Source organism: Pinus tabuliformis, chromosome Q (assembly GCF_031772625.1).
Source record: "Pinus tabuliformis cultivar Carrire ecotype Pingquan chromosome Q, CPIR1, whole genome shotgun sequence".
Lineage (NCBI taxonomy): Eukaryota > Viridiplantae > Streptophyta > Pinopsida > Pinales > Pinaceae > Pinus > Pinus tabuliformis.
Genome location: NC_142296.1, coordinates 1,082,571,105 through 1,083,123,471, shown reverse-complemented (window position 1 = coordinate 1,083,123,471; position 552,367 = coordinate 1,082,571,105). Strand labels below are relative to the sequence as shown.

Here is a 552,367-nt window from a genome sequence, read left to right as displayed (position 1 = left end):
GCTCTCAATTACTTGACAATACCCTTAATTCTAAAAAACCTCAATATGAAAAATCAGGGATTGGTTTTAAAGGAGAATCATCAAGTACAAAGGATAATACAAGAAGGTATGCCGACATACTTTCCAACAATCCAAAAGAATAAAAATCATCTCATTAAAGGCCCATCTCAAATCCGAAGAATGAAGAAAGAGTAACTCCAAGGAAGAATGTTGATTGAAATCATGGCTATTACAACATGTACCAAACTATCGTTTTTGGGCATTGTTATTATTGTAAAAATTTTGGTCATCAAGATAAACAATGCATGGCCCATACAAATACAACACCAAGATTTAAGGATCAAACAAATAAACCACGTGGTCTCAAAGAGAAAGGAAAAATCAATACTTGTAACTCCTTTGATCCTTTGACCAAGTTTGATCCAATTTTCTCATTATGTAATGATTATGGACATAACGAACTAAATTGCCCACTCAAAAGAAGAGAAGCTAGAAGGGAGAATCTCAATACGGATAAATGTGGCCTAGCTCTATGTGCTCATAGTGATGAAAACCATTGGTTTGTGGACAGTGGATGCTCAAGACATATGACAGGTGACAAAAAAGAAGTTTGCCTCATTGAACAATAAGGATGGAAGTGTATCCTTTGGAAGTGGATCTGTTAAAATCACTGGAAAAGGGACCATTGCCCTTGTTAATGGAAAAGGAAAGGTTGAAAACACTTTGTTGGTAGAAGGACTCAAACACAATCTCTTGAGTGTTAGCCAAATTTGTGACCAAGGACATAATGTTGTCTTTAGCACCAAATATTGTGAAATAGGAAACTCATCCTCAGGAGAACTTGTGGCTAAAGGAGTAAGAACACCAGATCACGTTTACATCCTGAGAAAAATCCACAAAGATAAATGTTACTTGAGTCAAAGAGATGAAAGTTGGTTATGGCACAAGCGATTGGGGAATACAAGTTTTGATAACTTGGTCAATATTAGCAAAATTAATGCAATAAGGGACATTCCAAAGATATTCAAACCAGATCAAGCTATATGTGGCCCATGTCAACATGGTAAGATAAAAATAGAACCATCCACAAGACTAAGGAATTCTCAATATCAAAATCTCTGGAGATCATTGATGTAGATTAATGTGGGCCAACTAGAACTCTAGCCTCCAAGGAGAAAGGTACTTTTCTTTATTTGCTGATGACTATACTAGAACGATGTGGGTATATTTCATAAAATATAAATCCAAAGCATTTGAATGTTTTAAGAATCTTAAAGCTCTTATAGAAAATGAAAAGGATTCTAAGATTAAATGTCTTAGAACAGATAGAGGGGGAGAATTCACATCAAAAGAATTTGATGAATTTTGTAAAGTAAATGGAATCAAAAGAGAACTATCTTCTGTTGGAACACCCAAGAAAAATGGGTAGTTTAAAGAAGAAACCGAACTATTCAAGAAATGGCAAGAACAATGTTACTAGCAGCTAACTTACAGCCAAAATTTGGGAGAGAAGAAGTCAGGACAACAGTTTATATCTTGAATCGAACTCAACTAAGACCAAATAATGAGAAAACTTGGAAAGGAAGACATGCTTCAACAAAATACTTCAGGATTTTTGGAAGCAAATGCTTCATAAATATCAATGATGACTCACCAGGAAAATTTGATTCTCGAGTTGACGAAGGAATATTCATTGGATATTCTACTAGGAGCAAAGCTTACAAGTGCTACAATAATCGACTACAGAAAATAGTGGAAAGCATTGATGTGAAGATTGATGAAACCCTTCCAGAAAAGCAAATTGAAGATCATGGAGTTGACCCCCTCATTGAAGAAAACGAAGAAGAACCTAAAAAAGAGGAAAAAGATAAATAAAAACAAAAGGAAAAAGAACCATCTCAAACTCCTTCAAAGGTAAAATTCCTCCAAAAAATCACCCAAAAGAGTATATTATTGGCAATGTAGATGAGGGGATACAAACCCGAAGAAGGATGACAAGTACACCAAGGAAAAATGATGTTGCTCTCCTATCTATGATAGAACCAAAAAAGTTTACTCAATCAAGTAAGGAGCCTCATTGGGTGGAAGCCATGCAAGAAGAAATGTATCAAATCGAGAAGAATGAGACATGGGAGCTGGTACCTCATACAAAGGATAAAAATATAATTGGAACCAAGTGGGTGTTCAAAAAAAATGAATGAAGATGGACAAATCATCATAAATAAGGCAAAGCTTGTTTGTAAAGGTTATTCACAAATTAAAGGAATCGACTTTGGAGAAACCTTTTCACCAGTAGCTTGTATGGAAGCTATAAGGATGTTCTTGGCATTTTATTGCTCAAAAGGATTCAAATTATATCAAATGGACGTAAAATCAACATTTCTGTAACTTGAAAAAGGCATTATATGGGTTGAAACAAGCTCCTAGAGCTTGGTACACAAGATTGGATCACTATCCACAGAAACAAGGCTTCAAAAAGGGGGTGGCAAGAAGTAATCTCTACATGAAGATGGATGAGGATAAGTTACTAGTCACTCTTTTCTATGTTGGTGATCTGATTTTTGCTAGCAATAATGATGAGATGAGCCATGGGTTTCCTCAAAATATGTCAAAAGAGTTTGAAATGTCGATGATGGGTGAATTATCTTACTTCCTTGGACTACAAGTATCTCAAAACACAACAAGGATGTTCATATCTCAAGAAAAATATCTTAAAGACATTCTTAAAAGATGTGGGATGGAACAATGTGCACCCATGAGAAAACCTATGAATACAAATTGCAAATTAAGCAAAGATGATGACTCTCCTCCAATGGATGCAACTCATTACAAGTCAATAATTGGAGCCCTTCTATAATTAACCGCTACTAAGCTATATATTATGCATGCAGTAGGAATGGGGGCCATATTTCAATCAACTCATAAACAATCCATTCTCGCAGCTGTGAAGAGAATCCTAAGGTACTTACAAGGAACCCTTGATTTTGGTCTTTGGTACCCTAAGAGCTCAACTCTTACTGTGATTGTATACACTGATGATGATTGGGGTGGAAGTGTCGATGATCAAAAAAGTACTAGTGGAAAGGAACTTTTCTTGGGAGATTTTCTAGTATCTTGGCTCAATAAAAAAACAATCATCCATATCACTATCTACAACTAAAGACGAGTATATAGCTGTTGCAGATTGTTGTACCCAAATATTATGTATGAAGGAAGCTTTGAAGGATATCAACATAGATACCAACTAGCCAATCACCATCTATTGTGACAACAGAAGCACTACCAGTCTCAGTAAAAATCCAGTGTTGCACTCAAAGACCAAACATATACCAATCAAGTATCATTTTCTCCGTGAACAGGTGGCTGAACAAAACATCAAGTTGGAGTATATCAATACTAAGGAGAAGATTGCAGATATCTTTACAAAACCCCTTCCTCGAGAAGCATTTGAATATCTTCATCAAAAGATGGGGGTCATTGCTCTTGCATCACATTAAAGCAAACAAGCAGCATGACAAAGGAAGCAACATGATAGGGGGAACAACATGACAAGGGGAGCACATTGGCACCCCATTTTCCATTGATGTCAAAGGGGGAGAGAAGAAAAATATTGCCATCCAATGACAAAGGGGGAGATTGTTAGTCTAGTTATCATTGATATCAATATCCATTGAAGAAGGCAGGCTTGATGATGACATAATGATTTCCTTACATTGAGATGTCCTTACATTGAAGAAGACAAGGACACATTTAAGAAGGCAAGGAAGTACTACACTCCATTTCTGCACTCACAAAGGATCAGTCACATTAAAACCCATTTTTTCATCTCCTCAGAGGCAGAATTTCTTCATGAGACCTCCACCATCTGAAAGAGAATAATTTTAGCTTTCCAACAAGCTATTACTCAGTCAAAATCTCCAAGCGGTTTGAAAGTTATTATTTTTTGAAGTTAAGATTAATTTTCTTGTTAGTGAGCCGACCTCACCCTTCCAAGACAAGTCGGCTTACTTCAAGGGACATGGTTGTTCATTGAAAGGTAAATTTTATGTATATATATATATATATATATATATATATATATATATATATATATATATATATATATATATATGCGGACAACCTCCTCTTTCAGATCAGCTTCATCCACACAGGAGTTCGGTGATAGAACAATGTTCATAGCTCATGAACAGAGATAATTGATTACACTTTAACATCTCCTGAGGTGAATCTTGGTATAGTTGTGGTGAATTTTGGTGAACCTATGGTGAATCTCGAAGAACCTATGGTGAATCTCGGAGAACCTGTGGTGAATCTCGGTGCACTATGGTAGAACTCATGAAGGACAGACCTATCTGTGGCATACTATTTTGGATCTATGTCTATTGCTAAGGTTGCCTCAGACTGTGAATAAACTCCAGACCTGTGATCACACAGACCTTTAGAACTGTGGTTTGTTGATACAACTGTGGTATATGTATAGAACTGTGTTTGCACCAGACCTTGGAACAATACCTCTTTATTATATTTGCAGCAGAGATCTTTCGGTGGGATAGTAGTCTCTCTCGGTCCTGATAAAAGTACAAACCTACAAGTAGCATCTATATCTATATCTATATATATATATATATATATATATATATATATATATCCGTGGATCAGTAAAATTGAAGCTAGGACTGTGGATAATATACAACAGTGGGGGCTCAGAAGTGCGTGAAGGGTCAAATTTGTACAGACCTGTGGTTGAACTACAAGAGCTCGGATAGTTAGCTTTTTGCAGACCTTGTAGGTAACTTGGAGCTCAGATCGATTGAAAGATCAGGACTACACCTTGGCTCAGTTCCATGGTTCTATAATCTCAAGAACAATGATAAACTTCAAAAAGTGCAATGTGATATTCTTTGAACAGTTGGTGCAGACTTGGTGAAGTGTGGTGCTAACTCTTCTTGGAAAGTGTGAGGACATATCAGTGGTATAGTTTGGTGTTTGGAGCATTGCAAAATTGAAGATAATGGAGCATTTGTAGATTAGTGAAGTGAAACTTTTGTGATCAATTAATGCCAGTGAAGCAACAAAGAAGGATTAGTGTCCTTGGAGTTGGTGCTCCTAAACTCAAGGTAGGTGCCTTGGACGAGATAGGGTCAAATCCCTGGAGTTTGGGGCCTCATCAAAACCAACTTGGAGCTTGGGAACACATTTTTACTATATTCAATTCTCTTGTTCAATTAATAAAACAATTATTATACATTGATTTAATTTAAATTGTGAAGAATCTAACTAGCAAAATAACAATTGAAAAGAAATATTGATTCACCCCCCTCTCAATATTTCTAATAGAGGGGACACAACCCTTGATCAAAAGTGTAGTCCAAAAGATTCATATCAAATATGAAACTTCGGCCTGGTATCAAAATGTTACTCATTATTTGTTGTTTTTGAGATGCCCAACAAAGGTGGAAAAATCCACATACAGAGCATTGAGGGCCCAAGCCCAGAAGTTCGTTATATATAATGGGCAACTGTACTGGAAAGACCTAGTGGGGATTCTGCTGCTGTGTTTGGTGGAGAATGAACTGAAGGAGTGATAGAGGAGTTCCATAACGGCGTTTGCGGCAAGCACTACAACTGGAAGACCACTGTGCATAAGATACTGAAAGTAGGGTTCTATTGGCCCACACTATTTGGAGATGTTTATTCTTATGTTAGGTCCTGTTAGCAGTGTCAAGTGTTCGCTGAAAAGAAAAAATTGGCTCCACTCCCCTTGATCCCTGTTATTGTAGAAGAACCCTTCAGACAATGGGGACTAGACTTCATCGGAGAGATACATCCTCCTTCCAGTGGCCAACACAAGTGGATCCTCATAGCCACAGACTATTTCACCAAGTGGGTAGAAGCAATCCCAACCAAGAATGCAACAGACATTGTGGTTATGAAATTCCTGGAGGAAAACATCTTGGCAAGGTTTGGTTGTCCTGTAAATATTGTGATTGATAATGCCCAGGCTTTTAAGTCTACAAATTTTATTGCCTTTTGTCAGAAATATAACATCATAGTTGGCCATTCCACCACTTACTATCCTCAAGGAAATGGGTTGGCTGAGTCCTCAAATAAAACGGTGGTGAGAATCCTGAAGAAGACAATTGCAGAAAGTCAAAGGAACTGGGATTCTCAACTAAAATTCACACTTTGGGAAAATAGGGTCACTCCAAAAAGATCCACAGGTAAATCCCCTTTCGAGTTGGTTTATGGAAAAACAATTGTATTCCCTATTCAGCTTGTTATGCCAGTGGCTAAGATGCTACAAGATGCAGAAGAAGAACCCAACTCCCTAACTAGAAGGATACATCAATTGGTGGAGCTCCAGGAGACCAAAGAACAGGTAAATCACCAGTTGGACAACTACCAGCAAAAAATGAAGTCCTTGTTTGATAAGAAAGCTAGGGACAAGCCTCTTCAACCAGGAGATCTAGTCCTAAGGTGGGATGTGAGGGGAGAAGAAAATGGTAAACATGATAAATTTGATCCCTTATGGTTTGGACCCTTCAAGATTAATGAGGCTAAAGAAAACAATACTTTTATGCTGGAGAACTTGGAGGGTGACTTGCTTGAGCTGCCCATAAATGGGAAATTCCTCAATCTTTATTTCCAACATTAAGAGGTTCATTTATCACCCATTGTACATATCAGTGAGCTATCGTAAAACATTAGTAATTCTTTCAGTTCTTTATATTTCTATTTTATTTTTATATGCATGAATAAAATGACTCCATGCCCAATAGATAGAAGGCTCCTAGTCTACAGGATATTAGCACCTTGCAAGTAAGGCATTGTCCCCAGGTGGAGCCAATGTTGTCACCCTCTCCATTATTTGTTTTCTTGTTTGTTTGTTTGTTTGTTTGTTTGTTTAAAGGATGCAAAAGAGAAGAGAGGTTTACAACCATCTTCCAAGCCACAAAAGCACTCTAAGCTAAATCATACCCCCTCCAATGGATGATGCTCGGAACTAGCTTTCCAACAGTATATGGTAACTCATCAAATGGACCCCAGAGTAAGAAGTTATAGCATATCAAAGTTTCCCTTGAAAACCGAAAGCCATCGAGAAAATTCCTTAAGGGAAAATCACACAATTGGAGATCAGATGTCCCAGCGGTATGTGAATCAACCACTACAAAGAAATTGTGGGGAAAATAGGCTGACAGGGTAAAACGTCAGGAGTTGCCTAAAAAAAGGTGACAAAGGAATTCAATGCAAAGAAGCAACATGCGGTAGTGATGATGATTGAAAATCGAAAATCGACGATCGACGATAGCAACATATTATGCATCAAAAGGAATTTTCCGATAGTGAACTTTTGATTGGGGGGCTCTGATATGAGAGTTGATCCATGGTCACAAGAAGAGAAAGGAATCAAGGGCTAAGAAAAAGAGGTGATTGAAAATCAACGATCACAAGGTTTTAGAGGTCATACCAATGGCATAGGTTAGAAAGTGCCAATTGTGAATATTCCAAGTGGGTCCAATTGGCGATCGACGTGCCTAGTGTCGCATTGGTGGTCTAGTTTAAAGGTCGATGATTTCACCGATAAGAGGGATTTCATGCAATAAAGGAAAGGGTCTCCTAGACAAGCATTAAAAGGCTTTAGCTCCCCAAGACTAAACACCTAGTTATAGCCTCGATCATATGACGAAAAAGGGGAAGGGCTCAAAGCACAAGGGGGCTAAAGGGGATCAGAATTCACAATTTTGCAAGGTTTTTCAGTGTAAAGTACCAGTGTGGGAAAATCCCCGATATTGCACCATGGATGTTTTAAAAGCATATAGGGCTATGATAGTGTTATACAGGGAACCCAAAGGGATGAATGAGTCAGAAGCTATGATCCACGAGCCACACATAAACCATCACAATGATCGCTCTCGGTCCCTGCAAGTGGAAAATTAAAACTGTTAAGATTGAAAGTGATAGGGAACCGACCTAGAGTGGGTAAGACATGATGAAACAGAGTGTGGTTAGATGAGATTCCATCCAAGGAAGTGGCATGAAGATATTTTTACATGTTTTCTTAAGTTGTTTTATTTTAACAAACAACATCTTTCTATTGTAATAATTGAAGGTGATATAAACTTCACGCCGAGATAGCTAGTCATGCAGACAACTGGATGCTCATGCCTGAGATATTTTTGTAACTAATTTCCTAGTTCTCCCTTTCCTTATAAAAGGAAGGAGGAAACACTCAGGTTCAGAATTTTGGGAAAGACAACTCTTCTACGAGACCTTTCCTGTTTTCATAAAGGCCTTTTTGAAGCTTGTTGTATTCTGGCTTTCTTGAAGAGATACAAGGTTTATGGTGATTCTAACTGATTTGGATTGCAGTATGTTCTTCTCTCTGTTTTTCATATATGTTTTTAATTCTTCACAGATTTCATGTCATAGCAGCAGTTAGCTGTGTTTCCCTTTAGATACAGATTCATTTAAATCAAAAACGTTGGTGGATAATACCTGTTTCAAGGTGGAAATCAAGTCTTTAAAAAGAACTCCATGCATCTCAGTAGTTCATAGCATCCCCTCTTTCTCATTTCTCTCTAAGTTGATATATAGGATTCTTATGTCTTAAGCCCTATATGATGGATTCCTCTTCTGTTATCTTCCCCACTACATATGTTTCAACAACTAAATCGTTGCAAATTCTGGGTCTTATTTGGACACCTTAAGCCAAAGGTTATTTCCGAAGTACTCCCATGTATCCATTGCTTTCTATTTGGTATCTTATGAATGATTCTGAATCAAACTCATTTGTAATTTATGTGACAAACTGAAGTGGTGCAAGCCTCTACTCTGAAATCTGTCAAGCACTCTCTCAAGATATCCTAGGCATTGGTCTACAATCAACCCAGAGGCTATCTCTAGGAAGATTTTCTATCTCCTAAAGTACTTGTGCTCCAGGTGCATAAAAAAGCGACAACAGTACCCAACAATGCAAATGGAAGCACACAAACAACTTGAAATAAAATAACAATACATACACAATGGAGGAAAATAAGCACACCACTACTTTAAAATTTAACCTTCAAAACATTTACATGTGTGCTTCACCAAGCTCTCTCTTTTGATCCAAATTTTTGGGTTAATATGTTTTACTAGAACATTGAAATGGATTCTCATTGGTCTAAGTCTTGGTCTATATCTTATAAGCTTACAAGCAATCTTACCAAGACTGAGATTTTTCTCTTCAAATTTGGATTTTGGCATTTGTCTAGCCATTGCTAGCGTTCATTATTTTTCTGGTTCTTTTGTTCTACTATCCATCTCCATTATTCTCCCTTATGTTCTATTTTTTCCACGTAACTATTTCTATGAAATAATGCCACCTTCCCTGTTGGGTCCCTATAATACTAGTGATTACCCCATTACTATTGTAGTTGTATCCCTTATTAATATTTGTGTGCCCCTATTGTCCCCATATTGTTATTACTGTGCCCCATAGAATCCCTCTATTGTTATTTTTTTGGCTTTATATTATTATTGTTAGATCGGGTGGCTTATATTGTGACTCCTTAGACTCCTATATATAGAAAGGAAGTTTTGTCATTTGAATCATCCAAGAGTTGTTCATTTATGTAATGTAAAGGAGGTTGCCCCCTCAAAGAGGCTGAATAAGGCATTGATGTATCTTTTTTATCTTTTTCTTGAGTTGGTTTCATAACATTTGGTATCAGAGCTTTCGATTCTAGGATTTCGCTGCTCCAAACAGGTCATCGTGGAATTTTCGCTATAACTTTTTTTTTGCGATGTTTTAGAAGCTAAAAAAAACCCATTTGAGAAGAAATCGCGTTGAATCTCGGATTCGAATTTTAGAGCTTTTTGCACTATATTTGTGGAGATATGATCTAAGGAAGTTGGTCTTTTTGGAGACTCCTGAATTACATTCCAAACAGGTGACCTGGGGAAAATCATCATAACTTTCTATTTGAGCATCAGATTGAAATTTCGTAAGAAGGTACAAAAAGAGGATGGACTATAGTTTATTGTATATATTTTTAGAGCCGAAGGTCGAAACAGTGACTCGTGGCACGTCGTACAAGTTCGCTCTACTGAACTAGTCTATAATCAGGTCACTGTGGGAGATTTCGCATAACTCTTCCTTGGAGAATCCAATTTGGATCACATTGGTCGCATTGGAAAGAGGACACATAGGGCTAATGAAGGTCGCAATTTTAGAACTGGATGATTCGAAAGTATAGAGATACATCAGAGGCAATATCAAGCTCCTACAAAGTGAAAAAAGGTATGTAGATTTTTTTAAATTTTTGCTTAAGCTTGGCTTGAAAATTTATTTTGAAGGAATTCAAATGGCATAGTAGAGCATTATTATCGGTAACTGATGCCCTGAGGAAATAAAATTCAAACACCTAGTAAGCAACCTGAAAGCTTTAGCATGAATCATGAAGAAGAGGAAGAAATGCTACATGATATATCAAAATTACAAGACCAAGTGCAACAAATGTCACTCTCACAAAAACTAATAGAAGCTAAGATAAAGGGCATGGAAGCTAAGATGGATGATTTGAAGATAGATTTGAAGACAGATTTGAAGAGAGACATGGCAGATTTGAAGACATATTTGACAAATTTTCTACAAGAAATACTTACTAATGTCATGATGCAAACAAAAGAAATGTTAATCATGATTTCATAGACTCTAATGTGGGATTGAAGACCCACCATATTGCAAAAAAAGATATGAGGAAGTTTTATGGCAAGGATCCCGCAACATGGATATTACAGATGGAGCAATTTTTCAATCTCAACAATGTGCAAAACACACAAAAGGTACGTATTGCAACTTTATATTTGGAACCAAATCAGTTTGTATGGTATCAATGGCTTTGCTCTCCTAAGCAAATTATCACTTTGGCAATTTTTATGGAAGAATTGATAGCACATTATGAGGATACAAAAAGCAACACTTTTTTTAGCCAATTGATAAGTCTCAAACAAAAGGGTTCAATAATGGAGCACATTGAGGAGTTCCAAAAATTGAACATAAGGTTAAAAATATTCCAGAGGAGCATAGGATTGATGTGTTCATAGGGACTTTAAAGGATAATATCCAACATGATTTTCGTCTTTGGGAACCTAATTCATTAAAGAAGGCATTCAGGTTAGCAAGAAAAATGGAAAGCAAAATTATGGCAACCAGGAAGTATACCACTCACAACTATAAAGATGGAAGTGTTGTTGCCCCTAGTCTTCCACAACCTATAAGGTTGACACCACAACAATTGGAAGAAAAAAGAGCAAAAGGGCTTTATTACAGTTGTGATAGCAAATACACTAAAGGTCATAAGTGTGTTGAGAAGAAATTATTTTACATAGATTGTGAAGAGGAAGAAGAAAAGGAGCAAGAAAGGTCAAAAGAAGAGGATATAATCCAGGAACAAAGCCTAGATAAAGAATAAATGAATCCAACCATATGTTGTAATGCATTGGCGGGAATTACAACTCCTCAAACCATCAAGATAGAAGGACAAATCAAGAAGAAAAAGGTAATAGTGTTGATTGATTCAGGAAGTACCCACAATTTTATTCATTGTAAGGTAGCAAAAGAATTGAATTGCTTCTTATATCCAGCACTAGAGTGTCAAGTGATGGTTGCAAATGGAGGAACAATAAATTGCTCTGGAAAGTGCCATAATATCAAGCTATCCATGGGAGAATATCTATTGACTAGCCCAATGCTTTCCATTCCAATGGGAGGTGCTGATGTTGTACTAGGAGTCCAATGGCTACAATCCTTGGGTACAATAGCTTTTAACTTTCAATAACTTTTTATGAAATTTTCTGTGGAAGGAAAGGAAGTTGAATTAAGGGGTATTGCAGGGAAACTAGGAAAGATAATTAGCTCTAACGGTATGACAAAGCCTCTACAAAAGGAACAAAGAGGTGAAATTGCACAATTATGTTCACTAGATGTTTCCTCATTGGAATCGTCTATTTCTCCAGATCTCCAAAAAATCTTGGACAATCATTCCAAGGTATTTGAGACTCCCAAAGGTCTCCCACCTATTTGTGATCATGATCATGCTATTCATCTGATTCCAGGAATTGTTCCTCCAAACATCAGGCCGTACAGATATCCCTATGCCCAAAAGAGTGAAATTAAATGTATGGTTGCAGAAATGCTAGAGGCTGGTATAACTCAACTGAGTCAAAGTTCTTTATCTGCTCCAGTAGTATTGGTGCACAAGAAGGATGGATCATGGTGCATGTGTTCGAATTATAGGGAGTGTTAGAGTCGGTCTAGTAGCCCTCCATCAGCGATCAAAACTCTTTGCATTTGCATAAGTAGGTGTCTCAGCAGTGTCATCTTATTGCATTCCATTAGGCATGCCATAACCCTGATGGAGGAGCTGGTGTCTTTATTCCCCCTCTTGGCACTGCTGGATCAAGTTGTTTCAGTCATTAAACTTTTTTAAGGTTACTTGTCTTTGTCTTTAGGTCAAAAATTTTAGGTCCAGGGTTGAGGTCAAATTTGTCTTCAAGGTCATGTCTCTGAAGGTCAATAAGTGCCCAGCAAGCCAGAGGGATGATTTTCAAAGTGTTTCTTCGAAAGATTCTGTCTTGTGCAGCTATTTTTCACCTTGGATTTAAAAACCCTGTTTTTAAAGCCAAGGTCATTTCTCAAAATTTTGTAAAAATGGTAAAATTTCAAGAGACTTCAAAGGACAACATGTAACCCTGGCTCCCTTGCCAAGATCCCTCAGATGTTATCCCTGCAAAAGTATCGAGCAAAAACATCAAATTAGTCAATTTCAGGACAAAGGAAACCAAAAAAGTCAAATTTATAAAGTGTCAAAGAAAAACATTATAAAGTGGGTTTGGGCATGAAATCAATTCAAATCAAAGTTATAAGAGCCCAATCTCCCTCCATCAAGCCTCATTGTGCATCTAAGTCATTGACCAAGTGATTGCAAGTGAGTTCGAGGCGAATTTGTGAGTTGCAGTGGCGCGCGACCCGTCAGACCAGGCGTGCGACCCGTCAGAGGCGCGCGACCCGTCAGGCGCCCTCCGACAGTGCAAAATTGTAATGGGCGCGACCTGCCAGGCACCCTCCGACAGTGAAAAATTTTAACGGGCGCGACCCGTCAGCGCCCTCATTGAAAAAACTGCCTGTAAATTCACCAAGGAGCCACAAAATCGCCGAATTGTGTGAGGTAGGCCCTCCAACTCAAAAATTTGTTGCTTGTTATGGTTAAAGGAAATTATGAGTGCATTTTCAAAGGTCTCCATTTGCAAATGAAAAGCTCCACTTTGCTTTGGTTTAAAATTGTAAAAATGGCTAGGGTTTATATGCTGTTTTAAGGTATCCCCTTGTTATCATTTTTGTATCCCCTTGTTATCATTTTTTCCCCATTTCCCATTTCTTTTTCCTTGTCTTTCTATGTAAATTTCCCTTGCAAAATTGGTGAAAAGCTCTAAACCCTACCCCTCTTCCCTAAGAAATAAAAATCAAACCCTAACCCTACCTCTCATAATATCCTTGTAAATAAAATTGTATAATGATGTATATGCAATAATTCTTCCCCTAAACTCCCTGTTTTATTACTATTCCCGTTTTCCCTTTAAAGTATCCCTCCCCTAACATTTCCCTCGTGCTCCTTGTCCCCTTGAAACAGCATTTTAATCAGCAGTTTACAAAGCAGAAACAGCAGTACATTTCAGCCACTTTGCTCTTAAAACAATGTCAGAAACCGAAACCAATTATGAGCAAAGTGATGACCATGCATCAGCTTCAGAGTTTGAGATACAGAGGAGGCCTCATAAGGGTGGAAAGGGTGGTCATCATAAGAGAGAGGAGCCCACTTCTTTGACAGATTTACAGGCTTGTCCTATGGCAGTCTCATGTTTCCGGTATATGTCTTGTTATGAGTTTTGCGAGAGGAACTCTCGGATTCAGCATCACAAGGAGCATGGCACTAAATAAGCTCAGCCACAGCACAAATTCCAAAAAAAATTGAGTATTTTGGGTCATTTTGGTTTTTTCAGGCAATTTACAGGTTTTGTCCTTTTAACGGGTCTCACCCCCCGCGCGACCCTTTCTCTTGGCAACTTCATTTTGTAAAAACTCAGCATTTCCAGACTTGTCATGAAAATTTACATATTCTCATCCATTGCCAAGAGATTTTATGAAGTTTTGGGCCTCCAGAAAGTCAAAAAACAAGCAAAAAATGACTTTCTGCCACATTTTTGAGACACAGAAAGCAGTCTTGGGAGATTGCAATTTTGGAGGGGAAAATGACAACCAAATTCAGAAATTTCAGTTGGGTTGGAAAGTAGACTCACAAACCTTTCCAACAAGCCTACTCTTGCCCAATTTGGAAACCTAGAAGTGCCCCAAAAGTTCCCTCAAAGGCGCGCGACCCGTCAGGCAAATTGCTCAGGATTTCAGCCTACAGCTCAGCAAAACGCAGTTTTGACTGTGTTTGACTTTTTGGAGTTGATTTTTACCCTTCTTGTTGTAAATGATGTAAATTTATGACACTTTTACACTTATGTATCTCTTCTGGAAGATTCATTCATGAGATAGGTGAAAATTAAATGAATGAATTGGTTTCCTAGTTTATAGAGGCACGTTGTTTTGATTGCCTAGTTTTCAGTGCTTAGTTTAGAAGTGGTTGAAACAGCTCCTAGGATAGTGAGATCGACCCCTAGAGGCAAGGAAAGGTGTTAGATTGCCTATATTATATATTTTCTTAGTCATTTTCAGGGGTTGGAAGGTTGGACTCTTGAGGGAAAAGCTATCATTGTATTATTCACTGTATCTCTGCAATTTTTGGCTAAGGAAGACCAGGGTTTTGCAGACCTTTTTGGGATTCTTGTAGTTACATGTATTGATGGTGTGTTTCTCTATGTACTTGTAAGTGTGTTATGTGAATCATTTCCTTACTTTTCCTTCTGCACATTAGGCAAATGAAGTGTTAAAGTAGAATTCATGACTGTCATGCTCTACTTTTAAGTTTGCTTAATATCAATGTTTTCAACTGTTTAAGGGGAATTCAAGGTTATTGCTTGCTCTCCTTAACCCCTCACCAGTCATTCTCATCCATCCATCTCTATCAAAGGCATCAATACTGTTTCCTACCTTGCCCCAAAGAACCCCCTGCGAAAACTGTGTCCAATCCCCGCACCTGAAATTGCTATTCCCCAATTTTCCACCAAAAACCTAAAAATCCCAAATCAAACCTCTTGATCAGTTTACTAGCCTAAAATCAGTGTTTCCCTATTGGTTATATCGCCCATTGAAGATCTTTATTGAGATAAACCAGAGAGAGCCCTCTCCTGCCCCGTAGGGCTAGCTACGAGGCTAAGTGGTTTGATGTTGCCTTGGGGTTTACCTTTCTTAGCCTGAGGTGAAATTTCAAGCGTTAACAGGGAGCTCAACAAGCTCACTATTAAAGATAAGTTTCCCATTCCTATCATTGATGAATTACTGGATGACTTGCATGGATCAATTTACTTCACCAAGTTGGATCTTCGTTCAGGATATCATCAAATCAGAATGAAGACTGAAGACATTCCAAAAACAGAATTTAGAACTCATGAGGGTCATTATGAATTTTTGGTCATGCCTTTTGGCCTTACCAATGCACCTTCAACATTTCAAGGTTTGCTGAATTCCATTTTCAAACCATTCCTTAGAAAATTTGTGTTACTATTTTTTGATGATATACTAATCTACAACAAGTCTTGGAAGGATCACGTTGAATATGTTGACAGGGTGCTACAACTATTGGAGGAGAAACAATTATATGGAAAAAGATCCAAATGTTTCTTTGGAGTACAAGAGGTGGAATATCTAGGTCATACTGTATCTCATGAAGGAGTTAAGGTAGACCCTAGCAAAATGAAAGCCATTAAGGAATGGAAAATCCCCACATCCATAAAGCATCTGCGAGGATTTCTAAAGTGACAGGGTATTATCGCAAGTTTGTTAAGAATTATGGGAGAATAGTAGCACCTCTAACAAAATTATTGAAGAAAGATGCATTTTCATTGACTCCATAAGCAAAAAAGGCCTTCGAACATCTTAAAGAGGCAATGTGACAAGCACCGATCTTAGCTACACTAGACTTCACAAAAACCTTTATTGTGGAATGTGATGCTTCAGGAAATGGAATTGGTGCTGCTTTAATGCAAGATGAAAGACCCATTGCTTTTGAAAGTCATCCAATCAAGGGAAAGTTTTTACACAAAGCTATTTATGAGAAGGAAATGTTGGCAATACTCCATGCACTTAAGAAATGGTGACCCTACCTAATGGGAAGACACTTCAAGGTAAAAACGGATCATGATAGCCTTAAATACTTTTTAGAACAAAGATTATCCTCTGAAGAGCAACAAAAGTGGGTCACAAAGATGTTGGGTTATGACTTTGAAATCATCTACAAAAAAGGGAAGCAAAATGTGGTGGCAGATGCACTCTCAAGAAAGGATGAGGATGTGGAAGCATTGTTGTGCGCCATTTCTATTATCCAACCAGATTGGATAAACGAAGCAAGGGGGGAATGGAAGAATGACGAAGAAGTGTGGTCACTTATTTGAAATTTACAAGAATATTCCAGTACGTCTGATACATTTAGCTGGAAAAATGATTCGTTATGGTACAAATATCGCTTATACCTCTGTAAGAATTCCTAGATAAAACAAAAGATTCTTATGGAATTGCACACTTCTCCCTTAGGAGGGCACTCAAGATTTTTAAAAACTTACCACGGGGTTAGGAAGGAACTTTTTTTGGGATGGCCTTAAATCAGATATTCAAAAGTTTGTGGCGGAATGTTTGGTTTGCCAACAAAATAAAGTTGAAACAATTAAGACACCGGGTCTATTACAACCTTTATCCATTCCAAGCCAACGTTGGGAGGAGGTTTCAATGGATTTTATCACAGGTTTACCCAAGTCTAAGGGAAAGAGTGTCATCATAGTGATGGTTGACAGACTTACCAAGTATGCACACTTTTGTGCATTATCACATCTATTTAAAGCTAGTACGGTTTCTACTACATTTATGGAAACAATTCAAAAGCTACATAGAAACCCAAAGATTATTGTAAGTGACAGAGATCCTATTTTCGCTGGAAATTTTTGGACAGAATTGTTTTCTTGTCTTGGTACTCAGTTAGCTCATAGCTCATCTTATCATCCTCAATCTGATGGGAAAACTGAGATAGTAAACAAATGTTTGGAAGGATATCTTCGTTTCTTTGTATCTGATAAACAGACACAATGGGTCAAATGGTTTCCTTTGGCTGAACGGTGGTATAACACTTCCTTCCATACAGCAACAAAAATGACCCCATTTATGGCATTTTATGGATATCAGCCACCATCCATCACATCATATTTAAGAGAAAATTCTAAGGTTCAAGTAGTGGAACATCACATCGAACATCAACAACAAGTCCTCCAACTCTTAAAGGATAACCTCGTGTTGGCACATAATAGAATGAAACAACAGGCAGATCAACATCGCAGCGAAAGAAGTTTTGATGTAGGTGATTGGGTATTCCTACGACTACAACCATATAAGAAAATGTCCCTCAAGCAAGCTAAGAAGGATAATAAATTATCACCAAAGTATTATGGTCCGTACAAGGTGTTGCAAACGATTGGTACTATGGCATACAAATTGGAGCTTCCTGCAGCTTCTTGATTGCACCCAGCTTTCCATGTTTCATGTTTAAAGAAGGTTATAGGTGACAAGCTCCTAGTTCAAACAATATTGCTAGAACTTGATGAGGAAGGAAAAGTTATATTGGAACCGGAAGCAGTCACAGAAACAAGAACTTGACAGCTATGAAATCGATCAATTTCGGAGTATCTTATCAAGTGGAAGAACTTATCCGCTGAAGATTCCACATGGGAGGATGAGAATTTTATACAGAAGCATCCAGAACTACTCAAGCATTGAGGACAACACCTTTTTGAAGGAGAGGGGCATGTTGGGTCCCTATAATACTAGTGATTACCCCATTACTATTGTAGTTGTATCCCTTATTAATATTGTTGTGCCCCTATTGTCCCCATATTGTTATTACTGCGCCCCATAGAATCCCTCTATTGTTATTTTTGTGGCTTTATATTATTATTGTTAGGTCAGCTGGGTTATATTGTGACTCCTTAGACTCCTATATATAGAAAGGAGGTTTTATCATTTGAATCATCGAAGAATTGTTCATTTATGTAATGTAAAGGAGGTTGCCCCCTCAAAGAGGCTGAATTCTAAGGCATTGATCTATATTTTCTATCTTTTTCTTGAGTTGGTTTCATAACATTCCCTAGTTTTATTACAATTCACCCCTCTATTAATGCTTCAACTACTTGCCCCACCATCTTTTGTGGACTTCAATAAAGGTTTTCCATGTGGAAAATAGCCAACGATAAAACTCGAGGGGATTGGATCAAACAATCCAACCCTTCCTACAACTCCCCAACAAAAATTAACAAAGATGCAAGATCTCCACAAATTTTACTATCACCATATAAATGGGAATACATGCATAAGAGAGATGGGAATTTTCAGTTGATGAAGGTGATATATGGCTCACAAATTTGCTTCTTTCTCAAACTCCCAATTCACACTTGCAATTTTAAAACCAAGGAAATGATTCCAACCATCAACCAAGGTAAAGAGATCCAATGGTTAAGAAGAAATCCTTTATCCAAGCTCCTTATCACTTGCATGAATGTATCTTGGAGATCAAATAGAATCCTCTTTTATCAAATGACTTCGTTGTATATGATTTTAAAAAATGACTCATGTTATTTACTAAAGTTTCATTCTTTGATTTTATGATATTCGTGGGGTTGTAATCTCATTTACATGTTGGCTCTCCTTTTAGCCTTAGGAAACATGTTCAACTTCATCTTGTGCATTCTAAAATTTCTCAATGTCTTATATCCTTTTCAAATTTGTAACTTTCTAAAAACTCTATTACAAATCAATTTGGGAGATTCTCATTATCTTTACATTCAACAAGAACATAATAAATAATTGAAGTCCCTTGGTTCTTCTAGGGGAAAATATAAGGGAGTGGTGTTTCCTCTTAACATCATGATATATTGGTTGCAAGGTGAGTATACTTGCTTCCTTGGCTCTCCACTCCTCTTTCAAATGTCTTTTGTGGATGTATGTGTACAAAATCCAAGTGGAGCTACCTCATGGTATCTTAGAATAACTTCTATAACTACAAAACTTCCTCTCTTCTTGTACATTATCTTATATTGGTTTTAAGGGTTGGCCTATGCTAACATATAAATCCATCACAACAACATAATCCTTATGCCAGTGGGGGTAACCAGTAAGAGAGTGGTGTCTCCTAGTAACACAACGATTGATTAGCTGTAAATATGCTTGAATATTCAACCTATCCCTCGTCATTGGCACATGTATGAAAAAATAGAGCCTACTGGTGCTATGTGGGTTTCATAATTATGTGTGAAACAATAATTAGATAAGCCCGTCAATGTTGTGTTGGTGTCATGCCTATTAGAAGAACAACAAAGAGTTTACCTAACTACGTTTCATGAGTGTTCCGCGTGTGAGTAAAACAACAATCAAATTATTCCTAATAGAAACAAAAATGATAGACCTACTAGTGTTGTGTGAGTTCCTATGAATGAAACAACAATAAGATAAGCTCACTAAGGCGGGGTGTCATGCATGTGAGTGAAACAATAGTGAAATATGCTTACCAATGTTATGTGGGAATCATGTTTGTGAAACAACAATGGAATATGGCTATTTATGGTGTGATTGCATGTGTCTAAAACATCAATTCAATATGCCTATAGGTGACACATGTGTGTGGTGACTATCTGAAACAAAAATAAAATATGCCTATCAATGTTGTTTGTGTCATTATTATGTGCAAAGCAACATTCAAATATGACTACTATCATGCATGTTTATGAAACAATAGCCAAATGTGGATGTCAATGTTGTGTGGGCCCCTATCTATGAAACAACCATGTATTTCTATCAGTGTTGTGTGGGTGCCTATGTGTGAAATAATAATTGAATATGCACATCAATGTTGTGTGGATGCCTTTGTGTGAAACAATGGTAAAACATGCCTACACATATTGCATGGGTACATGTGTCCAAAACAATAGTCAGATATGCCTACTAGTGTTGCATGGTTAATGACATGAAAAATAATAGCCAAATATGCCTATTGGTGGTGTGTGGGTATTTGTGTACTATACAACAACAATGAGATAAACTCGCCATTCTGTGTAGGTTTTGTGCTTGTGTGTGAATCAACAATTCAATATGCCTACCAGTGTTGTGTTGATGTCAGTCATGTGTGAAGAAACCACCATATTGCTTACCTACATTGTGAGTATGTCATTATTGTGTGTGAAACAACAAACCTAAATGCTTAATGGTGTTGAATGTGGGCATGTGTGTGAAATGATAATGGAATATACCACTACTACTTTGAAAATCAATTTTTTGTGGGTGCTTGTATGTGAGCAACCATGTGATATGCTTATGAGTGTCGTGTGGGTGTTGTCCTTATGTATGAAACAATAATATGATATTCCTACCAATATCTTGAGAAATCCATTACAGTAGCATTGGGGTTTATTATTAAGTTGATTTCTCATTTTACTTGGCAATTCCTTATGATTAGATATTATTTATTCTTCTCTCTTATTTATGTTTTTCATCGACAAGACAATTTCCAAAACTTCAAAGACAATAAAAGAACATAATATGTAGACACTTAGCCAAGGAAAAACCCTAATGAAAGGGAAAACCTAGTCAAACTATTCCACTATTACATTCAAATCAAATTGAGACATATCCAAGACCCTTGACCTAGACCTCTCTCCATCAATCAAGTTAGCCTTTTAGGTAGAGACGTCAATTTATGGAATATACCACTACTACTTTGAAAGTGTTTGTGTTCAAAACATTAATGAGATATGAAATTCAACGTTTTGTGGGTGCTTATATGTGAGCAACCATGTGATAGGCTTATGAGTGTCGTGTGGGTGTTGTCCTTATGTATGAAACAATAATATGATATTCCTACCAATATCTTGAGAAATCCATTATAGTAGCATTAGGGTTTATTATTAAGTTGATTTCTCATTTTACTTGACAATTCCTTATGATTAGATATTACTTATTCCTCTTTTTTATTTATGTTTTCCATCAACAAGACAATTTCCAAAACTTCAAAGACAATAAAAGAACATAAGATGTAGACACTTAGCCAAGGAAAAACCCTAATGAAGGCGAAAACCTAGTCAAACTCTTCCACTATTACATTCAAATCAAATTGAGACATATCCAAGACCCTTGACCTAGCTCTCTCCATCAATCAAGTTAGCCTTTTAGGTAGAGACATCAATTTCTGGTTCACACCTGTTGGACACCTAATCCTCTAAGGGTTGGTGTGGAAGCTCAATAGCCAAAGGGAGTCCAAGGGACCACTTGGAATATGATACCAAGGGTCACTCCTATGTATTATAAATATGTATCATTGTGAATAAGAAAAGCAATCTAATGTTTATATTTCATATTGCTTCTGCCATGTATGTGTTTAAAAACACCTTCCAAAACAACTCTTCAGAGAAAAGATTTTGGCCCTCTCTATGTTATGAAACCATCTCACAAAAAGATAGAAAAGATAGATCAACGAATTCAAAATCAGCCTCTTCAAGGGGGCAACCTCCTTTACATTACACAAATGAACAATTCTTGGATGATACACATGACAAGACCTCCTTTCTATATATAGGAGTCTAAGGGGTCCCAACACAATCGGAGCCCATATAAAAATAATATTGTAGTGGAACAACAATAACAATAGTGGGCTTCTAGGGGCATAATAATAACAACATGGGGACTATATGGGCACAATAATACAATAAAGGGGGTTACATTAATAAAAACAAGGGGTTACACTAGTATTATAGAGACCTAACATGCCCCTCTCCTTCAAAAAGTGTTGTCCTCAACACTTGAGTAGTTCTGGATGCTTCTGTATAAAATTATCAGCCTCCCATGTGGAATATTCAGCGGGTAAGTTATTCCACTTTATGAGATACTCTAAAATTGATCGATTTCGTAGCTGTCGATTTCTTGTTTTTGTGACTGCTTCTAGTTCCAATATGATTTTTCCTTCCTCGTCAAGTTTTGGCAATGTTGTTTAAACTGGGATATTCTCACCTATAACCTTCTTTAAGCATGAAACATGGAAAATTGGGTGCACTCGAGAAGATGCAGGAAGCTCCAATTTGTATGCCATAGTACCAATCTTTTGTAACACCTTGTATGGACCATAATACTTTGGTGATAATTTATTGTCCTTCTTAGCTTGCTTGAGGGGAATTTGTTTGTATGGTTGTAGTCGTAGAAATACCCAGTCACCTACATCAAAAATTCTTTCACTGTGATGTTGATATGCCTGTTGTTTCATTCTATTCTATGCCGAGGTGAGGTTATCCTTTAAGAGTTTGAGAACTTGTTGTTGATGCTCGTTGTTATCTTCCACTGCTTAAACCTTAGAATTTTCTTTTAAAGATGATGTGATGGGCAGTGGATGATATCCATAAAGTGCCCTAAATGGGGTCATTGTTTCTGTAGTATGGAAGGAAGTGTTATACCACCATTCAGGCAGAGACAACAAATTGACCCATTTTTTTCTATTTATCTGATACAAAGAAACGAAGATATCCTTCCAAACATTTGTTCACTATCTCATTTTTCCCATTAGATTGAGGATGATAAGATGAGCTATGAGGTAATTGAGTACCAAAATATTCCACCTCTTGTACTCCAAAGAAACATTTGAATATTTTTGCATATAATTGTTTCTCCTCCAATAGTTTGAGAACCCTGTCAACCTGTTGAACACGATCCTTCCAAGACTTGTCGTAGATTAGTATATCATCAAAAAATACTAACACAAATTTTATAAGGAATGGTTTGAAAATGGAATTCATCAAACCTTGAAATGTAGAAGGTGCATTGGTAAGGCCAAAAGGCATGACCAAAAATTCATAATGACCCTCATGAGTTCTAAATGTTGTTTTTGGAATGTCTTTAGTCTTCATTTTGATTTGATGATATCCTGAACGAAGATCCAACTTGGTGAAGTAAATTGCTCCATGTAATTCATCTAATAATTTGTCAATGACAGGAATGGGAAATTTATCTTTAATAGTAAGCTTGTTGAGCTCCATATAATCTGGACACATGTGCCATGATCCATCCTTCTTGTGAACCAATACCACTAGAGCAGAGAAAGAACTTAGACTAGGTTGAATTATACCAACCTCTAGCATTTCTACAACCATACGTTTAGTTTCACTCTTTTGGGCATATGGATATCTATAAGGCCGGATGTTTGGGGGAACACTTCTTGGAATCAAATGAATAGCATGATCATGATCACGAATATGTGGGATGCCTTTGGGAGTCTCAAATAACTTGGAATGATTGTCCAAAACGTTTTGGAGATCTGAAGAAATAGATGATTTCGATGTGGGAACCTCTAGTGAACATAATTGTGCAATTACGCCCCGTTGTTCTTTCTTTAGAAGCTTTTTCATGTTGTTAGAGCTAATTATCTTTCCCGATTTCCCTGTGATACCCCTTAATTCAACTTCCTTTCCTTCCAAAAAAAAATTCAAGAAAAGTTCTTGAAAAATTAAAAAGCTATTGTCCCCAAAGATTGTAACCATAAGACTCCTAGTACAACATCTGCACCACCCATTGGAATGGAAATCATTGGACTATTCAATATATATGCCCCCATGGTTAGCTTAATATTATGGCACTTTCCAGAGAAATTTATAGTTCCTCCATTTGCTACCATCACTTGACACTTTGGTGCTACATATAGGAAGAAATTCAACTCCTTGGGTATCTTATGTTATGAAACCAACTCAAGAGAAGATAGAAAAGATAGATCAACGCCTTAGAATTCAGCCTCTTCGAGGGGGCAACCTCCTTTACATTACATAAATGAACAATTCTTCGATGATTCAAATGACAAAACCTCCTTTCTATATATAGGAGTCTAAGGAGTCATAATATAATCCAGCCGACCTAACAATAATAATATAAAGCCACAAAAATAACAATAGAGGGATTCTATGGGGCACAGAAATAACAATATGGGGGTAATAGGGGCACAACAATATAAATAAGGGGTATAACTACAATAGTAATGGGGTAATCACTAGTATTATAGGGACCCAACATGCCCGTCTCCTTCAAAAAAGTGTGTCCTCAACGCTTGAGTAGTTCTGGATACTTCTACATAAAATTCTCATCCTCCCATGTGGAATCTTCAGTGGATAAGTTCTTCCACTTGATAAGATATTCTGAAATTGATCGATTTCGTAGCTGTCGAGTTCTTGTTTCTGTGACTGCTTCCGGTTCCAATATAATTTTTCCTTCCTCGTCAAGTTCTGGCAATATTGTTTGAATTGGGAAGTTTTCGCCTATAACCTTCTTTAAACATGAAACATGGAAAACTGCGTGCAATCGAGAAGCTGCAGGAAGCTCCAATTTGTATGCCATAGTACCAATCTTTTGCAACACCTTGTACGGACCATAATACTTTGGTGATAATTTATTATCCTTCTTAGCTTGCTTTAGGGACATTTGCTTATATGGTTGTAGCCGTAGGAATACCCAATCACCTACATCAAAACTTCTTTCACTGCGATGTTGATTTTCCTGTTGTTTCATTCTATTTTGTGCCAACATGAGGTTATCCTTTAAGAGTTGGAGGACTTGTTGTTGATGTTCGATGTGATGTTCCACTGCCTGAACCTTAGAATTTCTCTTAAATATGATGTGATGGATGGTGGTTGATACCCATAAAGTGCCATAAATGGGGTCATTTTTGTTACTATATGGAAGGAAGTGTTATACCACCATTCAACCAGAGGCAACCATTTGACCCATTGTGTATGTTTATCAGATACAAAGCAACGAAGATATCCTTCCAAACATTTGTTTACTATCTCAGTTTTCCCATCAGATTGAGGATCATAAGATGAGCTATGAGCTAACTGAGTACCAAGACAAGAAAATAATTCTGTCCAAAAATTTCCAGTGAAAATGGGATCTCTGTCACTTACAATAATCTTTGGGTTTCCATGTAGCTTTTGAACTATTTCCATAAATGCAGTAGAAACTGTACTGGCTTTAAATGGATGTGATAATGCACAAAAGTGTGCATACTTGGTAAGTCTGTCAACTACCACCATGATGACACTCTTTCCCTCAGACTTGGGTAAACCTGTGATAAAATCCATTGAAACCTCCTCCCAACGTTGGCTTGGAATGGATAAAGGTTGTAATAGACCCAGTGTCTTAATTGTTTCAACTTTATTTTTTTGGCAAACCAAGCATTCCGCCACAAACTTTTGAATATCTGATTTAAGGCCATCCCAAAAAAATTCCTTCTTAACCCTGTGGTAAGTTTTTAAAAATCCTGAGTGCCCTCCTAAGGGAGAAGTGTGAAATTCCATCAGAATCTTTTGTTTTAGCTAGGAATTCTTACAGAGGTATAAGCGATCTTTGTACCATAACGAATCATTTTGCCAGCTAAATGTATCAGAAGTACTGGAATATTGTTGTAGCTTTTGAATAAGTGCCCACACTTCTTCGTCATTCTTCCATTCCTCCCTTGCTTCATTTATCCAATCTGGTTGGATAATAGAAATGGCACACAACAATGCTTCCACATCCTCATCCTTTCTTGAGAGTGCATCTGCCACCACATTTTGCTTCCCTTTTTTGTAGATGATTTCAAAGTCATAACCCAACATCTTTGTGACCCACTTTTGTTGCTCTTCAGAGGATAATCTTTGTTCTAAAAAGTATTTAAGACTATCATGATCCGTTTTTACCTTGAAGTGTCTTCCCATTAGGTAGGGTCACCATTTCTTAAGTGCATGGAGTACTGCCAATATTTCCTTCTCATAAATAGCTTTGCTTAAAAACTTTCCCTTGATTGGACGACTTTCAAAAGCAATGGGTCTTTCATCTTGCATTAGAACAGCACCAATTCCATTTCCTGAAGCATCACATTCCACAATAAAGGTTTTTGTGAAGTCCGATGTAGCTAAGACCGGTGCTTGGCACATTGCCTCTTTAAGATGTTCAAAGGCCTTTGTTGCTTTCGGAGTCCATGAAAATGAATCTTTCTTCAATAATGTTGTTAGAGGTGCTGCTATTCTCCCATAATTCTTAACAAACTTGCGATAATACCCTGTCAACCCAAGAAATCCTCGCAGATGCTTTATGGATGTGGGGATTTTCCATTCCTTAATGGCTTTAATTTTGCTAGGGTCTACCTTAACTCCTTCATGAGATACAATATGACCCAAATATTCCACCTCCTGGACTCCAAAGAAATATTTGGATCTTTTTGCATATAATTGTTTCTCCTCCAATAGTTGTAGCACCTTGTCAACATGTTCAACATGATCCTTCCAAGACTTGCTGTAGATTAGTATATCATCAAAAAATACTAACACAAATTTTCTAAGGAATGGTTTGAAAATCGAATTCATCAAACCTTGAAATGTTGAAGGTGCATTGGTGAGGCCAAAAGGCATGACCAAAAATTCATAGTGACCCTCATGAGTTCTAAATGTCGTTTTTGGAATGTCTTCAATCTTCATTCTGATTTGATGATATCCCGAACGAAGATCCAACTTGGTGAAGTAAATTGATCCATGCAATTCATCTAGTAATTCATCAATGCCTATGAACACATCAATCCTATGCTCCTCTGGAATATCTTTTACCCTTATGTTCAATTTTTGGAACTCCTCAATGTGCTCCATTATTGAACCCTTTTGTTTGAGACTTATCAATTGGCTAAAAAAAGTGTTGCTTTTTGTATCCTCATAATGTGCTATCAATTCTTCCGTAAAAATTGCCCAAGCCATTGATACCATACAAACTGATTTGGTTCCAAATATACAGTTGCCATACGTACCTTTTGTGCGTTTTGCACATTATTGAGATCGAAGAATTTCTCCATCTGTAATATCCATGTGGCGGGATCCTTGCAATCAAACTTCCTCATATCGATTTTTGGAATATGGTGATTCTTAGATCCAACATTAGCGTCTATGGAATCATGATTAACATTTGTTTTGTTCTCATCATGAGTTTCCTTTACTACCTTTTCACCATTAGTAAGTATTTCTTGCAGAAAATTTGTCAAATCTGTCTTCAAATCTGCCATGCCTGTCTTCAAATTTGTGTTCAAATCTATCTTCAAATTGTCCATCTTAGCTTCCATGCCATTCATCTTAGCTTCCACCCCATTTATCTTAGCTTCTGTTAACTTTTGTGAGTGTGACATTTGTTGCACTTGTTCTTGTAATTTTGATATATCATGTGGCATTTCTTCCTCTTCTTCATGAGTCATGATAGAGCTTTCAGGTTCCTTACTAGGTGTTTGCATTTTCTTTCCCCGGGGCATCAGTTACCGATAATAATTCTCTACTATGCCCTTTGAATTCCTTCAAAATAAATTTTCAAACCAAGCTTAAGCAAAAATTTAAAAAAATCTACACACCTTTTTTCACTTTGTAGGAGTTAGATATTGCCTCTGATGTATCTCTGTACTTTCCAATCATCTAGTTCTAAATTTGTGACCTGTAGTAGCTCCCTGTGTCCTCTTTCCAATGCCACCAGTCTGATCCAAATTGGATTCTCCAAGGAAGCGTTATGAACAATCTCCCAAGATGACCTGATTATAGACCTTTCCAGAAGAGCGAAGTTGTATGAAGTGCCACGTGTACAATTTTCAATATTTGGTTCTGAAAGAGATTTACAAGAAACTACAGTCTGTCCTCTTTCTGTACCTTCTTACGAAATTTCAATCTGATTCCCAGAGAGAAAGTTATGACAATTTTCCCCAGGTCACCTGTTTTGAATGTAATTCAGGAGTCTGCAAAAAGACCAACTTCCTCATATCATATCTCCTCAAATATCACGTGAAAAGCTCTAAAATTCGGACCTAAGGTTCAGTGTGATTTCTTCTCAAATGGTTTTTTTTTTCGACTTTTGAAATGTCGCAGAAAAAAAGTTATAGCGAAAATGTCACGACGACCTGTTTGGAACAGCGAAACCCTAGAATCCAAAGCTCTGATACCAAATGTTATGAAACCAGCTCAAGAGAAGATAGAAAAGATAGATCAACGCCTTAGAATTCAGCCTCTTTGAGGGGGAAACCTCCTTTACATTACATAAATGAACAATTCTTCAATGATTCAAATGAAAAAACCTCCTTTCTATATATAGGAGTCTAAGGAGTCACAATATAATCCAGCCGACCTAACAATAATAATATAAAGCCACAAAAATAACAATAGAGGGATTCTATGGGGCACAGAAATAACAATATGGGGGTAATAGGGGCACAAAAATATAAATAAGGGGTATAACTACAATAGTAATGGGGTAATCACTAGTATTATAGGGACTCAACATCTTACAATGAATAAAATTATGGGTACTACCTAAATCAATCAACACTATTACCTTTTTCTTCTTGATATGCCCTTCTATCTTGAGAGTTTGAGGAGTGGTAATTCCTGTCAATGCATTACAAGATATGGTCAGATTCATTTCTTCTTTCTTTGGGATTGGTTCCTGGTGTATATCCTCTTCTTTTGATGTTTCTTGTTCCTTTTCTTGCTCCTCTTCCCCATCTATGTAAATTAATTTCTTCTTAGCACACTTATGACCTTTAGTGTATTTTCTATCACAATTGTAACAAAGCCCTTTTTCTCTTTTTTCTTCCAATTGTTGTGGTGTCAACCTTGTAGGTGGTGAAAGGCTAGGGGCAACAACACTTCCATGTTTACAGTTATGAGTGGTAGGCTTCCTTGTTGCCATAATTTTGCTTTCAATTTTTCTTGCCAACATGTATGCCTTTTCCAATGAATCAGGTTCCCAAAGGCGAACCTCATGTTGGATGTTATCATTTAAAGTCACTATGAAGAATTCAATCCTATGCTTCTCTGGAATATCATTTACCCTTATATTCAATTTTTGGAAGTCCTCAATGTGCTCTACCATTGAACCCTTTTGTTTGAAATTTATCAATTGGCTAAAGAAGGTGTTTCTCTTTGTATCCTCATAATGTGCTATAATTTCCTCTATGAAAACTGACCAGATGACAAGTTGTTTACAAGAACAAATCCCTCTATACCATACAAATTGATTCGGTTCTAAATATAAATATGCAATACATACCTTTTGTGGTGGTTTTACATCATGTAGATCAAAATATTGCTCCATCTGTAGTATACAAGTTACGAGATCCTTGCTATCAAATTTCCTCATATCTATATTTGGAAAATGGTGGGTCTCCAATCCAATGTTAGAGTCTATGAAATCATGATTAACATTTCTTTTGTTCTTATCACGAGTTTCCTCTACTACCTTTTCGGCATTAGGAAGCCTTTGTTAGAGTCACTTTATCCCACCTTACTTCAAACCTTCCTTGTCTTTCTTCAAATCTTCCATGTTTCCATTCAATTTTTCTTATATACTGTTGACACCTAATCATCAGGATTGGGTGAATAAGTGTAACTCGTAAATAAATAATAAGAAATATGAATAGTCACCGGGAGATGAAGTGAACAGTCTCTCCCTCATATATATAATAAAGACCAACTTGAATGAATACAAATAAGTTGTTTTTGAGGAGTTATTGCCTGGTCTGACATGGTATCAGAGCCAGCTCCTGAAATCAGCTTTTGTGTAACTCCTGGTGTCAGTTTCCTACCTATGTTCTGCCTATTTTGCAAAACCCACACCTTTGCCTGGTTCAGTTGTGTGAAGCCTACTCCATACAGTGTCATATGCGTTTTATATTTCCTCCATTTTATATTTCCTCTGAACAGTCACAGAACCTTAATCTGGCACAATTGAAGCATGGTGGTTTCCTCTTCATGAGCGTTTTTGCTGAATAGTTTTCTCATGCCCTAAACATACATGTCAGGTTTGCGGTGGTTATGAACACATTCACAATAAAAAAAAAAACGCCCATCTCCACAACATGTATCCTCCACCTCCATCACTGTGTATCTCCTCCCACGTGCTGGTTATCTGTTTCGCTTAAATCTGCCGTACCTAAGATTTTTGCATCTCTCCGGCTACACGCTTAACGTTGTTAAGTGTTTTTGAAGGTGAGTAGTCTTCTCCCATAATTTTCGCCTAATATTTAACCCCAATACCAGCCTCTCACTTCAGGGTTTCTAGTGGAGCTTACAACCTGTAGTGTATACAACCTGCCAAAAAAAACTCCATAAATGGTGTGGAAGCTCTTAGGGTTGTGCAAGGAAATGGTTCATAAGAGAGACGTGTTTTACAAATCAAAGAGGCCGCAGCAGAGACATTAGAAAGTGCGCTTGGAATTGAACGTTCCTGCCCACATCTGGAGGGTGGTTTGGAAAATATGCACATGGATATTTGAAGCACCTGCTAGCTATGCTACGCCGTGGGAGAATTGATGAACACGTGATCAGGTTATAAGTGTAGCTATGAAATTCTCTACGGATGTCTCACTAGAAGAAGGATTGTTCCTTGGTAAAGCACGTCCTTCCGAAAGTCTGAGCTAGCATCACGCTTTCCACTTGTATAACTCCTGGTATTTTCCTACTATTGTCATAGGATGTGGTTTCAAATTTGCTTTAGGAAATTGCATTATTATTTACACCATGGGATTCAAATAAAATGATAAAGAACGGATGTAAATTATGAAGTGTTGGCATATATTAAGAAGGGACCGCACCACTATAGTCGTAGGTATATGAAATACAAGGTTTCGAATTTGCCTTAAGAAACGTAAAGAGAGGAAATAATCCCAGCTTGTTGAGAATCATAAAGAAAAGTGTGGAGACTTAGAAACTTTGAAACTGTTCAAATATTGTTGTGGTTTGGTATGTCCTTTCTTAATAGTGGAAATCTATTAATAGACAATAATTGATGACATGAAATTTTGTATCGAAGATGCCATGAAGATGAAAATAATTTGTTCACATATATCTTTGATATTTTTTGTGAATTTGGATTGAGATAGCTTTGATGATAAATTATTCTACTCCATGGTATAATACCTTTGAATACCTCTGTCTCCATATATCATATATCAGAATCAATTTTTTTAGCAGCAAAAGTTTTTTTCTCCACAAAAGCACATTTTTTTGCTAGCAGAAGTATTTTTGCAGCACTCAGATTTTACAATGCATTCAATCATATCTTCTTTTGGAGAGGTTGTGTGCCTTGCTCATAAAGAAAAGAATCTTGCCCAAGATTCTTCCAAAGGAAGAGGAAGATATTTCAAAGGCAGGGGGGAAAACACTCTCAAGGAGAAAAGACAGATTTTCACTGCATGTGCTGCAAAAGAAATGGATCACATGATGCCTCTACATGCAGGATACCTTGGAACAAACTTGAGCAGCAAAGAAACCAACAAAAATGTAAAAATAATGACACATACAAAGGTAAAGCACCTAAGTCCGCTCATTATGTTGTGGCACAATGTAATATCGGAGGAAATGAAGATTTATTTAATGTTTCACTTGCTTCTTAGAAAAATGATTGGTTGCTTGATTTAGGAGAAACTTGCCACATGACTCATAGAAAAGAATTTTTTGAAGAATTTATTGACAATTTTGATGGAGCAGTATACTTTGTAGGCCAATCAAAAATCAAGCCGTCAGGGCTTGGCACAATCAGGCTTAAATTGCCTGGTCTTCCAGACTTTCTTCTGCATCATGTTCTATATCTCCCACAACTGAGGAGAAACTTGTTGTCCTTGGTCCACATCCACCAGCAAGGTCACTCCATTCATATGTTTGATGGCAAGCTTGAGGTGAGAAAAGCATCTGACCACTCACTTGTCATGAGGGGAATAGAAGAAGAAAGGCTTCTCAAGCTATAGAGTACCTCTGCTCGTGCACAACATTTCTCATACAACTCTCATTATGAAGAAGGTACACTTCTATCTAGTTTATTATGGCATGCTAGATTTGAACATTTGAACTATGACAACCTCTGCTTGTTGAAGAAAAATGGTGTTGTTGGTTTGCCTACAATTCCTAAGAAACTTAAGCAATGTGATGCTTGTATTCTAGGAAAGCATAGCAAATAGTCTTTTCATGATTCACATTCAAGAGCACATAGAAAACTTGAACTCATTCATTCAGATTTATGTGGTCCAATGCATGTTCCTTCTGCAAATGGAAACAAATATATGATGACATTTATTGATGACTACACAAGAATGTGTTGGGTTTATTTATTGAAGAACAAATCTGATGCTTTTCAAAAATTCAAGATCTTTCATAAATGGATTGAAAATGATGCACAATCTCATATTGGATCTATTCAGACTGATAATGGAAAAGAATACACTTCAAATGAATTTGAAAACTATCTTCGCCAACATGGGATCAAACATCAAACAATTGTGCCTTATAATCCCCAATAGAATGGTGTAGCTGAAAGAATGAATAGGACAATCTTAAATATGGTGCGCTCCATGATGTTTTCCAAAAATGTAAAGTTGATGTTTTGGACTGATGCAGTTCTATGTGATGTATATATAAAGAATAGATGTCCATCTAATGCTATCAGAAACAAGACTCCCTATGAAATGTGGTATGGGCACGTTCCTTCGATAAAGCATCTCAGGTTCTTTGGTTCCACCTGTTATGCCTTGATACCAAAGGTACATAGAAACAAACTTGGTGCAAGAAGTCGTAAGTGTATCTTCCTAGGGTATTCAAACACCTCCAAAGCATACCGTCTCTATGATGAAGTCAATAAAAAGTTTGTTGTATCTAGAAATGTAATCTTTCTTGAATCATCCAAAACTGACAATGTTGTTGAGTGACAATTTGATCGCTTGGATAGATTCGCAAATGAAAAATCATTTCAAGAATTTGAAAATCAGATTCCACATCTTGAAGGGGGGATTCTTATACTAGATCAACATATGGAATCTTCTTCTGAAGAACTCTCTCCCCCGCATGAAACTCCAACAACAGATGATGCTTTAAGTGATGTGATTGATAGAATTGGGAGACTCAATCTTGATTCAGTCCCAACTCAATCAACGGAGCAGCCTGGACCATCTGAGAAAGGTCCCCCAAAGTGGCTGATAAAGACACTTGAAAATGTTCATCATGATGAGGTTGGAAAGACAGGAACTAGAAATTCAAGCCGACAAAATGGAGGTGATATAGATGACTCTGATTCACCTATTGATATGGATGTTTCTTATGATTGTGAATTGAATTTGTCTATAGATTTCGAACCAACTTCCTTCAAGGAAGCTGCTTCTCATGATGAATGGAAAGAAGCAATGCAAAAGGAGTATGATGCCCTGATAAATAATGGCACTTGGAAGCTGGTTGATCCTCCATTAGGAACCAAACCAATTGGCTGCAAGTGGGTCTACAAGAACAAGTATAAAGCTGATGGCTCACTTGACAAGCACAAAGCCAAGCTTGTGGAAAAATGTTTTACACAGAAGGAAGGGGTCGATTATGAGGAGACTTTTTCCCCCACAACAAAATGAGCTACAATCCAGACACTCTTTGCCATAGCAGCTCAGAACAGTTGGAAAGTCCATCAAATGGATGTAAAAACTTCTTTCTTGAATGGATATCTAAAAGAGAATGTTTTTATGTCCCAGCCTAAAGGATTTACTATGAACGGACATGAACATAAAGTATGCAAACTTGTGAAATCCTTCTATGGCCTCAAACAAGCACCATGAGCCTGGTATGAAAAAATAACTAAGCATCTTCTGAAACTCAATTTCAAACATTATGATCTTGATGATGCAACTTTATTTGTCAAGAAAGTTGGCAAAATAGTTGTATATCTTGTGGTATATGTAGATGATATTTTGATGAAAAGGAACAATGAAAGCTACATTGCATCCATAAAGAAGGAATTGAAGAAAGGTTTTGAAATGACTGATTTGGGCTATGTTCATTACTATCTTGGTATTGAAGTAACTCAACATCCAAAGTCCATATTCCTTTCCCAAAAGAAGTACATTGGAGATCTGTTGAACAAGTTTGGCATGACAGAATGCAATCCTCTTACTAGTCCAATGGAAAAAAACTTAAAGCTCACATCCATTGAAGGAAAAGAATTTGAGGATGCAACAAAGTATAAACAACTTGTAGAAAGTCTCAACTACCTAAATACTACCAGACCAGACATTTCGTTTGCTGTTGGAATCCTCTCTAGGTTTATGCAAAAGCCTTGTGAGGGACATTGGTCTGCTACAAAAAGAGTTATAAGGTACTTCATCCAAATTGGATCCATAAACGACTATCAAAGAACCGTGATTAAATCAAGTCGAACAAATCTCGAATGAAATCCAAAACAATAATTGAAAAAACCCTGAACCAGTGGCCATGGCAGCCGGCATGGAACGACGAGGACCCCGGTCAAAGTGTGCTGACCGAGGCCCATGGAGACTGCGCAGGAGGTCGATGTAGCCCCTGGGAACCCCGGAATGGGAAAAGGAGCTGATTTTTGATGCGCGATTAGCGCCTAGCACTAGTCGCACATCGCTGGGCAAACAGGATCGAAATGGAGGGGCCTTAATCCCTTGGTCATGTTGGGAGCCAAAGAACCGCGGGAGGAGAAACGAAAAGTGCCAACGTGCGAAGGTGGGACCCACGACTTGGAAATCAGTGGTTTTGATCGGGACGCCCTTGAACAGTAAGAGGTTTTGGAGGAGAGCAGAGCAATCCCACTCAACGATCAACGCGTGGCAAGGGAGGTGAGAGAAAAATCGCCGTGATCGCACGTTATCGGTCGAGCAAGTCAACCGCGCTCGACGTGCATATGATGTTGGATCTGGAGGAGCCCAGATGGGACGATGGAGATTGCAGCCGATAGACAGAAGCGGAATCGACAGGGAATTAAGCCGCGATTTAAGGGGATTTGGAATTCGTTGACTGCCACGGTGGAGGAAGAATGTATCCACAACATATCTAAAGAAATGGATCGACGAACAGGCTGGCGTTGTTCCGATGGAGACACGTGGCTACTTCCTGAGCGTTCATGCTGACGCCGAACAGGAAACTCCAAGCATGCAGGCAGTAGGTGAATCAAAGCCGATGGGAGAGGAACCGAACAGGCATGGAGATAGAATGGCTAAAGCCATGAACAAAGATAGTTGAATAGAGCTTCGGAGAGAAGAGGAACAGAGAAGAGTCCAATCGACCAAGAGAGACAGTGAACAGTAAACCCTGAGAGGAGGACTGAGCACAAACAGCAGTAAAGCCAAGCAGAGGAGACAGAGGGCCAAGATTACCATAGGCAGCATCAAGCACCAGAGAGCTTGAAGATTCAAGCCTTCCCATAGAGGAATCTGTGCAGATTGAGCATCATAGTTGGCTCTTTCCACTGTAGACCAAGGGTCACAGCGCTGGTAGGAAGAATAAGAGTCTGTGTACTCCGAGTGGCTTGGGGAATCCAAGAACAACCCTGCCAAGCGAAATCTGTTTCAGGAGAACTCATATTGAGTCCCTGTACTGTAATTTTCTCTGTTGAAAGACACAATAAAACAAGGCCACCACTGAAGCTAGACCGGAGACGTAGCCCTGGAGAATAGCGTGAACTCCTTATTAAAAATTGTTTGTTTCTTTGTGTTTCTTATTGTATTTCTTTGCTATCTTTCCATTTATTTTCTGTGTATTGGCAATCTGATCGATCCATTGTTTCAATAGCACAAAACACACACACCAACAGATGAGTCTGTAATACCTTTTGTTTAATAAATCTTCAGCTGAGGTCACTCATAGGGTGATTATCAGATCAAGTGGTATCAGAGCTCTAGGCTCTGAGGTTAGACAAGCTTGTGTTGGTATAGCTGTGAATTCTCACTAGATCAAAGCTCAAATTAGGAGAAGGAGAGTTGGTGGAAACTAATCCTGAAATTGGGAGAGTCTATTCTTGAAAGACAATGTCAGAATAAGGTTCTATAGGGCCAGACCCTCAATTCATAGAAATTTTCCTAGCTATAAAGTCTATGGTAGAAGAAATGTAGAGGGACTTTAGAAAGCATAAGGGTGAAGATTCATCAAGTTCTAAGCAAGATAAAGAAGAAGATGAATCTCATTCCCATGACCACTCAAAAGGAAAGGGAAAAGAAGAAAGCTTCCCTACACCTCCTAGTAGCCCTGTGCATAATAAGAAAGCATCTTTGATTAAGTTAGATGTTAAATTTGATTTGCCTATATATGACAGAGAGCTAAATGCTGAAAAGTTGGACAATTGGATTAGACAAATTGATGTGTATTGCAGAGTACAAAATATAGACTTAGACAAGAGTAAGATTTAGTTGGCAAGCCTACGCCTAGGAGGCATTGCCTTGGTTTGGTGGGAAGGCAGAACCCAAGATGATATGAGGAAGCATGGTAAGATCATCTCTGTTTGGAGTGAATTTGTTACTGCAATCAAAAAGCAGTTCTATCCATTGGCCTACATGCAACAAGCCATGATGAGTTGGCAAACTCTTCGGTAGTTGAAAGGGCAAAGTGTGCAAGGGTATAATCAAGAGTTCAGAAAGAGAGCATTGATGTTGGGTATCTCATTAGACTCACCAGAGACTCTTTTGAATTACATTGGTGGTCTACACAGCTACATGAGGCATACCATCCTCATGTTTAATCCCACTAGTATAGATGAGGTATCTGTACAAGCTACTCATCTAGAAGCTAGAGGAAAGAATGGAAATCCAGAAGTTGGGGGACCATCCCAACCCACTGTAAACAAGAGCAAGGAGAAAAGAAAGCAGAAGTGGAAAGAAGTGAAAATTCACTCCAGATAAAGATGGTCTTTCCATGTCTTTTCATGTCAGCGTGGGTTTTGCCTTCCCACCAAACCAAGGCAGTGTCCCATAGGAGGAGGCTTGCTAGTTGAATCTTACTCTTGTCTGAGTTTATGTTCTACACCCTGCAATACATTTCAATTTTTCTAATCCAATTCTCCAACTTTTCAGCATTTAACTCTCCATCATATATAGGAAAATCAAATTTAACATCTAGCTTAATCAAAGATGCTTTCTTATTATGCATAGGGCTATTAGGAGGTGTGAGAAAGCTTTCCTCTTTCCCCTTTCCTTTGTAGTGGTTATGGAAGTGAGACTCATCTTCTTATTTATCTTGTTTAGAGCCTGATCCATCTTCCACCTTTTGCTTTCTAAAGTCTCTGTACATTTCTTCAACCATAGACTTTATAGCTAGGAAACTCTCTATGAATTGAGGGTTTGGCCCTGTTAGAAAATTATATATTACAGAGCAATGGAACACATAGAATATTGCATAAATATAAACACAACAAACACATAAAACCAGAGAGACACAGATATACGTTGTTCACCCAGTTTGGGCTACGTCCACCCCGAACAGCTAGTCCTTCCTTTATATTATCCAGCAAAATGAAGAGACACAACCTACAACAGATCTGCTATAATATCCTCTATTTTCACTCACAGTCTCACCTCTCTGTTTCTTGCTCGGAGAATACACAGCCTCAATACAATGCCCTCATACAAAGAGAGGGGTTGCCTTCTAGGGCAAAAAACCATAAAATAAACATAAGTTCTACTGTCAGATCATCCGCCTAACGAACGACCTAGATTGACTAGAAATTACTATACTTTTACAAGGAAATTTTATATCTGCTTTTAGCTTCGGGGGCACTACCCCCAAAACCCCTGCTGGGGGATTGTTGGCCCCCAGACCCCCTAGACGGGGGGGGTGGGCCCCCCCGCACTCCGGCGAGGGGGACAAGTCCCCCCCGCACCCCCCCGCGTGGAGGGGTGTACAAACTTCCTGGGGTATACAGCTGGCTGAAACAAAGACCTCTAAATAATCATGCTCCACACCCAACAATCTCCCACTTGGAGAATGATTATAGCAACTCCACCACTGCTTCATTTGCTAGAGAATGACTCCTCTTTGGACCTGGTTGTTTCTCATCTTCATCGTCATCCTTGAAGACCAATTGAAACTGAGCATATTCTCAATTTCTCCCTGGTTACAACTTTTGTTAACATATCTGCAGGATTCTGGCTAGTGTGTATCTTTTCCAGCTTCAACTCTCCATCTTCCAACACTGATCGTATGAAATGGTACTTGAGCTGTATGTGTTTAGTCTTGGAATGAAAAGCTGAGTTCTTTGCAAGATGAATGGCACTTTGGCTATCACTATATAACGTGCCCATATCATACTCCTTACTCAATTCACCCATAAACCTTTGTAACCAAATAATTTCTTTACTAGCCTCTGTAGCAGCAACATACTCTGCTTCTGTTGTTGAAAGTGAAAAAACACTTTGTATTTTTGAAACCCAACTAACAACTTTTCCACCTATAGTAAATACATATCTTGTAGTGCTCTTCCTATTATCTCTGTCACCTGCCATATCTACATCAACATATCCCTGTAGAGAAATGTTTGAACCACCAAAGCATAATGCTTGATTTTTGGTACCTTTCAAATGTTTGAGAATCCATTTCACTGCCATCCAATGTTCCTTTCCTGGATTGTTCATGTACCTGCTTACAACTCCCTCTGCATCTGAAATATCAGGCCTTGTGCAGACCATTGCGTACATTAATCTTCCAACTGCTGATGCATATGGAACTTTAGACATATAATCCATGTCTTCTTGGGTCTTTGGGCACATTTCCTTACTAAGTTTGAAATGGCTAGAAAAAGGTGTACTAACTGGTTTTTCATTGTGCATATTAAATCTTTTCAACACCTTTTCTATGTACTCATTCTGAGACAATGTTAATTTGCGATTTTTCCTGTCTCTAGTTATTCTCATACCAAGGATTTGTTTTGTAGCTCCCAAATCCTTCATTGCAAATGAATTTGCCAATTTTCTTTTGAGCACATTTATTTCCTACATGTTAGACCCTGCAACAAGCATGCCATCTACATACAATAACAATATAATATAGCTGCCATCATTTTGCTTTTTCAGATAAACACAATGATCAGAGTCACATCTAGTATAACCTTGTTCAAACATTAACTTGTCAAATTTTAGATACCACTGCCTTGGAGCCTGTTTTAAGCCATACAAGCTCTTCTTAAACCTGCACACTAGTTTCTCCTTCCATTTTACCTCATATCCTTGTGGCTGCTACATCTATATCTCTTCCTCCAAATCCCCATGGAGAAAGGTTGTCTTTACATCTAATTGCTCAAGATGTAAATCTTCAATTGCTACTAGACTTAAAATAGTTCTGATTGAAGTCATTTTAACAATAGGAGAAAATATTTCATCAAAATCAATACCTTTCTTCTATGCAAATCCCTTCACCACCAGTCTAGCTTTGTACCTTTGTTTTCCTCCATCTTCTTCCTTCAGCCTATAAACCCATTTATTCTTCAATGTAGTTTAACCTGCAGGCAACCTGACTAAGTCCCAAGTCTGGTTATGCATTAAGGAGTCCATCTCTTCTTCCATGGCTACCTCCCACTTCTTCCTGCTTTCAACCTGTGTTTCTTCTTCATAACATTCGGGTTCACTAGAATCAGTCAACAATAAATAATATAATGAAGGAGAGTATTGTTCAGGGGGTATACTTATCCTGGTAGATCTTCTAACACCATTTTCAGGTGTTTGGGGTGCTTGTTGCTGTTGTGGTGGTTGCTGTTGTTGTGGCTATTGATTATTATTATTTTCAGACACCTTTACTTTTTTAGTGATCTCATCAAGAGCTGTGTATTCCCTGTTTTATTTTTCCCGTTTCTTTTCCTGCAACTGATTCTTATACAAGACCTTTTAATTGACTATTACATCTTTGCCCCTAATGATTTTCTGATTTTCATAATCATATAAGCGATAACCAAAATCATTAACACCATATCCAATAAAGGTACATTTCTTTGATTTTGCCTCAAGCTTTGTTCTATTTTCTTTATTAATATGGACAAAGGCCTCACAACCAAAAGGCTTTAAAAAAGAGTAATTTACCTTTTTACCTGTCCATACTTCCTCTGGAACACCACCATCCAAGGAACTTGAAGGCCCTCTGTTTATTAGATAAACAACAGTATCTACAACATCTGCCTAAAATTATAAAGGCAATCCTGCATGCAATCTCATGCACCTTTCACGCTCCATGATTGTTTTGTTCATCCTTTCTGACACACCATTTTCTTGTGGTGTTCTTGGAACTGTCTTCTCTCTACGAATTCCATGCTCTAAACAATACCTATCAAACTCTTTGCTGCAATATTCACCTCCATTGTCTGATCTGAGACACTTCAATTTCTTTCCTGTATCAATCTCAACCAAAGCTTTCCATTTCTTGAAAGTATCAAATACATCAGATTTATTCTTAATACAATAAATCGAAGTTTTTCTAGTTGCATCATCAATAAAAGTAACATAATAACGAGAGCCACCAAGAGATGATACCTGAGCAGGTCCCCATACATCTGTATGCACAAGCTCTAATTTTTCGCTCTTCTTTTCTTTCCCAACTCTGAGAAATCTGACTCTCTTCTGTTTTCCATAAATGCAATTCTTACAGAAGTCCAAATCAACATTCTTCAAATCTAGCAACAAATTCCTTGAGTGAAGAATCTTCATCCCCTTCTCACTCATGTGTCTGAGTCTATGATGCCATAATGTTGCATCTACTCCTTTGGAAGTTAAAGCATTAACAGAGTTACAAATACCATCGCATAAATACAATGTACCAACCTTTTCGCCTTTTGCTATTACTAGGGCTTCTTTGGTGACCTTCCAAGCTTTATCTGTGAAAGTTGTCACAAAACCTTCACCGCCTAACTGCCTTGTTGAAATCAAATTTTTCTTCAGATCTGGAACGTGCCTTACCTCCTTTAGTAGCCATTGGTTTCCATTCTGCTGTTTTACAAAAACCTTACCCATTCCAACAATTTTACAGGGTTTATCATCACCCAAATGGACTTGTCCAAAATCTCCTTGAACATAGTCATGAAAATATTTCTTATCAGGTGTGGCATGGAATGAGGCCCCTGAATCTACCACCCAGGAATGAGTAATATTTTCAAAATAAAGAATCATAGCATCTTGTAACACCTCACCTATCACATTTGCTTCATGATTGTTTTCTTGTTGTGCATCTCCTTCTTTTCCCTTCCGAGATCTACAGTCTTTCTTTAGGTGTCCTTTCTTTCCACATTTCCAGCACACTATCCCCAATCTAGACTTGGATCTGTCTTTCCTTGATTTACTGCGATATCCTGAGTTCTTTCCTCTTTCCATTTTTCTTCCCCTAGACTTTGCACTTAAAGAATTACCCGATGTCTCACCAGAGCTTTTCCGTCACATTTCCTCGCTAAGGATAGCACCGATAATGTCATCAAACTTTAAAGTACTAGATCTAGAAACAGAGTTACTAATGGCCATTACTAAACCATTCCAACTTTCTGGCAATGAGCACAAGAATAATAGAGCTCTAACTTCATCATCAAAGTTTACCCCTACAGAACTTAACTGACTTGTAATAGTATTAAAATCATTTAAATGGTCTACAACATATCCACCTTTCGACATCTTCATATTAAATAACCGTTTCATAAGAAATACCTTGTTTGAGGCCGAGGGTTTTTCATATATTTTCGCCAATGCCTTAACAAACCCTCTGTCGTTTTTTCCTTCGAAATGTTGAAGGCGACCGATGCTACGAGGCACAACCATACTGTTCCAAGTGCCTTTCTATCGAGAAGGTTCCATTCTTCATCTGTCATACCTGTCAGCATCTTTGTTTTTTTGTCCAATGGTAGGTACAAATCTTTCTGATACAAATAATCTTCCATCTACATCCCACAGCGAGAAGTTTTGGTCGTTAAATTTCTCGACCCTAAACTTACCATCTTCCGCCATTGCTCCCAATCGAATGAGGAACCCTTATTTCCTACGAGTTTATCAGCGAAATATACCTTCGGCTCTGATACCAGTTGTTAGAAAATTATATATTATAGCACCATGGAACACATAAAATATTGCATAAATATAAACATAGAAAAAGCATAAAACCAGAGAGACACAGATATATGTGGTTCACCTAGTTTGGGCTACTTCCACTCCGAACAGCCAATCCTTCCTTTATATTATCCAGCAAAATGAAGAGACACAACCTATAGCAGATCCGCTGTAATATCCTCTGTTTTCACTCACAGTCTCACCTCTCTGTTTCTCGCTTGGAGAATACACATCTATTACACAACCTCAATACAATGCCCTCATACAAAGAGAGGGGTTTCCTTCTAGGGCAAAAAACCCTAAACTAAACATAATTTCTACCGTCAGATCATCCGCCTAATGAACGATCGAGATTGACTAGAAATTACTATACTTTTACAAAGCAATTTTACATATGTTTTTAGCTTCGGGGGCGCTGCCCCCGAAACCCCCACCGAGGGACCGCTAGCCCTTGGACCCCCCAACCAAGGGGGATGGCCCCCCCAAACCCCCGTGAGCGGGACAAGTCCCCCCCGCACCCCCCCTCGTGGAGGGGTGTACAAAATTCCTGGGGTATACATCCGGCTGAAACAAAGACCTCTAAATAATCATGCTTCACACCCAATAGGCCCTACAGAACCTTCTTTCGACATGGTCTTCCGAGGATAGACTCTCCCAATTTTAGGATTTGTTTCCACCAACTCTCCTTCTGCTAATTTGAGCTTTGATCTTGTGAGCATTCACAACTAAACCAACACAAGTTTGTCTAACCTTACAACCTAGAGCTCTGATACCACTTGATCTGATATTCACGCTATGAGTGACATCAGTTAAAGATTTATTAAACAAAGGTATTATAGACTCATGTGTTGGTGTGTGTTCTGTGTTATTGAAGAAACAGATCGATCAGATTGCCAATACACAAACAATAAAATGGAAAGACAACAGAGAAACACAGTAAGCAAACATAAAGACACAAGCAATTTTAATAAGGAGTTCACCCTATTCTCCAGGGCTACGTCTCTAGTCCAACTTTCAGCGGTGGCCTTATTTTATTGTGCCTTTAAGTAGAGAAATTACAATATAGGGACTCGGTGTGAGTTCTCTTGAAGCAGGTTTGCTTGGCAGGGTGGTCCTTAGATTCCCCAAGCCACTGGAGTGCACAGACTCTTCTTCTTCCTACCAGCTCTGTGACCTTCTGGTCTATAGTGGAAAGAGCCAAATATGATGCTCAGTCAGGACAGATTCCTCTATGGGATGGCTTGAATCTTCAAGCGCTTTGGTGCTCGATGTTGCCATTGGTTAGCTCGGCCCTTTGTCTCTTCTGCTTTGCTTTACTGTTCTCCATGTTCAGTCCTCCTCTCAGGGTTCACTATTCCACTTCTTCTTCTCTCGACTTATGTCTAACTCAACTCTCTGGTTCGACTGTCTCTGTTCATGGCTTTTAGCCATTCGATCCCTATGCCTGTTCGGTTCCTCTCCTGCCTCTATCTCTTCACCTTCTGTAGCTGCGCTTGGAGTTCCCTGTTCGGCGTCATCATGAACGCTCAGGGAGTGGCCACGTGTCCTCCTCTAAATGGCGCCAGCTTGCTTCGTCGGTTTGTTTCTTTAGTTACGTCGTGGATGCATTCTTCCTCCATGGTGGTGGTCAAGCAGATTCAAAATCCTTCTAAAACGTGCCTTAATTCCCTATCAATTCTGCTTCCTCCATCGGGCGCGATCTCAGCCGTCTGATTTGGGCCCTCCAGATCTGACGCCATACGCACGGTTGATTTGCTTGACCTATAGTGCGCGATCAGCGAAGGTTTTCTCTCACCTCCACTGGCCACAAATCAATCGGTGTATGGAATCGCTCCGCTCTTGTCCAAAACCTATTACCGTTTAAGGGCGCCCCAATAAAAGCCACTAGTTTCCAGAGCGCAGGTCTTGCCTTGTACTTTCAGCGCTTTTTCCTCCGGTTCCCCCACACGACCGAGTGTTCGGGCTTTTCCTTCACGGCCTTGTTCACTTAGCGATGCGTGATTATTCCACCTCCTTTTCAAATTCCAGGGCTCTCAATGGTTACTTTGACCTCCTGCGCGGTCTCCATGGGCCTCGGTCAGCGTGCTTTGACCGAGGTCCTCATCATTCCACGTTGGCTGCCATTGCCAATGGTTTAGGGTGTCTTTGATCGTTGTTTTGGATTTCTTTAGAGATTTGTTCGACCTAATGCAATCATGGTTCTTTGACAGTCTCTTACGAATCCGATTCGGATCACTCTTTCTGTAAATTCTTACAAAATTTCAATATGATGCTAAGAGAGAAAGTTATGACTATTTTCCCAAGGTCACCTGTTTTGGATGTAATTCGGGAGCCTGCAAAAACCCTAAATGTCTTGGATCATATCTCTGAAAATATAGCGAAACAAGCTCTGAAATTTGGGCCCAAGCTTTATCAAGATTTCAGCTTAAATGGGTTTTAATTTTAGAGTCTGAAACTTCGTAGTAAAAACATTATAACGAAAATTCCACGATGACCTATTTGAGATGGAATTCTGGAGCTTGCAAAAACCCTAACTTCTGCAGATCATATCTCCGCAAAAATAGTGAGACAAGATCTGAAATTTAGATCCGAGGTTTATAACTATTTCGGCTCAAATTGGTTCTTTTTAGCTTCTGAAACTTTTTATAGAAAACGTTATGGCGAAAATTTCATGATGACTTGTTTGGAGCAACAAAACCTTAGAATCCAAAGCTCTAATACCAAATGTTATGAAACCAGCTCACAAAAGGATAGAAAATATAGATCACCGACTTCAAAATTAGCCTCTTTGAGGGAGAAACCTCCTTTACATTACACAAATGAAAAATTCTTAGATGATAAAAATTACAAGACCTTCTTTCTATATATAGGAGTCTAAGGGGTCCCAATACAATTAGAGCCTACATAACAATAACATTGTAGGGGTACAACAATAACAATAGTGGGATTCTATGGGGCATAATAATAACAACATGGGGACTATATGGGCACAATAATACAATAAGGGGTTTCACTAATAACAATAAGGTGTTACACTAGTAGTATAGGGACCTAACACTCTATCATCCTTTATCTTCAACTCCTATAGTCATACTAAAAAATTCAGTATTGTGATATCTTAGACATACTTTGGTAACTCTTCATTAATTCCTCTATGAACTTCCTCTCTCAACTGAATTGCAGATCAATGTTATATATTCTCCTTCCAAATGAGTCAAGTAGCACTTGTATTTATAGTTGTTTGTAGGACCATAAATGAGGCCGACTTGATTTGTTTGAGGCTGCTTGAGGCTGACCTGATGTATTTGAGGCCGACTTGATGGTGGAGGGGTTAACGTGACTAAAATAAATTTCTTTTCTTAGATACAATGAACCCAAGAAGGGTCATATAAATGATATTGACTTTTGACACATGACACAAGCCCTAGAGCACACAATGGGTGCTTTTTACCTATTGTCTATTAACCCAAGCATGAAACCCATGCTTTAATAAGTCTATTTCTTTTATAATAAAAAAACATTTTTCTTTATTTTTACAAATACAATTATGAAGACTGACACTAGATACATTCTTCAACACTCCCTCTTACCTAGGGAGGTAATCATAATTACATATATACATAGGTACATGGAAGATTTCATAATGATATGATCTATAAAGAGTCACAACACACACAGTGATACAAATTAGATGCTCGATCAAGTTATCTAATCCAGTTGGGACTAAGGTATGTTCCAAGCTTCAACCATTCTAGCTACCATCAATTTTCCACTCTAACACCAACCTAGGGATCTAAGTCTGTATCCAAGGTTAGGGCTCAAAGACCAACACCACCCTCCCTACTTCGGGATCTATAAATTATCACAGGTTGGCCAGAAGTCCTCCCAAGCATCTTGTCACCCCAAGAAGCTTCATCTCACCTTATCAACTTAACTAGATATATCCACCAATCCAAACATGATTTAAACGTTCAACCTTCTTATGGAGAGATCTGTAAAAACACAACCCCAATTAGTAATAAACTTTCACCATATATATATAACACAAACTTTCAAGGTCCTTCATCAATCTGATGCTTCTTAGATCATCATCATAATAAATATATCTCGTTGAAAGCTTTCTTCTTTAACTTCTTTTGCAACACCAAAACTAACCATAACATTTCTCAATACAACCAAATCTCCATTTATGAATTCATCGATCAACCATATGTAGTGCTTTAGCTATTCTCCAATTTCATTCTTTCTTCAAGATATTTACTTTAGTTGACACAATATGCCCTCCCTTTTAACTCGGGAGATATGCAAAAAATTATTTCTTCGAACCACACAAGATCTTTTATTTGTATCATCATATTTCAAAGCTTCATTATTTCAGGAGCATCATTATTTCTTATGATAACAAGATCATCTATTCACCTTTTATGTTATCATCATTCTTACATCTCCCTTTATCCATCATGCTCATCATTATAATCAAGTCATCTTCAATTATGAACATCTTCAACATGTACCTGCAAATCTTCAACATCAAGTACAACCAAGTACAAATATGCAAAAGCATGAAGTCAACTATATCAAATCATGTTATTACAATGGAAGCATCAAAACAATCAAGATTTAGACATCAAATGCCAAAACCTAGTTAGGTTCATAGTTAACAAGGGTTACATCCTTTTTTTATATTCTAGACTTTAACTTGCTAGGATTTTGTCAAAAACCTTAGATTCCATCATCAATTATTAAACAACAACATCTAAATCAAGTTAGCAATCTAATCATAGCATTTTACATAAGGGGTTTAGATATTATGCTCTTAGAATTTCACATCAAACTTTACTAGGGTTTTGTCACAAACCCTAGATTTCATCAATTAGATTTCATCAATTAAATCTTAGATATCAACAACAAAGTTAGCATCCTAGCATTTCATATCTAGGGTTTTATTATTAATTCCTGATATCAATCTCTTAATATGGCTTTTATCATAAATCCTAGATACACACGTCAAACTTCAAAAATTCTGACGAGACCAAGATTTCAATTCTGCAAAAGCTCATACACCTAGGGTTTCATTCATAGGATTGACTATTGCAAGGGTTTTGTCATAAACCCTAATTCATAAAACTCTAAAAATTTAGTGTTTCATCATATAATATAGAATTCACCATTGAAATTGAAATTTAGTGTTTCATCATAAAATTCACCATTGAAATTGAAAAAGACAACCAGCTCCCCTTCTTAGATGTCCTCCTTACCAAGAAAAATGGTAAACTTAGCCACCAGGTCTTCAGAAAGCAGACACACACTGACAGGTATCTTCATGCAAACTCCCACCACCATCCTAAACAAAAAGTTGGTGTCATCAAAACCCTAACCACCAGAGCCTCTAGAATCTCTGACCCGGAACATTTAGAAGAAGAACTTGTCCATCTCCATGAAGTCTTTTTAAACAATGGCTATCAAAACCACACTATCCATAAAATAATTAAAGACTCCATTACCAATAAACAAATAAGAAAAACTCGTGATAACCCTAGAATCTCCTTACCCTATATTAAAGGTATCACTGATAAAATTGCCAGAGTTCTCTCTAAGCATAACATTATGGTTGCCTTCACGCCCCCCAACACCATAAAAAACATGCTTGAGTCTGCTAAAGACACTATAGACCCAAAAAATCACAAAGGTGTGTATTCAATTCCCTGTTCTTGCGGTAAAGTTTATATAGGGGAAACAGGGAGATCCTTTGGAATAAGATTAAAAGAACACATTAATGATATTTCTAGAAATAGGTCAGATAAATCAGGTCTTGCAGAGCATGCTTGTTCCTCTTCTCACTATATATGTATGGAACAAGCTAAATTAATCCATAAAGAAGACCACTATTTAAAAAGAAGAATTAAAGAGGCAATCGAAATTGAGAAATCCTCTAATAACATGAATAGGGATGATGGCCTTAAACTAAGTAGTACCTGGAAACCCTTATTAAATAAAATGAAAAAATAAATCTTAAACTAATCCAATTCAACATTATGACTACATTTGACAATTCATAATTTATTTAATTAATTATATAAATTAATGCTTACAATAATGTCTTCTTCTGAAATCATTTCTAAGTAAAGATCTCACTTATACAGCTTATCACATAATTTTAAAAATAACATATAATATAATTAATTTATTTATTAATTTAATCCAATTTTTATTAATTTAATTTTCTCCAATTAAAATTAGTTCATAACAAGCATCTCATTTATATTATATCTCACATAATATGAAAAAACAAAATAAATAATAAAAAACATAAAATAAAATTAGTTATATATAAAATTAGTTATATATAAGCCTTTTAAATAATAAATTATTTATTAACTGCAATTTAATAAAATAAAATAAATAATAATATTAATAATAATAATAAATAAATGGAATATATTAAATAAAAGAAAAATAAATAAATAAACAAAGTAAATAAAAATGAAATTAAATTAATTTATTAACTTAATCCATATTTTATGTTAGTTTAAATTTCTTCATTTGCAATTATTTCAAAACAAACAGCATTATTAGGTATAACATAAAAATATTTACATATAAGTCTTTTAAATAAAACTTATTTATTAACTTATTTCAATTTTGAAATTTAAAATAAAATAAATATATAAATATATATAAACAAATAAAAATAAATTAATAAACTAATAAATAACATTATTAGGTATAATATAAAAATATTTACATATAAGTCTTTTAAATAAAACTTATTTATGACTACATTTGACAATTCATAACTTATTTAATTAATTACATAAATTAATGCATACAATAATCTCTTCTTCTTAAATCATTTCTAAGTAAAGATCTCACTTATACAGCATATCACATAATTTTAAAATAAACAATTAATATAATATATTGATGAAATTAATTAATTTATTAATTTAATCCAATTTTTTATTAATTTAATTTTCTCCAATTAAAATTAGTTCAAAACAAACATCTCATTTATATTATATCTCACACAATATGAAAAAACAAAATAAATAATAAAAAACATAAAATAAAATTAGTTATATATAAGTCTTTTAAATAAAAAATTATTTACTAACTGCAATTTAATAAAATAAAATAAATAATAATATTAATAATAATAATAAATAAATAAATAAATAAATGGAATATAATATATAAAAGAAAAATAAATAAATAAACAATATAAATAAAAATTAAATTAAATTAATGTATTAACTTAATCCATATTTTATGTTAGTTTAAATTTCTTCATTTGCAATTATTTCAAAACAAATAACATTATTAGGTATAACATAAAAATATTTACATATAAGTCTTTTAAAAGAACTTACTTATTAACTTATCTCAATTTTGAAATTTAAAATAAAATAAATATATAAATATATATAAACAAATAAAAATAAATTAATAAATAACATCATTAGGTATAACATAAAAATATTTACATATAAGTCTTTTAAATAAAACTTATTTATTAACTTATCTCATTTTTGAAATTTAAAATAAAAGTGATATATAAATATATATAAACAAATAAAAATAAATTAATAAAAAAAAAAAAAAAAAAAAAAAAATTATTATTGAAATTAAATTGAATTAATTAATTTATAAATGTAAATCTTCCAGCCGACAGTACAAGCTAAGAGATATCTTACGATTCTTCTATTAATAGCTTTGTTTTATCGACTCTCTCTTCTCATAATTTAGATCTCATTGCCCTGATGATGGACTCACCTAGCTAGTCCGAAACGTCGGTTTCTTAAATTGCTCACAGGTTTTTCCATTAACAAAAAAAATATATAGATATCATCGAAAAACCCTAAAAAGGATAGGGTTTCTTCATAACATTACCAAAATCCTAAACATCAAGAGAGTAGGATATCATTATGTGTTCTAGATTTTCTCATTGAACCCTATGTAGACTAGGGTTTCTTCATTATTGTCAACATACCCTAAGAACCAAAAGATTAGGGTTTTATAGTGAACCCTAAAGGTTAGGGTTTCACCAAAATGAACAAATGGTAAGATATAATATGAAAAAGGTAGATTTAATCTAGTGATTAATCACCCTAACAAGAATCTTTAAAATCCAAAACCCTAGACATAATAGAGTTAGTAATATAAGGCAAATTTCAAAATGAATGTACCTTATAATGAAGAAGGTTATTTATAAGTCTGGTGGATTGAAACATACCTAGAGTTGCTCCTTTTACAAACCTTGGAGGGTTTCTTATTGAGGGGTCCTTTTTGTAACAATTTTTTTCTTCTTCTTTTGAATCAAGCCATGATTTTGTTGCAAGCTCCCTTTTAATCTTTAGAATCTACCTACAAATTTTCTTCCAAGGAAAATATTCAAGTAACAACAATAAATAAATCAAAGTTGAATACTTATCTCATGTGGGAAGGGCCTCTTCTTGCATGAGATCATTATTTCTTTATGTACCTGCAAGACTTAAAAAAGGTATACAAGTACTATGATCTAGGAAACTTATGAACATGATCCAATTTCATTCAAGATTTTGTCATATACCTTGAACTACTTATAAACCTTAGACATTATAGGATACTATTTTAAAAGTGAACAAGTGAATAAGGATTCTCATACTATCTAGGATTTATAATTTCTTAATATTAGCAATCTTTTATACCATGAGAAATTGCAATCCTTAGAAGCAACTAATATTTTGTACCATGCTATACATACCTCAAGATTGCATACCTTTGTCTCTTGGAGAATTAATGTTTCATTTAGCTTGATACCCTTTTCTTGTAAATTGAAAACATATGTTAGATGACTAAAAGATACAAAGAGTAGTATTAGTACTTACTTGAGTGATGCTTCCTTCACATTGCTTCTTCTAATGATGCTGCTTCCGGAAGATAGAAATTATTACTGCTTTTCTTATCACCTTCGAAAAAATCTGATATATATCAGATCAATGCTCAAAATGCTTTATAATGAAAAATTATGTAGGAGAGGAGACTTCTAAAACCACTATATATATGTGTGCCTTTGTCAATTAATGTGCAGGTTTCATAGGCCGGCTTCCTATTTTCACTATTCAATCTCAAATAGTATATATGTACCACAACACTGCATCCTCAGGTAACTCAACTTTTGTACTATTGTAGAATATTTGAACAAGACTGCAAATTTTTATTCCTAGAATGGTAACTTCAATTTGGTGATGGATCATTCTTTGAAGACTCGGTATTAGGTTTTTTTTATGCACAAATCTAGACACTTTTTCATAGGTGATGTAGCCTTTAAGCCTTCCAAAATACACTTATGCTCAAGTCTTCAAGAGAGTCTCGGTTCCTTCTTTTAGGTGGGTATAGATTTAGGATTTGCATCAAACCACACCTTTCTTTGGATTATCATCCTTGTTGGTTGCCAAGGGTTCTATTAATAAATTCTCATAAATGAGTTTCGGTCATCCTTGATTTGAAGTTCCAATCATTCAATGGTGATTTCAGACTTTATTGACAATACCCAGAACTGTGTTATCCTTGTCAATATGCTCGGCCTTGAAAGGGATATAGGATTAGCCTCTCATTCCTTTGAAACATAGCTTTTAGGCTCTCCAAAACCTCTCATACTTTTTGCACAGTCCTGAGGCCTAGACAATGTGATAAGGACTTGTGAATGTGCCTAGCATTTTGTTCTTTTTCCTTCTAGGATCTCGGTCCTAGGAATTAGCCTTTCTATCTTGACTTAAATCCCATAAGATCTTATTTACTGCCCTTATGCCATCAAACCAAGCTCTAATACCATGTTGAGAAATCCATTAGGGCAACATTAGGGTTTCTTATTAAGTTGATTTCTCATTTTACTTGAAAATTCCTTATGATTTAGATATTATTTCTTCTTTGTTATTTATGTTTTTCAACATCAAGACAATTCAAAGATAATAGAACATAAGATGTAGGTACTCAACCAGGGAAAAACCCTTATGAAGGGAAAAACCCAATCAAACTCTTCCACTATTAGATTCAAATCAAGTTAGCCTTTTAGGTAGAGAAGTCATTTTCTGGTTCACATCTTCCAAACCAACTCTTCAAGAACAAATGTTTCGACCCTCTCTATCATCCTTTATCTTCGTCTCCTGCAGTCATACTAAAAACTTTGGTCCTGTGATATCTTGGACAAACTTCGGTAACTCTTCATTAATGCTTTTACGAACTTCCTCTCTCAACTGAATTGCAGATCGATATTATGTCTTCTCCTTCCAAATGAGTCAAGCAGCACTTGTGTTTATAGTTGTTTGTAGCTCCATAAATGAGGCCAACTTGATGTGTTTGAGGTTGCTTGAGGCCGACTTGATGTATTTGAGACCGACTTAATGGTGGAGGGGTTAGCATGAATAAAATAATTATATTTTCTTAGATACAATGATTCCAAGGGTCTTATAAATGATATTGACTTTTGACACATGACATAAACCCTAAAGCACACAATGGGTGCTTTTGACCTATTGAATATTGACCCAAGCATGAAACCCATGCTTTAATAAGTCAATTTCTTTTACAATATATTTTTTTTCTATTTACAAACAAAATTATGAAGGCCGACACTAGTTACATTCTTCAACACAATATTGCATGGATGTTGTGCTTGTGTAAAACAACAACGGGCATCCCTACCAATGTTGTGTGGGTGCCATGAATGTGTTTGAAATTAGTGGGATATTCCTATTAGTGTTATGTACATATCATCATTGTGTTAAAAATACAATCGATATGCTAATACATGTCAGCCTATGTGTGAAACCACAAGTGGACATGCCTAGCACTATCATGGGAGTGTCATCCCTATGTATGAAACAATAGTAAGATATACCTATCTCTACCATGTGGATGCATGCACGTGGCAGAATAGTTATATATGCCTACCAATATTGTGTGGCTTCTTGTGCATGGAACAATATCAAGATATGCATATTGTTGTTGTGTGGGTGCTTGTGTCTAAAACACCTACAAGTTACATATACATGTCCCATATCTCAACCACATAAGATTGACATTTTAAATATAGCCCTTTCATGCAAATCATTAAATATGAATGAACATTCTACCATTTTAAAATGAAATCTTCATTGTTAATGTAATACTACTTAGTACTTGATTCATGAGTGGTTTTCCACCAATATATATATATATATATATATATATATATATATATTTTTTCATTCTATAATGGTGTTAGTGGAAAACCACTCATAATAATGTTTTACGATTTCTTATTTGGTGTTTGTGTAGGACTTGGCTAGTTCTTATTTCTTGTTTCTTAAGGACTTCTTTAGAGTATTAATGCGTTTGATTTAGCACAACTTAGTTAATGGTTTAAGTTTAGGATGTGTTTGTTCCCACCATTATAGAATTCGATATCACTTATGAAGATGGAATGGTTAAGAACTCCTTATTAAGTATGCACACTACATTGAATCAATAAGACTTGGAAATTTATAGAAACAAGTATATATGATACATATAATCTTGGAGATAGTTTAGGAAAAATATATATCATATGTATATTTGTTATGTTAGAATAAAATAATTACAATGTAATACCACACTAAATACATTAATCAATAAACCAATCCCAACTAACAATATTTTGTTGGCATTATGATGTATGTGTTGTACTTGATGGCAACCCACTTGTAGCAGAACAACTCACTTGTATGTGGTAACTAGATGAATCTACAGAAGAGATATCAGATGTGACAGACAGATGTGATGCAGGGCAGTTCAAAGGAATCAGTTTAGAAGTAATGTACAATGGAAACTCAATAAGATGACAGTTCACAGTGCAACAAGTTAACATTGCCATCAAGTCCAAAGGGGGAGATTGTTGGCATTATGATACAGGTGTTGTCCTTGATGGCAACTCACTCAGATGAAGATCAAAGTACTACAGGTTAACAGTATTGAATTACAGTTCAGGCTACATAGAATGAAGAAAGAAAGGTATACGCAGGTTCACCTTGACCAACCCGCGTATACACGCAGGTTCATTGAACAAAAGGAGCGTATACGTACACATGCACTTTCACAGAAGGAAAAGCACGTATATCTTGGGAAAACAAGTTTTTGGGTCCAAGGTATCTGACCCAAGGTATTTGGTTTGTGGTATTGGTCCGAGGTATTTGGTCCAAGGTATTGGTCCTAAGTGGTTTTGGTCCATGGTATTGAGAAAGGCCTAAAACTATATAAGGAGGAGAAGATCATTAGGCCATGACAAGCAAGTATTGAATATCTGATGAAGTATGAGATCAAGTATGCAGGTTATGGGTTTGTGATGCTTTGCTTGATCTGAACTAAGGATGCACCTTTATGGCTGATGAAAGTTGATGGATCGGGAGCATGAAGACTTATATGTATTATCATTATGTGGTTTGATCTTGAACATTCTAGATCTGAATACTGACGCATGTTTTTATTATGTAAATGTGATGATCTGGGTATGAATGAAGTCTGAAATAGTTGTGATGCTTTAAGTTAGCATTTCCAGATCTATACGCAGGTTGGCCTTGGTAAAACAACGTATACACGTTGATTCAGCATACAAAAGTAGCATATACATCACAGAATGGAATTTGCAGATCTGTACGCTGGTGTCCCTTGGTAAAAGGGCATATACACGTTGGTTTGGCTTATGGATGTAGCATATATCTTCTGAAGTATGATCTATAAGGGTTCTGTTTAATGTTGCAGTATTCTGGGTTCTGCATTGTGTTCTGGTGACTGTTTTCTGGTAACAGTATTCTACATATTCAAATTGGTTGATTGTGATTAGCTTCAGTATTGATGGATGAAATCTAATGAGGATCTGATAATGAATGGACTAGATCTGATCACTAACACATGTTTCATCCTCTATGTGTGATTATGTCTGAAGTCTGGAAGTGCAGCAAGGTGTTTGCAGATATACACGTTGGTTTGCTTCAGGGAAGCTACGTATACACGCAAGTCCAGTATGAAAATTGGATGAAATGTGGCCTTCAGATTATGATGTTGTGTTCCAGGAGTATCCAGTCTAAAAATTTATGAAACGCGGTCCCTGGAGGAAGAGAGAAGGTCGTAGCCTTCTGTAGGCCGACGCCTATGTACTAGTAAATATATCGGTTAGTAGAAGAGCTAGGGGGTTGTAGCTCCCTTCCAATAGAAGCTGGAGAACGAGAGAAGGTTGTAGACTTTTGCAGGTAGATGCCTGCGTACTGGTATGAGTCTGCGCCAGTACAATGTTGTAAACATTTTTTCTTAATATTAAAAGAAGACAGAGACGATAGTGGTAGGTGGTTTTCACCCACATTGGGTTGCACTAATTAAAGATCAACATATGATGAATTAACTAAATCATAAGTTTGCTGGATATACGCTAGTTGCATTAAACACAGTTGCGTGTACAAGCGAGTTCCCTTAACTGAAGTAGCATATATGAATCTAATTATGGAAATGAAAAAGTTATTGATTTGCTAATACTGATTTACCCTCCCCCCTCGGTATTATTTCCAACATATTTAAGAGGAAAAATAGAAGTTGTTCATATGACCAACTCAAAACACTAGCTAGTCAACCAAACCAACTTACTAATGTGTAGAAGGAAATATAGAAAACATTTAGAAAACCATAGATTTATTGTAGCAAAGTATAAGTTCTACAATTTGCAATTATATAGGTTAGTAATAATTATTATAATACAACCAATGATATTTCATGAGCTATATATGAATGTTAAGTGAAGTGATAAATTAAAAGAGAAATCTTCCCCATGAAGGAGAAAAAAACATTGTTGTACTTGAATACCAAGCATTGTAATTTAGAGGAACCATTTATCCATGCATGCATGTGCATTAAGAAAAAACAATATGTAATATGAAAATCACAGAGTTTATCAAATCATAAATGAGTATAAATGGAGACAACGACACAGAGTCTACAACTAATGGGAGATACATTTTTGGGTTTTTGAAGTATTTAAGGTGCATGGCATCATAAGATAAAGATGAGATATTGTATCCCTCACTTTTAGGACAATATCTAATCTCTTTCCAAGGACATAGTATTAGTGAACCTTATCACATTGAGATGATGACATTGTGAGAAGTCATTGTGATGCACACATATTTCTTTCAATGTGTAGTTTGGAATGGATAAGACTCAATGGTAATGCAATTTGCTTCACTCCATAAAATTCAATGCATAAGAACTTTTTAACAACATGCTACTTTAGATAAAATTTTATTTACATGTACCCCAATGCGTAGTTACCAAGTTCAAATTCGAATTTGGTATAATATCTACCAAAAAAGAAAAGAAAAGAAAACATCTCCAAAATTTGCAATATGAAAAAAAATTGGTAGTATATAAAAAGTTCGATAGTGTAAAAAAATTCCATAGTCTTTTCCATCAATAGAGGTCAAGTCTCAAGCATCATGGTAATAAAATTAAATAAAAACCATAAGCTTGTGCAAACATGAGTTATGGTTCATGTAAAATGGTTAATCCAAACCTTGTTGATCGCCCCATACAACTTGGAATAAAGGGAATACCTTACATCCCATACTTCCCTTGCAAATCCCAAGTGCTTATGATCTGATGATAAATCAAAAGTATGTAAAACCCATGACAACACTAATAATGGATTGGATGTAATGGAAATACTTTTTTCTACTTTTATCTATTTGGATTTCTTTAAAAAATGCAACACCTCCATACAATTAGAGAATGATAGCTTTAATCTTAAATATGAAAATTCGTTTTATTACAAATTAAGAGTAAATGTTTCAAACTTAAACTCAATATCGCCAATTTGCAATATGGAAAAAAATTGTTTGTATATAAAAAAGTTCGATAGTGTATAAAAAAATTCCATAATCTTTTCCATCAATAGAGGTCAAGTCTCAAGCATCATGGTAATAAAATTAAATAAAAACCATAAGCCTGTGCAAACATGAGTTATGGTTCCTGTAAAATGGTTAATCCAAACCTTGTTGATCACCCCATACAACTTCGAATAAAGGGAATACCTTACATCCCCTGCTTCCCTTGCAAATCCCAAGTGCTTATGATCTGATGATAAATCAATAGTATATAAAACCCATGACAACACTAATAATGGATTGGATGTAATGGAAGTACTTTTTTCTACTTTTATCTATTTGAATTTCTTTAAAAAATGCAACACCTCCATACGATTAGAGAATGATAGCTTTAATCTTAAATATGAAAACTTGTTTTATTACAAACTAAGAGTTAATGTTTCAAACTTAAACTCAATGTCGCCAATTTGCAATATGGAAAAATATTGGTAGTATATAAAAAGTTTGATAGTGTATAAAAAATTCCATAATCTTTTCCATCAATAGAGGTCAAGTCTCAAGCATCATGGTAATAAAGTTAAATAAAAACCATAAGCCTATGCAAACATGAGTTATGGTTCCTGTAAAATGGGTAATCCAAACCTTGTTGATCGCTCATACAACTTCGAATAAAGGGAATACCTTACATCCCCTACTTCCCTTGCAAATCCCAAGTGCTTATGATCTGATGATAAATCAAAAGTATATAAAACCCATGACAACACTAATAATGGATTGGATGTAATGGAAGTACTTTTTTCTACTTTTATCTATTTGGATTTCTTTAAAAAATGCAACACCTCCATACAATTAGAGAATGATAGCTTTAATCTTAAATATGAAAACTTTTTCGATTACAAACTAAGAGTTAGTGTTTCAAACTTAAACTCAATATCGACAATGGTTTCATTATGGTGTTGTAGATTTAATTCACTTTTAAAATATCTATTGGTATTGCAATTGGTTTTAATGTGATGTTGCAAATTGATTCACTTTTAAAATATATGTTAATGTTCATACCTCACGTTGACAATTCTAATTCTATGCATATACCAATTCATTTAAGTAAATTGCTATCCGACACTGTAATCAACACATGATCAATGTAGCATCAATTGACTTGGTTTTGATCGCACTGAGGTTTGAACCATAATTCGGTACATGGCCTTCTTTGCCTTCCCATTCTCCTGACATTTATTACATGACATTGATAATTGGTTGTTGGCTGCAAATTCAAACTATAATTGGGCCCAATCAAACAAACAAACAATTTTTCAAATTTATTTGACCAATTTATCAAACTTGGGTAATTATGTTGTGGATGACAAATCAATTTCTCACCTCACTTGGGCCACCTTAGGAATTAATTCTATTATCGTTCATATCAATAGAGTAATATAAACTACTTCTCTTACTAACAATTTAATACAAAGTTACAATCTCAATCTCAACACTCCCATGATGATTCATTCACTAAACACATGAATATGGGAATTATACTCCTCATAAATTACTACTCACAAGAATACATGAACAAGGCACTACAACTCCCTTACTTTCCTTCCACATTCCTACTTTTTATCACAATCCATGATACTTGTCAACATTGGCTTTGTAATTCTATTACACTATTGGGAGCCCCCTCTATCATGTGCTCCTCCCTTTATCCTCAACTGCGCACGTAACTCCTCTGTTCATCTTCACATCTACTTCTTCAACCCTATAATTTCCATGTCGTTGGATGTAAATTGAATCAAATTTTAACCATAATTTCACTGAATCTAACAAACCAACAAATTTTCAAATTTATTTGGTCGATTCAACCAAAATTGATAACTATGCCCTCATGTCACCATGACTTTTCAATTGCATGAATTCATAGCAAAAACCTTGAAGAATATTCTCAAAATGCATTTTTTATTTACATAACACTCATCTCTTATTTGCATGCATTCATAGCAAAAACCTTTAAGAATATTCTCAAAATGCATTTTTTATTTACATAACACTTATCTCTTATTTGCATGCATTCATAGCAAAAACCTTGAAGAATATTCTCAAAATGCATTTTTTATTTACATAACACTCATCTCTTATTTATTCCTGGAGAACCACTTTTTATTTACAAAAACTGGTTCCTAAAACAATTTTAACAATATTGAATGTCACCTACCATATTAACCAATAGGATAAGCCTTACGTCAACGAACCCAAATGTTGCGGCAATAACAAATGACAAAGTGCTTTGCAAAACTTTATTGATTAAATGGGAAAACATTTTGTGTATCAGTGGCTTCATCTATCTATGAATTTCCTTTGTAGGTGTTTGAGATCACTGTGTTAGTGGGTAATTTGTGCATATGTTGCCACATTCACATTTAGAGTCTTAAGACAAGCAAATGAAAGATATTAAACAATAAACAATTAACAGAACAATACCACTGTTAAAAGCATGAATGGTGGTTTTATCTATTGCAATTATCTTGAACGCAACCTTATCCATGGGAACCAATCCTATTCATTTATAGGTAAAAGTGGATAGAGTTATGGTGGAATATATGGAAATTATCAAATTGAAGATATTGGACTGAAACTCTTCCATGTAGAGAGGCAAATTGAAGCTTTACCTCTGAGGAGCCAAAAATCCCTTGCTTCATTAAAACTAGATTTGTAAAACTCGTCCATGTCATAGATGGAAGCAGTGTTATCAAAATTGGACCACACTGGATTGAACCGACCAGTATAATTGTTTTCAAGGGAAAACTTATCCAAACTAGTGTCACGACCTAGAAAAGGCCGGTTTGGTACTGAACCAACCTTTTTTTCATCAAACTGACCAATTTGGTATTGAACTAACCATTTTTGTACAATGCTACCAAGGACATTTTGAACACAATTTTAAAAAGAAAAGCCTAGCATTTGACTATATTTCCCTACTAATGTTATGCAATTAATTATAATGCCAAATTCTTAAAGCAAAATGATGAAAACAAAAGATAAAAGAGAATGTAAACACTACCATTAATGTTGACATTCTCCTTTATTAATGGTAATGTTGGCATTCTCCTTTACCTTTCATTTTCATCATTTAACGTTACCATTAATTGACTTAGTATATTTGAGAATGGTTTCGACCTCATTGGATTTCATATGGAGAAAGTAGAATTTTAGATTCTACTCAAAATCTAGTAGACTTGACATTTTTTTAGGATTTCAACATTGGGGGTGTTGAACACACTTTGTTAACAAGTTTAAAGAAGAAGAATACAAAGACATGAAGAAATTTTTTCAAAGTCATCAGCGAACAGAGTTGTATCACTGTAAACCCAATTTCTACAAGTTGTATTGTAAATGATACTCGTATGGTTGTTTAATTATGTAACACCTAGGTAAGCCTTTGATTTTGGCAAAGGATTTCATCCTAGGAAGTTTTTTAACCTCACTGAATTATGCGTGTTTCTAAACATGGATAATCGTTAGATTTTTTCTTCCAATTTAAACCCCAAAGCTAAGGTGGACTTCGTTGACAAGATCTTAGGTGAGTCCTAATGTCATATCGAGTCTATGTAAAATTGTGTTTGGAAATAATTTAGGCATATTTGGCTAGATTGTTTTATTACAAACATACTTGGTTTATACTAGATCACATTGTGTCGCAAAATTGAGTAAATTATTGAGGGTCTCAGTGTAAATCTATTTTCCCCTTCTAAGGGTTGATATTGTAAGTATTTGATGTAAAAAATATCTTAGTACATGGTCCCTCATATTTATACACCATGGCTAAAATATTTGAGGGTGAAAAATATAATTATTCCCCTTTAAGTGTCAATTAATTAAGTTTTCTAGCTAAATCAAATTAAAATCTTAAGCCAGAAAACTTATCAATTTTGAGTTTAAAATAATTATAGAAAAATTAATTTCTCTCCAAGTGGAAAATAATAAAAAATTCATGGTCAAAAGAAAGTCAAATTTTGAAAGTCTTCCACTAAGGGAAAATTTGATATTTTAAGAAATTTGAGCCCTTGGGCCTTGATGGTTAAATCAAAGTCAAATTTTTGAGGAAATTAATCCAAAATATTAATTTTTGGATTAATAAAAGCGGGTTTTAAGAAAAAATTGAATTTTTCTTTCAAATTAAAAATTCGACGGTGGAAATTAAAAAATGATCAAACTATTTTCAATGATTGCGATTATTTTGATGGGGATCAAGCCAACTAGCCATTATTTTCAACTTAGAGGGTTTTGTTTATATAAATAAGTCATTTTTTTTATATTGAATATCTTTGGATGATGTAATTCTTGAACGCTGGTATTGAGCCACTGCTCTGCTGAGAACATTTTGTTCCATAATAGAAAGACTTTGAGGTTCAGTTCATGGTGTTTTTCCTTTTGTTGATTTGTGGTATGTCTTAGCTGTGTGATCCTATATTGTGCTGAATACTACTAAACAATTGTTATTTCATTTGTCGGTGATAAGAACATTCTATTGGTACATGCTATCTTAGGTGATCTGATTCAAATATATAATCTAACACTTTTCTTGAGAATATTATAGAGATTTACATGTATACTAGCCCTTGGGCTCCAAGTTCATAGACTATGGGGAAGAGCTGACTATGTTGGGCTTTGAGATTTTTTTATGGTATTTGATTTTGTAGGAGGGTTTTAACCAATATTTATTTTTCAAAAATTTTCTCATCCATTGTCATTTATCCAAAATTGTTTTCTCCAAAAGCTTTAAATTTTGTAAATATTGTATATTTGTAAATTATTTCTAACCCATTTGTTTTGCAGCACTTGAGGTTTTATATTTTGTATATATATTTGGGGTTTTGGCACTTTTTGATTCATTTGTGCAGGTGAATTCCCAGTTGATCAGAGGATTTTTCTAGGGTTTTGAGGCAGATCTAGCCTCCAAGCTAAATGTCCAGCCCAAGAAGGAAGTCATCCAACTTTTTTGCAGCAAATTTGTGGAGAATTTTTTATTTGCAGCGGTTTCAATTATTTTTTGGCCTTAAGGCCTAGTCGTCCAGCCTTTTTTCTCTTAGTCATGAGGCCAAAGGGATTTTTAGGCCCTCGACCCCATTGTTTCCCCTAGCCGCAGGCTTGGAGAGGCCTCAACCCCCCTCTAGGGTAGTCGTCCAACCCTCTAAAGGCCTCGACCCCCCTCCTTCCTTGCCGTGGCCTCTAGGAGGCCTTTCTTCCTCTCGACCTCCCTTTTGGCCTTCGCTGTAGTCCCTGTGAGGGCTTTTTCTTAGTCGTTGGCCCTTCTAGGGCCTTTCCTAGCCCCACCTCAGCGTTAGAGGGCTTATTTTCCCTAGTCGTGGTCTCATTTGCCCTGTTTCGTTTGGTCTTTGCCTTTGTTTGGTCCTTCTGCCATTTCTAGTTCTAGTCTTGGGGTTTTCTAGCCTTTGAAGCCCTTTCCCTAGCCTTGTATTCAGTTATTTTTTATTTTGATTTTATTCGAGTTGGCTAACGTTGTGGTTTTGCAGCAATATTAGACTAATTTGGTGGTTGCAGGTAACCAAGCTTATTGGAAGTCAATCTAGCCATCATCTAGGCCTTTAGGCCTCTTGGTTTGCCTCTTTTTCCTTCCTCATTTTCTCTGTTTTGTTACAACCATTTTATGCAGTCATATAACCTAAATAAAAATCATTAAAATTGACTAAAGATCATCTAATAATCACTCACCTTGATTAGCTAATCATTTGAGCTATTGGGCATTGATAATTTGGCACCATGTTAGATTGAATCACTGAATTTCTGAATTGTTTCAAGTCTGATATATGCTTTTATGACGTCTGATCTGAACATTAAAAATCTGATCTATAGTTTCTAAAGAGTCTTATGATCAAGTGAATATCATTGGAAGTCAAATGCATTGATTTTCTAGCTATCTTTGGCATCTTGCATCATCTTTTCACTGCTGATATAAAGTTACAGACCTCTAAAAACAAGGTTGCAGCAATAATAAATCATATATAAGTCTCTAAAACTAGCTAAGATTATTTTTACAATCCACAATCATTCATGGTTGAAGTGATTTGGGCTTAATTTCAATCATTGGCATCTAGTCACACTCTTGCATTTACACACATAAGTGTTCTACTTGGATTGACAATTGTTAATGAGATTTGCTCTAAGTGACATCGTGAATTGACACTCTTAGTTTCTCATTGCCATTATTGTCATTAGATAAGTGGGGTCATTACTCATTGTTAAATTGAATATCTCTTGTGAACGCTATTTTTTAAGACATTTAATTTTCTCTCGTGTATCTAATTGACATATTGGTAATTTGTTGACCATAATCTTGAAGATTGCTAATTGTCTTAATAAACATCGATCTTGAATCGTTTATCACTTGAGCAATTGTCTATTGGCAACATTTTCCGACACCGTTAAGTTTTGAGCACTTCTTGTGGTTGAGATTGTTATTCTCTTACTTGTTTAAGTACCTTATTGTTCATAATTGAAGATCATCATAACTAAGTACTTGAAGAAATTTGATAATCTCACCTCAAGAGCACTCATATCTTGCATTTTCATCTTAGAATTAGTCTCTTGCATTAATTAATTAACTTCTAAGCATAAGTTTGGTTAGAGAGATAGACCCACCTTTCTCATCTAGCTTGAGGAGTCTAGAAACTCTCTAGTGGTTAACATGGCAACCTCGCAGTCGTTAGAGCCACAATGTCTGTAGCGCCAAAGGCATCGGGTAGTTAGAACCTAAGGGGAGGTATCGTTAACCAAGCCTTTGCTCACTTCCCCTTCATTTCTCAATCACAACCTACTCTAGAGACTAGCTTCAAAACAATTAAGAGGAAAGATACACTCAGAATAAGCATATAACCTAAAATAAACCAAGACCTTACATCTCACCTACATTGTAGGATTTGTATTTTGTTTAGGATAGTGAAGCATCCGTTAAGCAACAACTGTTCATCCGGTAACTTGGTAAATAATTTAATTTTATCAAGTAGTTGACTCCATTCAAGGCACTGATCTTTCACATAATCTAATCAAATCAATTAACTTGTTAACTCAACCAAGTTGCTAGGCCATTCAGTTGTGTCTCCCGGATTTGTTGGTTACCAACAAATCTCCCATTTTCACATTTCGTAGGGACTACCACCATAGCATAATGTAGGGAGATAGCTAGAATGGAGAGGGTGGGGATAAGAGTGACAACCCTCGCCCTGAGCATTGTCGCATATCACTTGTACAATTTGGGCAACAACAAGGGGGATTGCAACATTTCCATTGGAATTTTTCATGTACAAGGATACGTTTCCATTTAATCAAGAGCACCAAGCCCTCTATGTATCTTGATGTTAGTGTCATTGATCGTTGAACTCCTCTATCACGACCCTATTAAAAATGTACCCATCATTCAAACAAAATCTTGACGTAACATGCTAAGTTTTTTCTATCTTATTTTAATGCTTAGAAGGTGATATTGATAACAAGGATCCCAATATAGGCAATTATTTTGGTGATAAGTAGGTATTTTTTGTGGCATGAGTTTTTTTTGGGCCTGTTTGTTGATGTATTTTCATTTCATAGATGAATTACACTTGGTGCTATTTTGGGTGTATGCACTTTATATGCTACATAAATGAGAACTTTCACTTATTTCTTTATGAATAGTTTGTATTCATATGGATCCACATGAATATATATATATATTTTTCTTTAAATTTGAATATTTTGTGTGTTTTTGGTTGAATGTCTTTTTACCGGTTCTGGTCCAATTCTCACCAGTTTCCAGTTCAAGGGGTTTACCAGTTTGGTCAATGGTTCGGTTCTGATAGCATTGGAATTCATAACTTTGGCTTTGATGAAAAAAATGGTCAAATGTGTTGCCAAGATAGAATCTCACATGGAAATTTTTGTAGCAACTATAAGCAATATATTGTGGCGCACAGGTAGAAGGTGATAAAATCTTCTCTTTTCTTATGATTTTAACATGGTAAATGATGATCCTGTCCACCGTGATTAGAATGAAAAGCATGCTGGAAAATAATTTTCATGAAAAAAATAATAGAAATTTTCCTTTTCTTGAAAAGAATACACCGGGAAAATTTTTAATGACATAACAGCTCTCTAGTATATTTCAGCCATCATCAAGACAATAGAATAAGTTTATCCTGTGAATGGATGTGCACCCTTTCCCTTGCCAGTTGCAGCATTATCATATTGCTCCAAAAAATAGCCACTCGTGCACAATATTTCTACATTTGTTGAAGTCAAATGAATTTTGTTTTCATGAACAGAATAATATTAGAAAATTTCCGTTTCTTGAAAAAAATACATCAGGAAAATTTGTAATCACATCACAGATTTCTAGTATATTTCAGCCATCATCAAAACAACAAGAGAAGTCCATCCTGTGAATGGATGTGCACCCTTTCCCTTGCCAGATGCAGCATTATCATATTGCTCCCAAAAATAACCACTCTTAAGGTAGTTGTGCACGATATTTCTACATTGTTTGAAGTCAAAACCGATGGGTAAGTTCATTATCTATACAATTTGACAAATGAAAACAATAACTACAAAAGAGACACAGAAAGGAGATTACCCAATGAGATTTTGTCTAAGCTCTTTATAAACCTCTGCTGCTCTTGTTTTATATGGTCCGTCTTCTGGAAAATATTTTTGCCAGGTTGGCCCTCAGTAACTTTCATAAGAATACAAATAAAAAATGAAGAAAAAGAATGCAGCTTATGAGATGACAATTATCATTTGACAAATACCTTGAGCATAATGGTGAAGTGCTGAGAGGATGAGGTAGTTCAAGTTTATCCAAACAGGACCTCTCCAATACGGTGCATCATGCTCTGTGTTGTATTTCATATAGAGTGAGCTACACAACCAAATTAAAGACCATGGCATGAGCACTAAGCACTAAATTTCGACAGTGAACTTTCGTATTGTGCTGCTAAGGCTTCCTAGGAATAGAGCCCACCTAAACTAAAGCAACCCAAATACCATAACCAACAGGCAATTAATGGCAAATATTGTCATGTGTACATGCACCGTATATGCAAGTGTGCACTAAATAGTCCACATTCTCTCATTAAGCACCAAAAGCCAGAAAATATTCCTTGGATAAATGGAATGGCTGCATTTTATATGTTCATAACGGTCGTTACATAATAACTGAAGCAAACAACTCATGCTAAAAATATCTGCACAACCTCAGAAATAACATTTTTACGTAATCTGGGAACACTCATGATATACAACCCTTTGTTGCAAACATCGTGATTAAATCAGGAAACCACAATTTTTTTAGAGTGCCAATATTATTGCCTGACTTTTATGGCGATTTTTTCACTTTGAAAAGATCACGATTTATCATAAAAATCGAGATTAAATGGTGCGTCGACCCTAAAAAATCACCGGTGCACACACAACATGCTTATAAAGTTTTTTGTTTGGTTATTTTTGTCATTTTGCAAACAGAGGTCAAGTTATAGAGCAGAGGAAAACAAATCCACTAAGCCAAGAGAGGAGAAAACCTACGGAATTTAGGATCCCACTAAAAAAATTAAATTGTGGACTGACTCTCTTCAACAGGCTGTGGATTTCCAGGTATGGGCATCAAATTCGGCCATTTTTTTTGTTTTCTCTTTGTTTTTCCTTGGGTTTCAGTCACCAATTTATTTGCCATGATTTTTCCAAGGCAAGGAGTGTGTTTTTTTTGCCATTATTGTTCCATTGAGTGGAGAGGGTTTTTTTATTGTCAAAATGCTGATTTTTAAATTTATTTTTTAAAATTCTTCTTGTGCCCTAGGTTCAATCTTACATTAAAGCATTTAATAAACATGCCAAGACATTTGGACTTATGTTGCAGGAAACGTGGGCTAGGGGGACGTTTCGTCCCAGTTTCTGGGATGAAACACTGAAACACGTATGGTATGGGCTTGGAATGCATTTCAGGCCATACGGGCGTGTTTCCTGAGGCTAAAATGTGGCCCGTATGGGCGTGCTTCCAGCAAAAAAAATTGTTCTTTTTTTTCATTTTTTTTTTCTTTTGACTTTTTTATTCCACAATTAAATTAATTTGTGGATGTTTTTGAATGCTCTCGCAAGTTAGAAAAAGACTCTCACCTCATTCCCTCATCACACGAATTGAGCAAGTCATTTCACTTGGAAAGGGGTGATTTTAGGAACGAGAAAAGAGGAAGAGAGCAGTGGTTTCAACTATGGAGATTTCAACAACGAGCAAAAGAGATTTCAACAACAAGCAAAAGAGTTTTCACAAGCAGATTTAGAGTGGGGAGTTTCCAGCTATGGTATTCTTGGTTTTTGGTGCAGCTACAACCATCTTTCTCTGGTGTTTTGTGGCATTTTCGGGTAGCTTCAGCTACAACAAATCAATTTCGGTAAGAAGCATTCATTTTCGTAGTTTTTTCACACTATTTCTTGTATTTTTTGAGGGTTTATGCTGTTGAGATTTGTAGCTTGGGAGGTACTCCAAACCCTAGGCTAGAGGGTTTTGGAGGAATGGGCTTCACAAAAGTGGTTTGTGGGCTTAGAACCCAAGCTTGGAGTTTCCTACCCAAAGGTGTGGTGCCAAAACCTTGAGGAGATTTGATGACTTGGTAGATGGAGATGAAAGAGCACCCTTAGAGGAGTAAGGGGCAACTTCAAGCACCATGAGATGCCTTGTAGAAATGGAGAAAATAATTTTTGAATGATTTGAGTGGGTGAATTTGTCCCAAGATCAAGTCGGCCTTAGTATAAGATGCCCCTCTTGATAGGTTAGATGTCACCCTAAGAGAAGGTATAAAGAGAGGTAAGGGAAACCTCATTTGTCACTCATCCAAGGGCAAACAAATCAAGAATTGATCTCTGATTTGACCGCAGAAGGAAAGCATCCATCGAAGGAGGCAAAGGGCAAGGTTTTGTGTTTTTCCAAGACTATTTGGAGGGTTGAGTCTGCTAGAGAGAAGGCTGAGGGTGTAAGGGAGAGATTTGGGCAGTATTTGTGCATGAATAAGGTGTGTTCTTCCTCCGTTTTGTACCCACAAATGTCTGTGTAATTGTAGGAGTTTAGGTGTCACTTGGAGAGGGTCGAGAGGCCTAGGAGTATCCTCACACTAGGTCGCATTCATAAAAGTCCTAGCACAAGTGATTGGAGGAGCACAAAGGGTTGGTTTCTCTTCGTAACAAAGCCAAAACCCTTGTTGTACCTTGGCTACAAAATCACAGACCTGTAAGTGCCTTTTGTAGGGCTCAAGAGGCTAAACAAGAATGCTAGGAGTGTTAGAAAGGGCAGCGAGTTATGTAGGACAGTTGGGAAAGAGAGCCACAGTAAATTGGAGTAGATTTAGGGCTGTTGTGGTGCCCTGACCAAAGCTTAGAAGTTGCACAAGTGCCAAGGACAGTGTTGGTTTAAGGGGGCTTGACCCAGGTTTAGAGTGTACAACGCACCAACAAAACCCTCAACTACTGGCCCTTTTGGAAACGACCTGCAAGCAGACCGCAATCTCACCCGAAGTAGTTATGGGAGGTTGCAGAACCAGGTTTCTGCAGCCAGAGGGATATCCACGTTGTGGCGCCCATGTGTTCACTTATGTCTTATATCTATCTACAACTTCGCATACATGAATAACTTCGTGCTGATGATTAACTTCACAGATTGGTATTTAATGCATAAACATAACAGAGAATAGTATAACATGTATTCTTCCGCGTAATTCAATAAAAAGCATGCATGGCGATATTTATAACAACAGATAATGAACACAGAAAGATGCACAATACTTCGCCAAAACTTCTTCTTTATTAATAAGGATCTTCAATACATACACTTCTCTGACCTGCGCACCCAGCTACAGGTGGTCTGCGCACTCAGCTGCAGACTCTTCTAAGACCTCTGCACACTCAACGGTAGAGCCTTCCCAAAAATATAGACCCAAGACAGAAAATATGATCAATTTATGAATTCTATCTATGCTTAGCTATCTTCAACAAAGTATTACATTTTCTTTATATAACTTTCCTCGCTACAAGATCATGGTCCACATACCATGGATCTGACAAAACAATGGAGTAATACCCAATACTCGTTACAAAATAAGGGACTTTGTGTTGATTTGGGGTAGCATCGAATGTGCTCTAGCCTTGAAAATTGGTGGAGAGGCTAAGCACATGAGATCTCCAATACCCAGAAATGGTTTGGGTAGATTCTAAATAGTTTGCGAGATATTAAAATAATTAATATTTTTAATGGAGTCCCTACGTCTAAACCTAGGGAAAATAAAATATTAATGTGAATTAATATAAAACTGTGTTAGAAGGGTCCAAAAGTCATGGATCAAGCCAGATCTAATCTTCGCTATTGATTAGGGACTTAATCTCGACCGTTGAATTGTCAATGAGAAAAGTATAAGAGGAGGCTTGAGGGTCACTTGGAGAACACACCGAGTTGATCAAGATTTCAATTTTCTGGAGCAAGGTTTGCTAAGGAAGTCGAAAGAGTGATCAGAGATTGCAGCTGAGGGGCAGTGAATACAGAAGCAGAGATAGTACCAGGAGGATCAGCGTAGAAGCCGATAGAGAGGGACGCAAAGCCAGCCAGAGGTTCACGCAGAGCCAGCCAGAGGTTCACGCAAAGCTAGCCAGGGCTCATGTAGAGGCAGCCAGACGCTGCACAGTGCCTCATAGAGCTAGCGTGGGTGACGTGGAGGCTCTAAGGGCTGACGCAGTGCCTCCAAAGGTTGACGTAGGGCTAGCTAGGGTGACGTTGGGCGGACACTGGGCCAGAAAGGGCTGATGCAGTCCCTAGAGGCTGACGCTGGGGTTTTCATGGGGCAGATTGCAGCTGGGAGTTGTCGGAGTGTTTATCCGGGGTTTCAGCTGGAACATCTGTCTCCGACTGAGAGGTACCACTGCCGAGATTATTCTCTGTTGGGTGAGCCGATTTTGGCACCCAGATTGTATTATGAAATTGCTTAATAATTAAAACCCTCAGATAGCTGCACTAGTGTTCCCGCATTGGGTTTTTCCGGGGACATTGGTCCAAAAACAACGGTGTCACTTGTGTGCTTGTTTTGTTTCCTTCTATTGATGACCTATAATGTGTTGAGGATGTACTTGTATTTATTTTTAGTATTTACATGGTAAATAACTTGTTAATTAATTAGAACAAGTAGGCAGAAATAACTTCTACTTGTATTCCTCCTCGATTTTCTAGATGTTCGGATCCTCCTACGGTGAAGTCCAAACCTGCATTGTGTCATCTAGTAATTTCGCACAATCCGCCACTATGTCGGAGATGCCTTTTAATGTTGCTTTTAAGTCTTTTTGCCTCTGCTCTAGCACTTTTGGTGGCGTGGCTGGCTGCAGCCTTATTTGCAGCTCTGATATCTGCACTTCATACTTGAATTTCATCTTTGCCAATGTATTCTTTGATTCCTTGATCGCGAGGGTGAGCTTCGCGACCTTCTCTGCTGGTGGTTCCTCCTCACAGACCTTCACGTCCAGGACTATGCTGCAAGTATCTTTGATGGCTTTTTCCAACTGTTGTTGTCATTGCCATGCATCGTCTCTTTGCTTAGCCAGTTGTGCTTGATAATGCCTTTCTCCTGCGCCTTTTAACGACAATATCCTTTTAACGATAGCTTTTTCCTTCCAACGACCATATTTCCAGCCAACTTTGACGAACCTTCCCTCATGGCGCAATCACCTTTTCTTTGTCGCAGTTCCTTCAAACTTCATCATACTCCTGAGTATCGCGCAGTAATCTTCCTTCGACGAAGTCCCTTTCTACAGAGTAGTTTATAACCTCGCACCCACTTTCAACTGCAAATGGCACTAAGACTTTCCTCCCTTCATTTTATAGTGCGAAGCTCCAAGGACAGAGCCGTCCCTGTATATCTTCAATCTACTACCATTCACTCATCTCAAAATCAGCTAACCATTCAACTTTGCGAGCTGAATTGCACCACCATTAGAGATGTGCTTGATGATATATAGTCCTAACTAGTGTGTTTTAAATTTTCCTCGGAACTTCACGAATTTGCTGTCATATAATAATACAAGATCTCCTTCCTGGAATGACTTCTTGATATGCTTGTCATGCCAAGCTTTCTCCCCTGCTTTCTGTACTTGTTGATGGAACCTTGTTATGAACCTGTCTTCTTCTAGAGCAAGTATCTGTGACATTCTTTCCTTCATAATGTTAGGATCTGCCATATCTGTGACAACTGCAATTCTCAAACTTAGCACAATGTATTCCATAGGCATAACTGTCTCTTATCCATATACTAGCCTAAATGATGTCTTCCCTATCAATTTCTTGCATGTTGTTCTATATGCCCACAACAAAGCTGGAATCCTTAGAGCTTAGTCATCTATGTTCACATTGCATACCCTTGTCAATGCATTCTCCAGAATCTGGTTGAAAGCTTTCACTATTCCATTTGCCTAAGGATGATAAGGAGTGCTTTTTTGGTGGTAAACCTGAAATTCCTCAGTTAGCGCTTCAATAGTCTTGTTCAAGAAATGTGTCCCTTGGTCACTCATCAGAATTTTCGGACAGCCAAATCTGGACAATATATATTCAAAGATGAACTTCGCAGCAGTTTCTGCACTGCAATCCTTCACTCGTTGTGCCTCAACCCATCTTGTCAAATAATCAGTGGCAGTGATGATATACCTTGCATGAGTCTTCTTTCCTGGTGGACTGATAGGTCAAACGAAGTCAATAGCCCATTTGTCAAAGGCCTGCAAGGTTACCTGTGGCACTAGTGGCATCTCGTCTATTCTAGATGGCTTCCTTGTTCTTTGACAGACATCACATGCTTGACAAAATTCTTTTGCGCCCTTATGTACTGTGGGCCACCATAATCGGACTCTCAATATAGTCCTAACCACTATGTTTTAAATTTTCCTAGGAACTCCGCGAATTTGTTGTCATATAATAATACAAGATTTCCTTCCTGGAATGACTTCTTGATATGCTTGTCGTGTCAAGCTTTCTCCCTCGCTTTCTGTACTTGCTGATGGAACCCTGCTATGAACCTGTCTTCTTCTAGTGCTAGTATCTGCGACATTATTTCCTTCATAATGTCAGGGTTTGCCATATCTGTGATAGCTGCAATTGTCAAACTTGGCACAATGTATTCCATAGGCATAACTGCCTCTTATCCATATACTAGCGTAAACGACATCTTCCTTGTCAATTTCTTGCACGTTGTTCTATATGCCCAAAACACCGTTGGAATCCTTAGATCCTAGTCATCTCTGTTCACATTACATACCCTTGTCAATGCATTCTCCAAAATCTTATTGAAAGCTTTCACTGTTCCATTTGCCTAAGGATGATAAGGAGTGCTTTTTGGGTGGTGAACCTGAAATTCCTCAATTAGTGCTTCAATAGTCTTGATCAAGAAATGTGTCCCTTGGTCACTCATCAAAATTTTTGGATAGCCAAATCAGCACAATATATATTCAAAGATGAACTTCGCAGCAATTTCTGCATTGCAATCCTTCACTGGTTGTGCCTCGACCCATCTTGTCAAATAATCAGTGGCAGTGATGATATACCTTGCACGAGTCTTCTTTCTTGGCAGACTGATAGGTCCAACGAAGTCAATAGCCCATTTGTCAAAGGCCTGCAAGGTTACCTATGGCACTAGTGGCATCGCGTCTCTTCTAGATGGCTTCCTTGTTCTTTGACATACATCACATTCTTGACAGAATTCTTTTGCACCCTTATGTACTGTGGGCCACAACTACAACTCTGGAAAAGATAGCAAGCACATTCTTTAATCCAAAAGGCATCATCGTGTACTAGTAAGAGCCCCACTCTGTAGCAAAAGTCGTTTTATGTCTATCTTCTGGTGCAATCCTAATTTGATGTTATCCTGAAAAGCCATCTGTGAAAGAATAGGCCTTCTGTCCTCCTACATTGTCTAATACTTCATCTGTAAATGGTGTGGGGAAGGGGCCATGCAGGCATGCATCATTCAATTTCCTTAAGTCAACACTTTTTTGATTTCCCATTTTTCCTTCTTTTCCTGAATCACCATGGGACTTACGCATTCAAATTCTTCGACAGGTTCGATTATCCCAGCTGCTAACATTTTGTCTAATTCTTCTTTCACCTTCTCCTTGTATTTTGGATTCAGTCTCTAAGGTCTCTGCTTGACAGGCTTCAGAGGAATCCTCATAACTCCCAAATCTCCTACTATGCCCTTCATATCTGAAAACATAGTGGGGAACAACTCCTGATATTCGTGCAAGAGATTTGTTATCTTGTTGATTGTCTTCATCCCAGTAATCTCCTATTGTTGCATTCTTTGGTTCAGCCTCTGACCCTATATTCACCTTCTTCGTCTTCAATGGCTTCATTATATCAGGCATTTCTATCTCAGGTCCATTTACGTCGCGATGCCGTAATTCTTTGATGTCAATATTGTGAGGATCTTCATCCTCTTTCGCAGTGAGATTATAGTATTCCATTACATTACGTATCTGCGCAGCCCAATCAGGTTGCCAAATAACTGGAACTTCATTCTCAAAAATCTTCTTCTTAACTATATTCGGAACTGCATCTACATGTGGACAATCATCTTCAAATCTGAATGTCATTATAAATCCATCAACCATTTCTGCCCAGCTAGCAATACCATGTTGAAGCTCTGTTTCCATATACCAATTCTGAGGAATTGTCTCCAGGGTATGGATAAAGCTATGCACCCATTCTTCTCGCGAAATTTCTCCCCAAGCTGCCATACAGAGCTATGTGTGGTCTCTAGGATCATTTTGGCCACATACTTATCTACGAGCTCAGTTTCTACTTGATCAAACCTTAGCCACATCAATCTTCTACATTGTTGCCAGTTTCCTATATTCTTCTTACGAGTACCCCACCATCTAGCATGAGTAGCCCTTAGTGCATGATCCAGAGCTAACAATCTCTGACATTTGGGTACCTATCTTTCATAATCTCTAAAGAAAGTATTTATATTACCCAAACCATCATACAAAGGCAAATCACATACCTCTACCTCAACTATCATACAACACACTGCTTAAGTGATCCTTGCACATCGCCTTGTAGACACTTCATGCAACTTGTTTTGCCAATTCTCTAATTCCTCTTCTGAATCTGAAGTGCAAGAACTATCTTGCTCCCAAGTCAGCTTTCCATCTGTAGTAGGGTTAATCCATTCTTTTTCTTTTGTTGCTATTTGGTAAATGTTGTCGATGTCATCCGCGCTGCACTCTTCTTTGACAAGTTCAATATACCTGCTCCCTTTGATGGATCTAAGGGAACAATAACTCTCATATTATTGCTTTCAAAACTCATTTTCCTTTTCTTTAAGTTAATTATAGCCATGTTAGCAAATGCCCAATCTAATCTAAGCAATGTGGGATAGGGATTACTATCATCCACAATCTCAATCACTTCGAAGTCAGTGGTAGTGCGCACTCCATCAATGTCTACTGTGATACCTGACAATCTTCCTAGAGGGACAATCTTCTGTTGATTTGCCATCTTCAACTGGATAGTTGACCATTGCAGCTTCGACTTACCCATCAATTCCCAAGTTTGCTTCGACAAGACATTGGCATCAAATCCTAGATCCAAGATAACCTGATCAATGTCGTATTTTCCAATTTTCACTGCAAGCCTCATTTCCTTTCCAATCCACTTCTTGTCTCTATGTAGATTATTCAATGTGCACATCTCACTCTACGGTACCTCTTTAGAAGCACAAGAGTCTATCAATTCCTGCAATCCCTCTACAACCTTCTGATTTCTCAACAAATTCATGCAAGTCTGTAGAAAAGACTTCAAGATATCTAGATACACATCTTTTGTCGCAACCGGTACTATCTCGCAGTTATCCCTTTGAGTTGGCAATGCGGTAGAGGTCGAGGCCCCATCATCCGTAAAGCTTCGCCTCACCTCCATGAATACTTGTTTTTCCTTTTGAATATCAAAAGCAGGAGCCTTTTCAATAGTTTTCCTTATCCATGTAGCTTCAGCTTCCTTTTTCCCTTCTGCTTTATCATCAACAGTCGCAACTCCACTTCTTGTTACAATACTGATGTGCGATTCATCCTTCCTCGGCTCAACGCTCATCATTTGAAGATTTGCTGCAGGCTGTTGGTTTCTTTTCTCTTGCATCTTCATAATAAGGACGAGGTATTATGCTCACATGATCAAAAGACTTACAGTAGTTGCAGGTTGTCATAGGGTTCTGATAGTCTCTTGCGAAGTGTCCTTCCTGTCCACAGTTATAACAGATAATCTGGCCACGTCCTCGACCAACTCCTCCTTGTCCTTGAAAGCCTTCGCAACCACAGTGTTGGCCTGGCTCTTCATGTGTATGTCCTTTAGCTTGCAATCTATAAGTATCAGCCGTGCATTCCATCATCAAGTCATAACTTCGACAATTTTTCTCATCATGGCCTACTGATCTACAAAAGTTGTAAAATAGTTGCTTCGGGGTTTGCACATACTTCTGTAATAGGTAGCAATCTTCAGAGCGATGTTGGCCTTTCGTTTTACAAATCTCGCACCACAAACCTAGGTTTATTGGATTAGGTGCTCCTCTTGCCAAATAATCTATGAACACAGGGCATTGATCCTTAGAATGACCCTTTGCTTTGCATTTTGTACAACATACTTCTGATCTGGTCTCTTTACCTTTCTTGAGATCCTACAATTCCAAGGTCAAATTGCCTAGCTAATTCTGTATCTGCTATACTACTCTTGCATGAATATCCCTAATCGACGAAGCTTCCAGCTTCATCGCAAACTCTAATGCTTAAGCTTGAGTCACGATCTTCTTCTATGTCAACGGTAACCTAATATGTGGCTGTAGCGTGGCTATGAACCATTCCTTATGTTGTTCTGGAGGTAGGATAAAGCTTATTTATCCCATTAACACCTTGAATCATTGATCCAACTCCCACACATATTCAGTCGTTGTCTGTTTGATTTCTTTTAGCTTTGTGATGCATTGTGATTCTAATTTCGACTTCTTGAATTTTGATACCAATGCTTTCTTAATTTCATCAAACAAAACAGTCGTATTAGTCGCAAAGTATTTCATATACCATGTTATCGCTCTTTCTCGCAACGATGTGACAAGTTGCACCTTCTTTACATCATTAGTAGTGATCGGTCTCGTTGTCCATACTGCATCAACTACAAACTAGAATTGGTTAGGATCCTCTGATCCAAGTCCTCTAAAGATAGGCAACTTAATATCATCGACCATTTTCCTTCTCGGGGGGCTAGGTGGAGGGGGAGGGGGATTGGGTGTAAGGAGGGTGGATGGATGGGGAATCCCAAAGACGCCTTGATTTTTCTCAACTCTTAACTTCAACGCGCCTTCAAGATGGGAGGGGTTTTCCTTGCTGCTTCTCTGCAGAGTGATTTCTCTTACTTTGATAACTGCTTGTGATGTGTTTTCACTTAACTTCATTAGCTTCTTCTTTTATTTGATTATAATTAATGTTCTTATCATCAAACGACTACCAAACAATAAAGAACAATGAGATAAGAGGACACAAGATATATGCAATCAACCAAGGCCAAAACCTCTCATCTTGAGAGGAAAACCCACAAAAACTCTTCTCTTCTTATACAACATCAAATGACGAATTCCAAGACCTATGACCCTTGACCAAGACCCCTCGAAGACCAAGTCAAAACTCCTATAAAAGCTTACTTCTCACAAAGTCTATCCAAGTCAAACTTGCCTTATGACAACAACAATTTCTCCCTTAACCAAGGGCCCTTGTCGCAGAAGCCCTAGGTGGCACGTGTGAGAGTTATGGTGAATTTTGCTTCTTTTCTTATTCGTTGGGGAAACCTTCTCTTCCTTGATTACTCGGTTTGCAAAATTGACTTCTTGTCACACAAAACTTAGCTTCCTCTGCAGCTCATCCTTACTACAGCAAAGTGTTGCCCTAGATCTCGCATGTGTGAGAAGATGTAACCCAAAATAGATCAAATTTTTTGTTTTTCTTATGCTTGTTTCTCCTTTTTCTTCTCGCTCTTCTTTAGGTCTCCTTTTTTCCTTGATCGAACTTCTTGAATCTCAATGGATGTCCCTTTGAGCGAGTCTGAATGCTCCTATATATAGACTTGAATTCCTTGATAGGCCGACTTGTCCCTCTAGGTAGGCCGACTTGCTCTTTTTGAAGACCAACTTGATTGAAGCACTATGACAAGGCCTTGGAGGGTCTTTGACTTTATTTTGACTCAAATAAAATTTTCTTTACAATATGTAATATGCCCAAAAGGGTCTTCCATACATGATAATGACTCAACTGACTTGTAGACTCAATGACAAGCCCTAGAAACACTCAATGGGTGCTTGACCTATAAATAAATTTCCCTTGAGCATGAAACCCATGCCTCAAGAATGACAATAAATTTATTCCCCCCCTTACATCAAATACATAAAATCATGATTACATATGTCATTATGAAGACAAACCTAGTTACATATTTCAACACTCCCTCTTAACTAGGGAGGTATTCATAATCCATACAAGGTACTTGGACATTCTCAAACTGAAGAATTCTCATAAGAAGAGTCGGATTGGTAAGCCATCTCATAAGCTATCTTATCCACTTATACTAGAGCATCTCATCATACCAACCAACATTGTCACATAACAAGGCCTTGATTAGCAGCCCTATCTCTCCACAAGATCAGAGCACAATGCTAGTGATACCAATGACTGATAAACACCATCATCATTGTCTCTGAAGGCACATACCCCACCCGGTTGTTCACAGGGCATGTCCTTTTAGGACAATTCCTATCTTGGAATAACGCATCCTCAAGGAATTTCCTCTTCAACTACTCTTACCTTTGGGATGCCCTACCACATCCTCAAAGAGTATCAAAATCAATCTCAGTTGCTTATCCAATCCTCCATTCTTTCTTCACAATATGAAGAAAAGAATGATGTGTCTATCTCTCCCTCTCAACTAGGAAAGATATGTTCATCCCTATAAAAAGAATATACCCAATCTCCCTCTTACCTGGGACTTGTCCAAGCTCCCTCTTAACTAGGGACTTGTCACCAACAACAACTATTTGCTCTTTGGTGGAGACCATGGTATTATCAGCTGCTTGTAGGGCTCCTTCTTTCTATGTCATGAACTTCATCTTTTTCATTATGGAACCTTCATCTTCTAGATTTTCTTCGTAGGGCATTGACCATCCATCACTTTCCTTCAACAAACCATAGGGTTGAACCAATAGTTATGTCATCCTTCTTAGCATCGGAAGGTGATTTTCCATTCCACACTTGGCTTTTTTTCACATAGCTACCTCTTCCAAGTCATGTCTCTTTCAAGATCTTCCATCCATTCCCATGAGTTCTAGTTGTAGGTGACATCTACAACTCTCTTTCGGTAGCTCTATTTCAACCTGTTATCACCTCAAGAAACTCTCCTAGGTTGTATATCAGAGATGCTCGGGAACATTACAAACTCAACAAAAATGTTGGAAGATGGTGGATGAATGAAAGCAATGCTGCATATTCAAGCCAGATAACCACTTCTACAATGCTTAACCCCAGACATGGGTGAACACCCCCAGACTACAAGGCTTTAGACCGCCAATTACTCACAGTTTAAAGAAAATGTGATGATGGAGAATATTGATCACACCAGCAGATGCACAGGACCCTGTGATGGCCAGCTGCAACCAGTTAGAAGGTCTGTAAATTCTATTTCCTAATGCACAGATAGGATGACAACTCTCTAGCATTAAAACAACAGAAACCTGCATACACACTCAATGATACATGCTAAATTCTAACACAGAGGTGGGATGACAGCCCCTCTAATGCTAAACATCAGCAGCACATGGATAAATGCACAACAGGCACAGCCTGGAACAAAGAAGAAGAAGTAGAAAGTGAGCAATTAACACCAAAAGAAGCTTGTATTAGCTGAAAATGAAGACCAGAAGCTACAGGTGTCACAGTAGTTACAGTCTCCAGAAGTTGAAGCTTACAACAAAATAACATTCATCCACCTATTACATTCTGTCTTCTGGATATATATTGAGGTTGGTTTACAAAAACAGTTTGCTAAACTATGCATGGAGGGGTCATAATGGACCACCAACCACATTTAAAATCTAAAATGGGCCTCTGTTGCAATCTCAATGTCTTAATGAATAAAATCGGTCTTTTTAGATAGTTTGATGTCCTTCTTTGAGCAGGCAGAATGCTGACTGAAAGAAACCCATAATTGATAAATGCTTTAACTGCTCGACGCTGTCCTTTTTGTCCTTCGGCCATTCTGTCATTTAAATGCAATATTTTGAAAATTTGATATAGGCAGTACAGGGACTGGTAGCCGGCCATCTTCGTGTTTCGGGAGCACAGAACAGGAAATGGGCGTAGACAGAATGGTGGAGGCATGAGCAGATCAGGGAACAAACAACATCCGTTGGATCAAGCAAATGAACGGCGGAGATTGTTGGCGGCAGGAATTGGGAGGCAGACAGGTGAAGACAATGGTCAGCCGTCGAATCGTAGTCGGGCAGATCCGACAACAATCGGGCGCGAAAGGTGCATGAGGTTTAAATGGTGGGGATGGCGGTTTTGCGCGGCGGGCGGTTTCCTCGCACCACCTATCGGGGGTAGGCGGTATCCGTATATGGCTGCGCGATCTAGTCAAAACACGACGCGTGGTGGACGAAAACCGCCACCCCCGCGATCGGGGCCTGTGACTGCCGTCCGATCGTGCGACGGACGGTCAGATGACGAGGAAACTGCGCGGGGTTTAATCATGCGGTAAACATAGCGGAGACCGTCGGATTGTGGGCGATCGACGGTGGAGATGAACGCAGGGTTTAAAAGAGAGCGTGGAGTCATATGATCGGGTCACATGGTGACCACAGCTTAGCGCTCAGGGGTCAGAGGAAAACGGGATTACGCATAGTTTTAGAACCAGCGGAATACAAGAGATTAAGTGGGAGTGAAGAGACTTTCAGAGGAAAAATAGAGACAGCGGAAGGTTTAGGGGGTGTGAGGAAACTGAAGGAGGAAAGTAAAAAGACTACAACGCGCTCCCTTTCGGCATGAACCCACCACCAGCCTGAAAATTGACCTTCAACCGCTGAAGCTTGTAGCAGAGCTAACACTGGCTCCTTCTGGGGATGAGATCCTCCCTGTGAGGTCTCAAGAACCTGCAGACCAATGCTTTCGTACAAAACCAGCTTAAAAACATTTGCCTAGTATCCATTGCGCATGGAGTCAAACTAGGTCTACACTAAAACCTGTAAAAGAAAATGCTTACAATAAACACAATTACTCAAAAATTGGCCAACTGATAGGCCCTCAAAATTGCTTCTCCTGCTCTCAGCCCCCTCATCAAAGAGCTGCAAAACAGGGTTTATTTGATCCTCTACCTCGAAGAGTTTAGGAGATTTGACCTTGATGGGTAGATAGGGATCGAATTTCATTTCCCTTCTGTGTGCTCTCCTCCTTGGATGTTCTTCATGGGAGCCTTTGTATACCTACTGAATAATCATAATTGTTGTGTACTTTTTTGTGTCTTTTGTGGTTTGCACAACTAATATAGATGATGCACCATCGTTCTCTTGTGCATGGGACACAGAGACATCATCTGCCCCTTTATTTTTCTTAGAATAGTCCGCATCCAAGGAGAAGTTCCAAGACTGTGCATCATCTTCCTTTGTCATCTGATAAGCTGCCTTTTCAGGCTGTGTAGAGGCCACCTGAGCAGGTTTCAGAAAATCAAAACTGAGGTGATCAGTCTCAGCCTTAAGCATTGAGCTATTTCCTGCCTCAGTATTCAAGGGGCAACTTTGAGGGATTTTCACTTGAGCACGCAGAGGGGCAAAAGATGATGGGGAGCTTTCTTCTCCCTTATTGATCACCGAGCAGGGGATGATAGCAGGCTGGCTAATTTGCAGATCTGCATAGTCATGTGAAGATGGGCTAGCATCGAGCACAGATTCTTGGAGGATGAAGGTGCCTTCTGCTGATTGTTGTTGCTAATAAGCTTGTTGTTCTGCAGGCACAACAAACTGACAAGCACTGCCTCTTGATAATGCTTCTTCATATGCAGCTCTGGTTAGGAAAGAAGCACCTCCCAAACCATGGACCTCCTCCTCACGCTGCACTTCTTCCATGACTATATTCTGTAAAAGGGGCCTCACCCTTTTGTCTTCATTTGTAATCTTATTTCTTTGCAAAATCTGCAACTGCTCCTATGTTCCTTTATAAGTGTTTGTCTTTGAAAGAGTAAAGGAACAAGGATCTCCTGCTTCCTCAGAATACTGCTCAGCTTTTAGTTTGGAAACTTCAGAGGCCAGAAATTCAATCACCCTAGCCAATTCATCTATTTCAGAATCATAGGATGATGAGGCTTCACCTCCTTGCCTTCTCCTTTCATCATCACCTTCGAGTCTCTTTGCAACAACAATGTTTGCTTCTACTTCAAAGGCTGCAGCTTGCATATCAGCCAAAGAAGTACATCTTCTCTCTTAACAGCAGGCAGAACTAAGAATCGAAGGCATTAGCATAAATCAGCGTGGCAGAAGCAGAGGTGGGTCTTACTTCAGCTAGCATTCTGTTGTACATAAGATTGAATCTGATGTTGAAATCAGACAACAGTTCACCATCTTCTCTCTGCAAGTTCCCAAATTCAGAATGATAAAAGAGCAGATCTTTATTATTCCCCTAGTGCTTTAAAAACACATCATCTAAGGCCTCAATATTTGCAATAGACCTAGGGGGTAAATTTCTGAACCATCTTCTAGCTTCCCCATCTAGGCTTTGAACAAAAACCCTCATCCAGACATCCTCTTCATTGATATCCAGGTTATTAGCATAGCTATAAAAGGCCTCTAAATGCTCTTCAGCCGTTACTCCTTCTGCACCAGTAAACTTTGGCATAAATTCTTGATAATCTCCTGCAGGCATGGCATTCAAAGGGACAGGCAAGACCAGAGGTCCATATCTAGCAGCAACTATTCTTTCTATCTTTGTGAGGGCTTGCTGGCTTGCCATGACTGAGGTATACGAAAGGGATACTGGTGGGCTGAGTGGAATGAATTAATGAAAAGAATGACAGAAACAAAGGAATATGATGGACAACATGGATGCTTCTTTCAACTGAGGTCCAAAAGGGAAATGAATGACTAAGGAGCTGTATGAATCTCTGAAGGTATTTCTACACTAGCAGAGACACAAAAATTCCAAGGCTTACCTGATTCTGATGCTCCTTACTGCGATATTTTCTTCTGCTTAAATATCTTCTTAGGATCAGGCACTGGTTCAGCTAATGGTTTCTAAGTATTTCACTGAACATGCCTCACCAACTACACCAGAACTGCAATGTGGAATCGCCAAATGATGGTCTTCCCGAGTGGAGTCGCCAGATAGATTATTACAACCAGAAATGTGCCCAGACCTTGTCTATCATCAAAAATTGGAACTGTCGTACTCCCAGGGAAGCTGAGCTTCAATCTCCTCTCCCCAGCAACAGCGCCAATTAATGTTATCACCCCAAGAAACTCTCCTAGGTTGTATATCAGAGATGCTCGGAAACATTACAAACTCTACAAAAATGTTGGAAAATGGTGGATGAATGAAAGAAATGTTGCATATTCAAGCCAGATAACCACTTCTACTATGCTTAACCCCAGACATGGGTGAACACCGCCAGACTAAAAAGCTTTAGATCACCAATTACTCACAGTTTAAAGAAAATGTGATGATGGAGAATACTGATCACACCAGCAAATGCACAGGACCCTATGATGGCCAGTTGCAACCAGTTAGAAAGTCTGTAAATTCTATTTCCTAATGCACAGACAGGATGACAGCTCTCTAGCATTAAAACAATAGAAACCTGCATACACATTCAATGATACATGCTAAATTCTAACACAGAGGTGGGATGACAGCCCCTCTAATGCTAAACATCAGCAGCACATGGATAAATGCACAACAGGCACAACCTGGAACAAAGAAGAAGAAGTGGAAAGTGAGCAATTAACAGCGAAAGAAGCTTGTATTAGCTGAAAATGAAGACCAAAAGCTGCAGGTGTCACAATAGTTACAGTCTCCAGAAGTTGAAGCTTACAACAAAATAACATTCATCAACCTATTACATTCTGTCTTCTGGATATATATTGAGGTTGGTTTACAAAAACAGTCTGCTAAACTATGCGTGGAGGGGTCATAATGGACCACCAACCACATTTACAATCTGAAATGGGCCTCTGCTGCAATCTCAGTGTCTTAATGAACAAAATCGGCCTTTTTAGATAGTCTGATGTCCTTCTCTGAGCAGGCGGAATGCTGACTGAAAGAAACCCATAACTGATAAATGCTTTAACTGCTCGAGGCTGTCCTTTTTGTCCTTCGGCCATTCTGTCATTTAAATGCAGTAGTTTGAAGATTTAATATAGGTAGTATAGGGACTGGTAGCCGACCATCTTCGTGTTCTGGGAGCACAGAGCAGGCAATGGGCGTAGACAGAATGGCAGAGGCATGAGCAGATTAGGGAACAAACAACATCCGTTGGATCAAGCAAATGAACGGCAGAGATCGTTGGCGGGAGGAATCGGGAGGCGGACAGGCGAAGACAATTGTCAGCCGTTGGATCGCAGTCGGGCAGATCCGACGGCGATCGGGCGCGAAAGGTGCGCGAGGTTTAAACGGCGGGGATGGCGGTTTTGAGCGGTAGGCAATTTCCCCGCATTGCCTATCGGGGGTAGGCGGTATCCATATATGGCCGCGTAATCCATTCAAAACACGACGCGTGGCGGACAAAAACTGCCGCCCCTGCTGGTTAACGCGCGCGAAAGTCGCGCGATCAGGGCCTGCGAATGCTGTCTGATCGTGCGACGGACGGTCAGATGATGAGGAAACTGCGCGGAGTTTAATCATGCGGTAAACATAGCGGAGACCGTCGGATCATGGGTGATCGACAGTGGAGATGAAGGCTGGGTTTAAAAGAGAGCGCGGAGTCATATGATCGGGTCACATGGTGACCACAACTTAGCGCTTGGGGGTCAGAGGAAAACGGGATTACGCATAGTTTTAGAACCAGCAGAATACAAGAGATTAAGTGGGAGTGAAGAGATTTTCAGAGGAAAAATAGAGATAGCGGAAGGTTTAGGGGGTGTGAGGAAACTGAAAGAGGAAAGTAAAAAGACTGCAGCTGTTATGTAAAAATTTGTTAGTATAGGTTTATTATTTAATTTTTAGTTAAATTAGACGAAAGGGCACGATCATAAGATCATGCCCTTTCCCAAAGGGTGCCCATGGCGATATATAAGCCAGGAAACCCCATTGTAAACATCATCATCTGTCTATTCATCTTTTTAATAAAATATTTATACATATAATTCTGCGTATCAGAAGTTTTATGCTTCACCTGGTATCAGAGTGTACGATCCTCGGTTGCTCTGCTGTGCACAGGTCTAAATGGCCATCGTTTCCACCGTTTCCTACTGTGCCAATCCGTTGTTCTGGCCAGTGCCATATTGTTATCCGCCAACTTCCGTTCCCCGCTGCATCTATCTTCTACACCCCCAACCCCTATCCACTTCGTTGCTTCCGTGTATAACTGTTCCACTCCCCGCAACAGTGATCAGCTTGTCCGTGACATTAATCCTTTTTCGGTCGCGACTGTATTACACACACCGACCCCTGCGCATTCACTATCGACCAGCGCATATTCCACCGAAGCGACACGCCTGTCAAACGAGAGGTTGTGGCTACGGGTTATTGCGTGGCTCTGCGGTTCGAAGGTGCAGGCAAGTGTCTGCCGTAAAAACTCGAAAAAACGAAGATAGGTGAATATTCAAACAAGAAACATGACCTTTTCCGTGGGACGTGACCATCCATTACATTCTATACGTATACATTATATATAAATACATATATGAGTTATAATTTTATGTAGTTTTAATTATATATAGTTTTAGTTATATAGTTATAATTACATATATAACGTTAATTTTATTAATTAATTTTTTTTTAATTAATCAAAAAAATATATTATTATTAATTTAATAATATTTTTTGATTAAAAAGAAAATTATTATTTAAGCTGGCAGATAAATACACGCCCCCGCAAACCCAATCGATGTCGACAATGACAATGGCAGATTTTACAAAAAAATTGTTGGACTCAGAGCATAAGATAAATAACAACCACGATGAGGTCAATAAAAGGTTAAATGAATTTGAGATCAAGCTTGGGGAGCAAGCGGACAAAATCAAAAATCTTCAAGATACAACAAATCGAATAGAGATAAAGATGGAAAATCAACATGTCCAAACAGAAGTAAACATCAGAGATGCCTTAACAATGCTGAGACTTCTGTGTAAAAGGTCGAATTGTACACCCGAAGAGCTATTAAAAGAAAGTGAAGAGAATCAAGAACACCTCTCATCAAATTCAACAAAGTCAACAGATTCTCATGAAAAGGTTGAATCCCCAAAAAAATCAGTGACACCCCACCAAGAAGCAAGTAACATGGCCTTTACAAACAAGCAACTTTGGGATACCCTTAGTAATCAACACCCTTTTTCTGCTCAACCATTAGCCACATACCAGAGGAGGGCAAAGTATGAGATGCCTAAATTTGATGGAAACGAAAAAAGCAATGTTGCATTGATAAATAAAGCAGAAGAATACTTTGAGATATATGACATCACTGACGATGACAAAAAGCTCAGACATGCATCCATGAAAATGGAAGGAGAAGCATATAACTGGTATATGTGGTGGAAAAAAACAACATACGTCATTAGCTGGAAAAAATTTAAAGATGCCTTTTTAAAAAGATTTCAAGGTGTAAAAGAAGAAGAGTTCTTTTCAAAACTCATCAAATTACGACAAAAAGGAAGTGTGGATGAATACACTCAAGAATGGGAGACCTTAGTAACATGAGTACCTGGGTTATTAGAATCTCGTCTAATTCAGTCATACATCTCGGGACTCAAAACCCATTTACAAGCAGAACTTGAGATGCATGACATTACATCTATAGAAGTAGCAAGACGAAAAGCAAAAACAGCCGAAAAGAAATCCGAACCAATATTTTGGTCAAAAGCGGAAAAAACTTATGCAAGATGAAGGATACCCCAGTATGTGGACTCAAATAGTACAAGATATGTTCCACCACATCGTCGTGAAGATGAAAAATCTAATGTGGAAATGCAAAGGATAAAAGAGGGTAAATGTAAACGCTGTGGTAAGAAGTGGGACCCCAAACATAGATGTGCTAAAGGAAAAGAACCAAAGAACCTATATAATTGTGAAACAACCAATGATTCAAACAGTGAAGATTATGACATAGAAGACACAGAAGACGACCCAGAATTCTCACCAAAATTAGATGACGGAAGTATTCCGCAAGTGTCATTATTAGCTATGACAGGTATATCACAACCTCAGACTTTAAAGTTAAAAGGACACATAAAGAAGAACAACGTAGTGGTTCTCATCGACTCGGGTAGCACACACAATTTTTTAGATGCAACTGTGGCAAAGAGACTCAATATTTTTTCATTTCCCTTACCAAACATGAAAGTGATGGTAGCTAATGGTAAGAAGATTGAAAAGGTAGGGAAATGCCATAAGGTCAATTTGCAGATTCAAGACTTTAATCTAGAGTCTCCATTCTTCACAGTACCGTTAGGAGTAGATGTGGTCTTAGGTATCCAATGGCTACGAACTTTAGGTACTTATGCCGCCAACCATCAAGTACAATTTATAAAATTGAAATGGGGAGGTCAGAACTACAAGCTACACGGATTCCAAGCACTAGAAAATCAAGTTGTATCATCATCTCAGATGATGAAGTTAAGTCGAATAGGAGCACCTGCTTATGCAGTACAATGTCACCAGTTAGAAATGTTATCTACAAATATGACCAGAGAAGAGTCACCAGAGATACAGGATCTGATTCAGAAGCATGAAAAAGTATTTCAAGACCTACCTATGAAGATGCCGCCTAATAGGGAAATTAAGCATGGAATAGAAGTCAAGGCAGGGTTAGACCCCGTCAACATCAAGCCATAACGATATCCACATCTCCAAAAAATGGAAATTGAGAGATTATCCATGACCTTTTAAAGTGTGTGACTTTGATCAGCTTGGAATATCTGGTCAAGTGGAAGAACTTACCCGAAGAAAACGCTTCTTTGGAGAATGAAGCATTTTGTCAACAACATTCGTCGTTACATATGCTTTGAGGACAAAGCATTCTTTCGAGAGGAAGGCAATGTTATGTAAAAATTTGTTAGTTTAGGTTTATTATTTAATTTTCAGTTAAATTAGATGAAAGGGCACGATCATAAGATCATGCCCTTTCCCAAAGGGTGCCCATGGCGGTATATAAGCCAGGAAATCCCATTGTAAACATCATCATCTGTCTATTCATCTTTTTAATAAAATATTTATACATATAATTCTGTGTATCAGAAGTTTTATGCTTGAGCAGCGCGCTCCCTTTCAGCATGAACCCACCACCAGCCCGAAAATTGACCTTAAACTGTTGAAGCTTGTAGCAGAGCTAACACAACCCAACCAGATGTTGTTCAAAAATAAAAAATGAACATCAAATCAAAGTTACCTTTTATGATGGCCTTTCATCATGACATCTGCTTCTTGCAATATTGTTATGAATAAAATATATTAAATATAAATAATTATGATAATTGTAATAATGATTAGTTAATTAGTAATTAGGTTGAAGAGACGTGTCTAAATGGGACATGACTCTCCATGAAGAGGCACCTTCCTAGTATATAAGCAGACCCCTCACTCTCATTTGTAATATCATTCTTATTCTTACATTTTAATATATATTCATGTATCTTCAATGGAGATCTACATATTCCAAGTCTTCTGGAGTATTTAATCTGAAGAATGAACTTTGTTTGTTCCATTTGGTATCAGAGCAGTTTGGTTCTTTGGCCGCTCAACCGCTGCAGAGAACCAAGCTAAACGGGCCTTTGGCCATCGAACTTTCATCAATCTTGTTGTCGTTGTGATTCGAGCGTTTCGCTATACAAATTTTGGGGTTTCTCCATCTTGTCGTTAGGCCTTTGGCCACTTCCAATCAACTGCTGCAGAGAACCAAGCTGAACTGGCCTTTGGCCATCGAACTTTCGTCAACCTTGTTGTCATTGTGATTCGAGCGTTTCGCTATACAAATTTCGAGGTTTCTCCATCTTGTCGTTAGGCCTTTGGCCACTTCCAAAACAAAGAAAAAAAGAAGAGAAATAAAAAGTTAAATAAAAAAAAAAAAATATATATATATATATATATATATATATATACATATTTAAAAATAAAACAGTTGAAAAAAAAAATTAAGAAAGGAGAAAAAAATATATATATAATATTTGAAAAAAAGGAGAATTATAAAAAAAGGATTATAAAAAAATAAAAGGGAAATTAAGAAAAAGGTCGACGATAAATAAATTTCGACCATACTGTGAACAACTGACAAACTACCACACAGTCAACGATGGTCGTTTACTGCAGTCGCAACCTCGCCATAGGAAAACCCATGACCGTAAGCACCCTACAACTGGTTGGACCACCATTGGAGGTCACTTGTTGCCCATAGTTGCACCCTACCACCTTCTCTAGGCCAACCCATGCTGCATTCTGTTGATTATCTATTGCTACCTATTTTTCTAGCCACCAGGAGCAACTTGCAACCGTCAATCGCTACCACAGTCTTGCAGGGTTGCCAACCTCAGCCACTGGCTAATCTGTCGCCAACCACTTTAGCCGACCCTATTGCCAATACCATCGGTTGTCTGTGCCATTCCCCACTGTAGCTACCTCCACTGCCTCTGTCCCTCGTCGACCCCAGCCCACCGATGTTCATCGATAAATCTGCACCACAGCCTCAATCAACAACCAAACAACCACCGGTTGATCTGCCACCATCGCTGTTGGAATCGTCACTACCAGCAATGTGCTCCCTATACTCGCCATTTCACTTCACCATACACATATTCACCTCCTGTAATCCACATTCCAACTGCCCAAAAGAAAAAAAAAAAAAAATAGTGGCTATATCACATAATTATCAAACACCGTGACCCTTACAAAAGTTTTGGTCACGTTTTTTGGGTATGTTTCATTCAATCGGAGCCAAGTTTTGATCCTAGGCATTGGCCACACAATTACCAATAAGAGTTTCTCTGATTCACTCATGTCATTGACCATGAATCAACCCTTGTCCACATAAATTTCTGTTAAAAAAATTCAATCTGCTGCAAACTCAAAGAAACTAGTAGCCAAAAGAAAATTTGAATAAAGATAGAAAAGGGGAAAAGAAAATCAATTTCCTGTCACTACAAAATTACAAATCAATTACTCCCTTACAGTCATTATCGTACAAGTCAGCTGTAGTCAGTTTGAATTTGATCACTGCGTACAAATTACGTTTAATTCTCAGTGCAACGACATTCGTACACTCATATGGTTCAGTTGTAACTGCGATTAACCATATGGTTATACAGTAAAACAATTGATTGTGAAATCAACTGCAAAAAATAATCACATCATTCAATTTAATTAATTTAATTATTTAAAAAAAATATTTAATTTATTTAAAAGAATTAAAAAAAATATTATAATTTTGACAACAGACATATATTGTGTCAACCATTGAAGAGAAAAATGGCATCTAATTCGGAATTGAAGGAAGATTTTCAGAAACTTCATGTAATTATGCTTCAATGCTATTTAGAATTAAAGGGTCTATTGCGGGAAAAGATGTCACTATTGCTATCTCCCCTGCCGAAGATAAAAATTATATAACACCTAAAATCGCAAACCAATTAATGATCCTGGAGTCAAATATAATCGAAAAATTAGACTGTTTTGGCAACAAAAAATATGACAACCAATTTACAATTAGACATTGAGAATTATACATCTATATCGCAATTCTCAGTTCAAACCCTATGGAGCAATCAAGGTGGCATTATTTTGGGTTCGCCATGGATGGAAACTCTAGGTTCCTTCATTCTAAATACAAAATATAAGTTTTTAACATTTTCCTACAAGAAGAAGAAAATAACACTCCAGGTTGTTATACTGAAGCCTAATTCAGTAACACCTGAAGATATACAAGATATTTCAAAAATAATTTATCAAGAAGGAAAAGAAGTACTACAAAATATGCAAAGAGAAATTGACAATATCACCACTGACAAAAATGAAGAAGTTTCTCGGCTTAAAGACCATAGTGAAAAATTAATGATTCAAATTAAGAAGCTTAAGAAGGACAAGAAGTCATTAGAAAACAAGGTACAACAACTTATTGAGAAGGAAGCATCAAATGTAGAAATTCAAGTTGACGAAAAGACGTCAAATATCATTAAGGGAGTTTTGAGGTCTAAACTGGGCCTCCTAAGGAGATTATAAAATAATAGTGGAAATAATAAAATAATATTAGATTACATCATCAAATTTTAGAGGGAAAAAAGAAAAAGCTATTTTTTCAACTCATATTTTTAACTTATCTTCCTATGGGCTTACTCAAATTTCGAGTAGAAACACTCGTTAGATGTAGAATTTGATTCATCATCTAAGGAGTACCCATGTTGCATACTTTCGGTGGGCCTTGCTACATGAAAAATGAGAAATACATGAAAAACATGATTGCAATCACGTTTTTAATGTATTTTTCATTTTTCGTGTGGCGGAGTCCATCAAAAGTATGCAACATGGGTACTCCTTGGATGAAGAATTAAATTTTGCATCCAACGAGTACTCCCACTCAAAATATTAGTAAAAACTTAGACAGATAAGTTGAAAAATACGAGTTGAAAAAGTAGTTTTATTATTTTATTATTTTTTAATCTTTTTACTTTTTACTCCAAAAAATGGTGAATCATCCCCCATGGCTGTCATCATCAACTTGAATCCTATTGGTTCTTATAAAGTTTCTTTTGGTTGTACATTTTCTTAGGAGGCCCATTTTAGACGTCAATATTCCCCTAAAGCAATCCAATCAATAACACAGCGCAAGAAGGGGACAAACTAGTTGAAATAAAGAGGTACTCAGAAGTTGCAGTTCCAACAACAAAAGATTCAAGTGAAGATCTAGAAATTAAGCATTCAACTTCCATAACTAAAGGAAATAAGGTGCTTCAAATAAATCAAGAATGCGACACATTCAAGATAAGAGAAAATCAAATCACTAGAATTCCATAACAACATCTGAATCACGAGAGTAGACAACTCAATCAAGCTACATATTTAGAACAAAAACAACAAACTGATGTTCCGAAGAATACCAATGTCATTGCAATCCACTCATGTGATAACAATTCATCACAAGTTTCCAGTCACCGCAAGATTCCACAGAAGATTAATCTAGGATGGTTTGATCCCTTCTCAATGCAACATTTTTGTTTATCACTTGTAGGATCATATCAATTTGTATCAACGAAGATAACAGTTCTGAAACGAGAAGACATTTGCAACCAAAAAGATCAAGCCTTTTCATCAGTGAGCTTTGAGGACAAAGGTTTTTGAAGAGGAAAACAATGTTATGAATAAAATATATTAAATATAAATAATGATGATAATTGTAATAATGATTAGTTAATTAGTAATTAGGTTGAAGAGGCATGTCTAAATGGGACATGACTCTCCATGAAGAGGCACCTTCCTAGTATATAAGCAGACCCCTCACTCTCATTTGTAACATCATTCTTATTCTTACATTTTTATATATATTCATGTATCTTCAATGGAGATCTACATATTCCAAGTCTTCTGAAGTATTTAACCTGAAGAATGAACTTTGTTCGTTCCAAATATCAACGTCATGCACATTCATAAACACATCTCCAAGACATTCAATGTCAAGGGTCTCCTTCCTTTATAGACTTCATCAAGGTCTTCATACCTTTTTTGTGGAGATGTCATACCCAATTCTTCTAGTCATCGGATGTTGATCACTTATCTTATTTTATGTGACTAAAGTTGCATATTTTACGAATTATTCTTCCTTTCTTCACATATTTCTCCTCAGGACCTTCTATACATAGTTCCTTCATCTTGTCAACCACCTCATATTCCATATGAGGTCATATTATGTTAATTTCATCTTCTCAATATGTGAACTATTTCAACTCATATGCCTTCATGCATCTTTCCAAAGGAAGATATCCTTCTCCTTCGATCATGCTCATAAGATATAGCATTCACCCATGCTATCTACAACTATATGATGACATGACTTAATCTATAAAATATATACATACCTCTTTTCTCCCTTTGGTCACCTAGACTTCCTTCGACAACTTCCTTTCCTTGCTTGAAAGTACTTCAACCATTTTGACAGGCTACATTCCTTTAGCGAGACACTTGCTTCTTCTAAGTAGAGGTGAATCTTCTAATGAAGATTCCAATGGAGGATCTTGATTATCCTCATCTTGCAAATGCTCCTTCCTAATGATGATGATGTATAATGACCTCTCTATCTTCTATCATGCTAGATGACTTTCTTTCAAATTTTTCCATGCTTTCAATGAGGATACCATGAGCTATTTCCTTTCTATCATGATGACTACTAAAACCATGTAGACTTATATAATGATGTCATGAACTCTTATCTGCTTCATTCGTATACTTCCAATATGATGCCATCTTCTAATATGACGTACCCCGTCATATTTACAATGCTTCCTGTCCGACAATAATCTTCCAACCATGGTAGAGGTATTTTCACCTCCTACTTCTCCTTGTTGTATACCTGAGAGACCATAATAGTGAAGATTTATCCCTTCCTTGGATTTTTTCTCATCAGGTTCTTCTACTTCTTCAGTGATATGGGTTTCAATTCTTTCTTTTATTTCTTGTTGTCCTTCTTGAATTTAGGACAATCTCTCTTGAAGTGCCCATATTCCTAACAACCATAGCATTGGATCTTTGACATATCGATCTTATTCTTTTTTTGAGGACCAAACTTCCCAAACTTCCGTTTTCACGGCAGCAAATGCTTGACTTTGTTCATTTGATCCTACGTCACTTTTTGCCTTCAACCTGGTTTCTTCAATCTTACATAATGACCAGAGTTCACTGAATGGGGTGGCTTCCTTCTTTCCATAGATACTTGATACAAAGTTGCCCCATTCATCAGGTAGTGCATTGAGCACCACAGTGGTCATTTCTTTGTTGGACATTATTTCCCCTAACTCTTGCAGTTGGTCTCTTATTTCTGACACCCTCGTAAGAGGCTATCACTTCTTCCTTTGATGCCTTCATCTTATATAGCTCGGTTCTCAAAGATATCATTTCTCTTGTAGTGCTTACAGAAAACAATTCTACTAGCTTATCATAGGTGTCTTTTGAAGTCTTCAATTTTTCTACATACGGGACGAAAGAATCCTTGATTGATTCTATAAGGATTCTTTGAGCCCTTATTTCTCCCTTCATATATTTCGCTAGAGCTTGAGCTTTTTCTTTTGGTGGTTTGGTGATTGAACCCTTAACATGCCCAATAACTTTATTCTATATGAGGATCAAGTCTGTCCTCTTCTTTCATGCAAGGAAATTTAACGACCCATCCAGTTTGTTGCTCTAATTACAAAATGAAGTCATTTTGATAGTAGATTCAGACATAGATATAAGGATACTCACTTGTCAAGTGAAGATGCTCCTTTGATTGTGATATCTTCAACTTGATGCTTTCTTGATTTTGATGATGATGGATGATGCTTGCTTCCTTGAAGATGACAATACTTCTTTTTCTAGATTTGTCTTTCTTCAAATGCGCTTGAGATGTGATCTTTTCTTCAATGTGAAGGAGATCATCTTGATGTCTTTCATGATGATGGCAATGCTTCTTCTTGCTTCCTTAGAATGTGGAGACTTCCCAAGGTCTTTCAAATGTAGAGTCCTTTGATTGAGTCGAGGTAGGGTCCTTATTGAATCTAGAGTCTTTAACGTTTTCTTGTTGTTGTTGCTTCTTGATGCCTCCATGTCCTCTTTGATGTCTTGACTTTCTTGATGATCCTTCTTGAAGCTGCCTTTCCTTGTCTTGTCACCTTAGCTCTGATACCATGTTGAGAAATCTATGATAGCTAGATTAGGTGATTTCTCTTACTTTGATAACTGCTTGTGATGTGTTTTTACTTAACTTGATTAGCTTCTTATTTTACTTGATTATAATTAGTGTTCTTATCATCAAACAACTACCAAACAATAAAGAACAATGAGACAAGAGGACACAAGATATAGGCAATCAGCCAAGGCTAAAACCTCTCCTCTTGAGAGGAAAACCCACAAGAACTCTTCTCTTCTTATAGAACTTCAAATGATGAATTCCAAGACCTATGACCCTTGACCAAGACCCCTCCAAGACCAAGTGTCAATCCAAGTCAAACTTGCCTTATGACAACAACGACTTGTCCCTTGACCAAGATTTCGAACCTGCAAATGACTACAACTTTCGTCCCTTGCTGCAAAAACCCTAGGTGACACGTGTGAGAGTTATGGTGACTTTGTTTCTTTTCTTCTTCGCTGGGGAAACCTTCTCTTCCTTGATTACTCGGCTTGCAAAATTGACTTCTTGTCACACAAAATTCGGCTTCTTTTGCAACTCATCCTTACTGTAGCAAAGTGATGCCCTAGATTTTGCACGTGTGAGGAGATGTAGCCCAAAATAGATCAAAATTTTCATTTTTCTTGTGCTTGTGCTTGTTTCTCCTTTTTTATCTCACTTTTCTTTAGGTCTCCTTTTTGCCTTGATCGAACTTCTTGAATCTGAATGGATGTCCCTTTGAGTGAGGCCGAACGCTCCTATATATAGACTTCCTTGAATGCCCTAATAGGCCAACTTGCTATTTTGAAGGTTGATTTGATTGAAGCGCTATGGCAAGGTCTTGGAGGGTCTTTGACTTTATTTTGACTCAAATAAAAATTTCTTTACAATATGTAATATGCCCAAAAGGGTCTTCCATACATGACAATGACTCAATTGATGTAATGACCAAAAGTCATACACGCAACGGAAATTTAAAATACTTCGTAAACAAAGACATCCATCATAGGGTAGTAATTGTAATTGTATATTCAATAAAATAATTGATGTAGGATGATTACAAATGAGAATGAGGGCCCGCTTATATAACCTAGGCAGGTGCCCTTTCAGAAATGGCCATGTCTCTAAGACATGCCTCTTCATTACTAACTAACTAATCATTAGTTAATTAATTATTGTTTATTATTATTATATTTATATTTACATTTATTATTTTATTATGAATTATATTCATAATATAGCCTTCCCCTTCGAAAAGCTTTGTCCTCAAATCTTATTGATGAAAGATTTGATCTCTTTTTCTATTTCGAATGTCTTCTCATCTTGGCATTGTCATCTTCATTGATACTAGTTGATATGATCCTCTAAGTGACAAACAAAATTGTCGCACTGAGAAGGGATCAGACCATCCTAGATTGATCTTCTGTGGAATCAAATTTTGTGATGAATAGTTATCATAGGATTGCATTCTGCAAACTTCAATATCCTTGGAACATAAATTTTTCGTTTATTTTCTGAGTGATACTGATACGTAGCTTGATTGGAAAGTCTTCTCTTGCGATTCAGATGTCGATACATAGCTCCTTTGGTTTGACTTTCCTCTATCATATTAGTGGTTGATTCCTGATTTTCGTCAGGCACTATTGTTGTTAAGTTGGCCACTGAATCATCACTTGGAATGTCCATTGTTTGGATTGCAGCTTTTGCATATGTTTTAACTTCTCTAGATTCCTCTTCTTCCTTACTTGTGATATTGACTGGATCAGTATTTATTCCCTTATCTTCAACTTGGACTGAAACGACTGACGACTTCAATACTTCACCTTGAAGTTGTTCTAGCTTGTCATTCAGCGATTTCTTGTCATTTTTAAGTTTTGTTATTTGCGTAAGTAGGGTTTGATTATGATTCCTTCAATGTACAAGTTCATCATTTTTTGAATTGTTGACTTTAGTCTTAGTAGCTTCATCATCTTTTAAACTTTTGATTTGTTCTAATAATGTTTGATTAAGGCTCTTAAAATGTATTTTTTCTTCTTCTTGTTCTAATAAACGCTTCTTGAGTTCCTTCTTTGTGGCTTTGGCTTCCTTGACTTGTTCGAGTAGTTTTTCATTGTGATCTCTAAGACGCGAAATTTCTTTGTCTTTACTACAGATGGCTTCTTCAAGCTCTTTTTGCTTCCTTTTTTGTTATCTTGAAACATCAAGTCTGAGGCATCCTTGAAGTCTTCTATTGAAGATGTTATTGATTTTGAATTACTTGTTATGTCTCAAATTGTGACCATCTTCCCCTTATAAGGAAATGTCAAAACTTGTTTCTCTATGTTCAACATGAATGTACCCAAATTCTTAAACCAAGGTTGGCCGAGTATGATGTCAATATCCATATTTACAACAAGAAATTGAGATATGTACTCATAATGACCCACTGTCACTTGTAAATCACTAATGTTATACTCTTTTTGGTCAAAAATATTTTTCCTTACACCAATGCTTGGCTTTAGAATTAATAACTGATTTTCCAAGTTAACGTTGATGTAATTTTTATCATTGCTTGTGCTGATAGCGATATTAATTTCTCTTCCTTGGATACTTCCTTTTAATGTAATTACTCTGTGATCCGTAACTGAAAAACCTTTATAGGAAAATCGTCCTTCCTTCATCATTTTTGAATTAGGCTCCATTTTGTTTATCGATAATTTTTCGTCAGCGACATTGATATGTTCTTCAAAAATGGACTTCTTTTGTGTTCGTCGAAGAGCTTAGGGTTTAATGATAACCCATTTTTTTCTTATTTTAATCACTTTTTTTCTTTGATTGTCTCTCTTAATATAACCCTTTTTTTAATAATTTAATTAATTAATTAATAATTTTTTTTATTTTTTTTAATATTATTTCTTTTAGTTTTAAGACTTTTTAATAATACATATATATTAACTTTGTATCCTTACTATATGTATAATACTTCAAATTCAACTACTAAACCCTTTAATTGGTAGTGATCCGTCAACATAAAATATGGAATGTGAGGTCTTCAACAAATTTACCATGACATATCCCTTTTTTTTATTGTCATAAACCAATGAAAATAGTGACTATATTCTATTAATTGAAAAGTTGCAGCGGATTCTAACATTTGTACGGATGCGACTGTACGATTTGGGCACCCAACTGTAGATATGACAGTGTGTACAGATTTGACACAACAACAAAGGTAGATTGGTGATGTGTGAATAAGGTGGTCGATAACAACAAGTCACAGTTTGTGTCACGGTGTAGTTGGCAGAAAATGGACGTGACTAATAGATTCGGGTAGAAGTGATGGTTTGTTGGAAGATCGCGACTCTAGAAGTACGTAGGCAATTTTTTTTAATTATCACAATATGTATGGGAATTGACCCAAGTTTAACCGATGTTTTTTTTATGGCAGCGGAATCCTTTAAAAATTAAATGGGCAGATTGACTGTATGTTTCGTCGGATAAGTTGTTGAAAGGTTCGGATGTTTGAATAACCGCGACAATTTGATTTGGTCAATTTTTTTAATATAAAACCTTTTTTTTAGTTTTTTTTCAATATTGTTTTTATATAATTTTTTTTTTCACTTTATATAGATTGACTGTATGTTTCGTCGGATAAATTGTTGAAAGGTTCGGATGTTTGAATAACCGCGACAATTTGATTTGGTCAATTTTTTTAATATAAAACCTTTTTTTTAGTTTTTTTTCAATATTGTTTTTATATAATTTTTTTTTTCACTTTATATATATGTATTGCTGGTGCTTTCCCTTTTTTTTAAATAATTTTTTTGATTTTATTTTTTCCTTCTAAAATAAATTTTCAATGGCCAAAGGCCTGACATCGAACTCGCAGAGAGGAGAAACTCCTACTTCGTGGTGAGACGCTTGAATCTTTGACGGCAACAATGTTGACGGAGTTTGATGGCCAAAAGTCGGGATCAGGGGTGGCTCTGATACCAATGTAACGACAAAAAGTCGTATACGCATCGTAAATATTTTAAATACTTCATAAACAAAGACATCCATCGTAGGACAGTAATTGTATATTGAATAAAAAGAATTGATGTAGGATGATTACAAATCAGAATGAGGGCCTGCTTATATACCCTAGGCAGGTGCCCTTTCACGAATGGCCATGTCTCTAAGACCTGCCTCTTCATTACTAACTAATTAATTATTGTTTATTATTATTATATTTATATTTACATTTATTATTTTATTATGAATTATATTCATAACAATTGACTTGTAGACTCAATGACAAGCCCTAGAAGCACTCAATGGGTGCTTGAACTATAAATAAATTTCCCTTGAGCATGAAACCCATGCCTCAAGAATGACAATAAATTTATTTTTCTCTTTACATCAAATACATAAAATCATGATTACATATGTCATTATGAAGACCAAACATAGTTACATATTTCAACAAGTAGTTTGTTGTGGTATTTGGATTGGTAGTGTCATTGACTCTAAGATGCTAACCTAGATTCCAGTATCGTGGAAAAACAACATATGCTTCCAAAAATGTTAAAAACATTCTTCTTTACAAATTTGTTTTTTAACTCTTTTTTCCAGCAATGGCTTCCAACCAAGTTGCAAGCTCAGCGCCCAAGTCCAACCAGAGGGCTAACTATTATCCTCTTTGGAGGCATGTTCAAAAGCCTGAAAGATGTGCCGGTGGTGGTTCATGGGAATGACGATGTAATCTTTGCAGTAATTCATATAAGGGCTCCTACCCAAGAGTCAGACACATTTTTTACATGGAGGACAAGGGATTGTAGGTTGCCCAAAAACAATAGACCCAATGGCAAGGAGGGCATATCAAAGAGAGAAAGATGAGGTTGATCGACTTAAAAGAAGGCATGAAGAGCTTGCTAATGCTACTCCTCAAGCTCCAAACATTGAGCCAAGGATTGTGGTTGAAGCAAGGAAGAGGAAAGCGACTCAACAACAACAACTACCACCATCCAAAAATACCAGAGGGGCATCTGCTTCAGTTCAAGAGAGTAGAATTGCTAAATTGGTGAATGTGCAAGCGAGAGAAGAAGTTGATTCCAAAGTGGCTAGGTGCATATATCCGTGTGGTATCCCATTTAGTGTTGTTCAGTCTCTTTACTGGCAAGATATGATAAGGGCAGTTAACAAAGCTCCCACAAGGTACAAGGGGCCCAACTATGAAAAAGTCAAAACTCAACTTCTCAAAAATGAGAAGGAGCTTGTGGAGGATATCTTATCACCGATTCATTCTTCTTGGAGTAGCTCTAGGGTTCGCATAGTCTCAGATGGATGGACAAATACAAAGAGTAGGCCGTTAATAAATATCATTGCCACATCACCAAAAGGAGCAATGTTTTTAAAGGCGGAAGACTGTTCAAGAGAGGTAAAAGATGCACAGTTCATTGCTGATATTTTAATAAAATATATTGAACAAATAAGACCTAACAGGGTGGTGCAAGTTATCATGGATAATGCACCAGTTTGCAAAGTTGTAGGTTTAATTATTGAGGGGAGGTATGACCACATCTTTTGGACACCCTGCATTATCCATAATCTGAATCTGATCTTAGAGGAGATCAACAATAAAGTTCCGTGGATAAAGGAAATCACAAGGGAAGCAAGGGAGATCGTTAAATTCATCACCAACCACCACCAATCTCAAGCAATATTTCGAGAGTACTCCAAATTGGAGTTGTTGAAAGTTGTTGAGACAAGATATGCCTCACACTTCCTAATGTTGCATCCCCTTATTGAGGTTAAGCAACCATTAGTTTCTATGGTGGTGAGTCAACTTTGGGCTGAGTGGAGACAGGCAGATTCAAAGCAGGGATATTGCACCGCCTTGTTGAGACAAGATATGCCTCAAACTTCCCAATGTTGCACTGCCTTGTTGAAGTTAAGCAACCATTAGTTTCTATGGTGGTGAGTCAACTTTGGGCTGAGTGGAGACACGCAGATTCAAAGCAGGGATATATGGTGTGTAGATTATGCCTTGATGAGGAGTGGTGGAGCAAAATAGATTTCTTTCTAAAGTTCACAACCCCTGCATTTGAGCTCCTTTGGAACATTGACACAAACCAAACTTTTTTAGGAGAGGTATATTGTTAAAGAGTGCAACTAGGGGCTAATTCCCCATCCTAGAAGCCCCTCCTTTGATGGATCATCCCTCCATTGGATCACCCTTGATGGCATTTTTCTTCACCTCAAAACTTAGTATTTTTTCCCACCTATAAGTGCCTCATTTTCAATTCAACTCAGGTATGCCCCTCTTCACGTCGGCCCAGTGATGAATAGATATGTCTTTTCACCCCATGTGAACCACTATAAATACAACATATGTCCTCATTTTGGCACATCATCACACATCACATTCTCTCTCTTTTGATTGGTTCATACACATTTGAGGCAACAATTTCTTCTCACACGTGTGAAGGGTGGACTGGGTATATTTTTTATTCCACATTGACTTTTCTACAGTGACCTTTGACCAACTTTGACCAAGGCTTCTTTGGCATTGTTTTGCTACGATTTTTGTGGATATATCTCTATTTGGGAAGGTCGCACATCCTGGCACAAGAACCGAGGATTTTGGTGAGGTTTGACCTGCGTTGATCATAGGCTCTGTTCTCAAGTTGACTGCAGACATGACAGGTGTTTACTCTCTCCTTTGATCGTCGATATCTGGATTGTTTTGGCATTACTTTCATCAGCTCTTGAGGCCACATTGAATGGGCTACTAGACAAAAGATTTGGAGGACGCTTGATTGGAGTTTTACCACCATTGACTTCTCTGGTTAGGGAAGTTTGATTGTTGCTGACAGTGTTCAAAATTGCAACATTTGACAAAGACAAAATTGGATCAGTTTTGGGCTTTTTTATCATCATTGTACAAAATTGGATTTTCTCTCTCTGTTGGACATTTGATATTAATCAATAAGAAGCATTGGTTGGGTTTCCCCCTTGTGAGGATTTTCCCTAGCATTAGCCTAAATATTTGTGTTCTTTGTCTTAGCTTGTCTTCTTGTGCATAATATTGTTGATGTTCTATCTACAATTACTGTCAATGGTGAATGCTAATTGATTGTTATTGGAATCTAAAGTGAAATTATTATTGGGCTAATAAATTATTGAAGTAATTATTGCAAGCATAGAACATACCATAAAAATTAACATGGAATCAGAGCCAAGGTGATGACAAAGCCCAAGGAAGAAGTAAGCGATCACTGTTGAAATATTTGCTGTTGTTGGACAAGGATTATTGGGATAGGTCTCCATGGCTACTACCTCATATTTCAAGACTAAGGATAATCTCAATGACAAGTCTGATTATCATGCCTAGAAGATGACTCTTGATTTGACCTTGGAGGAACATGAAGTGTTGGATTATGTGCAAGGGAAAGTGGTGGAGCCTCCTTCAAATGCACCTACTGCTGCTAGAATGAAGTATAGAAAAGGTGAGGTCAAAGCTAAGAAAATCTTAGTTGACTCCATTCAAAAGCATTTAATCTCTTATATTTCTGATTTGGGAACTCCAAGGAAATGTATGATAAGTTGATAGGGATGTTCAAAGTCAACAATGCAAATCAAATCCTCTTTCTCAAGAACAAGCTGAAGGATATCAAGATGGACAAATGGGAATCTATTCAAGCTTACTTCATGAGAATAACTCAAGTAAAGAATGATTTGCTATCTATTGGAGAAGTTATTGTTGACAGGGAATTCACCCTCATTACACTTGAGGTCTTTCAAGACTGTGGGAAACATTTGTTACCACCATTTGCAATAATGACAGGATACTTGGTTTTGATGAGCTATTGGCTAGATGCACTCAAGAAGAAATAAGGATGATGGAAAAAGATAAGTCTGCCAATGGAAATGAACCTACTGCTTTCTCTACTCTTGCTAAAAGGAGGAATGATCTTGGTCCATCAAATTCAAGAAGGCAGGGTCAAGAATCTAAGGGATTCAAAGGAAAAGGAAAAGGAAGATGCTACAATTCAACAAGTTCAACCACTATTCTAGAGAACGTCCTAACAAGAAAAATCCTCCAAGAGACAACAACAACAACCAAAGAAACAACAGGTCTAACAACAAAGGACAAAGAAATGCTCTTGCTACTCCAGAAGGAAATATTCAACCTCCCAAGAGAACAAGAAATGCCAGGTATGATGAAAATAATGTTGTTGAAAAACAAGATGAGTATTATCTTATTTCTAGTTTATCTATTTCCTCTCCTCCAGACACCTTGGATCATTATTTTATTTATAGTGGAGCCTCAAGGCACTTCAAGAGATATAAGGAGGTTCTCTCAAATTTTGTTAAGAAGAAAACTAATCTAAATGTTATTCTTGGAGATAATGCCACCTACCCTGTGAAAGGGATAGAACTATTACTCTTCACTTGAACTATGGTCAAACCATACATCTTCCAGAAGTTTTGTATGTGCCCAATTTAAAGAAAAATTTGGTGTCTATTTCTGCAATGGAAGACAAAGGCTTCAAAGTAGCTTTCATTGATGGCAAGGTACGTGCATGGAATAGGAACTTTAAAAATGCCTTTACTCTTGGGTTTAGGGTTGATGGTCTTTATCAAGTTGGTGTTAGTCCTTTGGGGGCTTTGGCAAATGATACCTCTATTCGATGTGAGCTATGGCACCAGAGATTTTCTCACTTACATTTCAAAGCCTTACCTAGCGTAAGGAAAATGGTTACAGGGATGCCCGAGTTTCATATGAATCATGAAGGAGTTTGTCAAGGTTGTGCAGCTGGAAAACATACAAAGGGACCATTCCCTTCTAGTGAAGTAAGACATCTGATATTCTTCAATTGGTCCATTCTAACATGGTTGGTCCTTTGCCCATGACCAATGTTGAATGAAGCAGGGACGTTTTTTGGAAGCCGATCCACGGAAGCATCATTTCCCAAAAATCTAGGAAGCGAAGCATCTCCGAAGCATCTACTATATATATATTTTTATATTTGCATTTATATTGAAAAGAAACATTCAAAATACCAAATTAGTTGTAGAAGACATGAAAACATGCATATTTTTACATAAATCAAGATAGATATGGCATCCATTGTACATCAATGATTAATTATTCCAACATCAACAATCTAGAATCTAGATTCCCCTTCTCTTGTCTAGCCTTTGTCTCTACTTTGATTCTCTAGGGATATTAGTCAACATTGCCCAAATTTGATCAAACGACCTAATTTGAGCCTTATAATATAGTAGAGAAAGCTTAACATCCCTGATCAATGATTTTGACTTGAGTGAAGGGTACATTTTTGCTAAGGCCATGACAAATGAGTTCAACAATCAACAAGACCAACATTGGGGTGCATATAGGGCTTGGTGCTCTTGATTAAATGCCAATCACATGCCCTCATACATGATATAATCCAATGAAATGCCACAATCCCATTTATCCTGAAAACTGTTAAGTCTGCGAAATTTTGAATGGGATATGAAATTCTATTTTCTCCATATGAAGTCTGATGAGGTTGGAACCACTTTCAAACATCTTGAGTCATTTAATGGTAATGTTAAAAATTTAAGTAAAAGGAAGAAAACGAAAGATAAAGGAGAATGCCACCTTTACTATAAAAATTTAACATTAGCATTAGGGAGCATCTAGGAAGCGTCTAGGGAGCATCTAGGGACACCTTAGGAGTATTTGGAAAACATAGTTCCTCACATAACAGTTAGAAATTTCCAAAAGAAAGAAAGTAAAAAAGCCTTGCCAAACCGTGTAAATTGTCCAGATTCTCCCGGATCCACTTGTGATCCGTGGCGGATACATGCATATAGTGAAGATTGAAGATTCAAAGGCATATTGAATTTATGTACTTGGTCAAAGGGATGTGGAAGTGAGTAGAGATGTTACTTTTGATGAAGACACTGCCCTTGGAAAAGCTAGGGATCTTCCTATCCCAAGGAAGGTTGATGATGCTGCTGAAAAATAAGAAGAACCTCCAATGGATGAGCCCATGCTCAATGTTGATGGCTCGATGGATCCCCTCGATCCACCTCCTTGTGATCACTCTACCTCAAAGAAAAGACCTCTATGGATCCAAGATACACTTGAAGATGCTAAAAAACATGTTGCTCCCAGAGGAACATTTCGGGAATGTAAGAAGCCCACCAAGTATCAAGGATACTTGGTTGCTATAAGTACTACCATTCAAACCGAACCTTGCACTTTTGAAGATGCTGTGAAGCACCAAGTATGGAAATATGCTATGGTAGAGGAATATGAGTCAATCATGAAGAAAAATGTCTGGGAAGTGGTCCCTAGACCCAACAACAAGACCATGGTCACTTCAAAATTGATCTACATGATTAAAGATGGATTCAATGGAAGTGCTAAAAAAATATGGCAAAGTTCTTGCCTCGTGGCTTTTCTCAAAAAGGTGTTGATTATGATGAAATATTTGCACCAGTTGCTCGATACGCCACTATACGATCCATAATTGCTCTTGTTGAAAATCAAGGATGGAGCCTGCATCAAATGGATGTCAAGACCACATTCATACATGGCTCACTTAAGGAAGAAGTCTACTTGGAACAACCTCAATGGTTTGAAGAGCAAGATAGAAGGACACATGTATGCAAGTTGAAGAAAGCCCTCTATGTGTTAAAGCAAGCCCCTAGGGCTTGGTATGAGAGGATTGATAGCTATCTCATTAAACTGGGATTTACAAGGAGCTATGCTAATCTGAACTTATACTTCAAGGTTGAAAAGGATATGCCACTTATTTTGGTCTTGTATATTGATGATATGTTTCTGACTGGTGCAGACCTTCTCATTTATCAATGTAAGATGGATTTGACTTCCGAATTTGAAATGAAGGACCTAAGACTGATGCATTACTTCCTAGGTTTGGAGGTCTAGCAAAAGCCAGGTGATATTTGCCTTTCTTAAGGAAAATATATTGTGAAGTTGTTAGACAGATGTGTCATGGTGGAATGCAAGTCAGTGACTACAATGATGGCAATGAATTTCAAGAAACTATCTCGAAGTGTTGTTGATCCAAATTTGGCAAGTCTTACTGAATATAGACAACTTGTGGGAGCATTAATGATCTTGGTGAACACATGACCAGACATGCTTTGATGTTAATACATTAAGTCAATTTATGATTGAGCCTCATAATATACATTGGGTTGCTACAAAGAATCTTTTGAGATATTGTCATGGTACTATCAACCATGGACTGAGGTACACTGTCGGGAATCTGAGACTACATGGATATACTAATACTGATTACACTGGCAGTGTGGTGGATAGAAAAATCACATTTGGAAGCTATTTCTCTTTGGGATCCGCTTCAATTTCATGGATGAGCTGGAAACAAAACTTTGTTGCATTGAGCACTGTTGAGGTTGAATATATTGCAACTAGTATGGCTTGTTATGAAGCCATTTGGTTGAGAAAGCTCTTCACTGAGCGACCTATTTGAGCATGTGCTGGATACCACCATCATTTATTGTGATAATGAAAGAGGGATTCACCCTTTAGAGAATCTTGTGTTCCAAGACCGATCCAAGCAAATTGATATTAGGTACCACTTTATCCGGGACATGGTACAATGGGGAGCAATAAGGCCCCAACACATTAGGATAGATGAACAGGTCGTTGACATCCTCATGAAGCCCTTGGGGAAGGCAAAGTTCTTAGCCTTGAGAGAGAGACTTGGAGTCGTGGAAAGACCCTCCCATGAGGGCCTCACTTGAGTTGGACATTGAGCTCTGGGATCTCATGGGGTACTTCTTGGAGCTATATGAGCACCAAGTGAATGGTTCACCTTCCCCTGTGAAGTACATACCCCTGCATGTGAGCATAGGGTGAGTGGTTCACCTTCCCCTATGGTGTACGCTACATGAGAACAGGGTGAGTGGTTCACCTTCCCCTGTGGATACCTCAACATACATCCTACCATTGTAGTCTAGGACTCTTGGGAAGTACCTCTCACTTGGCCAACGAGTTGAGAAAAAGTGGTTAGGGTTAATTAGTACTACCGACAGACGCATCAAGTACTACCGTATTCCCTATGACTAGAATGCATGATGTTCAATAATCACTAAGGATGAAACCTGGTAGGGGTTCTATCCCCTGGACATGAGGAATTGCCTTTGTCATGTTGGTGAGAGTGGCAAGATCTTCTGACCCACCATCTTTCGATCCTTTCTTATTGATCTACAATATCAATCTTCAGCAAAGATGAGACAAGTTGTAGATATGGTACATGATGGACATGATGGCATAGCAAGAAGATGGGTGTTTGACAGTTGGAATAACTCCCTAGTTGAGAGGGAGTGTTCAAGAGTGCAACTAGGGGCTAATTCCCTATCCTAGAAGCCCCTCCTTTGATGGATCATCCCTCCATTGGATCACCTTTGATGGCAATCTTCTTTGTTGAAAAGTGTGTAACTAGGTTCGGTCTTCATAAATATGAAATGTGCTTTTGATTCTTGTAAATTGTAAAATGAAAGAAAATTATTATTATTATTTTTTGGAGCATGGGTTTCATGCTCATGATTTTTTATTTTATAGGTCAAACACCCATTGAGTGCTTCCAGGGTTTTTCCTAGGTCAAGAAGTCAAAAGAGTCATTGTCATAAGTTGAAGACCCCTTCGGGCACATTGTAACTTGTAAAGAAAATTATTTTGGTCCTTAAAAGTGTCAAAATACCCTCCAAGATCAAGTCGGTCTGGCAGCTGGCAAGTCGACCTAATTTGAGGAGACACATCCACCTTTGAGAAGCCTATATAAAGGAGGAAACTTGGCCTCCTTGGAGAACATTCATCTCGCACTCATTCAAGTGAAGGGGGAAGGCAGCGAAGAAGGAAGAGGACGAAGAAGACTTGGTTTTGGGCTAATTCTCTCTCACATGTTCGAAGGAAGGCTAGGGTTTCTGAAATAGATCTAGGGTTTTCCTCTACAAGTTCGATCTTGAAGAAGAGAAGGCATGAAGGTCAAGTGAAGGTCACAAGAAGTCATCCTCAAGCTACAGAAGCTAGAGAAAGCCAAGTGAAGGTCTAAGGAAATCTTGGGAGGTTAAAAGAAGCTCACACATGTGGCAGCAACAACTGCACGACAACAACTGCACGAGGGCCAAAAATTTCAGATCTATAGTGGAGACCGAAATTCTGTAGCTAGAGGTCAAAGTTGTGCTACTGGAAGAGATTTCACTGGGTTTGACTTGGACAAGGAAAGCACATCATCTGGAAAGGTTGGACATGGTCTTGATCTAAAGGTCTTGGAATTCGTCAATTGAAGATTCTATAAGGAAGAGAAGAGATTTGCGGGTTTTCCTCTCAAGAGGAGGGGTTTTGGCCCTTGCTGACAACCTATATTTTGTGTTCTTGTTCTTCTTGTTTTTGGTCATTGTTTGATGATACACAAACATAATAATAATAAGTGAAGCTAATAAGTAAGATAAGTAAAAAGACATCACAAGCAGTTATCAAAGAAAGAGAAATCACTCTAATCATTGCCCTTTAGATTTCTCAACATGGTATCAAAGCTAAGGTTGGCTAAGGGAATTATGAATATCTCTACTACATTGAAGAAGTTTCTTAAGAAGTGTTCAAAGGTAGCAAGCCATCTCAAGAAAGGTATCAAGGAAGCATGGAATCTTCTATTTACTCCAAAGAAGGAAGTGACCAAGACAAAGGATGAAAAACGCTTCTCAGCGCTTACTGGCACATTTCAAGGTGAGAACTTTTGGATGATCGATAGTGGTGCATCAAGACACATGACTAGTCATCACAAGCAACTAAAGACATTATCAAAAGGAAAATCTTCTTACTTCATAGAACTTGGAGATAATAAGAGCTACCTCGTAAGAGGAATTGGATCAACCTCAATAGAACTGGAGAATGGAGGCAATATTCATCTCAACAACATCCTATTTGTTCCAGGTTTGCATAAGAATTTATTCTCCATCTCAAGTCTAGAAGACAAAGGTTATAGAGTGGTTTTCATCGATGGAAAAGTTGTAGTTTGGAGTAAAAACTCAAGCATAGAAAATGCTGGAGTGATTGGCATTCATGAAGGAAGACTTTACAGGTTGATATCTCCTCTTACTCAAGCCCTAGTTCACATTGAAATCATCCCATGTGAGCTTTACAATAGAAGATTTGGTCATCTTCATTTCAAAATCCTTCCAACTCTAAGTTCAATAGTAAATGGAAACCCCGAACTAAAGGAAGATCATGAAGGAATATGCAAAGGATGTGCATTGGGTGAGAACACCAAGAGACCATCTGTAAGTAGTGCTTCATGGTCAAAAGAAATCTTGGATCTTATTCATTCTGATGTCTATGGTCCTATTACTCTTCAATCACTTGGAGGTCATCTATATTATGTCACATTTATAGATGATCATTCAAGGTAGACTTGGGTTTACTTAATGAAATCCAAGGATGAAGTCCATAGAAAATTTCAAGAATTCAAAGCTGAAGTAGAGAACCTTACAAAAAGAACAATCAAGATGTTAAGATCCGATAATGGAGGAGAATATACATCCAAGGAAATCACATCCTTCTGTAAGGTGTCTGGGATTAAGAGGGAGCTGATAGTCCCATATAATTCCAAACAAAATGGAGTTGTAGAATGAAAGAACCGGTCCATTGAAGAAAGTGTAAAAGCAATGTTACATGATCAAGACTTACCGAAATTTTCGTGGGGTGAAGCTACAAAGGCAACTGTATACATACAAAATCAAAGTCCCCATAGATCACTCAATAATGGAACTCCTAAAGAAGTATTCACTAGGAAGAAACCCACGTAGATCATCTCTGAATTTTTGGTTGCCCTGTCTATATTCATATACCTAAGGACAAAAGAAAGAATTTGGATCCATTAGGCATGAAGGGAACATTTTTTGGCTATAGTAACTCCTCTAAGGCCTATAGGATCTACATAAAGGAAGGACACCAAATGTAAATCAGTCAAGATGTGATATTTGATGAAAGTATTACATTCAAGAAATCAAAGGATCTCCCTATGGACTCTGATGATGAAGAACTTCTAGTATTTGAAGAAGAAATTATTAGGGAAGAAGAAGAATCAAACCTATACAACCTGTGGTTATTCCCGAAACTAGAAAGAGACCTAACTCGTTGAAGTCTACACTACTTGATGCAGAAGGTCATGGAGCAGCTCAAGGCACATTCAGGGAGAGCAAGAAGCCCAAACGATACTTTGGGTATGCAGCCTACATGGAAAAACTAATAGAAGCAGAGCCATCCATTTTCAAAGTGTTGATTTGGGGTAGCATCGGATGTGCTCTAGCCACGAAAATTGGTGGAGAAGCTAAGGCACATGAGATCTCCAATACCCAAAAATGGTTTGGGCAGATTCTAAACAGTTTGGGAGATATTAAAATAATTAATGTTTTTAATGGAGTCCCTAACTCTAAACGTAGGGAAAATAAAATATTAATGTGAATTAACATAAAACTGTGTTAGAAGGGTCCAAAAGTCATGGATCAAACTAGAGTTAATCTTAGCTGTTGATTAGGGACTTAATCTCGGCCGTTGAATTGTCAACGAGAAAAGTATAAAAGGAGGCTTGAGGGGCACTTGGAGAATACACCAGAGTGATCAGTGATTCTATTCTCTAGAGCGGGGTTTGCTAAGAGAGATAGAATCAGTGATCAATTGTAGCGAGGGGCAGTGAGTACAAGGCAGAGAGGCAAGGACAGTGCGAGAGACTAGCACAGAAGCAAAGAGAGGCAGATGCAGAGCCAGAGGAAGCCACGCAAAGGTAGCAGAGACTGCGCATAGCCAAAAGGGCCTACGTCATCCACGCAAAGGCTGCAAGAGAACACAGAGAGCCAGAGAGGCTACGTAGAGCTTCAGTAGGCAAACGCAGAGGCTTTCAAGGTGACACAGAGGCCAGCAAGGCTTACGCTAAGCTTCAGATTATGCCGGAGAGGGGTTTCGTGGAGTAGGCTTTTCGAATACCTGTTTTCGAAGAGAGATAGTACCGTGAGGATCAATGCAGAAGCGGGAGAGAGGGGCACAGAGCCAGCCAGAGGATTACGTAGAGCCAGCCAGGGCTCACGCAGACGTAGCCAAGAGCTACGCAATACCTCAGAGAGCCAACATGGGTGATGCAGAGGCTCTAAGGGCTGATGCAGTGCCTCCAGAGGCTGACGCAGGGCGAGCTAGGGAGACGTTGGGCAGGCGCTGCGCCAGAAAGGCCTGACGCAGTGCCAGAAAGGGCTGACGCAGTCCCTAGAGCCTGACGCTAGGGTTTTCGTGGGGCAGATTGGAGCTAGGAGCTGTCGGAGTGTTTATCCGGGGTTTCAGCCGTAATATTTGCTTCCGAGTAGAGAGGTACTACTGCCGAGATTATTCTATGTTAGGTGAGCTGGTTTTGACACCCAAATTGTATTAAAAAACAGCGTAATAATAAAACTCTCAGATAGTTGCATCGGTTTTCCCGCATTTGGTTTTTTCGGGGACATTGGTCCAAAAACAATGGTGTCACTTGTGTGCTTGTTTTGTTTCCTTCAATTGATCATCTGTAATGTGTTGTGCATGTACTTATATTTATTTTTAGTATTTACATGGTAAATAACTTGTTAATTAATCAGAACAAGTAGGCAGAAATAAATCAGAAAAGTACATGAAGGGTTTCTAACAGTTAGACTTAGAAATTCCAACATGGTATCAGAGCGTGGTTGCAGATTACAGAAGAACTGAGGACATCAGCCAAGTAGAGCAGCAGCAGCATAAAATAGTTGTCTTGAGTGACAAAAGTTGTTCCTAGCAGAGAAGCAGCAAGGAAGGGGTGACGCAGTGCCTGCGTCATCAAGTTTGAGCCAGGAAGAGGATCAGCGCAGTGGCAAAGGGGAGCAGACTCAACCTACGTAATGCCCGATCATCTTTCTCAGTCAGGAAGGATTGACGTCCGTGGCCAGGAGGTGCGGATTTTGCTGGTGCCAGGATTGCGTAGAGCCTAGAAGCTATAACCTTCAATTTGCTAGGGCTTAGGAGGCTATGGGTAAGTTGTAGAGTGAAGCTGGTGGGGTAATGTAGTCAGAATAGAACCTAACAGGGCAAGACCAAGGAGGAGGAGTTGCTACCAAGGATTTCTAGCCAAGAAATCCAGATCAATGGTGCAGTTGCACTAACGATCGGAGTGGGGGCATTTCGACATTGGCAGAGGGGTTTCCACGGGGGAAATCGAGGCTTAGAGGGAGTCACACCGAGAAATTCCAGAAGGGAAGTAGAGGAGTAGCGAGATGGCAGTGAACAGGGTAAGAGACTAGGACAGACTGGATGGAGCCTCAAACTTCGTAGTCTGGAAGGCCAAAATCTTATCTGTTCTAAACGGGAACCGTCTCAAGCACTTTGCCTTGAGGAAAATAGCGGTCCCAATTGACCCAACTGATAACGATAAGTACGAGGATGTAATGACGAGGGCCAAGAGCATCATCCTTGATTGGGTCGATTGAAGGAGATCCGAGAAGAATATGAAAAATGAGACGTGGGAGGCCCTAAAGAAGTTGTCACAACATACTTCCGTGCAGAGGAAGATGCTACTAGAAAATCAGCTGCGGTCATACCAGATGCAGAAGGGAAACCAGATCGACACCTTCCTTGGTCGATTGAAGGAGATCTGGGATCAACTAACTTCCATAGGGGCCACGCCGGATCAAGAATTGATGGTGAGAACAACCCTGGACGCAGTCTCAGAAGACTAGGAGGTGTTTGTCCAGAGCATACTGGGCAGGGCGACCCTTCTAGAATGGGAGGAAATGTGGGTGGCTCTTCGCCAAGAAGACATCAGAAGGGTAAGAAAGGCGGGAAGCAGCGGCAAGGGGATCAAAATCAAGAAGGAGGAAGAGGAGGATGTTGCCCTAGAATCTGAGGGAAAGAAGGAGAAACAAAAGAAGGACCATTGCAAGGTCAAATGCTTCAACTGTGGGGACTGGGTCACTGTGGGAGCCAGTGTCCGAGGAAGAAGAGAAAAGGAGAGGCCTCCGAGACCAAGGCTGCGCCAGCAAGGGCAAATAAGGAAGTGGAGACAAATGATGATTGTACCATGAGTGGTCACATGCCACTTTAGAGGAAGTGGGGAGACATCGAGCTGTAGTCAGACAAACTACAGGCAATGAGGGGTAGGATCCTCGAGGTATCCAACCTCTTGGATTATACCTTGCTATGGGAGCCCCGAAGAGGAGTAGCAGGACTGGCGGATGTCGGTAGAGATGGATGCAGATGAAGCGAGAGGGAGCTACAGTGTAAGAGTCCCAGGACAACGTAAGGTAGCAGTACGAGATGCACAGAGTTGTGGTAGCAATGCAGAGGTCAAAGAGGGAGCATTTGTCAGTGACAAAGGGAGCTTCAACATCGGGAGTGTTTCTAGCCTGACGAAGATGTCAGAGTTGGGAGATTAGTTACTTACTTCTCAGTAGTTGAGTTACAGTGCAATAGTTAGCAGTGGCAGTGCTATAGGCAGCACGATGCAGCATGATGAGAGGGATTGCAGTGCAGATGCAGCAATGGCAGTGGCAGAGCCATGGGTAGCAACACGGATGCAGAGGGAGTTGTTGTATAGATGCAACAATGGCAGTGGCAGGGCCATGGGTAGCAGTACATGATGCGGCAATGTCAAAAGATGTTTGGCAGCAGGCCTAGCATCAGCATAAGGACTGATGCCAGATGATCAGGGTGATGCTGAGTGAGCAGTATTACTAGAGCACAATCCTCACTAAGAGGGAGTGCTGATTTGGGGTAGCATCGAATGTGCTCTAGCCACGAAAATTGGTGGAGAAGCTAAAGCACATGAGATCTCCAATACCCAAAAATGGTTTGGGCAGATTCTACACAATTTGGGAGATATTAAAATAATTGATATTTTTAATGGAGTCCATAAGTCTAAACTTAGGTAAAATAAAATATTAATGTGAATTAATATAAAACTCTGTTGGAAGGGTCCAAAAGTCATGGATCAAGACAAAGTTAATCTTAGCCATTGATTAGCAACTTAATCTCGGCCATTGAATTGTCAACGAGAAAAGTATAGAAGGAGGCTTGAGGGGCACTTGGAGAATACACCAGAGTGATCAGACATTCTATTCTCTAGAGCGGAGTTTGCTAAGAGAGATAGAATCAGTTATCGGTTGCAGCGAGGGGCAGTGAGTACGAGGCAGAGAGGCAGGGATAGTGCCAAAAGACCAACACAGAAGCAGAGAGAGGCAGATGCAAAGCCAGAGGGAGCCACGCAGAGGCAGCAGAGACTGTATAGAGCTAAAAGGCCCCGCGTCATCCACACATTGGCTACAAGAGTGACATACAGAGCCAGAAAGGCTACGCAGAGCTTCAGTAGGCTGACGCAGAGGCCAACAAGGCTGACGCTGAGCTTCAAATTGTGCTGGAGAGGGGTTTCGTGGATCAGGGTTTTTGAATACTTGTTTCTGAAGAGAGATAGTACTGGGAGGATCAGCGCAAAAGCCAAGAGAGAGGGACGTAGAGCCAGCCAGAGGATCACGCAGATCTAGCCAGGGCTCACGCAGTGCCTCAGAGAGCCAACGTGGGTGACGCAGAGTCTCTAAGGGCTGATGCAGTGCCTCCAAAGGCTGATGTAGGGCGAGCTAGGGAGACACTGGGCCAGAAATGGCTGACGCAGTCCCCAGAGGTTGACACTGGGTTTTCGTGGGGGTAGATTGGAGTTGGGAGCTGTCGAAGTGTTTATCCGGGGTTTCAGCGGGAATATCTGCTTCCGAGTAGAGAGGCACTACTGCCGAGATTATTCTCTGTTGGGTGAGCTGGTTTTGGCACCCAGATTGTATTCAGAAACTGCATAATAATAAAACCCTCAGATAGTTGCACCAGTTTTCCCACATTGGGTTTTTCCGGGGACATTGGTCCAAAAACAATGGTGTCACTTGTGTGCTTGTTTTGTTTCCTTCAGTTGATGATCTATAATGTGTTGAGCATGTACTTGTATTTATTTTTAGTATTTACATGGTAAATAACTTGTTAGTTAATCAGAACAAGTAGGCAAAAATAAATCAGAAAAGTACATGAAGGGTTTCTAACAGTTAGACTTAGAAATTCCAACACAAAGAAGTTGTCAATCACCAAGAATGGAAGGATGCCCTGAATGAAGAATATCAATCTATAATGAAGAATGGAGTTTGGGAGATCGTACCTAGGCTTGAAGACAAATATGTGGTAATTCCAAATGGATCTACAAGATCAAACATGTGGCAGATGGAAGTATTGATAAATATAAGGCAAGATTTGTGGCTAGAGGCTTCTCTCAACAAGAAGGGATTGACTATGAAGAGACATTTTCTCCGACAACAAGGTATACAACCATACATTTGTTGGTCTCTTTGGCAGCATCGATGGGATGGAGCATCCACCAAATGGAAGTCAAGACTGCATTCTTGAATGACACAATTGATGAGGAAGTCTATAGAAAAACCCTTGAGATTTCAAGTTAAAGATAGAAAGGCATATGTGTGCAGATTGAAGAAGGCATTATATGGCCTCAAGCAAGCACCGAGGGCAAGCAAGCACTGAGGGCATGGTATGCTAGGATGGATGCATACCTTCAGAGATTAGACTTCACGAAGAGTTCTGTTGAACCAAACATTTATATTAAGGCGATGAAGGGAGAGCCTTTAATCATTCTTCTATATGGGGATGACCTTCTCTTGACAGGTGTGGAAGGTTGAATTGAAGAATGTAAGAAGCAACTAGCATCAGAATTTGACATGAAGGATCTAGGGCTAATGCACTACTATTTGGGACTAGAAGTCTGGCAAGAACTTGATGAGATCTATCTAGGTCAAGGAAAGCATGTGATCAAGATGTTGAAGAAGTTTGACATGATGGATTACAAACCAATGACAACCCCAATGATCACAAATTTGAAAAGACTAAGGAGTTTTGAATCGAGCCCTGTGGATCCTTCCAAGTATAGACAATTGATTGGCTCCCTAATGTACTTGGTGAATACTCGACCAAGCATATGCTTTGCAGTAAATGTTCTCAATCAATTCCAAGTGGAGCCAAAGCATGATCATTGGATAGCAGCGAAACGTATTTTGAATTTCTGCGATATCTACAAGGAACCATCCACTACTGCCTGAAATACAATAGGAGGAATGATGTCCACTTGATTGGATATACAGATTCCGACTGGGGAGGCAGTGAGTAAGATGGAAGGAGCACTACAGGAGGATGTTTCAGTTTGGGATCCTCCATGATCTCATGGATGAGCAGAAAGCAAGATAGTTGCTTTTAGTAGTACTGAGGCAGAGTCTATTGCAGCCTATGAAGCAGAGAAGCGGTCTGGTTGAGGAAGTTGCTATCTGACCTATTTGAAGGACCTATGGACCCTACAGTGATACATTGTGATAACACCAATTGTATTCGATTATTTGCATACATAGTGTTTCATGCAAAGATGAAGCATATCAACAATAAGTATCACTACATTCGGAAGCTAGTACAAGATGGTGTGTTGTAGCTACAATATATCTCCATCAATGAGCAGGTAGCTAACATATTGACAAAATCTCTTCCTAATAAGAAGCTTATGTATTTAAGAAACAAGCTTGGTTTGGTTGATGTATCCTCCCTAGTTGAGAGGGAGAAATAGGCACATCATTCTTGTCTTCAGTTGGGAAGACAGAATGGAGGATTGGGTAAGCATCTCGGATCCGATACTCTTTGAGGATGGGGTAGGGCATCCAAGATAAGAGTAGTTGTGGACCAATATTCTTTGAGGACTAATTATCCAAGATAAGAATAGTCCAAGGAAGGTCATACTCTGGAACACCCGAGTGGGGTATGTACCTTGAGAGACAATGATGATGATGTCTATATATCATTGGTCTCGCCAGCATGGTACTTTGATCTTGTGGACAGATATAGTTGTTAGTTAAGGCCTTGCTAAATCACAATATTGGTTGTTATGATGCTAAACGCATGGGTTACCAATCCGACTCTTATGAAATCTCTTCATATTGAGAATGTCCATGTACCATTTATGAATACCTCCCTAGTTAAGAGGGAGTGTTGAAAAATGTGTAACTAGGTTCCGTTTTCATAAATATGAAATGTACTTTTGATTCTTGTAAATTGTAAAATGAAAGAAAATTATTATTATTATAGGTCTTTTATTTTATAGGTCAAGCACCCATTGAGTGCTTCTAGGGTTTTTCCTAGGTTAAGAAGCCAAAAGAGTCATTGTCATAAGTTGAAGACACCTTTGGACACATTGTAACTTGTAAAGAAAATTATTTTTGTCCTTAAAAGTGTCAAAATACCCTCCAAGATAAAGTCGGTGTGGTAGCTGGCAAGTTGACCTAATTTGAGGAGCCATGTCCACCTTTGAGAAGCCTATATAAAGGAGGAAACTCGACCTCCTTGGAGCACATTCATCTCTCTCTCATTCAAGCAAAGGAAGAAGAGGAAGAAGGTAGCGAAGAAGGAAGAGGATGAAGAAGACTTGGTTTTGGGCTAATTCTCTCTCACATGTGTGAAGAAAGGCTAGGGTTTTTGCAGCAGATCTAGGGTTTTCCTCTACAAGTTCGAACTTGAAGAAGAGAAGGCATGAAGGTCAAGTGAAGGTCACAAGAAGTCATCCTCAAGCTCTAGAAGTTAGAGAAAGCCAAGAGAAGGTCTAAGGAAGTCATGGGATGCTAAAAGAGGCTCACATGTGTGGCAACAACAACTACAGGAGGGCTGAAAATTTCAGATCTGCAGTGGAGGCCAAAATTCTGCAGCCAGAGGTCGAATTTGTGCTACTAGAAGAGACTTGACTGGGTTTGACTTGGACAAGGAAAGCACATCATCCGAAAATGTTGGACTTGATCTTGGTCTAAAGGTCTTGGAATTTGTCAATTGAAGAATCTATAAGGAAGAGAAGAGGTTTGCGGGTTTTCCTCTCAAAAGGAGAGGTTTTGGCCCTGGCTTGCGGCCTATATTTTGTATTCTTGTTCTTCTTGTTTTTGGTAATTGTTTGATGATACACAAACATAATAATAATAGGTGAAGCTAATAAGTAAGATACGTAAAAAGACATCACAAGCAGTTATCAAAGAAAGAGAAACCACTAATCATTGCCCTTTAGATTTCTTAACATTCTTCACCTCAAAAATTATAATTTTTTCCCACCTATAAGTTCCTCATTTTCAAGTCAGCTCAGGTTTCGAGATTAACTTCAACATACAAATTTACATTCCTTTTTTCAGGATAGAAAAGCGTTAACGAGTATAGAAGGTATTCAATAAGTGGATTTCGTTTTTTATTAGAAACTTTCTTTCTTGATTAAATTATACTGTAAAAGGAAAACATGCTTCTTAATTTCTTGTATATATAAGTGTTATCATTTTTGTTGCCATCCATACCATAATGAATTTAGTAGGGATTAACGACACTTCACTGCCAAATTAATGATTTTCCAAACAATGTTAGATCTATGAGGTAAGACATCTTTAAATTGGGAATTCATACTATCTATGGTAACTTGGGAATTGATACCTTGTTGTTGCAAGTGATCTAAGTCCAAAGCTGGTCCACAACAAACTCCTGTTATAGATCAAATCTAGTTGGTTTGTCAAGATTGGAGAGTCCTGCATATTATGACATTGTAATCATACCAGCAAATGAAGAAAAATAGAATTTTGCAACAAAAATGCAAAGGATGGGTAAAATAAACAGAAAACAATTGAAGAGGATACAAAATCACATGGGAAAATGGTATAAATAGTAAATTAGACTACACTTACAGAGGGAATAACCTTCATTATGAATGGGAAAAGACTGACATAACCAAAATGGGGTACCAAACGCAGTGTTGGTTTTCGTGATACTACCCTGCGAAGCTCTCTCCTGATGTGTAATGTTTTTTCATCCTGAATTTGCTTCCATTTCAATGAAACCTGTAGATAAAATTTGTCATACATTGGCCATAGTGAACGGGAACTTGACATTGAAAAGCACTCAACTTCAGGCATGAATTATTAAATCCTCTAAAATGTTCTTCTCACTCTTATTCATGTATGCTATCCAAGTCTCTTTTCACTTAAAGAACGACTCTACTTAAAAAGTACATATTCCATTTTTTAGAGTAAAGAAGCCCTACAAGATTGGCAGAAAGAATATAGAGACAGAAATTCAGAAAGAAAATATATGTAAAAATGATGCATATTCCCTATCAGTGCCTCTTTTGATCTAAAAGACGTGCACTCAAAAAAAGTATACACTGCATTATTTTACATGAAAGAAACTCTACAAAATTGGAAGAAAAAATATGATGAAATAGGAAAGCAGAAAGAGTTTTTATGCAAGAATGATCCATAATCCCTAAAAGTAGTACCTCAGATTTCAAGAGTAGCTAGTGGTCAACATCTTAACTGTATAAGATTGATCATTGTTACCTTTCCAACCTGCACTTAATGATAAAAGCCCTAATCCACAAGGTGCAACCCAAGAAGGAACTACTAGGATCGTTACCACTATCACCTATGCAACCTATGCTCTTCACTTTCGACTGGTTCTCCTTCAGGTCAAGGGGCATATCCCTAAGTAGGATTACTAAAGCTACAAGGTGATAAGAGGGTATCTTTAGTAAAACAAATCTTTTTTGTATTATTTCAAAGGAGTTGAAAGAATGATTGAGGGATCTAGAGATTCATGCCAAACCAACAAGGGCAAATGGAGTCAAGAGAGTTTATATTTTTATGGCTGGAAATGAGGCATGAAAGCTCACTAGATCCACCCTAATTACGCTGGAAGTAAATGCAGAAATTTCATATAGAAGGGCTCCAAAGGACGCTACTTCAATTAGAAACTTAATTTCAGCCTATAATTGGAGTTGACAAGTTTGAAAGTATTCCTAAGATATATCACACAAATTATTAAACCACAAAGCTAAGATAGAAAAGGAGAAAAGGGTGTTTCAGCACTAGATTCCTTCTAAGTAGTAGAGGTACTCTTCAAATAAATCAAGTCACTAGCCTTTCCTATGTAAAACAATCCACTCCACTTCAAGCTTCAAGAACTAGAACATTCAACAACACACTAAAGGAGAGAACCCTTGCACATCACATATGCTCCATGTAATATTCCTAATGGAAATATACAATGTTAAACAAAACAAACATAGCAGAAATACATACAAAAATTTACAACACATTTAACAACCAGAAATCTCCATGCACTGCGTTGATCTGAGCCATTTTATTAATAAATAAGAGGGACAATGTGGTGCTGGAAAGGGTGCATTGGGCTTGCTCAAGGCAAGCTAGCTAAGCCCATATGAACAATAAGAAATCTCTCTCAAATCTACTGCTGCTCTCTCTTGGCTCTGCGCTGAAACTACCCAGAAAATATGATGTTGGCTGCAAAGAACTGCTCCTAGGGCCTCCTAGGATGCTCAAAAAATTCTAATAAATGAACCCCGGGCTCTCCACCAATAACCCACAAAACCCACAAAATAATTGGTCAAATGTTGACCTTGGAATTTCGGCCCAATTTTCCCCTAGCTCCTCTAGCTGCTGGCTGAGTTGGGGGACCTGTTTGACCCCTCAAATCTGCCCAAAAAATTCTGCCAAATTAATCTTGGCCTCTCGTCAATAAACCTAGAAAAACTCAGAAAGGGTTTGTCCTAGTTTTGACGCTCCAAAATTGACCCCCAATGCTTGGCCCTCTTCCACAAGCAGAAGATGTAACATGTAGAAAATGTTGTGTTTGTTGCTCTGCCAAAATGCTGGAAAAGCCTCCACCAACACTTCCCCAAACCCCACCTCAAGTTTCAGCCCCTAACTCCCTTCACTCGCCAACCTCCAAGCGTGCCTCCTATAAGAACTGCGCAGTCCCTATACTGTTGCTGCCAATCCTCTCCACAAACTCGCACTCCCTATTCCTGGTACGAACTGGTATAGGTAGGACTCCCTCCTTGGGCTGGCACTCGAAGTCCACCGAAGCAAGGGTTAAGATCTCCACTCGGAGACACTCATGTGCTAAACAGCACTACAAACTTGGCTTAAGCGCAAGCGTGCTATGTTAAAAACACAATTTCTAAATAGATGAATGAATGACCAAAATGAGTGCCTCTTGCTCTACTTATCAAAGAGCCTCCAAGATGCCCATGTGGGACCAACTCGACTTTCCCCACCAACTTCGCTCCAATGAGAGTGTCTTCCACATGTGGGCTGCATTCTCCATGGGGTCGCAATATTTCCCTTCCTTCCTAATGTTTGGGTCCCCACTTAATCCCAAAATTCATGTGGGACCTTTGAACCAACATCTCCTAAGTGCAAACATGAAATAAGACAAAATTCGGCAGGATTGATATTTCCCTTAGCAATATTGCTAAGTGGGAATATCATACTCTAAGAATGATGTATCCATTAATCTCCCAGGAGGGGAAACTTCAAAAATCCAACCAAGAGTTGGCACCAGAGCAAAAGATTACTAAAGAGGCAGAAGTGAAGCTCTTCACCAACCAAGAGTTGGTATTAGATGGATTGTAGAACAAAAGTTGTTGAAGTGAAGGAAGAGTGTGTGCAACTCTTCATCACAGAGAGTTGGTATTATATCAGGGTAGGACCTATTGGACAAGACTCATGTGAACTACAATAGGGACATATCCAAGATATCTATACAGGTTACTTTTGTAGGTCAAGATGGTGAACGCTAGAGGGAACTCAATGAAACAAGATGACCCTACATTGGGAGATAGAGTTATTGTCATTGAAGGAAGTATAGCATGGAAGATGGATGCTATGCAAGCACATAGGAATGAGTTCAAATGAATTAGGAAGGACATAGTTGAGGTGAGGGAAGTTATCCAAGAGGGTTCAATTGTATTTGAGGAAGTTTCTAAGGCTAGGAAGGATGCTCAAGACCAAGGATGGGAAGATCGTTTGAAGAACTTGGAAGAGTAGGTGGCCTCTCTTGTGGCTTTGACACATGATCACGCCAATATGATTACATTATTGAATAAATTTGTTGCATAGGTCTTAGCAGGTTTGTTTATGAGAGGGAATTTGAAGGAATTAGAACCATGTGATGGAAATAGAAGTGCTAAGGGGCTTGGCAATTTTAGTTGGGACATGGAGCAGATGAGAGGATGTTCTGATGAGGCCAAGGTGAATGTCGTGGCCATGCATTTCACAGGAACTTTGAAGTTGTGGTGGAGGACCCAAGTGGAGGATTTGCCATTTGGTCATATTACAGAAAATATATCAAATTGGGCAGAATTGAAGGAAGCTATGAATGCATAGTTTGGACCAAGGAATCGGGCATGGGTTGCTAGAGATCACCTTATGATGTTGAAGCATATAGGGAGGATCCAAACCTACATGAAAGAATTTTTTGGTCTTATGTTGAAGATTAGAGAGATGTCCAATGAGGATAGTGTGTATCACTTCATCAGTGGATTGCAACCATGGGAAAAGAAGGAAGTGAAGAAACAGGGTGTCCAAACTCTTGCAGAGGTTATTGCTGCAATAGCGAAGCTCTTTGACTACCAAATTTGTTAAACACACATGGACAGCAAAGAATGGGAAAGATAAATCATGTGAGTTCATTTTTTTTATTAACATGAGATGTACATTTATAATACAATGTTGTGACTCTTGGGTTTCAGATCCCAAGGTCTCTTGGACTGCTTAGTCTTTTCGGCTTCCACACTAACCCTTTAGGATTAGGTGTCCAACATTCCCCCCCTTAATCCGAAGGGTTATGTATGAGTCCAAGAAAAGAGCTGTAATACAAAATGTGCAAAAAATACATGGCAGCACTAGGCTGAATGTGCTCTATGAAATGTTGGTATAAAGGGCGGTGGTTTAAGGATGACCACCAACACTGGAACGCTTAGTGCAGTTCCCGGAACTCTTCCAAAACCGGCAAGAAACTGAAGTTTTCTCCTAGAGGAAGTGATCCTATTGTTTTAAAGAGGGAAACCTTCAACCATAAAAGGGAGGTCTCACCCCGCATAAAAGGTAAAACTTCAACCTGAAAAGGGAAGTCTCAACCTGTGATGGTTTAAGGATAACCAACAACTCTGGAATGCTTAATGCAATTCCTGGAACTCTTCCAAAGCTGGCAAGAAGCTGGAGTCTTCTGCTAGAGGAAGTGTTCTTAATTTGTGATGGTTTAAGGATGACCAACAACTCTGCGATTCCTGGAATTCTTCCAAAACTGGCAAGAAGCTGGAGTCTTCTGCTAGAGGAAGTGTCCCAGATTGCCAACTAAAGGCATGTTCAGGGGCATCTTTGTCTCTGGCTACAACTCTGAAACTGGTGTGGCAGGTTGTGGCTCAGGCTCGCTTGATGTGACTTTGAAGCTTGTAGATGACCATCATTTCCCCCCTTGTCAGATACAAGGTGAGATGATGGAGAAAACTCAACTGCAAGACTGTTCAATATTCTGGAACAAGTTCTGACATGTGTTTGGAATATCTTCTTGGTTGTTGATGCCCATTGCCAAGAAGCGATCCATCCAAGATGAATCTTTGTTCTTGCAGGACGTTTGTTTCTGAAGCATCTGTGTGAAGAATGGCTGGTTTTATGACAGTGCTTACATGGATGAAGATCGAAACAGTGATCTTTCAAATGGCCAACTCGATCACAGTGTTAGCATTTCACGATCTATTGTTGTTGTTGCTGTGGAACAGCTGAAGCTGAACTGTCATGAGGAGCAGGTGAACTGTCATAAATGAATCCAGCACTCTGAAACTGAATGGGCTTGGCATAGTCTGGAATATAAAAGGACAAGTCCTTGTCATATCCAAGACCAGTTCTGTGCTTGTTGCGGACAAGTTGTTCCCAAGGTCTGATGATGGGCTTGGGAAGTGCAGACTGAGTTTCTGCATCTGCATGTACAACTGTTGCTTTATTTGAATGAATGGTAACATTATTGACTTGCTGTTTATGGGAGTCTGTTTCAATCTTCTGAACAGAAACAGGTTCAGAATGATGACTCCACTGTTGTAATTCTTCCTGCTGTAGCTTTGTCTCAAGCTGCAAAAACTCAATATCTTCTTGTACATTATGCAAACAGGTTCTAATGTCAACAAGAGAAGCTTTGCTTATTCTTACTGTATCATGATCTGAGGAATGTATGAGAGTTTTTAAGAACTCTAATATTTCAGTAATTTGAGTCATTTCTTGATATCTTTACTAAACAGAAAAAATATATCTGGATGCAAAAGTTCAGCAAATCTCTCTCTGAAAATTAGCCCAAGCAGAACAAAAGCTTCTTCCTTCCCTTCAAATTTACAAAATCAATAGGTTTTCTCTGTCAACAGCAAAACTCTTCGCATGGCAGCCAAAGTTTAACCCAGACCACTCTACCGAACAATACACGAATGGGTCACTAGAGATAAAGATAAGATCGCGCAGCAATGAGTGGAGTGGAAATAGAGATGGATCTGAAAAGAAAATAATACAACAGCAGGATTGAAGTTTTAAAAGTGTGGGCATTCATTCACTCAAACTGTTCTGAATCTCTATCTCAATTCGTTCACCATGCTTTCTATATCAAACATTTCATTTTATGTTCTGCCAAACAACATGAATGAGCTTACCGCGCATATCAATTGCCTTCTTAAAAGAATCCCAAACTCATCCCACACATTCAATGCCAATTGCAGTGCAGAGAAACGCATTAAAAAATTGTGTAACACCAACAGGCTTCGAGAGGCAGCGGAAACCTTCAACAATATGCCTCTGAAAATTGCACAGCCATTAAAATAAAATAGTACGAGATCTCTTAAAACTGGTTTATCACGCAAGGGGACCAGCTTCCAGTTTCACGTGATGTACATTGAACCAAAGTTATCGGTGACTGTTGGCAAGAATGACTTTCTAGCACATTTCCACTGTTTGTATCAAAGATCTTTAATTCTCCCGCATGACTTCCAGTAGCAATACGTGTATAAATGTGGATGCAACAAAGATAATGGAGGAAGAGTGGTAATAGGAGCAGGGCACTGTCGATGCTGATGCTTCAAATATTGCACAACCAATGAGTCCAGAGTGGCATGCTCATTGTTTCCAAGGGGCGTTTCTGAGCTTTGATGTGATTCAGGTCAAGTTTCGATGCATAAACAACACTCCAGTGCACAGAAAATGATTTAAATAACGAATAGCATATAGAGTGGAGCACAGTCCAAGCAGACATCGCAATGGAATAATCATTTCCCTGTGAGCTTCGATGAAAGCATAGAAATATCGCAGTACGACTTGGACATAAAGTTGGCAAATGGTAATGTAACTATAAAAAATAGAGAACTTTGTGTGAGGATCTTCAGGGAACTGCTCAAATGTTTCCCGCAGCCCCCCTCACCTGTAGTTCACGATGGGAAAAAGAACATGTACAGTTCACGACGTTTAGAGCATCTGAAACCATTTTACGAAGTCAACCTTGTGGATGGAGCAGAGAGGCCAAACACCCAATACAATGTCACCGTCCAATATACGAGCACAAACGATGGAAGCTTTCTGCGTAATTTCTTAAATGTCCGGAATCCGCATGGCGTGAATTTCAAGGAATTCCAGGCCTTTTTGCAGGGTTTGGAAATTGTGATTAGAGAGCACCCTAGTAAAAATAAACTTTTGCTGGGCAGAAGCCTTTACACGCTAGAACCAGACACTTTGATAAGAGATCTATAGACATCATGTATTCATTCTATTAATTCGTCGGGCGCTCAACGTCACCTTCAAACCGCCTTTCATGTAAAGAGTCACCCCAAGCTTAGATTTCACACGTTTAATACTATCAACACTTCTAACCTTAAACCGACACAACATGGATGCCGCTACGTATTTCATTTGCAGGTAGGAGAATTCTTTTCCCATGCACAGCCGAGGACCTCCATTGTGGGTTCGTGTCCCACCGGGCGTGCCAGACTTCAACGCTTCAGGCTTCAGAGGAACTCATCAACGCTTCAGGCTTCTCCAGCTGGGCCACAATGAAAGAAGGTGCGATGGGGAAAACTATTATTCAAGCAGCGTTTCCAGCGAAAATTCTCAGATTTTGAGAAGGAGCTTCAAGGCATCAACGCTTCAACGCATCCGGCTTCTCCAGCTGGGCCACATGCCTCCATGCGTTGGCTGTTCCTGGAGCGTATTGCAGCAGCGACTCAAATGGTGCAGAGATTTGAGTCTTCGAAGAAGGAGATACCAGAGATAGGCCTCTGGATGAGCAACGGACTGGCAAAAAAAACGTCCTGGCAAAAACGTCCCCAAGGAGCGTTGGATGGTATTCCTTGCTGGCGGTATGTCAGGTATTCCTGCGCGGAGAGGGGCAGTGATAATTCAAATATTCATGCGCAGAGAGGGACAGTACAAACGTTTCAAATCAAGTCAGGATGACAGCGGGACAGAAGAGCAAGGCGCAGGCAGGTGTGGCAGATTGACATAGCCGTTTGAGGACAGAGCGCTGGCAGAGGCAGAGAGAGGGACGTTTCATACGTTTAAGTGAATATGGCAGACAATGCACAGGTCTGTATAAAGGAATATGGCAGAAATACACTGCACAGAAAGGCCATAAACAAATGGCTCAAATTACTTATGCAGGGCAGGAATACGCCTGCTCTGATACCATGTTAAACACACATGGACAGCAAAGAATGGGAAAGATAAATCATGTGAGTTCATTTTTTTTATTAACATGAGATGTACATTTATAATACAATGTTGTGACTCTTGGGTTTCAGATCCCAAGGTCTCTTGGACTGCTTAGTCTTTTCGGCTTCCACACTAACCCTTTAGGATTAGGTGTCCAACAAAATTGATGGGAAGAACAAGGAAGAATGATGTGGTGATAAGGGCAAGAAGAAGAAGGACCAAGGGAAGTTTAAGTCTTCCAAGGAGGGAAAAGCAGAGCAAGTAGGTACCATGAAGGAGAAGAAGACGATTATATGTGGGATATGTGCACAAGACTATTTGGCAAGGAATTGCCCATTGAAGCATAACATAGTTGCCTTGGAGCAAGAGGGAGCCTTGGAAGTAAGAATGTTACAGGTTTTGAGTGTAGTATCCACACAGAAGAAAGCAAAAGTGAAGGGTAAGGAAAGAACTCGACTAGATTTTATTGATCTAGACTTGTGTGAGCACTCATGTGACAGCTATGGTTGACAGTGGGGCTAACCACAACTTTGCAAGAGAAGTTGTGGCAAGGTAGCTTAGACTTAGATTCAAGCCTATTAAGGCAACCTTTAAGGCCATTAACTTTGGACTCCAGAGATATGCATGTGATTGGGACAATTGAGGATATGCCCATCTATATAGGAGAATGGTGGGGGAAAGTGGACCTTATTGTTGTGCAGCTAGATGATTATGATTTGATGTTGGGACAAGAGTTCTTGATTGATGAAAGAGTTGTCCATGTGCCTCATATGGGGCACCTATTAATTCTATCAGGACTAGACCTAATTATCGTGAGAACTCAGAGAGGAGATCCAGGTTAGATATTTAGGATGGCTACCATATACTAGGATGTTCAACAATATTGTGTTGTTGCACATGGAGGTATGAACAATGAGAAGATAGAGTTAGTTCTTTCAAATCATGTGGACAACATGACTACTTTGATAGACAAAGTCGAAGAATTGGAGAGAAAGATGAGTTAGATGGAGCATGGATCGAAGACTGATGTTTCCAGGGAGGACACGACAACAACACCGATGGTTTAGGGATGTTACCAAGAGGATGTGCCTTGGTACCATAAGGCCAAGGAGGAGATTAGTTCATCCATAGAGAGCCTAGGACATTGGCCATGTCATTAGGAGTTGGATTGGCTTGTTGAAGAAGCTTAAGGCAAGATAGGTTCATATCCAATATTATTGTGATATGTGACGAAGAACTATGGAGGAGTACTTCTAGGAGGAAAAATGGATATGGGAGATAGAGGTGGCGATCACTATGACTATTGCACCTCATCCTCACATTGAACCATGAGGAGTTGGCTCATTGTTTCAGTTGAATGGCAAGCCAGATCATGGGCTTCCTAGGGTGGTACTCGAGTAGTAATGGTAGATTGATGTGAAAGCTTGGATGATCTGAGGTTGAGGACATTGCATTGTGCCAGAAATTAGTTCTTATGGAACTTGGTGCCATGATCAGATTAACTACTTGATTAGTCAGGAGCCATAGGGGCATCAAACACATGGGGTATATGCAGGGGTGATTTCTAGAGATGCAGTCAGACACATCATCTAGAGATGCGACACTTCATGATACATATTTTGGGGAGAGATGATCGATGAGTTATGACCTGGAGCATTGTTGAGGATGATAATAATTTTGAGTGGGGGAGGATTTCAAGGTTCGTAGTTGGATGCACACTTGATAGGGCACGCATAATGGCAACATATCCATCAAAGGAAATGTGACGCTAATATCACAAGAAGTGTGACAATTTGGGCTTTCATGTTGTGGAATCATGCATAAGCAGGCACACGCTAAGGTGGGCATGGTTAGCCGAGTCGGGGGACGAAACAATTGTATGTGTTGAAAATGTCACTAGTGTCAGTCTTCATAATGTAATAAAATGTAAATGACATATTTAGTATTATTATTATTCTTATTTTTGGTCGAAGCATGTTATTCATGCTTATTAGAGAAAAATAATATATTATGAGTCAAAAGAAATGTATTTGAGTCAAGTCCCATTTGGAAGTTTGCAAAAAAAAAGATTTTATTTTTCAGTCAAATAGTCAATAGAAGACCAAGTTCGCCCTCCTTGGACAAGTCGACCTATGTGGCAGCCATTTGACCCTCCTGGACAGCTATAAATAAAAGTCAACCTGACCTCTTGGAAGCTCACTCATCACACAACATCAATTTTTGTGCCAAAAGAAGGTAAATCAATCAAAGCAAAGCAGAGGAAAGGAAGTAAAAGGAGAGAAAGAAGACAAGTTTTTTTTCCCTAGTTATGCTCACACGTGCAAATTTTTTTGAGGCAAATTTTGTGCAACTATGGGCCTGAAATTTCAGGAATTGATCAAATTTCAGAGATTTGACCAGTGTTGACTTTTGTTGGCTTTGACTTTGTTGGAGGTGACTTGGAGGAGGGCTAACTTGGATCTTTGTGGTAGTTTTGGTCTTGGTCTTGGGTCTTGGATATCTCACTTTGATCTGATTCTATAAGAGAAGGATTTTTGGGTTTTCCCCCTTGTGGAGTTTTGCCTTGGCTTGGAGCCTAATTTTTGGTGTTCTTTATCTCTTTGTGATCTTTATGTTTTGGTAATTGCTTGATGAAGAGAACATAAAATATAATAATAAGCCAAAAAACATTCACAAGTAATTATCAAGTTAAGAGAAGGCATCATTATCTTTCAGTACTTGGTTTCTCAACATGGTATCAGAGCTAAGGTGAAAGGAAGGTAGTTTGAAGATCACATCTTGTTGGCATATTTGAAGACTTCCTTGCAACAATTATATCTCTTTCTATCAAAGGTTAAAGAAGAAGACTTGAAGATCATCATCTATCTAGCAACCATCACTCAAGGACATCCTTGAAAGCCAAGTCAACATTCTTGAAGACATCCTCATAACAGTTTCTCCTTCTTTTACAAATCAAGTTGTGGCATAGAGCCTCTGTGGAGCATACAACTCAGTAATAGACAAATATATACTTTTATTGATGAATGATGATTTTTACATAGAAGGGCCCTTGGCTTATATATTGCCTCAGGTGCCTCTTGGCGAAAGGGCATGATCTTTTGATTGTGCCCTTTTGCCTAATTAACCTATAATTACAGCTTATTAAATTTTTACATAACATTGCCTTCCTCTCGAAAAGATTCTTTGTCCTCATAGCATACATAACGACTAGTGTTCTTTACGAAATGCTTCTATCTCCAAGAGGCTTCTTCTTCTGGTAGGTTCTTCTAAGGTACTTTTAATTACTCGAGATCATAATTTCCTTTCCCTGGTGGCAACAATTCCTTCTGGTTCTAAAACGAACTTGCCTTCATCATCTAATATCGAAAGCATTGTTTGCGCTGATTGGTGTTTTCCCAATGCCTTTTTAAGACAAGATACATGGAAAACGTTGTGAACTCAACTATTATCTGGAAGACTTAAGTTGTATGCTACTTGGCTGATCTTTTTGTTAATCTGGTACGGTCCATAAAACTTTGGCACCAATTTGTTTTTTCCTTTCTGCTTTAGGGATAATTGCTTGTAAAGCTGAAGTTTAACAAATACCCATTCTCCAACTTCAAATTCTCTCTCTGTTCTATGTTGGTCGGCTTGCTGCTTCATGCGATTTCTTGCAATACTTAGATTTTCTTTTAACGCTTGAAAGACTTTTTGGGTTTCTTCTAACTAATCCTTAACTACTGGAACTTTTGTCTCGGTGATGGCTAAGTCCTTCCATTTAGGAGGTTCATATCCATACAGAGCTTGAAATGGGGTCATTTTTGTGAAGTGTGATAAGTTGAATTGTACCACCATTCAGCGAGGTGTAACCACTGAGCCCACTTACTTTGTTTGTCTGCTGCATAACAACAAAGGTAAGCTTCTAAGCACTTATTGACAGTTTTTGTTTGATCGTCTGTTTGAGGATGATATGCGGAACTCATATTGAGGTATGTTTGAAAAGCTCCTTCCAAAAAATCCCTTTAAATTTAGCGTCTCTATCACTAACAATGACTTTGGGGAATCCATGTAATTTGTAGATATTCTTGCAAAATATCTCAGTGATCTCTTTTGCTGAATCTGATTTCTTCATTCCAATGAATTGTGCATACTCAGTGAGTCTGTCGACTACTACAAGAATTTTGTCCTTTCCATTAGACACAGGTAACCCTTTGATAAAGTCCATTGATATTTCCTCCCATTTCTGATTTGGAATGTTTAAGGGATAGAGCGATTCAGGTGTCCTAATGTTCTCATTTATTTCTCTGGCATTTATCGTATTTTGCTACATATTTTTGAATATCATTATTCATTCCCTTCCAGAAAAAAGACTGACATGCATTATAGTAGGTTTCAAAGAACCATACATGTCCAACTCAAAGTATGTCATGGCACTCTTTGAGAACTTTGGATTTAAATTTAGAATTTGGACTTAGGTAAACTCTCCCCTTGTACCACATAATATCGTTTTTCCATTCAAACTTGAATTTTGAGGAACGTTATTGATTATAGCACTTGTTTCTAGATCTTTTGCATACTCACTTCGAATTTCATTAAGCCATTCTAGGACAACAACTGAAATTGCCAGTAATGATGATTCTTCGTCTTTCCTGGAAAAAGCATCAGCGACTACATTGTCTAAAGCATAAAAATTGATAGCTTGTTGACTTGAATGTAAAAATACATGAGGTATTTTGTAATAATAATTTATTATATATAAAAATGTACAAGTGATGTCGAATGTTACAATGAGGACCCACATATATACCTAAGTAGGTGTCCTTTCTTCTTCCAATAGGATTCCTAGCAATCCTAAGTAAACTAGTCTTACAGTAAATTGCAAAATATTCATAGTTATTCTTAAAAAATTTATAGCATCCAAACCCATTTTCAAGCAAGTATGTTGCATGATGTACAACTGTCTCTGGTGGGTCTGCTTCTGCAAGAGTACAAGTTCCTGAAATTCCTTTATAAAAAATTGATGTTGTCTTGTTACCTGAGGTTGATTCTAACTTAGTTGAGCAACTACCTATTTCCGTGTCTCTCACCAAACTAAAACCTTGATTCTCCATACTCAATGTTTCATCAATCTCAACATTCTTGGTGTCCTTTGATGCATTGCGCATAACTGATAATCCCAATGATCTTGCATCCTTTCTCCCACTTAGGTCCACAAGCCGTTTGCATTGTGAATCAATGGGCTTGTATCTTTCTGCATTTTCACTCTCCTTTGAAAAATTGGAATTATTGAATTTTTCTTTAGCCACTACATCATCATCTGGTGCAGTCTTGAGTGTCATTTCATATCTTGAATTTTTGTCTTCCATACTAGAGCTTTTGGCAGTGGAGATGTCGCTTTCATTAGCTGGTCTTGATGCTCTGTCATTTAGTTTACCTACTTTATTCAAAGAGTCAACATAGCTCCGAGAATCCTGCATAACATCTGGAACCTTTGTTATTGAATTAGAATAAAAAGGCCTTTGATATGACTATTGTCCATCAAGATGTTGATCAAAACTTTCAACATCATCCAAATCTTTAGCAAAAGTAGTTTGAGCCCTTGTAGAAGCCTGTCCCCTGAAGGTATCTTCATTGTGGGCAGACCTTCCCACAGGAGTTGCATGTTCAAAAGCCTTATTAGATTTGGCATTTGTAAACCTTGCTTTGTTCATCACTTTTGCAACCTGTCATGTCTCAAGATCTTTCTTATTAGAGGTAATTTCAGGTCTAGCAAGAGATTCAAAGAGGAATTGAGATAAGGTGACATCTCGATTTCTTCTCATATCTGAATCCAACTAATCCTTCTTGTTTGCTCGAATTCTATTATCCCGTCTTGAACTATACTTTTCAGATCCTATCTGACTTTGATTACTATCACAACCATGCTTAGAAATGTTTTTAGGCATCTTTTCAAATTTCTATAGAGTCTTGCCAATTGGATTCTCCTTTAACGAATTGTTTTCATCAATAGGTGCACCCTTGGATCCTCGAACACCAATCGAACTATGAATATCTTCTCTTTCACGATGTTCTAGAGAAATGGTTATTTTCCCTTCAGGTGATTTGATTTCTCCCTCACAATGTATCAAATCAATATCTACAGCCATGTCAGTGTCATCTTCACCATCAAATGTTATCTTTCCAATGTAATGTTGGGAAATTTTGCTGATCTCTTCTCCCTCAACTATATCATCACAAACATCAATATCTTTTGAGTTCCTTGGTGACTGTGGGGGTTGCCCACTATTTTTTTGTTCAATCATCACCTTCTGCTTATAGTTTTCACCAAACTTGTCTCTGTCAGTATGGGAGGGGGTTAGTTTAGAATCACTGAGATCCTTCATGGTCTCAGCTTCATTGTCAGACTTATCATCATCACACATAATGTCTACATCAAACTCTTCACTACTGTTATTATCTTCCTTATTATCAATTTCTTTTCGACATGCTTTAACTTCTGCAATTGATTTTTCTAAACGCTAAAATGCTTCTTGAATTTTACTAAATTTCTCAAATCAATCAGGATGTGAACGTAATGGCACATTGTGCGGCGAACAACGTTCAAAGACCGGCATGATTATATTGTGTGCCATGGCTCTGATACCACTGAAGCATAAAAACGGATAGCTTGTTGACTTGAATGTAAAAATACACAAGAGGTATTTTGCAATAATAATTTATTATATATACAAATGTACAAGTTATGTCGAATGTTACAATGAGGACCCACATATATACCTAAGCAGGTGTCCTTTCAAGAATAGACATGTCTTTTCATTTAACTTAATGACTATTTAACATAATCAATATTTGATTATTTAATATTTACATTTTTATTTTTATTTTATTTTCTATAATTTATATTCATAACATTGTCCTTCCCTTTCTTATGTAATATATCCATGTCGAAGGTGGACATTTTTTTGATCCACTTTTGTTGTTCTATAGATAGCATTTTCTGTTGGAGGAGGTGCTGAAGACTATTATGGTTTGTTTGTATTAAGAACTTACTTTCCAAGAGATATTGTCTCCACTTGGCTAATGTGTGCATAATGGCAAGCATTTCTTTGTTATATGTAGACTTGAGACATTCTTTCTTGTTGAGCTTCTTTCTTTCAAATGCGATTGGGTGACCTTCCTGCATTAATATTGCTCCTATGCCAAAACCGAAAGCATCACATTCAATTACAAACGACTTTGAAAAATCTTGAGTTGCTAATACAGGTGCATTGGACATAATTTCCTTCAAATCTTCAAAGCACCTTTTTGCGTCATCATCCCATCAAAATGAGTTCTTTAGAAGGTTTGTTAGGGGTGCAGTTACATGGGCATAGTTTTTAATAAACCTTCGACAATACCCTGTCAATCCTAAGAATCCTCTTAACTTGGAGATGTTAACTGGTTTGGGCCATTCTTTTACAGCCTTGATCTTATTAGGACCTACTTTTACTCCTTCCTTAGATATTATGTGTCTGAGGTACTCTACTTCTTCCTTCTCGAAGGTGCACTTGGACATCATTGCATAGAACTGATGTTCTTCTAATATAGTGAGAACTTGCTCCAAATGTTGTAGATGCTCCTTCCATGTTTGGCTATAGATTAGAATATCATAAAAGAACACTAACACAAAATTCCTTAGATATGGGCGAAATACCTCATTCATGGTGGTTTGGAAGGTTGTCGAGGCATTAGTTAATCTGAAGGGCATTACCTTAAATTCATATTGACCTTCGTGTGTTTGAAAATAAATTTTTGTTGTCTTCCAACCTTATCCTTATTTGGTAGTACCATGATCTCACAACTAGTTTTGAAAAGTATTTAGCTCCATGTAGTTCATCTAGCATTTCATCGATAAAAGGAATTGGAGATTTGTTTTTAATCGTTATCTTGTTTAGCCCTCGGTAGTTTATGCATAGTATAAACGATCCATATTTTTTCCGAATTAATACAACTGGAGCAGCATATGGACTTCTAATTTTTGTGATAATACCACATTTTAAAAGATCCTGGACTAATCTCTCGATTTTGTTTGTTTTTATGATTTGATCCTAAATTGACTTCGATTGTGTGCTCGATTTCTCTTTTAGGAGGCATCTTCATTGGAAGGTCTTGGAACACTCTTTTGTGCTTTTGAATTAGTTCTTGAACTTCAAGTGACTCTTCGTTGACTAGATTTGAAGTTTAAGCGAGATTTTTCGGCGTAAATCACAAGATATTTCATTTGTCGACGTGTTTCGAACCAACAAGTGTGGTTCATCGTCAGGACAAGTTGAACGAACAGATCTGGCTAAGCATGTTAAATAGGTAGAGCAGAAACCCCAACGGCTATGACCAAGTAACGGCTAGATTTGACAGGATGAAAATTAACTAGGGTGGTTAAATTCTTAAAAGTAAATGGGCCCTTGTTTAAACACTTATAAATATATCTAAAAAATAATCATAACCTAAAATAATTTACATAACTAGTTAGTTATCAAAGTTGATAAATCTAAAAAGATAGAGTAACTAATGGTTAGTTATAAATATCTAGATATATAAGTCAAAGGGACTATTCCATCCATTAATGAATATTAAAATAATTATAAACCAAATCAATTTTAATAATAGTTAAATAAAGAAGTTATCCAAATACAGAGTAATAGGGTAATTTAAAATTATGATGCTATAAATGTATATATAAAATATAAACTAAATTAATTTAAATAAATAGTAAGATATTCAAGTTATTAAAACTAAATATTTAGATTAGTTAATTATAAAAGTCATACATATTAGGGTATAAATAGTAAGTTATATTATTAATTACATTTATAAAATTAAAATTAACTCAATGGTTAATTTAAATAAAAATTCGAGTAGTCTAAGGGTTAAAAAATAAAATAAAATAAAATAATAATAATAATAATAATAATAATAATAATAATAAATAAGATAAAAATAAATAATAATAATAATCTAAAAATAAATAAATAATAATAATAATAATAATAAAATTAAATAAATCAAGGAACAAAGGCTGAAAAAACCTAGAAGACCACAGGAAAAAACAAACTAAAGGGAAGGGAAGGCAGGAAGACCACGACTAGGAGGAGAGGGCTGGGGTCCAGCAACTACTGATCTTCCAGCCATCCTCTCTATTAAGATTGTTTGGTCTTTTTTCGATCTCAAGCGCTTCCCTAAATTTCCGGTGATGGAAATGGGACACACTAGCAATCACACTAGCCTCCTCGATGCAGACATGATGATTGGTTTTCTCCACATGCTCTGCTAAAGCAGAAGACTTGGCCCTTCTATGCTTGAGGTCAGCTGCGTGCTCACTAATCCTTTGATTAATGGAACGACCTGTCTCACCAATATAGGGAGTCCCACATGAACAAGGAATAATATACACCCCTTTCATGTCCTTAGGGTCGATAGGATCCTTCACAGATCTGAGGGACTTACGAATGGTGTTGAGAGGTCTAAAGGTCGAGGGGACATTATGCTTCTTAAGAATCCTCGCAATTCTATCTGTAGTCCCCTGAACAAACGGAAGATGGACACCGGGAACCCTCTCCTTCTTCTCTCTTTTAGCCCCCGAATTCTTAGCTGCTTTGAGGAACGCCCTCTGACCCAAGTGCCTACTATAACCGTTCTCCACAAAGACATTGAGGAGATGGGATTTCTCCTCCTCGAAACTCTTATCATCAGAGATCCTTAAGGCACGAGTAACAAGGGTGTTGAGAACCCCCAACTTCTGAGCCGGGAAATGGTGGGAACTAGCATGAAGATATTGCTCCGTATGAGTTTTCTTACGAAACACTCGGTGGGAGAGGGAACCATCACTATTCTTAGAGAGAAGAATATAAAGGAAAGGGAGGCAGCCATCGACTTCCTGCTCCTTTGTGAACTTAATGGCCGAGGACTGATTATTGAGATGATCGAAGAAGAGATCCAACTCCTCTTGGCCATGAGACCAGATGACATTAGTGTCATCTACATATCTTTTCCAAAGCTTAGGCAGGAGGCGGGCTGAGTTAAGAGCCTTGGATTCAAAATCCTCCATAAATAGATTCGCAACAATAGGAGAAAGAGGAGAGCCCATCGCAACACCATGGGTTTTCTCAAAGAACTCCCCTTCAAAACAAAAAAAGGTCGAAGTGAGGCAGATCTCAACTAACCGAGCGGTATCAGGATCGGTTAGATGGTTGATAACTTCCATGGCCTCATTTATAGGGATGCATGTGTACAGGGAAACCACATCAAAACTAACCAAAATGTCTCCTGAGTCCAGCTTAAAGTTAGCATCCCTAATTGATGACACTGCACTAAATAAGTTGGCGCTCCCTTTTGGATCATTTTCATCATCTAGGATGATGATACAATTTGATTTTTAGGGGGCTGGAACCCATATAACTTGTATTTCTGCCCTTACCATTTAAATTTTATAAATTGCTTTTGATGGTTGGTAGATTAAGTGCCTAGTGTTTGTAGCCATTGGATACCTAGGACCATATCCACTCCTCCTAATGGTACAATGTAGAATGGAGATTCTAGGTTATAGTTTTGAATCTGTAATTTGAATTTATGGCATTTCACTACTTTTTCAATTTTCGTGCTGATATCTATCATAACTTTCATGTTGGGCATAGGAAACGTGAAAATGTTGAGCCTTTTTGCCATAGTTGAGTCCAAAAAGTTGTGGGTGCTACCGTATCGATTAGAACCATTACGTTGCTCTTTTTGATATGTCCTTTTAATTTTAATGTCTGGGGCTAAGATATACCTGTCATGGCCAATAATGACACTTGTGGAATATTCTCGTTATTTGGTTCTGGAGAAAATTGTGGAGAATCTTCGATTTCTTCTATGTTTGATTCATTACCATTGGATCATCAGTTGCTTCACATGTATACAGGTTCTTGGTTTCTTTTCCTTAGCACATCTATGTTTAGGGTCCCATTTTTCGCCACAACGTTTGCACTTACCTTCTTTCATTCTTTGCATTTCCAAATTAGTTTTGATTCCTTCACAAAGATGTGGTGGAACAAATTTTGTATTATCCGTGTTCATAGTGTGGGGAAATCTTCGTCTCGAATATACTCTTTCAACTTTTGGCCACTGCATCTTTTCATTCTTCTTTTCAACAACTTTTGCTTTCTGTCTTGCTTCTTCGATAGAAGTGATGTCATGAAGCTCAAGCTTCGCCCAGAGATGGGATTTAAGTCTCATGACGTATGATTGAATTAGACGAGCCTCTGATAACCTAGGTACTCATGTAGCTAAGGTTTCCCAGTCTTGAGTGCATTCGTCCACATCTTCTTTTTATTGTTGTCTGGTAAGCGCTAAGAAGAACTCTTCTTCCTTGACACCTTTGAACCTCTTAAAGAATGCATTTTTGAATTTCTTCCAACTGATAGCAAGTGTCGTCTTCTTCCACCACATATACCAATTATATGCTTCGCCTTCCATTTGCATGGATGCATGCTTGATCTTTTCATCATCATTGTTAATACCATAAATCTCGAAATATTCTTCTACTTTATTGAACCATGTGACATTGCATTTCTCGTTACCGCCAAATTTGGAGAGCTCCAGTTTTTCTCTTTGTTGATATGTAGCCACTAGTTGAGTGAAGAAAGGGTATTGATTTGCGAATTGCATATTTGAGTATTGATTCCAGAGCTGCATATTTTGAAAATTTGTGTTACTATTTTGTTGATTGGGCTTGGAAGATGCTTTTGGAGACTCAGGGGTCTCATGTGAGTTTGACGAATTTGATGTCTCTGAGGAATTGAGATGTTGAGTAGCTTCATTATTTTGGGGTATTTGATCAAGTGTAATCTTCAACTTGTCGCAAATACAAGTCAACATCATCATTGCTTGATCATGAGCTATTGATGCTGCATTATGATTTTGGTCCACCTTATTTGAAAGGATCGCATGATCCTTTTTAAATTCGTTATGATTTTGCTTGAGCTGACTCTCTATTCTCTTCGTTGTATCCTGGAGCTCCTTGATTTCAATGGAATGCCCGGTAACCTTATTCTCAGGATCAATCAAATTTTTACTAAAATTAGCCATCGACATTCATGAACAAATTGATCGGGTATGTGGTGGTGTATATTTATCTAACTTAACCTTTTTTCTTAACTTAACCCTCATATTTTTATTTATTTTTTAAATATAAAAACCTTTTTTTTAATATATATATATATATATATTCTTTTTTTCTATAAAAGACTATTTATTTATTTAGTAGTTAATTAAATACTATATAATAATTTTAATAGATAGTATTTAATAGTTTAATAATACCGAATATTACCAAGCGTTATGACTTAATAGAGAAACAAGACGAAACGCTTGTCAAGGGCATGTTAGGTTAGAAAAAGATAATTGCCACAAGTGTGATGGGCGAGGATGGAGAATGACGATATTGGATGGAGAGTGGTGAATTGATGCCAATACATACTATGACGGGTTGCGGTGGATCGGGATGGGACACAAGCGGGGGAGATGCAGTGGTTGGAGGCAGACAGGAAGACGATAGATAGGGCAGTTCGACGACAACATAGATGGTTAACAACTGACGTGGAGAATCGAAACACGAATGATTTTGGAAGCGACGATGGGGTCGATGGGGGGGGACAAGTACAACAGACCAACGAGGAGTATCAGTGGATTGATGAACAACAATTGTGGTGAAAGATGACGGATGGTGAAGCAACAACAACCGTGCAACGGAGTGTCCAGAGAACCAACCTGCTCTGATACCAAATGGAGCATACAACTCAGTAATAGACATAAATATATATTTTTATTGATGAATGATGATATTTATACAGAAGGGCCCCTGGCTTATATATTGCCTCGGGTGCCTCATGGCGAAAGGGTTTTTCATGTGGCAAGCATCAAAGTTTGGAGACACTATAAACAAAAAGTATAATGGATCATCCAATTTCAAAAGAAGAGTTCTTCTATGTACAATCTATAACAAGATTTTTTCAAGAACAACAATTGTTTACTAGGATGAAAACAAGGGTCTGAACCTGTGACAAATCCAAAAATTTTGTAGTAACATTCAAACCTGCTGCAATACTATATTGAAATGGCATTCGAACTTGTAACTAGACTAAGCTTCGAAGGTATCTTCTTAAAGGAATCGATGATGACATCAAATAACACTTGTCCAAGATTAGAGCAATACATATCAGAGGCATACTTTTCCCTTTACGAAGAAGTATGCTCATAAAAGAAATCGAAAATCTAAAACTATCCAAACCTTTTGTGGAGGCATTCAAATATTCTATTGCAAAAGATATTCGAGCCTTCTATGGCACTATGGTGACACCAGACCTTTGGAGGCTAAGTCTCCTTAAAAGAACAACAATGGTGTTGTCAAGGTGAAAGCATCATTTTACAATTGTGTAGCCGCAAGCTTTAAGCATAAAACAGTGTGGCATGTCTCTAAGACATGCAACCATACAAAATATATTTCCGAAGGATCTTCGTCTGTAGTCTATGGAAGGAACTAAAATATGTGGAATCTGAAGCTAGATGAAGCATATTTCTCTGACACTAGAATATGAAGCATCTATACTACCAAGACTTGCTCCTAGACATAGAAAAAGGACTATTTACATCAACAAAACTGACCTATCTGATATACTAAAGTCTACAAGATCTAAGGCACCTATGTCGGAGGCAGATGACACATGACACAAGATCAGGTCTTAGTAAGAATTGTTTAGGTAATATTGAAAGAGGTACGTATAATCTTTGTTCATTCATGATTAATAACCTATGTCAATTACAAGAATGCTAAGATAATGCTCTTGAAAAATAGTAGTGCATTATGTAAAGGGTATATGTAGATATATTTGAGAGCTCATTGATATATTAACATCTAAAGTCTTTCCTTGTATATAAAGACTAGGATGCTAAAATCAAGGAATGAAATGAATTATCTATAGACAACTTACTAATGGCATCTCTATGGTTTGTATATATGTAGAACTTGCAATTTGTAAGTTGACAGGTCTTGAAGACTTTGGCATCTAGGGTTTGTAAACCCTAGCAAAGTTTGGACTAAGAAACACCCTAGAAACAAAATCCTATCTAATCATTTCCACTGTAAGAAGAAGATCTAACTCTTGATTATGACAGAAATGACATCATGCTAATGTGAGAACAAGGTTGGGAAACAGGTACAAGATTAAGATGGAGCTAACCTTCCTCGAAAGATAAGTATTCTACATCTCCTTGATTACTACTACTACTACTATTGTCTTTGTACTTTGCCTTTGTTCTTTCATAGTGTTCTAATAAAGCTTGCAAGTCAAGACAAAAATGATCTAAACGTGACTAACAGATGGAAGAGTTGGAAGAATGTAGCAAATCACACATATTTTTGAAAAGGAAGAAAGTTGTTTGAAGTATGCATCTAAGAAGTAAATGAGATGGCAACACGAAAGCGAGACTCAATAAAAAGAGAAGAAGTTCACTTGCCTCAAATGAAAAGAGGGAAATGTTAGATCTTGGATGGATACAATACTACTTGAAGTTTGGCAGAAAATCCAAAAAAGATTATGATAAAAAATACAAGATGGCAGATCTATGGCAAAACCCTTTAGCAATAAGTTGAAGAACTTTGATATTGTACCAACAACTAATTGGATTATTGTATTGAGGATGATACTATTGATGGTTGGAACTGATATGACTCCCTGGACGAACATGAAGTAAGATTTTGTTACAATGCGGAGAAAGTAGATTAGCTGCAAAGAAGTTTGGCTCTGTAAAATGTTGTGATGGATTATTTGATGACACATTGGATTCGATATGAAGATTGTCAGAAAACCAGGAAGGTCGAAGCTCGATATGATGTGATGCAGATAGGAGCCGAGAAGCTACAACAAGATCTCCATTGTAATACACGAATTTTGGAAGTTAACAGGGGAACCTAAATTTAAGAATTTAACATCAATTTTGGATGCCCTAATTTTGCAAATTAACCAACTATTTTAAATTTAAGAATTCATTTACAAGTACTTACCTGAATATCTCGTTTGAAGGCATTTGTGGTTTTTTCATGCTCTCGCTTCTACTACCAAACCAACTAAATCCACACTGCCTATCTAGGATCAACCTATCCAGTTCCCAAATCCAGAAGACTTCAGAATTGAAATGTTCTGGCCCTCGTGCCCAAAACTCCAAGAACAACACCCAATTCTCCCAATTTCTAGTCACCTCTGAGTCCTGGGTTCATCCCTTACTATACACAACTCCTCCTTCAGAGTAATTTTCCCCTTCCCTTTTGTCTCCTCTCCTTTCAAAAGAACCCATTCCCCCCTTCAACGAGCTCTATTGCGAAGATTTTATGTTTCCATCGCCTCTGCATCATAAAAAAAAAAAATATATATATATATATATATATATATATATATATATATATATATATCCAAAAACAATGATCCCTGTATCTTTCCTTCCTTCAGATAAATAATCTCTTTTAGGAAATCACTGCCCTCATCAATTGGTAACCCTTCGAAAAATATCCACGTCCCTTAATTTTCCATCCTTAAAATATTCACGACCACCCTTTGAAAATATCCATAATCATGAATCCACCCTGCCTATCTGGGATCAACCTATCCAGTTCCCAAATCCAGAAGACTTCAAAATTGAAATGTTCTGGCCCTCGTGCCCAAAACTCCAAGAACAACACAACTCCTAGGCTCATCCCTTACTATACACAATTCCTCCTTCAGAGTAATTTTCCCTTTCCCTTTTGTCTCCTCTCCTTTCAGAAGAACTGTTAAGTTTAGGTATGTTCTATGCTTAGAGCAATTTATTTCAATTTTCATAATTAGCTCAATATATTTTCCAGATTAGCAATCACATCAGCATTAAAGTAAATTGCAAATAGAACATAGACATAAATCGCAAAAGACAAGCCAAGACAAGAGGACACAAGATGTGGCGCTAGCCAGGGACAAACCCCAATGTGGGGAAACCCTTGATCAATTCTTCTTATATGTTCTTCAATAGTTCAAGAGAGAGAGAGAGAGTACATTTACAAAAGAAGTCAACACATTGACTTTCTATATCTACATGAGATCAGTTGAAGACATGTTGCTTCAACTGATTCTCCGAGGTGACTCCTTCACCTATCATAGTGCTGCATCTCGTCCACTTGCTGCACCTCACTGAGATGCACCATCACTGATTTGTACTCAATGACTGCTATGCTTCACTTCATCATCAATTGCACCTGTCACTGTGTTTCACCCAAGCATACACTGAAGGCATACTCAATACATCATCATCATCATGCTGCAATACCTTGTTGCTACATCATGTTGTTGCAATACTTCTGTTGCTCCATCATGATGCAATACCTTGTTGCTACATCATGTTGCTGCAATACATGATTCTTCATGCTTACAGCTGACCCATGTATAAGCTTGCTAATTTGATGAGGGTACCTGAGGCAGACCTATACTTCCTTCATAATCACTAAACAGTCCAAAAGAGCAGCTCTAAGAGACCCTTGCTATGATGCTATGGCCTATGGCCTAGCACATAGCAACTCTGAAGTAAATGTCCTAGTTACATAAACATCATTAATGCAACAACATTAAGGAGCAGACTTCAACGCTTTCTTTCACTGTATAACTGTGGCTTATCAAACAGTCCTTAAGGCATATGATAAACAACTTCTTTTATCACAGCAAACATGTTGTCCTTACAGGCTTATTCATGTAGTGATAAGACCCTTTCTTGCTATGGTTAAGGCCTTCCTTTTAACTGCGTGTAAGGGCTCTTGACTACGGATTAAGGGCTAGATAAACAACAGCTAGGGAAGCAGATAAAGCAGCAGATTTAGGCCTTCTGTAGTTGCGGATTAGGGCTTTCATTTAGGGCCTATATTAGTCGTGTATAGAACATCCTCTTAGACTGTTGTTAGGGTAGATAGGAGCCTCATCAAACTGTGGATTAGGGCTCCTAGATTGGGCTACGTAATAGTGCCTCTTGACTGCGTTAAAACTGCGGATTAAATCCCTTCCTTGGACAGCGTATAACTCTCTTCCTTGATTGTGTGCGCATCTCTCCCTTGACTGCATTTAGGGCACCAGATTGTGACACTTGATTGGACTGTGGTTAGAGCTGGTCAAGCCTTTCTCTTTACAGCGAATACATACCTCCTTTTGTTACCAATGAAACCCTCATTGATTGCGGCCTAGGAGTCTTCTTTCTCTGCAGATATGACCCCTTCAAGACAACATTAGGTTGCTTAGCATATAGGTCTCTCCTTGAAGCGTAATGGGATCATCCTTCAACTTCTTGACAACGTTCTAGAGTATCTCCATCCATGGCTGTGATTTGATCTTCCTTAGGGCATTAGGGCATCATGAGGCTTCTTCCTTTTACAGTTGATTAATTAGGCTAGCGTATATCCTAGGGTACTCCCTCTAGTTCTCATCTTTATCAAACCCAAAACAGGATGAAGAGAGATCACAAGAGTGAGTGAGTGTCAAATGACTTAAAGTCCTCTTCTATTTATACTAAAATGTAGAGCACGAGTGGGGGTTATTTGGTTGTTGGCCGACCTTGACGAATTGTCCCATAACACAAATAAATTCATATCTCCATGAATACTTATCGGAATCAGATTATCTTTAGATCAATCCTACACCTCTCGATGAGAGGGATCCAAGAAAAATATCAGCTTCCATTAATCAGATGACCCACATGGAGTTTGGCCCTAGTTGCCAATTTTAACACTCCCTCTCAACTAGGGAGAACTTCATCCGCTAATCCATATGTTCGACTGTACTATCTCTGCCATCAGTGCCCTGCACTGCTCTGCTCTGCTAAGCTCTGCTTTGCTCTACTCTGCTCTGCTCTACTGAACCACGAAGAAGAAGAATTGATCAAGAATGTCTCATACCATTCTCTACTGACCCGAACTCAGTTTCATCTAAAGAGAGTGTGTCACATCACTCTTACTGACCCGAAGTCAGTTTTATTGATCCCATATCAATATCACAAGAGAGTGTCTCAAACCACTCATACTGATACTAGATCAATTTCATTGATCCCAGATCAATGGAGGTCATCCTAGCATAGGGAGTACGGTAGATACAACGATGTGTCCATCAATAGTACTACTATGGTCCCTATCCTCATTTCCCTTCTCATTGATCAGATGAGAGGTACTTCCCATGAGTCCCAAACTGCATAGGTACAATGCCTCGACAGGAGAACTAATCATCCTGTCCACAGGAGAACAAATCATCTTGTCTAGTGGATGCCATGGAGAACTAATCATCCTGTTCCACAGTCGCCACGGAGAACGAATCATCTTGGCCCACAAGAGAACTAATCATCCTATTCCATAGTCGCCAGAGAGAACAAATCATCCTGGCCCACAAGAGAACTAATCATCCGGTTCATGGTGCACCACCAGGGGATGGTGAGTCGTCCTGTGGTCACATGTCGCTCCAGTAAGTACCCCAAGCCTCCCAGAGCTCCCAGAGCTCAATGTATGCAACATGTAGGACCCTTTTACAAAGGTCTCTAAACGACTCCAAGTCGTTAGGGAAAATCACAAATTTGATCTTTCTCGAGGCTTTGACAAAATGTCTGCAATCTGTACATCAGTCTCGATGCGATGGAGCCTCCTCGCTCATCAACTTATAATATCCCAGATAAGGCAGTATCTGATGTCTATCTGCTGGAGCAATCATTGAATACAGGATTCCTCAATAATCAAATTCCCCCTATGGTTGTCACAGAGAATCACAGTGGTATTCATCATATCTACAAACAACTCACTGAAGAGCTTTCACAACTAGGCAGCTTCATACTCGTAACTATGTATTCGGTCTCAGCGGTGCTTATAGCAACCGACTTCTGCTTCCTGCTCATCCATGATATCGAAGCAGAACCCAAAGAGAACAAACAATGAGAAGTGCTCTAGTGATCCTCCACACTACCTGCCCAATGAGCATTCGAATAATCATGCAGCTTCATATTTCCAGCAGTGTATCTCAATCCATGAGAGATTGTGCCCCGAAGATATCTCAGAAGATTCTTAACACCAATCCAGTGAGGCTCAACCAAATATGAGCTCACCATGCTAACTGCAAAACATATGTCCGGACGGAACTTCACCAAGAACATCAATGCAAATGAGTTTATGGAACTCAGAAGCAATTCCCAAATCTGGTCTGGCATCATCACCATATAACTTCTAAAAGTTAAGATCCTTGGGCTTGCCGTTTACCATCCCACATCCGGAATCCAACTCCCTCTTACTTTTGCAAGTGAGAGGGTCTGCACCTGTTTGAAATAGGTCGTCCTCAGAAGGTGCTGGTATGAGAGGTCTATCATCCACAACCTTCAAACAATGGTTTGGATCAGCTTCACTCTTAGTGAATCTCAGCTTCATCTGACTGCTATCAATCCTCTCATACTACGCCTGGGGAATTTTTCTTCAAGCCATAAAGGGCTTTCTTCCACCCTACATACGTGAGATTCCTGATCATCAATCTCAAACCCCTTGGGTAGTTCCAAACCTGTGGACATGAGGGGAATGGTCCCCTTGTAATATTTTCCTTCGGTACATCTTTGACATGTACTTCCATGCTCCTTTTGAATTCAGGCATCCCTATCACCATCTGACTCATAGACCTCCAGTGCTATGTGTTAATATCCCCAGTGGACTTCCTGCAACTTGATACAACCCTGAACTCAGAAACATCTTTGAAAATTCTATTTTCAAACACATACCTTTCCACTGATGAGTGCCATCTCGTAATCTTTAACTTCTATTGCAAAAATGGACACTAGGTTCTTCTTGCGATCAGGTACATAAAAGAGATTTTGTAAATGAATCGATTTACCCGCATTTAATTGATGAGTAACATTTCCTACACCCTTTCCGGGATAGGTGGAATAGATTCCAAGTATAATCCCACGATTGTTTCCATCTCTACCAAACTAGAGAGTGCACCCTTCTATCCGATGAAGTGCCTTGAAGCACTACAATCAATAAGCCAGATTCCCAAAGAATCTGAAGGAGAGGGCCAATGCAAGATAATGCTTCTTTATCTTATTAAAAACAACATTTGATTCTTCATACCTGGAGTTCGTAGCTTTCTCTAAAGAGTCGGCCATTTCCTTGATGACCTGTAGTACCTGTCATTCCTCTGATCATTGAAGATGTCCCTGGAATGATTATTATCATCATCAAGTGATGTGTCCCTGCCATTCGGACACTCCTACGCATAATGGCTGATCTTATTGCGACCAAGGCATCTGCCTTTCCTTCCACCCTTAGATCCGAACTTTCATAGAAGTGATCTTAAGGCCATCAGAAGCTTCCGATGCACCATTCTGATAATATTCTCTGCTTCGACTTCACCCTCGATGAATTTCAAGAGGGATGAGGAACCCATTGATCCTTTTGTCCTTTCCCAACTGTCTTCGATGATTGCTCTTTCACTCTTGCTTGGGCTTTGTCTTCACCTCAGCTCCAATACCATGTTAAGTTTAGGTATGTTCTATGCTTAGAGCAATTCATTTCAATTTTCATAGTTAGCTCAATATCTTTTCCAGATTAGCAATCACATCAGCATTAAAGTAAACTGCAGATAGAACATACACATAAATCGCAGAAGACAAACCAATACAAGAGGACACAAGATATGGCGCTAGCCAGGGACAAACCCCAATGTGGGGAAACCCTTAATCAATTCTTCTTATATGTTCTTCAATAGTTCAACAGAAACAGAAAGAGATAGTACATTTACAATAGAAGTCAACACATTGATTTTCCATATCTACATGAGATCAGTTGAAGACATGCTGCTTCAACTGATTCTCCGAGGTGACTCCACCTATCATAGTCCTGCATCTCGTCCACTTGCTGCACCTCACCAAGCTGCACCATCATTGATCTGTACTCAATGAGTGCTATGCTTCACTTCATCATCAGTTGCACCTGTCACTGTGTTTCACCCAATCATACACTCAAGGCATACTCAATACATCATCATCATCACGCTGCAATACCTTGTTGCTACATCATGCTGCTGTAATACATGATTCTTCATGCTTACAGCTGACCCATGTATAAGCTTGCTGATTTGATGACGGTACCTGAGGCAGACCTATACTTCATAATCACTATACAGTCCAAAAGAGCAGCTCTAAGACACCCTTGCTATGATGCTATGGCCTATGGCCTAGCACATAGCAACTCTGAAATAAATCTCCTAGTTACATAAACATCATTAATGTAACAACATTAAGGAGGAGACTTCAACGCTTTCTTTCATTGTATAACTATGGCTTATCAAATAGTCCTCAAGGCATATGATAAACAACTTCTTTTATCACAGCAAACATGATGTCCTTACAGGCTTATGCATGTAGTGATAAGACCCTTTCTTGCTGTGGTTAAGGCCTTCCTTTTAACTGTGTGTAAGGTCTCTTGACAGTGGATTAAGGGCTAGATAAACAACAGCTAGGGAAGCAGATAAGGCAGCGGATTTAGGCCTTCTGTAGTTGCAGATTAGGGCCTTCATTTAGGGCCTATATCAGCCATATATAGAACCTCCTCTTAGACTGTTGTTCGGGTAGATAGGAGCCTCATCAAACTGCAGATTAGGGCTCCTATATTGGGCTATGTAATCGTGCCTCTTGACTGCGTTAAAATTGCGCATTAAATCCCTTCCTTGGACAGCATATAACTCTCTTCCTTGACTGTGTGTGCATCTCTCCCTTGACTGCATTTAGGGCACTAGATTGTGACACTTGATTGGACTGCGGTTAGAGTTGGTCAAGCCTTTCTCTTTATAGCAAATACATACCTCCTTTTGGTGCCAATGTAACCCTCATTGACTACGGCCTAGGAGTCTTCTTTCTCTGCGGATATGACCCCTTCAGGACAGCGTTAGGTTGCCTAGCATATAGGTCTCTCCTTGAAGCGTAATGGGATCATCCTTCACCTTCTTGACAACGTTCTAGAGTATCTCCTTCCATGGTTGTGATTTGATCTTCCTTAGGGCATCAAGGCATCATGAGGCTTCTTCCTTTTACAGCTGATTAGGGCATCATTAGGCCAGCGTATATCCTAGGGTACTCCCTCTAGATCTCATCTTCATCAAACCCAAAACAGGATGAAGAGAGATCACAAGAGTGAGTGTGTGTCAAATGACTTAAAGTCCTCTTCTATTTATACTAAAACGTAGAGCACAAGAGGGGGTTGTTTGGTTCGTGGCCGACCTTGACGAATTGTCCCATAACACAAATAAATTCATATCTCCATGAATACTTATCGAAATCGGATGATCTTTAGATCAATCCTACACCTCTCGATGAGAGGTATCCAAGAAAAATATCAGCCTCCATTAATAAGATGACCCACATGGAGTTTGGCCCTAGTTGCCAATTTTAACAAGAACCCCTCCCCCCCTTCAACGAGCTCTGCTGCGAATATTTTATGTTTCCATCACCTCTGCATCATAAAAAATATATATATCCAAAAACAATGATCCCTGTAACTTTCCCTCCTTCATATAAATAATCTCTTTTAGGTGACCACTGCCCTCATCAATTGGCCGCACTTCGAAAAATATCCACGTCCCTTAATTTTCCATCCTTAAAATATCCACGACTGCCTTTGAAAATATCCATAGTCATTAATACGTTTAATTTTGCATAACATATATACACCCTTACTTATATATACTTATTATGTATGTATATGCAAATAATATTCTTTAAATTATTTCAAGATATGGGACTCATGAGATTGAACGAGGTAATATGAGAGGTTAACAATAGGCTCTTACTTTATTCCTATAATTGACTATTATTATGAGGTAGTTCACCCATTTAAATATTCATAATACCAACTGTAATTTCATTTAAATGATTTAGTTTAAAAGCTTCTTTTATTTAGTGTTTTTCTTAATATAATATTTAGAATATCCCTCAGTGTGATTTAATATAGTTGTGTTATATATATTTACCCATATTTATAATCACCCTTAATTTTAGGTAAATAAAAATTATATTTATTTATAGTTTGAATTTATATAATTGAGATTATATTGAGATCAGAGTATCGTTTATCAGTTATGATGTAATGAGAAAATATGTGTAGTGATGAGTAATGATGTAACTCCTAAATGAAGGCATGTTGTATTATTGAATATTTATAATCAATTAGAGTGTATACTAGGGCATTGCATGAGATGCATGCATATGTAGCTATCATATGCATAACTCGTATGCATGTTAATATTCTTATGCTCCCTATAATTCGAGGTGGGTCATTACATCCACATAAGAACAGGTAGTTGATATAAGGGAAGTATGAGTACTTCCGACACAGGCTTACGCTTGTAGTTGTCTTTTCCTTGGTTGAGAGGGAGTGAGGGTGGACACCGTATTCTCCATGTGTCATGTGCTATGGCTAGGACTAACACTTGTAAGCCTAGTAAAAGCATTGGTAGGGAGAATGGTGGACTGGATAAACATCTAGAATTTACATTCTATGAGGATTTGTGCTTTGATGTAATGTCCCTTCCTAAATTAATTTGTCCCAAAGTCTATTGTTCCACAATCTTGACATTTTGGTAACCATGGGATCCGTGAAATTTTGGGGGAAAAATTAGGAGAAAAAGAAAGGCCGAAATACTTGCTTAGTGGAGCGTGGGGGCCACACACACAAGGAAAAATGCACATTCCTAAGGAGAAATTCGATAGCCAAGGAAGGTAGGTCGAAAAGCTAGATGGAGGGGCCTGTTGACCACTAGAGTGGCACCTGATGATTATATGAAGACTCCATGCCCAAGGATGATCTAGAGAATACTTGTACCATCAGATATCACTAGTCAACAAAGTTTTTTAACCCTACGTCTATTTTCTCATCATCTTTCTTGTACCTAGATTCCACACCCTGCGGGAATTGTAATAAGTGATACTAATAATGATGAGTTTTGAGTATGTAACAGGCCAAGGATATTGGGATTCGATCAAAAAATGAATACACCTTGGAGTGTTTCTTTTATCTGATTAATTATCCCTTCTTTTTCAGAGGCGGATAATTTTCTGGGTTTTTTCACTCACTTTTTACCTCAAAGCCGAGGTGACAGTTTGAAGGTTGAGCCCCTAACACATCTTAGTGTCTAAAGTCAAGGTATATCACCATACTAGATCACACAAAAAATTTCATGGAATTTAGTTAGGCCTAGGTAGTCATTTTTTTATTTTTTAGACTTTTCGCATTGCAGAAATTGCAATAAAAATTGTATTTGTAATGTAATAAGTGATGTCTATAGAAGTTGTATGGAGTATGAGTAATGAAATTTGCACCTCTCACCCTCAACTTTCTATTATGACACACTTTGAAGGATTAAAAATGTATTTTGAACCTTCAAAACCCACTTTTCCTAAGTTTAGTGGGAAATCTGACAATTAATTAAGCTAAGAATTAAATAAATGGAGAAAAATAAATATCCACACATGCTAAATGTTGTGGAAATGAGGTGGAAAATTATGGAGGAGTTAAAATGAAGTCTCAAGGTGATGTGGACTCCCAAATTGAAGGAAAGGACATGTGCTCAAATAAAATAGAATTTATGGCATTAAATGAGAAAACTGCTTACTTCGAAATTCAAATTTCTGAAGTTAATTCACATTTGGAAAGATTTGGGAGAATATTTGGTGGAGATTTTTGGGGGAAATTGTCCCCACATAGGTTACCACTCATATACACTTGTCATTCCATCATAAAATTTGAATTTGGCACAGAAGAGAAGAAGAAAATGATGTCCACTTGCCAGATATTCGATTTTTACACTTGGCATTGGAGCTCCATTCAACAAAATCGAATTTTTCTTTGGGATTGTCACCTCATGTCACTTGTTTAATCACTTCTACATTGGGATTGACTCCCATAGTTCTATATAATAGAGCCTTTATCTCTCATTTGTATCAATTGAAAACAAGCTATTGTGCTTGGGGAATCGTTGCTCTTATGTACACCTATGTTCTATTGCAATAAAAGATTTTGGGGCTTCACATATGAGGTGTTGTTCTTCTTGAGCAATGTAATATCTTAATCATTGTGTTTCATTTTCTACTTATGCTATTGTGTTCATTAGTTCCATTATGCTTTTAGAGATTTGTTCATGTGCAGTTAATCTCACATTGGCATTTGGTTTTGAGAGTTTTCTCTAGATAAAGTTTTTGTTGATTCCCAATAAATCTCTAAGATATATTTATCATTGTATTTCTTTAAACCCATGTGGATCTAATGTTTATTTTAAGTTGTGTAGAGACATCTCTTGAATCAAGCCTCAAACATGAGGGGAAATTCTTGGAAGAATCATCCCACTCTAGAGCAAGTTCATTTAAGAACCCGCATTTGTCATCTCCCAAGGCCTCATCTTACGATTTTGTGTTGTAGGGATCCTTGGGTTTTAGCTTGTGTTTCAAAATCCAATTTCAATTAAAATCATTTGTCTCAATTTCTTGCGCTAATAACGATTTTATTTCGCTATTGAAGAGAATATTGAAAATTAGGCAAGAATTAGAGTTTTGCTCCAATTCCTTGGTCTAGATTTTCTAGAATATTTGTTCAATATATTTGCTAACTTTCTTCTTTGTTTTAAACTAAGTTTGAGTGTGTGTTTTGCAGAAAATTCAGATCTATTTATGGATATGTGTATGCAATCTTGTGTTTAAGACAATTTCTATCATTTACATAACTTTTGCAAATTTACTTGCATAACATAGTAGGCGTATTAAATTAGTTTCATTTTACAAGCTTCCAAAGCCTCATTCAAAATTAACTTCCAACTTAAGTTGGTTGTATAGACATTTAGGAACCCTCTACCTCTATTGACTCCTCATTGTGAGATCTGAATTTTCGAGAGAGGGTGAGGTTTGAGAATTGAAGCTTAATTGAAATCTTGCTTATTAGAGTTTAACTAATAAAATAAACCAAGAGCAAATCTACATCACAACTTAACTTTAGTTGCAAACACAATTCTCGAATTTATACTATCTTGGATTTATTTGAGTCTTATATGCAAATATCATTTTTATTTGAAGAAACATTTATTTTATTATGCAAGTATTGTGAATTCCTTTATTTTTGGAACTATTAGCTTCTCTTCTACTTGGAATATTCTCATTGGTGTAACACTATTTCAAGGTACTTCATGTATTTGCTAATTTGAAGATTATTATGCTCATGAGTAACTGATGTGTCTTGCTATCTGGGGCATTCTCTTCCAAAGTATTATTTCCTTTATAGTTGCAATTAGTGTTCATATGCTTATTCTAGTATAACATTTGAATTGTCTATCATTGTACCTTGATTTCATTTTTTAAGCAAGCTATTGTTATGTACTTGAAGGCATTGGTCCATACTTTGAATATATCATTCAAATTTGCACATTTATTCATATGCTAGCTTAATTCTTGGAAACAAGTTAATTTTGACAAGTAATCCAAATTAACTTTCCTCCTAGAACCTCATATCATTTTTAACTTAACTTTTCATTAGGGAATATCCCCGTTAGCTAAACTAGGAGATAGCTTAAACAGAGAAAGAGGGGATTTAGTGTGACAACCCCTGCCAGCAACCACACCTTGTGGGGTTGAAGGCTTTTCTCACTGACTTGTAGGTAGATGTAGGTGGCAGGGTCAATAGGCCCACCATGGGGAAAAGAAGCTCACTAATTATAAATAGGAGGAGCTCAACCTCATTTGGAGTCATTTGTCAATTGAGCTAACTCTTGTTGCTCGAGCTGCTTAGCCAAGTCACTTGTTGTTTAGCACCGTGTTTTCCAAGCAGAGAACTCACCCTTTCTTCGGAGGACTTCAAGTGCCACCATAGGGAGGTTAAATCATACCACTTTGGAGGAGAACCGGAGGGATTTCAGAACCTATCTTTCAATATTTTCTCAGCTAGTGCGTGTTCCAGGAGGACGCAAGAAGGGAGCACGTAGAGGTCATTTCAGGGATCTTTCAAGTAGCACCTGCCAAGAGGATTTTTGGCATTGGAGTTTCAGTGGGATATCAATGTTTTGGAGGAGTTTCAGAGCAGGATATTGTTGCTTGTGGGCAACACGATTTGCAGTTACTTGGGCCAACGCAGAAGCCTCTCACTCAGCGCACGTGGGAGCTTGAGATACGAGTTGGGGAGCTGGAGATTGTCAGGGGAAATAAAGAGAACCTTGGGGAAGAATATCTCATCCTTTTGGTGTGATTTGGGGAGCTTTTTCTATGTGTTACAAGTAGGCCGTATTTTCCAGCAACTGGAGGAGGACATGGTTTTTGGGGGTCGAATTTCGGGGGTCAAAACCAGACCAAACCCTTTTTGGGTTTTGGTGGGTTTTTGGGAAGGAGCTTGAGATTGATTTTGCAAAATTTTTTGAGCACTGGAGGTGGGGTTTCCAGCAGACAGTGCAGATTTCTCGGGCAGTGTGTGGCATCATTGGAGCAGCTAATTCTAGCACTTGGGCTTGTTGTTTTATCACCTGGGATTTGTCACGCTTTCCATTGAGGCAAACCCAAGTGCACTCCTTCCACACTATTGTACTTTGCATCAACTAATTAATAAACTGGCATAGCTGGCTCTTATTTCTAAAGTTTACATGGATGTTCACTGAATGTTTGAAATTTTCAATGCTACATTTGTTATTTGCTTTGCAGATCACTGTTTTTCCTAATTAGGAATATTAAGTGGTATCAGGGCTCAGATCTTGGCTCATTCATGGGGGAAATTTCCTATGAACGGGGAGGATAGGTAGAGTGTGACCTACAAGAGGCAGAGGTACAAGAGCATGCAAAGAGAGTTGGAGATTACACCTGATACAGAGGCACGTGGGAAAGCAGTAATTGTAGCCGAGAAGGGGGAAGCCAAGGAGTAAGGAAGAAGCAGCATTCGATAACCTCTTGAAGGCCTTGAATGATTTGGCTAAGGGATGGAAATAGATGTTGGAGGAGATCAAACAACAGAATAGAGACAAGAGCCTTCCTCGTGAGTTCTTGTTTGGAGAGACTTCAGGGCATCAAAGCAATATGATCACCCTTCACCAATCACCCACCCACCAGCTTTCAGTGGGCCATCCAAAACCATGTTGCCTAGTTTCCTACCCTTAACACCTGGTGAGCATGGACGACCGGATGACCAGATGCCCATGGGGAATTTCTTCAGGGAGTGGCAATCCATGGGGGGAGATTTCAAAGTGGCCCTGTCATTCAAAGACTATTTCCAGCTCATACAGAATGAGAAGAGTAGGTACAGTGGGGACCGAGTATACAAAACTCAAAATTGTAGCGTACCATCGAAAGAATGTACTTCCCCACATATGACGATTTTGCCAAGAGTACAACTCAAGCTTGGGTGGAGAAGCTAGATACTTGTTTCCAGCTCAATCGAATGACGGAGATGGAAACCATCAAAATGGCTACCCTACACTTGGAGGGGGAAGCACGTGAATGGTGGTTTCATGGCTTGTCCACAATGGGGCATGCCAATGTGACCTCTTATGAGGACTTCACTCGAAAAGTGGTGGAGCGTTTTAATAGGAGGGACCCAGAGGCCCACTTCAAAGAGTTGACCTAGCTTAGACAGACTCCCACCCTAAGCATTACATATCAGATTTTTTGAGGGTTTCAGTTATGGTGCAAGATGTATTTGATGCTAAGAGGGTGTACACATTCATAGAGGGGTTACTTGAGCCTTTGTGTGGACTGGTGAAGTCACGCAGGCCCTCTACCTTGCAGGAGGCAGTGACTTGTGCTAGAGATTTGCAGGGGGAAATCCCCAAGACCAGGGCACCCATTCCATCATAGATTCCCTACACACACAAGGGAGGTGACACTAGACCCCCACCATAGCGAGCAACACAGGGGTGTGGGCAATTAGATGAGGAGGCCAAGAGAGACCTCCAGAGGAGGAAATTATGTTTTACTTGTTGGGAGCCATTAGCACCAAGCCACCTGTGCACAGGGGGCAAGGCCCACTATATTGAGGTCTTCTCAGATAGTGATCAGGAGGATGATGCAGAGTTGGAGTTTGGTGGGGGAGATAGCAAGGGTCAGGTTGACAGAGGACCACCACCACCACCACCACCTGAGGGAGCACGGTTTGCACAATCTAGGGGAGTCCTCGCTTCTTTGCGTGAAATTCCCAAATTTTTTGACTCTAAGGATACGAGGCACAATGCAGGGATAACATGTCTCCGTTTTTGTAGACAGTGGGGCCACCCACAATTTCATTGATGCCCAGATGGTTGAAAGGCAGGGCATCACTACAGAGGAGTTCGAGGGGTTCTCAGTTCTGGTGCCACGAGACAAGACTATGCACTGCACTTGATATGTTCCCGCCTTGACAGTGACCATGGGGAACTACTCAGTGACAAATCATTTCCTCGTTGTGGATGTGTTAGACACCAACGTGGTGATCGACGTCCAGTGGCTCTACTCCCTTGACCAAGTCACCCCTGATTGGAGGAAACTAGAGATGGAGTTCATAGGGCTAGATGGTAAGTTGGTAGTTCTTCGGGGCATGCATTCATACCCTCCACAGACAGTTTCAGCGCATAGGATGGAAGCTGACTTGAGGCATGGGGACATAGCATGGGCAGTGGAGCTAAGATTTTCGAAGGTTGGGGGATAGCCCAAGTCACCTCAGCCAGACATACAGACCATTTTGGACAAATACCCGGTAGTGTTTTGGGGCATACCACCAAGGCAGCCAACTGACAGGGGTTTTGAGCAACAATTGAGATGGAGCCTGGGGTGCAAAAAGTGATCACGACTCCTTATAGGCATCCTAAGGCCTATACAGACAAGATAGAGCGTGTTATCAAGGAGTTGCTGGCATTAGGGCACATTAGGCCGAGTTCTAGCCCCTTCTCTTCATTAGTAGTTCTGGTGAAGGAGGATGGAACTTTGCACATGTGCATTGATTACAGGACGCTCAACAAGAAGACCTTGAAGAACAGATACACCATCCCGTGAATTAATGAGCTGATGGATGAGCTTAGAGGAGACAATTACTTCTCTAGAATAGATTTGCGCTCGAGGTACCACTAGATTAGGGTGAGGGACCAGGACATCCCTAAGACGGCCTTCAAGTGCCACTACGGGCACTTTGATTTTTTGGTCATGCCCTTTGGGCTGACCAACGCACCTACCACGTTCCAGTCATGCATGAACCATATATTATGTGGGCAGTTACGGAAGTTTGTGTTGGTGTTCTTCGACGATATCTTGATTTAAAGCCAGACACGGGAGGAGCATTTGCATCACTTGGACATGGTGTTGCATATTTTGGAGGAGCAACAACTTTACGCCAAGTTGTCGAAGTGTGAGTTTGGGTTGACAGAGATGCTCTACTTGGGACATATCATTGGCGCAGATGGAGTGAGGGTGCACGGGGAGAAGATCAGGGCCATCCTGGATTGGCCTGGCCCCGAAATGTGACCAAGCTAAGGGGATTCATAAGTATATGCACCTACTACAAGAAGTTCGTAAAGGGCTTCTCACAGCTAGCATCTCCCCTCACATATCTGACGAAGAAGGGGTCTTTTACATGGGCAGACAAGGCACAGTCAGCATTTGATCGCCTCAAGGAGGTGATGAGAAGTTGCCCAGTTTTGGCACTTCTGGATTTTACATAGCCATTCACATTGGAGTGCAATGCATCAGGAGAGGTGGTTGGCGCAATATTATCACAGGAAAGACACTCCATTGCTTTTGAGAGTCGGAAACTCCTTCCACACGAGAGGTCATACTCTATCTACGACGAGATGTTGGCCATCATGCATGCATTGGCCAAATTCCAGCAATGCCTAGTGGGCAATAGATTTCGGGTGAACAATAACCACAATAGTCTTCTCCATTTTATGGGGCAGTAGGGCCTTAGTGACAGGCAGCAGAGGTGGGTCATCAAGGTGCAGGCCTACGACTTTGACATTATGTCAAGGGAAAGCATAACATAGTAGCAAATGCATTATCCAAGAGGCCCACAACACTTTCACTCATGAGCATTTGCCATGATTGGAAGGCGCAATTGTTGTTCAAGTACTCCAAGGACCGAAGGGCATGTGATATTTTGGAGAGCATTCACGCCGATGAGCGCTATAGAGTGATGGCTGAGGTCATTTACTACAAGGGGTATATATACTTGGTGTCGGGTTCACAACTGAAGGAGAGGATTTCCCTTACAGCTTATGACTCCCCACTATGGGGACACCAAGGGTTTCGGAAGACATGCATGACAATTAGAGAACGCTTCACATGGAAAGGCCTCAGGGAAGACGTATTGAGATATGTGCAGGAGTGTGAGGCTTGTCAAAGGAACAAGGGGGAGTGGACCCATCCAGTGGGGTTGTTGCAACCACTTCCCATTCCTGAGGGGAAATGGGAGAGTATCTCCATGGACTTCATCACATGGCTCCCTATGGTGCGGGGCTGAGATTGTATTTACGTGGTGGTGGATCAATTGACCATATTTTGCCACTTCTTCGCCATCCCGACACGATACTCAGTGTCACAGGTGGCCAAGTTGTTCTTTAGCGAGGTCTTTCGCTTGCATGGGCTTCCTAAGACCATAGTCAGCAAGAGGGACAACCGGTTCAAGGAGGCATTTTAGCAGGAGCTCTTCAGGTTGGTGGGTACTGAGCTCAACCCCAACACTAGTTACCACCCACAAACTGATGGCCAAACGGAGAGGGTCAACAAATGGTTGGTGGCTACCTACAGAACTATGTGACCGGGCAGCAGAGGGCATGGATTCGGTGGTTACATCTAGGCGAGTATTGCTACAACACCACCCACCACATGTCCATTGGTATGTCACCTTTTCGTGCCTTGTATGGTTATTATGCTTTGTCTTTTGTTGACATTGATTTTGGAGATGGTCGGGCCCCAAAGGCCAAAGCTTGGATCCGAGAGAGCCAAGATATTCTCAAGGCTCTCAACGATAATTTGTTGATAGCCCAGAATCAACAAAAGATGTACACAGATCAGCACAGGATTGAGAGGCAGTTTGAGGAGGGGGACTTGGTTTTTCTAAGGCTACAGCCATATCGCTAGTCTACGCTGAAGCAAAAGGGGGTCGAGAAGCTACATCGAGGATTCTATGGGTCGTATATGGTGACAAGGATAGTTGAGGAGGTGACCTATGAGCTGGAGCTCGCACCAAGGAGCATGATTCACATTGTTTTTCATGTCTCATGCCTCAAGAAGGTATTGAGGCAATAGGTGACAACAACTACAAAGTTGCCTCCACTGGATGATGAAGGACAGCCAGTTCTAAAATTGGAGGCCGTTTTGGAGACCAAGGAAAGGAAGTTGAGGAGCAGAACTATTAGGGAGTATTTAGTACACTTGAGGAGCTTACCGTATGAGGATGCCACCTGAGAGGGTGAACACATACTTGAGCATCCAACACTGAAATTTCTTGGGGACAAGCAACATTTCGGAGGGGAGGACTGTAATGTCCCTTCCTAAATTAATTTGTCCCAAAGTTTATTGATCCACAATTTTGACATTTTTGGTAACCATGAGACCCACAAAATTTTGGGGGAAAAACTTAGGAGAAAAAGGAAGGCCGAAATACTTGGTTGGTGGAGCGTGGGGGCAACACAACAAGGAAAAATGCACTTGCCTAAGGATAAATTCAAATAGCTAAGGAAGAGAGGTTGAAAAGCTAGATGGAGTGGCCCACGTGAGAAAAGGAAGCTCACTAATTATAAATAGGAGGAGTTTAGCCTCATTTGGGGTCTTTTGTCAATTGAACTCACTCTTGTTGCTTGAGCTACTTAGTCAGGTCACTTGCTATTTAGCACCGAGTTTGCCAAGTGGAGAACTCACCGTTTCTTCGGGGGACTTCGAGTGCCACCCTAGGGAGGTTAAATTGTACCACTTTCGAGGAGAGATGGAGGGATTTTAGAGCCTATATTTCAGTCTTTTTTCTCAGCTAGTGCGTGTTCCAGGAGGAAGAAGGAAGGTAGCACGTAGAGATCATTTTAGGGGTCTTCCAGGTAGCACCTACCGGGAGGAGTTTTGGCATTGAAGCTTCAATGGAATATGAGTATTTTGGAGGAGTTTCAGAGTAGGAGATTGTTGCTTGCGGGCAACACAATTTGCAACTACCTGGGCCAGCGCACAAACCTCGCACTAGGTACCCGTAGGAGCTTGAGGAAAGAGTTGGGAAGCTGGATATTGTTGAGGGAAATAAGGAGAACCTTGGGGAAGAATATCTCAACCTTTTGGTGTGAATTGGGTAGCTTTTTCTGTGAATTACAGGCAGGCCGCATTTTCCAACAATTGGAGGAGGACGTGGTATTTGCGGCCAAATTTCAAGGGTCAAAACTAGATCAAACCCTTTTTGTGTTTTGGTGGGTCTTTGCAAAGGAGCTTGAGATTAATTTTGTAGAATTTTCTAAGCACTGGAGGTGGGGTTTCCAGCAGACAGTGTACATTTCTGGGGCAACGCAGGGCATCATTGAAGCAACTGATTCTAGCACTTGGACTTGTTGTTTTATCAGGACTTGTTGTTTTATCATATGGGCTTTGTCACGCTTGCAATTGAGGCAAACCTGGGTGCACTCCTTCCACACTATTGTAATTTCCCCAATTGATTAATAAAATAGCTCAGATGGTTCTTATTTCTGGAGTTTACATGGGTGTTTGCTTAATGTTTGAAATTTATGGTGTTGCATTTGTTATTTGCTTTGCATATCACTATTTTTCCTAATTAGAAACATTACATTTGACCAGGACTAACCGTCGTAAGTCAAGTACAGTGATCCAAGATAAGAATAGTCTTGAGGACCGATATTTCTCGGTGCCAAATATTGTGACAATGGATAAGGAAATAGAACTGTGAGGACATACCCAGTGAACATCTAGATAGGGTATTTTCCTAGAGAGGTGTTGGTGTCCAAATTTATGCCTCCCAGCATTGTGCATTGATCTTGTGGAGATATAAAGCTTGTTAGTCAAGGTCTTGCTATTTTGACAATGTTGGCTATGATGATGCAAAATCATCATTGATGCTTATCAATATAGATCCTTTCTTATATGAATATTTCAACTTGAGATTGTCCTATTGATTCATTATGAATACCTCCCTAGTTGAGAGGGAGTGTTGAAATGTAACTAGTGCAGGTCTTCATAATGTAATAAAATTTAATTCACATATTTATTATTATTATTATTATTATCATTATTATTATTTTTGGCCTTCATGCTTATTAGAGTCAAAAGAGTAAAAAATAATTGATTATGAGTCAAAAGAAATGTATTTGAGTCAACTCCCATTTGGACTTTTGCAAGAAAAATAAAAAAAAAAAAATTTTGAGTCCAATAGTGAACACAAGACCAAGTCGGCCTGTGTGGAAGCCATACGACCCTCCTAGACAACTATAAATACAAGTCAACTCCACCTCTTGGAAGCTCACTCACTCATCACACAACATTGATTTTTGTGCCAAAAGAAGATAAATCGACCGAAGTCAAAGGAGAGAAAGACGACAAGTTTTTCTGCCCTAATTCTGCTCACACGTGCGAATTTTTTTGAGACAATTTTTGTGCTACTGCAAGCCCAAAATTTCAGGAGTTGACCAGACTTTAGAGATTTGACCAGCATTGATTTTTGTTGACTTTTTTGTTGGAGGATACTTGGAGGAGGGTTGACTTAAATCTTTGTAGCAGTCTTGGTCATGGGTCTTGGATATCTCACTTTGATTTGTTTCTATAAGAGGACTTATGGGTTTTCCCCCTTGTGGGGTTTTGCCCTAGCTTGGAGCCTAATTTCTCGTGTTCTTTATCTCTTTGTGATCTTTATCTTTTGGTAATTGCTTGACGAAGAGAACATAAAATTTAATGAGAAGCCAACAAGCATTCACAAGTAATTATTAAGCTAAGAGAAATCATCATTATCTTCCAGCACTTGCTTTCTCAACAGTATGTCAGTGAGGGATCGATGACATAACTTTGCATGGATTGGAGTTGTGCGTAGAGGTGGGCATATGCACTAACCAAATGGCTGGAACTACAAGACGACATTGGAATGAGCACGCATGACACATGGGATGGAATGAGTGGGGATAGACCAGGGAATGTTTAGCAGAGTTGGCTAACACAACAAGTCAACTTTAGAGGCAAAGGGGCACATTCCTTCTCATGCACCCTGGTCCTACCCATATATATACAACATAATTACGATGAGGAGGAACAACCAAGAGAAGTAAGAAAGCTTGGTGGAAGCGAACAAGTTTAGTTCGGGAAACAAAATGGAACGAAGTATGGTGACTTGGGCAAATCTGCAACACAGACAATAAGAACTGAAATATTGGGAATTATAGTTGAGAAAGTGGAATTTGGTGATTTTGGTAACATAACTGAAATTTGGTGATTCTGGTTGCAGTGCTGAAATTTGGTGATTTTGGTTGCAACACCAAAATTTGGTGATTCTAGTTGCAGAATTGAAATTTGGTGATTATGGACACAAAGCCAAAAATAGGTGACTTTGGTCGCAAAACCGAATTTTGGTGATTATGCTCACAGAACAAAAATTTGGCGATTCTGGTTACAGAACCGAAATTTGGTGATTTTACATTACAAAAGGAGGGATTTGTGCTGGAGGGATAAAGACTACCATGAATTTTGGTAATTTCACCTATGTAATAAAAATTAAGGCTTGAGAATTGTGTTACATAAAAATTGTGTACATTTGTGAAACTAAGTTGATTTATTGAATTTGTGGTTGATCTGAATTGGATCATTATGTTGTTTTCCATCCATCTCGATGCTTTCAGAGTGGAAAAAGTGGAGGAATCAGCTCATAGGACCATTTTTACCGACAAGATCCAGTGCAGCAAAATGGGGTCTAAAACCTTTTGGGAGTGTCTTGAGGCATCAAACGACAAAGACCTTTCCAACAACACAAGAGTCGCATCAATCAGAGTTTGTATGCGAAAGTTATGCCACTCAAAAGTTTACCTTCCTGTTTTCACCACCATAATTCGAAAGGATGCCACATCAACTCCCATTATTCATGAGAAAGGGGCTAGCCACATTATTATAATGAAGAATAATCTAGAAGAGTCTATATTGTAACTTTGGTTAAGAGTTGAAGTAGTCAAACCTGACAACTAGTAGGCTATCAAGCCATGTTATAACTAGGCCACTAGGAGGAAAAGGGGTTCCAATCTTTCAAGTGCATTTGTTCCATAGCTGAGCAAAAATAGCTAAGAGGGATAGGAGATAGAGCACACAGAGAGCATTTGTGCATTGTAGTAGCCCACGGGCCACAGACCATACTTATCTGTACTCGCAGCCATATTTCCATTTAGAGAAAGAGCGGAGGGACCTCACATTCCAGCTAAGTTTTTCTCCCAAAAGGGATTCCCAGGTCATATTATGTGTCAAGTGTGTTTGTGAACTTTTATTTCACCATTCTCAATTTTTTGCATAATTTTAATGTGCATGCATACGTTATTAATAGTAATCTGCAGATCTATAAATCTAAAGAGAGATAAAAGTAAAACTGTAATAGTGTAGATTTTGGATTTTTAAATATAATTTTATCAACTGTGTTATCACAAACTATCTAGTGGAATATCCATAACAGTTTACGAATCATATTCGTATCAAAGAAAGTTTCTTTGAGTATATTATGGAGATTTGCAGGGGATTTAGATCAGTTGGCCCAAAAGTTGTAAAACCCTAATCATGGCTGACAAATATGTGAATAACCCTCATGATCCTATAGAGGAGAGGTTTTCATGGCTAGAACAAGTTGTGGATATAAATTGTGATGTAAATCTCCTTTTGACGGCCTTGGGAAATAAGCTTGGGATATTCAGAGAAGATGGGGGTTCTAATGCAGAGGACAAATTAGAGGGGCAATTAAGAGATCGGGAAGAAACGAAGAACCAACCAAAGAAAGGACCTGAAAAAGATCAACCCAATTCAAGTGTCATAAATCATTCATAGTCCCTGTTACCCACCACTTTGTGGGTGATATCCCCAGGAGAAAGTTTTCTCCATGATGAGCCTCAACCGGCAGCCAGCAGCCCCTTGATGCCTCTTACTAGCTCTTTGTGCCATTTCTTTGCCACCTGAGCCAGCCATGTGGTCCCTCAACCCCCCATATTGATCGTATGTTTGAAGGTGGGCTTCCCGAATCTAAAGGTATGTCTTGTCATTTGGTAATTAAGTATTGGGTTTTCTTATCATGGATACTTCGAGGTATGGATTGATGCGGGGATTTAGCAGAAAGAGTGGGCTTAGTTTGTGCTCCTATCCCCTTTATCTCTTTTGGTTACTACCCTTGGATCTTAGTCCCGTGGGATCTCCTTTATTGACCATCTAGTTCTACGGTGGTACTACTTGGGAAACCCCAACTTTGGGTGTGTGGTCACGCTCCTTTATCCGCACATATTACTCCCTTTCCACTCATTATATCCCCATTCATCTTTTCTCCCACCTGGGTCCACATTTCCATTCTAGGTCCACATAGGGCTAGCCTCCCTATCCCCTTGCCCCCACCTTGGGTCAGGCCTAGAATGATGCCTCGGAGGTTGAAGCAATTAAAAGAAAAAGTGAAAAGCATAAATAGCCACATGTAACAAGAAATTGTACCACAAAATTCAAAAGATGGTCGAGACAAAAATAATTAGCACGTGGGCAAAAGCCCTTACATAAGCTCTACCCCAATCATTGGCCATCACCCTGGATCCATAGGCCCTAGACGAGCCTCCTCTATCATTCAGGAACCCATGATTGTCCCAATCCCTGGAGGGCAATAAAACGCCCTATCTAAAAGGGGGTAATCACTGCTATATCTTACACATCATGCTCTTGTCCTTTGAGCCCCGAGCAGTCAATTAAAGAAAATTCATAAAAGGCAAAAGGTATATGAAGAAGGGTGGAAAAATCAAGGTCGGGGCACCTCATATACCACAATTGCTTCCTCTTATACATTACATACCCAGGTGTGGCTTCCCCTTATCTAACTACACCTATGCCCCACTATGTGGCCCAAGATTGCTCCTCTCATTCCCTATTTCATTCCACTTATTTGTCACTTGCCACCCCCATTTGAGGGATGTACCTTGGACATACTATCCCATTTAAGGGCTGAAACCAACTAATAAGGTACATGGCTAACCCCCTTTGGAGCTTGGAGACACTAGCACATGCCAAAGCCCATTCCGGATGGGCATGCCATTATGAAGTGCCCGCGTTGTTATCCATGATTTGTAAGCTTTTTACTCAATTATTTTAATGACTAGTTGTACTGGAAACCTAGGGGACACATTGGATCTTATGCAGGATTATAGATGGTTTCCATTTGGGTTCAGTTTCGCTATATGGCATCCTAACCCCACAGGTAGAGAGCCATGGGTCTCGACAACAACAGACAACACTCCACGGACCTTCATGGATGCTCAGAGATTACTAGCAATCCACTTTTGGGATGATGATGATATGCTTGGTACATTATGCCTAGCAGCCCCCCACACTCTTGACAGGTGTCCCAGGACTTGTACGAGGTCATGCAACATTCATTCCACCACTTGGACCCTTACAAAGGATCTCTGATTCATATGGAGACCCATGGGGTCATCTATGTTTCCTCATACTCAATGGGAGCACCACAGGTCTACTACTTGGAGAACAAGGGGCCACCCCCTTGTCCATCATGTTCCGAGGAATTTATTCTTCAATATGGCATTTCAGGATATTATTGAGCCTTTAGAGGGCCCTACGACATGCACATGTTATTATTTGGCCCCTGGTGAGGCTTATTTTTACACTTACGAGCTAGTTTGGTGGGCTTGTCACCAAGAGGGGTTTTATTTGCACATTATTTTATCATTAGGGGCTAATGTAGGCCCATAGGCTAATTCGAACTCCTTCGGAGGCTATATATTGATGTTAGATACACTCATTTGTATCATCACTTGAGTTAGGATCTCTCTAATCATAGAGAATTTTCACAATTTTTCTATGGTGGATATTTTTGGAGATGGATGAACTTTGATGTATGGATTTGGGTTATTTCTCTTGTCTTAGAGCTTTATTGAGCAAACGAAATGTTGATTGGATATACTCTATATAACGTTGTAAGTAAATTTTGAAGCTATTATTCTTGTTGCTGCATACTGCTAAAATTATGGCTAGTTGTTGCATTAACAAAATGTGGAATTGAGCATGTTTTAGCTAATTTAATTCATGTGCCAATGTTATATGAATGAAATGTACTAGAGATTTAATTATCTCGAGAACCTTGCATCATTTGCTTTGAAGTATAAATGCTTGAAGGTCACTTTTCTTTTCTTTCTCTCAACCTTGGACAAAGTTAACTTTTTGGGCCTCCTTGATTAAGAAACCAAGTTCTTATTCATCATTATCCTTGACTCCATATCCCCAAGTGAACTAGGCATTGATCCCTCCAAAGGGCGATCATTTCAACCCTCTTTCAACCATTTCACCCCTTTTTCCGAAATTCTAACCCCATTAGGTCACCTAGGGCATCAATTTCCCGAGTATTTACCCAAGAAAAAAAATCGATCTCCTATAGGCTACTGCGTTGGTGGGTTCCCTCCTGCTCCTCCAAATTTGAGGCAATTCTAACAGTGGAATCTCCGGGAATCTCAAGCCCTAGCTCTAAGATCGAATTGTGCCTAGGCATCCCCAAGGCTAGACCTCTATAAGATCAATTCAACCTTGTGAAGAAAGCATTCTTGTTTGGTCCTTTCCCCTCACTTTGTCCAAGATAAGAACATCATTGGTTGCTACTAGGTCGAGTTGGTTTCCTGTGGTCCCACTTCTCAATAAAGACTTAGTCAAGGACCATTTGGGAATCCAAGTTTCCCAAGGATTATAGGGATTGAGAAACTTGTCCATAAGCCTATCCTCTCTCCATCAACCCTCCAATCCTCACCCCCTATCCCTGGTGGACAAGGTCCCTTGCTTAAAAAGCAAGCAAGCTCCATTCTTCACTCCATCCTTTGGAAAGGGTTTTCAGGGTCACTTCTCACCTATCCATTGACATATACTTTACAAGTGAATCCCTACAGTACCGAGACTCCTCCCATCTGTGAAAATCCATAAAGAGCAGGGAGATTGAGCTGTGGTAACAGTGGGCTAAGCCTCCACAGTTGCCCTTAACCTAGCAGTTGCCCTCTTAGGAACCCCTTTAGGTCCCCTACTAGTTTGAGTGGTAACAGTGCCCATTCAAAATGGAAGCGAAGGTCAATATCAAGCCATACGATAGCGAGATCAACGCTCTGAAGCTAAATCAATGGTTGCGGCAATTGGGAGTGTATTTCAATGGCCATCAAATTAAGGGAGAACAAAATATTTCATTTGCATAGTTGAAATTAGAGGGCCATGCCCTGACTTGGTGGGAAATCCACACAGAGACCTTGAGGTTGGAGGGAAATAAGTGGGAGGACTTCAAAACCCTTATAAAGTCATAGTTTTACCCTCATGGGTATAAAGACGACCAGTGGATCCAATGGCAATACTTCAGGCAAAAGCAAGGGAAAAGCGTGTAGGAGTACACTACATAATTTAGAAAGATGGCCATAATGCTAGGTATATCCCAAAGAACCTAGATGTGCTCCTCAAATATTTGGGGGGTCTACACCGCCATCTGCGGGAGAAATTGATGTTGTTCAAGCCTAGCTCGATGGACAAGGTTTTTGTACAGGCACAATACCTGGAAAACATACACCTGAAGAAAGGGAAATCAAGTGGATCAAAGTAGAAGGAGCAACAAAACACTTCTAAGGAGGGGAAGAAGAAGCATAAAGGGGGAAAATATAGAAAAACAATAGCCACAACACACTAGTGCAAAGATCCCAGTAACCACTGCAACCAATGCAACATTGATGACCATACAGGGAAGTGTTGGAAGTTGCATCCAAAGCTTAACCCGAAGAGAAAAAGAAAGACAATAAGAAGAAGAATCTAATGGCCACTGATTCGAGCAACCAATTTGAAAGAAGCATAGATGTGGATGAGAAGATTGTTTGTACATCAATGCAGAAGGTGGTGAATCTTAGTAGCCTCCAATAACAGGAAGAGAAAGAAACGACCAAACTCTTCCATATAAAGATATAGGTCAAGAAGATTGTTGACTGTCGAGTTGCACTTAGCAAATATAGGTACTCCATAGCCCATGATTCAAAGTGTACATCAAAATTTTTCAGAAGTTCACAAGTCAGGGATTCTAGCCCCTTTCTCTCTACTCTTTCTTCTTTTGTCCTCAAATTCTACAACCCTGTCGAAAATTGTAAAATGTCGCTACCATGATGAACAAAGCTATGTAACAGGCTTAGGAGACTTGAGAATCGATCAACAAGTGAATACACCCTAGAAGTTCTTTTTTTCACCTAGCTAATTATTCTTGCTTTTTAGCAACAAATAATTAACCGAGTTTTTTCACTCCCCGCATACTCCAAAAGTTGGGGTGACAACTTGAAGATTGAGCCCCTAGTCCATCATAGTATCTATGATCGATGTATATTACCAAGCTAGGTCACCTTTGAAATTTCCTGGAATTTTACTAAGTCTAGATACGATTTTTTAATAATTTAAAATTTTCAGCATGACCATATTTTTTAATTATTTTTTATTCATAATGTAATAAAGTGTTGGAAATATTGAGAGGGGTGAACCAATATTTCCCTTATTTTTCACAATTGGTTAGTTTGTTCTTTTAAACATTCAGAGCACCAAAACAAACACATGAAACAACATCATATCAGTACACAGTAATTTCGTCTCGACCAAGTACTTTGTTATGTATTATATACATACAAATTTACCAATTGAACTAGAACTAGAAGTAAATACAAGACTCCCTAAGGGGTTTTACCAGCGAAGCTGGAAGGAAGCAAATGCTCCCTGAAGAGTTTGGACTCCTGTACCAAGGACAATGAACCAACTACAATCCACTGTTGCTACTACTACCATGTCCACTCAAACTGCCATTGTTGTTACTACCGTGCACTCTCACTGCTATTGTTGTTGCTAACACTGTCCACTCTCGCTGCCATTGCTGCTACTACCGTAGTGCACTCTTACTTCCATTGTTGATGTTACTCTTATCTACTGCCACTGCACTTCAACCAAAATACTTTGTCCCATAGCATTATCAATCCGCAAACTCCATCTTCTTAACTAGCCATCACATCAGACCCACATATTTTCTGTTGCGAACCCTAGGTCATCAATCAAGTCCTGGAAGCATATCAAGACCATCCAATGCATAACACTGTCGCCCTATCTTAACTATATTCAATCAACAAGAATAGTAAATAGTTACCAATTCAACAAGCTTTGCCCAGACTATTCCCCTTGAATGTATCACTGAATTTGTCACATTGTCTGTGGCACTATTTTACTATCTTATCACTGCTTAAACTTTTCTTATATCTCTTAGGATTGCACAGGGTTTCAATTTACAAGAATTAAGAATAGCAGTTGCAAGCACATGTCAATTGCTTGGTTTATAGACAAAAAGTTGGGCTATACAACATAAAATAAGTTCATACAGATTAATATCTTCATAATATTGAACCCTCAGGAGCTCACAAATTTCTCCACATCTCCATGTCTTCAGCTGAACACTCTACTCCAAGATCTAGACACCCACAACTCCTCCTGAGTTGCTTCATTGTACACACTCTGATTCACTGCCCCTCAAAGTAGCTCAGATATGTTCTGATACCATGTTGTTTTTCCACGACCCTGGTGCTAGGATAGAATCTTAAATCACTGACACTACCAAACCAAGAATCACAACGAAACGACTTTGCACAACGGAATATAAACAACAGTAAATATACCAATGCACAAAATATAGACAACCTTTTACAATTATAATCAAACTGAATAATACAATAGTATAGGGCTCCCGCACTAGGGATAATTGCCCTCATACATCCACTAGTACAAGAATACAAAATTGGGGCTAGGTGTTAGTCCATTGACAACCAATCTACCCTCAACAAGATACTCTAACCATCTGCCTGTTGCATGCTCTCTCAACTCCTCTCGATCGTACCCTATACCTACCCAGTCCTTCGGCACCTAATCTTCAGCACTGCCTCTATCAACGATCCAAGTTCATCTGGTCACTAAACCTCGGCTATCCAAATTGCTCACTAGTTTATCATTGTTCCATCAACACATCGAGACTCCAGTCAAGTTGTTCACAACTCCGTTTGTGAACAACTCTCAATCTTCCCACTGTTGCTCCTCAACTACTCAGGGACTTCAACCCACTATGGTCTTCTTGGACTACTCCAATGAAGACCACCATAGGGCACAAAGGGTTGCCACCTATCACTCCAGGATGTCCATCTCCCACACTGAACACAGACTAGGAGAATTGCCCATCATCCGCTATAGAAGTCCTTCTCCACACACAACTCTAGGGTTGCTCAACTGCTCCTCTGGCTCATCAAACCTTGAGCTCAAAGACTACCACTCTAGCAATCATCTAAGTCCATGAAGATGGTGCACACCGGGCTCCAACTTGGGCACTATCACACTGTCGTCCACCAGACCATAAATGCCCAATCCTTGTTCACACTTGGTCCACTCTCACGTTGCCCTCCAATAGAACATGAGTGACCAATCCTGCTCTAGCATCTGCTCATACTTAGGGCATCGAAAACCTATGGAGACCCTTCCACATGGCTGCTAACAGACTCTTCAACTGTTCTCTCCTAAGACACCCATCCAACTAGCATTCAACCATCAACCAAGGGTCCATCTACAATTCACTGCTATTGTCCCCTTGCCTTGATTTTTATGCTTCTAGAAGACTGGTTAGGGCACACCAACAACCCTAAACCTTTGTTCCAGACCTGTGTTAACTTCTCCAACTAGGTTGCCACCTTTTTTGTCCTTTCAAGCCTTCAAAACACTATATTAGGGCATAAGGCTCCTCCTCAACGCACCCTACAGCAACCTGCTCACAACAACAAGATGAATCTGCCCCAAACTCAAGGAGAATGTCTTTGTTCAGGTTGCGGCCTCCCTTCAATAGTTGTGGCTCAGTGAGAAGACCCTCACAAGGCTTCACAGCCCTACAAATAACCTCCTCACAATGTTGTACGTACAACATTCTCCTGCGGCCCATACAGAGACATATAACACATCAAACTAGCACAGAAAAGCCTCACAACATACCTCAGAAAAGCGGCTTAGTTTTTGCAAGGGATTTGCTCCATAATCAGTCTAAGACTCGACCTTTAGGCCTCCTAACAAATTGCTTATTGACCTTAGCTACTTGCAACCTAGCTCCTTAAGAAATCTGCACTTAACAACAGTCCAAATCCTTCACAAACTCTTCTTTCTAGCCTCATATTTCGTTGTTCTATTTCATAGGTATTTGATGATTGACTTGGATGTAAAATAACCTTACACATGCCCTTAATAAATAGCCTTCTCAAGCGTTTCAACGAATCTCATGAAAGTGGGTTGCCAACTGTCATAAGGTGACCAAAAACACTAGGCCAACCTAAACTTTGTGACACGAGCCCACTCATTAACTTCAAAAATTCATATCTTTTCAACGACAACTCAAAATTAAACGATTCGTCTTGTCATCTACTATCATCCTCATCCATCACATGTCACAATCTCTTCACGATTTTGGCCCAAACATTGATGGGTGAAAAACACCAAGCTTGGGTTTCAAGCCCACAAAGCCACTTATGGAGATCCTTCCTCCAAACCCTCGATCCTCAAGGCTTCGAGTACCGCCCAAGCTACAAAAATCAACACTCCCTCTTAGTGAGGGAGGTACTTCCAAGACTAGGAAGTAACCATCATCATCCAACGACACTAGCCCATCTGGCGTCCATCACTACAACATGCTCTATAAAATGAAACTGGCAATCTTCGTAGTGCCTCTGCCTCATCACATCTGAAGTTGAAGAACCCAAACCTCCATAGGGCTGCTCCCTCTGAGCCTATACGATCTCCACTGGCTCAGTCCTGTAAGCACTCATCCTCCTGGATCAAATACCACTCGTGCAAATCCTTCAGATCTTTTTATGCAACATCACGATCTGATGAAGACTCTAGCTTGCAACCTATAGTCCATCACATGAATCCATCTAGACCATGTTGATCTCATCCATGCCAAAGTAATCCTCGAGTTGTCCCAACCATCCATGGCAAATCAATGGAAGTCCATGATCAACAATTTTCCCTACAACCAACTGTTTTTCGCCAGACTCTCCACCAATCCACCAGAATTCCCATCCAATCTCGTTTCCAACCCAGTCAAGACCACATCTCCATGTCTTCAGCTAAACCCTCTTCTCCATGATCTAGACACCCACAACTACCTCTGAGTTGCTTCGTTGTGCACACTTTGATTCATTGTTCCTCAAAGTAGCTCAGATATGCTCTGATACCATGTTTTTTTTCCACGACACTGGTGCTAGGATAGAATCCTAAATCACTAATGCTACCAAACCAAGAATCACAATGAAAGTACTTTGCACAGTGGAATATAAACAACAGTAAATCTGCTACTGCACAAAATATAGACAACTTTTTACATTCTCAACCCAACTTCGTTATATTAATCAAATTGAATAATACAACAATATAGGGCTCCCGCACTAGGGATAATGGCCTTCATACATCCCTAGTACAAGAATACAAAATTGGGGCTTGGTGTCAATCCATCGACAACCAATCTACCCTTAACAAGATACTCTAACCATCTAGTTGTCGCATGCTCTCTCAGCTACTCTTAGTTGTACCCTGTACCTACTCGGTCCTTCGACTCTCGATCTTCAGCACTGCCTCTATCAACGATCCAAGTTCATCTGGTCATTGAACCTCGACTATCCAATCTGCTCACTAGTTGATCGTTGGTCCATCAATGCACAAACACATCGAGACTCCTGTCAAGTTGTTCACAACTCCGTTTATGAACAATTCTCAATCTTCCCACTACTCCTCAGCTACTCAAGGACTTCAACCCACTATGGTCTTCCTGCGTTGCTCCAATGAAGACCAATATAGGGCACGAAAGGTTGCCACCTATCACTACAAGATGTCTATCTCCCACACTAAACACGGGCTAGGAGGATTTCCCATCATCCGCTGTAGAAGTCCTTTTCCACACACAAGTCTAGGGCTGCTCAACTACTCCTCTAGCTCATCAAACCTTGAGCTCAAAGACTGCCACTCTAGCAACCATCTAAGTCCATGAAGATGGTGCACACCAGGCTCCAACATGGGCACTATCACGGTGTCCTCCACCAGACCATAAATTCCCAATCCTTGTCCACACTTGGTCCACTCTCACGCTGCCCTCCAACAAACCACTAGTGACCAATCCTGTTGTAGCATTTAGGGCATCCAAAACCTATGGAGACCCTTCCACATGGCTGTTAACAGACTCCTCAATTTTCCTCTCCTAGGACACCCATCCAACTAGCATTCAACCATCAACCAAGGGTCCATCTACAATTCACTGTTATTGTCCCCTTGCCTTGATTTCTATGCTTCTAGAAGACTGGTCAGATGATCTATTGGATCAGTTACAGCAAGCAAAGTACATCACCAAGTTGGACTTAAAGTTTGGATATCACCAGGTTCGAGTAAGAGAAGAAGATACGTGGAAGATTGCCTTCAAAAGCAGACAAGGTTTGTATGAGTGGTTAGTCATGCCATTTGGCCTATGCAATGCACTAACTACGTTTATGATATTAATGAATGATGTACTAAGCCCTTTTATAGATTCATTTGTTATTGTTTATTTGGATGATATACTGGTATACAGTGCTACCTAGGAGGAGCATATCTCACATTTGATGTAGGTGTTGGAGACATTAAAGAAGCACCGAATTCTAGCAAGTCTCAAGAAGTGAGATTTTGCACAACAGTTTTTGGTGTATATGATAGGTGGAGGAGAGCTGAAGATAGATCCTGCCAAGATCGAGGCCATCATGAAATGGTCATTGCCTACTAATGTTTCTGAGGTTAGGAGTTTCATTGGGACAAAACAATACTTGAGGAAATTCATAGCCTCATTTTCAACAGTAGTAGCTCCATTGCACGCCATAACAACAAATGGCAATAGTTTTCAACAGGGAAAGGGTCAGTAGAGGGCCTTTGAGGAGCTAAAGAAGAAGATCAATCAAGCATTAGTTCTAGCATTACCAAACTTGCAACAACCCTTTGAAGTGGGGACAGATGCGAGTGGGTATGCTATGGGAGCTTTCTTGATGCGGGAAGAAAGGCATGTATGCTACCATTATGAAGTATTTCATGGGGCAGTTTTTAACTACCCTACCTACAACAAGGAGCTCTATGCCCATGCGGAAGTTGTGAAGAAGTGGAAGCACTATCTATTGGGAAAGGAGACAGTAATCCACACAGATCACCATCCGCTACAGTACCTACAAGCCTATAGTAAGCTACAACAAACCAAGCATTACAAGTGGATGGGGTTTCTACAACAATTTCATTTGGTGATCAAGTACAAGGGAAATGCAAACAAGTTGGTTGGCATGCTCTCAAGGCCACCCACATCAAAGATCACAACTTTGGGAACTCTTATGCACATGGAGTCATTCACCCATGATGCATTAAGAGGATGAAGACTTCAAGGTGTTTCAGCAGTTGCAGAGTCAGAGTCATGTGCACGATGGCAACAAAATCATTGTCTAGGGTTACTCTATAGGTTGGATAAACTATGTATTCGTAAAGGTGAGCGATTGCAGCTGATTAGAGAGACTCACACCTCCAAGGTTGCAAGGAACTTTGGTGTGGGCAAGATCATGGCCAACTTGCAGAGGTATGTGTATTGGCCCAAGATGCACGAACATGTACCTAGGTTCATAAGAGGATGCATGCGTTGTTGTACCAACAAGCCCAGCAACAAGAAACAAGGTCTATATCATCCCTTACTTGTACCCACTTGTCCTAGGTAGAGCATTTCCATGGACTTTGTGGGAGGTTTACCAACAACAAGGAAGGGACATGACTACATGTTCATGGTAGTTGACAAGTTCAGCAAGATGTGTGCTTTGATGCCTTGTAAAAGACTGCTTCATCATTCCAAAAGGACTGTTCCAACTTTGCTTCATCGTTCTAAACCTTTCAGTTTCAAAACATCTATCTATGTCTACTTCAACAACTCTTCAAGATTTGCTTCAACAATTGTTATAGACAACTCTCCAAGGTGAGCTCAAAATAATTCAAACTTCAAAGGCTACTCAAGAAGGTCTCCAGTTTTGTTTCAAAAATATCTCTTCAAATTTGATCCACGGTCTCCTCCAAAAGATCACTTCAAAAGGGCTTTCCAAGGTTTACTCAAAACATACTTCAAGCTTCAAGAATATCTTCAATGTAGGCCAAAACCATAGTTTCTACAAGTCTAAGATCAAGTCCAAAACAAGGTTGAATAATTCATCATAAGAGGATTGAATATGTCCACAAAGCAAGGCCGAAATCACAAGCCTGAATTTACCACAAGTTCGAGTCCTTCCATAAGTCTGTGTCTGCACCAAATTCAGCGTTGAATTTCATAGACCTCAAAGGGTCAAATTCCCTTAGACTAAGGTATCTTTTCTTAGGCTGAAAACATAGGTCGAAATCTGAGTTATAGGAAGATTGAAATTTGTGCAAAACAAGGTGCCCGAGTCTTGCTCCAATGGTAGGCAAGTTATTTTCTTCAAAAGCTAATCATAGGATCACCAAAAGACAGTAACCCAAGAACAAAAACCAAAAACCAAATCCCAAGAGCTTCTTCTTCACTTACAGTCAATCAAACCAATCTATAGAATCTTCCATCTACCTTCCTTCACATTTTCATTTAAGCACAAGGACTTAGAAATTTGTCTCGGACTTCTCGAATCTCATATCAATTACCGAATTCACTTTCTCCTAGAATGCCAATGAATTGTGCATTTATAGTCAATTTGGAGGTCCCCTTAACTGGAACCGACCTGAGCAAAAACATGATCTTCTTATGAAAAGTCATGAATAAATTAAGGCCAAATTGAAGGAGATGAGCCTACTTTATTGGACTCTGAAGAAGGCTTAGGATACTTAAAAAACAAATTTTTGACTTCCACATCATCTTCTTTCAAGCTGATTAGGAAACATGGAATAATTTTGACTTTCTTGAAGGGGCTGTGAGGAGATATTAAAGTCATAACTTAATGGGGCAAGATCTAGTGCAAAATCCATTCATCAAGGGCATCAATCTTCAAAAAGTAATATCTCTCCAGCCAGGAGGACCTGTTACCACCACATGTGGGTAGTATGCATAAGAGAAAGTTTTTCTCCTAGATGGTCCTCAGTCGGCAACCAGCAACCCCTTGCAGCCACTAGATAGATTATGTGCCATTATCTCCACCACCCGAGCAGCCTTGTGGTCCATCTCCCATCTGTTATGATCGCATGTTTGAAGGTGGGCCTCCCGACACCAAAGATATGACTTTTCATTGGTTTTGTTGACTAATTTTCCTTACTTATCATGGACACTTTTGGGCAGGGATTGGTTGGGGGATTTGACAGAAAGAGTGGGCTAGGTCTATAATCTTGTCTCCTTTTCCCAATTTGGTGGTTAGCCTTGTATCCTAGTACTGTGTGATCTCCTTTACTGGCCATTAGCTTTAGGGTTGGCATTACATGGGAAATCCTGATTTTGGTTGCGTAGTAACGCTTCTCGACACCATATACATCACTCCCCTCCACTCATTTTAACGTCATTCATCTCTTTTCCCATCTGGGTCCACATGTGTCCACTAGGTCCACATGTGTCCACAAGGTCCACATACGGTTAACCTTCCCCTCCCCTTGTCCACATCTTGGGTCGAGCCTGAAACAATTCCCCGAAGGTTGATGCAACTAAAAGGAAAAGAAAAAGCATAATTTGGCCTCTCAACAAAAAATGTACCACAAAATGCAAAAGATGGCCAGCACATACAAATTTAGCATGTGGGAAAAAGCCAAACATCTCTACACCTTATTTATGGCCATCACCCTAGTTCTTATTATTGAAGAATCTAGCGCAATTAGAGTTAATGAGATTCTTCTTGCATGATAACTATTTGAGAGGTATTTAACTTTTTTCTTATTAGCATATTCTTTAGTGTGTCTTCTTCAGTTCATCAAATAGCTACCAAAACAAAGACACATGAACACAAAGTATTTGGCATTCTGCCAGGGCCAAAACATCTCCCTCTTGGACAGGAAAACTCGCACAAAATTCTTCTTATAGAGATTCCAATTGACAAACACCAAGACCATGACCCTTGACTTCTAATGCCACTCCAAGACCAAGACAACAATCCTCTTCTTTGACACTGCTGAGGTCATCATCATTGCCGTAATACTGAAGCTATCTTTACTATGCCACTGAGATCTTCATTATTGTTGTCACACTGTTGTTCCCTTAATCAAATCTTCATCTAGATCATGGTTGCTACTTCATTACTATATCTTCACCTTATCTTCTTCAGAATCACAATTATCATCACTGTCACTATGTATAGATAATGACTCACTGCATCTGCAAGTATGTTGAGAATATATTTGTGTTTCTGTGACTGCGTTTGAATGCCGAGAATATATCACTGTGTTTTTGTATGTCAAGAATATATCTAACAATATCCTTTCATCCACGAGTATGTCAAGAACATGTCTCACACTAACTGCGTTGAATACTATATGAAGAGACCAAGACTGTCATTGCGTTATACAGAATGTCAAGACAGTATTAGCATAAGGGTGTCGAGACAGAGTACTTGAGATGGTGGTGAGATTATCTTTGTGTCAAGAGTATATGCTATTGTAATACCCATTGAATATCATTGAGTTCTTCTTCAACCAGAACCGTGTAACCTTGACTTCATGCGAGATACCTGTACCTACTGCATCGTCTGAATTTCCAAAGATGTATCCGAAGATCCAAATTCTGTGTCCAAAAGATATCATAGAAATCCGAGTTACGTTGAGATTACAATGACTAGATTTTGTGTTGAGACTGTGATCATAGAAATGTCGAGATGGTGATTCCTCCTTTCATCGATACAGAGTATCCATCAAATGTTGAGATGCTATACTTCGTTGTACTCACTAAGACTTATAGAGGAGTTCGAGTTCTGTCTTTCCACGTTGATCTTTAGTCTTATATATATAGTGGTCATATCTCCATAATAGGCTGACTTGTCCCATTGAGGAGGTGTGTTGTTTATGCAAGCCAACTTGTCTGCTTTCACTTCATTTTGTTGGTCGACTTCATCAAGAGTGATCGTGTTTGTCATTGGAGGGATTTTAGACTCTAGTGTACATTAGGTTAACTTATATTCATTACAAACATGCTCATGACTTTGACTCTTTGACTCTCCTAGACCTACGAAATGAGCAAGAAACTCATTACAAAAATAATATTTATTTTTCTTCATAAGTACAAAGATCAAAATTACATTTGTAAATACCGAACCTAGTTACACTTTCTTCAACACCTATGGGCCCTAGATGAGCCCCCTCCATATTAAGGAACCCATGATTGTCCTGTTGTTGCCCAAAGTATACACCTAAGGCGCAACACTCAGAGTAGGGGTTGTCACTTTGATCCTTACTCACTCTATTTAGACTTTCTCCTAGCTAAGTCAAGGGGGTAGTCCCTAATCCTGATGATGAGGGGAAAACTTATTGGAACAACAAGTCCTAGGAGACAAGGAGACAAGGCAATCACTTTTCTAAGTAGCTTGAGTTAAGACCGAGCAATGAGATAGATATGTTTAATTAGATTAATGAGACAGTTAACGATGAAACAATAAGAGACCAGTGCCTTAATACAATGCTCAAAGAGATTTAAAAGTGCTTGCACAACAATATATGATATCTCAAACTACCAAGTAAGCAATGTTGTGAGGGGAATGTTAGTGCAAAGATATTGAAATATGAGCAACAAAATATACATTGCAATGTAAATGAAACTTGTATTATTAAAGAAATGTTCATAAAAAGATAGAACAATATCGTAAACACATGAGCAAGGAATTTACAAGTATAAGAAAGATGCAAGTAAAGATAGATGCTCACAAATCAACAAATTGCAAGATTAGATAATGTTAGACTGTGTGAAATGCAAAGGTTAGATCTAATATGGAAAATGTAGTGCAAATGTTGCAATGAGATATAATTATAAGATAATGCGTCAATAAATAAAATATAAAACCATCAACTTATGACAATAATCTATGAAGCATATACAATTTACTCAATAAAACAAAGAGTGACAATTAGATATATGAGTGCTTCAATAAGTTAAGGTTCTTAAATGCAAAGTAACATATTGATATATTAAATAAGGATATCACTTTGCTTAGAACATAAAACAAATGTAACTTATCTGATGAAGCACAATATGAAATTGATAGTTAGATCAAAGTGCAAATTACTTAAATGCAAGTGAGATTAGAGGATTAAACAATGAAATGGAATGAAAAATTAGGAAAGTAAATCGAATGTTAATGCAAATTAGATATGGAAATTATCTAAGATAACGAAATTAAAGTGTTAGTAACCAACACCACATGCAAAATTTATGAAATTAACTCTAGGTCTAAGTTAGTCACTTGGAGAATAAAAAAATCCTATAAAGATTATAAAATATCCTTTAAAGTTATCCTTTAGAGTCCCTATGAAGACATCAATCCTCTTCTTCTATGGAATATCATTTACCCTTATATTCAATTTTTGGAAGTCCTCAATGTGCTTTGCCATTGAACCCTTTTGTTTGAAATTTATGAATTGGCTAAAGAAAGCAATGTTCTTTGTATCCTCATAATGTGCTATCATTTCCTCCGTGAAAATTGACCAGGTGACAAGTGGTTTAAGAGAACAAAGTCTTCTATACCATACAAACTGATTTGGTTCTAAATATAAAGATGCAATATGTACCTTTTGTAAAAGTTGCATATCATGAAAATCAAAATATTGCTCCATCTGTAGTATCCAAGTTACCGGATCCTTGCCATAAAACTTCTTCATATCTCTTTTTCTTGCTTTTAGAAGCTCGATCTTGAAACGATTGTAACTCTGTAATTTCAGATCTCCAAGTTCTGAAATTTCGTCTTGTGATAGCCCTCTGAGTCCTCTTTCTAACCCCACAGGTTTGATCGATATTGGATTCTTCAAGAAAGAGTTATGCCCAATCTCCCACGATGGAGAAAAAGGTGGAGAGAGAGCGAAGGAGTGATAAGGGAGACAGAGAGAGAGGGAGAGAAAAAGGTAGGGAGACATTGATAAATATGGAGAAAGAATGTGTATGTTTTGGGGGTGATATAGAGAGACAAAAGAGAGATAAATATATAGATGGAAGGTGAAGAGAGTGAAAAAGAGAGAAGTAGAGAGAGGGAGATATAGATAGATATGGAGGGAGAAAGAATGTGTGTTTGGGGAAGAGGGGTGAGAGGAAAGATATAGATATAGATATCGGTGGAGGGGAGAGAGAGGGAAGAAGAATTCTTGCACTAGATGAATTGATTTCAGTGTAAATGCTGATTCCTAATCCTATTTGATTGCTTGCACTAAATGCATTGATTTCAGTGTAGATGTTTTTTAATTCTATTTGATCTCTTACACTAGATGCATTGATTTCAGTGTAAATGCTTTTTAATTCTATTTGATTGTTTGCACTAGATGCATTGATTTCAGTGTAGATGTTGATTTCTAATTCTATTTGATTGCTTGCACTATATGCATTGATTTCATTATAGATGGTGATTTCTAATTCTATTTGATTGCTTGCACTAGATGCATTGATTTCGGTGAAGATGGTGATTTCTAATCTTATTTGATAACTTGCATTAGATGCATTTATTTCAATGTAGATGATTTATAATCCTATTTGATTGCTTGCACTAGATGCATTGATTTCAGTGTAGATGTTGATTTCTAATCGTATTTGATTGCTTGCACTATATACATTGATTTCAGTGTAGATGTTGATTTCTAATCTTTTTTGATTACTTGCACTAGACACATTGATTTCAATGTAGATGTTGATTTCTAGTCTTTTTTTATTATTTGCACTAGACACATTGATTTTAGTGTAGATGTTGATTTCTAATCTTATTTTATTGCTTGCATTAGATTCATTGATTTCAGCGTAGATGTTCTCTAATCTTATTTGATTGTGTGCATTAGATGCATTGATTTCAGTGTAGATGATGATTTCTGATTTGATGTAACTCAATGTATGATGGTACATTAACTTAAAGTGATTGGATTAACAATGTGCATTGATTTCAGTGTAAGCACAAAAAATGATTGACAATGTGCATTGATTTTTGTGTTATAGTAATTCAACCTATTAATATTGGAGAGCAAGAGAGACAAGGTATGATGTTTACTACAATAGTTCGAGTTAAAGAATTGAATGGTTTACGATGTCAACTATCCTTTTCATATAATCGATATGAAAATATGGAAAAACTAACAAATAATGTAAATTTGACCACTCATTAAAAAAAAAAATCAAAATTACATTATTTTTTGACTTTTGCAAAACAAACTATAGATAAAAAAAATCATCAAAATATTTTGAAGGAAATAAATTATTTCAAGCATTAGCAATGAAACAAATGATTTCAAGAGTAATCTTGATGTAGTAAATTATTAAAACTACTCTTCAAGATATATTTAGTAATACCTAGAGGGACACTATTAAGAATTATTAATTGTCAAAAGTTGCAATACCTAATATTAAATGAAGTAAATGTTCAGTATCAATCCTCTTGCAAATTATTGACAAGATTGTCTCTCTTCTTCATCACCAACTAATTAATAACAGACATTTACATACACATATAGAAATATAACACAATAATTGTAACATTCACAAACAGTATCATCCAAATCCAAACACATGAACACACAAACCATTAAAAATGGTATAGTCATGTCAAACAAAGAAAACATAATGTAAATTTCAAAGTATGAAGTTTATCTCAAACATATACATAATAATAATAGTCTAAAAATGTGTCATTGTTGCCCTCAACTGGAACCAGCCTAGATCCATCTAAATTTGAATCTATCATGCATTGAGAGGGATCAAATCCCTCAAAGTGCAAAACTTCTTTTTGGAGTGCAAAATTTGATAAAAGGTTTGCACCTCGAGGGATTTAATCATTCTCGGCGCATGATAGATCTAGAGTTAGATGGATCTAGGTTGGTTGCAGTTGAGGCCAACAATGACGCATTTTTAGATTATTATTATTATGTATATGTTTGAGATAAACTTCATACTTTGAAATTTACATTATGTTTTCTTTGTTTGACATGAATATATCATTCTTAGTGGTTTGTGCGTTTATGTGTTTGGATTTGGATGGTAATGTTTGTGAATGTTACAATTATTGTGTTATATTTCTATATGTGTATGTAATTGTCTGTTAGTAATTAGATGGGGATGAAGAAGAGAGGCAATCTTGTCAACAATTTGCAAGAGGACTGATACTGAACATTTACTTCATTCAAATTTAGGTATTGCAACTTTTGACAATTAATAACTCTTTATAGGAATATTTTATAATGTTATCCTTTAAAGTCCCAATGAAGACTTTAAGGTTGTTATGGGGCACAATAATAACAATATGGGGACTACAACGGCACAACAATACAATAAGGAGGTTGCACTAATAACAATAAGGGGCTACACTAGTAATATAGGGACCTAACATATTTTTTCCCCAAAAAAAAGAAACGACCCCTCAAAAAGAAATTCATTTTAATTAAATTCAATTGAGTTTAAGAGAGAGCAGGTTAGGGATTAAGGAACATGAATTTGTATGAACATGAGATCATTTCCCAAGCCTCCGAAGAAGAAAAAAATGGCTCAAAATTCTACAGGTTGACACTAACAAAATTTTACTCGCGGCTGAGAAGAAAATGCCCTAAAAATGCTCACAGATTTCCAAGAGAAATCGATCCTTCCTAAAAAAAAAATTTGAAGACGACCTCCAGAGAAAAACAAAATCGATTTGCAGCATTAGCAACTCGTGGATTTGTTGTGCAATTAAGGAGAATATGGCTCTTAAGAAAATGGAGATGGCTCCCAGAAACAAATCGAGACTTCGAAGATTGGTAGACAGTTTCCAGATTTTAGGCGTGCCCCTCAAAAATTTGAAAATCCCTTTATAAGAAATCGATCTTAAATTTTCCCGAGTTTCAAATGCTAAATCGAACTCAAAAACTTAAAAACACTCAAGTGGCGCAATGAGTTTCAAGGGTTAAAAAATATATCAAGGAATGATCAAACCCTTTATAGCCTTCTCCCAAATTTGCTTACGACCAAGAAAATGGCTCAAAAATGCTTGTGGCTAACCCAAAAAAAATTGGTTTCTCTTTGAAAATTTTATGAATGAAAGCCCTCAAAAGGAAATCGATTTGAATCTGAGGAGAAACCCTCAATTCCTTACGACACTAGAAAGAGAAGGTTCCAAACCCCTACGACCCTCTTAAATCTTTTGCAAATAAATTTCAGATCTCGAAAATAATTTGCGAGTCAAAGAAAGGAACATGTAAGGCTCTCGATTTTCCAAAGGGAAATTAAAAACAAAAAATTGCAGAGGCTCAAAATGGTAAATTTTTCCAAATTCGAGCTTAATCGACCCAAATTCCAGCAACTAGGGTAGAATAATGCTTTCAAAAAATTTGCAAAATCAAGTTCTGTGCCCAGATCTCGGTTTCAAAGGCCAAGAGGAGCTTACGAACTTCTTAGAAAAATTCCTTCCAAGGACTGCAAGATGAAAACACTTATAAACTTTTATTTTATTTTATTTTATTATGAAACCCTTGAATAAGAAAAAAAAATATATTTTGATTCTAGGGCAAAGGGAAACCAAGATCCACCTGCAAACCAAGGTAAAAATTTGATTTTAAATCTTGCAGCTTTAAAAGCTAGAAATAGGTATGCGGTTGTCCAACAAAATTAGCTAACCAAAGCCGCAAGGAAAAAGGAGAGTTTGGCCTCCATTAATTTATTCATTTATCCTCTTTATAGGGACAAATCCACCTGCAAACACTTTTAAAATGAAGAGATCTGCCAAAAATGATTAGGAAAACCCCACGAAAATATATTTACAAAAATTAATGAAAAGTATATACAAGGTCAGATTTATTTACAAATTTGCCATGATGGATCAAACGATTATGAGTCCAACTCCAATCCTTAATCGTTAAATAAAGCTCTTTTATTAGCAAATCTATCGATTGAAGCACCATATATAAAAGATAATGAGTTTAAATGAGGCACTAGCCAAGTAACCTTGCAAGAAAGTCTTGGGACTTAATCAGGAAGGTTCTTCAATTCTTATGCCTTGAAAGTTGGCTAGTCCAACCGAGGACTTCCCGCACGGCAAAGTTTTCGAATATAAAAGATCTCTGCACACTCAAGATCAAGTTGTCAGATCGATAGAGACATAAAATGACAATATAATCCTCAAGAATTAGAGACACCTACTAATTCAATTAAATTAAAATGCTACCTTAAATCAATAACCTATGCAAGATACCAGTGCAATAAGTTATTCCACAAAGGCTAATGATTAATAACTTCTAATCAAATTATTCAATGGAGCATTAGGAGCAGTATTACCATAAGAATAGAAGAGAAACACCACCATCAATGAAAAGCCCAAAGACTTTTGCATTATTATTATTCCAAAAAATTACAAGAGAGCTTCAAGAGCTAGTACACCATTCACAAATCAGATGTTTTGTGAGACAAATGCTCTCTAATATATAGATAAATTCTCCAAACGGCTAGTTGGTTTGATCCCCGTCAAAGTAATATTGACCATTGATAAAGATTTGATTATCTTTTAATCTCCACTGTTGAAGTATTTATTTTTAGAGAAATTTTCGAATTTATCTTTTAATTCATTTTTAATTTGCTCAAAATTAATTATTTTGAGCTAATTTCCTCAAAAAATTGATTTTGACTTAACCACCAAGGACCAAGGGTCCAAAATTTCTTGACATTTTCAATATTCCCTTGGTGGTGTACCTCCAAAAATTTATTTCTCTACAACCCACGAATTTTTTATTTGGAGAATTTATTTTCCCTAAGACTTTAGTTTTGACTCTAATTAAATAAATTTTTGGCTTAGGAATTTTAATTTATTTTTGTCAGAAATTTTAATTAATTGACACATGATGGGATTAATAATTTTTTCCAACCCTCTAATATTTTAGCACCATCGCTAAAATATTATTTACATAAGATAATTACATTTCAACCCTCAAAGGGGAAAACCCATTTGTTATAGACCCTCAATTTTTTACCCAATTCTGCTACTCAATATGATTTAGTAGACCAAGTGATTTGTAATAAAATAATTTAGCCAATTAGCTAAAATTATTTCCAAATGACTTTTACAGAAAACTCGATAAGAACACTAGAACTCACCTAAGATATTGACGACAAAATCGAGGTGAGTCTGGAGGGAAAAACTTTGTCGATCATCTGTACTTAAAAACACATATGAATTAATGAGATGAGAAACCTCCTAAGTTGGTAATCGTCACTAAAATAATAGGCTTACCTAGGTTGTTACACACATTTATGGTCATACGAAGATCATTTACATTACAAACTTGCAGAATCGGTTTCCAACGTTGACAAACTGGCCACTGATGATGATGAATTCAAGATGATCTGAATGCCCGAACATGATGGAATCCCTTAGCAAAAAAGTGTACTGCTATAGGGTAGTTGACACGGAGTGGTCAACATGTCCCAACCCATGGTGGGAAATGAAATGCGCCACCTTAAAAGGGGGTACCTACGACTATATCCTACACATCATGCTCTCATCCCCTGGAACCCCTGGCAGTTATGAAGAAAAATCAATCAAAGGAAAAAGGCATATGAAGAAGAGTGGAAAACAAACGCCAAGGTAACTCGTGTCCCACGATTTGCTCCCTCCTACACTCATATACCCAAGTGTGGGCTTCCCTCATTATAGATATCCTTGTACCATGACATGTGGCCTAGAACCTGCCCCTACTCCCCACTTTGTTCCAACACTATATCACTTTCCACCTACCACTTGATGGATGTACCATGGACATGTTACCCCCTTTGAAGAATGAAACCACCTAATAGGGTGCTTGGTTACCCCCCTTATTAATCTTGGAGACACTTGTACATGACAAAAGCCACTATGGAAGGGCATGCCACCAAGAAGTGCCCCATTGATTCCATGATTTGTAAGCTCTTTTACTTGATTATTATAATGATTTGTTGTATTGGAGGGCAAGGAGACGCATTGGATCTTATGCAGCATTGAAGGTGGATCTCCATTTGGGGTTTGGTCTCCTTAGACAGGATCCAAGCCCTCCAAAGGGCCACATTGGCACTTGTAGGGTGAGCGTTGAGAGCCATGGGCCTCCACCATAGCAGAGAGTACTTCATGGATCCCCAACTCCAATAAGTGATTGCTTATGTTCCACCTTTTGGATGAGGATGACGCACCTGGTTCACCATGCCTAGCCAGCTCCACACTTGTACCATACACTTGGCAGATGTTCCAAGGTCCAGATGACAATGTGTCTCACTACAGGAGAAAAAGGGGGGCTTATGTCATCATCCTAGCATTTACAGATGGTTTACAAGCTAAGTCACCTGGCACATGGATTCGAGATTCGACAAATACAGGGATTTCAATGTCAAATACAGACACATTGACCCACCGGATTGGGACACGTTCGGATATGTTATATATTATTTTATTAAAATATATATATATATATATATATATATATATATATATATATATATTAAAAATTAGATATTTCTTACACAAATTCTCATTCGTGATACAAATTCATTGATTTCAAACATAGATCTTCATCTAGATGTAAGTTTTATTGTTTACAAACTATGTTAGTAACATTATGCATAGTACATACAAAATCCAAATACAATTGTAATTTGTGGCATGTCACATAAATGATAAATAATAAATTCTGAATTCATAATACATATTCAATTCATCAATGATCCAATAGGAGAAAGACAAGATAGTAAGATAAAGATATTGATAGTTGTCGTTTTCTCATTAAGTCATCAAAATCAAAATGTGTTACTGTTAAAATTGGAAACTAGAGCCAAACTTCACATGGGTCATCTTATTTATGACAGTTGATATTTTTCTTGGATTCCTCTCTCCGAGAGGTGTAGGATTGATCTAAAGATCATTTGATTCTGACATGTACAAATGAAGTTATGAATTTATTTTGATTATGGTCAAATTGTCAAGGTCAGCCAGCAAACGTATGTAGGCTCGGAAGCCCAACAGTCACGTCTATTCATCCTCAACGTTTGCTATAAATACATGATGCCTTAACCTCATTTGGACACACTCATCTTAACACTTCTCTCTCTCTCCTCATTGATTAGGTGTGGATTTCTGGGCCTCTCTCTCTCCACACATCCGAAATTTCGGGGGCGAAATTTCAGGACGCTGAAATTTCAGGAGTGAAATTTTTGGAGACTTTGACCATGCGTTGACCGACAGCGTTGACATGTTTGACTGTGTTTTTGGCTGAGATATTTCTGTTTTGGGCAGGCCGCATTTCTAGGCACAGAAATCGAGGTCAAACATTAAATTTGACTATGATTGACTGCAGCTAGGGCTGACTGCAGGGTTGGTTGTTTGACCATGTTTGATCGCACTGTTTTGGGCTGTTTTGAGGGCTAATTCATCTTGTTGTTTGGAGTCCGAACTTGACTGAAGTGGACCAAATTGTTGAGGGTCAAATCTGCCTTGTTGAACAGCGTTGACTTTTCTGGTTAGGGCTCTTTTACTGCTATTACAAAATATTAAATTTGTAAATTATACTATCTCTCTTTGCTGAACTACTGAAGACTATAAGAAGATTCGATCAAGGGTTTCCCCACATTGGGGTTTGTCCCTAGCTGGTGCCACATTTTGTGTCCTCTTGGCTTGTCTTCTACTGTTTATATTTATGTTCTATTGGCATTTTACTATCATGTTGATAGTCTGAATATTGAGACTGGGCTATTAAAGAAATTGAAGTAAATTGCTCTAAAGCATAGAACATTCAACATGCCATTTTGCCTCAAATTATCATGGTATCAGAGCTGAGGTGAAGACAAAGCCCAAGCAAGAGTGAAAGAGAAATCACCAAAGGCAGTTGGACAAGGAAAAAAGGCTCAATGGGTTCCTCATCCCAGTTCTCGGCTCAAGACAAGCTCCATGATAAATTTGACTATCATGGATGGAAAATGTCTCTTCATTTGACCTTGAAAGAACAAGAAGTGATGGATTATGTGCAGGGTAAAATCCCTGAGTCTCCTTCAAATGCACCGTTTGTTGCGAAGACCAAGTACAATAGGGCTAAAGTCAAAGCAAAGAAGATTATCAGGGATTCCATTGTCAAGTGTCTGGTGGCCTACATCTCTGAATTGAAGACCTCCAAGGAGATCTACGACAGGGTGATCAACATGTTCAAGGTTAGTAATGCTAATCAAATTCTATTTCTCAAGAACAAGTTGAAAGATATTAAGAAGAGCAAGGACGAGGATATTCAATCCTACTTCTTAAGAATCCCTGAGATCAAGAATGATCTACTTTCCATTGGAGAAGTCATTCCTGACAGGGAACTTACTCTCACCACCATTGGAGGACTCCCACCTAAGTGGTATGTATTTAGAACCACTATACTCAACAATGATCGAATTCCGGGGTTTGAAGAATTGATGTTGAGATGCATTCAAGAAGAAACAAGAATGGTGGAGCAAGAAATGCCTTCTATTAGAAGCAACCCCATTGCATTCTCTGCTCATGCCAAAAGGAGAAATAATGCAGGGTCTAAAGGTCATTTCCATGGAAAGCTTGGATATAAGGGAGGAAGGAAGGGCAGGTGCTTTGTTTGCAATAAGTTTGGCCACTATGCAAGGGAGTGTCCAAACAGAAGGGAAACATCACATCATGGTGATCACAATCATTCCAGTGGCAACTTTAACAACAACGATCAAAGGAATGGCAGGTCCAGTGGCAAGTGAAAAAGAAATGCGAGACATCAAGGAAATGGTCGACCCTCCAAGAGATCAAGGAACTCCAGGTATGAAGAATCTAATGTTGTTAACAATAAGAAAAAAGCGTATTATCTTATATTATCCCTCTCCACTACCTTTCCTCTGGACACTTTGCGAAATTGGTTGATTGATAGTGGTGCCTCAAAGCAATTCACCGGATACAAGGAAGCCCTCTCTAATCTGATAGAAAAAGATACAAACTTGGAGATCATCCTTGGAGACGATGTTGCCTATCCCGTGAAGGGAGTAGAGAATGTTACGCTTCAATTGAATCAAGGTAGCACTATTCATTTGCAAGAAGTACTATATGTACCCGATCTCAAGAAAAACCCAACATCCATTTCAGCAATGGAAGACAAAGGATTCAAGGGGGCATTCATCGATGGAAAGGTACGTGTTTGGAAAATAAATTTTAAAGATGATTTTACTCTTGGGTTCAGGGTTGACACTTTGTATCAAGTTGGAATAAGTCCATTGGGAGCCATGTCTTGCGACACATCTCTACAATTTGAACTATGGCACCGAAGGTTTGCCAATCTTCATTATAAGGCCCTATCCGATCTGAGACAGATGGTGACAGGTATGCCCAAGTTCAAAGTAGAGCATGAAGGTGTATGTCTGGGATGTACTGAAGGAAAACTTACAAGGTGACCATTCCCCTCAAGTAATATCAAGACCACAGATATATTGCAATCGATCCACTCCGACATATCTGGTATGATGCCCGTAAACTCTTTGGGAGGATATTTATATTATCTCACCTTTACGGATGATTATTCTCGCAAAACCTGGATCTACTTCTTGAAGAAGAAGGATTAAGTGTTCACCTGGTTCCGACACTTCAAAGCCTTTACTAAAAACCAATCCGAGAAGAAAATCAAGATATTGAGGACTGATAATGGGACCGAGTACGAATCCAATGAATTCCACGATTGTTGCAGAGAAGCTAGCATTAAAAGGGAGACTACAACACCATACACTCCCGAGCAGAATGGTGTGGTTGAAAGGAAGAATCGCACTATTGTAGAAGTTGTTCATGCTATGCTTCATGATCAAGGGCTTTCGAAGTTCCTATGGGCTGAAGCTACAAACACTATTGTGTATGTTCAAAACTGATGCCCTCATCAAGCATTGGACTCCAAGACTCCCGAAGAAATGTTCACTGGTAAGAAACCCGATGTCTCTCATTTTAGAATTTTTGGAAGCCCCATATATTTTCATGTGCCGAAAGAGAAAAGAAGCAAATTGGGTGCATCTGGGAAGAAAGGAATCTTTATGGGCTATAGTGAAAATTCTAAGGGATATAGAATTTATAGTGTCTTTGTTGAACTATTGAAGACTATAAGAAGATTTGATCAATGGTTTCCCCACATTGGGGTTTGTCCCTGGCTGGTGCCACATCTTGTGTCCTCTTGTCTTGGCTTGTCTTCTACTATTTATATTTATGTTCTATCTGCATTTTACTATCATGTTGATAATTTGAATATTGATACTGGGCTATTAAAGAAATTGAAGTAAAATTTCTCTAAAGCATAGAACATACCATTTTGCCTCAAATTAACAGTTACATAGGTAGTGCAATGCCAATGGCAAATAGAAATAGAAAACACAAAACAACTACAAGTATACAAGCCTGAAGGCAGTAGGTAGCTCATGACTCATGAGTTATCAATCCTCATAGTCATCATCAAAATCAACATCATTGTCCTCATCATCATGGTCACCATTATTATCCTCTGCTACATCCTCCTCCCTTGTATCCAAAGACATCTCTGCATCTGTTGGTGTGGAGGATGACCCCTATACAGTATCACCATAATGATATCATCAAATCTGACAGGATCTAGCACTGGATCATTGAGATTCATGTTGGCCAATGCTAACTCAACACTGTTGTCCAGACCCATATCATCAGGGAAGACATCCCACATCTTTGTCTTTCCCTTCAACCACTCTTCCCTCTGCCTGTAAATAAGACGAAGGTTGGTGTGCACATACACCATTTTCTCTGCCCTGGACTGCTCAAGCCTACTCTTCTTAACACTATACCAATTCCTCTCACAACAAGAGGATGAAGTCACCTGAAAGAGGAGCCTCATGGCTAACTGCTATAGAAGAGGGCTTGTTGCCTCATGATTTACCCACCAAGAATAGGGCTTCTTAGCCCCCCTGTCTCTAATTAGATCATATCCTGCCAATCGACCAGTGCCAGCGGAAAACTCTACAAAGGCATCCTCCACCTCATCAAGCAATGCTCTATCCTGAAAAACTTGCCTGAATGCATCTTTCCTCCCCTGTGAGATTTCACTATCCATGTGAAGAGGGAATGTGCAGGAAGGTACATCATTCAACCACTCATGCCTATAGTATTTTGGGTTCAATGAGTGAGCCAAACAATGTAAAGGTATGCAATTCTTGTCCCATCTACTGACAAGAATATCGTGTATAGTGGTGAAGAACGCCTCTGGTGATGTCTCATACGTGGGGCATTCACTCTGTAAAATAATGCTCCTCATAGACTCAATTATAGAATCCCATCCCTCATAAACCTCTCCTCGAATGGGTTGGTCTGTATCTACAAATTGAAGCAAAGAAATGATAGGGTCCATGATCTAAATAAGTAGATCTACCCTCTCGCACCAAGCATCATCTAGCACTGTATCATTCACTCTATCTTTCTCCAAAAAGACCAAAACTTTGAAATAACCATGGCCCCAAGAGCGGTCTTGACCTCCCCCAACCTTTTCAAGATGATGAATGAAGAGGCAAACCATGTATCTGCAATCTTCAACAATGATAGATTGCTTGGGAGAACCACATGTGACTTACTTGGGAAGCAATGGGCCAACCCCTTCTCCACTATGATTGGAGTCCATTCTCTCACCATTGCACACTTTGGACTTCATTAGGCCTTCTCAATGGCCCAATGACTCATTATATTCATTATTTTTCCCTCTTGAAACGCAATTCTTTGTATTATCGAGCTATCTTCGTGGGCTATCTTGGTGGGCTTGTCACCATGTCATGTCATTATTGAACATTATTTTATTATTTGGGGCTAAATAAAACAAATTAGGCTATTCAGATCCCCTATTGGATTGTATAAATAGATGAGAGGATGATTCATTTCTCTCATCATCACTTGGATTAGGAATTAGTAGCTTCTTGGAGAATTTTGCAATCCCTTTGGAGGATGATTTTGGTTTCATGGATGAATTTTGACGTTTGGATTCTATCTTCTTGGTCTTGGAGCTTCATTATTGACATAATTTGATGATTGGATATACTCATTGTACATGTAAATGATCTTTTTCATGTTTATTCTTGTTGTTTGCTTTGTCACATGAATATTGTTGAGATTTTCGCTATATAGGTCTAAAATTAACTGCTACTCTATGCGAAATGGTGGAAATTTTGGTCTTTTGAAGTGTTTCATACATTGCATGTGTCATGTATGAATGGGTGAATCTAAATTGCAGGAAATGTTGCCCAAGGGTCCATTTCCGGCTGGAAATGAAACGGAAACAAGGAAACTCATACCGTACGGCCTGGAAAGTCGTTTCCAAGGCCCATTTCACGTTGGGGAAACGTGGCTAGTACGGTCGGAAACGAGTTTCCAGGCGGTACAGTGGAGTTTCCAATTAACATTTGACGTTTTCTTGTATTTTTTTCCCGCTTCTAATTTAGTGGAGCAGCCTAATGTTCAAGCCTATGGCCCTAGTGTTGCTATGCAGTTCATGGTAATGTTAAATTCTTAATGTAAAAGTGGCATTCTCTTTTATCTTTTATCTTTCATTTTCATTAAATTTTTAACATTACCATGAAATGACTCAGGATGTTTGAGAGTGGTTTCACCCTCATTGGATTTCATATGGAGAAAGTAGAATTTTAAATCTCACAAAAAATCCAGCAAGCTTATCTGTTTTTCAAGATTTTTGGATTGTGGGGATTGCAATGTTTCCATTGGATTTTGTCATGTACTATGGTATGGAATTTGTATTTAATCAAGAGAACTAAGCCCTCTATACAGGGGAGACTCCCAATAATCAAGAGCACCTAGGGTACTAGGGTATGGAATTAGTGTTTAATCAAGAGTACTAAGGTCATTCGACAATGTAGGGGGAGACTCCCAATCAAGCAAGAGACAAGAAATTAGAAATTTCTCGTGGTTGATTTTGGATATTGTTATTTTCATTATGTGATCATTCATGAGTAAATGTGATATAAATTTAGAGATTTATAGTTTATGCCTTAGCAATTGACAATTTAATCATAATGTAATAAATTAGAATGTATCATGTATTCTTTATGATTGCTCATATTTCTGAAATGGCCTGATATATATATATATATATATATATATATATATATATATATATATTGCATTTCTCCATTTCCAAAATTTGGGGGGTCACATTTTGTACCCGTGCTTGTTTCGGAAACTCGTACCCATTTCCCCGTTTCATGCAACTTAGGGGTGAATGTTTTTGGAGGCTATCTTTGTTGAAAACACCTTGACAAGTGATCAATTATTGCATATCTAAGTACAAAATCTTCTAGCATTTGCTTTCATGCCCTAATTGCCATACGAAGTTGTCTAGAGGTCTCCTTGATTGGGTATAGTCTCTCCAAATCACAAATTCACCTTGACTCCATCTCTCCCAAAGGCATAGCACTAATCCAACCATTGGTGGAAATTAAAAAAATACTTTTCTCGCCTCCTCCTCTTTCTAGGCCTAGCCCTATAGGTCTCCTAGGGCATCAATCAAATTCCATTCTAGCCATCCAATCACCTCGATTTTTGGTCCACTACTACATTGGGGTTTTGTCTAGAGGTCCTCCAAATTTGTAGCAAATCTGACAGTGGAATATCAAAATATAGCAAGCCCTAGCTGCAAGACCAATTCTTGCTCTAGATTGACTTGGGCTAGGGTCCTCATTGGGATCATTGCATACAAATCTCAAAAGAAAATTAGTCCTTTGACCCTATTCCCTACCCTAATTAGGTCAAGCACCTCATTGGATGATCAACTCCACACCCTTGACCTAGTTTTGGGTCCACTTGGCTTTGTGTGGTCCCGCAACTTTGTAAATTCAACTCCACAAGGATTACATAGAAGCCTCTTATCCACAAGGATCCTTTGGTCTAGGAAGCCCCTTGTTAAGGCATATCTCCCAAACCTAGGCTCAAGAATCCTCTTAGCCCTTCCTAGAGAGCCCATCACCTTGCTTTCAAAGCAAGCAAGCTATCTAATTGAGCCTCTCTTGTGAATAGGCCTTAGGAATCACTCCTTATCCTCTTATTGATCCATTCATCTAGTGAATCATCTTATACCAGGTCTCCTCCCATTAGTGAAAGTTCGTAAAGAGCAGGAAGCCTTAGCTAAGGTGAAAGTAGGCTATCTCCGTTGTTGCACCTTGACCTGGTAGTTTCTCTATAGGATCCCCTCCTATGACCCCTACTAGTTTGAGTAGTAACAGGACCCACAAAATGTGCCACCTATCAAACAAAATGGCATGACAAGGGCTATCACACTAAGAGGTCCTTGTAACCAAAGTTGCTGAAATGTGCATGCAAATTGTCAAACAAGTACTGGCGGATCCACCCTTTGACATCAATGACAAATTCTTCCAACAAAATATTTTTGATTTAGCAATCCTCCAACAATACACATGTACAGAATAATGATTACCGTTTTAGTATGTACTAAAATAAGCCTAGCAACCATCAATATGAGGTTTCTATCAATATACAACTGATTATTCAAACCAAATGGCAAACTGAAAATCTGACCCTATGCAATGTATGACAATTCTGAAAATCTGTGACATTATTAGCACATGTAATAAACAATGAGAATAGAAATGCACTGATCCACATTATGCAAAAAATATCAAAATATTAGACTTCATACAAGTTACAACACTAGGAAGAAATCCAGAAGCAAATCATCAGTAGGTAGCCTTAAATATTGACGTTAATAAAAGCTAACAAAGGATCAGCCATGTTATAAAAGTTAAAAATTTAAATATTGATCTAGTTATGGGGCAACTTTACGGCATAAAACTTGAAAGAGAACATATAAGTGTTCTCTATCTATCCCTAGTGCATAATGATATACCTGAATTATCCAGTCATAACCAGGAAAGCAATTTTAATTGGAAGAAATATGGACTTTTGGTTAAGGATAACCCTGTTTAAGAAGTTTCAACAATTTGAGTTGTACATGTGATAGGAACTTTACTCCTTTCATTTAAGATTGTTTTCAACATGTTACTTTGTCATATAGACTGAAAAAGAAACACTGAAAATTACACCAACAGAGTACACACACACATATATTCTTGAAATCATGGAAACCATTCCTTTGTTCATATAATAGCATAGTGGGATAATTACCACTAAATTGAAAATAAAGATAATTTTACAAATAGTTGAAGAATCAGACAAACATTATCATAAGTAAACTCAACTTACAAGATTTGAAGTAAAGAAAAAAAATCAATATGGCGCGATCTACCTTTTCAGTCTGGTTCCCAAAATCATGGTACATTCCAGAAATATTGTCATAGTGCATCTGTATAGAAGAAAATTATTTAGCCACACACCATGAAAATTGTCAGAAAAAAATTGACAGGAGACAACAGTACAACTAAAAGACTTGCACGTACAAAACAATAAAATGAATCAAGGATCTCTGGACCAGAAACTCTCTTCAGGCCACTTGCTCTAACAACAGAGATATGAAAGAAGGGAATGCGCCCCCTCAATCATACATTAAGCCTTAAGGAAACAAAGGCTGGACTAGACTATAGGATTGTGACTATAAATGAGGAACTTTAGTATTTCTCAGTCAGGAAGAGATCAAGAACATTGCCAATCTTACCATTAGTATTGGTTGACTGGAAAAAGACAGAGGGCCAAAAGATCTCCACTGAGGCTGAAACTTTCAAAGAAAAGTTTGTCAACTGAAGGACAAAATTTTATTTGTAGGTGGAAGGGTTATAGCCCTCACAAAAGATACTAGAGCTTTGTCTAGACAGAATTTGGAAGTCAAAGGGGATAGGTTGGCCTGCTTGTATCGACAATCAAATGTTTCATTGTGAACTTAGCAAATAAGGTCATGAAAGAAGGATTTTAATTTTGACAGAAATAATACTTCTCGAACACAAAAGACTTGCTTATGAACATAGTAACCCCCTTTGAAATCATTTGTCCTCGTAGTTTTCTAGCTAAGGATTTTGCATATGAAGAAGCCAAGTAAAAGGAATTCCTCAAATTTTTGTTCTCTTGTTACCACCATTGATCATCCTTCCATTCACACTGATTCTTGCCCGTGTCAATCTTTAATAGTTTCATGCTTTCTTTTTCTTTCATTCCAGGAGTTACTCCTAAAAATATGTAGTTACCACTCAAGTGAGTTCCTCAGTCTAAAGTGTAGAAGAGAGTTGGTGAGGTGGCAGTGGCCAACCTCCTAGTTCCATAAATCTTCACTTAGGTGTTGGGACTTAATGTCTTTGGGTGTGAGATTGTGTGGAAACATTTTGGCACTGTTGTTGAGGATAAAGTTGCATTGTATATATCTTGCTCACATTATGGCTCCATGAAGTGAAGAAGCCTTTTTCCCCTTGCAAATCTGAAAGCATCAAAGGTTCACCTTGGTGATTCAACTCCTTGTATCTCATAGCAATCATTCATTCAAGTTAGAGGTGGAAATAAACCAGAAAACATAGAAGATATGAATGCCATTTTGGACTCATTAGAAGAACAAGTGTCCATTGCTGAGATTTCATGATTCTCTAGACTGATAATTACTTCCAATGATTTATCCATTAATTTATCTTGTGCCATATTCATCATTAAACAATTATACATAGAAAATATTCAACAGTATAAACAATAAATTAAAATTTCTTATGCAAATTATAAATAAGTGGTCCTAGGAAATGTCTGGGGCATGTGAGTACTCGAAATTCATCCACAAAGCCCCAGCATTATCCTAAGGCCCACTTTCGTGGTCGAAAAATGAATATTCCTCAAGAAAATCCACTTTATCTAATAAAAGTCGCAAAAAGGACTAAGAAATTAAAAAACTAATAAAATGAGACATATTAAAAAAATATGTTTCAAAGTCAAAAGTCAAGTGGAGTGACATGGAATTTAAAGTGGAATTCAAAAATGACTTGGCAGCCACACGAGGCCCATGAGTAGTGGGGACAGCACTGACAAATCAGCCAAGTCAACAGGCAATGTTGGAGGTCCACAAATTATCAAAAAAAGGGCAGGTCGAAATTATTCCTTAATGTTCACGGAATTGATTGAGATATTGTTAAGTTTCAAGTCCAAGTCAAGGGAAATTAGTGGGGACAGAGCTGGCACATGGGACAGACCTTGTCCCCCACTAAACTCCATTCAGCCAGCAGTGAAGGCAATACGCAGCACAGTTTGGGCATTTTTTTATATACGCAGCCCATTTCAAAGCTCAGTCTAGAGTCTACGCAGCTGCCAGGAAGACTCCCACGCAAGCCAAATATCAGTCATCTCAACAACTGCTTAAACTCCAGGAAATGGCTGAGTATTTTGTGGGAGTTGACTCTCCCTTATTCCCCACATGCTCGCACATGGCAGCAAGAAAATGGTACGTAGATCCTCCAAAGAATACGGCCAGCAATGAGAGGGATACGCTGGCCAGTCTTGAGGGTATTGACTGCCACCTACAGCCAGTCATCTCTGCCACTTGGAGGAATTCAACCTCATTGGGATTCACACCCATTTGCCACTTTTTTGATTAGTTTTCATTGGGATCTTCTCCCAGATTTCTATAAATCAACCATTGGATCTCTCATTTGCTCATGGATTGAAGCATAGTGCTTGGTGAAACGCTGCTCATTTGTACTCTCTTTATGATCAATAATATAAAGGCCTTGGAGGTCTAATCACTTGGGTTGTGGATTCATGCTTAACTTTGGGAGGTAACATTTGTATTGTTTCCAATGATTCATAGGACTTTGTATTCATGATTTATTTGTTTACTTCCAAAGTTATTTGTTTTGGTAGCCTAGCCCAAAGAATTTACATTAATTTAAACATAAAATTTATATCGTTTGTGGGAAGACTTTAGGCCTCTCAAACAGACTTCTTGGGGCTGCATGTAGGGGAAAACTTCACTGTCCTAAAGGGCAGAATTCATTTGCAAAATTCCCAAGAAGAGGTAGCATTTGAACTTTCTTTGGGGTACCAAAACTAACAGCCCAAAGGGTCATTGTTTTAAAATTGGCAACTAGGGCCAAATTCCACTTTAGACAGCTCATTTGATGGAGATGATGATTGCATTGAATTCCTATTTTCGAAAGGACCAAAATTGATCTAAAGATCATCAAATTTGGACAAGCAGAAATGTGTTTTTGACTTTATGCCCACAGGTGTAAATTGTCAAGGTTGGCCACATCATCATGTAGGCTCATGAAGCCCAAGAGACATGTCACTTCACCCTCAACGACCTGTATAAATATAAGTGACCTCTCACCTCATTTGGCATTATCATCACTCACACATTCTTCTCTCCTTCTCTCATTGGTTTGTAAAACTATTGGGCATATTCTCTCTCACACATGGCAAAGAGGACAAATTTCAGACAGAATTACAGGGCCGAAAATTTCAGTGTTTCCTGCAGTTTGACCAGCGTTGACTTTGACTTTCCAAGCAGTTTTTGAGTTCGATTTTTTGGGCAGTTTTTTGTTTGGGCAGGGCGCACTCTTTGGCATAGAAACCGAAGTGTTCTGAGCACTTTGATTGCAGAGATAAATGGCAGGTTGACCATAGACTTCAGGAAAGAGTTTGACCACTGACTTTGGGGATGTTTTGGGCTGACTTTCACCTCCTGTTCAGGCTGAGTTTGACTGGGTATGATTGAGCTGCTTTAAGGACATTTTTCTACTTCTTTGACAAGCGTTGACTTTCTGGTTAGTGCTGAATTTGACTGCAATTGACTGCAGATTTGACAGGGCTGTTTTGACTTTGATTTGGCAAGTCAAATTTGACTTTTTGTACTCTCTCTCTTTGCTGAATATTTGATACAATATTAAGAAGAATTGATCAAAGGGTTTTCCCCATCTTGGGGCTTTTCCCTGGCATCCACCAAATCTGATGTCCTCATTTTGGCTTGTCTTCCGCATTTTATTTTATGTTCTATCTACAGTTATTGTCAAGGTGATTTATGGTTAATGTGATTTCTATTGGAAAACTAAATTGGAAATTGGCATTGGGCTGCTGAAGGAACATTGAAGTAATTGTGCTAAGCATAGAACATACCATTGTTAACTAAAATTAACATGGTATCAGAGCACAGGTGAAGACAAAGCCCAAGCAAGACACAGAAAAGCAATTACTAAGGGAGATCTATTAGACAATATTATTGGACTAGCCTCAATGGCTACTACATCTTACCTCAAATCTAGGATAAGCTCAAGGACAAATCTGACTATCATGCATGGAAGATGACTTTGGACTTGACTTTGGAAGAGCATGATGCCATGGACTATGTGCAGGGAAGAATGGTGGAGCCTCCTTCAAATGCACCGATTGCTGCTAAAACAAAGTATAAGAAAGGTAAGGTCAAAGCTAAGAGAATTATCATAGACTCCATTCAAAAGCACTTGGTTGCCTATATTTCTGATTTGAGAACATCTAAGGATATGTATGATAAGTTGGTTGGGATTTTCAAAGTAAACAATGCAAATCAAATCCTCTTTCTCAAGAACAAGTTGAAGGACATCAAGATTGATAAAGAGGAGTCTATCCAATCCTACTTTATGAGAATTACTCAAATCAAGAATAATCTACTATCAATTGGAGAAGTTATTGCTAACAAGGAGTTCACTCTCATTGCACTTGGAGGTCATTCAAGAGCATGGGATGTGTTTAACACCACCATTCTGAATGATGACAAGATTCCTAGTTTCAATGAATTATTAGCTAGATGCACTCAAGAGGAGACAAGGATGATGGAGAGAGACAAGCCTTTAAATGGGAATGAACCTACTGCTTTCTCCGCTCATGCTAAGAAGAAAAATAATGTTGGTCCAAGGAGACAGGGTCAAGGATTCAAGCAGGGAAGAAAAGGAAGGTGTTACAATTTTAACAGAACCGGCCACTATCCTAGAGAATGTCCTCACAAGAAGAATTCTTCAAGGGACGATGACAGCAACAACAACAATTTCAAAGGCAATGGAAATCAAAAGAACAACAGGTTCAACAATAAAGGAAAGGGAATACTCTTGTTGCTCGATATGCAAATGGTCGACCTCCCAAAAGGACAAGAAATTCCAGGTATGAGGAAAGTAATGTTGTAGAAAATCAAAAGGAGTTTTATCTTCCTCTCGCTCTATCCACTGCCTCTCCTCCAAATCAGGGTTGCGGGGGAGTGCCCCACCCCCACGAATCTTCTCCCAATTTGTTGTCCGCTTGGGAGCTAGTCAAGAACGCGCTCCCTGGTTTTTAGGGAGCGATTAGGGAAGCTCCCTAGTCTTTTTTGCAAAAAACAAAATTGCAGTAACATTCCAAATGCAATTTTTTTTCAAAAAAACATATAATTTTTGAGTGGGGCAGCCTAGTGATTCAAGCCTATGGCACTACTATTGATATGCGATTCATGGTAATGTTAAATTCTTGAAGTAAAAGTGACATTCTCCTTAATCTTCATTTTCATCCTTTTACTTAAATTTTTAACATTACCATGAAATGACTCAAGATGTTTGAGAGTGGCTCTGACCTCATTGGATTTCATATGCAGAAAGTAGAATTTTAGATCTCATTCAAAATCCAACACACTTATCAGTTTTTTAGGATTTCGCGATTTGGGGGATTGCAATGTTTCTATTAGATTTTGTCATGTATTAGGGTATGGAACTCGTATTTAATCAAGAGCACCAATCCCTTTATGTACCTTGATGTTAGTGACATTGGTTGTCGAACTCCTCTATCATGACCTTACTAAAAATGTACCCATCACTCAAACAAAATCTTGACTTGACATGCTATGTTTTTTCTATCTTATGTTAATGCTTAGAGGGTGATATTAATGGCAAAGATCCCTATACAGATCTAGAGGGAATGACAAAGATACCTCTAGATATTAATGCTTAGAGGGTGACATTAATGACAAAGAACTTGATTTTCCAACAAGACTAAAAAATTAGACATTTCACATGGCAGCAAGAGGCCCAAGCATTAGCAATAGATAATAGATTTACTTGTCTTTTCTAGTTTCTAGTAGTTTTTATAACTGTTGACTCTTCCATATTTATTATGATATTTTTTGTAAACAATATATGATAATTTAAGTTTGAAGTTTGAAGTTGGCAATTATAACTCATTGGTAAAGAATTATGAATATGATGCTTCGTGAAAGTTGAAAGTTGTTTCATTTCATTTCATTTTATAACATTTCCTTTCATGTTAGATATTATTTGTTGTAATGGTTACACTTAGCTTACAAGTACAACTTTGGTGATCAATGATGATAAATGTCATGTATTGAATTTTGAAAACTTGAAACTTTAAGATTGATGAATCACGAGACTCAATATGTTAGTATGTTACTTTGTCACTAACTTGTGGACATGGTTGAAGAAGATTATAACTTCTAGATGATTGTTGTTATATGGTTCAATCTATGTTTTTTATGTTTTTTATATCTAATTCATCATTCTACATGTTTTTGTTGACATATATGCATCAAAATATAAAAAAAATATATATATATATATATATATATTATATAAAAAAATCGCTCCCAAACTGAGAGCTTTTGAAAATGTCGCTCTCACCCATGCTCCCCATTTTCACTCCCACTCCCAAGTAACCTTGCTCTGAATACTTGGGATCATTGGACAATTGATAGTGGAGCCTCAAGGCACTTCAAAGGGTACAAGGAGACCCTCTCAAATTTTATTGAAAAGAAAACTAATTTGGAGATCATACTTGGAGATAATGTCACCTACTCCGTGAAAGGAATAGGTATTGTCACCCTTCACTTAAATCAAGGTCGAACCATTCATCTACAAGTAGTGTTCTATGTGCCCAATTTGAAGAAGAACCTGGTGTCTATTTCTGCGATGGAAGATAAAGGCTTCAAGGTAGCATTCATTGATGGAAAGGTACCTATTTGGCAAAGAAACCCTAAAGATGCATTCACACTTGGATTTAGGGTTGATGGTCTCTATCAAGTTGGAGGAAGTCCTTTGGGAGCTTTAGCTAGCGATACTTCTCTTCAATCTGAGCTATGGCATCGGAGGTTCGGCCACTTACATTACAAAGCCTTACTAGGGGTAAGGAAGATGGTCAAAGCTATGCCCGAGTCCAACATGAATCATGAAGGTGTTTGTCAAGGATGTGCAGCTGGGAAACTTACAAGGGTACCCTTCCCTTCTAGTGAAAGCCAAACTATCGATATTCTTCAATTGATCCATTCTGACCTATCTAGTATGTTTCTCGTAACATCATTGGGAGGATACTTATACTATGCAATCTTTGTGAATGACTTCTCACGGAAAACATGGATCTATTTCTTGAAAAAGGATGAAGTGTTCAAATGGTTTCACTCTTTCAAAGCATTGGTGGAAAATCAAACAAGGAAGAAAATTAAGATATTGAGGACCGACAATGGAACCAAATATGAATCAAATGAATTCAATGACTTTTGCAGAGAGGTTGGCATTAAGAGGGAGACAATTGTTCCATACACTTCTGAGAAAAATGGAGTTGGTAAAAGGAAGAATCGAACAATCATGGAAGCCATCTGTGCCATGCTCCATGATCAAGGCCTATTGAAGTTCTTATGGGGAGAAGCTACCAACACTGTCATGTATGTTCAAAATAGGAACCCACATCAAGCATTGGATTTCAAAATACCCAAGGAGATCTTTACTGATAAGAAACCTGATGTTTCTCATTTTAGAATATTTGGTTGTCCCAGGTATTTTCATGTGCCTAAAGAGAAAAGAAACAAGTTGGAAACATCTGGGAAGAAACGTATATTTGTTGGCTATAGTGAAAATTCAAAGGCATATAGGATCTATGTGCCTAGTCAAAGAGATGTGGAAGTAAGCCATGATGTCACCTTCGATGAAGATACTGCCATTGGGAAAGCCAGAGAGCTCCCTATCCCAAGGAAGGACAATGATGATGCTGCAAAAAAATAGGATGAACCTCCAACAGATAAGCCTATGCTCGATGTTGAAGGCCCGATGGATCCCATTGATCCACCTCCTGGTGATCCCTCTACCTAGAGGAAAAGACCTTTGTGGCTCAAATATACTCTCGAAGATGCTGAAAAACACACTGCTCCAAGAGGGACATTTTGTGAAAGTAAGAAGTTGAATAGGTATCAAGGGTACTTAGCTGCTATGAGTACTATTGTTCAAATTGAGCCATGTACGTTCGAAGAAGTCGTAAAGAACCAAGTCTAGAAGGATGCGATGAATGAGGAATATGAATCTATCATGAAGAATGATGTCTGAGAAGTGGTGCCTGTGAAAATTTTTTGAACCTTTACAAACAAAAATCCTACTGCAGTTACTAGTTTAACATCTCCTACTTGTTATTTCATTCAACAAGTTATTCAATTTATAAACAGTGATGAAAAACACTGTTGCAAACTACACTGACATACAGATCATAAATTGAAACAATGGATGAGACATACACACAAGGGACACCGTTATTTTTGGACAACACATCCCCAGAAAAACCTAATGCGGGAAATTGGTGCAGCAGATAGAGGGTTTCTATTATTATGCAAGCAGAATCTGTGTACAACAAGTTTCCTCTCACACCGGCTAACCTTTCAGAGAAATCACGGAAGCAAGAAATACATACGAGGGTTTACCTCGTTCCTCAAGTCACAGTTGATCCAATGAGCGATCTAGCCCCTCTCAGTAGACACTGTGAAGTCCCTACGCAATCACTGCGTGGGCCAGCGTCTTACCTTCAGAAGACTGCATCACCCATTCTGCTGGATCGATTTGCTAGAGGAAGACTGTTGTTCAGCCCTCCCGGCTCAGAACCTCGCTTCTCCAGCAAAATCTCAGACTTCTGACAAATACTTTGTACTGCCACTACAAGAGACCCTCCTGGCCTATGTCAGCTCTACGTGAGCCCCTCCTGGGTTGTGTAGGCCTTTGCGTTGCGTTTTGATGCTCAATTTGCCACTCTGATACGTACTCTTTGGCTCGGAACTCCCTCTCTGATCCAAATCTCTACTTTAGCCCCTCTCACTGCAACTCAGATCACTTGTTCGATTTTCTCAACAAACCATGCCCCAGAAAAATCGAACTGACTAATCAACTTGGTGTATCTCCAACTAACCCTCAAGCCTCCTCCTATACTTTTCATGTTGATGAATCAACGGTTGAGATTCAGTCCCTAATCAACGGCTAAGATTAAAACAGACTTGATCCTCGTCTCTTAGAAGCTTCTCACCCATATTTTTATTAATACCCATTAATATTTTTATTTTCCTATGTTTAGACTTAGGAACCCCATTAAAAATATTAATTATTTTAATAAAATACAAACCGGGTGGAATTTCACCAAACGATTTATGGGTCTTGGAGATCTCATGTATTCTAGCTCCTCCACAAAATTTCGAAGCTAGAGCACATCCGATGCTACCCAAAATCAACACTCCCTCCTAGCGAGGAATGTTCTCTAGCAATACTACCCAATAGAAGAATCACACTGATCCACAGCATCGATCCTCTGTGTTGTTGATGCTTGGCCTGCTGCCCTTCATCCACTGCATTGTTGCATCCTATATTGTTGCCCATAGCACTGCGACTGCTGACTGCAACTCAATTGCTGAGAAGTAAGCAACTGAAAAGTTACCCAAAAGATGACATACTAGTCAGTCTGGATACCTCGTGATGTTGAAGCTACCTCTATTGCTAATATGTGTTGACCCTCCGATGCTACTACGCTGCTGTTGTATCTACTTTGTGCCTCCCGCACTGCTGTAACACTCCACTGCGCTACTTCATACTTTCGCACTCTAGCTCTGCCATTGTTGTTCCATCGTCCCTCACACCAACTGACTCCCGTCGTTTTTCTATTGTCATTAAGGGCTCCCATAGCCGTATGTGATCCAAGAGTTTGGGCACCTCAAGGATCCTGCCCTTTTGTGTAGTCCTCCTGACTACAGCTTAATGTCGCCCTACCTCTTCTCTAGAGGTGCATGAGCACTCATGGCGCAATCCTCATCATCGTCCTCCTTGTCAACATTCGCTGCAACAACCTTTGAGTCAGACTTCTCTTCCTTGCTCTTCTTCCGAGGGCACTGAGCGGTGAAGTCTCCCAGTTCCCCATATCAGAAGCATCTAACTTTGATTATGTCTTTCTTTTACCTCTTCTGCTGCTCTTGATGTCCCACTGATGCGAGAGTTGAATCCTCTTCTTCCTCCTTCTTGACTCTGATTCCTTTGTCGCTACTTCTCGCCTTGGTTAGCCACCTGATCTCTTCCTATCGAAGAGCTGCCCACATCTCCTCCCAACTGGGGAGAGAAGCCCTGTCCAAGATGCTCTAGACAAAGGTCTCCCAGTGTTCAGTGACTACATTCAGGGCAGCCCTGACCATGAACTCAGGATCTGGTGTAGACACCAGAGAAGTCAGCTAGTCTCGAAACCCTTGCAACCTGAGAAGAAAGGGATCGATTTCTTCTCCCTTCTGCATCTGATACTGTCTCAGCTGGTTCTCAAGCAACATCTTTCATTGAACAGAAGTTCCCTCATACAAAGTGGTCAAGGCTCCCACATCTCCCTTCTTGTGTCTTTTTCAATAATATGTGGGACCACATGATCCTTGACCTTGTCCAAGATCATGCACTTCGCCTTTGCTTGAGCCTCCTCGTATTTATTGAGAGGATCAACATTGAATGGAACAACAACCACCTTCAAGGCATAATCCTTGATGTGATTCTTGTCCAAGACTATTAGGATCCTGGCCTTCTAGATGACAAATTTGGATGCTCCATCCAATCTATCCAGATCCCTCAGTCCATTAACTGCCATCTCTGCTCAAATGAGTGTTGAACAGGTTCTCTTCTACTCTTTCGTTGATGCCCAACAAAACTCGGATCTGGATTTCTTTGGCGCTAGAAATCCGCTAAGGAACAAGTTCCCTCTAGACTCCCTCTGAGCCCTGATTTCTTTTACGGAAATCCTTCCGCCGAATAATGTCGAATCATCCCTCTTCGATCCTCCTTTGCTACTGCTCAACAACCTGAATCTAGATTTCTTTGGCAAAATATCTGTTAAGGCAGTGACTCCCTCTACCTTGGTTCAGTCTCTTCACACACTATTTTGCACCAGCAGCAACAGCGTCCCACAAGTACCTCAAATCTAATATGCATTTCTCCCTTTGCCCCAGCAACTGAAGAATCTGAGCTCCTCAAGCTTTGCGCAATCACTGTGTGAGCTAGATCATCTCCTCCTAGCCACTGCGTCACTCCTTCCTGGCTCAGAAAGATGATGTGCACTGTGTGAGCCTGATCTGGCCCCCTCTACTTCTGTGTTGGCCTAGATAGCTGACGCAGTTACTCCGTGGGCTCCTCTCAGCTACTGCGTCACCCTCACCTGGCTCAGAATGACAATGCAGGCACCACGTGAGCTCTTGTGTCACCTCTTCTGCACTGCGTCACTCTCCCTCTACGTCTTTGGCTCTTGGAACAGCGTTGTCACTCGGGACAGTTGCCTCTCTGCAGCAGATTTGCTGAATCTCTCAGCTGATGGCTTCAGTATCCTATGATCTTTAATAGTCAAAACTTGGATCTGGATTTCTTTGGCGCTAGAAATCCCCTAAGGAACAAGATCCCTCTAGACTCCCTCTGAGTTCTGATTTCTTTTATGGAAATCCTTCCACCAAATAATGTTGAATCATCCCTCTTCAATCCTCCTTTGCTATTGCTCAACAACTCGGATCTAGACTTCTTTGGCAAAAAATTTGTTAAGGCAGTGACTCCCTCTACCTTGGTTCAGTCTCTTCACACACTGTTTTGCACCAGCAGCAACAGTGTCCCGCCAGTGCCTCAAATCTAATATGCATTGCTCCCTTTTCCCCAGCAACTGAAGAATCTGAGCTCCTCAAGCTTTGCGCAGTCACTGCGTGAGCTAGATCATCTCCTCCTGGCCACTGCGTCACTCCTTCCTGGCTCAGAAAGATGATGTGACTCTGCGTGAGCCCGATTTGGCCCCCTCTACTTCTGCGCTGGCCTAGATAGCTAATGCAGTTACTCCGTGGGCTCCTCTCAGCTATTGCGTCACCCTCACCTGGCTTAGAATGACGATGCAAGCACCACGTGAGCTTCTGTGTCACCTCTTCTGCACTGCGTCACTCTCCCTCTATGTCTCTGGCTCTTGGAATAGCACTGTCACTCGGGACAGCTGCCTCTCTGCAGCAGATTTGTTGAATCTCTCGGTTGATGGCTTCAGTGTCCTATGATCTTTAATGCTCTAATACCATGTGAATATTTCTGAATCTTTACAAACAGAAATCCTACTGCAGTTACTACTTTAACATCTCCTAGTTGTTATTTCATTCAACAAGTTATTTAATTTATAAACAGTGATGAAAAACACTACTGCAGAGTACACTGACATACAAATCATAAACTGAAACAATAGATCAGGCAAACACAGAAGGGACACCATTATTTTTGGACAACACGTCCCCGAAAAAAACCAATGCAGGAAAATCAATGCAGCAGATAGAGGGTTTGTATTATTAAGCAAGAAGAATCTGAGTACAACAGGTTGCCTCTCATATCGACTAACGTTTCAGAGAAATCATGGAAGCAAGAAATACATACGAGGGTTTACCTCTTTCCTCAAGTCACCGCTGATCCAATGAGCGATCTAGCTACTCCCGGCAAAAACTGTGAAGTCCCTACGCAATCACTGCGTGAGCCAGCGTCTTACCGTCAAAAAACTGTGTCACCCCTTCTATTGGATTGATTTACTTGAGGAAGACTATTGTTCAGCCCTCCTAGCTCAGAACCTCGCTTCTCCAGCAAAATCTCGAACTTCTGACGAATACTCTGTACTGCCACTACAAGAGACCCTCTTGGCTTGCGTCAACTCTACGTGAGCCCCTCTTGGGCTGCGTAGGCCTCTATGTTGCCTTCCTCATGCTCAAGTTGCCTCTCTGATAAGTACTCTTTGGGTCAGAACTTCCCCTCCAATCCAAATCTCTGCTTCAGCCCCTCTCACTACAACTCAAATCAATTGTTCGATTTTCTCAGCAAACCACGCCCCAGAAAAATCGAACTGACTAATCAACTTGGTGTATCTCCAACTGACCCTCAAGTCTCCTCTTATACTTTTCTTGTTGATAAATCAATGGTCGAGATTAAGTCCCAATCAACGAGTAAGATTAAAACAGACTTGATCCTCGCCTCTTAGAAGCTTCTCACCCATATTTTTATTAATACCCATTAATATTTTATTTTCCTAAGTTTAGACTTAGGAACCCCATTAAAAACATCAATTATTTTAATAAAATACAAACCAAGTGGAATTTCACCAAACAATTTCTGGGTCTTGGGGATCTCATGTATTCTAGCTCCTCCACAAAATTTCAGAGCTAGAGCAGATTTGATGCTACCTAAAATCAACTGTGCCTAGACCCAAGGACAACTCCATGACTCCGTAGTCACGTGAAAATGGCTATACAAAATTAAACATGGAGTTGATGGGAGTGCTGAAAAATATAAGGCCAAGTTCGTTGTTCAAGGCTTCTCTCAGAAGGAAGGAGAGCACTATGACGAGATATTTGCATCGATTGCCTAATATACCACTATCCGATCTATTATTACTCTCGTTGCCACTCAATGATGGAGCCTACATCAAATGGACGTTAAGACCAATGTTGTAGTAATCATTATCGGGATATTAATGGCAAGGGGAAAAAATCGGAAAAAATTGTAAAAATCGGGAAAAAAATCAGGAAAAAAATCGTAAAATACAAAAATATTCATTTTTTTCAATTTTTTTAATATCTAAAGCATCTACAACATAAAATAAATACATTGACACATAAATATGATAAAAGAACTAATATAAGATGTGTAATATCATTTCTAGTGCTACATCATGCATGATAGTGAATCATGTCCTGAAGAGTAAGTCTTGACTCCTAAGTCCCAACTCAGCCCCAAAATATCAACAAAAAATATAATAATGTATCTCATGAGTCATAATGTCATATACAATGAAATGAACCAAATAACTAAAGTCTAATACCACTGATTTCCTCTACCCCTCTTGCGAGAAAATGCAATAGCTTTCCCTTTCCCTCTAGATGTAGATGTCGATGGAGTTGGCAGTGGACTCTACTATGCTCTACAAGCTAAAAAACTAGGAGCTATAAGAGGTAGACCACGTCCTCTATTAGTGGCAAGGGTAGCTCGAGTAGGTGGTGTCACCTCCTCCTCCTGTTGCTCCGCCTCCTCCTCCTCCTCCTGTTGCTCCGCTACCTCTTGCTTCTAACCAATCATCGGCAGACTCCATGAGAGGCCTCTCAGCCTCAACCCTCCATGCAGCAGTGGTGTCAATTCCATCCAATGAGATGGCCTCCATATTAGGTATCCTCTCAAGTTGCCTCACCCATAATCGAAGATTGTAGTAGACGTAGACCATGTCATTAAGTCGCTGGGACTCCAACCTGTACAAAGATCATGAAATAATAATTATAAAAAAATATTGTTTAATGAATTCAAAAAAATTATTTGGAAATTTGCAATATTTTAATTTTTAAGTTTAACCTGTTGCGCTCCTTGTTGTGTATTTTTTCAAATACACTCTAGTTGCGCTTGCATCCTAAGGAGCTACATGTTTGGCTGAGGATTCGAATGACAAGCTTTTGCAGAAGGGGTACCCTGGCACCATACATTCTCCACCATGCATCTACAACAAAATTACAACTAAAATTTTAAATAAACATAAGAAAAAAAATGAAATTTGAAAGTTGAAGCAAAGTATGAAATTATGAACTTGAAGAGACAATGAAATTTGAAACAAACTAAAAAATAGCTAGCATTTTAGTCGTCCCATCAGTCACAGCCATGTCAAAGCCAAATGTGCCACCTGCCATCCTGTATGTCTCAATTTCTTTGGAGATTTCTGTACGTTCAGCTGCAGATCGCACCATCCTCTGAACACAGGTTAAGAATCCATCCATGATCTCAGCATCAAATATGAACCCACATGGGTAAGAAAATGTGGGGTTCAGGTGGATCCCTGCAGCATGAATGGAACGATGGAGTGTGTTGTTCCATCGTTCATCAATCACTTCCCATAGGCAGAGTTGTCTCTGAAACCCCTCATCTCCCTTATCATCATAGTAGGGCTGAATGGATTCTTTGGCCCTGTCCATGGCCTCATACAAATGGCCCATTGTGGGCTTCTCACCATCAACTAATCAAAGAACCTTTACCAAAGGTTCAGTAATGGTGCACACCTCCTGCACCCCCGCCCAAAAGTCTTCCTAGTATGAAACTAATCTGCATATGGCCTCTCCCTTTGGTTTGCAGCTCATTGTCAAAGCACGCCACTCCTCTGAAAGAAACATTCTCTTCACATCCTACATAAAATTCAAGAGAGATTGAAGAGATATGAAACTGGTGGCAAACCGTGTAATGGCGGGGTGCACCAACTCTTTGTTGATGGTGAATTTTCTCATCAAGCTAAGCAAAGATGTATGATTATATATAAATTTTGTGACGCTTTTTGATGACTCAACAATATCTTTGACAAAAGAAATTTTCCCTATGTCCCCCAACATCAAATCAATAAAATGTGCGGCAAAAAGTGTCCAAAATAAAGTAGGATGCCTCTCCGTAAGCATCCTGCCAGCAGCAACATAATTTGCAGCATTGATCGTTATGACTTGGACAACATGTTCTGCAACCACCTCCAAAATAAACACATCCAGCAAATCACATAAAGTTTTTGCATCTTTGATATGAGATCTTATAAACATTGTCCCCTTAGGACAACTAACCAAGAATTTTATAAGGGTTCTCCCCTTTTGGTTGGTCCAACCATCTGACATCACAGTGCATCCTGTTTGTGCCCATGATGCACTAAACTCCTCCAATCTTTTGGTGCAGTCAACCTTTTCATTTTGAAGAATCCGGCCTTTAAAGTCATCATAAGAAGGGATTTTGTACCCTGGGCCAACAGTTGCAATAGCATCAACAGCAGGCTGGAAAAATGGATCATTCCTTGCAATGCTGAAAGGAATATCACTCCAAAGGAAAACTTTGGCCAACAACTTGTCAGCTTGTCCTTTCTCAGTTTTTTAAGCATTGAAGTGATAGATGGTTGTGAACCAAGCGTGGTTCTAGGAACAAAAAATGATTAGGCAGCTTCCGGGTTGGTTGTAGATATTGACGTTGAAGTAGAACCAGTGCCACTTCCTTGTTCACCTAAGCCTAACACAGTCTTTGTTAGTTGCTTCTTCATTTCTGCTTTAGCCTCTCTATTGTGCTCTAAATTTTCCAATGATCTCATGGCTTTTCGGATGATTTCCGGATTTGTATTTTTTGTAAGGCCCTACATCAAACCCAGGGATTTGTGCAAGGTGATAATTCAATCTACAAACCCCCCCTGACATATGTTGCCCACACAACTTGTAAGACAAGTTTATTCTATCAAACCCTCCATCAAGTTCACCAAATTGCCACAAAGGGTCCAATTTCCTTGGCATGTTTGTAACTTGGTTGAACTCTTGACTCCTGAGTTTTAAATTTGTAAGATGAAGTTTGAACTTTGAACTTTGAAGTTGAATGGTGAACCTATGGCAAAATAAGGATTACAAGTTACAAAAATTAAAAAAAATTACATACATGAATAACATGACAAAACACATGGAATTTTTTACAATTTAACAAACAAAAACCCCATCAAATCAAATCAAAAATATTCGATAACCCATTGAAATATTTGATAAACAATGAGTTATCTAGATTCCAAACCCAACCAAAAACATAAACGAAAACCAAAACAAAGTTACAAAACACATAAATGTGGTGCCCATGCCGATTTGCTGGAGAAAATTCCTCTCCTCCTTAGCTCTCAATCTGTTTTTCTCCTCCAATCAGCTCCCAATCGACCAAGGTTTTTCTCCTAGGTCACTCCCAAACCACGTCGTTGCCGCTGTCTGTCCAAATGAATTTTAAAAAATCATGTTTTGGTCTTATAAACCCGTTGTCCGCCGGCCCAGCGATAACTATACATCGAATCACAATTTTTTGGTTTTTATTGCGATTATTTCAAAAACTCAGGACTTTTTCGTAAAAAATCGTAAAAGATCTCAAAAAAAAAACAGTTAAAAAATCGGGCGATAAAATCAGCGAAAACTTAAAATCGCGATTTTCTGATTTTATCGTGATTTTCGCATCACTGGTTAAGACTGCTTTCTTACATGGCTTGCTTAAGGAGAAAGTTACTTGGAACAACCTCAGGAGTTTGAAGTACAAGATTGAAGGAAACATGTACGCAGGTTGAAAAAAGCCCTCTATGGTTTGAAGCAAGCCTTTAGGGCTTGGTATGAGAGGATTCATAGCTATCTTATGATGTTGGGATTTACAAGGAAGGATGTTCATCCTAACCTACACTTCAAAGTTGAAAAAGACATGCCTCTCATTTTGGTCCTTTATGTAGATGATCTCTTTCTGACAGGTGCAGACCCTCTCACTTATCAATGCAAGAGAGAGTTGGCTTCCGAGCTTGAGATGAAGGACCTAAGTCTAATGCACTACTTCCTAGGCCTAGAGGTCTAGCAAAAGCCAGGTGAGATTTTCCTTTCTCAAGGAAAATACATTATGAAGTTGCTCAAGAGATGTGGGATGGTGGATTGCAAGTATGCGTCTACTCCGATGGAACTCAACTTCAAAAAGCTATGTGGAAGTGCTACTCAACCCAAATTGGCAAACCCTTCTGAATATAGACAACTCGTGGGGGCCCTGATATTCTTGGTAAACACCTGCCAAACATATGCTTCGTTGTGAATATGTTGAGTCAATTTATGGTTAAGGCTCATCACATACATTAGATTGCCACTAAGAATCTCTTGAGATATCTCTGTGGCACAATCAACTATGGACTGAGATACACTATCGGGAATTTGAGGCTACATGGATATACTGATGCTGATTGGGTTGGCAATGTGGTGGATCGAAAAAGAACATCTGGATGTTGCTTCTCCGTGGGGTTTACTTCAATTTCTTAGATGAGCAAGAAGCAAAAATCGGTTTCTCTAAGCACTGCCGAGGCCAAATACATTGCAGCTAGTATGGCCTGTTGTGAAACTGTTTAGTTGAGGAAGCTCTTTAGTGAGCTATTTAAGCACGTGTTGGATACCACCATGACCTTTTGCAACAAACAAAGTGGGATTAACCTTTCAGAGAATCCAATGTTCCACGACCGCTCCAAGCACATTGGTATTAGGCACCACTTTATCTGGGATATGGTACAACAGGGAGCAATAAGGCTCCAACATATCAGCACTGTTTAGTAGGTCGCAGACATCCTCACGAAGCCCTTAGGGAAGTTAAATTCTTAGCCTTCCGAGGAAGACTTGGAATCGTGGAAAGACCTTCTCATGAGGGTCCCGCTTGAGTTGAACACTGAGCTCTAGGAGCTCCTGGGGGCTTGGGGTACTTCTTGGAGTTATGAACGACCATAAGGTGAGTGGCTCACCTTCCCCTATAGGTGTGTTGTGTATAAGTTGAGTGGTTCACCATCCCCTATGATACCCCATGATGGTTGACATGTGTGTAGGATGAATGGTTCACCTTCCCCTATGATTGATGACACGTGTGTAGGGTGAGTGGCTCACCTTCCCCTACAATTGATGATTAATGCATAGGATGAGTGGTTCACTTTCTCATATGGCATATGAGCAGGATAAGTGGTTCACCTTCTACTGCGGATGCCCCTGCATACATCCTACCCATGTAGTTTGAGACTCATGGGAAGTACCTCTCATCTAGATAATGAGTTGGGAAAAGTGGATAGGGGCCATAGCACTACAGATGGACGCATCATGTGTTGTTGAACTCCCTATGTCTAGGATGCATGGTGTTCAACGACTTGATCATTCAAGATCAAATCTTATTGGGCTTCTATCCCTGGACTAACTTTTGTTAGTGGAGAGTGGCAAGGTCTTGTGAGTCACTCTCGATCAATTCTTCTTCATTATTACATCATTGTTCAGTAGAGTTGAGATGAGATATAGAGATGGTACATGATGACATGATGGCATGATGATTGATGATGATGGATGGATTGGCAAGTAGAATTCTCCCCAGTTGAGAAAGAGTGTTAAAATTGGAAACTAGGGCCAAATTCCACTTTAGACAGCTCATTTGATGGAAATGATGATTGCATTGAATTTCTCTTTCCGAGAAGACCAAAATTGATCTAAAGATCAAATTTGGACAAGCAGAAATGTATTTTTGAATTTATGCCCACACGTGTAAATTGTCAAGATCGGCCACATCATCATGTAGGCTCATGAAGCCCAAGAGACATGTCACTTCACCCTCAACGACTTGTATAAATATGAGTGACCTCTCACATCATTTGGCATCATCATCACTCACACATTCTTCTCTCCTTCTCTCATTGGTTCATACAATTATTGGGCATATTCTTTCTCACACATGTGGCAAGGAGGACGACTTCAGACAAAATTACAAGGCCAAAAATTTTAGTCTTTCCTGCAATTTGACCAGCGTTGAAATTGACTTTCCAGGCAGTGTTTGTGTTTGATTTTTTGGGCAGTTTTTTGTTTGGGCAGGCCGAACTCTTTGGTATAGAAACTAAGGTGTTCTAAGCACTTTGACTACAAAGATAAATTGTAGGTTGACCACAGACTTCAAGACAGAGTTTGACCAAGTTTGACCACTAACTTTCGGACTATTTTGGCCTGACTTTGACCACCTGTTTAGGTCGAGTTTTTACTAGGTATGACCGAGCTGCTTTAAGGACATTTTTTGCTACTTTGGCCAGCGTTGACTTTCTGCTTAGCACTGAATTTGACTATAGATTTGACAAGGTTGTTTTGACTTTGATTTGGCAAGTCAACTTTGACTTTTTGTACTTTCTCTCTCTGCTAAACATTTGATATAACAACAAGAAGAATTGACCAAAGGGTTTTGCCCATCTTGGGGTTTTTCCCTAGCATCAGTGAAATTTGGTGTCCTCTTGTCTTGGCTTGTCTTCTGCATTTTATTTTATGTTCTATCTATAGTTATTGTAAATGTGATTTATAGTTAATGTGATTTCTATTGGAAAACTAAATTGGAAATTGTCATTGGGCTGCTAAAGGAACATTTAAGTAATTGTGCTAAGCATAGAACAAACCATTGTTAACTAAATTTAACACATTGAAATTCCAATGTTGTAACGATCAAATCTCTTCAGATTTTCTTCACCCATTTGGGAGATTCTCGAGTTTCTCTTCCTTTGATATATTGTTGTAATAGGCTCTTATTGGTTATAAAAGAGCCTTGTCTTTCTTTCATAAACTAGTTAAACTTATCGTAACCTTTTTTGGGTTGAGTTTTCATTTTCTTGTAACTTGATTGGAAAGGGTATTTATCCCCTTTGGGGGAAGGCCTTGAAACCCTTTTCCAAAGGATCCTCTCTATCCCTCATTCAGGAAGAGGGATCTAACTTTATTAAAAGTTTTTTTTTGGCGGGGAGTTCGAGTATTTTCACCTTCACATCCATTTTCCCCAAATGGAAAAGGTCTCCATTGAATGGTTGCTTGAGTGGCTCTATGTTTCTTTGACTTTCATGCATCTTTAAATTCTCTAACTTTCATCTCATTTTACATATTATGCAAATTAAATGTCTTGAATGCTTTTACTTTACTTCACTTGCTAAATCTATTTGTCTCATTCATCTTGCAATTGCTTTCTTCTTTTAGTAAAAGGATTAACTTTCTTTTACATCATTTTTTGCAATCTCATTTAGTTCAATTGCTACAACTTCATTAGTTAGTTTTATTTTAAATTTTGTCAATTATTTTTCAAGTAAGCCTCTCTTTCAAAGCAATCTGACACTAACAAATCTACCTCCAACATAAGTTGGTTGAAGTAGATAGTAGGGACCCTCCACCCCTATTCACTCCTCACTTTGAGAACAAGGCCCAGCCAGGGGTGAGATTTGGAAAACATAGTTCTTTTGAAACTTGTTTTAGAGGTTAGGTAACTTAAAATAAACCAAGATAAATCTCATCACATTACAAGGTAGGTACACCGTCAAGCAGCATCAACATTTCAATTTGTGCTTTATGTGCTTACATTTGGGATTTGTCTTTTATCATGGATAGCTATGACTTAGTTTCAAGCATTTATCACTTGATGAGCACTTGTTTCATTTATTGCACTTGCCAAAATTATAACTTGTGAGCATTAATTTTGGTAGCATGTATCTTGTGGCATTTTGTTTTCCTTCCAAGCGGTTTTGCAAAGTTATATTTTCACTTGGAATATCCTAGGCAAGTAGTTGTATTGAGGTACTAGTCTTATTTTGTTATATTTGTGGATGCATGTGTTCAATGAGCCCGCGATTGTAAATTGATGATACATTTGAGAGCATATAATTGAAGTGTCTTGTATCAACTCCTAGAAACTAACTTACTAGCATTGAGCTAGCTCAACCTTAGACATCTTTTAGGGTCCATCCCCTTTGCCTTCGATAGCAGTAAGCCTAGACGGAGGAGTTGAAAATTGAGTGACAGCCTCAACTCAAAACTTGCCTGCAAGGCCACACCAAGTGGAGTCAAGGACATTCTCCACGATAATCCCAGGTGTGGATTAAGGCGGGAACATTTTTAGCGTCGTTGCCAAGGATAAGTCTTTTAGACCCAGAGTATGACATTCTTACTTGATTTGGTCTTAGAAGTTGGTTTGTGTCCAACTTGTGACTCCACTAGATCTAAAAACTACAAGTTATTCTACTAGGAGACATCCAAGTAGCTTGCGTAATTCCATCCTTGCACCTGAAAGGGCTTATAGGAAGAGGTTAAACAAGCTCTCTTCTAGTAGGTTCCTCGCTAATCTTGGCCAGGAAAAACTTTCTAACATCCATCTCTTGTCTGAAGCTAACATTGACCAAATAGTCATAGAAATGGATGATGTATATAATCCTATTGATTTTTCTAACATTCAAGGTTATCCTCGTGCCTTGCCTGACAAGGCCATTTAGAAGTTGCCTAAATTCCAAGGAAACAATGCCATAAGTGCCAAGACACATAAGAAATTTCAACATTTGTGTTGCCAAGTGGTGTAGCAGACAAAATTTCAACCACAAAGATGTAAAGATCAAGTTATTTGTACTTTCATTGGAGGAGGATGCCATGGATTGGTTCTTGGAACAGAATGCCAATAATTTCACAACCCTTAATGAAATAATAGTTGCTTTCAACACCAAGTGGAGTGAGAAGAAAGATGATCGCCACCTCTTGGCTGCATTGAATGGGATTAAGAAAAGTAAGAATGAAACAATGGTTGAGTTCAGCAAAGGATTCAATGATGTAGTCAAGTTCTTGCCCCAAGACATTAAGCCCCCGGAGAAAAATATCCTCATTTCTTGCATTGAGTCTTTTAACACTAAGTATCAATATGAGCTATGGGGTAAGGAACCTGCAACCTTAAGGGAATCTCAAGCTACAACAAAAAAGATAGAGAAATTCAGAAGAGTTTCTAGAAAGTCAAAACTCCCAGGATTCACAAGAGGAAACTCTTCAAGGAATAAGGATGAAGCTAAGGAACTTGAGCATGACCCCATTAGATAATTGGCCAAAATGATAAAGAAAATGGACGTTAACCAACCGTAATTGATAAAAGCAATGGAAATCAACCATGCAAAGGAAATAAATGATATGCAAAGTAGATTAATTTCCATGGAAAGATCACAAGCAAACAGATTCCCACCAAGCTAAATGACAGGTAGCAAAAGAAGCAGCCATTGCAGGATCAAAGACCACCCAACCCCTTGGAATCGACAAACATGGTGGATCATGTTGAGAAATCTAGGGCTATGGAGTTAAAATATTTCTCTGCTTGATAATTTCTTGTGATATACTTTTTACTTCTTAGCTTATATTCTTCTCTTTGTTATATTATTATTGTGTTCTTTTCATCAAGACAATTACCAATATGCACAATAGAAGACAAGTGACACAATATGTAGGCTAGTCAGCCAGGGCCAAAACCTCTCACTTCTTGAGAGGAAAACCTGATCAAAATTCTTCTTATAGATCTTCAATTGACGAATACCAAGACCATCACTAAGACCCTTAACTCTAGTATCCTCCCAAGAACCTTGTGACTAACCTTGATGTTCTGCCTCTTCCCTTTCTCGCCTTTCTTCTTGATCTCAAATTTCTCTCCTTGGTTTCCTCTAGAGAAACTTGGTCTCTACCCTTCACACTGCTCCTTCTTGTCTTGTTCTAGAGAATCTTGGTCTCTAGGATTTCACTGGTCTCTTCTAGAGAATCTCGGTCTCTATTATCTCGTTCACCCAGAGAATCTTGGTCTCTTAGGTTTACCCTAGATCATAAAACCTAGTCTCCTTAAGAGAGACCTATTAATAGGTTCTTCCTTCGATCTTCTTGTGATTCCTTTGTTCCTTCTTCCTTCACTCGTTGGGGAGTATGTAATCCAAGACAAACCTCAGAAGAATCCTTCCTTCATTGATCCCAGAAGAATCTTTTCTTTGTTATTCCCAAAAGAAACCTCTCTTCGCTATACCTAGAAGAATCCCTCCTTCGCTATACCTTCTTCACACTTCTGTTGTTGGGCTCTTCTTTGCACTTCTTCTTGACCGAATGCTTGTCAAGTTGCTTGCCTCTAAGTGAGGCCAACTGTCGCTATTTATACACTTCATTACATGTCCTTTAGGCCAACATGATCACAAGTAGTTAGGCTGACTTCTTCTAGCAAGTTCTTCCATCGTTTTAGGCCGACTTGAAGAGGATAAGTGACAAGGTCTTGAGGGATACTTTACATAGACAATTTTGACCTTTTACAAAGTGTAGCATGACTTCATTACATGACAATGACTCTATCATTTTATGACTAGATGACAAATAATTCCTAAAGACTCTCAATGGGTGTCTTGACTCAAAAACAAAATCTCTTGCTCAAGAAGCCCATGTAGCAAGTCAATAAAATAATTTTATTTTTCTTCTTTACAACTCATTACATAAAATCATAATTGAATGTCATTATGAAGACCGAACCTAGTTACACTTTTCAACACTCCCTCTTAACTAGGGAGGTATTCATAATGGTGCTTGGACATTCTCAATCTAAAGAATTTCTCATAAGAAGAATTCGGATTGGTAAGTCAATTGTATAACATCATATCAACCAGCATTGTCACATAGAGTAGCAGCTACATATCTCCACAAGATTTAAGCTCAATACTGGCGAGACCAATGATTTATAGACACTCTCATCATTGTCTCTATCGGAACATCCCCTACCCGGGTACTCAAGGTGTGTTCCATGAGGACTATTCTTATCTTGGACACCCCAATCCTCAAAAAATATCAATCCTCCACGACTACTCTTACATTGGATGCTGTATCTCATCCTCAAAGAGTATCGGATGCCAAATAATTACCCAATCCTTCATTTTGTCTACCCAGGTGAAGACTAGAATGATGTGTCTATCTCTCCTCTCAGATAGGGTGGACATATTCCAATAAAGGGATGTACTCATTCCTACAAAAGGAATGTACCTAAGCTCCCTCTTGGCTTAGGAATTTCCAAGTTTCTTCCAAGTAAGAAAGCTTTTTTCAGGCTCCCTCTTAACTAGGGACCTACAGCAGCTCCTCATGTGGAGATCATGGAACAACCAGCTGCTTGAAGAGCACCTTCATTTGATGTCATAAATTTATTCTTCATCATGGAGTCATCATCTTTTGGGACTTCTTCATAGGGCACAAACCATTCATCACTTTCATTCATGAGTCAACCATGTCCTCATCCCTTTCATCAGAAAGTGATTCATCATTTTTTTTCCATCTAGCTTTGCGTCATGTCATGCTACTTTCTTCATGCCATATTTTCCCAAAGGATCTTACATCTTTCTATATGGTTTTCCTGGAAGTCATCCACAGATCTTCCCTTTGGCAGTCCTACATAAGCCCATCCAGATATTAGTTCAAAAATACGAAATGAACACTTAAATCAAAATTACCTTTGTGATGGTCTCTTATCATGACATCTTCTTGTAGGTATCAGCATCCTGCATGCATGTTGACATATCTCCTAAAGATATTCATTGTCAAAGGTTTCCATATTTTTCCAACTCTTATCAGAGCCTTCATATCTTTTGTGGAGATATTCCAGTCAACTCTTCTTGGTCTTGGATGTTGAATGCCTTCTACCTTTAGTGCAAATTTTACGATCTCTTCCTTTCTTTCCACACACTTCATTCCCAGGAGCTTCCAATCAGAGTTCCTTAATTGTAGTTAGCTTCCTCGTGATTCATTTGAGAACATATTATGTTAATTTCATCTAGTGTGACTTATGCTTTTCTGCAATCTTTCAGAGGAGGAGATCCCCTTTTCTTTAATCATGTTTCCCTAGATGGAAATAGTGATCCATATTGCCTACAACCATATGACATGACTTTCATAATAATCTATGTAAGCATACATACCTCATCTTTCCTTTGGGTCATCCAAACTTCCTGCAACAGCTTCCTTTGAACGAAAGAGCTTTATCCTTTAGACCTACTTCATTGTTATGTCATCATACCATCATCCCTTGAATCCCACGAGTTGGAATTTTTGATGAAACATTTGCGTCCTTTCTAGATCAGTGAATCCTCTTATAAGGATTCCATCAAAGAAACTTGAGGATCTTTCATATCCTCACCCAACAAATGTTTCCTTATTGACTATTGTATGATGATCCCAGTCGATGATGACCTCTACTTCTTTCTATAAGTATCACTTGAGATTTCAATAATGTTTCCAAGATCTCTTATTCTATAGAATTTATTCCAGACATTCTTTCTACTTCCCATGTCAAGAGCTCTTACTTCTAATGCTTCTATTACAATGCTATTTTCTAATCAGATGCATCCTATCTTATTTACATTGCTTCCTATCTATAAATTACAAGTGAAAATTACCTTCTAGTGAAGAAGATCATTTCAGTCATAGTAGAGATCTTTTACTTCTTCCTTCTTAAGCTTCTTTGTCTCAGGTTCTTTCACTTCCTCAATAATATGGGCTTCTTCCCTATCCTTCTTGTCCTCATTACGTTTAGGACAATCTCTTCTATAGTGGCTAAGTTCCTTACATCCATAGCATCTTACCTCAGCCATGCTCTTCTTTTTCTTTTGAGGACCAAACTTTCCAAATTTCCTTTTTCTTCTTGCCATAGAAGCATATGCTTGATTCTGCTCATTTGGTCCTACATCAACCTTCACCTTCAGTCTGGTTTCTTTGATCTTACAGAGTGACCATAGATCTTGAAATGGAGTACTCTCTTTCTTCCCATATAAACTCGAAGTGAAGTTACCCCATTCTCCCGGTAGTGCATTTAGTACCACTATGGTCATCTCTCTATCAGACATGACTTCTCCTAGCTCTTGTAGTTGATCTTGAATTTCTAATATCCTCATGAAGTATAAGGCTATTCCATTTTCCTTGGTCATCTTTAGTTTATAGAGTTCTTGCCTTACTGAGATTACTTCTCCTGCAGTACTTACAGAAAACAACTCTACCAATTTGTCATATATAGCTTTTGCAGTCTCCAACTTTGTTACAAATCGGATTAGACAGTGTTTTATAGATTCTATAAGAATCCTCTAGGCTCTCACTTCTCCCTTCATGAATCTAGCATGTCCTTGAGTATCTTCTTTTGGAGGTTCGATTATCGACCCTTTGATGTGATCCATGACCTCATTCTCAATAAGATTTAGGTGTGTCCTTTTCTTCCATGCAAGGTAATTTGCAGCCCCAACCAATTTATTGCTTTCCTTGCAAAAAGACATTTTGTTATTATCAAATATAGTCATAGACTTACTTGAGAAATTGATGCTTGCTTCCTCCTTAATCTTGATGTTGATAGAGGATTTTCTTCTTGAGAGATTGATGAGGCAGAGCTTGATTCACAATCCTTCTTGAATGTTTTAGTCTTCCTTCTTTCTTGAAGATGGTTTCAAGATTCTTGTTGTTGTAGATTTCTTCGATCTACGGTATTGAAGATCTTGACCTTTGGTAGCCCTTGAATTTACTACAATCCTTCTTTAAGGCTTGATATCTTCTTGAATAAATGCGTCTTCTTGACTTCAGCACCTAAGCTCTGATACCATGTTGAGAAATCTAGGGCAATGGAGTTAAAAGATTTCTCTGCTTGATAATTGCTTGTGATGTACTTTTTACTTCTTAGCTTATATTCTTCTCTTCGTTATATTATTATTGTGTTCTTTTCATCAAGACAATTACCAATACGTACAATAGAAGACAAGTGACACAATAAGTAGGTTAGTCAGTTAGGGCCAAAACCTCTCACTTCTTGACAGGAAAACCCAATCAAAATTCTTCTTATCGATCTTCAATTAACAAATACCAAGATCATGACTAAGATCCTTGACTCTAGTATCCTCCCAAGAACCTTGTCACTAACCTTGATGTTCTGCCTCTTCCCTTTCTCGCCTTTCTTCTTGAACTCGAACTGCTCTCCTCGATTTCCTCTACAGAAACTTGGTCTTTATCCTTCACACTGCTTCTTCTCGGCTTCTTCTAGAGAATCTCAGTCTCTAGTATTTCACTGTCTCTTCTAGAGAATATTTGTCTCTATTAACTCATTCACCCAAAGAATCTCAGTCTCTTAGGTTTACCTTAGATTAGAAACCCTAGTCTCCCTAAAGAGAGCCCTATTAATAGGTTCATCCTTCGATCTTCTTGTGATGCCTTCGTTCCTTCTTCCTTCACTCGTTGGAGAGTATGTAACCCAAGACAAACCTCAGAAGAATCCTTCCTTCGTTGATCCTAGAAGAATCCTTTCTTTGTTATTCTCAGAAGAAACCACTCTTTGCTATACCCAGAAGAATCCCTCCTTCGCTATACCTCCTTCGCACTTCTTCTTGACCAAATGCTTGTCGAGTTGCTTGCCTCTAAGTGAGGCCGAGTGTGGTTATTTATACACTTCATTACATGTCCTTTAGGCCAACATGATCACAAGTAGTTAGGTTGACTTCTTCTAGCAAGTTCTTCCATCCTTGTAGGCTGACTTGAAGAGGATAAGTGACAAGGTCTTGGAGGATACTTTACATAGACAACTTTGACCTTTTACAAAGTGTAACATGAATTCAATACATGACAATGACTCTATCATTTTATGAATAGATGACAAATAATTCCTAAAGACCCTCAATGGGAGTCCTGACTCAAAATCAAAATCTCTTGCTCATGAAACCCATAAAGCAAGTCAATACAATAATTTTATTTTTCTTCTTTACATCTCATTACATAAAATCATAATTACATGTCATTAGGAAGATCAAACCTAGTTACACTTTTCAACAAATCAGAACCCTCCTTATTGTAGGCCTTGTGATGCATTCCACGAGGAGTCCACCTCCGTTGTTGTTAGAAGGATCATTGAAAGTGGCATGGCTAGAGGAAGTTGCATTGGAACTAGTAAGCAAATTAACATGTTCACCCTTTCCATGGAGGATTGGATGGAAACGACTAAAAGAAATCAAAATGTTAAAGAGATGGAAAAAATTCAGCCTGTTAATGATGTGGCTGATGCTTGTGGGGTGAATAACATGATTTGTATAAATGATAATGTCACCAAGCTTTTTGGGGAGAACCCCAAATTGGAACAAGTACTTGCCATAGCTAAGCAAGAGGGGGTGACTTACCAAAAAAGGAATGACAAATATCATAATACTCCCAAAGTTTTTTCTCCTTCCACTTATGGTCTAAATTTTGATTTGGGTGGTTGGATAAACAATGGAAAGGTATCTATCCCAGTATCATAACTATTGAAGGTACCATCTTAGAAGTCAAAGTTGTTGAAGGCCATTAAGGTGTCTCAAGGGGAAGTTAGTGGAAAATTGTCTAGGGATTTACCGAAAGCTGCTCCAATTATACTACAAAATATGGATAGTTAAGGGCAGAATGAACATCATCAACCCTTCTTCATTACTTTGATGGTGAATGACCATCTCCTACATAATTGCATGCTAGATTCAAGGGCTTCATCTAATTTCATGACCAAGAATGTCATGGAGCAATTGAACTTAAGGGTATCTAGGCCCTAGCACAACATATCTGCCATGGACTCAAAAAGGATTGAAGTGTGTGGTTTGATCAAGGATTTACAAGTTCACCTAGCGGCATACCCACATAATGATTACTATGGGCATCATTGTGATAGATGTACCCGAAACATGGGGCATGCTCTTATCAAGGAAATGGGCAGTTGATTTGGACAGTAGCCTTCAAATGGACCTATACCAAGCCACCATCCCCACGTCGGATAACACTTTTGACAAGCTTGATCGGGAGTTAGAGCGGAGATATCATGTTGAAAACCCAAGCGAACCAAACAACAAGTTAATCTATGGGTCATACAAGCTAGGAAGTTATGCAGTCTTGACGAATTTTCCAACATCTATGACAGATCGGACTAAGGGTGAAGAAGTTCGACATTCTACAGAATATTTTGACACATCAAGTCTTTCATCAACATCAAAGGCATTTAATAGTAAGGCAGGAAACGCAGATGGATTGAAAAGGGTTGTAGCATCACATCAACTTACACAAAATAAGACAGAAATACGAAAAAGGAAAAAGAAAAAAGTCAGTGCTAGATCCCCAATATTGAAAAAAGTTGATCATCAGCAGATTGGCACTCATAAAAGAAGAAGGAAAAGACAAAATAAATCTAATGTCCATAAACAAGTCAACATTGGGACGAGTTAAGGTCCCAAAATAGTCAGGATTGGACAAGGCACATCATAAAAGGAACCTATGGATCTACCTGTGAGCAAAAAGGTTCTCAAGATGGACTTTACCGAAAACATTTGATGCCCAAGGGGCATTTTGTAATGTATCACTAACCTTGCTTGCATTTCATATCTTGCCTTTTATTTCAACATTTTACTTACGCATTTCCTTTTAGTATATTTCTTCTTGGCTCAGTTAATGTTCGAATTCTTCTGACATATTTGGTTCAGATACCACTAATGTGCTTTGTTGCAAGATGTTTTATTTGCATATTCCAGGTCCTTGTATTCCTGAAGATCAAGCACACATTCCCATGTGTCGCCAAATGTTATCTGCTAAGGTGTACTTAGCAAAATCTGAAGACCCCATGGCCAATGTACAGGGCACCTGTGACCTTTCTCTCTCCTCTCTCTACTTTTTCTCTCTCACAAATTCTGCAACCTTGCGGGGAATTATATAAAATGTCACTAGCATGATGAATCTTTGTAACAAGCTTGGGGCGACTTGGGACTCAGTCATCAGGTGAGTCCACTCTAGAGTGTTTTTTTCACTTAGTTATTCTCGCTTTTCATTGATGAATAACTAGCTGAGTTTTTTCACTCATACAACACTAAGTTGGAGTGTGACTTGATGACTGAGGCTTTGGTCTGTCCTAATTCCTAGAGTCAATGTATATTACCATGCTAGGTAAATACCTAAATTGTCATGGATTTTGACTAGGTCTTCATAGGATTTTTTTAATTAATTAAAATTTCTCACAGGACGATATTTTTAATTAATTCCTTATGTAAATTATAAATAAGTGGTCCTAGGAAATGTCCAAGGCATTTGAGTACTCGAAATTCATCCTCGACACCCCGACATTATCATAAGACCCACTTTCGGGGTCACAAAATGAATATTCCCCAAGAAAATCCACTTTATCTAATAAAAGTGGCAAAATGGACAAAGAAATTCAAAAAATTAATAGTATGAGACATATTAAAAAAATATGTTTCAACGTCAGAAGTGTTGAAATTTGGGGCAACTATCGGATGAATTCCCCCAAGAGAAATCCAAGACCCAAAACAATGAACAAGACAACCACAATGATCCCAAGATAGCCCTCCAAGTCTCAACAAGTCAAAGTCAAGGCTAGTCAAACCTTGTCAAAACTAGTCAAATCACAAAATTCAAACCTGTAATTTCATAGAGTAACCCCAGAACCTTTGCACGTGTGAGCAGAAGTAGGCCACAAAACAAGAATTTCTCTCTTCTTTGACTTTTTCTCTTTTTCTTCTTATTCTTCTTGGACAGATTTCAATGTGAATGAATGAATGAGTGATTGGTTTCCAAAGTGGTTGAGTTATTCTCTATATATACACATCCAAGAGGTCGAATAGCTACCCCTAGGACCGACTTGGTCTTGTGGTGACATTTTTTACTCTTTTGACTCGAGACAAAATATTTTTTTTTCTTCCAAGAAGTACAAAAGGGACTTTGACTCAAATACACTTTGACTAAAATACATTTCTTTGACTTATAATAAATGTTCTTTTGACTCAATAAACCCTATAAGCATGAACAACATGCTTTGACTAGAATAAAAATAATCATAATAATATTTTTTTTCTTCTTTTGTTTTTACATAGAATACATATTGATACAAGTACAATGATAATTATGAAGACCGAACCTAGTTACATTTTCAACACTCCCTCTTAACTAGGAAGGTATTCATAATGACACAACAAGATACTCTCAAATTGAAATATTCTCATATGAAGGGATTTGGATTGATAAGCATCAACATAACCAACATTGTCAAACATAGCAAGGCCTTGACTAACAAGCTCTATCTCTCCACTAGATCAGAGCACAATGTTGGGAGGCATAAATTTGGACACCCACCGCCTCTCTAGGCACATACCCCATCCAGATGTTCACTAGGTATGTCCTCACAGGACTATACTTATCTTGGATATACTATCCTCAAAGAATATCAATCCTCAGGACTATTCTTATCTCGAATCCAAATCCTCAAATAATATCGGTCCCAGATGCTTACCCAATCCACCATTCTTCCTACTAGTGCCTTCACTAGGCTTACGACTGTCAGTCTTAGACATAGTGCATGACACAAGGAGAATATGGTGTCCATCCTCACTCCCTCTCAACTAGGGAAGAGATCCTCACTCCCTCTCAAATAGGGAGGAATAACCACAAGCCTAAGCTTGTCACAAAAATACTCATCAAAACATCGGCTACATGTTCTTTTGTTGAGATTTGTTGTAGCTACTAGGCTCCTATCTGCATCATATCATAACAAACTTCGACCTTCCTAGTTCTTTTGTCAAACTTCACGCAGCTTCAACATACCATCAAGTAGTTCATCAAACATCTTATGGAGTCAAACTTCTTCACAATTGATTACACAAGCCTTCTCATCTACTTTCATTGTACTGCAACAAAATTCTACTTTCATGCTCTTCCAAGAAGTCATATCAACTCTCAATCATCAGTAGTATCTCTATCAACAATAGTATTTGTCAAACCAGACAGTGTAGAACCAAATATAGCTCCCTCTTTCTAGCTGATGTGGGTGAACTTCTTCTGGATCAATATTGAATCCAATATATCATCAAGTGATCAACAAATTGTTTCATGACTTCTTGTATTAGTTCATTGCCTTTTCTCCCTCTAAGGTGTACACACTTCTACAATATATATTCTTCCTACAAACCATACCATATCTCAAACATCATGTCATTCCTCATTTTCCAAAACAATCGATGTTGCTCCAAATTTCAAGTTGTAAGATTCTTCAAGTCAATTTCAAATTCTAGCTCCCTCTAAAGTCGACATTTCACAATCCTCAAGAAATGATGACCACTAGTAGTGTCAACAAAAGTTCTTTCAATGATGTGTTATGTTGCCATATATCAAAATATCCATCTAGAAGAGTCTTGACCTTTCTTTTCAACTATTTGACCAAGACATATCATGCTTTTGCTATTAACTTTCTGCCCAAGTACATTTCTGATCTAGATGCATTATGTTCTTCTTCCAACTCCCTCTCGAAGATGTTGAAAAATCTAGGGCAACGTTATCAGGGCTTCTTATCTAGATTGATTTCTCCATTTCTTGACAATTATTTGTGATTAATTATTTCTTCTACTTATTTATTGTTATTATTATCATCAAAATAATTTCGAAACACAAGAAAACAAGTGAGCACAGGATATAGGTGCACAACCAAGGCAAAATCCCCATAAGGGGAAAACCGAGTCACAAACTCTTCCTACTAAAGATTTAATTCAAAATGAGACATACCTGACCTTAGACCAAAGACATGGACTTACTCCTTCCACCAAGTCAACCCTTAGTGCATACAATTATTTGTCTTCTTCTTCTCTATAATTCCTGCAACTTGCCTTTCTTAATTTGGGTTCCCTTCTTCAGTATATGAGTAGCATCACAAATTTAGTTTCCATGACATATTTCGATAGCACAGATTCTCCTTCTTTAGGTTTCGCATTCTTCTTTTCTAGGTCGAATTACAGAGATGTGTCATACTTTTGTCCCTTAAGAGGGTCGAATTCATTCCTTTATATAGTCGTTAGAGTATCCAATAATAAGCCAACTTGTCACTTGAGGAAGAGGCCGACTTGTACACTATTGAAGATGATTGTCATGGCGAGTTTGAGACCGACTTGAGAGGAAGCTAACTTGGGGAGGATAGACAAAAATACTTTTTTTCTTTCTTGACCTAAAGGAGCCCAAGAAGGGTCTCTTACAATAATGACTTTGACTTAACTATCTTTTGCACCTCTGGACTGGACTGCCCTCCTCTGAAATAAGCCCCAGCTCCTATGGAACGCCTCTCCTTGAGTTGGAGGTATTCCCCAAAGGACATCACCCCTTTGATCCTGAGGTCTAGCCCCTCATTCTCATCAATACTCGAGGCAACTGAGTTCACCAGATCTACAACAGGGTCGGCCATCCTCTCCTGCTCAGGCTCGTCCACAAAATGGGGCATCCTAGGCCAACCTGTTTGGCCACGCAGAGGGGTATGAGGTGGTTGCTACGTACAACTTCCTCTCCCTTCTCTAGAACCCCCATCACCTTGGGGTTCTGCACCTGGTATATCATTCACATGTAAGCTCATCACCTGCTGCATCATGTCCATCATGAGTTGGCCTTGCCTCAACATTTGTTGGTTGGTCCCCAGTAACTCCTCTAGAATCTAGTTTTGTCCTCCCTGTCTAAGTTACTCTAGATCCTCTTCGTTCTCCATGTGCCCTCTGAAATTCTCCAACTTTGTGTCAGAAAATGTGTCTTGTATTCCCTCTCTGTCGCGACCTCTTCCTCTTTCCCGGCCTCTCAAAAAACCAACTCCTTGGTACCTAGGTGGCATCACCTTCTCTTGTCTCCCCAGATTGGCCAAGAACATGCTTTGATATCACTGTAATATCCCTAATGGAATTATTCAATGAATAACAATCGCATGCACTAGACAATAGTAGAGAAATTATAAACAATTCAAATCATAAACACCAAACACAAATTTTAGAACAACACTTGAGCCATTTTATTAAAAATCTAAATTGTACGGAGTACAATAGCGAGCAATAAGTGCACTTGTGCTTGCATAAGAAAGCTTAAGCAAACCCAGTTGAGAGAGATACCCCCAATGAACAGAAAAGCTCGACCCCAAATGGCCTCTTTGCTGACCCATGATTTAGCAGCTATTTCTGCCAAAAAATGCCTCGAATCTGCCACTGAAGTGTCTGGAATGATCTAAAATTGCAGTTGTAGCCTCTTCTAAAATTACTCCACCAAACCCAGAAAGGGATTGGCCCAACTCTCAACCACCATAAAACCCACAAAATGGTGTGAATTGCCCAATGAGATAGGCAACACGCACTCCTAGAAACCAACTATTAATCCCCTCCAAATGGTACCACAAAATCTGCCCAACTCCTGGTAATTCCCTTCTCAACTTTCCTCCTTTATTCTTGCCCCTACTCTAGCCAAAATCCCCTTGCTCCAAGCCCTGCAAAATTGCTCAGAAATTATGCATGCGGAAGCCCTAGGAGACCCAACTTCACTCACCAAAATCCCCACACTCTCCAAGCTGCAAACCACCACAATTATTCAGCAATCTATCCTCCGAATCAGCCACAAATTTCTTGGAAATTATCTCTCCCTCCAAATGACTCCCCCAAGTGGTATCACTTCCGTTATGCATCCTGGAACTAGCATAAGTGGGCACAAAGCACAATCCCCTGTGTAAGAACCCTAGGTTAAAAGTCAAAACCATTTGCGTTTTCCTTACCATTCAACTCTTTTTGCTTAATTTCACATGAAAAGATTCCAGACTATGTAATCCGCAAAGAGTTTTTAGGGAAAGTAAACTGTAAGAACCCATTATATATGTTATAGAAAAGTAATATTTAATAAATATACTATAATTGTTTCGTCTAAGCGGCAGCGTTGAGGTGTAGTTCTGAATTATATTGTGGTAGGTCCGCAGTTCGAACTTCCGAGAGGCCCTACCATCTTATAAACAAATTTTTCTAAATTGAAATGAATAAGTTCCCCATTCATGGTGTGACAGTAGTCATTTGGTTATGCGGTGGTGCAAGATTTGAATTCCATTGCGTTGTTTCCAGAACTTTGGAATTAACGAAATATATTATCATAACTATATTTCTGAAATACAAATTTAAGTTTAAATTTAAAATTAAGTTAATAATAATATATCAATACATTTAACTATGCATATAATAATTTACGCGGTGGATGGAGCGTCCGTCTTATAACCAAGAGGTTCCACTGGTGGTTGACATACGTCAACCAATATCATATGACACCAAGTGCCACTCACGAAATGGGTTCTCACGCGTCAAACTATTGAGAAAGGGTGAGGGAGGACAGTGGCATTCTTAGGGCCTGGAGGTCTGTAGATTTGTGGCTAATATATATTGTGTGGCTACAGACCATTCTCTCTGCTCAGTCCATTTTTTTGTTGGCAGAGGTCAAGGTATCAAATCACGCTACTTATACATTTGCGACTTGATACATCGAGTTCGAATTTAATAGCAGAACAGCTACGGATGGGTAAGGAGGCACGGGAAAGACAGAATAATGAAGACAGCTAATGCAAATTTCTTCGAATAGAAAGTATGAATTTATAAAAAATTTACAGCATACATTTATATATGTATATATATTTTATTGACTATCTGCAATTTCGACTTATAACTTATTGCCATTGACACCAGGTATGGTCATGCCAAAGTTTGCTTGTTCTCTGATGAAATCATCTTTAAAATCCTATATATATATATATATATATATATATATATATATATATATATATATATATATATATATATATATTTTAAATTTGCATACAGAAGATTTGATATAATAATATGGCTTATTCGATATAATATTGTGGCTTATTCATTTGTAACTCTCTTATTTTTTGAGCTTGGATGTACCTTTGCTTCAGTCAGTATAAGAACTTTCTATTTGTTTATTCTTCACTCAAGAGTTCAGTAATTTTTTGAATTCAATTGTAATCTTATCTTAACAGATTTAAATCTGTAAATCTTAACAGACTTAACAGGTCCGAGAATTTGAACTAAGCTTTGATACCAAACTGTAAGAACCCAATCTCAAGCTAATTTTAAAATAGCAAAACATGAAATTTTACCTACAGAATTTAAATAATTAATCTAATGAATACCAACCTGTCTTCTTTGCTGACAATCTGTCTACTCTGCTGCAATTCTTGCCCTGCTGCATTACTAAAACGGCCAAAACCTCCCTGCCGAACTGAGTACAACCTAGGTAGTCTCAAAAAGCTTTCAATTGAAGCAATTTGATTCCCCCGTGCCCAAAAACATCAGTATAATCAAGACTTAAGTTTCCTTTATAGTTGTACTACAGTATCCAAAATTGTTCTCAACTCCGCTGCCCCCCCCCCAAAATGGTTTTTCCCTTCTCTGCTGCCCCCCCCAACCCCCCAAAATGGTTTTACCCTTCTCCTTTTATTTCCTCATCCACCGCCTTCTTTCCTTCTTCATGTCAATATTTTGGTTACGTGTGACTTTTATGAAATCGAATCTCATTTGATTTCGTTGATTTTTATTTGAATACATAGTTTGATTTAATAATGTTTATTTTTTTTTAATGAATTAATTAAGTTTATAATTTTAATTAATTTATATTATTATTTTATTAATTTTAAATGGTAAATTTTAATATGTACTTTTAAAATTAATATTTTCTGTTGGTTTTAAGGACTTATCATATATATGATACTCTGGTAAGGTATTAATTTATTACCTGAATTTATATCTCCTCCTGTCGTAACTAGTTTACATATAGTGCGATACATGCAGGTCCATGCATACGTAGCTATCGTATGGAGGTCTCGGATGTATGCTAATACTCGTATTTTATTTATAGGCAGGTCATTACACCCTGCTCCAAAACTCACTGAAGTGCAAGGCAAACTCCCTTAGGGTGGCACTCTAGGTCCACCGAAGGAAGCGCTGAGATATCCGCCTGAAAATCTCTTTGTGCTAAGAACCACTTGTTCACCTCGCTGAACAGTTGAAGTAAACAATTAAGTTCAAATGTGAAATTGACAAAAGCCCCAAACAATGGCCCTCACCTTCTATTTAAGCTTGCTGCCTCAATTTTCCTTTAGTGGGGCCCAACTCCACTATCCCAAATTTCCCTCCATTTTCTCTCTCTCCCCCAAGTGCATACTCCTCAATGGGGTGCATATTCCTTCTGAGTGGCCCCCACATCCACCAAATCTTTAATTTTCTCCTTCTCCTAAGTCGAACCTCCAAAAGTGCATTCTAATGCCAAAAATTAATCAAAATTGGTGGCCCTCCTTAATACCTAGGAAATTGGGGATATTACATATTGTATGTTGTTGATGTAGTTGTCCATGAGAAGTTTGATGAGCAGAAAATTTATATGGTCATAGGTTTAATTGATGTCTTTTTGATGAGGTTATGCCAATATAGAGATTTTAAGACACTCGATAAATCAGCCTAACAATGCAGCAGTTGATTCCTTAGATTCCAATGATTCTATGACGCAGAAAAACAAACCTTTCTCAAGAGGAGTCTATGCTATTCTTCAACAAGAGCAGCCAAGGGTTTTGCAAAAAGGGTCAGAAATTAGGCATAAAATCTTTGCACTTGGGACAACATTAAAACACACGAGGGTCACAATGAAATCCCTTACCAAACTGGAAGAGCTAGACTCTCTCCTTTCCAAGGTGGGGTAGTCAGAAGGGAAAAAGTTATGTTGGGCCCTAAAACCCACCATGCTTGCCCTTATACAACACAAGCTCTTGGAGTACCCTTGTGAAGGGGTCAAACTTCCAGTTGCCTCGTCTCAGTAACATTATAAGGTCGACTGCACCTATGCCTCCTTACAATGATGATGTTATGAGAAGAGTTTTCAGATTAACAGCAAAATTGGATTTGGAAAAATTAACGGAAACTCACACTAACACATGTAATCTAAGCATGACGGGTCATACGATGACTGTTTTGGAGCATCTCATGTGACCATAGAACCTTCATTACAAATGAAGTGCATTTAAGGAGGTATTTTAGCTAGATTTTAGGCTTCTGTGGGAGTTTTTTGATTCCTGATCCGGATTAACCACAGTCTTCACTTCATTCTGCCAACGTTTCAAACCCCAAAGGGGGTCCATCATCAGGACAAATAAGAATAAGAATGAGATATTTAGCTTAAATTTGTAATGTAATTTCTCGTCCTTGGTGAATTTTATTAATCACTAGAAGATGAAGCATTGATATTGGAGAACAGCTGAATAGCTGGAAGGCAACAAGCCAAAGTTCACAAGCATATGCGTGAGTTTTTTACATGAACAACAGGCATTTGGGCTCGCATGCATTAGCCTTCTATAGTTGAGTCTGTGTAGAATCCAGACACCATGATGGTTATGTGAATGTAATAAAGCTAAGAAGTTGAATCATTGGCATTGAATAAAAGATGTCAGAATTCTGAGTTGATGAGTTGTGTATATTTTTATTGCTGTGCTGATTTCTGTTCAAAGCATTGTTTGTTGCTAAAATCTGCCCTGTGAATCTGAATACAGCTCCACCCTACATGAAGATTGACATATGTATAGATGAAATATAGAAGGCCAATCTTACAAAGACATCCATTCTAGCATTATAAGAATCACATGGAGCAACACACTCTGAGTTTGATCACAAGTAATAAGATAACCTCGACTGTTGTCCCCTTACCATACCAGGGTTATCCCTAGAAAGATCACATATCAATGAAAATGAAGGTGACTTTGGCAAGACAAATCCTCTTTACAGCTGAGGAATCAGACCAAATGTATTAGGTACAGAATGTGGAATCCTACTGGCCTGGGTTATAATACAAAAGACATACATTCACAATTTTTCATAATAAGAAAAGTTCAGTCAAACATGCATGTGGAAAACAGATTTTTGGGCTGCAAATGACACTGTTTTAATTCCTACGAAGAGAAAACAAATACAAGTGAACAAAGTATATCAAAATTTCAAATTTATCACAAATAAGAAAATATCTTACTTGATTCAGCAGCTTAAGATCTGAAAGTTGTTTTGCAGTTGTGGAGTACTTCTATACAATTTGAGAAGATGAATTAGAAACATTTCAGATCAAATGGAAGATTTCAAAAATCATAAAGCTGAAACTGTTGCTTACATTATTCACTGAACCAACTTGCTTGGAAATTAAATCCATGCAGTCTGCTGCAAGAGCCATCCAACATCGTAGGTCTACATGGCGCTCATCTTCGCTTGGGTGCGAAGCACGTGGGTAGTCATCAAAACCTGAAGAAAGACTCTGATGATAAAGCAAAAAAAAAAATCACAACAAAAACACACAAGAATGATCAGATATAACTCTCTAAATGGAAGCAGAAAACAACACTGACTTACAAATAATCGTTGAGATAAGCTATATAATACAAAGATCAAAACTTTAGGCTCAATTAGCATAAGATGGATATATCACATGATGATACAAGACTATTTCGAAAAAATACAGAGAATGCAAAGACATGACGAATCTACAAATGAAAATAATATCTGCCAAAATCTAAATATACTCTCAAAGCACAAGCCAATAACATCAACAAACATCAAAAATATTATCACATACGCGAAACAAGGGACAGACCTTTGATGCCTGAAACGTGTTCATAGTACAAAATAATGCATTCGTCGTTGCCTTTGACCTAGCAGTTGTCCTCTTACGAACCCCTTTTAGGTTCCCTGCTGGTTTGAGTGGTAACATTTTTGGCGTCGTTGCCGGGGAGGAAGCAGGTTTGCCTCTGTTAAAATTGGCAACTAGGGCCAATCTCCACATGGGTCATCTTATTTATGACAGCTGATATTTTTCTTGGATTCCTCTCTCCGAGAGGTGTAGGATTGATCTAAAGATCATCCGATTCTGACATGTACAAATGAAGATATGAATTTATTCATGTTATTGACAAATTGTCAAGGTCGGCCAGCAAACTCGTGTAGGCTCAGAAGCCCAACAGTCACGTCTATTCATCCTCAACGCTTGCCTATAAATACATGATGCCTCATCCTCATTTGGACATCACTCATCTTCACACATCTCTCTCTCCTCATCTGATTGGGTATGGATTTCTGGGCAGCTTCTCTCTCCACACATGCGAAGGGAAGGAAGGGCTTTTTCTGTTTCAGTGTTGACCAGGTTTGACCGAAAATTTCAGAGGCTGTTTTTGGGCTGTGTTGACCAAGCATTGACCTGTTTTAGTGCGATTTTGGGTGGAGGAATTCTGTCCTAGCAGGCCGCAGATATGGGCACAAGAACCGAGGCAATCTGACCTCCTGTTTGACCAGCGTTGACTGTACTAGGGCTGGCCGCAGGGTTGACTTTTGTTGACCAATTTTGACTGGACTTTTTCGACTGTTTTGGGCTGATTAGACTTGCTATTGGAGGCCGAAGTTGATTGGGTTTGACCGAGCTGAATTGAGGAAGAAATCTGCCTGTTGACCAGCGTTGACTTTTCTGGTTAGGGCTCTTTTGCTGCTGTTATAAATTATCAGAATTTGTAAATTGTAGTTGTACTCTCTCTCTACTAAACTATTGAAGACTCAAAGAAGATTTGACCAAGGGTTTCCCCACATTGGGGTTTGTCCCTGCCTGGTGCCACATCTTGTGTCCTCTTGTCTTGGCTTATCTTCATTTATGTTCTATCAGCATTTTACTTACATGTTTATGTGATTGCTAAACTGAAATTGATATTGGGCTCATAAAGAAATTGAAGTAAAATTGCTCTAAAGCATAGAACATACCATTGTTGCCTAAAATTAACAGCCTCCCTAGTGAATCATTGAGGAATTGATTCATTGACGACATTCTTATTATTCCTTTGGCGACTCCACTCATTGTCCAAACCCCTAGTTTGCTTAAGGTGACAACATTCCTCCTTTAACTAGGGATGCTGCAAGAAGGAACCGTGAACCATGACGGATAATGTTGGCACTAGCAACAACAAGATAACCAAAAGTCAATGACATTTGGTTAGTGTATTTTCTCCTTTGAAGCTCGGTAATGATCCCAAACCGTTACCTGAAAAATATGACCGATGGTTACCCAGGGTCAAAGGAGATAATGCTATGAGTGCTCGTGACTTTGTTGAAGAATTTTATTGGAAATTGTCCCCTAGGTTGATCTTTGATGAAGATAGGATCATGATGCTATTTGCCTTATCACTTGAGGGACAAGCTAGAGAATGGTACCTTAGTCTTCCTCCTGGTTGTATCTCTGATTCCGATGAATTTGAAGACCTATTCATGAAAAGGTGGTCTTGCAATGCCCAAGGAACCTTCAACATCGAGAAGTTTTATCAGATATCTAAGGGAAGGGAAAGCCTACAGGAATTCATTCAAAAGTTTGATAGGGTTGTACGAGATATCCCTGATCACCTAAAGCCTTCTGATGCCAACATCCTTGATAAATTTGTCAAAGTTGTGGGGGATCACCTAACATATGCCTTAAGAGACAAGAAACCTTCCACATTGGCTGAAGCTAAAGAAAAAGCGATTCAAGTTGAGGAAAACCTTCGTATCTCAAAAATGAATGTTGATGACATCCCTAAAACCAAAACTAAGACCAAGAAGGAGAAACCAAAGGATCAACATGAAGAAACCATTTGGGCTATCCTCAAGAAAATGGACAAACTTAGTGAGGAATTTCATTCATGGGATCGAATTGTTATGAACAAAATCACTGCTTTGGAGAAGGCCCAAAAGTCAAATTCTGTCCCAAAGGGGAAGCCTTTTCCAAGGAAGCAAAGTGATGAAGATAAACCTAGCTCATCTCAAATCCCAAACACCTTGGAACCAACTAATATAGTGGACCAAGACTCTTCCTCTGAAGATGAGCTTTGCGAGAGTGATGAGAGTCATGATGATGAAACAGACAAACAAGCTAACTTTGTAGAAGCTGATATATTCAACATTCTACTTGTAGGTTCATACACTCACCCTCCCATCAATGAGGTCACAACCAAAGTTGAAAAAGAAGAGTTGGTCCTAAACAATGATGAACGTAGTGGAAGGTTCAAAGGGGTCCAATATTCTTGAAAAGACCATGGCAAAGACACTGTAAACTCCAAAGAGCCCGATAAAGAGGAATCTCTTCCCAAGTAAGATCCTCCCAAAAATGTACCCTCTAAAGAGCCTCCCAAATAGAAAGCCCTTTCAAAGAACCCTTCAAGAAAGGATTCCCGAACAAAAGCTAAACCAAAAAAAGGAAGCTAAACCAAAAAAGGACCCTCAAAGGGAAGAAAACACCACAAGGAAAGAGAAGGGAAAACATGTTGGGCTTAACATTGATATGGCTGTTGCTATTGGAAAGATGACTTTGTCCGTCCCTTTGAAAGAGATTGCTAAACTTCCTGAGCAAGGACAGCAACTCAAGGAGTCCTTGGGTTTTGAAGAGGAAGAATTAGCGGAAGACTTGCAAAACATTCACATTCGTGATCGAAGCACGGGACACGGACCTTTCATGCTCACTTTGGCCATCAATGACCTTTATCTCCATAACTGTATGCTCAACTCAAGGGCTACGACAAACATCATGCCTTTAACCGTTATGAAGCAATTGAATCTCAACATTACCCGACCATATAAGAAGGTGTGTCGGTTTAAATCTAAACATGTGGAAGTGGAGGGTCTCATTAAGGATCTTAAGGTTTCTCTGGCTAGAAACCTCGACATATCCCTTCTCATGGACATTGTCGTCATCGATATTCCTGATGTATGGGGGATGTTGCTATCCAGGAAATGGGGAGCCACTATTGGGGGGCATGTTCAAATGGATCTATCATACACTACCATCCCTCAATCTGATGGGACCCCTTTCATCCTTCATAGAGAACCTACCTACCTATCACATGTGACTGAACTTGGTCCCTACTATGAAGCACATAACACTGCGAAGCCCTCCCCTATTCTCCCTTCACAAGAGGTTTGTCCTCATAATATGTCCTCATATGGAATATGAGGTGATTGAAAGTAATTGGAGGAACTCTGATTGGAAGTTCCAGGGAATGTCATGTGTGAAGAAAGAAAGGAAGATATCGTAGACTATGCAACCATGGAAAAGGCAATCAACATTTAAGGACTAGAAGATTTGACTAGGAAATCTCCCGGAAAGATATGAAGACTCTGATGGAACATTGAAAAAGATGGAAACCCTTGACAATGGATATCTTTGGGAGATGTGTCAACATGCATGCAAGATGTTGATGTTTACAGGAAGATGTCATGATGAAAGACCATCACAAAGGTAATTTTGATTTAAGTGTTCATTCCTTATTTTTGAACAAATATCTAGATGGGCTTATGCAAGACTGCCAAAGGAAGAACTGTGGATGTCTTCCCAGAGGACCATGTAGAAGGATGTAGGATCCTTCCAAAGAAGATAGAATGAAGAAGGTAGCATGACATGAAGTAAGGCCAGATGTAGACTAGTGAATCGCTTTCTAATGAAAGGAATGATGGCATGACTGACTCATGGTTGAAAGTGATGGATGGTATGTGCCCTATGAAGAAGTCCCAAAACATGAAGACTCTAAGATAAAGAAATTCATGACATCGAAGGAAGGAGCTCTTCAAGCAGTTGGTTGTCTTTTTATCTCCACTTGAGGAGTTGTTGTAGGTCCCTAATTAAGAGGGAGCCTGGAAACAAGTTTCTTACTTGGAAGAAACTTGGAAATTCCTAAGCCAAGAGGGAGCTTAGGTACATTCCTTCCATAGGAATGAGTACATTCCTTTATTGGAATATATATGTCCTCCCAAATTGAGAGGGAGAAATAGACACATCATTCTGGTCTTCACTTGGGAAGACAAAATGGAGGATTGGGTAAACATTCGGAATCCAATACTCTTTGAGGATAAGATAGGGCATCCAAGATAAGAGTAGTCGCAGAGGACCGATATTCTTTGAGGATTGGGAATCCAAGATAAGAATAGTCCTGGTGGAACACACACTGAGAACCCGGGTGGGGTATGTTCCAGGAGAGACAATGATAAGGGTGTCTATAAATCATTGGTCTCACCAGCATTGAGTTCAAATCTTGTGGAGAGATGGAGTTGTTAATCAAGGCCTTGCTATGTGACAATGTTGGTTGATATGATGCTATACAGATGGGTTACCAATCTGATTCTTCTTATGAGAAATTCTTCAAATTGAGAATGACCAAGTACCATTATGAATACCTCCCTAGTTAAGAGGGAGCATTGAAAATTGTAACCAAGTTCGATTTTCATAATGACATGTAATTGTGATTTTTGTAAATAATGTAAAGAAGAAAATAAAATTATTATTGGCTTGCTTCATGGGTTTCATGAGCAAGGGATTTTATTTTTAGATGGCTCTCATTGTGAGCTTTTAGGATTTGTCAAAAGAGTCCATGTCATGAAGAACCCTTCTTGGGCATGTTACAATGTATATGAGTCTATAGGATTGTCAAGTAACCATCCAAAGACAAGCACAAAGTTCTCCTCTTCAAGTTGGCCTCAAGTTAAAGTGAAGAACTCATGTCAGCTTCACCTAATGAAGACACACCTATGCGGATGCACATGTTGGCTTATTTATGTAGGACAAACTACTATATTTATGTGTGAAGGGTCTTCACATTACCACAAGAAACAAGTTTAGATCTCTCTGAATTCAGGTGACCTAGTGCAAAGACACGTTCGGATATCTCTGTGATTCGTATAAGAGACTATAGTGACACAGTTCAGTGAGGAGACTATAGTTTAGTGAAGAATCAAGGATTTCGGTTTACCTTTGTAATTCGGATCACAATTACAGTGACAAGCATTTCAGAAAAGGAACTCGGATAAGTGATCTTATCTTCAATGCTATTAGAGCAAAAGTTTGCAGTTTAGACACAATAATGAAGTCTCACCACAAGGATACAATCTCGGTAGAATCCCAGTAATGGTCTTGGTGCTACCTTAAAGGAAAGATATCAGTGTTATCTCAGGAAAAAGGACTCGGTGCCTTCACAAAAGTAAGGTCTCAGTAATATGACAACGAGGAGGTCTCACAGTACAGGAGATCTCTATGTGAAGACTGTGATAAGATCTCGGTGATGACAATGTCTCGATGCTAAGAAGGTCGAAGTGGAAGAGGAGTCAAGAAGAAGGTAGATTGTCTCAAGAGAACTTGTGTCTTGGTCTTAGAGTGGCAAATAGGTCAAGGGTCTTGGTCTTGGTATTTGTCAAATGGAATCCCTATAAGAAGAATTTTGTGCGGTTTTTCCTCTCAAAGAGTGAGAGGTTTTGGCCCTAGCTAATAGCCTACATTCCGTGTCTCTTGCCTATTTATGTTCATGCATTGGTATTTGTTTGATGAAGAAGAATAGTAATAACCTAAGTAAGAAGAAGATGCTAATCTAAAGAAATAAAAAGCACTCACAAGCAATAACTAGTTAAGGAGAAATCACATAATTCATGATGCCCTAGATTTCTCAACAGTCCTAGAGAGGCACTTGCTAGGTCAAAAGAAACAATGAAGTTAAAGCCCACTGTCACCACAGCTAAAGCTTCTTACTCTTTACGGATTTTCAGCAATGGGACAAAACCCGATATATAGAGAATCAATAATGAAGGATATATCAACAAAGACGGGTGTGAAGCGATTTCGAGGACCCTTTTCTAGGGGAGGCTCAAGAATGGGACCTACTTGCTTCTTAAGCAAGGTACAAGGCTTTCTAGGAAGGGGATGAGGATTAAGGGCTAGGTTTAAGGAGTGTGAATTGTAAAGGAGATTCCACAACCCTAAAATCCTTGTTGAACTTGGTTTCCCAAGTGGTTTTTGAAGAGTTGACTTTTCGAAGGTATGGGACCACATGGGACCAAGTGGACCTAGGTTAGGTCAAGGGAAAGGAGTTTAGCAACCAATGATATATTTGACCTAAACAAGGAGGAGAAGTGGAACAAAGAATTAATTTTCAGTTGAAGGTGCAAAATGATCCCTATGAGGAACTAGCCTAGGGAAACTTAAGGAAAAAACCAATCTCGAGGCTAGGGCTTGGGATATCTCAACCACACCATCGGAATTTCCTCAAATTTGAAGGAAGGCCTAGGAGACCCACCAGTGCAGTAGAGGCCAAGAGATCAATTTTTTCCTATGCGTGGTTTGTCGAGAAAATGATGCCCTAGGAGCCTTAATGTGGCTAGGCCTAGAATAAAGAAGGAGAGGTGAAGAAAAATATTTCTTTGAGTGATGACCTTATGATAGACTAGTGCCTAATCCTTTTGGGAGATTGGAGTCAAGAAAAATATGACAAAAGACTTCATTTCTAGGTAAAGGAGGCCTTAAGATCAACTTCACTTGTCACTAGGACAAAAGAGTGACCTTAACTAGCCTAGTATAGCGAAAATCTCATTATCAATGCATGTGACAAAGTAAAAGAATAATAGCATTAAATTTGCACTTACATGTAACAGAATATATCCAACCACCAATAGGCTTGCCAATCATGAGGCTTCAAGATAAAAAAAAAAAGACAATCCATACATCAAAATTCATCCATGCTCCAAAATTTTGTCCACCAAGAAGGAATAGCGAAAATCTCAAGAGGGATACAAGTCCAAACCAAGTGATGATGAGAAATGAGCTCCCATCATTTGTATTTATACACCTCTAAGGAGTTCGATTTAGCTATTTGAGCCTACATTAGCCCATCAACTAAAAAATATGTGCAAATAACTAACTTTTGGTGACAAGCCCACCAAACTAACTCATAAACAAAATAACAAGCCTCTCAAGAGGTTGAATGATCAATAATGCATATTGTTGGGCTCTCTAAGAAGCCTGATGAAGTCCATAAGTGCCAAAATGATGAATTGGACTTCCAAAAGTAATGGAAAAGGGGTTGACCCCTTGTTCTCCATATAATAAACTTGTGGTGCTCCCAATGGTTGTGAGGGAACACAAGTGACCTCATGGGTCTTCAAGTAAGTCGAAGATGCTTGTATACCATTAACAAGGGCTCAGATGATGGTGTAAGTGATGCCACATCAGCATACAAGTCATTGGTCATCTGCCAAGTGTATGGTACAACTGTGGGGTTGGTTGGGTAAAGGTGAACCAGGTGCATCTTCATCGTCCAACACGTGAATCTCGAGCAATCTTTGGACATCTCTGGGGATCCATGGAGTGTTGTCTACTGCTGTGGAGGCTCATTGCTCTCAACACACACTCTACATGTGCCAATGTAGTCCTCTGGAGGGTTAGGACCCTGTATAGGGAGACCAAACCCAAGATAAAGACCACCTGCAATCCTGTATAAGATCCAATGAGTCCCCTAGCTTTCCCGTACAACAAGTGATCAAGGAAATCGAATAAAACAGCTTACAAACCATGGACAACAGGTGGGGACTAAATAATGGCCTTCCCTTCCATAATGGGCTTTGGCATGTGCTAATGTCTCCAAGCTCTAAATGGGTTAACCAAGTATCCTATTAGGTGGTTTCTACTGCTAAAGGGGATAGTATGTCCAAAGTACACCCTTCAAAAGGTGGTGGTATGTGATAAAGAGATGAATGGAGTAGAGGATGAAAGAGGCAACCCTGGGCCACATGCTGGGGTACAAGGGTACCAATAAAAGGGAAGCCCACACTTAGGTATATTATGTATAGGAGGGAGCAATCGTGGAACATGAGGTGCCCGGGCCTTCATTTTCCCACCCTTCTTTATATGCTTTTTCTTTTTTCTTATTTTACTTTAATTGACTGCTCGAGGCTCAAGGGGTAAGAGCACGATGTGTGAGGTATACAAATGGATACCCCCTTTAAGGTAGGGGCGTTCATTTCCCACCAAGGGTTGGGACAATGATGGGTTCCTGAATGATAAAGGAGGCTCATCTAGGGCTTGTACGAACCAGGGTGATGGCCATGATGATGGGGTAGAGCTCATGTATTGGCTTTTGCCCACATGCTAAATGTGTTTGTCACAACCAGCTTTTGCATTTTGTCATATATTTTCCTGTTGAATGTGATAAATTATGCTTTTACTTTTTTTTCAGCGTTGAAGTTTCTAGGTCTACCAGTTAGAAACCCTCCATGCACTTTACTGATTTATTCTTACCTACTTGTTCCGTTACTTAACAAGTTATTTACAATGTAAATACTGAAAATAAACACTAGTGCATGCTACACATATTAGAGATCATCAACTGCAGGAAACATAAACAAGCACACAAAATGAACCCGTTATTTTTGGACCAATGTCCCCGGAAAAACCCAATGCAGAAAAATTGGTGCAGCTATCTGAGGGTTTTCTTATTAAGCAATTTTAGAGTATAATCTGGGTGCCAAATCTGGCTTACCCAACAAAGAATTTCCTTGCCAATAGTACCTCTCAGTCTGAGACAAATGTCCTGGCTGAAACCCTAGATAAACCTTCCAGCAGCTCCTCAGTTCCAATCTGCCCCAGAAACCCCAACATCTGCCTTTCTGGACTACGTCAGCCTCTCTTTGCCCAGCGCTAGCCCTACGTCACCCTGAATGGGCCTGCGTCAGCCTCAAGAGGCCCTGTGTCAGCCTTCTGGCCCTCTGCGTCAACAACGTTGGCCTCTCTGAAGCACTGCACAGCTCCTGGATGCCTCTGCATGGCCCTGCGTGAGCCCTGCCTGCTACTGCGTCACTCTCTCTGGCTCCTGAGAATAGAATGACTAATCATCTAGTGTTTTTTCAAAGTGACCCTCAAGCCTCCTCTTATACTTTTCTCGTTGACATACCAACAGCTGAGATTAAGACCCTAATCGACGGCTAAAATTAGATCTGGCTTGTTCCATGTCTTTTGGACCATTCTAACACAGTGTCATATTAATCCACATTAATATTTTAATTTCCCTAAGTTTAGACTTAGGGACTCCATTAAAAATATTAATTATTTTAATATCTCCTAAACTGTTTAGAATCTGCCCAAACCCTTTCTGGGTATTGGAGATCTCATGTGCCCCAATCTCTCCACCAAATTTCGTGGCTAGAGCAAATCCGATGCTACAATCAACATTCAATTGCATCAACCTCTGCGCCATCATTCTAGGCCTGACCCAAGGTGTGGGCAAGGGGAAGGGGAAAACTAACCCTATGTCGACCCAATGAGGAAATGTGGACCCAGGTGGGAGAAATGATGAATGCGGTTATAAGGAGTAGAATGGTAGTAATATATATGGATGAGGGAGCAGGACCATGCAACCGAAATCGGGGTTTCCCACAATGTTGCAGTAATCGTTCTCGGGATATTATCAGCGAGGGGAAAAATCGATTAAAAAATATATATATATATATATTCGAGAAAATCGGGAAAAAATCGTAAAATACAAAGATATTCATTTTTTTTCAATTTTTGTAATATCTAAAGCATCTACAAGATAAAATAAATACATTCACACATAAATATGATAAAAGAACTAATATATAAGATGTGTAATATCATTTCTAGTGCTACATCACACATAACAGTGAATCATGTCCTGAATAGTAAGTCCTAACTCCTAAGTCCCAACTCAGCCTCAAAATATCAACAAAAAATATAATTATGTATCTCACGAGTCATATCATGAGGCATAATGTCATATACAATGAAATGAACCAAATAACTAAAGTCTAATACTATTGATTTCCTCTGCCCCTCTTGCGATAAAATGCAATAGCCTTCCCTTTCCCTCTAGATGTAGATTCCAGTGGAGTTGGCAGTGGACTCTGCTGTGCTCTAGAAGTTGAAGAACTAGGAGCTATAGGAGGGAGACCATGTCCTCTACTGGTGGCAGGGGTAGCCCGAGTAGGTGGTGTCACCTCCTCCTCCTATTGCTCCTCCTCCTCCTCCTCCTCCCCCTCCACTACCTCTTGCTCTAACCAATCATCGGCAGACTCCATGAGAGGCTTCTCGGGCTTAACCCTCCATGCAACAGTGGTGTCATTCCCATCCAATGAGATGGCCTCCATATCAAGTATCCTCTCAAGTTACCTCACCCACAATCGAAGATTGTAGTAGACGTAGACCATGTCATTAAGTCGCTGGGACTCCAACCTGTACAAAGATCATGAAATAATAGTTATAAAAAAAATATTGTTTAATGAATTCAAAATATTATTTGGAAATTTGCAATATTTTATGTTTTAAGTTTAACCTGTTGTGCTTCTTGTTGTGTATTTTTTCAAATACACTCCAGTTGCGCTCGCATCCTGAGGAGCTACATGTTTGGCTGAGGATTCAAATGGCAAGCTTTTGCAAAAGGAGTACCCTGGCACCATACATTCTCCACCATGCATCTACAACAAAATTACAAATAAAATTTTAAATAAACATAAGAAAAAAATGAAATTTGAAAGTTGAAGCAAAGTATGAAGTTATGAACTTGAAGAGACAATGAAATTTGAAACAAACTAAAAAATACTTGGCATTTTAGTCGTCTTATCAGTCACAGCCATGTCAAAGCCAAATGTGCCACCTACCATCCTGTATGTCTCAATTTCTTTGGAGGTTTCTGTACGTTCTACTAGAGATCGCACCATCCTCTGAACACAGGTTAAGAATCCATCCATGATCTCAGCATCAAATACGAACCCACATGGGTAAGAAAATGTAGGGTTCAGGGAGATCCCTGCAGCATGAATGGGACAATGAAGTGTGTTGTTCCGTCATTCATCAATCACATCCCATAGGAGGAGTTGTCTCTGAAACCTCTCATCTCCCTTATCATCATAGTAGGCTTGAATGGATCCTTTCGCCCTTTCCATGGCCTCATAAAAATAGCCCATTGTGGGTTTCTCACCATCAACTAATCAAAGAACCTTTACCAAAGGTTCAGTAACGGTACACACCTCTGCACTCCCGCCCAGAAGTCTTCCTGGTATGAAACTAATCTGCATATGGCCTCTCCCTCTGGCTTGTGGCTCATTGTCAAAGAACGCCACTCCTCTGAAAGAAACATTCTCTTCACATCCCACATAGAATTCAAGAGAGATTGAAGAGATATGAAACTGGTGGCAAACTGTGTAATGGCGGGGCGCACCAACTCTTTGTTGTTGGTGAATTTTCTCATCAAGCTAAGCACAGATGTATGATTATATATAAATTTTGTAATGCTTTTTGATGACTCAACAATATCTTTGACAAAGGAAATTTTCCCTATGCCCTCCGACATCAAATCAATACAATGTGCAGCACAAGGTGTCCAAAATAAAGTAGCATGCCTCTCCATAAGCATCCTGCCAGCAGCAACATAATTTGCAGCATTGTCCGTTATGACTTGGACAACATGTTCTGCATCCACCTCCAAAATAAACATATCCAGCAAATCACATAAAGTTTTTGCATCTTTGATATGTGAAGATGCATCAACAGATTTCGTAAACATTGCCCCCTTGGAACAACTAACCAAGAAGTTTATAAGGGTTCTCCCCTTTTGGTCGGTCCAACCATCTGACATCATAGTGCATCCTATTTGTGCCCATGATGCCTTAAACTCCTCCAATCTTTTGTTGTAGTCAACCTTTTCATTTTGAAGAATCTGGCTTCTAAAGTCATCATAAGAAGGGATTTTGTACCCTAGACCAACAATTGCAATAGCATCAACAGCAGGCTAGAAAAATGGATTATTCCTTGCAACGCTGAAAGGAATATCACTCCAAAGGAAAAATTTGGCCAACAACTTGTCAGCTTGTTCTTTCTTAGTTTTTTTTAAGCATTGAAGTGATAGATGGTTGTGAACCAAACGTGGTTCTAGGAACAAAAAATGATGAGGCGGCTACCAGGTTGGTTGTGTATATTGATGCTAAAGTAGAACCAGTATCACTTCCTTGTTTACCTGAGCCTAACACAGTCTTTGTTAGTTGCTTCTTCATTTCTGCTTTGGCCTCTCTATTGTGCTCTAAATTTTCCAATGATCTCATGGCTTTTCGGATGATTTCCGGATTTGTATTTTTGCAAGTCCCTATATCAAATCCAGGGATTTGTGCAAGGTGATACTTCAATCTATAAACCCCCCCTGATATATGCTGCCCACACAACTTGCAAGACAAGTTTATTCTATCAACCTTTCCATCAGGTTCACCAAATTCCCACAGAGGGTCCAATTTCCTTGGCATGTTTGTAATTTGGTTGAACTCTTGACTCTTGAGTTTTAAATTTGTAAGATGAAGTTTGAACTTTGAAGTTGAATGGTGAACCTATGGCAAAATAAGGATTACAAGTTATAAAAATTAAAAAAAATTACATACATGAGTAACATGACAAAACACATGGAATTTTTTACAATTTAACAAACAAAAACCCCATCAAATCAATTCAAAAATATTTGATAACCCATTGAAATATTTGATAAACAATGGGTTATCCAGATTCCAAACCCAACCAGAAACATGAAAAAAAAGACCAAAACAAAGTTTCAAAGCACATAAATTTGGTGCCCATACCAGTTTGCTGGAGAAAATTCCTCTCCTCCTTAGCTCTCAATCCATTTTTCTCCTCCAATCAACTCCCAATCAACCAAGGTTTTTCTCCTAAGTCACTCCCAAACCATGTCGTTGCCGTTGTCTGTCCAAATGAATTTTAAAAAATCATTTTTTGGTCTTATAAACCCGTTGTCCGCCGGCCCAGCAATAACTATGCATCGAATCGCGATTTTTTGGTTTTTATCGCGATTATTTCAATAACTCGCGAAAAAAAAATAAAAAAATAAACCATTAAAAAATCGAGGAAAACTTAAAATCGCAATTTTATCGCGATTTTCGCATCACTGGTTTCCCATGTAATACCATCCCTAAACTAAAGGGTCAGTGAAGAGATCCCACGAGACTAGAATCCAAAATTAACATCCAAAGGGGTCTAGGGGACAAGAGCACAAACCTAGCCCATTCTTTCCACCGAATCCCCCCATAATCCATGCCTTTAAGTGTCCATAATAAGCAAACTACAATAATCAATTACCAAGTGACAACGCATACCTTTAGGTTCAGGAGGCCCACCTTCAAACATATGATCATGGCAGATGGGTGATGGACCACATGGCTAGCTCAGGTGACAGGAAAATGGCATAACAAGCTAGTTGGTGGATGTAAGGGGCTGCTAGCTGCCGGTTGAGGACAATCTTGCAGAAAAAAATTATCCTAAGGATATCGTCCACAAAATGGTGGGTAATAGGCCGCAAGGCCTTCCATCCACTTCCCTATCCATCCAAGCCTTACGCGGGCCATAGAAGCCTCAATCAGGCCTGTCATCACCTTTCCTGCCCCCATTCCTCACTGTGTTGTTCTCTCTTGCCCTCCGTCCTCATTTATGTGACTTTTAAGGCCTCAAAGCAGCCTTAGAAAAACCCTCATCACTGCCTAAAAACCTCTTAGCATCCTTCAATTGTCCTTTGCAAATTCTCTGAAGTTAGTATTAATTTTTTATAGTGAACTAGGCTGAAATTTGCTTTTGCAGGTGGCTAGCTCTTCAAAGAACGTTTTGGTAGGTGCTTCATCCATCAACTAGGCCAACAGGACTTGGGTTTGTTTTTCGTAAACCCTCAATCCCTTCTTTTGCTACAGTCACTCAAAAGAATTTAATTACAGTGCCAAAAATCTCATATAAGTGTGTTAATTTTAGGTATGTTCTATGCTTAAAGCAATTTATTTCAATTTTCACAGTTAGCTCCATATCTTTTCCAGATTAGCAATCACATCAGCATTAAAGTAAATTCCAGATAGAACATAAACATAAATCGCAGAAAACAAGCCAAGACAAGAAGACACAAGATGTGGCGCTAGCCAGGGACAAACCCCAATGTGGGGAAACCCTTGATCAATTCTTTTTATATGTTCTTCAATAGTTCAGCAGAGAGAGAGAGATAGTATGTTTACAACAGAAGTCAACAGTTTGACTTATCTAGATAAGAGCATAGATCATCTCTAAGAAAATGATACATGAGATCAATTAAAAACATGTTGCTTCAACTAATTCTCCATGGTGACTCCTTCACCTATCGTTGTCTTGCATTTCGTCATCATGCTGCACCTCACCGCGCTGCACTATGTTGCACCCATCATCACTATGCTGCATCTCATCACGCTTCATTAATCATGAATGTACCCATCACTATACTGCATTATGTGCCAGTGCTACACCATGTTGCCATCCTGACCTAAGTGTTGGCTGCACCTTGCTTGCTTGTTGTCCCTTACTTGCTTGTTGTCCCTAGCATGCTTGTTGTTGCATGCTAGTTGTCCCTTGCATGCTAGTTGTAACATTGCATGCTTGGTGTATTTGCTGCTAGGTACCATACAACTGTCCCAATGTTAGTTAGTTGTCCCTTACATGCTTCTCTTCGGCTGTTTCGACAATTCTCGGCAGTTCCTGTTATTCCCGACAGTTCTGGCAGTTCCGACAATTCAAGCAGTCCCAGCAGTTCCGATTTTCCGGCTTTTCTGACAGTTCCGGCTTTTCCAGCTTTTCTGGCTTTTCCGGCTTTTCTGGCAGTTCCGGCTTTTCCTGCAATTTTGGCAGTTCCTGCTGTTTCGCTTTTCCAGCTTTTCTTGCAGTTTCGACTTTTCCTGATTTTCTGGCAGTTCCGGCTTTTCTGGCAGTTCCAAATTTTCCAACTTTTCCAGCAGTTTCGGCTTTCCCGACATTTCTTGCTTTTCCGACTTTTCCGGCTTTTCCGGCAGTTCCGACTTTTCTAGCAGTTCTGACTTTTTCGGCTTTTTGAGCAACGTAGAGCTTATTCTCCCATGACTGCATTTAGATCTAGGGCATGTTAACTAAGGCAGCATATACCCTAGGGCACTCCCTCTAGCTCTCATCTTCATCAAACCCGAAACAGGATGAAGTGAGATCACAAGAGTGAGTGTGTGTGTGACAAATGACTTCAAGTCCTCTTCTATTTATACTAAAACGTAGAGGTTGAATAGACATGACTATTGGGCTCTTGAGCCTACGTAAGTTTTTGGCCAACTTGACAATTTGTCCATAATCAAAATAAATTCATATCTTCATAAATACTTATCGAAATAGGATGATCTTTAGATCAATCCTACACCTCTCGATGAGAGGGATCCAGGAAAAATATCAGTTGCCATAAATAAGATGACCCATGTGGAGTTTGGCCCTAGTTGCCAATTTTAACACGCCCTCTCAACTAGGGAGAACTCCATCTGTTGATCAATATGTCCGACTGTACTATCTCTACCATCAGTGGAATGCACTGGTCTGCTCTGCTCTGATTTGCTTTGCTCTGCTCTGCTGAACCATGAAGAAGAAGAATTGATCGAGAATGTCTCATACCATTCTCTACTGACCCAAAGTCAGTTTCATCTGAAGAGAGTGTCACATCACTCTTACTGACCCGAAGTTAGTTTCATCTGAAGAGAGTGTGTCACATCACTTTTACTGAACCGGAGTCAGTTTTATAATATATTGATCCCAGATCAATATCACAAGAGAGTATCTCAAACCACTCATACTGATCCCAGATCAGTTTCATTGATCCCAGATCAATATCACAAGAGATTGTCTCAAACCACCCATACTGATCCCAGATCAATGGAGGTCATCCTAGCATAGGGAGTACGGTAGATACAGCGATGCGTCCATCGATAGTACTACTATGGTCCCTATCCTCATTTCCCTGCTCATTGATCAGATGAGAGGTACTTCCCATGAGTCCCAGACTGCATGGGTAGGATGCCTCGACAGGATAACTAATCATCCTATCCACAGGAGAATGAATCATCCTGTTAGTGGATGCCACGGAGAACTAATCATCCTGGCCCACAGAAGAACTAATCATCCTATTCCACAGTCGCCATGGAGAACAAATCATCCTGACCCACAGAAGAACTAATCATCCTGTTCCATAGTCGCCACGGAGAACAAATCATCCTGGCCCACAGGAGAACTAATCATCCTGTTCCACAGTTGCCATGGGAGAACTAATCATCCCAGTCCACAGAAGAACTAATCATCCTATTCATAGTGCACCACCAGGGGAGGGTGATTCGCCGTGTGGTCGTATGTTGCTCCAATAAGCACCCCAAGCCCCCCAAAGCTCCCAGAGCTCAAAGCATGCAACATGCAGGACCCTTATAAGAAGATCTCTCAACGACTCCAAGTCATTCAGGAAAGTCACAGATTTGACCTTTCCCCGGGGCTTTAACAAAATGTCTGCGACCTGTACATCAGTCTCAATGCGATGGAGCCTCCTCGCTCATCGACTTACCATATACCAGATAAGACAGTATCTGATGTCTATCTGCTGGAGCAATCATCGAATACGAGATTCCTAAATAATTGAATCCCCCCTCTAGTTGTCACAGAGAATCACAGTGGTATTCATCATGTGTACAAACTGCTCACTTAAGAGCTTCTGCAACCATGCAGCTTCACACGAGATCATACTCGTAGCTATGTATTCGGTCTCGACGGTGCTTATAGCAATCGACTTCTGCTTCTTGCTCATCCATGATATCGAAGCAGAATCCAAAGAGAACCAACACTTAGAAGTGCTCTAGTGATTCTCCACACTGCCTGCCCAGTCAGCATTCGAATAATCATGCAGTTTCATATTTCCGGCAGTGTATCTCAATCCATGAGAGATTGTGCCCCGAAGATATATGAGAAGATTCTTGGCACCAATCTAGTGAGGCTCAACCAAATATGAGCTCACCATGCTAACTGCAAAACATATGTCTAGATGGAAATTCACCAAGAACATCATCGCGAATGAGTTTATGAAACTCAGAGGCATTTCCCAAATCTGGTCTGACATCACTACCATATAACTTCTTAAAGTTAAGATCCTCGAGGTAGTCACAAGTTTGCAGTTTATCATTCCACATCCGGAATCCAACTCCCTCTTACTTCTACAAATGAGAGGGTCTACACCTGTCAGAAATAGGCCGTCCTCATAAGGTGCTGATATGAGAGGTCTATCATCCACAACCTTCGAGTAATGGTTTGGATCGGTTTCACTCCTAGTGAATCTCAGCTTCATCAGACAACTATCAATCCTTTCATACTACGCCCGGGGTGTTTTGCTTCAAGCCATAGAGGGCTTTCTTCCACCTATATACGTGAGATTCCTAATCATCAATCTCAAACCCCTCGGGTTGTTCCAAACCTGTAGACCTGCTACATGAGGGGAATGGTCCCCTTGTAAGATTTTCCTTTGGTACATCTCAGACATGTACTTTTATGCTCTTTTTGAATTCAGGCATCCCTGTCACCATCTGACTCACAGACCTCTGGTGCTATGTGTTAATGGACATGGTCCCTAGTGGACTTCCTGCAACTTGATACAACCCTGAACTCAAAAACATCTTTGAAAATTCTATTTTCAAACACGTACCTTTCCATCGATGAGTGCCACCCTGAAACGTTTGACTTCCATTTCCGAGATGGACACCGGGTTCTTCTTGCAATCAGGTGCATAAAAGAGATTTTGTAAATGAATCGAGTTACCCTTATTCAATTGAGAGTTAACATTCCCTACACCCTTTCCGGGATAGGTGGCATTAGCTCCAAGTATAATCCCATGATTGTTTCCATCTCTACCAAATTAGAGAGTGCACCCATCTATCCGATGAAGTGCCTTGAAGCACTACAATCTATAAGCTAGATTCCCTAAGAATCTGAAGGAGATGGCCAATACAAGATAACGCTTCTTTATCTTATCAAAAACAACGTTTGATTCTTCATACCTGGGGTTCCTTGCTTTCTATGAAGAGTCGGCCATTTCCTTGATGACCTGCATTACCTGTCATTCCTTTGATCATTGAAGATGTCCCTGGAATGATTGTTATCTTCATCAAGAGATGTGTCTCTGCCATTCGGACACTCCTTCGCATAATGGCCGAACTTATTGCAACCAAGGCATCTGCCTTTCCTTCCACCCTTAGATCTGGACTTCCCATTGAAGTGATCTTTAGGTAGGCCATCAGAAACTTCTGCTGCGCCATTCTGATAATATTCTCTACTTCGACTTCACCCTTGGTGAATTTGAAGAGGGATGAGGAATCCACTGATCCTTTTGTCCTTTCCCAACTGTCTTCGGTGATTGCTCTTTCACTCTTGCTTGGGCATTGTCTTCACCTCAGCTCTGATACCATGTTAATTTTAGGTATGTTCTATGCTTAGAGCAATTTATTTCAATTTTCACAGTTAGCTTAATAACATTTCTAGATTAGCAATCACATCAACATTAAAGTAAACTGCAGATAGAACATAAACATAAATCGCAGAAGACAAGCCAAGACAAGAAGACACAAGATGTGGCGCTAGCCAAGGACAAACCCCAATGCGGGGAAACCCTTGATCAATTCTTCTTATATGTTCTTCAATAGTTCAACAGAGAGAAAGAGAGAGATAGTACGTTTACAACAGAAGTCAACACTTTGACTTATCTAGATAAGAGCATAGATCATCTCTAAGAAGATATACATGAGATCAATTGAAGACATGCTGCTTCAACTAATTCTCCAAGGTGACTCCTTCACCTATCGTTGTGCTGCATTTCATCATCACACTGCACCTCACCGCGCTGCACTATGCTACAACCCATCATCACTATGTTGCATCTCATCACGCTTCATTAATCATGACTGTAGCCATCATTGTACTGCATTATGTGCCATTGTTGCACCATGTTGCCATCTTGACCTATGTGTTGGCTGCACTTTGCTTGCTTGTTGTCCCTAGCATGCTTGTTGTCCTTAGCATGCTTGTTGTTGCATGCTAGTTGTCCCTTGCATGCTAGTTTAACATTGCATGCTTGGTGTATTTGTTTCTAAGTACCATAAAACTGTCCCAATGTTAGTTAGTTGTCCCTTGCATGCTGCTCTTCGACTATTTTGATAGTTCCTAGCAGTTCTGGCAGTTCCGAGCTTTCCCGGCAGTTCTGGCAGATCCGGTTGTTTCTGACAATTCTGGTAGTCCCAGCAGTCCCAGCTGTTCCGGCAGATCCGGTTGTTTCTGACAATTCTGGCAGTCCCAGCAGTCCCGGCAATTCCGGCTTTTCCGACAGTTCCGGCATTTCTGGCTTTTTCGGCGGTTCCAGATTTTCCGGCATTTTCGGCTTTTTTGGCAATTCTGGTTTTTCCGGTAGTTCCTAGTTTTACGGCTTTTCCGGCAGTTTCAGATTTTCCTCCGGCTTTTCCGACTTTTTCGATAGTTCCGGCTTTTCCAGCAGTTTCGGGTTTTCCAACAGTTCTGGCTTTTCCGACAATTTCTATGTGATTACCGGGTGCAAGCCCCGGAAGTGATGATTGATGCTATGTGATTCATTTCACTAGTTTCAATCCCACTTCTTCACCCCTGTGAGCATCACCCGATGCAATGAGTGCTAAGTGAACAATTCAAAAATCATGAGAAATTAGTCAGTTACGACTAGCTCTCATGGAAATGGTCATACGTTAATGACTTACTTAACGCAGTTGAATCCCAAAAACGATATCTAATATAATGCACTGCGTAAACCCCTAATACTTAAATTCAAAAAGAGTGAAGGGATCTCTAATTGAATGGTTCATGAGGCACAATACTTGCTAAGGTTTTGCAAATGGGGTAGCAAGCTAAGTGGGCTGGATTGTGGGGAAAACTCCACAGTTAAGCGCGCTTGAGCTAGAGGAGATCTGGGGAGGAGATCTGGGATGGGTGACCTCCCGGGAAGTCCTGGTTACCGAGTGCAAGCCCCGGAAGTGATGATTGATGCTATGTGATTCATTTCACTAGTTTCAATCCCACTTCTTCACCCCTGTGAGCATCACCCGATGCAATGAGTGCTAAGTGAACAATTCAAAAATCATGAGAAATTAGTCAGTTACGACTAGCTCTCATGGAAATGGTCATACGTTAATGACTTACTTAACGCAGTTGAATCCCAAAAACGATATCTAATTTCGGCTTTTCCGGCAGTTCCGGCTTTTCCGGTAGTTCTGGCTTCTCCGACTTAGATTAGGAATTTATTTAAAATTAACCAAGATCTTTGCATTTCACATAGGTCTTAGGGATTGCATTCCATATAGGATAGTTATTAGTAACACATTAAAGCAGCAGTTGTCCATCTGGTACTTGGTTTCGAATTTTATAAGCAAGAGTGTTGACTCCATAAGGCACTGGTCTCAAATAGATAAATTTGATCTAATCCTTAAAATCTTGCTAGATTTAACCAAGTGTTTGGTCACTCAACTATGTCTCCTGGACTAGTTGATTTCCAACTTGTCCTTCATCATTCCATTTCCATAGGGTCTACCCCCCATAGTCTACTGTTGGGAGACAGTTAGAACAGAGAGGTTAGGGATCAAGGAGACAGCCCTCAACCTGAGTCGTTGTCACGGTGCCTATACAATTTGGGCAACAACGTTTTTTTGGCGTTATCGTTGGGGACCGATTTATTGGACCTCGGCTTTACGACATTCGTCTTAATCATCTTCATCTCTTCTTATCACTCATCTTTTTCATCCTTCACCACGATAAGTTCCTTGTCCTTATTTTCGTTTACTAACTCCCTTTCCAGCATCTTAGGTGTATAAAGTTAGTTTTCTATTCGAGTGGTGACTCCACTTCCTTCATCTTCTACAGGAGTGTGTACTAGGAAGAATCCAAGTAGCTTGGTTAATCCTACTCCAAATCTTGAAAGGGTTCTCAAAGTTAGATTACACAAGCTCTCTTCCCGTACACTTCTTGTTAATCTCAAACAGGAACCTCTCTTTGATATCCATTTCTTTTCCCTGACCTAGCTGAGAACGACATCATGGACGTGTTCGCCCCTTGCAACTTTGCAAACATTCAAGGTTATCCCCATGATCTTCCAGAGAATGGTATTGATAAGTTGCCCTCTTTCAGAGGCAACAATGCGATTAGTGTTAATGCTCATCTAAAAGCTTTTGTTCTTGGTTGAGTAAATACGCTAGAGATGTTGATTATAATCCCGAAGATGTATAGATAAGCCTCTTTGTTCTTACCTTGGAGGAAGAGGCTTTTGATTGGTTTACAGAGAAGCCTAATAATTCATTCAATTCATTACAAGCGATTATTAATACCTTTAAAGATAAGTATGGTGATAAGAGGGAAGAAAGACATTTGGTTAAGGCTATCAGCATCATAAAGAAGAACGAAAATGAAACAGTAGAGGAGCTTAACAAGAGGTTTAAGGGTATTATTAAGGAATTACCTCAAGATTATAAACCTCCCTATAAATCTCTTTTGGAATTTTATATTGATGCCTTTAATGCCGATACTTCTTATAAATTACGACGTGGAAGAACTAACGATTATAAGGTTGCCCAAACCTTAGCTCAAGAAATTAAAAAGGATAAGAGAGCATCTCGGAAGTCTAAAATTTCAGGTTTTGATAGGGGTCCAAGTAGATCAAACAAATCCAAGGGAAAAGAAGTTAGGGAATCAGATGATGAACCTACGAAGAAATTATTGCAAAAACTTCAAAGCATGGAGCTTAAGCAAGCAAAATTAATATCAAACCATGTTAAGGAAATGAGTGTTATGCATCCTAGGGTTGGTCTAAATGGAAAGATCTCAAGCACAAACTTTCCAACCTAGAAATAATAATAATCGAAATAATAATTTTTGGCAAAAGAAGGGTTCATATAATGACCAGAGACCACCAAATCCACTTGAATCTGCCAATCTTGTGGATGAAACTCCACCTTATTGTAGAGCTTGTAACTCTTCATGAAGAAGCTACTTGCCCCACTGTAAAGAGGATCATGGATAGTGGGATGTTTGGCGCAAGTAATCAAATAGCCATTGTTGGCGAGGAGTATCATTTATCTATGGAGGATTAGATGGAAGTTAATGAAAATAGTCATGAATCATGACGTCGGGCCTTTTACATCCTCCTTTGGTATTAATAACTTTGGTCACGAAAGGATTTAATGGCTGAATTATTTGGTGAAAAGCTTTCTCCAGAGCAAGTCCTGGAGATTGCGAAAGATAAAGGGTTAACGTATCAAAGAAGGAATACGGATCAAAGTGATAATCAAATTACCCTGCGAAGTTTTAACTTTGATTCAAGCTCTGGATTAGATGTTGATTTCGGAATTTGGTTAAATAATGCAAAAATTTGGGTTCCTATCACCGAGATATTGAAGATTCCTTCCCAAAAGGCTAAGTTATTAAATGCCATTGAAGCTCCTCGTGTTAATATTTCTCAAGAAAGGTTCCTAAAACTGTCTATCAAGATGACCCAAGATGCCTATCAAGATGCCACTAGCCATTTTTTATTACTTTGTTGGTTAATGTTTATAGATTGTATAACTGCATGTTGGATTTTGGTGCCTCGACCTGTGTTATGACCAAGAGGGTCATGGAGCAGCTCAATTCGAGAATTTCTAGGCCTTACTACAACATATATGTAATGGATTCTAGGAAGATCCAAGTTCATGCGTTAATCAAGGATTTACAAGTTCATTGATTAGTTTACCCTGACATAATGATTGTAAAGGAAATAGTTGTAGTTTATGTACCAGATGCCTGGGGGATGTTATTTTCTAGGAAGTCGGCCTTTTATCTAGGAGGAAATATTCAAATGAATTGGTCATATGCTATGATTCCTTCTCCTACAGGTTTTGGATCTCTTAGACTTAATGGAGAGCCTAAAAGAAGATTCCATGTTGAAGATCCCAAGAGCCCCCATAATGAGATAATAAAGGAATGTTAAAATTGGCAACTAGGCACAAACTTCATGTGGGTCACCTTATTCATGGTTGATTATATTTTTCTTGGATTCCTCTCGTCAAGAGGTGTAGGATTGATCTAAAGATCATCCGATTCCGATAAGTATTTATGGAGATATGAATTTATTTAGATTATGGACTAATTGTCAAAGTCGGCCTGCAACTTATGTAGGCTCAGAAGCCCAACAAAAGCATCTATTCATCATCAATGTTTTGCATATAAATACAAGGAGTATTCTCCTCATTCGTAAACTTCACTTCTCATCACACATCTCTCTCTCCTACACAGAAAAAGAGTCTTTTCTCTCTCCTGCGCAAAAAGGTCTCTCTCTCTCACGTGGGAAGGAAGGACGCAGTTTTCTAGGGCTTACAAGCTGCAGATTGAAACTTTGACCAGTGTTGACCAGCATTCTCTCTCTCTCTCTGACTACGCAGTAGGTGAAGCTGACTCTCCTTGGAAGGCCGCATTTTTTGGCACAAGGATCAAGGTGATCCGACCTCCGGTTTGACAGATATTGACTGCCCTAGTTTAGGGCTGATGCTGCTGATATAAATCTGACTTTTGTACTATTTCTAAGATAAAAGAAGATTTGATCAAAAGGTTTCCCCATATTGGGGTTTGTCCCTGGCTAGCCGCCACATCTTGTGTCTCTTGTCTTGGCTTGTTTTTTGTTGATCGTTTAAATGTTCTATCTGCACTTTACTTAATGTACATGTAATTGCTAATCTGTGGACATTGTTTTAAGATCCGGCCGGCTCAGAACCAACTCGGTCGAGTTGGTCCGAGCCAGAAATGTAAAAAAAAAAAAAAAAATCAACCCGGCAGGAAATTCGGTTCGGTTGGCCGAGTCATGACTAACCCGGCTTATAGCATGACTGGGCCAAGTCAGTCATAACTCGGCCGACTCAGCCGGATCCATAACTACTCGGTCGGGTCAGTTCATGCGGCCAGTAAACCCCAAAAACAGCATTTTTTTATATTTATTTTTAATTTTTAAGATTTTGCTGACTGTTGGGGACTCCAATTGGATTATCACTTCACTTTGATGTTTGTCCTTTGAGAATATAGGAGCAAGTGGAAATCAAGAGCTCAAAGTATTTGTCCTCAACAATGGCAGATGAGGTTGCTAAGAAACAAAAATGAACAGCTTCTTAGATTAACCAATAATATTTAAAGCTTAAACCAAGTACCAATCTTTTGGAGAAATATTTAAAGCTTAAACCAAGTACCAATCTTTTGGAGAATGTGAATTACGAAATTATGTTAGATTGCTTCAGCTGAACATACTTATAGCCAAATGTCCCAACATAAGCACTGTTAAATGATTTTTCAATTTATGAAGTATCACTTGCAACACACCAGATTACAATAGTACTTCCAATGATTGATCAATGAAACATTACAATATCACGTACACTTAATTCTGTTATCTGCTTAGAGTGTTCTCACTTTACAAAATAGCATTTATATATCAGTGAATTTTAAAGAGTATTTAAGCACAAGAACTCAAGATTAAAGGAGATTGCTAACAGTGATTATGTGAGAAGCAACTTGACAGTCAGATTTAAATGACTATGCAAATGAAATTCTAAACTAAGAGGTTAGTATTTCTAAGATGGCATTCCAGAACAAAAAGCAATCAATCACCGAAGTAAATGCTGGAGCAAAGAAATGCACCAGACTTCAAAATATACCATTGTCAAAGGATATCAGTCACTGTACCCCACTGTCAGTCAAGGTCAGTCCACAAATATGCAAGAACAAGAGCTAGGATACTTACTGAACCCCTTGTGATTAGTCTGTGATTAAACTTGATTGTTTTAGGGTTATTATAATCAATCTTTAATGTGATTAGGATTTGTATGGTAATGCTTCAGATCTGATAATTTAGGCAGTGTGCAATAGATCACAATGGAGGAGAAACAGGGCACCAAAGTTCTAATGCCCTCCTCCAAAGATGCAAAGCTAATCCTGCAATCACAAACATTAGCCATAGATAGCCATAGTGATAATCCACTTGCTCCTATTTCTAGCCTCCTTGGTTATGTGCTTTTTGTTTTGAATCTTTGATCATGTATGTATGCCATTGGACAATGCACTGGGTGCCATTTTGATATAATGGATATATTCATGAGCCTACTTTGATCATATGTTGTCTTCCATCTATATTATAATGCTGTGTGTTTGGAAACATGAATGAAAATCTTTAAAATTATGTTTTTTATAAAAACATAAATATTTAATGTATTTTAATTTTTTTACGACCGAGTCATTGAAATCGAGCCGGCCGAGTCAATACCGAGTCGGAGTCAACCCTCGGCCGAGTCGGAGTTTTAAAACATTGTCTGTGGATAATAAAAGAAAGATAAGTAAACTGCTCTAAGCATAGAACATACCATAATTTAACATGGGATCAGAGCTGAGGTGAAGACAAAGCCCAAGCAAGAGCAAAAGCAATCACCGAAGACAAGGCTATCTAAAAAAAAACTATGGGGTCCTCAACACACTTCCCTGCTGAAGACAAACTCCATGAGGAGTCTGACTACCATGGATGGAAGATGTCTCTCGATCTAACGTTAGAAGAACAAGAAGTGCTGGACCATGTGAGAGGTGGAGTTGTCGAGCCTCCATCAAATGCATCCGCTGCTACCAGAAACAAATGGACCAAGGGAGAAGTCAAAGCAAAGAAGATCATCCAAGACTCTATCGACAAGCGCTTGGTGGCCTATGTTTCTGAGCTAAACACCTCCAAGGAAATCTACAATAAACTGGTGAGTTTATTTAAAGTTAATGATGCAAATCAAGTTCTGTTTCTTAGAAATAAGATGAAGGAAATTGGAAATTAAGAAGAGCAAAGATGAAAATATGCAAGCATATTTCTTAAGGATCACCGAGATCAAGAACAATCTCCTATCTATTGGGGAAGTAATTCCTGACAGGGAAATGGCACTCACAACTCTTGGAGGATTACCATCTGAATGGTATATATTCAGAACTACTCTCCTCAACAATAATGTAATTCCTGGATTTGAGGAATTAATGGCTAGATGCATTCAAGAAGAAGCAAGAATGGAAGAACAGGAAATGCCCACACTTAAAGGTCATCCCGCTGCCTTTTCTTCTCATGTTAAAAGAAGAAACAATTTCGAGGCTAAATCCAAAAGGAAGGCTGGACCAAAGGGTGGAAAAGGATGATGTTACCATTGCAATAAATCAGGTCATTATGCAAGGGAGTATCCTAATAAAAGGAACTCACACCGGGATGATGATCAAAATCCCTCTCAAGGCAATCAAAGAAATGGTAGGTCAAATGGCCGAGGTAAAAGAAGTGCTGCAAATCAAGGAAGAGGACAACCATTCAAGAAGGTAAGAAATTCCAAGGTATGAATCTAACACTATTGACAATAAGCAAGATGAGTATTATCTACCAGCTGCTCTATCTACCACTGCTCCCCCGGACTCGCTGGGAAATTGGCTTATTGATAGTGGTGCCTCAAGGCACTTCACTAGTTACAAAGAAGCTCTCTATAATCTAGTAGAGAAAGAAACCAACATGGAAATTGTTCTTGGAGACAATTCAAAATATCTTGTGAAAGGCGTAGGAAATGTCACTCTTCAATTGAATCAGGGTAATACAACCCACTTACAAGATGTATTATACGTTCCTGATCTCAAAAAGAACCTAGTGTCCATTTCGGCAATGGAAGACAAAGGCTACAAGTTGGCTTTCAGCGATGGCAAGGTATGTGTCTAAAAAAGGACTATAAAGATGCTTTTACTCTTGGGTTTCGAGTTGATTCATTATATCAGGTTGGACGAAGTCCACTAGGTGTCATGACTTGTGTCACATCTCTTCAGTCTGAACTATGGCATCGGAGGTTTGCTCACCTTCATTATAAAACTCTACCTGATGTAAGAAAAATGGTGACCGGGATGCCCGAGTTCAGATTAGAGCAAGGTGGTGTGTGTCCAGGATGTGTCGAAGGAAAGATAAAAAGGGGACCATTCCCCTCAAGCCAAAGCAAGACCTCCGATATATTGCAGTTAGTTCACTCAGACATATCCAGTATGATGCCTGTGAACTCCTTGGGAGGATATTTATATTACCTCACTTTTACAAATGATTATTCTTGCAAGACTTGGATATATCTCTTGAAAAAGAAGGATGAAGTGTTCTCATGGTTTCGACACTTCAAAGCCTTGATCGAGAATCAAACCGAAAAGAAGATCAAGATCCTAAGGGCTGACAATGGGACTGAATATGAATCTAATGAGTTTCATGACTTTTGCAAAGAGGCTGGCATTAAGAGGGAGACCACTACACCCTATACTCCTGAGCAGAATGGTGTGGTGGAAAGGAAGAATCGTACGATTGTGGAAGCTGTCCGTGCTATGCTCCATGATCAAAGACTTCCGAAATTTCTATGGGCTGAAGCTGCAAACACCGTTGTATATGTACAAAACCAATGCCCTCATCAAGCATTGGGTTCCAAAACTCCTGAAGAAATGTTCACCGGTAAGAAACCTAACATATCTCATTTTAGAATTTTTGGAAGCCCTATATATTTTCATGTGCAGAAAGAGAAAAGGAATAAATTGTGTGCATCCGGAAAGAAAGGAATCTTCGTGGGCTATAGCGAAAATACTAAGAGCTATAGAATCTATGTAGCTGGTCAAAGGGAAGTCAAGATTAGTCATGATGTCACCTTTGATGAAGATATGGCTCTTAGCAAAGTAGACAATCTTCCTACTTTCAGGGGATCTAAAGAAGCTGACACTAGGGAACCGAAGGAAAAGGAAGATGAAACAATGCCCGATGTGGAAGAGCCTTCCTCTTCAAGGAAGAGGCCTTCATGGCTTAGGGGGACACTTGATGATGCTGAAGGACACATAGCTCCCCGTCGAACCTTCCGTTAAAGTAAGAAGCCGAACAAGTATCAGGGATACCTAACTATCATGAGCACGATCATCCAAAATGAGCATTCATCATTCACAGATGTCGTCAAGTATCAAGTATGGAAGGATGCTATGTCTGAAGAATATAAATCTATTATGAAGAACGATGTCTGGGATGTGGTCCCCAGACTCCAAGACAAGATAGTTGTCACTTCTAAATGGCTTTATAAGATAAAGCATGCAGCAAATGGAAGTACGGAAAAGTATAAGGCTCGTTTTGTTGCTCGAGGCTTCTCCCAAAAGGAAGGTATAGACTATGACGAGATATTTGCACCTGTTGCCCAATATACCACTATCCGCTCAATAATAGCCTTTGCTACTTCGCAAGGATGGAAGCTACATCGGATGGATGTCAAGACTGCATTCTTACATGGTTCGATCAAAGAGGAAGTCTATGTGGAGCAACCCGAAGGATTTGAGATTTATGATCGCGATTCTCATGTGTGCAGGTTGAAGAAGGCCCTCTATGGGCTAAAGCAAACACCCCGAGCATGGTATGAGAGGATAGATAGCTACTTGATGAAGCTGGGATTCACTAGGAGTGAAGCCGACCCTAACCTTTACTTTAAGGTTATAGATGACAAGCCTCTCATACTGGTGCTTTATGTTGACGACCTCTTCCTAATAGGTGCAAACCCTCTCATTCACAAATGTAAGAGGGAGCTGGTTTCTAAATTCGAGATGAAAGATCTAGGACTCATGCACTATTTCCTAGGACTTGAAGTCTGGCAGAAACCAGGGGAGATTTTCCTATCTCAAGGAAAGTATGTGGTGAAGATATTGGAAAGATTCGGCATGGTGGACTGCAACACTGTAACTACCCCAATGGAGCTAAAGTTTAAGAAGTTAAGCGGTAGTGCTGCCGGACCCGTTTTACGAAATGCTACCGAGTATCGACAGCTCATCGAAGAATTGATGTTCTTGGTGAACTCCCGTCCGGATATATGCTTTGAATCAACACTTTGAGCCAACATATGGTTGAGCCTCGTCACTCACATTGGATTGGTGCCAAGAATCTGCTGAGATATCTTCGTGGCACAATCACTCATGGATTAAGATACACTGTCGCAAATGTGAGACTACTTGGGTATACTGATGTTTATTGGGCAAGCTATGTGGAGGATCGAAAGAGCACATCTGGGTGTTGTTTCTCTTTGGGATCTGCCTCGATATCCTGGATGAGCAGGAAGCAAAAGTCGGTGGCTCTGAGCACCGCCGAGGCAAAATACATTGCTGCTAGCATGGCCTCCTGTGAGGCAGTCTGGTTGCGAAAGCTCTTCAGTGAGCTATTTGGATTTACATTGGATACCACCGTGATTCTATGTGACAACCAGAGCGGGATCCGTTTATCAGAAAATCTCGTATTTCATGATCACTCCAAGCATATCAATATCAGATACCACTATATTTGAGATATGGTGCAGAGAGGAGCAATAAGGCTCCAACATATTGGTACAGATGAACAGGTCGCCGACATTCTGACAAAGCCCCTAGGAAAGATCAAACTCCTGACTTTCCGAGAACGACTTGGTGTCGTTCAAAGACCCTCTAATGGGGTCAAGTATGACGCACTAAGCTCTAGGAGCTCCAGGGGGACGTGGGGTACTTCTTGGAGCGACATATGACCACAAGGTGGCTCACCATCCCCTGTTGGTGCACTTTGTACAAGGTAAAAGGTTCAACCTTCCCCTGTGACACCCCGTGGAAACTATAGAACAGGATGATTAGTCCTCCTGTGGGCCTGGATGATGTGTTCTCCATGGCGATTATGGAACAAGATGATTCGTTCTCCTGTAGGCCAGGATGATTAGTTCTCTGTGGCATCCACTAGACAGGATGATTCGCTCTCCTGTGGACAGGATGATTCGCTCTCCTATGGACAGGATGATTAGTTCTCCTGTCGAGGCATCATATCCATGTAGTCTGGGACTCATGGGAAATACCTCTCATCTGATCAATGAGCAAGGAAATGAGGATAGGGACCATAGTAGTATCGATGGACACATCGTTGTATCTACCTTACTCCCTATGCTAGGATGACCTTCATTGATCTGGGATCAATGATACTGGTCTGGGACCAGTGAGAGTGGTACACACTCTGAGACTGACTTCGGGTCAGTGGAGGATGGTATGATACATCCTCGATCATTTCTTCTTCTTCATAATTCGAGCAAAGCAGAGCAGAACCGAGCAGAACAAAGCAAAGCAAAGCAGAGCAGAGCAAAAGGGTCAAGCCATACAGGACAGTGCATTTGATGGATGGACAACAGTGACAGTCCGACAGATTGCAGATGAAGTTCTCCCTAGTTGAGAGGGAGTGTTAAAATTGGCAACTAGGGCCAAACTTCATGTGGGTCACCTTATTCATGGTTGATTATATTTTTCTTGGATTCCTCTCGTGATCTAAAGATCATCCAATTCCGATAAGTATTTATGGAGATATGAATTTATCTAGATTATGGACTAATTGTCAAAGTCGGCCAACAGCTTATGTAGGCTCAGAAGCCCAACCAATGCATCTATTAATCATCAATGTTTTGCATATAAATACAAGGAGCATTCTCCTCATTTGCACACTTCACTTCTCATCACACATCTCTCTCTCCTGTGCAGAAAAAGAGTCTCTTCTCTCTCCTGCGCAGAAAGGTCTCTCTCTCACACGTGGGAAGGAAGGACGCAGCTTTCTAGGGCTTACAAGCTGCAGATTGAAACTTTGACGAGTGTTGACCAGCATTCTCTCTCTCTCTCTGACAACGCAGTAGGTGAAGCTGACTCTCCTTGGAAGGCCGCATTTTTTGGCACAAGAATCAAGGTGATCCGACCTCTGGTTTGACAGATATTCACTGCCCTAGTTTAGGGCTGATGTCGCTGATGCTGCTGATATAAATCAGACTTTTGTACTATTTCTAAGATAAAAGAAGATTTGATAAAAGGGTTTCCCCATATTGGGGTTTGTCCCTGACTAGCTGCCACATCTTGTGTCTCTTGTCTTGGCTTGTTTTCTGTTGATCGTTTAAATGTTCTATCTGCACTTTACGTAATGTACATATGATTGCTAATCTGTGGATAATAAAAGAAAGATAAGTAAACTGCTCTAAGCATAGAACATACCATAATTTAACAAGGAATAACCTAACCTTGGGAATCGTACCATTCTATCTAACTCCATAATTCCTTTAGATGTTAAGGTTGATGAAAAGTTGAGGGATGTAAAAGATAAAGTATTGTCTATGCATTTTGATGGTGCATCTTCTAGGCATGGTAAAGGTGTTGGAATAGTGTTAAAGTCTCCCCTTGGTCACATTTTCAAATTTGTCTATCGATTGGAATTTGAAGTGACTAACAATGTTGCTGAGTATGAAGCTTTATTATTGGGTCCTGAATTGGAAAAATATTTGAGGGTTAAGTTGCTTAATATCAAGGGAGACTCTGATTTGATTATCATGCAGATTAAGAACAAAATCACCTGCAAAAATCAGAGATTAACAAACTATCGAAATGTTGTATGGGATACTATGGAATATTTTGATGCTCTTGATCTTGAAGCTATCCCTAGAGAAAAGAATAAGTTGGCAGATGAGCTTACTGTAGCAGCGTCTACTTTGTAGTTATCCAATGAATTGTTAAAGGATAACGTTAAAATGGAAATTATTTTTTGACCTATGCCTGATAATATGGAGCAATGGCAGGTTTTCGATAATGAAAGATAGGTGATTTGATTTCTTAATAATTTGGATAAATTTGAGAATTTTCAGATTAGTTGTAAGGAGGATGGATTTGATAACCATGAAGATATAACAAATCCTACTCCCATGAATGTTGTATCTTTAGAGCAGCACTTTAATCAACATGATGCTACAAGGAAAAAAGATGAAAATAAGATGGATCCAGGGGAATTCATTGAAGTAAACATTGGTACCTCTAGTGACCCTAAAATTGTGAAAATTGGTAAAGGTACTAGTAATGAAGAATGAAAGAAATTGATTAATTTACTTCATGAATATAGGGATGTTTTACCATTTTCTTATGATGAGTTAATAGGTTATAGGAAAGATGTCATGGAGCACACTATCCCTTTAAAAGATAAAAATGCTAAATCCTTTCGTCAAAAACTTACGCAAAAGAATCCTAATTTGGCTCCCTTAGTCCAAAAAGAACTTTCAAAGATGCTTGCAGTTGGTATTATTGCTCAGACTAGGCATTCAACATGGTGTTCTAACATGGTGATTGTTAGAAAAAAGAATTGAACGATCAAACTTTGTGTTGATTTTAGAAACCTTAATCTAGCAAGTAAAAAGGAAAATTACCCTTTTCCAAACATGCAGACTATGTTGCAAAGAGTAATGGGTTCAGGAATGATGTCATTGTTAGACAGTTTTTCTGGGTATAATCAAGTATGGGTTAAGAAAGAGGATCGGCGCAATAGCACTTTCACCACACCATGGGGTACATTTGAATATATTAGAATGTCTTTTGGATTAATTAACGCTGCAGCTACATTTCAAAGGGCCATGGACTATACTTTCAAGGGTTTAATCGGTAAAATCATTGAAATATATCAAGATGATCTTACGGCTTTTTTCTAAGGATGGTATCAGTCATATAGGACATCTCAGGCAAGTGTTTGACAGATGTAGAGAATTTGGAATCTCCTTAAATGATGCTAAATATGTATTCGGAGTAACTGAAGGGAAGTTGCTTGATCACATCATTTCAAAAGATGGGATCAAAATAGACCCTGAGAGGGTTGAGGCAATCCAAAAGATTCCTCTTCCTCATAATCTTAAATCCCTTCAGTCTTTCCTTGGAAAACCCAATTTTCTTAGAAGGTTTATTCAAAATTATGCAGAGATAGCTATGCCTATTCAAAGTCTTCAGAAGAAAGACGCTAATTTTTTATGGAAAGAAGATGGTAAAAAGGTTTTTCAGGAAATCAGGGGTGCTATTGCAAAAACTCTTGTTCTAGCCAGCCCTAATTATTCGAGAGATTTTATGGTTTTTTCTTTGCTTCAAAGGATATAATTATTGGTGTCTTGTTGATTTTGATACAATTACTTATATGATTTTGTGTGTTTCTTGGGTGCAGATTCTGGATTCTCACATTCCTTCAATGAAGCAACGGTTCCCAAGTAGAGGCAGATGTTGACCACCCTATGTCAACTACCCTATAGCAATACACTTTATCGCAAAGGGTTTCCATCATGTTCGAACACTCAAATCATCCTAAATTCATCATCATTAGTCGTCAGTTTGTCAGAGTTATAAACCCATTCTGCAAAATGTTAATGTAAATGATGCTAGTAAGACCGTGTATGTATGTAACAGCCTAGGTAAGGCTAATATTTTGGTGACGATTTTCATCCTAGGAGTTTTTTTGTCTCAATGATTCAATTGTGTTTCTAAACACGGATGATCAACAGAGTTTTTCCCTCCGGCCTCACCCTAAAGCTAGGGTGGAATTCGGTGTCAAGATCTTAGGTGAGTCCTAGTGTTTTAGTCGAGTCTTTTGTAAAAGTGAGTTAGGAATAATTTAAGCTAATTAACTAAATTATTCTATTACAAATCACTTGGTCTACTAGATCATATTGAGTCGCAGAATCGGATAATAAATTAAGGGTCTATAACGAACGAACAAGTGTTCCCCCTTCGAGGGTTGAAATGTAATTATCTTATGTAAAAAATATTTTAGCACCATGGCAAAATATTAGAGGATGGAAAAGATTATTAATCACCTCAAGTGTCAATTAATTAAATTTTCTGTAAAAAGTAGATTAAAATCCTAAACTAGAAATTTAATTAATTAGAGTCAAAATTAAAATACTTAAGAAAATAAATTCTCCGAAAGGAAAAATTCGTGAGTCTTAAAAAAATTAATTTTTGGAGGTCCCCCACCAAGGGAATATTGGAAATTTCAAGAAAAATTGGACCATTGGGCCTTGGTGGTTAAGTCAAAGTCAAATTTTTGAGGAAATTAACTCAAAACAATTAATTTTGAGCTAATAAAAAATGGTTTTTATGAGAAATTCGAAAATTCCTCAAAAATAAAGATTTTCGACGGTGGAGATTAAAAGATGATCATTTCCATCAACAGTCAAGATTATTTTGATGGGAATCAAGCCAACTAGTCATTCGGAGAATTTATCTATAAATTAGGAGTCATTTGCTTCTCGAGTTACAAAAAAAAATTGAGAAAGCTCTGAGTCAAGCTCTGCTGTAATATTTTTCTAGAATTAATAGAAAAAAATTTGGAGTTTATTCATGGTGGTGTTCCTCTTTTGTCTACTAGTAATATTTTTCTGAATCATGTGCCTTAATGCTCTATTGATTTAAATTTAATAACTTTTTAGCTTAATTTGCCAATATTTGGATTATCTATTTGCACAGGTATCTTGCATTAGCTTTTGGGTTTTAAAAAAGCATTTTAACTTGAGAGATCTAACAGGTATCTCTAGATCTTGAGGGTTTTAATGTGTATTTGAACCATTTGAAGTTAAAAATTTAATCTTAAGTGTGCAAAGATCAAATCAAGATTCGGATCTTGGGCATAAGGAAAAGTCTTCGGTTAGACCAACCAACTCCCAAGTCCAAAGGCTGAAGAGACCACTGTGTTAAATTTTTTGAAGTCTATCTAACGATTGTCTTGTAGAGATCTTGATCAAGGCCCAAGATTTTTAAAAAAATCATCATTTAATCCATCTATCACCAATAATATTGTGATTATTTGATAGATTCAGCTAATACATGCTTGTTTCTACTGATCTGGGAGCGGAGTTGGACTCATACTCCTCAAATTTAGTAGATTTGTGTACTATTTGTAAATTTTTCGTATAAATCTATTAGATCTTGTCAGACTAGGCAGTAACTCCATTAAGCAAAAACTGATTCGTATTATCTATTCCATCAGGTAGGTTTGTTATATACATGAGGGAGAGACTGTTCAGTTCATCTCCCGATGACTGTTCACATTTCTCATTTATTTATTTGCATATATTTACCCAATCACAAGGATTAGGTGTCAACATTCCCCCCCTTAATCTGAAGGGATGTTGGTGAGTCCAAGCATCGTTCTGAATCGTTCAAGGCTTCAAGCATTTCTCTTCCAAGCGCTTTGGTGAAGATGTCTGCAATTTGCTCATTTGTGGAACAATGACGGAGATGGATTGTTTTGGCCTCAACATGATGTCGAATCAGATGATATTTAGTATTGATGTGCTTTGTTCGATCATGGAACTTTGGGTTCTTGGCCAACTTTATTGCAGAGGTATTGTCAATCATGAGTGGAGTTGATTGTACTTGTTTTACCTGCAAATCTTCAAGAATTTTCCTGAGCCACACAATTTCTTTTGTTGCTTCAGCTGCTGCTACGTATTCTGCTTCTGTTGTGGAATCTGCTGGAACTGATTGTTTGCGTGATCTCCAAGAGACAGCTCCTGATCCAAGACTCATAGCATATCCTAAAGTTGATACTCCAGTTTCTTTGTCTCCATCGAAGTCTGAATCAGAGTATCCAATCAAGTTGAAGTCGTCCACCTGTGTATACTTGATTCCAAAGTCTTGAGTTCCCTTCAAGTACCTTAGAACCTTTTTTGCAGCAGACCAATGTCTCTCACAAGGCTTTTGCATAAACCTGGAGAGGATTCCAACAGCAAACGAAATGTCTGGTCTGGTAGTAGTTAGGTAGTTGAGACTTCCTACAAGCTGTCTATACTTTGTTGCATCCTCAAATTCTTTTCCTTCAATAGATGTGAGCTTTAAGTTTTGTTTCATTGGAGTAGTAAGAGGATTGCACTCTGTCATGCCAAACCTGTTCAACAAATCTCCAATGTATTTCTTTTGAGAAAGCAATATGGACTTTGGATGTTGGGTTACTTCAATGCCAAGATAGTAATGAACATAGCCCAAATCAGTCATTTCAAAACTTTTCCCCAATTCCTTCTTTATGGATGCAATATAACTTTCATTGTTCCCTGTCATCAAAAGATCATCTACATATACCAAAAGATATACAACTGTTTTGCCAACTTTCTTGACAAATAAAGTTGCATCATCAAGATCAAAATGTTTGAAATTGAGTTTCAGAAGATGCTCAGTTAGTTTTTCATACCAGGCTCGTGGTGTTTGTTTGAGGCCATGCAAGGACTTCACAAGTTTGCATACTTTATGTTCATGTCCTTTCACAACTAGGACATAAAAACATTCTCTTTTAGATCTCCATTCAAGAAAGCAGTTTTTACATCCATTTGATGGACTTTCCAACCATTCTGAGCTGTTAGTGCAAAGAGTGTCCGAATGGTAGCCCATTTTGCTGTGGGGGCAAAAGTTTCTTCATAATCGACCCCTTCCTTCTGTGTAAAACCTTTTGCCACAAGCCTAGCTTTGTGCTTGTCAAGTGAGACATCAGCTTTATACTTGTTGTTGTAGACCCACTTGCAGCCAATTGGTTTGGTTCCTAATGGAGGATCAACGAGCTTCCAAGTGTCGTTCTTTATGAAGGCATCATACTCCTTTTGCATCGCTTCTTTCCATTCATCATGAGAAGCAGCTTCTTTGAAGGAAGTCGGTTCAAAATCTGTAGACAAGTTCCATTCACAATCATAAGAAACATCCATATCAACAGGTGAATTAGAGTCATCTACATCACCTCCATTTTGCCGGTTTGAATTTCTGGTTCCTGTCTTTCCAAATTCATCAGGATGAACACTTTCAAGTGTCTTTGTCAGCCACTTTGGGGGACCTTTCTGAGATGGTCCACACTACTCCGTTGATTGAGTTGGGACTGAATCAAGATTGAGTCTCCCAAATCTATCAATTACATCACTTAAAGCATCATCTGTTGTTGGAGTTTCATGCGGAGGAGAGTGTTCTTCAGAAGAAGATTCCACATGTTGGTCTAGTATAGGAATCCCCCCTTCAAGATGTAGAATCTGATTATCAAATTCTTGAAATGATTTTGCTTTTGCGAATCTATCCAAGCAATCAAATTGCCACTCAACAACATTGTCAGTTTTGGATGATTCAAGAAAAATTACATCTCTAGATACAACAAACTTCTTATTTACTTCATCATAGAGACGGTATGCTTTGGACGTGTTTGAGTACCCCAGGAAGATACACTTACGACTTCTAGCACCAAGTTTGTTTCTATGTACCTGTGTTATCAAGGCATAACAGGTGGAACCAAAGACCCTGAGATGCTTTACCAAAGGAACATGTCCATACCACATTTCATATGGAGTCTTGTTTCTTATAGCATTAGATGGACATCCATTCTTTATATATGCAACACATAGAACAGCATCAGCCCAAAACATTATCTTTACATTTTTGAAGAAGAGCATGGATCGTACCATATTTAAGATTGTCCTATTCATTCTTTCAGCTACACCATTCTGTTGGGGATTATAAGGCACAGTTGTTTGATGTTTGATCCCATCTTGCTGAAGATAGTTTTCAAATTCATTTGATGTGTATTCTTTTCCATTATCAGTGCGAATAGACCCAATATGAGATTGTGCATCATTTTCAGTCCATTTATGAAAATTCTTGAATGTTTGAAAAGCAGCAGATTTGTTCTTCAATAAATAAACCCAACACATTCTGGTGTAGTCATCAATAAATGTCATGATATATTTATTTCCATTTGCAGAAGGAACAGGCATTGGACCACATAAATCTGAATGAATGAGTTCAAGTTTCCTATGTGCTCTTGAATGTGAATCATGAAAAGACTGTTTGCTATGCTTTCCTAGAATGCAAGCATCACATTGCTTAAGTTTCCTAGGAATTGTAGGCAAACCAACAACACCATTTTTCTTCAACAAGTGGAGACTGTCATAGTTCAAATGTCCAAATCTAGCATGCCATAATAAACTTGATGGAAGTGTACCTTCTTCATGATGAGAATTGTATGAGAAATGTTGTGCATGAGCAGAGGTTCCTTGCAGTTTGAGAAGCCTTTCTTCTTCTATTCCCCTCATGACAAGTGAGTGGTCAGATGCTTTTCTTACCTCAAGCTTGCCATCAAACATATGAATGGAGTGACCTTGCTGGCGGATGTGAACCAAGGATAGCAAGTTTCTCTTGAGCTGTGGGAGATATAGAACATGACCCAGAAGAAAGTCTAGAAGACCAGGCAGTTTAAGCCTGATTGTGCCAAGCCCTGATGGCTTGATTTTTGATTGATCTGTAAAGTATATTGCTCCATCAACATTGTCAGTGAAATCTTCAAAAAAATCTTTTCTATGAGTCATGTGACAGGCTGCTCCTGAATCAAGCAACCAATCGTTTTTCCAAGAAGCAAGTGAAGCATTAAACAAACCTTCATTTACTCCAATATTACATTGTGCCTCAACATAGTGAGCGGATTCAGGTGCTTTACCTTTATCTGTATCATCAGTTTTACCTTTCTGTTGATTTCTTTTCTGCTCAATTTTGTCCCATGGTAGCTTGCATGTAGAGGCATCATGTGATCCATTTCTTTTGCAGTGAATGCAGTGCAAATCTGCCTTTTCTCCTTGAGAATGTCTGCCCCCCTGCCTCTGAAGTATCTTCCTTTTCCTCTTCGTCCACCTCTTCCTCTTGTAGAATCTTGAGCAGAATGCTTTTCTTTATGAGCAAGGCACACAGTCTCTTCAGAAGATTCAGGGGCTGTCTTCTTTCCAAAAGCTTTCTCTCTTTCAGCAAACTTTTTCGCAAGAGAGTCAAAGGTTATATCTTTGAGATTTCCATTTGCTTGCAATGACTCAAGGTAATTGGAGTAAGTAGGATAAAATGCCTTGAGAAAAGTGATAAGAGGAATATCCAATTCAACCTTAGTAGATTTGATATCATGCATTATAGACTTTACTTCAGATGCAAGAGCAAGAGGATCATTATTTTGCAGTTCAAGATTGAAGAGTTTAAACATGAGTTGAACAACTTCAAGTGCAGAATGTGAGTCATAGAGTTCTTTTAGCTTTTGTAAGGCTTCAAAGGCAGTTGAATATGACGAAATATGGCAACTCACCTCTTCATTTACAGATGTTGCGATTAATGCATAAGCTTTGTTGTTCTTGTTTTCCCAAATGACGAGCTCTTTGTCTGAGGTAGGCTGTACTGGGTCATTGTCTCTGTCTCCGACACACACTCCTTTCCAAAACTCATTGAAAATGAGGGTGTTTTTTATCATCTGGGGCCATTCAGGATAGTTCTCCTTGCCTGTGAGAACTATTTCCACCATAGATATGATTGAATGCATACTGTAGCAAATAAAATTTCGACTGCAAAACTTTTACTTTTAATGGAAAAAAAAACAGTTCTGATATAATGGGACAGCAGATTCAAATATCAATTTGCATGCTTCTGCACAATGTTAAAGCACAAAATATGGCAGTATAAAATACCCTCAACAGCACTGCGTTCACCAAAGAAAAACTGAAGAATGTAGTCCAGACATATTCGGACTCTCAGATATTGTGTCATACAGAGAAGTATTTAGGTTATTTTCAAGAATAATTTGAGACAGATGTATCTCTGATTTTAAGCCACATGAAATACGCCACAAAACTGCAAAAAGCTTAAGCGCTTCTCCAAATTTAATTTCCCGAAAACTAAGAGATCCTCCAGAATGGCATTCAAAGGGATTGCAAACCAAGATACAAAGATCCTTTTTATGGCGCACATGTAACATCACCCACAGCTCCTCTCCAATTCCCAGCAATCGGCAGTCATCTACTCTGCTACCAAACGAGCTCAAGAAACTTTATGTCCTCACGCTTCAACAGTGATGTCGGAGCATCACAATTTCGACTTCTTCAAAACTCAATTAACATATCAGTGCCCAAAACTCAATTATAACATTATATATGCTCAAAAATCACTAAGTTAAAGGTCCTTGTAACAAAATGACTGCAGAAAAAAGCTACGTTACTGGTCCTTGTAGTCTCAAGATTATTGCACACAAAACGCTTCTACAGATCAGGCTTATATGCCATAGCGTTATCGCTCATTGCAGGCAGATTACCAGGGCGTACCGCTTTGGCCGTCAAGAATCATTGGAACACCACACTGTGCAAGAAAATATTACATCACCATTGTCATGTGGTAAAACCTCACTCTACTCGCGCAGACGGATTTTCCCCTTCACATCACAATGAAAAGACGAAAGGATTATCCAGCGACTCGTTTCTGAAAAGTAACGGGCAACCTCATAATTCTCAGGACGGTCCTCATACTCTACATGGGATTGCAGAAGCCGAAACCAAATCGACAATTAATGCTGAAATGAAATCGCAACTTCTCCCAGTTCATGACATCGAAGCCCTGGCTCAGGGATGCATGCTACTACCAGACCCTGGTAGTCTTTCTGCAATTATTATTAACATCATGTAGCAGGAAGAAGATAATTTGAGCAAAGAACTTCAACGCACAGGACAGTGCTTATTTTATGTCAGTACAGCGCCCCCTTTTTTTTGAAACGTTTATGAACAGTCAGACAGGATGGACAGCGCTGGATAGTAGAGCAGTATGGGCAGTATGGACAGTAGCCTTCTGGCAGACAGAGAGCGCAGGTAAAGGAATATGGCAAACAGACAGAGGAGTTACAAGGAGCATGAGAGCTAAAAAAGGAGCTGGCTCTGATACCATGTCAGGCCAGGCAGTAACTCCATTAAGCAAAAACTAATTCGTATTATCTATTCCATCAGGTAGGTCTGTTATATACATGAGGGAGATATTGTTCAGTTCATCTCCCGATGACTGTTCACATTTCTCATTTATTTATTTACATATATTTACCCAATCACAAGGATTAGGTGTCAACAGATCTGATATTTTGTAAATAATTTTAGTTTCTAACCCTTGTTTGCAGTTGGGGTTTTTGGGGTTTTGGGTTTAATTTTACTTTTTGTCCATATTTGGGATTTGAGCTTTTGAGATTTGAATTTTGCAGGTGAGATTCAATCCAGATTTGAAACGTTATCAAGGGTTTCAGTCCTTGGAAGAAATTTTAGAGGTTTTTAGAGGTGGAACTAGGCCTGGGAAGGTAAGATCCACCATCTATTTCCCCTCCAGGCTCAACACCCAAGCTCCAGAATTAAACATCAACCTTCAACAAAAAAATTGTGATCATTTGTGGACGAATTTTAAGCTCTGAAATTTTTTTTGATCTAGTGAGGGTTTCAGGAAAGTTTGGGGCTTGTAAGCCCAACTTGGACCCTAAGGTCTAGCTGCAAGCTTCTCCAGGCCTAGTTGCAGCCCATGTTGCCCTTCTTTTCCCTGCAATACCCATTTTCTTAGTGTCGTCGGCCCTTAAGGGCTTCCCCAAACCTTCTGCAGCCTTTCTGTCTTCTTTATTGCCCTCGAATTTCTCTGTCGTGGCCTTTATCCCTTCATCCCTACCTGTTGTAACTTTTGTTGCTCCTTTTCCTCCCAATGCAGGTCCTTTGAGTTTTGATCCCTAGGTTGTGTTACCACTCAAACCAACAGGGGGTCTTGGAAGGGCACTTGCTAGGTCAAGAGCAACAATGAAGCTAAGGCCCACTGTCACCACAGCTAAAACTTCCTACTCTTTACGGACTTTCATCGATTGGAGGAGACCCGATATATAGAGAATCACTTATGAAGGATAGATCAACTAAGATGGGTGTGAAGTGATCTCGGGTACTCTTTCCCAAGGGAGCCTCTAGAATGGGACCTGCTTGCTTCTTAAGCAAGGTACAAGGCTTTCTAGGAGAAGAGGATGAGGATTAAGGGCTAGGTTTTAGGAGTGTGAATTGTAAAGGAGCTTCCAAAACCCTAAAATCCTTGTTGAACTTGGTTTCCCAAGTGGTTTTTGAAGAGTTGACTTTTCAAAGGTATGGGACCACACGAAACCAAGCGGACCCAGGTTAGGTCAAGGGAAAGGACTTTAGCAACCAATGATATATTTGACCTAAACAAGGAGGAGAAGGGGACCAAAGAATTAATTTTCAGTTGAAGGTGCAAAATGATCGCTATGAGGAACTAGCCTAGGGAAACTTAGGGCAAAAACCAATCTCGAGGCTAGGGAGTGGGATATCTCACAACACCACTGCCTGAATTTCCTCAGATATGGTAAAAAGGATTTTCAAGAAATCAAGGGTGTTATTGAAAAGCTCTTGTTCTAGCCAGCCCTAATTCTTTGAGAGATTTCATGGTTTTTCCTTTTGCTTTAGAGGATATAATTGTTGGTGTCTTGTTTCAAAAGAATAAGGAAGGTCTCGAGCAGCCCATTACTTTCATGAGTAGAGCACTTCAAAATTCTGAATTAAATTATACTACCATGGAAAAGCAAGTATATGCCTTCGTCATGTCCCTTAACCATTTTAGGACTTATGTGGGTTATTCCAAGATCATTGTTTTTGTCGCACATTTTGCTATTAAAAATATATTAACTTAGACTGATTGCTTAGGCACTCGTGCTAGGTGAGTTACTAAAATCCAAGAGTGGGACTTGGAAATTAGACCCACTAAGTTGGTCAAAGGTCATGGATTGGCTGAGATGTTGACTGAGGACGAAGTTTGATCTCAGAGCTAGTGCTTGGGGAACCTCACAAATCCACTGTCAAAATTTCTTCAAATTTGGACGAGACCTTGAGGACACACCAGCGCAGTAGAGGCTAGGAGATCGAACTTTTTCCCTAGTGTTCCCTAGGCTAGTACCTCATAGGATCAATTTGACACCTCTAAGTGAAAACTCTTGTTTTGATCCTTTATGCTTCCTTGTCTGGGTTAATATCATCATTGGTTGTTAAACTCCCTCCCTTTAACCTAGGTTGGAGCTACTTGGTCCCATGTGGTCCCATAACTTTGGAAAGTTAATTCTTCAAGAACCACTTAGGAAACCAAGTTCAATAAGGATTTTAGGGATTGGGAAACTCCTTTACAAGGCATATTCCTTAAACCTAACCCTTGAATCCTCACCTCCTCCTAGAAAGCTTAGTACCTTGCTTGAAGAGAAAGCAAGCTCCATTCTTAACCTCCTTCTAAGAAAAGGATCATTAAGGACACTTCACATCCATTTGTTGATCCATCCTTCACAAGTGACTTTCCATATACCAGGTCTCATCCCATCGGTGAAAGTCCATAAAGAGTAGGGAGTCTCAGCTGAGGTGACAGTGGGCTAAGTCTCCATTGTTGCCCTTGATCTAGCAGTTGTCCGTTTAGGAGTCCCTCTTAGGGCCCCTGCTAGTTTGAGTGGTAACAGAGCCAAAAATTCAAAATTCAAAATTTTCTTGTTTAAATCCAACATGAAGAACATGTCATATAATAATTCTTTCAAGGGCTAATAAATGAAAATGACATGAAGAACATGTCTTACATTTATATTATACATTACAAAGGCTAAAATATAAATTATGAAAACTGACCATAGCTACAAAATTCAATATAATGAAATTCCTAGACCTAAGAATGATCTTTTATGTAGAAACGGATAAGCAAATGGTTGCAATTGGAGCATTTTTAGCTCAACATAAAGAAGTTATCCTCGATCACCCAATCTATTTTGTCAATCATAAAAGGTCAAAAGAACAGAACTATACTGCAATGGAGATACGCTTTGGGCATATTGTTTGTCTTGCAAAAGTCCTATCCTTATCATATAGCAACAAAGTTCAATTTCTATTTGGACCACCAACTGCAGAAGCATATTGTCCAACTTCCATTGTTGCCCTGTCATACATCCCAACTCATCAAATCTTATTATCTTTCAGTCCTATTAAACAGTTCTTGTGAACACTAATAAAATTTCATTTCATTTACAATCAAACGGCAAATAAGGAAACCAGCAAGTAATACATGTATTGAAACAATTCCTAGCATTCAACGTGTAGGACTAGGTTCTATATTCATGTGCATCTAAAATCTCATTACAAACAAAAATTCTCATGATACTACTGCACAATCAGACCAAAAATATTTTGAATCTAAAATGCAAACTTTGTGGTCAACTTTCCTACAGTCCATTACAGTGATAAAAGTAGTGTTACTTCACTACAACGCTCCTTTAAAAAGATGGACTGTCATGCAGTTACCATTTATTTATGGGAAAGTTACAACCTTAGATCTCTACATCAGTTACATAAAATGTTTACATGATGAACCAAAGCATACTACACCAATGCATTGAAGGTCAAACTTGATTAAACATGTAAAATGAAGAGAAACAACCTTTGGGTTTAGCTCCCGGTCTGTCACATTATCTCTTCCATGCCAAAAATAGCTACTGGGATCCTTCCCTGAAAATAACAATATGAAAGCACAGATCCATATTAAAAAAGTGAGCTAAAAAAATTGAAATGAATTTATATACCACACTGTTTAACAGCCAAAATAGTCTAGGAGATTAGTAAGGTGATAAGAAAAAATAAATGAGAGCCATAAAGCTTGTCAAATGTGACAAAAGGTTAATATATAAATGAAAGCATACTAAGCACACTCCCTCCTTCATTTACAATTACATCCAAAGATAATCACAATCAAGAAGGATGACCTTAGAATGAAGTAATAGAAGTCCCTGCACATGTTTATTCAGCAGCAACTAAAGCTCCACAGTAAAACTAATAGTCACAGCATCCTATGGAAGTTCCAATGAATTGAAAATCTCTATAGAACACACCATTCCTTCAGACTTTATGTGTTAGATCTGGTAATTTATTTGATTTTGGCAGCGAGAAAATCATGAAAAAATAACATCCCAACTTAAGGTTAAGAAATTTTTAACACTACAAAATTTATTTGTGATTGTACTTGAAACAACCAAATACAGGAAAATTTTAATTAACATGCTACTCTTCAAGAAAATAGAAATAATGTAATACATTTAAAAAGCCTCATTGAGATTTACTGATCCTTCTAAATCTACAAACAGTAACCTATTTATAGTATTATAATGCAATGTATGACCTAACCCTTTGTTTTGCAATCTAATATAAGATGCACTTAACCTTTCCATCTATCTATACACACACACACGGAGTGAAGGTAAAGAGGAGCAGACAGCACTATGGAAGCATCAAGAAGCATTGATGGGGGAGACCTTTCTCTCCCTTGGGAATAAGAAATTATGTCTTTCTTAACATAAGAAGCCGAAAAGGGTGCCAAGAAAGTTCCCCTAAAAGGATTCTAGAGAAGGTCAATGACACTTTTAACAACATCATTGATCCAATGTTGCACAAAGCAGGGATGTTTTTTTGGAAGCAAAGCGTCGAAAGCATCATTTTCCAAAAATCTAGAAGTGTCTATTATAGATACATCTTTTTTAATAGTTCTTTGCATTTATATTCAAAAAAAAAACATCCAAAATGCCAAATTAGTTGTAGAAGATATGAAAACATGCATATTTGTACATAAATCGAGATAGATATGGCATCCATTGTACATCAATGATTAATTATTCGAGCATCAACCATTTAGATGCATCAACCATCTAGAATCTAGATTCCTCTCCTCTTTCTAACCTTTGCATCTACTTTGATTCTCTAGGGATATTGGTCAACATTGCCCAACTTTGATCAAACAGCGTAATCCAAGCCATACAATATGGTAGAGAAAGCTTAACATGCCTGATCAATGATTTTGACTTGAGTGAAGAGTACATTTTTGCTAAGGCCATGACAAAGGAGAAGTGTTGTGAACATCGCGATCGGGATTAAATCGGCGAGGGGAAAAATCGGAAAAAAATCGTAAAAATCGGTAAAAAATTGGTAAAAATTGGCAAAACATCGGCAACATTAAAAAATATTAAAAAAAAAAAAAAATCCCATTTTTTAAGCATCTAAAGTATCCACGATTTTTTGACAATTTTTACGATTTTTTGGCGATTTTTACGATTTTATTGCAATGTTTTCATTTTTGAAAAAACCTTGGCGATTTTTTCAAAATGAACAAATCACTGATTAAATCGCCATGCCGAAAAAATCACGATTTTTGCAACACTGCAAAGGAGTTTAACAATCAACACCATCAACACTGGGGTACATATAGGGCTTAGTTTCCTTGATTACATCCCAATCACATAACCCCCATACATGATATAATCTAATGAAATGCCACAATCCCATTGATCCTGAAATCCTAAAAACTAATATGGTATAGAAAGCTTAACATGCCTGATCAATGATTTTGACTTGAGTGAAGAGTACATTTTTGCTAAGGCCATGACAAAGGAATTCAACAATCAACACCATCAACACTGGGGTACATATAGGGCTTAGTTTTCTTGATTACATCCCAATCACATAACCCTCGTACATGATATAATCTAATGAAATGCCACAATCCCATTGATCCTGAAATCCTAAAAACTATTAAGTCTGTTGAATTTTGAATGGTATATGAAATTCTATTTTCTCCATATGAAGTTTGGTGAGGTTTGAACCACCCTTAAACATCTTCAATCATTTCATGGTAATGTTAAAAATTCAAGTAAAAGGATGAAAATGAAAGATAAAGGAGTGTCACATTTACTTTAAGAATTTAACATTACCATTAGGGAGCATCTAGGAAGCATCAAGGGGGCACCTTGGGAGTGTTCGAGAAGCATAATTCCGCACATAACAGTTTGCAAACCCAAGTCAAGTCCAAAAGAAAAAATTAAATAAAACCAAGTTCGTGGAAACGCCCGCCTTCCTCTGGATCTACTCGCAATCCACAACAGATCCGCTGGAGATCTGTGGCCGATCCGCGGCTGATCATTTTTGGAAACACGGATCCAACCGACGAAAATGCAAATCGGAGCCCCACGGATAAGATTTTCCAAGAATCGCAGATCTGATTTTTGAATATGTGGTTTTGCCAAAGGATCGGAGGCAGATCGGTACGAGCCACGAATCCGCCTCCAGATCCGAGTGGGATGGGACGGTCGGATCTTATAACATTGTTGATCACATGAAGATCACAAGCTCTCTCAAAATTGAAATGAAGAGGCTTCATATGCAAGTTATGGTTTTATGGTCATCTATAAAAACCATGAATGGATGCATCATAGCATACTGGAAACCAAAATGTATGGCTGAGGTATCCCTTTTATGTCATGGATACTTCTCATGGTCTTTTAATCTGTTAACCTGTACCCCATGTTAAGTCAGCAAGTTCGGCGAATTTAATCCTTCAGATTCGAAATTTGCCGAATACCAAAGCAATTCGAACAAACTTGTTTTTGCGTGTAGAACTTCAAACCGAACATGAACCTGTGACAAATTTGCAAAAAAAAATCATAAAATTCGCCAAAAATTCGATGGAGTTCATTTTAGGAGTTTTTTGGTTCGGCCTTTTCTAGGATTTAAAATTAAAAAAATTAAAATTGGTAAAAAATTAGGTGGTCATGAAACTCTCACTCTTTCATACGACCATCGACTCCCACCACTAATGCCTGCACACTCATCCATGGACCCTTACTGCTCACTCGATCCCTCATGCGTCCAGACTCACTCTCGGCTCTCTAGTCTACACTATCAGCTCATCTTGGTTCTCGAGTCTCCTCTTGCAGCCACAGGCTGCATTTTCTTTTATACTCCTGTGACTGTTCAGTGTTAGCAGTAGTCGGTGTTAATGAGAGTGGACATAAATAGAAAGAGCATGTGAGAATTTTCATTGTCATTAGTGTTTCATGTTAATAATTCTCAACATAAAAACTCCCTTAAAATTTCACAAATCAAATAATGGTAATTGACAAGACTAGAAGATGTGGACATGTCTAGGATTTTTCATTTGTGTATTAATTTATGGAACATAAATGTGGCCCACGCTATGATGAATGATCTCTCATAATTTTGTTGCAATATTCCTCACAAATTTAAAGAGCATTGTAATTTGTGACAAGCATATGGTGTATGGTTAAAAACTTAAATGTCATGACAAATAACCCACTAAACTGAACTCCTTAATCTGATCGTTTATTCTGGCAGCACTAATACACCAAGTATGAGCACTGGAATTCGATCTCATCTTCACTAAACATACATTGATGGATCAACTCTGTAGCTTGTAACAATGGTTTATGTATGTCACATGTGTTTTTCTGTCTTCTTAAAATCCAATATATATATATATATATATATATATATATATATATTTCAAATTTCTATATGTCGAACTTTATTAGAAAAATTTGAGGTGTCGAACTTTATTCGAATTTCAAAGTCGTCGAACTCAAACACGAACACGAACACGGTGACTTAGCTCCCATGGCTTAGCTGCAAAACATATGTTCATACATTGCTAACCTCTTATGCTCAAGCTTCTCTTTACTAAACACCTCTAATGCAAATGCTTACCTATTTTACCCATGTGTAACTCATGCACACTTATGAAACCAAATGTCGACTTATACAATATCAATGAATCACAGATAGTCGAGTTATGCCTCATAGGCCATCCAAGGCCTTTGAAAGCCCTTAACAATCAAATTCATTCAACCTAGCAACACTTATGCAGTGCCATATTCAAGAAAGAGAATGAAATTTTGAATCAATGCCATGATTCTTTAATGACGCTCACCTCTTTATGTGATATTGGTCAATTCGTTTTGATCCATAATTGGAGATGGCATCTTCTACCCCAATCTAGGTTAGATTCCCATCTCTGCCCTTTGAATTTTGGAATGAAAATTTCTTCAAAATAATTGGGGCCGAGTTGGGCTCTTTCATAAAATCCTTTTCGATCACTCAAGAAGGGAAAATCTCAGTGTTGTGGGGCCCCAATCTCCCAACATCAGATATTTGGTACCTCAATCTCCCTATTGCTTGATCACTCGACATCATGATCTCCCACTGCACCAGTCTCTTGAAATCTCGATCTCCCATTGCCCCAATATCCCAACATGAGATAGTTGATATATTGATCCCCCAACATCTTGATACTCCATATCCTAACATTCTGATAGATCCATGTTTCCAAAGACAGGAAAATGATCAATTGTTAACATTTGTTATCAGGATTTGTTGGTCCCAGGAGGACTTTTTAAAAGTTAACATTCCAGTGAACTGATATCTAGAAAGTCGAGACAAGAATCGCACAAATGCCGAAATCCAATATCCCAAGAATCAACGTAAATGAGCTATGGGTTGCATGTTGGAGATTTCTTTGTCATGTACCAAACTTATTGGGGATTGGTAGTATTGGGCCTTTTGGTATTGATAGTTATTTGATGACCACCCAACACTCCATAGTCCAATAGGTCAATCAAGTATGTCACGTCCACATTAAACTATGTAGACACATGAACGTTGATGATCAGGCTATAAAATGAATGGATTCTATAGTAATTGAATTTAGCCATGAAAACTTCGATTGAAACAAATTTGGGTATATTTCCAAACTTCATTTCACTTATTGCATTTTACTATAAGTTTAATAGAATAATTCTTTATCATTTCCTAATGCAATTCTGGTTAGTTTAAATCAATGTTGTGAAAATCGCAATCGGGATTAAATCGGCGCGGGGAACAAATCGGAAAAAATCAGAAAAATCGGGAAAAAATCGTTTGGTACAAAAATATTCATTTTTTTTCATTTTTTTCAATTTTTTTAATATCTAAACCATCTACAACATAAAATAAATACATTGACACATAAATATGATAAAAAAACTAATATATAAGATGTTTAATATCATTTCTAGCGCTAAAATCACACATAACATTGAATCATGTCCTGAATAGTAAGTCCCGACTCCTAAGTCCCAACTCAGCCTCAAAATATCAACAAAAAATATGATAATGTATCTCATCATGTCATAATGTCATATACAATAAAATGAAAGTCTAATCCTATTGATTTCCTCTGCCCCTCTTGCGAGAAAATGCCATAGCTTTCCCTTTCCCTCTAGATGTAGATGATGGTGCCTGTGCTGGTGGAGATGGCAGTGGAGTCTGATGTGCTCTAGAAGTTGAAGAACTAGAAGTAGGTGCTATAGGAGGTAGACAACGTCCTCTACTGGTGGCAGGGGTAGCCCGGGCAGGTGGTGTCACCTAGAAACATTACAATCTCCCAATCCTGAAATCCTGAAAAACTGATAAGTCTGCTGGATTTTAAATGAAATCTAAAATTCTACTTTCTCCATATGAAATCCAATGAGGCTGGAACCACTCTCAAACATCCTGAGTCATTTCATGGTAATGTTAAAAATTTAAGTAAAAGGATGAAAATGAAGATTAAGGAGAATGTCACTTTTACTTTAAGAATTTAACATTACCATGAATAGCATATCCATACCAGGGCCTAGACTTGATCATTAAGCTGCCCCACTCAAAAATTATTTGTTTCTTTCAAAAAAATTGCATGAAAAACCCAAAAAAACGTTATAAAACTATGCTGTCACAACCCCCGGCAATTTTTTAAGTTTTTATCACAATTTTTTCGTATAAAAATCGTGATTTTTTCATTAAATCGCGATTTAATCGCAGTTTTTTCATTAAATCGCGATTAAATAATATCATGGGTTTCATCCTAAATATAGTTTATCTTTTCAAAAAACATATTTTGAAGCCAATTACTTGACTCTTACGGTTGTTAGTCCTAGTCACAACATAGATCTCAAGAATGCCAGTACCTGATGCTTATCCAATCCACCATTCTCCCTACAAATGTTCATGAACTAGACTTACAGCAGTTAGTCCTAGCCATAATACATGACACATGGAGAACATGGTGTCCATCCTCGCTTCCTCTCAACCAGGGAGGAGATATACATCCTCACTCCCTCTCAAACAAAGAGGAGATAACTACAAGCCCAAGCTTGTGTTGGAAGTACACATACTTCCCTTACAACAGCTACCTATTCTTCTAGGGAGATTGGTTGTATCTTCACAGCTCCATTCTACATCATGTCATAAATCATAATATGCTTCGACCTTCTTGGTTCTTTGACAATCTTCATATAGCCTTTGATCAGTATCATAATCAGATCCAACATATCATCAAGTAGTCCATCAAACATCTCATGGAGCCAGACTACTTCACAGCGAATTCTACAAACTTCCAAGTTTTTCTTCCTCCACAACGTAACAAAATCCTGCTTCAAACTCTATCAAGAAATCATACCAACTTCCAAGCAGAATTGACTATCGGTAGTATCTGTATTCATCATCAGCACTGCCAACTTAATTGATGTGTCCTTAGGAATCCAATCAGCTCAAGTAATGGCGTATTCATCCAAGATTTTTCAGCTCCCTCTTTCCAACTGAGGTAAGTGAACTTCTAAAAGAATATCGAATGAATTAATTTCGAATGAGCAAACAGCTCAATCATAATACAGAGATATTTACAATAATAGAAACATCAGGTTTCTATGTAGAATATAGAAACACTCAGTTTCATCAAAGAAACTGCTAAAAGAATACAAATAGCAACAGCTAAAAGGAATGAGCATTAAATGCTAAATAGGGATATTTTAATATATTCTAATACCCTCCCTTAATGCTCAATCTATTTACAACACCAATAGACCCTCTGAATTTTACAAATTTATCATGACCAAGAGGCTTGGTGAAGATGTCGGCGGGCTGCTCTGTTGTGGGAACATATTGCAACTGAACTGAGCCGTCTTCAACAAGCTGGCGAATGTAGTGGCAATGAGTTTCCACATGCTTTGTTCGTTCATGAAAGACAGGATTCTTGGCAAGTTTGAGCACTCCCTGATTATCACAAAACAAAGAAGTAGGCCCTGTCTGGGAAACATGCATATCTGCCAGCATACGTCGAAGCCAAACTGCCTCACAGGATGCCTTAACTGCTCCCCGATACTCGGCTTCTGTTGAGGAGAGAGCCACTGCCTGTTGCTTCTTACTAGTCCAAGTAACAGCACCGGATCCTAGATTAAACACATACCCAGCTGTAGATTTACGGTCATCAACCGAACCGGCCCAGTCAGAATCAGTGTAACCACTGAGAATAGGATTGGAACTTCGAGTGTATAGGAGGCCATAATCAGAAGTGCCACGCACATATCGTAGCACACGCTTTGCTGCTTGCCAATGATCAGCTTTAGGAGCGGACATGAAGCGAGAAATGTAGCTTACTGCAAAACTGATGTCAGGTCTGGTAGCAGTAAGATAGATGAGACTGCCCACTAATTGCCTGAATAAAGTTTCATCCACAAGAGGAGAGGATGACTGAGCTGAAAGTTTGAGCCCTGGTTCCATAGGAGTCGTGGCCGGTTTGCAATCCTGCATTCTGAATCTGTCCACAAGATTTTTGGCATACTTGGACTGAGAAAGAAAGATCTGATTTTCAGTCTGCCAAACTTCAACCCCCAAACAATAATGAAGAAGCCCCAAGTCTGTCATCTCAAAAGTTCTGCATAAATCTTGTTTGATCCCATGGATCAAATGTGCAGAGCTGCCAGTAATGATAAGATCATCCACATAGACAACCACAAACAAGATATCAGCACCAGTATGCTTGATGTACAGGTTTGCATCAGAAGGGCTCCGCTGAAAACCCTGATCTGTCAGGTACTAATCAATTTTCATGTACCAAGCCCGAGGAGCTTGTTTCAATCCATAGATTGCTTTAGCTAACCGACACACTTTCTGTTCTTGACCAGCAACCTTGAATCCTGGAGGCTGCGTCATATAGACTTCTTCTTGGAGATCACCATTTAGGAAAGCACTTTTTACATCCATCTGATGAACTTTCCAATTGAACTGAGCTGCTAGGGCAAGAACAAGCCTTATGGTACTCATCTTGGCTGTAGAAGCAAAAGTCTCCTCATAGTCGATGCCTTCCTTCTGTGAGAATCCTCGAGCCACAAGCCGAGCTTTATACTTGTCTATGGTTCCATCATCTTTGTATTTCACTTTATACACCCATTTGCAGCCTATGGGCTTTTTGTCTGCAGGAAGATCAGAAAGTGTCCATGTGTGATTCTTCTGAAGACTCTGGAATTCGGCTTCCATAGCCTGTTCCCACTCAGATGTACCCTTAGCCTCTGAATAGGTTTGAGGCTCAAAAACACTGTGCAGGTTAGCCATAAGAGCAAAATTGACTGTAGACTGTTGTCTGTTCTTATGTCTAGAAGTTCTGCCTTCAAGGAGCTCATCATCCCGGAGATCACCAATGGTTTTAGCCCACCATTTTGGCCGAAGAGTAGAAGAAGCAATAGCAGGAGTAGAGGAACCAATATCAGGAGGAGGTGGAGAAGACTCAAGAGCAATAGGGGCCGCAAGAGGAGGGTTATTTTCTGGAGGAAGCTCAGATAGAGTATTATCAAATACTGATGCTACATCATCCCTCCCATCAGGTGGACCGACCGGAAGAAGAACACTGTGAGGCTGATCCTCAGAACACTGCTTAGAAGAAGAAGACTGAAAAAATCCTCTGTCTTCATCAAATACTACATCCCGACTGAAGCTAAGACGACCAGTGGCTATATCTATCAGCCTATAGGCCTTGTGATGATCACTGTACCCTGTCATCATGAGTTTCTGGCTTTTGGAATCCAACTTAGATCGTTTAGCAGCTGGAATCCAAACATATGCAACTGAGCCAAATACTTTGAGATGACTGATCTTAGGCTTACGGCCAGACCAAACCTCTTCAGGAGTCTTCCCTGTAACAGCCTGAGTGGGTGATCTGTTAAGAAGATAAACAGCAGTAAATACTGCTTCAGCCCAGAATTTGTTTGGAACACTCCTGTGTTGTAGCATGGAACGAGCCATTTCAACAACCATGCGATTGCGACGCTCGACAACACTATTTTGCTGAGGAGTGTAAGGAGTGGTTAATTGACGTTTGATGCCATGAATATCACAGAAGTCGGCAAACGCTGAAGAACAAAATTCCCCCCCATTGTCGGTCCTAAGGGTCATGATGTTACAACCAGATTCTTTTTCCACTAAGGTTTTAAACTTCTGAAAGGTACTAAGAGCATCAGATTTATTTTTTAAAAAATATACCCACATCTTTCTACTGAAATCATCTACAATAAGTAAAAAATATTTGCAAGCAGTGATAGAAGCTGTATTCATAGGACCGCAAATATCAGCATGAAGTAACTGAAGTACCTTAGATGCGCGCCAAGATTCTCCATTTTTGAATGAAGACCGATGTTGCTTTCCCGCTTGACAGGCGCTGCATACCCCCAACTGCTGAGTCTGAATATCAGGTAATCCAGACACAAGTCCCTCCCGAGAGAGCTGAGAGAGATACTGCATATTGAGATGCCCATATCGCTGATGCCATAGAGTGCTGATAGGAGAGATACGTGCTGCTAGAGCCACTTCTGGAGAGTCACCGATGTCAAGTAGCCTGTATAGACCATGATCCTCTAGGCCAACAGCAACTGTTAAACTAGTCTCCCTGTCAATAATGGAGCACTTGTGGGTACTGAACACTACATCAAGTTGAGGAGAATTCCTCATAATCTGGCTGACAGATAGCAGATTAATTTCCATACCAGGAACATAGTATACATTCAGAAATATAAGTGTGCGCCCACCAGACTGAATTTGAACTGTCCCTCTGCCAACTACTGTGTACTTTTCACCTCCGCCAAATACCACGGAATCACTGAAAGGTGAGAAGTCAATAAACCAGTCACGCCTGTGAGAAAAATGACGTGATGCGCCAGAATCAATGTACCATGCAGAGGAAGGAACAGGATCTGAAGCTCTTTTAGCCATAAAGGCGTAAAAGGCAGACTCTGTCTGCTCGGAATGTTCTGCAACATTTGCTGTCTGATGTGGCCCTCCCTGTTTCCTCTGTTCAGAAGCAATCCTCTGTCGACAATCTTTCTTCATGTGACCGAACCTGTGACAGTAATTACACTGCACACTTTTCTTCCGAGCAGGATCAAAAAGCTGAGAGGAGCCTTTCTGCTGAAAGGACTGAGATGACTGATATTTTGCAGAAAATGCATTTTCCGAGGACACTGATGAAGCACTACTACCAAACTGTTGTTTCCACCGATCCTGCTGCAGAAGTTTGGTACATAAATCTGGAAACTTCAGATCAACATTTGTGGTCGTAATGTTGAGAGTTTCTATGAAGTGTTCATAAGATTTTGGTAGACTTTTCAGAGTAATGACTACCATATCTTCTTCCTCCATGGTCCGACCAATGGCTTCGAGTTGATCTCGAATGTCTTTAATTTTGTTGAGATGTTCCTGTAAAGACATATGTTCATCCATCATGATGGAGAACAACTGATTTTTGAGAAAAAATGCTCTGCTTTTGTCAGATGTCTCGTGCAGTTCTTTCAATTGTTGCCAGATTTCGGCAGCGGTCTTGCCAGAAGGAATCTGAGGTAACTAATCATCAGCAACAGAGAGCTTGAGAAGCATAACAGCTTCTCGATTTCGATCATCAAATTTATCTTGATCGGTACCAGCTGTACCGGGACGAGACTCTTTGCCCAAAATGAGCTGATCAAGACGCCTGTATTCAAAAATGGTCAGCATTCTTTGTTTCCAAATGTTATAGTTGTTGCCATTAAAGCGTTGATTTCCTTCTAACATCAGATTGGTGAGCGTGGCCATTTTCCCAAAGAGAAAAAAAAAAAAATATCGTTGTCTGCTTAAAATCCCTCTTTCAGAATGACTGTACCAAACCTTAACAGATTCTGATTTGAAAGAAAATAGGCTTTCACAATGACTCAGATCTGTACCAGATCAACACACCAGACCAAGATGTCACATGTATCGATATACACGCTGATAATATATACGTTGTTCTGTTCAGATTATATATATATGCATAGACTGAATGCGTGATATATATATGAGGTTATATATGCGTGATATATATACGCTGAACTGAAGCCGTGATATATATACGCTGAACTGGAGCCGTCACTATAATCTGGAGCCGTGATATATATATATGCTGTTATAGCCGTCACTAGAACTGAAGAAAGCCGTCACGTGATATATATGCCGTCACGTGGTATATATCTGAACTTGAACAGGAAAAAAATGCCGTTACTGTAATGCCGTGCAGAAATGCGTAACCATATTAATGCCGTCACTGTAATGCCGTGTTTCGGTCGATGCCAAACTGTAATCTGAGAAATGCGTGATCCCTTTTGAAACAAAAATGCCGTCACTGAAAAAAAATGCTTTACGTGGTGAAAACGGCTCTGTAATCTCGATCTGTCGAATGAGCCAAAACTTCGTGAGCAAAAGGTAAACGATTTTCCGCTTCTCGATCTGGTTCCGCTTCCGGTTCTGATACACAGGCTCTCGATATTCGAACGCGATTTCCACTGACTCTTTTCCTTTACATATATAGTGACCCCGAGCCTTTTGTGTGAGATTCGAGTCACGATAGTGGCATCAATGGCCCCGAGAGCAGAGAAGAAACCCGCGGCTGGAAAAAACGGTGATGGGGAATTCGTTTTCAACAGAAAAGAAGCCTTTGAAGCCAGAGAATAAGCTATTAAGGGAAGGCGACAGAAAAACGCAGAGGCTGGCTATTACAGCGAGGGTAAAAAAACTGAATACGGGTTTTACACTGTTCCTTTCAAAACAAGTTTACGATTCCGAGCACTGCTACAAAATTCCTCATAAAGCGATAATGCAGGAGAAGAATCCCTTTCTGTATCGAGATTGACGACTGTAAGCTTTTATCACAGTGAGCAAAGCCGAGGCTAAGACTCAGTGAAGGCTACCTGGCTTACAGAGGGCTCGACCTTAGAAAGGAATGAAGGAACTCAAGAGGTTAGAATACGACGAGGATAGCTAATCAAGAAATCTACAGATCCTGAGAGCAGTTTCGAAATGAACTGAATTTTTCAAACTATGAAAAATTATTTCGAAAAAAAATTCCTGTGCTCTGATACCATAAAAGAATATCGAATGAATTAATTTCGAATGAGCAAACAGCTCAATCATAATACAGAGATATTTACAATAATAGAAACATCAGGTTTCTATGTAGAATATAGAAACACTCAGTTTCATCAAAGAAACTGCTAAAAGAATACAAATAGCAACAGCGAAAAGGAATGAGCATTAAATGCTAAATAGGGATATTTTAATATATTCTAATAACTTCTTCCCTTTTATTGAGAAAATTGTCTAAAGTCTTGCTTTCATGTTGCCATCTAATGCTAAGCGTTAACTTCTTTAATGCAACCTTCAAACTGCTTTCTCCCTCTTTATTTATGTCTTCCAGGAATGTCTTCATGCTTTGCTACATTCTTTCATCAGTTGTCAAAGCTTAGGCAATTATTGACCTGCAAGCTTTATTAGAAAACTATGAAATAACAAATATAATTAGGCAAAGTACAAAGACAATGTGAAAATTTCACTACTAAAATCCTATTACAGTAACTAGAATTATTTCTTCTAACAGTAAATCAATTTATCAGTTTATTGCTACGGCAACAACGAAATAATCCCACCGTGATCTTCACAAAAATACTGTGGAAAATAAAAGCATTAGACACTGATAAAATATTGGCACACACACAATAAATTTGACACAGATATTTTTGGATAAAAGTCACTAGAAAAACCCACTATTGCGGGGGAGCGCCCCCCCCCCCCTTCGAACCCGCTCCCGAAGCGCGCTCCGGGCGGGAGCGGCTCGGGAGCGCGCTCCCCAAATCGCTCCCGGACGGGAGCGATTTTCGGGAGCGCGCTCCCGTAAAAAAATTTGCGCTCCCTGGTCTGTGAGGGAGCGCTTCAGGGAGCGATCGCTCCCGCGCTCCCGGAGCGCTTTTTAATGCCCGGGAGCGATCGGGGAGCGATCGCTCCCTGATCGCTCCCGGGCATTAAAAAACGCTCCGGGAGCGAATTTTAAAAATCCGGGAGCGGTTCGGCGGAAAAAAATTCCGCCGGACCCGAAAAAACAAAAAAATTTAACTAATTTTTTTTGGTTTATAAGCCCAATGGGCCAAAAAAAAATCATTTCAATGAGATTGAGCTTGAGCTTGAGAGCTGAGGAAGAGCAAAGGAGCAAGGAGCAAGAGCTGAGGAGCAAGGAGCCAGAGCTGAGGAGCGAGGAGCAAGTGCCAAGGAGCGAGGAGCAAGCTTGCAGAGGTAAGTAACTTAATCATTTAGTTAGTTTAGTTGGTTAGGTAGTTAGTTTGTTTAGTTTAATTTACCTGTTTGAGTTTAAAGATCATTAATTTAAATTAAATTAATAAATTAAATGAATTAATCCCAATAAACTAAATTAATTTGCAGATTCAAGACTCAAACCCTACAAACATCAAACACGATGGACCTGGGGATTTTTATTGGCATTTTCCTCTTCCTGGTCCCTTTTCTGGTTATTATGGTGGTGGAGAGTAGGAAACGGAGGGGGCCTGAAACTGAAGAGGTGGATGAAGAAGCCGGAGGAAGTCAAATAGGTGAAAACCCCAGTGAGGAGGATGTGGAGGAGGGTGAACATGAGGGTCAAAAAACTAAACAAGACCAAACTCCATTGTGGAAATATGTTCAGAGGGCTGAAACAGGGAGAGGGGGTGGAACCACTAAATTTCATTGCCCCCATTGCAACACTGATTACACAGGCTCATACACCCGTTTGAGAAGACACCTTTGCGGGAAAAGGGCATGGGATGGAGAGAAACAAATAGGAATCAGAACTTGCGACGCGGTGTCAACAGCAGATAGAGCCAAATACATAAAGGAAGAGGAGGACGCCCAATACAAAGCAAAAAGATCAAGGGGTTTCTTTGAAAGCTCACAAAGAACTCCTTCAGCATCCTCCCAAGGCAGTGGATATGGACATGGAGGCTCAGGGTCATCATCTTTACGCCGTAGAACCATATCAGATTTCCTTGATGAGGGGTGTAGGAATGATGTGGATTCAAAAATTTACAGGTTCCTCTATGCAAATGGGATACCATTCAATGTTCTACGCTCACCTTATTGGCACGAAATGGTTTCTGCCATAAATGATGCCCCTAAAGGATACAAGAGCCCTAGGTATGACAAGGCAAGAACTGTTGGCCTTGATCATGAAAAAGCAAAAATATCACATTCTTTGAATAAAATGACAAGTTCTTGGACTAACAATGGGGTGTCCATTGTATCTGATGGATGGACAAATGTAAAAGGCAAGCCATTGATAAGTGTTCTTGCTGTGTCCCGAAGTGGTCCCATTTTTCTAGCTGCACATGATTACTCAGACAAGTTCAAGACCGCTATCAACATTGCAGAAGCATTGCTTGAAACAATTGAGCGTATTGGCCCATACAATGTCATCCAAGTCATCACTGATAATGCTCCTAATTGTAAGGCAGCGGGAGCAATTATTGAGGATAGATACCCGAACATATTTTGGTCTGGATGTTTGGTTCACACATTGAACCTTCTGTTGCATGATATTGTCAAAAACAAAAATGAACAATACCAATGGATTGGTGATTTGTACAAGAAAGGAAAAAAAATGATAAAATTTATTACAAATCATAGCAATACCCATGGCCTTTTCCGCAGTCACTCGAGATTGGAGTTGCTGAAGATTGCGAGGACTAGATTTGGTAGCTATTACCTCACCTTTAGGCGCCTTTTGAAGGTAAGAGAGGGTTTAGCTAGCATGGTATCAAGTCCAAATTGGCAGGTGTTAAAGGAAAGGGCTACAAATGTAGCTGACATTGCAGGTTTTGAAACGGTGGAGGAGGCCGCTCTTGATGGGCAGTTTTGGACAACTGTGAGACAGGTATTGGATTTCACCAAGCCAATTTATAACATGATTCGGTTTGCAAATACAGACAAACCAGTGATTGGCGAGGTGTATGAGCAAATGGATACCATGTTGGGGGAAATAAAAGACATTGTTAATAACAGAGATCCCGACTTGTACAATCTGATTCACGATTGTGTGTGTGAACGGTGGAAAAGGCTTAACCTTCCACTACATTGCTTGGCGTATATCCTTACGCCAAAATACTACTCAGATTCTTGGTTGGGCAAACCTGCAGCAGGGGGTGGTGTTAGGACCAAACCCCATTTAGATCGAGAGGTAACTAAAGGATATCTGGATGCATTAGAAAAGTTGGTGCCTGACAGGGAGGAATGTGCAGCTGTGCGCCTTGAAATAGGCAGATACTTCACTGGCAGTGGTTTGTATGGTAACTTCCATGCAATGGATGACAAAGATAAATTTGATTCTCTCACATGGTGGGAAACATATGGCGGCGACGGACTTTTGCGAAAATTGGCATTGAAAGTTCTTGCACAGGTTGTAAATTCTTCTTCTGCAGAGAGGTGTTGGAGCACCTACAGTTATATACATAATGTGAAAAGAAACAGGCTCAACGAAAACCGAGCAGAAAGCTTGGTTTATGTGCACTACAATTTGAGGTTGTTGAGCCATTACTGTGATCAGGCTAATGAAGATCCCACATATAAAATTTGGGACAATCACCCTGAGGACGACAATTTGGAGGATGGCATTGTACATATGGAAGAACTAGAAGATGAGCTTGTACGGGATGAAGCTGAAGCAGCTGCAGCAGCCATGCCACCTCCACCTCCACCATCCAGTAGCAGTTCTCGGGGCCCGAGTCTTGTTCCATTGCTGTCGCCACCTCCATCGACACCCTCGCGTGGAGGCTCTAGTTCTGGTCGTCGGTCTGGGCGGGAGACTCCTAGAAGACCGCCACGACCTACTTATACTCCTGGAGACTCTCGTGGCAAGGGCCACTTGTAGATTTACAGTTTACTTGTCTTTTTTAGTTTCTATTAGACTTGTCACTTTAGTTTTCATAACTGTTCAGTGTTGAGTTTTGAGTCCTTGACTCTTGACTCTTGACTCTTTCATATCATTATGACATTATGATATTTTTTGTAAACATTATATCACTGTGACAATGAAAATTTGAAGTTTGAAGTTGGGCCTTGGCAATTATAACTCATTGGTAATGATTGTGAATTATGAATATGATGCTTTGTGAAAGACTAAAGTTGTTTCATTTCATCTCATTATTCATGTTTCATTTTATAAATTTTTAACATTTCATATCATGTTAACAGTTAGAAGTTAGGACTTAGAAATATCTTCGATATTACTTCTTGTAATGGTTAAACTTGGCTTACAAGTACAACTTGTTACTTTGGTGATCAATGATGATAAATGTTATTGAATTGAATGTTATTTTAATTTATTATTTTACTAAGGTTGATGACGATTATAATTTCTAGATGATTGATGTGATATGGTTCAATGATCAATTTATGTTTTTTTATGTTTTTTATGTCTATTTCATCATTCTACATGTTTTTGTTGACATATATGTATCGAAAATTAAAAAATATAAAAAATATATATATTTTTAAAAAATCGCTCCGGGATTCGCTCCCAAACCGGGAGCTTCTGAAAATGGTCGCTCCCGCTCCCGCTCCCAAGTAACACTAGAAAAACCTAATGTGGGAAAATTTGTGCAACCGTTGAGGGTTTTTATTATTAAGCAGTAGTAAGATATTCTGAGTACAATTGGATGTCAAAATCTAGCAATCCTACAGAGAAAAGTACTCGCAAAAATCTAGTAAGGAATTTTCCTCACCCCACAAGCAATATGGGCTCTGGCTGCCAACAACAAGAGGGTCGTCCAAACAACTTCTGCACAAGCCTGCGTCACCCTAGCGCATTCCCTTCCACGCTCTACCTAGAACAGTTGCTACTCAAGTTGTCTTGTCTACTGCTCACTGAGAAACTGTCTCTCCGGCACTTTGGTAAATCTTTCCAACCTCTGGAACTGAAACTCAGCTTCTCTCCAACAAAATCAAATTGCCTCTAGAGACTTCTACGTAGCCCCTGTGTTAGCCTCTCTATGGTTATTTCTGCCTCTCTACAAGCTACTCTCTGGAACTAGAATCTCTTCCTTCGGACTCACTATCCCTACCCCTCTCTATCTCTGCTTCCTTCTTGGGCTCAAACTCTTCCAGCAACTGTTGCTACTCTCTAGAAAATCGAATTTCCCAAGGAAATTGATCATTAGTGTGTCAAGTGTATGTTCTCCATCTCGCCATCGGCCTCCTATTATAAACTCGTGTTGGGACTCCAATGGCCAAGATTAAAACATAATCAATGACTAAGATTATTTTTGGATCGATCTGTGTGAGTTTCTAGATGATTCACAACTTTCTCAATTAATATTGATTAGCTAACCCCTTTTCCTAAGTTTATACTTAGGAAATATTTAAAAATGAGCTAATAATCTAATTAAGACACTTCTACGTGGAATTTCCAGAAACGATTTATAGTTTATGGAGAACTCCTATGTTTTAGCCTTGTCACAAAGTCCCGAAACTAGAACACCTTCGATGCTACAAAAACTAACACTCCCTCTTAACGAAGAAGGTGTTCTAGTGCTACACTACTGCTCCAACACCTTATCTCTGCACCACCCTCTGTATCCGATGTTGATGTCTGGCCATTGTGACTGCCTACCACTGCCAACCAACCATTGCGCAACTCTAATGTTGCATTTGTGTTGCTGCTAACACTGTTGTACTACTACCAACTCTGCATTTGCACTTCACTCCCTCTCATCTGTTGTTATTGCAACTACAACAACTGCAACTGAGAAGCATCCAAAATATTGAATCAATTGTGTTTGTGATGCATCTGTCACCTAAGCATCTAACTACCACTAGCCTTTGCACTGTCCACTGAAGTATCTACGCTACTGTTGACTCTGTTACTGAGCCTCCTACTCTACTATCAACACTGCTCCACGCTCCTCAGCACTTGATTACAACTAGTCTGCAACTGTCACTCTGGAATCTGACTGCATCACTAATACTTATCCATACTACTACTAAATATTGTGGGCTGACGTAGCAAGGTAATGATCCATGAGGAAGACACCTCAATGGACCTTACCCAACCTATGCAACTCTAGAACTATAGCTCCATGTCGCCGCACCTCACTCAAAGAGCTATAACTGCTAACATGGGAAAATCTTCCTTCAACCTAGAGGACAATTTGTCTATCTCTGCAGATGTTACCGCTTGGTGTTGCTTATCTTTCTTGTCCTTCTTCCTAAGAGGGCAATGGGTACTGTAGTGGCCAAACTCATCACACCTGAAGCACTTGACCTTAGATAGGTCCTTTTTTTCTTCGTCTCCCCTTGTCCTTGACTAGGACCCTTTGATGTTAGAGCCACATTCTCCTCTTCCTCACCCTTCGTGCCCTTGCTACTGCTTCCACTGATGGTGCTCTTTAATAGAGCTCGCCTCAACTCCTCCTGTTGTAGGTTTGACCACATCCTGTCCCATCTAGGCAATGTGTCTCGACCCAAGATACATTGGACAAAGACTTGCCACTCCTCTAAGACACTGTTTAGTGCCAACCGTACAAGCTTTTTCGGTTGAGGTGCTTCACCAACAGTTGCAAGTTGATCACAGACTTCCTAAATCCTAGTGAGGAAGCAATCTATGCCTTCACCCTTCTGCATTTGGATACTTCTTAGCTTCTCCTGCAGGAACATCTTTTGTTGCTCAGAAGTACTCGAAAGTATTCTGATATAGCTGGTCGAGCGCTTCCCACATATCTTTGGCAGTGTCGTTGCCATATATATGTGAAACTATATGGTCTCAGACTCCATCCAAGATCTATCAATTCACTTTCACCATCTCTTTCCTGTACTCCTTCAGCTGATATGCATCCTAAGGAACTGCCACCACATTATCTACATAGGCTTTCAGGCCATATTCATCTAGCAAGAGGGACATCCAAGCCTTTCAGATGACAAAGTTGGAGGCTCCGTCCAACCTATCCTGATCTCTAAGCCCAGTTGTGTTCATCTCTGAATCTGGACGAAAATCTCCCTCTTTCCCCCTGCTCAATTGCTGAATCTACTACTCGCACTCCCTTTTGGAGTGAGAAACTCTACTTGCAGCTACTGCCAACTGCAACTGGAAAATCAGATTTCTAGGCCAAAAACCCTCTGAGAGAAATTCTCTCTATGTACGCCTTTCTCTTCCACTCGTCATTGATTCTGCTGCGCAAACTGCTACAAAACCCTTTTCTGGCCAAACAAGGAATCTGCCCAGCAAAAATACTAGACTGTCTGCCTACTGGAATAACTCGAACCGGTAAGCCGAATTTTATGCCCACCTGTATTGAAAAAATCGAACTTGCTCAAGCAACTTGCACTGCCTAGCTTAGGCTCTATGTAGCCACCAGAAATTCGAAGGAGCCAAGTCGTTGTCGGTCTGCAGTGGTGATGCGGCGGTGACGGCACCGGTCCAACAGCTGAAGGTTGTGGCAGCTTGGTGTTTGTTTGTGTCGTGGGGTTGCAGCAACTCAGGTGGCTGCAGCTATGCAACCAACGGGTGGTTTGTTTTTGTTTTTATTTTTCTTTGTTTATTATTTGTTTTTAATTTTTTATTATTATTATTTCATTTTGAATATTTTTTTGGTTATATATATATATATATAGATATAACTTCTTTTATCTTTGATTTTTTTTAAATGTTTTTTTATAAAAAAAAATTATAATTTTTTTTTTGCTATTCCCTTTATATATATATATATAGATAGATAGATAGGTTGATAGCAAGATGGAGAACCTCCAAAAAATTTGTCTGGCCAAAAGCCTCACTCAAACGACAAAAACCTTGATGAAGAGTTAATGGCCAAAGTTCGAGATTGGAGAATGTTTGAATACAAGTGATATGAGATATGATATATGAGATTGATTACAAATGAGGGCCCGCTGATAAACCCAGGCATGTGTCCCTTCATGAACGGTCATGTCCTTAGAGACATGCCAACCATTATTTATTATTATTGTTAATTATGTAATTTATGTAATTTATATTATTTTTATATATTATATTCATAAAAGAGAACATTCCAGACTGGCAGAGACTATGGGATCACTGCATTCAAGAGGAGACTCAAGAGGAGTCTAGAGCCAACAAGTAGGGAGGTGATGATGAAAACTTGGCCCTTATTGATAGTATGAAGAAGGGCAAAGGGAAATTTTTCATCAAGAAAGGTAATAATGAAGGAGAACGACATCATCCTGGAAAGAAGAAAGACCTGAACAAGATCACGTGCTTTGTTTTCCATAAGCAAAGGTCATTATGCTTCTCACTGTCTAGATAAGAAGAAAGGCAAAGGGAACACACAATAGGTATGAGCAACAGTAGAGTCCCAAGAGAGTGAATTTGTAAAAAAGTTCAAGAATGATTTTTCCCTTGTTTCTTGCCTTTCTACCAGCACTATTATTAGTGGTGCTTGGTACCTAGACAGTGTTGCCTCCTGCCAAATGACTAAAGCACGAGAGTTGTTCATTCAAATTTCAGAGGATGGCTTAGGGATCAATGTAGAGATTGGTGGTGATGCCAAGTATGTATTGAAGGGACAAGGGACCATGAAATTCCATCTTGAGTCAGGAGGATCGTTTAATGCTTAGGAGGTGTTGTATGTCCCTAGTCTATAGAAGAAACTATTGTCCATCTCAGTCATGGAGGACAAAAGCTATGCAATTACCTTCCAAAAAGGGCAGGTGTTCATATGCTTAGAGGTAGCCAGTCCAAACACAACTGTGAGGATTGGAGTCGGGAAAATTATACAAACTACCAAGCAAGCTTGTTCAAGCACTAATGTGTGATAGAGAGTTTGTGCAAGCTTTGGCATACGAGAATAGGGCATCTACATTACAGGGCACTAACCATACTAAGAGAGATGATCATTGGACATCTTAAGTTCAGTCTAGATCATCAAGGAGTGTGCAGAGATTGTGCGCTTAGCAATTCTATCAAGGCTTCAGTTCCCAGCAGTGAAACTCAATCCAAAGGGATTTTGGCTCTAACACATTCCGATGTTTGTCGACCTATGTTAGTGACATCAATGAAGGGTGCATCCAGTTATGTCACCTTCATGGATAATTTCTCAAAGAAGACTTGGAACTACTTCATGAAGACCAAAGATGAGATCTTCAATCAATTCAAGGAATTCAAAACTCATGTTAAGAACTTGACAGGGAAGAAGGTCAAAGTGTTGAGATCTAGCAATGAGGGTGAGTATACCTCCAATGAGTTTCGATATTTTTGCAAGGATGTAGGAATCTAGGAGAAGACAGTTGCCTATAACCCACAACAAAATGGGGTTGCAAAAAGGAAGAACAGATCCATTATCATTTTTGTGAAATTCATGATCCAGGATCAGAGTTTGTCGATGTTTCTATGGGCAGAAGTGTCAGGCCAGGCAGTAACTCTCCAAAGGCAGAAAAACTGATTGATGTATTATTCCATAGGTAACCCATTTTTATATACAAAAGGGAGTGATTGTTCAGTTCATCTCCCGATGATTGTTCACCTTCCCAATTTATTTAGCTACATAAAATTCCCAATCATGAAGATTAGGTGTCAACATTCCCCCCCTTAATCTGAAGGGATGTTGGTGAGTCCAAGCATCATTCTGAATCGTTCAAGATTTTCCTTTCCAAGTGCTTTGGTGAAGATGTCTGCAATTTGCTCATTTGTGGAACAATGACGGAGATGGATTGTTTTGGCCTCAACATGATGTCGAATCAGATGATATTTAGTATTGATATGCTTTGTTCGATCATGGAACTTTGGGTTCTTGGCCAGTTTTATTGCAGAGGTGTTATCAATCATGAGTGGAGTTGATTGTACTTGTTTTACCTGCAAATCTTCAAGAATTTTCCTGAGCCACACAATTTCTTTCGTTGCTTCAGCTGCTGCCACGTATTCTGCTTCTGTTGTGGAATCTGTTGGAACTGATTGTTTGCGTGATCTCCAGGAGACAGCTCCTGATCCAAGACTCATAGCATATCCTGAGGTAGATACCCCAGTTTCTTTGTCTCCATCGAAGTCTGAATCAGAGTATCCAATCAAGCTGAAGTCGTCCACCTGTGTATACTTGATTCCAAGGTCTTGAGTTCCCTTCAAGTACCTTAGAACTCTTTTTGCAGCAGACCAATGTCCCTCACAAGGGTTTTGCATGAACCTAGAGAGGATTCCAACAGTAAATGAAATGTCTGGTCTGGTAGTAGTGAGGTAGATGAGACTTCCTACAAGCTGTCTATACGTTGTTGCATCCTCAAATTCCTTTCCTTCAATAGATGTGAGCTTTAAGTTTTGTTCCATTGGAGTAGAAAGAGGATTGCACTCTGTCATGCCAAATCTGTTTAACAAATCTCCAATGTATTTCTTTTGAGAAAGAAATATGGATTTTGGATGTTGCGTTACTTCAATGCCAAGATAGTAATGAACATAGCCCAAATCAGTGATTTCAAAACTTTTCCCCAATTCCTTCTTTATGGATGCAAGGTAGCTTTCATTGTTCCCTGTCATTAAAAGATCATCTACATATACCACAATATACACAACTGTTTTGCCAACTTTCTTGACAAATAAAGTTGCATCATCAAGATCAAAATGATTGAAGTTGAGTTTCAGAAGATGCTCAGTTAGTTTTTCATACCAGGCTCGCGGTGCTTGTTTGAGGCCATACAAGGATTTCACAAGTTTGCATACTTTATGTTCATGTCCTTTCACAGCAAATCCTTCAGGCTGGGACATAAAAACATTCTCTTTTACATCTCCATTCAAGAAGGCAGTTTTTTACATCCATTTGATGGACTTTCCAACCGTTCTGAGCTGCTAGTGCAAAGAGTGTCCGAATGGTGGCCCATTTTGCTGTGGGGGCAAAAGTTTCCTCATAATCGACCCCTTCCTTCTGTGCAAAACCTTTTGCCACAAGCCTAGCTTTGTGCTTGTCAAGTGAGCCATCAGCTTTGTACTTGTTCTTGTAGACCCACTTGCAGCCAATTGGTTTGGTTCCAAATGGAGGATCAACCAGCTTCCAAGTGCCATTCTTTATGAGAGCATCATACTCCTTTTGCATCGCTTCTTTCCATTCATCATGAGAAGCAGCTTCTTTGAAGGAAGTTGGTTCAAAATCTGTAGACAAGTTCAATTCACAATCATAAGTAACATCCATATCAACAGGTGAATTAGAGTCATCTACATCACCTCCATTTTGTCGGTTTGAATTTCTGGTTCCTGTTTTTCCAATTTCATCAGGATGAACACTTTCAAGTGTCTTTGTCAGCCATTTTGGGGGACCTTTCTGAGATGGTCCAGGCTGCTCTGTTGATTGACTTGGGACTGAATCAAGATTGAGTCTCCCAATTCTATCAATTACATCACTTAAAGCATCATCCGTTGTTGGAGTTTCATGCAGGGGAGATTGTTCTTCAGAAGAAGATTCCACATGTTGATCTAGTATAGGAATCCCACCTTCAAGATGTGGAATCTGATTATCAAATTCTTGAAATGATTTCGTTTTTGCAAATCTATCCAAGCGATCAAGTTGCCGCTCAACAACATTGTTAGATTTGGATGATTCAAGAAAAATGACATCTCTAGATACAACAAACTTCTTATTTACTTCATCATAGAGGCGGTATGCTTTAGAGGTGTTTGAATACCACAAGAAGATACACTTACGACTTCTAGCACCAAGTTTGTTTCTATGTACCTTTGGTATCAAAGCATAACAGGTGGAACCAAAGATCCTGAGATGTTTTACCGAAGGAACATGTCCATACCACAATTCATAAGGAGTCTTGTTTCTTATAGCATTAGATGGACATCTATTCTTTATATATGCAGCACATAGAACAGCATCAGCCCAAAACATTATCTTTACATTTTTGAAGAAAAACATGGATCGTACCATATTCAAGATTGTTCTATTCATTCTTTCAGCTACACCATTCTGTTGGGGATTATAAGGCACAGTTGTTTGATGTTTGATCCCATGTTGGCAAAGATAGTTTTCAAATTCATTTGATGTATATTCTTTTCCACTATCAGTGCGAATAGACCCAATATGAGATTGTGCATCATTTTCAATCCATTTATGAAAATTCTTGAATGTTTGAAAAGCATCAGATTTGTTCTTCAATAAATAAACCCAACACATTCTGGTGTAATCATCAATAAATGTCATGATATATTTATTTCCATTTGCAGAAGGAACAGGCATTGGACCACATAAATCTGAATGAATGAGTTCAAGCTTCCTATGGGCTCTTGAATGTGAATCATGAAAAGACTGTTTGCTATGCTTTCCTAGAATGCAAGCATCACATTGCTTATGTTTCCTAGGAATTGTAGGCAAACCAGCAACACCATTTTTCTTCAATAAGCGGAGACTGTCATAGTTTAAATGTCCAAATCTAGCATGCCATAATAAACTTGATGGAAGTGTACCTTCTTCATGATGAGAAATATATGACAAATGTTGTGCATGAGCAGAGGTTCCTTGCAGTTTGAGAAGCCTTTCTTCTTCTATTCCCCTCATGACAAGTGAGTGGTCAGATGCTTTTCTTACCTCAAGCTTGCCATCAAACATATGAATGGAGTGACCTTGCTGGCGGATGTGGACCAAGGACAGCAAGTTTCTCTTGAGCTGTGGGAGATATAGAACATGATCCAGAAGAAAGTCTGGAAGACCAGGCAGTTTAAGCCTGATTGTGCCAAGCCCTGATGGCTTGATTTTTGACTGATCTGCAAAGTATACTGCTCCATCAACATTGTCAGTGAAATCTTCAAAAAAATCTTTCCTATGAGTCATATGACAAGTTTCTCCTGAATCAAGCAACCAATCATTTTTCGAAGAAGCAAGTGAAGCATTAAACAAATCTTCATTTACTCCAATGTTACATTGTGCCTCAATATAGTGAGCGGATTCAGGTGCTTTACCTTTGTCTGTATCATTAATTTTACCTTTCTGCTGGTTTCTTTTCTGCTCAATTTTGTCCCATGGTAGCTTGCATGTAGAAGCATCATGTGATCCATTTCGTTTGCAGCGAATGCAATGCAGATCTGCTTTTTCTCCTTGAGATTGTCTGCCCCCCTGCCTCTGAAGTATCTTCCCCTTCCTCTTCGTCCACCTCTTCCTCTTGTAGAATCTTGAGCAGGATGCTTTTCTTTATGAGCAAGGCAAACAATCTCTTCAGAAGATTCAAGCACTGTCTTCTTTCCAAAGGCTTTCTCTCTTTCAGCAAACTTTCACAAGAGAGTCAAAGGTTATATCTTTAAGATTTCCATTTGCTTGTAAAGACTCAAGATAATTGGAGTAAGTAGGATAGAGTGCCTTGAGAAAAGCAATAAGAGGGATATCCAGCTCAACCTTAGTGGATTTGATATCATGCATTATGGATTTTACTTCAGAAGCAAGAGCAAGAGGATCATTATTTTTCAGTTCAAGAGTGAAGAGTTTAATCATGAGCTGAACAACTTCAAGTGCAGAATGTGAGTCATAGAGTTCTTTGAGATTTTGTAAAGCTTCAAAGGCAGTTGAATATGATGAAATATGGCGACTTACTTCTTCATTTACAGATGCTGCGAATAATGCATATGCTTTGTTGTTCTTGTTATCCCAAATGACGAGCTCTTTGTCTGATGTAGGTTGTACTGGGTCATTGTCTCCTTCTCCGACACACACTCCTTTCCACAACTCATTGAAGATGAGGGTGTGTTTTATCATCCGGGACCATGTAGGATAGTTCTCCTTGCCAGTGAGAACTATTCCTACCATAGAGATGATTGAATGCATTCTGTAAAAAAATACTTCTGCTGATAAAAAAAAAACTTTTGCTGATAAAAAGAACTTCTGCTGATAAAAAACTTCTGCTGATAAAAAACTTTCTGCTGATATACAATGAAGTTGTATTCAAAAGGGCAACTCAAAAGATTTCAAATCCACAATGTGACCCCTATAAATCCATCATTGTATAAATTCACCTTACATAAACTTCATATAAGTTTCATATAAGTCCATCATATAACCCTCATAAAACTTCACCTTATAAATCTTATATAAATCTCATAAAAGTTCACCTATAAATATCATGGTCATGCGCATTCTTTGAACTGTAATTTACAGCGGTCAACTTCGGCAAAGCATTAAACCAAGTTATGGAGGCCAGCGCACAAAACTTATTTGAAATTCGAACTATTCAAAATGTATTGAAACCATTCACCACACCTTTTGATCGTATACCATTCAGGCATGTCAAAAATACCATTGGAACTTATTTGAAACAGGCAGCAAGCGTATTTATTTGAAAAATTCAAAATATATGTCAGCAGCATTCAAAACCGCGTTCAAAACTTATGAGAGTTTCGCAGCAGTAATTTAAAAAACGCGCAGGCAGCACTTATTTGAAAACAGCAGCATCATTCCGCCAACCTTAAACCAGTACAGTGCTACACCATTGAGCCACAGCGGCAACACTTATTTGAAAACAGCAGCATTTGTTTGAAAGCACCACGAACAAGGGAAGAGAGAACAAGATTGCAGACAGCATAGCATGGCTGACCAGATAAATATGTATATTTTAAAACAGTTTTTTTTCTCACAAAAAAACATTGATTTTATTTTGATGAGGTGTTCTCACTGCTTCGTCTGAGGCAAGACTGCTTCCAGCGCCTTCCGCTGCTCAGGAGTAAAGGAATCTGGAAAATCTACAGATAAATGAATGTACAAATTACCTTTCATAGAAGGTCGATGGTAAACCGGCATTCCTTCATCTTCAATAACCTTGAACTGACCCGGCTTGACAACTTCAGCCGCACTTGATTTGATAAGCAGTTGCCTACCATCCAGATGGGTTAATACAAATTGGAACCCACACAGTGCCTCCCTCAATAATAAGGTATGCTCAACAACAAGATCATCTCCCTTTTCCCGCGGCAACGCCAATTTCTTCTCCTGCGGTTTCTCCGACAACAAAGCGCAGCGTGGGCATTCAATGCTCAATCATCCATCGTGACAGTGATAAAGAAAGCGCGGCAACGCCACTTTCTTCTCTTGCAGTTTCTCTGATGAGAATAAGTGTGCAGCGTCAGGCCTATGCAGGTCAGAGACAAGCGTTATGGACAAAGCGCAGTGGCAGAGGCAGATTATTTCAGAACAGAAGGGAATAAAGCAGAGGCAGAGGCAGAGGTCAGGACAGAGGAGTTACAAGGAGCATAATAGCTAAAACATGGAGCTGGCTCTGATACCATGTCAGGCCAGGTAGTAACTCTCCAAGGGCAGAAAAACTGATTGATGTATTATTCCATAGGTAACCCATTTTTATATACAATAGGGAGTGATTGTTCAGTTCATCTCCCGATGACTGTTCACCTTCCCAATTTATTTAGTTACATAAAATTCCCAATCATGAAGATTAGGTGTCAACAAGAAGCATGGAACACAATCGTGTACTTGCATAACAAGATTCCTCACAAGATTTCAAAGGACAAGACCCCGAAGGAAGCATTCACAGGGGTGAAACCTAAGATAGGACACGTCATAATTTTTGGTGGTCAAGTCTATATCCACATGCCTGAGGAGAAGAAGATAAATTTGGAGTCCTCGGGTGAGAAGGGCATTTTGGTTAGATACAGCGAGGAGTCAAAGGCATACAAGATCTCTATGCCAGCATAATGAAAAACAGCTGTGAGCAGGGATGTCAAGTTCGATGAGAACTTGACCTCCAAGAAATCTCATGATCTACCTATAGTTGTAGAGGATATCCAGCAAGTGGATCCAAATGATGAGTAGAGTTCACATAGTTCTAGTGCAGAGGGCCAGTCTTTAGAGGAGGGGCAGTTATCCCCCTCCAAATCAAACGAGAGGCCCAGAAGCTTTGAGCAGACCTTGAGAGATGCTCGAAATCATGTGGAGGCTCCTAGAACCACATTCAAGGAGAGAAAGCCTCCACGAAAGTTTCCAACATATATGGCTTTAATGACCAGCATCATAGACTTAGAGCCTTCCAACTTTGAGGAAGTAGCCAACTAGCAGGTATGGAGAGATGCCATGGTGGAGCACAACTTCATCATGAAGAATAATGTCTGGGAGATTGTGCCAAGACCAATAGGGAAGTCAGTGGTGACTTCTAGGTGGTTGTTCAAAATCAAGCATGCGACAGATGGCAATGTAGAGAAGCAAAGGCAAGATTTGTGGCCCGAGGATTCTTTCACAAAGAGGGGGTAAACTAAGAGAAGACTTTTTCCCATGTTGCCAGATACTCTTTAGTCTGAGTAGTGATATCTATTGCATTAGCTTTGGGGTGGAAGATTCACCAAATGGGTGTGAAGACAACATTCCACAACAGAGTTATTGAGGAAGAGGTATATGTAGAGCAACCACAGGGATTTGAGGTACATGAAAGAGAGTCACATGTATGCAGGCTTAAGAAAGCCTTGTGTGGACTCAAACAGGAGCCGAGGGCATGTACTTCAGGATAAACAGTTATTTGTAGAGCATGGGCTTCACCAAGGGTGAGGCAAATTCCAACCTATACTTCATAGTGGTTGGATTTGAACCCTTCATCTTCGTGCTCAGTGGATGTTTTAATTCTTACTAGGGAAGACAAGCTAATTGTTGAGAGCAAGTTAGACTTGGCAACAGAATTTGAGATGAAAAGCATTAGGTTGATGCATTACTATATGGGGCTTGAGGTTTTGCAAAGATCAAGAGAGATCTTCCTTGTATAACGACAGTATACAATGGAGATCCTGAAGAGATTCGAGACGGAGGAGAGTAGACCTATGGCTACAATGATGATGACCAATCTGAAGAAAGTGGATTCTTCAAAGTCAGAATTGGCAGATTCCAAACAGTATAGGCAGTTGATTAGCTCATCATGTATCTGGTCAACACTCGACCAGACATTTGTTATGCTGTGAACACCTTGAGTCAGTACATGGTGGAGCCAAGGCAAGTGCATTGGATCGTAGCAAAGCATGTACTCAAATACTTGCAGGGAAAACTGGAGTATGGCTTGAGGTACCTTGGTGGAGATGGGGTGAAGTTTCAAGGCTATTCAAATTTGGACTGGGTAGGGAGTGATACAGATCGGAAGAGCACTTCTAGGTGTTCTTTTAGTTTGGGGTTTGTAGTGATTTCCTGGTTCAACAGGAAGCGGACTTCAGTAGCACGAAGTTCAGAAAAAGCTTACAATATGGCAGTCAGTTTGGCTAGTTATGAAGCAGTTTGGCTTCGCAAGTTGCTTACAAGATTGTTTGATCAGAAGTTGGAGCCTACGATGATTCATTGTGACAATCAAAGCTACATGAAGCTCTCAAAGAATCCAATATTTCATGGCAAGTCTAAAAACATCGAGATCTGATACCATTTCATCAAATATAGGGTCATGAAGGGAGCAGTCAAGCTCCAGTATATTCTGACAAATAAGCAGGGTGCAGACATACTCACCAAACTTTTCGTGAAAGGAAAGTTTGTCTTCTCTTCAGATAAGCTTGTAGTGGTTGAGAATACCTTCTTCACTAAGAGGGAGTGTTGATGATTGTAGCTCTGATAGGTATTTCCGCAAAAGAAAAGGGTTCAAATTGCAGGATTTGTCATTAAATGACTCTTAGACTTAGGAGTTTAGTTTATTCATTAATTAATAAAGTGAATGGCTTTTCATAAAATGAGTTTAAATTAATAAAGTGCCTAAGTTTGGGTACTTATGATTTAAGTTAAAGTTTGGACCATTGCTCTCAATTCAAGATTAGATTTAATCTTGACAGTTGAGATTAGGGATTTGGCCCAACTCAAAATTATAAAAGGATGCCAAGTGAAATAGATGATACAACCAATTATTTTTCAAGGATTTTGAGAAAGAGAGAGAAGCAAAAGGAGGACATTTTGATTTTTCGGGCAAGGAGAAGAAATGCAACAACAGTGAAGGAAAGGGCAGTCATTAGTTTGCAGGCCATACAGACCATACAGTCTAGCATAGAGGTGATTCGGGGCAGATTTCTGAGAGCTGGAAATTCAGGTTTACTGGGCTTCGTTTGTAATTGTTCATAGAGCCATTTTCCCAGTATGGGAGGTCTTGTAAGTTCGAAAGTTATTTGAATGATGAACTGAGGTTGAAGAGCATAAAAATTGTGCATGCATGAGATTTTCTTTTCTTTTTTTTGCCTTTTCATGCTTTTCTTACTTTTCTAAGTTTTTCTATTGCCTTATTTAGTTAAAAAATTCTAGTAGTGTAAATCTAGGTCTGATCTATTTACCTAGGCACTGGTTTTCAGAAATCAACATAAGGATCTCAAGAATATGTTTTACAAGGAATTAACAAAATATGACAAAAATAAATTCTCACCTAAAAGACAACAGTCAAAAATTACATGCACAAGTCAAAAACACCAAGGTTACAAAGTAGTGCAGTAATAGATTAGAACAAGAGAAGAAGGATCTCGATAAAGAATTCAAAAAACGATGAAAAAATTTCTCGCTTAAGGAATCTCAATCAAACATTGCTGGAACAAATCAGAAAGTTAAAAAACTTAGAAACATACATTAAAAATGAAGTCAACAAATCAGAAAATGAAGAACTTTCACACCTAAAGAATCATAATCAAAACCTACTTATGCAAAATAAGAAGACTATGAATGATAAAAAATCATTGAAAAACAAATTAAAACAGCTTATCCAAAAGGAACATCAAAGTCCTCAAACATAAAAATCCAAGTTGTGGAGAATGGAACAAATACAAATCCAATCCATGTCAAACCTCAAGAAGGTGGAAATTCATTTGAAGGACACTCTTGGACGCTAGAGTACAAATGATGGAAATTCCAAGTGTACTTATTAAGAGAAGTTCAGCCATTAATGCAACATTAGTGCTTGAAGAAAATAATACCCCAGAAGTAAATCACGAAAACACTACAAATACAACAAGGGAAAGTCTTGTTACCAAGACACCTTGTTGACATCCCAACCACAGCAACAAGTATCTTAACTACTTAATGTATCAACATCACTCAAGATGGAAATAATTAACCTATCTTTTGAAGAATATTGATACCAATATCATGGAGTCTCATAATAAAAATTCATCTTGGGTATCATATAAGTGCAACATTCCACAAAGGATAGAATTAGGATGGTCAGATCATTTTACATTTTGATAATCTACTCAATAATTTGAAATCCATAACATCTCATATAATCAACCAGACATCATCAAGAATAAATAATCATGTGAAGACACTACAAGCCAGAGCAAAGATATAAAACATTTCCATACATATTCTTTGAGGACAATTTAATTTCTAAAGGGGAAGACAATGTTGTTGATTTTTGTTAGCATTGGATGTTCTCTAGCCTTTAAATTTGGAGGAGAGGCTAAGGCACATGAGATCTCCAAGACCCAGCAATCGTTTTGATAAATTCCACCCGAATGAGGAGTTATTAAAATAATTAATACTTTTAATGGGTTCTGTTGACCACTATATGTCAATGACCCATAGCAGAACACCCCCCTTTTTTCGCAAAAGGGATAGCGCATGATCGATGTGTTCGTGTCGTACAACTATCATCATCAGTTTCACTTCCAAGATGTTATGTAAACCCTTTCTGCATATGTATAATGTAAATAATTTCAGCAAATCCGTGTTGTGTGGGTAATTGCCTAGGTAAACCTACTTTTCTGGTGACAATCTACATTCCGGGAGGTTTTTTGTCTCACCGATCCATTCTCGAATGGTCAACAAAGTTTTCCTTCAATCTTACCCCAAAGCTGGAATGGATTTTGTCACTAGGATCTTAAGCGAGTCCTAGTGTTCTAGATCGAGACTATGTAAAAGTGATTTGGGAATAATCCTAACTATTTGGTTAGGTTATTTTATTACAAATTGCTTGGTTTGTTGGATTATATTTGTGTCGCAGAAATGGGTAGTCTATAAGAGTCTTTTACAAATGGGTTTTCCCCCTTGAGATATAAAAAATACGAAAATCATGATGTAAAGTGTCTTAAGGGTTGGAAAAATAATTTATCCCCTCATAGGTTAATTAATTAAATTTTTTGGCCAAAAATTAATTAAAATCCTAAGCTAGAAATTTAATTAATTCTAGGTTCTAAGTAAATTTAAATTCTCCAAAGGCAAAATTAGTTGGTCCATAAAAATTAAATTTTAAAAGGTCTAGGGTCTAAGGTGAATTATTTATTTTAATAAATTTTAAGCCTTTGATCCCTAGGGTTAAGTCAAAGTCAAAATTTTGGGAAAATTAATTCAAAATTTTAATTTTTGAATTCATTAAAATGCGTTTAATTGAAAATTTCGAATTTCCCCAAATATTTAAATATTTCAACAGATGAGATTAAAAGGAATTTTAATCTTCATCAACGGTCAAGATTGTTTTGACGAGGATCACTCGAACTAGACGTTGGAGGATTTATCTTTAAATAGGAAGTCATTCGTCGGTGAATGGATCCGACCTTTGAGTCGTGTACTTAGCAAAAAGCTCTTGTGTAATCTTCTTCCTAGATAATAAAGAAAGACTTTGGGGTGAAGTTTGTTGGTGTTACTCTTCATGGGAATACAGTAAGATGTGTTGTTTTCATGCATAAATTTTTCTAAAGCCATTGATAATAGCTTCTAAAGAGTGATTTGAGTAGAGGTATCTTGCTCAGTTGCTGAGGTTTAAATAATAATCTAAATTTTGAACGTAATAACAGGTATCTCTATTTGTCTGAATTTTATTATTATTTTCTCGCTCTATTTTTAATGGTTGGATTGAATTTTGCAGGAAAATCTTGATTTTAGATCCTCAAGCGTTAGGAGAAGTTTTTAGTTGGACTAGCCAACTCCCAATCCATGTTTTCTGAAGAGCCCAGCTAAATTTAATCTCAGGCTTATCATAAGAATTTTATTGGTGATACATGAAGGGTTTCAAGCTAAGCACCTCCTTTAAAATTTAAAAATTTAATTTTTATGTGCGAAATTGATAAATCTGGTTGTTGAGAGCATCAGATTATTAGATCTGTGACTGGAGTTGAACTCACACTCCTCATCTCTGATAGATCTGTAATTCTTGTGCATAGATATGTAAAAATTTTGGGTTTCTGACTTGGGTTTCTGGGTTCTAGTTTTATCATTGTATATTTCATTTGGGTGTTTTCTTGTTTTTGTGCAGCTACAGATCTGAGGAGAAAATTTGTGCAGAATCCAGATCTAGGCCCTGAAGGGTAAGATCTAAATCTCTAGGGTTTATCAACGTAATTTTCCAAGGGTATCATTCAAATATTTTGCAGTCCAAGGGTTTGAAAAAAAAAATAATCTGGAAATAATTTTACAGGGGTTTCACTGATAAATCTGAAGCATTAAAATACAATGGTGTGAAATTCGTTTTTCTGGGTTTATCTTGAGGTTTGGGCTACAGTTTCTCTGTTGCCTGGGGTTTTCTAACAGAAAATTTCAAATTTGTTTTTACTGCTTACATCTTGGGATTTTCTGAAAATTTCAGATTTCTTATCCCTTTGCCCAAACCCTCCTCTCTATTGCCCGAGTTTGCATCCTCCTCCTGCGTCCTCCTCCTCTGTGTGCTTGCAAACTTTCGATGCCCTCAAAGCTTCTTCTTCTTGCCCACTACATTCCACACCTGCCAACTACAAGTTGCATCTTCTCCCTCATACCTCTGTCAGCGCCCTCCTGCATTTCCAAACACTTCCTGTAAATGTGTTGTCCCTACCTTTGCTGTCTAAGTCTATTTCGTTGCTCCTCTGCGTATCCTTCTACCCTCGAAATTTCGTCCAGCCCGCAACCCTCAAATCTGCGTTCATACCCGTAGTCTTCTTATCCATACCCATTCCTCGCTCCATATTCCTTTATTGTTGTCATCGCAGATCCATCCTACCCACAGCCTTTCATCCATCATTGCCACCATCTGACCCACGTCCATTCCACTGCTCCAAACCAGCTCCCTCAACCTCCTCTCCTCTATCGTCACTGCGCTCACCGCCGCAAACCTCCATACACCAACAACAAAAAACATTTGATTATTATTTATATGTATGCATTAGGTTAGGCTAAGTCTTATTTTTATTTAGTTTAGTTAGTTTCTTTTTTCATTTCATTTGTATAATCGTTAGGGGTTAGGGTTAATATTTTTCATTTGAGATTTGATTTTGATTTTGATTTGTTTTTTTTTTTTTTAATTTTCATATTTTCTTTTTTTGATTTCATTTATTTTTGTTTTTACTTTGATTTTGATTTTCTTTAATTTTCCTTTTCCTTTTCTTTTTATTTTCGACTTGATTTTTTTTGGTTTTACATTATTTCAATTTTTTCTTTTTTTTATGATTTTTATTTTTATTTTTACTTACATACAAAAAAAAAACAACAACAACAACAACACATTAAAAAACCTAGAAAAAAATTTAAAATTTAAAAAATCTAATACATTTAAAAAAAATCTAAAAAAAATAAATCCCTGTGACTAAGAAATTAAATTAAAAGAGGATTAGCGCTTTCACATTAAAAATTTTAATATGGCCTATGGCCCATTAAGATTTCAATTTATTAACCCTTTTAATTTACTTTTCATCTAGTCTCTTCATTTTACCACATTAAATTAATTTCCTAAGGAATAATTAAATTGTTCATCTAAAGTTCCTTGGTGTCATTTCGTGGTAAGTGATTTCTCCATTGGCAAGTGCAACTAAACTTTTAAAAATTATATTGGCTATAGGAGAAAGTTAATTAATACTAGATCAGGGTCATTAATGAAAATCATTTTAAATCTAGAATCTCTTGCTTGATAGAGTTTTAGGCATTTTACAATTAATCGTTCATCATCATCGCTTTGCCACATTATAATTGCTTTGGGTGACCTGTTATTACTTAGTTTATGGTTAATTCAAATTAAAGGCACTAGTCTGTAGTCATTTTTATCTTTTGATTATGTCTTATTTTAATCTATCTATCTCAATTGACCGAGACTCGCTTTAAATTCATCAAGTTGTTCATCCTTAAAATCTCATAGAACCTGTGTTTCACAAGCTATCCTCATCCATTTACCTTAGGGACTACCCCCCTTGACTTGTCTAGGAAAGAGTCTAAATGGAGTGAGTAAGGATTACAGTGTCAGCCCTTACTTTGAGCGTTGTCGCAGTGCCTATACACTTTGTGTGACAACAGGTTCCTAAGTCTAAACTTAGAAAGAAAAAATATTAATGGGTATTAATAAAGATAAGGGTGAGAAGCTTCTAAGAAACGAGGATGAAGTCTGTTTCAATCTTAGCCGTTGATTAGAGACTTAATCGAGGTCGTTGATTCATGAACAGGAAAAGTATAAGAGAAGACTTGAGGATCATTTGGACACACACCGGCAGATACTCAGTATCTCTAGGAAAATCGATTCTCAAGTAAAGGAGATCAATTTCAGAGGGAAAGTTGCAGGGTGGAGGAAGAGGAGGGCATCAGCAGGACGCAGTGTCTAAGGAGGAGGTGATGCAAGGATAGTGGAAGGCAGCGTAGAAAGAGATGTAGTCCAGAGGAGAGACATAGCCCTCACGCAGGCTGACACAGAGGGACGCAGAGCCACACAGAGTGACACAAGAGTGGGAGCAGGGTCTCCGAAGTGTCAGAAAGTCTCAGGTTTCTTCTTTCAGTTTCTATGTAACATCATTCCCTATAAAAGCAATTGTTGTTGAAGATTAATAAAGCCCTCATTTGTTGCACCGGTTTTCCCGCATTGAGTTTTTCTGGGGACAATTGTCCCAAAACAACTGTGCTGATGTGATTGGTTCTTGTGCATGTATTTTTCTCTAGGTAATTGTGTGATAACTATAGTAGAATTTATTTTAATATTTGCTTAAGGGCTTTTGTAAATAACTTATTGTGAATAATAAGTAGGTGAAATAAATCAGTTGCTACAATAGAATTTCAATTTAGAAATTTTCACATGGTATCAGAGTAGAGATCCGGCAACAAGATAAGAAAATGAACTATGGGTCAAGAGCATGATGCAAAGGCATACACTTAGGGGGACTCACGCAGATTTCCAGAAGAATGCACAAGGGATATGAATTTCGATTATTCTATGTTAGCTTCCAGATTGGAAGAAGAAGTTGCTTGCTTAGCAAGCTCTGCCTCCTCTTAGGTTTGGTATATAGACAATGGAGCTTCCTGGCATATGACAGAAATCTGAGAATGTTTTTTAGATTATCAAGAAGAAAAAATGAATTTTCAGATCACCATGGGAAATAAGGCAAAGTGTACTCCAGTAGGAAGAGGTACTGTAGTCTTTCAAACCGAAGCAGGAGAGCGGCTTCAAGCAACCAATGTGATGCATGTGCCAGGATTGGGGATGAACTTACTCTCCGTATCTCAACTTCAAAACAAGGGCTATGACGTTTTCTTCACTAAGGAGAAAGTATATGTCAAACACCCGAGTTGGAAAAAGAAGGCCCAGATTGGAATCAGAAGTAACAGGTTGTACAGGTTGCATCTAAAATCACCAATGGCACTGATAAGCAGTGATGGAGACAAAGATTTGAATGAACTATGGCATAGGAGGATGGGACACTTACGCCATGGGGCTTTGAGAATTCTCATGAAAACAGTATCAGGAGTTCCAAAACTAAGTACCGAACAAGATGATGTATGCAGAGGGTGCGCTCTGGGCAAGTATGCCAAAGCAGCGTTTTCCAGAAGTAACAATAGGGCTAAGAGTGTGCTAGGATTGATACACTCAAATATCTGCGAACCAATGTCCACAAAAGCTCTTAGTGGTGCCGAATACTTTGTCACCTTCATCAATGACAATTCCAGAAAGACATGGATCTACTTTCTGAAAACCAAGGATGAGGTTTTTGGTCGATTCAAAGAGTTCAAGGCTCTAGTGGAGAATCTAACAGAAAAGAAGATAAAGGTGTTGCACTCAGACAATGGTGGAGAGTATGTTGACAAGGACTTCAACGATTTTTGCGCTAAGGCATCAGAAGAGAGTGGACAGCTCCCTACAATCTGCAGCAGAATGGAGTAGCAGCAAGAAAAAATAGGACTATTGTTGAAGCAGTTAGGGCAATGATGTATGATCAGGATATGCCTAAATTCCTGTGGGAAGAAGCACGCAGCATGGCAGTTTATGTCTAGAACAGGACTCCACACATGGCATTGGGCAAAATCACTCCGGAGAAGGTCTTCACAGGGAAGACACCTGAAGTCAGTCATTTCAGGATATTTGGGAGATTAGCGTATTGTCGTATATCCGAAGAAAAGATAAAGAAATTAGATCAAATAGTTGATAAAGGATATCTTGTGGAATATAGCAATAATGCTAAGGCATACAGAGTCTATCTTCCAAGAAGTAGGAAGGTAGTAGTTCGGCGGGATGTAAAGTTCATGGAGAATAAAGATTCCAAGAAATCTCGAGAAATGTCGTCTGAGGAGCAGTCGAAAGACAAACCATTGATCAAACCACTTTGACCAGCAGAAACTAGTACCAGAAATTCTCCTGAAGACAAAGCTTCAGAACAGGAGGAATCTCAGGAAGACGAAGAGCTGATAGATGTGCCTACTACCAGTGGAAGAACAAGTTGGGATCTCCGACAAATTCCAAGGTATGCAGAGGACTTCATTGGTGCACCCAGGAATAATAAAAGGGAGCGAAGACAGTGGGCCAGATACCAGGCCTTAGTAGCTCAAGTTGGGGAACCTTCTAGTTTTCAGAAGGCCATTCAGCATCAAGTATGGGTAGATGCTATGGTGGAGGAATACAACTCTATACTGACCAATGATGTCTGGGAAGTGGTACCTAGGCCTCAGGACAGGTCAGTGGTAGGTTAGAGACGGATCTACAAGGTCAAATATGTTGCAAATGACAGTGTAGAGAAATACAAAGCCAAGTTTGTGGTTAAGGGGTATGCTTAGAAGGAAGGGACAGACTATGAAGAAACCTTCGCCCCAATAGCTAAGTATAGTTCTATTAGACCGTGATATCTCTTTCTGCACAGATGGGGTGGGAGATTCATTAGATGGACACCAAGATGGCATTCTTGAACGAGGTAATAGAAGAGGAAGTATACATTGAACAACCAGAAGGTTTTGAGATACATGAGAAGAAATCTCATGTGTGCAGATTAAAGAAAGCCTTGTATGGGCTTAAACAGGCACCTAGATCATGGCATGGTCGAATTGATGGCTACTTGCAGAAGATGGGGTTCGTCAAGAGTGACGCAGACCCTAATCTATACTATCTTGTCGTAGAGAATGAGCCTCTAATCCTAGTATTATATGTGGATGATCTCTTCCTGACAGGCCAGACTCATCAAACACTACAAGAAAAACCTAGCCACAGAATTCGACATGAAGGATTTGGGACAGATGCATTATTTCCTGGGGTTGGAAGTTTGGCAACAAAAGGGAGAGATCTTCCTTGGACAAGGGTAAGATCTTCCTTGGACAAGGGATATATGCTACAGAGATCTTGAAGACATTCAGGATGCGCGCCTGTAGACCTATGACTACTCCAATGATCACCAACTGGAAGAAGATTGATGTATCAGAAGATAAAGACGTTGATCCCACCTTGTACAGACAGCTTATAGGGTCCCTGATGTATCTGGTCAATACCAGGCCAAACATTTGTTATGCTATCAACACCCTCAATTAGTTTGTCGTGGAAACGAAGAGGGGGCATTGGGCAGCAGCCAAACATGTTCTCAGGTATATACAAGGAACAAACGAGCATGGACTATTTTACACCAAAGGAAATGACATCAGTCTAAGTGGGTTCACTGACGCAGATTGGGCTGGAAGTTTAGTAGATCGAAAAAGTACAACTAGGTATTGTTTCAACATTGGATCAGGAATGACCCCCTGGTGTAGTAGGAAACAGAAATCAATGGCTCTGAGCTCAGCTGAAGCAGAATATATGGCAGCTAGCACAGCTTCGTGCAAAGCCATATGGCTTAGAAAATTGGTTGTGAATCTATTCAAGAGAAGGATGGAAGCAACCAGGATCATGTGTGATAATCAGAGTTACATCAAGCTCTCTGAGAATCCAGTATTCCACGATCGGTCGAAGCACATTGATATCAAAAGTCACTTTGTCAGACAGTGTCCAACGAGGAGCAGTACAGTTGAGGTACACTCATACAAGAAAACAGGTGGTAGACATCCTCACCAAGGCTCTAGGAAGAGCAAAGTTTGTTTATTTCAGGGAGAATATGGGAATGGTAAAGAATCCATTTCAGTAGAAATGGATAAGTGTCAAGAGTTGCAGTGCATCAGCTAGCAATGGCAGTGCTATGGGCAGCATGATGCAGCATGTTGAGAGGGAGCTGCAGTACAGATGCAGCAGTGGCAGTGGCAGTGTCATGGGCAGTAGTACAGGAAGCAGTAGTGCAGGGGATGTGAGGCAGCAGGCCAAGCATCAGCACAAGTACTGATGCGGAAGATCAGTGTGATGTTTCTATAGTGAAGCATTGCTAGAGCACATTCCTCGCTAAGAGGGAGTGTTGATTTTTGGTAGCATCGGATGTGCTCTAGCCTTGAAATTTGGAGAGGCTAAGGCACATGAGATCTCCAAGACCCAGAAATCGTTTTGAAAAATTCCACCCAGATGAGGAGTTATTAAAATAATTAATATTTTTAATGGGTTCCTAAGTCTAAACTTAGGAAAATAAAAATATTAATGGGTATTAATAAAGATAAGGGTGAGAAGCTTCTAAGAGACGAGGATCAAGTTTGTTTTAATCTTAGCCATTGATTAGAGACTTAATCTCGGTCGTTGATTCATCAACAGGAAAAGTATAAGAGAAGACTTGAGAATCATTTGGACACACACCGGCAGATACTCAGTGTCTCTAGGAAAATCGATTCTCAAGTAAAGGAGATCGATTTCAGAGGGAGAGTTGCAAAGTGGAGGAAGAGGATGGCATCAGCAGCAAGCAGTGTCTGAGGAGGAGGTGACGTAGGGATAGTGGGAGACAGCGCAGAGAGAGACGTAGCCCTCATGCAGGCTAAAGATGAGGGACGCAGAGCCACACTGAGCCACGCAGTGGCGCACAGGTGAGGCAGGAGTGGGAGTAGAGTCTCCAAAGTGTCAGAAAGTCTCAAAGGGAAAGTCTCAGGTGTTTTCTTTCAGTTTCTCTATAAAATCATTCCTTGTAAAAAAAATTGTTGCTAAAGATTAATAAAGCCCTCATCTGCTGCACTTGTTTTCCAGCATTGGGTTTTTCTAGGGACAATTGTCCAAAAACCAGTGTGTTGATGTGATTGGTTATTGTGCATGTTTTTTCTCTAGGTAATTGTGTGATAACTGCAGTAGAATTTATTTTATTATTTGCTAAAGGGATTTCGTAAACAACTTATTGTGAATAATAAGTAGGTGAAATAAATCAGTTGCTGCAGTAGAATTTCAGTTTAGAAATTTTCACAAATGTAATAATCATAAATATATAAAATAAATATGAATAAACAAAATTAAATAATGAAAAGATATGTCTTATCAAAAGGACATGTCCTTCAATAAAAATGTGCCCCTGATTAGGTATTTATATGGAGCTCTGTTTGAAATCAATCATCCCTGTAATATTTATTCTATGATCAATTTCTCTGATATTTATTCAGTATATCCTGATAGATTTCTTTATATTCCATGTATTTTGGATATTCATGCTCTGAACCAGATTGATTCATCACACAAACACACACACACTGTAGTACATTTAAACAGCCTCATTTAAATTTATTGACCCTCTTAAATCTACATACTTAGAGCACTATAATGGAATATGTGATCTGTACCTTTGTTTTGCAATGAAATATAAGATGCACTGACCATTATATATATGAAAAATAAAGATAAGTAATTGGAGAATTATCGTTGCTCTACAAGACCAAGTTAGGTTTTCACCTGTTTGAGTGGTATTAAACCAATGAAACCATGCATCAAGTCTTGGAAAAGCCCTTTTGAGAAAGGTAGAAATAACCTCTTTCTCCAAACTTGTAGATGTATCTTTTGTTAGTTCAACAGCTAGATCTGGAACACATAGAGAACCAAATCAGAAAAACTGAGATATAGCTAAATTCCATTTGATTGAAAGTACATAGAAACAAAGACTCAATTATACAGTCATAGTTGGTTCGTCATTCAATAAAATTTAATTTAATTTCACAGGCAATAAGAAGGAAAGAATTAATCAGCAAACATGGCATGCAGTAATTCCACCATTCATCATCAAAGAATTTTAATTGAGCCTAGAAATGCCTAATATATATTATATTAAATTAATCAAATATTTAGTTTTTGTATTCACTAACTAAAAAGAGAGGCCTCTAAAGTTGAAGCCAACACGTTGGATAACCATGATCACAAGTTAAGAGTAAGTGACGGACCAGAAAAGTAGAAAGAAAATGGCACACATCAGAAATTGTTATCACCAAAAAATCCAAAACATTTCCAACTCACAGGTATTGGTGTTTCGAAGTAAGGCATGAATGATTGGAGGCTTGAAATTACTATAACACAGTTGACATTATGCATATTTAATGTGCTTAAAGGTCAGCCTACAGTCTCAGAAAAGATAGGGCATTTATACAAGAAATGCAAACTGACTTGACTGCACTAGTATGATATAGAATAAGTGAAAAGCAATAGTAAGGAAAAGAACGTGTACACTCATCATTTTTATTATCATAACAACGTGTACAGAGGATTTTCTGTTGTGGACTCACAAAGGGGACTACATAACCATTGTAAAACACATAGAGAATGGCACATTGATTGCATAATTATGCAAATACATAAGGACGTCACTTACTATATAAAACCATTACTTAATTATCCCCTTTTATTTATTATTAAACTTAACAATGAACAGATACATTTTTTTTCCAAAAACACCAGCTGTTCTCAAATAGAACAATAACAAACAAAGGGAAACAGGTATAAATGTCAAAAATAAAGGCTATGAGTGGCATCTAGCTTGAGTGGTTAAAGTGAGGCATTGTTATCCTCCCCACCCAAGTTTGATTCCTGCTTGTGACGTGCTTGCCCCTCATGGGCCATTTTACTATTGATGATTCTAGCTCAGCCAGGTACTTCTGCACAGGCCTATGTGTCTAGGCATGCAGAAGTTGCCCACAGTCTCCTTAGGTACCTGCTCTAGTGTGAGAAAGTTGCTAATGTAACTTAGCCTAAGTCTAACTGAGGAAAAAGAACATATTATTATGTTGGCTTATTGAGCTAAAGAAATTTAGGAAAAGTAAAGAAAATTACTTAGTGAATATGTTCTAATCTCAACCATTGATTTCAAGTGAGGCGAGATTTAACCTCAGTCGTCAATCACTTTGGAGATTGGGATTAGGAATTTAGCTCAATAAAACGTTATAAAAGCAAGGCTACAGAGATGGAAAAGGCACACTACAGCAGCACAAAATTGAGAGAGGCTTCTTAGTGAGTGTCGAGTCCAAGGAAGGGTAGCAAGGAGATCCAGATCAGCCAAGGACGGTTGATCAGCCGGATCAGATCCAAGGTTGTAAGTTATTCCTCAGTTGAGCCATTATCCCAAGACGAGAGACCAAGTAAGTTTGGATTATTAATGAAAAACTTTGATTGGGCAAAATCTATGTGTTGCTTTAATGAGACTGGTTATTTTATTTTTGCTTTCTCTAACTGTTAAGAACCAATCTATGTAAGTTACTCAGTAGATTTGCAATCTACTAGGTAAATATTTTACTAGGTATTAGGTTCAACGGAATCTAACATTGTATCAGAGCCACGTTTCTGAAAATCAATCTCAGAATTACAACAAGCCAAGTTTTGGCTGCAAGCATACAAAGGTGAATTTTTTTAGGGCTAAAGAAATCCTTCATACAATGCTAATTTTGACTTTTTTTAGGCCGTACAAATTCGTAGACTGGGGGGGTGATTTTTTTATGAGATAAAAAAATTGAGGGTCGAATACGTGGCCGATAGGTTTGACGACCCACCCAACCGCCACACTAGCCATCAGTAGACAGTGTTATGGCCATCGACAGTAGAGGAGAACCACACAGTAAGTGGCCAGCAAAGTTTGCACCACAAGACGCCAACCAGGGATCTAGTCCTACGCATGGGAAGTCAATCGCGCAGTCTGCATAGGAGTCACCAGGGTCGACAACCAACAAACCGACACCACGCAGAAACAAAAAAAACCACAGTCACAGAGGAGTGTTGGTCTTGGTGGTCAACAGGTAAATAGTGACCACAACCGCAGAGGATTCTTGGCCAAGGTGGGCGATAGGTAAACCGTGACCACAGCCTGCAATCATCATAGTTGTCAGCAAAATGCGCAGCAGATTCCAAGAAAAGTTGACGGGAGGTTTTGTGTGGATTGATTGCAGGACACGAATGTCAGGGCGATAAAGTAGTCACACTCACCTGCAACAGGAAAAGGTTCTAAAATAGTGCATTATTTGACACAACTATGTTAGCAAATAGGTTTGTGCAGGGGCAGAGACGTTGATAGATTGAAGGAGATAAGTTGCAGATAAATGATCACTAGAGCAACCACTAGACAACAAGGCCAGACGTGAGACAACTGGAGTGTGTGCAGGTGACAGATCATGAAGAACAGTGCTAAGTATGATTGGAAAAGGTCAACCTTTAGAGAGAGATAGAAAAACCAAACTAGTTAAAAGCACATTTCGGTGCCTAAAGGGCCAAGTAGAAATTCTTCAAAACTTCTTCTACAAGAGTTGAAAAAATGGTCATCATGGGTCTTTGGTACAAATACAGATTAGATTGAGAGTCAAACTTACTATCTTGGAAGGCTAGGGTCACATTAGTACTCAAGGAAATGAACTCTTGGAGATTGTTGAGACTGAGATCCCAGAGGAGTCAGATCCTATAGAGAAGGCCCTTCTAGCAAAGGAGATAAAGGCACAGAGCGTACTTATGGATGTCATGAAGGATCTTTTGATCCTTCACTTAACCAAGAAGAGGACAGCCAAGGAGATGTTTGAAGCATTGGTAGAATTATACCTAAGAAAGACAATAGACAGGAAGACGATATTGAAAAATGTGCTTCGGACTATGCAGATGACCAGATCCAACTCGGTGATGAGTTATTTGGTGAAGATAGCACAAATTCGTGATCAACTTGCAACAGTGGGAGAAAAGTTAAAAGACTCAAAAACAGTAAATGTAGCGATAAACGGATTCTCAAAGGCATAAGATCCATTCATCAAAGCAGTTTGTGCTCGAGATAAATTACACACATTTGATAGGCCCAAAGATGACTGCATACAAGAGGAAATCATTTTACAATAAAAGGGAAAAATCAACAAGCAAGCAGATGACGAGAACGTGGCTCTGATTGCAAAAGGAAAAGTAAAGAGCTCAACAAGAGTAAGGAGTCAGCCTCATAGTCAAAGAAGATGAAGGACTTGGCTGTGGTCAAGTGTTTATCTAATCATAAGATGGGACACTAAACTTCATAGTGCTCGAAGAGGAAGGAAAGGAGAAAGGGCACACGACCAGCTGTAGTTGCATTGGCAGGAGTTTGCCAAGAACTTCAAAACAAAATTCGCACTTGTTTCCTACTTTACCTCGAGCAAGTACCAATGAGTGTGTGGCTACTAGACAGTGCAGCCACAAAAGATATGACAACAACACAAGAGAAATTCACCAACCTAACCGAGTGGGATTGAGAATTGAATGTGAAGCTACGCATTGATACGAAGCATGTATTTAGAGGGGTTGGAACAGTGTTATTCCAACATGAGTCAAGAAGCAAGATGGAAGTGAAGGACGTACTATGGGTGTCGGAACTCAGGTTTAGTTTGCTCTTAATCTCGATGATCGAGAAGAAGGGGTATAGTGTAGCATTCTAGGATGGACATACACTGATTAGAGCTAAGGGATCTATCTCGAATGATGACCACGTCTTTGAGTTAAAGAGAGCAACCTATGTAGGCTAAAGGGCCAGCCTATTTGAGCAACGACAAGACGCAGATCCGTGACAAAGAACAAGGAGCAAGCAGCTCCAAAGATTGAACAGTTTAGAGCAAGTCAACCTTTAGGTTCAGAAAGGGAGGAGTAGTTAACAGATTCCTTCTGATCTGTCAAGAAGGTCTCAATATTGCTAATGTAACTTCACCTAATTCTAACTTAGGAAAAAGCACATGTCATTATGTTGGATTATTGAGCTAAAGAAACGTAGGAAAAGTAAAGTAAATTACTTTAGCATATATGTTTTAATCTCAATCGTTGATCTCAAGTGAGGGAAGATTTAATCTCGATTGTCAATCACTTTAGAGATTAGGGTTATGGATTTAGCTCAATGTAAAGTTATAAAAGCAAGGCTAGGGAAATGGGAAAGACACACTACAGTAGCACAAGATTGAGAGAGGCTTCTCAATGAGTGTTGGGTCTAAGGAAGGGAATCAAGGAGATTTGAATCATCCAAGGAGGGTTCATCAGTCAAATCAGATCCAAGGGTGTAAGTTATTCCTCAGTTGGGCCATTATCCCAAGACAGGAGCCTAAGTAAGTTTGGATTATTAATGAAAAACTTTGATCGGGAAAAATATGTGTTGCTTTTTATGAGATTGGTTATTTTATTTTTGCATCTGTTGAATGTTAAGAACCTAGTTGTGTAAGTTATTCAATAAATTTGCAATCTGCTAGGTTAATAATTTACCAGGTTCTAGGTTTAACAGAATCTAATATTTACTTTCACAAGGAGACATTTCATGTGGATATAACCAAGTATGGTTCCTAGGTGACTTTGACAAATTAGATTCTCCCTAATCATGGCCACTTAGTGAAGAACGGAATCCACAAGTTGTTGGGTGACGTTTCTTGCTTTGACTGAAAGCATCCAATCAAAAAACCAATGTCAAAGAGGATGACAAACAAAATTACCTTCTTCCTATCAAGCAAGTCCCTTCATTATACAAAATACAACCCTCTACACAAAATCATGTCCCATTGAATGTTATCAAAACTAGACTGGACTTGGAAAAAACAACCAATCCAACAACTTCCAGGATTGGCCAGCTTTGGCAATTTGCATATGTGTGGGCTTCGCTTCAAAAACACATTTCTCCTCATCCAAATTTGATGATCATTAGGTCGATTTTGGTCCTCTTGAAAAGAGGAATTCAATGTTATAATCATCTCAATCAAATGAGCTATCCAAAGTGAAATTTGACCCTAGTTGCCAATTTTAACAGCCGTAGATTGGTAACACGTGTGAAACTACAGGGTCAACAAGGAGGCCGAAAATTGCAGGTGAAAGAGACCAAAGTTGCAGTGAAAATTACAGGTCGAATTTCTTGGTCAAAGGAAAAAGTGAAGGCTGCAAGAAGGCAAGTTTGACTTGGGTTGAAATTCTATAAGAAGAGAATTTTGACTAGGTCTTGGAGGAGTCTTGGTCAAGGGTCATAGGTCTTGGAATTCATCAATTGAATTTCTATAAGAAGAGAAGAATTCTTGTGGGTTTGCCTCTCAAGTGGAGAGGTTTTGGCCCTAGCTAATCACCTATATCTTTTGTCCTCTTGTCTTATTGTTCTATATGGTTTGGTAATTGTAATTGTTTAATGATAAGAACACTTATTATAATTAAGTGAAAGAAGAAGCTAAACAAGATAAGTAAAATATATCACAAGCAGTTATCAAAGTAAGAGAAATCACCTAATTTGTTGCCCCTAGATTTTCAACAGCCAGCTCCACCATCTACACCAATCACTAAACTTCTCACCATCCAGCAATCCTCTTAGATGAAGGCAGGATACCACCCAACAAGTACTTTGATCATTTTGCAATCAAGTGCTTTTATAGTTTACTTAATGTTTTGGGCATTTAGTAAGGATAAAGGGGTGATCTAGATGCTTGATCAATCTTGACTGTAAATTTGTCCTCTCACATTATAGGGGGTTAATTTTTAACCCTATTCCAGTGGGACCTCCCCTAAGGCCTTAGGATTGTAGGAGGGTAACTACTTGGAAGACCTGGATAGAAATAGCATGTTCATTCTCCCTTTTACCATACTTAGCACTTTCCATGTTACATTATAAGCCTTTGATACCATCTCCATTCTTCGGGTCTAACTTGTCATTGGTTCATTACAATTGCACTCTCTTATCCACATTATTAAGTAGAGCCAAAAAAATTGCCTTCTAGGTTGATGCAGCTAAAAGAATGGAAAAAGAATAATATGATTGTTGATAGGTAGTTGTCATTGATGTCAACCCAAGCAGCACCAAGACCTTCCCCGATTTTTGTCGCTCAACATGACATGGAAAATCATTGATTCTTGCATCCATACCACGCTAGATGGATTCTCCTCGTCAAGATGTTTCTGATGGTATGTGACACGCCACATAGTTCTTCACGGTTTGAGAGATATTTGCATTTGAAGTTAAAGACCCCAATGAGTGGGAAAAAACCCCAACGGTTGTTGACATGGCACTCCTTCATTGGTTGTTTGTCACTAAACATCTAGTAAAAGGGTTATTTATCATGTTTCATGGAGAAATCATCTTGAGGAAGGGCATCAAAATATTTTGCACCCACAAGAGGTGTCCCTCATTAATTAAAAAGCCTAATCTATTCACCACAAGGGTAGCGTCCTTCTAGCTTGGTCCACAAGGTGTGCACAATTCAAATTTCATCTCCTAACAAGCCCTCCAACGGTCAACCTAAGAAGCCCCTTCTATCCAAAACTTTGTCTATAAAAAGGAGACCTATTATCCTCCTTGAAGTATGCACTTCTTATGACATATCCTTAGAAAATACCTCTAAAATTTTCAGCCCATAATGTAGATATCAATAGGAAGGGTTAGGGTTTTATTTTTTTTTCTCTTGTTTTTTGGTGATTCGTTGGGCATCAGGATTTAGGATTCATTTGAGTGGTTTTTGTTGGAAATCAAGGTAGTTGAGATTAATGTTGATTCTCCTTTCATAATAATTACTTGTGATATTTGTTGCCATTTTTTATTAATTTTATTTTACTTCTTCATCAAGCAACCACCAAAACATGAAGATCACAAAGAACAAAGAACACAAGATATAGGCTCCATGCTAGGTCAAAACCCCACAACTAGGGAAAACCCAAACAATCCTCTTCTTATAGAATCAGATCAACAGAGATATTCAAGACCCAAGACCAAGACAAATTCCTCCATAAGATCCCCAAGTTAGCCCTCCAATCATTGTCACAAATTTGCCCTTAAGATGCCTTGTCTCACAAAGAAATCCGTCCTCCCTGTAGCTTGTATTTTACAAACCTCATGATTCTTCCATAGCTTGTATTATTAGGAACAACTCACATATATTCTTTAGGAATCACAGTCATCATAGGTACAATTTGCATATCTTCTTCATGAATCACAATCATCACAGAAACAACTACATATCTTCTTCATGAATCACAATCGTCACAGGAGCAGCTAGCATATCTTATGGTCTCTTATCATAGACTGCTAAAACTCTTTTCATATCCTTTCTCCACGTCTATATCTTCAAAGAAATTTGCATATCCCTGCCTCAAAAGCTTGCATATTGCTTCAAAACACGAACAAACTACTTCAGTTTGGTGGAGGATTCACATCTATAAATAGGTGTTCTTGTATGCGAACAGGAGCTGACTTGACCAACTAGAGAGCCGACTTAGTATTGTGGAGGTAAATTTGACTTTTTTTTACTAAACAAAATATTTCTTTTCCTTTTTTTTAAATGGGCTTTGACTCAAATTGAATTCTTTGACTTCAACAAAACCTAGAAGCATGAAGAACATTCTTGACTAAAGAAATAATAATATAAATTTATTTTTCTTCTTTTATAAAATTGATACAAGTACAAAGATAAATATGAATACTGAACCTAGCTACTTTTCCAACACTCCCTCTTAACTAGGGAGCTTTTCATAATGACTCAATAGGTCTATCTCAAGTTGAAATATTCTCATAAGAATGGATCCAAATTGATAAGCATCAAAATATCATCATAACCAGCATTGTCACATTACCAAGGCCTTGACAGGTACACTCTATCTTTCTACAAGATCAGAGCACAATGTTGGGAGGCATTCCATGGAACACCACAACGCCTCACCGAGGTACATAGTCCACCTAGGATACCCAAAGTATATCTTTCACCAGACCATTTCCCTCAAGGGAATGTTTGTCCATCAGACCATTATTATCCTAGTCCATGTACTTGACTTAGGATCTCCATCCTAATCCATCATAGTGCATGATTCAAGAATGTATGTCCAAGATGTTGAAATTTGTAATTAGGTTCGGTCTTCATAAATGTATTTGAAATGTACTTATCAAAAGAACGAAGAAAAATATTTTTATTCTTACTATTATGACTTGTTAAAGCATGGGTTTCATGCTTGGGTCATCATGTTTTACGTCAAAGTCCCCATTGAGGACTTTTAGGATTTATTTTGAGTCATTAGAGTCATTGTACATTTAAAGAGACCCTTCTTGGGCTCTCGAATCATGTAAAAAGAATTAATTTTTGAGTCAAAAATGAATTTAGTCTCCTCCACACCAAGTCGGGCTAAAGAAGGTCATGTTGGCATCAAGTCAAGTAATTTGACCTCCCTACCACGCTATAAATACAAGGAGTTTGAATTCATTTGGAGCATCTCATTCACTCTCACATAGTTCGATCTCTGAAGCTAGAAGTTGGAAAAGTTCGAAATTGTTAAGGGCTGGAGAAGAAGCTAGAAAGAAGTGTGAGTTTGTAGAGGAAGATAGAAGGGCTCAAAATCGATTTTTTGGGACAAGTCTCACTCCATTCCGCACTGTATCAAGGGAGATCAAAGTTCTCCAAGTTTGGTCGAAACTGTTGATGCTACTGTTGTTGGATCAAAGCTGCTACTGGGTCGAAGTGGCTTGTGAAGGACTGTCATCTGCAAGAAGGATTGAGGGTTGACTTGATGTGGAGGGAATCTTTGTCTAGGTCTAGAGTCTTGGATTATCTCGAGAAACTATTGAAGGAAGAATTGTTGAGTGGTTTTCCCCTAGATAGGGGTTTTTCTCTAGCTTTTTGCCTACATCTGTGGTCCTTGTGTTATTGTTTTGATAATTGCTTAATGAACTAAAAGACAAAAGAATCACAAGTAATTATCTATCTAAGAAAATATTTCTGCCTTTCTAATTTTCTAACACAAGATGCGCATCCAATCCACCATTCTCCTTATCTATGCCCATGTACGTGACTTAGAATATTAGTCCTAATCCGTTAGTACCTGACACAAGGAGAACCATGCTAATTCAAATCATCATTGTCCCTATCTGTTATGCATGCACTAGAGTTACGGTTGTTAGTGTTGGCCTAGTACATGACATAGGGAGAACCAATGTCCAACCTTACTCCCTCTCAACCTGAGAGGAGAAATCCATGCTCACTCCCTCTCAACCAGGTAGAATTCATCAACAAACCTCAGCTTGTGTCAAAAGCACACATACTTCTCTTACATCAGCTACTTCTAATTGTAGCTTCCCTCAATCAACCCTATTATTACATAGATTGCTTATCTTGCAATTCCTAGGACTCTCATTCTGCGTCCTAACAGATAATTACCCTGTACTTGAGGTATTCACCTACAACATCCTTAACTATGTCCACCACCACTTCCTGCACTGATTTCTGCCTTGAAAATAGTCTATCTCAAAGTTTCTTCAACAAACTAATTATCACAAGGTTAGCCAATCCATTGTTCAACACAACATGGCTGAATTTTTCAATCAATCTTTATGAATCAACACAGCTCCATAATCACAAATAATTATGCCCTCTAGATGTTATTCTCATCTTTTCCAAAGTAGCCAAATCCCAGGCTCTTCAAATAAGCCTTCTTGGCAATCCTCTAGCTGCCTCTTAGATGATTGTCCTTAGCCCTCTAACTGTCCTATTGTTGCTTCAGATTAACAATCCTTAGGACACCAATTAAACTGCCTTTCAATAGTGATTTAGCTTATGTAAGACCACTAACATAAGGTCTTTCAAGCACAACCCACTTGATAGTGAATATACACTACGTTGTTGTCCTCAGGGTATTCATAAATCTGTCCTGACAATGGTGAACCAGCTCTTAAGCTCCCTGTACAAAGAGGGTTTCTTCAAAATTGTCCTTTAAACATCCTTCAAACTTTGAAAGGCTGCTTCTTAGGGTTTCTTCAAAAGTCAATCAATGTACAGCCCATTCGCTGTGACAAGTTTTCCACTTGTCCACACCACTTCGGCCTTATCAAATAGCCACTTATAGTGCTCTAATTATTGTACATTGATTGCTTCTCTAACTATTCAAAATTGGATCTGTCTCCCTTCACTATGCAAGCCCTATATTGCTGCCCATCTGCTCTCACTATAGTACATTTTTCTGAGGCTGAATATGGCCCACTTGAAAATTAGGATTCCCTTAGAACAGTGAAGTCATACCTCTCTTCATTTTGGGTCTCAACCTCCTATTCTATGCATTGTCCACAAAGTTTATGACAACCCTTTAAGGGCAATGCATAGATTGAATGAGCCCTAAACTAGGGCACCCTTGTAGCACAGAGTATCTATGCACCATGACAACAACTCAGATTAGGGGTTGTCACCTTAATCCCCAATCTCTCCATTTAAGCTGACTCCCAATAGCAGACTAATGGGGGTAGACCCTACAAAAACGGAATGAAGGAGAACTAGTTGGGAACCAACCAGTTCGGGATACATAATAAAGCAACCAAGTACTCATTTTAGATTTAGCAAAACTTATAGGATTCGATTAGATTTAGATGATTGACACCAGTGCCTTATGGAATTTAGGTCCACGTAATTGATAAGTAATTGTCGCTTGGATGAATAACTATCTTATATGAAATGTAGATCCTAAAACTAATGTGAGATGCAGGAATCTTGGTTAATTTTAGTTAAATGCCTATCTAAGTTTTAACCCTTCGATCTTTTCTATATTGAGCCTGATTTTGTAGTAAGTGGCACAAAGAAGATAAGGTGAAGCACACTAAGGTGTGATTAACGACACCTCTCCTGAAAATCTAACATACCCAGTGCCTCCAGCGTTGCAGAGAACTGTGGCTCTGACGACTGCAAGGTCACTGTTTTAAGTACTAAGAGAAATAGATTTCTCAAGCAAAGATCGATGGGTACCTATCTTTTTATCGACCAAGCTTATGCTTGGAAGTAAATTTTAACTATGCAACACCGACTTACTATGCAAGTGCACGAGATGATTAGAAGACGGAGCAAGATGAAGCTAGATAAAGGATCGAAAGCGCTTATATCACGATATATTTCTGAATTATATGCCAAAGCCTTAATTGCCAAAATAAATATTCACTTCACAAAACAGTGATTGAAAAATAAACTTCTTAAAACATTCAACTCAACAAAGTGCTTAAAACATCACAACATAATGCCCAATATGAAATTAAATCACAAGCTTATCACTTCAGTTTGTCTAAATTCTTTCCAATGCAATTATAGCTCAGAGAACAAAAACTTCTTCACAATTCTTCAAGATCACCCTCTCCTCAAGATAATACCAATTATGTAAATACTCAAAATACTCAATTTAGGGAGCGTAAAATATACAATTTTCCACAAGTCCACAAAAGAGTATTGAACAATTACTTAAAAATTTCTCAAAATTAAATATGCAAGAAATATCCAATAATTCAAGTAAATAAACCCACACTTGGAGCGATTAAAAAATATTAAAAATCCAATGCCAATGATCATGAAACTTAGCATGCAAAAGGCTTAAGCCCTTAAATTTTGAAAATTAATTACCAAGAAAAGCCATGAACTTTAAATGTTAAATAATTCTTCAAGCAGTTATGTTATTAAAATGATTTTCTTAAATGACTCAAATCCAGAAAATATTTATTTTTTTCTATAGTCAAACTTTAGAGATATTAAAAAATAAAGTTACTTTGACTATAGAAAAATCTTAAATTTTTACCACGAAATTTTTTTTAAGATTTAAAACCCCAAAACCTTTATCACATAAAAAATTAAAAATAACTTAAGATGAACTTTCATTAAAATTTATGTCGCACTTTAAAAATCTTTTAAAGTTATAATGTGAGCAATAAATCAAAAAAGATTTTAAATGTGGAAACATAAAAGTTAGATTTTAATTTTTTGTTTTAAAGGGATCAATGTAAAACCTTTTTAATGTCATAAAAAAAAAATCTTTTTAAGAAGGCCAAAGGTGAGATTTTATGATAAAGTTGAATTTAATTTTTGTTTTTAATGGGCCAAAGGCCACACATCAAAAATAAAATTAAATCAAAAAGAGAAAGCAAAATTCAATTCTTTTCAAAGGCCAACACCAAAAAAAAAAAAAAAATTAATGAAAATTGAATGAAAATGTTAAGGTAATAAAGTGAAAATTTGAATTTTTATTGTTTTGTGATTAAATAAGGTCGAAGAACATAAAGCCAACGGGAGATAGGTTGGAATGGACACAGAAATGAAGGAGCAGCAAAGGGAAGAGTTGCGAGGAGATGAAGGGGCATGCAAGGAGCTCGGAGCTGAGGAATGTTGGCAGACAGAGGAGACTACATGGACAGAGAGGAAAATAGCAGCAAGGAAGGGACAAGGGAGACACAGCAAGGGAGAAACCCACACGCAAGAAGAAAGAAGAAGAAAGAATGTGGGAGGGAGTGGATAGCATTAGGCGAAGGAGGCTTAACATAGAAAATAGGGCAGCAGGTTAAAGAACAAACGCAGAGGAGAGGAGGAAAAACGCAATCAGAGGAAAGAGGGTTTTCAGGGAGCAAAAAAAATAATAAAAAAACGCAGGGATTTAGTAGCGGATTTTGAAGGTCTTCGAAATGCAATGGAGCAGAAAAAGAGGAAGCAGAAAGTTGGAGCTTCATGTTGGCGAATAGGAGAAAAAAATGGTAGCCCAAGGGCCTTAAAAATTTCCCATAAATTTATATTTCAAACTGATATATGTCTGCTTACAATTTGTTCTAAGAAAAACCTCAAATCTGAACCTTCCCTTCAAACAAATTGTTTTCTGAGACAAGATCTTGCCCTCCAGGGTCTAGATCTATCTCAGATCTTAAAAAATCTCCTTAAAAAACCTTCAAATCTATAGCTGCACAAACAACAAACAAAACCCAGAAACCCCATACAAATATATAAAAAATCTGAAATTAAAACCCGAAGTTAGAAAATCAAAATCTAAAATTTCTAAATATTTATACAATTAAAATTACCAATCTATCAGACCTGAGGAGTATGAGTCCGACTTTACTTCCAAATCTGAAGATTTCAAGCTCCTGCTAGCCAAATCTAACTTTTTAGCACAATATTTTGAAGATAAATAATATTTTAATAATAGCCCAGAAAATCCCTGCAAAATATACTTCATTAGATAATCTCAGAGCTTTTATCTAGAATGCTCTCCAGATCTTAAGTTTCGGAAGTCGGCTGGTCCAACCGAGGACTTTCACAAACACCCAAAATCTTTGAATAAAGATGACTTCTACACACCTAAAATATAAGTCGCCAAATTAATAGAGGTATAAAATAACGATTAAATCTACAAAGATTGGAGATACTTGCCAATCGAATAAAAATCTTAATGTTATCTTAAAACCCAACAATTTAAGCAAGATAGTTGTGCAATAAATTGATCTAGAAGAGCTATGAACCATCATCGTATAGATGATCAACAAAAAAATAAACACATGTTACCATAAGATACCAGAGAGGAACACTGCCATCAAGTAAGACCCCAAGACTTTGTGTTGTATTATTCCAGAAAAAGTTTACAAGAGCTTCAAAAGCTAGTACACGATTCAATGATCGGATCATTTGAATGACAATTGACCTCTAATTTATGGATTAATTCTCCAACGGCTAGTTGGCTTGATCCCCGTCAAAGTAATCTCAACCGTTAAAAAAGATATAATTATCTTTTAATTTCCTTTGTCGAAATTATTTTATTTTTTGAGGAAATTCGAATTTTTCATTTAATTGAATTTTAATCAACTCAAAACTAATTATTTTGGGTTGATTTCCTCAAAAAAACGACTTTCACTTAACTACCAAAGCCCAAGGGTCCAAAATCTTTGGAAATTTTCAATATTCCCTTGGTCGGAGACCTTTAAAAATTAATTTCTCCAGGACCCTGTTATGAATATAATTCGTAACAAATAAAATAAATATAAATACTAAATAATCAAGTAATGATTTGTTAAGTAGTCATTAGTTAAGTGAAAAGGCATGTCTAAAAGACATGCCCCATCACGAAAGAACACCTGCTTAGGTATATATGCAGGTCCTCATTGTAACATTCAACATCACATGTACATTTTATATATATAATAAATTATTATTACAAAATACATTTTCGTATATTACATTTAAGTCAACAAGCTATAAGTTTTGTTGCTTCTCTGGTATTAGAGCCATGCCGCACAATATAACCATGCGAATCTTTGAACATTGTTCGCCGCACAATATGCCATTATGTACATGTCCTGAATTCATGGAGAAATTTAGTAAAATTCAAGAAGCATTTCAACGTTTAGAAAAATCATTTGCAGAAGTTAAAGCATGTCGAAAGGAAATCAATAATAAGGAAGATAATAGCGACAAGGAAGAAACGAAACTAGGTGAAGCAGGAGAAGAAAATTTTGATCAGGATGATGATAATGAAAATGAAGTTTGTTTGGAGCAGGAAAACGAGTTATCTTCAAAAGTGAGCACATGTCAGCCTACATGCATGGAAATCTCTTCAAAAGAGATTACAAATCAAGCAATACCAGATCGAGGAGATTTGTTGGAAAATTGTGAAGAAGCAATGCCAGATAAGGGAGATTTGTTGGAAAGGTGTGAAGGGATTAAAATTACGGTTTCCAAAGTGGATAATACAATCCATTCTTGTTGTGCAGGTAAAGGGCTATTATTTGGTAATTCAGAGACGATGCCTTATGGGGATAGAAGGAACATTAAAACAGGGGATTTGGAGGGTGTTAGCTTAGTTGTTGAATATTCTGCAGTCCTTGAAATGGGTAACTCAGAGAATAGTGCATCTATCCCCTCATCCAAAAGCAAAGAAGAAACTTTCGCTGTCAAAGGTGATGGTGACTTTGATTGCATTGAAATTTTAAGAAAGGTTGTGCATAAAAGACATTTCATTCTAACAAGATGTTGTGAATCAGATGGGCGTGTCATTAAATTTGCTAACATCCTTGATTAAAGGAGATAGACATGATATCCCTATCGATCTACAAAAAAAGGTTAGTGGTTGGGTGTGCAACTTCCTATCAAGTCAGATTAATACCTCTCAACCTGCAATAGAACAGGACACCCTTTTAAGCACCAAAGCATATCATTAGGATGATTTGACCAGAGATTATGTTCAAACTGGAAGACCTAGCAAAAGAATAAAGAACAAGAAAAAGATTCTAAAGGCGGCAGGTTGTGATAAGGAGAGGCAAGAACAAGAAATGCAACAACAAGCAGGGCCTATGACAACAGAACCGAAGCATAATTTAAAAGCATATCCTACTGAAGTTGAAGATGTTTCTGCCGGAATTGGTAATTCTGCTGTTGAAAGCGCAGTAATTCAAAGCATACGAAGGAGTTGCAGCAGTTACGGGTTTGTCCAAAAAAGAAATCAGCCATGCACGCAATTTTGGTGTCACTGTTGATATTGCCAGAAGAAGCAGAAACCTGCCTCATACAAGAGATCCTCATAGTCAAGATTACAGACGCACCTCACAGCGAGGATTACAGACGCAGTAGGTTACTGTAGTCCTTACGTGCCTCAATCGCCATTGTTTCCCGTAGGCCACCACCTCGAACCAAACACCCCAACTGCCACATACACAAGCATACCATGCTCGACAGTCATACCACAACGATGCTACTCTATTGCAGCGGCATACACAGGCAATGTCGTTGACCATACGACGAGGTGTGATACGGGAAATGTGTTAAAGTGATACGAAGGTGACAAGGTGATACGATAAGTGATACGAAGTGATAGTGTGAAACGACGTGAGATATATACAATTACATTATAACGATAATCACAATAAATAAATTTATATACATCATAATTAATTAATATTGTTAATTTGATTATATAATTTAATTAATTCTAAAAAAAGAACTATATATATATATATATATATATATATATATATATATAATTTAAAAAATATATATATATATTATTATATATAAATAATAATAAAATAAAATAAAAATATATATGTTATTAAAAATATATATATATAAAAGCAGGCGAAAGGAAAATGGTTCAAGTTCAACAGTACTGCTTACACATGCTCAAAAGAGTAGGCAACATGGACAAGATGGTCGTTAATTAAGCTTTGAGGACAAAGCTTTTCGAAGAAGAAGGCAATGTTATGAATATAATTCATAACAAATAAAATAAATATAAATACGAAATAATCAAGTAATGATTTGTTAAGTAGTCATTAGTTAAGTGAAAAGACATGTCTAAAAGACATGCCCCGTCACGAAAGGACACCTGCTTAGGTATATATGTCGGTCCTCATTGTAACATTCAACGTCACTTGTACATTTTATATATATAATAAATTATTATTACAAAAATACCTTTTGTGTATTTTACATTTAAGTCAACAAGCTATAAGTTTTGTTGCTTCAGACCCACGAATTTTATCTTTTGGAGAATTAATTTTTCCTAAGACACAAAATTAATTAAATTTCTCGCTTAGGATTTTAATTTATTTTTGCCAGAAAATTTAATTAATTGACTCATGAGGGAATTAATAATTTTTCCAACCCTCTAATATATTAGGCATGGTGTCTAAATATGAGGGACCATGCACTAAAATATTTTTTACATCAAGATATTACAATTTAATACATGAAGGGGGCAAACCCATTCGTTATGTACCCTCAATCATTTACCCAATTCTGCAACTCAAATATGATCTAGTAGACCAAGTAATTTGTAATAAAGCAATTTAGTCAATTAGCTTAAATTACTCCCAAATTATTTTTATAGAGACTTGACTAGAATACTAGTACTTACCTAAAATCTTGACGACAAAATCCACCCTAGCTTTGGGGTGAGGTTAGAGAGAAAAATTTTGTTGATCATCCATGTTTAGAAACACACATGAATTGGTGAGACGAAAAACCTCCTAGAATAGAAATTGTCATAAAAACAATAGGCCTACCTAGGTTGTTACATAAATAGGCGGTTTTACTAAGATCATTTACATTATAAATTTGCAGAATGGGTTTACAATTCTAACAAACTGAAGACTAATTATGAATGTTGCATGATCAAAATAATGAAATCCCTTTTGCGAGAAAAAGGGGTGTACTTCTATAGGGTTGTTGATACGTAGTGGTCAACAAGCATAACAGAGACATCTTCTTGTTGCCTTCCTAAGAGCCTTAAGATGCTCAATACAAACTATCCTATGCTAGGACAACCATCCTCTAGCAACAACTCAACTTAAAGGCATTAACCAACATACCTTTTTTTCACTTTTTGGACTTGTGCACACTTCTGTAGCATCGCGGTCTGGTTAGGGCATCCCACTGTCCTGTTTATCCCTTCCTTTCTGCTGCCAACAGACCTTCACAAGCCTCGGTCCTCCTCTGCCTACAAGATACACCCACAAGCTACATTTTACGACTCGTTCCAGCCCTTGTTTAGGTCTTATAGCCCCCTCCAAGCATGACGTATAGGACTCGGTCCTTCTCCCAAATAGTCACTAGAGCTCGGCCTAATTTCAGAGAATTTCACCTTAAAAAACTTGCACAAATAGCCCAAAACTGATCTTCTCCTTTTCAGCCCTCAAAACAGTCACAAGAAGCACCAAAACGTATCCTCCTTACCTTTTCTTTAGCTCATCCAGATCTGTGGCCTAGTTCAGATGTCTTTCTTATGAATTGATGTACTTGGATGTTTAGATTACGATCTCCAAAGTAGCCCATCCCTTTAAGCTTAACTCACAGATCATTGTCATTGTCTAGCTTAGAGAGAGCAATTTTAATTGAGTAGTATAGTTATGCATTGCCTTTTGAAAGAGACAATACATATCATTTTTGTTAAATTTAGGTATGTTCTATACTAGAGCAATTTATTTCAATTTTCACAGTTAGCTTAATATCTTCTCCAGATTAGCAATCACATCAGCATTAAAGTAAACTGCAAATAGAACATAAATATAAATCGCAGAAGACAAGCCAAGACAAGAGGACACAAGATGTGGCGCTAGCCAGGGACAAACCCCAATGTGGGGAAACCCTTCATCAATTCTTCTTATATGATCTTCAATAGTTCAGCAAAGAGAGAGATAGTACATATACATCAGAAGTCAACATTTTGACTTATTAAAATAAGAGCGGAGATCTTCTCTAGGAAGATGTCACATGAGGTAGCTGATCTGAACTTAGGTGAAGGCAGACTGCTTCAACAGATCCTCTAAGGTGACTCCATCACCATATTGCACCTCACTGTGTTGCACCTCATCATCATGTTGCACCCATTCACTGAGATTCTCTTGTCACTGAGATGCAACCAGTCATGGTTGTACCCATCATGGTGCACCATGCTGCACCACTCACAGTTGTACCCATACATGTTGTTGTACATACTACCTCCACTATGCTACAATCATTACAATGGTACCTATACATGTTGTTGTACATACTGCCTCCACTACGCTACAATCATTACAGTTGTACCTATACATGTTGTTGTACATATTGTCATCATGTTGTTGCACTAACTGTCACCTACAACCAACCAAAACAGCGTTTTGCCTTACCTTAAAACTGCCAACATAGACCTGCGTCCTCCTTTCTTCAAATTCGGCATAGTTGCAGCATTTAACAACCCTCCACACAGTCACTAAGAAACCCTTGCTATGATGTTATGGCCTATGGCCTAGCACATAGCAACTCTTAAGTAAATGTCCTCAAAATAGTTACATAAGCATCATTAACACAGCAACACTCAGGAGCAGACTTCAACGCTTTCCTTTACTGTATAACTATGGCTTATCAAACAATCCTGAAGGCATGTCTTTATCAACTTCCTTTATCACACAGTCACCTACAGCAAACATGCAATTTCCTTGCTGCGTTATAGGGCTACCTTTGTTGCTTCATTGACAGTGGATGAATGCTCCCTTAGGATTGTGGATAAGGGCTGCTTCAGGCAGCGTATTAGGGCCTTCATTAACAGCATATTAAGGCTCCGTCTAGACTGCGTATAAGTATCTCTTGAACAGCGTATTAGGACCTTTCTTAACTGCGGATTAGGGCCTTGATTTAGGGCCTATATTAGCTGTGTATAGAACCTCCTTAGCTACGTATTAGGGCCCAGTTGTTGCAGAATAGGATCATTGTTAAGCTGTGAATAAGGGCTCAATACACTACGGATTAGGGCACCTTAGGACAGTGTATAAGGGCCTCTTTAACAGTGAATTAGGGCCACCCTTAACTGCGGATTAGAGCTCCCTCCCTAACTACGTAGAGCCTTCTCTTTTGATTGTGCCTTGATCTCGTATAGAATAGTTGTTAGGGCGTCTCCCTTTAGGTTAGCGTTTAGACTTCTCCTCTCCTCCATGACAGCGTTAAGGTCTCTCTCAGAATGCGGATTAGGGCATGGCATATTCCCTTTGACTGCGTCTAGATGTTCGTCCTTTGACTGCAGTCAAACTGCTACTAGGGCATCCTCCTTACTACGGCTAGGGCATCATGAGACTTAGGCCAGCGTATACTCTTAGGATCTCTCCACTCACCAAAACTCAAAGACAAGTGGAGAGGAAGAGATCACAAGAAAAGTGTGTGCAAATGACTTGCAAGCCACCCCTTTTTGTACTAAAACGTTGAACACAAGTGGGGTTTATTTAGTCGTTGGCCGACCTTGACGAACAAATAAATTCATAACTCTATGAATACTTATTAGAATCGGATGATCTTTAGATCAATCCTACACCTCTCAATGACAGGGATCCAAGAAAAATATCAGCTGCCATTAATAAGATGACCCACATGGAGTTTGGCCCTAGTTGCCAATTTTAACACTCCCTCTCAACTAGGGAGAACTCCATCCGCTGATCCATCTGTCCGACTATACTATCTCTGCCATCAATGCCCTACATTGCTTTGCTCTGCTCTGTTGAACCATGAAGTAGAAGAATTTATCGAGAATGTCTCGTACCATTCTTTAATGACCAGAAGTCAGTTTCATATGAGGAGAGTGTGTCATACCACTCTTACTGACCTAAAGTCAGTTTTATTGATCCCAGATCAATATCACAAGAGAGTGTCTCAAACCACTAATACTGCTCCCAGGTCAGTTTCATTGATCCCAGATCAATGGAGGTCATCCTAGCATAGGGAGTACGGTAGATACAACGATGCGTCCATCGATAGTACTAAGATGGTCTCTAACCCCATTTCCCTGCTCATTGATCAGATGAGAGGTACTTCCCATGAGTTCCAGACTGCATGGGTGGGATGCCTCGACAAGAGAACTAATCATCTTGTCCATAGGAGAACGAATCATCCTGTCCCACAGTCACCATGGGAGAACTAATCATCCCGTCCCACATGAGAACTAATCATCCTGTTCCATAGTCGCCACGGGGTGTCACAGGGAAGGTTGAGCCATTCACCTTGTACACAGCGCACCACAAGGGGAGGATGAGTCGCCCCTATGGTCGCATGTTGCTCCAGTAAGTACCCCAAGCCCACCAGAGCTCTCAAATCTCAATGCATGCAATATGCAGGACCCTTATAAGAAGGTCTCTCAACAACTCCAAGTCGTTCGGGAAAGTCACAGACATTTCCCCAAGGTTTTGACAAAATGTCTACGACCTGTACATCAGTGGAACCTCCTTGCTCATCAACTTAGCATACCCCAGATAATGTATTATCTGATGTCTATCTGCTGGAGCAATCATCGAATATGGATTCCTCAACAATCGAATCCCCCCCTCGTTGTCACAGAAAATCACAGTGGTATTCATCATGTGTACAAACAGCTCACTAAAGAACTTCCACAACTAGACAGCTTCACACGAGATCATACTCGTAGCTATGTATTCGGTCTCGGCAGTGCTTATAGCCACTGACTTCCACTCCCTGCTCATCCATGATATCGAAGCAGAATCCAAAGAGAACCAGCGCTCAGAAGTGATCTTGCGATCCTCCACACTACCTGCCCAGTCAGCATTCAAATAATCATGCAGCTTCACATTCTGGTAGTGTATCTCAATCCATGAGAGATTGTGCCCCGAAGATATCTCAGAAGATTCTTGGCACCAATCCAGCAAGGCTAAACCATATACGAGCTCATCATGCTAACTGCAAAACATATGTCCATATGGAAGTTCACCAAGAACATCAATGCGAATGAATTTATGAAACTCAGAGGCATTTCCCAAATCTGGTCTGGCATCATCACCATATAACATCTGAAAGTTAAGATCCTTGAGGTAGTCACGACTTGCAGTTTACCATTCCACATCCAGAATCCAACTCCCTCTTACTTCTATAAGTGACAGGGTCAGCACATATCAGAAATATATCGTTTTTAGAAGGTGTCGGTATGAGAGGTCTATCATCCACAACCTTCAAACAATGGTTTGGATCGGCGTCACTCTTAGTGAATCTCAGCTTCATCTGACAGCTATCAATCCTCTCATACTATGCCTGGGGTGTTTTGCTTCAAGCCATCGAGGGCTTTCTTCCACCTGTATACATGAACTTCCCAATCATGAATCTCAAACTCCTTGAATTGTTCCAAACCTATGGACCTGCTACATGAGGGGAATGGTCCCCTTGTAGAATTTGCCTTCGGTAAATCTCAGACATGTACCTTCATGCTCTTCTTGAATTCAGGCATCCATGTCACCATCTGACTCACATCGGGTAGGGCCCCATAAGTAGACCTCCGGTGTTATAGATGAGATATGTCAATTGACATGATCCCCAATGGACCATCCTGCAACTTGATACAAATTGCCAACCCTGAACCCATGAGAAAAAGCATCTTTTGAAAATTCTGTTTTCAAACATGTACCTTTCCATCGATGAATGCCACCCTAAAACCTTTGACTTCCATCGCCAAAATGGACACCAAATTCTTCTTGCAATCAAGTACATAAAAGAGATTCTATGAATGAATCGAGTTACCCTCATTCAATTGACGGGTAACACCCTTTCTGGGATAGGTGGCATCGGCTCCAAGTATAATCCCATGAATGTTTCCATCTCTACCAAATTAGAGAGAGAGCACCCTTCTATTCGATGAAGTGCCTTGAAGCACTACAATCAATAAGCCAGATTCCCAAAGAATCTAAAGGAGAGGGCCAATACAAGATAACACTTCTTTATCTTATCAGAAACAACATTTGATTCTTCATACCTGGGGTTCCTTGCTTTCTCTGAAGAGTCAGTCATTTTCTTGATGACCTGCATTATGTGTCATTCCTTTAATCATTGAAAGAATGATTGTTATCATCATCAAGTGATGTGTCCCTAGCATTCAGACACTCCTTCGCATAATGGCCAAACAAGTCATCTGTCTTTCTTTCCACCCTTAGATCCGGACTTTCCAATGAAGTGATCTTTAGGTAGGCCATCATAAGCCTATATTGCACAATTCTGATAATGTTCTCTGCTTTGATTTCACCCTTGGTGAATTTGAAGAGGGATGAGGAATCCATTGATCCTTTTGTCCTTTCCCAACTGTCTTTGGCGATTGCTCTTTCACTCTTGCTTGGGCATTGTCTTCACCTCAACTCTCATACCATGTTAAATTTAGGTATGTTCTATGCTAGAGCAATTTATTTCAATTTTCACAGTTAGCTTAATACCTTTTCTAGATTAACATTCACATTAGCATTAAAGTAAACTGCAGATAGAACATAAATATAAATCGCAGAAGACAAGCCAAAACAAGAGGACACAACATGTGGCGCTAGCCAGGGACAAACCCCAATGTGGGGAAACCCTTCAACCATTCTTCTTATATGATCTTCAATAGTTCAGCAGAGAGAGAGAGATAGTACATATACATCGAAGTCAACATTTTGACTTATCAAAATAAGAGCAGAGATCTTCTCTAAGAAGATGTCACATGAGGTAGCTGATCTAAACTTAGGTGAAGGCAGACTGCGTCAACAGATCCTCTAAGGTGACTCCATCACCATATTGCAACTCACTGTGCTGCACCTCATCATCATGTTGCACCCATCACTGTGGTGCACCCATTCACTGAGCTGCACCTCATCATCATGTTGCACCCATCACTGTGGTGCACCCATTCACTGAGCTGCTCTTGTCACTGAGATGCAACCAGTCATGGTTGTACCCATCATGGTGCACTATGCTGCACCACTCACAGTTGTACCCATACATTCTGCTGTACATACTGTCTCCACTACGCTGCAAACATTACAGTTGTACCTATACATGTTGTTGTACATACTGCCTCCACTACGCTGCAATCATTACAGTTGTACCTATACATGCTGCTGTACATACTGTCATCATGCTGCTACACTAACTGTCACCTACAGCCAACCAAAACAACTTTTTCCCTTACCTTAAAACTGCCCACACAGACCCGTGTCCTCCTTTCTTCAAATTCAGCCTCGCTGTAGCATTTTAACAAACCTCCATGAAGTCACAAAGAAACCTTTGCTATGATGCTATGGCCTATGGCCTAGCACATAGCAACTCTGAAGTAAATGTCCTAAAAACAGTTACATAAACATCATTAACGCAGCAACACTAAGGAGCAGACTTCAACGCTTTCCTTTATTGTATAACTATGGCTTATCAAACAGTCCTGAAGGCATGTCTATATCAGCTTCCTTTATCACATAGTCACCTACAGCAAACATGCAATTTCCTTGCTGCGTTGACTACCTTTGTTGCTTCATTGACAGTGGATGAATGCTCCCTTAGGATTGTGGATAAGGGCTGCTTCAGGCAGCGTATTAGGGCCTTCATTAACAAAATATTAAGGCTCCTTCTGGACTGTGTATAAGTATCTCTTGGACAGCGTATTAGGACCTTTCTTAACTACAAATTAGGGCCTTGATTTAGGGCCTATATTAGCTGTGTATAAAACCTCCTCTTAGCTGCGTATTAGGGTCCAGTTGTTGCGGAATAGGATCACTGTTTAGCTGTGAATAAGTGCTCAGCGGACTGCAGATTAGGGCACCTTAGGACAGCGTATAAGGGCCTCTTTAACAATGAATTACGGCCACCCTTAACTACGGATTAGAGCACCCTCCTTGACTGCATAGAGCCTTCTCTTTTGACTGTGCCTTGATCTCGTATAGAACAGCTGTTAGGGCGTCTCCCTTTAGGTCAGCGTTTAGACTTCTTCTCTCCTCCATGACAGCGTTAAGGTCTCTCTCAGAATGTGCATTAGGGCATGGCATATTCCCTTTGACTGCGTCTAGATGTTCATCCTTTGACTGCGGTCAAACTGCTACTAGGGCATCCTCCTTACTGCGGCTAGGGCATCATGAGACTTAGGCCAGCGTATACTCTTAGGATCTCTCCTCCCACCAAAACCCAAAGACAAGTGGAGAGGAAAAGATCACAAGAAGAGTGTGCGCAAATGACTTGCAAGCCACCCCTTTTTATACTAAAACGTTAAGCACAAGTGGGGTTTATTTGGTTGCTGGCCGACCTTGACGAATTGTCTTATAACACAAATCAATTCATAACTCCATGAATACTTATTGGAATCGGATGATCTTTAGATCAATCCTACACCTCTCGATGAGAGGGATCCGAGAAAAACATCAGCTGCCATTAATAAGATGACCCACATGGAGTTTGTCCCTAGTTCCCAATTTTAACAATTTTAAAGATAGGGTTACCTATCTACCAAATGAGACCATGCCACTGTAATATTGTTGTTGTAGAGTTCAGGATATGCGAGTATGGTGTGACCATTGTGAGACCAACCATTAGACATTGCCATCATTACTGTCTTGCTGTATTATATAATGTGTCAATGCCACACCTAATCAGATTATGTCGTTCTGTTGTTTTGGGAGATAATGCTTGCATTCACATATGGTTGTAGCTCGAATCAAACACATTGTAACTTCTTATATCTTTGTTTGGATCACTTGTATTAGCAGAACTTGAATTTTATGTGGAGAGGAAGAACTTAGATTTTTGTCCAGCATCATTATCACTTCACAGTGAAACTTGCCTCTACAGAATGTAGTCCTTAAAAAAAACTTGTAGAGAAACTTGTACTACACCAGTCACATTGTTATATTTCTTTAGTTGTGTAACCTCAAAACTTCAAATATCTTTTCATTTCATAATTCGCATTTCTATTCAATTACTTCGGAGTCGAATATTTGCCAGGAACTGCCAAACTATTCCATTCCTTCTTCTGCTTCCATTGATGGAAGAACAGTTGTAGAGGAATCTTCAACTATGCCAACAAAATTGATCTTCAAATTGCTACTTTTACTGATCTTAGCTCCAATACCATGTTGGAAAATCAAGGTAGTTGAGAATAATGTTGATTCTCCTTTCATGATAACTACTTGTGATATTTGTTGGTATTTTATTAATTTCATTTTACTTCTTCATCAACCAATTACCAAAACATGAAGGTCAAAAAGCACAAAGAACACACAAGATATAGGCTCCACCCCAAGGCAAAATTGGGGAAAACCCAAACAATCCTCTTCTTATAGAATCAGATCAAGAGAAATATTCAAGACCCAAGACCAAGACAAATTCCTCCATAAGATCCCTAAGTCGGCCTTCCAATCACTGTCACAAATCTACCCTAAGATGCCTTGTCTCACAGAGAAATTCGTCCTCCCAGTGGCTTGTATTTTACAGACCTCATGATTCTTCCATAGCTTGTATAGGTAGGAACAGCTCACATATTTTCTTCAGGAATCACAGTCATCACAGGTACAATTCGCATATTTTCTTCATGAATCATAGTCATCACAGGAACAGTTTGAATGTTTGAAGGTGGGCCTCCTGAAACCTAAAGGTATGCCTTGTCATTTGGTAATTGAGTATTGTAGTTTACTTATCATGGATACTTTTACGTATGGATTAATAGGGTAATTCGGCAGAAAGAATGGGCTAGGTTTGTTCTCTTGTCCCCCAGACCTCTTTTGGATGTTAAACTTGGACCCTAGTCCCGTGGGATCTCCTTTACTGACCTTTAGGCTTTAGGGATGGTACTACATGGGAAACCCTGATTTTGGTTGCGTGGTCCCTCTCCCTCATCCACACATATCACTCCCCTTCCACTCATTATAACGCCATTCATCATTTCTCCCACCTGGGTCCACATTCCTCCATTGGGTCCACATAGGGTTAGCCTTCCCCCTCCCCTTGTGCGCACCTTGGGTCGAGACCTGGAAAGATATCTCGGAGGTTGATGCAACTAAAAAGAAAAGTAAAAGCATAATTGGCCACATCCAACAGGAAAATGTACCACAAAATGCAAAAGATTGTCGGGACAAACACATTTAGCACGTGGGCAAAAGTTGATACATGAGCTCTACCCCATTATCATGGCCATCACCCTGGTTCCTATAGACCCTAGATGAGCCTCCTTTATCATTCAAGAACCCTTAATTGTCCCAACCCCTGGTGGGCAATGAACCACCCTACTTTAAAGGGGATATCCACTATTATGCCTTACACATCATGTTTTTACCCCTTGAGCCCCGAGCAGTTAATCAAAGAAAAACCATAGAAGGCAAAAGGCATATAAAGAAGGGTAGAAAAATCAAGGTCGAGGCACCTCATGCACCACGGTTGCTCCCTCCTATACATTATATACCCAAGTGTGGACTTCCCTTGTACCCCAACATGTGGACGAAGGCTAGCCCTTTCATTCCCTACTCCATTCAACTCTTTATCACATGCCACCACCCTTTGAAGGATGTAACTTGGACATACTATCCCCTTTAAAGGTAGAAACCACCTAATAGGGTACTTGGGTAACCCCATTTGGAGCTTGGAGACATTAGCACATGCCAAAGCCCACTATGGAGGGCATGCCATTATGAAGTGCCCACCTGTTGTCCATGGTTTGTAAGCTCTTTAACTCGATTTCTTTAAATGACTTGTTGTACTAAAAGGCTAGAGGACACATTGGATCTCATGCAGGATTACAGATGGTCTCCATTTTCGGTTTGGTCTCCCTATACGGGATCCTAACCCTCTAGAGGGCTACATTGGCACATGTAGGGTGTGTGCCAAATAACTACCCCCTAAAGGCAGCCAATAGATGGGTATCTGATAATCGCAATCAACTCAATGTATGCAAACTCGTCCTTCTCCTGCCAACCATCACCACTGAGTTTGCCATCTGCCCTCTTAATAATGTGCCAATACAATGTCTGAAGGTCGGACACATACTGGGAAGTTGCCTCAGTCGTACATGATATCCTCTGCTCATGTATGGTCTTGACATGCCCTGTGGAAAGAGTGACACGTCTCCCTCGTGACTAGCTCCCCAAGCGTAGGCTCACTGATGAACGATATGCCACCCCTGCAGAAGATCACCTCATCCCCCAACCTGTGGCTATCAACTTGTGCACCAACCCAATGCCACCCTGAGAAGTCTCTCCCATAGTGCGTTGAGTATCATCCCAATATCTCAAGTGAGCTCCCTGTCTCCCGCTGCTTGTGCCCAGTGTGTCAAATAACAACAACCAAATCGTTTGTGCCTGTAAGTGATGTATAAGAGGGATAGGCATGTGAGTCCCCATGGACACCATCGAGTATCGCTCATCTGTGTCCCCATCGATGCAGGGAGAACTACCCTGCGGCCTATCCTTGTACACCGTTGGATACTCCTCGACCTGGCACTGTACCCTGCGTCCTATCCTTGTACACCGTTGGATACCCCATGCTACTATTGTACCATCTTGTATCGTCTCGTATCCTACCTGTCACTATACCTAGCACTCCCCACTTAATGCAATGAGAGTCGCTCAATGCAAACCAACATGCTACATCAAACAAACACGCATCTCCATGCTCCTCTACAGGCCACTGCTCATCACTGCATACCTCTATACAACACTGGTTGCTAGGGTCTAAAATTGGGTCTATATGCATCAGGTCACATCCCTCTGCATAACAGTGGACTCTGTGGCATATCCCTATGCACCCTTAGGTACCATTGCCTATTGTTGTACGACCCTATATCATATGTCATCCTGCATGTGCCAACGCATCCACCGCTCTGCTAGTAAGCCCTCCATGATGTGGGCTACATTTCCCCATCTGCCCTGAAAGACCTGAGCGGCCCGACTCCTCACATGCCAACGAGAATGACACTACTATGCTTATCTTCAGTAGCTCCGATGTCCATAATAAAAATGAGGGAGCACCGTCTCCATGTAATGCCATGTCTGGTGGCTTGCCGACGCCACCTCCTCCTACCAGCTCTTCCCAGAGTAGGCTAATCACCCTGTGACTCCACGGCGCACGCACAATCAATATGGCAAGACAACTCATGAAATCTATTTGCTTCCCTGTCAAACCATCTTGTCAGTAGTGTTGTTTGAAGCTCTGATGGAGATTTGAAAATGTCTGTGCGCCCAAACATCGGATCCATCACGCGGGTACTACCATCACCTATCTATTATTTTTGGTAGCATCGAATGTGCTCTAACCTTGAAATTTGGGGAGGCTAAGGCACATGAGATCTCCAAGACCCAGAAATCGTTTTGAGAAATTCCACTCAGATGAGGAGTTATTAAAATAATTAATATTTTTAATGGGTTCCTAAGTCTAAACTTAGGAAAATGAAAATATTAATGGGTATTAATAAAGATAAGGGTGAGAAGCTTCTAAGAGATGAGGATCAAATCTGTTTTAATCTTATCCATTGATTAGAGACTTAATCTCGGCCATTGATTCATCAACGGAAAAAGTATAAAAGAAGACTTGAGGATCATTTGGAGACACCCCGCAAATACCCAGTATCTGAAGTAAAGGAGATCGATTCTCAAGTAAAGGAGATCGATTTCAGAGAGAAATTTGCAGGGTGGAGGAAGAGGAGGGCATCAGTAGTAGGCAGTGACTTAGGAGGAGGTGACGTAGGGACAGTGGGAGACAGCGCAGAGAGAGACACAGTCCAGAGGAGAGATGCAGCCCTCACGCAGGTTGACGAGAGGGACGCAAAGCCACTCAGAGCCACGTTGAGCCATGCAAAGTGACACAGAGGTGAAGCAGGAGTGTGAGCAGGGTCTCCAAAGTGTCAAAAAGTCTCAAAGGGAAAGTCTCAAGTGTTTTCTTTCAGTTTCTCTATAAAATCATTCCTTGTAAAAGCAATTGTTGTTGAATATTAATAAAGCCCTCATCTGCTGCACCAGTTTTCCAACATTTGGTTTTTCCGGGGACAATTGTCCAAAAACAATTGTGCTGATGTGATTGGTTCTTGTGCATGTATTTTTCTCTAGGTAATTGTGTGATAACTGCAGTAGAATATATTTTAATATTTGTTGAAGGGATTTCATAAATAACTTATTGTGAATAATAAAAGGTGAAATAAATCAGTTGCTACAGTAGAATTTTGGTTTAGAAATTTTCACATGGTATCAGAGCAAAGATCCAACAACAGGAGAGGGAAATCAACTATGGGTCAGGAGCATGATGCAGAGGCATCCACTCAAGGGGACTCGTGCATATATCTAGAAGAATGCACAAGGGATATGAATTACAATTATTCTATGTTAGCTTCCAGATTGGAAGAAGAAGTCGCTTGCTTAGCAAGCTCTGCCTCCTCTCAGGTTTGGTATATAGACAGTGCGGCTTCCTGGCATATGACAGGAATCCAAGTATGTTTTTCAAATTATCAAGAAGAAAGCATGAATTTTCAGATCACCATGGGAAATAAGGCAAAGTGTACTCCAATAGGAAGAGGTATTGTGGTCTTTCAAACCGACACAGTAGAGCGGCTTTGAGCAATCAATGTGCTGCATGTGCCAAGATTGGGGATGAACTTACTCTCTGTATCTCAACTTCGAAAAAAGGACTATGACGTTTTCTTCATTAAGGAGAAAGTATATGTCAAACACCCGAGTTGGAAAAAGAAGGCCCAAATTGGAATCAGAAGTAACAGATTGTACAGGTTGCAGCTAGAATCACCAATGGCACTGATAGGCAGTAATGGAGACAAAGATTTGAATGAACTATGGCACAGGAGGATGGGACACTTAAACCACGGGGCTCTGAGAATTCTCGGGAAAACAGTATTAGGAGTCCCAAAACTAAGTACCGAACGAGATAATGTTTGCAGAGGGTGCGCTCTGGGCAAGTATGCCAAAGCAGCGTTTTCCAGAAGTAACAATAGGGCTAAGAGTGTGCTAGGATTGATACACTCAAATATATGTGAACCAATGTCCACAAAAGCTCTTAGCGGTGCCGAATACTTCATCACCTTCATCGATGACCATTCCAAAAAGACGTGGATCTACCTTTTGAAAAACGAGGATGAGGTTTTTGGTTGATTCAAAGAGTTCAAGGCTCTAGTGGAGAATCTGACAGGAAAGAAGATAAAGGTGTTGCGCTCAGACAATGGTGGAGAGTATGTTGACAAGGACTTCACCGATTTTTGCGCTAAGGAAGGCATCAGAAGAGAGTGGACAACTCCCTACAATCCGCAACAGAATGGAGTAGCAGAAAGGAAAAACAGGACTATTGTTGAAGCAGCTAGGGGAATGTTGTATGATCAGGATATGCCTAAATTCTTGTGAGCAGAAGCATGCAGCACGGCAGTTTATGTCTAGAACAAGACTCCACATGTGGCATTGGGCAAAATCACTCCGGAGAAGGTCTTCACAGGGAAGACACCTGAAGTCAGTCATTTCAAGATATCTGGGAGTTTAGCATATTGTCGTATACCCGAAGACAAGAGAAAGAAATTAGATCAAATAGCTGAGAAATGATAGCTTGTGGAACATAGCGATAATGCTAAGGCATATAGAGTCTATCTTCCAAGGAGTAGGAAGGTAGTAGTTCGGCGGGGTGTAAAGTTCATGGAGGAGAGAGATTCCAGGAAATATAGAGAAATGCCTTCCGAGGAGCAATCGAAAGATAAGTCGTTGCTCAAACCACTTCGACCAACAAAAACTAGTACCAGAAATTCCCTTGAAGACAAAGCTTCAAAACAGGAGGAATCTCAGGAAGAGAAAGAGCTAATAGATGTGCCTACTACCAGTGGAAGAACAAGCTGGGATCTACGACAGATTCTATGGTATGCAGAGGACTTCATTGGTGCACCCAAGAATAATAAAAGGGAGCAAAGACAGCGAGACAAATACCAGGCCTTAGTAACTCAGGTTGGAGAACCTTTTAGTTTTCAGGAGGTCGTTTAGCATCAAGTATGGGTAGATGCTATGGTGGAGGAATACAACTCTATAGTGATCAATGATGTCTGGGAAGTGGTACCTAGGCCTCAGGACAGGTCAGTGGTAGGTTAGAGATGGATTTACAAGGTCAAATATGTTGCAAATGGCAGTGTGGAGAAATACAAAGCCAGGTTTGTGATTAAGGGGTATGCTTAGAAGGAAGGGATAGACTACGAAGAAACCTTCGCCACAGTAGCCAGGTATAGTTCTATTAGAACTGTGATATCTCTTGCAGCACAGATGGGGTGGGAGATTCATCAAATGGATGTCAATACGGCATTCTTGAATAGGGTAATAAAAGAGGAAGTATACATTGAACAGCCAGAAGGTTTTGAGATACATGAGAAGAAATCCCATGTATGCAAATTAAAGAAAGCCTTGTATGGGCTTAAAGAGGCACCTAGAACATGGTACGGTCGAAGTGATGGCTACTTGCAGAAGATGGGGTTCGTCAGGTGTGATGCACACCCTAATCTCTACTATCTTATCGTAGAGAATGAGCCTCTAATCCTAGTGTTATATGTGGATGATCTCTTCCTGACAAGATCATCTACGCTGATCAAACACTGCAAGAAGAACCTAGCCATAGAATTCGACATGAAGGATTTGGGATAGATGCATTATTTCCTAGGGTTGGAAGTTTGGAAGCAGAAGGGTGAGATCTTCCTTAGACAAGCGAGATATGCTACCAAAATCTTGAAGAGATTCAGGATGCAGGACTATAGACCTATGGCTACTCTAATGATCACCAACTGGAAGATGATTGATGCATCAGAAGATAAAGACATTGATCCCACCTTGTACAGGAAACTTATAGGGTCCCTGATGTATTTGGTCAATACTAGGCCAGACATTTGTTACACTGTCAACACCCTCAATCAGTTCATGGTGGAAGTGCCTAAGAGGGCGCATTGGGCAGCAACCAAACATGTTCTCAGGTATATACAAGGAACAGTCGAGCATTAACTATTGTACACCAGAGGCAATGACATCAGGCTTTGTGGGTTCATTGACGCAGATTGGGCTGGAAGTTTGGTAGATCGAAAAAGTACAACTAGGTATTGTTTCAACATTGGATCGGGAATGACCACCTGGTGTAGTAGGAAACAGAAATTCGTGGCTCTGAGCTCAACTGAAGCAGAATATATGGCAGCTTGCACATCTTCGTGCGAAGCCATATGGCTTAGAAAATTGGTTGTGAATCTATTCAAGAGAAGGATGGAAGCGACCAGGATCATGTGTGATAATCAGAGTTGCATCAAGCTCTCTGAGAATCCAGTATTCCATGATCGATTGAAGCACATTGATATCAAGTGTCACTTTGTCAGAGACTGTGTCCAATGAGGAGCAGTATAGTTGAGGTACACTCCTACAAGAGAACAGGTGGCACACATCCTCACCAAGGCTCTAGGAGGAGCAAAGTTTGTTTATTTCACGGAGAAGATGGGAATGGTAAAGAATCCATTTCAGTAGAAATGGATAAGTGTCAAGAGTTGCAGTGCAGCAGCTAGCAGTGGCAGTGCTATGGGTAGCATGATGCAGCATGTTGAGAGGGAGTTACAGTACAGATGCAACAGTGGCAGTGGCAGTGTCATGGGCAGCAATGCAGGAAGTTGTAGTGCAGGGGATGTGAGGCAGCAGGCCAAGCATCAGCACAAGTATTGATGTGGAAGATCAGTGTGATGTTTCTATAGTGAAGCATTGCTACAGCACATTCCTCGCTGAGAGGGAGTGTTGATTTTTGGTAGCATCGGATGTACTCTAGCCTTGAAATTTGAGGAGAGGCTAAGGCACATGAGATCTCCAAGACCCAGAAATCGTTTTGAGAAATTCCACCGAGATGAGGAGTTATTAAAATAATTAATATTTTTAATGGGTTACTAAGTCTAAACTTAGGAAAATAAGAATATTAATGGGTATTAATAAAGATAAGGGTGAAAAGCTTCTAAAAGACGAGGATCAAGTCTTTTTTAATCTTAGTTGTTGATTAGAGACTTAATCTCGGTCGTTGATTCATCAACAAGAAAAGTATAAGAGAAGACTTGAGTATCATTTGGAGACACCCTAGCAGATACTCAATATCTCTAGGAAAATCGATTCTCAAGTAAAGGAGATTGATTTTAGAGGGAGAGTTGCAGGGTGGAGGAAGAGGAGAGCATCAGCAGCAGGTAGTGTCCGAGGAGGAGGTGACGCAGGGATAGTGGGAGACAGCGCAAAGAGAGATGTAGACCAGAGGAGAGATGCAGCCCTCACACAGGCTAACGCAGAGGGACGCAGAGCCACTCATAGCCACACAGAGTGATGCAGAGGTGACGCGGAGTGGGAGTGGGGTCTCCAAAGTGTCAGAAAATCTGAAAAGGAAAGTCTCAGGTGTTTTCTTTCAGTTTCTCTGTAAAATCATTCCTTGTAAAAGCAATTGTTGTTGAAGATTAACAAAGCCCACATCTGTTGCACCGGTTTCCCACATTGGGTTTTTCCGGGGACAATTGTCCAAAAATAACTGTATTGATGTGATTGATTCTTGTGCATGTATTGTTCTCTCGGTAATTGTGTGACAACTACAGTAGAATTTATTTTAATATTTCTTGAAGGGATTTCGTAAATAACTTATTGTGAAAAATAAGTAAGTGAAATAAATCAGTTGCTACAATAGAATTTTAGTTTAGAAATTTTCACACTATCGACTCTATCACATGATGGGAAATCCCACCTGGATCCCAACAATAGTTTGGTCCTCGAGTCGTTCTGGTAATCCATGGCCTCTGTTGAAATGTGGCCATGGATGTATCCAAATGCGTAGCCTGCTCCATCAAGTACCAACTTAGTACATCTCGCCATCCAATCCCAAACGAAGGATCGAATGTACAATCCCGTTGGAAGGATAAAGCCCTCCAAGCTAATGTGGTGTCATACTCAACTTATGTCGCTCAATCCTACTAACCTAGTCATCCCCACGGGTATATCTAGACAACTTTGCCTCCCTCAAGCAAATGCGTAAGGGTGCGCTAATAACGTTGTAGATCCTGGCAATGTGCCTCTGAAAAGATTTATGTTGAAATCCCAACGTGTGATCTCTATGTTGCCCCTCATCAATGGCTAGCCCAAAGATGGTTGCACATCCTCCTCCATCATGGACTCAACATGAGCCTCCAATTGCTCCTCCATAGACAACCCAACACGCAAGACATGCCTGCCAGTCAGCTGCAAGTGACAGTCGTCGGGTAACTCTGGCATAGATATGGATGCCTCTTTACCTATCGACTCCACTTCGAGAGTGGAGATGTCTCCCGACACTTCATCAACATGTGGTCCATTGCTATCACCTGAGTACTCAGTCACAACCCCGAATACCTCATCAAAGGATACCTCAACAACGGATGGCATCTCATTAACGGGTGTATGCTTTGTTACCCACCATTTTGTGCGTAATATCCCTAGGAGAAATTTTCTCCAAGATGGTCCTCAGCCAACAACCCTTTGCAGCCACCAACTAGCTCGTTCTGCCATCTCTCCACCACCTGACCTAGCCATGTGGTCCCTCACCCATATGTCATGATTGTATTTTGAAGGTGGGCCTCTTGAACCTAATGGTATGCCTTGTCATTTGGTAATTGAGTATTGTAGTTTGCTTATCATGGATACTTCTAGGTATGAATTAATGGGGGGATTCGGCGGAAAGAGTGGGCTAGGTCTATGCTCTTGTCCCCTAGACCTATTTCGGATGTTAACCTTGGACCCTAGTCCCGTGGGATCTCCTTTACTGACCTTTGGGCTTTAGGGATGGTACTACATGGGAAACCCTGATTTTGGTTGCGTGGTCCCACTCCCTCATCCACACATGTCACTCCCCTTCCACTCATTATAATCCCATTCATCATTTATCCCACCTAGGTCCACATTCCTCCACTAGGTCCACATATGGTTAGCCTTCCCCCTCCCCTTGCCCACACCTTGGGTCGGGCCTAGAATGATGCCCCAGAGGTTGATGCAACTAAAAAGAAAAGTAAAGGCATAATTGGTCACATCCAACACGAAAATGTATCACAAAATACAAAAGATCGTCGGGACAAACACATTTAGCAATGGGAAAAAGACAATACATGAGCTCTACCCCATTATCATGGCCATCACCCTAATTCCTATAGGCCCTAGATGAGCCTCCTTTATCATTCAGAAACCCACGATTGTCCCAACCCCTAGTGGGCAATGAACTACCCTACCTTAAAGGGGATATCTACTACTATACCTTACACATTATGCTCTTACCCCTTAAGCCCCTAGCAGTTAATCAAAGAAAAATCATAAAAGGAGAAAGGCCTTATCATCCATGTGATTCTATCCACATTCGCTTTGCATTTGCTACATGAGTGATCATATAGACCGGCATATTTATATTGTTTTCATGATATGTTGGTTGCACTGGCTTTATGATTACACTAAGTATTAGTTTTGCACCATGTACATGTTGGAGTATGATGCATTGCATGCTGATTTTTGCATTAGAACTAATGTCATATGATATTGCTCATAGTAGAGTAGCTGCATTTAGATTAAACTTTGCACATCTTATTATTTGTTGATTTTACGGCCTAACATTAAGCATGGGTGATCATAAGACACCGTACAAACATGTTGCCGCGTGGGTTTAGTCTTTGGTATGTGCAAGTAATAGGTCTATGGTAACCAAGAGATTGTTGGTGTTCTCGTGACCTCTCGTTCGAGTAGATTTACCCACATTCCGAGAGATCACGTCCCAATTGGAACCAAATGTTACCCACCATTTTGTGGGTGATATCCCTAAAAGAAAATTTTCTCCAAGATGGTCCTCAGCCAGCAACCGACAGCCCCTTGCAACCGCCAACTAGCTCATTGTGTCATTTCTCTAACACCTGAGCCAACCGCATGGTCCCTCGCCCATCTGTCATGATCGTATGTTTGAAGGTGGGCCCTCCCAAACCAAAAGGTATGCCTTGTCATTTGGTAATTGAGTATTGTAGTTTACTTATCATGGATACTTTTTGGTATGGATTAATGGGGGGATTCGGTGGAAAGAGTGGGCTAGGTTTGTGCTCTTGTCCCCTAGACCTCTTTTGGATGTTAACCTTGGACCCTAGTCCCCTGGGATCTCCTTTACTGACCTTTGGGCTTAGGGATGGTACTACATGCAAAACCCTAATTTTGGTTGCGTGGTCCCGCTCCCTCATCCACACATATCACTCCCCTTCCACTCATTATAACGCCATTCATCATTTCCCCCACCCAGGTCCACATTCCTCCATTGGGTCCACATAGGGTTAGCCTTCCTCCTCCCCTTGCCCACACCTTGGGTCAGGCCTGGAATGATGCCTCGGAGAATGATGCAACTAAAAAAAAAAGTAAAAGCATAATTGGCCACATCCAACAGGAAAATGTACCACAAAATGCAAAATATTGTCAGGACAAACACATTTAGCACGTGGGAAAAAGTCGATACATGAGCTCTACCCCATTATCATGGCCATCACCCTAGTTCTTATAGGCCCTAGATAAGCCTCCTTTTTCATTCAGGAACCCTTAATTGTCCAAACCCCTAGTGGGCAATAAACCGTGCTACCTTAAAGGGGATATCCATTGTTATACCTTACACATCATGCTTTTACCCCTTGAGCCCCGAGCAGTTAATCAAAGAGATATCATAGAAGGCAAAAGGCATATAAAGAAGGGCGGAAAAATCAAGGTCGAGGCATCTCATGTACCACGGTTGCTCCCTCCTACACATTATATACCCAAGTGTGGGCTTCCCTTTTACCAGCTACCCTTGTACCCCAACATGTGGCTGACAGCTACCCCTTTCATTCCCTACTCCATTCATATCTTTATCACATGCCACCACCCTTTAAAGGATGTACCTTGGACATACTATCACCTTTAAAGGTAGAAACCACCTAATAGGGTACTTGGGTAACCCCATTTGGAGCTTGGAGACATTAGCACATGCCAAAGCCGACTATGAAAGGGCATACCATTATGAAGTGCCCACCTGTTGTCCATGGTTTGTAAGATCTTTAACTTGATTTCCTTAAATGACTTGTTGTACTAGAAGGCTAGGGGACACATTTGATCTTATGCAAGATTACAGATGGTCTCCATTTTCGGTTTGGTCTCCCTATACGGGGTCCTAACCCTCCAGAGGGCTACATTGGCACATGTAGGGTGTGTGTAGAGAGCCATGGGCCTCCACAGTAGTAGACGGCACTCCATGGACCCCCACAGTTCATAGACTGCTCGAGATTCACCTATTGGACAAGAAAGATGAACCTAGTTCAACATGCCCAGCCGGCTCCATAGTTGTACCATGCACTTAGCAGATGACCAAGGACTTGTATGTTGATGTGGCATCACTTACACCATCATCTGAGCCCTTACAAATGGTCTACATGCATCTTCGATCTACTTGGAAACCCATGAGATTACTTGTGTGCCCTCATACCCATTGGGAACACCATATGTTTATTATTTGGAGAACAAGGGGCCAACCCCTTGTCTACTACTTTTGGTAGTCATATTCATCGTTGTGGCACTTATGGACTTCACCAGGCTTCTTAGAAGGCCCAATGACATGTATTATTGATCGTTCGACCTCTTGAGAGGCTTATTCTTTTGTTTAAGAGCTAGTTTGGTGGGTTTGTCAACAAAGGTTTGTTGTTTTACACATTATTTTATTTTAGGGGCTGATGTAGGTCCAAGTAGCTAAATCAAACTCATTAGAAGTGTATAAATAGAAGTGATGAGGATTCATTTTTGCATCACCACTTGGTTTGGACCTATATCTCTTTAGAGATTTTCACTATTCCTTCTTGGTGGACGAAATATTGGAGCATGGAATGAATTTTGACGTTTGGATTATCTATTCTTGTCTTGAAGCTTCTTGATTGGCAATTTGTTGATGGTTGGATATATTCTTTGACATGTAAGTACAAATTTAATGTTATTCTTTCTTTTACTTTCTCACATACATTGATAATGGGATTTTCGTTATACTAGGGCTAATTGTTGCATGCATTATTGCGAAATTCTGGAATTATTGTTTCTAGATAGCATCTCTCTATGTATGGAGCATGTATGTTCAACGAATTTTCGTATGGATTATTCTATGGTTGAATTCATCTTGATAAACCATTTAATCTTGCAAAACGAAGTATAAATGTAACGACCAAGGGTCGTATACGCAACGGAAATATTTAAAATACTTCGTAGACAAAGATATCCATTATAGGATAGAAATTGTAAATTGTATATTGTATAAAAGAATGAAAGTAGGATAGTTGCAATCGAGAATGAGGGTCCTGTATATATAGCCCAGTAAGTACCCTTTCACGAACAGGCATGTCTTTAAGACAGGTCTTTTCATTATTAAGTAACTAACCATTAGTTAATTTACTTATTATTTATTATTATATTTATATTATTATGTTTATTATTTATTATCTATTTTTATCCATTTTTACATAATTTATGTTCATAACATTGCCTTCTCCTTCAAAAAGCTTTGTCCTCAAAGCTTACTGATGAAGGATCGGATCTCTTCTGTCGTTCGGAATATCTTCTTGTTTCTGAGCTTTCATCTTTGTTGATACAAGACGATATGATGTTCTGAGCGATAGATAGAATTGGCGTACTGAAAACAAATCAAACCATCCTAGATTAATCTTCAAGGGAATCTTCTGACCTTGGTGATGTGTGGTGAATAATTATCGTATGACTGGATTACGCTCACTTCAATATTCTTCGGAACATAAGTTTGTTTATGTTCTAGGTGATATAGATTTGTAGATTGATTAAGGTGTCTACTCTTGTGATTCAGGTGTAGATAACGAATTTTTCTTATTTGAACTTCCTTAAACATTTTTATGGCAGTTTCCTGATCTCCTTCAGGCATTGTTGTTGTTGACTTGACTACTGAATCCTCATTTAGGGTGTCTGTTGTTTGAACTACAACCTCTGAGTACGTCTTTACTTCAGTAGGATTTGAATTTACCTAAACTATGAGATTAATGGAATCGATGTTTGTTTCTTTAGCTTGGACTGCTAAATCTGGAGATTTTGATGCTTCCTTTGAGACAAGTTCTTTGAACCTATTTGTGAATGATTTCTTTTCGTCCTTTAGTTTTTTAATCTGTTTGAGCATATTTTGATTATGATTTTTGAGGCATAAGCATTCCTCATTCTCTAAGTCAACTTTATTTTGGCCTTCACGCTTCTCATCTTTTAAACACTAGATTTGTTCAACTAATGTTTGGTTAAGGCTCTTTAAACGTAAATTTTCTTCTTCGTGTTCTAATAAACACTCCTTGAGTTCCTTCTTTGATGCTTTAGCTTTCTTGACTTGTTCGAGTAGTTTTTTTTGGTGATCTCTAAGGCCTGAAATGTCTTTGTCTTTGCTGTAGATGACTTCTTCAAGCTCTTTTTGCTTCTTTGATATAGTTTTTTCGTTATCTTGAAACATCAAGTCTGAAACATCATTAAGGTCTTCTAATGAAGAATTTATTGATTTAGATTTACTTGTTATGTCTCGAAACGTGACCATCTTCCCTTTATAAGGAAATGTCAAAACTTGTTTCTCTATGTTTAACATGAACGTACCCAAATCCCTAAACCAGGGTTGACCGAGTATGATGTCAGTCTTTTTATCCATCCTTACAACATGAAATTGAGATATATATACTCATAATGACCTATTGTCACTTGTAGATCACTAATTTTATACTCTTTTTGATCAAAAATATGTTTCTTTACACCAATGCTTGGCTATGGAATTAATAGTTGATTTGCCAAGTTGATGTTGATATAATTTTTATCATTGCTTGGACTGATGGCGACATTAACTTCTCTTCCTGGATACTTCCTTTTAATGTAATTACATTGTGATCTGCAACTGAAAGACCATTATAGGAAAACCTTTCTTCCTTTGTCATTTTAGAATTGAGTTCCATCCTTTTTTCAATGATTGATCCCATTTTGTTTTGTCGGGATGACTTAAGCTATTATATAATCGCCCACCCACCATTTTTTAATTTTTTTTAATTTAAAAAATAAAAATATTTTTTATAATTAATTAATTATATTAATTAATTTATATAATTTTAATTATAACTATATGTAATATAATAGTTGTGATAAGTCTGATATATATACGCTTAGTTTCAATGGCCTACTCAAAACAACTACTACACGAACTACATGAAACAACGACTGCACGAAATGATATGTCGTTTCACTGAGTTGATTAATAAGCGAAAAAACATGCGGTGTAATCGTTGTCGGAAGGGTGTGCACCCATAGTGATCAGCGGAAGAATGGTCACCGGAGGGAAGACAACAGACTACAAGTGGATGGAGGAGCTGACATGCGGGGATGGGAAGGTTCGAACTCAGTGATGGTTGATGGCACAGGCAGTGAGGACGTGGAATGAGCGGACGCGAGGTTTAAGTCAGCGGTTGGTTCTATAGTAAGTGGCTCCAAGGGTATCATGCTCGGCTGCTACGATGACTCTCACGGCAGTTCTGGTGACAGTGTGGGGACTGGATGACCAGCAGTGGGAACCGAGAGGCAACGCAAGTGGCAATTGAGGATTCGATGGGCCGCAGGTAAGAATTTTTTTATAGTTGTTTTTTTTAATATAAATTTTTCTGACTTCTATTTATTTTTTTATTCTTTTGTGACTCTATTTTTTTTTTATAGATTTTTTTTATATGATTTTTTCTTTTTTCTTCCCTTATATATATATTTTATTTTCTTTTAATATTATATTTTTTTCTAATAATGGCCAAAGGCCTAAATAGCAAAACCACCAGAATGGAGAACCTCCTTCTCGTAATGAATGTTTGATTGACAACAACAAAATTGACGACAAGTTGAAGGCCAAAGGCCGGACCAAACAAGCTCTGATACCAATGTAACAACCAAGGGTCATATACACAGCGGAAATATTTGAAATACTTCGTAGACAAAGACATCCATTGTAGGATAGAAATTGTAAATTGTATATTATATAAAAAAATGAATGTAGGATAGTTACAATCGAGAATGAGGGTCCTGTATATATAGCCAGGTAAGTACCCTTTCACGAACAGACATGTCTTTTCATTATTAACTAACTAACCATTAGTTAATTTACTTATTATTTATTATTATATTTATATTATTATGATTATTATTTATTATTTATTATCTATTTTTATCTATTTTTACATGATTTATGTTCATAATAATAAAGCTTTAAGGTCACTCTCTTTTGCCCTAATGCTAAGTGAAGTAGTCCTTGAAGCCTCCTTGACCTAGAAACGAAGTGCATTCTCATTATTCTTCTTGATTCCAATCTCCCCAAAGGATTAGGCACTGGTTTACCATAAGGTGATCATTTTAAGAACCATTTTTCTTCACCTTTCCTTCTTTATCTAGGTCTAGCCACATTGTGGATCCTAGGGCATCATTTTCCCAACAAACTACCCATAGAAAATCTTTGATCTCTTGGACATTTCTACGTTGGTGTGCCTCCTAGGTCTCCTCCAAATTTTAAGGAATTCCGACAGTGGGATTGTGAGATATCCCAAGCCCTAGCCGTCAAACCAATTTTTGCTCTAGGTTTCCCTAGGCTAGTACCTCATAGGGATCATTTCAACACCTTTAAGTGAAGATCCTTTCTTTGACCCCCTTCTCTTCCTTGTTTAGGTCAAGCTCATCATTGGTTGCTAAACTCCCTCCTCTTGAACCAACCTGGGTCCACTTGGTCCCGTGTGGTCCCAAATTTTATCAAAGTCAACTCTTCAACAACCACTTGGGAAACCAAGTTCTACAAGTATTTTAGGGTTTAGGAAGCTCCTTTGCAAGCACATTCCTTAAGTCGAGCCCTCAAATCCCTATTCCCCTATCCTAGAGAACCTTTCACCTTGTTTATGAAGCAAGCAAATCCCACTCTTGAGTCTCTCATAGGAAAGGGTCATCGAGATCACTTCACATCCATCTTAGTTGATCTATCCTTCATAAGTGATTCTCTATATATTGCGTCTCTTCCCATTGGTGAAAGTTCATAAAGAGTAGGAAGCTTTAGTTGTGGTGACAGTGGGCTTTAGCTTCATTGTTGCTCTTGACCTAGCAAGTGCCCCTCTAGGATCCCTGCTAGTTTGAGCGGTAACTTGCTCAATTGTCTCCATGTCAACCATGGCCCCTTTAACTACTCCATCTTTTGCATTAATCCTCCTCATTATCCTTGCATAATTCCACTGAATTCCCACTAATTTGTGCATGTCTCTTAGTTTACAGAACTCCCAAAAGGAGAGGGACACCTGAATGCCATGTCCCAATGATTGTTATGCCCTCCAATTTGTTGCCAGTAACTCCACATCAGTTGCAATCATGTCTTTCCATCTTGATGCATTATCCATAATTTTGGGCATAGTGTATTTGACATTTGTTGTATAATTGAGAATGGTCTTGATTCCCAATTGTGGTATGAATCAGCTACTTCCCCACATCAATCATCATTTGTTGCATCCTAATCACCTCACTCAAGGTTACTGCCATGATGTTTGATTTTAACCTTTATTTCGATCCCATGATTTATTTATTTGTTTGGTCTTGTCATAGAATGAAGGGTTTCCCACAGGCTGAGCCAAGATTATGGCTCTGATACCACTATAATATTCCTAATGGAAATATTAAGTGAATAACAGAAACATGGGTTATGACAACAACTAGTAAATTCAACACATACGCAGGAAATCACAACACGAGGAAATGCACCAAAACTCTGAGCCATTTTATTTATTTCTAAGCAAATAGAGTACAAATGAGTATGAAAGAGGAACCTGGGCTTGCTACAGCAAGAAAATCAAAACCCAAGTGATGATCAAGTTGCTCAAATGTCAGATGAGCTCCCCACCATGAGTTTGCGCTAGCCTAGAAAAATATTGCCACTACTGTTATAGGTGAACTGATATTTTGGCCCTCAAATCTTCTCCAAAAATTCCGTAAAATTAAATGTAGGCTCTCCACACGAGCTCCAACAAAACCCAGAAATATCTCACGGAACCAAGTGGTGGAAATGGTCCTGGGGTAAATTGTGCGCTCCTCCAACAATTTATGTTGCTAACTACTGAATGGAACTAGGAATTATGCCCTCAGAAGTGCTCATAAATTTCTATAAAATTAATCCTAGCCTCCTCTCACCAAACCCACAAAAACCTAAAAGGGATTTGGGTTGAATCCACCGACCCTCAGTGACCCCCAACAAGTGTAAATTGCTCAATTTGGCCAGAAAACGCCCTTCAATTTAGATACTGCTGGATTTGGCACAAATCTCCCTCCAAGAAATCCTCCCTAACTGTTGCAAATTTCTCCCCTCGGTCACCAAGTAGATCCCAACTCGAATGCTCAAATTTTGAATCTCTACAAGTGCACAGAAGCTGCCAATAAACCCCTACGCAGGCCCTAGAATAGATAAATTCAGTCCTCCAAAATGCAGCACTCTCGGCCCTGCAAATCCCCAAGGAAAAACTTGCCTTCCTTATGGATAATTCTCTGGCCAAAAATCCATTGTTTGCTAGCTTCTCTCAACCCCTTCGAACTTCCTTTTGCGCCCTACGAGAAGCACGCTCCAACTAGAAATAGTATGCGATGTCTCTCCTAGACAAGCCCTGAGATGGACTCCTTCTTACTCCCTAGGGTGATACTCAAAGTTCACCAAAGGTAGAGGTGGAATTCCGCTTGGAATTCCTGGTGCTAAACAACACTTTTCTTCTTGTGCTAAACAGCCCCAAGAGAAGATGAAAGGTGAAATGTAATAGTCAAAAGATGATTAGCAAATGAGTCCATCCTCCTTTTATAATTTCTCCCCATGCTTCTAGACTCTGTTTTTAATTATTATTTTATTGGTGGGGGCCATTTTCCACTAAGTGACTTTTGCCTCCATTTTAATAAAATAATAGTTTGTCGCTAATCTCCAATAAAATAATACTTGCCACCTTTCTCCAAAATAATATTTGCCCCCTTTACTTAATATCACCAAAATTAGGCAAAATTCCCATGCTCACAAAATTGGGGATATTACATCACTACTTCTAGTCATGTGCCTAGAGGCAACATTGTCCACCAACCATATTTCATCATGACCTGCAATGGAACCTGTAAAAGCATAAAAAAAATGAGTATTCATCTTCAGAATCTCTCTTTCTAGGCCTCCTCTTATGTGAGGGTTCATTAAGATCAACTGCAAAAGCATGGCGCTTCCCTTTCCTCTTTCAATCATCATACCTTTGATAATCACTCTTTTAAGGACACCTATTTTGATAATGATCATATGCTTGGAGACGAAAGCATCGAGCATTTGTCATGTCTCTTCTATCTTGAGAGGGAGGAGGAAGTTTTCTTTGTGGAGCAGATCCCCTTCTTAGAGCAGGTCTTGAATTCGGTCTTCTACCTGTACTTCTGTGAAATATTCCAAAATTATCCTACCTTTGCAAATCTTTGAGTGGGCTACAAAAGCTTGAGAATCTTCACCTGTATTTGAAATTTTGCCTCTAGATAAGAGCCTTGATTCTTCTTGAGTGTAAGGAGCCCATAGCTTATCAAAAAAAGAAGCAATTTCTCTTCCACTAATGCTTGCTACAAAAGGATCCCATGATTCAGACAAACCATCTATTGCCAGAATTACCAATTCTTTGTCAGATACTTCTTCACCAATAGCTTCGAGTTGATCTCTTATTTGAGATATTCTTACAAAGTATGATGCTACAGTATCATTATTTGTCATCTTGATCTCACGTCACAGACTGCTCAGACTTATAGATTGATTGACAGTGTTGATGGTGTACAATCTAATGAGGGCATCATACATCTCCTTGGAATATTTGTGATCAGCAATATAAGGAATTAGATGATCCCTAACAAATTCCACAATGATGCTCCTAGCCAAGATGTCATCTTCCTAAAACTTGTATTTTTCTGCTTGGTCAGCTAATTCAGTTACTTTTCCCAATACAATACCCAAGACCTTATGCCTTGCAAGCACTAGCTCAATTCTAGCCTTCCATGCCCTGAAATATATAGCTCCTTCAAGCTTGTTCTCTGTCTTCATGAAGAAATTCATGATGAAGATGACCAATCAAAAAAAAAGATGTAGAATCCCAATGCCCTTCAAAGTGCTCTCAATGCTCTTCAAGGTGATCTCAATGCTCTTTCCCTTAACCAAAGCTCTTATACCATGTTGATTTTCTAGTGAAATCAAGACTAGTACAATATTTCAAACTAATAACTACTTCCAATGATACAATATTACTTCTTTTAGAGCATTGCAATCATTAAGTACTTATACATGAAAAATTTCAACCATTCATTTCTACAAGAGAGCAATAGAAATCACAGTAAACAATGAGACAATGGACACCAAAATTTTAGGCCAACAGCCAAGGAAAAACCACAAGGGGAAAACCCAACAATCTTTACTTAAGAAAGAATTTAGTTCATCAAATGTACATCAAAATATTCCAAACGAGATTCCAATTTTCTGACCTCATATTTTCCAAGTCAAACCAGTAAAAGGAGAGAGAAAATAGTCGATGCTGGTCAAAGTCAAGTCTGCAATATAAAAGAATGTTGAATGAATTAATTCCAAAAGAGCCAACAGCTCAATGATAATACAAAGATATTTACAATAATAGAAACATCAGGTTTCTATGTACAAACAGTTTCATCTAAGAAACTGCTAAAAGAATAAAATTAGCAACAGCTAGAAGACTGAGCATTAATACTAAATAGACATATTCTAATACCCTCCCTTAATGCTCAATCTATTTACAACACCAATAGACCCTCGGAATTTTACAAATTTATCAGGACCAAGTGGCTTGGTGAAAATGTCGGCGAGCTGCTCTGTTGTGGGAACATATTGCAACTGAACTGAGCCGTCTTCAACCAGCTGGCGAATGTAGTGGCAATGAGTTTCCACATGCTTTGTTCGTTCATGAAAGACTGGATTCTTGGCAAGTTTGAGTACTCCTTGATTATCACAAAACAAAGAAGTAGGCCCTGTCTGGAAAACATGCATATCTGCAAGCATACGGCGAAGCCAAACTGCCTCACAGGATGCCTTAACTGCTCCCCGATACTCTGCTTCTGTTGAAGAGAGAGCCACTGCTTGTTGCTTCTTACTAGTCCAAGTAACAGCACCAGATCCTAGGCTAAACACATACCCAGCTGTAGATTTACGATCATCAACCGAACCGGCCCAGTCAGAATCAGTGTAGCCACTGAGAATAGGATTGGAGCTGCGAGTATATAAGAGGCCATACTCAGAAGTACCACGCACATATCTTAGCACCCGCTTTGCAGCTATCCAATGATCAGCTTTAGGAGCTGACATAAAGCGAGAAATGTAGCTTACTGCAAAACTGATATCAGGTCTGGTAGCAGTAAGATAGATGAGACTGCCCACTAATTGCCTGAATAAAGTTTCATCCACAAGAGGAGAGGATGATTGTGCTGAAAGTTTGAGCCCTGGTTCCATAGGAGTCGTGGCCGGTTTGCAATCCTGCATTCTGAACCGTTCCACAAGATTGTTGGCATACTTGGACTGAGAGAAAAAAATCTGATTTTCAGTCTGCCAAACTTCAACCCCCAGACAGTAATGAAGAAGTCCCAAATCTGTCATCTCAAAAGTTCTGCATAGATCTTGTTTGATCCCATGGATCAAATGTGCAGAGCTGCCAGTAATGATGAGATCGTCCACATAGACAACAACCAATAAGATATCAGCACCAGTATGCTTGATGTACAGGTTTGCATCAGATGGGCTCCGCTGAAAACCCTGACCTGTCAGATACTGATCAATTTTCATGTACCAAGCCCGAGGAGCTTGTTTCAATCCATAGATTGCTTTAGCTAACCGGCACACTTTCTGTTCTTGACCAGCAACCTTGAAACCTGGAGGCTGCGTCATGTAGACTTCTTCCTGAAGATCACCATTAAGGAAAGCACTCTTTACATCCATCTGATGAACTTTCCAATTGAACTGAGCTGCTAGGGCAAGAACAAGTCTTATGGTACTCATCTTGGCTGTAGGAGCAAAAGTCTCCTCATAATCGATGCCTTCCTTCTGTGAGAATCCTCGAGCCACAAGACGAGCTTTATACTTGTCTATGGTTCCATCAGCTTTGTATTTTACTTTATACACCCATTTGCAGCCTATGGGCTTTTTTTCCGCAGGAAGATCAGAAAGAGTCCAGGTGTGATTCTTCTGAAGACTCTGGAATTCGGCTTCCATAGCCTGTTCCCACTCAGATGTACCCTTAGCCTCTGAATAGGTTTGAGGCTCAAAAATACTGTGAAGGTTAGCCATAAGAGCAAAATTGACAGTAGACTGTTGTCTGTTCTTATGCCTAGAAGTTCTACCTTCAAGGAGCTCATCATCCCGGAGATCACCTATGGTTTTAGCCCACCATTTAGGTCGAAGAGAAGAAGAACCAATATCAGGATTAGAGGAACCAATATCAGGAGGAAGAGAAGCAGGCTCAAGAGCAATAGGAACAGCAAGAGGGGGATTAGCTTCTGGAGGAAGCTCAGATAGAGTAGTATCAAATCCTGATGCTACATCATCCCTCCCATCAGATGGACTGACTGGAAGAAGAACACTGTGAGGCGGATCCTCAGAGCGCTGCTCAGAAGAAGAAGACTGAAAGAATCCTCTGTCTTCATCAAATACTACATCTCGACTGAAGCTAAGTCGACCAGTGGCTATATCGATCAGCCTATAGGCCTTGTGATGATCACTGTAACCTGTCATCATGAGTTTTTGACTTTTGGAATCCAACTTAGAGCGCTTAGCAGATGGAATCCAAACATATGCAACGGAGCCAAAAACTTTGAGATGACTGATCTTAGGCTTACGACCAGACCACACTTCTTCAGGAGTCTTCCCTTTAACAGCCTGAGTAGGGGATCTGTTAAGAAGGTAAACAGCAGTAAATACTGCTTCAGCCCAGAATTTGTTTGGAACACTCCGGTGTTGTAACATGGAACGAGCCATTTCAACAACCGCGCGGTTGCGACGCTCGACAACACTGTTCTGCTGGGGAGTGTAAGGTGTGGTTAATTGACGTTTGATGCCATGAATATCACAGAAGTTGGCAAAAGCTGAGGAACAAAATTCCCCCCCATTGTCGGTCCTAAGGGTCATGATATTACAACCAAATTCGTTTTCAACTAAAGTTTTAAAATCTGAAAGGTACTAAGAGCATCAGATTTATTTTTTAAAAAATACACCCACATCTTTCTACTGAAGTCATCTACAATAAGTAAAAAGTATTTGCAAGCAGTGATAGAAGCTGTATTCATAGGACCACAAATATCAGCATGAAGTAACTGAAGTACCTGGGATGCGCGCCAAGATTCTCCATTTTTGAATGAAGACCGATGTTGCTTTCCTGCTTGACAGGCGTTGCATACCCCCAACTGCTGAGTCTGAATATCAGGTAATCCTGACACAAGTCCCTCCCGAGAGAGCTGAGAGAGATACTGCATATTGAGATGCCCATATCGCTGATGCCATAGAGTACTTATGGGAGAGACACGTGCTGCTAGAGCCACTTCTGGAAAGTCACCGGTGTCAAGTAGCCTGTATAGACCATGGTCCTCTAGGCCAGTAGCAACTGTTAGACTGGTCTCCCTGTCAATGATGGAACACTTGTGTGCACTGAACACAACATCAAGCTGAGGAGAATTCCTCATAATCTGACTGACAGAGAGCAGATTAATCTCCATACCAGGAACATAGTATACATTGAGAAATATGAGCGTTCGTCCACCAGACTGAATTTGAACTGTACCCCTACCAGCAACATTGTACTTTTCTCCTCCACCAAATACCACTGAATCACTGAAAGGTGAGAAGTCAATAAACCAGTCACGCCTGTGAGAGAAGTGGCGTGATGCACCAGAATCAATGTACCATGCAGAGGAAGGAACATGTTCGGAAGACCTTTTAGCCATAAAGGCGTAAAAGGCAGAATCTGTCTGCTCGGAATGTTCTGCAACATTTGCTGTCTGATGTGGCCCTCCCTGTTTCTTTTGTTCAGAAGCAATCCTCTGCCGGCAATCTTTCTTCATGTGACCGAACCTGTGACAGTAATTACACTGTACACTTTTCTTCCTGGCAGGATCAAAAGACTGAGATGAGCCTTTCTGCTGAAAAGACTGAGAGGACTGATATTTTGCAGCAAATGCATTTTCCGAGGGTACTGATGAAGTACCACTACCAAACTGCTGTTTCCACCTATCTTGCTGCAGAAGTTTGGTACATAAATCTGGAAACTTCAGATCAACATTTGTGGTGGTAATGTTGAGTGTTTCGATGAAGTGTTCATACGATTTCGGTAGACTTTTCAGAGTAATAACTACCATATCTTCTTCCTCCATAGTCCGACCAATAGCTTCGAGCTGATCTCGAATGTCTTTAATTTTGTTGAGATGTTCCTGTAAAGACATATGGTCATCCATCATGATGGAGAACAACTGATTTTTGAGAAAGAATGCTCTGCTTTTGTCAGATGTCTCATGCAGTTCTTTCAACTGTTGCCAGATTTCGGCAGCGGTCTTGCCAGAAGGAATCTGTGGTAACTGATCATCAGTGACAGAGAGCTTGAGAAGCATAACAGCCTCTCGATTTCGATCATCAAATTTATCTTGATCGGTCCCAGCTGTACCGAGACGAAGCTCTTTGCCCAAAATGAGCTGATCAAGACGCCTGTATTCAAAAATGGTCAACATTCTTTGTTTCCAAATGTTATAGTTGCTGCCATTAAAGCGTTGATTTCCTTCTAACATCAGATTGGTGAGCGTGGCCATTTTCTTAAAGAAAATACAGAAGACTGATACACAAAAAGACTGTAGCTGCCTGTTTATCTTGATGTAAATCAAAACAGATTTTGTTCTGGGAAAAAATTACCCAGCAAAAAAAAAAAATTCTCCCTGTCTAAAAAAGAGCAATACGGCTGTAGCTGCACCCTTCTTTAGGCAAATACCACAAGACAGAACTTTAATGGATGTAACAGGTTCAAATTATAAGCTAAAGTTTGAGATTCCAGTTCTGAGATTTGTCCTGAGGTAAGCACAAGTCTGACTGCTGCAATGTCCAGGCTATAAACAGATAGTTTTTCTTCAAATCTGAGTTGAAATGGAGGCTGTCAGGATCACTATGGAGAAAAAATTCGCTGACTGGAAAACAACTGCCGGCAGACAAGATTGTTTTGAAAAAATTAAATACGTGGATTGAAACGGACCCACGTTTTCTTCACAGCTTCACGTCTTCAGTTCTACGATATATCAGCAATGATTTTAAAGACTCACGGTTCACAAAACAACAAAACATATGGACCCACGTCTTCACGGTTTAATGTTTCACGGCTCTTAACAAAATATGAACCCACGTCTTATGGCTTCACGTCCACAGTGCCGCGGAATATAAACTCGACAAGCGATTTGCTCTAAATCGAAGATCGAACAGCATATATATATGAAGATTATTCATCCACGCATTTTTAAAATAGTTTGACCATGAAAACGGATGGGTTTTGAGCATACCAAGGTGAGAATTGAAGCACGCAGAGATAATAGCAAACGCTGGATCTACAGGTGTATAACCCGCAGATGTATCCACGACTTTGAAGAAGATAACCGGAATTGAAGCACGCAGAGATAATATCAAACGCTGGATCCACAGATGTATAACCCGCAGGTGTATCCACAGGTTTCACGACTTTGAAGAAGATAACCGGATTCGTCAGCAAAAAACAAAATCCCGCTCCCACGAAGAGAATAACCGGATATGTGTGCGATTTCAGATATCGTGACAGAAAAATGCTTTGAAGAAGATAACCAGATTCACCGTGAAAACTAGGGTTGAATACTGAGATTTCACAGGCCACAAAAATAAACAAGACTTCAGAAACAGATAACCTGTTCAACCGATAAATCGACTGCTGCCCCCAGATTTCAAAATGACGGATTTAATTTCAAGAAAATTTCACGATCCCGAGTACCTCCACAAAGTTAATTCCTCATAATAAAGATAATGCAGGAGAAGAATCCCTTTCTGTATCGAGATTGACGACTGTAAGCTTTTATCACAATGAGCAAAGCCGAAGCTAAGACTCAGTGAAGGCTGCCTGGCTTACAGAGGGCTCGACCTTAGAAAGAAATGAAGAGGATAGCTGATCAAGAAATCTACAGACCCTGAGAGCAGTTTCGAAATGAACTCCTGAATTTTTCAGACTATGAAAAATTATTTCGAAAAAAATCCCTGTGCTCTGATACCATAAAAGAATGTTGAATGAATTAATTCCAAAAGAGCCAACAGCTCAATGATAATACAAAGATATTTACAATAATAGAAACATCAGGTTTCTATGTACAAACAGTTTCATCTAAGAAACTGCTAAAAGAATAAAATTAGCAACAGCTAGAAGACTGAGCATTAATACTAAATAGACATATTCTAATACAATAGCGGGGCCGAATTTCGGCCTGAGCTATTTGAACAAAAGGGGGCAAAATTTGGTCAACTTACAGTCAGCAAATCCCAGTGAAATCTCAATCAAAGTGCAGATGTTGACCAGCGGTCAGCCCTTGATCAACAAGCCAGAACAGGAGCAAGCTTTCAATCAAACAGAGTCAACGTACCTCTGAAATTTTCGGCCTCCAAAAGCAATCAAAGTCTTGGTCAAAGAGAAGCAAATAATCCCAATTCAATGTTGGTCAAATAGCAAATAAGAGAGTTGGTCAACGCAAATTGAATCCTCCTCTTTTTCCTTTGCACGTGTGGACTTCTTCTAGTTTCAAATTGAATGAGTTAGTTGATGTGATGTCCCAAATGAGGTCAACGAACTTCTCTTTATATGTGAGTTAGGAGGAGGGTTTTGACCTTGGGGTCAAACCCATTCATTGAGTGGAGCCGACTTGACCAAGTGAGGCCGACTTGATCAACATGTAAAATACAAATTTTCTCCTTTGCTTTGCCAATGAAAATACTGACCAAAGCTACCAATTTTCAACAAGTTCCACATTTAGCGGAAGAAGATACAGCCAAGAAGATGTGGGATGTCATCAACAAACTTTTCCATGATAAAAATATGAATGTGAAAATGATCTTAAGAGAGAAGCTCAAAAGCACCAGACAAAATAAGGGAGAAAATGTTATCAGTTATCTCACCCACATCAGGACAGTCATTAGAGAGAAGCTCGAGGACAAAGAGCTTGTGAGAATAGCCCTGAATGGGTTTCAAAAGCAGTGGGATGTTTTCGTGCAAGTACTTAGTGGAAGATTTGTTTTCCTGGTTGGGAATGCTTGTGGAACGACTTCACACAAGAGGAGCTTCGACTGAGCCTTGTGAAAGAAAATAGTGGTACTAACAGTAGTTCCGTGCAGAAGGGAGATGATAGCGATAATTTTGCTCTTGTGAGCAAGGGCAAAGCAAAGAAGGGATCTAGCAAAGGGTCCAACTCCAAGGAGGAAAAGATGAAGGACATGTCGAAGATCAATTATGGTTGTCACGAGTTTGGCCATTACCGCAGCAATTTCGCACAAGAAGAAAGGTGACAAGAAGGACGAGAAGCAAACAACGGCAGTCACAGAAGAGCTTTCTAAATGGATGGAGGATGAGCTTGCACTCAATGCTTGTAGCAACAGTCTGGGAGAGTTGTGGCATAGTGAAATGGGCCATGGGGTACTCAAGGCAACAGGTGTTCCAAATGTGAACACGGACCACGATGGTGTCGAACATAGAACACCTTCCTCGCTAAGAGGGAGTGTTGGTTGATGTAGCTTGGACATGTGTTCTAGCCTCAGGTGGTGTCAATGAGGCTAGGAACACAAGAGAAGAAAATATCTCCAAGCCCAAGTTATTCTTTTGAATGGAAATGTCTTAATTAAATTAATTAATCAGTTTTTAATTATTTTCCTAAGTTTTAACTTAGGGAAATAGATTAATTAATTAGTAATAATTGAGACATGGTTGATTTTCCTCTAGAGACTTCTAGTAAAGTTTCTAAGTGATTTTAGCCATCGATTAGATCATTTCAGATCTAGATCTTGGTCGTTGATTTCTCAACGAGAGATTATAAAGGAAATCGATGGGCAGTGTTGGAGATCATCCATTGCAAAGAAGAGATCGCAGTGATAGCATGGGTTTTAACACCAGTGACGGTTTCAGTAGCAGTTGAAGCAGTGAATAATTCTAAAGTTTTCTTTCATTAGTATTCTTCTAGTTTCTGAGATTCGGAGGAATTCTCCCAGAGTTATTCTACAGACAGAGAGGCTGACACTGTCAAGAGGAGGTCGTACGAGATAGCCAGGAGGTCGTACAAGTTGCTAGTTTAACAAATCAATGTTTCCAGTTGAGAGCGCATTGCAAGAAATCAGTGTGAATTGTAGGAAAGGTTGTGTCAGGTTGCAGAGGGAGGTCGTAAACCTTCTAATGGTCAGATTGACCTGTGGAGGTGAAGAAATATTTTGCCAACGCTTTGTCGTGGTTTGGCAAGCAGTTGTAATATTTATCGATTGCAGAATTTGCTAAAGATTAATAATAGAACCCTCAAATCTGAAGGACTGGTTTACTCTTCGAGGTTTTCTAGGGATCTTTTGTTTGAAAATATTGTGTCCATTTTGTGATTGGTTTTCTATCAGAGTTTTTGTGGTTTATTTTTGTGAGTATTGCAATCATGTTCTTATTCAACATTTGCGGTAAAATAATTTTGCTCAGAATTAAATCCATTGGATAATTACCAGTTAATTGCAATAACTGATATTTTTATCGATTTTTCACAGATTTCACATGGTTCCACACCTCTTGATGTACCTCCAAATGTCGAAATGATAACGTTGAAAGCTTGGGTGTTAGCTTGATTGATGATGTGCCCAAATGGACCTAAGACACTCCCATGTTGGCCTTGCCCCTTTTTGATGGATGTTGCCTAGTTCTAGAGCCCTGATGAGGATGGATGTCATCAAGATGACTTGGGAGGGCTAACACACCAACCTTAATGCTAACGCTCGCAATAGATGATGCCACATCATCCCTATGTGCCCTAGGAGAATGGCATAAGCCCCTTTGTGGATGATGTCATGGTGGAGGAGGTGCCTTTTGAAGACGCACCCATACACTTTGATGATTTCTTATAGTGAGGACCACCCAATGGACCATTTCATCACTTGATGGAGATTGATCATTCTTGGAGGATGATGTCATGGTGGAGAGTCTTGTTTCCCACACTCGTGGGCTGTTTTGGAACTTTTATTATGTTTTTGAGCCATCTAAAGGTCGACTTGTGACCTTTGACCTAGTTGAACACTTAAAGCAAACCTTTGAGGGATTTTCTTATAAAATTATGGAAAAGTGACTTACTTAACCGATTATAAATAGAGGGAAATCACTTTCCATTAATGATCATCATCATCCATCACATTTCCCTTCTCTTAAGTGCACACTAGCTATTTGTCTTCTTCTACTTGGATGCAATGTGAGGGAGGAACTTTTGCATGGGAATACTTCTTTGGGATTGATTAAAGTGATTCTTGTGGAATGGTGTAAGTTTCATGCTAATTTTCTTCCATTTTGCATGCTATATTATGTGAATTAGGGTTTCTATGTATGCCATATTAAAAATTGCAATATCTTTCTTGGAATCTTAATTTTTCATGGTATGTAAAATTTGTTTGCATGAATCCTTCAAGAAAACTTTCATATATGCATCTCTTAAACTTAAAATATCCCATAAAAAGAGGTCACTAGGGTTTGAAAGTAGAGATCTTTATTTTCTCACCCACTTCATCAAGGCCCTATTTATAGATCTTGCCCTGAATGACTCCACTACCCAATTAGATCAAGGCACTACTCTAGTAGATGTTGATCAAAACCCTAATTTCTCTCTTTTTTCTCTTTTCTTGGTAACTAGGGTTAGGGTTAAATTAAATTGGCATTTCTGAACAATTTTATATTTACGAGTTATTGCACTAATAAAGGGATTGTATTTAATAAACTTGAAAATGGAAAAATCTAGCATTAATTACATGTTGAAACTCAAAATAGGGCTGGCATCATCTAGTTTATTGTTGTTTTATGAATATTTCAACCATGAAAACTACATTGTTTGCCCAAACCTCATTTACCTCCTTGATAGCCTCACCCGTTTGTTGATTCATGCTTGATAGGCTATTTTCTAGAGCTATATGCCATTGTGTGCCTTAAATTTGCACAATCTTACAAACCCTAATTTATACTATCTCTCTTTTTAAAATATAGAGGCCTTAATTAAGCGTACTTGAACTTTAGACAACACTTACCTTAACCTTTCAAGGCTCTGCCAATGCCTTTCCTTCAATCATTAGAGCTTTTATCACTATTAAGCCCTTCCTTATTGAATATCCTTTTGGTGATCTTGAAGCCTCCCTTGTGGGATTAAATTCACCACTAAATAACAAAGAGAAGCCACTTAGATGGCAGTGGTGGTCGATCTCTTCTTGCCATAAGACATAGGTTTCCTAGTGGGGTTTTGCACTAGGCTTGCTAGATTTCGTGGTAATGGTCCCATTGGCCAACAATGGGCATTTGTGGACATTAATAAATCTCTCTCTATCTCTCTTTTTACTATTTGTAGGTCTCATGGTTCCCTTTTCTTGACAGAGGCTTGCCCAAAAAAGATATAAATTCTCATCTAATAGAGAAATTTGACCTTGTGAATGTATATTAAAAATAAAATCAAATTGCTCTCTCTTTACCTCTCAATTTGCTAATACAACCCTCATTTTCAATATGCACTTAACACCACTGCAAATGATATCTGCGAAGGAAATGTTACAATAGTTTCCCCATGTTAAACAAACATTTTCTTGAACGTCACTATCCATCAAAAATTTTATGGAGAAACTATTGCTTATGCTTTTTTCCTTATAATCACAAATGAAAAACCACTGAAGACTTCACTGTTATTGACGAGTGATAACCAGGGTAAACCACCAACCCTGACTATAAAGTCCAACCCTAAGTGGATCAAAAGATTTGAAACCACAACCGCCTCTATTTATGGGAGATAGAACTCATGTCTAGCTCATGAGAATTTGAGCTAACCTTTGCGACTAGGTGTCAGTGCTCATGTTATACAACAAAAAACTCATACACATAGATGAAGGTGTTGAAAAGTGTAACTAGGTTCGGTCTTCATAATATCTTATGTACTCTTGATTTTATATTTGATGTAAAAAGAGAAAATTTATTATTATCATTTTATAAAGCATGGGCTTTCATACTCAAAGTCAATTTGTTTTAGGTCAAAGCACCCATTGTGTGCTTCTAGGTTTTGTCATAGAGTCAAGAAGTCACAAAGAGTCATTTGCATTGGTCTTCGAAGGATCTCAGTCTTGGGTCTAAAAGGTATTGGAATTCGTCATTTGAAGATTCTATAAGAAGAGAAGAATTTCTTGTGGATTTTCCTGATCTGAAATTGGAGTAGGTGTCTTCTTCCTCTTCTCCACAATCAAACAAAATAAAAAAATAGGACTGTGTTGACGCTTTGAAAGGTAAAATGGGTCTTGAAACAAACAGGGTTTTCCAATGTCTCTTCAAGTCATGAATTAGTCTTCACATGTAACTTAACATAGGCAACATAACAGCACATAACTCATGCAGGCATAATGAAGAGATAACAAAATATTTGTTGACGAAGTTCACCCCTCCTGGGCTACATCTCCAGGTCTGCCAACATAGCTAGACCACTCGTGTATTCATAGAAAAATGAAGTACATTAATGTTTGTTGATGGAAACATGTAGCTATTACCCCTACAAGGTAATGTTATCCTACAAAGAACTCTCACATACAGCAACAACACAAAGCATCTCCTACAAAGATTCCATACTCCAACTGAAATGAGCTAAAATGAGCATGTGAGCACTTCAATTCCACATTGAAGCACATAAACAAAACTTCCCTCAACATAACATAATGAGAAAAGTGAACCTGAGTTGAACCTTGCAAGTAACAGCTGCTGCAATAGACTTTTGAAGGTGAGAAAACCCCTACAAGGCCTTCTCCATGCTCAAACACCTTCCAGAACTGCTTCCAAACCCTAATTGATCCATACACCCTTAGTCTCAAACTTGCAAAAAAAACTACTTAGATGTGCTCAAATCAGAAATTAGAGGTCACCAATGGATTCAGAACATCCAAAAACCCCTAAGTGGACTCTTTCTGAGCTCAATTTGGCCAAAAACTCCAAAAGATATGGCTCCCAAGCTCCCATATGAGTTTTACTGTTAATCATCCTACAAATCAGACCATCTGTCTAACAGTCCTACAATTTCGCCTAAATTCCATTAACCCATCGACAAATTCATCCTCCACCAGTGCATTTTGTAGGATCATTAAATTTGCCTTTGACCCCTCAACTCTGAAAATCGTGGTCATATAGGCCACATGGGGCCGAGGGTTGGGCCTTAACACCCGCCCTCACCGGCCTAGCCCTTAACCATCATGCCACAGTTTCAACTTCTCCATAAGACCCAGGGCTGGCCCCCGAATCTTTGCATCTGCTCCTTAGCACCTTCCGTCTTGCCCTATCGGTGGTTCTATGCGCCAATGGAACCAAGAGTTAGGGCTTCTCGTGAGCATCCCCGACACGGTCTTATGTTTGTAGGTGATCAAGACCTAAGCCTTATTCCTAGCCCCCTTTCCGCAAGCACTTACCCCTTACTTACGCCTCTGCTTAAGTTATGTGGAAGGTTCCAGAACCTTGGGCCGGGGCTAAGCCCGAGCCCTCGACTCCCTTTTTGGGAAAACGATCAGAACGCGATATCTAGAGCATACGGTGTCGGATTGAGGTGAAATGAACATCGTTGGATTCAAAAAGACGAGCACTTCGACTTGACATTGGTTTCAAGACTTTCTAGGCACTTTCATTTTTTAGCACAACTTTGATCACCTGATCATTTGCTCTCTAGGAGAGGTTTTGGCCCTGGCTAGCAGCCTACATCTTGTGTCCATTTGTTCTATTGATCTTCATGTTTTGGTAGTTGTTTGATGATAATAACATTATAATAATTAAAATAAGAGGAAGCAAATCATATGTATATCAAATTAAAGTAAAGAACATCACAAGCAGTTATCAAAGAAAAGAGAAATCATCACTAATCTAGCTGCCCTAGATTTCTCAACATGGTATCAGAGTGAAGGTAACAAGGAAAGGCAGCTTGAAGATCACTCAATTGAAAAAGGATACATAAGGGCCAAATATGGGAGGAAGGGCATCAAGAATATCTAGTCATCACATCACAAAGACCCTATCATCTTGAAAGAAGAACTCTTGAAACAATAAAAGACCTCAAGGACCCTACCTCCATCTCAAAGAAAGAAGGACTCTACACATTTGAAGCATCTTGGGAAGCCTCCCACATTCTACATCATCATCCAAAGGAAGCAAGAAGAAGCACTTCATCATCATCAAAGGAATCAAAGTGATCTTCCTCATATTGAAGAAAAAAGCAGACCTCAAGCATTTTTGAAGGAAGAAGAACATCTCTCCTCATCTTGAAGAAGAAGCATTGTCATTTTGAAGAAGGAAGATCATCCCTCCCTCATTCTAAATCTCACACTCTAGTGGAAGACATCATCTTCAAGGAGGCATCTTCATTTGTCAAGTAAGTACTTTATATTCATGTCTCAATCTACAAATCAAATGACTACTTTCTGCAAGGAGAACAATAAACTTGTTGGGACATCAAACTACCTTGCATGGAAGAAAGAATAGATTTGATTCTCACAGAAAATGAAGTTTTTTATTATGTCAAGGGCTCCATCACAAAGCCTCCTCAAGAACAATCTCAAGCATTATCAAAATATATGAAAGGAGAAATAAGGGCTCAAAGAATCCTCATTGAATCTATCAAGGATTCTCTCATTCCCTTTGTAGCAAAATTGAAGACATCAAAAGAGATCTATGACAAATTGGTAGAGCTATACTTTGTAAGTACAGTTGGGGAAATAATATCCTTAAGAACCGAATTATACAAAATGAAAGTATCAAAGGAAGAAGGGGTAGCTTCATATCTCATGAAGATATCACAAATTAAAGATCAACTACAAGAGCTAGGAGAAATAATGTTAGATCCTGAAATGACCACTTGTGTACTCAATGCACTACCAAATGAATGGGGCAACTTTGTATCAAGCATCTATGCAAAGAAGCATTAGGGGAATTTTGAGGTCTAAAATGGGCCTCCTAAAAAAAATGTACAACCAAAATAAACTTTATAAGAACCAATAGGATTCAAGATGATGATGTCAACCATGGGAGATGATTCACCATTTTTGGAGTAAAAAAGTACAAAGATTAAAAAATAATAAAATAATAAAACTATTTTTTCAACTCGTATTTTCAACTTATCTCCCTAAGTTTTTGCTTGAATTTCAAGCGGGAGCACTCGTTGGATGCAAAATTTAATTCCTCATCGAACGAGTACCCACGTTGCATACTTTCGATGCACCCTACTACACGAAAAATGGGAAATACATGAAAAAACGTGATTGCAATCATGTTTTTCATGTAACAAGGTCCATAGAAAGTATGCAACATGGGTGCTCCTTGGATGTGGAATCAAATTTTGCATCCAACAAGTGTTTCCACTCGAAATTTGAGCAAACCCATAGAGAGATAAGTTGAAAATACGCGTTGAAAAAATAGTTTAGTCTTTTCTCCCTCTAAAATTTGATGATGTAATCTAATCTTATTTTATTATTTCCACTATTATTTTATAATTTCCTTAGGAGGCCCATTTTAGACCTCAATAGTTCCCTCATGGAAGCTACATCATTCAGTGATCTATGGGCATTATGTAAGATTGAAGAAACCAGATTAAAAGCAAAGAATGGCATTGAATCCAATAAGCAATCTCAAGCATTTGTAGCTATGTCAAGGAAGAAAGGAATGTTTGAGCCACGAAAGAGATTTCAAAAGAAAGTTGACATGTCTAAAATTCAATGTTATGAATGTAAGGAATATGGCCACTACAAGAGGAATTGTCCTAAACTCAAGAAGGGCAACAAGAAAAGGAAAGAAACAAGTGAATCCCATGTGACCGAAGAAGTAAAAGAACCAAAAGAGAAGAAAACAAAGAAGGAAGAAGTGAAAGACCTCTATTATTAAAGGTCTCTCATACATCAAGTTCATTTTCAAGACAATAGTCATGATAGCAAGCATTACAGTTATGATACAATGCATTGTAGCAGTGATTGAGATGACATCATTTTTAGAAGCATAGAAAGATAGTAGAAGTAGCAGTTTGCATGGTTGAAGCAGTCATCTTACTAGGTAGAAAGGAAGAAGCTCATCACAATTAGAAAGAAACATTTGCAGAATAAGGATCATCAAAGATCCTCCATCAGAATGTTGATTTGGGGTAGCATCGGATGTGCTCTGGCCATGAAAATTGGTGGAGAGGTTAAAGCACATGAGATCTCCAAGACCCGGAAATGGTTTGGACAGATTGTACCCTGTTTGGGAGATATTAAAATAATTAATATTTTAATGGAGTTCCTAAGTCTAAACATAAGAAAAATAAAATATTAATGGGTATTAATATAAAATTGGATTAGAAGGTTCCAAAAGTCATGGATCAAGCCAAATTTAATATTAGCCGTTGATTAGAGATTTAATCTCGACTGTTGAAGGACCAACAGGAAAAGTATAAGAAGAGACTTGAGGGTCAGTTGAAGAACACACTGAGGGAGACCAGTCAGTTCGATTTTTGGAGTGGGATTAGCTGAGAAATTCAAACTAGTGGTCTAGAGAGCAGCAGGAGGCAACAAGTACAGAACAGAGAGTCGGGAACAACACCAGAAGGCCAGCGCGAAGGTTGGAGAGGCAGACACAGAGGCAGCAAACTGTACAATCACTGGAGGGCCTACGTGGGTGATGCAGAGAGGCCTAGTGCTGACACAGAGAGGCAGGAGTTGACACAGAGGGTCTGGGAGCTACGCAGAGGCAAGCGAGCCTAACGCTGAGACTGGAAGAAGTGCTGGAGAATTTTTCTCTCTGTTCGGTAAGCCAGTTTGGCACCCAGTTGCACTGAAGAATTGTTGAATAATAAAATCCTCCCTTGTTGCACTGGCTTTCCCACATTGGGTTTTTCCGGGGACTGTTGTCCAAAATATCTGTGTCGATGTGTTGATTATTGTGCATGTGTTTGTTTCTGTATTATGGTGTGATATCTGCAGTAGAATTTATTTTAATGTTTACTAAAGGATTTTCATAAACAACTTATTGGGAAATAAGTAGGTAAAATCAGTGTAGATAATATTGGTGAAGTATCGCCGAATAGCATAAATATCGCGATATTTTCGGCAAGCCGAAATATCGCCGAAAAAATATCGCAATATTTTCGGCGAGCCGAAATATCGCCGAGAAAATATCACGATATTTTCGGCTCCCGAAAATATCGCGATATTTCGGCAAAATATCGCACGACGAAATAAAATATCACCGAGCATGTTTTTCCGCAGCTACAAAAAGGAAAAATTGGTTTTTTTTTTCTTCATTTATGTTTCTGAGTGTTGGAGAATGAAGGGAAAGAGTTTTGTGGTGCTTGTCAAGGAGGGTTTGAGGATCAAAGAATGATTATCACCATCAATTAAGATTTTTTTGTCGATCAAAGATTGAAGAATAGTGAGACAAACTTCATTTCTTCCATTAACAGGTATGTTCTTAAAAACCCTTATGTTAATGATTTTCTCATAGATTTAGGGTTATGCTTGCTTGCCTCTTTGCCTACCAACATTTTGTTTCTTTGTTTTTTTCCATTTGCTATGATTTTCATGCCCATGAACCAATGCAAGGGTTTTCTCCATATTTGGACATCAAGCTTCATTTTTTTTTCAACTTTCTTATGCACCCTCTTATTGCCATTTTTCATTCACATTGCAAAATGCAAATAATGTAGTAATTTTTTTTGAATGAGGTGGTTATTACTTATTATTTTTTCATTTTGTGTTGGGGGGTTTAATTCCAATTTTTTTTTTTGTGCCCTAGGTTTGAATTAGTTCACTACAAATGTCAAATATGCCAAAAGCCTTGGACCCATTTTGGGAGTATGGGGAGGCTATTGGTGGGGCAAATCAGGCATATATATCATGCAACTTGTGTGGGACCAAGATGTCAGGAGGGTTACATGATTGAAATACCATCTGGCTAGACTCTCTGCATATGGTGCAGATGTAATGCCTTGTATGGTTTCTAGTGCAGAGGTTACACAAAAAGCTCGTGAAACAATTGCTGAACAAGACAGAAAGAAAGCTGCTAGCGAGAGGCCAATGGTCTTAGATAGATAGCTGCTAGTTTTATTTGTTTTGCAACTTTTGCTACATATAAGTTTATAACTCATGATGATGAAATAATTTTAAAGTTTTATATATGTGAACTTATTTTGTTTGAGTCCTTGATTGGACAATTATCACTATCAGAGATCAGCAGGATATGTGATGTTATTTTGTTTGAGTCCTTGATTGGACAATTATTAGGGATCAGCAGGATATGTGATGTTATTTTGCTTGAGTCCTTGATTGGACAATTATCAGGGATCAGCAAGATTTGGTATCGCCTTTGAAGTTTGATGTATCATTTCTATTTGACATCATATATATTAGTGCCTTCTTCATATTTATGTGCCAATGTGTTTAGTTCATGTTGTTATTGCTTTATATGTTTAGAAATCTGAAGAAAAAAAATGAATATATTATGCATTTTTTATGCTTGTCGATATTTGCCGATATTTTCCCGATATTTTCGCCAATACTGCAGATAAGATATTTTCTGGACCCTCGCCGATATTTTCCCGATACCGATATTATCAACATTGGGTAAAATAAATCAGTTGTTCCAGTGATAGAATTTTCACACGAAATCTTCGTTGAAACGGTTCACCCCTACTTTGAAGAAGCAAGTGTTACATAGATGGTCTACATTCCACCTAGTGTGGGATCCACAGTTTGGAAGGATAAAAGTATGACGACAGAAATGTGCACCATGATAATTTAGTTGAAGTAATTATCCATCTTGAAGCAAAGGAAATGAAGCTGCTAAAGGAAGTCTAGATGACCACATGAAGGAAAAAGTATGCACATACTAGATAGATAAAGTATTGTCATCACTTACTTGCAGATAGAATGGTTAGAATACTCTATCTCAAGAGCATGATTAAAGAAGAAGAAATTCTTTGAATGACACATGAAGGCATAAAACAATATGCCTTGAACTCTTCTACATTATGACAGGATAGAATCAACAGCATATGACCTCATGAAGAATATGAAGCGGTGGGCAACAATTGTTCCTATGCAAGAGGAGCTATGTATTGAGATCCCGAGGAAGCATTATGTAAAGAAGTTGAAAGGAGATTTCGTGGAGATGTATCTACAGCTACATAAGATGATTAATCAAAATTTGATAACAATTAGAAGGATTAGCTATGACATCTCCATGAAGAAGCTATGAAGACTTTGATAAGTATAGTAGGAGAACCTTGGTAATAAATGTCTTGGAGATGGATTCGTATAGTATACAAAAAGATGTTATGACGAAGGGCCATCATGAAGAGATAATTCCCTTTTTGAAGTTCACTTTTGATTTTTGAAAACACGCATCTGGTTAGATTGGAACAGGACTACCGACGGAAAGTTGTAGAAATTCACCTACAAGTAGTACACATAAAATTGGATGGATGATTCTGAAAGGAACACGACTTCGAAGAGGTAGCAGTAGGCAAGATAGCTAGATGATGACAAAGAAGGTCACTTTCTAATGAAAAGAAGGATGACATGACTAGCATTACTTGGTTCAACACTATGTTTCGTTGAAAAAAAAAGGGAAAGTAATGAAGAAGATGGTCGGAGCCCTATGAAGAAGCTATGGAAGAAAATGGTTCCATGATGTAGAAGTTGAAGTTTATTCATGACATGATAACGCAGAAAGAGGAGCCCTACAAGCAACTAATACTGATAGTACCATGATCTCCACAAGCAAATAGATAGTTATTGTTGGAAACAAGTCCCTAGTTAAGAGGGAGCTTGGGTATATTCCTTTCATGTAAAGGAATGAGTGGATCCACCCTAGTTAAGAGGGAGAGATAGACACATCATTCTTGTCTTCACATCATGAAGACAAAATGGAGGATTGGATAAGCATCTGAAACCGATATTGATACTCTTTGAGGATGAGGTAAGGCATCCAATAGGCTAGAGTAGTTGAAGATGAGATTCCTTGAGGACGTGTGAGTCCAAGAAGGGAATGGTCCTAGAAGGACATACCTTGTGAACATCCGAATGGGTATGTGACTTGAGAGACAATGATGAAGGTCTCTATAAATCATTGTCTCCCGAACATTGCGCTCTAATCTAGTGGAGAGATAGAGTTGTTAGTCAAGGCCTTGCTATATGACAATGTTGGTTGATATGATGAGATGCACTAACATAAGTTGAGAAGATAGCTTATGAGATGGCTTACCAATCCAACTCTTCTTATGAAAATTCTTCAGTATGAGAATGTCCATGTACCATCAATGTATTATGAATACCTCCCTAGTTAAGAGGGAGTGTTGAAATGTGTAACTAGGTCCGTTCTTCATAATATCTTATGTACTCTTGGTTTTATATTTGATGTAAAAAGAGAGAAAAAATATTATTATCATTTTATAAAGCATGGGGTTTCATACTCAAAGTCAATTTGTTTTAGGTCAAAGCACCCATTATGTGCTTCTAGGTTTTGTCATAGAGTCAAGAAGTCAAAAAGAGTCATTGTCAATATAATAAACCCTATTGGACATCTTGTATCAAGTCAAAAGAATTATTTTTGAGTCAAATATGCCAAAAATATCCCTCCAAGGCCAAGTCGGCCCTATTTAGGGCTACTCGTAGTCCAAGGAAGCCTATATATAAGAAGCATTCGACCTCATTTGAAGAAGACCATCCAAGGAAGTTTGATCACTAGAAGAAAGAAGTAAAAGGGCAAGTGAAGGTCAAGGAAAAACTAGAAGACAACAAGAAAAGTCGAAATCTAGAGTTTTTGTGTCTATTTCCCTCACACGTATGAAGAAAAAGATAGGGTTTCTGGAGCTACAAAAATGAAATTTCTGATCTCTCAAGAAGGACCTAAAATCTAAAGTAAGGAAGCTCATTTGATGGTCTACTAGTCTAGAAGGAAGAAGCAAGCCAAGCGAAGAAGAAAGGAGGCCAAAATTAGCATCTTTCTCCCACATGTGTGAAGTTGCAGCAGTTGCAGGAGGGCCGAAAAGTGCAGACCTACAATGAAGGCTAAAAATTTGTTGCAGGGGCCGAAGTTATGCAAATAAAGAAGATTTGACTTGGGTTTACTTTGTGAAAGAGAAGCTCATCAAAAGGAAGGTTGACTTAGTCTTGGAGGGGTCTCAGACTTGGGTCTAACAGTTCTTGGAATTCATCATTTGAATATTCTATAAGAAGAGAAGAACTTGTGGGTTTTCCTCTCTAGGAGAGGTTTCGGCCCTAGCTAGCAGCCTACATCTTGTGTCCATTTGTTCTATTGATCTTCATGTTTTGGTAGTTGCTTGATGATAAGAACCCTATAATAATTAAAAGAGGACGAAGCAAATCATAAGTACATCAAGTTAAAGTAAAGAACATCACAAGTAGTTATCAAAGAAAAGAGAAATCATCCCTAATCTAGCTGCCCTAGATTTCTCAACAAAAGGGTTACCTAATTACAACCATTGCAATAGAGTATGAGTAAGCACTCAGAGATGCAAATTTAGTATCTTGTACTGGCATAAAACATGTTGTTTTGATCTAGGCACTTACCATATCAAACCACAGCGTATGAAAAGCAGAGGCAATAAAAATACGCAAAGCAAAATTTAATGAGAGAATGAAGTGTTGAAATCTATAAGCAATGCCAAAGGCCAACGTAAATATTAGGAACAAGTGATTTACAATCTCCAACCAAAGCTTCCCTCCGATGAATCATTACTCAAAACAAGCATAGAAATTTCTACTAAACAAAATTCCAACTCTTTCAAGCACACTAACACCCCTAAGTGATCTATTTGAGAGTCTCGATTTTTTCACAAAAAGGGAATTTGTCATTAGTGAAACACATATAGCAAGCCTAGACTTTGTCAAAAGTATTTGGTACTATACTAACCATGTAAATGCTATAAGTTTGTGATACCTGTAGCGAAAACCATTGATCAAGCGAGTAATCCATCAATATCTAGGATTCAAACAAGTATAGAAATTTCTACTAAACAAAATTCCAACTCTTTCAAGCACACTAACACCCCTAAAAAAAAAACAAAAACAAAAACAAAAGCAAAAACAAAAACAAAAAAAACAAAAACCAAAAAAAAACAAAAACAAAAACAAAACAAAACAAAACAAAAAAACAAAACAAAACCAAAACCAAAACAAAACAAAACAAAACAAAAAAAAAACAAAACTAAACTAAACAAAACAAAACAAAAACAAAACAAAACAAAAATCCTGCATACACACTAATTCAGCATTTCTGGGACTTGGAAGCCCCTAGGAAATGTCCCCAAACTATTGAGGACTTCATTAGGGACTTGGGGACTTGCTGGCCATCCCCAGGAAGTTCCAGACAGTTTTTGGGAATGTTCTAGGCAGATTTCAAGGATTTTCTGAGCAGTTTTAGGGATATTCCAAGGATATATATCTTCAATTTTAACAATCATGGAAATTGATGATTGGACAATAGGGACATTTTTCCCGTCCATCATTATTGTATTGCACTTAATCCAAATCTATTTTACAAGTTGCAGCTCCCAACATGGGTTTTGTATCTGGGTTTTTGGTGATTTAAATATTGTATTCAGAAACAACATTACAGCAAACAAAACATCCATGTCAAAAAACAAGAAATGCAACCATTCAAAGTGCTGATCCTTGTTATTGCTCTTGGTCTTCTCATTTGTTGAGTCATTTCAGCTTTTACATGTACATGGGCTTTCACAAGTCATTCAAGTCCAGTGCTTCCAATATTCAAAGCTCGAGCATTGTGAAAACAATCAAATAGTAAGGACTTGGATTGGATACTAAATGTTTAATTAAATTCCTATTCAATCATCTTCTTTATTTGAATTATGAATCTAATCTCTTTACAGAACCAAAGTGCTTTATAGTGGCTTTCAGCGTAGCTGTAAGAATATGCAAAACCTATTGAGAAGGGAATGTCATCTATGTTTTAACATAATCATCATTGACAAGAAATTTGAGAAAGAAAAGCTGCTATCGAGACAGCTCTCTATTTCATAGACCCTTTATGGTCCTTATTGCAAATTGAAAACAGTTACACTTTTTGCTCATGTCTAATGGCCAATGATGGAATGTCACAGAGACCATTTTAAGTTGCTCGAGCTTTTTCAGGATTGGCAAGCGTAAGGGCTATGCACAATACTATATAGTGTGGTTTGTTATGCTTACAAGCTTTTTGAAACTATAAATTTTATGGTGAATTCTAAATTTTTAATTTTTAATATACATAAGATTGTCATCCCCGACTTGCCGTCCCTTGAAAATTTTGAGGGTACATTCTAGCCATCCAAGAGACACATCCCCCCACCCGTCATTCCCCAATCCGAAAAACCAATGCAACATAGATTTATCATAAGTAGAAATATGCACATATAACTCCATTACCAACATTAAAATTCTTAATAAAGTTGAGCACCTACAAATTCAAAAGATATGTTGTATGTCAAAAGTACTATCAAGTTTAATGCATGTTTTTTTACTGTAAATTTCTTCTGGAAGTGACTAGAAATATACCACGCAAAACAAGAAATAGAGTTGGTGGATTAGCATTTGTTGCATGTTGAAGGACAAACTCTTCCGGAACTTTGCTGCATCAAAATAAACCAAAACATTATATATAGATAAGTTCTTTCAAGGCTGCTTTGATCTAAACTAGGACACAGCATGAATGCCAACATACTGCTGAAAGCTTATCGGTTCAACTGTTCCACCTTATGTATCATCTTTAGATTTTCAATATAAATACCTCAGAGCTTCAGCTCCTAGAATTTGCTCTCGAGGAATCCACCCATCAATATTCATCAAGTCCAACCAATGTCCAATGATATCCAAGCATATGTGAAGGTCCCACCGCCTACAATCAATCAACGCCTAATATAATTTAATGTCACTATGTCAAGGAAGTGTTTAGTACAAGACAACCAAAATAAAAGGTAGAGAAAAGACACAATATTAACAATTTTTATCAGGAGCAACTTACCATATTAAAAGTTGATGAAAGCCTTCATCCCATAGAAAACCTCGTGGAAAGAAGGAACGACTAGGAACAGCTGTATAAAGAGCTGCTGGCCAGTATAACGCAAAATTATTGTTGACTCCATCCTGCCCAGAGATATAAAACATGTAAAAATCATTGAGTTTATATCATAAAAAAGATTGATGTAACTGCCCTCACAATGTAAATCTCAACCTAGATGAATCATTCAAATCATTAGCCATTATATAACAAACTTTCATGGAGGCCACCTAAAGATAGAATAGATCAATTAGGGAGTATATATTCATTTAAATTACTTTTCTGTTAATTATCTTTTCCCAACTGGATGCACTCACCCTGCAACTAAATTTCCCAATAGGCTTACCTAAACTAGTGTTTGAGAATCTCTCTCTTTGCAATGCTTGCATCTTGTCCTTCCTCTTTCTCTTGTACCCATACATTTAATTCCCCTATTATACTAACTCTATACCTACATCTTAAAACCCTAACTTCACTCTTTGCCATGAAAACATTAAAAATAGAGCATCCAATAGCTCAATTTTCCATCATTGAAAGATTTAAGAAAGTTCTCTATACTACATTAGGTCTAAGTTGCAAAATATATCACACCAAGGAAATGTACATATATATGGTGAATGAGCAAAAACAAAATAACATGAAAATTCTATCTCAAACACATATTTCAGTGTGTAAATAGATATGATCAAGGCTTCAAGGAGATAATGAAGAAAGGTCGTCGACAAATGAAACATTCCTATTTATGAAAAAAAATATATGCACGTGTTGTGCAATTATCTCAATACCTATATTCAAAGGTAACCAACGGAAATTGTTGATAACTAATAATAATGACTGTACCCAGCAAAAGTGGGTAACGCATAGGAGAATAATTTTCTCCCCTTTAGTAAGCCAGCTAGCCTGCAGTCCTATAGATGCAATGTGTGTGTGCATGTATATATATACATATATGAAAACATGCATATTCATACATAAATCAAGATAGAAATGGCATCCATAGTACATTTATAATTAATTATTCAAGCATCAACCATCTAGAATCTAGGTTCTATCAATTACAAACAAACATATGAATTTTTAAGTCATATAATAGAAAGTAGACCATTAACTTATACAATGAAATAGGTTATCTAAAATATATCAACATTGACATGACCAAATTGTATTCACCAATTCTAAAAGCACTGATGTTGCCAAATATTGTAGTTGTCAGGTAGCACGGCCATGCATGTTCCACTACTCCTCGAAAAACAATGTTCCACCATTACTTATATCGGGATCCTCATCACTAGTATCAGCCATCATTCTTTTCCTTCTGTCTAGCCCTTGTCTCTACCTCAATTCTCTAGGGACATTAGTCGACACAGCCCAATTTGGTTGAAACTGCCTAAAACAAGACTTAAAATATGGTTTGATCTAGATATGGTTTACTAAATATGGTTTAATCAATGACATTGGTCTGAGTGAATGGTACATTTTTTCAAAGACCATGACAAAGAAGTTCAACAATCAACACAACCAACATGTAGATATTTGATTGTAAATACCTCCCATTTTCAAGTTTGGTTTTCACATCAAGTTTAATGCCCTTCCCTTCAGTATTAGCAGCTCATATAAACTTGAATATAAATATCAAAAGGAAACTCGAGATCTACTCTACTTTTCACATTTGCTAAGAACACAAACATTCATGAAATTAGGACACAGATTTTTTGTCGACTCTGGAAAAACCCCGAAGGGAAAACCAGTGAGAGAGAGAGTTCTTTTATTTCAGATACAGAAATTATTACAGCAACAAAATTCAACACACAGTCAACTTATCTCCCTCATATTTTGCTCAGAACTCCTTAGGAAATGTCCTGACAGCTCCTTAGAAATTTCTGCTAGCAACCCCTTCATTTCTGTGTTGAAATGACCTCATTTTTTGTACCCAGATCTACTCAAAAAAATGTGCTTTATCCCGCTCGAAATTCATGCTAGCTACATGAATTTTCTTGCTAGGTTTTCTCCTTGAAAAACACGTTGGACCCTTCAAAACTTGTGCTGGTCTGCAGTTCTGATAGACAAAAATTAATGAGGTCTGTCTCCCTTGATTTTCACACCAGTTCTCCTTGGAAATCGTGCTGCTATTGACAGCACTAAATGCAGCCCTGACAGTCCTTGAAAATCAACCCAATCTGCCTCGAAATCTGTGCTCAGGCAGAAGCAATTAATGCACGAAATTTTCTCAAAATTTGTGCCAATCTACTCATCCCATACCTTGGAATCCGTGCCTGTAGCCTAGCTACTGTACTTGTTGTATTCCCTTTCTCCTGTTGTACTTTTCTTTCTCCTCTCAGCCTCCTTCGCTCCTTTTCTGCAATCTCACACATGAAGAATGACTCTCAAAGTGCCCTTTCCCCCTTTTTATATTCTCATAATAAAGAGAAAGCGCTGACCCCAGGATCAAGGGCTGAGATTAGATCTTAGCCTCTCTTGATCAATGGTGGAGATCTAATCTCACATTGACCCCCTCAAGTCCCCCTTTTCATTAATTGACCCTCCTAGTCACTTTAATAACATAAAAGGTACCATGTACTTTATGACACATAAAGTCACTTTAATAATATAAAAGTGTACCATGTACTTTATGACACATAAAGTCACTTTAATAATAAAAATTACAATGTACTTTTATAATCTCATAAAGTAACCAATAAAAAGTCACGTGACTTTAATAAACTCATAAAGTCACTTTTTAACTTTATAAAATCACTTTATAAAGCAAAGTTCCTAGAGAATGAATTATGCTTGGTTAGTTCTACAAGTTAGGTACCGTCAATGCAAAAGTACCTCCGAGCTACCAAAAAATAACACTCCCTCTTAGCGAGGGAGGTACTTCTGGCACCTGCACCACCCATATTTGTATCCAAGCCCATCTCATCATTTGTAGTTGTTCCCTCTAAACCTAAAGCCTAGCTTGCTACCTGCCCTGAAACATGCACTAAAAAACCTACCAGAACCAACCATGGTTAGAGGAGACTCCTCTCCCCTATCTCAAGCATCCTCCAATGTCATCTGATACCACGAAGGCCTCTTGACCAAGCTGGAAGAAGCCTCTCCTTTAGTTGCCTCTAACACTACAACTGAGTTTGAAATCCAACCGGATTCACCATCCATGGGATGTCCTCTCAGCTTGTACATCCTACCCTCACAGACACCAAGCACTCGTGTTACATCCCTATTACCGCTCAAACTAGCAAGGGATCTAGGGGGGATCCCTAAAGGGCAAATGTTAGGCCAAGGGCAACAAATGGAGACTTAGCCCACTGTCACCTTAGCTAAGGCTCCCTTCTATTTATTACGGACTTTCACCGATTGGAGGAGACCCGGTATGTATGGAGTCACCAATGAAGGATAAGTCAATGAGTGGATATGAGTGACCCAAATAAACCCATTACCCAGAAGAGTTTGAAGGATGGATTTTGCTTACTATCTAAGAAAGGTACTATGTAATCTAAGGAAAGGAAGAGAGGGTTTGAGGGTTAGGTTTATGAGATAAGACTTCTAAAGGAGTTCACCAATCCCTAAATCCTTGTTGGAGTTGGTATCCCGAATGATTCTTGAAGAATGATCTTTCAAAGGAACGGGACCACACAGAGCCAAGTGGACCCAACCTAGGGTATGAGGAAAGAACATAGCAACCAGTGATATTCTTACCCTAGACAAGGTGGGGAAAGGATCAAAGAAAGAACTTTCCCTTGAAGATGTTGTTTTGACCCTATGAGGTACTAGCCTTGGGGATAGCAGGGCAAGGTTTCATCTCGGAACTAGGGCTTGGATTTTCTCCTAACTCCACCGTTGAAATGGCTTCAAAATTGGAGGAGAGCTTGAGGAAAGGCTAGTGTGGAAGAACCAATGAGAATGAACTTTTCGGAGGGCTAGCTTGTCGGGAAATTGATGCCCTAAGTACCCCAACTTGGCTAGAGCCTAGACCTAGAAGGAGGTGAAGGAATATGATTTTTAGTTACCACCCTTGGTAGATCAATGCCTTAATCTTTGAGAGAATGGAGTCTATGATGAATATGAGTAGGATTTATTTGTTCCCAGTCAAGGAGGCCTCAAGATCACTTCGCTAGCCTTCTAGGTCAAGAAGAAGCGACTTTTAGATTCGGGAGGCCCACCTTCAAACATACGATCATGGCAAGATGGGTTAGGGACCACATGGCTAGCTCAAGTGGCGGAGAAAATGGCACAATGGACTAGTTGGTGGCTGCAAGGGGTTGCTAGCTGCTGACTGAGGACCATCTTGGAGAAAAAATTCTCCTAGGGATATTACCCACAAAATGGTGGGTAACATCTGCCTCCAACTGGAACGTGATCTCTCGAAGAAGTGGGCAGAGCTACTCGAACGGGAGGTCACGAGAACTCCAACAATCTCTTGGTTACCGTAGACCTATCACCTGCACATATAATAGGTGGAAAAATAAGGGGCAGCATGCTTTCGTGACATCTCATGATCACACATGTTAATATGCTAGGCCATAAAACCAACAGAAAATGAAATATGCAAATATGCATCTATCTACCATGAGAAAAATCATATGATGTTATTTCTAATGCAGAAATCAACATGCAATGCTTCCTAATCTACCATTGTTAAAATTGGCAACTAGGGCCAAACTCCATGTGGGTCATCTTATTAATGGAAGCTGATATTTTTCTTGGATCCCTCTCATCGAGAGGTGTAGGATTGATCTAAATATCATCCAATTCCGATAAGTATTCATGGAGATATGAATTATTTGTGTTATGGGACAATTCGTCAAGGTCGGCCAACAACCAAATAAACCCCACTTGTGCTCAACGTTTTAGGATAAATAGAGGTGGCCTTCAAGTCATTTCAACACACTTGGGATCTCTTCCTCTCTACTTGTCTTTGGGTTTTAGTAGGAGGAGAGATCCTAAGGGATAACGTTGCCTTAATCCAGAGGGCAAAAGCCGGAACTGCCGAGAATCGCTGGAATTGTCGGAACTGCCGGGAAAAGCCGGAACCGCTGGGAATAGCCGGAATTGCTGGAACTGCCGGGACTGCCGAAAACTATAAAAATTGTCGAGAACTGCCTGAACTGTCGGGAATAGCCGGAATTGTCAGAACTGCCGAAACTGTCGAAACTACCAGAAAAGCCAGAACTGCCGAAACTACCGGAACTGTCGGGAAAAGCTGGAACTGCCGAGAATAGCTAGAATTGCCGAAACTGTCGGAACTGCCAGAAATAGCCGGAACTACCGAGAACAGCTGGGAAAGCTAACACAGAGGGCAGAAGCTGGAAATGTCAGGAACTGCCAGAAATAGCCCGAATTCCCAGAACTGCAGGGAACAACCGAAATCGCTGAAACTGCTGGAACAGGCTGAGCATCTGTCTTCAAAGGAGAGCAACATGCAAGGGACAACTAACTAACATTGGGACAGTTGTAAGGTACTTAGCAACAAATACACCAAGCATGCAATGTTACAGCCAGCATGCAAGGGACAGCTAGCATGCAACAACAAGCATGCAAAGGACAACAAGCAAGCAAGATGCAACCAGCACATAGGTCAGTATGGAAACATGGTGCAGCAATAGCACATAATGCAGTATAGTGATGGGTACATTCATGATTAATTAAGTATGATGAGATGCAGCATAGTGACGATGGGTGCAGCATGGTGCAGCACGGTGAGGTGCAGCATGATGACGAAATGCAGCACAACGATAGGTGAAGGAGTCACCTTGGAGAATCAGTTGAAGCAGCATGTCTCCAACTGATCTCATGTATCATCTTCTTAGAAATGATCTATGCTCTTATCTAGATAAGTCAAAGTGTTGACTTCCATTGTAAACGTACTATCTCTCTCTCTCTCTGTCTCTCTCTCTCTCTGTGCTGAACTATTGAAAAACATAGAAGAAGAATCGATCAAGGGTTTCCCCACATTAGGGTTTGTCCTTGGCTAGCACCACATCTTGTGTCTTCTTGTCTTGGCTTGTCTTCTGCGATTTATGTTTATGTTCTATCTGCAGTTTACTTTAATGTTGATGTGATTGCTAATCTAGAAATGATATTCAACTAACTGTGAAAATTGAAATAAATTGCTCTAAGCATAGAACATACCTAAAATTAACATGGTATCAGAGCTGAGGTGAAGACAATGCCCAAGCAAGAGTGAAAGAGCAATCACCGAAGACAGTTGGGAAAGGAAAAAAGGATCAGTGGATTCCTCATCCCTCTTCAAATTCACTAAGGGTGAAGTCGAAGCAGAGAATATTATCAGAATGGCGCAGCAAAGGTTTCTGATGGCCTACCTAAAGATCACTTCAATGGGAAGTATGGATCTAAGGGTGGAAGGAAAGGCAGATGCCTTGGTTGTAATAAGTTCGGCCATTATGCGAAGGAGTGTCCGAATGGCAGAGACACATCTCTTGATGAAGATAACAATCATTCCAGGGACATCTTCAATGATCAAAGGAATGACAGGTAATGCAGGTCATCAAGGAAATGGCCGACTCTTCAAAGAAAGCAAGGAACCCCAGGTATGAAGAATCAAATGTTGTTTTTTATAAGATAAAGAAGCGTTATCTTGTATTGGCCCTCTCCTTCAGATTCTTTGGGAATCTGGCTTATTGATTGTAGTGCTTCAAGGCACTTCATCGGATAGAAGGGTGCACTCTCTAATCTGATAGAGATGGAAACAATCGTGGGATTATACTTGGAGCCGATGCCACCTATCCCAGAAAGGGTGTAGGGAATGTTACCCCTCAATTGAATGAGGGTAACTCGATTCATTTACAGAATCTCTTCTATGTACCTGATTGCAAGAACCTGGTGTCCATTTCAGCGATGGAAGTCAAAGGTTACGAGGTGGCACTCTTCGATGGAAAGGTACGTGTTTGAAAATAGAATTTTCAAAGATGTTTTTGAGTTCAGGGTTGTATCAAGTTGCAGGAAGTCCACTGGGGACCATGTCCATTGACACATAGCACCGGAGTTCTATCAGTCAGATGGTGATAGGGATGCCTGAATTCAAAAAGAGCATGAAAGTACATGTCTAAGATGTACCGAAGGAAAATCTTACAAGGGGACCATTCCCCTCATGTAGTAGGTCCACAGGTTTGGAACAAACCGAGGGGTTTGAGATTAATGATCAGGAATCTCACGTATGCAGGTGGAAGAAAGCCCTCTATGGCTTGAAGCAAAACTCCCCGGGCGTAGTATGAGAGGATTGATAGCTGTCAGATGAAGCTAAGATTCACTAAGAGTGAAGCCGATCCAAACCATTGTTTGAAGGTTGTGAATGATAGACCTCTCATACCAGCACCTTATGAGGACGACCTATTTCTGACAAGTGCAGACCCTCTCACTTGCAGAAGTAAGAGGGAGTTGGATTCCAGATGTGGAATGATAAACTGCAAGCCTGTGACTACATCGAGGATCTTAACTTTCAGAAGTTATATGGTAGTGATGTCGAACCAGATTTGGGAAATGCCTCTGAGTTTCATAAACTCATTCGCGTTGATGTTCTTGGTGAACTTCCGTCCGGATATATGGTTTGCAATTAGCATGGTGACCTCATATTTGGTTGAGCCTCACTGGATTGGTGCCAAGAATCTTCTGAGATATCTTCAGGGCACAATCTCTCATGGATTGAGATACACTGCCAAAAATATGAAATTGCATGATTATTTGAATGTTGACTTGGCAGGCAGTGTGGAGGATCACTAGAGTACCTCTCAGTGCTGGTTCTCTTTGGATTCTGCTTCAATATCATGGTTGAGTAGGAAGCAGAAGTCGGTTGATATAAGCACCGCCAAGACCGAATACAAAGCTACGAGTATGATCTCGTATGAAGCTGCCTAGTTGTGGAAGCTCTTCAGTGAGTTGTTTGTACACATGATGAATACCACTGTGATTCTCTGTGACAACCAGAGGGGGGATTCGATTATTGAGGAATCCCGTATTCGATGATTGCTCCAGCAGATAAACATCAGATACTGCCTTATCTGGGATATGGTAAGTCGATGAGCGAGGAGGCTCCATCGCATTGACACTGATGTATAGGTCGTAGACATTTTGTCAAAGCCTCGAGAAATATCAAATCTGTGACTTTCCTGAACGACTTGGAGTTGTTGAGAGACCTTCTTATAAGGGTCCTGCATGTTGCATGCATTGAGCTCTGGGAGCTCTGGGGGGCTTGGGGTACTTACTAGAGCAACATACGACCACAGGGCGACTCAGCCTCCCTGGTGGTGCGCTATGTACAAGATGACAGGTTCAACCTTCCCCTGTGATACCCCGTGGCGACTGTGGAACAGGATGATTAGTTCTCCTGTGGGCCAGGATGATTAGTTCTCATGTGGCAACTATGGAACAGGATGATTAGTTCTCCTTTGGGCCAGGATGATTATATATAGATCTCCTTTGGGCCAGGATGATTAGTTCAACCGTGGCAACTGTGGAAAAAGATGATTAGTTCTCCTGTGGGCCGGGATGATTAGTTCTCCCGTGGCAACTATGAAACAGGATGATTAGTTCTCCTGTGGGCCAGGATGATTAGTTCTCCTGTGGGCTAGGATGATTAGTTCTCCTGTGGCGACTGTGGGGCAGGATGATTCATTCTCCTGTGGACAGGATGATTAGTTCTCCTATCGAGGCATCCTACCCATGCAGTCTGGGACTCATGGGAAGTACCTCTCATCTGATCAATGAGCAGGGAAATGGGGTTAGGGACCATAGTAGTACTATCGATGGACGCATCGATGTATCTACCGTACTCCCTATGCTAGGATGACCTCCATTGATCTGGGATCAATGAAACTGATCTGGGATCAGTATGAGTGGTTTGAGACACTCTCTTGTGATATTGATCTGGGATCAATAAAACTGACCTCGGGCCAGTAAGAGTGATGTGACACACTCTCTTCAGATGAAACTAACTTCGGGTCAGTAGAGAATGGTATGAGACATGCTCGATCAATTCTTCTTCTTCATGGTTCAGCAGAGCAGAGCAGAACAATGCAGGGCACTAATGGCAGAGATAGTACAATCGGACATATGGATCAGTGGATGGAGTTCTCCCTAGTTGAGATGGAGTGCTAAAATTGGCAACTAGGGCCAAAATCCATGTGGGTCATCTTATTAATGGAAGCTGATATTTTTCTTGCATCCCTCTCATCGAGAGGTGTAGGATTGATCTAAAGATCATCCGATTCCGATAAGTATTCATGGAGATATGAATTTATTTGTGTTATGGGACAATTCGTCAAGGTCGGCTAGCAACCAAATAAACCCCACTTGTGCTCAACGTTTTAGTATAAATAGAGGTGGCCTTCAAGTCATTTCAACACACTTGGGATATCTTCCTCTCTACTTGTCTTTGGGTTTTAGTAGGAGGAGAGATCCTAAGAGATAACGTTGACCTAATCCAGAGGGCAGAAGCTGACACTGTCGAGAATAGCTGGAATTGTCAGAACTACAAGGACTACAGGGAATAGCAAGAATTGCTAGAACTGTCGGAACTGCCGGGAACTACCGGAACTGCCGGGAATAGCAGGGTTTGGCGGAACTGCAGGAACAGCCAGAACTGTCGAGAAAAGTCGAAACTGCCGGAACTGCCGAGAAAACCCAAAACTGCTGGAACTACCTGGAATTGCCGAAATTTGCCGGAACTGTCAGGACTGCCAGGAATAGCCAGAACTATTGGGAACAGCCGGAACTGTCGGAACACCTCGAAAAGCTGACGCAAAGGGCAGAAATTGGAACTGTCAGGAACTGCCGTAACTGTCGGAACTGTCGGGAATAGCAGGAATTGTCGGCACTGCCAAAACTGCCAGGAACAGCCGAAATTGACGAAACTGCCGGAACAGCCTGAGCATCTGTCTCCAAAGGAGAGCAGCATGCAAGGGACAACTAACTAACATTGGGACAGTTGTATGGTACTTAGCAGCAAATACACCAAGCATGCAATGTTACAGCCAGCATGCAACGGACAGCTAGCATGCAACAGCAAGCATGCAAAGGACAACAAGCAAGCTAGGGACAAGAAGTAAGCAGGATGTAGCCAGCACATAGGTCAATATGGCAACATGGTGCAGCAATGGCACATAATGCAGTACAGTGATGGGAACAGTCATGATTAATGAAGCATGATGAGATGCAGCATAGTGATGGTGGGTGCAGCACGGTGAGGTGCAACATGATGACAAAATGCAGCACAACGATAGGTGAAGGAGTCACCTTGGAGAATCAGATGAAGCAGCATGTCTTTAACTGATCTCATGTATCATCTTCTTAGATATGATCTATGCTCTTATCTAGATAAGTCAAAGTGTTGACTTTCATTGTAAACGTACTATCTCTCTCTATCTCTGCTGGACTATTGAAGAACATATAAGAAGAATTGATCAAGGGTTTCCCCACATTGGGGTTTGTCCCTGGCTAGCACCACATCTTGTGTCCTCTTGTCTTGGCTTGTCTTCTGCGATTTATGTTTATGTTCTATCTGCAGTTTACTTTAATGCTGATGTGATTGCTAATCTAGAAATGATATTGAGCTAACTATGAAAATTGAAATAAATTGCTCTAAGCATTTAACATACCTAAAATTAACAACCATGCATACGATATAATCTCAAGTCTCAAGGAAAGAGGCGATACGACTTAATTTGACCGGCTCGGGCCAAAGTTCGTCGTTAAGTTTAGCAATGTAGTAATAGTCATCCCCAACCCTTCAATGAATCGTGACAGGTACGGGATCATTATCTACCAAGACGAAATCCCCAACCTTATATTCTTTCTTAGGCTTCCACTTCTTGCTTGTTTGAGAGATTGGCTGCTTGAGGATTCAGATTTCCTAGGTAGGGAGGATATGGGAAGGTTTCTTGACCTCGCATGTCTTGTAGTATGGTCAAGTCTTGTTCACATGTAGCAAATAAGCAAGCTCCCTATAAAGGATAAAAGGGGTGCCATCAGATTGCGGGATGGTTGCACATGATAGGTCCATTTGAAGATGCCCCCCAACGGTAGCTCCCCATTTCTGGGATAACAACATCCCCCATACATCAGGAAAATCAATAACAATAACATCCTTGAGGAGGGATACGTCAAGATTTCTAGCTAAAGAAGCCTTAAGGTCTTTGATGATACCTTCCACTTCCACAGGTTTGGAATTAAAACCACACACCCTTTTAGGCTGAGTAATGTTGAGACCCAATTGCTTCATAACAGTCAAAGGCATGATATTAGCGGAAGCACCTAAGTCTAACATGCAATTGTGTAAGAAGAGGTCATTGATAGCCAGAGTGAGCAAGAAAGGTTCATGCCCAGGGTTTCTGTCAGGAATATGAATGTTTTGCAATTCTTCAAGTAATTCTTCATCTTGAATCCCCGGGGACTTCTTAAGTTGTTGTTGTTGCTTAGGAAGTTTAGCAATCTCCTTTAGGGGAACAGGTATAGTCATCTATCCTATGCAGTCCCTATGTCGATGTCAAGTTTAATTTCCTTCTGCTTTTCCTTCTTCCTATATTCTTTCTTAGGAGGATACTTTTTCAAATTAGCTTTCGTTGGGGGATCCTTCTTAGGAGGAATTTTGGGGATAGATTCTTTAGGAGGGGCTTGCTTAGGTGATGGATCTTCCTTAGGTGATTCCTTAGGAGGCTAGGGGTTTTTGTCCTTTTCCTTTCGGGAATACAGAACCCCACTAATGGGAGGATGTGTGTATGACCCTCCCAGCAAAATGTTGAAGATGTCGGATTCGACAAGATTGGCTTGCTCATCAATTTGTTGATCTTCACTTTCATCCCCTTCACCTTTCTCGTCCTCAGATGAAAAGTTTGGCTCAATGGCATTAGTTGGAGCCAATGTGTTTGGGATTCGAGAGGAGTTTGGCCTATCTTCCTAATTTTTCTTTTTGAGAAGAGGTTTTCCTTTAGGGATATAATTTGATTTTTGGGCCCTTTCTAAGGCAGTGAATTGTTCATGATGACCCTATCACGTGCATTTTGTTCTTCAGTGAACCTTTCCATCCTTTTGAAAATGGCAAGGAGAGTTTCTTCATGTTGATCTTTGGACTTCTCCTTCTTGGTCTCAATTTTGGGCCTAAGGTGATCATTGATATCAACCTTTGAGATTCGTATGTTTTCTTCAACTTCAACAACCATTTCTTTAGCCTCGGCCAAAGTGGATGGTTTCTTATTCCTCAACACATAGGTGAGGTGACCACCCACTGCCTTTATGAATTTGTTGAGGATGTTGCCTTCAGATGGCTTCAAATGTTTAGGTATATCTTTGACTATCCTATCAAACTTTTGAATGAACTCTCGCACATCTTCCCTTCCCTTGGTTATTTGGTAGAAATTTTCAATGTTGAAGGTTTCTTGGGCATTGCACAACGACCTTTCCATGAATAGGTCTTCAAATTCATCGGAATCTTTTATGCATCACGAGGGAAGGCTAAGGTACCAATCTCTTGCTTGTCCTTCAAGTGATAAGGCAAAAAGCATCATGATACTATCTTCATCAAATATCATTCTAGGGGACATCTGCCAGTAGAATTCTTCAATAAAACCATCAGCAGTCCAAGTAGCATTACCTTTGAATTTGGGCAACAATCAGTTATATTTATCAAGTAATGGCTTGGGATCGTTACTCAACTTCAAAGGGGCAAAGACACTAACCAAGTGTCTTTCACTCTTGGTCATCTTGGGTTGATCCTTTTCAGAGTATGTGCTTGAACTATATGGCATCTTTGGAGATGTATCACTGACCTTTTCAAACTTAGGAAAAGGGATGGTTCCAACAGGTGATGGAGTTTCCTCTCCCCTTTTTGCAACAGCCATAGTTAAAGGAGGAATTTTGTCGCCTTCAAGTAAACTACGGGATTGGACAATGAGTGGAGTCACCAGAGGAATATTTTATAAATGTCCTCAATGAATCAATTCCTTAATTATTCACTAGGGAGGTAGACCTGCTCTGTCCCCGGCAACAACGCCAAAATGTTACCGCTCAAACTAGCAGGGGACCTAAGGGCAAATGCTAGGCCAAGGGCAACAAATGGAGACACAACCCATTGTCACCTCAGCTAACGCTCCTTTCTATTTATGGACTTTCACCGATGGAAGGAGACCTGGTATGTATGGAGTCACCAATGAAGAATAAGTCAATGAGTGGATATGAGTGACCCAAATAAACCCCTTTCCCAGAAGAGTTTGAAGGATGGAGCTTGCTTGCTTTCTAAGCAAGATACTATGTCTTCTAGGGAATGGAAGGGAGGATTTGAGGGTTAGGTTTATGAGATAGGACTTCTGAAAGAGTTCCCCAATCCCTAAATCCTTGTCGGAATTGGTATCCCAGATGGTTCTTGAAGAATGATCTTTCAAAGGAACAGGACCACATGGGGTCAAGTGGACCCAGTCTAGGGTATGAGGAAAGAATGTAGCAACCAATGATATTCTTACCCTACACATGGTGGGGAAAGGATCAAAGAAAGAATTTTCACTTGAAGATTTTTTTTACCCTTGAGGTACTAGCCTTGGGGATAGCAGGGCAAGGTTTGATCTTGGAGCTAGAGCTTGGCTTTTCTCCCAACTCCATTGTTGGAATGGCTTCGAAATTTGAGAAGAGCTTGCGGGAAGGCCAACACAGGAGACCCTAGGAGATCGAACTTTTTGGAGGGCTAGCTTGTCGAGAAATTGATGCCCTAGGTAACCCAACTTGACTAGACCTGGAAGGAGGTGAAAGAATATGATTTTTAGTAACCACCCTTGGTAGATCAGTGCATTAATATTTGGGAGAATGGAGTCTATGATGACTATGAGTAGGATTTCTTGGTTCCCAGTCAAGGAGGCCTCAAGATCACTTCGCTAGCCTTTTAGGTCAAGAAGAAGCGACCTTGCAGCTTTTATACTTCGATGTGCAAAGGAAATGGCTTATCAAGGTCAAATTCTTCGATAGACCGTAGAATTACCCCTAGAAGATTTCGCTCATATTACATGGCCCATACATTGAGAGATACTATAAAAGAGACAAATTCCACAATTTTAAGCAATAAATGCATGCAACAATTAGCCTTAGAACAACAAAAATCCCAGTCCAACGTATATGAAAAAAGTAAACAAGAATAGCATTAAAAAGCATGTACTTACATGTAACATATTATATCCAACCATTCACAATTGACAAGAGAGAAGTGGGACCAATATCCAGACATCAAAACTCATCCATAAAGCTCCAATTCGTCCTCTAGAAAAAGTATGAAAATCTCAAGAGAGATTGTAGATCCTAACCAAAGTGGTGATGAGCAAATGAGTTCATCTCACTTGTATTTATACACAACTTAGGAGTTTGAATGACAAGCCCTATAAGCTCACAATGGGAGCTTGACATATAAAATATTTATACACAACTTAGGAGACCGAACCTAGTTACATATTTCAACACTCCCTCTTAACTAGGAGGTATTCATAGTCCATACAAGGTACTTAGACATTCTCAATCTGAAGAATTTTCATAAGAAGAGTCGGATTGGTAACCCATCTGTTTAGCACCATATCATCCAACATTGTCGAATAGCAAGGCCTTGACTAACAACTCTATCTCTCCACAAGATCAGAGCACAATGCTGGCGATACCAATGATTTATAGACACCTTCATCATTGTCTCTTAAGGAACATACCCCACCCGGGTGTTCACAAGGTATGTCCTTCCAGGACTATTCTTATCTTGGATTCCCAGTCCTCAAAGAATATCGGTCCTCTACGACTACTCTTATCTTGGATGCCCTACCACATCCTCAAAGAGTATCGGATGCTAGATGCTTACCCAATCCTCCATTCTTTCTTCCCAAGTGAAGACAAGAATGATGTGCCTATCTCTCCCTCTCAACTAGGGAGGATATACCCATTCCTATGAAGGAATGTACCCATTCCTATAAAAGGAATGTACCCAAGTTCCCTCTCAACCAGGGACTTGTCCAAGCTCCCACTTAGCTAGGGACTTGCTTTCCAAGTTTCTTCTTTACCAGAAACTTGTTTCTAGGCTCCCTCTTAACTAGGGACCTATTTCCAGTAGCAACTATCTCTTCTTTGGTGGAGATCATGGGACCTTCAGCTGCTTGTAGAGCTCCTTCATTCGATGTCATGAATTTCATCTTCTTCGTCTTGTATGGCATTGGCCATCCATCACTTTCCTTCATGAACCATGTCAGTCATGTTATCCTTTCTTTCATCCGAAAGTGATCTGTTAGTGCATATATGAGTTTCCTCCATACAACTACCTTTTCCACATCATGTATCCTTCAGGATCTTCCATCCTTCCACATGAGTACTTATTTGTAGATGACATCCACAATTCTCTTTTGATAGTCCTGTATTAGCCCATCCAGATATTGTTCAAAATTCAAAATGAACATCAAATCAAAATTATCTTGTGTGATGGCCCTTCATCATGACATTTGCTTGTTGCAATATCAACATCCTGCACACATATTGACACATCTCCAAGATATTCAATGTCAAGGGTCTTCTTTCTTTTCAGACTTTACCAAGGTTCTCATATCTTTCCCATGGAGATATCTTTCTATTCATTATTACCTCGTTCATCATTTCTCCTCCCTAGGTCCACATTCCTCCATGGGGTCCACATAGGGTTAGCTTGCCCCTTCCCCTTGCCCAAACCTTGGGTCATGGTCTGGAATGAAGCCCAGAGGTTGATGTAGCTAAAAAAAACAGATAAAAGCATATATGGCCACATTCAACAGGAAAATGTACCACATAATGCAAAAGATGGCTGGGACAAATACATTAAGCACCTGGGCAAAAGCCAATACATGAGCTCTACCCCATCATCATGGCCATCACCCTAGTTCCTACAGGTTCTATGAGCCTTTTTCATCATATAGGAGCCCATGATTGTCCCAACCCCTGGTGGGCGACGAACCGCCCCCCTTTAAAAAGGGGAATTCAGTGCTATATCTTATACATCATGTTCTAACCCCTTGAACCCCGAGCAGTTAGTCAAAGAAAATCATAAAAAGGAAAAAGGCATAAAAAGAAAGGTGGAAAAATCAAGGCCAGGGCACCTCATGTACCATGATTTCTCCCTCCTATACATTACAAACCCAAGTGTGTGATTCCCTCTTACTAGCTACCCTTGTACCTTGAGGATATGCCACCACCTTTTGAAGGATGTACCTTGAACATATTATCCGCTTTAGAAGTAGAAAACCACCTAAAAGGGTACTTGGTTAACCCCATTCAAAGTTTAGGAGACATTGGCATATCCCGAAGCCCATTATGGAAGGGCAGGCCATTATGAAGTACCCACTTGTGGTCCATGATTTGGTAAGCTCATTTACTGATTTCTCTAATGACTTGTATAACAATAATAAATTTATTTTATATGTCAAGCTCCCATTTTGAGCTTATAGGGCTTGTCATTGGGTCTACAGTCAAGAAAGTCATTGTCATGTATTGAAGACCCATTTGGGCATGTTACATATTATAAAAGAAATTTTATTTGAGTCAAAAGACTGTCCAAGGCCTCATCATGCCACCAATATTCAAGTCGGCCTATTCACATGATCAAGTCGGCCTACACTCATGGACAAGTCGTCCTAATAAGAGCATTTTGACCCAATGAAAAGCCTATATAAAGAAGACCTCGACCTCACTTGGAGTACACACTTTACACACTTAAGTTCGATCACAAGGAAGAAAAGGAGTGCAAAGAAAAAGAGGATGAAGAAGGAAGACAAAGTCAAGTTTTTGGGATTGTTTCTGGGCTATTACTCTCCACACGTGCGAAGCAACTAGGCTCCTATTGCAGCAAAAGAAGCCGAGTTGTAGAAGTGAAGTTAGGTCATCAAGCAGAGTTATTTGGAAGTTGAATTCTCAAGGAGAGAGAATCCACCCAAGCGAAAAAGAAAGGATCAAGAATACACCAACATTTCTCACTCGTTCAAGGGTTAGAGTTTCTGCAGAAGAATCTGTTGGGTAGGTCAAAGTTGTAGAAGAATTTATTGGGCAGGTCATAGTTGCAGAATAATCTGTTGGGGAGTTCGCAATTGCAGAAGAAGTTGTTGGAAGTCAGATTTGCAGAAGTTGTTGGAAGCAAGGTTTGACTTGGTCTTGGAGGGTCTTGATCAAGGGTCAAAGGTCTTGTAATTTTTCAAATGAAGGTCTATAAGAAGGGAAAGAATTCTGGTGGGTTTTCCTCTCAAGTTGGAGAGGTTTTGGCCCTTGTTGATCACCTACTTCTTGTGTCCTATTGTTTCATTGTTCTTTATGTTTTGGTAGTTGTTTGATGATAGAGAACACTAATTACAATAAAAGAAAGAAGAAGTAAATCAAGAAAAGTAAAAAACATCACATGCAATTATCAAAAAGAAGAGAAATCTCCTACACTTGATGCCCCTAGATTTCTCACCACAGCCAAGCTTTACTTGCAACTATCACCCCCGAGCCGCATTCCAAAGCTTGAGGTGGGGTGCTTCTGAGAGTTTCTTTCCAACCAACACAACTGAGACAAGATATCACAAGGCCATTGTTGCCTTCATCCACTAGTTGAGCTCATTATAGCTCACACTCTTCAGGCAAACATACAGACATGCAAATATTTCACAATATAGAGAACTCCAACTCACTTTCAAGAGAAGCGAGTCCACTTATCAAGAAGGTTCATCAATGGTTAAACTGTCGATGGTAAGGAAATCACTCTCCAGGTGGTTCAACGATGATTCAAGCACCAGAGTTTTAGCCCAAGGCAACTTCTAGTGGTTCTTTCAGTGCTCACAAGCACCAGGGTGAATCCTTCCAATCTAGCAGGTTCTCCAAGCGACTAGCTTCCAGTGGTTTCTTCAGACTGACAAGCAATCCATTATCTTTAAACCATTTACACAACAAGCTTCACTTAGAAAGTTCCTCAGTTGTGTTTCTTTTTCCAAGATTTCATTCAATACTAAAGACCACTTAATCTCTTTCTTAGCTCAGTTTTGTTGTGTATCATTTTGTGGTCAAGTCTGAACTTCTGTGGAGAAGATAGGCCGAATTGCAAACCTTGAATCAGACCTTTGACCGGGTTTCGTGGAGGCCTAACTTGGCTTCTTAGTGGATTGTTGAGGTTTTGATCTTGCTGGTCAGTTTATCTATGATCTTGACTTTGATGTCTCTCTTGTTGAACTAATTCTATAAGGAAAGGATTGTTGGGTTTTTCCCCAAGTGGGTTTTCCCGAGGTAAAATTTGTGTTGACTCTTGTGCTTGTGATCTCTACTTTCATTATTCTTGTATGGTTTAATTTCTGAAGTATAATTTCTTGATGAAGAAGTTGTAAATGCTAAAAGAAGATATATAATCATCACAAGTAATTATCAGTTTCAGAAATAATTGCTAGTCTACATTGCAATTGGATTTTCAACAAAATCCAACCATGTTAAGCGTTGGTGTGCCCTAGACCACGAGTGATCCCAAGATGATTTTCACAACCTAGATGCCCCTAGGTCACAATTTCTTAGACCACAAGATAGTCCCCCAAAACATGAACATACTAGAAAACAAACAAAAAAGGATGTATATTTCAGCGCTATTCAACTTTGGATAGAGGAATGTTGTGTTCATGCATGCCATGTTGAGCATGACTTTGAGGTACTTGGTGATCTTCATAATGGTTCTTCACTTTCCAACCTTATAGTGAGGAAGATTCGAGCCCTCTTATACTTGATTATGAATGTCTTTTCATTTTCATCCACAAAAAAACAAACAAAATGAAAAAAAATATATGTAAGCAAAGAGCTAGGGCTAGGGTGGGTCCATTGATTATATGATTACAACTAGCCTTTCTATTTTATTGATGTAGAGTAAGAGTAGGAGGAATAAGCTCGCGATTATGAATAGATGAATAAGCTCTCTATTATGAACACTTCATTTCATGTACTTTGGCATTGTTGGCTTATGTTTTTCTTTCATTTGTAAAGTCAATTTTGATGTAATAAGTTGGATGTGATGAGACATAGACCATCCATCCAGATTCCACATGCCTCTTGCTTGAATGAGTTTCTCACATGTATATAAAAGATTGAGGAGTCATCATGCACTCTTCTCCTGAGAGTACATGTCCCTAAGTAGGAGCCAGATATTACCCTTCATATTGATAAGTGGTAAAGAGATATTTACAAGGGTACACACCTTATTTTCCTTTCTTGAGGATGGTTGAGCATAGTGGTTCTCTTTAAGGAATCATGTTGTGCTCTTGGTTGACGATCTTTGATGATCTTGGCTATTTCTTTGGAGAATTTCCTTGATGGTGCTTGGGTAATATAATTCCTTGTTCTATGGAGGATGTTAATATGATTAATGTTGTGGATGTTGCTCAATTGGTGATTTTGCTTCATGGAGATGTTTTTGCATGTTTTCATGGAGATGCTCTTGCATGTTTTCATGGAGTTTTCAACAATTGATCTAATATGGCTCTTATAAAACAGTGCTCTGCCATTTTACATGTCTACCGGTCTATTATGATGATATTTACTGATATAGACAACTTATCTTGTGGAGTTCCCATCTCTTTATTGTTTAGAGCACCATTGGGGATTAATCATGGTCATGATGATGATATACTTTTGGAGGAGAATTCTAGCTTCTCTCATGTCTATTACACTTCATTGATGATATTAGACATAACAGACATCTATCCCTTCAGAGCCGCTCATCACTTTCGCATACTTTGGAGCCCTTCTAGGGGATTTCATGAGTTCATATGATGCTAGATCTTCTAATGAAGCTTTCAACCACTTGAAGTGTCTATTTTACTTCTACAAGGATAGATAGCATGGTAGACATCTCTTCTTGATCAGCACCCACCTCCTCGGCACATTTCTAGCATCCTAGGGTTTCAGGGCAGGGTTGATCGATGCTGCTGATTAGACAAGATATTTGGGATTTGTTTGTGTCCGTTTGGGATTAGACGCTTTATTTGGTGGACATCATTGTTCCTTAATTGACATTTGGCACTTGATTTAGCATCTATGGATTTTTAGGTCACCCGTGGTTTGCACACTTCTTGGTTGACGATGCGTCAGTTTTATCTTGTCTATTGAGCTTCTATTATCACATTTGATGGAGTAGACATCACTTGGAGTAAGTGCCTTGCTTCTACCATTGATTTCCAACACTTGTCATCAATTTTAGCACATTTTCAGCATGTTTGAGAAGTAGTGATGATATGGCACCTTGGGGTGAGAGCATTCTTGTTTACTCGTGTCTATTGGAGACCAGATAATGTCTACTATTCGATAGAGATTCAAACTCATGAACTTCCTTCATGGTTTTCCAGCAAACCACTTAGAGTTGTGGATCTAAATAGACCCTCTTCCTCATAACCTTGCAAGATTTCAATCACCAAAACTTAGGGATATAATAATTTACAAATTTATATTGTTTGTTGACTCTTAGTCAATAATGAACCAATCCAAGTAGTGTAGAATATGTCAAATGGTTGCTTATATGCCCTTGACTTGCCCTCTTGAGTTTGCTTAAATAACTTCATAGCCCAAATAGATGAAGCACTAGACTACCTTCTATTCATCACACCAAGCACATTTTATTTTATCTTTTTCATCTACATTGTTGCTAGGTTCTATTTACTCCCACTCATTACTACATGAAGTGAACCTAGTAACCCTTTCCTAAGTGCAAAGGAGTGTTGGCAAGGTCATAGTAACCAACCTACTAAGTTCCACAAGGCTAGTACTCTATGAGTCTTTCTTGTTCCCTTTCAATGTGAAAAGGTATTACCTAGCTTCCTCAACTTGCATGTGTCATTTATGTTCCTATAAGTGCCAAAAGGTAATCCTTAGCTTCCGTCTACCTGCTGCATTCAATTTATCTGTTATTTAGTTTTATAATATCTCGTGTAGTACTAATAGGCATTTATATTGTTTAATGTATCCTCATTACTCATACTGTTTATCGGTGTGATTGTCTACAGCAGTCAACATGTTGCATGCTTCAATCATTGCAATCAATAGTCATCTTAACTGAAGGTTGGTGGCCAATTACATCCTAACCCATCTCTGTATCTGCATGTTCTTTCATATATTCACTTTTTCCAATGTCCTAGTATCCTAAGCTTCCATAAAAATATCATTTTTGAAACAACGCCAAAAAGATTGTATTTTCCCTAGAGATTACTTTCCTTGATGTCATTACAACATAACACGATACCACACAATGCCCCATGTAGCCATATATTAAGTGCACCCATTATTATTGTTTGTCTTGTTCAATTATCAGTCAATAATATTTTCAAGGTCTTAGGAATCAATGCAAAATCCAGATTTTTGGTAATGGATGCGCCAGAAGTGAAGATGCTGAAAGTCACTGCTCAAGGTTCCAATTACATTTACCACCATAGACAGTGGGCTAGGAGGTCTCCATATAGACATTCAATATTTCTAACTTGTAGTATCCCTGCAACAATATAACCTTCTACACCAGTAACAGTTTCCTTTTAAGTTTTAACTGAAAGTCCATTGGATAGATGGGTCCATGTTTAAAAGAAGAGCTACTTGATGTTTGCAAGCTGTTTTGAGGACAAAAGACCAAAAAACTAACACTGCAATTTTCCTTGCATGGAGATTTAGAAGTCTACAAATGGCATTCTGTATGAAAACTTTGATGATTCAGATATGTAAGAATATTGTGACAAAGTTTGAGCATGAATGAAATGAAACATGTCTGTGTTCTTATGATGATGGAGAAGCAACCCACGTACGTATTTATGAAAAAGCTAAAAGGATTGCTCAGCATATAAGATGGCTCCTAAACTTGAAACCAGCATAAAAGGGTTAAGAAGTTATCTTACTTTGGATTCCTCTGGAATGGAAATCCGTGATTGGCCAAAATAATATCCAATGCCTCCTATCAAACTGCTAATAGCAGCCCTTCCAACTACCATAGCATCCTCATCAACCTGTTCCAGTTTGAATCATATCAATTATACAGATAAAACAAATTATTCACCAACTTGTTGGAAGAGAGAGATACAGTTCACTCAAAATTAAATTTTACAGTATGAATGTAACTCTCAAAACATCTTCCTCCTCCTACACAAGTGAAAAAACACAAACACCAAGAAACGTTCAGATGTGGGTAATGACTAACTAATTAGTTTCAATTTACAGGCATAAAACAAAACCAACAAAAAGGAAATTTTAGAAGGCGAGAAATGTTAAATGAAGTTAGAGGAAGGGTTCAGCCAGATTTAGCAGGTCCACTAAATTTGGTAGAGGGACCTGTTACCACTCAAACCAGAAGGGGACCTAAAAGGGGTTTCCTAAGAGGACAACTGTTAGGTCAAAGGCAATGGTGGAGGCTTAGCCCACTATCACCACAGCTAAGTCTCTCTGCTCTTTACGGACTTCCACCGATGGGAGAAGTCCCGGTAGTGTAGGGATCACTTTGTAAAGTAGATGTCAATGGATAGGTGAGAAGTGACCCTGAAAACCCTTTCCCAAGGATGGAGGGAAAAATGGAACTTGCTTGCTCTTTAAGCAAGGGACTTGGTCCACCAAGGGTAAGGGGTGAGAATTGGAGGGTTGAGGGAGAAAGAATAGACTTATAAAGGAGTTTCTCAATTCCTCTAATCCTTGGAAACTTGGATTCCCAAATGGTCTTTGACAAATAGCCTTTATTGAGAAGTGGGACCACACAACGCCAAGTGGACCCAGCGCTGGTTCGGGGATGGAATATAGCAACCAATGATGTTCCTATCCTGGGCAGGTGAGGGGAAAAGACCAAACAAGAATATTTACTTCAAAAGGTTGAATTGATCCTATTAGTGTCTAGCCTTGGGGATGCCTAGGCAAAATTCAGTCCTAGACCTAGAGCTTGAGATTCCCGGAGATTCCACTGTCAGAATGGCCTCAACTTTGGAGAGGGAGGGGACCCACCAGTGCAGTAGCCTAGAGGAGATCGAATTTTTTCCTTGGACCAATTTCTGGGAAATTGATGCCCTAGGTGACCCAATGGGGCTAGACTTGGGAAAAAGGGGAAACATGGTAAAAAAGAAAGTTAATATGATCACCCTTTTATGGAAACAATGCCTAATTCACTTGGGGATATGGAGTCAAGGATGGCAATTACTAATGAGTAAGAACTTGGATTCTTGATCAAGAAGACCCAGAAAGTCAACTTCATCCAATGTAGATAGTAAGAAAATAAAAACGACTTTCAAGCATTTATACTTTAAAGAAAATGATGCAAGCTTCTCGAGATAGATAATCTCTAGGACATTTCATTCATATAACATTGTCCCATACATTTAATAACTAAAACATTGCTCAATTCCACATTAGAATAATCAGCAACTGGCCCTAATTTTAGCAGTATGTAGCAACAAGAATAATCAACGATAAAAAGCACGTACAACATTATAGAGTATATCCAACCAGAAATTCGTTTGCATAACAAAGCTCCAAGATAAGAGAACTAGCCCAATCCATACATCAAAATTCATCCATCTCCAAAAATATCCTCCAAGGAAAAAGTGCGAAAAATCTCTAAGACTAGAGAGATCCCAAGTCAAGTCATGATACAAATGAATGTATCTAACGTCAATATATAGCCTCATAAAGAGTTCGAATTAGCCTATGGGCGACTAGTGATAAAATAATGTGCAAATGATAACCCCTAATGGTGACAAGCCCACCATACTAGCTCATAATGTAAAGCCTCACAAAGGGCCAAATAATGATGTATGCATGTTGTAGGGCACTCCAAAGGCTCAATCACATCCTGAAGTGCCATATTGAGGAATAAATTCCTCAGAATATGATGGACAAAGGGGTGGCCCCTTGTTCTCCAAGTAGTAGACCTGTGGTGCTCTCAGTGGGTCTGAGGGCACATCAATGACCCCAATGAGTCTCCATATGAATCGGAGATGTCTGTAGATCCTCTGCAATGGTCCAGGTGGTAGAACGAATGTTTCCATGACATCGTATAAGTGTTGGGACATTTGCCAAGAGTATGGGTGATCCAAAATGGATCTTGCTTCAAACCTCTAAGTCTAAGTCCCATATATGTTAACTATCGGAAAACACTATCGCAAAGGAAAACACTAAAGAATGGCGGAAACCCAAGTAAAGCGAAGGTTGAAGTAACATTGCACAAGAGCCGTCGGATCGGACCGATCAATGGTCCACATCAAATCGGCAGATCACATCAGAGGGTTCGGCGATATCGCATCGGCGGAGTGTATCGGGGACGGCCCGAGGGGAAATGCGACTGCAATCAGCAACACAACGTGAACTATTGATCGAGCGCGCAAATCAATGGTTGCGATTACACTGTCGCATCGCAAGTTTCCAAGGGAAGGACTTACCAAAGGCCCAAAGACACAGCGATATGCGACTGCGACTATCGCATCGCAATATCACATCATAGTATATCAAAGGGGTGATGCCAGATGGACTGCGGGCCGTGCGAAGTGCGATATGCCGATGGCGCCGATCGGCGATCGGCGAATGAGATCGGCGAGTGGGATCAGAACCACATACGAGGGGACGAAGACCCATAGCCCAAGCGATATGCGATTGCGATCAAGGCGGACCCGACGGGGTTATAGGTGCGGTTCTATAAAATTTGAAATCCGCTAGGCAGCGTTTTGTCGGGTTTTTTGCTATTTTAATGTATTTTTGTATAACACCGAAATACAAATGAGACCATGGCATATGGGCACTTGCGACTTGCGATAGCGATGCAACAACGGACCCAATATGATTATAGGTCGGATTCAATATCATTTGAAGTCCAGCTTGGCGGAAATTCTCACTGTTTTGGTGTATTTCTCTATGTAAATAGAGAAACGTATTCCCGAGGATTTCACCCACGCCAATGGTCCTTTCCATTACAAACAGGTGGCCTTGTTGATTCAAGCGTTTACAATGATTGTTTAAACGCTTAAGAAGGAGATGAAGGGGCAGCGGTTGGGAGCCAGAAAACCCGAAGAGGGAAGGCAAACAAACAAGGCCAAGAGGCTTAAAAACCACTCAATGGCAGAACAGAGAGGGACAAAAAAAAGAGCGAGAGAAAGCAGAAGACAGAGAGCAAGAGGAAGCAGTTGTGTACTCTTGTAGACTTAAGGATTTCGAGTAAATCCCGTTGTTTTTGTCACTATTGTGTTGAGACTCTATTTGAGCTCACACTTGTAATATTCTACTCTTAAAGACATAATATAGAGGTCGACACTGAAAGCTTGGACCAGGAGACGTAGCCAAGGGGTCTGGTGAACTTCTTTATTATTTTGATTGTGTTGATGTGTGTTTATTATATTTTATAACTGTTCATTGTCTATATTACTCGCAATCTTTTCGATCCATTGCATTAAATAGTATAGGCATTCCTACACATGAGTCTGTAATACCTTTTCTTCTTGACTTAGTATCCATTTTCGAATCAAGTGGTATCAAAGCATTTGGTTTTGTTAAGGTTAGACAAGCTTGTGCTAGATTTTGAATGCTAACTAGATTAAAGCTCAGACTAGGAGAAGGAGAACTTGTTGAGGCTAATCTAGAGATTGGAAGAGTCTATTCTCCAAGGAGAATGGCAGAAGAAGCTCCATTGGGATCAGATTCTCAACTTATAGAGAGTTTTAAGACACTCCAAGCCATGGTGGAAGAGATGTATCTGGAATTTAAGAAGGGTCAAGGTGAAAGCACTTCAACACCTAAATAGACAAAGGAGCAGAGGAACCTTTTCTAGTTTCCCCTCCAGAAGGCAAAGGGAAAGGGGAAATGCCTCCTCCACCATCTCCTCCATCATCACCTTCATCATCCTCATCATCTTCTAGCTCTTCTAAGAAGAAGAAGAAAACTTCCTTAATCAAATTAGATGTGAAGTTTGATTTGCCAATTTATGATGGAGAACTCAATGCAGAAAAGCTAGATAATTGGATAAGACAAATTGATGTATATTGCAGGGTACAGAACATTGATTCAGAAAGGAAGAAGATTTAGCTAGCTAGCCTTCGACTTGGAGGAACTACACTAGTATGGTGGGAAGGCAAGACAAAAGTTGATCTACAAAAACATGGTAAAATCATTTCTACCTGGAATGAATTTGTTTCTGCTATCAAAAAGCAATTCTATCATTTGGCTTACATGCAGCAGGCAATGATGAGTTGGCAAACTCTTCGCCAATTGATGGGTCAAAGTGTACAAAACTATCCTCAGGAATTCAGAAAGAGAGCTTTAACTCTAGGTATATCATTAGATTCACCTGAGACTTTACTGAAGTATATAGGTGGTCTTCATAGCTATTTAAAGCATACTATTCTCATGTTTAATCCCATTATCTTAGATGATGTATCAGTTCAAGCCACACATCTAAAAGCTAGAGGTAAGAATGCAAACCCAGAGGTTGGGTGAACATCTAAATATTCAGTAAGCAAGAGCAAGGAAAAGAAGAAACTGAAATGGAAGGAGAGGAAAGCAAACACTGTAAAGAAGGATAAGCCTTCATGCACTCATTGCAAGAAAGAAGGACACGATGAGGCACACTGCTGGTTTTTTCATCCAGAACAAAAACCTAAGAAGTTCGGTGGTAAGAAGAAAAAGAATGTTGCTGCTATTCAGCAGAACTTGGGATCAGATTCAGGCGATGAAACAACAATTACAGCCACAAGTATTAAAGGTAAAGATTTTGAAGCATCCACAAGTAATTTTGCACAATCTGTTGATAATGAAAATAATGAGAGGGAAAGAAATGAGCTTTTTCATATTAGAGTGATTTCTAAGCACAATAAGATTGATACTTTATTTGATAGTGGATCACAAGTAAATTTGATTTCTGAAACAATTGTAAAGAAGTTGGGATTACAAACAAAACCTCACGAGAAGCCATATCCATTACGTTGGGTGTGTGATAAAACAAAGCTACAAGTAACAAGACAATGTAAACTTAGGTTTGCTATTGGATCAACATTTGTAGATGAGGTTGAGTTAGATATAGTTCCATTGGATATATGTGGTATTGTTTTGGGAAGTCTATACTTGTATGATAGGAAAGCTATTTTCTATAGAGCTAAGAATCAGTATCAACTCACTAAATATAGAATAGAATATATTGTAAGAGCTCATAAACTCAAAGGTAACTATTCTCTCATAAATTCAGAACACATGAAAAGAATTGTGAATTCAAGTAAGCAGTCTTTACTAATGGTTGTAAAGGCAACGGATCCTGAAAAATCCAACGCATTTGAAGGCTGTGATTCTAAACATAAAGCTGATTTCGTTAAAGTTGTTTCAGAATATGATGTTCTATTTCAAGAACCTAAAGGTCTGCCACCCAAGCGAGAAATAGTACATGATATTTATTTGCAGCAAAATGCTCCATTACCTAACATTGGAATGTACAGAGTGTCAACTTTAGAGAATGCAGAGATAAAGAAGCAGATACAGGAGTTGCTCGATAAAGGGTTTATATGACCAAGTGGATCTCCAATCATGCTGGTGAGAAAGAAAGATGGTTCGTGGAGAATGTGCATTGATTATAGAGCACTAAATAAAATAACGAGCAAGAATCGTTATCCTCTTCCTCGTATTGATGATTTATTAGATCAATTGAAAGAAACAGTTTACTTTTCTAAGTTAGACTTGCAAAGTGGTTATCATCGGGTCAGAGTTGTAGAACAAGATGCATGGAAGACTGTTTTCAAGACAAAACAAGGACTATATGAATGGTTGGTTATGCCTTTTGGCTTAACTAATGCTCCTGCTACATTTATGAGAGTTATGAATGATGTACTCAGACCATTTATTGATGATTTTGTAATTGTTTATTTAGATGGCATTCTTGTTTTTAGTAAGACATGGGAAGACCATGTAAAGCAGACTTTAGATGTTTTAAAAAGAGAAAATCTCTATGTAAAACTGTCAAAATGTGAATTTGGCAGAACATCTTTAAATTATTTGGGTTATATTGTAGGGGGCGGTGAATTGAAGATAGATCCCTCTAAGTTTGAAGTCATTGTGAACTAGCCTAAAACCAAATCCGCTACAGAGGTTAGGAGTTTCCTAGGGGCAGCACAACACTGGAGAAAGTTTATTGCTAACTACATTTATGAGAGTTATGAATGATGTACTCAGACCATTTATTGATGATTTTGTAATTGTTTATTTAGATGGCATTCTTGTTTTTAGTAAGACATGGGAAGACCATGTAAAGCATGTAAAGCAAACTTTAGATGTTTTAAAAAGAGAAAATCTCTATGTAAAACTGTCAAAATGTGAATTTGGCAGAACATCTTTAAATTATTTGGGTTATATTGTAGGGGGTGGTGAATTGAAGATAGATCCCTCTAAGTTTGAAGTCATTGTGAACTAGCCTAAAACCAAATCCGCTACAGAGGTTAGGAGTTTCCTAGGGGCAGCACAATACTGGAGAAAGTTTATTGCTAACTTTTCTTTGATTGCAGCTCCAGTGCATGCTTTAACAGGATTGAAGCAAGTGTTTAAGTAGGGAGGCAAACAACAGAAAGCCTTCGACACCTTAAAAGAGAAAATCAGTACAGCACCAATACTAGCACTGCCAGATCTTCAACATCCATTTGAGATAGAGACAGATGCCGGTGACTATGCCATGGGAGCAGTGTTGATGCAACACGGAAAGCCCATATGCTATCATTCTGAGACATTTACTTCTGCAGTAGTTAATTATCCCACATATGATAAAGAATTGTATGCATTAGTACAAAGTGTGAAAAAGTGGAAACATTACCTAATGGGTAAAGAAACAATCATACATACAGATCATCAACCACTTCAATATTTGCACTCACAAACTAAATTGTAGCAATCAAGACATTATAGGTGGATGGGTTTTCTACAGCAATTTCATCTTGTCATCAGATATAAGAAGGGCATACACAATAAGGTTGCAGACATGTTATCAAGACCAATCATAAATGCATCTACTATACTTAAGCATAACTCAGTAATGCATGAAAGTTACATTGAACAATATGCTCAAGATGTAGATTTTAAAGATGTATATGCAACTTTAAGTCATGGCAAGCAAGTAGAAGAATTGGATTATTATGTAAAGGACCAACTCTTATATCATTTGGGAAAGTTATGCATTCCACAAACTGAAAGAGTTAACATAATCTGAGAAGCACATACTTCTCTCATATCAGGTCATTTTGGTGTAAGTAAAACAGTTGCACAATTGCAAAGGTTCTGTTATTGGCCAAAAATGCATGAGACAGTTTCTAGATATATCAAAGGGTGTACTATGTGTGCTACATGCATGCCCAATAATCAGAAATTAGGCTTGTACACTCCACTTCCAATTCCATCTCGTCCTTGGGAAAGTGTTTCCATGGATTTTGTTGGGGGATTGCCAAAATCTAGGAAAGGTCATGATTATTTGTATGTTATTGTGGATAGATTCAGTAAAATGTGGATTTTGATACCATGTAACAAGCAGCTTACAGCTGAACAAACAACAAATTGTTTTTTTAGAATGTATGGGTTCATTTTGGATTACCCACTTCAATTGTATCTGACCGAGACTCTCGATTTGTTGGGAAGTTTTGGTCAAATCTATGGGGGTTGATGGACACCAGGTTGAAAAAGAGCACAGCGTTTCATCCACAAACAGATGGTCAGACAAAAGTGGTCAACAGGACAGTGATCCAGTTGCTCAAAGGCTATTGCAACAAGCATCCCAATCTTTGGGACGAGCATTTGTGTTATGTGCAGCATGCTTACAACCGTGCCAAACACTCTTCTACTCAGAGATCTCCTTTTGAGACTTGTTTTGGGTTTATACCAAAGTCTTCGTTGGATTTTGTCTTTGGTAAAAACATAGCAATTGATGGACACAGTGATGTGGACAAAGCAACCAAGTTCATTGAACAAATCCAAGAAATTCACCGGTAGTATAGGAATAGCTGGAAAGAAGTCAAACCAAGTACAAGGCAAGACATGACAAGCATGGAGTTGAGCATAGTTTTCAAGTTGGTGATCAAGTCTAGTTGTACATCAGCAAAGACTGAACGCAAGGTGAAGGTAAGAAGCTAAAACCAATAAGGTATGGACCTTTCAAGATACTTGATAAAATTGGTGAAAATGCTTTTCGCCTTGATTTGCCAGCTTATATGCAGATCTATTCAGTCATTAATGCAGAAAACTTGAGATTGTATGAACCTTCATTGATTGAAGATCCTAAAGAGCAAATTCAGTTGCCTTCTATTGGGGATTTGTTGCCTAAGTATCTCAATGAGTTACAGGAGGACATAGTTCTGGACAGGAAGGTAAGAACTACGCGTCAAGGGGATGTTGAGTACCTGAGAGTAGGACTCAAAGGTTCAAATCCAAGCAAGGCACGATGGATAGAAATTGGACAAGTGAAGGAATTGTATCCTCACTTGATCGATGCCTAAAACCAACTTTTGGTGGTCCAAAAGCTTTTCAGTGGGAAGACGTGATCCAAAATGGATCTTGCTTCAAACCTCTAAGTCTAAGTCTCCATATATGTTAACTATCGGAAAACACTATCGCAAAGGAAAACATTAAAGAATGGCAGAAACCCAAGTAAAGCGAAGGTTGAAGTAACGTTGCACAGGAGCCGTCAAATCAAACCGATCAATGGTCCAGATCAAATCGGCGGATCACATCGGAGGGTTCGGCGATATCGCATCGGCGAAGTGTATCGGGGACTGCCCGAGGGGAAATGCGACTGTGATCGACGACACAACGCGAACCGTTGATCGAGCGCGCAGATCAACGACTGCGATTACACTATCGCATCGCAGGTTTCCAAGGGAAGGACTTACCAAAGGACCAGAAACACAGCGATATTCGACTGTGACTATCGCATCGCAGTATATCCAAGGGGTGATGCCAGATGGATTGCGTGCCATGCAAAGTGCGATATGCCGATGGCGCGGATCGCTGATCGACGAGTGGGATCAGAACCACATACGAGGGGACGAAGACCCATAGCCCAAGCGATATGCGATTGTGATCAAGGCAGACCCAACGAGGTTATAGGTGCGGTTCTATAAAATTTGAAATCCGTTAGGCAGCGTTTTGTCGGGTTTTTCGTTGTTTTAATGTATTTTTGTATAACACCGAAATACAAAGGAGACCATGGCATATGGGCGCTTGCAACTTGCGATAGCGATGCAACAACGGACCCGATAGGATTATAGGTCGAATTCAATATCATTTGAAGTCCGGCTTGGCAAAAATTCTCACTGGTGTATTTCTCTGTGTAAAAAGAGAAACGTATTCCCGGGGATTTCACCCGTGCCAATGGTCCTTTCCGTTACAAACAGGTGGCCTTGCTAATTCAAGCATTTACAATGATTGTTTAAACGCTCAAGAAGGAGATGAAAGGATAGCGACCGGGAGCCAGAGAGCCTGAAGAGGGAAGGCGAACAGACAGGGCTGAGAGGCTTAAAAACCACTCTATGGCAGAACAGAGGGGGACAGAAAAGAGAGCAAGAGAAAGCAGAAGACAGAGAGCAAGAGGAAGCAATGGTGTACTCTTGTAGACTTAAGGATTTCGAGTAAATCCCTGTTGTTTTTGGCATTGTTGTGTTGAGACTCTATTTGAGCTCACACTTGTAATATTCTGCTCTTAAAGACATAATATAGAGGTCGACACTGAAAGCTTGGACCAGGAGACGTAGCCAGGGGGTCTGGTGAACTCCTTCATTATTTTGACTGTGTTGATGTGTGTTTATTATGTTTTATAACTGTTCATTGTATATATTATTCGCAATCTTTTCGATCCGTTGCACTGAATAATATAGGCATTCCTGCACATGAGTCTGTAATATCTTTTCTTCTTGACTTAGTATCCATTTTAGGATCATTGGGGCTCCTCTAGGGGCCTGTTGGGCATAGTTTCCCAATCATGTCACCATCGTCCCAAAAGTGGATTGCTAGTAGTCTCTGAATATCCATGAAGAATTGTGGAGTGTTGTTTATTGTTGTGGAGGCCCATGGCTCTCTATGCACACCCTACATGTGCCATTGTGGACCTCTAGGGGTTAGGATCCCATATAGGGAAGCCAAACCCAAATGAAAACCATCTGCAATCCTATATAAGATCCAATGTGTCCCCTAGGCTTCCAATACAATCAGTCATTAGAATAATCGAGTAAAGGAGCTTACAAACAATGGATAACAAAGTGGGCACTTCATAATGGAATGCCCTTCTGTAATGGGCTTTGGCATGTGCTAGTGCCTCCAAACTCCAAAGGGGGTTTGGCAAGTACCTTATTAGGTGGTTTCAGCCTTTAGAGGGGATAGTATGTCCAGGTACACCCTTCTAATGGGGGTGGCAAGTTACAAATAGGTGAGATGGAATAGTGAATGAGAGGGGCAGCCTTGGGTCACATAACGGGGCATAGGGGTAGCTAGATAAGGGGAAGCCCATACCTTCTTTATACGCTTTTTGCCTTTTATGATTTTTCTTTGATTAACTCCGCAGGGCTCAAAGGACAAGAGCATGATGTGTATAATATAGCAGTGATTACCCCTTTTGAGGTAAGGCAATTCATTGCCCTCCAGGGGTTGGGATTATCATGGGTTCCTGAATGATAGAGGAGGTTTATCTAGGGCCTATGGAACCATGGTGATGGCCATGGATGGGGGTAGAGCTCATGCTTTTTGCCTTTTATGATTTTTCTTTGATTAACTCCGCAGGGCTCAAAGGACAAGAGCATGATGTGTATAATATAGCAGTGATTACCCCTTTTGAGGTAAGGCAGTTCATTGCCCTCCAGGGGTTGGGACTATCATGGGTTCCTGAATGATAGAGGCGATTTATCTAGGGCCTATGGAACCATGGTGATGGCCATGGATGGGGGTAGAGCTCATGTGTTGGCTTTTGACCACGTGCTAATTATTTTTGTCCCAGCCATCTTTTGCATTTTGTGGTACAATTTCTGATTAAATGTGGCCAATTATGCCTTTTCTTCTTTTTTTAGTTGCTTCAACCTTCGGGGCATCATTCTAGGCCTAACCAAGGTGGGGGCAAAGGGGATAGGGAGGCGAGCCCTATGTGGACCCAGAATGATAATGTGGACCCAAGTGGGAGAAATGATGAATGGGGGGGTATAGTGAGTGGAACGAGAGTAGTATGTGTGGGTAAAGGAGCAGGACCACGCACCCAAAGTCGGGGTTTCCCAAGTAGTACCACCCTAGAACCAAATGGCCAATAAAGGAGATCCCACGGGACTAAGATCCAAGGGTAACAACCAAAAGAGATCAAGGAGACAAGAGTACACACTAAGCCCACTCTTTTTGCCAAATCCCCCCATCAATGCATGCGCAGAGGTATCCATGTTAAGTAAACTCAATATTCAATTATCAAATGACAAGACATACCTTTAGATTCAGGAGGCCCACCTTCAAACATACGATCAATACAGGTGGGTGAAGAACCACATGGGAAAAGGCACAACGAGCTAGTAGGAAGCATCAAGGGGTTGTTGGCTGCCGACTGAGGCTCATCATGGAGAAAAAATTATCCTGGGGATATCACCCACAAGGTGGTGGGTAATTGGACCCACAAGTGGGGCCAAGGCGCAAAAATCATTTTTTTATTATTCCTTGACTTAGGAAAATTTAAATTCTCCTATAGTCAGGAGTTGGAGATCTCATCTGTCCAGAGAGACTTAGTCTCAGCCCTTCGTGTAACTGGTGGGCCCGGGTCAAATTCTAGGAGGGAAAAAGGGTGCAGACATGGTCATTTTTGCATCATATTAGTGTGTTCTCACTTCAGCAAGGACCAAAGCGACTTCCAGCACTAGGGTTTTCTACTCAGTCTAATCCAGCTAGAGAAAACAAGTTGTACAGCCATCATCACCATCATAATTGTGCTTCCACCAGCTAAGCGAATAGGCTTGTGCAGAGCAGCTACGCAAAAGGTCATACAAGACTATACGGAACTCACATCACGCAGAAGAGGGAGACCGAGTTGGCTTGACAAAGTTGAGCTTGTTTGCAAAAGTTTATTGGGCACTTTCTGAGTGAAGGGAAGTTTTATCCCTCCATATGTAATTTGCTATTGCTAAGAAAATAAAGAGAACATACAGTTTGCAAGTTTTCCCCAGTGGGGTTTCCTAGGTAAAAATTTATTGTGCACAGTTTTTATGGTGTGTTTCTCTTCACCAATTCCTTTTGTTTCCATTGTACGCTAGTTAGAAAAACTCAATATATTTGTGGGTTAAAAGTTAAAGTTAAGATTTCAGTTCTATAGTAAAATTCACAAATTAGATAGTTGGGTACTAAGATATCTAACATGATATCAAAGCTACTTCTCTAAGTGAAGACAAGCACTGTGTTTTCAACCTCAGAAACAGGTTAAGGCATAGAGGGAAGGGCAGCAGAGGAGTTAAACAAGGGTTTCTAGCAGTGAAACCTAGGGTTTTAACCCACAAAGCGCAGTTTTCACCAATTAAACTAGCACGCAAGGATTTCTGAAGAGTTCGACCAACAGGAAGTCTTACCAGGGTTTGACTCCAAAGCACAGTTTGGAGGGAGCAATGAATTTATGCTCATGGAAGGAGAGGATTACAGTGGTGCTCAAGGAGCAGGGTGTGAAGGAGTTTGTGGAGAACCCAACCACACCAACTGACCCCCAACAATTGGCTCAACACAACAAGAATGATGCCAGAGCGAGAAGCATCATTCTTGAGGGAGTCAAAAACCATATTGTACTACATTTTTTTTGGCAAGAAGATTGCCAAAGAAATGTGGATAGTTATTTTGAACCTCTACCAGGGCTCACGTGAGGCCAGAAAACTCATGCTCAAGGACAAACTAAGAAACATTTGGATGGGCAAGTCCGAGTCCATAATTTCTTATCTCACTAGGTTTACCCAGGTGAAGGACAAGTTGGTCGGTATGGGAGAGAGTACCTGAAGAAGATTTGGTGAGCCTTGCATTGTTAGGGCTTCACAAATCATGGGACAACTTCCAGGACGCAATGAGTGGTAGAGAGAAGCTTCTAAATTGGGAGTTGTTGTGGGGTGCTTGTGTTCAAGAGGAGATTTGGCGGCAAGCTAGCTCTAGAGGTCATGTTAAGCATGAGGAAGAGGAGAACTTTGCCCTAGATGGCAAAGGGGGCAAGGGCAAAGGCAAGAGGGGTCGAGTCTAGCTCCAAACGCAAGAAAGGGAAGGATCTCAGCAAAATAAAATGCTTCCAGTGCCATTAGGTTAGACACTACGCCACCAAGTGTCCAAAGAGGAAGAAGGGGTCCAATAAGCACCAAGTGGCAACTTTGGCAAAAGTGGACGAGTTCAATTCTAAGATTGAGAAGGAGTTCTCGCTCATAACTTGCATGACAAGCTTTGTAGCCGACAGCATATGGTACATTGACAGCGGAGCATCCAACCATATGACTGGAAACAAGGAATATTTCAACCAATTGACGAAGAAGGACATCCAGTTTCACATTGAGCTAGGAGATGGTGGCATGTACTTGACCAATGTTGATTTGGGGTAGCATCGGATGTGCTCTAGCCTAGAAACTTGGTGGAGAGGCTAAGGCACATGAGATCTCCAATACCCAGAAATAGTTTGGGCGGATTCTAAATAGTTTGAGAGATATTAAAATAATTAATATTTTTAATGGAGTCCCTAAGTCTAAACTTAGGGAAAATAAAATATTAATATGTATTAATATAAAACTGTGTTAGAATGGTCCAAAAATCATGGATCAAGCTAGAATTAATCTTAGCCGTTGATTAGGGACTTAATCTCGGTCGTTGAATTATCAACAATAAAAGTATAAAAGGAGGCTTCAGGGTCACTTGGAGAACACACCAAGTTGATCAAGATTTCGATTTTCTGGGGCAGGGTTTGCTGAGGAAGTCGAAAAAGTGATCAGAGTTGCAGATGAGGGGCAGTGAATACAGAAGCAGGGAGGCAGAGATGGTACCTAGAGGATCAGCGTCAAAGCCGAGAGAGAGGGATGTTGAGCCAACCAGAGGTTCATGCAGAGCAAGCCAGGGTTCACGCAGAGGCAGCGAGGAGCTGCGCAGTGCCTCAGAGAGCCAGAGTGGGTGACGCAGAGGCTCTAAGGGTTGACACAGTGCCTCCAGAGGCTGACACAGGGCAAGATAGGGCAACATTGGGCATACACTGGGCCAGAAAGGGCTGGCGTAGTCCCTAGAGGCTGACGTTGGGGTTTTCATGGGGCAAATTGGAGCTGGGAGCTGTCGGAGTGTTTATCCAAGGTTTCAACCGGAATATCTGCTTCCGAGTAGAGAGGTACTACTACCGAGATTATTCTCTGTTGGGTGAGCCGGTTTTGGCACCCAAATTGTATTCAGAAACTGCATAATAATAAAACCCTCATATAGCTGCACCGGTTTTCCCACATTGGGTTTTTCCTGGACATTGGTCCAAAAACAACGGTGTCACTTGCGTGCTTGTTTTGTTTCCTTCAGTTGATGATCTATAATGTGTTGAGCATGTACTTGTATTTATTTTCAGTATTTACATGGTAAATAACTTATTAATTAATCAGAACAAGTAGGCAAAAATAAATCAGAAAAGTACATGAAGGGTTTCTAACAGCTAGACTTAGAAATTCCAAAAACCAATGCCGTGGGTACTGTCAGATTTGAGAGGTAATCCGGTAACCCTCTTCATCTCAAGGATGTCCTCTATGTTCCAGGCCTTAAAAAGAACCCTGTTTCTGTTTCAGCCCTAAAGGACAAGGGTTATGAGGTCATTTTCAGCAGAGGAAAGGCCTACATAAGCCCTTAAATTCTGGAGCTATGAAGTAGAATGGTATGAGGGTGAATAACCTCTACAGGCTGCAGTTTGAGATAGCTGCCGCCTTGAGTAGCAGCAAGGAGGGTGTGAGCAGGGCCGAGACTCTGGGGAGCTATGGCACAGGCATATGGGACATTTGCACCATGGAGCACTGAAATCCTTAGTGAGATAGCCACAGTATTTGCTAATGGTTACTTCATTAAGCCAGACCACAAGCCAACTGATAAATCGCTGTCATTAAGACAGAAATCTTACAACAGATATTAGCCAACTCTAACCGACTTAATAAAAACCCACTATTACCAGCCAACTCAATACAATTTTCATTAAAATATCCATTATTTTATGCAAGATTGACTCATACATTACAAGAACACATGACCACAGAAGACCAGATCAACCTAGACGACTAGGACAATTATACATACAACATTGGATAAATAATGATGACAAGGCCAGGGTACCATGCCACACTGTCTTGACATCAACCATAGTAAATCACAACTTGAACCATCGTCAACTCATTTGATAAATTATTTTCACACTACTTGTAGGCAGTTGAAGTTGTAAATGTCATAAGCAAACATGTGGCCAACCCTGACCAAAAGTAAAATGTATAGAAATGCATTCACATAGCTATACTCCATCCTATATGACTGTTTAATGTTGGAAACTGGAATTGTAGTATCAATCAGAAATATGATTCCAATTTGAAGATCTGTATACCTTGTCAGTTAGATTAAAAGTCATCTGAAAGCGTTCCTCATAGATATGCTCTTGCTCTCTGATCTGTCCAGTCAGTTGAACTCCTATCAATACATCAAAATTAATCAGCGATTGCAATTGTACGAACATTAAGAACAGCTTAATATTCAATTAAATTATCAAAAAGAAGATCAAATACTTAATATACAATGGTTTCAGCAATGTGTCAATTGCAACATACAACCTATATAAAAACAAAAATGCAGATGTAAGCGTAATTTAGCTGGACAGGAGCAGAACAAATGTACTTGTCATTTGTATGTATTTACAATGATGAATATTCAAAAATTCGGTTTCTGTCAACTTCATACATTATTCCAGGCCTAGGCCACATATCCTTAAAGCTATTGGCTAAACAATACAGGCCAATTGCCTTAAACCTGGTGTTGAATTTCCATTTGTAAAGTCTTCTGGGTACAATAATATATCCCAAGCATCTCTCAAATATGCATTTACGTAGTGTAAGGCTTGCTAATCCACTTACAACAAGAGGCGATGCCACTCAAGCAACTCTTATTAGACAGGCTGACAGCCTAAGTATGTTTGACTGGCTTAGAAAGGATACAACCATGACAATAAAAATTGCCCAATGATAATAGGTTAACCATAGCACAACCCAATCAAGCAACAGAGTTGACCAACCATGACAAAGATCAGCCGAGCAATAAACAAAAATCTGGTCAAGTATATGGGCAGATCAGTAGACAGAAGGCAAGTAGAAACAATATAACAATCAATCAACAAGCATAGCCAGATAATCTTTTCTCTCTGAAAAACATATGTAATAGCCACCTCGGTTTTGTTGTTTTACTTTTTCAATGTTCTCCTAAGTGCAACTTTAAGAAAAATTTATTAATTTAAAATATCTGTTTTGAAATAGCATTAACATTCCTTTCACATTCTTCATTCTTCATCTCATTTTTAATTCAAGGCCCTTCATCTCACAACTTTGCACATTTTCATCCTTGTCCAGTGTCCATAGTCTTTGATGGGATTTTTTGATCTAACATGGTCCCTATCACAATCTCTGGGCATCTAATGCTTTGACACATATTGAAAAAAATATTGCCGATAAATAAAGGTAAAATAAGATAATTTCATTAATATCCAACAGATAACCACAAAAAGTATGTCAATGGGACTAAAAGAGTGCTATACTCCAAAAAGACATATGTCAAGCTCCAAGATGATGTCGTCAACACGCAAGGCTCCAAGGCATCAGCATTTAATGAGATGTGCATGTCCATCACCAAACAAACAAGGGTCATCCATACACCAGCACCCTGTTGCTGCACAAACTAGCAGGCCGTGTAAAGAGGCAGAAGCTAGAGGGCACAACAGCACTCAGGACAAAGGCCCACTGTCACCGCAACCTAAGTCCCCTACTCTTCTCGGAATTTCAGCGACAGGAGCAGTCCCCAATATTACTCATGATAAATGTCTCTATGATAGGCTTGAAGTGAGGCAAGGTAGCTTATTCAATGGAAACATTCAACAAAGGTGCAACCTTTGGGAGAAGCTATAAAGACTTTCAATGAAAAACCCCTTGGAGAAGGAACTACAAAAGACATAGGGTTGAGAGTTGACACGAGATATATATGCATCCAAGGTCAAGGTACGCAAGAGGAAAGGCAATGAATGATTTACTTCACCAAGTACTGAAGAGATTGCCTACAAAGAATCCTCAAGTTGAAGAATTAGCTTCTAGGGTTCCCTCTTGATGTGACAACTAGGGCATCAAAAATTATGGAGAATTCACTATGGGAATTCCACCAAAACTTGAGCACCTTTAAAGGAGACACAAAGTAAGATTTCTATCGAAGCCAAATTCAAAAAATTCCTCCTCTATTGGAATTCGCACCGAGCCCTAGAGAAGCCTTCTTATCCTTCACGGGGCAAAAAGTGGAGGTGAAAAGAGAGATAATTTTTTAGTTTTAGGTGAATCGTGACCACCAACGTTAATTTTAGCTATGTTTTGTGCTTAGAGCAATTTATTTCAATTTTCACAGTTAGCTCAATATATTTTCCATATTAGCAATCACATCAGCATTAAAGTAAATTGCAGATAAAACATAAATATAGATCGCAGAAGACAAGCCAAGACAAGAGGACACAAGATGTGGTGCTAGCCAAGGACAAACCCCAATGTGCGGAAACCCTTGATCAATTCTTCTTATATGTTCTTCAATTGTTCAGCAGAAAGAGAGAGAGAGAGAGCATATACATCTTTAGTCAACATTTTGACTTGTCATAATAAGAGTAGAGATCATCTCTAAGAAGATGATACATGGGGTAGTTGGACTCAACTGAAGACAAGCTACTTCAACTGATTCTCCAAGGTGACTCCATCACCATGTTGTGCCTATCACTAGGCTGCACCATGTTGCACCATCATACCATGTCCAGCATCACTAAGCTACACCATGCTGCACCATCACTATGTCCAGCAACACTAAGCTACACCATGATGCACCATCACTATGTCCAGCATCACTGAGCTACACCATGTTGCACCATCACTATGTCCAGTATCACTGAGGTACACCATGTTGCACCATCACTATGTCCAGTACCCATCACTGCTACTGTGTGCACTATCCTGCACTATGCATCCTATACCCATCACTGCTACTGTGTGCACTATGTTGCACTATGCATCCTATAGTCATATACTATGCTATCTATAATGTTACAGCATTCATCATAAGACCAAGGTGGCTAGCTATACTGCTATGGCCTGTGGCCTAGCACATAGCAATGCCAATGTCTTCTCCTCTATGACAGCATTAGAGTGACAGCAATAGGCTTCCATTAAGACAGCGATTGGATCTATCATTTATGATTGTGTTTCAATCAAAACAGCAGTTAGAACATCCTTACTTAGAACAGCGTTAAGGATAGCTGAAGGTGTGGCTTCTTTATCTCAGTGTTTAAGTGTGAGAGCATTCCTTCTATACTTTTCATCACTGTGTGTAGGATGAGGGTTTTTCCTTCCATGACAGCAAGGGCATTCCATGAGTAGAACACTCTTCTAAGACAGCGTTTAGGTGTGAGAGCATTCCTTCCATAACAGCGAGGGCATTTCATGTGTAGAACACTCTTCTAAGACAGCGTTTAGGTGTGAGAGCATTCCTTCCATAACAATGAGGGCATTTCATGTGTAGAACACTCTTCTAAGACAGCGTTTCCACTTAGGGATTCTTCTCTCCACTAAAACCCAAAACGAGTGGAGAAGAAGAGATCTCAAGTGAGTTGTGTCTTTGCTAGGCACTTGTATTTATACTAAAACGTGGAGCACAAGCGGGGGTAGTTTGGTTGCTGGTCAACCTTGACGAATTGTCCCATCACACAAATAAATGCATATCTCCATGAATACTTATCGAAATCGGGTGATCTTTAGATCAATCCTACACCTCTCAATGAGAGGAATCCAAGAAAAATATTAGTTTCCATAAATAAGATGACCCACATGGAGTTTGGCCCTAGTTGCGAATTTTAACACTCCCTCTAAACTAGGGAGAACTCCATCCGGTGATCCATCGGCCAGACTGTACTATCTCTGCCAACTATGACCTGCACTGCTCGGCTCTACTCTGCTGAACTCTGCTATGCTTTGCTATGCTCTACTGAGCTCTTCTCGGCTCTACTCTACTGAACCATGAAGAAGAAGAATTAATCGAGAATGTCTCATACCATTTTCTGCTGACCCGAAGTCAGTTCCATGTGAAGAGAGTGTGTCATACCAATCTTACTGATCTCAGATCAATTCCAAGAGAGTGAGTCATATCACTCTTACTAACCCGAAGTCAATTCCAATTGATCCTAGATCAATATCAAAAGAGAGTGTCTCAAACCCCTCATACTGATCCCAGATCAATGGAGATCATCCTAGCATAGGAAGTACGATAAATACAACGATGCGTCCATTGATAGTACTACTATGGTCCCTAACCCCATTTCCCTGCTCATTGGCCAGATGAGAGGTACTTCCCATGAGTCCCAGACTGCATGGATAGGATGACTCAACAGGAGAACCACTCATCCTGTCCCTAAGTCGCCACAGGGTATCACAGGGGAAGGTTGAGCCATTCACCCTGTACACAGCACACCATTAGGGGAGGGTGAGTCGCCCTATGGTCGCTTGTTGCTCCAAGAAGTACCCCAAGCCCCCGGAAGCTCCCAGAGCTCAATGCATGCATCATGCAGGACCCTCATAAGAGGGTCTCTCAACGACTCCAAGTCATTCGGGAAAGTCACAAATTTGACTTTTCCCCGAGCTTCGAAAAAATGTCTGCGACCTATACATCAGTCTCAATGCGATGGAGCCTCCTCGCTCATCAACGTACCATATCCTAGATAAGGTAGTATCTGATGTCTATATGTTGGAGCAATCATAGAATACGGGATTCCTCAACAATCGAATCCCCCCTTGGTTGACACAGAAGATCACAGTGGTATCCATCCTGTGTACAAACAGCTCATTGAAGAGCTTCCGCAACCAGCCAGCTTCACACGAAGTCATACTCGTAGCTATGTATTCGGTCTCAACGATGCTTATAGCAACCGACTTCTGCTTCCTGCTCATCCAGGATATCGAAGTAGACCCAAAGAGAACCAGCGCTCAGAAGTGCTCTAGCGATCCTCCACATTGCCTGCCCAGTCAGCATTCGAATAATCATGATGTTTCACAAATTCCACAGTGTATCTCAATCCATGAGAGATTGTGCCCCAAAGATATCTCAAAAGATTCATGGCACCAATCCAATGAGGCTCAACCATATATGAGCTCATCATGCTAACTACAAAACATACTTCCGGACGGAAGTTCATCGAGAACATCAATGCGAATGAGTTTATGAAACTCAAAGGCATTTCCCAAATTTGGTCTGGCATCACTATCACATAACTTCTGAAAGTTAGGCTCCATCGAGGCAGTCACGGGCTTGCAGTTTACCATTCCAAATCCGGAATCCAACTCCCTCTTACTTCTGCAAATGACAGGGTCTGCACCTGTCAGAAAGAGGTCGTCCTCAGAAGGTGTCAGTATGAGAGGTCTATCATCCACAACCTTCAAGCAAAGGTTTGGATCGGCTTCACTCCTAGTGAATCTCAGCTTCATCAGACAACTATCATTCCTCTCATACTAAGCCCGGGATGTTTTGCTATAGAGGGCTTTCTTCCACCTACATACATGAGATTCCCGATCATGAATCTCAAACCCCTCGGTTGTCCCTGTGGACCTGCTACATGAGGGGAATGGTCCCCTTGTAAGATTTTCCTTCGTTACATCTCAGACATGTACCTTCATGCTTTTTTTGAATTTAGGCATCCTAGTCACCATCTGACTCACATCGGGTAGGGTCCTATAATAAGTAGACCTTTGGTGCAATAGATGAGATATGTCAATTGATATGATCCCCAATGGACCATCCTGCAACTTGATACAAATTGCCAACCCTGAACTCAAAAGCATCTTTGAAAATTCCATTTTCAAACATGTACCTTTCCATTGATGAATGCCACCTTGAAACCTTTGACTTCCATTGTCGAAATGGACACCAGGTTCTTCTTGCGATCAGGTACATAAAAGAGATTTTGAAAATGAATCGAATTACCCTCATTCAATTGAGGGGTGACATTCCCTACACCCCTTCTGGGATAGGTGGCATCAACTCCAAGTATAATCCCATGATTGTTTCCATCTCTACCAAATTAGAGAGAGCACCCTTTTATTCGTTGAAGTGCTTTGAAGCACTACAATCAATAAGCCAAATTCCCAAAGATTTTGAAGGAGAGGGCCAATACAAGATAACGCTTCTTTATCTTATCAGAAACAACATTTGATTCTTCATACCTGGGGTCCCTTGCTTTATTTGAAGAGTCGGTCGTTTCCTTGATGACCTCCATTACCTGTCATTCCTCCGATCATTGAAGATGTCCCTGGAATGATTGTCATCTTCATCAAGTGATGTGTCCCTGCTATTTGGACACTCCTTCACATAATGGTCGAACTTATTGTAAGGCATCTGCCTTTCCTTCCACCCTTAGATCCGGACTTCCCTTTGAAGTTATCTGTAGGTCATTAGAAGCTTTCGCTGCGCTACCTGGATAATATTCTCTGCTTCAACTTCACCCTTGGTGAATTTGAAGAGGGATTAGGAATCCATTGATCCTTTTGTCTTTTCCCAACTGTCTCTGGTGATTGCTCTTTCACACTTGCTTGGGCTTTGTCTTCACCTCAACTCTGATACCATGTTAATTTTTAGGTATGTTCTGTGCTTAGAGCAATTTATTTCAAATTTCACAGTTAGCTCAATATCTTTTCCAAATTAGCAATCACATTAGCACTAAAGTAAATTGGAGATAGAACATAAATATAGATTGCAGAAGACAAGCCAAGACAAGAGGACGCAAGATGTGGCGCTAGTCAGGGACAAACCCAAATGTGGGGAAACCCTTGATCAATTCTTCTTATATGTTCTTCAATAGTTCAGCAGAAAGAGAGAGAGAGCATATACATCAGAAGTCAACATTTTGACTTGTCATAATAAGAGCAGAGATCATCTCTAAGAAAATGATACATGAGGTAGCTGGACTTAGTTGAAGACATGATGCTTCAACTGATTCTCCAAGGTGACTCCATCACCATGTTGTGCCTATCACTGTGCGGCACCATGTTTCACCATCATACCATGTCCAACATCACTAAGCTACACCATGTTGCACGATCACTATGTCCAGCATCACCGAGCTACACCATGTTGCACCATCACTATGTCCAACATCACTGAGCCACACCATGTTGCACCATCACTATGTTCAGCATCACTGAGCCACATCATGTTGCACCATCACTATGTTCAGCATCACTAAGCTACACCATGTTGCACCATCACTATGTCCAGCATCACTTCGCTACACCATGATGCACCATCACTATGTCCAACATCACTGAGTTACACCATGTTGCACCATCACTATGTCCAGTATCACTGCGCTACACCACGTTACATCATCACTATGTCCAGCATCACTAGACTACACCATGTTGCACCATCACTATGTTCAGCATCACTAAGCTACACCATTCTGCACCATCACTATGTCCAGCATCAATGAGCTACACCATGATGCACCATCACTATGTCCAGCATCACTGAGCTACACCATGCTGCACCATCACTGAGCTACACCATGCTGCACCATCACTAAGTCCAGCATCACTGAGCTACACCATGTTGCACCATCACTATGTCCAGCATCATTGAGCGACACATGCTACACCATCACTATGTCCATCATCACTGAGTTACACCATGTTGCACCATCACTATGTCCAGTATCACTGAGCTACACCATGTTGCACCATCATTATGTCAAGTATCACTGAGCTACACCATGTTGCACCATCACTGTGGCCAATATCCATCATTGCTACTATGTGCACTATGTTGCACTATGCATCCTATACCCATCACTGCTACTATGTTCACTATGCTACACTATGCACCCTGTAGTCATATACTATGTTGTCTATAATGTTACAACGTTCATCATAAGACCAAGGTGGCTAGCTATAGTGCTATGGCCTACGGCCTAGCACATAGCAATGCCAATGTCTTCTCCTCTATGACAGCGTTAGAGTGACAGCAATAGGCTTCCGTTAAGGCAGTGACTGGATCTATCATTCATGACTATGTTTCAATCAAAACAGTAGTTAGAACATCCTCGGCCCCGACCAACTTTTGTCGTTTCACCCACGTCCAACTATCTGATGTCCTCGCCTCTCTTCATGCCAGCAGCCTGTCCAACTGATTCAACAGCTGCCTCGCCAACCTCTCAACCCGCTTCATAGCCTTGGCAGCAGCTCTAACGGCCACGGTTGTCGACCACTACAGCTAGCAGCACCACCAGTCGTCCAACCACCTCTTTATCTTTTTTTATTTTTTTTAAATCGTTCTTGAAAGTAATTTCGACCCCCTGTTCTTTAGAAGAAAAAAAATTGCTTCAGAGACAGTTAAGTCGTACAATCAATTTCTTCGACCTCCTCCTAAACAAAAAATTGCTCGTACAATTGTTGCAGAACCTGGCTTCAGTGATCTAGTACGAATCTGGCACCTATGATTCAGAGATCGTATCTTAGGGTTTATGCTCTGATACCATGTTAATTTTCTTACCCTTGCAATCTAGCAATTAGTTCCGAGCAAATTTATGTCTACTGAATAAAAGCACGACTAGGGTATTAACAAAATAAATTCGGTGGAAGCAAATTTACCAATCTCAATCAAAAAAATGACATAACAAATTCTGCCCAATTAGTTCTCCATTAAAATTTTGAACTTACATGAGCTCCCTTCCTGGGAAAATGGCTCAACTGAAGAATTACATACAACACTAGATCTAATCCAATTGATTAAACCATCCTTTGTTGAATTGAGGCTTCTGTGATCCATAATAGTTATAAGAAGAGCTTCGGCGTAAATCACATATAGAAAGACCTTTGTCGACGCGTTTCGAACCAACCAGTGTGGTTCATCGGCGTAAACCATCCTTATTTAGATCTCCTTACTGCCCCTTCCTACAACCCAACACACTCATTGAGATTCCTCTCTTAATCTTGTGTTGTTGTATGGTGTCTTCTACTTCTCCCTAGCCTTGTTTTTATAACTTTATATTAATCTAAATCCCTAACCCTAATCTTCAAAGTGATTGACAGTCGAGATTAGATATCACCTCACTTAAGATCAAGTGTTGAGATTAAAACATATTCACTAAAGTAATTTACTTTACTTTTCCTAAGTTTACTTTACCTCAATAAGCCAACATAATAATTATGCGCTTTTCCTAAGTCTAACTTAGGCTAAGTTACAAAAACACCTTGTTCACACTAGAGAAAGGGTCTAAAGAGACTTTAGGCAACTTTTGTGCACCTAGACACTCACACCTGTGTAGAAGTACCTGCCCAAGCTACAAACATCAATAGGCACTAGGTCTTGCTAGGATTTTCACATTTTATCTTAAAAGACAAAAACATTATCGTTTTGCGGTTATTATTTCAGTATTTAAAGGACAAATTTGTAGTCTTAATAGGGGCACCCCTTTCTGCCAAAGTAGAGTCGACGTAAATTTAAGAGGACAATCACCAAGATAACAATCGGTGACATCCTCAAGTTGTGTGGGGCATTGTACTTGATAATTGGAATTGTCTTTTGAAGTGCATATTTTAGAGATAATCATAACACTAAGGAATAAGGGGGGATCCCATGAGATTTTCCATGGAAATATATATAAAGCCCCAACCATTAGCTCACTCATTTGAACAATCTTTCCAAGGCATGTTGCTGATGGGGAGGCCATAGCTCATAAGTTCAAATCTGATCCATGTTGAAGAATCTAGGGCATTTAGTATTAGTAGGATTCTTCTAGACTTGATAACAATTTGTGAAGTGCTTTTACAATTTTTCTTAGCTGGATTTTCTTCTTATTATTAGTGTGTGTTTCCTTCATCAAACTGCTACCAAAACAAAGAGACAAGAACACAAGATGTTTGGCTTTCTAATAGGGCCAAAACCTCTCCCTCTTGGAGAGAAAAACCCGCACAAAATTCTTCTTATGGAGATTCCAATTGACAAATACCAAAACCTTGACCCTTGACATACTATGCCACTCCAAGACCAAGACACCAATCCTCTTTGAAGTCATTGCTGAGATTATCATCATAGTTGTACCAAAACGGCTTCTTCATTTAGACCAATGTTGCACCATGAGTGCTCCTTCATCTAGATCACTATTGCACTTACCGAAAACATCACTATTGCATTTCCATAGTGATCTTCACTGTATCTACAAGGTCATCATATCGTTCTTCATTATGACCTTATCTTCGGAGGGTTTATGATCATGAATATGTAAAACATATTGGAGTATTACACCGAGACAATTTGTATGTTGAGATAGTGTACATCATTGTGAGAGTTGTTCATAAGGGATGTCAAGATTATGATTGTCTTCTGAAATAGAGATTTGAGACCTTCTTCCTTTCACTCATGCCAAGGCTTATACTTTTGTGGTATACATCTGTAATTGCTTCACTGTTTGTCATCCTAACTGTGAGGATCCCATCCTTCCTGTAATTCAGATTACAGTCCTTGAATCATCTTAGAAAAATGTGAGTTTTGTTCTCCCTGCACCACTGTACCCAGCCGAAATTTAATCCTAAGCCCATTCAAAATTACAGTCCTGCACCCCATGCGAAATGTCAGAGATATCTGAAATTATGTTTTGTAGTTTTGCGGATACCCTAGCTGGGTATTTATAGTAGTTCGTCCTCCATAATTGAGCCGACTTGAACAGGTGAAGCGTTGTGTCATTTATATGAGTCGACATGTCATCTTTTAATTGTTTAATTCATTTTTGCAGGCCGACATGATGTTCTCTTCATCGTTTTGCTTGTAGTCTTCTTTGATGAAGAATGGTGCTTGTCTTGGAGGGCTTCTTGACACTAGGTTGACACAAGTACATTACATAAATGTTCATAAAGAGCTCTTTAACATAATCTTGACTCTTTGACTTTCCTAGACCTATGGAATGAGCAAGCAACTCATTCATATAATTTTATAAAAATAATATTTATTTTTCTTGATAAGTACAAAGATCAAAATTACATTGACAAACACCGAAACTAGTTACACTTTTCTTCAACACTCCCTCTTAACTAGGGAGGTATTTAGAATGGTACTTGGTTATTCTCAATCTGAATAATTTCTCATAAGAAGAATCGGATTGGTAATCCCATCTGTATAGCATCACATCAATCATCATTGTCATAGTGCAAGGCCTTGGCTAACAGCTCCATCTCTCCACGAGACCATGAGCTACAATGCTGGCGAGACCAATGATTTATAGACACCTTCATCATTGTCTCTCAAGGTACATACCCACCCGAGTGTTCATTGAGTATGACCTTCTAAGACTATTCTTATCTTCCTAGTGCTCGAATATCGATCCTCTTGCCTGCTCTTACCTTGGATGCCCTACACATCTTCAAAGAGTATCGAATGCCAAATGATTACCCAATCCTCCCATTCTTTCTTCCCAGGTGAAGACAAGAATGTTGTGTCTATTATGTGTCTACATTTCCATTCATGGCCTTCATCTAGACTTACAGTTGTTAGTCCTGGTCTAGTGCATGACACATGACATGGAAAAAACACAATTGTCACTCCTTTGTAATCAAGGGTGATCTTAATTCAAACTCCCTCTTGATCAGGGACCTGTCAAAGCTCCCTTTTAGCTAGGGACTTTTCCATATATCAGCAACGTTTTCTTTGTGGGTCCTTCAACTGCTTTATCAACTTCTCTCCTTGATGTCATGAAATTTACTTGACCTTCTTCCTTATAGGGTAACAACCATCAATCACTTTCCTTCTTAGTTTGTCATGTCATTCCTTTCTTCATGGAAAGTGGCCTTCTTGGTAATCTAGAACCTTCTTCATATGGCTACTTCTTTTCTCTCCATGCTTCTTTCAAGAATTTCCATCCATCGCATGAACGTTGGTTGCACTTGTACTTACAAGTCTTGTTCTAGTAACCCTACATGAACTTATCCAGATATTATTCAAGAAATTAAAACATTATATTAAATTAAATCATACCTTACAAGATGGCTCTTCATCATGACATATTCTTGTAGGTATCAACATCCTGCACACATATTGTCACATCTCCCAAAGATATCCATTATCAAGGGTCTTCATTCTATTCAGACTTTCATTAGAGTTTTCATATCTTTCTGGGAGATTTCCTAGTCAAATCTTCTTGGTCTTTTGGATGTTGATTGCCTTCATCATGGTTGCATATCTCACGATCTCTTCCTTCCTCACACATTCCATAGCTTTCAATCAGAGTTTCTTTAGGTTGGAAATCTTGTTGAAACACTTACTTCCTCTCTAGAGTAGAGAACCCTTCGATGAGGATTCCATTAGAGAATTTTGAGGATCTTGTATATCCCCAACTGGCAGATGTTTCCTTTATGATGTATGATGAGCCTTAGATGACTCTTTTCTTCAATGTCCACTGAGGTTCCCAAGAGCTATATACCCTACATGTTTGTCTGTCATGGATTTTGTCCTTTATGATTCTCATAGTGATGTCACGAACTCTTGTTTCTAATGCTTTCATGATGCCATGATGCATCTTATTATCATTGTCATATCTTATAACACAAGATTTAGGAGCTTATGACAAGACCCTTTTGTGAGGGATACTATCTTACTCATAGGAGTGATTTGTTACTCCCTCTTTCCTTGGCCCTTTTCTTCAGCTTTCTCCATCTTTCAGTGATATGAGCTTCCAAATCTTTTTATAGCATTGAATCTTAGCTATACTTATTCTATCTCGTTTGAGGACCAACCTTGCCTTCCCTTTCAACACATGGTTGAGTTCTTTTAACCTTCAATATTTTTGTCATCAACTTGTCTTTCTCTGTTTAGCATAAAGACCACAAGATGTTAAATGATGTAACCTTCTTGTTCATGGACATTTGTTACCTTGCCTATCAGTTAGAATGATGATGATTATCTTCCTCCCTAGATCTTGTAGATAGGATCTTATGAAGATATCCTACATCTCTTTTTACTTTCATGAAGAATAGATTCCATATGACCACCTTCATTGCATCTTTAGAGAATGAGTTTATCACCTACATCACTTTGATGTCTCCAATATTGTTATGTGAGGGGATCTTTCATGAGCATCCCTTTCCATAAATTCATAGGAGACCTATTGATATGTTTAATGACTTCAGCTACTTAGAGGATTATGTCTATCCTCTTTCCTCATGCAAGGAATCCTGTTGACCCATCCAACCTATAGATGTCCTTGCAATCATGAAGTCATTTAACCAAATATATAAATTGAAAAGATACTTACCTGTCATGTGAAGATGAAATCTTCACCTTGATTGCTTTAAAGATGGTTGAAGCAGATGCATTGATGCTTCCTTCAGATGAGATCCTTGATGAAATGATATGAAGCTTGCCTTCTTGTCTTCAGATTTCTTCGCCTTCTACATCTGATTCTTATGATTAGCAAACTGTTGATGAACTTGACATGGCACTGTCTTGCTATCACATAAGTGGATTATGGAATCTTGCAGCATTGTGTAGAACCATAGGGTCTTGATGTTTCTTGCCATGATGATCATTTTATAGTAGAGACCCATCACCGAACACCTTCATTCTATATTGAGATCCCTATGGTATAGACTAAGACTGTGAATGGCATCGAAAATTGTTATCATGAACTCGAGTTTTAAGTACTTGTGATCAAAACTTCATTCTTTGACCGAGGTTGCTTAATCCTATTGTGGCACCGAGATCTCAATAGTATAGTACCGAGACTGTGAGTAGTATAGACTGTTGAAGGCTGAGTAGGCAAAAAGTCTTTGTTGTTGTAGACTGCTTGTTGTAGACTTGATCCTTCAACCCTTAAACCTTGCTTTGATGTCTCTTTTTACTACCCTTCCTTTGACTTCAGCACCTTAGCTTTGATACCATGTTGAAGAATCTAGGGCATTTAGTATTAGTAGGATTCTTCTAGACTTGATAACAATTTGTGAAGTGCTTTTACAATTTATCTTAGCTTTATTTTCTTCTTATTATTAGTGTGTGTGTTTCCTTCATCAAACTGCTACCAAAACAAAGAGATAAGAACACAAGATATTTGGCTTTCTGCCAGGGCCAAAACCTCTCCCTCTTGGAGAGGAAAACCCGCACAAAATTCTTCTTATAGAGATTCCAATTGATGAATACCAAGACCTTGACCCTTGACATACTATGCCACTCCAAGACCAAGACACCAATCCTCTTTGAAGTCACTACTAAGATTATCATCATAGTTGTACCAAAACTACTTCTTCATCTAGATCACTGTTGCACCATGAGTGCTCCTTCATCTAGATCACTGCTAAACTTATTGAGAACATCATTGTTGCATTTCCATAGATATCTTCACTGTATCTACAAGGTCATCATATCGTTCTTCATTATGACCTTATCTTTGGAGGGTTTACGATCATGACTATGTAAAACATATTGATGGAGTATTACACCGAGACAATTTGTATGCTGAGATAGTGTACATATTTGTGAGAGTTCTTCATAAGGGATGCCGAAATTATGATTGTATTCTGAAACAGAGATTCGAGACCTTCTTCCTTTCACTCATGCCGGGACTTATACTTCTGTGGTATCTGTAATTGCTTCATTGTTTGTCATCCTAAGTGTGAGGATCCCATCCATCCTATAATTCAGATTACAGTCCTTGAATCATCTTAGAAAAATGTCAGTTTTGTTCTTCCTGCACCATTGTATCCATCCGAAATTCAGTCCTAAGCCCATCCGAAATTACAATCCTACACCCCATGCGAAATTTCAGAGATGTCTGAAATTTTGTTATGTAGTTTTGCAGATACCCTAGCTGGGTATTTATAGTAGTTCGTCCTCCATAATTGAGCCGACTTGAACAGGTGAAGCGTTGTGTCATCTATATGAGCCGACATGTCATCTTTTAATTGTTTAATTTATTTTTGCAAGTCGACATGATGTTCTTGATGAAGAATGGTGCTTGTCTTGGAGGGCTTCTTGACACTAGGTTAACACAAGTACATTACATAAATGCTCATAAAGAGCTCTTTAACATAATCTTGACTCTTTGACTTTCCTAGACCTATGGAATGACCATGAAACTCATTCATGTAATTTTATAAAAATAATATTTCTTTTTCTTGATAAGTACAAAGATCAAAATTACATTGACAAATACCGAACCTACTTACACTTTTCTTCAACAATCCAGTCCCTTGGTATTACCATTGACAATTTCCTATTGTCGCTGGCAATTTAGCCACACTCCATTTGGATATTTTGTGGAAGAGGGAAGGATTCTATAAGACTTTCCTTTGGGGAAAAAAGAAATATTATTCCAAAAATAGACAAGTGTATCTTACAAGCTTAACAAAAACTCACATTTTCTCTAGAAAAGTGAGCCAAGTGAGCCTATGTTGGCTACTTGTGTAATTTGATAAAATTGTCCCCTTGAAAAATACCATCAAACTATAGACAAAAGCAATCAATATGAGGATCTTTTGCAAGGATCTATGCACCTATTAGAAAAAGTGTACCAAGGACCAGTGTTCCTAAGGCTTGGTGTCTAGCCTGGAAAAAAGTGTCCTAACATGACCCCCTTGACTTAACTTTATGAGAAATAAAGTTAAAGTGACTTTATGAGACATAAAATCATAAAGTGACTTTTGAGTTAATTAATGAAAAGGGGTGTAATATCCTTTTTTTATTTAATTAAAATTTCTAGAAATTTTACAATGATATTATTCAAAAGATATATTCCATGATTTGTCAAGAGAATTTAACAAGAAATTCATAGAGCTTGTAACAATAAACTACAAAATCCAACTCTTTTATTTATTTAATATTGAGAAGGCAATTACAACAAATTTAATACGAAACTTGACAAATAGATAAGCAAAAATAACTCGAAACATTTTCAAATTCCTTCTTTGGATGTAATCCCTTAAATGCAGTGTATGTTGATTCAACCTTTTAACAGTGACTCCCAAAATCTCGCTCTTCCTTGCTAAGCACCACTGAATAACTTGAAGTGGTTCTTCCTCTTGACTAGCTAGGGTGGAAGCTTTCACCACCTAAACTAATCGCCACCAGCTAGGGTGTGTCTCTCAACACCAAAACTAGGATGTAATATCCCCAATTTTGATTTTTCGCATTAGAGACAATTTTTGGAAGAGAAGGCAATTCCAGCATTGGGACTCTGGAGGAAATAGGAAAATCGCAACTTTAGTGGAGAGTGGGTACCACCAAGAGAGAAATTCAACCCAAGTGGCAATTTGCACTAGTGAGAAGAGAGAGAGAAAGGAAGGGGTGCGAATTAGTGGAAGGTGGGGACCACAAAGGGAGAGAGGGCCAACAATTATAAATAGAGTTTGGGGGCCTCCATTTGGAATCTTTGATCATTTTTACAAATCAACTCTAGTTCTCTTGAGCTGCTTAGCCAAGACAATCCGTGTTGTTTAGCACAAGGAATTCCCAAGCGGTAATTCCAACCTCTCTTTCGGTGGACTTCGAGTGCCACCCTAAGGAGGTAAAGTTGTTGGAGATTGTGGTACCTTTCAACCCATTTCTCAGCCAATTCGACTTCCAGGGAGGACGCAGGGATCAAAATCGTACCACTGAGTTGGGCCAGAGAAAAGGGGTATTTTGGCTTAAGAATTTAGCAGAAATTTCCCTCAGGTTGGACTAGCATTTGTGGAGATTTTCAGGGCTGGAAGTTTTAGCTTTTGTGAGAGCCGAATATGCCACTCTAGGGCCTGTGCGGTAGTGACACTGGATAAAATTCGTGGGGCTGAATACTTCATGCTTGTGTGGGTTTTTGGGAAGGAAATCCACTCACCTCTCCGGAGGTAATATCCAGCGCAGTTCTACAGCAGATTGAGGAGAACCAAGTGCCAAATCTAGCATCTGATGTGTAGGGGACAGCTTCTGCTAAGAAGAGCGTAGCACCAAAAATTGGGTAGTTACAAAGGGTCGGAATTAGCCCAACTCCTTTCTGGGTTTTGTCAATCAGGGGTTAGGATCCTAATCCTAATTTTGTAGAATTTTTGGAGTTTTGGTGCCCCAAAAAAACAGGACTATTTGGCAGCCAGTTAGGACAAGTGAGCTTAAATTCTGGGTCTCGAGTGGTGGTAAAATTTGAACAAACCCTTTCTGGGTTTTACTGCGTTTTTGGTGGTGAGATCAAGCTTAACTTGGTAGAATTTTCTGAGCACTTTTGGATGGTCAAACAGGGATTTCTTCCATCCAGCAGTTGCAAAATTTCCAGGGCCAGCGTAGAACATTTAGGAGAAGCCTTTCCTCTACATCTGAGTAGCATCTTTCTCACCTGGGATTGTTTAGCTTGCTTTGGCAAGCTAAAGTGCACACATTTCATGCATTGTACTCTTCTCCATATATAATAAAATGGCTGAATTTTGGTGCAGCTCCAATGTAAATTGTGGGTGTTTGATTGTTGTTTAAATATTTTGGTGTTGTATGCTATTTTGCTTTGTTTATCACTGTTATTTCTTTTTTGGAACATTACATGGGAACTATACAAGCTTTTTCCCCTCACATGGTAAGTTACAAGAGCTCCCAAATCCAACTCACAATAATGATATAATCCAAATCTTCATGTCCTCAAATGTTCCTTTGCCTTCCTTTCATTATGATGGTTGTCAGGATACCCAAGTCTTCCAAAAACCATGGGTTCTTTTCCTTTTTTCAATAAAGTGACTTTTTTATAAGGTTTATTCTTTAATTAATTTTTAAGTCACTTAATATTCACTTTTACTAATTTAATCACTCAATATCACCTTAGAGATGGCATTAAATAATTAAATTAGTTAGCTAGTCTTCTATTCTTGAAAAGGGACATTACAAGGGGACTTAGGGGATAAAATGACATATGGGTCAATGAGAAATTAAATCCCCACCCTTGATCTCAATGGGTAAGCTCTAATCTCAGCCATTGGATCTTAGGGTTAGGTGTCTCTTCATTATGAGAGAACAAAAAGAAAACTCGAGGAAATAGGCGCCATTTTGCATGCATTCTTCATGAGATTTGGAGAAGAGGAGAAAATGAGGCTAAGAGAGCTATCACAGCATGAGAAGGACAATGTATAGCAGGAGGACAGTAGAATACAACAGCAATATGCATGAATTCCAAGACAGAGAACAGGGACGAAATTTGAGGCAAAGGACAGTGGGATTTCTAAGCAATCTAAGAAAAAAAATCAAGGGGGCTGTCAGCATTTATTGCAGGCTATCAGGGCATGTTTTTCTAAGAAGTAAAGGCATGCTTTTCAAGGTTGTTAGATGGAATCTATTACACTTTCTGTGCACAGAATTTGAGGGTATCAGTGCACAAAGTTCAAGGGTGTCAGAATGCAGTTTTCAAGGTTGTTAGAGTGAATTTTGAGGTTATTAGTCGCTCGAAAATCAAGAAAGGTTGTGTGCTAAATTTGAGGAAGATAGCATGAATTTCTAGGGGTTGACTGAGAATTTAATGGGCACAAATTTCTAAACGTAGAGGCTGTTGAAAACGCAACTAGTGTCGGTCTTCATAATGAAATTCAAATGTACTATTGATGTAATTATTATATTCATTTATTATGATCATTATTATTATTTCTATTTCTAGTCAAAGCATGTTCTTCATGCTTATAGGGTTTATTGTGTCAAAAGAAAATTTATCTTGAGTCAAAGAAATGTAATTGAGTCAAAGTAACATCTGGACTTCTTGTAAGAAAAAGAAAAATTATTTTTCCTGAGTCAAAAAGAGTTAAAATGTCCTCCACAAGCCAAGTCGGCCCCCCTGGACAAGTCGGCCTAGAAGAGGCAGTTATTCGACCTCCTGGATGTCTATATATAGAGACCAACTTGACCACTTTGTCAACCAACCACTCACTCACTCATACACATCGAATTATGTGCAAGAACAAGAAAAAATTCAGCGAAAGTCAAAGGAGAGAGAGAGAGAGAGCAAAGTCGAAGGAAGGCGAAATTTATGTTTTGTGCCCTACTTCTGCTCACACGTGCAAAGGTTTTGGGGATACTCTGTGAAATTACAGGTCCAAAGATTGCAGGTCCGAATTGCAAGTCTAAATTCTGAGATTTGACTAGATTTGACTAAGTTTGACTAGTATTGACTTTGTTGACTTTGACTTGGTTGGAGAAGGTTTTGAAAGAGGGTTGACTTGGGATTTGTTGCAGTCTTGGTCTTGGTTTTTGGATCTTGGATATCTCACTTTGATCTGATTCTATAAGAAGAGGATTTGTTTGGGTTTCCCCCTTGTGGGGTTTTGCCCTGGCTTGTAGCCTACATCTTTGTGTTCTTTGTCTCTTGTCATCTTCATGTTTTGTATTTTTGGTAATTGCTTGATGAAGAAGAGAACATAAAGTTTAATAAGAAACCAACAAACATTCACAAGTAATTATAAAGAAAGAGAAATCAACCCTAATATACAAGCATCTTGATTTCTCAACAGCAGGGACAGAAATCAAGGCTATCAGTCAAGGAATTCAAGGAGCAGCTACAACACATTCTCGAAGGATTCTAGGAAATAATTTCAAGGGAGATAAGTTGAATTAGTCATTATTATTAATTGTTGTAAATTTCTCTGAAAGAAATATAAATTCTCTCTCACCAGTTTTCCCTTCGGCATTTTTCCAGGGTCATTTAACCAAAATTCCTTGTGTAAAATTTGTGGGTTGCTTGTATTTTTTTCTCAGCAAAAGCAAACATGAAAATGTAGAGTAGGCTCATGTATTCCAATGTTTGAAAATATTCATGTTTATGACAACAGCAATAAACATGTGGGTTGGGCATTAAACATGATGTGATTTCATAAAACTTGAAACCTAGTTGGGCCTACACAAATTTTTTACATGGTATCAGAGCAAAGTTCGCAGATCTGCTGAGAAAAGTGACCAAACAAGTATAAACAGGCTTTGTGGTTGAGAGGGAGCAGCATTTACCTTTAGATAGATCTGACATTTGGTGTTGGGTTGTTGAGGTCAATGGCTACAGGTTTGAGGATTAAGGACAAGCAGAATGGGGCTGATAATTTTAGCCCATGGAAGGAGAGGTTTGTATTAGTGCTTCAGCAGTTTGAGCTGTGGGAGATTGTTGAGAACGCAATATTACCTCCCACCAATCCAACACTATTAGCTAATTTTCACAAAAGGAATGTCAAGGCCAAGAGACTCCTTCTAGATGCTATAAAAGAACCTTATTCCCTGTGTTTTAGGGAAGACTTATGCCTTTGAGATGTGGGCAACCTTAATCAAGCTTTTCCAAAGCACTAATGAGAACAGGAAAATGGTGTTGCCAGAAAAAATAAAGCAAACTAAAATGACCAAAAATGACATAGTTTCCTCATACCTCACCAAGATCACTCAAGTGAGAGATGAGTTGGCAGCCATGGGAGAAATCATCTCTGATGAGCAACTGGTTAAATCAGCCATGAGAGGCTTTTCCAATAAGTGGGGATGCTTTCATTGATGGGATAGTAGCCCGCGAGAAACATCCAGATTGGGGAAGAATGTGGGACGATTTCCATCAAGAGGAGATAAGGCGAAATGCCAAGAGTGGAGGGAAACGTGGTGGGGAAGATGAGGAGAATGTTGCTCTTGTGGCTAAGGGCAAGAAGAAGTCCAAGAAGGGTTCCACGAGTGGGACAAAGCAGAAGGGTAAACAAAAAGAGAAGGAGAAGGACATGAGCAAAGTGAGATGCTTTTCTTGTTAGAAGATGGGACATTATGTCGTTATGTGTCCTAATAAGAAGAAAGGTGGCATAGCTTCAACTAAGATGGATGAGCTTTCCACCAAGTTCAACAAGGAGTTTTCCTTGGTGGTTAGTCTTGTCGCTAGTGTCACATCCTCCTACATATGGTACATTGATAAGGAAGCATCATGCCACATGGCAAGTGTCAAGGAGCACTTTACATGTCTTGTTGAGAGGGAAGTAGATCTAAAAGTGGCGATTGGTGACGACTTCATGGTCAGGACAGTTGGTATTGGCACTGTATCCTTTTAGAGGGAGTCACAACCTCCCTTGAAAGTGGCGTAGGTCTTATATGTTCTGGGACTGAAAAATAACTTTATATCAGTGTCCACTATTGAGGACAAGGGATATGAGGTGGTGTTTCGTGATGGGCAAGTTCTCATGTACCCCAGTAGATCCAGTATCACTTCTACCAAAGTGATTGGAGTCTATCATGGGAAGCTATATAGGTTCATGTTTCATCCTACTAGAGCATTGGTTTCGACCACCCCCACCAATGATTTATGTGAGTTGTGGCATAAGAGGATGGCCCACTTGCACCATGGGGCTCTGAGAGTATTGAGAGAGATTGTTATAGGGTTACCAAAGTTCAGTACTGAGTACCAGGATGTGTGCAGGGCGCATGCTTTGGGAAAGTACACCACGACTTCTTTTCCAAGCAGTGATAGCAGGGTAGAAGGGATATTTGATTTGATTCATTCTTATGTGTGTGGTCCTATGTCTTTGGTATCAATGAGCGAATATGAGTATTATGTCAATTTCATTGATGACTACTCCAGGAAAACCTGGATTTACTTCATGAAGACTAAGGATGAGGTCTTCAAGAACTTCCAAGAGTTTAAAGCTCTTTTGGAAAACCAGACAGGTGAGAAGATCAAGGTGTTGAGGTCCGACAATGGGGGCAAGTATACCTCCAATGAGATGGAATTTTGTGCGAGAGCGGGCATCAAGAGGGTGTTGACAGTTCCTTAAACCCCACAATAGAATGGGGTGCAAAGAGGGAGAACAAGGCCATAGTTGGGGTAGGTAGAGCCATGCTTCATGATCAAAGGCTACCTTTCTTTCTTTAGGTTGGGGCATGTAACACTATAGTGTATTTGCAGAACAGGAGTCCACATAGATTTTTGGGGAGCAAGACTACTGAGGAGGCTTTTCCTAGGAAGAAGCTTGAGATTGGACAGTTCAGGAATTTTGGGTGCCTAACTTACTCACATATCCCTAAGGAGAAGAGGACGACGCTAGAACCCCCGACTAAGAAGGGTATCTTTGTGGGGTATAGCGAGACCTCAAAGGCTTACCGCGTGTATATTCTAGCCAAGAGGAAGGTTGTTGTGAGGCGGGACGTGAGATTTGACGAGGATAGAGCCTTGAAGAGGTCACGAGAGTTGGATCAAGTAGAGCAAGAGACTCCTTAGCAAGGGAGTTCACCACAAGGTATAAGATCTAGGGGTTTGGGGGTGACAGGTTCACAGGTTACAAGATCACAAGGCACAGGTTCCTAAGGTACAAGTTCACCATCGACCACAAGGGCACTAACTTCAAAGGAGGATATCCCCACCCCAGTACGAGAAGCTACTTCTAGGAAGAGGAAGCCAATATGGCTTCATGATACCTTGAAGGAAGCTCAGGAGTCAATGGGAAAACCCAAGTGGTCGGTTAGGGAGAGCATACCACCAAAGCAGTTTGGTGGTTCTTTGGCTATGGTGAGTAGCATTATTGAAACCAAGCCTACTAGCTATGAGGAGGCAAGAAGGCAGCAGGTCTGGAGTGATGCCATGGTGGAAGAGTATGCTTCCATCATGAAGATTGATGTGTGGGAGATAGTGTCAAGGCCTAAGGGGAGGTCAATGGTGACTTCTAGGTGAAACTACAAGATCAATTATTCTGTGGATGGCAACATTAAGAAGTACAAAGCTCGGTTTGTGGCTCAAGGGTTCTCATAGGTAGAGGGAGTTGATTATAAGGAGACCTTCGCTCCAGTTGCTCGATATACTTCTATTAAACCAGTGGTCTCTATAGTAGTAGAAATGGTTTGTTAGATCCACCAGAGGTATGGGAAGACCACATTTCTAAATGGGATTATACAGGAGGAGGTGTACATTGAGCAGCCATATGGCTTTGAGGTGCATGGGAGGAACTCCCATGTTTGCAAGTTGAATACGACATTATATGGCCTGAAGCAAGCTCCGAGAGCTTGGTATTCTTGGATAGACACTTGCAGTAAATGGGTTTCAATAAGACTGATGCAGATCCTAACCTTTATTATATTGTGGTTGGTGAGGTTCCTCTCATTCTCATACTGTATGTGGATGACATATGTATTACAGGTACAAAGTGTTGGAAAATGTAACTAGTTTCAGTCTTCATAATTGTCATTGTACTCATGTCATTATGTATATCTTATGTAACAAGCAAAAGAAGAAAAGAAAAATATTATTTTCTAGCATGGGTTTCATGCTCAAGTTGATTTGTCACTAGGTCAAGCATGTTCTTCATGCTTCTAGGGTTTGTCAAGTCAAAAAGAATATTTGTCATAAGTCTTGAAGTCAAGTCCCATTTGGACATTGAAAGAAAAGTGAAAAGAAAATTTTATTTTAGCTCGAAATGTCATTCTTGTCCCTACAAGACCAAGTTGGCCCTGCCTCATGAAGTCGGCCCAGTTTGGGGTAATTCAACCTCCACAGATGGGTATATATAGTTGCAGTTAGACTCATTTGAAGATCATCCAATCAAGTTCGATCTCTTGTGCAACAAGAACCTAAAATCAACGAAAAGAACAAGGAAAGAAGACAAAGCCAAAGGAGGAAGAAAGCGAAGTCTAAAGAGAGAGAAATTTGCCCTAGAAAAGCTCACACATGCAAAATTTCAGAGTTGCAAAGACCAAAGTTGCAGGTTTGTTGCAAGGCGCCGAGAATCTTTTGAAGGAGGCTGAGATTTTGTTGTAGGGGGTTGAAATCTGAAGTTTGACCAGCTTTTGGAAGTGTTTGACTTTGTTAACTTATGGAGACTTTGACTTGTTGGAAAGGCTTGAAAAGAGGGTTGACTTGGGGCTTGTGAGTGGACTTGATCTTGACATTTGGGTTTTGGATTTCTCATTTGATTTGATTCTATGAGAAGAATTGGGATTATTTATGGGTTTTCCACTTGGAGGGGTTTTGCCCTGGCTTGGACCCTATATTTTGTGTCCATTGTTTTTTATGATCTTCATGGTTTATGCTCTTGATAATTATTTGAAGAAAAGAATCTAACAAAGAATAACAAGAAGATAACATAAGTTCACAAGCTTTTATCAAGGATAAGGAGAATTGTGTTAATAGTTACCCTACTAGATTCTCAAACACAAAGAGACTCATAGAGTACTGCAAGTGAGACTTTGCTTCAAAGTTTGAGATGACAAACATTGAATTGATGCATTATTTCTTGGTATTAGAGGCGTGGCAAGAGGATGGGCATATCTTTTTGGGGCAGGGCAAGTATGCAACAAACATTTTGATGAAATTTCATATGGAGGATTGTAGGCCAATGTCCATGCCTATGATTACCAACTGGAAGAAGCTTCACGCTTCTGAGTCCGAGTTGGTTGATCACACGAAGTATCGTCAATTGATAGGATCATTGATGTATCTAGTCAACACTAGGCTAGACATTGTTGGAAATAATACTGAGAGGGGGGGGGTGAATCAGTATTATCACATTAATAAAACTTTTTCCATTTCCATAATCAGATTCATACATGCTACTTCCACAACTTCTTATGATTAAGTTAATTGATCTTCAATGAGTGCATTAGAACATTATCAACCATATTATCAATTAACAGATGCAGTAACATAGAGTAGATCATCACACATAAGGCACACACATGAACACCATGATATAAGGTGGAAACCCAATGCGGGAGAAAACCACCTGCTGCAAGTCATCTCAATCTTCTTCTTAATAAGAAAATCCTTTTACAATATTTGTACTGGTGCAGTCTTATACCAGTACGGGAGCTACAACCCCCTTTGCTCTTGTACTAGCCGATCCATTTACTAGTATGTAGGCTACTACCTGCTACAATACTCCAAAGGTTTCCTTTAGCTCTTGTACTAGCTTAGATACTAGTACATAGGCGCCGGCCTACAATCTTCTCTCCTCCAGGTACCACGTTTCATCAATTTTCAGACTAGATACACTGAAGCACAACACATAATCTGAAAGGCCACTTTTCATCCAATTTTCATACTGGACCCAACAACAACATTGAAGCTCATAATCAAACAACCTTCTGAATCACCCAATCACCAGATCCATACATATACAATGATATTATGAGAGTTATCAACCAGATCTAGTACATAAAGATAAGTCATTAATCATGCTGTTATCTGAACTCAATACCAGTAACCAAACATCAGTTATGCACCCAAAACCCTCCGCACCTGCGCCTTCTGTGGCGCCGCGACCACCGCACCTGCACCTTCTGTGGCGCCTCCGCACTGCGCCTTTTATGACGCCTCTGTGGCGTCTCCGCACTGCGCCTTCTGTGGCGCCTCCGCACTGCGCCTTCTGTGGCGTCTCCGCACTGCGCCTTCTGTGGCGCCTCTGCACTGCGCCTTCTGTGGCGCCTCCGCACTGCGCCTCTGCACTGCGCCTTCTGTGGCGCCTTTGTGGCGTCTCCGCATTGCGCCTTCTGTGGCGCCTCTGCACTGCGCCTTCTGTGGCGCCTCCGCACTGCGCCTTCTGTGGCGCCTCCGCACTACGCCTTCTGTGGCGCCTCCGCACTGCGCCTTCTGTGGCGCCTCCGCACTGCGCCTTCGCACTGCGCCTTCTGTGGCGCCTCCGCACTGCGCCTTCTGTGGCGTCTCCGCACTGCGCCTTCTGTGGCGCCTCCGCACTTCCGCAGCTGCAGCGCTCGAGAGATCACCCTTCACAGATTCGCTTTCAACTTCACTTTCATAGATCAAACTTTCAAAACAATAACCCAATATTTCAGATCTTAAGATATTCAATTGCCAGGATGAATTAGCCAAGTGATCTCCTTTGCTTTATATAGGCTTAGGCCTTTCACAATACCACGGGCAAAACCATAGGATCAAAAAACTGTTGGACTAATACCATGGTCCAAAACCATAGGTTCAAATACCAAGGACTAACTACCATGGACCAAAGGTAAGTTCTCCAACATATACGCGCTTTTCCTCATAGGTTCAAATACCAAGGAATAACTACCATGGACCAAAGGTAAGTTCTCCAACATATACGCGCTTTTCCTCATAGGTTCAAATACCAAGGACTAACTACCATGGACCAAAGGTAAGTTCTCCAACATATACGCGCTTTTCCTCATAGGTTCAAATACCAAGGACTAACTACCATGGACCAAAGGTAAGTTCTCCAACATATATGCGCTTTTCCTTGCATGAAAGTGCGTGAACTTTTTCTCTACATGAAATAAACTTTTCTCTGCATATAAGTGCATGAACTTTTCTCTACACTATAATTTATTATCTGAGATGAGTGGGTTGCCATCAAGTACAACATATGTATCATAATGCCAACAATCTCCCCCTATGGACTTGATGGCAACAACAACCAATCACTCTCCCCCTTTGACATCAAGGGCAAAGGCTTATGCTCCCCCTAAGAACATGCTCCCCCTGACTATAAACCAGATCTGCAAAGAAGAACCATAATCCATGACCATGAAAGAGATAGATTGCAGCAATAATCAGACCAGCATCCAAGATCTCCTTCTGTACGTCCTCCATAATGCCAACAATGCATTATAAGCTCCCCCTGAGTACCTGTTGAAATCTCTGAATGAGCTCCCCCTTTGTATATGTCATGGTGCACCAATCTGATCATGCTCTTTCTGAGAACAAGTTGAAATGTCTGCTCTGCTATATAGTGTTGTTCATGCTCAGGCTCCCCCTGACTGTAAGCAAGGTCTGCAAAAGGATGTTCTACATCACAAATGACCTTCCTAAAAGATTCAATACATACATCCATCACCCAACCAAGTGGGGATATATCAGAAAAATGAAAACCAAATACATTACATCTTCATCCCAGGCATAGTGGGGAAACCAACATAGGTCGTTACATGACCTGAAGAGATGACACTATTACATCATGAGTCTTGATATGACATCACCTAAATAAGATGAACATCAACAACAACACTTTATGATCTGCTCCATAGTATCTGTCAACAACTAGACCAGCAACTTGTATTAGTGCATGAATCATCAAGGTATGTCCGCATCAACAGAATTTCACATTCTATGTGAGAAACATCATAGCCATCCAGATCTACATGAATCAAGTATCATCAATTGGGAATATCTGCATTAATCAACATATGTATGAAACAATCCTATCATCATATAGATAAGAGCTCATTATCATCATGTCTCCAACAATGCAACTTTGAATAATCATCCATGTATCCAGCCAACAATCCTCATCCATTTGTGCCAAGAATGAAAGGAATCATAACTGTAATATATGATCTTTATGCATATGACGACAGCAGCATATGAGTGACTCAACATCAAGAAGATGTGAATTCAAGCTAAGTGCTTCCCATGCAAGCATCATTAGAGAATCAACCATAAATCTGATCCAAGAACCATGTGAACAACTCATAACCATAGCAAGATGAATCATTGATCCATATAAGTATCATCACTAAGGACTATTAACCATAATGCCAATAATGCATTAAGTCCATATGCTCCCTCTAAATCTGTGCCATCTGTCTGATCATGCATATCAATAAGAAGTATCAAGACATCATCAATATCAAGTTAGAACCAAAACACTTCTAACCATCATATCCACACATCATTATTATTAACTAGAGCAAAACTGATCCTTCTCTTGAATCTGTCCCTACTGCCTTTCTTCAAACAATCATATACGCGACTGTGCAGTAACTAACTCGCGTATATATGCAACTTTCCTTTATGGAGTTTGCATATGAGATTCAGGACACTGAAGTTTTGTACTTTCAGCTCCCTCTGATTCTGGTATGTCTATACGTTGTGCAGTGCCGCCTTTTTCTGACTGTACTTCCTTTTTCCTCCATATCTTCAAGCGTGATGATGACATTTTCTCCTTTTGATATGGTGCCCACACTTTGTTCCTGCATTCCTTAGCTATATGTCCAAGCTTGTTACATGCATAACATCTTACATGTTTCATATTGCTCCTGTAACAATCAGCAGCTTTGTGACCAAACATATTGCAAGCAAAGCAATATCCATAAAAGTACCTTGAATGTGATGATCTTTCTGCATAATGGTCTTGAACCCTTCTTCTTCTACATCTAGCTGCAACATGTCCAAGATTATGACATACATAACATTCAACATTATTCATAGGAGGAGTAAAGGATTTTCTTTGAGGAATCTCTTTTCTTGGTTGATGATGAGATTGATCTTTCATTTCTTCGTTGATCACTTTAGATTTCTCTTTAGAGTTCCTTGCCTTACCTTGTGAACTAGATTCACCTTCAACAGATTCATGGAAACCAAGACCAGTCTTTGTAGCAAGAGACCTTTGACTACTAAGAATATCATCCAAGACTTTAGAACTATCTTGAAATCGTAAAAGCTTATCCTTTTCTTCTAGTTTACCTTTCAAGATATTTACCTCAACCTGAAGCTGTTCTTCCTTTTCAAGAGATTGCTTTTTCAAATCTTCTTCAGCTTTCCTTCCTTCTTCCATTTGTTCCCTTAGTTTGAGAATCTCCTTTTCTTGTTCTTCATTCAGATCCTGCTGCATTTGACGAACTCGGAAGGCACATTCTAGTTGAGATTTTAAGCTGGTGACTTCGTTTTCTTCTTTTGCAATAGCTTGGAGTAGATCTGTATTCTGCTTCTTTGATTCTTCAAGATCTCCTTTTAGTGAGAGGATTGTAGCTTCAAGATTTTCATAGTAGCTGGATCTATCTTTGAGTTTCTTGATGGTTGTGCTTCTTTCGTTGACTTCTTTTCTTAATGATGTCACTTCATGCTGCAATTTTTGACATTGGTCTTCCTTGTCCTTGAGTAGCTTTCTTACCTTGTTTCCTTCTTCTAGTTGGGCCTTTAGTTTGGTAGCTTCTTCTTTGAAATCACATTCCCTTTTGTTCAATAGATCTTGTTGATCTCTAATTTTGTCTGTCAGCCTTTTAAATTTTGCCTCTATTTGATATCTTTCTTGTTCACCCATAAGAGCAAATTCAGTAGTTTCGCTATCACTTTCATCTCTTCCAAAAGGAAAGATAGTTGGAACATCAGAGGATAATATATTCATACCTGATAATGATTCTGAATCTGATTCTGAATCTGAAGAGCTTCTTATACCTAATCCCCAATCGATTCTCCCACTGTCATAGTTCTTCTGAGATGACTTCTTTTTCTTAGGTGCTTTCTTCTTAAGCTTCTTTCCCATTGTTCCACAGATCTCCTTCAAGCGATCAAGCTTCTATCAAAGGACCTGCTCTGATACCAATTGTTGGAAATAATACTGAGAGGGGGGGGGGGGTGAATCAGTATTATCACATTAATAAAACTTTTTCCATTTCCATAATCAGATTCATACATGCTACTTCCACAACTTCTTATGATTAAGTTAATTGATCTTCAATGAGTGCATTAGAACATTATCAACCATATTATCAATTAACAGATGCAGTAACATAGAGTAGATCATCACACATAAGGCAAACACATGAACACCATGATATAAGGTGGAAACCCAATGCGGGAGAAAACCACCTGCTGCAAGTCATCTCAATCTTCTTCTTAATAAGAAAATCCTTTTACAATATTTGTACTGGTGCAGTCTTATACCAGTACGGGAGCTACAACCCCCTTTGCTCTTGTACTAGCCGATCCATTTACTAGTACGCAGGCTACTACCTGCTACAATGCTCCAAAGGTTTCTTTAGCTCTTGTACTAGCTTAGATACTAGTACGTAGGCGTCGGCCTACAATCTTCTCTCCTCCAGGTACCACGTTTCATCAATTTTCAGACTGGATACACTGAAGCACAACACATAATCTGAAAGGCCACTTTTCATCCAATTTTCATACTGGACCCAACAACAACATTGAAGCTCATAATCAAACAACCTTCTGAATCACCCAATCACCAGATCCATACATATACAATGATATTATGAGAGTTATCAACCAGATCTAGTACATAAAGATAAGTCATTAATCATGTTGTTATCTGAACTCAATACCAGTAACCAAACATCAGTTATGCACCCAAAACCCTCCGCACCTGCGCCTTCTGTGGCGCCGCGACCACCGCACCTGCACCTTCTGTGGCGCCTCCGCACTGCGCCTTCTATGGCGCCTCTGTGGCGTCTCCGCACTGCGCCTTCTGTGGCGCCTCCGCACTGCGCCTTCTGTGGCGCCTCCGCACTGCGCCTTCTGTGGCGCCTCTGTGGCGTCTCCGCACTGCGCCTTCTGTGGCGCCTCTGCACTGCGCCTTCTGTGGCGCCTCCGCACTGCGCCTTTTGTGGCGCCTCTGCACTGCGCCTTCTGTGGCGCCTCTGTGGCGTCTCCGCACTGCGCCTTCTGTGGCGCCTCTGCACTGCGCCTTCTGTGGCGCCTCCGCACTGCGCCTTCTGTGGCGCCTCTGCACTGCGCCTTCTGTGGCGTCTCCGCACTGCGCCTTCTGTGGCGCCTCTGCATTGCGCCTTCTGTGGCGCCTCCGCACTGCGCCTTCTGTGGCGCCTCCGCACTGTGCCTTCTGTGGCGCCTCCGCACTGCGCCTTCTGTGGTGCCTCCGCACTGCGCCTTCTGTGGCGCCTCTGTGGCGTCTCCGCACTGCGCCTTCTGTGGCGCCTCCGCACTGCGCCTTCTGTGGCGCCTCCGCACTTCCGCAGCTGCAGCGCTCGAGAGATCACCCTTCACAGATTCGCTTTCAACTTCACTTTCATAGATCAAACTTTCAAAACAATAACCCAATATTTCAGATCTTAAGATATTCAATTGCCAAGATGAATTAGCCAAGTGATCTCCTTTGCTTTATATAGGCTTAGGCCTTTCACAATACCACGGGCCAAAACCATAGGATCAAAAAACTGTTGGACTAATACCATGGTCCAAAACCATAGGTTCAAATACCAAGGACTAACTACCATGGACCAAAGGTAAGTTCTCCAACATATACGTGCTTTTCCTCATAGGTTCAAATACCAAGGACTAACTACCATGGACCAAAGGTAAGTTCTCCAACATATACGCGCTTTTCCTCATAGGTTCAAATACCAAGGACTAACTACCATGGACCAAAGGTAAGTTCTCCAACATATATCCGCTTTTCCTTGCATGAAAGTGTGTGAACTTTTTCTCTACATGAAATAAACTTTTCTCTGCATATAAGTGCGTGAACTTTTCTCTACACTATAATTTATTATCTGAGATGAGTGGGTTGCCATCAAGTACAACATATGTATCATAATGCCAACAGACATCTCTTTTACTGTCAACATTCTCAATCAGTTCATGGTGGAGCCTAGGAGAGTGCATTGGGTGGTTGCAAAACATGTGCTTCAGTATCTACAGGGGACAAGGGACAGTTGATTATGGTTTGAACTATGTTCAAGGGGAATGAGTCAGGTTGGCTGCTAAGTCACCTGACATGAGGACACGAGGACATGGGACACGCAAATACGAGTGTTTGACAAAGGACACAGAGAACCCCCAAAACAAGACACGTAGGACATGTTATATACTATATAAATATATATATATATAGTATATACACTATAATTATATATATTAAAAATTAATAGATACATCATATTATGATATTACACAAATTCTCACGATGATAAAAATTCAATCATACATGTACATTGTAACATTATGCATAAAATCATGATTCATCAATGACACAAGTTTACAACTAGCACTTACTACTACATCAATGACGATAAATTACCATTGGACAAACACAATAAATTAACAATAAACTGCAATTTTCTCTTTAAGTCATCAAAATCATAATGTATTACATAGGTATTATGTCCTGGGGACTCCTGACTAGGAATGCCAATGGCAAATAGCAAATACAAAACAAGGTAGACACTAGAACCTGGAACCATTGAACAGGAAGGAAGAATCTCATAGGCTATAGTTCATCAACATCAAAATCAGCATCAGAACCACCATTGGTCCCTTTTGCATCCTCCTCTACATTTGTTGGCGTGGAGGATGACCCCTCAAGAGTATCACCATCATCAAAAGTGACAGGCTCTAACATTGGCTCACTAAGATCCAAGTAGGCCAATGCCAGCTTAACACTGTTGTCCAAACCCATATCATCTGGAAACACATCACACTTCTTTGTCTTTCTTTTCAACCACTCCTCCCTCTGCCTATATATAAGACAAAGGTTGGTGTGCACATACACCATTGTCTCCACCCTAGACTGCTCAAGCCCGCTCTTCTTCAAACTATACAGATTCCTATATGTTGTCTAATTCCTCTTGCAACAAGAGAATGAAGGAACCTGGGAGAGGAACCTCATGGCTAACTGGTATAGCGGAGGGCATGTTGCCCCATGAGTTGCCCACCAAGAATAGGGCTTCTTAGCCCCCCTGTCTCTAATCACACCATAGCCTGCAAATGCTCGGTGCTAGTGGAAAATTCTACAAAGGCATCCTCCACCTCATCAAGGGATGTTCTATCCTGAAATATTTGTCTCAAAGCATCCTTCCTCCCCTGTGAAATCTCACCATCCATGTGAGGAGGGAACCTGCATGAAGTTCCACCATTTAGCCACTCATAGTTGTAGTATTTTGGATTCAATGGATGAGCCAAGCAATGCAAAGGTGTGCAATTCTTGTCACACCTGCTGACAAGAATATCCTATATGGTGGTGAAGAAGGCCTTCATTGATGTCTCATACTCGGGGAACTCATTCTGAAAAATAATGGTCCTCACAAACTGAATCATGAAATTCCATCCCTCATAAACCTCTCTTAGGATGGGTTGGTCTGTATCTGCAAATTGTAACAAAGCAATGATAGGGTCCATGATCTTAATAGAAAGATCTACCCTCTCCCACCAAGCATCATCTAACACTATGTCGTTGACACTTTTTGAGGCTGCTTGATCTGTCTTTCTCCAAAAAGTCCAAAACTTTGAAATAACCATGGCCCCAAGATCGATCTTGACCTCCCTCAACCTCTTCAACATGATGAATGCAAGAGCAAACCGTGTATCTGCAATCTTCAACAATGATAGATGTGTGTACTATTTGTAGATTGTGAGAGCATTGCTATGATTTTGTACGAAGTTGTGGATATGTCGTGCATCCTCAATAAGATTTCCAATCCAAGGCACATCAGAAGCAATAGGTTTAAGCGCTAAATTCAAGGAATGGGCAATGCAAGGTGTCTAAAATACTTGTGGATATTTAGCTTCCACAATCACGCCAGCAGCCTTCCAAACAAGTGCACTATCTATAATGATTTGCACACAAGAATCAACACCTACATCTTCAATAACTTTAATGAGCAACTCACCCATATATTGTGCATCTTTTATTTTCCAAGAGCATCCGCTACTTTCAAGAAAACCGGTCCATTCAAGGAAGACACCATGAAGTTGATGAGTGGATGGCGTGCTACATCTGTCCATCCATCGGAAACAATACTAACCCCAGATGTTGTCCATGCTGATTTAATAAGCTCAAGCATTTTATCCACTTTCTTCTTTGCCTTAGTCTACAACGTGGTTCTAAGCCTCTCTAACCCAGGAGACACATACCTCGATGGAGTCACTTGAGTTAGAGCTCAAGACATCTCAATAAATAAAGGTGATCGTGCAACATTAAATGATATGAAGTTGCTATAGAAAAAGAAGGAAATGGTGATATCAAACTCTTCTTGCCTCTCTTGCTAAAATATCTTATCCATTGTACCAAGTGCCCTCCTTTTTGTTGCTTGACCTACACACCTCCACCGGAACTCCCAAATGGATAATTGCTTTTTCTCAAGAATGGAAGGGGATCATCATTCTTGTTTTTCATAAATAATGCAACCACCATTGCCACACCAACATTGTCATCTCTTTCTAATTATTTCCTCTTAGATGCAATCACTCATAAAAATGCTCCAATTCCACAAGATGGTATGCCCAATAAATGCACTTGCACACAGAAATAGGTGTTATTGAATTGATTGTTACACAAATTGCATGTCCAAAGAACATTGCCTCCTCCCTTTAACTTGTTGTCTGGCCCTTGATCTCTTGTAACATACTTTCACAAGGGATATTTACTTTCTTGAGCCTATTGTCTTGCTAAATTGATGTTTCTCTCAAAATTTGAAGATATTGTTGCAACCCCAGTTCCAACAGATGGAACACTGGCAAACCCTAATGAAATTGAAAGACGAGGGGCATTACCAATGGGGACATTCCTCCCCTTCTTTTTCGCTTTCCCGATTGTAAAAATAAAGAAAAATACACTATTGTAAAGCTATGCACGTAAACAAAATGGACAGACAAATTGTTGTAGCAAAACTAGAAAAAAATGGAAGCGAAATCCACTTACCTGTAGCTTGAATCACCTCCAAAACACGCCTATCTCCTTTGTTGGTCGCTCCCACAGTCCCACAACACCCAAACAACTAATGAATATGGAGGAATGCGGCCCAATTCTGACTTTTATCAAGCCCATGGGTCGCTTTTTCGCAGACATGTGTCTAAAAATCGCGATTCCTTGTGGGTATGAATCCCTAAACTCGGGCACAATTCAAATGTGTGTTAGACAAGTGTTACCTGCGAATCGTGTCTGACACGCTGGACTCGCGACACGTTGGGGGGGGGAGGGAATCCAGTGACTTGGATGGCAGCTAGTCAAGCCAAAACACATAAAAATCAAATACCACCATCGGTGACTATGTTCAGAAAGGGGCAGTACAGCTTCAGTACATATCTATTGATGAGCGAGTGGCCTATATTCTCACGAAGTCCTTGCCAAGAGGCAAGCATGTCTACATTAGAGAGGATAGAACTAGTGAGAAACACTTTCCTTGGTAAGAGGCAATGTTAGAAAAGTGTACGAAGTGTTCCTAAAGCTTGGTGTCTAGCCTAGGAAAAAGTGTCATAACATTACCCTCTTGACTTAACTTTATGATAAATAAATGTAATGACCCACCTACAACTACAAACAGAATGTGAATATTAGCATACATATGGGACATTCATATGATAGCTACATATGCATGAGCAGCATGTATTGCACTACTATACCCACTGGCTAATATTAAAAATTTTGATTATCGAAATAAGTTCTTGAACTCACTAGGATATAATAAATATAATGATTGAGGCATTTATATGTGTACTGCCTTTATTGAACTATAACTATATATATATAACTAATCTTTTTAAATCAAATATATATATATATATATATCTATATATAAAAATGTTGTTGGGGATAACGGAGAGCGCGCGCGGCGAACCATAGGGTTTCTGCCTTCGGCCCTGGTTGCTGCCTGAGCCTGCGGCGGCAGGACCTTCCGCGGGTGGGGGTTCTGGTCGCCCTCCGGGCTTCCATCGTTGCTGCAGCGGGTGGTTCCGTCTGGTTCCGGGGGTCTCGTGGGCTGCCACCGGCGGTGTTTCTCTGCGGTTTCATCTGAGCGGCGGCGGCTTCTGTTTTCTTCGTGCTGCTCATAACATCAACAGCCCTTTGCTTTGGCGGTTCCGGCGGGGGTTTTGGCTCTTTTCTAGTTCGCGGCGGTGCTGTGTGGGGTCTTGTGCTTCGGGCCTGACTCCTTCTTGGGGGCGAGGTGGCTGCCCTAGCCGCCTCTGCCCCCGTATCGACCCGACTCTGCACTGGGACCTGTTTGGGCTCCATTGCTGTTGCTGGGTTCTTTTTTTGGGTCCTCTGCTAGCCTTCCATTGCAGTTTTGGAGAGTGTTGAGGGATCTGCAGCGATTCGTGCCCCTCTTCTATGGCTGTCTATGATTGGCTTCTTTCTGGCTACACTGGATAGATGTGTGGATTTTTGCGGGTCTTTGGTGGAGAGTTGAGGGGATGGGGGTATGGCCCCATTTCGTGCCTCTTCCCTCTGGTTGCATCATTTCTGCACATCCCACTGGAGCTATAGTTTATTTACTGTTTGTATTAGCTTGTTTTGGGTAGGAGTTTACTCCTGTTGGGGTTTGCATACCCGGTTTCTGAGCTAATGTTTTATTTACTGTTTTTATTAGCATTTTGGGTAGGAGTATACTCCTGTTGGGGATACATACCCAGTTTCTGGTTGCCCCCTGTGGGCTTTACTCGCCTTGTTTCTGGAGGCCCTGTCTGAGGGCTGTATTTGCTTACTTCCCAGAAGTATTGGTATTGTAAGTGGTATTTACCACACTATGGCATATGCTTTGGCATCTACAACATGTAATCTCTATTATCTTCTTTTTAATAGAAATTACGAACTCTATTTTCCCCGGAAAATCTATATATAAAATAAGATAATAGAATATAGAGATTAAAATTTAACTAATTTAGAATTTAATAATTTAAATAAAAGAAATTAATTAACAGTTTACATAAAATGATTTATTTAAATATATGAACCAAAACAATTTAATTAAATTACAAACTAAAAATTAATAGAATACTGCCAAGCCCTAAAAGTGATTCATTTAAATTACAATAAATAGGACCACCTCCTTCTAAAGAAAGAAGGGCTGAGAAGATAGTAGGAGGAGGACAGCAAAGAGAAGGAAGGAAGCGGTGGAGGAAGGAGGCGGACAGCAAGGAGTTTAAGAGATGGTGAAATCAAACATATAAGACAGTGAAGAAGGCCATAATAAGGGGAGGAATTTTGGGAAATTGACAGAGAGACAGTGGGAAATTCTCAGTGTTACTGACAGAAGACATTCTGAGCTCAATTGTTCTTGAAGTTTTGGGCACCGGGCCACAGTACCTCGAATTTGAAGTACTTTGGAGCTGGGTACAGAAGTTGTACTCAGTTTGGCAGAGAGGTTTTGGTCGTTTTGGTAACGGAACCAAGAGCAAGAGCCACTGTAGAGCAGAAACACCTTCAACCACAGAACCCCAGGTTTGTACTAAGTATAAAATTGTTAAATTTTGTACATATATTACACAGCAGTATATTCTAAAAGTAATATTGGTCATACTCTGTTAAATTCCTAATTTAGGGTTTCATAAACTGTTCTCAGAACTTTAAAGTTATCAAACTTGTCAATTTCATGAATTTTGGGTCTTACAATAAAATTAAAGTGACTTTCTGAGTTAATTAATGAAAAAGGGGCTTAAGAGATAAAGTGAATTATGAGTCAATGAGAGATTGGATCTTAGGGTTAGGTCTCTCTTCATTATGTGAGAACAAAAAGGAAACTCAAGGAGGAAATAGGCACCATTTTGCATGCATTCTTCATGAGATTTTGAAAAGAGGAGAAAAGGAGGCTGAGCGAGCTACCACAGCAGGAGAAGGACAAAGTACATCAGGAGGACAATAGAATACAGCAGCACCAGGCACAAATTCCAAGGCAGAGAACAGGCACAAATTCCAGACAAAGGACAGTGAGATTTCTGAGCAGTCTGAGTGCAAAAATCAATGGCACCGTCAGCATTTATTGCAGACTGTTAGGACGTATTATTCTGAGCAGTCAGGGTGTGATTTTCGAAGCTGTCAGAGAGCATTTAATGCTCTGTCATTGCACAGAATTCGAGGGTATCAGCACAGAGTTCAAGGATGTCAGAGCACAGTTTTGGGGGCTGTCCAAGCATGAATTTCAAGGCTGTCAGTAGCTCAAAATTCAAAGCAGGCTGTGCTAAATTTGAGGAAGGTTGCACAAATTTCTGGGAGGTGGCTGAGCATTTAATGGGCCCGAATTTCTAGGGGCTGACTGAGCATTTAATGGGCATGCACTTCTGAGCATGGAGAGCACAGAAATCAAGGCTCAGTCAAGGAATTCAAGGAGCAGCTACAGTACATTCTCCAAAGAAATTCTGGGCATGAATTTCAAGGGAGATAAGTTGAATTAATTACTGTTATTAACTGCTGTAAATTTCTCTGAAAGAAATATAAATTCTCTCTCTCACTGGTTTTCCCTTTGGCGTTTTTCGAGGGTCATTTGATCAAAAATTCCTTTTGTAAAATTTGTGGGTTGCTTGTATTTTTTCTAAGCAAAAGCAAAGGGGGAACACCAAAGTAGGCTCATGTGTTTCAATCTTTAAAAATATTCATGTTTATGACTGTCATATCCCCATTTTTATTTTCCTCTATAGTACATCCAGTGTGGATTTCCAGGGCACAGGATGGCCAGATCATGGGAGCAGGTTTAGGTCATCAGGGATTCCGAGGGAGTTTTGAGGAGTTCTTAGGGGATCTGATGGCATTCGCTTGGGGCCTAAATTGATTATTATGGGGCCTAACTTAATTGATTATGCTCGAGGTAGCATTTCGAGAAGATTAACTGATGGAACACCTCAGTGTGATAGATCATTGGAACTGGAACGAGAAGATCTATAGGATGGGATGCTGAGAAGTGACTTTTAGTGGTCAAAGAGAGTATGGTGGCCAATTTACCATTTTCCCACATTAAAAATATATTTTAATTAGGGGAAATGTGATCAATGATTAAAATAATAATAAAATAGGAGCTTCTAGAGGGGTGCATCAAATCTATAAAAAGAGGAGGAGGAAGCCATTAGGGGACATCTTGGATTTGACCTTTCTTCTTGTATGAGAGGTTGAGAACCCGGTTCTCTACTCCATTGGTAGCCCCAGGACAGAAACCCCAGAGTGATTTAGAAAGATTGGACAAGCACCCATCTCCCCTCGGTGAATTCATCCAGAATTCACACGAGAGCTCAGCAGTGGCAGTTCAATTCAGTTTTGGTGGTGGGCCAGTGCAACATTGGAGCAGATTCTTGAGGTGAGTTCTATCTCAGCTATATCAGTTGTTTTGGCATGTAAAACCCCAGATTATATATATTATAAATAAAGCTGAGATTTCCCTATGCTCATTATTGTTATTTGCAGTTCTTTGTTGTTAAATTTTACATGGCAATCTTCAGCTTATGAATGTGAATTTTATCTGAAGTATTTCTAAGTTAAAATTTCAAGAAAACACCAAAGTTTTGCATTTAGAATATTACAGCGGTATCAAAACCTTGGTCTTGGCTCAGTCTGTGGAGTTGCAACGATTATGGTCTGACAAAATGCCCAACAAATTGTTGTCCCATGAACAAATTGTCTGATGCATAATAATCATTCTACAAATTGAATCCAATGTTGTGAAAAGTCGTCAACCAATATTTTGAAGTGGGCCAAGATTTATTACAAAGTGGTGCAAAGTTGAGTTATTTTATAAAGGGTCCGATATCATCTTTAATAAACTGTGGCACATTATTTTAAAGTGGGTCGAACCTTTATATGTGGTACATTCGATTGTTATTTTTGCATTATTTTATGATCTGCAAAAGTCAATATCCAAGTCAAAAGGTGTTTATGGCAGTTAATGGCCGAATATTATTTTCTTTTAAGAAGACACGGGGGTGATTCTTGGCAAGGCGTATTGGGAAGCCGTCAAGAAAGAACGAAATCACATTCTTAGCCGTCATTCGCTTCTGGAAGAGCCGCAAAGACTCGCTGGTGACAGACCAAGAGTCGAGTCACGAAGGAGATCCGAGCTCGTAGTGGGGGTTGAATGATGTTGTAAGGAGGGCCAACAATATTTCGGCCAATTATTTATCCAAGCGAACTATTTAAAAAAGGCCAAATTATTTTTAAAATCTTTATGAAGGTCACAACATATTAAAAGGGGGCCCAATCAACTTATAAAGCCAATAGTTATTGTATTGAGCCAAGAATTAATTTAAAGGGGTCGACTTATAAAAATCGTGGATGAAATTAGAAGGTCATGGCATTTGAAATTAGAAGGACGTGGCATGAGAGTGGGGTCCGCCACATATATTGGTCCAATGTCGTTGAAATTCGGACGGATCATCAAATGCATCCCCGGACAAATTAATGGAAGGGCGATTTTTTATTTTATTTTATGAAGTCAAGCTCATGGAAGCTCCAGGCCGAAATAACAACCAGATTTGTCAGTCATCATTGCAGGGACCAAGGGAACGAAACCACTGAAAGTGTCAAGCCCCTATTGCAAAGAGGTCGCATTCCTTTTTCAAAGGAAATAAGGATTTCACATGGCAAGTTACTTTGGTGACATAATGGTTCAGACTTCTTTATCGCTTTGAGCGTGGGGTGTGTAAATTTTTAGAGGCCAAAGCACAAAAGCAAGATTGAAGAGAACAAATTCAAACTTTGAGTCCAAGGGCCCAGATATCCATAGTTGATCTGCCATTTATATTGTTGTGGGGAACCTATGTGTCATTAGGCGGCTTGGAGCTAAGTTTGAAGACTAGAAGAAATAAGTCTCTTTCCCCTGTTCATGATGAACTTCATCACTCTTAGACCGCACAAGTTTTGGCCAAGGTATTCCAGAGAAATGGCGTATTGGAGGGTGGGTTGAGCATTGGTATTTATCTCCTCTTTGTTGTGCGTACCAAGCAAAATCGTACCAGGCCCACGAATTGTTTTAAAGAGGTTATATACCTTGTTGTGGGGACAGACCAAATATTCACAAAAGGGAGAATGAGTCTCATGACAGGAAATTGGGTCCCACGTTAATACATCAAAACAGCACCGCCAAATAATTTTTCATGGGCCAGTTTCTATTGATGAGACAATAAGGAGTTTGAGAACAAAACCACACGCTTCCATCTTATAAGGACTGTCAAATTCATGCCTCTTTACTCAGGGATTGCAATTAAGTGACAGGGTACTAGATCATTGTGCTGGAGGTTTCTACTGTAATGTGGTTGTTGTACTTGCTAGCAGTGTGTTGACAGGGGCTACAACACAGTTGCAAAGGTTGCAATTACAGAGGATTGTGCACATAAACAAAGGATGATCTTTAGTTGAAGATTCAGATTCTGAGTCGTTGGGCAACATATTTCCTAAACAGAGTGTTGGACTGTGTTATATTCTTGTGGGAACTACTACATACCAGGTTCCTCTATTTTCATTACCTGTGCCTAGACTATGAAATGGCTATGCATGTTTACGTTCACTTTTATACATACTTATATCAGCATTGTTTGAAGCATCATATTGGTATGTGTTGTTTCCTGTTGAGGCATTATATCTTGTCGCTTAACAATGGAGTATTTGAAACACATCATAAACCAACACAACAACACCCCAATGAACTATGATATACACCCGGAAACTAAACAGAATAGCAAACCATTCTCAAAGGGGGTCTATGCCATTCCTTAGAGAGAATAACCAAAGGATGTGCGGAAGAGGCAAAAAATAGGGCACAAAATATTTGCACTTGGGACAGATTTGAAGCACGTGAGGGTCACATGGTAAGTCCTTTTCAAACTAGATGCACTCCTTTCGGAAGTGAACCAGTTAGAAGGGATGAAACTAATTTGTGCTCTAAAACCAGCTATGCTTGCTCTCATACAACACAAGTTCTTGGGGGAACTTTGTGAAGGGGTCAGACTTCCAGTTGCATCCTGTCTCAATAACATTATGAGGTTGACTGCACCTATACCTCCTTACAACGATGATGTTATGAGGAGAGTTTTCAAATTGATAGTAGAGACCTTTCAGAACTTGGATAACACTGTGGGTCTTACCTTTGGGAAAAAGCTCCGGATTTTGGAGGATATGGCCAAACTCCGAACCTATGACATCATGTTTGATCTAGAGTGTGATGACCTGATTCTTCAAATGTTCCAATCCTTTTTCAGCATTAAGAAACATCATCCAGACACGGTCAAAGCACACATGCAGTCCATCTTGTCTTCAGTTATGGGAGATCGTGATGCCATCTGCAAGAAGCTATAATCTAAGTTCTTGGCCATTTGGAGAGAGGAACAAATGGTCTTGCTCATTGCTTATGAGCTAGCTGAAAGGTTGGTTGAGCAGAATATTAGATTGTATCGGGGACAGTTGACCAGGGAGGAGTTGCTCAGGATTGGGGGACCATGTAGCAAGAATGAGTTAAGGAGGAAGGGTATTTGCTTCACCTACAAGGAACTTTGAGGACTTGACCACTCATACAGGATTGACACGGAGGAGATGGCAGAGGTAGATCAGGAGGAGATTCCTTTTGACCTTCAGGATGAGGATTCTTCTTTAGACAAATCCATGGGTTCATACGAGGATGCCTCTGAGAAGCATGAGCAGTCATGTGGAGCTGATGACAGCAAGCTAGATTTATATTCCAGTGTGTATGGTAAGCAGTTAGTGGAACCTATGGGAGACATTCAGGATGATGAGTCCCCAATGATGATTCAGCATGAGCAGCATATGGTGGAGCATGAGTCAGGGAAGGAGGATGATATGCATTGTATGCATGATGAACCTTTGGGGGCAAGCCAATTGGTGGTTCATGTTGAGCCCGTGGTGGAGGAGGATGAGCAGCCATCCTTGTGGCCAGCCATTGATGAGGAGTAGGCAGATGTACAGACAACTAGCAGGGTGGTAATGCTTGTAGACACTTATCCTCGGGAGGTACGAGAGTCTGATAGGATAGCTTCGCAGAAGGTTGGTAGATTGGAGGAGCGTGGAGTTTCCAGTTAGATGAGGGAGGATCTTTTTGAGATGGTGGTTCATCCATCTTTGGGCCGACCCATTGATGAGGAGTAGGTAGATGCACAAGCAGCTAGCAGAGTTGCAGTACTTTCAGGGAGCAGCCTTCTCCAGAAGTACATATATAGGGCTTGCAGCACAATTTGGCCACTTGTACCCATTACAGGGAGAGAGGCAGGGTTTTCTCGATGGATATTGTTGACTAACCAAGCAAGGTTGCGTGAGTGGGGCACAGTGCAGCATAGGGGACTTATCACATATACAGGAGCCTATGCATCTGATCCTTCCCACAGGATGGATTGGCGACAAATCATGAGTTGGTATCCTATTGATGGAGTATCATCCTTAGTCCGGGGCACAGTACGGCAATATCCCTTTGATGTGAGGGTTATTACATGTTTCAATGGGCAGTGGGATGTGGACTGACAGTCCATCAGTATTTCAGCAACACTAACTAAGCATCAGTAGGGTGGGGTTGACCTCAACCTATGCCAGAGGTTGGATTGGAGAGAGGTGATGAGTTGGTATTCGCTTGTTGGAGCAGTAGCTATAGCCGGAGACAAAGCGCAATTCGAGTCATGGGACTTGGGCGATGATTGGCCACGGTGGCATTGGGATCCAGGTGGATCTACTGGTAGCAGGTTGAGGCAGAGATGGGCATGGGATCCAGGTATTGAGGGATCCAGTCATGTTTGGATTGCTTGGAGGCATGACGTGGACCAGTGGTTCATATGGGATCCTAGTATCAGTTTGCAAATGCCTCTACAGTGGACAAGTGCGGATTGCTTGAGGGCAAGCAATCTTGGGGTGGGAGGATTTGTCATATCCCCAGTTTATTTTCCTCTATAGTACAACCATGGTGGATTTCCAGGGCATGGGATGGCCAGATCATGGGAGCAGGTTCATATCATCAGGGGTTCTGGAGGAGTTTTGAGGAGATTTTAGCAGATTTGATGGCATTCACTTGGCATCTTCCATCACCCGCACAGTTTGCCTTTCATTTTGTTGCATTCCGACAACTTCCAAAAAATTGCATTATTATAATTTATGGGTCTTAACTTAATTAATTATGCTCGAGGTAGCATTCCGGGAAGATTAATTGATAAAACACCTCAGTTTAATAGCTCGTTGGAACCGGAACGAGAAGATCTACAAGATGGGGTGCTAAGAAGTGACTTTCAGTGGTCGGAGAGAGCATGGTGGCCAATTTACCATTTTCCCACATTAAAAAGATATTTTAAATGAGGGAAATGTGCTCAATGATTAAAATAATAATAAAATAGGAGCTTCTAGAGAGGTCCATCAAATCTATAAAAATAGGAGGCGGCCATTAGGGGAACATCTTGGATTTGACCTTTCTTCTTCTAAGAGAGGTTGAGAACCCGGCTCTCTACTTCATTGGTGACCCAGGACGGAAACCCTCAGGTGATTTAAAGAGATTGGGCGAGCACCCATCTCCCCTTGGTGAATTCATCCAGAATTCACAGGACAGCTCAGCAGTGGCAGTTCAGTTCAGTTTTGCTGGTGGGCCAGTGCAACATTGGAGCAGATTCCTGAGGCCAGTTTTATCTCAGCTATATCAGTTGTTCTGGCATGTAAAACCCTAGTTTATATATATTATAAATAAATCTGAGATTTCCTTGCGCTCATTATTGTTGTTTGCAGTTCTATGTTGTTAAATTTTACATGGCAATCTTCTGCTTATGAATGAGTATTATCTAAAGTATTTTTGAGTTAAAATTTCAGCTAAACCCCAAATTTTTGCATTTAGAATATTACAATGACAGCAGCATTAAACATATGGATTGGGCATTAAACTTGATGTGATTTCACAAAACTTGAAACCGGGTTAAACCTACACAACAGTACCTAGAAAGAAAAATCTTGTATAGATGCCTGATCCAATGTTGCAAACATCGGCATCAGGATAAAATTGGCAAGAATCAAGAAAACCAAAAGACCGGCAAAATATCTGTAAAAATCAGCAAACATCGACAAAATTAAGATACCATCAAAACATCGGTAAAAATCAGCAAACATTGCCTTGGCCAAAAAATCGCGATTTCGTGATAAAATTGAGATGCTATCGGGATGCTCGCAACATTGGTTTGATCACTCTTACATCCTACATAAAGAATATTAGTTCCTTCTGAAAATTTTATTTTCTTCAGTAAACTTGTCCATTTTGGTTACAAAACAAAAGAAAAGCTTTACTATTAAACCATACCTGAAAGATTTTCAACACGCTCTTGCACTTGAGAATTCTCTGCATTAGCGCCGGAAACAAAAACAAGGTCCATCTCAAAGGGACTCTTACTGGAAATCTGTTCACAATCCAGAAGTAAGCAGGCACATGAGTAGATAACAATTTATAAACCAGAACCTTTATTTGCTACCTACTTTGTGCCCACTTTCATGTACAGATGTCAAGTTAACAAAATCTCTATTATACAAAATAACAGCAGTTTTCAGTCATAGATTCGCAAATATAGAAGATGAACAACTAATGTTAGGAACCAAAAGCCTTTACAATTTGAACCTTTCCAGGAGAAAAAAAAGGGGAAAACAAGTCTGCAATTTTATGCTTTTAGCTTTTGGGCACAAGTACCTGAAACACTACAACATTTGGAGAGACTTCAGAACTGTCAGGCAACTGAAGGCGCCCTACCATCCTTGTCTGAAATCAAATAAAGAATGCATAAACCTCTTTGATTTCAAGTTAAAATAGATTCTGTTCCAGCTTATTTCCCCACTAACATTTTCTAGATATACCAACCTACTCTTGACAGAACTCAAAACATATAAGAAAAGAGTAGCAAAGTAAAACAAATCCCTGTAGTTCTCACTACTTCCCCTGCCATCCTAAATCAAGGAGGATAAAGCCCTGAAGTTGCACCAATAAAGATAAAATCTAAAAAAAAAACAGGTTCCTGTTAAAATTGTTATCCATAATCCTAATGATCATTGCTATTTCTAGGTTCATCCTTGAAACTTGAATTCCCTGCTAATCCTTTTTCTGTGCTGAATGAAATCTCCAAAATATCTGTTTCCTTTTACCACGTTTCCAATGTCTTGTATGTTAATCTTTCAATGGAGAAATTACCTGCATTACCAAGGTTTTCTGCACAAGTTCAGTCAAGTTATGCATGTGAGGTGTGTTGAATCCCGCATAATGTACTTCCATGTCATCCTACAAAAGCATGATATGTGACAAGCTTCATACATATGACATAAACAGAATCAAAAAAGCACTAAACAATATTGTGTTTGCAATTTATCATTTTTCTCACAATTTGTACCAACATCAAGATTTTAAAGTGCTGCAAATCTTTGTTGAATGTATTGGGTACATAGACAAAACAAACCAGTCAATAGTTACGCACGGGATTGTATCATACCTTGTAAGGGGAAAAAATGTTATACGCACATGTTCTTCATGGTTAAAAACTTAAAACAAAAGCTCTGCAGAAAAAACTTAAAAACACGAGAAAATAAGAGAATCAGGGATGCCAGAAGGGTTAGCGTGAATGCATGCCTACTAAAGCACCTAGGGGTCTGTGATGATCAGAGCTCTCAAGGCATCAAAACAAATATGCCAGACTCATTGTGATTAAAGGCCTTAATGATAACAAAAATGACAGCACCTGAAGCACTATATGGCAACAATTTAATGAAGAAAGTATTTCAGCTGATTGTTGGAAGGAGTGTAAGAATTAGACAAATTGTTGCAAAGGTCAAGTCATGCCTTGTCATGCAACATGCTAGACCTCAATTGTGATAATCTCATCCTTGTAATATTCCAACATTTCTTTGCTACTGCTAAATTAGAATCATACTGACATTGTATCTGCCTCAACACAAAAAATTATGACATTGATTTCGGATGAGTGAAGCTCTATCCCAACATTTATTATCTATTTTACTAATTAATTTGAGAAGTTAAAAACTGGACACTTCACTACCTGCCCACATGCTCATCATAAATGTTGTTTGACATTGTGTAGAAAAGCTAGGCCATATTTAATGAAAGAAGGAAGTATTTTCAATAATGTTGGCAATGAAATTGACACCATCACATTTAAAGACAAATAAACTGGAGCCACATTTGTTGATGCAGTTTCAATCCCTTCCATTTATCCAAAGTGGATCACTACGCAATTTTTCATCTGTTTTGGTACTTTCAGGGCTGGAAATCAGAGACATGAGCACTGCAACATCTCTGGGTAGGTCCACTGGCTCTGCTGCCTCTATTGACACCTCCTAATAGTCTAAAGGATGAACAACATGACTAGAGGGATCTGTACCCACATCCTTCGAAGCCTCCTGCTCCTCACTATCAATCTCCATATGAGACTCTCTAGACCTCCTGAAGGCTACCTCCTCATCAAAAGTAACATCCTGACTAACCTCAATCTGATGTTGTCCTGGAATGTAGATCCTGTAGGCTTTCGAAGTCTCATTGTATCCCACAAAAGTACCCTTCTTCCCAGAGGATTCTAACTTCTTCCTCTTCTCCTGTGAATGTCTCCTCAGGAGTTTTGTCTTCCAATATCCAACGAGGACTCTTGTTTGAACATAAACTATCGTGTTGGATGTCTCTGCCCATAAGAACATGGGTAAATCTTGAGCATGATTCATCGCCTTGACAACCTCCACAATGGACCTGTTCTTCCTCTCCACAACCTTGTTCTGTTGAGGGTTGTAACTTGTAAGGAACTATCAAATCCCTCTCGATCCCTGCCTCCTTGTAGAAAACATGGAGGTCCTTCGAAGTATACTCTCCTTTGTTATCTAACCTCAAAACCTTGATCTTCTTCCCTGTCAAGTTCTCTACCTGAGCTCTGAAATCCTGGAACCTGCTGAAGACCTCATCCTTGGTCTTCATGAAGTAGATCCATGTATTCCAGGAGAAATCATCAAAGAATGTCACATAGTACAAGAAACCACCGAAAGATGATATTGTCATTGATCCCCATACATTTGAATGCACTAGATCCAAGGTCCCCTTGGACATAGTATCACCCCTTCAAACACCCTCATAATCTGCCTAGCACTCTGGACGACCTATAACCATCCTCCTCCATGCTGGAAAAACCCTGTAATGCAGGTGAGCAAATCTTTGATACCATAAGTCACATAAACTGATATGTCATGTACCATTGCCTCGATTGGACATCCTAGTACAGTTCTCCCTCTCGAACACCAATCACTCCTGCTGAATCTATGCTCGAGCCCTTAGGCCATACAAGAACCTGACCATCTACAAATGCAACTTTGTAACCTCTATCCTCCAATGCTAAAATAGATAGTAGGTTCTTCTTCAATCCTAGTACAAACAATACATCTCTCATGTGTAGAGAATCTTCAGACTTCAGTTGAAACGATGTTGTCCCAACTCCTTTCACTACATACTTGGAATTATCTCCAAGTTCCACCTGCAATGTTGAATCCTTCTCTATCAAATATGTGAGAGAATCTCGTGAACTTATCATGTGCCTAGAAGCACCATTGTCCTCCAACCAAATATCACTGCCATCTATAATAATGCCTGTAAGAGCGGAGACATAAATATTCTTTCTAAAATCCATCTGCAATCTCATCAAATTTAGATTCCTTTGTTATTAATGTTGGACAACAATGGCATGTTCTAGACTTTAGAGCAATTTTACTTCAATTTCTTTATGAGCCCAATATCAATATCTAGTTTAGCAATCACATAAACATGTAAGTAAAATGTTGATAGAACATAAACATAAACAATAGAAGACAAGCCAAGACAAGAGGACACAAGATGTGGTACCAGCTAGAGACAAACCCCAATGTGGGGAAACCCTTGATCAATTCTTCTTTGTCTTCAATAGTTCAGCAGAGGGAGTTAGTACAATTTACAAATTCTGATAATTCAGAACAGCTGCAAAAGAGCCCTAACCAGAAAAGTCAACATTGGTCAACAGGGCAGATTTGACCCTCAAAGATTTGGTCAACTTCAGTCAACTTCAGCATCCAAACAGCAAGATGAAATAGCCCTCAAAACAATCAAATTCAGCCCAGTCAAAGTCTGGTCAAACAGTCAACCTGCGGTCAGCCCTAACCACAGTCAACATTGGTCAAACAGTCAACGGATTGCCTCGATTTCTGTGCCCAAAAATGCAGCCTGCTAGGACAGAATTCCTCCACCCAAAATCACAGCAAAACAAGTCAACGTAGCCCAAAAACAGCCTCTATAAATTCGGTCAAACCTGGTCAACGCTGAAACAGAAAATTGCCCTTCCTTTCCTTCGCACGTGTGGAGAGAGATGCTGCCCAGAAATCCATACCTAATCAAATGAGGAGAGAGATGTGTGTGTCCAAATGAGGATTAGGCATCATGTATTTATAGGCAAACGTTAAGGATGAATAGATGTGACTGTTGGCCTTCTAAGCCTACATGAGTTTGTTGGCCGACCTTGACAATTTGTCCATAATCAAAATAAATTCATAACTTCATTTGTACATGTCAGAATCAGATGATCTTTAGATCAATCCTACACCTCTCGGAGAGAGGAATCCAAGAAAAATATCAATTGTCATAAATAAGATGACCCATGTGGAGTTTGGCCCTAGTTGCCAATTTTAACACTCCCTCTCAATTAGGGAGAACTCCACCTGCTAATCCATCTGTCAATCTATACTATCTCTGCCATCAACGCACTGCTCTGCTCTCTGGAACTATGAAGAAGAAGAAGTGATCGAGAATGTATCATACCATTCTCTACTAACCCGAAGTCAATCCCAATCAAAAGAGAGTATTTCATACCACTCTTACTGACCTGAAGTCAGTTCCAATCAAAAGAGAGTGTTTGATACCACTCTTACTAACCCGAAGTCAGCTCCCATTGATCCCAGATCAATATGATACATCCTAGCATAAGGAGTACGGTAGTACATGATGCGTCCATCAGTAATACTATGGTCTCTATCCTCATTTCCCTACTCATTGGCCAGATGAGAGGTACTTCCCATGAGTCCCAGACTGCATGAGTAGGATGTCTCAGCAGGAGAAGGATGAACCACTCGTCCTGCTCACATGTCGCCAAGGGGTAGCACACGGGAAGGATGGAACCACTCACCTTGTACACAGCAAACCACTAGGGGAAGGCTGAACCACTCACCCTATGGTTGCTCCCCGCTCCAAGAAGTACCCCACGCCCCCCGAAGCTCCCAGAGCTCCAATTCCATCTCATACAGGACCCTCATAAGAGGGTCTTTCCACGACTCCAAGTCGTTCTCGAAAGGCCGAGGACTTGACCTTCCCCAAGGGCTTTGTCAAAATATCGACGACCTGCTCATCAGTCCCAATGTGATGGAGCCTTATTGCTCCTCGTTGTTCCATATCCCGGATAAAGTGGTACCTAATATCTATATGCTTGGAGCGATCATGAAACATGCGATTCTCTAATAATCGGATCCCACTTTGGTTGTCGCAGAATATCATGGTGGTATCCATCACATGTCCAAACAACTCACTGAAGAGCTTCCTCAACCAGACAGCTTCACAGGAAGCCATACTGGCAGCTATGTATTTGGCCTCAACGGTGCTCAAGCCAATCGATTTCTGCTTCCTGCTCATCCAGGATATCGAAGCAGAACCCAAAGAAAAACAGCATCCAGAAGTGCTCTTATGATCCACCACACTGCCAATGCAATCAGCGTCAAAATAACCACATAGCCTCACATTTCCGGCAATGTATCTCAATCCATGAGTGATAGTGCCCCGAAGATATCTCAGAAGATTCTTGGCGGCAATCCGACGTATATGATGAGGCTCAACCATGTATTGGCTCAATGTGTTAACTGCAAAACATATGTCCAAACGGAAGTTCACCAAGAACATCAGTGCTCCTATGAGTTGTCGATACTCAGAAGCATTTCCCAATTCAGGTCCAGCAACACTACCAGATAACTTCTTAAGGTTAAGTTCCATCGGAGTACTCACAGGCTTGCAGTCCACCATCCCAAATCTTTCCAATATCTTCACAACATATTTTCCTTGAGAGAGGAAAATTTCACCTGGCTTTTGCCAGACCTCCAACCCTAGGAAATAGTGCATCAGTCCTAGGTCCTTCATCTAAAATTTAGAAGCCAACTCCCTCTTACGTTTGTGAATGAGAGGGTTTGCACCTGTCAGAAAGAGGTCATCCACATAAAGCACCAGAATGAGAGGTTTATCATTTTCAACCTTAGAACAAAGGTTCGAATCGGCTTCACTTCTAGTGAATCCCAGCTTCATTAGATAGTTATCAATCCTCTCATACCAAGCCCGAGGTGCTTACTTCAATCCATAGATAGCTTTCTTCAACCTGCATACATGAGATAACCGATCATGTACTTCAAACCCCTCGAGTTGTTCCACATAGACTTCCTCTTTGATTGAACCATGCAAGAAAGCAGTCTTGACATCCATCTGATGTAGGTTCCATCCTTGTGAGGAAGCAAAGGCTATGATCGAGTGGATAATGGTGTATTGAGCAACAGGTGCAAATATCTCATCGTAATCTATACCTTCCTTTTGAGAGAAACCTCGAGCAACAAAGCGAGCCTTGAACTTTTCTGCACTTCCATCAGCTCCATGCTTGATTTTGTAGAGCCACTTAGAAGTGACAACTGATTTGTCCTGGTTTATAGGGACCACATCCTAGACATCATTCTTCATAATTGACTCGTATTCTCCATTCATAGCATCCTTCCATACTTGTTGCTTCACGGCTTCTTCGAATGATGAAGGCTCATTTTGCATGATAGTGCTCATGGCAGTGAAATATCCTTGATACCTGTTTGGCTTCTTGCTTTCACGAAAAGTCCCCCTAGGTGCAATGTGCCTCTCAGCATCTTCGAGAGTCTCCTTAAGCCATGAGGGTCTCCTTTTGCAGGAGGAAGGCTCATGAGGGAGTGGATCAATATGATCCATAGGTTCATTAACATCGGGCATCGTTTTGTCTTGTTTTTCACCCTGATTTCCTGTGTCAGCTTATTGGTCCTTCCTTAGAATAGGAAGGTTGTTGATCTTCCTGAGGGCCATATCTTCGTCGAAGGTGACATCATGACTTATCTCAACTTCCTTTTGACCATCCACATAAATTCTTTATCCCTTAGAATTTTCACTTTAGCCCACAAAGATTCATTTCTTCCCAGATGCACCCAATTTGCTTCTTTTCTCTTTCAGAACATGAAAATATACGGGGCTTCCAAAAATTCTAAAATGAGAGACATCGGATTTCTTATTGTGAACATTTCTTCGAGAGTCTTGGAGTCCAATGCTTAATGAGGGCATCGGTTTTGAACATACACGGCAGTATTTGCAGCTTCAGCCCATAGAAACTTTGGAAGGCCTTGATCATGAAGCATGGCACGGACAACTTCTACAATAGAGCAATTCTTCCTTTCAGCCACACCATTCTGCTCGGGAGTGTATGGCGTTGTAGTCTCCCTCTTAATGCCAGCTTCTCTACAATAATCTTGGAATTCATTGGATTCATACTCGGTCCCATTATCAGTCCTCAATATCTTGATTTTCTTCTCAAATTGGTTTTTGATCAAGGCTTTGAAATGTCGGAACCAAGTGAACACTTCATCCTTCTTCTTCAAGAAGTAGATCCAGGTCTTGCGAGAATAATCATCCACAAAGGTGAGATAATATAAGTATCCTCCCAAGGAGTTTACGGGCATCATACCAGATATGTTGGAGTGGATCAATTGCAATATGTTTGTGGTCTTGCTATTACTTGAGGGGAATGGTCCCCTTGTCTTACCATATAGAGCAGTTGATAGTGAGCCCATCTCTTCTATGTGCTCAGAAGGATGGTGGCATGGGGAAGTCATATGGCTTCCCATTCCGCATCACAATGCTATCTCTCCTCATCATCGACAAAAATCCACTTGCGCCCAGTATGAACCCTCCATACCTCTCTACAATGTACTTTATTAAAGGCAGATAAGAACACCTACCCCCACTCTCTTCTATAACCTCCATCAAAACAGGATCGTCATGGCCTGGTATACCTGTCTCCATGGTCTCAACCTGGTCCACAGGCACTCCTCCATCGACATCCTCATTCTGCTCCAACATCTTAATCCATCTGTCAACGTCTTCCTCCTTGAATCTCCTCAAATACTCCTCACAATCCTCAACTCCTCTGCATTCTTCATCAGTAGAAGTCTAGGCATCAATCTTCTCTTCCTCGACGACCTTGCACTCACTCGTGCAACTACATCCATCGTCTCTGGAATGCCTGACAAACTCAAAACACTATCTGACAATGCGTTAATCAACTTTGAGTGTTCAATGGGCATGGACTCTACACAATCCAACCTCTAGTGAACCTCATCATCCCGTTGTCCTACCTCCACACAAATGGTTGTCATCCTGCACTCTCATGCCATGGCTCCTATGATAGGAATGATCACATGCTCCTCCACTCCTGCATGAATGAACCATGGTTGCGAGGGTGGAAAGTCATCTTTAATTTGTATGATGGATCCAGTGATGCCAAGAAGCTTGCCCTGAAGGACAAACTAAGAAATATCCAGATGAGCAAAGGAGAGTCCATCATTACGTACCTTTCCAAGTTCACCCAAGTTCGAAATGAGCTAACTAGAGTGGGCGAGACTATAGAAGACAAAGACCTTGTGAATCTTGCTCTACTGGGACTTCATAATTCTTGGGAGAATTTCTAGGATGTATTCAATGGCAGAGAGAATCTTCCCAATGGAGAAAGGTTGTGGGGAGACTGTGTCCAAGAAGAAATCCAGATGAGGACAAGAGCTAGAGTTTCAACAAAGATAGAGAACGAGGAGAACTTTGTCTTTGCAGACAAAGGAAGCAAAGCCAAGTGCAAGAAGAGCCAAGAAAAGGTCGAGTCCAATCAGAACACCAAGAAGAAGAAAGATCTTAGGAAGATCAAATCCTTCCATTGCCACCAGTTTGGGCACTATGCCACTAAGTGTCCTAACCGGAAGATGGGGTCTAGTAAGGACCATGTGACCGCATCAACTGAGGTAGATGTGTTTTCTTCTCAATTCGAGAAATACTTCTCATTGATAGCTTGCATGGCAAGCTTAGTAGGCAGCAGCATATGGTACATTGATTCTGGAGCATCCTTCCACATGACCGAGAACAAGGAATATTTTAGCCAGCTGAAGGAGAAGGACATGCAGTTTCACATTGAGCTACAGATGATGGCAAGAAATTGACTAGGGGATTAGGTACTATCAATTTTGAGAGGGATTATGGTATCTCTCTCCATCTTAGGGATGTCCTTGATGTTCCAGGCCTTAAGAAGAACCTTGTTTTTGTTGCTACCGTGGAGGACAACGTTATGATGTCATTTTTAGCAGAGGTAAGGCTTACCTCAAGCACTTAGCTTTTGGATCCATGAAGCAAATTGGTGTGAGGATGAAGAATCTTTATAGGTTGCAGGTTGAGACATGCGCAGCCTTGAGCAGCAAGGCAAGAAGTGCGCAGAGCAGAGACGTGGGGGAGCTTTGGCACAGACGCATGGGGCATTTGCATCATGGGGCACTAAAGATCCTTCAGCAGATAGCCACAGGACTACCACAGCGCGCATTTGACCAGCATGATGTGTGCAAGGGGTGCACACTTGGCAAGTATGCCAAGTCATCTTTTCAGGGCCGAGACAGCAGAGCCAAAGGGATTTTGGAGCTGGTACATTCAAACGTATGTGGGCCCTTCTCTTCTCCATCCCTCATGAGACACAGGTACTATGTCACTTTCATAGATGACTATTCTCAGAAAGCATGGATCTCCTTTATGAATGAGGAGGTCTTCTCCAAGTTCCTAGAGTTTAAGGCCTTTGTAGAAAACTAGACCGGGAAGAAGATCAAGGCATTGAGGAGTGACAATGGCAGGAAATATGTCTCCAATGCTTTCAAGGACGTGTGTGCCAAGGAGGAAATTAGGTGCCAAGGAGGAAATTAGGAGAGATCTTACAACACCCCATAACCCTCAATAGAATGGGGTGGCTGAGAGGAAGAACCGCAACATAGTTGGAGCGGCCAAGGCCATTTCGCATGACTAGGGACTACCCATGTTCTTGTGGGTAGAGGCATGCAACACTGTAGTATTTTTGCAAAATAGGAATCCACACAGAGTGCCTAAACAAGTTACATTAGAGGAGGCTTTCATAGGCAAGAAGCCTGATGTTTTTCACTTTCGCATCTTTGGCACTAAAGTTTACTGCCATGTGCCCAAATAGAGCAGGAAGAAGTTGGAGCCCACAGCTGAAAAGGGAATTTTCGTGGGTTACAGTGAGACATCTCAGGCATACAAGGTGTATATACCATCACTCAAGAAGACAATTATTAGGCGGGACGTGAGGTTTGAGGAGGACAGAGCTCTGAGGGAGTCCTTGGAGCAAGAGCAGGTTGGAGTACCTAAGGAGGAGCTACTCGCTCCCAAGCAGGAGCCTCAGCCAGTATCACAGATTGAGTCTCAACCAAGTGGAAAGCAGGTCGTACAGCAGGATGACAAGGAATCACTGCAGGATGAGGAGGAGAGACCAAGACAAGTGGAGGTAGCCACTCAGTCAATGACTCCCAGCACAGGGAGGAAGAGAGCCAAGTGGGCCAAGAGGTTGATTCAGGAGGCCTAGGAGCAAGTTGAGACTCCTAGCTCTATGTTCAGGCAGAGCAAGCAACCATAGAGTTACACTAGATATATGGCATTGATAACCGAGTTATTGGACACAAAACCTTTTTGTTATGAGGAGGCAGCCTCTCAGCAAGTTTGGCGAGATGCCATGGTGGAGGAATATTCTTCCATCACGAATAACGATGTCTAGGAAATTGTGCCATAGCCAGAAGACAAATAAGTTGTAGGCTCATGTTGGGTGTACAAGGTGAAGCATGGAGCAAATGGGAGTATGGAGAAGTACAAGACCAGGTTTATGCCCAAGGGCTTCGCGCAGCTTGAGGGTATTGACTATGAGGAGACAATCACTCCAATGGAACGTAATCCATACATCAAGACAATTTTGGCACTTCCAGCTCAAATGGGGTGGAAGATCCACCAGATGGATGTGAAGACAGCGTTGATCAACAGGGCAATTAAGGAAGAGATATATATGGAGTAGCCATAGGGGTTTGAGACTTTCAGCAAAGACACTCATGTTTGTTTGATAAAGAGAGTTCTTTATGAGCTCAAGCAGGCTATGAGAGCATGTTACACTCGCATTGATAGCTACTTTCAGGGATTGGGATTCAATAAGAGTGAGCCAAATGCCAACCTGTACTACATCACGATTGGAGAGCTTCCGCTCATTCTAGTGCTCTATGTTGACGATCTTATCCTAACTGGGTAGACAGCTTGATTCAGGATTGCAAGGAAGATCTTGCAAGAGAGTTTGAGATGAAGGACATAGGGCTTATGCACTATTTCCATGGGATGGAGGTATGGCAAGGTGATGGGGAAATCTTCCCGGGGCAGGGGGAAGTACTCTACAAAGATCCTCGGGAGGTTCCATATGCATGATTGCAGGCCCAGGACCACACCTCTAGTCACAAACTGGAGGAAGGTGGACGCGAGCAAAGCAGAGCGAGTAGATGATACATTGTACAACTACAAGCAGCTCATCCGGTCGTTGATGTACTTAGTCAAGACATGACGTGACATATGTTTTGCAATAAACTAGTTGAGCTAGTTCATGATGGATTCTACTAGAGCTAACTGGGTTGTTGCGAAGCATGTTTTGATGTATCTCAGAGTCACGGCAAATTATGGATTATGGTACAGACATGTTGATGGAGTGAGGCTTGAGGGCTTCACAGATGCAGATTGGGCAAGGAGCTCCACAAATCAGAAGAGTGCTTCAGGTTGCGTCTTCAACATTGGATCAGTAGTAGTTTCCTGGTTCAGCAAGAAGCAAAGATCAATTACAACTCAATTCAGTAGAGGTCGAGTACATGACTGCCAGTTTGGCAGCATGTGAAGCTATCTGGATGAGGAAGTTGCTTGTGGGACTTTTCAGGAAGGGGATGGAGCCCATTATGATACACTTTGACAATCAGATTTGCATTAATCTCTCTAAGAATCCATTGTTTCATGATTGCTCCAAGCATATCAAGATCAAGTATCATCATTTCAAGGACTATGCGCAGAAAGGGGTAGTGAAGCTACCTTACATTCCAACAGAGGATTAGACAACAAATATCTTGACCATGGCATTGGCAAGAGGTAGTTTTGTCAAATTTAGAGATAAGTTGGGAGTTGTACAGAATCCCTTCCTTGCTAAGAAGGAGTGTTGAAAATGTAGCGATGGAAGGTCTTCTGGCTTGTGCCTTAGCCAGTGAAGACCACAAATTAGTCTTTCTCTAGCATGGATGCGAATTCATGAGATAGACTTCAGTTACGATGAGTTGATTTCCAGTTTACTGGAATGGTCATCAAGTTTGCATGCGTAGTGTTGGAGCTTTAGTTAGTTGGAGTCTTCTTCAATTTGACTACAAGATGAGGTGGCAGTGACAAGTTGAGTTAGAACGAGTTAAGACTCCAATGTTGATTAGAGAGAGAATGAGTTGAGTTCTCAGTTAACTCGCAATCACAACTAGAGTAAATCAAGGAGGAACTTGAGCTAGTTAACTGAGAGCTAGTCCAAGTGTAACTAGGACTTGCTCCAGTTAACTAGCAAAGGAAACTCGTGACACTAGTGTGAACTGAAATTCGACTAGGCCTCCTGCATGCATCGATTTCTATCTATAAAGAGAAGGATGAAGGCACAAGATCACAAATCATTCTTTATTGTGGAATGTGCATCAGTTGAGGAGCAATTGTGCGCAAGGATTTAGGAGCAATTGTGCGCAAGGATATAGGAGCCTAAGTGCATAAGGAAATAGGAGCCAGAAATGCGCAAGGAAATAGGAGACAAAGTGCGCAAGGATTTTGGAGTAGGGATCAAGATTCTCAAGGCAATTCAAGACTATCTTCAACAAAAGACAGTGGTAGAGCTAAGAACATTAAGGAGAAGCCTAGCGCTTTCTCAGAGACATATTGTTGGCTATAGTAGCAGTGTGAATTATAATAGATCCATTTACTTGAGATAGATAAATAAAATACCACAACAAAGAAAGCAGGTTTTCCCTTGTGGGTTCCATGGTAAAACAAGCATGTCAATTTTGTGTGCATGTGTTTTTATCTCAATTATTTTCCGCTACTTATTGAAAGTTAAGAAACATTATATCTTGGTGAAAGTAAATTTGGTTTCATTTTTCACTTGCCTTGTTTTCAGTAATTCATCTAAGTAGTGCACAGATTTTCAAGAAAACTAACACTTCAATCCAAGTTTTCCAAGCAATGCACCTCCTATATCTCTAAGGCCTTAGTGGAGGTCATGTTGATTATGTACATGTCAACAGTTCCAAGAAGCAGAGTATAGAGCAGTGGATAGAAATTTTTGAGTCACTATTATCATTGTAATCCCAAATTCTGCTATTGTATTGTAAAAATGATTCTAATATGACTATTAAGCCATGTAACAATACTTGGTGAAGCATATGATTCTTCTCAAAGAGTTTCACTCTAGGGAGTTTTCTAACCTCCCCAAATTATTTGTGTTTGTAAACACGAATAATTGCCAGAGTTTCTCTCCCAAGCATACCCCAAAGCTAGGGTAGAATTCATTGATAAGGTCTTAAGTGAGTCCTAGTGTTATCGAATCGATGTATTTTTATCATACTAGATCATCTGACTTGTGTCGCAAAATTTGGTTGTGTTTAAAGAGGTTGTGTCTATGTGTGAAATTCCCCTTCTAAGTGTTGATTATTGTAAAATCTTGATGTAAAAGTGTGTCTATGAATATTTTTGGTGAATGATTCCTCATAATTAGAACACCATTACCAAAATATTGTTGACCCACTTAGAGGGTGGAAAAATATTCGCAATCCCCTCTTGAGTATTTTAATTAATTTTCTGGCAAACTAAAAATGAATTATCTAGAAATTGTCAAAAAAATAAAATGAGAAAAAATTAATAACTCTCCAAGTGGAAAAATTATCAAAAAATTATTGAGACTATTTTTCAAAGGGAAAAGTTCAATTCAAAATCAAAACCCTCATTTCCAAGGTAGAAAGTCCCAGTCTAGAAATTCGTTGGACCCAGAAGACTATTTTTTCCAGCAAGTCAAAATTTTTGGACCAAGCAATTGATTATTTTGCACAAGTAACGACAATTCTATTTTTGAAGTTTGTCCAAAGGACCAAGAACACCTAGAAGTTCGATTTTCTTAAAGGGTCAAAATTCTTGGAGATTTCTGCAGCAGTTATCAATGGACAAAATTATTTTTGCAAGGATCAAGCCTAAGATCAAGTCAAACTAGTCGTTTTTCCACTAGGAGGGATCTAGAACCCTCATTTTTTCTATATAAGGAGCTTTATGGCTCCTCATTGTAACATCATCTTTGGATGATCTTATGTACTCAGCTAAGCTCTGCTGGATATTTTCCTGGAATAAAATCAAAAGTCTTTGGGGTTTCAATTCAAGGTGTCTCTCTCTCAATGATTTATGGTATGTGTTGAATGGCTTTAATGCTCTAACTGTGTACTATTGAATATTGTTGTTTCAATAGTTAGTAGTTGGATCATCTATTAGCATAGGTATCTTGTTTTAGGTGTTGGGTTCTAGAGAAACTTTTTCTGCTCACTCGATCTAGTAGGTATCTCTAGATCTTGAGGGATTTAAATGTGTATCTATGCCCCTTTTGAAACTATCAATTTATGATTCAAAGTGTGTAGAGATCTTCAGGTGATTCAACCCTTGGGCAAACCCAAAGTAGATAGACTTTGAGGTGACCACACCTTGTTTGGCTTCTCGACTTATCTAACGATTTATGGCATAGGGTTTTGACCGGTATGTCAAATAAAAAATTTATTTATCTATCCCATTCTCAAAAATCTACTTGGGCTATAAAAGATTTATTTGCTAATTAGTAATTACAGCTTGTATTTTATTGTAGAGAGTGTAAATAATTTGTGAATATAACCTTACTAACCCTTGTATTTTATTTTTCCTTTTGTAAATAGTTATTTGGGGTTTTTATTTTAGATTTTGTTAGATCTCGTGGATTGGCTCTATTTATCCTACTTGTAGGTGTTGAAGAATGTAACTAGTGTCAGTCTTCATAATTGTATTTGAGTCATGATGTAATGTAGTTATCAAAACAAAGAAAAAGAAATTTTATTATAAAAAAAATTGACTTATTAAAGCATGGGTTTCATGCTTGGGTCAACGGTTAATAGGTCAAATCCTCCATTGCAGGCTTCTAGGGTTTGTGTCAAGAGTCCTTGTCCTTGTCATTATGTAAAAGACACTTCTTGGGCTTCATCTATCAAGAAAGAAATTTATTTTTGTGTAAATTAGGTCTTCTAGGCCTCCTTCACCAAGTTGGCCTCAAGAAGGACAAGTCAGCTTCATCAAGGGAATCCGACCTCACAAATTCACTATATAAAGGCAGCAACTCGACTTCATTTGGAACACACTCACTCAAGTTCGATTTGCAGTAGTTGGAAGCAATGAAAGGGTGTGAAATTCAAGGAAGGAGGAAAATCTAGCGAAGGAGAAGGAAGTCTTTATCATGCAAAAAGAAGTCGAATTTTTCTCTCTTTGTCTCACACGTGTGAAGGAGTTGAAGCTACAAGGGGGCCGAAATTCTAGATTGTTGTTGAGTTGAAGCTGCTAGACAAGAGGAGACTACTGAAGTTTGCAGAATCATCTTGGAAGGTTGACTTGGTGGAGGAAGGAGGTATTTTGGCCTGGTCTAAGGTCTTGGTCTATCTCAATTTTATTAGTGAAAGAGTTTCACTAGGTTTTTCCCTAGAGAGGGGTTTTAGCCTGGCTGAGTGCCTACATCCGGTGTCGTTGATCTTCGTGTTTTGATTTGATGATTGCTTGATGAAAAGAACATAAAGAAAGTTAATAAGAATACAAGGATATCACAAGTAATTATCAACATAGAAAAATCTTTTTGTCTTTCTGATTTTCTAACATGGTATTAGAGCTAAGGTGAAGAAGGGGAAAAAAGGCAGCTTGAAGATCTATTGAAAGGGTCAAAGGAAAGGATCATATAAGAAGATGAAAGTCTATATCAAGAAAGGAAGACATGACAATGAATTCTGAAAATAAGCTAGAAGAGGCCTCCAACTATAGGGCATGGAAAAAGAGAATGGATATTATTCTTGCTAAGCATAAAATTTTGGAGTAAAGGATAATCTAATCCCATACATATTCAATATAGATTCTACACAAGGCTTTGGTGAAGAATGGGACCACACAAGGCCAAGTGGACCCAGCCCAGGTTAGGGGGTGGATTTTGGAAACCAATGATGTTCTTAACCTGGTAAAGGTGAGGGGAAAGGATCAAACAAGAATGTTCTCCCAAAGATGTCAAATTGATCCTATTAGTTTCAAGCCTTGGGAACACCTAGGCGAAACTTGATCCTAGAGCTAGGGCTTGGGGTATCTGGAGATTCCACTGTCAAAATTGCCTCAAGTTTGGAGGAGAGCAAGGGGACCCACCAGCGCAGTTGTATCTAGGAGATCGAAGTTTTCTTGCGGCCTGTTTCTTGGAAAATTGATGCCCTAGGTGTCCTAATGGGGATAGACCTAGGAGAAAAGGGGAAAAGGGTCAAAAGAGGCTTAAATGGTCACCCTTTTTAAGGGACTAGTGCCTAATTCACTTGGGGATATGGAGTCAAAGATAATAATGAAGAAGGATTTAGTTTCTCATTCAAGGAGGCTCCAAAAGTCAACTTTGTCCAATGTTAGAGGAAAGACAAAAAAAGTCACTTTCAAGCATTTATACTTCATACAAATGGTGCAAGCTTATCAAGATAACACGATCTCTAGAACATTTCATTCATCTAACAATGGCCCATACAAAGAATAAGCTAAATAGACACATAATTCCACATTTCGTACATGTAGCAATTAGCCCTAATCATAGTGAAATTCAAATGTATGCAGCAACAAGAAAATAGCATTAAATTTGTACTTACAATGTTAGAGAGTATATCCAACCAGCATCACATTTGTAAATAAGAAGCTCTAAGATAGAAATAGCCCAAATCTATACATCAAAATTCATCCGTCATCCAAAATAATCCTCCAAGGAAAAAGTGTGAAATTCTCTAAAGATAAAGAAATCCCGAGTGAAGTGACGATAAAAATGAATCTAACTAACTCCTATTTATACACTAATTAGGAGTTCGATTTAGCTAATGAGCCTACATTAGCCCCTAAAAATAAAATAATGTGCAAATGACCTAATTTTGGTGACAAACCCACCAAACTAGCTCACAAATGAAAAGATAAGCCTCTTAAGAGGGCAAATAATAATCTATGCATGTCGTAGGGCCCTCTAAGAGGCCTAATGAGGTCCATGGGTGCCACAATGAAGAATAGGACCCTCAAAAGCAATGGACAAGGGGTTGGCCCCTTATAATAACCTGTGGTGCTCCTAATGACTGCGGGGGTACACAAGTGTCCTCATGGGTCTCCAAACAAATCGAAGATGCCTATAGGTCACCCTCAAGGGCCAGGATGACAATGTAGGAGATGCCACATCATCGTAGAAGTCCTGGATCATCTGTCAAGTGTATGGTGTAGATCTGGGGCCAGTTGGGCATGATGGATCAGGTGTATCCTCCTCGTCCAATGAGTCAACCACGAACAATCCCTGAATGGCTATGGGGATCCATGAAGTGAAATTTGCTAATGTGGAGGCCCATGGCTCTCAACACTCACCCTATATGTGCCAATGTAGCCCTCTAGAGGATTAGGACCCTATGTAGGGAGACCAAACCCCAAATGGAAACCATCTGCAATCCTGCATAAGATCCGATGCATCCCCTAGGCTTTCAGTACAACAATTAATTGGAGAAATCAAGCAAATGAGCTTACCTAATCATGGACAATAGGTGGGGACTTTATAATGGCTTGCCCTTCCATAATAGGCTTCAAGATGTGCCAATGTGCCCTAAACTCCTAATGGGGTTAACCAAGCACCCTATTAGGTGGTTTCTGCTTCTAAAGGGCATAATATAGTCAAGGTACATCCATCAAAAGGTGGTGGCATGTGGCAGATAGGTGAATGAGGTAGGGAATGAGAGGGTGAAGCCCTGGGTCGCACGCTGAGGCATAGGGGTAGTTATTAAGAGGGAAGCCCACACTTTGGTTTATAAGGTGTAGGAGGGAGTTGTTATAGCATTTTTTGGTTTTGATAAGGTAGAATAAAATAATAAATATTTAGAAAAAATGTTAAGTTAGGATATGGACATAACAATAGTGAATAAAATGTTTTTAAAAATATCTTGATGATAATGTCCATATCAAAGAAAATGTTAGGTTAGATGTCCTAAAAAATAAAAACAAAAAGAAAATGTTAGGTTAGAAAGAAAAGAAAACAAATAAACTCTGAAAGTGAGCAAGTCTAAATGCCACTACTATTGTTTCTGCAAAATAATGGTTGTGTGCAGCTTGTTATAAATGCCACAACCCATGACAACCAAACTGTTTAATCTTGACTACTTCATGCTTTAAATTTGATTTTATAGTTAGAGAATAAAGATCTAGCCAAACTGTTTAATCTTGGCAAATCAGTAGTTAAGTAGAGAATAATAAGGTGCTCATCAGTTTAATCTGAGCCCTTGGATGTTATAAGGTTAGAATTAGATAATTTGCTTTTGTAAAATAAAAAGAAAGGAAAAGGGTTTGCTAGCTTAAATGCACCCATTAAGTGAAGAAAAAATGATAGAATAAGCAAAAGGTAAGTAGAAGAAAAGTTGCAGAAGTTTGATAATTGATTGGACAAAATGTACATTTATCATGTTTTACCATATGTTTCTATGTCCATGATACAATTACACAAGTAAATGAAGGTCTACAAGATAAATTAATTAACTTCCCTTATCCTCATTCATTCCTATATTTACTAATTTCCCCTTCCCACCTTCATATAGTTCATATTCATTCATTTTCCATAAAAACCCTTTTTCCTAAGGTCAAAATCCTTTTGCCTAGGAAAAGCGAAAATCCCATGTTAAATCCCCTTTTACCCAAAAAACCCACAAAATTATGTTTAGCCTAAGTATTGATGTATATATGCGAAAAGCAAATAACCCATGAAAAGCATTATACTTAGTGCATTTCCCCTTTCCGCTCATATTTCATATTAACACTAACCTATAGTATTAAACCCCTAAAAAGTTCCATTTCCCGTATATATTAACTCCCTTATTAAAATATCCTGAAACCTTTAGTTTTATTATAAAACTATGTACTAAATAAAACATCGCATATCGCGAATCACAATCCTTTCAACATGAATACACTCTCCTCCGCATTGCGATATGCGATGCACGATCGACCCGGATCCAACCGAAATATATATCATAATACATTACCCATATCGCATCCACCTCCATCGCAAGGCTCGGCTAAAAGCATTACCCTCCGCTATTGCGATCTCCAATTGCGATGAGAACCCGGACACGACGCAATATCATTCATGCTTTATTTCCATATCGCGTCCGGCCCCTATTGCATTCCTTTGCGATGGGCCTTCCTTCGCTAAACCCCGATTGCAATATGCAATGAACCCGAACCCGATATCATTTATCCGCCCGAATTCATACTTTTTCAAGTCCGCCATACCGTGTCTTGCGAAGAATTTCTTTGTTAAAAGGTTTTTATGATTTAAACGAAGAAATAGCCTAAACCTCCATTTAACCGCTAATCTCAATTTTAACCCATAATAAAGCCATTGCCGTCATAATTAATCATTGGGCCCCTCCATTGCTCTTTCCTCTTACCTCTACGGTGCTCTTTCGTTTCACCACCGTTCGATCAAATCCATTCAAATCCAATGGCCCTCGACAATTTCGGGTTGGCTCTCTATACGAGCATTACCCACCTGAAAAGCAGTATTCCACTGACCTCCCTTGCTATGTGTCAAGCTCAGATCATATCGGGGGACCCCTCCCAAAACCGCCCGCGCCCCATAAAATGATGCGATGAAAACCAAAACCACCTCCCGCATAACAACAAAACGGCCACTGTTCACTTTGTGCCATAATTCGTAAAGTAGACTGTTTTTCCATTTAAACCAAAAAATCACCATTTTGCTTTGCTTCCCCTGTTTTCACAGTAAACCCTCCATAAGCCTCTGCGACCAATAAAGCCATTATTTTACCTTCCGATATGCTCTGGACTCCTTCCAATATCCTCCTGAGCTCAATAAAGCCATTAATGTCCTCCTCTGTCGCCAGTTTTCTTAACAATTTCTGTGTTTTGCAAGTAAAAACTTTTGTTCCAGGCTTACAAAGAAAAAATCTTGCATACAGTTTGAAGACAAATATGAAGATCATATCAAATTACTTTACCATGTGACATAAAATCTAAAAGGATTTACTGTTGAAAAACACAGTAAAAAACTGAAATGCACAGTAAAGGTAAAAGAACACAGTAAAGGCTACTCAGCAGGTCAAAGGATATTCACAGAGTTTAAAGAGTATCAGATGAAAGATCAAATGAAGGAATCAACCAGCGTAAAGGATACAAACAATCAAGCAGCTTAAAGGGGCAAAATATCAAACAACAAAGCCAGCACAACTTGAATAAAAGGGACAGCAAGAAGCAGTTCAATAGCTGTGCCTATCTTCTTGCATGAAGATCTTTCCTTTCCTAGAATAAATCTTAATCAATTTTAGGATATTTCCTTAGTTTCATTATTGTATAAATAACTCTCTTCTCGAGTTATTATGGGTTCGAAGTTCAAGGTTCATAGTTCATTGCTTGTTAAGTTGTTACTTTTTATTCTACTTTGAACCTGTTTGCACCTTTGAAGGAAGCTTTTGTAGACACTTGATGTACTCAGTCTTTCTGGAACCTTAATACAAAGCAGAGGACTCTGAATTTAATTTTACATAGTTTGTGTTATCCTGTAAGTTTTTCCAGTTATCAATCATTATGTTTTTCTTCATATGCTTATGACTTATAAAGATATCTAGGTAGGAATAATTGTGTCTCAATTTAATCCTATAAGCTCCTGAAGTGATCATCTATTAAGAGAATGGATTAATGAACTGTCTGTTTAACTAATCCCCTCTAATCAATAAATCATTAGCATCTTTTGTAAGCTTATGTATACTGCCTTGAATCTTTGGAACGTAGTTCAAAGGGTTTTCACACTTATGATTGTTCTGTTTTACAGTCTGGAAACTGTGATAATCATATTATTTTTTGTCTTCTTCTCACCACTATTTTTGATCTATATCACTGTGTAAAGCTTTATAGCAACCCTTTGCTGAGATATTAATATTATCCAAAGTATTAAGTATTTCAATTCTACATCTGTCTTCATTCATTGGTCTTCCAAAAACTAAAACCAAAAACCCCAAAACAATTATTTTAGATGCTCTGGCATTGGTAGCTGACTTATTACTATCTCAGAGGTACAACAGGAGCAATCTTGGTACATGAGGTGCCTCGACCTTGATTTTTCCACCCTTCCTTATATGTCTTTTGCCTTTTTATGATTTTCTTTGTTTAACTGCTCGAGGCTCAAGGGGTTAGAGCATGATGTATAAGATATAGCAGCGAATTCCACCCTTTAAAGTAGAGCGATTCATCGCCCTCCAAGGGTTGGGACAATCATGGGTTCTTAATACTTATGATGAGGAAGGTTCATAGAACCTTTGGAACCAAGGTGATGGCCATGATGATGGGGTAGAGCTTCATGTAATGGCTTTCGCCCACATGCTAAATGTTTTTGTCCCGACCATATTTTGCATTTTGTGGTACTTTTCATGTTGAATGTGGCCATATATGCTTTTAACTTTCTTTTAGCTGCATCAACCTCCGGGCTTCATTCCATGCCATGACCCAAGGTGTGGGCAAGGGGAAGAGGTGAGCTGACCCTATGTGGACCCAGGTGGGAGAAGTGATGGATGGGGTAATAATGAATGGAAAGGGGGTAATATAAGTGGATAAGTGTTAATTTTAGGTATGTTCTATGCTTAAAGCAATTTATTTCAATTTTCACAGTTAGCTCAATATCTTTTCCAGATTAGCAATCACATCAGCATTAAAGTAAACTAAAAATAGAACATAAACATAAATCGTAGAAGACAAGCCAAGACAAGAGGACACAAGATGTGGTGCTAGCCAGGGACAAACCCCAATGTGGGGAAACCCTTGATCAATTCTTCTTATATGTTCTTCAATAGTTCAGTAGAGAGAGAGAGAGAGAGATAGTACGTTTACAACAAAAGTCAACACTTTGACTTATCTAGATAAGAGCAAAGATCATCTCTAAGAAGATGATACATGAGATCAGTTGAAGACATGTTGCTTCAACTGATTCTCCAAGGTGACTCCTTCACCTATCGTTGTGCTGCATTTTGTCATCATGCTGCACCTCACCGTGTTGCACCATGCTGAACCCATAATCACTATGTTGCATCTCATCACGCTTCATTAATCATGACTATACCCATCACAATACTGCATTATGTGCCATTGCTACACCATGTTGTCATACTGACTTATGCTCTAGTTGCACCTTGCTTGCTTGTTGTCCCTAGCATGCTTGTTGTCCCTTGCTTGCTTGTTGTCCTAGCATGCTTGTTGTTGCATGCTAGCTGTCCCTTGCATGCTAGATGTGACATTGCATGCTTGGTGTATATGCTGCTAAGTACCATACAACTATCCCAATGTTAGTTAGTTGTCCCTTGCATGTTGCTCTCCTTCGGAAACAGATGCTCCAACAATTCCCGGCTGTTCCCAGCAGTTTTGGCAGTTCCCGCCAGTTCCGGCGATTCCGACTGTTCCCAGCAATTCCGGCAGTTCCCAACAGTTCTGGCTATTCCCAGCAGTTACAGCTATTCCCAATAGTGCCAGCTATTCCCAATAGTGCCAGCTATTCCCGGCAGTTCCGGCTATTCCCGACAATTCCGACAGTTCCCGACTATTCCCAGCAGTTCCGACTATTCGCGACAGTTTCGGCTTTTCCCGGCAGTTCCGACAGTTCCCGGCAGTTCTGTCAATTCCGGCTATTCCCGACAGTTCCGACTATTCCCGGCAATTCCGACAATTCCCGACAGTTCCAACAGTTCCGGCTTTTCCGGCAGTTTCGGCTTCTGCCCTCTAGATTAGGGCAGCGTGATCCCATAGGATCTCTCCTCCTACTAAAACCCAAAGACAAGTAGAGAGGAAGAGATCTCAAGTGTGTTGAAAATGACTTGAAGGCCACCTCTATTTATACTAAAACGTTGAGCACAAGTGGGGTTTATTTGGTTGTTGGCCGACCTTGACGAATTGTCCCATAACACAAATAAATTCATATCTCCATGAATACTTATCGAAATCGGATGATCTTTAGATCAATCCTACACCTCTCGATGAGAGGTATCCAAAAAAAATATCAACTTCCATTAATAAGATGACCCGCATCAAGTTTGGCCCTAGTTGCCAATTTTAACAATAAGGGAGCGGGACCACGCAACCAAAATCAAGGTTTCCCATGAAATACCATCCTTCAAATCAAGTGGTCAGTAAAAGAGATCCCACGAGACTAGAATCCAAGGTGAAGTCCTAAAAGGGGTCTAGGGCACAAAAGCACAAACCTAGCCCATTCTTTCTGTCGAATCCCCCCAATAATCTATACCCAGAAGTGTCCATGATAAGCAAACTACAAAACTCAATTTCAAAATGACAAGGCATACCTTCAGCTTCAAGAGGCCCACCTTCAAACATACGATCATGGCAGATCGGTGAGGGACCACATGGTTGGCTCAGATGGCGGAGAAATGGCATAGTGAGCTAGCTGATCGCTGCAAGGGGCTGCTCGTTGCTCGCTGAGGACCATCTTGGAGAAAAATTCTCCTAGGGATATTACCCACAAAATGGTGGGTAACAGATCCAATATTTTTTAGAACTTTTTGGATTGTTCAAGTTCTAGGTATCCCTCAAAAGGACTGGATTAGGAGAGAGCCTTCACCATTTTACCAAAAGATAAGTATATTGTTCTTTGTTTCATTTTTCATGTTTGGTTTCCTCCTCACATCAAGATTTATTTGTATTGTATACTAATAACCTTTTCTTTATATTTTCCTTGGTAGGAAAGCTTGTAGAATACAAAAAGTTTATGGAGGAAACTTCAAAGGAAAGACTTGAATCATGAAAGAAAGTTTTGTTGCAAAGAAAGCCCTTCAAGAATTGATATCCTACAAGGTTCGTTAAAGAACAAGTAAAGTTATGTTTTAGATTACAAGTTTTGTTGCAAAAGGTTTGATCATTCTTACTTAAAATTTGCTTTATATTACTAACATCTTTATGTCTATGGTTTTGAATCATAAAGGTTCTTGTTAGGGTGATTACTCATTAGACTAAATCTACCCTCGTTATACTATCTCTTGTCATTTGATCATTCTTATGAAGCCCTAACCTTTAGGGTTCACTATAAAGCCCTAACCTCTTGATGCTAAGGGTATGTCAATGTTGATTATGAAACCCTAATCTTCTTAGGGTTTGATAATAAATTCTAAAACATATAATGAAATCCTATTCTTTTGAAGTTTAGGGTTTTGATAATATAGTGGTAAAAAACCATAGTCCTTTAGGGTTGTTTACTGTTAATGTCTACGTTATATAATGAAACCCTAGATTTTTAGGGTTTGGTGAACTAGGGTTTATGAACAAAACCCTTGCAATAGTTATAGTAAGATCCTAGAAATTTTCTACGATCTAAATCCTAGCCTGGGCAAAATTGTTGTATATCTAACTTCGATGTATTGATGTTTATCTTGGATTTATCTAATAGATGTTTTGATGAGATACTAGTGAAACCCTAGATATGTATATGTAAGTATGCTATCTTGATTATTGATGAAATCTAGGGTATATAACGAAACCCTAGTAGAGATTGACATTGTAGGGAATGATGATGAAACCCTAGAAGCATATTGTTTTTTTATCATTAATATGATTTAGTTTTTATGATAAATTCTAGGGTTTGCAACAAACCCTAGTAGAATTTGACATGTATGATGTATGTCTAAGAGCATATTGCTAAAATCTTAGATGTATAGTACAATGATTAGATTGATATCTTGATTGAATCGTTGATATCTAAGGCTTTGTCTCAAAAAATAGAGTCCAAGGTTTGTGACAAAACCCTAGCAAGTTGTTAAAGTCTAGAATATAAAAGATGTGACCCTTGCTAAATATAACCTAACTAGGTTTAGGTATTTGATGTCAAAAGCTTGACTTTTTTGATGCTTCCATTGTAATGACATGATTTTGATATAGTTGACTTCATGCTTTTGTATATTTGTATTTGATTGTACTTGTTATTAAAGTTTTGCAGGTACATAATCTTTAAGATGTTGAAGATGTTCATAATTGAAGATGATAAGAATGACCTTGATGCCATGAGAAAGAATGAAGCCTTGAAAGATTGAAGTCTCTCCAATGTTGTAAAAGCATGAAGTTGTTGATTTGAGAGGGAACTTGGATAGAAGAAAAGGTATATCTCCCCAGTTAAGAGGGAGTACATATTATGACAGTCATAGTAAATACTTTGAAGAAAGAATGAAGTCGATGAATGAATATTGATGGATTTGCAAACAAAGACTTGAGAAGTACTGAGGTTGTATTTGGTGCTACTAAAGAAATGAAAGAAGAAAGCTTCCAACAAGTTGTAACTTGATGATGATATAAGTAGGATCATAATGATTGAGGACCCCAAAGGTTTGTGTTTACTGGCATATATACTTGAAGGTTTATCACTAATTGGGGTTGAGATTGTGCAGGATCTCTCCATAAAAAGATTGAACGTTTGAAGCATGCTTGGAGTGGTGGATGTATATTTGATTTAGTTGATAAGGAGAGATGAAGCATCTTGTGGCAACAAGATGCTTGGGTGGACATTTGGCCAGCCTATGTGTTGATATCTAGTAAGGAGTTGGCGTTGGTCATGGAGCTTCGACCTTAGATACGCACCTAGATCCCTGGGTTGGTGTTAGAGCTTAAAATCCTGATGGTACCTAGAGTGGCCAAAGCTTGAGTACACCTTAAGCCCACCCGATTAGAGTACCCTGGTCAAGTATCTAATCTGTAGCACTACATGTTGTGATTTTTCATAGAGCATATCGTTTTGAGATCTTCCATGTACCTCTATACATGTAATTATGAATACCTCCCTAATTAAGAAGGAATGTTGAAGAATGTAACTAGTGTCGGTCTTCATAATTGTATGAGTCATGATGTAATGTACTTATCAAAAGAAAAAAAAAAAAAATAAAATAAATAAAATAAAATAAAAATAGAAATAAAAAATTTAAAATATATATATATATATATATATATATATATATTATAAAAGAAAATTACTTAATAAAGCATGGTTTTCATGCTTGGGTCAATGGTTAATAGGTCAAAGCCTCCATTGTAGGCTTCTAGGGTTTGTGTGAAGAGTCCTTGTCCGTATCATTATGTAAAAGGCCCTTCTTGGGCTTCATCTATCAAGGAAAAAATTATTTTTGTGTAAATTAGGTCTTCTAGGCCTCCTCCACCAAATCGGTCTCATCAAGGGAATTCGACCTCACAAATTCACTATATAAAGGCAGCAACTCGGCCTCATTTCGAACACACTCACTCAAGTTCGATCTGCAGTAATTGGAAGCAATAAAAGGGTGTGAAATTCAAGGAAGGAGGAGGAAAACCTAGAGAAGGAGAAGGAAGTCTTTATTAAGCAAAAAGAAATCAAATTTTTCTCTCTTTGTCTCACACGTGCGAAGGAGCTAAAGCTGCAGGAGGGCCGAAATTCTAGAATACCTGGGCCGAAATTTAGGACTATCGTTCTAAAGTTGATAGACAAGAGGAGACTACTGAAGTTTGTAGAATCATCTTGGAAGGCTAACTTGGTAGAGGAAGGAGGTCTTTTGGTCTGGTCTAAGGTCTTGGTCTATCTCAATTTGATTAGTGGAAGAGTTTGACTGGGTTTTCCCCTAGAGAGGGGTTTTAGCCCTGGCTGAGTGCCTACATCTGGTGTCGTTGATCTTCATGTTTTGATTTGATGATTGCTTGATGAAAAGAAGATAAAAGAACATAAAGAAAATTAATAAGAATACAAGAATATCGCAAGTAATTGTCAACATAAGAAAATCTTTTTGCCTTTATGAATTTCTAACAGCAGGTGTCATAGCTTGAAGATTCAAGAACAAATCTGAAGTTAGTGGGTTTAAGCCCTCACCTAGCCTAGACAGCTAAGTTTTGGGCACACATTCATCCTTGGAGGAGCCATCTAGCCAAAGGAAGGAGCGCATTCAAGTTTAAAGGGTGGATCTAGGGTCTAGAAGCCCTAATCTACCAAACCCATATCTCCAAATTGCAACGCCTAGCCTCTTTGTGGGAGCCACTAGCCCTAGAGGGCTTATTTACTGCATGAACTGGGGTTTTCACAAGTATTTCTTATCTAAAGGAGTGGTAAGTGATTTTTGGTGGCTAGAATAATTTTTTGTGGATCATAACTTACTCATTTGCTTGATCAAGGGCAGCTGCTCAAGGTTCTTGAAGCATGGGTTTCATGCTCAAGGTTATTTTATTTATAGGTCAAGCACCTATTGAGTCAACAAGTCAATTGAGTCATTGTCATGTATGGAAGACCCTCTTGGGCATCATGTATCAAGTCAAAGAAACGTATTGTAAAGTCAAAGTGTCATAAGAATTCCTCCAAGACAAGTCAACCTTCAAGAAGAGATGCCGGCCTACAAGAAGGGACAAGTTGGCCTCAAGATAGGGCCATTTGGCCACCAAGAGAAGACTATAAATTAGAAGCACCCGGCCTCATTTATGATCATCAATCAAGCTCAAAACAAGTTCGATCAAGGGAAAAAGAAGCCTTCTAGCTAGCGAAAAAGGAGAGCAACTTGAGAATAAGAAAGACCGAAATTTTTGACTGTCTCTAGGCATTATTCCTCACACGTGCGAAAGAGTTAGGGCATCAACCATTGCAGCAAAGATCGAAATATTGCAGGAGACCGAAATCAGATAAAAGAAGGATCATCTTCCAAGCCGAATTGTTGGAGAAGAAGCTACTGCCCAAGCGAAGGAGAAAAAGGAAGAAAATCACCATTTTATCTCACACGCGTAACCTAGGGTTTTTGCAGTATAAGCCAAAATTGCAGTCCTGAAGCAGCATGCCGAAAATCTGAGGAAGGGTCGAAATTTGAAGTTGTGGAGCAGGTTTGACTGGCGTTGACATTGTGGAAGAGAAGCTCATCAAAGGAAGGTTTGACTTGGTCTTGGAGGAATCTTTGACAAGGGTCTTAGCTCTTGGAATTCATCATTTGAAGTTCTATAGAAAAGAAAAGTTATTGTGGGTTTTCCTCTCAAAAGGAGATGTTTCAGCCCTGGCTTACAGCCTACATTCTGTGTCATCTTGTCTTATTGATCTTTATTGTTTGGTAGCTGCTTGATGATAGAAAACACAATAATAATCGAGTTGAAGAAGAAGCTAATCAAATTAATTAAAAAGACATCACAAGCAGTTATCAAAGAAAGTGAAATCACCTATTTAGCTGCCCCTAGATTTCTCAACAATATGTGCATCTGATAACAAGATATGAAAAAGCCACAACACTCCATACACAACCTACCCAGCAGGGTCAATGGATCAAATACCTCATGCTATATGACGGGGGTGATAGGGGTCACAAGTAATGAGGAGATATTCCAAGGACTAGGATCAGCAAGAAGAATATGATGCAGAAAATGGGAAAAAAAAAAATGAAATTGAAATTATTAATGTCCACTAAAGACAAAATAAATCAAAGGAGCTAGTGACTAAAACTAGGGGCGCATAATGATGAAATGAACTGAAAAATGAGTACAGGAGCATCATGAAATGAAATGACACAGATAAGTATACAAATATGTTATCCCAAGGAAAACCCTGTAAAGTGAAGGAAAACCAGTGAAGAAACATGGCATTTTATACATATGTTCTGTATTATATAAGATGTATTTCCTGAAAAAAAAAATGGTCAAATAGAATACAATTCTATATTTAGCAAAGGTGGTCAAATTCTATGATAGTTTATTTTATAGAGAAAGGAAAAAAGCTTGTTTGTATATATGACAGCTACAACGTTGAATGTACTATATGCCTATCACCCTCCATCCAAAAACCTATGAGGATACTGGGTCCTGAAAAATACGTAACCAAGACTTCTTTGCAAAATGGAAAATTTGGTACAAGCCCATCCAGAAATTAACATAGTACAAATTCCATTATCTAGTGAAAGTCAAATGCATTTCAATGAAACAGAAAGTGCCAGATATTTAAGGAAAGAAACAAATAACAGAAATTTCTTCAAATGCACCACGGTTGAGTCTACTTTTGTTGAATGCTTGCACTATATATCCAAATGATGAACCAAAACCAGAAACACCAAAAATGACATCACGTGAATTTTATGCAGATCAATGACTATCAAACTTTACAGTAAGACGAAATAGTTGCACAAGTACTTAATTACACATAAGGTTCCCCACAGTGCACATGCATCATTTTGTTATAGGTGAGAACTTACCAGCCCTTGATTATGTAGCTCCCAGCCACCAACATCTTCACGATATCCTGATACAAGAGGAATCTTGCTGCCAAATGTTGACCCTTTTTTTCCCAACTTTAAAGTGTGTCCTCCTTCATCAGCCATATAAAAGAAAAGATGGAATATTTTCAACGAGTTATCATGTGGATACCTGTACAGAAGAGAAAGTTGTGAAAATTGAAGTGGCAAAGCTTTAATCTCTCTCTCCAAAAACATTGTTTAATTATGTTCTACAGAAAAATCCCAATTCATCTAAGGATACTTTTGTCAATTCTCTCTTCACTTACTGATACAATCTATTTATGAGATCTTGCAAACTGTATAAATCTGATCATAACATAAGTGGTTTATTTATGTTATGTTGAAAACTGTATAAATCTGATCATAACATAAAAGGCTCCTTATTAAAGAAGTCCATGGCATTGAAAGACATTACAAGGATGACTCAGAAGAACAAGATCTGGGCCAGAAATTAATATATCAGACTTGTCCGTGCATATATTGGAGTTATGATCATACACATGAATGCTAATCTCCGATCTTCATATTATGTAGAAAAATATATTAAACCCTTTGTTATTTGGAACTTCACAATGAAGGCTCAGTGAATGTTAAGCCCAACTTCAAAAAGATTTTTTTCAAACCTATTTTAGAACATTGACAAGAAGAAAATTCTAACTGGCTACTGTTGGACACCTAATCCTCAATGGGTTAGTGTGGAAGCCGAATGGACAAAAGGAGTCCAAGAGACCTTGGGATGTGAAACCCAACGGTCACATAATGTACTATAAATGTATATCATTTGTCAATAAAAATTGTACTCTCCTGATTATCTTTCATATTGTCCTTGCTGTCCATGTGTGTTTAACATGGTATCAGAGCGGGCGATTGCTGGTCCTGCTCCAATTTGAGCCACTTGTTTTGTGGTCTCTATATATATGTCAGTTCTACGTTACCTGACCTCTGACTCTGCCTTATTCCCCTCAGACCTGAAATAACCTACCTTTGCCAACACTGCACATCTGTCCATACTGTCATTTCCTGTGTTAGCGCTGAGTTTGTGCACGATGTTCAATGTGTGCTGCATAAAACTTCAATTGAATTTAATTTAAGATAACACGCTGTTTGGTTGCGTTGTGAGAATTGGATAACACATTGGAAGTGCAGCTATGTGACGGAATGCTGAGAGAAGCAGCTGCGTTGAAATCGAATCTGATTCAGATATTGAAGAAAATCGGAATTGGAAAAACGAAAGAATGGAAGTTATACAAATCGATGTGTTAATATCGACCTGTCGTTGAATGAAAGCGCAGTGGAATTGAATGGTTCGATTGCTGGTGAAGTCCAGAATTTGAAGGCGGTCCAGAGATTGATATATTGCCGAAATTCGAACAGGTTGGGATAAATGAAATGAAAACTGAGTAATGTGTTTAAAGTTAATTAGCAAACATGTGGGACTGATGTTATATTGAAGCTTAAAATTTAAAGTTGGATTCTGGTTTTGAATCACATGTTTTAAATGCTTCCGCATGCAAATGTTAAAGTGTGAATTTGCCAGCGAATGAGGTTTTGGATTTGGCATTTGCTGAGCATGCATTATGTGCGTGAGTTATTTTTCAAGACCGTTGAAATCGTCGGTTGAGTAGCTGGACGGGTGTCTTGAGGAAGGTGAAACGGAACCCACTCATTTTTGCTGCTGCCTGAGTTATCTCCTACCCGAGTTGTTTGCTTTGTGGAGTTACTGTTTGCTCTCTCTATAGTTCTGTCTGCCACACCTGCGCTGCCCTGACATATTCTATTTAGGATTTTTTGCATACGCTCAGACTTTAAAAAAAAAACCGTTTCATATTCTCTGCAAACTCATCTCTGTCCATAGCGCGCTGCCTTTCCAGCGCTACCTCTGCTGCAAACTCACTATTGAAACATTGAATGATGGCCTGACATGTTGCACAATACCCTGCTGGATATAAACCGGAGACCTTCTGTGTAATGGTGTGGCTGCTCTGCACAGTGGAAACGTGGTGACAGCGGACACGGAAAGGACAGTAACGCACTCTGTTACTCGGTTGATGGCGAGTTTAACATTCGAGGATGGACAGCATCAGTGTTGAAATTTCGAATGGTTGTTGAGTAACGTTTGCTGCTGGCTTACTATTCAAACAACAAATAACTTCAAACACTGTGGCATGGTATATTGAACTATGGTATAACGTTGTGGATTTATTTAATATTCCACGGCTCTCTTAGTATGCATATTAACGTTGTTTATATGGTATTAAACTGCCATTTTATTGAATGGCATTAAATTGCGTTGAATGGATTTTTTAACACAGCGTTCCTTGCTCATAATCGACTGGAGGTCTATATTATTGCTGCACATGGTCAGCAAGAGAAATGGTATTTGAAACGCTGACATGGTATTAACGCTGTTGAATGGTCCAGAGTATATATGGTATTGAACTGTGCGGTTGAAATGGTATTTGAACTGCGGCTTTATTGAGTGATATACACCGCTTATGAACTGCATTTGAATCCGTTGAATGGTCCAGCGAATGGTCTAGCGTATATATATATATATATATATATATATATATATATATATATATATATATATATTGAATGGTATTTGAATGCGTTATTGAATGGTATTAACGTTGTTTAACGTTGTTGAATGATGCGTATATATGGAATATGACCTGTTGTACGCTATATATGAACTTGTTGAAATCTTGTGCATTGAGGGTGGTATATTGGCTCGACGTTGAACAATTTAGAACTGTGCGTTGAATGTATGATGTGTTGGTTGTATGTTCAACTAAATGCCATGTATAAATACCTACTATTATGCGTTGAATGAAAACTTCTTGTTGTGCAAGTTGTAGTGAGTTCAACTCCTGATTGCGTTAGTCCCTTGCAGACTGACAATGTCGAAATTCCACAGTCACACAAGGGAAAGAGCTTGAGCCTTGAATGGCGCTCGGGCTTTGCTTTCTTTGCATCAAAATCAAGAGTATATTTGAAGGTTGCGCTGGAAGATGGAATTTTTGAAATTCTGCTGAGAACCGTGGTGAAACTGCCGTGAATAACGTGGAATGCTACCTAGATTGAACGTTGTGAAGACCGTGGTGAACGTTGCCTAAATTTAATGTTGTGAAGACTGTGGTGAACGCTACGAGATAACATTGATGTCATTAAAACAACGTTGTTCCATTTGATCAGTTCATTGATCCACTAAGCGCTGAACAAGAAACAATCAAGAGAAAATGGGCGTTGATGAGTAATAGTCTCAATAACGTCGCTATATTTTGAAGGAGTCAAAAACACTATTGGGCAGAAGTCTGGTTGGGAGATCCTTCACTGTGCATTCAAATCCTACTTTAATTTATGGTGATGTGCTAATTGATTTTCATGTAAAATGCATTAAAATAATTATGTTGTGCGTTCTCTTTTGGAGGTTGAGCGTTGGAGTCATTGATCATAATATATGTGCATCTATTGAATATTGTGCATACACATTCGATGCAATGAAATTATATGTAATATGGAATATAGTTAGTGCAGCGTTATGAGTTGTGATGGGTATGCGTTGATATTAAATGCCCATGACATGGTGTTCTGATAGCCATCATTTCTGAAGGAGTACTTGAAGGATCCAAGCAAGTTTGTAGTTGCTGCTGCCCCAATTGTGGCATTATCCATTATAGTTTTTGTCTACATATATATGCATTGATCCCCTGATTCATTTGCTGCACATTTATACAAAATATTGCTGTGCACTGTGAGTGGATATTACTTTTATGCATTAAGTAATAATTGTGATCAGCTTTTAAGGTGTAAATCTGACATTGAAGAAAAATGGCCAGAATCAGTGAAGTATTAGAGTTCATGAAAACTCTTATACAATCTATTGTTGATGACACATTACAAATCAGCAAAGGATCTCTCTCAGAAATTCAGACATGTCTACAAAATGCACAGGAAAAGATCGATTTTTTGCAGCTTGAATCTCAGCTACAACAAGAAGAATTACAGCGATGGAGTCATCATTCTGAACCTGTTTCTGTTCAGAAGATTGAAACAGACTCCCATAAACAGCGAGACAATAATGTTACAGTGCATTTAAATAAAGCAGCAATTGTACATGCAGATGCAGAAACTCAGTCTGCACTTCCCAAGCCCATCATCAGACCTTGGGAACAGCTTGTCCACAACAAGCACAGAACTGGTCTTGGATATGACAAGGACTTGTCCTTTCATATTCCAGACTACTCCAAGCCCATTCAGTTTCAGAGTGCGGGATTCATTCATGACAGTTCACCTCCAGCTGTTCCAGACTCTGCCTCTCTTCCACAGCAACAACAACAACAACAACAACAGATTGTGAAATGCCAACACTGTGACCGAGTTGGCCATTTGAAAGATCAATGTTTTGATCTTCATCCATGTAAGCACTGTCATAAAACCAGTCATTCTTCACACAGATGCTTCAGAAATAAACGTCCTGCAAGAACAAAGATTCATCTTGGATGGATCGCTTCTTGGCAATGGGCATCAACAGCCAAGAAGATATTCCAAACACATGTCAGAACTTGTTCCAGAGTATTAAACAGTCTTGCAGTTGAGTTTTCTCCATCATCTCACCTTGTATCTGACAGGGGGGGAAATGATGGTCATCTACAAGCTTCAAAGTCACATCAAGCGAACCTGAGCCACAACCTGCCACACCAGTTTCAGAGTCGTAGCCAGAAACAAAGATGCCCCTGAGCATGCCTTCAGTTGGCAATCTGGGACACTTCCTCTAGCAGAAGACTTTAGCTTCTTGCCGGTTTTGGAAGAATTCCAGGAACACAATTAAGAACACTTCCTCTAGCAGAAAACTCCAGCTTCTTTCCAGTTTTGGAAGAGTTCCAGGAATTGCATTAAGCATTCCAGAGTTGTTGGTCATCCTTAAACCATCACAGATTGAGACTTCCCTTTTCAGGTTGAAGTTTTACCTTTTATGCGGGGTGAGACCTCCCTTTTATGGTTGAAGGTTTCCCTCTTTAAAACAATAGGATCACTTCCTCTAGCAAAAAACTTCAGTTTCTTGCCAGTTTTGGAAGAGTTCCGGGAACTGCACTAAGCGTTCCAGTGTTGGTGGTCATCCTTAAACCACCGCCCTTTATACCAACATTTCAAAGAGCACATTCAGCCTAGTGCTGCCATGCATATTTGCACATTTTGTATTACAGCTCTCTTCTTGGACTCATACATAACCCTTCGGATTAAGGGGGGGAATGTTGGACACCTAATCCTCAATGGGTTAGTGTGGAAGCCGAATGGACAAAAGGAGTCCAAAAGACCTTGGGATGTGAAACCCGACGGTCACATAATGTACTATAAATGTATATCTCTTGTTAATAAAAATTGTACTCTCCTGATTATCTTTCATATTGTCCTTGCTGTCCATGTGTGTTTAACAGCTACAAAATTGCTAATGGCCAATAGGTATTAATTATCCCCTGATACATCAGTTGCCATTAGTACATCCTAATTGTGAAGAATACAACAAACTAATTGCTTATAGGGTCCAGGACTGTCACAGTAGCTGATATGTAGACGGATGGACAACAATTAGAAAAGCAGCAATCAGGTGAAATGATGGAGACTTCCATGGGGCAGCCATTTACTTGGTGATGATTAAAAATGGAAAAAAAAATTAAAAAATAAGTAATTCTCTTTTAGACACTTGGGTCATATCTTATGAGACTCAACCAGATTCAACGCCATATAGGAGTTTACTGAAAAATCCCCATGTTGAGTCAGAATTAAATTGCTAAAGTTGACTAAAATGCACACTTTCTGTTAGCAAATAAATTGAACAGGCACATAACGCAAATACAAACCATCAAAATTATAAGCAATCCACACAAAAGATGTCCCTGATACTAAGTTGTTCTTCATTAGTCACCACAAGAAGTGAAGACGCCCTCTAGATGAGATAAGATAATTTTTTCAATGTCCAATAGAAGAACAAGAAATAGGTCAATGGAACCAGAGAATACAACCAGTCATCAATTGTAGATCCCTAGGGGAATTTTTTTTGTCCTAGGGTTTCAATTCAATTTAGGGCTCTCAACAAAATAGCAATAAAAAATATGTATTAATACAATAACAGTTGTGTCTACACATAAGATTAGTAAACAAAGACATGTAAGACTGATGGCAGACAATTCCAACACACAACAGTATGTGCTGTCCAAATTCCAAAGCTGCTCACAGCCAATACTTCATCACGAACACAGTAATAGACATAAGTGATCCAATATCCAACAATTCTACCAAATTCTGTTAATAGCTAATTCTATCCTTCTGTAGAACCTGACAATGACTCAGCTTGAAAAGATCCTTGTAACAGTACATGAATAGATATCTGCTATGTAACAGACTGAACCTATCTCTTGGAAGAACCGAATCTGTTGTAGGCCGCAGGCCTAGAGGTGAGAGCTGAATCTCCTGCACCAAGAAGTCTCAATTTACTGCCTCAGAAAATCATCGAAATCACCCACAGGAACCCCTGAACTCTGCTTCAGGATGCCCAAGTTGTGAAAAAGGACTAATTCACACTCTTTTACAAGAGAAGTGTGTTAAATGTGTGACAATACAAAATGAAACAAGGGAACCTCTATTTATATGAGGCTTAACCACCATTATTTCCATTAATTTACAAGAAAATCCCTAATACAAGTCCTCTTAAGTGTTAAACAAGTGAGAGGTTACAAAACAACCTCATAATAGCTCAAAAACATAACAAATAATACCAAAATAACCCACACGTGTGGAAAAGAGGCTCCTCCACTATGACGTCATGCTCCACAAGTGCTCAAAATGCACAAGAAAATGACAAATAGGTCATGAGTGCTCCATACTCCAAGAAATAGCTCAAAGTCCAGGGGTATGCCTCCAAAACCATGACCTCGTAACCAAGGTGGCCTATGTCACCTTTCTAAGGGAAAAAGGAGTGACATGGCACCATCATTCTCAAGTGTTAGGGTCCATCAGTGATGTGCATGCCCTCCCCTATCATCTCAAGGATAACCATCATCATCCAGGCTCCAGAACAAGCAACACCCATCAAACAATGTCAAGGCCAACCTGGGGGTGTCCTGAGTCCATCTGGGCACATCATCAATAAATCGAACACCAAACCTTATTTGCTCAGCATTTCAACATCAGGGGGTACTCAGGTGAGTCAAGTACTATTTTGAATCAACTCATAGCCCAACACTTTGCTCTAGAGGGGCAACGTTACATCATCAAGGTCAGAATAGCTCTCTAGACTGGGTAAAACGACCTTTGGAACGTTGTTGAAGAGGATGAGAATCATCTCTCAAGAGGCCTCTATTGCTATGATAACACCACCTGACAAAACCTTACTCAAAATCAAGTGAAATCACCAATCATTAGGGACAATAACCATAAATGCATCATAGTGGACCATACCTAATGTTAGGTGCACAAGAATACTTCACACAAAGCTCACCTTTGAAAGTCTAACTAGATCAACTCCTATAAGCAAGTTACCCACTTATATTAGGGATAGTTAGGTCAACAACACTATTAGGTATTTCCAGCCCTCAAGGAAAAGTGACATGCCCTGGGCTAACCCACCAAACTATAGGTATGTGAAACTAATGGAGTGGCGAAGCGGGAAGGACTTCAGGGCAAGGTGCCATAGCCATGTGACCAGCTATTGGGGGTCCAACATCTTAAGTGTATAGATGTAAGAAGGGAGAAATCATGGAGGCATGAGTTGCCCCTTTGCTTGCCCTGCTATTTCCACCCCTCTGACGCGCTTTTTACTTCTTTATGATTTGCCTTTATTTCAGTGCGTAGCTCAGGAGCCCAAGCTTGCTTTTGAGACTTCCCATTACCCTTTAAGATGAAGTAGTTTATTGCTCATCGGGGTTGGCACAATACAAGAGTTCTATTTTTTATATATGAAGCATTAAATGCTTGAGGAATTGGGTAATGGCTAATGAGGGGAGTAGAGCTCATGCCAGGGTTGTGCTCACGTGCTAAACAAGTGTCCCAGCCATATTTTGCATTTTGCATTTTTCTTTCATTGTGGTTTTCTTATGCTTTTATATTTCTTTTAGTTGCATCAACCTCCAGGGCTAAGTTTTCTAGGCCCAAAGGATGAGGATGAAGGGTTCCAATCACGATAACCAATGGCCACAAGCTCAAAGAATGGAGATGAACAAGGGGAAGGATGGAAAGTGGTAAGTATGGATTACCTTGGACAAGCTACTTCAATCAATGGTTCCCTAGAAGTGCCCTTCCTACAACCCTAAGGCCTAAGAGGACATCCCATTGGACTAGAGTCAAAGGCCAATTCTGTTGGATCAGTGGGAGGGTGTAATATCCTAGGGTATTTTTTGACCTAGGGTTTCAGGTATCTAAGGTTTTCAACGAAACTTCTTTTGCTCATTCAAAAAATTAACCATCAACTCATTCAATAACACAATATGATATGATCCATACTAAGTATCATTACACATTTGTGAACAACCATATCATTATTCATTCAATAACATTGTCACTGTTCATGTAATGGAATTCAGCAAACCAACAGAGAGTTTCAAGTTCCATAGAAATAACTAACGCTTATACACCTGAGCACAGCAAGTATTATTGTTGATTATGATCAAGAAACCAAATATGAATGTTCTCAAAATCTATATCTGCTACAGGATGCTAACGCCTAGTTCCAAGACCTACGGACACCTTCTACTCACTTCGCAATCCTGCCTCAAGGTCTGCACCAAACTTGCTTCAGGAATGTTGACTTCTGTCAAAATCCTTGAACTTCTTCAGGATGTTAATTCGGCCCAACCTCAGATTATTCAATGAAATTCAGTGACCCTCTTCAGACTGCGATCTGTGGCTACAGAGTTCTTCGGTTACCTCAGGAGAAGCTTGGTTGCCTGCATTGGATGAATTTTGGACTTCGATCTGTGTACAAGAGACCTTGGTTCCCTCAGGAAGAGGCATTAATCTGCCTCAGATGTCAGCTCAGTAAAGATTCGGACGTTTGTTCATACTTAAGTGGGTTCAGTGACCACAGGGGAGGTTATCCATCCATAACTTGGCCTCAGAAAATTGTTGAGAGGCTGACGTTAATCCTCGATAAATGCTTCAACCTATTTCAACGAATTTCTCTCTGCTTCAGGAGGGTTGAGCAAGGGTTTGGGCACAAGAATCCTCTATCTGAACCAAACAATTAACCTCAATCAGAATTCGCTCAGCTTGAAAGCTTCGCTCTGTCCAAAACTAGCTTAGAGAAAATGCTCCCAGTTGTAATGTGTTTCGATCTTCCTTATCCCAGGCTCTTCCACGAATACTTTTTGCTGCTCCTTGTAGAGAAAAATCCCTGTACCAGAACAAAGGAAACAAAAAGGAAAACAGAACTAACTAGGGTGGAATCTTTCACCACCGAAATTAGTAGAATAGAAGGGGTCTTAAAACCCTCAAAGCTATAGCCCAAGAAAACAGAAGATTTGATCCACAATTGATGATCATTGATTTCATCTCAACTCTCCTCTATTTACATATTTCTCATGGGCTCCAAAATGTGAGGGGTTGTGGATGCAACCACTAATTTTGGGTTTTTTAGCCCCAGCCGACCCAATTTTTGCCCAATGTTGCCACAACATAGGAAAATTTGGGTTTTTACCCCTTTATCAAGACTATAGCCTATGAGATTGAATAGGCTATTTCATCCTCCACTAGCCCATCAATTTCGAGGGGACATTACAGAGGGACTACTGCATTCTCAACAATATTCCACAATTCAAACTCCTGAAGCACCAGCGCAAACCTTTCCTTCCATGGGCTAAAATTACCAGCCCCATTCAGCCTGTGTTCCACCCTCAAACCTGTTGCCATTGACCTGAAAACCCCAACACAAAAACTCAGATTTGTCCAAAGGTAAACTCAGCTCTCTCTCAACAATTATCTCTGTGTATACTGCTGGTTTTGCTTGCTGTTTTGTTCACTGTCTCAGCACTTTCCTCCACTTGGCTCTGATACCGTGTAGAAATTTGGTCTGTAGACCCACCCTGGTTTCAAATTTAGTGATTCCTCATCAAGCTTAATGTCCAACCCACATTTAATATGCTGCTTTCATAAACATGAATATTTTCACAAATTGAAACACATAGAATCTACTTCTACTTTTTCACTTTTGTTGAGATAAAACACAAACATTCACACAAAAATTTGACACAGTTGGTTTTTGGTCAAATGACCCTGGAAAAACCCCTAAGGGAAAAGTTAAAACCAGTGAGAGAGAGAGAGAGGAGTTTTATTATTCTTCAAAGAAATTTACAGCAATAAATGCAGACTTATCTCTTGGAAATCATGCCCAGATTTCCTAGAAATTCATGCCAGACTTCCTCCTCGAATTTTGTGCCTTTGCTGCGTCGACTTTTGTGCCCTCCTTGCTCAGAAGTGCATCCCACTTGCTGTACAAACAGACAGCAATAAATGCTGAACAATCCCCTCGAATTTCATGCCACTGGCTGCCTCGAAATTTGTGCTGAGCCTGCTATAAGAACAGCACAAATAATGCTTGTACTTCCCCTCCGGATCCATGCAGTACCTTGCTGCTAAACTGCTGGAAAAACTCCTCAAAATTCATGCCCTCTCAGCCTTGAATTTTGTGCCCCTTTTCCTTCGAATTTGCACTGTCCTTCAGCTGTACTTTTCTCATTTCGAATTTGTGCCCATGCTGCTTTCTTTCTCTTCATCTCAGCTCCTCTTGTGTGCTCTCTCCTTTTCTCCAAAACTTATGAAGAAAATGAATTGGTGTCTCTTCCCCTTCCTTGACTTTTTCTAACTGTAGGAACAAATGCTTCCATACCATCCAGTTCAATCAGGAACTTGAGATGGATTATCCAAACGCTGTAGGAGATACAAGAACAAGTGGGGATCCTTAAAGCTACATTTCAGGTGAGTAATCCTCCTAAGAAGTTTCTAATTCATGTTCCATTAATGACTTTTGTTCCTATGACAGAACCTTCCAACTGTAAGGAAGCAACTGAAGAGCAGGTATGGCAGGATGCCATGATAGAAGAGTCTGATATGTGGGAGGTGGTTCCAAAATCTATTGTGGTGTCAGTGATTGAATGAGTATGCAGTTATTGATTAAGTCTTCCTTGAATACGGGAAGTACACCTTGACAATTATGGAGGATCGAGATGAAGAAGGAGATGGTTGGTTTTATGGAGAAGACCTTTCTTGCAATGAAAGAGTGTTAGCTTTACCTGATTGCTCAGCAGTTGTTCTTCTTCACTTCAGGGCAGCATACACAGTACATCCAGTTCAAACTAGTCCATATTTGCCTCAATTCCTGGGCGGCAGCAGTGATGAGCAGATCTGTAAAGCCTTGTTGTTGTGCAGCAATAATGATTCTGTGGTTGAGACACAGCAGCAAGACAGAGAATATTAAGGCCATGCATCAGCTCTAGAATTGTCATTTTTGGCAGGTTCTATTTTCCAGTTTAGTGGCTGCTGGCTTTAGCCTGGCCCTTAATTAGATTTTCTTTTCCAGATTTGGAAAGCACTTGCTTTTCTGTTCTTAGAAGTGCTTTCTGTTCTGTTTTTTAGCACAGGTTCTAGTCTTAGAAAAGTGCATGGCTTAGGGAGACTTGCAGATATGAATAAATGCAGGATTTGAGATAATTTCCACATATAAAACCTGGGCACTCTATTCTAGGCATTTTTTTAATTCTGTATAATATTTTGTTCTTGACAGAGTTAGGAATTAGGGTTTTCACTCTAAACTAGGCACACCATAGGGATGGTTGGCCTTGATTCTAAACCCCTGCTTTCTTCCTATAAAATAAGGCAGGGCGAGTGTGTGATTATTCAGTATTTCTTTGAGCTGGTGATTAGCAAGCTGTTGAATTTTTTCCATCTTGTGAGTTAATAAAGAATGATGTCATTTGTTACCGCAGTTTTAAAGCTTGTTCGTATTTTTAGAATTATGTGTTTGCAGATCTAGCGTCCTTCATCCTCTGTTTTGATGGGTTACACAATTTTAGTTTCCTAGAATAGGATATTAGAAGTTAGAGGTACAAATCTGTTTAACATGCTGAAAATTTGACAAGGGTTCTCCTCTCTCTTTGATATAAATAAGGGTTTCCCCCTCACTTTTGTAACTTATTTGATTTCAACTATCTATTCAGAAATGTTTCTTTGGGAGAGCTCTTCCTCCACATCATTCAGAATTGCAGATGCAAGGTGTGCAAGTAATCCCAATACTTTATATTGTTTATTCTTACTATTGTTATTTTGAGCTAGACTCTATCATATCTCTGCTTTATTTCAGTTTCTATGCATATTTCCAATAGTAGTGTACCATGTTAGAAAAAAGGTACACTACAAACTTAGTAAACGCTGCAGGGTTTGCAAAAGCAATAGCCCCACCCACTGTCAATAGTGATAAGTTTCCCACTCTTTCTCTTGTTTACCACACAAAGCAGAGCAGAAAATGGTAATGAGGCATAGCCAAAGCATTCCTCCATCCCTGATCGAGGTAGTGAAGAATATGATCATGACCAGTACAGTCTCCTATCATGGTTCAGTTGCAAGACTGTTTTTTTATTTGTAATTTTCCCCATGAGGGGCCTATAGCACTTGGTGTTGGGGGTTACGTCTACATGCAACACATGTTTTCTGTACCCATACTGTAGCTTCTCCTCAGCGAAGCAAGTATACAACTACTAAAAAAACTATAAAAAAAAAAAAAACTATTTTCAACCACAAAAGAACGGTTTAACAAAAACGCTCTAATAGTTAGAACATAAATACATTAATGTGCCCGAGACCTGATTTCACTATCCCATTGAGTCCAAGGCAGTTATATTGTTTAAGCATTATGCTATTTTTTCACCTGCAACTTGTGAATTTATATTGTAAAACATGTTAATTTACAGAGAAATATCACCTATCACTTCTCACATCAAATCGAACTGCCCAATCACCTCCATAACCACTTCCACTGCCCCAGCTCTTCAGAAAGGTCGTTGTCATTGTCAGGTCCTGGTCTACAATCACCTGCATGTTTATCAGACAGTCCTATTTAGGATCCCATTTGCAGCGATATAAATAATAATACATCGATGCAGTTCAGACGATCTGCCAATCAGAAACTTTACAATGGAACCAATGGACAACAGGATCTAAACATGCAAGCACCAATAGACGCAATTACATTATTTTGCACAACAGAGAAAGGAACAGAAAGGAAGATATATGATCTTGTTGAACCAGAAACATACCATTGAAATGACAACACAGTAATCACACACCATAAATGTAAGAAAGAGAAACAAAAGGTGCTTATTCTAGTGGTAATCTGGTGGAAGTTACTCATGAAAATTAATACTTTGTATTGGAAACTGAAATTGAAATTGTATATACAGAAATTGGCATAACATATTTCCTTATTATGTTGGAAACAACTCAGAATGTTAACTGACTGCCATGACAATTACACTTGTAAGTAGCATTCATTCTCCTAAATAGTAAATACATAAGGAACTCTTCATATCATCTTTCATTTCTATGTAAAGAATGGCTCTATTTCAGGGGAGTCAGGTGCACGGGTGCATTCTTTTGCCCTGGAGGAATAATTGAAGGACAGTATGCATGGCAACTAGGAGTTCTTTCCAAGAAATTAACAGAGGCATATGCTCTTCTGCAGGGCATTATCCTAGCTTGTACATTCCATCCAAGGAATCTTCTTGTTCTGGACTCATTTATCATCCTGTTGACTCATGCAATTTTGAACAAAGGCCGGAGAACTCAGATTAGAAGCGATTGTTAGCAGAATTAGAACTTTGGCTGAAAAAATGAACTGCAAGATTGAATGGTTCCACTTGTGACCACGTAACAAAAAATTGGTTAACTCCCAAGCCAATTTGGTTACCCAATTGGGGTAAAAATGATTGTTTTTAATTGATAGACAACTTGTCAACAAGTCAATTCCTTAATTCTGAGGGTCCCAATCCTTTTCTATTTGGTAAATCTGGATATTTTGGGTGGTTTTTAAATTGTAAATCATGAATAGCAAGTGGGATTATCTACTTTGGGTTAGTAACCCATCTGTGTGCATTTGTCGGTGTCTTTTATATAAATAAAATTCACCAGTTTTTGTAAAAGAAGAAAAAAAATAGCCCCGTGTCTAGATTGGCGGTGAGAAAAATTATGCTGAAACAACAATATCCTTCTCTTATTTTCTGCTCGAAATTTAATGCAGGTCAATATTACTGGACACACAAAGAAACACATAACAGTGATAATAATAGTCACCATAAATAATGTGGATCCTCGGGCTGAATACCTGGTGCCCATATTTCCGGCCATCATGTCGCAGCCAACCATAGCTGCTAAGCTCATCAGACATTTGACAAGTATGGCGTAGTAAATATTGCCCATCCTTGACACCAAGCCACATTAAGCCTGCCATTAAAGACTTTGGTGTCCTGCAACCAATAAGGCTTCCAGAAATTACTAAATTGCTGGATATTATGGGTCAGTTGGAATTTTTCTACACTAAAGTTATCATCTTTGAACCCATGTTTATTAAATTCCATGGATAAGCTCGATGGACATTATGATCTAGGTTTGATTCGTTTTATTTTTGCCCAAAGCATAATGCCCAACTAAATCCCAACATAAAAATGTGCCACTGTAACCAGATGATAAGACAACTTGCAAAATTACATACATAATAACATAGAGGGCAAAATATGTGGCACCTGGCGCGGATTCCCAAATAAACTTGTGGGCGATATGTGCCCCAATACAAACTCTCCCGGTGTTCGCCTTGAAACTAAATGCAAGCAAAATGCAATGAGAACTGAAGGAGATAAATGCAGAAATTAATTGATGTCTTAGAAAAAATAAATCTGTACACATTGATACAGAATTTACCAGTGGCAGGTCCATGATCTTCGGAACTGGCAACGGAGTGATGACTCTAAGTGAATTGCTGGAGTTAACATCTTCCATCTGGTAATAATAAAAAATGAGGAAGGCAGTAGCTGAAAGTGTTAAAGCGCCAGTGAATAAGAGTGTCTTGAAGTTAACTTCCATGCCAGATAATAATCCAGGACTGAATATCCTATCGTGCTTTGAATGTTTTCTTGTGCTTCTCTTCCCTAATTTTTTTAATATTTCTTCATCTCTATATGCGTCCCTGTCCCCTTCCTTGTTTCTGTTCCTCATTTGCTGTTTTCCTCCTGCCATTGCGTGTAGTGCAATATCCTGTGACTCTATTCTGGGTTCTATTCTTTCTTACCAGACAGCCATTCGATACTTGCAACCTTCCTGGTCACGTTCAAACTTCTGAGACCATTCTGTCATCGATTTCACAAAATATCTCATTCAAAATATTTGTAAGTGTGATCTCATGACCATGTGATCGCATGGAGTTCGGGTTTTCTCGAGCCATATTTCCAACGTTGCAAGGGCAGATTACTTTGAATGATAGGGTATTTAGTGTGCCTAAAGGCCCTTTACAATTTACAATATAATATAGGAGAGATTGTAATGACCGTCCAAAAATAATAATAAATATTTACGTATATTTAGGCTTAATGAAAAAAAACAAAAACAAAAAAAGTGTAAATTTATTTTTATTAATAAAAATATAATATTTGGAGAAAGTCTGGTTAAAGATTTATTTAAGGATTATATGGAAGATATGATAGTTGATTAGGACTTAATTGATGTTTTGTCAAAATAGAGGAAGTATACATGGACAAATGGACAAATCATAGATCGGGAGACAATCACATCATAGCTAAATTGGATAGGTTTTTTATTCATAGCAACTAGATTTTGAAAACATTGGATTGTTATTCCTCAATAAGAGCTCAAGGCAATTTCAATCATCATCCAATCACTCTATCAGTTGATTAATTGGAAAATCTTGGCCCTCTTCCCTTTTCGCTACAACCCTGCCTAGACCCAAGAGGATGGGGTTGTGGATTTAATATCACAAACCTAGAGAATTCCAGTAACGGGGTCACTAATGTATGTTTGGGAATAAAAATTGAGAAATGTCAAAGGCTTTGAGAAAATGGCTAAAGGAATCGTATAAACCCCATGGTCATAAGAGGCAAGAGTTAGTGAAACAATTAGAAGAGCATCCAAGATTGACAGACAAAGCTTTAGTCGAGAATTAGCATTTGGATAAAGAAAGGGAGTTGACCAAGAAAATATATGTTGTTAGTAGGCAAGAAGAAGAGTTATGGCGATTCAAATCAAGAAGTTTATGGCTTCAAGCAAGGGACCATAATACTTCCTTCTTCCACAAGTAGGCTAAGGCTAGAGAACTGAGGAACAGGATTAAAGAAATTGCTCCGGAGGGAAGGCCGTGAGCATATGGAGTAAAATTTGGAACAAAGACAACCTTCCTAAAGTTAATCTATTTTGTTAGGAGTTCGTCCATGAGAAAATTCTGACAACTAGGAATTTGAAAAGGAGAAAAATACAAGGTTCTTCACATTGTGCTCTATGTGGGTATGTTGAAGAAGACATCATCTATGTTTTTTGGCAATGCTCCTTCTCTATCGAGGTATGGAAGCTTGCTTTGGTTCCGATTAGTAATATACAATGCATCCCTATGGACTGGATTGAAATGTTTGAAAAATGGAAATCCCAATTTCTTCCTCAGAGAAAATTTGACTCGGTAGTCTTAAGATGTTGGATGGCATTACCCAAATATTTGTGTCAGTACATTTAGCTACCCGCAACCAAGCCATATTCAAGGATGTAAAGCCTGACCTTGTATCAACAGCAACAAAGGCAGTTCAAATGCTTTTTGAATCCATATCGTCTAAGGGCTATGATCCATTAGAATTGGATAATTTGTCTTCAGAAGAAAAATAATGGCTTAGTCTAGGGCCTCCTCGCAATCATGATGGTAGCTTCAGGACACGCATCTCCCAGAAATCGTATATCATAAGACTAGAAAAGGAATAGTTTCAAGAATGGAGGCTCAATAAGGGACGTTATTCACTTTTCTTCGATGGAGCTTTGAAGGGAAATCTGGGGGAGGCAAGAGCGGAAGGGGTCATCCTTTACCTCGACGAAGAAATAGAGACACAATATACCTAGAGATTAGGAAGGGAAACCAATAATCATGCAAAATTCTTAACATTATGGCAAGGTCTAGAGATAGCAATAGCAAGGCAGATTTGACATTTGGTAGTTTTTGGTGACTCCATGATTGTCACTCAAAAAACTCACAAAATCAAAGAGATGTCAAATAATGATTTTCCTCTGATGATTGAGAATTAGCTTGCAAATCCAGAAATTTGAAAGTTTGGAATTTTACCATATCAAAAGGCAGAATAACCAGGTGGCAGACTCTTTAGCAAATCAAGATGCTTCCCTAAAACAAGGTATGCTCATTGAGGACCAAGGAGTTCCAACTACAATATTCATTCCATGATCAAAATATTAAAAAAGCATAGGGTTCTCTCCTCCTGATCCCACCGAAAATGGAGTTTATTTATTAATGAAGCATGGAGCAACATATCATTTAATGACCATACTAATCACAAAATCTTGACGGTATGTTCATGGAAGCCTCCACCCAAGGTGAACGGTGCTAGTGGATCCTCCAGTTGGTCCTCCAATGAGAGAATCATCATGCTTGTGGACAAGTGACATATGTTATTTAAAGTATTAATAAGTAGGGTTCCATATGAGCACGCTCTCATCCTACAAGTTCATAGATCGTTAAATTTGCTCGAGTTTTGTAGTAGAAAGTTCGATTCAATCATGGATTATCTCGTGAGGCGATTACAGAGCCAAGACTCAAGCAATGAATGTGCACAAGGATGTATGAGATGGAGAGATGATGGAACAACTGTCTATAAATGGAGACTTTGGGTGATGGCTTTCTCGTTGAAGTGCAATTATATTGAGATTCTTTATATACTAATGGAGTGACCAACTAAGCAAGAGAGTGCTGATGATTTGAAGTCACAATTGGCTACAAGTATGTCATACCTATCTTAACTCATCTACATTTAAGGAGAAGAGGTGGCTACGGAAGCGAGAGCTCACTTTGCTCTGGTGAGTCTGAAGCTTGAAATATTGCAGGTCGTTGTTGATCGATTGCAGGTGATGGTGGATAGTTCAATATTCAAAGTGGAAAGTATTGAATTACAATGACCCTTGGAATTCTTAAAAAGATGTTTGGGTTAACAGATGGTCTGTTAGGTGAAGCGAGAGCCCAGTAGGAGAACAAGGGCACTATGGCACGACCCATGGACAATGCCCTCCTCAACAAATGGAAATTGCCTAGGCTGAACATGTTGGAAGCTCTGAATCTAGAAAAAATGGCAATGGTTAGTTTTGTATAAGTGTCTTATTACATGTTTTGCAAGTATACAGTGTATTTAGGAGCAGTAAGAGTCTTGGTTAGTGGTTGGCAAGGTAAGAAAGGGTGTTTTGCTTTGCAATTTTGGAACATTGAAGATGAAGATCTTGCTCTGAATGTAAAGGTGTTAGCCTACAAACCAGTTAACATAATATAAAATAGTCGTTTCTTTATATATATATATATATATATATATATAATTAAAAAGAAAGTAATAATGAGTGAATTTATTTAATTTTATTAATAAAATTATAAATAATACTTTTGAAAAAAAAATCATAATATGTATATCAAATTAATATGAGTGACAAGTACACTAGTGTTATTCTTGGTCTCGATGGGAAAATTGAAATATCATATCATATGCATGGAGATTAGAAACAGACTCAATTAATCAAGCAAAGGCCTATGCACTTCTCAAATGTTTAGCTTTGGCTCATGCTCATAGTTTGATTAACCTAGTGATTATCAGGACTAGAGAATTATAATATGCCACCTTGTAGTAGGTACTTTTCCTAAAGAAAGTAAATTGAAGACTACACTCGAATGCTAGAGGTGTTTGAGGTGCTTAAGTTGCATATAAATGTTTTGATATTGCCCTTATCACCATCACAACTCCATGTCCTAATTAGCCTACTTGGCCTTTATTAACATTGATTAGTTGATCGTCCCCTTACACAAGACGTATTGATTTGTCTTCATTGTTGATAATTCGTAAGAACTATGTTGCTGGAAGTGATGAGGCTTGAAATTGTCATTCCTAATCATCCATTTTTCACCCCTTTCCTTGAGAAAACAACCATATTGCCTTTATCTTTCCACTCATAAAGAGACAAGTATTTCTATAATATGTTGATGAATTTCTATAAATTGGTGTATGTTGGTTGGATAATGTTAGTTTTGCAAGTATCAAACATGACACCCAATTTTATCCTTTATGTGTGAGAAAGACAAGTTGCAAAGATTTTTGTCAACAATCACAAGTTGAACAGGTCACGTGGCAATGACTATACTAAATAGTTTTCTCTACAGTGTCCAAGTCACACCAACCTATATAGCCATATCACAAAAACTTTTTGCAACCAAGAGAAATCTGAAAATTGAAACCACTATTGTTGAAACTTCAGTGAATAATAATGTCTTTTTACTTTTGGATATATATTTTTTTCTTGATTACTATTTTTCCTTTGATCTGGATCTCTTCAGCTACCAGAATTAACCAAGATCTTTCACTTTTATGATGTTAGCAAAATTGTATGTGAAAGAGTATGAAAAGCCACATGTGCATACTTTAAAGAAGAGGTAACATAATGACGACCATCAAATCAAAGGACACACACACATTGATAATAAAGTTCACCCAGTGTGGGTTATGTCTTCGGGTTCGGTGTCAAGAGTGAGGAGGCCACTTCATTAAATGGTGCAAGACGATGATGAGTACATGGTATATTCTTGTCATTACAAGGATAAATTCCCTCAACTAGAGTGGCATGTCTCTCCATGAAACGTTCTCCTATAGGAACTCTCACACATATAGGCCCTCCTTAAGCATGACAAGATAATAAATTCTCACATGATGTAGCATACAAGTATCCTTTCAACATAATAGTAACAAGGATCTCAACAACAAAACCATCATCTCAGCAAATCAAAAGACAAACATGGCATCACTGCATCATATACCTCCACTTTCGTGGATGTCCTGAAAATGCAAAGCTCGGCTGCAGAAACGGACATAGTCATTGAACTCGTGGTGCGAAATTGTGTCAAACGACTATAAAATTGGCCCCCTTTTGACATCGTCAAAATCTGGACCCTCGGAAATCTCAAAGATTCCCGCAAAGATTCCTTCTTGGATATGGGCGAAGAATCCGCTGCTTGGATGGAATTCTGAGCACACCACTGTGCTCCTTGCTAAATTCTGAGAAAATGACTATAAAGTCAGCATCATTTCTGCCTCTGTAAAAAATCAGCCTCAAAGGGAATCTTTTAGATTCCTCAAGATTCTACAAAGATTCCTCATTGTTGAGTTCTTGAAATTCTGCTACTTAGATGAGGAAATGGACCACACCATCACGTTCCCTGCGAAATTTTGGTTTGTTTGAGTATAAACTTGGCATGATCATGTCATTATGAAAAATCACCCTATAAGGAATCTTTTAGATTCCTTCAAGATTCTACATGATAATATTCTCTATAATATTCCAGGGAATATTCTCGCCTCAAAAATCGTTCCCGTTTTGGGCATAGCTCCGCACGTGCTCTTGTTCTCCACCTTTGAATCTTTGTCATTGGGCAAATGAGCATGGTTTATATATTTATTTATGGGCAAACTTTACCAAGGTTGGTCATTGGTCCGTTGGTTGGCCCATGGCTGGCAGGCCATTAGGCGGGCGGAGGACTAGGGGTTGACTCCCCATATTGGCAATTTTGTTTTTTAGCACAATGGTTTATTAACCATCGAGCGGAAGTATTAAACGTGGGAGTGGTGGTTATATATTCATTGGCAGCTTGTGTTAAGTTTTAAGTTGGCACGTACAATTTGGAGTGGTGTATTGTGGTATGGTCGTTACATATGGGTTGGCGCATGTCATTTGGGGTCGACCGATTGGCAAACCATCCCACCAGTCAGAAGGGTTCGACCCCCGTTGGCCCCGCATTATGTGGTGGCTTTATAGAGGTCGGCCATATGTGGTAAGTGAGGTCCAGGGGGTGGCAACGCGCCACCCCATTTAATATTTTTTTGTTTTATAAAAAAAACTAGACAAATTTAAGGAGGCGAAAAATTTTCCCTTTCTGACCGCCAAATTTCGTGTGCACCCATTGCCAAATTGTTGCCTCGTTAGTGAGTGCCACGTGGGCTAGTTTGACCAGAACTTTGATCGGCTATATCTTGAGCATACGAACTCGGATTTGAGTGTCTCTCACTCCGTTGAAATCAGTATGACGAGCACTATGATCTGGTCCTAGTTTCACTTCAATCTGATGTCTTTGATTTTTGAGCTATTATGAGCCACTTCTATTTCTGGACGTTTCTAGAGCCACCTGAATCATTCCTCCCCACTGAGGAGCTTTTGTTCCCCCAAAATCATGAACATAATCTGCAATTGTTGTGTTATATTTTATGCACAACAAGTGTCATAACATGTCACCCTTCCTTCTCCTTCACCCTTGTTCTTCGGAGCCATAAATGATGAGCCGACACCTGCATCCTCTACAAACCTGTAGTACAATATTTGCAAACTACATGATCAATCATGACCCAAGCATCCCCATACTTTCCAAGAGTTTATAACACACACTCTTTGGTCAAGTATACATTTTAACATAAACCAATACCCTAGCTATCAATAAAAAAAGGTCAAAAGCATCATAGTTGCTTTAATAAGCAATGGAAAACACATAATCACTTTTACAATTATATTGAAGCACATAATTTACAAAATGCAGCCATGAAAGTCTATTATATCTAGTAAAACCATCTCTCACTCAATAAATTGAATGGATCATCTCCCTATAGCGGATTCGCTTGTCAAACATCGTCATCAACTGGTTCCTGCGTGGGTGCTTTGTCCTTGAGACGTTGCTCTGGATGGAGTCTCCAACATGCGGCTCTTTGATGTCCACCTTTGTTGCAATGACTGCAAAAAGTATTCTTCCTCCAAACCTGCTTAACTTTCTTCCTTCCCTGATGTGGAGAAGGCCTTTCACGCCTCGTCCTCTTTCTTATTGCCATTCTCTTCCAGCACTCAGTAGCCACATGGTTATGTAAACTACAAAAACTACATGGTTTTCTATGCCATGATTTTTGCTCATCATTAACAATATGCTTGTAATCAAAATGAACTTTAGAATACTGAGACATTTTATACGTTTCTTGGTTGTCTATGGTGCAATCCTGGCGATGAGAGATTTCCTTAACTCTTCCTCTCAATGTGCATTGTCATGGAAGGATTGTGATGTGTTCCAATCATCCTCTTTCCTTGATGGCTTCGACAAATCCTTGGAAGCTTCTCATACCTTTGAGCACTCTCCTTTAGTGTATATCAAACCTACAAATCGAGGTCTTTGTACAACCTCCAATGGTTGAGTCATTCCTTGGCCATTAACAACAAGTCCTCCTCCTTTATACCCCATATTGGTAAGGAGTTGCATGCCAGTTCTTGAAATGGGTACCTCCATGTTTCCAATAGAAATAACATCATGTGAAAATTAAAATAAAGAACAATCAACACTGTTTACCTCAACTGTCGATTTTGAAGCAGGTGATGATGGCTTCACTAAACCTTCGTTGTGCTTCAACTTTTCCAAGGCCTCCTCCATGGCTCGTAACTGAAGTTGCAATCTATGCTTCTCCTATTTTTCTTCTCGTAGAAGTCTCCTCAATTCAGCATTCTCTGCTTGAAGGCTTTGATTGATCTCATCATTTGAATGAAGAGAATATGATGAAGAAGAATAATGTTCACTCGATGGGGTAGATGGAGCGTAGTCCTTTGTTCTTTCTTTCTCTCGTTCCTCTCCTACCATATTCTCCTCATAATCTACATACATTAAATCTACCATGTGTGTCATCTGGAGGAGGTCCTCATAGAGATCTATGTTGTTCTCCATTTTCCTTCTTGGTGCACGTTCAATCATTCACACTCACAATTCGCATCAACAAGAAGACCGCTCTGATACCAAACTTGATCCGTATCTCTTCACCTACCGGAATTAACCAAGACGTTTTACTTTTGTGATGTTAGCGAATTGTATGTGAAATAATACGAAAATCCATGTGTTCATACTTTAAAGAAGAATAAACATAATGACAACCATCAAATCAAAGGACACATAAACATTGATAATGGAGTTCACCCAACGTGGGTTACGTCTCCGGGTCTGGTGTCAAGATTGGAGAGACCACTTCATTAAATGTTGCAAGACGTTGTTGAGTACATGGTATATTCTTTGTCATTACAAGGCTAAATTCCCTCAACTAGAGTGACATGTCTCTCCATGAGACGTTCTTCTATAAGAACTCTCACTCATATGGGCCCTCCTTCAACATGACAAGATAATAAATTCTCACATGACGTGGCATACAAACATCCTTACAACATAATAGTAACAAGGATCTCAACAACAAAAACATCATCTCAACAAATCAAAAGACAAACATGGCATCACTGCATCATATACCTCCAATTTTGAGGATGGCCTGAAAATTCAAAGCTCAACTGTAGAAATGAACATCACCATTGAACTTGTGGCGCAAAATAGTGTCAAATGACTATAAACTTGGCCTCTTTCTAACACCATCAAAATCTTGACCCCTGGGAATCTCGAAGATTCCCCCAAAGATTCTTTCTTGGAGATGGGTGAAGAATTCGCGGATCGAATAGAAATTCTGAGCACACCAATGCACTCCTTGCGAAATTCTGAGAAAAATGACTATAAAGTCAACATCATTCTGCCTCTGTAAAAAAATCAACCTTCAAGGGAATCTGTAGATTCCTCGAGATTCTACAAAGATTCTTCATTGTTGACTACCTTAAATTTCGCTGCTCAAATGAGGAAACAAACGACACCACCACGTTCCTGTGAAATTCTGGTTCGTTTGAGTATAAACTTGGCATGATTTTGACACTATGAAAAATCACCCTCGAGGGAATCTTTCAGAGTCCTCCAAGATTTTGCATGATAATATTCTATGGAATATTCTCACCTCAAAAATTGTGCTCAATCTGGGCATAGTTCCACCTCGTGTCAGCTCAATTTATTGTGTAAATTAAGGCATGTATTTTACTATCAATCCAGGTTGGTAATCTTAGAAGCAAACCACAATTTATGGATTTTTGGATAAGAACTAATATAGAAAGTAGTTATGAGAATAGAAGTGCATATTACAAATATAAATCATTCTACATAACTAAGCAAAAACATTTAAGTCTATTTCATAAAAGCATACATGATTGGTCAATGAAATTAAACTATTTTAGAAAAACAAGGAAGAGGCCCTTTTCAAAGAGATCTGGTTGTCTTTCCTCAATATTTCTATAATGACATTGCCAATATCTAAGTAAGCATAAGAAAATGTAACGAAAGCATAAGAATTTAATCTAAGAAAGTTTTGAAAGAAGTGAATCTTGTTCAATCTTAGTCCTAGCTCATGGAGAAGAGGCTCTTTTTTAAGAGACCTGGTTGTCCTTCCACATTCAAACTAATTACTAAAATGAAGCAATCTTCACTTAACATATGACCATAAAATGAATTCACATTAAAGATATTTACAAATATTTACAGCAAATGAATATAATAAACATGGAGAATTAAACTAACATTTACACAAATATGAACATTATACAACAAAGTGTATTTAGCTTGGTATGGGGGCCCTCCAACCTTGCTGGTACATTGTTAAAATAATCAGCTACAACAACTCATTCACTCCAGCAAACACAAAGAAATCATGAAACAAAAGCTTTGTCTTCAATTATCTCAAAATAAGAATCTTCAAATTTTCCTACATGTTGTAACTATGAATGTCTCTCTTTAAATAGGCAAAACAATAAGCATATAAGCTAAAATTTCCGAAACAACCATCAGTAATGTTATCCCACTTCATCAGGTCGAAGCCATCCACTAGTTACAAGAAATCTGGAGGAATTCCAAAAAATCCTAAAACTGCCCCATTTTAATAGGGATTTCTGGGTGATAGGTCAAGTTTGACCAGCGTTGATCAGGCCTGTATTTGCTTAGTTTGACCAGCGTTGATTAGGCTTGTATTTGCTTAGTTTGACCGAACCAATAGATGTTCATCCATCTGTGGTTCCTAATCTTTCCAAATATGTATTCAGCTCGTGCCCAAGTGTCCTACACATATCACTCTAATGGAGCTATTACGACAATTTTTAATGAAGTCTAAAATTAACTTTACAACCCAATTTTTACAAAAATTTATAAAAATTGAAAAACTTAATCTAATTACCTGAATATGCAAAATAAGGGTAAAATGAAGTATATGTGAGTGGAATAGGGTGGAATATGATGGTAAGTAAGTGGGTTTATGATAAACAAAAATGACCAAAATTGAGGGCCAACATCTCCCCCTTGTTGATGTTGAATCATGTCCTCATGTTTGCTTCCTTTGCTTGGACCTTCTAAGTGTTGATGTCCCTGTTGTACTTGTTCCTGTGCCTGTAGCTTCCTCTTGCGTAGCTTGAAGTAGAATATCAATGCCCTCATGTTCCTCTGCTTTGTAGATGGCGGCTTTTACCTTTTGTTTTTCATGTTTGTATTGCCATAGTTTCTTCTCTTTTAGCCATCTATAAGATTGATTTTAAATGAGCATGTTTTGAGTTTCAAGCTTTTTGACTTGCTTTTCCAATTCGTGTTTTCTTTGGCCATGTTGTTGTTGTTTTCCCTGTACATCTTGTTTTCCTTCTTCAAGTGTCTTTCCATGATTTTGCTATCCCTTATCTCATCAGTCAACTTTGTTATTTTCTTCAGATCTTCCTCATTATGCAATTTTTCCTTTACCTCTTTAGCATATGAATGTGATGAAGTGGCTTCTACCCAAGGATCCTCAAAATAAGAGCCTTTTTCTATAGGCTCTTCCCGAGCTTCCTCCTCCAATCTTTGTATGATTTCATCGATTTATTTCGATGTTTGTAGATGTTCTTTCTCAACAATCTCAAGTTCCGGGTCTTTCTCTTGGTTACTTGGTCCTTCTTGTGATCTCCTTCTTGGTTTCCTTGGAATGGACAAAAATGATTTTTCTTTTTCCACCATAACACTATCTTGTTTCTTTTTAGATCTTGTCCTAGGATATGAAGGGGAATTCATAATGCTTTTTGTAATATGTAGTTGCTCAAGCCTTTCTTCACTCCCTATTTCCTGTTCTTCAAAGTTATTTTTGGCCAAGAACTCCTTCCAGGGTGTCCCTTTGTTTCTCACTTGATATTGAACAAGTATTTTAATCAACCCACAATGGTATTGAGCTTCTATTTTGTTTTTGGCTCCTTCTATCATTTTAGTCAAGCTCTTCGAAAAGAAGTAAGGGATGTTGATTTTGCAATCTCCTTTAATATGTTATAGTAGTTTTATATGATAGAGGTAGACTATGTTGTGCCTATTGTCACAAGTGAAATATTTCTGGATGATTAGAACTAATTTTGACCAAGGCTCCCTGAACCAGTCCCTTTGAATTCCTTTTGATCTATCAAAGGTGCCTTTCCTCTGTTTTTCTAGGAAAAAGGTCCATCCTTTCTCCTTAAAATGCAACCCCTTGTGATATTCTTCCCCTTCTAAAGGGAGTTCTAAAGCTTGAGATATAAATGTTGGGTTTATTGATATGGGAAGTTCACCCACCTTGGTTTGCCCATTTTCAAATTTTTTGATGAATTCTTGTGTAATCTTGTCATTATGGCCATTAAATTTCCTAAGGAATTCAAGTAATCCTGCTTGAAACAATTTTTCCACTGCATCTTTACTCCAATTTTCTAGTTTGAAATCTTTGGGTTCCATTTTTGTTGCCATGTGCTCTGTATACCAATTAATGTATCCTTTCCCAGTAAATAACCTCATAAGATATATATATGACAACAAAATATGCAACAAGAATTTTGGTAAATTTACTTACCAATTCTCCTTAGCTTTAAAACAAATGAAACTACTCTTCTTGCTTTCAATTTCTATGTCTTTTGAATGAAGAAGAGGAGAGAAAAAAAATCTGGTTGTGTAAAGACCCAAAACAAAAATCTTCACTGTAAATATCCTCTCTGTTCTGCAATTAGATTTTTAAATCTCTTCGTTTTGCAAAGTTTTCTTATGCAAAATATGAGAAAGAAAATGAACTTCTCTATTCTAAAATATGTGTGTTGTAAACATTCACTGTGCAAAACGTTTAACGAATTTTGCATGAAGAAATCATTGTTTGATACCTGAACTGGAAGAGGAACTTGTTGAAAACTCTATGTTAATGATTTCTCTTCCTGTTAGTCATATAGTTTAATTAAAACTATTTTCCTAACATCTCGAGAAATTGTTGATTTTACATGTGGCACGGGATTTTGAAGACAACAATAGCAAAATAATTCCAGAACTGAAGTCTCATGTGACACATTTCAACAAAATCTGAAGTTCGATTTTCCAAATCATTTTTTTTAACTGCTGAGGGGACCGATGCTTACCTTCACTGGGAGTTCACTGTGTAATTCAAGGGATTCTCTGCGTAATTCGTGGCTTAGGTTGGAGCTTGGCGCAAAGTCTTCTTTCTTCAAAACACCGTTAAATTCCTCTTTAACTCTCCACGTTGCTCGATGCTTCCCTTATTTCTCTGTGCTTCTCTTGTTTTCCACGCAGCACAGGTTTTTATGCTACTCTCTTCTCAATTACCACGGCTCAATAATTTCTTTGATCAGGCCTTATGCAAATTTTTGTACAGCTTATTCTCTATGGCTCAGAGTATTCCTCTACGTCTCAAGACTGCGTGAATTCACTGTGTTTTTGAGCTGAATGAGCTATGATGACCGCATATCATACCTTTGAAAATTTGATCGTTTTAAAATTGTCCCTTTGATGTCGACTTCCGATGTTGCCACAACATGATTTATGATTCTGTACTCATTCGACATTTGTTTAATTAGGACCTTAGGTTATGATTTACGTTTTATGCACTATACTTATACCTTCAATGCATGCCTTCAACGCATTTTGTATACTCATACCATACCATTATCCATTATGCACACTTTTGATTGTTGTGTTTTTATCATTGTCTTTTGTCCTTTGTTTATCATATGCGCTCATGTATTTTATTTCAAAATGACCATAGTTTAGGTCATTTTAAATCAAATATGTTTACAATGATACTAACTTTTTGATTTTGATTTTGTAGATCCATAACCTAATCTTTCTTGATGGTATATACAAATCAAAAGGAATGAGATGTGGTCAACAAGATTAGTCAAAATTTGTAAATGAGATAGTTGAGATGTGAATGTATGGTGGAATAATGAATGAATAAATGTGTAGGGTGATGATATAATGTATATGACTAGGAATTTGCATATTCAAGTTTTTAAACTAAATTATCAATCTTAGGAAGAAAAATTCAAAATCAAAAGCTTAAAAAAAAAATCAAACTTACAATACTTTCCTTTGGTTTGATATCTCATTACTCTTTTGTCATCACTTGACTTTTCAAAATGAATTCTTGTCAATATTGGACTATAGATAGATGCTTGTAATTGCTTCAGGTCCCTTTGATGTTAATTTTGTTCAGGTCCCTTACTAATAAATGTTGACGCAGGTCCCTTTTGTATACAATATTGATTTTGTTCAGGTCCCTTACTGATACTTGTTGATGATGATGTTTCAGGTCCCTTCTGTAGAACAACTGCTTGATATCAAACCATTGCATGGTTTGTTGATTTATTATGAATCTTCCCCCCTTGCTGATCTTGAGACTTGTCCTCAAGTCTTTTAAATTTTGGAGAATGATCCTATAAAAATAAAAATGGAAAGAAAAACATGAAAGAGAATTCATATTGGCCAAACATGTTGGTTTTCCGATATGAATTTGAGTTTGTATTGTGCTAGTATCCTGGATTTTCACAACCAAACTCTTTTATTATTTTTTAACTTTTTTATTTTTATTTTTCTGGAAGTAGGGAAGGCATATTGCTATGCTTTTCCAGTACTTCTATATCATTGTCTTCTGAAACTGTTTTCAAAAAGTCTTCTCTGTTTATAGGCTTATGATAAACTTTTAGTCTATGACCATTAACCAGAAAATAATTTGCTGCTTCATCAATTGTCTTTATCTTTACTGCTCCATTGTCAAAGATTTCTTCTATTTCATATGGCCCAAGCCAATGAGTAGTAAACTTTGCTTTGAAATCTTTGAACTTAGAGTCGAAAAGTAGTGCCCAGTCTCCTTTATGAAAGATTTTATTTTTAATGAATTTGTCATGCCATTTGATTCTCTGCTGTTGAACTAGAGATGTATGTTCTATAGCTTGTTTTCTGATCTCGTCTAGTTCATTGAGTTGCATTATTCTTTGTTGTTGTGCTTCTATCAGGTCCAGTCCCAATTCTGCTGCAAGTTTATACGTAGGGATCTCAAATTCAATTGGCAACAAGACTTATTTTCCATAAACAAGCTGATAGGGGCTAAATCCAGTAGTATTTTTCCATGTTATCCTATAAGCCCATAGTGCTTCATTCAACTTCTCTAACCAATCTTTTCTATGCATGTTCACTGTCTTTGTCATGATGTTCTCAAGTACTTTGTTTGTTGATTCAACTTGTCCATTCTCCTATGGGTGGTATGGAGTTGATTTCCTATGCTTGATCTTGTATTTCTCTGTTAGGTCTCGAACAAGCTTGGAGGTGAACTATGTCCCTTGATCTGTGACAATCTGCCTTGGAACTCCATATCTTACAAATATTTCTTGATAAAGAAAAGAAACTACTGTAGTTTCTGTTGCTTTGCTCATTGCTTTAGCCTCCACCCATTTTGTTACGTAGTCAGTACATACTAGGATGTACTTCTTACCATTTGATGGTGGGTTGATAGGACCCACAAAGTCAAGAGCCCATTGTTCAAATGGCTCTATGAGTACTTGTGGTTTCAATGGAATTTCATCTGAAACTACAGGTCTACCTATTCTTTGGCAGTTATCACATATTTTAGCATAAGTCTTTGAATCTCTGAATAGTGATGGCCAATAGTAGCCCTGATTTAAGACCTTGTATGTTGTCCTCTTCCCTGCAAAATGACCACCACATGGTTCGTCATGACATGCTTTTAGAATATCAATAATTTCATCTTCTCTTATACATTTCCTAATTAAAAGATCAGGTCCAGTATAGAAAAGATCTCCATTAATCCAAGTGTATCTTGCACTGTCTCTAATTATTTTCTTTTTCTGCTTGCTAGTGAAATGAGATGGTAATATTCCAGATGATATATAATTAGCTATATTTGCAAACCATGGGGTTTTACTTGTTATAGAAAATAGATGTGCATCAAGGAAGTTATTTGACACATGTATAAGATCGTCAGAAGAATGAAGTCTTGATAGAAAATCTACTACTTGGTTATCTCTTCCTGGTCGATCTAAAACAATGATATTAAATTCTTGCATTAATAACAACCATCTAGTAATTTTGCCATTGGTAATTATTTTGTTCATTAAATATTTAATGGCTAAATAATTTGTGTGGACAAATACTTGATAACCTGTTATATAATACCTAAATTTATTGACTGCATGGACAACAACTAGCCTCTTTTTTTTTTTTTTTTTGCCAGTTACTATGTTGTTTAATTCTGCCGAAGTTAAATTTTTGCTTATGAAATAAATGGCATAATTAAACTGATTTTCTTTTTGTCCTATAGATGCTCCTATAGTTGTATCTAATGCATCAGTATATATATGGAATGGTAACGACCAATTTGGTCATATGAAAATGGGTGCTATAGACAATTTTTCTTTCCATTTTTCAAATTCATTTTGACAATTTGTAGTCCATTGAAACTCAATGTCTTTTGCAAGTAGTTTGAACAAGGGTAAAGCTATCTTACTAAAGTTTTCAATGAATCTTCTGTAGTAGCCTGCATATCCCAAGAAGCTTCTTATTTCTTTATGTGTTTTTGGTGGCATTGAGTTTACAATGACTTGTATCTTTGTTGAGTCTATTTTAATTCCAAAAGAAGAAATGTGGTGTCCCAACACTATCCCTTCAGTTAGCATCATAAAACACTTTTCATTGCCAAGGGATAAGTTTGTCTCTATACATCTTTTTATAACTTTTTCAAGATTATTTAAACAATCATCAAATGCATTTCCATAAACAGTAAAATCATCCATGTAAACTTCAACACATTCATGTATAATATCTGCAAAGATAGCTAAGACTTCTCTTTGAAATGTAGCAGGTGCATTACATAGTCCAAAAGGCAAAACATTGTAGGCATATGTACCCCATGGACAAGTAAATGTGGTTTTATCCTGGTCTTCTAATGCTATCTTGGCCTGATTGTATCCACTAAATACATCAAGAAAGTAAAATAATTGTTTCCCTGCTAATGAGTCTAGTACTTGATCAATGAATGGTAGTGGGAAATGATCTTTCAATGTTGCTTTGTTCAATTCCCTATAGTCTACACATATTCTCCATTTGCCATTTTTATTTGGTACCACAACTAAAGGAGAAACCCGTTGACTATCAAAGATAGGGTAGATAAATCCTACCTGTAATAGTTTCTGCAATTCTTCTTTAACTATCTTTTTTTATCATTGGATTCATTCTTCTTTGTGGTTGTCTTACTAGCTTGATTGTTTCATCTGTGTAAATGTGATGGATACATGTTTTTGGATGGATTCCTTGCATGTATGTATAGTCCCAGGCAAAAGCTTTTGAATATTTCTGTAATAATGCAATTACATGTTGTTCTTGTGATGATTGTAGATTATTACCAATATTTAGATTCTTTCTCGAATTGATTTCAATAGTTTTTCTTTGAGAATTGGTAATTGAGTTGACAAGAAAAATGCTTTCAAATGAATTCTGCAATGATTGAATAGTACAATTTTCCTGAAAACATTGATTTAAAAGATGATTTGCAGCTTCATATTGTGTTATTCGTAATTGTTCAGAAATATCAAGTTCTGAGATAAAAAGGTCTATTAAATCCTCATTTTCTTCCTCTTCTCTAAAATTAAAGGCTTGATTAATGCTTAAAATAGGTTGAGTATTTTCTTGTTCATCATCAAGCCATGATAGTAAAGAAGGAGATTGAGCAGGAGGATAGAGTGTAATATGTTTCCTTTCATCTCCATGTGCTATGATCATGCTTCCTGATCTACATCTAATGAAGGCATCTGTTGTGGCTAACCATGGTCTACCAAGAATTAAAGGATGACCTCCTAGATTTTTTTTTGGTTGCAAGATAAAAAAGTCTACAAGGTATTCCCATGAATCCAAAGAAACAATGATGTCCTCAAGTATTCCTTCTGGTACAACTTTATATCTATCTACTAGTTCTAAAATTGTAGAAGTAGGTTGGATATTTGGCAATTTTAAATACTTCATAGTTTCTGTTGTCATGACATTTATAATAGCTCCTAGATCAATTAAAGTTTTACGAACTGGAAGGCGGGCGACGGAGGGAAGAGACAATGAGCAACAGCTAGGGTTAGGGTTTTCTGCAAGGTTTGCCTCTAGCAGGCCTGTGGCTGGGTTAGGGTGCAAGAAAAGATTGGTAGCCACCTGCACCAGATCAGGACAAGATAGAGTCATAGACCATTGGGATAGCTGGACAGGCCTTGGGTCGGGCTAACGGAGAAATGACGGAACCGGCAGGGGGGGGAGCGATCCCCTCTTACAAAAACATAATGGCGAGGGAGGCAAGCAGGAATGGAATGACCGAAACCACAGGAAAGCGAGGCAAGGACGCTTCGGTCATGGGGGTTCGCTGGCAAGTAGGACTGGGAAGCAAATGTTTGCCCCGAGCAATGAAAAACCCAGGTTTGTAGTCCCAAATAACAAATTAGAAGAATATAGAGCATATATGAAAGACCATGCTCTGATTTGTAAGTTTATAGGGGCATGGTCGTTAGAGAAAGAACTGGCAAAATGGATACAACAGAGATGGAAACCTAAAGGACACATAGACCTAAAATTGGGTGCTAAAGGTTTTTTCTCGGTTATCTTCTCTAACCTGGATGACAAAGAGAGGGTTTTCGATGACAGACCCTATTTCTTCAACAACGCAGGTCTCTTTATGAGGCCTTGGGAAGAATGCTATAACCTAGATAAGGAAAAAATGTTGGTGGCACCAATATGGGTCTGACTTTTCGGACTCCCAATTGAGTTTTGGGATCCAAAAATCTTGGAAGGTATCGGGAACTCAATAGGGACCTTCGTCAAAGTAGTAGACATCACCAGAAAAGGTAGACATACCTCCTATGCAAGGATCTGCGTTTACATGAACATCACAGAACCGCTCCCCGACTGTATTGAGGTGGAATACCACGATGAAGTATGGCAGCAACCAGTCGATTATGAGCACATTCCATTCCGTTGTAGAGGATGTCATGAATACGGCCACCTCTTCAGATCCTGCCCCCTGAATGATGTTGGGTCATCACCAGACAGCAGGAAGGAGGAAGAATCAAGGAAGGAGGAAGATATGGGCAAGGACAGAGAGGATGGATTTTTGGAAGTGCATTGACGAAAAAAATCTCAAAAAGGGCCGACCAATCTTAAAACGCCTTCCAAGGAATCAGCTCAGGTAAATCAAAACAAGTTCACGGTTCTACAAGAGGAGGAAATGGAAGAAGCCAGAGAAGAAAGCGACGATAAACCAATAGAACCTAAAAAGATAGACAAAGGGAAAAACAAGGTGCAAACTAAGACAGGGCAGGAGAAGGAAGGGGAAGAGACAAAAACCCAGCAGGAGCAAATCCAAATGGAGATCGACCCCCATCAAGACAATGGCAGTGAAGAGGAACAGGTCATGAAGAGATTATTGCAAGAATGGAGGCATCTAGATGAGAGGTTCATCCCGGAAGATCAGAAGAAACTATACAAAGACATGTTCAAACGATACAAGGAGAAACGTGGAGTGATCACAGTTAGTCAGCCTGAGCACCTCGGATCGCAAGGGGGGCAAGGCATAGAAGCAAGCACTATAGGAAAAGGGGTAATAAAATGGGGAACAAGACCCATGAGCGAATCCATTCAAATGGTAGGAGAAATGTTGGTGAATTCCGGAAAGGTAGTGCCTTTGTCAGAGGTATTCCAACAACCCATCAAATTTTTGAAATGATAATTACAACCTGGAATATTAGAGGGTTGAATAGTAAGGGGAAACAGAGATACCTGAAGGAGACACTTAGGAAGGATAAACCTAATATAATGATAATCTAGGAAACGAAGATCAGTGAACAGAAATTGAAAGGCATCTTGGGCAAATTCAAACCACATTATGAGATAATAGCTCAGGATGCCAAGCTTTACTCACAGGAGTGTATGGGCCGCCCATACCTAGGGAGCGCAGGATGTTCCTCCAGAACTTGGATAAAACCCGGAGTCTTTTCCCAGACAAACCGTGGATTGTAGGAGGAGACTTCAATATGATTACATCACTGAAAGAAAAAAGAGGAGGCCTCAGAAGAATAAACACAAACATGGAAGCCTTCGAGGACATGATCAACGAACAAAGGCTGGTGGACAACCCAACTATAAATGGGACTCACACATGGAGCAACAGAAGAGGAGGAACCCACCAAATTGCCTCGCAGTTAGATAGATTTCTTATATCTGAACAGGTAATAAACCGAGACATTTTCATAGAAGCCATGATCCTGCCGGGTATGGGTGGCCGATCAAACTTGAAATTGACCTCAAAGCTAGCCCCAAAAAGCGCCCTTTCAGGTTTGAGGCCTTTTGGCTTAGAGATCAGAAGTTTATGATCAAAGTAGAGGAATGGTGGAGACAAAGTCAGCAGAGGGGGAGGAGCAGAATGCAAACCCTCCAATTGAAACTAAAGGAAATAAAAGAGAAAATTAAAATATGTAACAAAGAGGAATTTGGGAATATTTTCAAGGATCAACAACAATTAGCCCAGAGAATGACGAGAATTCAACAAGAAATCATTACAGAAGGACAGAGCGAAGAATTAGCTAGAGAGGAAGGGGTCTTAGTCAGCCAAATTGAAGAAAGAAGGATACAGGAAGAGATTCTATGGTGACAGAAATCAAGAGTGAATTGGTTAAAAGAAGGGGAAAGGAACACAAAGTTCTTCCATCAGGCTATGATCCAGCAGAGATAGAGAAATAGAATATTCTCTCTAACGAATGAAGAAGGAACTTGTCTAACCCAACATGAAGAGATGGAACATACCTTGGTTAGCCACTTTAAAGACCTCCTTACAAAACCACAAGAAGAACGACAAGTAGCTATTAGGAGAGTCTGCAATGAGATTCCAAGCTTGATTACCAGAGATCAAAACCTCGCTCTAATGAGGGCAGCCACCATGGAGGAAGTCGAAGAGATCGTGAAAGGGATGAAGAAGAATAAAGCCCCAGGACCAGATGGGTTCACTGTGGAATTCTATCAAGCGGGTTGGAATTTCATGGGGCAAGATATTTTGGACGTGGTTGAGGAATCCTGAAGAAACTAGAAGGTATGGCTTGGCCTTAACTCTACTCTTTTGTCTCTTATTCCTAAAACTGCCAAATCTGAAGATACCCAAGGTTTCAGACCCATTGCCCTCTGTAATGTGATCTATAAAATTATTGCAACCCTGTTGGCCAAAAGACTCAAGCCCATTCTCTCTAGTATTATTTATCCTGAGCAAACAGGATTTGTGGAAGCGCGTCAAATTTTTGATGGTCTCATAGCGTCACAAGAAATGGTGCACTCTCTGAAATCCAAAAAAGAGGCAGGGATGATGATCAAACTGGACTTATCAAAGGCCTACGACCATTTGAATTGGGAATACCTTAAATCAGTGTTAGCTGCCTTTGGTTTCTTTAACAGATGGATTTCTTGGATATCAGATATGATTTCCACCCCGATTTTCTCCATTCTCTTAAATGGCACGCCAACTATCACCTTTAATGCCTCTAGAGGCTTGAGGTAGGGGGATCCCCTATCCCCCTTCCTCTTCATCATTGCAGTAGAAGCGCTGGGGAGATATATTAAAAAGGAATTGCAGGAGGGCAAAATCAAAGGGCTCCGGATTTGGGGGAATGATCTGTCGATCACACACCAACAATTTGTAGATGACATCATGCTGTTCTACGCAGTATCTCTCAAGGAAGTAAAAAGAATGAAAGACATCCTGGACATATTCATGGAAGCATCGGGTACTCAAATTAACAAGGAGAAATCATGTACTTACTTTTTTAACACAACCAGAAATTTTAAAATTCATCTGACAAGAATCCTGGGTTTTAGATCTGGAGATCTCCCCACCAAATACCTTGGCACCCCATTAGCTCTAAACCCTCTAAAGGTGGCGAATTGGCAACAAACCATAGAGAAAATTACTGGAAGATTGGCAAAGTGGTCCTTCAGAACTCTAAATATGGTAGGAAGAGTAGTCTTGGTCAAGGCTGTCTTACAAGCTATACCGATTTACCAGCTCTCAGCAACGGTAGCCCCAAAAGGAGCATGTGCCAAAATGGTGGAGATCTTCAAAAAATTCCTCTGGGGAGGTCCGAAGCAACAGAAGAAATGGGCTTTGATATCCTGGCAAGGTTTGACTAAGAGTAAAGAGGAAGGGGGGTTAGGCCTGAGGGACCCCCACATTTTGAACCAAATAATGGGAGCTAAACTTTGGTGGAGATGGATGGCGGGAGGCAAAGACCTATGGAAAAGAATCTGGACGAAGAAATGTAACATGCCACAAAACACAGAGGACATCTTAAGACATATGGAACCTCCGAGGGGCTCTACAATATGGAACTTGGCAAGTCAGAACAAAGACATAATAACCAAACATGCCTTCTGGAAAATAAGGGATGGAAGATCAACAAAATTTTGGGAAGAAGCCTGGCAATAGAGGGAGAAAATGAACAGTATACAGGGCCTAGGAAACACGTTTCAACTCTCAAAAGAGGCGGGTTTAAATTACGTAAGAGAGTTTTGGAAAGATGAACACATGGAGGATTACTGGCGAATATGGAAAATCTTGGAAGAATGGACCCAAACAATTGATGGGGAACAAAGAGAGTTGTATACTAAAGAAATGAAGACAAGGAAAATAGCTACTAGAACTGGCCCTAACATCCTGAGATGGGGCCATTCAACGAAAGGAACATTCACGATAAAAGAAGCCCATAACCTTACCATGGAGCTGGAACAGGATGGCCTGAAGCCCCTCTGGAAACAGATTTGGCAAGGAAATTGGTGGCCAAAAGTTGCACACTTCCTCTGGCTAACGTGCAAGGGACACATTGACCTGGGACCAGCTACAAAAATGAGGTATACAGGGACCACCCAGCTGCGGTCTCTGTCAATAGGACCAGGAAACTATTGAACACCTTATGAATTCTTGTCATTTTGCCAAAAAACAATGGGAAGACACTCGTTGGGTCTTTGGAAGGATGAACAGAGATCCCTAGAACATCAGAGAAACAATCCACCAATGGGGGCGTGGTCAGTTCACCATCCTAGTGGTGAATAGAGCATAGAGTCTAGCTGTAGGTTTGAATATGTGGATGATATGGAAGGAAAGAAACCGAAGAATCTTTCAAAACAAAGAACTGACTCAAGAGCAGGTCTGGAGAAGAACCCTGGATCATATAAGAGAAACCATATTAGTGGAAACATGGAGCCAGGAGGACTGGAAGACAACGTGTAGTGAAGAACGAATCTTGGTCAAACTAAACCTCGATCAAGGAATGGTAGCCCCTCAGATGTGGAAACCTTTTGGTACAAACAGAGCAATACCTCAACATTTCTCACGACCTACTATAGGTTATATTAAACTAAATTTTGATGGGGCCTCGAAAGGTAACCTGGGGCTGGTTGGGCTTGGGGGCATCTTCCAGGACAATCAAGGTAGAACAAGATGGGTATACTCAGCTCATGGAGGGGTCATGAGCAATAACGAAGCAGAGCTTATGGCAATTCGACAAGGTTTGGGAACAACGATAAGACTTGGATATAACCACTTGGAGGTGGAAGGAGACTCCCAACTAGTCATAGACATGATGAGGAAACTAAACAACGGAAAGGCCTGGGATAAGATAAGGAAAAGCTGGAGAACGGAAAGCCTGGTCTAAGACTTAGGAGACCTAATAAAGCGGTTCAAATATCTTATCATAAAACATGTAAAAAGGGAAGGAAACAAAGCGGCTGATTTCCTAGGCAACTGGGGAAGCAATGAGCAAGGAGGCAATGTGGACAGTATCTGGCCATTACAAATTGAGGACCTTTGTATGGATCCTCTCAAGGCCATCCTAGACCAAGACAATCACGATGCCACGAACTCAATATAACATGCACAGGAGGCCCCTGATTGGGGTGGCGAAGTGGAAGTGTACAACCATGTTGACTGACAGAAGAAAAGGGCGGCCAGGACCGCCGAACACTGCCCACATGCTTGTTCAGCAGGGTGTGGTGGCATCCTACATGATCGCCAGACAACCCAAAGGGAGAAGTGGCATAAGGTGGGCAATAATGAGGAGAGAGGGTGATGAGAGCGGTGGTGGCAGAAGGATGGGACGCAAGGTAGGTGGGAAGGGGTATGTGAGGGTGGTTAGAGTAGGAAGAATGAATAGATCGCAGAGAAGGGAAGATGGGAGCAAGGTAGCGGGATTTCTTTGGTTGAGCATATTGTTTCCGGGTATGTTTTATCCTGTCTCATTCATGTAATTCCCATTGAGAATGATAGTATGTCGAGCAAGGGTGGCGAGCTCTGGTATTCTGGGAAGGGGCTGCCAAGGGGTAGGCCTGAGGACAGGGATGAAGGGCAGGGGGATTGCTTAGAACTGCTGCCAATTAGGGCCCAGGGTCTAGGCACGCCTAGGGAGTGCAAAATTCTAATAAAAGGTAGGCCCAGGGTTTCATATGATGGGAATTCTAGGGTGGATTGGAGGTTAGAAGGACTGACCTCTGTCCTCAGACTGTGTCGGGGGAGAACCAAAGATACCCAGAGCGACAGAGAGGGGATGAACTAGGTGGTAAATCCAAGCAAGATAGAGATGTGTAAATCATGGCTGTGTGAAGAATTTTTAGTTCTAATGTTTCATGTTGATAACTGCACACAGGGTTCTGCTAATGATGAGATGGCTTGCCTAGGCAAAGGTAGGGGTTGCGAGGGTCGAGGGTGATCGGGCCCGGCAGCAAAGGAACCCAGCACCTCGGAGACCTCATATCAGAAAAAGGGTAGGAAACGCATTGACGTGGCGGTCAATGAGGTAGCCAAAGCCTATAAAGTAGGGACGAATGCCAGCATTCGTAAGTTGATTCAGGAGATGGAAGGTAGCATAATGGAGGAAGACTCAAAACAGGAAATGGAAGAATGGAGGGACTTGGTCCCTGACCTAGGGAACACTAGGGGCAGGATGTCACAATTTAAACAAACCTTGCAATTATACTGGGTCATGAAGTGACTGCTTGCTAGGGCTTTGGAACAGGTGGTGGGGGAGATGGCGGAAATTACTCGAGGCATGCCCAACCTCAAAAAAGATCTGAAGAATATGCAAATTCTGATGTTCATGTAGGATAAGAAGCTGGATAGGATCCAACATAGAATCATGGGGATGTCCCCAGTGCCGGGTGACTCTGCTGCAGCACCAGCCATTGTGGACTCCGAGTAGGATGATAACAAGGACTAATTTCTTCCAGTAAGGCTCCAGGTCATGTTGGAATTTTTAGCGGATAGCTTTTATTTTTCTTGTCTTAGTATGTCTGTTAAGACCCTAAATTGTATATCTAGTTGTGAAGTGTATCTAGCTTGGGTAGAAAGACTTGTTAAATTTTGCTACTGGATGGCTTATAACAGATTCAGGTGGCCAATAGACTTGGTTTCCCATTTGGGCAAGTTGAGGCCACGCAGATTGTGTATATGGAACAAATTGCTATTATAAATAGAAAAGAGGATCTACCTAAGCTTACAAAAAAAAAAGTTTTAGGAACCGAAAATTTATTGATTGAAATGGTAACCATAGGTATTCCACGATCAATATATTTTTCAATTGTTGGTTTTGTAGACATGAGACTAGCTAATTTGCCAATGACTTGGATTATGGTTGGATCTCTTTTCTTTCTGTCAGTTTGCTTAATGCATAATTCCTTTATTGTTTTTGTATAAATTTGAATTTCTTTAATGGCTTGCAACAAAGGAATTTTGACATGAGCATTCTTTAATTCATCCATAATATCAAATTCAGGAAGAGAAATTGAAGGTTTATGATCCACTAACCTTTCTGGGAAAGGTGGTGTTTGAGTCATAATAATTTTACTTTTCTGAATTTGATTCCTTGGATTAGATTTTTCAGATTGTTCTCCTTCTTCAATTTGTTCTTTTATGATTGGCGGGGAATCTTTTTGTAGTACTTTCCTAGACCTCAAGTGGATATCTTGAATATGAAGAATATAGTATGTAGGAAACAATATTGTTTCTTCCATATTATATGTGGGCCTTTCTACTCTATTACTCGGATTTGCTACTGGCTGAGTTGGTAATTGAGTTGGTCTGGGTGGTGGTTGATTAGTGTTAGGATATTCCGACACATAGGAAATAGTTAAGTATAACTTGGTCTAGTATAGAGTTAGGTAAAGTGTGTTTCTTTACTATGTACATTTTGTAACTTACAATCCGATAGTCACAATATGTAGTGATCCGACGGTTCATTCTCTCCTCGGTATTACCGACACTTGATCCGTGGCTTAACACCCGATTGGTCCATGATCTCTATTTAAAGAGCATGGAGGGTCATTTGTAGGTTAATTGTTCATGAGAGAAGCTTATGTAAAATTTCATTCTTTTATTAATAAATTGCCTGAAGTGGCCGCGTTGGCCGTGGACTGTTTCCCTCTTTGAGGGTTTTAACCACGTCAAAATACTGGTGTATTGATCTGTGATCTGTGTGTGAGCGGTGTCCTTTGGTGTTCTGCCTGAGGAACTTACCCTGTAAATTCCTACATGGTATCAGAGCTATTTGAGGGCTGCGTCCATTGGTGATCCAAATCTGAAGCTGGTAGAACTGCATCCGACTGTCGTTTCCTAGATCTATTGTTTCTGACTACTTTCGGGCCGAGAGGACTGCTCTATTGTGTTGGGAGCATCTGTTCCAGTGAGGAACCCCTTTCGTTTCATGCGAAAAAGGTTTACAGTAGCCCTAGCTACGTCATTTTTAAGATCTGGAGGTATACAGTGTTTATTTGCACTTTACAGTTATTTTCTCTCTGTTTATTTCGGTTTCGATTTATTTAGTTTTTTTTTTTATCGGATCTATACCTTTCATTTCTGCGTATGCTCTTTGCCTCGTGACTCTGTGCGATTTGGGCAAATCAGAAACAGAAAGGAAGGATTTTTCTCATGCGTATGCTCTTTTCCGTTGCGCCTTAGTGTGATCTCGAAAAATCAGAAACATTGAGGAAAATATTCAGTTTCCGGCTAAAGCTAACTTCGAGCCGTAAGGTTCGTTTTTTTTTTTTGTATGTCCGTGTTGGGTTTTGTGTTTTTTGTTTTGTAGAGAAAAAGAGCTTTCTCAAGCAAGCACGCAACCCAAAGCTTCATTGACTAAAAAAATCACCCCCCACTCTCTCTCTCAAACTTTTAGTTTATCTCACTTGGTCCAAAGCTAATTTATGAGCGTAGAGGTCTTGAGTTCAAGTCTCCTTTTTGTGGGGGCGGATTTTTCATTTCCGCACATTCCCGCACTTCGTCGGCATCTTCATCAACTTTTCTTCAAAAAGCCATAACTTCTTCATCCGGAAGCCGTTTTCAGAGCCGTTTTTTTTGAACCAGCCTAATTTTTCGAGATCTTTCCATTGGAACACTTATTTTCAACATCTATAGCTTCAATTTCTATTAAAATGGAAAGCCCATGCCAAGTTATTCTTGACAGCACCAACTACTTCCAATGGTGGTCCTACATTGTGGATTTACTTAGAAGTAAAGGTCTCTACAGAATAGCCTTAGGCCAAGAAACCAAACCGAAATATGAAGATAAGACAGCTAAATGGGAAAATAGGCAAGATCAAGCACGTGGGTTGATAGGGATGTCTATTTCTCCAGATCTTAGATTCCATATTGCAGAAATTGATACTCCCGAAGAAGCAATGGAACAGATCACTAAAGTTTTTGGAATTAAAAATGAACTTAAAGCCCATCAACTTGAAAAAGAATTGCTTACATTGGACCCCAATAATTTTTCTTGCATTGAAGGTTTTTTGTCCAAGTTCAAGACCCTTAGACTTCTCTTGGAAGGTGTTAAGGTTAAGAAAGAAGATAGTAGCCTTATCTACTCCATTCTTACTAAGTTGGGAGCAGCCTATTCTGTGTTTGTTTCCACCTTCCATTCTACAAGAGAAGCCTCCATTTCTCAAGGACAAGCCTACAAGTCCCCTTCCTTTAATTCCTTTTGTGATTCTTTAATAAGAGAACAAGAAAAACTCTTACACCTTGGTCTTCTTCATCTTGGAAACTCTTCTAAGAATGCGTTAGCCACCCAGCAGCAACCAAATTCAAAGAATCCTAAGAAGCTGTATCCTAAAAGGAATGGTCCTAAACCAAACAAGGGTCCTAAGCAATTTCAGCCTCAAAATGAAAAATCATTTCAACAAAATGATAAGACAAATAAAAACAAAGGGAAGAAGACTGATAGACATTGCGACTTTTGTAATCGAGATGGCCACTTAGAATCCAAATGTTTTAAGAAGATGGAAGCCTTGGAAGTAGCAATGAAGAAGCATAATATCCATTTGGAGCACTCTTCAACTTCAACTTGATCTTCAGGAATGGCACTTTCTGCATGTGGTTGTCAAGCATCTCGGTCTGGCTATGCACTAAATGTATCTTCTTCTTCTCATTCTCATGAGTGGCTGATTGATTCTGGAGCTTCTTATCACATGGCCAAAAACAAAGCCATGTTTTCTTCTTTAAATGATTGTAACACCAAAAATATATATGTTGGTGATGATAGATCTCTTAGTGTTGTAGGGACTGGAACTGTTCATATAGACAATGGTCAATTTAATGATGTATTATGTGTTCCAACCTTATCCTGCAACCTTCTATCTGTATATCAGATAACTCATTCAGGTGAAGGTAAAATCGTTGAATTTTCACCTCACGATGTTGTAATTAAGGACCTAGGAGATCCTAGACAGATTTTAGCTACTGGCATTGCTGATGATTCTACAAGGTTGTATAAGTTTCACAACTTTGGGTCATCAAATCTTCCCTCAGTATTTGTTGCTCATAACGTTGAAGTGAGCAAACTTTGGCATGAGCGATTTGGTCACTTAAACTATCGCTCCCTTCAGAATCTATGTAAAGAAAATATGGTGACAGGTCTTCCCATGGTATCTTGCAGAGATGGTGTTTGTTCCGGATGTGTACTCAAAAAACATCATCGAGATAGTTTTGAAAAACGTGCCTCTTGACACGCCTCAGCCCCTTTACAGCTCGTGCATAGTGATTTATGTGGTCCACTTCTAGTTGTTTCATTCTCTGGCTACAAGTATTTCTTAACTTTAATTGATGATTTCTCTAGACGCACTTGGGTATACTTCTTAAAACTCAAGAGTGAAGTATTTAACACGTTCTTGGCCTTTAAGGCCTTTGTTGAAAAACAATCTGGACATCAAATTCTTAAGCTAAGATCTGATAATGGCGGAGAATATGTTAACAACAAATTCATAAACTTTTGCACTGAGAATGGAATTCAAATGCAACATACTGTTCCATATACTCCATAACAAAATGGTGTAGCTGAAAGGAAGAATCACACCTTAAAGGAAATGGCTAATTGTATGCTTCAATCTAAAGGACTTAGTCTTAATTATTGGGCAGAAGCAATTAACTGTGCAAATTACATAATAAATCGCACTCCTACTAAGGTTTTATTGAATATCACTCCAGAAGAAGCATGGAGCTCAATTAAACCAGATGTAAGTCACTTTCGTGTTTTTGGAAGTGAAGCATGGGCCCATATTCCAGATGAGAAACATAAATCTTTAGAACCTAAGAGTGAAAAATGTATTTTTTTTTGGATATTCTGAAGATGTCAAAGGATATAGACTTATTCCACTTAAGTCCAAAAATGTTATCATTAGAAGAGATGTAAAGTTTGCTGAAAATATATCGGCCTACGAGCCTAGTTCGGCGGATGTGCCACCTCTCCCTATCTTTTCTACTTTTGAAAATATTTCTTCTTCAAATGATGAAAGCGAGGATGAAAATCCTCCCCCACCTTCTCAGGATCCTCCTTCAGCTCCTCAACTTCCAAAATGGGTCCGTGCTACTCGGGATGCAACAGGTGATCTTGCCGGTGATCCTACAGATCAGTGACGTACACGTTCTTAGTTTGATAGAGCCTCTTCTTTACTGGCTCAAGCTTCAATGAATTATGATCCTGACACCTTTGCAGAGGCTTCAGGCCATCCAGATTGGGAAGCAGCTATGAATGAAGAATATCATTCATTATTTGCAAATGATACATGGGATCTTGTTCCTCTACCAAAGGGAAGAAAACTTGCTAGATGCAAATGGGTTTACAGAACCAAGTATGAACCAGATGGGAAAGTTGATAAACATAAAGCTCGTCTTGTTGCTAATGGTTTTTCACAAGTTGAAGGCATTGACTACACTGAAACCTTCTCCCCTGTTTCCAAAATGAACTCTATCCGCCTTTTTCTTTCCCTTGCAGCCTCTTTCAAATGGGAAGTCCATCAGATGGATGTTAAATCTGCCTTCTTGCATGGGGACTTGCATGAAGAAATCTATATGGAACAACCTATTGGCTTTATACAAACAGACTCCAGCCTTGTATGTCGGCTTAAGAAATCCCTTTATGGTCTCAAGTAAGCTCCTCGAGCTTGGTATGCCAAAATGGATAACTTTCTTTTAGAAAATGGCTTTTCTAGGTGTCATTCTGACAATAATGTCTACACCAAGAAAGTGGGCAAGTCTCTTATCATTCTTGTTCTTTATGTTGATGATCTTATCCTGATTGGTAGTCATCCCAACCTTATAAACCATGTGAAGTCTAGCCTTAAAAGGAAATTTGAAATGACAGAATTAGGACACTTACATTATTTTCTTGGTCTTCAAGTTTTGCAATCCAAGGAAGGTATTTCCCTTTCCCAGTCCAAGTATGCTTGTGATATTCTACGCCATTTTCACATGGAAGACTGTAAGCCAGCCCCTTCTCCCTTTCAGTCTGGAGTCAAACTTTCAGTCACTTGTACCTCTCCTGAAGTTGATGCTACCTTATACCGTCAACTTGTAGGAAAACTTTTGTATCTAACCCATACTCGTCCTGACCTTTCCTTTGCTGTTGGCCTTGTTGCTCGGTTTATGCAAAACCCACATGAAAGTCATTGGAAAGCAACTAAAAGAATACTTCGTTATGTTCAAGGTACAGTTCAGTTTGGGATTCATTACAATGCCGAAGCAGCTCCTCTATTGGTTGGTTTCACTGATTCCAATTGGGCTGGTGACCCTGATGATCGGAAGTCTACTGCAGGTTATGTTTTCACTCTTGGTTCAAGACCTATTACATGGGCTTCCAAGAAACAAGGTGCCATTTCTCTTTCTTCAGTAGAAGCAGAGTATCATGGTGCCGTAGAAGTTAGTAAGCCTTGTGGCTTCATCAGATACCGTTAGAGTTTGGCTTTCAGCAGCAACATCCGACTATACTTTGATGTGATAATCAAAGTGCCATTCAACTATGCAAAGATCCAGTCCAACATCAGCGCAGCAAACACATTGAACTGCACATGCACTTCATCAGAAAACTCATTCACAACCATGTTCTTGAAGTGAAATGTTGTTCAACAGATGATCAAGTTGCAGACATCTTTACAAAGGCTCTCACAGAGGCGAAGTTCACTAAACTTCGATTTATGGTTGGAGTTCAGGAAGTTGTCACTAAGGGGGGATAGGCTCTAGTGCCTCCTTCCTTCTCCTATTGTGTCATATTTGTAAATCCTTCAATCCTATCCCAAGTTGTTCTTAAGGGGGGATGTTAGGATATTCCGACACATAGGAAATAGTTAAGTATAACTTGGTCTATTATAGAGTTAGGTAAAATGTGTTTCTTTACTATGTACATTTTGTAACTTACAATCTGACGGTCATGATATGTAGTGATCCGACGGTTCATTCTCTCCTCGGTATTACCGACACTTGATCCGTGGCTTAACACCCGATTGGTCCATGATCTCTATTTAAAGAGCATGGAGGGTCATTTGTAGGTTAACTGTTCATGAGAGAAGCTTATGTAAAATTTCATTCTTTTATTAATAAATTGCCTGAAGTGGCCGCGTTGGCTCAGGCCGTGGACTGTTTCCCTCTTTTAGGGTTTTAACCACGTCAAAATACTGGTGTATTGATCTGTGATCTGTGTGTGAGCGGTGTCCTTTGGTGTTCTGTCTGAGGAACTTACCCTGTAAATTCCTACAATTAGAAGCCAACTGAAGCTGCTGAGGTTGAGTTAGTGCAGGCATTGATTGTTGTGTAAATGGATTTGATTGAGTGGATTACTGGAATTGCTGGTATGGGAATGATTTTTGAGGATGTGGCTGTTGATATGATTGATAAGATTGATATTGTAGAGGGTAAAATTGTTGAGGAGGTTGGGCTCCATAAGCATATCCTCACCAACTTTGTGAAGGTTGGTTTTGGTTTTGCCGAGGAGGCCAAACCTGTCATGGCATAGGAGTATTCCATGAATTCTCATATTGAAAATTTTGGGGAATTTGTTGAGATGTACCTGCAAAAGGTGGTTGTCAAGCTCTTCTTAGTGCCATATAATACAATCCCTGAGTTTCTTCTAATTGACCTGCTTGCAGCTCTTTTAATGTTGGACAATCGTCTATAATATGATTTTCTATACATAGTCCATGTTGGGCAACTTAATTGCTTAAATTGCTTTCATTAAATTATCAACCAGCGAAACTCGTAAGCTTGTGATGATGCCAGCAAAATATATGCAGAAGTAGGCAACTAACTTTATGTCTTACTAAATGATTTATAATTCAAGATAATATGCAAGGGAAGAAGCTCCTAATTGAGGAGGTCCTGGTTGTCCTTCCCTACAATATTATAGATTGAAAAGAAATCATTGATTACATAAAACTAGAAACTTGAAATAAGGACAAGAGAATGAATTTTAATTGTTGTTCAGATTCAAATATAGAGAGAGACTAACTTAGTCCCTTGATTGTCCCCTCGTATACTGATCCAAACTAAACTAAGATTCATTCATAAGCATAAGAAATGAAATAACTTGAAACTTAAAAGCAAAAGAATGAAATTCAATTATCATGCAAATCAAATAGAGAGAGAGCCTAACTTAGACCCTTGGTTGTTCCCTTATATGCTGATAAGATTTTAATTTAAAACCCATTCATCAATCACAAACAAATCCTCAAACATCTAGGCAATTAAATGAAATAAGATATATTATGAAATAAAATTTTTCTTTGATCTTTTTAGAGTGAGCTCAATTCTCTTAAGAACAAAGTGACAAATTATTCCATATACTACATTAAGACAATTTATATCTAAAACTATATAATGGAAATTTATGTAAAATGAAGCTTTATTCTATTCCATCATAAGTTGGATACATGCTCCAAGAGTCCTCCCCTTGGAATGGAGGAGGTGCTCCTATTTATACAAAAATTTAAGCAACTAACTCATTAATGGGGATCCACTAATCCCTCATATGGTTACAACCAATACGAGACACATATTCCTTTATCCATGATTTTTCTCCATGAGATATGCTTGACCCCTATCACAAATCTCCTTCAAATCTTCAAGAGAATTCGAATTTGAGTCTTGGAGGCCATATAAGAGTATCTTGGAACCTTCCAAATCACCTACACATGTCACCAAACTCCACCTTTAGGTATAAGCAAATACATGTTATTTTTCTAACTTTTAATCATAAATTCACTTTAAATACTTGAAATTAATAACTTTGGAAAATGAAAACATAAACCCATATGGTAATGGAAATATAGGGTTATGTAATGATAATGTGATGAAATGAGGTGAGAAAATGAGGATAAAGGTGAAAATGGAGTGAAAATGTATGCTAATTTGGCGGCCCAACAATCCACAAACATGTATATGATCCAAAGGACGTTCTCGTAAAAGATGCTTCTTCCTACACTTAGGACAAAAGATTGACATTGTTTGTTCTTCTTCTTGTTGTTTCTTCTTTGCTTTTAATACATCAACTTGTGTTCCTAAGGTACTCAAAATATTTGTTTTAAAGTTTTCTAACAAACTCCCTATTTCTGCTCTTGTCACTCCTCCTGTTGCTGATTTAGAAGCTCTAGAAGTTATATCTCTTTTTCCTGTTTTGGTTCTACCTCTAGAGTACTTTTGACATAATTCAACAATCTCATCAAATGGTAAGTATGAAATGTCTCCTTTACCCATCACATTGAGAATGTCAAGATATTCATCTCGTATTCCTTTGAGAAAAATTGTTCTAATGGTATCAGGATTTAGAGAATGTTGTTTGGATTTTTGCAGGTTGTAAAGAAATCGTTCTAAATATTCTTCCAAATTATCATCTTCTTGTTGAGACATTCTAAAAATATATTCTTTTGAATCTCTAGGCCTATAATAGGCTTGATATTTCTTAAGAAAAAATTTCTTCATTTCTTCCCAAGAAGTAATAGAGTGTTCTCATAATCCCATAAACCATTTTAATGCAGCTGCTTTAAGATCAGCAGGAAAAAGACGAAGCTTATGTGTATCATTGGTGTAACCATACGTTCTACTTAAGATATAAAATTCGAACATGAATGAATCAGGATCTTCAGAAGACATTCCATAGAAATTTGGTAAAATTGAAGGTGGAATATTCTTCATTTTTACTTCTTCTCCTAGGATTGCTCTAGTATCTATAATCAGAAATCCAAAAGTAGCTTCTTCATCATTTTATTCATCTTGTCTTCCCTTATGATCATATTCTCTTTTGACATTTTCTTCTCTTTTCCTTTTTGTTTATCTTCTGGTCTCTTCTCTTCTTCTTCTTTTCCATTATGTTTTTTTGCTTTTCATATTGTAACCTTTGTTTTGGAGTGAGGATGGTAGATCCTTGCCCTTCTTTTGCCATATCTTTTTCGATAGTTTCAAATGTTTCAGTATCAATTTGAGATTCGGCTTGTTTTATTTGTTTAAAGATAGGCTGATCTATTTGTTCAAGAATAGGTTGATCAATTAGTTTTCTTGTTTTTCTTTGTTTTCCTATGGAAGGTATTTCTGTTTGTTTGTCTTCTTTTCACTTCATAAGCTAACAAAGTTTGTTTTTCAACAAGAGTTAACATTTGTCCTAAAAGTTGTTTTTCCTCTAATTGTTCCAAAGTTGGTTTTCCAGCAACTAGTGTAGTTAATTCCAATGGAGGTAGACCTGCTTCTACCATTGGTTTAGTAGTTGGGGGGTCTTGTTTTATGTATCTACCCTTTTCATCTCTATATTTTTATAAAACAAACTAGACCAAAAAATTCCGCCAAATTTTTGGGGTTACTAGCCATTTTAAGGAGACGACAAATTTTCCCTTTCCGACCACTAGATTCCTTGTGCCAACCCATTGCCAAATTTTTGCCTCGTTAGTGATTGCCACGTGGCCTAGTTTGACCAGAACTTTGACCAGCTATATCTTGAGCATACGAACTTGAATTTGAGTGTCGTTCACAACGTTGGAATCAGGATGACAAGAACTACAATCTGTTCCTAGTTTCACTTCAACCTGATGACTTTGATTTTTGATCTATTTTTAGCCATTTCTATTTCTGGACATTTCTGGAGCCACCTGGATCATCCTCCCATATCAGCGTTATGGTATTTTGCTTCCACAACTTCAAACTACTCAGACCATGAGGCTAAGAAGTAGGTTGAATGTGGGCAACTCAAGAAAGTAGTTAAAATAGTTTTTAGATGGATGTTAAGTTTTGGGGCACCTACCTATTTAAATAGAAAAGTGGTTGTCTCCTTTATATTATGCAAAAATCACCTGAATTTAGCGAGTAGTTGTGTGTGTTAGTAGTTTCTTTTTGTATAAAAACTAGAGAATTGAACTTAAAAATGTTGAACGTTTTGGTAGTGTTATTATATTTTTCAATAAAAACTAGTTCTTTGTGATCTCTTGTGTGTAAAGTGTGTTTTTACAATCACCAGGTGACTATAAAGCAGTGGCTACTCTACATACACAGTGATATTGCTTTATGGTATATTTCTGTGTGGATATTCTTTCTTTATTTGCATGCAATTCTAGTTTTATGTAGCAATCTATTTCCTGTACTTAGGATATATTTCATCAATCGATTTTGTGTACATCATTTTCTGTTAATAAAATTCTACATTGCAACATACTTTTTAAACAACAACTGTAGTTAAATTATGTTCATATTAGATGCTCTATATTTATTTCTATATTGTCATTTGTTATTCTAAATAATTTATTTATTTCCTTAGCATTAGTTGTAGTTCATTTTATCAACAATAGAACACTTTGTTTTCTTTTCTTTCTTTCTAATATATGCAATTGTAATTTATTTTCAGTTGTAACAAATTTGTGTAGCGTATTACTATTAGATTCACTCTTTTGTAATACATAGATGTTCATAATTAGCATAATTGTTTCTTTGTTTTTAAGGTACAATTTAGTTTATTTCAGTTCAACCATGATGACTTTTTGTCGCTAACCATAATTAATTTTCTATCTTGACCAATGTTAAGAAGAAAATGAACATTGCAAAGATAAGAACTAATTCCCATAAGCTTAAAAGTGAAATCGGGCATTGGTCTAATCCTGAAACACCTTGGAATGAAAGAATCTATTAGTTGTGCGATACTAAGAGGGTTGAAGATGAAAATCACTTTCTCTTGGAATGTTCAGCTCTTACTCACTTCTGTTGTCATTTCCAAAACATTTGCCATACTACCAACCTTCTTGACTTGTTCAGTCAACAAAACTATAGTGAACTAGGAACAGTTCTCTCCCTTCTCTTTGATCATAGAAATAAAATATTAAAAAAACTCAATTAATTTCTTACTTTCTTAAGGTCTAATAGACCTCATTGGTGTCAATGGAAAATTAAACATCATCATCATCAATATATGTAAATATTTGTGCATAAGTTGTAAATAATATACTCACAAACTTAAGTTAATAACAACTTAATACCCAAGAATGCATATATTTTGTTGAGCGTTTTGTAAAGTAAATGATCCCAAATTAATATTGAATTAGGTTCATATAAGAGCATTGTAGGAACCAATCAATGAGCACAATGATCCCCCCCAACGCATCTAGAAGTTTGTATCAAAGGCCTACCATGAGGTATTAATTATTCCTTGAGAACAATACCATTGATATCTCTATTTTGGATATGATTATGGTTGTAAATCATATGAATGCATGCGTTGCTTTGGTATTTTGTTAACCACACACCTTGAAGGTCATGATTAAGGCATGTATGAAGGATATATGGGAAACACATGGTTGTCACTATCATAACATATGTATCGTGACTAATGGATTTTTCCTTGTTTCACTTTTATATGAAACACGATGGGTTGCCATCGTTGCCAAAGATTGTGGGTTTGTCACAATACAATTATTGTCTTCTTTAGTTGGATTAAGGGTTTATTAGCCCTATGGGGATTGAATCCACTAGTCTTCTTATGTAGTTTTAGCTCTTCCTTGAGCATGTTTTTGTGTTAATAAGTAGTGTTATATGTCATGAGCGCACTTGTTTCTTTAACTCAATGACCTAAAGGAGGGTCTATCCAAATGTAAACATTTCTAAGGATTTAAGGAGTTCATCCTAATCTGAGAATTGGCGGGAGGGGGAGGGGTGATCTATGATCCCTAGGAAGTTAAAGTTGTAGATTATTCATGGGGCTTAAGATGCATGACAAACAACCAAGCTGAAGCATATGCCCTCTACCAGGGGATTCAATTACCCAAAGAAAAAGAGGTAACTTCTCTCATTGTTTTGGGAGACTCCCTCATTCTTATTCAACATTTAGTGAAGGGATCCTCTCTCAAGGACAAAACAATAGAAAGACTTATGAAAATAATTAGAAAATCAACATAATATTTCTCTTCAATAGCATATTTCCATGTTCTCTCTTATCTCAATAAAGAAGTGGGCTTATGTGCTAATGAAGGGTGTAAATTAAGAT

The 552,367-nt window shown here is 39.1% G+C and overlaps 1 protein-coding gene across 1 annotated transcript; it reads right to left on the bottom strand.

The window, feature by feature from the left end:
- Nucleotides 1-65,024: 65,024 nt before the first annotated feature.
- Nucleotides 65,025-515,575, bottom strand: GCS1 (glucosidase 1). The gene is made up of 23 exons (XM_089385790.1): nucleotides 515,006-515,575; nucleotides 514,831-514,904; nucleotides 514,413-514,554; nucleotides 513,015-513,124; nucleotides 500,003-500,174; nucleotides 471,471-471,557; nucleotides 470,976-471,044; nucleotides 470,595-470,691; nucleotides 426,265-426,347; nucleotides 410,600-410,707; nucleotides 388,695-388,816; nucleotides 388,461-388,568; nucleotides 388,229-388,302; nucleotides 319,818-319,943; nucleotides 278,389-278,456; nucleotides 233,731-233,871; nucleotides 233,596-233,646; nucleotides 194,449-194,505; nucleotides 117,877-118,029; nucleotides 117,629-117,720; nucleotides 65,758-65,867; nucleotides 65,583-65,646; nucleotides 65,025-65,483 (listed from the first exon to the last, which is right to left on the bottom strand). The coding sequence occupies exons 1-23, from the start codon at nucleotides 515,318-515,320 to the stop codon at nucleotides 65,345-65,347; spliced, it is 2,562 nt and encodes an 853-aa protein (XP_089241916.1). The 5' UTR covers nucleotides 515,321-515,575; the 3' UTR covers nucleotides 65,025-65,344.
- Nucleotides 515,576-552,367: the final 36,792 nt, after the last annotated feature.

Bases quoted from the DNA above. Each gene is read 5' to 3' on its own strand.
- GCS1 (XM_089385790.1), bottom strand. From the start codon at position 515,320: ATGGCAGGAGGAAAACAGCAAATGAGGAACAGAAACAAGGAAGGGGAC. The intron at 426,348-470,594 runs GTATGGTTTAAT...ATGTATTGATAG, and splicing joins GCGTGTTGAAAATCTTTCAG to GAGTTCAACTGACTGGACAG. The intron at 410,708-426,264 runs GTATACAGATCT...AAACTGGAACAG, and splicing joins CTTTTAATCTAACTGACAAG to GTTGATGAGGATGCTATGGT.